The sequence below is a fragment of the Puma concolor genome, chromosome D3, assembly GCF_028749965.1.
Source record: "Puma concolor isolate L17-30 chromosome D3, mPumCon1.1.hap2, whole genome shotgun sequence".
Classification (NCBI taxonomy): Eukaryota; Metazoa; Chordata; class Mammalia; order Carnivora; family Felidae; genus Puma; species Puma concolor.
In genome coordinates, this window is record NC_141678.1 from 14,656,653 (window position 1) to 15,220,585 (window position 563,933).

Genomic DNA, 563,933 nt, shown 5'->3' on the forward strand with positions numbered 1-563,933 from the left:
TTACCCAGGCTGGAGTCTTAATGGATTGTCATGTGAATGCGTGTGCGTTGTTCAAAGTGATCACCCCTTTCCAGAGTGCAACCGTGACGTGATTGCTGACATCCTGGCCGTGTATTTTCCATGTGCTCCTATGTGCTGGTTCTTCCACCAAGCCCTTCAACACTACAAAAAAGCATCTGCTGGCAGAAAAAACAAAACCTGTTCCACAGTCCGGGGCATATTCAAGGCACGCTATCATACCCTGGCGCATACCTTCCCCACAGACAGCCCAGGTCAGAAACGAAGCCCACACCTGCCTTCCGGCTCACGATCGGAACGTCTGTCTGGTCAGTTTCATCAGGCACATTCTGTGCCTCCTCTCCATACCCCACCACAGATGTCTGCACCTCAGGGCACGGTGTTGGCTCAGCTTCCAGCACCCATCTGTGACTTGGCGAGGAGGGGGAGGAAGAAAAGAAAAAGAAAAAAGAAATTCATGTGGTGAGTGAGCAAAATTGCCCACGTTGTCCCGAATGAGCCTCAAATCATCCACAATTTGATTGCCTTCTGAAAGGCCAGACCCTGAGGTTATTGAACCTCTTTTTGCATTTGAGTCTGAAAGATGGAACGGATGGTCCTTTACAAGTCTCTTCTGTAATTTTTAAGACTTTCCTTTCCTTTGAAGAAATGGGGAAAAAATTAGAAATGCTGAGTGGGACAGATCACAGGTTTTCCCCTGTCTTGTGCTTCTGTGCACAGAATCAGATAAATCAGTACCAGTTTAGTTTACCTGGTAAATTGAGAACACTTTTTATTTTCGTCATAGGAAGTACAGAGGTTGGCTTTTAGTTTTTGAAGACAGGCCTAGTCCACCATTTCAACTGAGCTGGAATGACAGTAGTCCTCAGCCCATCTCAGATCTACCTACCAAGGCTCTTTCGTTAAAGTCCTGGGAATCCGCATTTATAGCAAGCGTCCCAGGAGCACCTGGGTGGCTCAGTCGGTTGAGCATCTGACTTCGGCTCAGGTCATGATCTCACAGTTCGTGGTTCAAGCCACACGTCAGGCTCTGTGCTGACAGCTCAGAGCCTGGAGCCTGCTTCAGATTCTCTGTCTCCCCCCCCTGCTCTGTCCCTCCTCTGCTCATGCTCTATCTCTTTCTCTCTCTCTTAAAAATAAATAAACATTAAAAAACTTAAAAAAAAAAGTTTATAACAAGCATCCCATGTGATATAATGTATCCAGTCAGGCAAGTATGAATAGAGTTAACAAATAGTGACACCCATGGAGCTTAGATATTGCCCTTATGAACCCAGGGAGCAGTGTCTCCAAAACTTCACTCAAGTGTTACCTTTATTCACAATTTTGTCCAGTTATTTCATAATTGGTAACAGTGTATGCTTACAATTTTCTGTCAAGTGAGTCACTATCTTTACAAAAGTAAATTCATTTTAAAAGAGAAATTTGCTTTATTAGTTCAAATGAGAAACAGACATCTTGCCACAATGAGATGATGAATGTAAAAGTAAATATCATTTTTTTAAAAATGCTATGAAATTCTACCTAGACATTAGTACCTGCTGAAGCACTGAATCTGTGGCAGCATTTGGTGAAAAGACAACATCAGCAAATGCCAAAGAGGTGTTACAGACTTGGGAGCACCACGTGGAGACTCTCTCCTTGATAGATGATTGAGAGGGACGGAACGGAGAATAACTTCCTCACTGAGTGATTCAGTCCCATTGAATGTTGCCTAAGCACCACCTAAAGTCATTTCCCAGTGAATCACGGCACACACTTTAGCAGAACTGCAATAAAGTCCTCTCCCGAAAGTCTACTGACTCTGGATTTGCAAAAACAAAACAAAACAAAAAAACAAACACACACAAGAACAAAAACAAAACCAAAGGCCTGTACTATTTGGGACACTGGTAAGCATAGTACACGTGGTCCATGAGTCTCCAGGACCTCCCTCAGATGTCACTCTCAAAGGGTGAGGGTGTCACCAATTTGGATTAGGACCCAACTACCCACTCACTGCGGTTTGTGACCTTGGGCAAGTCTCCAGAAACCTTCCTTTCTACAACATAAAATGACACGATACTTGTTCAAGCCAAGATGAAATAAAATGATGTTTGAAAAGCCTTAACACAGAGGATGACACATGGTTGATGTTCAATAAATGGCAGCTTTTAAAAATTACTAAGACTTCATATTTTTAACCGTTTTTGATAGAACTCTTTGTAGAACACTATTCTACTTCCTAAATGCAGTGTAACTTGATGACTCAAGGTGATCATCTTGAATGTCTCTGCAGTCATTTTATTGTCATTGGATGCATTTCTAACACTTTCCCATATTCATCTTCTTGTTTGGCCATTCCACATATGCGGTGGGTTGACAAGCCAAAGGTCCTCAGACAGAGACCTGATTAAAACACAGCGAAATTACATGGGTAGCCAATAAAAATGCAAAAAAGATACTCTAATGGTAATCAGAAAAATACAAATTTATGCAACGAGATATTTTTGGTCCATCAGCATAACAAATTTTAAGAGTGCAGTTATCTAAGGTTGGTGAGAATATGGCAGATAAGCACTTTCATATACCAAGAGTGGTGATGTCAACGGTTACAACTCTTCTGGAGGACATATATCCTTTGGCCTGGCAATTCTATTTCTAAAAATCTGTGCAACAGAATCTCTTCCTTATGGACCCAGGATTGGATGTGCAAAACCCCTAGTGGTGGTGAGGATGGGGAGAAGTTATAACCCCGGTGCACTGCTGCAGAAAACAGTATAGCGGCTCCTCAAAAAATTAAACGTAGAATTACCACGCAATCCAGCAATTTCACTTTTGGTTATACACCCAAAAGAATTGAAAGCAAGGACTCAAACAGACATCTGTACCTGCATGTATCATAGCAACATTATGCATGATAGCCAAGAGGGGAAATAACCCAAGTGTCCGCTGATGGACGAATAACAAAATGTGGCGTATAGTGCGATGAAGTGTTATTCGGCCGTGAAAAAGAATAAAGTTTGGAGAGATGCTACAACATGGGTGAAAACGTTATGCTAAGTTTATTGAACTTAGACATAAAATGACAAACACCACTTATATGATATACCCATCACATCAAATTCATAGAAGCAGAAAGTAGAATTGTGGCTGCCCATGGCTGGGGGAGTGGGCCATGGGGAGTTAGTGTTTAAGGGGGATGGAGTCTCAGTGTGGGAAGATGAAAAGTTCTGGAGAAGGATGGTGATGGTCACACAGCAATGGGAATGTGCTACATGCTACTCAACTAAACATGGTTAAAATGGTAAATCTTATGTTAAGTATATTTTACCACAATTTTATTTTTTGTAAGTAATCTCTATATCCAACCTGGGGCTCAAACTCCCAACCCTGAGATCAAGAGTCCCATGCTCTACTGACTGAGCCAGTCAGACACACCTACCACAGTTAAATGAAACAGTGCAGAGCTAAACAAAAAAAGTGTCACTTGTGAACAGAACTTTGATGTCCTGGCGACTTCCTTCTTCTTATTTCACATTCAAGACTATGTGTAATAGGGGGACAGAGGATATCACAGATCTGGCCTCAAAGTAAGCAGAATGTTACTGAGTTTGTCTTTTTTTTTTCATTCTCTTTCTCCTATTCATCTTCATGCCCATAAAAATACTAATAGAAAACCGCTGATGTTTATTAAATAATTAGTAATTAAACAATTAGGCATTGTGATGTTTACTCTTCACAAAATTTACAGATTATGAAGATTCAGTAAGATAATATGTACAAAATGCTCAGCAAAGTTCCTTAATTGTTATTGTTCTGATTTTTATCTCATTTAATTCTCAAATCATTCCTATGACATAGGTATTATTGATAACCACATTGTATGGCAATAAAAATCAAGGTTCAGAGAAGTTAAGTGATTTATCTAAGGTCACATAGCACATGGCAGAGTTAAGGCTAAAAAGCAAACTGTCAGACCTCAAAGTCTATGTTCTTGACCACTATTCTGAGAATATTTTCTCAAGTCTTCATTTTCATGAGAAGATTCTAACTGTTTCTAAAAGTGCACCAAAGCAAGTTTTAATTAATGTTTTAAATTTCAAAAGATCTTTTTTTTTAATATAACTTATTGTCAAGTTGGCTAACATACAGTGTATACAGTGTGCTCTTGGTTTTGGGGGTAGATTCCCGTGATTCATCACTTATATACAACACTCAGTGCTCATCCCAGCAAGTACCCTCCTCAATGCCCATCTTCCCCTCTCCCCCCCTGCCCCCCTGCCACCCATCAACTCTCAGTTTGTTCTCTATATTTAAAGAGTCTCTTATGGTTTGCCTCCCTCTCTGTTTGAAACTATTTTTCCCCTTCCCTTCCCCCATGGTCTTCTGTTAAGTTTCTCAAGTTCCAAATGTGAGTGAAAACATATATTTGTCTTTCTCTGACTGACTTATTATTATAGTCTAATATAGTATATATTGCTATCTTCAATATCTAATGATTTATTCAAAATAATATAGTTGAAAAGCACATAATTTAAAAAAAAAACCCTCTATCCTACCCTTCCCCATCTTAGTTTTCATGTCCTATTCTCCAGAGGCAATCATCCCCAAACCTTATACATTTTTCCCTGGTACTTATTACCATCCTTCTAAATAAGAAACTTAAACTACTATTTCTTGATTTATCAATTTTAGAATGTCTATTCGTTCATTTCCCCCACACTAACACCACTCCTTACTTGGCCTCTCCTATCTCTCCAACATCATTACACAGCAATTTGGGGGTAGGAAATGTTTATATTATGACCATATAAATATTGTTTTCTACCAAACCAAGTAGATGCTCTATGACCATGCTTCCTCTCTTATAAAACCCTTTGCTTTTCCTAGAGTTAATTATTGACTTGGTTTTTTTATTTCTCTGGTTTTCTAAGTATTGTTTCTAAGTAATTTTCCAAGGGCTCCAACATTTCTGTCATAGGTTTATCAACAATATGTTCTCTACATTCAAAGAATCAGTTCCATGTTTTTCCAAGATCTCTCAGATTTTGTTTTCTTACTCCAATCAGGACACGTTATTCTCTAGGGCCTACTGCACAGCTGTCATTTTGAATCATCCCTTCGCCATTGTCCTCTGAATTTCCTTTGCCTCTTCCTCACTTTGAATCTCTTCTTCCTTAGAGTCTTATCTCACTCTTTCTTATTTTACTCACATTTTGTTGGAGTACATTTCCAAAAGTTTATTGAAAGAGGGTAAATGGGAGATAGATTTTTTACGCCCTTGCATGTCTGAAAATATCTTTGCTCTGTTACTCTGGTGACAGCTTGGCTGGGTATAAAATTCTAGATTGAAAGCTGATGACTGCTCTCCCCTCAGGTGTGGCACATCTATATCTAATACATAGATTTTTTATTCCTTTATGTTGTTTTATTTTTTTTAATTAAAAAAAAATTTTTTAAGTAATCTCTACACCCAATATGGGACTCAAACTTACAACCTTGAGATCAAGAGTTGTATGTTCTACTGATGGGGCTGGCAAGATGCCCCAATATATTTTTTAAGTAAGTTCTATGCCCAATGTGGAGCCTGAACTCATGACCCCAAGATCAAGAACAATGTGCTCTACTGACTGAGCCAGCAAAGTGCCCCTCCTTCTTGTTGTTTTAGTGGGGTTTCTGGAAGAAGCAAAGACAAATGTAGAGTATTAGTTTACCATGTTTACCAGAAATCCCCCCAACAACTTTTTGTCTTCCAGTATTTGTTGAAATCTCTTATCCACTATTGTCTCTTCTCCCACTCTTTTTGTCCTTGTGAGTTAGTACTTTCTCATCCCTTTATTGTCTTTCAGTCAGATTTTGGGAGGAAGAGGAAATAAAGGTGTCTCCCAATATACTGGCTTTAATTGGAAATTTCACAATGGTTTATTAAATAAAACTCAAATGTCTTGAATCAGGTAATAAAATATCCATACATATGAACAGAGGGTGAGCCCTCCAAAGGATGAATTTTGTGCCCTCTTTTGCATCTGAGGAGACAAGACCACTTTATACTTTCCTATGAGATCTCTACTCCTCAGCTCAACTTGGCTAGCACCTAAACACTGCAAATTACTTCCTGCACACATAAAATTACAAATGCAATTATACTTGGCTTTCCTATTTACAACATGAGCAGGTTATGTTATCCCCAGATCTAAATAAGATTTTTTTAATGTTTACTTATTTTTGAGAGAGAGAGAAAGAGAGAGAGAGAGTCCAAGTCAGGGAGGTGCAGAGAGAGGGAAACACAGAATCCGAAGCAGGTTCCAGGCTCTGAGCTGTCAGCACAGAGTCTGACATGGGACTTGAACTAACAAACTGCAAGATCATGACCTGAGCCAAAGTCAGACACTTAACTGAACCACCCAGGTGCCCCTCTAAATCAGAGTTTTGCTTTTATTTCTATTTTATTTATGTTATGTTACGTTACCTTATGTTATGTTATGTTATGTTATGTTATGTTATGTTATGTTATGTTATGTTATGTTATGTTAAGTTACATTATGCTACGTTATGTTATTTTATGTTTTAAGAAAGGGACAGAAGAGCAGTGAAACACACTGGTGAAAGAATTATGGATAAAATACTACTATTCTCTATTTTTACAGAAATTTAAAAGTTTTAAAAAATCCAGACAGTTAAATAGTGACCTACAATCTCAAAGATATAGTTCTTCCCTGTCAGATGGGTTTCTGATACAGGTTGATTTTCCTGGAAGTAGAATACCGAAACAGAGTTTGAAGTACAACAGTTAGGACTCAACATCTGTGAAAACAAGTGGAAGGAAGCATGTGGGATAATTGGAAATATAAAAGCTGGTCTCTTCCCTAGCTCCTGACACAGGGCTCCTGAAACCCTTGTAAATTCCTAAGCTATAAGAGCTCCGGGAGCATCTTTTGATCCAAAGAGGCGACTCTGTGTAGCCTCCCGGATGGGTTCCTGGATGGGGGCTGGTCACTAGAAAGACCAAGCCAGGATTAGAAGCTTGGAATTTTCAGCCCCACTCCCTGTTCTCTAGAGAGGGCAGAGGGGCTAGAAATGGAGTTAATAATTAAGCATGCTACATGAGGAAGCGTCCATAAAATCCCACTATTCTGGGGTTTGGAAAGCTTACAGCTTGGTGTGCACATCCACATGCTGGGAGGCTGACACACCCCAGCTCCTCAAGGACAGAAGCTCCTGCACTCAGGACACTCCCAGACCTCGCCCTATGTATCTCTCCATCTGCCTGCTCATCTGTATCCTTTATCACGTCCTTTCATAAGCTGGTAAATGTAACTATTTTCCTGAGTTCTGTGAGATGCTCTAGCAAATTAATTGAACCTGAGAAGGGGATTGCAAGAACTCTGATTTACAGCCAGTCAGTCAGAAGTATAGGTGATGAGCTGGACTTGTAGCAGGCATCTTGGGTGGCGGTTGAGGGGGCAGTCTGGCAAGACTGAGCGCTGAACCCGTGGGATGTGATGCTATCTGCATACAGTGTCAGAATTGAGTTGAATTGTAGGACACCCAGCTGGTGTTGCAGAATTGCTTGGTGCGGGGAAAACCCCCATGTATCTGGTGTCAGAAGTGTTGTGAGTGTGGTAGTATGAGAATAAAGGAGAAACACAGGAGGGAGAACTGTTTTTTTGGTTTTTTTTTTTTTCTAAACAAAGCAGAACTGGGCAGAGAGAAAAGCCCAACCATGGTGCACGTCCAACAAAGCCTCCGCCAAACCCACAGGAAGCTCTGTGGCAATGATTGCCTTTCAGAGTTTCTGAGTTGAGCCAAAGTAACAGGCTTGCACAGCCCCATCCCACTCTTGCCTCCCTCAGTCACCCGGTGTGAGCTGCCCCAAAAGGGACATGACCTTGGATGAACAGCTCTCCGCAGCTAAGGCGGAAGCCAAAGGAGCCGACAGCAGAGGCCATCTCTTGATTGTGTTCCTGGCAACAGGACAGCAAGTCTTTCCTTGAATACGGTCTGGGCAGCCCATCTCTTTGTCCATCATTACTGTATGAGTCTCCTATGGCTGCTGTAACAAATTAGCATAAAGATAGTGGCTCAAAGCAACACAAATTTACTATCTTACAATTCTGGAGGTCAGGAGTCCAAACTCATCTTGTTGGGCTAAAGTCAAGGTATAGGCTCTAGGGGAGAATCCATTGCTTTGCCTTTCCCATCTTCTAAAGACTGTTCACAATTCTTTTTTTTTTTTTTTTTAATTTTTTTTTCAATGTTTATTTATTTTTGGGACAGAGAGGGACAGAGTATGAACGGGGGAGGGGCAGACAGAGAGGGAGACACAGAATCGGAAACAGGCTCCAAGCTCTGAGCCATCAGCCCAGAGCCTGACACGGGGCTCGAACTCACGGACCGCGAGATCGTGACCTGGCTGAAGTCGGACGCTCAGCCGACTGCGCCACCCAGGCGCCCCAAGACTGTTCACAATTCTTGACCTGTGACCTCTGGCCAGCAACACAGCACTCCAACCTCTGCTTCCACCGCCATACCTTTCTCTGATTTCCCTGCCTCCCTCTTTCACTTATAAAGACTCTCATGATGACACAGGACCCACTGGATAACCCAGGATAATCTCTGCATCTCAAGATCCTTAACTTAATCCCATCTGCAAAGACTCTTTTGCCATGGAAAGTAACATATTCTTAGGATCCAGGGATTAGGCTATGAACATCTTTGGGGGACCATTATTCTCCCTACCAAAGTTACCAAAGAGATATTCTAGAGTAACTGGCAAGAGTAGCACCAAGCAGATACACTCATCTGAGCCCTACATTTGTCTACAGTAATATCTCATGTGAACCGAGAGCTTACTCTGTCCCAAGGACTGCGCTAAGTGCACAACATGAATATCTCATTTCTGTCTCTCAACATTCTGAGGTGGGCACTATTATCATAATCTTTATTTTGCAGATAAGGAAGTGGAGGACCAAAGAGGTTAAGCTGTTTATGTTTGGTCAAACTGCTGGTCAGTGGAAGAATCCTAATTTAAACCCCAGTCTGCCTAACTCCAAAGCTGGTAGGTACCCTTGACCATGTCTTTCTAATCCTCCTTTGCTTGTTGCTAAGGTTAGGACTTTAAGCTGCTAGACACAACCGCCTCCCCTCACCCTACATGCCAGCTCAGGGTGGCACACGACAAAGGCTTGATAAATATGTGTTGAACTGAGCTCCCCAAAATGTAATCTCTGGCCAGTTTCTGCATAACCTTTAGGGCATTCCCAAATTCCCATATTCTTATTCTCACATCCAATAAACTTTTATTGGGCATTTACATGCCAGGGACTGGGGAAATTCAAAGATGAATAAAACATGTGGCTTATTTCCGGGAAGCTCACTTTCTAGTGAGGGAGTCATGATTTTGACCTTGGAGCAATTTTGAGTTTTTCTCCTTTTTCATTCCTTTAGACAATCAGCAGTGAATTTGAAAACAGGAAGCATCGTTGTTATTGTTTTCAACACCTATCCACAATAGGAGCCTGAAGAATAAGAAGAGGGGGCTGGAAGTTTTTGAGCTTTTCTGTCATATTAATATATATTTTTTACTGTGCACTGTATGCAAGGATGACTTTAGGTTTTATTTCTCTTTGTAAAAATGGAAGTGTGTTCTATATATTATTCTTATGCTTGTCTTTGCATTTAGGAATGCACAGTGGATGTATTTCCAAGCTTATATTCTCTTAACTGTTTTATTCCCCCACTGATGCTTATCAAAATAGTTCAAGTATTTTCCCCCAAAACTTGGAGGATAAGAACTTCCTTTTGTTGTGGTTACAACAACCTTGAAGAATGACGGGTCTACCTTTTTCTAAACCATCTAGCCCCTCATCCCCAGAAAGGTCTTTTCCAAAGCCTAAATTTGACGGGTCTTTTCTCTCCCAAATTTCCCCAGTGCCTGCAGGATAAATCCAAATCTGAACTGGTTGGCCTAGCATATAATGATATTCAGAATATGGCCCCTAGAGCTATTCAGCCTCACATGGTGACTCTACACATACACCTTACGCCCCCACTGTTTTTTTCATTCCACCTTAGTGGCCTTCTTGCAGACTCTCAAAGACACCAGCCTATCTTGAATCCAGGCCTTCCAACATCCTCTCCTCTCTGCTTGGACAGCTTCCTCTACTCCCTCCATCAGGATAAATTCTACTCATCCCTTGGATTTCTGCTGAAGCATCATTTCCTTAGGGTTTTCCTAGGCCCCTCCTAGCCTGGGTCTTTGTTTTCTTCCCTTCATCCTGGGTACATGCATCACACTAGAAATTAATTTAAATGTCTGTTTTGCCTGCAATTCTCTCTGCCCCTCTGGAGAGTCTGTCTCCTTCACCTGCTGAACACTCCCCACGCCCCCATTCCAGGCCCTGCACAATTGGTGGCACATTGCAGATACTGATAAATGTTTGCTAAATGAGTGACAATGGATGACTCATGGGGAAACTTTACTGCTTCTGGTTAATATACAATGCGTAGGTGCAGTCTCATGTTGAGTATTTGGTTCCACTGACAATGATAAAGGGAAAAATCGCTTACCAAGGTGAATGCACCCTAGTTTCTTTTTCAAAACTACTGTAAGAGTCGTTCTTTTCTTGTGTTTATTCATTTATTTGTGGCTTTAATCATTGTCAACCAATGTATTTTAAATGGGTCTTTAATAAACCAATTATCTGAACTGTTTGAGATCTGATCTTGTTGTTGGTTGTTTCTGTTGACTCTCGCTCATGGTGGACTGTTTCCTTGTGTGTTTTGTACTTTTGAACAAATAGATCTTTGTTTGTGGGCATCTGGTACATCTAGGCTGAAGGTTTGTCCTTTCAGAGTTTGTTTAGCTCATTTTCCCATTGTATAAATTTGAACTCTAAACCTATGTTAGTATAGTCCTGTTGTGACGAATTCAGAGGGGGCATTTCTTTCCTACTCAGGGTCCAGAAAAAAAAGAGATAAGCTTCCTTATTATCTATGTTGGCTGGATGAGTTTTTCTAGTCCCTCCACCCTTTCCCTAAGGGTGTAGCTCTTTGAGGGTCTTTGTCTATGTGGAGGCCACAGTTCCATCCCCCCAGTCTTGTCCCCTGTCCTTTGGGACTTTTACAACTGAAACCCCTCCCCAGCTCCACGAAGATAATCCTTACCAGTTTGGTTTTCACCCTCTGTTTTGCTGACTCCTAAAGATTATCCCCTTTTTTCTGGTGTCATTATATTTTATCCAGCATTATCTAGACGACTATCAAATGTGGGAAAAGTTTTTACATGATCTAATCCAAAATATTAACCAAAAATGGAAACCCAGTAGACTAGTTTATAGATCTTTCCTTCATTCTGTGTGCATGCGTCTGGTTTTCTAAAAACTCACTTTGTTCTCTTCTTATTTTCTGTATATTTACCACTTTTCTCCTATCCTCTTCCTACATTTACAACAGTTACATTACAGAACAAAATGCCTTATGCTAATAATGTCTTATGTATAAACTAGACTTTTCTTCCCTTTAGTATTTGGCTCCTTTTACTGGTTCTTTTTCACCTCCTTTCCTAACTATCCTTTTATGTAATTTTCTAGTGAACAGGCACCAAATATAGCTAGTATCTGATCCATATGTCACCTGCTAATTTAAATGTTCTTTTCTTAAAAAAAAATCTATCCCAATTTTGCAGATAAAAAAAAAATCTCGAGGTCGACAAAACTGCTAGCAATGTTTCCACACACACCATTGTCAAAAGGCTGGCAAATTTGGTAACGTGAGGTGGCCAAGTTTTTAAAAATTCAGTACTAGTATTGCAAGTCATATTTATAATTTGAATAACAATTCTGACTCACTTAAAGCATGTTCTAGCCCTAGATAAATTGCTTTTGGTCTTAGGTCCAGGTATACATGCACACAAGTATTTCTATTAATATACGTGTGTGTCGGGTGTGCTCTATAGAGATAACATTTGCAGCCTCAGAGTGCTTAGCAGAGGGCCCAGTTTGTAATGCTGTTTTTCATTATTCCCACCTTCCTTGGAATTTTGCATTTACATAACACCAAGTGAAAATGAAGTGAGTATCGAAGTAACTACTCTTGTCATTGCTATGGTCAAGGTTACACATTAGCTAACTTACAAACAAATCCCTCTCGGTGACAGAAATATTAGCAACTGAGATAGTTTATAAACACAGCCACAAACTTTTTCAAAAGGACTTTTAAAAAATTCCCTTAGTTATGACAGCTTCGGCTAATGAATATTCTACTAGCCTTTTCCTTTCAGCCTCCGAAATGTTTTAAGATTTAGTAAACCCCAATTTTAAGGATTTAGAAAGTTGTCGCTGTGAGGTTATCTACTGGGATGTAACAGACAGACCACATCTAAATGTGATGGCTTAAAATAACAACCATTTTATTTGCTCATGAGTGTGTGGGTCAGGAATTAGGGCCGAGCACAGAGGGACAGTTCTTCCGTGTTCCATGTGGTGTTAGCTGGGGTGGGTTCACGAGGGGCTGAAAGACCCACGATGGCCTCACTCACAGGGCTGGTGCTTTAGCCGAAATGGCTTGAACAACTGGGGACTGCATAGGACAGCTGGGCCTCTTTTCTTGTGGTGTTGGCTGGACTCCCTCATGTCTCCGGGGCCTTCTGGCTGTCAGCTGAGTTCCTGGAGTCCCCTCCCATTGGCTTCTTTCTCCAGCAGGAATCCCTGGACTTCTTGACACAGCAGATGGTATTCCCTCTAGCTAAAGTGTAAACTTCCAGGCCTCAGCTTGGAAGTTCCGGGATAGTATTGCCACCATGTTCTCGTGGTCAAAGCAAGTCAAAGGCCAGTCTTCGAGAAGTGAGGAAATAGATTCCATCTCTTGAGAGGAGGAGCTTCATGCACCCATAGGGATGGGAGGAATGGCCAGCAACCATCTTTGCAGACAATCTACCACGGTCACTTTATTTATGTGTTTATAAATAATTGGCACCCATTCTGTTTATACAGTTGCTACAAATCAAAGGAGAAGTGAATTAACTATAGCTCAATACTAGTATTGGGATAGTTTATAGTACTTGGACTAAAGATGTCAAGGTATTTTTCCAATATAAATATACTTAGGGCACGGTTTGAATGTCACTGTTATTTTTTCAGCGCTTACAATTTCAAGTGAGAAGGTCTCATTTGGTTAACAGTAAAACTTAAGCTAACGTCACCTAGTCCTCAGAATCTGGGGGGTTACCTTTAGTTCATAACTTCTGTGTGCACCTTCTCCCTGGCGGTCACACAGGAGTACAGGGAGACGTGAATAAAGGATCTTGTTTTCTTGTTCTCATAACACCATATTGCAGGCTTGGACCAACTTTCTAATCCCACTAATTGTTTTTTAAAGAAATAACACGATTTTGATTTTGCAAATTTTATCACACCAAGTTCTCCACAATTGGGTACACCAAGATCTTACCATTGAAACCCTTCCTGGTGTTGAGCAGATGGATAATTTTGAAATATGTACGTATGGAATTAAGTTCCATGACTATCCAAATACGCCAACCATTTCCATGGCATTTGGAATTATGCAATGGAAAATGTTTCCAGTGATGCCCTTTTATGTGTTAATTTTGTGAAATTTATTCTCAATTATAATTTCAAATCACCTGAGAAACAGAAGAAAATTAGACGTTGTATCAAAACCAAGAACTTATTTGAATTTAGCATTAAGAAAACATTTTAAATTAATTAATTGGCACAAACTGAAGATAACCCATGTTTAACAAGCCAGTTCTGGTTGACATTTGTCAAAATATGACATACTGAGCATGTTGTTTTTTGTCCAACATCCCTTAAATTTAAGAACAAAATTAAAGCAGAGGGCACAAAATCATTTACTCCCATGAGATTCGTGAAAATTTAATTAGATACCCCTTTAAGAAAGAAATTTGCTTTCCTTAAATTTTTTTAAAATCTGTACCTTTAAATGGCCTTTACATGTTATGACTTTTTCAAGACACGACTGTCCAATTCTCATATTAATGAACATGCAGATATTTTAATTTCCTGCACATCTGCCAAGTATTTTCAGTTTGGAACACGACTGAATTCTAAGGTGCCTCCCTTTAAAAAAAATACACTTTCTCTTAAGTTGAAAGAAGTTTTTAAAATATATTTTGAACCCTCTATCTTCGAAACACTTAAAATATCTTCAGGCTTAAAACTTCTCCACGTTGACTTGGGGCAAGCCTGGCTCTTCAATTTTCAGTACTGCTCTCTCGTTTGATTTTTCGGCACTGCATGTATTTGAAGTAAATGCATTTGTCTTATCACATTGCCATTGAACTTGGGCCAAATGCTTTGAAAGAGTGGGTTTAGGGGGATTGGAGGAACAGGACAAAATGTCTATAAATAGCAGTTCTTTGTGTAGCATCTACTGTATAATAAAGTGTTGTGTAACTCTGCCATGCAACGTAAGTAATGATAGTAATTTGCATTTTCTTATTACTATTCATCCTCGAATTGAATCTACGGTCTTTTGCCAATATTAAGGTCTATTTCTCACATCCTTACATCCCCCAGGGTCCCTGCTATCACGAGAGAGGGGAGATAAACAGTCCCCTCATTCTGCACACAGATTGTGCGACAGGTACGCACCAACTGCTTTTGGCCTCTGCGTTTCCATCTCATAGACCCAAAGGCGGTGTGGTCCATGGGCGGACCAGCACCAAACAGAGCCAGCATAATGTAACTACACTGCCAGCCCCTCCTTATTAACTAACGCCTGTTCCTCTTTTTGTAATCATGATGACCCCAGAGATTCTAGCCCAGGGCAATTAGGCGGGTCTCAAACTCGAGAGAATCAGGAAAGACTCCAGAAGAAGAAATATTTTTAAAACTTCACCAGCCTGGAGGGCCTGTTACAAAATAATGTATGTGACAAAATAATGTGACTGAGAAATTAACTGGACTTAACTTTCTACTGTAGACTCATCACAGAAGACTAAGGGTTTTTGTTTTTGTTTTTTTCTCCCCCCCTCCACCCCCCCCCGCCGAGCAGTTAAGCCTCAGAGTCCTGGGGGTTAGGTTTTGGGTTTGCCTGGCTCAGGGGAGCTTGGATGCCTAGGAACTTTGGGATTGGGAGTTGAATTATGAATTATCAAAATGTGAGGAGGTGGGAGTGTTACTTGAGAGAGCAGAGGTCTGACTCCCTGAATTCCACGCTAGAGATGCAGAACGGTGGCAGTGAGGAGCACAATGGTGGGAGAGAGATACATTATGTGGTATCTGGGGCTTCTCGGCAAAAATCTGCACACCAGCTGCTTGGAGACCTGGTTAAAATGCAACTCTGATTCAGGAGCTCTGGAGTGGGTCCAGAGACCCTGCATTTCTAACAAATTCCCAAAGAGTGTTCCTACTGTTGGTTCCGGGACCTCGCTTTGAGTTAGTAGGCGAGGAGGAGAAGGTGGAAGAATTTTGAAGGAGGGGTACAGGGAAGCCTGAACCTCAAATCTGTGGCAAGGAGCATCTATTCCGATAGACTGCAGAAAAAAATAAACACTAGAAAGCCCTCACTCAAATTTCCTGGCCTCTTTCCCCCACAACCTCCTAGGCTTTTAGAATAATCCCAGGAAAGTCAAGGTACCCAACAACTCCAACCGAATGCGTTTCCAAACTCCCTTGACTTGAGGCAGAAACAGTGGAGGAACTTGTGCCAGGTTATATTTAATTTAGAAAAAATTCAGAAACGTGAAATTTTTTGAGCCCATGGAGCAAACTCATATGAATCACCCTTTCAATCTCAAAGAGAATCAGATTTAGGAATCGATAAATAACCATTCCTTAGTTACTCAATTAACACATGTTAGGGGGTGATGAGTGGTTTTCCTAAACCCTGATGTGGGGCGTTTGGGGGCTTCTGACAAGAGAAACTCATTGAAGGGAACAAGTGCCCCAAAAGATCTGAGGATTCACATTCCTTATCAGTCGATGATTTTGCCGTGGTCACCAAAGAAGATGGCCCTTCCTCTACACACACTCTTCAATAGCCCTTGGGAGATCTTTCCCTCCTTCAAGTCCTTGCTCTTCATTTAAACATGATTTCACCAGTATAAACATGTTCAGAAGAAAGACCCAGTTTGATTTTCTTCTGCCAGCATCTTCCAAAGATAGCCTCGCAGCCCATTCTCTCATAAGAACAAATCTTAAAAATAAACTAAGGCAGTAAGTACTGTGCCCAAAGCCAAGTTTGTTCCAAAGCTGAGAGTAATAAAATCCAGGGCTCCCTTTCCCTAATTCAATTTTAAGAGCAAATGCCTTTCGTTGCTAATTTTGTTTGTAACTTCTGATCCTGCCATCTCGAGGAGCTGCTCTTTTACAAAGCACTCCCACATCTGGTTCTGATTACATAAGAAAAGGGTTCTGTTGTTGTTGTTTGTTTTGTCTTTTATTTTTTAAATACTTATTTATTTTTGAGAGGGAGAGAGACAGAGACAGAGACAGACAGAGCACAAGCAGGGGAGGGGCAGAGAGAGATAGACACAGTATCAGAAGCAGGCTCCAGGCTCCCAGCTGGCAGCACAGAGGCCCACCAGGGGCTCGACCGAACGCACCAACCTCAAGATCATGGCCTGAGCCGAAGTCGGACACGCAACTGACTGAGCCACCCAGGTGTCCCTACCTAAGAAAAGTTTGTGGCTATGCTCATCAATGTCATAATTCACAGGGAGATACCAGTATGACTTACCCTTAATCCTCCCAGAACGTCTACAATCTAGGCATAGCGTAAGGAGTGACTGCATCTTTTGCCTGATCATCTGTCCACAGGAAATAAAAAGTCATAAAGTAATCCAACATTTTTGCTTGACCAGGTGTCTTTTTTTTTTTTTTTTTTTTTTAATTAGTTGCCTGGGCGCCTGGGTGGCTCAGTTGGTTAAGCCGTTAAGCGTCCGACTTCGGCTCAGGTCATGATCTCCCCATTTGTGAGTGGGAGCCCCACGACCGCTCTGTGCTGACAGCTCAGAGCCTGGAGCCTGCTTCCGATTCTGTGTGTCCCTCTCTTTCTGCCCCTCCCATGCCCATGCTCTGTCTCTCTTGTCTCTCAATAATAAATAAACGTTAAAAAAAAAAAAAGAAATTTAATTAGTTGCCCATGTTTACAGTAATTTCACATAAACATCTAAATTTCTGATTTCCTTTAAAAAATCAGAAGTGCTGGCAACATTTGGAGGCCGTCCCTCGTGGCCAAATACTGGCAGAGTGGACGTTTGTGTGGACGTTTATGATCTTTTGGCCACCGGTATCTGCACCCTTCCCCTACATTCAAGGATGTCCTCAGTTTCCAAGTCCTGGTGGGAGGCGGGGTCATTTCCCGACATTCAAGCTACATACCGGGGATTCACTAGCATGTGACCTGGGCCTGGACAATTACGCAGGTCTCCCCCAGGCTTTTAACGGGGCGCTAGCTTTAGTTAGCATCCAGTGCAGCAGACAATTGGTGAATTCTCCCTGACAGCAGAATTGGTGAAAGCGACATCCAGTTTCTAGCGGCAGCGGGGGTAGTAGCCTCCGAAGGTCCGCAGTAGCTGCACTTTCCTTACTGGCTTGGTTCCGTGGCCTACTTTTGACCTTGGTTTCAGTTCCTTGGGCCGTCTTTGCCCCATTTGCGAAGTCGGGGTCTCCAGTCTTGTGACTGATGGTGAGTACTTCCTTCCTACAGTCCTTTCCTGCTTAAATCTTTCATCTACAAACTCCGCCACCCTAGACGCAGGCCGTAGTTAACTCCCAGGCTGCTTAGAGACATGTGAGTTTGTAATTTTGGTCTTTATCTCTTTCTCTTTAAAGCTAAAGATCACCCAGGGCAAGGATCCACAGGGTTCAAACGGGGAAAATTTTCCCACAGGGACCCCTTCCCACCCCCACCTCCTGCCACCTTGCCATTTTCCCTTACATTTCATTGGGCAGAACTGGGTCACATGCTCACCTTTACGCCAATCAGGGGACGAAGATTGCTGTGATTGGCTTAGGATAGGCCCTAGTTCAACTTTGGCTGTTAGAACCACCTCGGAAGCTTTTTAAAATGCCAATCCCTGGTCCCACCCCACCCCGAGGCCAACTTTAATGGGTCTGGCTGGACTTCAGGTACTGGAATTTTGTAAAATCTTCAGATGCTTTTAATGCCATCCTTGTCTCTAGTCCAGCCCCCTACCCCTGCCCATTTTACAAATGCCAAGACTGAGGTCCAAAGGCATTAAGTAACTTGCCCAAAGTTCGATTAATAACAAAAACAAACACAAACACACTCACAACATTAAATGGACACCTTTGTTCTTCCAGCGTACGCACGTGAGTGGCATTCTCTTTCCTAGAAAGTGAAGTGATCAGATGTTCAGGAACTGAAAAGCAGTAGAGGGTAGAGCAGTGGTTCTCAAACTTGAGTGCATCAGAATTCCCTGGAGGGCCTGTTACAACACAGATGGCTGGGCCCACCCCCAGAGTTGCACATTCAGTGGGTTTGGGTGGGGAGAAGAATAATTACCATTTCTAACAAGTTCCCAGGGGGATGCTGCTGCTGGTCCCAGGACCATACAAGCTTAGCAGCTAAGAGTTCGGGCTATAGAATCACACTGTCCTGGCAAGATCCAGTTGTGCCCCTTATACCGAGCCACAAAACCTACTAAACTTTTGGGCAAGTGACTCAACACGTCTATGAAATGGGGCCAACGGTAGTTGCTTTGGCTTATCACAACAACTGAGTGGGTATGATAAATGTAAAGCACTTACAACACTGGCCCATAGTAACTGTCTAATGAATAGTAGCTATTATCATTCATTCATTCATTCATTCATGGAACAATGATTGAGTGCTTCCTTTGAGCCATGCACAATTCTAGGCACCAGGAATACAGTGCTGAATAAATCAAAGCGTTGCCTCCCAATGAGCTTACGATCCACCGGGGAGGCACACAATACTTGACCTCATAACTATATAATATTACTCAGAAGAACTCTGCATTCCAAGCAAACTGAACAACAGTGCACACAGCGTTTTATGAGAACTCGGTCCAGTCTCATTCATGTCTTCCAGCTCAAGGAGACAGTAGCATCATGTTTCTAATGCAAAGGCCCCTTAGCAGAATGGCTATCTATGTGTAATTTATATCTATATTTATGTAGATTTAAAAAACATATGACATCATATGTACTATTTATATATTATATATTACATCGATAACATTTATTGAGTCAATATTATATATTTTTATGTTTTTATGTTCCATATTTTTATATTCATATTTATATTTTATATACCACAGGGATAGGCTTACGTGATTCTGGAGGCCAAGAAGTCCCACGATCTGCTGTCTTCCAGCTGAAAACCCAGGAAAGCTGGTGGTATAATTCAGTCTGAATCCAAAGGCCTGAGAATCAAGAGCGCCAATGTCTGAGGGTAGAGAAGATGGATGTCTCAGCTCAAAAGAGAGCAAATTCACCCTTCCTCTGCCTTTTTGTTCCATTCAGGGCCCCACTGGATTGCAGGATACCCACCCCCACTGGTGAGGTGATCTTCTTTACTCAGTCCACCCGTTCAAATGCCAATGTCTTTCAGAAATGCCCTCAGAGACACACCCCCCCAAAATAGTATTTTACCACCTTTCTGGGCATCCAGACTCCAGTCACATAACCCATAAAATGAACCCTCACAGGCATACTCAGACCAGCCAATTCTTGAGGAGGTTTGACTTGAGAGGAAGCTTTTGAAACAAGAACAGGGTGGGTGGAGAGTGTGCTAGAAGGGAAGGAGAGAGTAAGGTGGCAATGTACTGGATGCTTTACATGTGTTCCTTAATCCTCACAGACACCTTTGGAGTAGAGATTATTGGACAAGGAGAGAAGCAAGCTGGCCAAAGCTCAGTGGTGGAGTGAACACGAAGGAACTGAACAAAGTTAAGAGTTGGCTGGGGACGAAGCAGAGAATATGGGCACTGTCATATCACAAGCCACATTTGACCAGATTCAGATGAATCCCCAGGCAGGCGCTAGAGTAAAGCATAACTGCCATCATGTATTTGCCCCAGTGTCCCTCTACTGTGTTCCTAGAGCAGGTGTCAGTGATGTAATAAGGTAGAAGGAGTGGCTACTTCTGAATCAGAACACTTCTGGGGCCCCTGGGTGGCTCAGTTGCTTGGGCGTCCCGCTTCTGCTCAGGTCATGTTCTCACGGTTCGCGGTTCGAGCCCCTGGTGGGCTCTGGGCTGACAGCTCAGAGCCTGGAGGCTGCTTCTGATTCTGTGTCTCCCTCTTTCTGGGCCTCCCCCGCTCACGCTCTCACTCTCTCTCTCAAGAATAAACAATAAAAGGGGCGCCTGGGTGGCGCAGTCGGTTAAGCGTCCGACTTCAGCCAGGTCGCGATCTCGCGGTCCGTGAGTTCGAGCCCCGCGTCGGGCTCTGGGCTGATGGCTCAGAGCCTGGAGCCTGTTTCCGATTCTGTGTCTCCCTCTCTCTCTGCCCCTCGCCCGTTCATGCTCTGTCTCTCTCTGTCCCAAAAATAAATAAACGTTGAAAAAAAAATTTTTTTAAATAAAAAAAAAAAAGAATAAACAATAAAAATAAAAAAAATAAAAAAAAAATAAAAAAGAACACTTCTGACTCCAGGCCAGCCTCATCTTGTCTCCATATTGTCTTTCTCAAACGTTAATAAACAAAACAAACAAACAAAACCACTTTATTATGGATGTAATACATACTCATTGCTGGGAAATACAGATCAGCAGGAGAGAAGAAAATAAAAGTGATCTATAATCACCTCATCTCAGAAAAAAACAAAAACAAAAAAACAAACACCCTCCCCCCCCCCCCCCAACTAAAATTTTAGTACTGATTCTCTGATCTTCAGATCAGGGACCCTGCCCTCTGTGCTTAATAACTAGCCCTTTCCAGTTACACATATTCACCTAGCTGGAAGTTTATTTTTTGTTTTCACTGTGGACTTGTTTCTGGAGCTTGGTTCTCTAGATTTTGTTGGGCGAGGGACATGGATTTGGGCGGTAGATTGGAAATGTATGTGTTTGGAGTCGTTTATCAATTCAAAGTACTCACCTCCCAGCTTTGGGGCCAAAAGGTATTTCAAGCCTTTTTTCCTAGAGCATCTATATTCAAGAACAGGCCCCATCATTTGGGGTTGTTTTTTCCTCCGGATTTTTTTTTTTTTTTTTTTTTTAGCGCTGGCGGCTTTCTGTTCCTTTGAACGGTAGGTGTTTGAACTTTGGTGGTGGCTGGAATTGGCACTGACCGTGAGACTTTGGTTTGAAACGATGACTGGCGGCTGCAAGGGGTGGCCCTGCCTCTCCAGCTCCCCCACATCCCGGGGCTCAGGAAGCCCAGCCGCACCGGCCAGAGGGCAGCGCGGGTCTAAAAGGGCGGACCCGGAGGGAGGCTGGCAGCCGGCGCCTACCGGTAACGTGGTAACCGGCGCCTTGGCAACGGAGAGGGGGCGGGACTCACGGAGGAAGTCGGAAGCTGGCGGCTAAATCTCGCGAGAGTTGCTTTTGCGCGCGAACTCTAAGTGCCAGGGTCCCGGGGTCCGCTTGTGGCTAGTGGCTGTGCAGGCCCCCGGGGGACGCGACGACTCCAGCGGACCCGGACACCTTCTTCACCCCGCCATGGAGACCTCAGCGAAGAAGGAGCAGCAGCAGCCCGCGGAGGCCAAGATCAGAAACCTGCCCTGGTAGGAGGAGGCCCGGCTGCCGCGGGGAAGGGGATCGGTGGCTTGGGTGGTCAAGTGGAGCGGCCGCAGCCCGACTTCGCTCCACCGCCCCCGACCTGCAGCCGAACGGAGCCCCAGAAGTTCGCCTTGGCATCCGCAACTCCCCGGTCCCCTCCGTTCTTTTAGGACTTTTGTCATGTCTTCCGCTGCCCTAATCCCACCGCCCCCATCCCTTTTAGGCGGTGGGTGACAGTGTAGCGGTTCAGTCCCTTCCGACTTTGCATCGGCTTCCGTGCCAAAATGCCCTCTACTCTTGCGTAATCTTCAGTGCAGTTATTGTTCAAATTCTAAACTGAAATGATGATGATGATAACGCTCCCTAGTTAAGTGGTATTTAAATGGCTTCCTGTTAGATCACCAAGGACCCTGTTAGATGTTTGATCTTTACAAGGACCCTAGGAGGTATGTGCTGTTATTATTCCAGTTGTAATACTGCAAGGTTAAATGACTTGCCTAAGGTCCAGAGCTTGAAAATAGGTTTGGATTTGAACCCAGGTGAATTCAGAGCTTGCACTCCAAACCGTCTTACTTTCACAGCTGCATCTGAATGATGGTTTAGAAACTGATAGGATTTGGCTTGATTTCGGAAAGCTCCAAGTTGGTCTTGTCTAGTAAGGAGTTCAGTTTGTTTCTATCGTGGAAAAAACACACAACATACAGTTTGCAGTTGTGAACATTTTAAAGTGTATAGTTCAGTGACATTAAGTACACTGAGGATGTCGTGCTACCATCTCACTGCCTGGTTCCAAAACTTTTCATCACCCCAAATGGAAACTCCATACCTGTTGGCAGTGACTCCCCCATTACCACCCCATCCCCTTGCACCCCTGGCAGCCACTGATCCACTTTCTCTCTCTGAATTTGCTTATTGTGGATATTCATATAAATAGACTCAATCTGTGGCCTTTTGTGACTGGCTGCTTTCCCTTAGCACCATGTTTTCAAGGTTCATCCATGTTGTCGCAGGTATCAGTGCATCAGTCGTTTTTATGGCTGAATAGCCTTCCCTTGTATGGATAGACCGCCATTTATCTATCCATTCATCTTTGATGTGTATTTGGGAACGAGTTCAGTTTTTAATTTACTTTGAAATGATAGGTGCCCATCCAGGTTGAGATTATTTATAGGCAGACAGCTGGAGAGGGGAAATCAGAGCAGGGTTTATCAACCTCAGCACTATTGGTATTTTGGGCTAGATATTTGGTGGGTGTGCGCATGGTGACTATCCTGTGCATCGTAGGATGTTTAGTGACATCCCTGGGGCCTGTCCATTGGAGGCCCGTAGCACCCTCTACGCAGTTGTGACAACTGAAAATGTCTCCAGATATCACCGAGTGTTTCCTGGAGGACAAAATTGCCCCTGGTTGAGAACCAGGGGTCTGTATTCAAACTTAAAGGATTTTGCTTCTCTTCCTCTTTTTGTTAGGATATGAAAGGATTCTTTTGCACGTAACAGCATGTCCTTGCATTTGTATATGTTATAATCCATGCTAAATTGTATTTCAGGGTTGAAAAATACCGGCCACAGACACTGAATGATCTGATTTCTCATCAGGACATTTTGAGTACCAGTAAGCATCCATGTGTCATTTGCTGTTAGTCTGGTTGGAGGACCTGTATGAATTTCTTGGTGATGTCTCTGCTGAGTAATAACCTTGAAAGATCTGATTGAGCTTTATGGAGTGTTGCTCTAAGAGCTGAGTCCTTCCCATTTTTCATTCCTGCATCTGCCTCTGAGTTGGATGTGAGGTTGATGTGCATTCAGCCCAACTCAAGGGCCCACAGCGAATGAGGCAACTCCCGGAAACTGATGGGGTCTCTCTTTCCTCCCAATCCTCAGTTCAGAAATTTATTAGCGAAGACCGACTGCCACACCTGCTTCTCTATGGTCCTCCAGGGACAGGAAAGACCTCTACCATCCTAGCCTGTGCTAAACAGCTATACAAAGATAAGGAATTTGGCTCCATGGTCTTGGAGGTAAATAGGATTATTCTTAGTCTACAAAGGAGAGTCTCTTACTTCTCTTAGATTTGTTGTTTGTTTGTTTTTCTCTTAGATTTGTTTTACTTTACAAGTAAGTTGCTTTGCTGGACATAAAATATTTCGAGTCACTTTTCCTGGAATTGATGTTTCGGTCTGGATTGGCATTAGATAGGGGCAGCTGTAGGGCTAGATAAATATCTCTGCCGTTGCCAGCTTCTACTCAAACACTCAGTGGTCACTCAGGGAGTGGTCGCTCAGTAGCTTGCTGTCCAGATTTGTTCTTCATGTTGCTCCACCCTGTTCTTGCCCTGGAAGGCCAAGCTATATTGACTGCAGGCTGCCTGGTCCTCGGGCTCCTGGTTAGGTTTGGCTGATAGGGGTCCTGGCTGGAGTCAGAGGAGAACGATGCCTGGTTCTGCCCTGGGGGCCACCACAGGCTGACAGCATCCTGAACCACAGAGCAAGTCACACTGCCTTCTCCAGATGCCAACACCACACCCCAACTCATTTCTGAGGACCTGGGGCTGGTAACGGGCCCCGATAGTCCCAGAGAGATTGCGTAGCCCTCGTGGTTTCCCCACACCCCACCAATACCTTTTAAAATCTCTCTTCACGGAATTCTCTTCAAACCACTGAGTTTTGAGTCTGCCATCTGTCTGCTGCTGAGATTTGCCTGATAGACTTAGGTCACAGAATTCTAAATATTGTCTATTCCAAAAAAAAATGTTTAACTTTTTTTGTTGTCAGAGATCTTAGAACCTTGCTGCCACCAGTGTTCTTAATTCCATGCATTAAAGACTTGGTAACTTCGGGGTTGCTCTGGATTGCGGTAGCTAAAACTGAACACGATTCTGCTCATGCCAGAGGTGTTCACTGTGACCAGGCCAATTAGTTATTCCTCCAGAGTATGTCGGTGATTGTCCTCAAAAGGGGGAGGAAACACAGTTGTTGGCCTTTCAGAATGTAATGTACCAATCTAGTGAGTTGTGAGTTTTACATACAATTGTGATCTTGGTTTTTTAATAGTGTTTATCTCTTAGCTGTTGTTAGATCTAGAGACCTAGCTTGCCGAGCTGGACTGATGAAAAGATAAATTAATTCATAGATAATTCACCAACATGTGTCTAATTTATTTCGGCTTCTCTCTTCCACATTCAGCTGAATGCTTCAGACGACCGAGGAATAGATATCGTTCGGGGACCAATCCTGAGCTTTGCCAGCACAAGGACAATATTTAAGTAAGAATTATTTGTATAATTTCTCTCCCTAGAGGTTTTGATCAGTGAGATGACAGAGCTTAATGTTTTAAATCCTCCCCCTTTGCCAGTCTCTAAAGGTAAACAATGCCTTTGTCAAAAGTAGCCATTAAAAAGAGATAAAGTACAAGGATGGTGGTAAGATACAATGCAAATGTGAAAATAAAACATCATCTCAGAACTTGCTATATTAGCAAGTTCCTTGGGGAAGCGTTAACTTTGTTTTAGTAGTTAACTGAAGACCGATTACATCCTAGGACCAGGTGAGCTAGTTCGAATTTATTATTATTTTTTTATTTAATTTATTTCTTTTTGAGAGAGAGAGGACAAGCAGGGGAGGGTCAGAGAGAGAGGGGGAGACACAGAATCCGAAGCAGGCTCCAGGCTCCGAGCTGTCAGCACAGAGCCCGACGTGGGGCTTGAACTCACGAACCGTGAGATCATGACCTGAGCCAAAGTCAGATGCTTACCCGACTAAGCCACCCAGGTGCCCCTAAGCTAGTTTGAATTTAAACAAAAATAAATTGTGATGAGGATGGATAAAAAGGGAAAGGTGAAGGCAGGCAGGAGTGGAGGTGGTGGAAAAAAGCAAGGCCAGAGCAACAGGACACGGAGTGGAGACAAAGGTGAAGGTGCCAGAGGCAGCAGCGAAACAAAAAATGCAAAAGTCAGACCTCAGTTCCCTTTAAGAGTTGAAAGAGTGATGGGCATGTCCTCTGCACAGCCACACTTGTTTGCTTCACTCAGAGGTCAAGGAGGAGTGGACTCTCTGAGGCCCGGCCTGATGGCACAAATGTGAACATGTAGGTTTCGGCCTGGAGATTGAAGGGAGATTAAAGACATCTTCGGGGGCGCCTGGGTGGTTCTGTTGGTTGAGCGTCTGATTCTTCATTTTTGCTCAGATCATGATCCCAGAGTCGTGGGGTCGAGCCCCGTGTCGGGCTCAGTGCCGAGTGTGGAGCCTGCCTGGGATTCTCTCTCTCCCTCCACCCCCTCCTCCACTTGCACAGGTGCACACAGTCTCTGTCTAAAATAAAAAAATAATAATAAATCTTCATATGGTACCATTTGTTTTCCTAGGAAAGGCTTCAAACTAGTGATCTTGGATGAAGCTGACGCCATGACTCAAGACGCCCAGAACGCCTTGAGGAGAGGTAGGAAGACCTGTCGGGTATGGTGTGTTGGCTCATGAGTGCATTAGAAGGAGAATTAGGCACTTTGGACATGAGATAATGACATGGGCTGTTGACAATTTTTGTTCATCTTCTGGCCCAGAGAAATCGGTTTCCCTTTCTCTGTGTATCCCAGCCGACGGTCTAGAACAAAAATCTCCCTGTATTGGGGGTTTCCCCTTGCAGCAGCTTAAAGGGAGAAGCCCTGTTGGGACTTTCAAGTCCGACCAGACACAGGTGTTGCATCCTCCTTTTCCACTGGGTTCATTTTGGGGCTGAGAATTTGCATTCTTTGATGAGGACAGGGGGTACGGAACGTCGTGTATTCCTCAGCTGCTAGGTAGACCTTTCTGCTCTCAATACCCCGAGATACACAGTAGCCAAGAAAATAATACTGGAAATGTTGTCGCACTCAGAAAGCTGACGTGACTTCCCTACTTGCCAAGGGAATGATTTGGCAGGGAAGGAGAGTATCACGCTAGTTGTCTGTCTTAAGGGGCTTGGTGCAGTTGATTTCTCTGAAAGGACATTGGTAATCTCTGGCATTAAGATTCTGAGGTAACTGGGGCACCTGGATGGCTCAGTCTGTTGAGTGTCTGGCTTCGGCTCAGGTCATGATCTCCCGGTTCGTGGGTTCGAGCCCCACATCAGGCTCTGTGTTGACTGTTTGCTCAGAGCCTGGAGGCTGCTTCAGATTCTGTGTCTCCTTCCCTCTCTGCCCTTCCCCTTCTCCCTCTCTGTCTCACTCTGTCTCTCAAAAATAAATAAATGTAAAAAAAAAAAAAAAAAGATTCTGAGGTAACCAACTAGGAGAGAAGAACAATCTTTTGGAGTTCTGGGGGAGAAGGAGTGGATTGCAGCCCATGTTTGGGAGGAGGAGGAGGACAGTTAGAGTATCTTCTGATCTTAAAAGCCTTGGCAGCCTTTCTTCAGCATTTGCTCCGTGGAATGGCTGTCAGTCTGGGCAGATCCCCATGCGAGACCACTGGGAAACGGCAGAGTGAAACTGGTGTTTCATAAGCTTGTCTGAATTCATCACTCTCTCGAATGCTCTAAGGCTTCGAGACAAAGTGCACCGGACAGTCCACACGGAGGTACCCCCGGCCCCGCCATTAGAAGGTGGGGCATCACCAACCTGCCATAGAGTTTTATGCAAAAGGACAGGGGTGCTATGGAGGGGGATGGCAGGGGCAGGAGTGCTAGGGAGGGGGATGGCAGGGGCAGGGTGCTATGGAGGGGGATGGCAGGGACGCGGTTGCTATGGAGGGGGATGGCAGGGACAGGATTGCTATGGAGGGGGATGGCAGGGGTGCTGGAGGGGGATGGCAGGGGTGCTGGGGAGGGCGATGGCAGGTGCAGGGTGCCATGGAGGGGGATGGCAGGGACAGGGTTGCTATGGAGGGGGATGGCAGGGGCAGGGGTGCTATGGAGGGGGATGGGGGGGTGCCAGAATCAGGGCAAGTCATCAAAAAGGAAGCATTTTATAAAATCCTGTAGAGATGACCGGTTCACCAGCTTTTGGGAAGAGAGTGGCCGGTGCCCCCATCCGGACCACAGAGACCGCCTCTCTTGTTACAGTAGCATCCCCTCCATGCTTGCAATCTGCACCTCTTGTTTTCTGTACCCTTCACGTGACCATGGAAGAGTTCAGGGTTTCCAGGTCTTTTGAAGGATCCGAATGGACATGAGGTTGTTTTCTTTTCCCTTGCCAGTGATTGAGAAATTTACCGAAAATACCCGCTTTTGCCTCATCTGTAACTATCTGTCAAAGATCATCCCCGCCTTGCAGTCCCGCTGTACGAGGTTCCGATTCGGTCCTCTGACTCCTGAACTCATGGTTCCCCGCCTGGAACATGTTGTAGAAGAAGAGAAGTAAGTACATCGGAAAGCAGGAAATGTGAGGGCCCTGGGGACTGAGCAGCGTAGGCCGGGTTCTGGGATGGCTGGCCGGTTGACATTTACAGGTGATCATGTGTGTAGACAACGAAGTAGGGTGCCGGGCACAGAGGAAGCATCGGGCTGTCAGCTGTCGTCATCCTCTCTGCTATCTCCTGGACTTTCTTCGTAAACGGCACTTGGTTCTTCTCCTGATTCCATCCTCCTCCCCCGTGGAAGCTGTCCCGATTTCCTCCTACTCTCCTTTTGTCATTGGAGACTGCATGCTGCCAGGTCCCTTCTGCTAAGATGCCTCTAGCCTTTTTTGACTAGAAGGGAAGGTACCGAGACTTTGCCTTCTGTAGAATCAATCGGTTGCCAAGTAGCCAACCCCAGCTGCTGCCTGTTGAAGGGGGTGCTCTGGCTTCGTGCTCCGGGCCCTTGCTCCGGGTGCTCTTTCCTCTCAGAACAGAACTCAAAGCCCGTCGCTCAGCATGGCGATGCCTGGTCCTAAATAAGTGTCTTTCTAGACTCTGAGTGGGCTGTGACTGCTAATGCGAAGCCCACACTCCTTAAAACCAGAGTGAATTCTGGGTCCTATAGATCAGGAGAGTTCTCCCTCCGTCCTTCCCTTTCTTTCATTACTTCAAAGCCTTAATCATTCCAGGCCATCTCATTCCCTTGGTGAACGCTTGCGCTCTCCAGGCCCCTGAGGTCCTCCTGCCTCTCTCCTTTCAGGGTGGACATAAGTGAGGACGGGATGAAAGCACTTGTGACTCTTTCCAGCGGAGATATGCGAAGGGCTCTGAACATTCTGCAGGTATGGTACTACTCCTAGCAAATCTTTAGGCACTGCTTTGGAATAGTTTCTCAAGAAAGAAGCAGCAGCACAGCCAACCTAGAAATTCAGAAATCCACACCTGGTAAGATCTCCGTCTCACAACGTACCAAAGATTTCCCCCTAACCTTTGTGTTTTGAAAAATTGCAAGAATAATTTGCTGGAGACAAGGGAAAGCTAGGGAAGGACGCTGCAGCTGTAACACCACAGTGGCATCCTCTCACGAGGCCAGGTCTTCCCAGGGTACACCGTGCGGGGTTCGAGCTGCCCTGCACCCACATAACATTACTGCCTACCTGTATTGCTGCCTCCGGTGTCCTCCTGACCCGCCGCGGTGACGGGCACCATGATTCTTCCCGTCTATCTGCACAGAGCACCAATATGGCCTTTGGGAAGGTGACAGAGGAGACCGTCTACACCTGCACTGGGCACCCACTCAAGTCAGACATCGCCAACATTCTGGACTGGATGTTGAATCAAGACTTCACGACAGCCTACAGAAGTATCCTTTCTCACGTCCTGCCGATGGCACATTAGGTACCTCAGGACAGAACTTGGCCCAGGAGCCCAGGCTGCAACCGGTGTCTACACCCTACTGGCAAAAGGCAGTTGGCTGTGTATGTATCTGGTCAGCTTTCAGTGGGAACAACAGGTCTCTGGGTGGAGTGGCTCCCTGCCTTTAAAGCCCTTCCTCCTGAAGGGCTCTGACCTGGGTATGGCTTGAAGCCACTTTCCTCACGGATGAGAGAAGCAGTTAGACTTTGGGGTGGCAGATGTGATCATTTTCAAGTGGCCACTGTTATTCTCATTTTGCGGTGAAATGGAAAGCTAGGGGTAGCCTTCTGGGAGATGCATTTAGCTCTGTTCTCTACGAGACAGAAGGAAGCTCTTGTTGAAGATAAAAACAATTTTTTAGAAGGGGGGGGCGTGGCATCTGGGTGGCTCAGTCGCTGGAGCGTCTGACTCTTGATTTCGGTTCAGGTCATGACTCCAGGGTCATGGGATCAAGCCCCGTGTCAGGCTCTGAGCTGAGCAGGTGGCCTGCTTGGGATTCTCTCTCCGTCTCCTTCTGCCCTTCTCCTTTACACACTCTCACTCTACAATAAAATAAAGATAAGAATTGGGGTCCAACGCATGCAGGTTCAAATCGAAAGAAAACAGCCGTGTCAGGATTAAAAACCCTACTTCCCAGTCACTCTGACCAGAGTCTGGCTTCAAAATTGTGTGCAGCGGGTTTCTACTGGAATTTGTGCCTTTTGCCGTAACCATTCCTCTCTAGATATTACAGAGTTGAAAACGCTGAAGGGGTTGGCGTTACAGGACATCCTGACAGAGATACACTTGTTTGTGCACAGAGGTAAGTCAGGCTCTTCCTAGCTGAGAAGCTGAGGGGGAGGCGTGTGGCGGGCTTTAAGGGTGGTGGGGAGGGAACACGAGGCTCCACTTTGGAAGCGAAGAAACAGGAATGAAGTATGAACCTGAACCCTCAGTTTTAGTTTTGTCTTGTTGCTATTTGAAACTTTGTTCCCCAGCTACTCTCTCAACCTCTAAAACTGCTGGGGAAAGAAACTCTTGAGGGCCAACTTTCATTCCTCCAAGGGTTTGTACTTTATAGCAGCAAATAGTATGCTGTAATTCACGCTGTCATTTCTAAGGGTATCTTCCCCCAAAAGGAGAGGAGGAGGAACATCTGTCTTCAGTGTAAACCAAAGCAGTCTGAAGCGAACCACGCGAAGTTCCACACTTGGTCGTAACTTCTGTACAGAGAAGTGGTTCTCCTCCTTGGCAGTGTATAGGAAGCCCCCCAGACCAATTCAGTTGGCCTTTTGGAGGGGACTGGGCATCAGGATTTTCTCAGGCGCTCCAGGCGATCTGCTGTGTGGCCTTTTCGGGCAAACCCTTCCTTCCGCGACAGCCAACTACAGACACTCGTCCTGCCGGTCCGCCATCATCCTGCCGGGGCCTCTCCAGGCCTCACCGGGCCAACCGGTACGACCGCTGCCCGAGAACATGGTCCACTCAAGCCCAGCTCTGCACTTTGTGGGAAATGAGTGTGAATAGACGTTTAAAATTCAGTTGATTACATTTGTTTGTAAAACTGGGACAGCAAGTGAGAACTGGGCTTTCCAGTTCCCTTCTAGAGCTGCCCCCTTGCTAAAGCAGTGCTGCTGATCTTGTGTCCTTGTGACCACTTTGGAACCTGCTCACAAAATGGGTAAAAACTGAAAACCTGTAGTGTTCACTTCTTCAGAAGTGCGGTCCCTGGTGATCTGAGGCCTCCAGACAAGTTTAGTGTCACCTGATGTTTAAATTCCTAATCATGGTGTGATTTTTTTTTTTTTTTTTTGGTAGCAGCGAGTGGCAGACCTCACTCACTTGATTTTGTTTTTTCCCCCAGTTGACTTTCCATCTTCAGTTCGAGTACATTTATTGACCAAAATGGCAGACATTGAGTGAGTATTTCGCAATTTTCTTTTCCTTTTTTTACCCTGTAGTGTTTTTTTTCCCTCCTACCTGCGTGGTTGCAATTTTGTCTACATCATTCATAAATGGCACAATCTCGTTTGTGGTGAGATCGCTGAAAGAAACATGGGGAAGGGCATGATTTGCGTATCTAAAGAACATATGAATAAACATAAGGACAGGTTCAGCTCAGTTACATATTTGAGATAAAGGCTTCTCCTTAGGCCTCAGAGGCCTGGTCCACGTCGGTTCTAGAAATGCTGTTATTTGGAAGGCCTGCTTCGGTTCCGACATCCAGGTCACTTGGGGACAAGCGGCTATCCAGCTGTTATTAAAGCATTTTGGCATAGCAAAGCATATTGGGGGGAAAAGTAAACATAAACTCAATTTTCCACTTTGCCTGGCTCCATAAACACAGTTATTAGCCCCCAGTGAAGCTGGCAGCTATCATTTAGGTAGACAAAAGCATTGGGTTCAAAACAGAGGCCAACACAGGGCCAGCTCTAATTTGCTATCTCTGGCTTTCCACATGCGCACTTTAGGTCCCTTAGCCCCATGCTGTGAATGTCGTGATTTTGCCTTCGCTGGCTGGGCGCCTGAAAGGTGGCAAGATAGACTACCGGTGTCCTGCTTTACCTTTTACTAGAGCACAGAACCACAGTCAGCCATACTTCCCAGTGAATTAAGAGGAAGGGAATCTGAATGATAATTTCTCTCAATTCATTTTGCGAGTGAAGAAGTAATCCTTAGTCATGTAAATTCTGCATACCCCTGTACAGCTAGAACAAAGTTAAGTTCAGGACGCTGCCGTTGACAACTAACAATTTTTTTATTTAACTTTTCCTCACCAGTTTGGATCGAATTAGAAATGAGTGTTCAGGGCAGAGAAGAAAATGTTAGGGGACACATTCAAGAGGACTGTTCATGATGAAGTTTTACTGCCTCCTTTCCTCCTTCAGCAGATGTTCCGTCTTTGATCTCTACTGTTCTCTTGTCAAAAGGTAGCTGTCCGTGATATTCTCTATTCTTACCTTGTTTGATTTCTTTTAGGTACAGACTTTCTGTTGGCACCAACGAGAAGATTCAGCTGAGTTCCCTCATAGCCGCTTTCCAGGTCACCAGGGACCTGATCGTCACAGAGGCCTAAATGCTGAGGACCATTCGCCACCATTCGCGGGCCCCACAGTGACTGGAGAAGAGGGGACTCTGACACGGGATGAACTGCTGTGCGGGCTGGGGGATGAAGCCAGTCACCCCACGTTTTGGAAAACTGTTCCAGACACGGGTGGGCAAAGGTTTAAAAAGTACCATGTTTGTGTTTGGAGCAGGTATATACCAAACAGTTTTAATATACAGCTCTCTTATTGCACTGCCCATTTGTTTCACAGGAAAAGAGTAAAATGCTTTCTTTTAGCCTTAAGGCTTTTTACCATTCGATTGCTTAGATGGCAGGAAATTGGCCTACCCCATTTTGGTCTAGAACAAAAGGCTTCCAAATCTCATGTGGTACCAGTGTCTTCGATTACTCAAGGTAAACTGAACATCTCCAGAATCAAGTGTGTAAATCTAATCTGTGGCACCATCTCCATATCTACTTTATAAAGGTGTTAATGAAGAAAAAAATAGGTGTTAATGCATTTCTGGCCCATTAACCTGAGGCACCGGGCCTCAGGTTCCCTTACATGAAAAGCGTCTATTTCTCCTCTTAAAGTAGGTTCCTAACTGCGGTGTGGACAGTGAAGAGTCACTTTGTGCCCATGGGGGCCAGGCCTAGGACTCCCTCCTTAATGCGAGGAGGGCAGGCAAGCGTGGGCCGGACTCGAAGCCGCAAGGACGAGGCCCTGTGCAGTGTGGCAGTTTATTTTAGAGCAAACAGGCTGCATTTATGATAGTGTTCTTCTCAATAAAAATAAAGCAGCTTGCGTGTTGGCTGTGTTACGAGTGACTCCTTCGCCGATTATAAACACGCGGTCATTCAACTTGCATCTATGTGAAAAGCCTCCCCCATCTCTGGTATCACAGAATAAGCTCTCCTCGGAGGCTATTCTTTACAAAGGTGTCAGGTTCTTATACTATTCAAAAGGGAGAAGTTGGTTACTTCCATCATTCGCGTTCAACCCACTCCCTGAGGACACCAAGCAAAGTTTGCAGCTAATGGCAAAGTGGGGCCTCGGGGAAGCCGCCCAGAGCCTCTCAGACTACGCTGTGACATTTCAAGATAACCACAAAATTGAAAATTGGCCCCAGCCATTCCCCGCTGTCCTGCTGTACTCACTTGGTTTGAGAGGTGGTATTTTTTTCTTAGTGGAAAAAATGAAACGGTGAGCCAAAAGCTTTTTAACTTTCCCTTCAATGGAAGCCTCTCATCTTGAAAAGAAATGTTTTTCTTCGGCAACAAAGGTGGTAGGGGGGACTCTCGTACTTTTGCAACAAGTTTTATAATGTTACACTGGCCTCCAAAAAGCACCTAGTAAGAAAGCCAAAGGATAAGGTGTTGTGTTTCTTTTAAAATAATTTAAAATATATTAAATTTTCCAAAGGCAGATTTCATTGGAATGAGGTGTCTTGATCAGATAATGACACGCCACTGAAGGAAAGAGAACAGTACTTTCAAGGAGCTATTTCTGTGAAGGGGCGGAGGTGACACCGGCTGAGGAGTCCGATGAGGTGACGCAGCAGAGGAAGACCGCGTACACGAGAATCAGCCGAAGGGGCGGCCACACCAATTCTCTACACAATCAAGAAGAGACATCTTCACAACTGGTCGGCTTAACAACTATGGTTTTTAGATACCGTGGAGGGAAACACAGTTGTACCTTAACATCTGCTGAGAAAATACAAATAAATATGCTACAAATGGCAAACACCTGCCAACGCGGTGGCCATCTGAACAGTCATGCAGTTTAGGGGGACATCTGTGTGGGACCGGACATACACATCTGTCATCGCCTGCACATGCACACCACTGTTTATAAAAAAAAAAAAAAAAAGCCATTTATAGTGTATCAGTCGGGAGCATGGCCTCTGAGTCAGCTGCAATTTAGTCAATACCTCATGGCACACGGCTCCGTGAAAACTTTGTCCTGCATTTTGTCCTGCCGGTCAGAGGGGAGCCAGAGGAAGGACGGCACTTGCCAACATCAAAGCCACTCTGACACAGCAGGAGAGAACTTCAGAACAGTGTCACCACTGTGTGTGAAACACGACAACGTTTAAGTGCGGGGCAGAAGCCACGCTTGCCAGTCGAGGGACCCAACTCCGCCCCGACACAGAGGCTCCTGAGGCCTGCTGACCCTTCTTACCGAATCAACATGAGTAACTGCGCTTGAATCAAAACCATGACTTTAAAAGGTGTTGGGCACTGCCGTCTGTAAGTGGACTCAGGGTTTAAGGGAAGGCTCAGCTGTCGCGGAGCCGGAGTCCCCCTCTGTGACTGACCTCCCCATGTCACGGAGAAAATCCCTGGTGACTAGTCCACTGGTATCTGGTTTCCCTACATTCTGTTCACAGTCCCAAAAAGAAATGATCTTCGGAGCCAAGACCTGATAACTGGCCCCTGGTTCCAGCTGCTCCCCTGCCAGGGAGGTTTATCCTGCTACCAAGAAAACAAGTATAAGACTATGGGGCGTGGCTTAAAAAGTCCTGTATGTGAGGAACTCTTTCATTTTCTTGGGGATCGGCAGTGCTAGCACTTGGTAGGTGGTTAGGAAACTTCGAAGGGCTTTCCGGCATAAGTGCTTCAGTGAGGACAGGACCCTCGGAGCTGTCCAGAACTGGACGTGGCCATCTCTTGTCCTGAAACAAAACAGAGACGGACGCTTTAAGGCCGACCTCAGAAATACATGTTTTCACTGTGACGGGTATTCACCTTCCTACTCTGACTTGCATCGGCAGGAGACACCCAGAGAGTGAACTGCAACGCTTAAGTGCAACCCTGATGGTTGGAATCGATGTGAAGGCTGTAATGCTGAATAATTAAGGCTTCGGGGAGGATTAGAAGAACTCAAGACACCTTTGGTACCAAAGGTGGGGTACCAAAGGGCTATCTGGGAGCACAGCCCTTCTAGATCACACTGTGAGTTCAAATGTAACGGAGGGAAGAGCGCCACCTCCTAAATTATGGACGTTCCCTGTAAGGTGGTCTCTGCCCTAAATGGTTTCCCATATAAATTTCTGCATCATCTCAATTTCTGCTTCCTTGTGAACTTGGCCCATTAAGTGGCATGAATCACAGCTCTTTACATTTAGATTGAACATTAAGAGTAAATGATAACCTGTATTGGCAGAATAGAATATTAGAATTTTGTGTCCTCTTGGATTTCTTTAAAGGCTTCACCGTAGGCAAGAAAATTCTAGAGGCTTTCTTCCCTTAAAAAGCTGCATAGTACACTCAGCAGAAACTGCTACCCATCTGTTCAGCTATCAGATACATACCCTGTGGCAATAACTCCACCATGTGGAAAAAATGTGCAGCAAAGACCATTGGTCATAGGAGCAAATGCGATTGGAGTTTTCAGTTCCAGGGCCCAGATCCTGAGGAGTCTGGACGGAGAGAGAAAAGACACGTTTGCGCATCAGCAGACCTGAGGCCAGGCCAGAGGGTAATGCTACAATTACTCGCAGGGACTTGCTCCGAGGCCCCGTACAGAGGTGTCTCTTCGTTACCTGTCATCCGCCACCGTGGCGAGGTACAAGCCTTCGGGAGAGAAGCACACGGACCTCAGGGAGCTAATGTGGACATCGCTGTCGTCCATGGGGGGGTCAAGCTGGGTGTGGCTGAGGAGAAAGGAACAGGATGACAGGCCTGGAGTGATGGGCCACTCTCCACCCTTCATCTTCTTTCCCAGGCAGGAGGCCAAAATGGTGCGACTAGGAAAGGCTCAAGACCCATCTTGTACCCCATCTGGAAAACCTCAGGATAAGCAGACTGGGGGGAAACAGCGCATTTCCTAAGGCTCCAGGTGCCTTGTGGAAGGGGCTGAAGGGTTAGTCGCGCTCCCTGCGCTGATTTCCTTATGCAAAGTAGGTCAGCCCTCACTTTAATACCACAGTACAAACTGAAAGCCTTTTTTAGGTTAAGATACATGATAATTATAGGACTGCCTATTATTTGCTTCAGAAAACAACAGAGACAAAGAGAAAAAGACCAAGTTTGTGAGAACATGAAAATTCATTTTGGAAATACCAGTTTCAGTAAGAAGACTGTTCTGAATTTGCTACTACAGTTATTAGTAAATGGAAAGAAAGAGTCATTTTGAGGTTTCGTTAATGCTGAATCCAGAGTACACACCGCCTCCTGTATCAGGAGCCCTGAAGCCCTCGGGTCTAATTTGAGAACGTAACTGACGGCGAGGTGCCCCTGCAAGCCAACGCCTGAGAAACACCGAACCCACTGTGCCTTTTACCCAGACTGTCCCCTCCCATGCCCTGGACTCTGCGAGGGACGTGCCTAACCCAAGGCAGCTTTCTCATCAGTCACCACCCCCGCCAAGAAAGTCCTAAGCAGGGAGTCCGTCCTTACTGGAGTGACCTCAGCCTCTCGCCAGTATAGGGGTCCCACATGATCACGTTGGTATCGTAAGAAGCCGTGACAAGCAAGGCGGAGTCAGGTGAGAAGTCACAAGAGACAACACTGCTTTGGTGGCCCTCTAGCTTCCGGATTAACGTGTAGGACCGCATGCTCCACAGAAAGACCTGTGGAAAGGAACAGGTGCCTGGTCAGGGGTGGCAGCAAACTGCTTAGAATGTGAACGGTGAGCGAGCGACACAGCGATGCCCACGTCAGGCCCCGTGGCCAGGTGAAGCCAAGCTCTCCACTCCCGCTTTGTACAGCTCTTCCAGAACGCATCGTAAAGGTTTAAGTAAAGAAACAGGTCTGAATTCTGGAGGCACTCAACCAACGTACACGTTCGAGGAGCTTACTGTAAGGGAGAATAAACCCAGCCAAGCTCAGGAAGACCACCAGCTAAATGTACTCTGAGTTCTGCTTCTGAACCCTGTCTGCAAGATCACAGTATATGCTAATGCAGACCTAAGCCAAGAATTATCTTGTCCTTTCACTTAAAACTAAACAGCAGGGTCCGAGGTGAACGCCAGGGCTCCCAACAAAGCGATCGTACCCTGTCGAGCCATTTTACACCATGAGTTCACAGAATGGTGGAAATCTGCCCCACGATCGTGCGTACGTCTGACACAGTTCATCACTTTAAACCTTTAATCGTTAAAAACGGGATTTTATTTTCTTCCCTTTAAGAAAACTCGGTTTCACGTAGTTCCAAACCCCAAACGAATGATTAACCACCTGGGCTGTACCATATAGTGAACTCTTAACTTTTGGTTGATCATAGCAAATAGCTCAATACAGATCTAAACTTCAAACAAAATGTTCCCAAACTGTTCTTGGGTTTCTAATACTTTCTGAAATAACGGACAGGATTTCAGGACAAAGTTCCACATGTAACTGTCCATTCTGATTTGAAATGGCATTCCCAATTCTGTAGATTCAAGTTAAATGGTTCAAAGGAAATTAGACCCATACATGGGCTGCAACTTTTAAATTCTTAAGACTCTGGGGAGGGGAAAGAAATTTAAAAAGCACACCTTTACCATTTTGTGAAGGCAGACAGCCCTCATCCAGTGGTGAGAGCAACCACCCACTTCAAGCATCTCCTCTCTTCTGGTTTGTGTCAAAGTGCGTATCAGAAGAGAGGTGTGCAAGAGGAGGTCACGGCCCACAAGCATGCCTTCTGTTGGGGCTGGTTTGAACATGAATCTTGAGGCACTGGGCCTACTTTCCCTCTCACGCGAGGCTCATTCAGACCTCCAGGTCTCGCAGAACTCAGGCAGCAGAGAAAATGGTACCCAACGTTTGAGACTTACCGACTTCTCTCCAGCTGCAGAGCACAGCATGCTGCAGTCCGGGGAGACAGAGCAGCAGTAAACCCACTGCAGGTGGCCCGATAACACCTGGATCTGTTTACCTGGCACAGAAAAGGAGCGAATGGTGAGCCAGTTCCCGAAACCACAAAGTCAGAAGACCGGAGAGCTGGTGGTCACCCACCTGCCCAGTACACCCATCTGGTTCTCTGTCAGCTGAGCCCAAAGGCCCACTTTTCTCACGCAGAGGAAGAAGACAGGATTTGTCATTAAACACTGAAACCGATTCATATGATATTCTGATCCCCAAGGAAATCACTACTTTCTGTTTCACCAAAACCCACCAGATCAATGGGAGAAAGGCTATATACATAGATCAGATCTGACAGATCCCTTTGACATGAGAGAACATTCTTTTTAGGTCCCTCAACCACCTCTAGAACTTTGAAGCATCCTCCCAAATTTGAGACTGTTTTATCTGTACTTCTGTCATTTACACTCTGTAATGGCTTCCCCCTCTCCTGCTCTCTCACCCTCCCCAGAGTGTCTGGATGAGCAACGGTGCAGAGTAATGAGGGCCACGTGCTCTGCTGTCAGGTGAACTTGGGTCTGAACCCTGACTCCACGGTTTCCTCAGCACATAAGGGCCACTTACATAACCTCTCCAGTTCTGTTTTGGGGAAAAACTAAAATGTCCATCCATAAGCATAAGAGAATGGGTAAATATATGGAATACATCTACCCTGTTAATTCAGATGGCATTAGGGACCTAGAATTTCCACGGAAGGGGCGCCTGGGTGGCTCAGTCAGTTGAGCGTCTGAGCGTCTGACTTCGGCTCAGGTCACATGATCTTGAGGTTCATGAATTCGAGCCCCATGTCGGGCTCTGTGCTGGCAGCTCAGGGCCTGAAGCCTGCTTCGGATTTTGTGTGTCCCTCTCCCTCTACCCCTCCCCTGCTCACGCTCTGTTTCTCTCTCAAAGACAAACATTAAGAAAAAAAATTAGAATTTCCATGGAGTACTATTTTGCAGAAAATATGCAAATAACATGAATCTTTTTGTGGAAAGATGACTCCCAAATCCATAACTGACCCCTGATTCCAAGCAGGAATATGCAAGTAAGTATACAGGGGAATGCGGAAGGCTGCGAGCATGGGCCAGGAGGTTGCCGGGGGAATACAGGGAAGGATGCAATGGGAGGGGAGGATGAGATGGGGAAAGAGACGGGGTAGGAGGAGGTACCAAGACGAACTTGGGTTTGAAAGGGGAAAAAGGGGGAAAAAAAGTTTACATGAACACATAGAGTCATGCATTGAAGAGTTTACATATATGTATGTGGGTCCGTATAATTTTTTTTTTTTTTTAGGTAAGTCATGGTTTCTTCAGCTGTCATATCAGAGCAGCACCTATCCCCAGGGTGGCTGTGAGTGTTGAACAAATTCAGGCATAAGGGTAGGGCCAGGCCCAGACCTGGGAACACGACTTCATCCCCTCCCCTCCTGGGAATGCCCTAGTGCACTGGCCTGCTCCCAGTCCCCTTCAGCTAGTCCTGCCTTCCAACCACTGAAAGGTTTTATTATTTAAAAGAAATTTTTTTTCTAATTTTTTTTTTTATTTTTGAGAGAGAGAGACAGAATGTGAGCAGGGGAGGGGCAGAGAAAGAGAGGGAGACACAGAATCCGAAGCAGGCTCCAGGCTCTGAGCACAGAGCCCGAGGCGGGGCTCGAACTCACAAACTGCGAGATCATGACCTGAGCCGAAGTCGGATGCTCAACCCACAAAGCCACCCAGGAGCCCCTAACCACCGAAAGACTTTCAAGTTGCTTCAAGAACCTTCCTTACATGGTGGCAACAAGCTGCCTCAGGATGCATTAAAAATGGCGCCACCTTGGAGGAGCCTTCCCAGGCAGCAGACCTATCTTATGACTTCACGTTCCACAGCCAAGGGCAGAAACTGCCAGAGTTCTCTTGGTGACCAGATGCCCCTGGATAAGGACACCACAAGCACCTCCTTGGCTGTTTGACAAGTCAGTGGGCTCGTTTCTTTTCTTTAATGTTTTTATTTATTTTTGACAGAGAGAGAGAAACAGAGCATGAGCAGGGGAGGGGCAGAGAGAGAGGGAGACACAGAATCTGAAACAAGCTCCGCGGGGCTCGAACTCACAGACTGCGAGATCATGACCTGAGCTGAAGTCGGACGCTCAACCGACTAAGCCACCGAGGCGCCCCCAGCAGGCTTGTTTCTAAGAGGGCAGGAGTAGCTCATGGTTGTGGGGAGCTGGCCCCGTCACGGCTGAGGCAGGAATACCGGTCCCTCTGCGTTATCAGGGATGAACGCCCTCTTCATCAACTGTTCACATCGCCATTTCCTCCCTCCAGCCCCCGAGTCCCTGCCCATGTGGGGAAGAAGTGGCCTGGAGATAAATTCCCCTTCCCTATGTCACCTTTCCAGTTAAAGCTCAATACTGGAGATGTATGGAATTCTTTGCTGGGCCACCTCTGTATGCAGTTCTGCTCACAGCAAAATTCCACAAAAGTTGACCCTCTCAAGTCTAAGAGATTTCTTCCAGGCAAAGATTCCGCTTCACAGAGAAACATGATTTCTGACAGGAAGTATCCCACACGGAGGACTTCTAGATCTGTGGTTCCTAACCTGGGGAGACTCTGCCCTTCACATGGACAGGGCGTGGTGTCTGGAGACATTTTGGTTGTCAGAACAAGAAAAGGTGCACCTGGTATCTAATGGGTAGGGGTCAGGGGTGCTGCTCAACTCCCAGAATGCACAGGACGGCCTGGAACAAAGAATTATCATGCACAGGGGCGCCTGGGTGGCTAAGTCAGTTAAGCGTCCAACTTAGGCTCAGGTCATGATCTCGCAGTTCATGGGTTCAAGCCCTAAGTCAGGCTCTGTGCTGACAGCTCAGAGCCTGGAGCCTGCAGCCTGCTTTGGATTCTGTGTCTCCCTCTCTCTCTTCCTCTCTGCCCCTCTCCTGCTTGTGCTCTCTCTCTCTCTCTCTCAGAAATAAACATAAAAAAAAACAAAAACGAAAGAATTACTGTGCCCAAAATGTCAACGATGCCATGGTTGAGAAAACCTATGCTCTATCATGTATTTTCAATAGGGGTGGAGTCTTACTTTTTTTATGTGCACAGGTATGCACTCAGTGCCTAAGTAAATGGTATATTCTCAATACTAGTATTTCATGGGGATGAGGAAGGTTAGGAAAAAATGTCTTAAAAGACCCCTTAGGAAAACTGGTTGAGAAACACTGTTCTAGATAAAGGTGACATGGGTCACGTGGAGAAAGGAGCAAATATGGTTATCTGTGGAGCCGCTCGGTGGTGCCATCACCTCCATACCATGTTTGTTCAGGTCCCAGATGCGAAGAGTCTTATCCCGAGATGCTGACACCAAAATCAAACTGCCGCTGGGCGTGAAGCTTAGATCTCTCACAACATCTTGGTGGCCGGAAAGATTCAAAAGCAGGAGCCCTGGCGTGGGAGCAGGAGTAGTCAGTCAGTGGGAAAGAGGAGGCACCGGTCTGCTGGTCACAGCCACACCCCTCAGCCGGCTGGGGGCCTGGCGGCCCCCGTGATCCCTGATGAGAACATGCACACCCGGACCCTGTCTGGGCAGACCCTGCCCCCTGTCGCAGGCAGAAATGACCTACCTGTCTGCACCTCCCAAATCTTGATCTGCCCATCATTGAGTCCTGTAGCGAGGATCAGGCAAGAGATGTCTGGCACCTGGGGATGGTGGCGTGCCCAGAGCTTCCTGCTAGGTGGAGAAGGCCACGGGCTGAAGGCCAAACCCCAGACAATCTGCCCACAGTCCAGAGTCTTCTCCTTTGGGCTGCCTCGCCCTTTTGTGTCATTTTTGCTGCTCCGGCTTTTGGCTTCAAACCCTTTAGGGATGCTGGAGGAAGCAGAGATCCCTTCATGAGTCTAAAATTGTCACCAAGGCAACCAACCAACTTCTCATTTTAGGGTATCTGAGACATTAAAGTTCTAGAAACAAATTGGCCTTCCGTGAATTCTGGCATGACTTTTCATTTCTTTTTAGAATCCATGTAACAGAGACTTCATTAGCCTTGGTTCATCCCATTTGTGATAACCCTGCAACGGGGTGACCCGCCTTGTGGGATAACTAGATCACAGAAGCCCCAGGGAGCCATACGCTTCCTCAGAAAGTTCTCTCGGGTTTGGTGCATGGAAGGAAAGATGCACTCAGTGTTTCCCATGAGGAAGAAGGCATGCAGTAGCTTTGGAACTAGGACAGATCTTAGAACTTGAATACCCATCTGCTGCTCCCCTGCCTGATGAGCCCCTTTATCTTGAGCTTAGAAAGCCCCAAGGAGCGGGAAAATAAACCCTCTTCCGACCAACACAGTTTGCTTGGTACACGCTGATTTCCACCTTCACTCGCTTTGTGTTCCAACCAATCAATGAGGCTCTTTCGCTTACCTCTCTGACGGTATGTCCAGCACAGGAACCGACCAGTGAGGTGATCAAGGAGAGAAAGAGCCCACCGAATTGTGCAGAACTGCACTGACCTCAAAGATCCCGTGGCCGGACCCCCTGCTTTTACCTTCTACTTGACGGTAAAACACAGGCCCAGATGAGTCACAGAAGACGCAGGCCCCACCCACCATTCCCCCCAGTAGACACCACCTCACGAGCTTGAGAAGTTGGACAGCCCCGGGGGTTCAGCCCCCAACATCAAAGTTTCCCATCTGCAGTATACTTTATCAGTGCAAGTGTTAAGTCCTACCTTTCTGGGTGGCCCTGACCATACTCCGGGCATACCAAACTGGGGGAAATGGAGATGAGGAAGCTGGAACTCCATTCCATGAAAAATCCCATACTCAGCGTATACATAACAGGAACGTCTTTATGTATTAGATTTGTTCCCCCAAAGCTGTAAGCAAATCATATTTTTGCCAAGTGTGTGGTTGAAATCTATTACAAAATTTTCACTAAGCTCACCTGTAAAATTAGAAGGGAGGAGATGGAATTGAGGCAAACATAGGCTCCTCCAGCTCTAAAACTCTATTAGTTGAAATCAGAGGTTGGCAAACTATGTCCAGGCCAGCAATCTGCTTTCAGAGACGAAGTTTTATCAGAAACATTCATTCCTTCACATACCATCAATGGCTGCTTTCTGCTGTTAACGGCAGAGCTGAGTGGTCTCAACAGAGTCCGTATGGCCCCCAAAGCCAAAAATATTTAACATCCGCGCCTTCACAGTAAAAGTCTGCTGACCCCAGGTCTCAATGGCCAATGCAGTTTGAAAACCTGTCGTCCTGACAAACATCTGAATGTGATAATGTCTTTTCGACCGACCCTGCTCAACCCACACGCTTTGTAGACCTGCCTGGCCCAGGCACAGGAGCCTGAGTCTGCCATCCAGGGAAGAAGCACAGAAAAGGCAAGACGCAGAAAAAGCTTTATAGGACACCCGGGAACCACCGAAGTTCCATTTGTTTTATTTTTTTACAGAATCCTAATTTTTGCCTTTGAATTAAGGAATAATCTGTAGTAGCTATTTTATTCCAAAGGAATTAAGGCATATCTGCACATTTTTTAAAAAATGTTTATTTTTTGAGAGAGAGGAAAACAGAGTGTGAACAGGGGAGGGTCAGAGAGAGAGGGAGACATAAAATCCAAAGCGGGATCCAGGGCTCAAACTCAGGACCATGAGATCATAACCTGAGCCGAAGTCGGACACTTAACTGACTGAGCCACCCAGGCGCCCCAAGGCATATCTGCAGATTAATTCATTTAAGTATCATAAATTTACTTTCTCTCTTTTTTTTTTTTTTTTTAATGTACTTTCTCTAGAAAGAGATACCGGGGCGCCTGGATGGCTCAGTTGGTTAAGCGTCTGACTTGGCTCAGGTCATGATCTCGCAGTTTGTGTGTTCGAGCCCCACCTCAGGCTTTGTGCTAACAGCTCGGAGCCTGGAGCTTGCTTCGGATTCTGTGTCTCCTCCTCTCTCTCCCTCTCCCATGCTCATGCTCTGTCTCTGTCTCTCAATAATAAATAAAACGTTAAAAAAATCTTTTTTACATTAAAAAAAGAATGAGGATAGATTTTCCAGGTAAAGGAGCTTGGGACAGGGCCTTCTGTGGAGAACAGGAAGGAACACAGTGGCGCTGAGAGGTGGGCCGCACAGTGGAGAGCAAGCACCCTCCTGTGCATCCCTGTCAGTGCCTGGCCGCATTGTTTGACTCTCATCCCACTACCGTGAGGACCCACTGGAATTGTGTAAGCAGCTACGGGACCTAATCAGACCTGTGTTTGAGAAGAATGGAGAAGGAGAGCTGAAGACAGGGAGAGACCATTCATCTGCCAGACCTGTTCTGGAGTCCCGTGGGAACAGCAGGGAACCATGCCCTCAAGGACCTGACATTTTAGTTGAGAGAGAATGAAAAAAAAATTATGTATATACACATGTATGTGTGTATATATATGTGTGTGTGTGCATGTGTATGTATACACACATACATACACACACACACACATACGGCATATGTCAGATTTTGAGAGGTACAAGAGAAAAAGGCCAGGATAGAAGAATGAATTGCTGAGTAAATAAAAGGGGGCTTAATCCTGGGTATGGGCAGACGCTAAAGTCAGGAACAAGGAGGAAGTACCCTCAGGGATGGGGGAGACAGGAAACAGAGCTAAAAAGTCCTAACCCGGGCCTGGCTTAGAGCTTTATCATTCAAAAAAAAATTTTTTTAAGAGAGCACATGCACATGGGTGAGTGGCAGAAGGAGGGAGGGGGAAAGAGAGAGGGAGGGAATCTTAAGCAGGCTCCATGGTCAGCACTGAGATCGACACGGGGCAATATCCTACAACCCTTGGCTCATGACCTGAGCTGAAATTAAGAGCTGGACACTCGGGGTGCCTGGGTGGCTTAGTCAGTTGGGCGACCGACTTTGGCCCAGGTCATGACTGTGCAGTTCGTGAGTTCGAGCCCGCATCAGGCTCTGTGCTGACAGCTCAGAGCCTGGAGCCTGCTTCAGATTCTGTGTCTCCTCCTCTCTCTGCCTCTCCGATGCTCATGCTCTGTCTGTCTCTGTCTCTTAATAATAAATAAAATGTGGGGGTGCCTGGGTGGCTCAGTCGGTTAAGCGGCCGACTTCGGCTCAGGTCATGATCTCGCAGTCGGTGAGTTCGAGCCCCGCGTCGGGCTCTGTGCTGACAGTTCAGAGCCTGGAGCCTGTTTCAGATTCTGTGTCTCCCTCTCTCTGACCCTCCCCTGTTCATGCTCTGTCTCTCTCTGTCTCAAAAATAAATAAACGTTAAAAAAAAAAAATTTTTTTTAATAAAAAAATAAATAAAATGTTAAAAAAAAAAATTAGAAAGAGATACTAAGACCTCTATCATGGGGTCACAAAATCTGGGGCAGAACTAGAACTTAAGTCTTGGGTATCCAAGCCTACTACTCAACAGATCCCCTGGACTTTGGAGTTTGCCACTGAATCAACTCCCTTGAGTTACATGGTGGGGGGGGGGGGGGGTGGAGGTGGTGCATGCATAGGGAGGGGATGGCTAGCGGCAAGGGAGGGTCATAGGGGGAATTTAACTTCACTGCAATTGAAGCTTCTAAAAACTTTATTTCTAAAATTATTAAAATACAATTCTCTGGTTAGTATCGATTATTTGCTCAATACCAAAGGTGCTATTAATTTTTTTTAATGTGTAACAATCCAAACAAGAACATAAAGACCTCAGAGTTCCCCTTTTAAAGGACTTTAAGAATATCAATTATTTTAAATTATAAAAATAATAGAGAACTATGGGAAAAATTTGGAAGGGAGACAAATAAAATAAAAATTACCTATAATCCTAACACCACTCTAACCAGAGTAAACATTTCAGATCAGTTTTTATTTACGTGTATGTACATACATTAAAAAAATTTTTTTTCTTTAACGTTTATTCATTTTTGACAGAGAGAGACAGAGTGTGAGTGGGGGAGGGACAGAGAGAGGGAGAGGGAGACACGGAATCCAAAGCAGGCTCCGGCTCTGAGCTGTCAGCACAGAGCCCGACACGGGGCTCAAACTCACAAACTGCGAGATCACGACCTGAGCCGAAGTTGGCCGCTTAACCGACTGAGCCACCCAGGCACCCCCACATTTTTTAAAGACAAATTTGGGACCATATTACATATATGATTTTATAGCTTACTTTTTTCAGTAAACCTTCCTTATATTATTAAGCATTATCATAAGTTACTATTCTTCACAATGTGTGATTTTTCCCTAAAACAAGTAACTTCTCATTTAACATACTAAATAATAACATTTCTCTCATTATATTTAAAGAACAGAGACACAAGAAGGATTAATACTCCGATTTCCGTTTTCCTAAGTTCATACTAGAAGGATATATTTACCTGTGGTAATGTAGATGTTTGGATAGGAGTGATTTTTGGAAAATGTTTCCATTTTTATGTTTTTTTTTTTTAAATTCTTTTTCTGACTAAATTCGTACCGGACTGGATATACAGTTGAGTCTCTTACATTTACAGTAGGAGCTCAATAAGAAAAAAGAATGGCTTTGGCATTCTCATGAAACCGACTACACAGAAGAAACCGAATATCATGATTAAAGCAAGAAAATCTCTCATGGCTGCAAAAAATACCCTATAGCAATGCCATAAGTTCCTGTACCATCGTCTCATCACTGGATTTTAAGGGATTTCTGTTTTGTCACTACTACAGAACCAACTCCGTGACAAAAATCAGCGTATGTAAATAAAAATAGATGACCCCATATCCCAGATCCCTGGTAGCCGGAGAACAGTTTCAAGGTCCTTGATGCATCCTGCCAAACAGCCAAATGGACACCCCTCAAACCCAGCAGCGTGCAGAGGACCGTCTCAGCGAGTTCTCTTCGGCGGTGCCTGTCATCAAGGCAAGGAGCTTCAGACTCCACTTAGGAAACATTAAACGTTAAATCAAATGCGTGATGTGAAGAAACGCCTAATACAAAACAAATGAGACCCTCAAGGGCAGGGGCCTTGCTGGGTTTCTTTCAGGATTCTCAGACCCTGGCTCGGTGTGAGGCCAAAAAAGATTTCCAACAATACTGGCTGAATAAATAAAGGCAGACATGGAACTGCCCTGCCACAAATGAGAAAATGCAGATGCTGGGCCCTTTGACCAGGCGCTCACAGCATTCGGATGCTGGGACCTGTCCAACCCCACAGAAAGAAACTAGTTAACATCAGAAAAAAAACCAAACACCCAATTTAAAAATGGGCAGGGGCACCTGGGTGGCTCACTCGGTTGAGCAACAGACTTCAGCTCAAGTCATGATCCCAGAGTCATGAGTTCGAGCCCCACATCGGGCTCACTGCTGTCGGCACAAAGCCCGCTTCAGATTCTCTGTCCCCCTTTGTCTGCCCCTCCCCCACTTGCACTCTCTCAAAAATAAACATCTCAAAGCAAAATGGGCAAAGAATGTGTATGGACATTTCTCCAAAGAAGATTTGCGATGGATCAAGAAACATAAGGAAAAAAAAAAAAAAAAGCATAAGTAAAGGTGCTTGGCGTCAGAAGCCATCGGGGAAATGCAAATCCAAACAATGAGTTGCCACTTCCTGCCCCGCCAGGACGGCTATGCCACAGTCAGAAAGACAGACAACAAGTGTTGGTGAGGATGGGGAAATAACACATTGCTGGTGGGACTGCAGAATGCTACAGCCCCCCTGCTCAACAGTCTGACTGTTTCTCATGCAGCGAAACACTGAAAGCATACGTCCACGCCAAAACCTACACATAAATGTTCACAGCAGCATCATTCCTAATAGCCAGAAAGGGAAAGCCACCTAAGTGTCTACCAATGGACAGATTATACACAAAATGTGCCGTCTCCACATTATGCCATTTATCTGGCAATAAATGTGGCATTTATCTTTATGCCATTTATCTGGCAATAAAAGGAAAGGAAGTACGGATACGTGCTGTAACACGGATAACTGAAAACAAGATCCTAAATGCGAGAAAGCAGTCAGAAAAGACTACACGGTGTACAATCCAATTTATGTGAGATGTCCAGGAGAAGCAAACGTGTAAAGACAGAAAGTGGATTAGCGGCTGCTCGGGGCTGGAGAACAGAGTGAGACTGGAGGACGACAACTAAGGGATGTGGGCTCTCTCTCTGGGGCAAGGACAGTGGTTTTGAGATTGATAGTGGTGATGGTTGCACAACTCCGTCAATCTACTGGAAGCCACTGAACTGTACTCTTTAGATGGGCAGATTGTATGCTGGGTAAATTACAGCTCACTAAAGCTGTTAAAAAATGACAGTACGGATAACATCATCTCCACTGGATTGATTTTCACACATACCAAACGTGAGGGGGCTCCAGAAACCCCAATGATCAATTCCTGGTTTTCAGCCACTCCCTCTCTCATGCTCCTGGGCAGGGAGACCCACAAAGGGTAGGGAGTCATCTGGGAAAGCACTCTCAAGTTCCCCACCGTGAGGACTCCCTCGCTCCTCTGGGTCTGGGTACGACAGAACTTACAAGTGCTCCTCCAGCGGCCAGGGGATCAGCTTGACGATGCAGTGTCCTTGAGACCACGCGAACCACGAACCATCTGGGGAGAAGGCCACGCTCCAGGTTTCGCAGCTCGACTTCCAATCGAACTGGTGGGGACGCCCGGGCTTGAGCTCAGCCAGCAGCAGCGGTTCCTCTGAGACGGGAGACAGCATGCTTCAGACAAACACCCTCACTTCCCCGGGAAAGTGGGGAGCCGGGCTCCGGACCGCCCCGCTGACTCAGACCCAGGAAAGCCGCGGTCTCCCCAAGGCAATGGGTGATATTCTGGATTCCGGGAGGGAGTTGTCATTTAAATGACCTGCGGCAATAGCAGTAGCCACAGGCCACATTCCAGTGCGGTTACTCAGTTCTGGCACTGGCCACCGCTGGTTAACCGTGACTCACAGTAACCTTTGTGCCAGTGAACCCAGTGAATGGAGGCCTCATTTTCCTATGAATGCTCGAAGAGGAAGAAAGAGGAGAGATGGACCAGGCTGGACCACGCTAGCTAGACAGTGCAGATCAGGAGGCCTTCAAAAGTATTTATTTAAAGTCTCCTTAAAAGAACCTGCCACTGGTCAGCAGGTGAAAGAAGGAATATCCGACACGAGAAGGTTCCCTCTCATTCACCAGCATCCTCCCCATCGCAGAGGCTAAAATGTTCAGCGCTTGCCCAGCTTCCTGCCGCTCAGACCTCTTGATCTGGCCTTCCATTTCCATCTCCAGTCTGTTCTGGTTTTAAACCTTCATCCCATCTTGCCCAGATCTTTTACAAGACTCTCCTGATTTTCCTCCCCACCCCAGGGAACTCCGCTAAAGCTGAAACACACATCACATCAGGACATTTCTCTCAAACACATTCCAGGCTCCCACCTGTGTACACAGAACAGCAGTGGAGCCTGGGCCTTGAACCCCAGACCACCGGCCCCGCCTCCTTTCCATGACCTCTGGCCACACGAGTCTCACCTGGCCAGGCCCCACACAGCTCACTGGTATGCACACCTGAGCTTCTGAGAATCCCTAGCACACATCCCTATCTCTATGGTCTCTACTAAAGAGGAAGTGAGTCCCACCCTGCCGACTTCATTCTCTCCTATAGTTTACTAATTTCCTTCTGGTCCACCCTCCACCAGGATTTAAGCACCCTTGTTCAAACACCAAAAGAAGTTCATTTTCATTTCTCTCAGGGCCCCAGCACAGTGCCTTGTGAACAGCACATGCTGCGCTGGTGTTTCTTCCTCCACCTGAAGGGCATTTCCTAGTTCAAGCCTCTACTCCAGAGGAAGGTTCTCAATGGAAGCTCGTAAGCTAAAGGCATTCAGAATTGATTTTCTGACTACTAATTATGATTATGATATACACTAATATAAAAACTGGCTTCCACTCCGAATGAGGTCATTTCCTGATGTCTATGTTCCACTTCACTAGTTTCAAGACCTTGACCCTTTTTATACCTGTTACCAGATGGATACTGATTTAAACCGCCCCTATTTCATATATTTTAGGAGACATCTTTATAGGTCTTTTCACATATATGACCACTGAAATCAGGATATATCCTACAAACGGTGAATTTTTATAGCTAAATAGGCATTTTTTCTCAGTGATACATATTAACCTTGGTATCTTGTGTTCAATGAAACGGGTGGTAAACGTATACATAGAGAGATGCATGTCTGTATACATAGAATATCTCCTGGTACATGCGTTATAGATGTGGGTATGATCTTGTGTTATAAAATAAATGTGCTGCTGAAGATTCTCTCTTTAAATAGCATTTTAATCATATCAAGCCTTTGGTGGCTTTGCTATTTAAAGAAAATTTAAGAAGTTTCCTTTGCAAAGAGAATAGTCATTTCCTGAGGTTCTATGTATAAATCTAGGTTTTAATACATTGGGTCTGTCTAAACTGTTATTTGTATAGGTAATTCCTCCTAGAAATCTGTATGTGAGATCTTTTCATCTACACAAGTACTGGTCTACGGGAGCATATTCCTTTGGATGGGACTATCTGCATGGTAAGAAGTTACTTTATATTTTAAATCCGAAACCAGTCTCTCAATGTTACCCAGCCACCCCCTGTGGTGTTGTCTTCATTCTCGTTATTCCTGGATATTTTCTTGGGGTGGCCTGGCCCTAATCTCTGTCAATGCTTCCTTCCCGTAATCCAGTGGTTCTCAACGGATTTTGCCCCCTGGGGACACGTGGCGCTGTCTGGAGACATTTTGGCTGTCATGATTGGGGGTGGTGCTACTGGTATCTAATGAACAGAAGCTGCGGAGGCTGCCAAGCATCCTACAGTGCACAAGACAGCCCCACAACTAAGGACTATCTCGCTTAAAATGTCGGGAGAGCGAAGGTGGAGCAACTTGGATGTCATCGACTGATGCGGAGGCACATTCTTTCCTGTTAGACAGAAACGTCTCAATCCCAATATTCACACTTGGGTCACTTCTCCCACAACCTGCACTGTGGAGGCTTTGCACAATATAAAAAGGGGTCCCCCTTGACTCCTTTTCTTTCCTTCCCAAACCAAATCCATTAACTAGTTTTATCAGGGCTGTTTCCAAAACACTTGGCAAACCTAACTTCTCTATCTCCATGGCTACTATTCTAATCTATGCAAACCATTTCATCAACATCACCTCTCTCCGAGCAGTCTTCCAACTGCTCTCCTAGCTTCCACTCTGGCCCCCGCCATCCATTCTCACTTCCTAGAGTGATCAGTTTCAGCCACTCTTAAAAATTCAAACTCCTGACTGTGCCCTTAAAGTCCTACATAACCTGGCCCCTTGCCTTCAACCCCACCTGGGCTTATGACTCTCCTCTCCCTGCCCCTGACTCCAGCCTTCACTCACCCCTTCACAATGCCCAATTAGTTCCGAACTCAGGGCCTTTGCACCAGCTGGTCTCTTCGCCTGGAATGCCCTTCCATGACTGGCCCTTCTCTTCATTCAGTCTTGGCTCAAATAACAACTCCTTAGAGTGCTCTTCTCTGCCCCAAGTCAATCTCCTTCATAACTCCTCAACATCGTGTTCTTTATAGCACAATCACTACGATGAGGAGTATCTGTCTCCCCTCAACCAGGACACCAACTCCATGCTAAAAGGGACCTTGTATGTTTCTCTTCAGTGCGTAGCGGAGTTCCTGGCAGAGAGCAGGCAGTCAGTATTTGCTGAAAAAAATATATGTGGTATACCTCTTTAAATATAAACAAAATGAAGCCCCTTAAAGTATTATGACGCTTATGCCAAACATTTCATACGAAATGCTTCTTAAACATGAGCCATACCCAGATTTCACACTCTATTTCTGTGATATGGAGATTTAATCTCCTGCTATTTCAGGCTCAGGAATCCAGGAGCCAAAAGAAGAAAAGAACTCACTGACTCCTATCTCTTCGTTTCTAGAGTTAAAGAAATTCTGAAGGGGAGTCTGAACCCAAACTAAACTTGGCTGCTGGGGGGAAAAAGCCATAATTAGTGGAGAACTTAAAAAGCAAAACAAAACAAAAAGACCCCCACAAAAACAAAAAGCAGAGCCGAGAGGATCCAGCTCTCATCCGGGATTGCACCTGCCGTGGCCCTTCTTAGTGAAAAGGCCCACGGATCAGGGTTTTTGTACATCCCATCATTGGGATGTACTTGGACAAACAGACTGAATGGAAAGATACTTATTATGGGCTGCTTCTGTGCAAGGAGATTCACCTGAGCACAGACAAGAAAGCTAGGACTCCAGCCAGCGGGAAGCTTGCTGGTTTGTCCAGCCTTGCGATCTTGACATTAGCTGTTCCCTGGGCCTGGAAAACAGCCTGGCAGGCCCCAGATCTTTGCCTGCTGCATCCTACCATTCAGGGGCTCAGTGTCAATGTCATATTCTGAGACCTTCCTGGTCTTACTATCGGTCAGTCTCTTTCCGTTCACCCCATTTAATTTTATGGGCACCACTCACTCATCTTTTCTTGATTGTTTACTTGTTTTCATGTATTCACTGCCTCTCTCTTCCCCACCCACACCCCAAACTTGCCTATCTGCTCGCTATTGAGCCCTACTGTCCAATACAGTAACTACTAGCCACAGTTGACCACTGACCATCTGAAATATGCCAAGTCCGAATTAAGATGGGCTGTTAAGTATATAACATACACCAGATTTTGAACTTAGTACCAAAAAAAAAAAAAAAAAAAACCTAAAATAAATCAATAATCATGTTGACATGATATATTTTAGATATGCTGGATTGACACATACAATTTTAAAATTGGTTTCACTTTTTTTTCACGCAGCTACTAGAACATTCTAAATTACAGATGTGGCATTATATTTCTATCGGTCAGGGCTGGCCTAGAGAATGCCTGGCACACAGTAGATACTCAATAAATATTTGTCGAAAGAATAAGTGAATTCTAACCACTGCTCTGAAGATATCTACTGTTGTCCATTGTAATCCCATTACAATGGGCTTTATTCAGTTTCAAAAGAACATAAAACTCTCTGGCCTTTTTTTTTTTTTTAACAGTAACTTGGCAGCTCTCAACAGCTCTGCCCACACCCCAAAACACAGTCGTCAATCATCAGGAAAAACTCAGAACTGGAAACAGATTCCAGCTAAAAAGGGAGACTAACTACAGATCGCTTTCAGTTTTAAGTATAAGGAGTCAATGGAAACAACAGCGGAAGCTATAAAAAGATTCACATAAGATTCAGACAAACAGTAGGGGCCATTTAAAAAGTGGTAACACACTCACTGAAAAGAAAGCCCTTATCTGGATGGGAAGGCAGAGAGAGCTGCCTCTACACCTTTTACTGAATGCCTGACTGCGGCAAACAAAGAAATGTCATTTCCCAAATTAAAAAAAGTTACACCACCCCAGGGAATACCCTGATTTGAACCTACCCACCCACAATCCCTGGCTCCATCAAACAAGCCTGGGAAACACAAACATCAACAATCAGAATTCTCCAGACCAAGAAGAAGCGTGAACTTCACTGGAAGAATACCAAGAGGTTCTGGAACAAATTCTGAACCCTAGGCCTTGACCCCTTCTGAGAATTTTCTCTAAAGACACTGCCTTTAAGCACGGGGGTATATATTCAAGAGTTGGAAGTCCCAGAATAAACCCCAAGCCCACCCCAAATTTCTGTACAGGTGGGGTTTAAAGGCAAGGTGGGTGGAAGGGAGGAGATGGAGGGATAACCTGGAGGTTTTGCCTTCGCGTAACAAGCACACTAACAAGCACTCCGAGATTACATGTTCATTTGGACTGACTCTCCAAGTGTATCTGATATTCTCAGACTTCCACACCGTCTTCTGATGACAGCTGTTAACAAGGGTAGAAGCATGAACCTCACCCATCAGTATTTCCTACACTTGCCCTATCAAACACGCCAGCAAGGATCAACATTCCCAGCCCCACCCCACCTCTACCAATCAGTCTCCACCGGGAGAGGCTCGCAATAAATTTTCTTAATAGGGACCCCAGACCCCATTCTTATGACTATGCAAGTTTGGGAAGCTCCCAACCACCCGCTGGGGCACGTGCTATTATTACCCCATTTTGCAGATACAAAACAGACTCGAGTTATGCGGTCCGTCCAAGAGCACACTGCTCGTAAGGGGCAGAGCGGACTCCCATCCAAACCTGCGTCACCTGGCACCTGGGCACCCCCCCCCCGGGTATCACCCCCCCCCCAGGGCCTGGCGAACCCCCGCGTTCTCCCTGGGCGTAGGCGTCGGGCCTCGGGAGCCCCCCACTGTCCTGGGGGACGGGGATCCCCGGCACGCAATGGCCAGTGCTCCTCGGGTCGCTTCGGCGGCGGGCGGGAGACCGGGTGGCGGCCGCTGACAGCGAAAGTGAAACAAAGCTGGGCGACGGGCGCGCCCCCAGCCGCCTGCCCGCGCGGACCGCCCAGGCCCCGCGCCCCCCGCCGCGCCCCTCCCACGGCCGAGCCCGCGCCCCCGCCCGCCCCCGGGGAGAACGGCCCCGGCCCCGCCCGGCGGGAAGCCGCGCACCCCAACCCCGCTCACCTCCGGCCTCCATGGAGGACGCGTGCGGCCCCGCGGCAGGCGGCGGGCGCCTCAGCCCCCCGGGCCGCCGGCCCTCATACCGCCCCCACGCCGCCCGCCCCGGCCCCGGCCCCGGCCCCGGCCCCGCCGCCGCCGCCGCGCCCGCCGCCGCCGCCGCCGCCCGGAGAGGCCATCAGCTGCTTCCCGTCACATGGCGGCGGGCGCGGGCGGGGACGCGCGGGGGGCGGGGCGACGGGAGGCGGGGCCTGGGGGAAAACTGTGGAGTGGGGGCAAGATAAAACCGAAGGGGGACCTAAAGGAAACCGGGGTGCAAGATAAAACAGAGGGGAGGGTTACGCGGCTGAGAGGAAAGCGAGGTGGGGCGCAGACAGGACAAAACGGGGGGGGCGGGGCCTGAGGGAAAGCGGGGAGGGGGGACCGGGCAGGTGAACGCTGACCGGATACAAACCGGAGGGCGGGGTTGAGGGAAAGCTGGGGGGGGGGGCAGGTGAGCGGAGCAGGCTAAAACCGGGGGGCAGCGGGGATGAAGAGAAGAGAGGGAGGGGTAGGAACGGAGTGGGAAGGAATGGGGCGGAAGGGAAACCGGGAGCGGAAGGAATGTGGCTGGTGACAATGGGGGGGGGAGGGCGGGGGGATAGTGAAGGGGTTACAGGAGGTGTGGGTAGAAAAGGGGGTGCGGCAAGGAGATGGGGCGGGAAGAAAACCGGAGGGGGTGGGAACCAGGTGAAGAGGAAGGGGGAGCGAATGGACAGGAGACTGTCGCGTGAAAACGAGGACCTGAAGACACCGGGGATCAGGGATACTGGGGGGAAGGGAGACAAAAAGCGAAGGCCTAGGACAGAATTGGGGGAGGGGGTCCGGGAACTCCCGGGCGGTTAAGAAGGTGGCAGGGAAGGAACGAGCCTGGAGAATAAAGTGGGGGCGCTGAGGCCCGGAGCTCAAAGCTTAAATGGGAGCCCAGGTAGAGGAGCTGAGCCAAGGGGGCGGGAGGAAAGCCGAGGGCCAGAGGAAGGCGTAAGCCACAGGTTTTTAAAAATGGGAATCAAAGACAAGCCCAGTGGACAGTTGGGGCGGGGTGTGTGTGTGTGTATGTGTGTGTGTGTGTGTGAAAACGACCAGGTCAAGATTAAAATGGGCGGTGAGAAAGGGACAGCCGGCCAGAAAAAAAGGGGGGATCCAAGAAGAGTGGGGGTCCGAAAATGGACAAGCTGGGTAAAAATGGCTGTGACCTAGGAGGACTGAAGGTCATGAAAGGGGGTGCTCAGGAGCAGCAGGAGAGAAGTCAAACAGCCAGAAGTCCAAGTGGGGGCTCAGAAATCAGCTCTGATTAAACCCATACATATTAAAATGGAGTGGCTGGGGATGCCTGGGTGGCTCAGTCCATTAGTGAAGCATGTGACTTTGGCTCAGGTCATGATGTAAGTTGGTGAGATCGAGCCCCGAGCCCCACATTGGGCTGTGCTGACAGCTCAGAGCCTGGGACCTGTTTCAAATTCTGTCTCCCCGGCGCTCTACCTCTCTGCTTGTGTTCTCTCTCTCAAAAACAAGTAAACGTTAAAAAAAAAAAAAAAGAGGGGGGAGGGGCTGGGTTGGAAGGAACATGGGGATACTGGGGTTAAGGTAGGAAGCATGGGTTCGGTTAGCAAGGAAGGAAGTTAAGGTGGGACAGCTGTGATAAAGAGCTGGCCAATGGGGAGGGAGCCTGGGGGGCAGTGAAGAAAGGGAGTGTGAGGGGTTGGAGGAGGGATGACCTAAGAAGGAGACTGACCTGAAGCTTCCTCTAAGAACTGCGGGGGGGGGGGGGGGGGGGGGGGGTGGGGGGGGGGTAGTCTGGGCCTAGAATAGGAAAGGGGTGTGAGTGGTGCCACCTCAAATGCGAGGTAAAGTGAGACACTATGGGGGCTCCAGTTAGCTGAGCCCGGTGAAGAAATCCAAGACCAGCCACAACTACAGGGACAGCTGATACAAGTCATCTTTTCAGACAGTCCAGCAGATCTGTGGTCTCCACGATGATTGCTCCTCTCATGTTAGGGTGCATGCAGTCTGACCAAAACAGAGGTGTATACAGGGAGAAAAAAAAAAAATAATGGAAGAACAAGTTTCTCAGGGAGGGTGGGAAAGGTGATGGTGTCTCAGTAAGCATAAGAGAATACCTATAAGGAAAGGAATAAAATGGCAAAGAGACCGCTATTGTTACCAATATGGGAAAGCTAATAAAAAAATAAATAAATAAAACAAAAAAACTGGGGGAGGTTAAACCCATTTCTCCAAATCTCTCAGTTTTATTAATCAGGTCTAAATCAAGACCATTAAAATATTTATTTAAAAATAACTTTATTCCATAATCTTTTTTAAAAAATCCACATTATAACCTCAGAATAAATTTCTCTTACCCATTCCCCCCCCCACACACACACATACCAAATATTAAAATGTAAATAACGCAGAGGGATCTGCTAATTTTTCTTTGCAGCAGTTCCTGGTCAGTCCCATGGCACTTACTGCATCATGATAGACTTTACCCGGCAGGAATGATTTTCCAGGTGTTGGTGCATGGGTTCTGGAGTTTTCCATCACGGGGTTTCTGCAGTAATAGGGCCTGTGTGTACTTGTGAGAATTAGGACTAATATCAAAGCCACAGGATTGCCAGAGCCCTTCCCCAGTGTCCCCTGCTGAAATGTCAGTTGTGATAGCCCTTCAGTATTTATCTTCCTGCTTCTGATAAGGAGATCTTGGAGTTCACAATACATTCAGTTAAGATTGTGTAACAGCGCAACGTAACAACTTGGACTTTGCCACACAGATTTTGTAACCCACTGTTAACATGCTTGTAATTTTGGGGGTGGGGTTCGACTTAAAATAAAAGCAAGCCCTAATTCTGTAAAAATCCTTAAAGCTTGAAGAACCCCAGTACCTGCGCTCTTAATTGACCCAGCTATATTAATGTGCACATAGGGCTCAGATATAAGTGACAGAAGTCATGGGTCAGCTAATCTAGGCTTTATAGTGTTTGAAGCCCCCTATTGATAGTGGAACAACCCCTCCCCGAAGATTTTCGATCAAGTGCGTGTGCAAGAGAAGAGGGAAGTTCTGGAAAGCATCTCAGTGATCTTACAAATCATTCTCTGTGTTCCTACCTAAGGATTTTTTTTTTCCTGTTTCTTTTCTTATTCTCTTTTTAAACATGGTTGCCTCTGCAGAGTGGGCTCCTCAGGAATTTAATGACGGAAGATTCTAAAGGGAGACAAGCTCAGTGTTCAGTGACTTTAGCGGCAACTCAACTCAAGTCTCCTGTTCTGAAACAATGCTAACTCAGGCTGGCCAGAGTGGTTAAGTACTGAAATACAATGCAGCAAAAGACCCAGCACACAAGAACTGTTAGCAGGCCGCAGCTATTCCTGAGGGGTAGAAATTGCAGCCAGCTCCTGTGATTGCCAGAGCTCTGAGCTGGGAACAGGGCTCACTTCTAGTGATTTTCTCAGTTCAGTCTTTTCATCCAAGAAAGTAGACCTGTCCCAACCACACCTCCAGGGTAATCCTGCAGATAACCAGCTTCTCGTCTCACAGGAGTCCCAGTCCCTATTGCTGGAGAAAGGAAGTTCTCCATGAAGCCCCATGTCTTGCCCATTAGGCAGGATATGAACAGTAAAGAGTGCAAACTCAAGTCATCAGATTTTCAGGTTTAGCACACATCTTTTGCACCCTTAGTAGGTCCCTGATGTTTAAGAGATTTGGATGAAATCAGAGAAACAAAAATCTCTGAACTGTCCAGGGATCTGGAAACAGCAGCTTAAACTCATCATATGTTATTTTCAGTCCAAACTTCGCATTATTGATCAACGTAGCCTCATAATCTATTTCCTTAGGAAGTGGGAAGGAAACAAGTTTTCTCATTCCCATTTCCAAGATCTAGAAACTGAGGCCGGATGAACTTGTGTGCCCAAGGAGTACTTCTCACCAGATACTCCCCTGCAAAACATTTCTCCTGCCTTCTTTCAAAGCCACAGGAGAAAGGAAGAATGGGAAATTCTGAAAACCAATAGGGTGTCACCTAAGAGGCTTTTGTATAAATATGAAGCTCTGCAAAATGAGAGGTTCTAGTGAAAGGCACTTCCTCTTATGGGCCCCTACCTCTTTTGAAAAGAACTATACCTCCGGGGAAGCAAATACCATCAGGAGAGCTCTCATCTGAAACCATTCAACAAAGAACAGGAGGCCAAGGTGGCAGCTTGTAATTTACAGTTGACCTTGTTTCTTCCACCAGGGAGGGCAAAAGAGAAGATAACCAACATCTACTGAACACCTCCTGGGCACTTTCACACCCACAAGTACCTCATTTAGGACCCACCGTACCCTGTACGGCCGGTATGATTCCACCTATTTGGTAGATGAGGAAAACTGAGGTCCCGGGGAGAGGTAAAGCAACGTGCCTGAGCCCATGAAACAAGAAACAGGGCCCAGATTCAAGCCTCCAAAACCTGAGCCAAACTGCCTCCCTCTGACTAGCATCGGCAACTGACATCTCCTCACCTTTTCCAGGGAGGTGACGTCCACCTGGATCTCCAGCTTACCTGGGACATGACCCCACATTATTCCCTTGTGTGTTGGGGCAAGCTGATCACTGACCTTTCATGGTGCACTGAGAGCCCTGAGCACAGAGCTCAAGTGCCTCCCCCCAGATCAGCATCAGTCAAGCTGGATAAAGCCAGAAGTCACAGTGAAAAGGGGCACCTCAGATGCCGAACGCACCTTTCCCCCCCATACTGCCCGTTCCTGATACTTTTTAACATCAATGAGAAAACTTACAGCAAGTCAACCGATTTAGGGAAAAAAAGGAAGGGGGGCAGGAAATATACGTGTGTGTGTTTTTCTTTTTTGCTGAGAGTCCCAAACCATTTTAAGTCCTCAGGCAGGGGTGTGAGTCAAGTCAAAGCTTTCAAGACAGGATAACGAAGGACAGTTCTCTTCTTCAAACTGGCCTATCTTCTTGAACGATGTCACTCTGCTCCTCGCTGCTGTCATCTGTACAGGAGAGAAAAGCCAATCTGAGTCTGAGTGAGGTCGACAAGAGGGGACTCCATTTCCACCGTCAGGTTTCAGTCATTGCAATTTCTAGTCCTTTACTGGAGAGCCTCAGAACTGGATTTCATGGGGGAGCAGGTGGGGCAGGGTATATGTTCCCCTTTTTCTCCTGTTCTTTTGTTTTTTTAAATGCTTTTATTTATGTATTTAGAGAAGAGAGGAGGGGCAGAGAGAGAGGAGAGAAAGAATCCTGAGGAGGGGCAGAGAGAGAGGAGAGAGAGAATCTCTCTTGATGTGGGGCTTGATCTCACGAACCGTGAGATCATGACCTGAGTCAACATCAAGAGTGAGACGCTCAACCAACTGAGCCACCCAGGCGCCCTCTCCCGTTCGTTTCACTGTCTACCCTGCATAAACTTGGGTATGCTGTCTAACCTGCATAAACTTGTTCTCTTCACCCGGAATACTCTCTCCTTTCTGCTTATTCAAACACTGCCCTGAAAGACTTGCCTCATATCCTACTTGTGCCATTAAGCTCTTCCTAACTAATGTGCCGCTCAAGGCACTCGACTCTCTCTGAGGTCCTGTTATTTTTAAACCTATCATCCATCTGGCAAAATTAACCCAATTCCTCCTCTGCTACTCTCTCAAAATGATGGTTAAATCTTGCTTCCATTTTTGGGTGCCTGGGGTGGCTCAGTCAGTTAAGCAACTGACTCTCGATTGGGGCTCAGGTCATGATCTCACAGTTCGTAAGATCGAGCCCCATGTTGGACTCTGTGCTGACAGCTCAGAGCCTGCTTGGGATTCTCTCTCCCTCTCTCTCTGCCTTTCCCCCAATTGTGCATGCTCTCTTTCTCTCTCTCAGAATAAATCAATGTTAAAAAAAAAAAAAAAATCTTGCTTCCATTTTAAATCTTCCCCAGCTTTCACTCTGTGCACCCTAACTGGTCTTGCAAAGCTCCCAGCTTACAGTTATCATCGGTGCTTTGTATTCCTCTAAACAGGGCCGATATCGCACCTTCCCCAGAGTAGGTCTTTGATAAATGTTTGGCAGTTTAATTGTGGTGTCAGGAGTTGATAGCAGATGCTAGATTAAACTTTAACTGTCTTCCCCACCCTTGGAAAAACCCACACTCAAAGATTCTTACTGGGAATCTCACTGCAACCTAGCAGGGTGGTTTTAAGGAAAAAGAGCTTACCTTGCAGAGCCTGGAGTCCATTCCCCATCCAGTCTACATTCCCATTCACCAGTGCGGTCACTCTATGGATGTGGCCATGCTTATGTATTTCTTTTGGCGACTCCTCCCTCTCATCTGCTTCCTCCTCCTCTTCTTCCTCCTCTTCGGCCACATCTTCCTCCTCTGCTTCCTCTTCTTCTGAATCCACCAAAACCATGACATCACCCATGTCTTGCCCCCTAATTTCCAAAGGGGGAGAAATAATCAAGAAGATACCTTTTTCCAATATCAGCCCTTACCGAATACAAAACACTAGATTTATCGCAACCTCTTTTGTAATGTGGAAAAATCTTTGTGCGTTCCACACACGAATCTCTCAAAGCGATGCTGCCATAGATTCCTACAGACAATCACATATTCCTGGGTGGGTTTTATTATCTCCCCCTGCTCCTTGGGTAGGTGACTCTTTGTCCCAGGAACCTACCATCCGAGTACCTCTCACAGCACATACACGAATGCTACTACGTTCCTTTCCTGAAATGCCCTTTATTTCTGCTCTACTTCCTGAAATTTCTCCTCCTACTCGTTATTCAAGGCCCAGGTAAAGTCCTCTTCCTCCCTGGAAGCCCTGAACCACGACTGCACTTGGGAATGCCCAGCGGTTTGGCATTTAATTATTGTCTTATTGTCTGATTCGTTACTGACTCTGCCTACCCGGCTGGACTGTACGTTTCTCATTCGTGCCATGGGCCAGTCACAGTGCTAGGAGCATTACATTGTCATCCGATCTTTTCAGTCTCCCTCTGGGAAACAGATGAGGAGACAGAGGCTCAGAGAAGGTCAAGGATTTTCCATGAGCACAGGGCTTGAGAACGGCAGAGTTGCAATTTGAACCCAGGCCCACTAATTCCAAAGCGTTTGCCGCTATGCCTTGCTGTCTCCTCCTATGAGAAAATAAGCCCAGGGAATGAAAGTGAGTCTTTCACGGCCCTCAAATATAGGGCAGTAAAGGTGACGTTTCCCCAGGAAAGATCACCCCAGAACAGTAATACCACCGGTTGAGAGGAACAAAGAGAAGAGTTCTTTGCTCCCACCCAGAATCTCCTTAGGAAATGAAATACCCAAGTTCCATTTAGTTGCTTTGTCCCGAATGAGGTTTCCTTTTGGGAGGGGCTTCTGGGCAAGCTCAGACCAGTCTCCCAAAACGTGCTGTAAGACCAGGACTTAGGCTTCCTTTTAGCTCTTTTTAGAAAATGACATGAGATAAATGCACAAACGGCCGGGCTTCATGCATACACACCATCTTTACGCTTCAGTAACAGCCCAGCAATGTGCCCCACCCTGAGACCGGGCCTTGTAAAACGAGCACAGACTTTGGAATCGGTCAGACCGGGATCTGAATGCAGGCGCAGCCCTCCGTTTCCTGGATGAGCTTGCAGACATTACTTCACCGAGGGTCCATCTCCTTATCTGGACGATGGCGATGCCACCACCATCCAGAAGAGTTTACGACAGAGTTTATAATCACGCCTAATGAAGCCCCTCACCCAGTGTCCGGCACATGGCGGGTCCTCAACCGTGGCTGCTATTATTGCTCTTACGAGAGAAAACAAAAACTGCAGTGAAGACAGATCACAGAAATGGCTTTTTGACTCAATGCTAGGAACACTCACCTGAAAGTGTTTCCTACTGAAGGGAGAAAGGAAAAAAATTAATATCCAATAACATCTACTTCGGCCTCAAAAAACGTTTTTTTTTTTAATATTTGTATAATCTTTTTTTTTAATATGAAATTTATTGTCAAATTGGTTTCCATACAACACCGAGTGCTCATCCCAAAAGATGCCCTCCTCAATACCCATCACCCACCCTCCCCTCCCTCCCACCCCCCATCAACCCTCAGTTTGTTCTCAGTTTTTAAGAGTCTCTTATGCTTTGGCTCTCTCCCTCTCTAACTTTTTTTTCCTTCCCCTCCCCCATGGTCTTCTGTTAAGTTTCTCAGGATCCGCATAAGATTGAAAACATATGGTATCTGTCTTTCAAAAAATGTTTTTGATCTAACATTTACCAAAGGACAGAGAAATGAGAAGACTGACCCAACGTGAGAGGTGACAGGGTATTCAGGAATGGTACTTAGGATGTTCATTATTGCACATCATCTGGACCCAAGGAAGAAGCCTATAGAATGGGACCTCAGGTGGGAGCACAGTTAGGGCCTCCTTCCCCCACCCACACCCTTTTTTTTTTTTAAGTTTCTTTATTTTGAGAGAAAGAGAGAGAGAGAGAGAGAGAGAGAGAGAATGCATGCACGTAAGCAGGAGAGTGGGAACAGAGGGAGGGAGAGAGAGAATCCCAGGTAGGCTTCACGCTGTCAGGGCAGAGCTGTTCCTGGCAAGCCATGAGATCATGACCTGAGCAGATACCAAGAGTCAGATGTTTAACCAACTGAGCCACCCAGGTGACCCCCACCCACACCCTTTCGAGAAGCCTAAAAGGTAAGCAAAAAGACCCAAGAAATCCTTACCTTTCCAGCAGAACACAGGGCTATAATACAACATAAGCCCTGAGATAATGGCCAGTCCCAGCAGAAGGAGGCTCACGATGGTGCCCACAATCCCACCAATATTCCAAGGTTCTACAAAGACAAATCACACTGTTGAGTCTTCCACTGGATACACCCGTAGGTAGTGCTCGCTTGGGCAGCATATATTAAAATTGATACACAGGCAGGTGAAAGAGCAACATCGCCCTTCCTCTGCCTGGGTCCTAGTCTTCCTTTGGTTCCATAAGCTTGGGCAAAGCATGTGACCTCTCCATAAGGCAAGATAAATATCTCATTTCCTCAATTTGTGGGAATCAAATGAAGCACGTGATACAAAAGAACACTGGAAAGTTGGGGCGCCTGGGTGGCTCAGTCAGTTAGGCGTCCAACTTCGACTCAGGTCATGATCTCGAGTTTCATGAGTTTGAGCCCTGTGTCGGGCTCCATGCTGACAGCTTAGAGCCTGAAGCCTGCTTTGGATTCTGTGTCTCCCTGTCTGTCTGACCCTTACCCACTCGCGCTCTTTCTCCCTCAAAAATAAATAAACATTAAAAAACAAAACAAAACAAAACACTGGAAAGTTAACGTCTCCGTCTACCAGACATCAAGACTGTTTATAACGTCACAGAAATTAAGAGTATGAGTTGTTAGTGCTGTCATAAACAGTGATGAATGGAACAGAATCAAGAATCTAAGAACAGACCTACACATAAAAGAAAATTTGATTTATGACAGATTGGTGGGTAAAAGAGGAATTATTCAAGAATGGTGCTGGAATAAATGGCTATCCAAATTTGGGTGGTGTTGGGTGGGGGAGAAACTGGACCCTTACCTCACACCATTCACAAAAATCAATTCTAGATGGATTAAATATTTAACTGTGAAAGGCAAAACATTAAAACTTTTTAGAAGAAAATATAGGATAGGACTTTTGCAGCCATGGAGGAGACAGGATGTCTTAAGACATAAAAAATTGCTAATGATACAAGACTCATAAAATTAACTACTAAAAGAACGCTCATGAAAGGATAGCATAAAGAAAGAAAAAAAAAGACAAACTAAAAGGAGATATTTGTAACGTAAAACTAATAAGGATTAGTAAACAGAATTTCTAAAGAACTTGTACATATCTATAAGAAAGGAGGAAATGTCAAAAGACACACATGTATTTCGCAGAAGAAACACAAATAGCAAATACACATATGAAATAATGCTCAATCTTCTTAGAAACCAGAGAAAGGCAAATTAGAATAAGTGAGATTCCACCCCACACATACTTGCTGGGCAAAAATCACAAAGCCTGATAGCGAAAATGTAGAACAACTCAATACTCCTACATACCGCTGTTGTGAATGGAAATCAGTACAACCACTTTGGAAAATAATTTGGTATTATCCAATAAAGATACAAATGCACATGCCCTATAACCCTTCATTTCTACTCCTTCCACATATATCCCAGAGAAGTATTTGCCTGGGGACCTGCTGTAAAAGTACAGGAGAAACTGGGTAAAAGATTGTCATAGTAACACTTCTGTTCATCACAACAACAAAAAATCAGAAACAATACAAAGGTCCATCGCAGGAAAATTAGTGACTTAGTTGTGTAATCGTGACACAACAGAAAATCCTACAGCAGTGAGGAGGTATGAAGCATAATTACACATATTGGCATGAATAAATCCTAGGAACAAAAACGTGGAGTGAAAAAAGCAGGCATTTCACTTACGTAGTAAAATTTTTCTTGAATAGTGATTACATTTTTCAGGAGGCCCAGGATGAGACTGGAAAGGAGTCTACAGGTAGAGTCGCCTGATAAAATACAGCATGCCCACTTAAATTTGGATTTCAGGTAAAAAATGAATCATGTTTTAGAATAGGCATCTCCCATGCAAAATGTGGGACACGCTTACGCTAAAAAAATTCTGTTTTTCTGACATGCAAATTTAAGAGGGCATCCTAGGTTTTTTAGCTTTGTTCTAATTTCCTAAATCTAGCCACACTACCTACAAGTAACTTCCGCATTGTTGGCGCTGTATCTTAAACAGGCTGGTAGTTTCTTGGGTGTTCATTTTGCTCTTATGCGTCACAACTTACACTTTTTGTATTTTTAAAATATATTTTATAATATATATTCTTAGGGATGTAACAGATTATTTTTTTAAGCTTTATTTTATATTTTCTTTACTAATCTCTATGCCAACGTGGGGCTTGAACTCACAACCCCGAGATCAAGAGTCACGTGCTCTTCCAAATGAGACTGCCACGTGCCTCAACATAAATTACTTTTTTCTCCCCATGCAATGTTGGAAATGTAGGACTGGATAATAATTTTTCCACCTTGTCAAGTCGTAGGCAAGCAGATAGGCCTTCTCCCAGATGGCAGTGACCACCTGGTCATATATGGAAGCACCGAACTGTCCTCGTGCTAGTGGAAGGTCCTCTGAAGCTCTCAACCATCCTCGTTTGGGGCCACTCACCTTTCACACTCAGCCAGATGTCCACCTCCCGCACCCCCACGGGGTTCTTGGCCTGACAGACGTAGTAGCCCTCATCCAGGACCTGGGAGCAGTTGCGGATGGTGAGTGTGGAGCTCTGGCCATTCTGGGTGATGAGATAGTGGCCATTGGGCTGGATGACCACCTCGGGCTGGGTGAGGTTCCTCAGCCACAGGATCTTGGCAGGGGGGTAGGCTCCAGACACTTGGCAGGTGAGCGTCACATTGCCCCCCACGAAGCAAGTCTTCATGGGCTCAGAGACAAGGGAGGCACTCCCTGGCGAACAGAAGGTAAAGAAAGAAGACAAATGTTCAAGGAGACTCAAGCAGTGGCCTGAGATTTTCAAGAATATTATTACCTTCCTAATGAAACAACTACAGGAAGTTCTGTACCACACTTGGTCTCGTGTGATAATAAAAGCTAACATTTATTTAGCATCTACTATGGGATAGGCACGGTTATGCTTATTAACCCAATTAGTTCTCACAAAAACCCTGTCCTTATCCCCATTTTGCAGATGAGGAAATGGAGGCCCAGAGAAGGTTAAGTAACTTGCTCAAAGTCACACAATGAGTTAAGTGGTGCAGCTAGGATTAGGATGAACAAGAGTCCTGGTTTGCTCGACTGAGGGGGTTCCTAGGACATGGGGCTTTCAGGGAGAAAAAGGGGAAAGTCTTGGGCAAACCAGGATGAGTTGGGCAAACCAGCCAAGTTGCCAGGCTTTTGTAGCCCATGCTCCTTATGTCTATGCTATAGGCTTCTATGCGTAATAACCAGATTGCTCATATGAAAAATGGGCACGCAGCCTGCCAAGAGTGTTTGAGGGGACAGTAAAGCAGCTGTCATTTCCTATCGCCGCGGTTAACAAATTGCTACAAACTGCGTGGTTTAAAACACCACAAATTGGTTCTTTTATAGTTCTGGAGGCCAGAAGTTGGAAATGATCTTATGAGGTTCAAATCAAGCCGTTGGCTGAGCACATTCCTTCTGGAGGCTCTGGGGGCCAAATCCACGTCCTTTTCAGCTTTTTGAAGCCATCTGCATTCCGTGGCTCGTGGCCCCTCCTTGACCCGCTCTTACACCTGTCGTCACATCTCCTGCTGCTGACTCTGACCCTCCGGTCTCCTTTTCAGAAGGTCCGTGTCATCACAACGGCCCCACCCCGATAATCCAGGATGATCTCCCCATCCCAAGATCTTAAATCACAGCTTCAAAGTCTCTCTTGCCATGTAAGGTAACAGTCACAGGGATGAGGACACGGACATCTTGGGGGGAGCATCAGTCTATCACAAGTGTGTCGTAGACAACTCAGAATGCGGCGTCCCTGTGGCCTCAGGGTCTGACTTGAGTGGGCCGTGGGGAACTCTAAGGTGCACCCTAGCAATCCATTTCTTTCCTTTTGTAAAATTTTTTTGAGACAGAGAGACACAGTGTGAGCAGGGGAGGGGCAGAAAGAGAGGGAGACACAGAATCCGAAGCAGGCTCCAGGCATTGATCTGTCAGCACAGAACCCGACGCAGGGCTCAAACTCACGGACCGCGAGATCATGACCTGAGCCGAAGTCTTAACTGATTGAGCCACCCAGGTGCCCCCGATCCATTTATTTTCTTTGCAGCAGAAAGCCTTTCCCAAAATGCACACTATCCTGGAAAGGGTGGCAAATTCATCTTGGGTGATATATTAAGCCCTTATTTTCAGCAGCTGAAGGGCACAGACTGGCACACTGGGTTCCTGCCTGGGAGAGTGAAACCACACGCTTCCCACAGGCGATTGTCCCAAGAGAGAATCTAGGGCTTCAGTGCTGGCGCCGTGGGGAGACGGAAGGGGCAATGTACACGGGGGACAGGGTAGGGGTATAGAGCAGCCCAAAGGCTCTCCCTCTAAATTAGGTCAGCAGAAGAGACCCAAACGTAGGTTTCCTCAGGAAACTCAGGTGCTCCACCCCCTTCTGGATCAATTGTCAGGTTCCTGCCATGTTGCCAAATTGTGCTTTCCCCTTCTCTGTGGTTAACTCCTGTGTCCTTTGGGGTCACAAAGCCAGCAGCAGTGACATGCCTCATCTGTATGTTGCAATTCAGGGGCCCCCAAACCTAAGTTTGAGACACAGCCTCCTCATCCTGCATAAAAAGCAAAGCAAACAGTCCCCCTAGTGCCCCCTTCCCCAGCAAACAGAGGTCATGTACATAAATCTGCTTCTGCCAAACAGCATTTGCCCCTCAAAAAGCTGAGCCACCCAAACAGTGAGTGTGGCACCTATAAATTCAGAGTTTCTTTCACCTAAGAGGATGCTGTGTGCAGGGGTGGGGTCAGGGGTGGGGGTGAGGGGATGCAGGGCCCTCAGAGATCTGCGAGAGATGGAATAGACACCAGGGCCTTCACATAATGGGCTGGTTAGTGCTTCAGCTTATCACGATTTGAGTGGATTTCTTCCGTGTAGGGGCCTACAAGCAATTTAAAGAGATGTGGGCAGCAGGAATCCCCAAAAGTATCACTTTTCATCATTTGGGGAGCTATGCTGTTCTGTACCCAAAAGGTGAGCATTAACATTACTTTTCAATGACTTACTAGTCCTCCCAAGGCAATGATCCAGAGACTTCTTCTCCCCCAAGGGCACTGCTATTCAAAGTATGTTCTCAGGACCAGCAGCAACAGCACTTTCTAGGATCTGGTTAGAAATGCAGAGTCTTGGGCCCACCCCAAGCCCAGAGAGACAGAATTTGCCTTTTAACCAGACCCGCAGGTGACCTGTATGGACATCAAGGCTGAGAAGCTCTGGGCTCAAATGACCAAGAGGAAAGAGGGGAGAATTGGACAATGTCAGAGTCAGTCAGGAAGGTTCTAGGTCCTTGTGCCTGCTTCCCTATGCTCCTGGAACTGGGAAAACGTCCACCCAGTTCTCTTCTCCAGACACATTTCTTAATCCTGAGCACATATTTAGACTCAAATTACTGGCCAGGACTCAGGGGCCACAAGAATGATGAGTCAGACAAGATCTGCAGGAAAAATACGAAGGGGTGGGGGAAAAACAACACCAAACCTGTCAGCTGCCTCTGCCATTTTCACCCTGTCTCAGGGTCAGTCCATAATTTAGCCACTTCCTGGGAGTTGCCGTCCACGGCACACTTTGGGAATCTTCATTACCCGCCATTCGGAAGGCGTGCCCTGCTTCCGGCTGTAGGAATCGGGTCAAGCCCATTGCTTCTGCTTCATCATCCATAACGGGGAGTGCAGTGGATTGAATAGCGTCCGCCCAAAATTCACGAGGGACCCCAGAACGTGACCTTATTTGGAAACAGGATCTTTGCAGAGGTAACTAGTTCAGGATCTCAAGATGTAATCATCCTGGATTCAGGGTGGGCCCTAAGCCCACCAGCAGGTGTCTTACAAGAGGAGTGGACCCAGAGAGACCCGGACACAGAGAAGACATGAAGACAGAGGCAGAGACTGGAGGAACGTAGCCACAAGCCAAGGAACGCCTGGCAGCACTAGAAGCCGGGAGAGGCACGGAAGGACACTCCCCTGGAGCCTTCGACGGGAACACGACACACCAATCCCTCAATTTCAAACTTCCAGCCTCCAGAGCTAGGAGAGAATACATTTCTGTTTTATTTATTTATTTTTTGTTTTTCTTAACGTTTATTTATTTTTGAGACAGAGAGAGACAGAGCGCGAAAAGGTGAGGGGCAGAGAGAGAGGGGGACACAGAATCGGAAGCAGGCCCCAGGCTCTGAGCTGTCAGCACAGAGCCTGACATGGGGCTCGAACTCACAAACTGCGAGTTCAGGACCTGAGCCAAAGTCGGACGCTCAACCGACTGAACCAACCCAGGCGCCCCAATATCTGTTGCTTTAAAACACCAAGTTTGAGGTGCTTTGTTATGGCAGTCCCCAGAAATGAATGTATGAGGATAACATGAACACCTAGCTCCCAGGGTGATCGTGAGCACTAAGCAAGGTACTGTGTGGAAAACACCCAGCACAGCACCTTGTACACGGTTTGCGCTCAACAAATATCGAGGTCACTACTGCGATATTGCCAGTTCCCTACTTCACGTTTCTATGACTTATCTTTCCGAGGAAATTTTAAGTCCTTTGAAGGTTAAGGACTCGGTACTCCTACAGTGCCTGATACCATGCTGAGTATGTAACTCTTCCCCGAAAGGACTTGCTGGGTTAAGTGTGGAAGGGGTTCCTGAGGGAGGCAAGGGTTCTGGAGTCAGATCAGCCTGGGCCAGGTGCCAGCTCAGTCACTTACGAGCTGGGTGATCGTGGGTAAGTTAGTTCACATGATGTCCCCTCTGCAACTTACAAACTGTCGTGTCTAATCTGCGGGCTACTGTGAGGGTTCAAACGTCGTGTCAGCAATTTGGAAACAGGAAAAGAACTTCTGAGCCCAGAACCCTAAAAGTACAGGGCTGACACAGGTAGGTGACCCCTTCACAATCAGAAAACTGCTGATAACTAGCAGAAATGAAGCACAAATGCAGTTTAGGAGCCAAGTAGGACAGAAAAATATCCATGGCATGCAATGACAGTTCTCTGAAATTAACTGACTAGGTGAATATAAAATACTCTCAGGGAATAATAAGAAAAGATGAACCCAGTAGAAAAATGGACAAGACAGTGGGTGTCGTATGGAAACAAATTTGACAATAAATTTCATATTAACAAAAAAAAAAGAAAGACAAATGGACAAGATATGAACAGACAATTCGCAGAAAATATATAGGAACCAATTAGTACACAGTATTATGTACCAATTAGTATATAAAAATTGTCAACTCCCCTAGGATCAAAGAAACTCAAATTAAAAATTACGCCATGTCTTAACAAATAGGAAAAGTCTAAAAAATTAAAGATAACACTCAATGTCAGTGGCACAGTCTTCCTAGAGGGGACTTGCCAGTGGGTACAGGGTTTCTTTGTGGAACAATAGAAATGTTCTGGAAGTAGACAGTGCTGATGATAGTACAACATTGTGAATATACTAAAAACTACCATTATACGCTTTAAAATAATGAAGTTTATGCTGTGTGAATTATATCTCATTAAAAATAAAATTGTGAGGCGCCTGGGTGGCTTAGTCAGTTGAGTGTCCGACTTCGGCTCAGGTCATGATCTCACGGTCTGTGGGTTCAAGCCAGGCGACAGGCTCTGTGCTGACAGCTCAGAGCCTGGAGCCTGCTTCTGATTCTGTGTCTCCCTCTCTCTCTGCCCCTCCCCTGCTCATTCTCTGTCTCTCTCAAAAATAAATAAACACTAAAAAAAAATTTTTTTTTAATAAAATTGCAAAAAACCAGTGGGGCCGGGTGTATCCCACGGGCCATCGTTTGCCAACCCCTGTTCTAATGTAGAAAGTGAGTCTTGGTCCCTTCTGTTGCCTGGGGCCAGCCAGGTACCGGACACAGATGAGCCACTTGGGGCATGTTTGCTGAATGAGTCACTGGGGAAGGGTCAACCATGGGAATGCCACTTGCCTGGGAAAACACGCATCTCCTGGCATAACAGCGCTCACTTCTCAGCAGGTCAGCCCTCCGTGGCCGCACCTCTGAGGATCGTCCTGACACACTAGGAGGAAAATCCTCACCATGGCCAACAAAGCCCAACACCCTCAGGTCCTTGCTTCCAGTGGTATTCGTTTCCTGGGGCTGCTCTCACAAAGTACCACAAAGTGGGTAGCCTAAAACAACAGAGATCCTTTCTCTCACAGTGCAGAAACTCAGAGGTCTGAAATTCAGGTGTCAGCAGGCTTGAGGCCTCTGGAGGATCCCCAGGGAGAAACCATCCCATGCCTCTCTCTTAGCTTCTGGCGGTCACCGGCAACCATGGACATTCTTGGCTTGTAGATGGACCACTACAGTCCCTGCCTCCATCATCACGTGACATTCTCCTCGCGTGTCTGTGTCCAAATGTCCCTCTTCTTGTAAGGATACTGGTCCCTGGAATAGAGCCCACCCTACTCCAGCATGGCCTTATCTTAACTTAATCACACCCACAAAGGCTCTTAGCCCAAATATGGTCACATCCACTGAGACCCAGGATTAGGACTTGAACATATCTTTTTTGGGAGACACAATTCAACCCACAATAGCCATCTAGCCTAGTCACTGCCTCACGCACAGTGGTCTACTCTCAGTTCCTCAAGTGCCAGATAAGTTTCCACCTCAGGGCCTTAGCATTTGCTATTCCCTCTGCCAGGAATACTCAGCCCACCTAGCTAGCTCCTCATCCTACAGGTCTTTGCTCAAAATACTACTGCCACAGGAGACCTCCCTACCTCCTAGGAAGAGTAGCCTTCTTCCTATGATAGACTCTTTAAAAGTCTCTTTTATTCTCTTCATAGCTATTCTCTTCATAGCTATTTTATTCTCTTCATAGCTATTATCACTGGGGTGCTTGGGTGGCTCAGTTGATTAAGCATCCGACTTCAACTCAGGTCATGATCTCGCAGTGTGTGGGTTCGAGCCCTGCGTCAGGCTCGTACTGACAGCTCAGAGCCTGGAGCCGCTTCAGATTCTGTGTTTCCCTCTCTCTCTGCCCCTCCCCTGCTCATGAGCGCATGCGTACTCTCTCTCAAAATTAAAATACAAACATTAAAAAAATAATTATTATTATCCCTATCTGAACCTATCTTACTTGTTTTTGGGTTTTCTATCTTCCTCTGACCCCCACCCCCACACAGAAAAATTTAAGCCCTAGGAAAGAGGAATGGTCATGATTTCAAAAATGTTACCAGAAATCATTTGACACTCTTCCCTTCAAAAAGTGGAACCTAATTCCACCCACTCCCCCCGTGAAAGTGGAGCCAGACTGAGTGACTCTCTTCTAATGAACAGAATATGGCAGAAGGGATGCCGTGCGACTTCTGAGGCTAGGTAGGTCAGAGGAAGGATTGCAATTGTCTGGCTTGCTCCCTCTTGCATCACTTGCTCTGGGGAAAGCCAGTGCCATGTTGCAAAGACAGTCAAGGGGCTCTGTAGAGAGGCCCCCATGGAGAGGAAGCAAACCTGCCAAGCATATGGGTGAGCACCTTGGAAGTAGATTCTTCAGACAATTCAGCCCTCCCAACGAAGTCTTGCAGCTGAGACCCAGGTATCACGGAGCCAAGACAGACCACCCCCACCGTGCCCTGTCCGAATTCCTGGCCCACAGAAATCATAAGATAAATAAATGATTTGTTGTTTTAAGCCATTAAGTCGGGGGGTGTTTGTTACATAACAGGAGATAGCTAATAAATGAACCACGTACTTCTTGTTCACTGCTCCACCTCCAGTACCTAGAAACTGTGCCTGGCACACAACAGGTGCTTAGTTAGGATGCATCAAGTAGAAAACGGTTTGGATGAGAACCAAGAAGGTTGGTGAAGCATCTTTAAAGTTTGAAAGGAAGGAGATACAAAGCAAAAGAAAGGAAGAAACAGAACTCGGTTCACTACGACATCTTGGGATTTCTTTCCCAGACCTTCTTGCAGAAGGTGCTCTTGGAATAAAGGAAGATGGGTGGACCCCAACCCAGGACAAGGCAGGCCAGACTCACTGATCTGCACCACACAGCTGGCTCCCAACTCCGGTCCCACTATGTGGCTCCCGACACACTTGAACTTCTTGCCATCTGACAGCTGGGACTGGTTCAGCATCTCCACCCCCAGCTTGGACGTCCCCACGGCCACACCTCCTGGCTCTTCTGTCCATAGGAAGTCCGGGTCTGGGTATCCCCCGTCCCAGCGACAGGTGAGCTGCAGCGTGAGCTGTCCTTGTGACATCTCTGCCCGGCACTGAGGGGCTGACGGAGGGGGTGCTGCAAAACAGCAGAGGATGCGGGCTTAATCAGAGACTCCAAAATCAGCCACTGAGCTGGCCCTAAGGATTACAGAACCAGTGTATCAGAGAAACAGTCATGCTCAGTTAGTGTGCCCTGAAATAGCTCCTTAGCACAAATTAGTGCATGACAGTAGTCCGGGTTTCCTCTGCGGAGTGTCCAGTCTCCAAGGACGTGGGCCTCATTCGTCTTTGCAATTCTCACTAGCCACGATGACCTTTACATGTGGCTATTTAAGGGCTCAGTGACTATATGCGGTGGGTGGCTACTGTATTGGACCACAAAGAATAGAACATTTCGATCATCATTAAAAGCTCTACTGGACAGTGCTGGTCCCCAGGGGGGGTGACAGGTGGGATTCGCCCCCACCCTTAACATATACTTCCTTTTTACTCTGTGCAGGCATTACTAAGAACACACAGACATTTAACAAGTTACAAACCTGTAAATCCTATGTAACCCATGTGTTAACAGCTATATGTGAAAATTCACATAAATGTATATTGTGCATATGTTCTATATGTATATTATGTATGTATTAAACGTATTGTACATCCTTTATAGATTTTATATAATACACACAAATAGAATTTGGATCTTACATGGATGGGTAGGTACAAGTCATCTACAAGAAAAATTATCAATAATATGCCAAAATGACGGTGAGAATATTCTTTTCTTTCCACTCATGTTTCCTCTAATAAGCACATATGACTTCGTCTACAATAAATGCCATTTTATGAGAGAACACAGAGACTTATAAAGGCTCTGAATAACGTATGAATTAAGTAAGGTGTTATTATCCTGTTCAGTAATTTGCTGTTCGGATGCCTCCTGTCGTTAGCATGGGTTATGAGCACACTCTATGTGTCTACAGTGGTTTTCACCCAAGGAATTTGTTTTCTCACTCCCGCAAGAAAGGTTCACAAACTGCTGGTTCCTAACGGTGCTAAAGGGCCCAAGTTCATGCATAGAATGAGGATGGTCAAATGCATACACAAATTTTGGTCTTTCCATGCAGTGGGATATTAACTCCATCACAAAATGGAGGAACCTTGAATACGTAATGCCCAGCAGAAGAAGCTGGTCATGAAAGGCCACATTGGTAGGAGTCCATTGATAGGACACATCCAGAATAAGCAAGTGCATAGAGATAGAACACAGATTGGTGGTTGCCAGGGGGTGGAGAAGACAGGAGGTAGTGACTGCTCGATGGGGATGGGATTTCCATTTGGGGTGATGAAAATGTTTGAAACTATACAGAGGTGATGTGATGGTCGCACAACGCTGTGAATGTATCAAATGCCACGGAGTTGTACATCTTTAAATGGCTGTTCTGTACTTTCACCTCAATTAAAAAAAAGAAAAGCAAGCATTAGGCTCAGCATTAATTTCCTTCTGTGGCTCACAGGGACTCTCCTGTGTCCCCCACTTAGCAGCAAGCTCCTAGAAGTGACTCCTCTCTGACACAGAGCCCTGGGTGTGTACGTGTGTGTTGAGGGAACCGCAGAAGCAAGTTCGGGCCCGTGCAGCAGGCATGCCTTTGTAGACAGGAGGAAGAGGCACAAACATGCAGCTCACGAAGGGTCGAGGTAAGGACATGGGGGAGGGGAGCGCCTCTTACGCACAGTAGACCAGGAGCTCGGTGGTCACCTTCCGCTGTCTCCCACTGAGCGTGTTCGTGGCCAAACACGTGTAGTTCCCTTGGAGGTTTTGCGACATGAGCAGCAGAATGAAGCTGCTGACCGTCAGGTTGTTTCCAAAGGGCTCAGTGCTGGAATCGGGGGCCCGGAACTGCCACTCAACCACTGACGGAGGCCAAGAGCGACTGCTGCAGCTGAAGTCCACCTGGGAGCCTTTGGCTGCATAGAGGGTGCCATTGGGGAGCGTGCCGGTGCTGGAGATGTTGACCTCAACCTCATAGGGACCGCCTGAGAATGACAGGGGGAATGGGGAAACTATTCATTACTTAAGAGTTAACTTGAGCTCCTTACCAGATCTAACAGACGCAGAAATGATCAGGAAGCAACAATGAGGATGTCAGTATCTATCGAATACTTACTATATGACAAATGCTATGCTTAAATGCCCTTATGCGTTCTAATCCTGAGATAAACGTTGATTTATTGGGGGAGGGGTTCAATCCTTATAGGAAAGGGGAAACTGCAAACCGCTCCTTTTCAGAAACACTGGTGAGGGGATAGGCTACCTGTGCATTAGAGCTAACATGGCAGGCCCAAGTGCTTTCCTTAAAAAGGCCTGCTTGTAAGGTTGGCCTTGGCTGGTGACTGGAACTTGGATTTCAGGAGGGTTTCGCCATTTCTAGACCTGACAAGAGGGAGGCTCATGGGCCTGAACCATTTGCAAAACAGTGTGGTTTACGCTGTACAGCTGCTTCCCCTGAGAGTCTAGAACTTGGGTACGTGCTAGGCGAGGGTGCCCACATGATTAGCCCCCAGTAAAAATCCAGGGTGCTGGGGGTCTCGTGGGCTTCCTAACACATTTCACCCATGTTGCCACAACTCGTTCCTGGAGGAATTAAGAGTGTTCCATGGGACTCCCCTGGAAAAGGAGTCTTGGAGGCTTGCTCCTGGTTTTCCTCAGACTTAACCCCATGTGCCTTTTGCCCTTTGCTGATTTTGCTTTGTATTCTTTCGCTGTAATAAATCAAATTACAAATGCTGAGTCCTGTGAGTTGTCCCAGAGAAATCACTGAGCCTGGGGGTGGGCTGGGGAACTCCTAGCACAACTTCACACTGAAACACAAGAAACATTGGTTCCAGGCCCAACTATGGCCTCTATTCACTAGCTGTGTGACCTTGGGAAAATTACTTAACCTCTCTTAGCCTCCACTTCCACATCTGTAAAATGGGGGCAAAGCTAGAACCCATTGCAAGGAGCTATGGTGATACTCAAGTAGTACAGCAGAACAGTGCTGGTCAGGTTGGAAGCATGGTAAGTGCTGGGTCTTCTCCGGATCCCCCTTACATTTCTGAACTTCTTTCTTATCCCCAGAAATGCCATCCCATGGCTGGTGGCCAGTGCATCCAAGCTGAGGCATCTCTTTTGATGAAAAGAATATATTTAACACCTATTTATACCAAAGTCATTTAGTGTGTTACCTCTGCCCTTTCGGAAAGAAGAATCCGGGAAGGGCAACACTTAGCCAAAGGAATAAATCTGTGACTGTAGAATTTGAACAGAAATAGGCCAGTGGGAAAAATTATTCCGGGGAGGAAAAGGCTTTCCCAGAGCCCCTCAAAGTCCAGCATCTATTTCACCTATGTCTGAAGCTATTTGTAGGACTCTAGAAATTGTGCGTTTCCGGGGCACCTGGGTGGCTCGCTCTTTTGGGTGTCCGACTTCGGCTCAGGTCATGATCTCACAGATCGCAGGTTTGAGCCCCGTGTTGAACTCTGTGCTGACAGCTCAGAGCCTGGAGCCTGCTTCAGATTCTGTGTCTCCCTCTCTCTCTCTCTCTCTCTCTCTCTCTCTCTGTCCCTCCCCACTCACGCTCTATCTCTCTCAAAAATAAATAAACATTTTAAAAAAGAAAGAAAAAAAAAAAGAAATTGTGCATTTCCCAGGTCAGAATTCTTGACATATCCTTCTCAGGTTGGGGCTGGTTCCCAACAGTTGCATTGATCTGCTGGAACCATGTCACCTGCCATAGAGGGTCAGTTTTTAAAACGATGCCATTAGTATGGGAGGTACCACTTACTGTTGCTGGCTAGCTGGTTAGGTATGCAGACCAACAGGTAATAGGGCGTGCCCACAGTTGGCGGGCATCCAGTTAAACAGAGGGTACCTCTGCAGCACTGACAGCCAAAGCCCAGGCCAGCAAAGAGGTAGTGTGTTAGATTGGCCAGCCTGAGTCTTCCGACTTGTGGTCTGGAGGGCCATTAGTGGCCTAGAATGGATACTGTGGACCCCCAGAAACTGGGTGGGAGGGGCTTCTGACCAGTACAATTCTCATCAAGAAACAGGGTTGGATACAGGGAATGGATGAGAAGGAGGGGTGGAAGGATTAGAAAAAGAAATCAAATGAAAGAACCTGAGAGGCCTCCTGAATGAAGTGTTCAGAGGTTACATCTCATCTATAAAGCCCTTGGGTTGAGTCTGCTTTCTTTTTTTTTTTTAATTTTTTAATGTTTATTTATTTTTGAAGGAGAGAGAGAGACAAAGCGTGGGCAGGGGAGGGGCAGAGAGAGAGGGAGACACAGAATCCGAAGCAGGCTCCAGGCTCCGAGCTGTCAGCACAGAGCCCAACACGGGGCTCGAACCCAAAACCATGAGATCATGACCTGAGCCGAAGTTGGACACTCAACCCACTGAGCCACCCAGGTGCCCCGAGTCTGCTTTCTTAATTAAAGCTGACGCCATCTTGAGTCCCTGGGGTTCTTCCCTTGCTCTGACTTTACTACACAGGAGAAGGTGCCCACTTCCTTCCCTTCCACTGCTCTCTCCACCCACTTGATAATTTATTCCCAAACAGAAACTACCAGCCCTTTTTGCCTGCAGGGTGATGGTGACAATCACTCAAAGAGAAAGAGAGATGGGGAACAAAAATAAAACAGCCAATAAATAAAAATATAAAGTGGTTACAAAGGCTCGGCGTCTTACTGAGGCCTTGGTCATTGGAGTTTGAGTTCTCAGCTCTATCTTGGATGGGTGCCTTTGCCTGGGGGCCATGAGCTTGTCCCCTGAATTCAGAGACCTGGGTGTAAATCCTACTGCCACTTACAGATAGACAACCTTGGGTAAGTGCCCATCCTTCTCATTCTCTCCTGCCTTTCCTATGAAACGAAAAGAACAGTAAAAACATCTATCACCAGGTTACTGAAGGACCCAATGAGAAAATACAAGCAGCACACTTAGCCTGGTGTTTGACCTTGGTCAATGTTCTATAAATGTTACCTGACATTATTATCGGTAGTATCCTTGTTGATTGATTCAATAGGCATCAGCAAACCGTGGCCTACTATCTGTTTTTGTACAGCTCACAGGCTAAAAATGGTTTTCACAGATGAATATTCGCAATCGATTTGATGAGAGAGAACGCTAACTTTGAATCACAATTAAATGAAATGTTATCCCCCCCAAAAAAGGAATTCTATTTTTCTCATTACACTATACTATAAAAAAAGTATTTGGGGCGCCTGGGTGGCTCAGTCGGTTGAGCGTCCGACTTCGGCTCAGGTCATGATCTCGCGGTTTGTGAGTTCAAGCCCCGCGTCGGGCTCTGTGCTGATGGCTCAGAGCCTGGAGCCTGTTTCGGATTCTGTGTCTCCCTCTCTCTCTGACCCTCCCCCGTTCATGCTCTGTCTCTCTCTGTCTCAAAAATAAATAAAAAAGTATTCATTTATTATTATACTTTGAATTTTGTCAATTAAAAAAATGTGGTAATGCGTTTACACTCTTGTTTTGGACGTTTTTAATTGGGCCAGAACATCTGAAATATGTATCATCTGGCCCTCTACAGAAAAAGTTCGATTCCTGTTCTAGAACAACGTACCAGTGCCACTGCCTTCCTCTTCTCTGCTAACACCCATTTTTTTTTAATGTTTATTTTTGAGAGAGAGAGAGCGAAAGAGTGTGAGTGGGGGAGGGTCAGAGAAAAGGGGACAGAGGATCTGCCGTGGGCTCTGCACTGATAGCAGTGAGCCCGACGTGGGGCTCAAACTCACGAACCGTGAGATCATGACCCGAGCCGAAGTCGGACGCTCAACTAACTGAGCCACCCAGATGCCCCTCTGCCAACATTCTTGATGTTGGAACTCACTTCTTTCCTTCCCCACCCCCCGACCCCTATAACCATAGTTTGGCCAGTCAAGGGTCTCGAAGAGTTGACTTACGACTCAGGGACCCACAAAATGGGAGATTTCCACCTCAGTATCTTGGGTTCCCTGCCAATTAGAAGAGTTATCTTTAGGCATTTCTCTTTATACCAGCATTTTGATTTAAAAATAACCTAAGAATAGGGGCGCCTTGGTGGCTCAGTTGGCTAAGCAACTGACTCCAGCTCAGGTCATGATCTCACAGTTCGTGGGTTCGAGCCCTGCGTCAGGCTCTGTACTGACAGCTCAGAGCCTGGAGCCTACTTCGGATTCTGTGTCTCCCTGTCTCTGCCCCTCCCCTGCTCACTCTCGGTCTCTCTCTCTCTCTCTCTCTCTCAAAAAAAATAAAAAACATTAAAAAAAAATGACCTAAGACTATATCAGGTAGTCTCTGCTAATCAGTGGGCATACCTATGATTCTAGAGTGAGATAAGATCCTTGGGAAAATTCAGAGACTGTTCTGATACCACTTTTAGAGACTGAATATAGAGACATATGTGACAACCCCACTGCCTCCCGATTTCCCTAGTGATTGCCAATCCCATCCACAAAGCCGGAACCCAGAGATCTTCAGCTTCTTATAGGGACGCATCTCTGCTTCAGATGAGTTTGGCGAGACTCAAATTAATCGCGCTCCGGGCAAGGATCCTCCATTTTCTGAAAGGGGCCAACAATGCTTCTTCAACTTGCCCAACACACTCTTTCCCTAGGACCTTATGTTATCATGAGGCAGAGTGTCACCGCCAGCATCATAGAATGAGTGCAAATAGATTAGCTCAATTAGCCAGGGAACATGGGACTTTCCTGAGGCCCCTTTCCTGGAAGTCTGGAATGGTGGCCACATCACTTGCTAGACAAAAGTGCTCCCCATCTCCCAAACCCCAGCTGATTCCAAAGAGAGTCTTGGAGGTTGATACAAACCAGCTTCCTCGCTGTCCGTGTGCCATCCGGCTCAAATGTTCCCTCAACACTTGCTTGGCCTGAGAAAAACAGACACAGGGAGTTTGGCACCATGTGCCATGAGATCTGACTGTGGCTTTCATGGGCTTATCTGATTGCTCAGCTCCCCCCGTGCGTGAGAGATGATATCTTTAAAGAAGAACAGTCTAGTGGAATGTGTTAAGGTCTCTGCTACCTTGCCCATCCCTCCAGCAGGGAACACACAGGAGTTCTACCCTCATACCCACCCCAATTTGGAGGCAGAAGAGGATGGGTAAGTCAATGAAATAAACAGCCTTGGCAGCCCTGAACTGCTCCGGACTAAGGGATTTCTGTATTTTCGGGAGCGCCAGTCCCAATCTGGAGGGCAAGGCTTTTCAACTGCACCATTAAATTAACAAGTAATAGTACAGTCTTTCATTCTGAAGCAAACGACAAAATCACATTGCAATCCCCATTCCTGGCACATTAAATCACTCCAGGCTTGTAAAAAACCTGACTCCCTGGAAGGCAGAGGTACAAAACGCCCCTGATCAATAGGCAGACGTCCCAACAGTAAGGAGGGAGAGGCTACTGGCTTCATAGTCAGCTTGTGTCTCTACAGCATCTCTGTCCGTTCACGCACTCAAACTCACAGATAACAACTTGTCACATCTCAGAATTTGTTTTCCTAGCTTCCAAGGCCATGTTGAAATGTTTCCAAACTTCTCTCTTAAGAGACTAAGTTATCAACCATGTCAGTGAAAAGACGGGAAAAGCAAGATCTGGACACACGGAGTCCCTGACCCACAGAAGGTCCTGTTCAAAAGGCTTCGATATGAACGGATTCCAGGGAACCTGAGATGCAGTTTTCCCACAGGAATCCCATCACCTGCTTGACCAGTTGGTCAAGATAACATAAACCAAGTGCGTATAGCGTGCCCAGTTCTGTGCTGAGGGCTGTGCATGTTAATGTCACGAATGTGCGCAGTGAATCTGTGCCTCGGTTCCACCGTTATCCCTGATTCACACATGACAAAACTGAAGTGAAAGATGTTCGAGTGATTTCCCCAAGGTCACAAGGACAATAGCCAGCAGCACCTGGATTTGAACTTAGGCAGCTGGACCTCAGTGTATGCTCGCAGCCACTCAGCAATACCATGGCCCTCCCAGAAATAGTGATTGGGTCAGACCTAATCCATATTCCAAAATCTTCCATGCAGAATGAGGGCTGAGTCCAATCTGAGATGTCAAGGCTTCTCCTTCAGCCACTGTCTGAGGAGGAGCAGGGAGAGGCTCCCTGATGCCCGGAGGGGTCTGGTGTTTGTCTGGGCTTCTCCTAGAACAGGAGCAAGACCTGAGATTCTGGAGGGCTCCGGTATACGTGGAACCAGAGGACATCTGTGCTACAGACCGAATGTTTGTAACCCTTCCAAGATTCATGCTGAAACCTAATCCTCAGTGTGATGGTTTTTGGAGGTGGGGCCTTTGGGGGAGGTGATAAGGCCCTAAGAGTCGAGTCCTCATGAATGGGACTGGCGCCTTCTGAGGAGAGACCCCGGAGAGATTGCTTCCTCTCTCTCTCCCCTCTGCCAAGTGAGGACACAATGAGAAGACTTTATCTACAAACCAAGAAGCAAGCCTCACCGGACACTGGGTCTGCCGGCACCTTGATCTTCGATTCCCAGCCTCCGGAATTGCCAGAAGTATTTGTTGTTGAAACCATCCAGCCTAGGTTACTTTTGTTACAGCAGCCCAAACTAAGACAGTCGGTGTCCTGTTTTCACAAACGAGCCTACACCAATTGAGGACACTGAATAAGTGTCCATACTATGAATCACATCACAGTAACTCAGGAAGCCCCAAAAGCTATTTGCATTTAGGGATTCTTTTTTTTTTTTTTTTTTTTTAATTTTTATTCAGGTTTTAGAGACAGAGACACAGCGCAAACAGGGGAGGGACAGAGAGAGAGGGAGACACAGAATCCGAAGCAGCCTCCAGGCTCTGTCAGCAGCCCGGACGCAGGGCTCGAACTCACGAACATTGAGATCATGACCTGAGCTGAAGTCGGATGCTTAACTGACTGAGCCACCCAGGCGCGCCTTTAGGGATTCTTTTAAAATTAAGTTCACATTCATCATAAAAAGGCCTTGCGTTTATCTCCCTACAGGGCAATAGTGAAACTAATCCACCCTCCAGTAAACTTAGCCAATGATTAATCAATGTCAGATAAAGTCATCATAAACTGGAGGGAGTGATGATAATTTTTTAAAAAGTAACAAGCTGTATTGCCATCTTACTCGGGAGTCAGAAGAGAAGATATGTATTGAGCAGACTGACATGAGGAGTTATTAATGACCGGCAGTTGGAGTGACCTGCCCATGGGAGCACAATGACCACTGAATAGAGCTGGGCCAAGGTGGGCGACATTTTTAATACACCCACATTCATCCCAGGCAACTCAGCAGTTCAACTACGGCATCTCCAGACACGAAAACACGGTCCTCCAAAATCCTATAAGCCTCAAGGGTTGGGGGCAACCTTGGAGACCATCGAAAAACCTAGAAGTGTCCTTGAAGCCTTGCTTTTCCTCATCCTCCACTTCCAATCCCCCCCAACAGGTCTTACCGGCCTACCTCCAAAATAGTCTGAAGCTGTGCATTGTCACCAAGGACACTGCCACCACCGTGGTTCTGGCCACCAACATCTTGTGTGCCTCCAAGTGGCTTCCCTATTTGCATCAGTCCTTCTTGAGATCACGCACAGACATAGTGAAATAATGCCACACACATGCTTAAAGTTCCAGGAGTTTCCTCTGGCATCCAGAACAACCACAACAACAAAAATCTCAATTCCTTGCCAGGTATATTAGTTTCTTGGGGCCGCCTTACCAAGTGCCATGAACTTGGTGGCTTAAAACCATACAAGTGAGTTCTCTCACAGAAGTCTGAAATTGAGGAGTCAGGAGGGCAACTCTTGCTCCAAAGGGCCCAGGGGACCAAGAGAGACTCCTTCCTTGCTTTTTTCCAGGGAGCTGACCATGGGTCCCTGGCATTCCTTCCAGCTGCATCCCCCACTTCCTGCCTCTGTCATCAGATGATGTTCTCCTTGTGTGTCTCTGCATTTTCCTCTTTAAAAAAACAAAAACTTTTTTTTACATCTATTTATTTTTGAGACAGGGCACAAGTGGGGGAAGAGCAGAGAAAGAGGGAGGCACAGAATCCGAAGCAGGCTCCAGGCTCTGAGCTGTCAGCACAGAGCCCGACATGGGGCTTGAACTTACAAACAGTGAGATCATGACCTGAGCAGAAGTTGGACACTTAACCAACTCGGCCACCCAGGCGCCCCAGCATTTTCCTCTCCTTAGGATGATACCAGTCAGTTTGGATTAGGGCCCACCCCAATGACTTCATCTCAACACGATTTCATCTGCAAAGACCCTATTTCCAAATAAGACCATGTTCACAGATACCAGGAGTTAGGACTTCAATATTGGGGGGGGGGGGGGTGGCAAGGGGGGAAGGACAAGGATATAATTCAACCCATAACACAAGTCCTACCGGGCCCTACCTCACACGTCCCACGCCCTCACACACTGGGCTCGCACCACACCGCCTTGTCTCGTGAGCACACACACCACACTCAACTCACCTTGCACTGGATATCGTTCTGCCTGGATCGCTCTTATCTTTGCATGACTGGTTCCTACTTATCATTCAGCTTAAATGTCATTTCCTCTAAAAGGTTCTCTCTGACCCCCCTAATTTTTTTTTAATGTTTTGTTTATTTTTGAGAGAGAGACAGACACAGAGAGATGGAGTGTGAGTGGGGGAGGGGCACAGAGAGGGGGAGACACAGAATCTGAAGCGGGCTCCAGGCCCCGAGCTGTCAGCACAGCGCCCGACGTGGAGCTCGAACCCACGATCTGCAAGATCATGACCTGAGCCGAAGTTGGTCGCTTAACCAACTGAGCCACCCTAGAGCCCTGACCCCCTAATTTAAAGTGTTTCAGGGGTGCCTGAGTGGCTCAGTCAGTTAAGCGGCCAGCTTCAGCTCAGGTCATGATTTTGTGGTTCACAAGTTCAAGCCCCTTTGTGCTGACAGCTCAGAGCCTGGAGCCTGCTTCGGGATCTGTGTCTCCCCCTCTCTCTGCCCCTCTCCCACTCGCACTCTGTCTCTCTCTCTCCTCTCTCAAAAAAATAAACATTAAAAAATAAGTAGATAGATAGATAGATAGATAAAAATAAAATGTTTTGGAGAATCACCCAGACTCAATGCTCTGCATAGCCCTCATCACTGTGATATCTCCTGATGCATTTATGTACTTGCTTATTGTCTACCTTTCTTCCCCCACCAGAGTGTCAGCTCCACGAGGGCAGGGGCCTGGTCTGTCCTATTCACTCCTGTGGCCGGGGCCTTGAACGGTACCTGGCATTGGGCTTTCAATCAATCTGTGTTGACTAAAGAAATAAGTAAATCATTTTACAGATGAGGAAACGAGGGAGCAGTGATCACACGTATATTTCTACACGGATACCCGTCGAAACCAGTAAGCAGCACACTGTCTTTGTAAAGGGCTATCGAGCACGTATTTTAGGCTCTGCAGACCATACGATCTGCATCGCTGCCACTCAAGTCTGCCGTGGCAGCACCAGAGGCAGTCAGAGATAAGATGTACATGGATGAGTGTGGCTGTGTTCCAATAAAACTCCATTTATGGCCACTGGAATTTCATATAATTTTTACATGTCACAAATATTCTTCTTTTGGTTTTGTTTTCCCCAACCATTGAAAAATGTAAAAAATATTCACAGCCTACAGGCCAGATATGGCCCACAGATATGGCTATAGTTTGCCACCCCCATTCTAAATTCATGCGTGTATATCAACAGGTAAGACGGTGTTTTTGGAACGTGCACTATGTAATATAATAGCAGCTCATGTCAAGCCCCGTGGTCAGCACTATAGCATAAGAGCGCTAGGCCTTACAAGGTATGTAATGCATTATCCCCAATTAACAAAGAAAAACTAATGCTCAGAGATATTAAGCTACTTCCTCAAGGTGACATAACTTTAGGATTGGAACTCAGGCAAGACTGACTCCATCATGTTACACTCTGACTCTGGTGCACAATCAAACGATATTAAACAGCAAGGATGATACTAACTAGCTGAAAGTAATCACTAACTACTCTGCCAAGAGCCATTAATGGCAATTTATCTAGATAAACCAGAATCTAGTTTTCACAGGAATTCTAGGACGCAAGAATTCCTTCTGTCCCCATTTTATGGATAAGGAAATTCAGGTGTGAGAGGTCACTCGGTGAGCAGGAAGCAGAGCCAGGGATGAAACCCAGGCATCAACTCCAAAGCCCTCCTCCCTCCAGTCCAAGGCTCCGAGCGCCCGGCCAGCCGACCCCAGTGTCCCGCCACCGCACTTACGGGCCACCCGCAGCCACACTCGGAACCACCGCGTCTCATTCAGGACCTCCCGGCAGGTGTAGTTTCCCTCATCCTGCAGCCTCAGTGCCTTGATGTGCAGCGAGCTGGCATTGGCCAGAGAGAAGCGCGGCTCATCCGGCCGGAAGCTGGAATTGGAGGACAGGAGGAAGACAGGCTCCGAGTCATTCCGGTACCAGGTCACGAGGCCCCTTGGTCCCGAGATGTTGCCACAGTGCAGAGTAACGTTCTCGTGAACCTCTCCGATGACCGGAGCCTCTAATCCTGTACAAGGAAAGATCAGGCCGTTACTACATTTCTTCATCTCGGAACACCCTCCCTTGTGCACAATGTCTCTGCATTAGGATTTTTAAAAAATCAGGTGTGTGTTTTTAAGAGCCTCCACTCTGGGGGGGGGGGGATTACTGGCCAGTGCTGATTTTAATGAACGTGTGGTAAATGGCAATTGCAGAGACAGCCCCAATGTCCCCCTCCCCCACTACCCAGGCCCCTCACCGCCCTTCACCGCCTGACCGCACTGCCCTCCCACCCTAACGCTTGCTCTGGCCAATAAGATGTTAGCAAATGTGATGCAAACACAGGCTTAAAAAGCACTTGTGTAATTGGGCTTGCTCACTGTCACTCCTGCCGTCACCTTGAGAAGGAGGTGCCCAGGTTAGATCCCAGGAGGAAGATGGAAGCTAGGTGTGCAGACCCCAGTGGTCCCAATCACCTGAGCTGAGGCCATTCCAGATCAGCCTTCAGCTGCTGAGTCGATGCCCCAACATGCCAGTGAGCCCAGGCAAGATCAGCAGAGCTGATTAACCCCAGCCCTTAAGCAATAAGCACTGACTGTCATTTTGTGATTATTATGCAGCACCTTTGTGGCAATAAATAACCGATACAGAACCCAAGTGGTTTTATTTGCCTAGAAATCCAGAAGGGATGAAAGGAAGAGGGCCTGGGCTTTGTTCCCACAGTCCTTTCTCCATCTGAGGTGCGAATGATCCTGGAGTCAAAGCTCTCTTGCAGCTCCGACTTTGGGCATGCCCTATGCTAGGTACTGGGGAGCCAAGGATGGGCAAAACAGGGGGAGCCAAGGATAAGCAATACAGAGGGAGACGTCTGGGATCTCCCAGGCTAGTGGGGAAAACAGACAATAAACTGGCAATTACAATACAGTGTGATAAGTACTATGACAGGGCCTCCGAGAAGAGGCTCCTAAGGTCCAGCTGGGGTGACCGCCAGGGAGGTTTCCTCCAGGAGGCCACACTGAGATCTGATGGACAGGTAGGAATTAGCCAGGTAGAGGGAACAGCAAGTTCATAAACCCAGACCAGCAGCAGCAGCCGCAGGGCGGTGGCTCTGTTAGAAATGCAAATGATCAGGTCCCACCCCAGAACATTTAAATCAGATAAATCACCCATCTGGGCGTGGCAGTGGAAGGTAGGCTGCATTTTAACAAACCCTCCAGGTGATTCTGATGCTCACTCACGACTGACAGTTGGCTAAGGGCCACTGATCTGGCACAGGCTGTCACCAGGTAACAAGAAGCAAACGCAGCCCATTTTGCTGAGAAGTGTGGAAATTTTCCAGCCCCCCCGCCCCGGCCTGCCCCCCACAGTCAACAACCAAATACAAAGAGGCCACAGGCACAGGAATAATTGGCAGACCCTGTGAGGAGTCTTTGACTCATGCTGTCACACTCAGTAGAGGAGAAAAGTGTGATGCCAAGAAGGAGAGTGGGCTAACTCCAAGTCCTGCAGTGAAAAGGCAGCAGGGTGGGACCAGAAGCTAGACTTCTTGCCATCCTCCAGCACGTTCTCTTTCCGCCACCTCAGAAGCTTCCAAAGTATGTGAATCTACGGGATTTGCGAAAGGTGGTATTTCATCACAAAATAAATTGCCTTTGACAACAGTACTGGGACAACTGAGTGAAGGTGGACCCCTTACCTCACACCATATGTGAGAAATTAACTCAACTGGACCACAGATCTAAATGGAAGAGCTAAAACTATACAGTGCTTAGGAAAAAAAATAAAAGAATAAATCTTTGTCACTTTGGGTTAAGCAATGGTTTCTCAGGACACCAAAAGCACAAGCGAGGAAAGAAAAACGGGTAAGTTGGACTTTGTCAGAATTAAACACTTCTGTGCATCCAATGACACCATCAAGAAAGTGAAAAGACAATGTACAGACTGGGAGAAAATACCTGCAAATCATTTATCTGATGAGGGGTTTGTACCCAGAACATATAAAGAACTCTCAGAATTCAACAATAAAAAGATAAATAATACAGCTTAAAAATGGGCAAAGGATCTGAACACATGTCTCCAAAAAGATCTACAAAAGGCCAGTAAGCACATGAGAAGATGCTCATCATAAGTCACTAAAGAAATGCAAATCAGAACCACAGTAAGGGACCTACCACGGTATACCTACTAGAATGGCTGGAATCAAAGAGAATAGCAAATTAACAAATACTGGAAAAGATGCAGCGACTGGAACCCTTCTGCATTGTCGGTAGGGTTCTTAAACGGTGTGGCGACTTTGGAAAACAGGTTGGCATTTCCTGACAAGGTTAAAGTAACAGGATGACTCAGCAGTGCGACTCCTGGGTGGACATCCAGGAGAAAGGAAAACGTGTCTACACAAAGACTTCACACGTACATTCACAGCAGTATTATTCATAATGGCCAAAAGATGGAAATGTCCATCTAATGCCCATCAGCTGATGAGTAGATAAATGGTATATCCATATGGTGGGAACATTATTTGGCCATAAAAAGGGATGAATGAATGGCATGGATGGATCCTGAAAACATTACAGTAAGTGAAAGAACGCAGTCATAAAAGACTACATATCGTGAGTCCGTTTATATGAAATGTCTGAAATGAGCAAGTCTACAAAGATAAAAAGTAGGGTAGCAGGTGTCTAGGGCTGAGGAAAGTGGCCTGGCGGGGGTGGGGGGAGTGGGGGGAAGAAGGAGGTAGTGAGGCGTTAACTGCTAACACTCAAGCCTGATGCTTCTTCTTAGAGTGCTGAAAACATTCTGGACTTAATTAGTGGTGATGGTTGCATAATCTTGTGAATATACTCAAAACCACTGACTGACATAGTTTAAAAGGGTGCATTTTATCGTAGGTAAGTTATATCTCAATAATGTGGCAGAAAAATAAACAAACTGCCACCTGCCTCTGACAACCCTTCCCGATTATAAAAGAAAGAGTAACAGTGATTTGTCTTTGGCCCTTTGTATGGTTAGAAGGGGCTCCCTTTGAAAGACTGGAAGCCAGCCTGGAGCCACGGGACGCTCCAACTCTCCCTCATCCTAGCTGCACCACTCCCACATGCCGGGACAGCACGGAAAAAATAAACAAAACAAAACAAAACAAACTCTAAGTCAGTCGCTGGAAGGCGGAGAATGTCGTCTAATGACAGAGGTGCCAAAACAGCAAGAAATCTTTCCGAAAGATCACTTGGAAAGGCAGGTAAGAATTAGTTTAAGTGATTAGGCCTGAGGACCCAGGTCCTCAGTGGCAATCCCCACAGAGGAGAGAAGACGGGCTGTAGCATTACAGACGCAGTAGGTGTTCATGAGACCTGCAGACCTGCCCCTTCCTGGGCTCCCTGGCAAAGGAAGAAAGAAAGAACTTGGAAAAACCCCGGCAAAACTTGAATCTCGTAACTTGAGCCAACATGGTCTTCTCCTCCAAGGAGCAGAATGACACAATCACAAAAGAGACCATTTGGAGGCATGCCCCTTCTCCTGGCTTCGCTCACTCCGTTCTTTTTAACCACTGAAGCTGAAGGTGACCTTGGAGGTCCTCTCAATCCTGACATGCGGCAGTCCTGAGTGCTGGGGTCAAGATGAGGCGGGCCAAGTCCTCATTTTACAGATGAGAAAATTGAGGTTCACAAAGCTTCTGTGATTTACTTAAGGGCCCACACAAGTCACTGGGAGAGCTGGGACTGCCACTGAGGTCTTCATACGTCTGGTCACCCAACCAGACAAGATGAGACAATGAGACAACTATTTGTGTCACTAGAAGCTGTCCCCACAGCATCTAGAGGGTCCTCGAATGCCCCCCCTCCCCGCCCCGGGCCACCAACCTTAAATTCAGAATAGGGACCGAAAAGCAACATGAGCAACCACTTCCCAGGGCTGCCCTCATATTATCATCCTTTACAGAGTTGGGGGATCGTACCCACTTATTTTCCTACCAACTTCTCCCCAAGAATGACCTGGGATTGGGGCGCCTGGGTGGCGCAGTCGGTTAAGCGTCCGACTTCAGCCAGGTCACGATCTCGCGGTCCGGGAGTTCGAGCCCCGCGTCAGGCTCTGGGCTGATGGCTCAGAGCCTGGAGCCTGTTTCCGATTCTGTGTCTCCCTCTCTCTCTGCCCCTCCCCCGTTCATGCTCTGTCTCTCTCTGTTCCAAAAATAAATAAACGTTGAAAAAAAAAAAAATTAAAAAAAAAAAAAAAAGAAAAGAATGACCTGGGATTGATAAGCTCAGGTGACAGTGCAGGCATGAAGACTGTCTAGAGTTAGGTGACAGGAGAAAGTTTTTTTTTTCCCCCTAAGATAACTCCCGATTTGAAAGATAAACAACAAACATACACCAAGCTACGGAAGCCCTCCTAGCACTACACACGAAGGTGAACTTAGCCTGGGTATCAAAATGACTGGGCGTGGCGGTAGAGAAAGTGTCCCTGTGTGGTGAGCGGCAGACAGCCTAGACGCTGGTTCACTCCAGTGCGATGATACCAACGCAGAGGTCTGATGTCCCCAGGTCCCTGATATTCACAGAGCAGTAAACACCGCAGACAGCCAGAGAAAAGGGAACAATCACCTTTAACTTCTGGACACAACCAGTTGGAGACTGTCTGGCCTCTCCTTTCCTCCATTAGCACAGTGGCCATTAAGTCCAAAGCCTGCAGGGGTCAGCACATAAGGTCCATCACTGAAGGGGGTTAGGGGTAACTACAACAGGAGAGATGGGACAAATTTGGGGTCACATGCCCTAGAGAGAAGGGGTGACCACTGCTCAGTTCCAGGTGGAAAAGTAGGCCCTGTGCTGCCAGATCATCTGATTTTTCCAGATAAACCAGAAACCTAGACTATGGGAAATTTTACTGCTTTTAAATGAATGCTGAAAACAAAACAAAATAAAATCTTTTTTAATGTTTATTTATTTTTGAGAGAGACAGAGAGAGAGACTGTGAGAGCATGAGTGGGGGAGGGGCAGAGAGAGGGGGAGACACAGAATCTGAAGCAGGCTCCAGGCTCCGAGCTGTCAGCACAGAGCCCGACGCAGGGCTCCAACTCACGAACCGTGAGATTGTGACCTGAGCTGAAGTTGGATGCTCAACCGACTGAATCACCCAAGCGCCCCAAAACAAAAAATCTTATGAGAGCCTGACCATTAGGAACTTTTGGCACTTGCTGCTAGGAAGCTCAAAGTGCAATTCCTCTAAGAACCTACAAGAGGAGATCAGCAGTGTGAGCTGCACTGGGCAACACAGAAAATAAGGCTCCAAGTATTCTGGCAAATTACATCACCTCCTGGGCCCATCTCCTTTCCCTCTACCTGAGCCCTCACTCTCACTGCTCATCACCCTGCCCTGCACACAAAAGACATGCGTTCTCTGGTGAATTAATTCAAAAATGCTTTTTTAATGTTTTTTTACCCTATATATTTTCTCTGATCTTATTATTACAAGGGGGAGCACAGATGGAGCATTTAAGACTTTCTGCCAATCATGTCAAGTGGAAGAGGTCATGTCAAGTGCAAGGGCAAGTTTTTTGTAAGCGAAATTACGTCAAAATAAAACAGTTTTGTTTGTTTTTTAGGTGAAGGAGGAAGGCAGGGTTCTGAATGTGCTAGTCTGCACAGGTCGGCTTGCAGGGGTGTGTAGGGAAAGCCACAGGTTACAAGTGTAAGGCGAGTTCAACCTTGGGCAGAGGAAGGAGAGAAAAATAAAGGAGCCTAGAGTTTGAGCCCCAACACAGCAGGTAAAACCAGAACGCAAATTTACATCCGACGCCTTAAAAAACAAAACAAAACAAAAAAAAAAACCCAAAACAAAACACCACTCTGCCCCCTACACGTGTCTCTTCAATTTTCCTATCTTCAAAATTTCCCTCTTCAAATTCCCCAATTTCCCCATCACCTCTCCGCAGGCCCTCCGCAGCCTCGCTGGCTGCCCACTCCAAGGGACTGGGGCTATCTTGCCCTCCATCAGGCGCCCGGGAAAATTCCTTCCTGCAAAGAGAGCCGAGCAGCGAGCAGGAAACTCAAGACCCTCCCGGGGCGGCTGCGGGGCCGCGGCCACAACGGGCTCCCGCGGAGTCGTAGGGAATTGGGTCTCCGGCTCTCCCCTCCCCTCCCCTCCCCTCCCGTGGCCCGGCGAAGCTCAACTTCTCCCTCGGGATCGCGGCCCCTTACCTGCGGCGACCCAGCGGGCCAGCAGCACCCCGAGGCAGACGAGGACCCGCGGCCGGGACGCCCGGACGCCCGCGGCCATCTCGCCCCCGATGCCGGCCGGGGGCTCCTCAGGAAGCGCAGGCGCCGGCTGGGTGGACGTGCGCCCCCGCCCCTAGGGCCCCGGCCCCCGGGGTACTGAGCGCTCCTCCCGAGTCCTCGGAACGACCGAGTAGCTCCGCTTTCCGCAGCCCCTAGGAAGGATGCTTGGGCTGAGCCCGAAGTCCGGGTTTGGGAGCTGCGCCGGGCTCCCGGCGCGGTTCTGGCCCCGGAGCGCCCGGCCCGGGGTGGGAGGGCGCACCCCGCCCTCTGCGCCCGCCACCCACTCCCGCTCGCGGAAAACAACAGGAGCCGGACTCCCTCCCGCCTCCCTTCCAGGCGGGAGCCCAACTTCCTCTACCTTGGCCGGGGAGGAGGGCTTTATGCAAAGGGCGCGCGCCCGGGCGCGCCGAGCCGAGTCCGGCCCGGTCGGGGGTGGAGCGCGGAGGCCGGTCCCTCCCCGAGCCCACTGCGCCCGGGACGGCAGCCTGGAGTCGAGTCGCGGGGACCGCTGGGCCGTGCAGAGCCCTGCGGCTGCCGCAGGACGGCACCCCGGTCCCCGGCCCCCGGCCCGCCGGGCGCTCCGGCTGCAGCACCCGGAGAGGCGGGCCGCCCGGCTGCAGGATTCAGGGTCCCCTCGGCGTCCCAGCTTAGCTCTTCCAGGGTGCTCCCGTGCTCTCCTGTGCTCCGGGCGGACGCCAGGACCGCCATGGCTGTCCCCGCCTACCCTTTGCAGAACGAAGGCAAGTCTACAGCAGGAGAAAGATGATCCCTTAGACCTCCAGCCAAAAGCGGCCACGAGACTCCTGTTCTCCTGTTAACTAGCTGAGACCACACAGCGAGAGCTGGGGTCAGCAGAACTTGTTCTCGGAAGCTTTCTGCGCCCCCCCCCTCCGCCCCCCACCACGCTCAACCGCATCCAGTGTGATTCCCAGAGAGCTGAAATCCCTCTTCCCTGCCACATCCTAATCCCATCCCGTCCTAGGAAAACCAACGTTTCTATATCCTCAGGAAGAGCTGACACTTGAAACTGCCCTAGGAGGAAGCCCCTTTAAAAAAAATTGTGGGGTGCCTGGGTGGCTCAATGGGTTAAGCGTGGACTCTTGGTTCTGGCTCAGGTCATGATCTCACAGTTGGTGAGTTCCAGCCCCGCCTGGGGCTCTGCACTGACAGCTCTGAGCCTACATGGGATTTCTCTCCCCCTCTTTCTCTGCCCCTCCCTGGCTTGCTCTCTCTCTTTCTAAGTAAACACAATTTTTTTTTAATTGCAATTAGTACAGTAAAATATTACTCTAGACTCTAGGAGGGGGGTATATGGGTGCCTGCCTTCCTGCAACTCTTCTGTGTTTGAAAATGTTCATCATAAAATATTGGGACAAAACCCACGAGTTCCTATTGACAAAAATCATTTGTTCTGTTGCCCAAAGGCCCCTTACTGAAATACTTCTTCCATGATGAAATCCTCTTGAAACTAATGAAACGTGTGCTTTGCCTGATGAACTGAGCCATAAAGTTGTACGGCTCTTCCCTTTCCCCTCTTTCCCGCAGTGATTTAACTCTCCAGCCAGCTCCTGACAGTTTTCTTCCTTTCCCTTCCGTTTTGTTGGTTCATCTTCTACCTTGTGATGGAAAGTAAATTTCATCCTCATTGACCTCTTCCTGTTTCCTCAGTGCCTGGCACCTCTTAACCACCCACTATGTATTTGTTAAATAAACAAAGGAGAGGTTCATTGGTTTTGGTCTTGGAGCTCTGCAGGCTTTTCTGACAAACTCCTGACCTCACATTCCCGACCTGAAGCTAACAAGATAGAGGTAAAATCAATAGCTGGCAAGTTTCCAGCTGAGGCTCTGGAATTTTCTGTGACCCTGGTGGTACCTCAAGAGAGGAATTGCACAGAGCCGGCCCTCCTGATATATTTGCTGAGTCAAAGGTGAGGTTCTCCTGACCAGTTAGTTCTCCACCCCCACAAGGATCAACTTCCTTCAGGATGGTTGACAATGCTGAGTAGTTTGCATGGCTGGGGACTTTTTCCAAAGCTACTTTAGAAACTTAATCTCATTGGGCCCTCCCTACAACCCTTGTACAAGCAATCCCACTTAATAGATGAGATACCTAGAGATCCAGGAGGGTAAGCTCCAAGTCACAAAGCTGGTTGGTGGCAAAGCCAGGACTGGAGCCCATCTTTGTCCCACACCAAGTCCTGCCAAGCAAAATTCAATTTTGTCACTTATGCATGAGCTGCCATGGTCCAGATGCTTTGGGTGTTACCGGGCCAGCCGACATGGGCACGTCCCTGAACGGGTCTCAAGACAGCTCTGTAGCCCAGGAAACCCCCCACCCTCCCTGGTCTGGGTACAGGTTGTGGCCAACCCTGAGACAGGAGCTGTCAGGAAATGCCCTGCCCTGGTGTCCCATAGCATTTCAGGTGGCTCTGGACGGGAGAAAGCTCCCTGTCTAGAACAGTGACCAGTGACGTGGGGGCTCACTGTGGGGTCCTTAACAAGGTAGGGACCTTTCAGAGCCTTAGTTTTATGATCTGCATCTCGTGGGTCATTGGAAAGATAGAGTTGACTTGTAGGAAGGGACTCAATGAAGTGTCGTTAAGGCATCGACCCCCATCTACAGTCACATATTAATCCTAAATCCCACAATCACATATTAAACATGAGACTCAAACACCTCTCTGCTCAGGCTGCTACACATGGCTGGTTTTGTTTTGTTTCCTTTTCACCTCCTGTGAATTGAAAAGTTACTGTGGCTAAGCGCTTTACTTACATTAATTCATTGACTCCTTAGCACAACCCTGAGAGGTAGGCATTCTCACTCAGGATTTACACAGAAGGCTCAGCGAGGCCAGGTAGCCTAACAAATGAATGGAGGGGGGCTGATTTGAACCCAGGTCTGAGGCACAGTTGTCTTGTTTGGTGTCTGAGGGAGAGACAGGATGCCTGACTCCATAGCCAGCCCTCCTGCAGCCTGGGTCTCTGAAGCCATCAGGTTACCTATTATTTCTGCCTCACTACTCCTCCTCTGTCCTCTCCCTGGAGGCAATGCTGAAAGGTTTCTTAGCAACAATCTGCTTCTCTGCTCCACCTCGAGATATTCTCCTGGGGGCTTCAGAGAGGGCAGGCCAGTCGGGAGGGAGCAGCTCAGGTAGCAGCCTGGCCCTTCAGTCAGCTGGGCACCCCTCACTTCAACAGGTAGAAACAGGTGGATGACAGAATCCCACCCACACCCACTTGGATGGGCCTGGGACCCACAGGCTGGCACCTCAGGGGAAAAGGAACAACAAAAGCAACCCGGCTTGTTCTCCGGGAAAGAAAGCCTGATAAACCTTCCCCAGACACTCCCTCCTCCCATCTCCCCTCTTGCCTTCTGCCCAGAAGAAAAGAAGTGGAACACAGAGCCTGAAGTAGCAAGAAAGTTCCTGAAACCTGGAGAAGTTCTAAGAAGAGGCTGGCAGGATGAAATGAGAAAATAGAAACATGGAGAGCCGTCAAATGAGTCTACTATGGTTTGTTTTTTTTTTTTTTTCAGTTTATTTATTTTGAGAGAGAGAGGGAGAGAGAGCATGAGTAGGGGAGGGGCAGAGAGAAAGGGAAAGAGAGAGAGAGAGAATCCCAAACTGACTCTGCACTGTCAGTGTGGAGCCCGACATGGGGCTCGAACTCACAAACTGTGACATCATGACCTGAGCTGAAATCAAGAGTTGGCCCCTTAACTGACGGAGCCACCCAAGCACCCTGATGAGTCTATTTTTTTTTTAATGTTTATTTTTGAGAGAGACAGAGACAGAGAGACAGAGACAGAAAGAGAGAGACAGAGTGTGAGTCAGGGAGAGGCAGAGAGAGAGGGAGACACAGAATCCAAAGCAGAGCAGGCTCCAGGCTTTGAGCTGTCAGCACAGAGCCCGACGCAGGGCTCGAACCCATGAACTGTGTGATCCTGACCCGACCCGAAGTCGGACGCTTAACCGACTGAGTCCCCCTGGCGCCCTAGAGTCTACTATTTTTGACGGAGCCCAGCCTCTCCTCTCTGGACTCGAGACAGGAGGGTGAAGCTTGGTGTCTCTGAGAGGCAAAGAACCACAGAACGTGGCAAGCCTGATCCAAACACAGAAAGCAAAATGGTGCTAACAGATGGATCAAGGAAATGGCCATCTGGTGCCCTGAGAAACAAGCAGCCAGGGACTGGAGGGAAGGGGAATGGCTCACCCACCTGAGACAGGTGTGTTTGCACCTAGCAGTACCTGGCAAATATTTCACCACAGATTCTCTAGCTGGTAGTCACTTGGGGAGGGGAGGCCGGGGCAGGGGCGAGGGTTGACTTGTAGTGTTTGCCAGTTTCCATGATGTAAATACCTCCACCGTAACCAATTCCAGGCTGTCACTGTGATGTCACTACACTGTATCTACAATCAGCTCTGCCGAGAGCCAGTGCCCCCGGAAGACGCCACTTTCCCCCAGTGACACAACGTCAGACTTCTGGCTGGATTTCCCAGGAGCCAAACAGATGACTCGGGTAGAAAAGACTCTTTGAGGGGCGCCTGGGTGGCGCAGTCGGTTAAGCGTCCGACTTCAGCCAGGTCACGATCTCGCGGTGCGTGAGTTCGAGCCCCGCGTCAGGCTCTGGGCTGATGGCTCAGAGCCTGGAGCCTGTTTCCGATTCTGTGTCTCCCTCTCTCTCTGCCCCTCCCCCGTTCATGCTCTGTCTCTCTCTGTCCCAAAAATAAATAAACGTTGAAAAAAAAAAAGGAAAAAAAAAAAAAAGAAAAGAAAAGACTCTTTGATCGGTCTCTTGTTCTTTGATCTCACACTCACCGATTGAATGCCATTTGTTGGCCAAAATCAGTGTGATGTTCCTAACTTCCAATTGGGACATGTAGATTCATGGCTGCAAGTATATTTAATTTGTGGCAATAGAAGAACTTAGTAAACTCAGGGTTTCCTGAGAAAACTTGGATGAAACATTTTTCCAAAGTTGACATACCTGTTTCTTAGACGGCATTTGCTTTTTCCTGATTATAAGCCTGTCGGTCTCATCATGGAACAATGAAAAACAGAAAAATAGGAAATAAAATGTAACTATGACCCATCTGTAAATAGTCACTAACGTCACTAGAAACTTCCAGTTGTTTCTGCTGAGTTCCAACGTGTGTGATTTTTTTTTCCCCACAAAGCTGTGATGACATTTTACACTAAGTTTTGATTTCTGCTTTTTCCTTTAGTCTTATAAGTCGACATTGTGATTTTTTTTTTGACAAGTAATTACTAGTCTTTTTAACTGGAAAAGTAATAAAACATTAATGGTACAAAAAAGAAAATTCAAATGAACCTTGCTGACATTGTGCTAAATGAAATAAGCCAGTCACAAAAAAAACAAATACTGTTTCCACTTACCTGAGGTGCCTAGTGCACTCACATTCCTAAGAAAGAGTTAGAAAGGTGGTTGCCAGGGGCTGGGGAAGGAAGTGGGGGTTAGTGTTCACTGGGTACGGGTTTCAGTTTTGCAAGATGAAAAGCGTTCTGGAGACAGATGGTGGTGATGGTTGCCTGACAGGGTGAATGTACTTAATGCCAGTGAACTGCATACTTAAATAGGTTAAGATGGTAAGTTTTATGTTATGTATATTGTACCACAATTTAAAAAATGTTTAAATGCAGGGGTGGCTCAATCAGTTAAGCATCTGACTTCAGCTCAGATCATGATCTCGGAGTTCGTGAATTCAGCATCAGGCTCTGCGCTGACAACTCGGAGCCCCCTTCAGATCCTGTCTCCCTCTCTGTCTGCCCCACCCCTGCTTGCTCTCTCTCTCTGTCTCTCTCTCTGTCTCTCAATAAACAAACATAAAAGAAATTTAATGCAGGAAAAAATGGGAAAGTGGGAGAACGATGAGAAAAAATAATATACACATGGGATAGAGAACAGAGATATTTCATTGGTTATTTGTGAATTACCCAAAAAATCCAAACAATTTTATAGTGAAATTGTATCTTAAGAGTAAGTCTGCTGCCCACCTTCCCCCCGTTCCCAGTCTCCTTCCCGTGAGAAGTGTGGAGATACCACATTTTTATTTATCCATTCAGCAGGTGATGGACATTCAATAAACATTTAAGCTACTAAGTGACTCAGAGAACTCGGGGCACCTCTTTCCTAGTTTCTTCTCTATCTTACTTATCCATCACTCCATGTATGTCTTCTGGAAAGAAAATGTTCTTCCTTCCCTCACTGCTCTACTGTGAGCAGACTGGCCTTTACAAAAGCCTGTGTCTCTTTACTTAGTTTGGTCTCTGCATTTGCCAAGGCACCTGAATGCGAATTCGATCAGGCAGAATTTCATGCCATTATTTTTCCTTTTCCTTAAGATTTCAGTCAAACTCCTTTGGGGGTATAGAAGCAGAAATTCCCAACTTTTTAGGGTTCCAGCATCTGAGTATTGTTTGGGTCAGGTCTGTCTCCCCAACCTGCAAGTGTCCCATCCCATTTCTCGACACCAAATATGTTAACTTTAATTCAACCTTAAGATTCTTGCATTCCATGTCCAGGAGAACTTAGTCTTGCTAAACTGGTAAATACATGGTCACCTCTCACATCCTTTCTTTCCCAGTGGATGGCTGACTTCCTGTCAGATTTCCAGAAAGTTCCCTCATAATATATACTATTTGCTCCTGCCATGCCCAATCTTCATTGGAATGTCTCCTTCCATCCTCTGCACAGACTTCTGAAGTGGGTACTATTCTTACCTACATTTTACTAGTGAGCAAGCTAAGGCTCGGAGAGGTGAAATAACTTTCCAAATAAAGTCACGGCCTCAAGCCCATATTTATAAAATGAATCACTTCTGTTCTGGGCCTCACATTTACTCAGAGTAGTAAAAACTTGGATTGGGTGGGGGGAATGCTTCAAGGATTAAGAAATTTGTGATGAGGGGTGCCTGGCTGGCTCAGTCAGAAGAGCATGCAACTTTTGACATTGGGGTTGTGAGTTCGAGCCCCACACTGGGTGTAGAGATTATGTAAAAATAAAATCTTTTTTTTTTTTAATTTTTTAAACATTTATTTATATTTGAGACAGAGAGAGACAGAGCATGAACGGGGGAGGGTCAGAGAGAGAGGGAGACACAGAATCTGAAACAGGCTCTGACAGCTCAGAGCCCGACGCTGGCCTCGAACTCACGGACTGCGAGATCATGACCTGAGCCGAAGTCGGATGTTCAAACGACTGAGCCATCCAGGTGCCCCCAAAATAAAATCTTTTTAAAAAAAGAACAAAAAGAACCTTGTGGTGAAAACTTTGTACCTTCTTCCTAGGAAAATGCACATGTTTCCAACATTTAAAAGCAAATGCAAGGGGTTAGGAAAAGAGCAAAACACAATCTCTCTTAGTTTTAACCTGGAATTGTTGGCTGGGCCAGGAGGAAGGGGAAAATCTCACTTAGGAACTTGAATCACCAGGTGGCGCTCTCAGCCCTGAATGGACTTTGGGTCCCACAGCCAAGGTCTTCTAAAAGATAAGAGTTGGTCCAAGCTGCGTGGAACTCAAAGAATTTCAGAGATTATTGGTTCCAACAATAACCCTCACCATCTAGAGGAGGAGAGGAGGCCCAGCGTTGTCAAGGAGCTTGCTCAAGGTCACAGCTCATGGACAAAGCCAGGACTCACCCACTTATCCAAGTTCACATATTTCTGAAATGTATCACATAGTTCCCTTACTCTGAACAGGGCCCAGTGGACACAATGCAGTATTTTCTCATGACGGTTCAAGCAATGAGCTTTTGTGTGTGTGGACATTCTGAACACTGGGTCCTGTCCTGTGCTATCTGTAAAAACTAGAGGGACTTATCACCCACACAAAATGGCCCCAGATTGCTTGCTTTTTTTTTTTTTTTTTAATGTGTATTTATTTATTTTGAGAGAGAGCATGTGAGCACGGGAGGGGCAGAGAGAGAGAGAAAAAGTCCCAAGCAGGCTCTGTGCTGTCAGCACAGAGCCCCCCTCGGAGCTCGAACTCACAAACTGTGAGATAATGACCTGAGCCGTAATCAAGAGCCGGACATTTAACTGACTGAGCCACCCAATGCACCCCACCAGACTGCTGTTTCTCTGTTTATGCTGCTTGTGGGTGAGGCACTGAATACAGATTTCAGTCTTCCTATGCATCAGATTTGCTGATGTTTCTATGTGTCCCTATCCTCTCCTTTCTGAGCCTCAGTTTCTGGAAGTTACTGGGCGGATTTCATGAGGCATGTAGTAGATACCCGATTATTGGTAACTATTAATATGATCGTGCTTCTTTCTCCAGTCAATATGCTACTTTAATTGCTACTTATGTACAATCTTCCTTGGAACCCAGATGACTAAATTTGTTACAGCACTCTGTAAAACCAGAACACATAGGCACTGAAAGAGGAAAGTGCCCATCCCTTCATGGGCTCTGGGACAGTGGTTCTGTGACTTGGCAGTCCTGGCTCTCAGCTGGGTTCTGGAGAGGCAGGGTGCCAGCTGGGTGCTTTCAAAGGATAGAGGGCATTTGTGGAAACAGAAGGGAGATGGAACATTAGACTCTTGGAAAAGTAAGTTGCCCTGAGGTTCAATATCCCTAGATCCCCTTTTTCTTTTCAACATGTATTTCTGCCCATTCCAAGGGTAAAATAGTAGTGACATTGTATTTTTACAAATATGAAACCTCCGGGGTGCCTGGGTGGCTCAGTCGTTTAAGCTCCTGACTCTTGGTTTCAACTCAGGTCATGATTTCATGGTTTGTGAGTTCTATCCCCTCATGGGGCTCTCTGCTGACAGTGCGGAGCCTGCTTGGGATTCTCTCTCTCTCCTTCTCTCTCTGCCCTTCCCCAGCTCTCCCCACCTCTCTCTATCTCTGAAAATAAATAAATAAACTTAAAAAAATAAAAAAATAAAATGAGACCACCAAAAGGCAAAACCCCAAGGAATGTGACATTTCACCTTTCAGCAGATTTGTTCGTTCTTTTAGAGATGCATGCCCTTCAGGGACACACACTCCAGCCCTGGAGGCCATCCCCTCCCCTCTGTTCCCTGTCTTTACTGGAATTCTGACCTTGACCGGATACCAGGCACTGTGCTGGATACTGGGGAACAAACACAGCGTGGCCTCTGTTTCGCGGAGCTCCTCCTTATCCCCAAACTCCAGCCACATCAGACAACAGCTGTTTCAACCAAACCATGTTTTCTCTCATCTCCCTAGCCCCCGACCTTGTTCTTGCTCTATCCACTACAAGGGATGCCCTTTGCTCCCTTCTTCATCTGGATAGTTACCAGCAATTCTTCAAGCTCACGGGGTCACCTCTTCCTGGAAGTGTTCCGTGGTGTATACAGGAGGGGCAGGTACCCTTCCCCTGCGTTCCCCTAGCACCCTGCAGAAATTTATATCTGAATTGTAATCATTGCTTTCCAGTCTGTCTTCCTGCTCCAGCCTGAGGCCTCCTTGAAGGTATGGACAGTGTCTCATCTATTCCTGCATCCCCAGAATCTAGCACAAGACTTGGCACATAATAGATGGTCAGTAAATGGCAAGTGAACAAATTGAAAGCTGGCCCCAGCCCAAGAGGACACTGAATGTAGTACCGGGAGAGGATTTGTTTTGGCAACTCTTGCTCACAAAACTCTCGAATCTTGGGGCACCTGGGTGGCTCAGTCGGCTAAGTGACTGGCTTCGGCTCAGGTCATGATCTCACGGTTCATGGGTTTGAGCCCCACATCCGGCTCTGTGCTGAATGCTTGCTCAGAGCCTGGAGCTTGTTTCAGATTCTGTGTCTCCTTCTCTCTCTGCCCCTCTTCCGCTCGTGCTCTGTCTCACTTTGTCTCTCAAAAATAAATAAATAAATGTAAAAAAACAAAACAACTCTCGAATCTTGCAGATGGTTCTTATTTGACAGAAACTATCTTCTTGGTAATCAATTTACTTTCTCTTTCCAGGGGACATCTGGTCTCCCTTCAGTTGCTTATCTTCTCTACTTCAGGGTACACTCTGTCTTTTGGGAGCCATCTTTTTTAATGTTTATTTATTTTGGAGAGAAAGAGAGAGAGAGAGAGAGAGAGAGAGAGAGACAGAGAGAGAGACAGAGAGAGACAGAGTGCAACTGGGAGAGGGGCAGAGAGAGAGGGAGACACAGAATCCGAAGCGGGCTCCAGGCTCTGAGCTGTCAGCACAGAGCCCGTCGTGGGGCTCGAACTCATGAACAGTGAGAGACCATGACCTGAGCCAAAGTCGAAAGCTTAACCAACTGAGCCAGCCACCCAGGAGCCCCAGCGGCCATCTTTCCTGGGCATCTTCACCTAAGTATATATCAAGTCACCAATTTCACTGCTCTTGTCCTCAACATCTACCTCCTTAGTGACATCTTCATTTTCTCATGCTCTCTGTTTCCCACACCACATTCCACTCTTTTCTGACTGACTACAGGAGAAAGCCCTGGGTTCTCGTATCAAACGCACTTGGATTTATAGCTAGCCCACTGCTTCTAAGCTACAAGATCTCTCTGAGCCTCAGTTTCCTCCATTTTTAAATGGGAATAACTGTTGCCCTTACCTCTTAGCATGGAAGCTGGCAAAGAAGAAAACCGGATAAATACCATCATGCCATCTGGGAATGCAGAATATGTATCCATATTATTTTATTTTATGATTTATTATATTATAATCATATGAAAATATATTAATACAATATAATGTACTAATTATATTATATAAATTATATTATAGCTCGTTATAATGTATAGTCTTTTATGATTATAATTATAAAATTATAATTTCTCTACACTTGATATATCAAATAATCAATTAGCCATGCTAATTATCTGGCTTACTTTAGTCTCCTAGCTTTTATTGTTATTTATTTTGAGACAGAGAGTGTGTGTGAATGAAGAAGGGGCAGAGAGAAAGAAAGAGAGAGAGAGAGGATGCCAAGCAGTCTCCATGTTCTATGAGGAGCCTGATACCAGGCTCGGTCTCACAACCATGAGATCGTGACCTGAGCAAGAGTGAGATGCTTAACCAACTGAGCCACCAGGTGCCCCTAGTCTCCTACCTTTTAAAACCCTTTCTGCTAGTCAAGTTAGAAGAAGTTAAGTTCGTTGTTTTCAAAGGAATATTTGTGAAAATATAATTTAAAACAATTGAGTCCATTTGTGGGAAGTGAAAGTCCCTGTAACAAGTCTTCTTAAATTCTGTATTCCTCCCTAAAGAAAACCACAGTAAACCATTTGTTGTTTATCCTTTCAGCTATGCATTTACATACGTATGCATTATAGACGGCATATAAAGATACAACTTTAAAAAAGCTATGTATTTTTAACACTATATATTTTTAAGTTACTTGCTTAAAAAAATGCTTTTGCATAAACTGTACAGTTCAGTGGGTTTTGGTATATTCACAGAGGGTTTTGGTATATTGTGCACTCATCACCACTAGCCAATTCCAGATTATTTTTATCCCCTCAAGAAGAACCCCATACCCATTGATAGTCACCTCCCAATTCCCCTCCTCATACACCCCAACCCCTAGCAACCATTTCCTGTCTCTATGGATCTGCCTCTTCTGGACGTGTCATATACGTGGAATCATACAACATTGGCCTTTTGCATCTGGCTTCTTTCCCTTAACATTTTCAAGATTCATCCACCTCGTAGCATGTATCAGTACCTCATTCCTTTTTTTGTTGTTCATGTAAAAATATTTAAAAAATTTTTTAATGTGTATTTATTTTTGAGAGAGAGACAGAGTGTGAGTGGGGGAGGGACAGAGAGAGGGAGACACAGAATCTGAAACAGGCTCCAGGCTCTGAGCCGTCAGCACAGAGCCTGATGTGGGGCTCGAACCCATGAGCTGTGAGATCATGACCTGAGCCAAAGTCACACACTCAACTGCCTGGGCCACCCAGGCGCCCCTAAAATATTTTTTAATTGTAGTAAAAAACATATAAAATTTACCATTTTAACTGTTTTTTAAGTGCATGGTTCAGTAGTAGTTAGGCATATTCACATTGTCATGCACACTAAAAGAAGCTTACCATCACAAATCATCAGGGAAATGCAAATCAAAATCACAATGCGGTATCACCTCGCCCATTAGGATGCCTATTCCAACCTCCCCCCCCCCCCCCCACCAAAAAATAGCCAAGTAGTGGTGATGATGTGGAGAAATTGAAACCCCCATACAGTGTTGCTGGAACTGTATAAGGATGCCATTGCTATGAAAAACAATTTGGCAGTTCATCCAGCAATTAAAAATAGTAGAACTATTGGGGATCCTGGCTGGCTCAGCTGGTAGAGCATCAGACCCTTGATCCCAGGGTCATGTGTTCAAGCCCCATGTTGAGCATAGAGCCTACTTAACAAAAAAAATAGTAGAACTACCATGTGAACCAGTAACCCTACTTCTGGGTATATGTCCACAATAATTGAAAGCATGGTCTCGAGAAGATATTTGCACACCCATGTCCATAGAAGGGTTATTCACAGTAGCCAAGAGGTGGGAAACCCCCCCAAATGTCCACTGACAATGCAGTATATACATACAGTGGACTAGTATTCAGCCTTAGAAAGGAAGGAAGTTCTGTCACATGCTACCACGTGAGTGAGCCTTGAGGACATTATGCTAAGTAAAATATGCTAGTCATAAAAAGACGAATACTGTATGCTTCCACTTCCAAGAGGTATCTAAAGTAGTCAAACTTGGAGCGCCTGCGTGGCTCAGTCAGTTAAACATCTGACTTTGGCTCAGGTCATGATCTCGTGGTTTGTGAGTTCGAGCCCCCTGTCGAACTCTGTGCTGACAGCTCCAAGCCTGGAGTCTGCTTCCGATTCTGTCTCCTCCTCTCTCTGCCCCTCCCATGCTCATGCTCTGTCTCTCAATAATAAATAAATGTTAAAAAAATTTTTTTTAAATAAAATAAAATAAAATAAAGTAGTCAAACTCACAGGAACAGAATGTAGAATGGTGGTGGTCACCAGGGGCTGCAGGGAGAGGGAGACGGGAGTTAGTGTTTAATGGGTATAGAGTTTTAGTTCTGCAAGAATGAAAAAGTTCCAGAGATTGGTTGAACAATGGGAATATACATTTTTGAAAGTTTTTATTTATTTGTGTTTTTAGTAATCTCTACACCCAACATGGGTCTTGAACTCACGACCCCAAGATCAAGGGCTGCACGCTCCTTTGACTGAGCCAGCCAGGCACCCACAATGTGAATATACTTAACACTCCTGAACTGTACAGTTGAAACAGTTAAGATGGTGTTATATGTTTTTTACCACAGTTAATTTAATTATTTTCTGTTAATTGATTAATTAATTTTTTACTATTTCTATGTGTTTGAAGCAGGAGAAGGCCTGCATTAGTTCAGTATGCCCATGTGACTGATATGATTCTAAATTGGATTTTTAATATCTGAGATATTTGAGTTTTATTTTTATTTTTTAATGTTTTTTATTTATTTTTGAGAGACAGTATGCAGAGGAGAGGTGAAGAGAGGGAGACAGAGGATCTGAAGCAGGCTCCACGCAGTGAGTGCAGAGCCCGATGTGGGGCTCAAACCCATGAACCGTGAGATCATGACCTAAGCTGAAATCAAGAGTCAGCTGCTTAACCAGCTGAGCCACCCAGGTGCCCCTCTGAGTTTTGAAACTAGAGAGACCTTTCTTTGCCTGAGAAATGTTCCATATGCTAACCCTATCCCATCTGCAGTCTATTTTCGATAGTTTTTAAAGATTTGTTATTATTTTTAAGTAATCTCCACACCCATCATGGGGCTCGAACTCACAACCCCCGAGATCAAAAGTCACACGCTCTGCCGACTGAGCCAGCCGGTGCCCCTATTTTGGGTACTGTTTACTGTGCAATGGAGATACATCATCTACATATATAACTTAGGTGAATTCCACTATATTCACTTAGAAAAGAGAGAGAAATTTAAGTTTACTTAAACAGAAATGTGCTTTTCAAATGTACATTAACTACAATTTAAACAGGTTAGGGGAGCTCCACCTGCTATTGGCCTTATGCACGGACATTGGATCCTAACTTCTTTTAAAAAAAATTTTTTTTTCAACGTTTATTTATTTTTGGGACAGAGAGAGACAGAGCATGAATGGGGGAGGGGCAGAGAGAGAGGGAGACACAGAATCGGAAACAGGCTCCAGGCTCTGAGCCATCAGCCCAGAGCCTGACGCGGGGCTCGAACTCCCGGACCGCGAGATCGTGACCTGGCTGAAGTCGGACGCTTAACCGACTGCGCCACCCAGGCGCCCCATGGATCCTAACTTCTATGTAAGATACGGTGCACTGTTCTCAGATGCCTATGAGATTCCATGACTGTGCTTTTACTTAATTTTTTAAATGTTTATTTATTTTTGGGAGAGAGAGCGAGAGAATGCACGTGCGAGTGGGGGAGGAGCAGAGAGAGGGAGAGACAAAACCAGAAGCAGACACCAGGCTCCGAGCTGTCAGCACAGAGCCCGACATGGGGCTTGAACTCATGAACCTTGAGATCCTGACCCGAGCCAAAGTTGGACGCTTAACTGACTGAGCCACCCAGGCGCCCCCCCTTGACTGTGAATTTATATCTCAAGTCACTACAAAGGCAAGTAAGATGCTATATTTCACTGAAATGTCTTCCATTTCTCACACTCCACCCCTCCCACCACAAAAAGTGCAAATAAACTCCCAAGTCATCAACACCCTAGCGTTCAAAGCAGCTAGTGTCCCTGACTGGATTCATCTAATGGTAAAACAGATGACGATGAAAGATAGATACACAGATACATTTCTATGCATGTGACATTTGCCCTTCTGGGACTTTGACTCAACCACAGGGAAGTGGTTTAGGACCCTTTTGTTATCTATTCTCTCTGTTCACTTTCCTTGGACCTCTAGACAGCAAAAACTAATTCAAATGGGTTGAGGAAGTCAAAATAAATTCTAGGCTCGTGTGTGATAATAAATGTATTCATTTCTGGAGCAGGCAGAAAGTTCTAGTAAGCTCATAAGATGTCAGTAAGTAGGGATGGAGTCGACTAAAGTGACCAAAATTATATGTAATTAGTATTAGACGTGTATTCATGCAAGGCACTTGCTAACACAGGGCCTTCTGTGGCTCTGTTGACCTGGTGACCAAAATCTCTGTGCAGGTGTGAACAATACTCATTTGCTCCTCATAGAGGATGTCTCTTGCTTTTGCTTTTCTTGTCTCTATTTCTCTTCTTGCTGGTATCAGCACAATTGTTTTCCTTTGGAGAGCTGCCCTAACCCTAAGAAAGCACGATTGGGATCGAGCTATGGGGATGGGTGAGAACCCAGGAATGGTGGGAGTTGAGCTGATGAGGGTTGGGTGCACAACCTTGTCTGGATTGGTGAGAAGCAGTCCCTGGATATTGCTAGAGGTGCTGAGCAGTGGAAGCCTCCTTTCTGCTGGGGTTGCTAACCCGAGTCAGTGTGAGCCTGAAGCTGTTTGTGGCTATTACTGGTTATCCATTCCTGCAGAACAAATGGCCACTAACTTTGTGGCATAAAACAGTATACATAGGGGCGCCTGGGTGGCTCAGTCGGTTAACCGTCCGGCTTTAGCTCAGCTCATGATCTCATGGTTCATGAGTTCAAGCCCCGCATCAGGCTCTGTGCTGACAGCTCGGAGCCTGGAACCTGTTTTGGATTCTGCGTCTCCCTCTCTCTCTGCCCCTTACCTCCCCAAATAAATACACATTTAAAAAAGAAAAATAAATAAAACAACGTACATTTATTATCTCACAATTTCTGTGGATTAGGGGCTTGGGTGTGACTGAGCTGGGAACTGTGAATCAGGGTGTCTCAAGGTGTCAGACAAGGCTGGGTCTCGTTTTCAGGAGCTCAGTCAAGCGCTGAAGTATCAGGCCAAAAACGAAAGCATCAAGCCGCTACTCTTGGCGTGATGGTGTAAGCAAGAGGCTGAACCTGGCGAAAGTACCTTGTCTCCCTGTTGCATTTTCCCCCATGGAATGCCACAGGGGGATCAGCACAGACGTGGGGGTCATCTTGCTGTTGAAAGAACCTGAATGAAAGGCTCCAGTTGTTTTATGGATCTTAGAGATTGGGAGGTGGGAGTGCAGAGGGTGAGAGAGCAGGGCTGGAGGTGGAAAATTACTGGTACTGACTCAGGCGGAGGAAGTGTCTGCAAGGTCCTGTCCTCCCTCCAGAAGGAGGTCTTGGCACAGGTATCTGAAAAGGACCTCTGCCCAAGAACTCAGATGAAGAGACCTAGGAATGAAGGCACCAGGCCTAGGAATGACTGCAGACATGTGCAAGAGCATGACTGGTCAGAGGGGTGTGGTCCTTGATGCGTCTCCCTTCAGAGACTGCCGTGTGCCTGCTGTGCACCAGGGCTGGTGTGGGGAGGGCAGCTTTCCCCTGTGAGACCTGCCAGGTGAAGCCTTTGTCACTGCCTCTGGGCAGGCCTGAGAAGTCACACGAAAGTTTTTAAGCAGGAGCTGGACACCCTATTCATCGGAAGCCTTGACTGGAGAATCATTGGCATCCAATCTCTCTTGGTGGTTGTTGGCAGGAGTCAGTTCCTTGTGGGCTGTTGGACAGAGGACCTCAGCTCCTCGCTGGCTGTTGGCCAGAGGCTGCCTTCAGTTCCTTGCCATATGCCTTTCCACGTGGCAGTTTATTTCATGAAAGCCTGCAAGCTGAGAAGGCAATATAGAAAGTGTGCTAGCAAGCCGTAAGTCACAATCTCATGTAACCTGATCACAGAAGTGCCATTCCATTAACATTGCTGTATGCTATTGGTTAAGCTTGGGTTACTCAAGGGGAAGGGACTATACAAGGCCATGAATACCAGGAGGTGGGAATCTCCAGGGCCTTCTTAGAAGCTGCCATCACAATGGCTTTCTGGCAACATAAAGGGAGAGTCTACTTGAGATTGAAACAAGCCCAGAGGCAAACAAAGCTGAGAAATAGGAGGGAGACAGGTACTTATGGCATCACTTAAGCCCCTGGATCCAGACACTTCCGAAGCCAAGCACCGATTGGTGAGGGGGACAGAGGATCTGAAGTGGGCTCTGTGCTGACAGCAGAGAGCCCGATGTGGGGCTCGGATTCACCAACTATGAGGTCATGACCTGAGCCGTGTCTGACGCTTAACCGACTGAGCCACCCAGGCGCCCCTAAAGATTCCAGTTTGCACTTGATTCCAGTTTTAGTCGCTTGAGTCTTGAGACTTGAAAAGACTTTTCAGTTTTATGTTTTCCTGATTACCATAAAAATAAGTCGGCCAGATTCTTTGGGTGTCTTGGGATAGAGATGTGCTGAGGTCACATCAAGGACAAAGTGTTTGCTGAAGGGATGCTGGTGGTCCGGCACCCACCTGGAGCCCTGTTGTGGAGTAAGTCAGTTTTGGAGCTCAGAGGTCTCTGTCTCTCCAGGTTGCCTCTTTCTCTCTGTGAATCTGTTGTTTTTGCACTGGTGATGAGCCATTTCTCCTCTATTCTCTGTACGTTTTTACCCAAACTCCCTGCTGCCTCTGATTTTCAGCCTGTGCAAGACTCTCAATGGCCCCTTTACACCCTCTGTACAGCTTCTTTCTGCATTAGCTCTGCCATGTACACCTGCCTGTTTCTCCTTATATACCAGTGCAGATTCAAGAGGTCAAATCTGATTGGTCCAGGTCATCCTGTGGAGCAAGTCTGTTCCATAGGTGATTTGTTTGACAAGTTTGTGGACTGGTGGTCAGGTGGGTTGGGTTGGACTCCTGGGGCTTCCTAGGATCTGTGGGCATGGCAGGCACAAAGACACAAAGCAAGCTGTTTTTCATGAAGATGGTCGAAATTCCAGTTTGAATAATCACTAATTTGATAGCACTAAAACCTGAATGAATGAGGCTTCACTGAGTTTTAGCATGATTTGGGAGAACTGGTTTCTATTTCTAGCTCCTTTTTAATAAGGAGATTATCTGCATTAACTAAGGACTCTTTCTGTTGCAAATGAACAACATCCAATTTAAACAGGCACAGATCCAACATGGAATTTGCTGGCTCATGTATCTGCAAAGTCCAAGGGTAGTTCTTGCTTCAGGCTTCGTGCCATCCAGAGGTCAAACAGTGTCAATGTCATCATGTCATGATGTCTCTCTCTCTCTCTCTCTAGGAGCTACCTTCCTCTGTGTTGGCTCATTCTCAAGCAGCCTCTTTTGTCTTGGGGACAAGATGATCCCCTGCAGCCCCAGGCTGACATCCTCTCTCCTCGGCAGCACTGGCTGGAAGAGAGATTCCTTCTTCCCAGTGGTCCTACCCAAGGTTCCCAAATAGAGTCTCATTGGCCTGGCTTGGTCACCTGTGCATCCCAGAACCAATGGCTAGAGGAGAGGGATGCAATGCTTTGATTGGCCAGTCTCTGGTCACATGACCATCCCCGTGCCTGCCACCTAACCCGTAAGCAATGAGAGTGACATAGGAGTGGGCTGTTAGTAGTACTTGAAAGAGAAATGAATGCTAGCAAAAACAACACTAGTGTCTACACCTGATAATCTGTTTCTGCCTCCCAGTCTTTAAAAGCGTGTGTTGTTTGTGAACGGATCCTGCTAACATCCTCTGAGCCTACCAACATGTTTGCAGGTGACTTCTAGAACTTGCTCTTTCTTTTTTTAATTGAAGTGAGCTTCACATAACCTAAAATTTACCATTTTAGAGTCAACAAAGTGGTGGCACTCAGTGTGCAACTACCACCTCTGTCTAGTTCCAGAACATTTTTCATCCTCTCAAAATAAAGCCCCATGCCCATTAAACAGTTGCTCCTCAGTCCTTCCTCCTTGCACTCCTGGTGACCACCAGTCTGCATTCTGTGCCTACCTATTCTGGGTGTTTCGTATAAATGGAGTCATAAAATATATGGCTTTTGTTTGGTGTGTGGCTTCTTTCACTTAGCATAGTGTTTTCAAAGATTTTTTTTTAAATAATGTTTTTTATTTATTTTGAGAGAGGCAGAGAGAAGGAGAGAGAGAATCCTAAGCAAGGTCCGTGCTGTCAGCACAGAGCCTGATGCAGGGCTTGATCTCACAAACCACGAGATCATGACCTGAGCTGAAATCGAGAGTTGGATGCTTAACCGACTGACACACACCCAATGCCCTGAGCATAATGTTTTCAAGGTTCATCTACATTGTAGCAAAGTATGGGTGCTTCACTCCTTTTTATGGGCTGAGTAATATTCCATTGTGTGTATATCCAGAATTTGCTTAGTTCTTATTTTATCTTATTTTTTTATGCTTAATTGTGGTAAAACACACATCACATAAAATTCGCCATCTTAACCATTTTTAAGCACAGCTATGTGGCATTAAATACATTTGCACTGTTGGGTAACCATTGCCATCATCCATCTCTAGAACTTTCCTCATTCTCTCCCCTGCCCCCTCCCCTGGCCCTGGCAGCACCATTCTACTTCCCGTCTCTAGGAATCTGACTACTTTAGATACTTCATGTAAATGGCATCATACAGTAGTTGTCCTTTTGAGACTGACTTATTTCATTTGGCATGATGTGCTTGAGATCATCCATGTTATAGCTTGTGACAGGGTTTCCTTCTTTTTTTTTAACTTAAAAAAATTTTTTTAATGTTTATTTGTTTTTGAGAAAGAGAGACAGAGCTTGATCAGGGGAGGGGCAGAGAGAGAGGGAGACACAGAATGTGAAGCAGGCTCCAGGCTCTGAGCTGTCAGCACAGAGCCCTACGCAGGGCTTGAACTCATAAACCATCAGATCATGACCTGAGCTGAACTTAGATGCTCAACCGACTAAGCCACTCAGGCACCAAAGGCTTCCTCCTTTTTAAAGGCTGAATAATATTACAGGTAGGGATACACCACATTTTGCTTATCCATTCATTCATGAGTGCACATTTGGGGTTGTTTCCACCTCTTGGCTACTGTGAATAATGCTGCTGTGAAAATGATGTGCAAATATCTCTTCAAGATCCTGCTTTCAGTTCTTTTGGATATAGACTCAAAAGTAGGATTGCTGGGTCATATAGTAAGCCTACTTTCAATTTTTAGAGGAAATAGACTTGCTTTTTTTTATTTAAAAAAATTTTTTTTAAATGTTTTTATTTATGTTTGCAACAGAGAGAGACAAAGTATGAGCAGGGGAGGGGCAGAGAGAGGGAGACACAGAATCTGAAGCAGGCTCCAGGCTCCGAGCTGTCAGCAGAGAGCCTGATGCGGGGCTCGTACTCACAAACCGTGAGATCATGACCTGAGCTGAAGTCAGATGCTTAACTGACTGAGCCACCCATGATCCCCAAGACTTGCTCGTTTTTAAAATTAATTTTCTGTCTAATTTTTTCCTAAAGATATTTTACGTAGAAGATGACAGCGTGAACATAAAGAGTATCTTAAAATGCTTTGAGACACCTGGCTGGCTCAGTTGGTAAAGCAGGTGACTTGACTCTTGATCTCGGGATTTTAAGTTCGAGCTCCATGTTGGTTGTAGAGATTACTTCAAAATAAAATCTTTAAAAATAAAATAAAATGCTTTGAAATTCTCATAGCAGAAAAGCAAAAATCTCAGTATAAAAAACCTAACAAGTGGCATGCTGGAGACCAAGATCTCGGTCAACTTCCAGAACAATGTCTCAGCCCAGCTTCCATGGCCAACAGCCTGTGCCTGGATCCTCTGATGTCACAATCCCAAATCAAGCATGGCCTCAACAACAGTTTCTGAATCACGGCCACAGGACAGAGGGTTGTTGTTTTCTTTTTTTTTTTTTGCCTTAGGCCTGCCTGGTGAAACCCTTTCTCTAGCAGAAGCACAATGAGTAAACTGGAATGAAGCCACTCCACCAAATAACCACATCAGTGAATTTCCTCCCCTCACTCAACAAACAAAAACCTGCGGTTTCTCAGACTCATTCATTTGAGGCTACCCAAGGACAGCACCTACGGAAACTCCCTGCCTAGACACACACACACATACACAGACACACACACACACACACAGACACACACACACACTCACACAGACACACACACACACAGACGCACAGACACACACACACACACACACACACACACACACACACTACAATCCAGAAAGGCAAGTATATAGCGGATGTGTGTCAATAAATATAACATTTGTTTTTCTTTTCTTCCTTTTTAAAAATTGCTTTCCCCACCTCCTTTAATACGTGAACAGTGCTCTGAGTAATCAGTAAATATTGAGCACCTCTGCTGTATGCCAGGAGCCTCCGTACTTCTCCAGGGCTGGGGTTTTAACCTGGATTTCTGGGGCACTTCTTGGTTTCTGGGTGAAAACAAACACTTACTGTGGACATTTGCAGGAGTGCTTGGCTCCTTCTGCTCTGGCTGGCAGAACTGCCTCTCTGCCCAGACCTGCTTTGGACTCTGCAGACCACTTAGCACAGACGAAGTGGCTTTCTTCTCAGCTGGTTGTCAGCCTTCAGCAAGTCCCTGAAATTTCTGAACTTCCACTTTCCTCAGTTGTCTGACAAGGGAGAAAATGAAAAGCCATGATTGCATGATTAAGTAATTCATGACCCCATTGTGTTAGCCATTTTATTTTATTTTATTAAAAAAATTTTTTTAACGTTTATTTTTGAGACAGAGAGAGACAGAGCATGAATGGGGGAGGGTCAGAGAGAGAGAGAGGGAGACACAGAATCCGAAACAGGCTCCAGGCTCTGAGCTGTCAGCACAGAGCCCGACGCGGGGCTCGAATTCACGGACCGCGAGATCATGACCTGAGCCGAAGTCGGATGCCCAACTGACTGAGCCACCCAGGCGCCCCTGTGTCAGCCATTTTAAAGAAAACATTTTTGGAAATGTATTTAACATCAGGAAATGTTCAAAATAAAATATTAAAAGAGGGCTAATGCAGAATTATGTATGTATTCTTATGTGGATCACATACTCTGCATATATTGTTAAAAGCATGAATATAGAACTTCGTGTAGGTTGAAACATTTGAAATAAATGACAGGGTAATAAAAGCGTTAGGTACCCTTTTCACTTAAAAATTGACCACAGAGGCCCAACCCAATCTGGAACATAGTATCTCAAACTTAAAATGTAAATTTTCTTTGACCCACTTTTAGCATTTTTTTTATCCTCAAGAGAAAACAACCAACCCAATAAGGGCCTCATGCAAAAGGGTAAGTATTGCAGAGATGTTTCTAGAGCATAATAGTGAGAATGCCTTCCATGTTTCCAAAGGGGGGGTTTGTGTTTATAAACAAGTGACAATCCATACAATGGAATCTTGTGCAGCTATTAAAAATGTTGCTGTAGGGGCACCTGGGTGGCTCAGTCGGTTAAGTCTCTGACTTTGGCTCAGATCATGATCTTACAGTTTGTGAGTTCCAGTCCCTACATCGGACTCTGCTGTCAGCACAAAGCCTGCCTTGGATCCTCTGTCTCCTTCTCTTCCTGCCTCTACCCTGCTGGTGCTCTCTCTCTCTCTCTCAAAAATAAACATTTGGGGCGCCTGGGTAGTTCAGTTGGCTGAGCATCCGACTCTTGGTTTCTGCTTGGTTTGTGAGTTCAAGCCCCAAATTAGGCTGTATGCTGGTAGTGAGGGGCCTGCTTGGGATTCTCTCTCTCTCTCTCTGCCCCTTCCCATTAGCTCTCTCTGTCTCTCTCTCAAAACTAAATAAACTTAAAAAATTAAAAAATAAAATAAACATTAAAGAAAATGTTGCTGGGCACCTGAGTGGCTCAGTCGTTAAGCATCTGACTTCAGCTCAGGTCATGATCTCAGAGTTCATGAGTTCAAGTCCCACATCAGGTGAGCTCGAGCCCCACTAAAGCCCTGGGTGAGTCTGCCCTTTGCTCACTTATGCTCTCTGTCTCTCTCAAAAAATAAAATAAAATAAAATAAAATAAAATAAAATAAAATAAAATAAAATAAAATAAAATAAAGCCAGGTTAAAAAAAAGTGTGGCTGTATTTATTTATAGACATGACCGGAGAAAGCCAAAGAGAGGCAAATTACACAACAGCATGTATGTCATATTGAAATCATATTTTCATATATGCATATTCACATTTATATGCATAGAAAGAAGTCTGGAAGGAAATACAGCAACATGTTCATTGACTTGGGTGGTAGGATTACTAAAGGACATTACTTAACTAATTAATTTTATGTTTGCTTATTTTTATATATGAGTTTTATGCAGTGAATGTCTAATAAAGTAATAGCTTCCTACTTGGAGGTGCCAGGCTGTGTGTGAAGCACATCAGATGAGTTGCATGGAATCCTCACAATGATCATTTCAGGGGTGTTGGTAAACCCAGTTTAGAGAGGGAGAAACTAAGGCCTCGTGAGGATAAGTCACGTGCTGTATGAGTTTCCTGTTGCTACTGTACCAAATGACCACAAACTTAGTGGCTTAAGACAACACAGATGTATTATCTTATAGTTCTGGATGCTAGAAGTCTGAAGTCTCACCGAGCTAAAAATCAAAAGTGTCAGCACAGCTATGTACACTCTGGAGGCTCTAGGGGAGAATCTGTTTCCTTGTCTTCTCTAGCTTCTAGAGGCTACCGGCACTCTTTGTCTCATGGTCCCTTCCTCCATCTTCAAGGCCAGCAATGGCTGGTTGAGTCTTTCTCACATGGCATCACTCTGGTTTTGACAATCCTGCCTTCCCCCTCGGATTTAAGGACCTTTGAAATTACCTTGGGCCCACCCAGATAATCCAGGATAATCTCCTGATTTTAAGGGCATCTGATTAGCAACCTTAATTCCATTTGCAACCATAATTCCCCTTTGCCATGCAATATTCACAGATTCTGAGGTTAGGATGTGGACATCTTTGACAGGCCATTTTTCTGCCTGTCACACATGCACAAGGTTTCATAGGTATTGGGTGAGTGATTTGGAATATGAACTCATTCTGTTTCCTATACCCATGCTCTTAGATTATGCTATGTGGCTGGGTATTTGTGTACTGAAGAAAATTTTAAACTTTTCCTAGGTTAAAAAATAAAAGGATATTCCTTTTTGTGTCTCTTCAGCCTTATTCAGCCTTATTGCTATGCCATCCACCTGCCCCTACCCAAATGCCCCATTCCAGCAAAATCCATCTGCCCACTGTTACAAGACCTAACACTCCAAGTTCACTTCCACTTCAGGTTGTCCTCATACTGTCTTTTAAACTTGGGAGTGTCACTCTTGGTCATCTGAGAAGCTGTGCAAAAAACTTATTAGGGGAAATGGCTGTGCAAATAAGTGGGAGGGAGTGAAGAGGCTGGGAGAGCTGTCTGACCTGTGCAGGAAGCGTCTACCTGAGGTGCAGTTTCAAAGAAAGCAGGCAAGTCCATCCTGACTACAGAGGAGCCCATCTCCAGGCTCTGCCATAGTATCTCTGCAGAGCTCGGTCATTGCCAGTGGGGGAAGTCTGCCAAAGCACGGCCTTGGCTTAAAAGCAGAGAGAGCATAGCAGCTGGGACCCAAATTCTCTCCTAGCAGTCAGATCTAAGAGGCGCATTCTCATGGTTGCCAAGTGGGCTCTTCGTGGTGACACCTTTCCTAGAGGAAGCTTTCTGGAGGCCAGATCATGACCGCCTCACCTCTACAACCCCCCTGCCCCCCTGACCCTTGCACTCCCAGCTAGGGTGTGCCTAAGGGCTTTGCGTCTGGCTTTTGTAGCCAGGCAGGCTTACACCTTTCCAAGCCTCAGTTTATTTATCTATGGAATGGGGTAACAGCAGTGCCTTCCACTTTGGGTTGGTGTGATGATGTAATGAGACTCTGAGTTTCAAGGCCTCCCTTCAGTTAGGGCCTGGCGTAGGGTAGTGCTGACCGTCAGTAAATGACAGTCCTCATTGGAGTACTCTTTGGCCTAGTACATCCCTAATAAAATTTTCCTGAAACTACCTACCAATTTTTTTTTTTTATGTTTATTTTTGAGAGCCACACAGAATTTGAGCAGGGGAGGGGCAGAGAGAGAGAGGGGTACACAGAAGCCAAAGCAGGCTCCAGGCTCTGAGCTGTCAGCACAGAGACCGATGTGGGGCTCAAACTCACGAGCAGTGAGATCATGACCTGAGCCGAAGTCCAACGCTTAACCAACTAAGCCACCCAGGCGCCCCTCATTAATATATGTGTATAAAGATGTTCATTTCCTTGATGTTTGTAAAAGGAAAAAACAACAAAAAACATAAATGTCCAACATCAAGAGGATTGTTGAATAATTATGGTGCATCTAGAACCGAATAAGCCATTAAATAATGATTTATTTTTGATTTGATATTTTTGATATATACTTTGATACCTTTTTGATATATTCCATAATGTTGGAGGTTAATGCAATTTTTATATTAATGAATAAACAGAACGAAATTATTGTTAACTGATGCTTATATCCATGTAGTGTAATAGAAATGATTTTAATTTAATTCATTAGGGTTTTTTTCCTCCGAATTTTCTACAATGAACTTGTATTCTTACCATTAAGAAAACAACAGACAATTTTTAATTACCTGGGGGTGAGGAGAGAGGTGGTAATCAATGTCAAAAACTGTCCTAAGGTCAAATTGGTTAAGGACTGTTAAATAGTGCCCATTACATTTAGTAAAAAGAAAGCATTTGGTGGCCACCATGAAAGCAGTTCTGGCAGAGGCAGAGCCCATTGTCAGCAACACAGGAATCATTATGGTTTAAAAAGTTAAAAAAGAAAATCACTTCCCAGGAATCTTGTTTGCACCAAGTGGGTACAGGGGAATCAAATACATGTGCAAATATATTTGTCCATTTAGAAAAATGCACATTAGTTCGATCTCAGGCCCTCTCACTTGGCAGTCACCAAAACGTGAGCATGCGCAAAAAGTACAGGGCGGTGAGGGCAACCAGGTTTGCTGTAAGAAGTGGGAAAAGAGGGCACCTGAGTGGCTCAGTCAGTTAAGCATCTGACTTCAGCTCAGGTCATGATCTCACAGTTCGTGAGTTCGAGCTCCGCATCGGGCTCTGTGCTGACAGAGCCTGGAGCCTGCTTCAAATTCTATGTCTCCCTGTCTCTCTGCTCCTCCCCTGCTCATGCTCTGTCTCTCCTTCAAAAATAAATAAAAACATTAAAAAAAATTTTTGGGGGCGCCTGGGTGGCGCAGTCGGTTAAGCGTCCGACTTCAGCCAGGTCACGATCTCGCGGTCCGTGAGTTCGAGCCCCGCGTCAGGCTCTGGGCTGATGGCTCAGAGCCTGGAGCCTGTTTCCGATTCTGTGTCTGCCTCTCTCTCTGCCCCTCCCCCGTTCATGCTCTCTCTCTCTCTGTCCCAAAAATAAATAAAAACGTTGAGAAAAGAAAAAAAAAAAAAAAAAAAAGAAGTGGGAAAAGAAGCAAGGACTTATCATTTCTGTATTTAAAAAATAGAGCGAGAATCATGCAAAATGGTAAAAAAAAAAAAATATATATATATATATATATATATATATATATATATACATATATATATATACATATAAAAGCTAGTTTAATTGCATTTCTTGATACAACAGTCTTGCAAATCGAGGCACAGCAACTTGGAAATCTACTGCAGCGGGTTAGCAACTACCCTCAGTGCAAAAAGAAAGGCAAAACCTACTGCATTGACCTGGGACTGCGAGACGCCCCGTGCTACCGGTTTTGACCAATTAGAGAGCAGAGTAGGCCGGGCCTCGCCTGTGATTGGAGGATAGGGGAAGGGCAAGGCTGTGGCTCCGGCGCATGCGTCTCCACGGCTGCTGGTCCCGCGCCTCCTCCCGCCAGCTCGCGGACTGCTGGGAGTTGCTGTTGTAGGCCTGTGCCCTTACCTCCCGCGACTCTTCTCCGCAGTCTGCCCACCTCGGCTCAGCGATGCCGGTTGACCTCAGCAAGTGGTCCGGGCCTTTGAGCCTGCAGGAAGTGGACGAGCGGCCGCAGCATCCGCTGCAGGTCAAATACACGGGGGCGGAGGTCGACGAGCTGGGCAAAGTGCTGACGCCCACCCAGGTACCCGAGGGCGGCGGGCGTGTCTCTGCTCCAGGCCTGGAGGCCTTCGGGGAGGGGACCCGGCGGAGATGGGAAGGATGTTCCGGCCTCTGTGCGCCGGATCCTCAGAGGGAAGGGGGTCGCGGTGCCCACGCTGCAGGCCTGCAGACACCTGCGGGCCCCAGGACCGCAGCACGTGGCGGGCGGGGCTCCGCCTGCAGGAGAAAGTGATCTACCTTGCAGGGACTTACTTCGTGGTGTTGGCCGGGGCCTAGGCCCAGAAATTGCTTGGGCCTTGGGGGCAGGGGCGGGGAGGGGGCGGTGCCCGGGAGGTGATGGCCGAGGTCGCCCCGGCTGCCCCAGAGCCTCCCCTCGGGTCCCAGAATTTTAGGCCACAGTTTGGGTGGCAGAGGCCCCACCCGAGGCCATGTGACGCATTATGTAACCGGTGACCGGTATCGCCCCCGGATTCCTCCGTTTGTCTTAGCGGGCAAGAGCAAGAAGCCACCCGAAGGTAAGTTCTAAGTTCGTTCTGCATCTGGAATGCTCGAGGGCAACAGCATGCAGTGTTCTACCGTTTGGCCTCCAACGCCCGGGCCTGAGACCAGACCAGGCCCTGGCTGCTGCAAGCGGAGAAACGAGTGCCAGACACTTGCTAGTTATCGGTCATGAAGCTCCGGGGCAATGGTGTGAATAAACTGTTTTGACAGCGTACTGTGTTGGATGTTTACAGAGCTTATTGTTTTAAATAAAGTGCCTCTCTGCAGCCCACGTTTTCCCAGACTCACTATGCAGTTGGGCCACCTGGACTTTCTCATTTTCTGTGCACTTTTAAGTGTCCAGTTAATTCAGATTGCACTTTAGCAAGCCCCAGCTAAGCTCCTGGTCACAAAATCTAGAGGACCTGTCATTCCAGACCATGTGAGGTTGCAGTTTAGAGGACTCAGTCAGCGGCAGGGTTTAAATTCGGACCCCACCTCTTTCTGTTAATAACATGCTAGGGTAACAGCCCTGTAGTGTGGTTGGGACTAAAATAAATAATGTATAATAGTAAGCTCCTGGCTCTCAGCAGAATCAAAAAACTTTAGCTTTTATTAATAATCTACTGTGTGTTACCTTTGAGGAACCTGAAATCAAAGAGTGTTGGCTTCTGCATTTCCGACTTTTTAACTCCACACTGCTTCCTTCCTACAGGTTAAAAACCGGCCCACCAGTATTGCATGGGATGGCCTTGATCCAGGTAAACTCTACACCTTGGTCATGACAGACCCAGATGCTCCCAGCAGGAAGGACCCCAAATACAGGCAAGTTGGGGAAAGACGGGGAACACCAGGAACACCAGGTCATCCAAATATGACCTAGTGCTTTCTGGCATGCTGTGCCAGGAGAATAGACCCAGTTTGGGATGTCCACACCCATGCTTAAGCCAGAGTGTGCATTTCCTACCTCTCAGTCCCTAGTGCAGCAGTCTAGAAACTGTAGCCCAGAGCCACATCTGTCTCATACCTATTTTTGTATAGCCCCATGAGCCAAGAATGGTTTTTACATTTTTAAGTGATTGAAATTGAAAGAATAATGCTTTGTAACATGTGAAAGCTACAAGAAATTCAAATTTCAGTGTTCACATATTAAGTTTTGTTGGGACACAGCCACGATAACTTATTTATGTCTTGTTAATGGCAGCTTTCACACTATCGCCACAGAATTGGATAGTGACAGAGACAGTATGAACGGCAAAGCCTAAAACATTTACTGTCTGGCCCTTTCCAGAAAGTGTTTGCAGATACTGCCTAGAAAATCTCAGAGGGAGGTATTGGGCCCTCTCTTGTGCAGAGTGGTGAGGTTTGTGCTGGCCAAGAAAGCAGGACTGTCTGTCTGTGTCATTGCTGCATCCTGGCCCAGAGCCTGTGCTTCGTGCACACTTGCTGACTGTGCAGTGAGTGTGTACTAATTTCCTGTGTGTTGACTGTCCTGTGTTCCTCATTATAGGGAATGGCACCATTTTCTGGTGGTCAACATGAAGGGCAACGACATTAGCAGTGGCACAGTCCTCTCTGATTACGTCGGCTCTGGGCCTCCCAAGGGCACAGGTCAGTAAAAGCTGCTTTGGGGGGTGAGGCAGGCGGGGGTAGTGGGTGCACATTAGGAGTGGCCCAAAGGGCTGCAAGTTTTAGTTTGGTTCTCAGAGGTCCCTTAGCCTAGTGGGGCTTTCAGGCAGTGCAGTTCAACCTCCAAGGCAGTTGCCTGCCAGAGACATTGAGACCTGCAGTGACGTCAGGTGGCTAGAACCTTGGGTTCTGGTCAGATGGCACCTCTGTTAATGATTGCCTCTCAGCCACTAGGCCATCATATGCAGGGAAGTCGGTGAGAGCACTCCGAGGAAGCAGTGTTGCAGAAAGCTTGGAACAGTTTCCGGGGGTGGGCGGTGGGGGTGGCAGTGCCATGCCGCTGCACGTGGATGGAACACAGTTAACCCATCTGAGTTCTACATTCAGCCTTCGCCGGTTCCCATGGAAGACCTCAGAAGTTACCATAGTTTCCAAATTTGTTATAAAGAACTGGCTTCTTTATCTCTTTATAGCTCCTTTCTGTTGCAAGTGTAGGGTGGTATCCTCTTGAAAAGACTTGGAAGCAAGAAGTTTACTAAAGATACGCACATATGTTGTGTGGTGTTATGTTACAGATTACATGTGCTGTGTTACAAAGAGAGGGAGAATACTATACTGAAACTTCCCCAAGTCAGATGTTACACCTGTTGTGCATTACAGGGTGCTTTCATTTGCTGGAGTAAGGAAGTCAGGTGGTTGGAAACACTGTCCAGCCATGTTAGTCTGAAGAGGTACAGGAAGGTTCCCGACAAGAACAGTTGGCCATAGGCTCATGCTTTATCTGTAGACCCTGAAGCTTCAGATGGCTTCAGGCCCTCTCATGTATTCATAAGAGGAAAGTAAAGGTACATCTTTTCCAGGGATCGATTAAGTTCTCTAGGGCAGTTATATAATTAGGCAGTTTAATTATGGGAAGTACACACAGGAGAATAAAGCAATTCTCTCGAGTAGGAGCTGTGTTCTCATTAGCAAAAAAAGCTTCAGTGACTGACTTCTTTTTCCCCTTTTGCTTTTTAAAAAATATTCTTTTAGTAAAGTACAATATGCATAGCAAAAAATGCCCAGACCATAGTTGGTTTAGTCCATGAATATTGACTGACAGATGAAGGTGACCCTGTAAGCACCTTTGAATGCTAGTTGTTTTTCAGCATCTTTGCTACTTAGTTGGTTGCAGTTAGTTTTACCAGGCACTAGGGTAGGTCCTGCGGTGAAGACGGTCAACTAGACAAACAGCATAGCTTTATGGAGCTCTTTTCTAGTGAGGAGACTAAACTGAAAAGTAAGACTCTTAGAGGAGTGTTACTATGGCAGAAGTGAAGTGGGTGTTCAGATGGGGGTGGTGGAAGATGACTTGCAATCGGGTCCCAGTGGAGATGGGCTGGGAGCCCAGAATGAGATGAGTGGGGGGCAGAGGTGGTAGGAGGGGTGAGCAAGGGCCAGGCCCAGGCCCTGCTGCCAGCTGTGGACTTCATGCCAATTGCAGTGGGTTTTCAGCAGGTGAGTGTCCTGACTCCTACCTCTGCGGGTCCTCAGTGTCCCTCTTGTCAGTGGGGTGGCTGGGTCCCTCCCAGTTGGCATGTTGAACATGAACATGGGTGACCTCTCCATCCTTGATGCCTAGCTGTGTATGCATGTTCCCTCCAGGCCTTCACCGCTACGTCTGGCTGGTTTACGAGCAGAACGGGCCGCTGAAGTGTGACGAGCCCATTCTCAGCAACCGATCTGGAGACCACCGTGGCAAATTCAAAGTGGCATCTTTCCGCAAAAAGTACGAGCTTGGGCCCCCGGTGGCCGGTACATGTTACCAAGCTGAATGGGATGACTATGTGCCCAAACTCTATGAGCAGCTGTCTGGGAAGTAGGGAAATGCTAGGAGACAGAAAGCATCCTGGAGGTCTGGAGCAGTGTTCTCAAGTTCAGTGTTGCATGTAGATTTCTCTGCTTTCCCGTGTCCCATCCTCACAGGTGAGGCCTGAGCAATCAGATAGTGGTTTAGAGTGACTTTTCCTTCTGCCTGTCCTTTTATAATTTCAGAGAGTCACATCCCAGTTTATGTTTTGATCAAATTTGAACTCCTTTGTGAGGGATATATTGGTACCAGGATGGGGTCATCACATTGTTAATATGAGAGTAGCAACCCAGAATTTAAGAAAGAAAAAATTCAGGTAAAAAGACCAGGTCTTCTAGTAATAGAGCAGAGCATCAAAGACTCTTGAAGGGAGGTTTAAAAAAAAAAAAGAAAAAGATTCGTTGCCTCTGCCTTTGTGAGCTGAGTCTGGAATTGTGCATGATGGCACTTCTGGGTCATGTTTCCACGGCCATGTCTCTCACCAAGAAAGCCAGAGGCTGGTGTGTCCACTAACCCCCAACATCTCAGACTATTTACTAGGAGTAAGTGTCCTGCTCTGCCTCCTTGAAATAGCAGTATTGGAAAAAGCAATAGGCAGAGTTGCTTTGCGGTTAAGGCACTGCCATTTAGATGAACTACAGGGCTGAGTGAGTTTGTCAAAAATCCCTAAGTTGTCTACCTGTTGAACTGGTCACTCTTCGTCTGTGTAAGAAAAGCCGATCTGGGGTTGCGGACTATTGTGTTAATTATGCTGTTTGCTTATAGTTGAATAAAAGTAAAAACATTGTGTGGATGAATCAGGTCTCTAGATATTTTGCCCTTTTGGGTATGGGGTTTCATAAATGTGGGAAGTCAAGAGACAGCCCCTTTCCCTGACCAGCAGTGATGACCGGGACTTGATTCAGGGACCATACAGAGAATCCACGCTGTATATGTGCCATCAGACTACAGCAGAAGTAACCATTCCATGGGCATGGGCTCCTGGGTGGCTCAGTTGGTTAAGTGTCGAACTTTGGCTCAGGTCATGATCTCACGGTTTGTGAGTTCGAGCCCCACATCGGGCTCTGTGCTGACAGCTCAGAGCCTGGAGCCTGCTTCGGATTCTGTGTCTCCCCCCTCTCTCTGCCCCTCCCCTGCTCACACTGTCTCTTCCTCTCAAAAATAAATAAACATTAAAAAAAAAAAATAACCATTCCAACTTGAGGGTTTAAAAAAAAATAAATCACAAAGCTTTAGGCCAACTCTTGCCCAAAAAGTACCTTTGTTTTTCAAAAGGACTTCTCTCCACCTGAGTGAAACCAGTGGCACACCTTCTCCCTTGTTACTGTTGGGCACAGGAACAATGACCAAAAAATAGGCTACACCTCTCACTGTTCTGACTTGTGATCCATACGGAATGTGTACCCAAAAGGTGGGAGGGTGGGTTGGGGGGAGGTTACAGTTGACCCTTGAACAATTCAGGGTTTGCGGCACCCCGCCCCACCCCGTGGTTAAAAATCTGTGTGTAACTTTTCAGTCTCCATAACCTTAACTACTAATAGTCTGCTGTTGACTGGAAGCCTTACCAATAACATAAATAATTGCTTAACACATTTTGTGTCTTCTATGCACTATATACCATATTATTACAATGAACGAAGCTAGAGAAAAGAATGTCCTTAAGAAAATTATAAGGAAGAGAAAATAGATTTACGGTACCATACCGTCTTGAAAAAAGTCCACATGTAAGTGGACCCACGCAGTTTTGAAACCCATTTGTTCAAGGGTCACCTGTACTTGGACACCACTTAATGTACCAAAAAGAAAGGAAAGGAGATATTTGAAGGTCCACATCACTGACCTGGTTTGTGATGGAGAAGGGGTCGTGATTGGGCCTGGCATGTGCTAAGCGAGGCTGGGTCTTTCCCCCACCTTTTGCTGCAGTTCCTTCTCTGAAAAAACTTGGAAATGCTGCTTTGTGTCCTCTCTGGAGGGGTGGGGGAAGGAAGAAGGTAATTATTTTCTAACTTCAGGGTTTTAAAATTCAATTTTTAAATTGCAAAACGGGTACCTAGGTGGCTCAGTTGATTAAGTGTCCAACTCTTGGTTTCGGCTCAGGTCATGATCTCACGGTTCGTAGGCTCGAGCCCCGCAGCAGTCTCTGTGCTTGATAGTGTGGAGCCTGCTTGAGATTCTCAATCTCCCTCTCTCTCTGTCCTTCCACAACCCCCCTCTCTCAAAATAAATAAGCTTTTAAAAATATATAAATAAGGGGCACCTGGGTGGCTCAGTCAGTTAAGCATCCAACTTAGACTCAGGTCATAATCTTAGGGTTCATTGATTTGAGCCCTGGGTTGGTCTCTGTGCTGATGGCTCAGAACCTGGAGCCTGCTTCAGATTTGTGTCTCCCTCTCTCTGCCCCTCCCCCACTCATGCTCGCAAACTCTCTCTCTCTCAAAAATAAACGTTTAAAAAATTAAAAAATATATAAATAAATAATTTGCAAAACAAAAAGTCCTATAAAGAAAACAACTATCCTGTTGACCTTAAAAATAAATATGCAAAATAACGCACACCCATGGTTAGACGAGGAACACAGCGTGGGAAGAAGTGCCTTCCGCCTTCCTGGTTCTTCAGGAGCAGTTAGCAGTTTGTGCTTTCTTCAGAAACCTAAATCTCCAGGTAAGCCATATATCTACATATCTCCTTTTTAAAAATTAGGGTCTTTCTACCCATGTTAGCATACATTGTTAGGCACTGTTTCTTCCCCAACTAATGCACCCCTGTGCAGTATATCTTTAGTTAAAAGGTGCCTACAATTCACATCTATATTTTGAACAAATATTCTATTGTTATGGGAGTTCTGTAAAGAACCAGTCCAGTTCCCCTACTGTGATTAGATTATTTCTGGTAGTTTGCTATTATAAACGGTGTGTCCACAAACATTTTTCTAGATGTATAAATGCTTTTGCAAGTAATTTAGTAAATTTCTACCATATAAATAGGTCAAAGGTATATGCATTTTTAGTCCTGATCCTGACAAACCACCCTCCAAAAATGTCATGCTTATACTCAACGTCAATGGTACATGAAAGTACCTTTTTCTCCCCGTGCCCTTAACTGATTTTCTCAAACTTTAAACATTTTAATAATTTGGTATGTATGTGTATTTAAGATGAGGGGAGCCTGGGTGGCTCAGTCTGTTAAGCGTCTGACTTTGGATCAGGTCATTATTTCACGGTTTGAGGGTTCAAGCCCCGTGTCAGACTCTGAGCTGACAGCTTGGAACCTGGAGCCTGCTTCACATTCTGTGTCTTCGTCTCTCTGGGCCCCTCCCCTGCTCATGCTCTGTCTCTTTCAGTCTCTCAAAAATAAGTAAGTGTTTAAAAAATTTTGTTTTAATAATTTACTCTTTTCTCTCTAAACTCCTGTTTTCTTTGAGACTTCTCTGCTAACCACAGTACTTTCTCACTCATAGAGACTGAAAAATCAATGAGGAATTATGGTAGTATGTTAGTTTCCTGGTCTAGGACAGGTATAGACTCAAAAATGATTCAGAAAAAGGTCAACAACCCAACCAAAGAAGGTCAAGTGTATGCGCTAGAAGATCACATGAAAAGAAAACATAGGAAAAGATATTATAAGCTTAGAAATAGGGGGATAGCCTCCCTCAGTCTGTTTTTAATATTTATTTATTTTGAAAGAGACAGAGAGAGATAGAGCATGAGTGGGGGAGGGGCAGAGAGAGAGGGAGACACAGATTCTGAAGCAGACTCCAGGCTCTGAGCTGTCAGCACAGAGCCTGATGTGGGGCTCTAAATCATGGACCAGTGATCATGACCTGAGCTGAAGTCGGAAACTCAACTGACTGAGCCACCCAGGCGCCCCTCCTGCTATTCTTAATTTGCTAGGAGTTCTTGGTTTTTATCTTTTTAATGAATGGATGTAGAACTTTTTCCAAATGCTTTTTCTGCTTCTACTGAAATGATTTCATGAATTTCCCACTTATTTTGTTAATATAGTGATTACATTGATTTTCAAGTGTTAAATCAACTTTGTATTTATGAGATAAACCTTTCTTGTTCATTGTGTACTACCAACCTTTTTTTTTTAATGTTTATTTTTGAGAGAGAGAGGAAGAGAGAGTACGTGAGTGGGGGAGGGACAGAGAGAGGGGGAGAGAATACAAAGCAGGCTCTGCACTGTCAGCACAGAGCCCTACGCAGGGTTCAAACCCATGAACCATGAGATCATGACCTGAGCCGAAACCAAGAGTCAGAATCTCAACTGACTGAGCCACCCAGGCGTCCTGTAATACAAATCTTTTAAAATATTGCTAGTTTTCGGGGCGCCTGGGTGGCTCCGTCGGTTAAGCGTCCGACTTCAGCTCAGGTCATGATCTCGCGGTCCGTGAGTTTGAGCCCCGCGTTGGGCTCTGTGCTGACTGCTCAGAGCCTGGAGCCTGTTTCAGATTCTGTGTTTCCCTCTCTCTCTGACCCTCCCCCATTCATGCTCTGTCTCTCTCTGTCTCAAAAATAAATAAATGTTAAAAAAAAAATTAAAAAAAATTAAAATATTGCTAGTTTCCATCTGCTAATATTTTATTAAGCAATCTTATATCCATATTTATAAGGTACATTCATTTATATTTTGCTTTTTTTTTTGATAAAGTCTTTCCAGATTTTTTATTATTGAAGTATAGTTGATATACAATGTCATATTAGGTTTAGGTGTACGTGATTCTACAATTCTATACATTACTCAGTGCTTACCACAAGTGTAGTCACCATCTGTTGTGTTTCCTATGCTGTACTTTTCATCTCCATGACTTACTTATAACTGGAAGTTTGTACCTTTTAATCCCCTTCACCTATTTTGTCTGTCCCTCTCCCCTTCTTTGTCAGGTTTTGATATTACATATACACACAACAAGTTGGGTAGTGATCCTGTCTTCTTTATGTCTTGAAAAAAATTGTGTAAGGTTTGTGTTACTTCTTCCTTGAATGTTGATAGAATTCACTAGTGAAACTGTCTGGAATTGAAGTTTTTTCTTGGAGAAACTTTTTATGACAAATTCAAAAAATTTAAAGATATAGGGCTATTAAGTTTCTATTTATACTTGTGTCAATTTTGGTTAAGTTGGTTTCTTAAGAAATAAGTGTATTTCATTCAGGTTGTCAAATTTGTTGCTATGAAGTTATTCATAGTTTTCTCTCATTATCCTTTTCATATCTGTAGGATCTGTGATGATAACTCCCCTATTCACCCATGATACTGGCAATTTGTTTTTTCTTGGTAAGTCTAGCCAGGAATTTGTCAATTTGGTTGCTCTTTTCAAAGAATAAGCTTTTGGCTTGGATGGTTTCTTTGTTGTTTATCCTCTATTTCATTTATTTATTTTTTATTTAATATATGAAATTTATTGTCAAATTGGTTTCCATATAACACCCAGTGCTCATCCCAAAAGATTCCCTCTTCAATACCCATCACTCACCCTCTCCTCCCTCCCACCCCCCATCAACCCTCAGTTTGTTCTCAGTTTTTAAGAGTCTCTTACGCTTTGGCTCTCTCTCCCACTCTAACCTCTTTTTTTTTTTCCTTCCCCTCCCCCATGGGTTTCTGTTAAGTTTCTCAGGATCCACATAAGAGTGAAAACATATAGTATCTGTCTTTCTCTGTATGGCTTATTTCACTTAGCATCACACTCTCCAGTTCCATCCACGTTGCTACAAAGGGCCATATTTCATTCTTTCTCATTGCCATGTAGTACTCCATTGTGTATATAAACCATAATTTCTTTATCCATTCATCAGTTGATGGACATTTAGGCTCTTTCCATAATTTGGCTATTGTTGAGAGTGCTACTATAAACATTGGGGTACAAGTGCCCCCTAGGCATCAGTACTCCTGTATCCCTTGGGTAAATTCCTAGCAGTGCTACTGCTGGGTCATAGGGTAGGTCTATTTTTAATTTTTTGAGGAACCTCCATACTGTTTTCCAGAGTGGCTGCACCAGTTTGCATTCCCACCAACAATGCAAAAGAGATCCTCTTTCTCTGCATCCTCACCAACATCTGTCATTGCCTGAATTGTTAATGTTAGCCATTCTGACAGGTGTGAGGTGGTATCTCATGTGGTTTTACTTGTATTTCCCTGATGATGACTGATGTTGAGCATTTTTTAATGTGTCTGTCAGCCATCTGGATGTCTTCTTTGGAGAAGTGTCTATTCATGTCTTTTGCCCATTTCTTCACTAGATTATTTGTTTTTTGGGTGTTGAGTTTCATAAGTTCTCTATAGATTTTGGATACTAACCCTTTATCTGATATGTCATTTGCAAATATCTTGTCCCATTCCATCTGTTGCCTTTTAGTTTCACTGATTGTTTCCTTCGCTGTGCAGAAGATTTTTGTTTTGATGAGGTCCCAATAGTTCATTTTTGCTTTTGTTTCCCTTTCCTCCGGAGATGTGCTGAGTAAGAAATTGCTGTGGCCGAGGTCAAAGAGGTTTTTGCCTGCTTTCTCCCCTAGGATTTTGATGGCCTCCTGTCTTACATTTAGGTCTTTCATCCATTTTGAGTTTATTTTTGTGTATGGTGTAAGGAAGTGGTCCAGGTTCATTCTTCTGCATGCCAATGTCCAGTTTTCCCAGTACCACTTGCTGAAGAGACTGTCTTTATTCCATTGGATATTCTTTCCTGCTTTGTCAAAGATTAGTTGGCCATATGTTTGTGGGTCCATTTCTGGGTTCTCTATTCTGTTCCATTGATCTGAGTGTCTGTTCTTGTGCCAGTACCATACTGTCTTGATGATTACAGCTTTGTAATACATCTTGAAGTCCGGGATTGTGATGCCTCTAGCTTTGTTTTTCTTTTTCAGGATTGCTTTAACTATTTGGGGTCTTTTCTGGTTCCATACAAATTTTAGGGTTGTTTGTTCTAGCTCTGTGAGGAATGCTGGTGTTATTTTGATAGGGATTGCATTGAATATGTAGATTGCTTTGGGTAATTTTAACACTATTTGTTCTTCCTGTCCAGGAGCAGAGAATCTTTTTCTATTTTTTTGTGTCTTCTTCAATTTATTTCATAAGCTTTCTATAGTTTTCAGTGTACAGATTTTTCATCTCTTTGGTTAGGTTTATTCCTAGGTATTTTATGGTTTTTGGTGCAATTGTAAATGGGATTGATTCCTTGATTTCTCTTTCTGTGGCTTCATTATTGGTATATAGGAATGCAACTGATTTCTGTGCATTGATTTTATATCCTGCGACTTTGCTGAAATCATGGATCAGTTCTAGCAGTTTTTTGGTGGAATCTTTTGGGTTTTCCATATAGAGTATCATGTCATCTGCAAAGAGTGAAAGTCTGACTTCCTCCTTGCCAATTTGGATGCCTTTTATTCCTTTGTGTTGTCTGACTGGAGGCTAAGACTATGTTGAATAACTGGTGAGAGTGAACATCCCTGTCATGTTCTTGAGCTTAGGGGGAAAGCTCTCAGTTTTTAGAGGAAATTAAAAAGTACATGGAAGTCCATGAAAATGATAACACCACAGCCCGACGCCTCTAGGACACAGCAAAGGCGGTCATAAGAGAGAAGTATATAGCAATCCAGGCCTTCCTAAAGAAGGAAGAAAGGTCTCAGATACACAACCTAACCTTACACCTTAAATAACTGGAAAAATAACAGCAAATAAAACACAAAGCCAGCATAAAGGCAGAAAGTGAGCAGAAATCGAAATCAACCAACCAAACAACAACAACAACAAAAAACCAGTAGAACAGATCAATGAAACCAGGAGCTTGTTCTTTGAAAGAATTAACAAAACTGATAAATCCCTCACCAGTTTGATCAAAAAGAAAAAGGAAAGGAACCAAATAAATAAAATCAAGAATGAAAGAGGAAAGGTCACAACCAACACAGCAGAAATACAAACAATAATAAGAGAATATTATGAGCAATTATACACCAATAAAATGACAATCTGGAAGAAATGGGCAAATTCCTAGAAACATTTAAACTACCAAAACTGAAACAAGAAAAGTTGAACAGACCCATAACCAGTAAAGAAATAGAATTGGTAATAAAAAATCTTCCAAAAAACAAGACTCCAGGGCCCAATCATTTACTTTCACCTTATCTGTGTCTTTAATAGTTTGTCTCTTATAGATAGCATATAGTCCTTTTAAAAATTCACTCTGTCAATTTTAACTGTATTTAGAGATCGTTAATATATATATTTTTAAGTTTATTTTGAGAGAGAACACACAAGCAGGGGAGAGACAGAGAGAGAGGGAGACATAGAGAATCCCAAGCAGGCTCCACTCCATCAGTGCAGAGCCTAATGTGAGGCTCAAACTCATGAACCGTGAGATCATGACCTGAGCCGAGATCAAGAGATGGCTGCTTAACCGACTGAGCCACCCAGGCACCCCATAGACTGCTAATATTTAATGTAATTCCTGCTAATGGTGGGATTTAGGTTGACCCTGTTATGTTTTCTGTTTGCTCCTCTTTTTAAATCTCTGTTTTCCCTTTCCTGCCTTCTTTTGGATTATTTGAATATTTTACCTATTGGAATTTGGACTGGTATGCCTCTTTAGGTTTTCTTTTTTGTTTTTGGTAGTTACTCCAGGAATTACAATATACATACCTAGTTTTTCATAATCTGCTTAGAAGAAGAATACAAAATTCTTCATTTTGTAACAAGTATAAGCTTCACGTAATAAGTAGAAGCATGGCAACCATATGGGTCCTTGACCCCCAAATTTTGTTATAGTTGTCACATGAATTGCATTTACATACATCAAAACCCTCCGTAGATGATGTTAAAATTTTTGCTTTCAAATATATATATATTTTAAAGAATGTAGGACGGGAAAAAGTCTTTTATTTATCTAGATTTTTATCATTTGTTATTCTTCCTTTGTTCCCAGAGATCCAAGTTTTTCCTTCTGGTATCATTTTCCTTCACTATGAGGAACTTCCTTTAGCATTTCTTGTAGAGTAGGCCTGCTGACAATAAATTCTCTTAATTTTTCTTCATCTGAGGATGATTTTATTTTACCTTCATTCCTCTGTCTAGGTGACTCTTCCACAATCCACATGCTTTTTTTTCTCCCCCTAGGGTCCTCAGATAGTTTCTTTTGTGTTTGGTCTAGTTTTTAGTTGTAATCAGTGGAAAAGACTTGCATGCGACTATGCCAAACTATGCCAAACTAGAATAAAAATATATTTTTTATACCTTATCCTTTCTTTGACAAAATCCATTACTCCATTAAAATTGGAGGGGGATGTGGTGTTCTTACATGGGCATGTTTCCACTTGCCCCAGAATATGTTTTTGTTTTTTTAACTCCAAGGATTTTTAAAGTTTATTTATTCTTTTTTTTTTTTTTTTTAATTTTTTTTCAACGTTTATTTATTTTTGGGACAGAGAGAGACAGAGCATGAACGGGGGAGGGGCAGAGAGAGAGGGAGACGCAGAATCGGAAACAGGCTCCAGGCTCTGAGCCATCAGCCCAGAGCCTGACGCGGGGCTCGAACCCACGGACCGCGAGATCGTGACCTGGCTGAAGTCGGACGCTTAACCGACTGCGCCACCCAGGCACCCCTAAAGTTTATTTATTCTTAAGAGAAAGAGAAAGCAAGCCAGGGAGGAGCAGAGAGAGGGAGGAGAGAGATTCCCAAGCAGGCTTTGTACTGCACTGTCAGCATAGATCCCAAAGCATGGCTCCAACTCACAAACTGTGAGATCCTGAGCTGAAATCAAGACAGTCAGATCCTTAACTGACTGAGCCACCCAAGCACCCCTGGAATATGCTTTTTCAACAGATACATAATTACAGATGGTGGCAAATTCAAGAAAAAAAAATTTTTTTTTTTCACTCAATTCAACATCACTGGTAAGTGTTGTCTGGTATTCCCTAGGACTATAATTGTTTCAGTTCAACTCCTGGTGGTACCCACCACTTGAATTGTCATGGCTTGTCTTAGCCCACTATTGATTAACCTAGTCCCTTGACTTACTTGTTTCAGTGGAGATTTAAACCATGAGCTCCTACAGAGTAGGGACCTGTTTACTGCCACACCCTCCAGGCACACAGATGTTCGATAACTATTTCTTGAGTGAATGAGCAAAATATGATCTTGGCACTTCTAGTACCCCCTTATCATTCCCCTTTTCCTTTATCTATGGCACTTATGACTGTGTAAGGTAATTTATTATAATTATTGTTATCATTTTCCTCCTACCCCTTAATGTAAACTCCAGGAGGGCAAGCATCTTTACCTTTTTAAGAGACACTGATGCTGTGACGTTATGTTTTCTGGCATTGTACCGGACCTATAAGGTACGCATTGAATGAATAGTTGCAAGTCAAACATAAGCAGTCCTTACCATACATATGATGAACCGGCAATACTTTCTTCTTTCCAGGGAGATTAGTATATGCTGGAAGAATACAGGACACAGGCTCTCCACTGCTGCCCTAGCACCATTTTTGTTCCTGTTCTCTTGCTGCCGTTCTGCTTCCTGTCTCTTCTCACTGCCTCCTCATGTAGGTCCTAGGAGGTGGAAGACTCAGTCTATTCCAGGTGTTAGGAGCAGGGACTCACATTCCTTCTTTCTGGTGACTCTACCTTGGGGCACATCACCGATAAACTTATGGAGGAGGAACTTTTATAAAGATCAGCACTTACAATCTCATGGAAATAAGCCCTTTCACAGGCTAGCTAGATGGCTTTTTTTTTTTTTTCACTCCCGAGGGACATGAAACAAACCATGGGAAGTTTTTCTGCCTTACTAATGATATAATATGTCCTCTGAGTGGCAGCGTGACCTATGCTTAGGAGTGTGGGTTCTGGAATCAGACAGGTCTCAGTTCATACTCCACGGCCACCACTTTCCCTTGGTCTGAGCTTATTTCCTCATCTGTAAAATGCTTAATGTAGTGTCCCATCAAATAGTAAGCAGAAGCATGCAATACAGGTTACCTGTTTTTCATGGACAATTATGAGTATTCTTTCCAGCCCTTTCTAGTGTTATTTTCTGAGGTGCCTAATATAGAAACTTCAATGAACGAAGCTGCTAGGAAACTGGGTGATAATTATCAAAGGTTTTATGGTTGATAATTATAATTTTTTGAGTATATCTCTCTGCTTTAGTCTGTCAGAGTGAACATGACTGGTCACATTTGTTAATGATGACTGAACATTCTGTAGGACACAAGAATGATCTTCAGGTCATCATGCTAAAGATAAATTTTCAACATCCAGGACTTAGGACCATAAAAATAAGAGATTTTCCTGAAAATGTCTTGACCCCAAAACCATATATTAGAAGTTGTATATTTTAGGGGCGCCTGGGTGGCTCAGTTGGTTAAGCATCTGATTTCAGCTCAGGTCAAGATCTCATGGTCCGTAGGTTCAAATCCCACGTCAGGCTCTGTGCTGACAGCTCAGAGCCTGGAGCCTGCTTTGGATTCTGTGTCTCCCTCTCTCTGCCCCTTCCCTGCCTGTGTCTCTCTCTTTTTCTCAAAAAATAAATAAGCATTACAAAAAAAGTTATATATTTTATCACCTCATTGTTATGTACATAAAATTATTCTAATGAAATCAGAATTTGAGGGGATCTACTATTACAGTGGGATCATTTCACATGTTTGGTCATAATCTCTCCTTAATAGCTTGCTTCTTTCTCTGCAGTGTATGTGCCTAAGTATGACTGGCACATTGGTGTGTGTGTGTGTGTGTGTGTGTGTGTGTGTGCGCACATGCATGCACACGTGCCTTTTTCTAAAGGGCAAAAAGGAGCAATTGACCACTTCAAACAGTGCAACATTATCTTCATCCCTGTAGAAGAACTTGGAAGATACAGCTTTACCTGAAAGTCTTGGATGGCTCTTCTTCAAGAAGCAACCAGGGCTACGGAGAATGATTTCTGGAGGGCAGGTCTCCCTCTGAATTACAAACTGGTGAACCTAGAAGGGAAACTTCCTGCTACAATAACACAGCAAGGCGATGTGATGAACACTTTTATTTACAAATATAATTAAAAGCTCTGACAGTTATCATGCTCTTCCTTGGAACCTGAAAAATGTTTTGTTTTGTTTTTTTTAAAGTGCATGCAAAAGAAGTAAAGCCTTTTTTTTTTCATCATTTTTTATTGTAAGAAAATACACAGTTTGAAAGTGTGAATAATGCAATATTTATGACCAAGTTATGGGACTCAGGGAGGGGAAGGGAAATAAAGAAAAAGATCCAGATGATCTGATTGAGAGACAGTGTTGAACTCCAAATACTGAATTGGAAAAGGAGGAAGGTGGGGAGGAATAGGAGGAGGAAGTAAAAAAATTTGATCAGAGAAACAGTTAAAATACAATATGAAAATAAGTAATACCTCTCCTTAAATTCCTTCTATACACAAAATACACGATTTGCCAAAGCCCAATTTGTGCTACTGGGATTCTGTGAGCTCCTTAAGTGTATTCACATCCTCTGCAACAGCAGAAAATGATTATGATACAATCAGAATATGCTGAAGACAAGTTAAACTCTTGCCAGCAGGTTCTTAAAAATCACAAGATCTCTTCACCCCGCCCACCCCCCCGTCCCCAAAAAAGTAATAATATGTCACCACTGATATGTACATCACAATTAGTTTCTGTAAAATGTATCAAATTTTCAATCTTTAATAAAACTTTGTTTTTTTTTATTCCTGATGAATAAATACCAAAAAAATAAAATAAAATAAAATAATGCAGCAGCTAGTTAAGGTGTAAGGCTGCGGATATTGTGTCTCTCTCCCCCTTGGCATTTATTATTATTATTATTATTATTATTTTTATTTTTATTTTTATTTTTATTTTTTTGCTTTACTTTCACAGATTGGTGGTAATGAGTGATTGCTTAAAGCAATATATACCCACTTTTTTGTTGTTGTTGTTGGTTTATTGTTTTGTTAGAACTGTCTCCAAAGTTTTCACTGAAACATTTTGAATCACATCAATACTGTGACGTGTACTATGAATAGAAGAGATGGCCAGGTTTTGGCCAGCACTGAAAGTTGACACGGGGGGAGGAAGGGGCCCCTGATGGAGTAAGAATAAACAGGCACTAGTCCGACACGATGTCAGTAAGAGTAAGAGAGAGAGAGAGTGAGAGCAACGCCCGTTAAAATGGGGAATGTGGTTTTGCAGGGTCTGAATTTTTTTCTGTTTTCTTTTTTTTTTCTTTTTTTTTCTTTTTTTTTTTGTAAATGGCAAAAAAATTTAATCTCATCTATAGTCCTCCTTAGGAAAATCTAATGTAACCAAATTCCCAAATCCCATTCTGAGGCTCTCCATGTCAAAAGTTTCAATCTCTCGCTCTTGCCTTTCCAATAGGTACTTTATTCTCTCGCTGCGTTCCTTCTGAAGGGCAGCCAGCTCTTCTTCAATCTGAAAAAAGCACAAGCAAGGAGCCGCTCTTAGTGGCAGGGGTCTCCCTGCAGGCGCTCACAAACACACACATCCACACACATGCACACGTGTGACGAACGCACACCCAGGAACTAAGCGTAAACTAGACTGGGGAAGGCTGGGAGAATCCTGGGATAAACGTCTTGTATCTAGTCCATTATATTCAAAATCTGCTCACAAGAGTAACAATGTTTGGGGCCCGCCTGGGGCGAGCCGGCGCTATCATTCTAGCAGACCAAGCAGCTTGGCTGATCCGGGTCAGTGTCCTGTCTCAGCAGGAGATGGCTCAGGAGAAGCTAAAAGACACTCAAGCACAATTAGACTGTGCTGCTTTCCCATAGAGAGCCAAATGCCCCCTGGGTCATTAGCAATTTAGTTCTAGAGCAGGAGCTGTGAAAATAGTCTCTTACGTTGGTCTCAGGGAAGTATCAGAAGAAGGTACAGATAACTGGTTAAGCAAATAAATGCTTAACAGCTTTTAGATGCTTTATGAAATCTTTTCTACTTCCTATTCCTCAGCAATATTTACAGCAATGACTATTTCACTTCTGATAACATTTATTATGCGGGGCAATATCAGCTTCTCTTCCTTTTAATTTCTTTTAAAGAGCCCTGCTGGTGATTTCTTTCGGTTTAGAAATAGCTGGAAATAAAAAAACAAATCCGCATCTGGCTTCCTCGTACCATTCAGCAGCCATGCTATCTGCTCATTGTGCCTTTCACATGTGTCCTATCAACTACCGGGTGACCCATGTTGTTCTCCTGGCTGTGAAGGCACAGGGTTTCCTAGCAGGGTAATAGAAAGAGCTTACTTAGGCTGTGGGGTCAGACTTAGGCGGGTAACTTCAGCATTTGGAGCCTTAGTATCCTGCCTGTGGGATGCAGATCAGGCCTACCTCTCAGGGGTCCTAGGAGTGTAACAGCAGATAATGAGTGAACAGCGCCCGGTTTAGGTGCAGGGGCTGGGCTCTGCGAAGGGCAGCTCCCTGGGCCAGGGCCCGTCCTCCGCGCAGCTGTGCGCGGCCCAGAGTAGTGCTTTCGTACCTTCTGCTCAAGATGTGCCCTGCGCAGAGACACCCTCTGCTCCAGCTTCTGGAGCTCTCGCTCGTGCTGTGCCTCTGTCTGCATCTTGATCTTGCTCTGGTAGGCGTTGAGCAGCTCCATCTCCTGCTGTAGCTGTAGCCTCAAGGCCTGGCACTCAGCTTCTTGCGCCTCATCGAGCCGCAACTGTGGGGCACAAAAGACACACGCTGTAATTCATCCCTGGCTCACAGTGCCTGCTGCCTGCCAGAAGATGCCTCCTTGTGTAGAGTGGAACAGACCCCCTCAGAACACCAGAGGCCCCGGGTACATTCAGAGTTAGAAATCAGAAATAGTGCGTTCTGCCCCATGGGCTACAAAGTTCTACAAACACATTCCTAAAGCATTCTTTCTTAAGAAAACAAACACATTCTTTTCTTAAGAAAAACTGGTTTTCTTAAAACCACAGTAGCAGGAGTCAGGAGGGCTACGTGCCCCAGTGATGAAGCCGGTGGGTTTTGGATGTAGACTCCCGAGCTTGAGGTCTAGCTCCACGATTCGCTCGGGTGTGTTACCTTGAGAAGTTACCTCTCCGGGTCCCGTTTTGTTCCTCTCAAGAAAATATCAGTAATAGTTCCTACTGTCTAAGATTGGTATGAACATTAAATGAAGGAATTCACACGACATCCTAGGCATGGTTCTAGATGCATACCAAGCGCTTAGTAAATAGTAGCTGTTATCATCATTTTGGTTTTGACTAACCATTTTCATACTTAAGTATCTTTAACTCTCAAACCACCATACATTGACATATCCTTAGCTCTAAAAAAGGAGTCAAATCTCCATTACACTTGGGGCCTATCCCACAGTTACACTTATGATCCTAGCAAGCGATGGCGGTCCTTACTGCTGGCCATACAAGTTGTCCTGCTGGCCAGCCAATCTAAAACTCTTCCTCGCAGAAGATAGCCAAGGTTCAAAATCTCTTCCCCACAGAAGATAGCCATGATGATCTCAAGGAGCACATTTGGGGTTGAAACGGCAAAGCCCAGATTATAAAGTAGGCCAATAGAGTGCCCCTTGCTCCCTCTAGCTCCTGAACTTTGTATTATTATACCACGCTACTGATCCTGTATGGGGAATGGGCCAAGTCAGCCAGCACAAATGCCAGCCTTTCAATGAGCATAACTGAAGGTTTGGGGCTATTAGTGGGACTATGTTTTGAGATTGATGATCCTCCTGTCTTAGGCTTGGTTTTGTCTAAATCTATCAGGCCCTCAGTTTAGCTGGGAAGTTAAGAGATTAGAATCCTTGAATTAGGTAGTTCTGCCAACACTGAATTTATCCACATGTTTCTACACAGACCACTTCACCAAGACACTTATTCTCCATTTTACACTCCCTTCCCTAATTGGTGCAATTTTTGACAATTAGCAATATATTTCAATATCTTAAAAAACTTTTGGTATGTTGTTAGAATAGTTTTAGGAAGTTATCTGCACAGTGTCTTCTTTAGTACTTTAGAGAAGTATATCACATGAACATAAAATAAACAACAATCATATCTCCATGGTATTTTCTAGTAATTAATCCTACCCAGCTTTCACTAAAATCCGCTGAAGAGGAAACCTCTTTTCTTATTTTCCCAAATGAAGGGAGAAGAGACACAAGATACGACAGTCTGCAGCAGGAGCAGCCTTACAGATAAATGCCAAAGGGTTTACTGGCTCCCAATAAAATGTATCAATTCCCTCTCAATATGGGAGTTTCCTCACCAATAAAGGGAATGAAAGTCTGTTCTTTTCTACTTGTTTCTGTTAATTGTTATGAGCCCTGGCCCAGTGGGTGAGAGGTTCGTCCTATGGGCAGTTTAGACCATTGGAACGTCTCCATCTTCTCTTCTTTCTGGCGTTCTATTATTAATGCCCGTAACTATGTTATTCCGTACCAGCTCTGCTCTGTAAAAGTGCCAGCCTAGAAATCAGAGAGGATATTCCAGTATCTGCTGTTCATCATCCCAAAGTTGCACATGTCAAACTCATTAAAATGTTTTAATGAATTGTAGGTAAATACCATGTCTGTTTCCTGAAGTGGATTAATGTGAATGAAAGGAGGTGATGGCAGCTTCATAACGTAATATGGCCAGGCTTACGAACTCCTCCCGAAATGGGGTCAAATCCCAGCTTCATCACTACTCAGCTAACTACCACTGTGTGAGCCCCAAAGCCAGGAGCTGGCACATTATAGCCCAAGGGCCAAATCTGACTTGCTGCCTATTTTTGTCAATAAGGTTTATTGGAACACAGACATGCTCATTCATTTATGTTCCATCCAGGACTGCTTTTGCACTACAAGAGCAGAGTTGAGTAGTTGTGACAGCGACCCTGTGGTTCACAAAGACTAAAATATTTATTACCTGCCCCTCTACAGAAACAGTTTGCCAACTCTTGCCCTAAGCAAGTGGCTTTACTTCAATAAACCTCAGTTTCCTTGCGGGTAAATTGGGGTTGAAACAGTAACTACTTCAAAGGTGAAAGGGGTTTCACAAGAATGAAATAACACTTAAAAATATCCAAAATAGTGGCTGGCACATGGTAAGGAGTCAGTAAAGGATAGCAGCATTTATCATGCCTACTTGTATCTCCTCCCTGCCTCAGAAGAAAGGGCATTTCCTTCCTTTTATTCAAGGGCAACCGTGAACCTATATTCTTGGAGCCCATTCTGTCCATCTTCTATAACAATCATTCATCAAGCACTTGGTGTATGCCAACCAGGAATTGTTGCAGATGCTAATAACACAAAGATGAACAAGACGAAAATCCTATCGGCCTTTATGTCCCTAGCAATTCTCTCTCCCCTCTCCCACCCCTGAACCTCTCCCTGTACTTTCTCATCCTGCTCCTTACTTCTGTGGCAAGGGGTCTTTATCTTACCTGATTCCCAGCAGCATTTAATACCATGGATTGCCTTTTCCTTCTGGAAATCTCTCTCTTGTCTTCTGAGATACCACAGCTTCTTGGTTTTTCCCTCCCTCCTCTCCTTTCCAGCTACTCCCTCCCTTCCAGCCATTATACATGGGCTCACGTCTTCCTCTAACCTCTCTTCCTAAGGAATCTCGTCTATTCCCAAGGCTGCCATTACCATCTATATGCGGATGACTCCCACCTCTACACCTCTATTTCAGACTTCTCTCCTGAGGCCCAGACTAGCTTATCTGGTCTGCTAGAGACATCTTCACCTGGATGGTGCCCAGGCCCTCAAGCTCAGCATGACTAATATTAGCTAATGATCATTCCCTTCCCACTTCCCCAAGCTGCTCAAATTCCCTCTTTACCACAGAGGTAAGTGGCACCACCATCTACTGTTTTGTTCAAACTAGAGACTGGGAGTCATCCTTAATCTACTTCATTCTCTGTGTCCACTCTGTTACTAAATGCTTTCACTTCCACCTCCTGCTTCTCTCTCAAATTTCATCACTTTCTCCATCCCATCCCCCCTTCCGGTCTAGCCACCACTTGCTCCTGCCCAGGTAAAAGCAGCAACTATATACACACCATCCCCTGAGATCCATCTGACCATCTTCCAGGCCATTCTCTGCCTGTCACTGGACTGATTGTTTAAAAATGCAAATCTGATGTCAGTCTCCCTTCCCTCCCCCCACCACTTAATGCTATTCTATGGCCTCCCATTGCTTTTAGGATAAAGAACAAAATCCTTAAGAAAACTTACAGGCCCCTGTGTGATCTGGCCCCTATTTACCCCTCCAGTCTTACTCTCATTTGGTCTTTGACTCGTTCTCTATATTCCAAACATAATGGACTCTGAGCTCTTCAGAAGCTCCTATCTTTACAAATACAGTTCCTTTTGCCTAGATGTGCTCCCTACACCTCAGTTTAAATACTCATTGTATCTGTGAGGCCTTTTCTGACTCTCCAGACGAGCCTATGCTCCTGATTACATTGTTGGCACATTGCACTTACTCTGCCGTTACACAGAGAGGACTCTTTCGACCTGCTTCCTCACTCCTCCATAAATTCTAAGAAGACATGATTGATGACTGTCTTACTGCAGTACCCCAGGATGCCTAGGGCATGGTAGGGCACTCAATAAACACTTACTGGACGGATGGATGGACGGATGGATGAATGAATGAATGAATACACTCTTACCCTCAACCTCACGTTTAAGCCTTTCCCAAATAACAGAAGTCCTCTTTCAACTGTCTCTTCCTCTAGCTACAGTTCTTTCTCCTGTCCTTCACTGATGAGCAGCTGGAAAAAGTAATCTCATTCGTTATAAAGTTTCTATCTCACTTTATAATCACGTTCTTCAACGCACTATAATGTCTTTCACTCCCACCCCTCCACTGATTGTCTGTGACACTCACTGGACAAATCCACTGCTAGGTCTGGCTGGTCTCTCTGCCACATTTGAAATGATCAGCTAGAAGCTTCTGTTCTGGTGTCTATGACATGCTCTCTCCAGTTCCCCTCCCACAATGACTGTTCACCTTCTTTGGTCTGCTCCTACTCTGCTCTCAAATGGTGGTGTCCACAACTCTTCCCTTGGTCCTCTTCCTAATAAAAATCTCCTGTCGCTAGGAGGACAGGGTATTCCCAACAGCTGCAACTTCCCCGTCTAACATAACACGGATGCCTACTTATTTGTTTTGCCTACTAACACTCTCTTGAACTATAGATTTCTATCTCTGTACCTCTCTACCTGGATACCCATCTAGCTCAGATAACACGTCCACAACGTGGTCAATTATCTGCCCAGCATCCAAACTCACCCTTCCTTCTATTTTTCTATCTTGCTAAAATCATGACCCATTCCACTGTTACTAAACCTACCTCCCAAATTAGTCACTGAGCTCCATCTATTCTAACTTCTAAATGTTTCTCAAATCCTTCTGCCTCCTCACCATCTCCAGGAGCATATTCTCAGTTCAGGCTTTCAATAGTTTTGTTCCTGGGTTATAATGGTTTCCTAACCGTCTCTTTATACCTACAGTTGCCACATTATTGCCAGTATGTTTCTAGACCATAAATCTGATCCTGTCACTTTCTTTCTTAAAATAGCCTTCAGCAGCTCTCCACTGTTAATAGAATGATGTCTGAACTCCTTACTTTTGAGGGTCTGATCCCCAACTATTCACCTGCTTCCCTTTATACCCTGCCATAACAACTACTCATCGTTCTTCAAACGTGCTGTCCTCTTTGAGGCTTTGCATCTTTGCATTTACTGTTTCCTCTGCTGGGAATAACTTTTTCCTTTTCCGCCTGTTTGACAAATGATTACTCTTTAAGACTCATCTCATTGGGAAAACTTCACTGAATCACAGGCAAGCTCCCATCCTTGGGTTACCAAGACCTTTATGACCTCTCCAGTTTGGGCTCCCACCATCCTCCTTGAACTTTGTATTCAAACCGAAGTTCTTTCAGTCCCCAAATGCACACTTTCCATCTTTTGGGTCTTTGCCCATGTAGGCCCCTTTCCATGGTGCCTGTTTCCTTCAGTACTTTCCTTCAAGCTCCTTGGCTCTTGCTGGGAAGGTTTCCCTAGACCAGATTAGCTCTTCTTACTCATCCTCCCACAGCTCCCCATACCTCCCACTGCAAAGCACTTATTATGCTTTTTTATTATCGCTTAATTATCTGACTTTTTGACTAACAAATAGTGTGAAGACAAGAACCAACTGTTGTTTCTCTAGCTTATGACTCTCTCTGAGCCCAGCAGAGTGCTGAACACAGATGCTTAGTAAAAGTGTATTGAATGAATGTGTCTGCGTGAGTGTGTCTTACTCATTCATGTGTGACACTAGTTGCACAATCTTTGATGAGTGAAAAAATGATATTATGTGCAGTATCTATCCCATCTTGCCCTCAAAGTCCCTATGTGCCACGGGTCTGATTTAGCATGTTATTCCTTGAGCTCTGTCTTACAAGACACACTCCAGCAAGTATCCACATTGGCTTGGCTTTATTCAGCGTCGTCACTTCCTCGGTTCTTTGGGCAGAAAAAACGCCAATATCCTAAATTTGTGCAAGAATCATCTTGGGAACAAAAGGCTGGATCTTGAATTTTCTCGATTCCCAAAGCTCTTGAAGGTGTGGCACCAAACCTAACCACTTACCGCTTGAGAAGCCATCATTTCATTTATACTCTGTTCATACTGCTCTGCCAAAATGGCAAGTTTTCGTGTCTGCTCATCTTTCAGTGTCTTTAAGATTGTTTTGTGCTCATTCTTTGGAGTAACTTCCAACTGGTGATTCTTGAGTGCTTTATACTGTTTGGTCTGTACTTTGCAAGTGTCCTGAAACTGTTTTTTGATTTGCATTTCCATGGCCTGTGCAGACAAAAACGCAAATACATTAGTAAATACAGAAAACTTCCATTGTAACAATACAATACAGGTGCTGGGACCCGTTGTCTTTTGGTGCAGGGACCCACATTGCTAGTCAGTAATGATGAAAATAATACATATGACACAGATAAGAGTTAACTACCAGTACTTTCGGTCTTATATGAAATACATAGAAGTAATTTTGAATTTACAGACGGATTTAAAAAAATGAACCACTACAAGGAGATCACAACTCTAAGCAGATTGTAGAACTACTGAACTAAACTACAAAGCTTAGTTTGTTGAAAGCCTGCTCATTATTTTAATGGCTTCCAAGTCAAAATCTTCGGTGTCTTCTATTGTTTGTTGTTTTCTCCCCCTATGATTTTTGGTCATCTCCCCCCACCCAACCCAATGCATTTCCAGGTGAGAAAGGGGGTGGCAATGTACAAGCTGGCTGTCACTGCTCTGCATTTCCTTGACAAATCAACAAAGAACATCTGGATAATACCTCACATCATAATCCAATGCCACTGGATTTCAGCCTAAGTGTAAAGGGAAAAGTGATTTTAGATTTCTTCCCCCATGAAGAAGTTAGACTTTCACGTGGCAATATCAAATATGCATTTTGGCAAGGAGGAGGTAGGCCGTGTTACTTGAGTCCCGAAGGTGTTCATCAGGTTGCCTCATGGTCACATGTGCATATCACAAACACTTGGAGTTGTGATGACAGAGATCACTAATTAGACAGGTTAGGATTTGGCAGATTAGGCAGGAGCCACTGTGAGGCTGGCCTTGTATCTCTGTCAACACTGACAGCGACCCCCTTGACATACAGCAATGGCTTAGTCCACAGAGCCTGTGAATCAGCAGTCAGCTAAAATTATCTGCAGGCAGCGAGGCCCAAAGGAATTCCAAATCTCTAGTGCAGGGTCTGGCACATGTAGATTCACTCTTCACTCCCATGCAGATGTCACTACTCAATCATACTCTTTCCTACCAAGCTTGGATGTAGCTTTAGTCTTTCTCAATATAGAAGCACTCCATGTAGTTACTACGAATAATCCAGCATGACAGATGAAATCTCTCTGCCATACACCTGCTAGGTAACTTCCTCATCTCCTGGGATTAGAACCACGGGCTGCTGTTTGTCCGCAATTTACCATTTTAAAGAGGGCAGGACATGAAGGGGTCAGAGAAACTGCAGGCCATTATACAAAGAAAAATGGAGAGATGGTTTCCAAAGCAGCATCTCCTCAGGCGTGTTACATACGGCCTCTGTGCTTCACTTCTGGAGATTCTGATTCCGTGGGTGTGGGGCCCAGAAATTCGTAATTTTGAGGAGTTGCCCAGGCACATCTGACAGTCCTCCAGGCGCAGGGACTACGTAATCCAGCACAACTGTGTCCTGGAGCACAAATAGGGAACCACTTCCGTTTCCTCTTACCTTTAAGTTTTTTGGCTGTTGCCGAAGTTCCATGACATGCTTTCTGTGCAGTTCCCTTTCTCGCCTCTTATTGTACTCCAGCTGGTTTTCCAGTTCAGTCTGGTGCTGTAGACGGATCAGGTCCATGCGTAGCTTCTGTAACGTGTGCAGCTGCCTGTACTCCAGCTCTCGCGTAGACTCGTCATGTCGGATTAGCATGGCATGTTCCATCTCCTTCTGGGTCCTCTTTTTATTTAGTTCCTGCATTCAGGAGCAAAAGATACATGGCGAGAGGTGACTGGAGGTGAATTAGAAGGAATGCACCACTAAGCGAGAGATGGCGAGGAATGGCACTACTAACGGTCTCTTAATTAAGCCCATTAGCTCTCGGCAGCATAACTCAGTGAGATTAGATTAACTGTCCCTGGAGGTTTAGGTTCTGTTTGTGGGTCCATCACTTTACAAGATGGGCAACTTCACAGCCATCACAACTACACCAGCTGTAAAGTGGGATTAATTCCACCTGACCCCTTCTTATCTCCTAGAGCTGCCATGAACCTTCCTCAGGTGAGGTCTCCTGGAGAGATCTAAGTACATTTTTCTTCAGTTACGCCACTGGTTCTCAATATGGGCTGCCCATTAAAATCATGTGAAGAACTTTTGCAAGCTTAAAATGCCTCAATCCTACAACCTGAAGTCCTGATAACTGTCTGGGGTGGGACCCTGACATCACTATATTTAAGAGTTCTCTAGGTGAATCTAACGTGTAGTCAGACTTGAAAATCACAGACTTAAACTGGCAATGTCTGCAATATTCTTAGTTTTCTTGGAAAAAAAAAACAACCTCGTTTTTGCATGTATTAGAAGTAGGCCAATGATCTGTTTTTTAAAATCTCAGAGTAGGGGCACCTGGGTGACTCAGGTAGTTAAACATCCAACTTCGACTCAGGTCATGATCTCACGGCTAGTGAGTTCGAGTCCCACGTTGGGCTCTGTGCTGAGTGTGGAGCCTGCTTTGGATTCTGTGTCTCCCTCTCTCTCTGCCCCTTCCTTGCTCATGCTCTGCCTCTGTCTCTCAAAAATAAGTAAACATTAAAAAAAAAAAAAGATCTCAGAGTAAGGGCAGGCTGGGAAAAAACAGATGAGATCTCTCGTCTTCCATTTTTTCCATTAGTCTGTTTAATGATTTCTGGATCAAATCATTCTGTTCTTTCCAGTTCTACTCATGTCTGTCTGTCTTCCTTTTCTTTTACTTTTTGTCCTGCCTTGTACGTTTGTTTCTCTGTCTTTAAGGGGGGAAAGAAAGAAAACTAGAAAAAAAAAAAAAAAAAGAGAGAGAGGTAGTCGGGTGATATCTTGTTACTCACCAGTTCAAGAATATTTCCTAAATGGCACCATATCCAAGATCTGAACCCTGTGCTCTGGGTACTTAAAAATGTTTACTAAGCCATGATTCTGTCCTCAACTTGCTAACACTCTAGTAGGGAACTGTACTACACAGTTGTTGAAGTGCTATATGCTCAACTCACAGCCAAGTGAATCAATCCGTTTTCTCTCCTGGGAATTTGGAATTGGGATGCAGAGACAGTTAACCTCTAAGTGTGGCTGGAACCGAGGGGCATATAAAAACTACATATGTGGTAGCCACCCACTGCTATGTGGGCTGAGGGTTAGAGAAGGCTGGACTTCAGAACATAAAGAATGAAAGAGAAGACAGACATGCAGGGAATATAATGATGCCCATATTCCTAACTGGTAAGCTGTCCTGTACACCAGCTGTATTATTGCTATTGGGTTTTACAAAATATTTCTATATTTCTGTAATGAATTCCCTGGTTTTGGCTTAAACGAGCTCAAATAAATTTTACTAACATACAGACAAAAGAACCTTAATTAACACAAGGAAGTAGGTTTTATGTATAAATTAAAAAAAAAGAGAAAGAACAATGTTGAAGGTGGTAAGTGCTATAAAAGAGGCAAACTTTATGCTGTAAGATTTCTGCAGAGGTTGGTATTACTATTAGTTAAGAAGGTCAAGGAAAGAAGAAGGCTTGTGAGTTGGACTTTCAGTTAGAACAAGAGTGCCTCTCTTCTCTGATGGCATCCACTATGGGAGAAAATGCAAGTCATTTATTTTCACACAATATCAATAACATTTGTATATTGGTGTTGGTGAGAATATCTTGCATACTTGGGCCTTGTGTGCATTTGAAGAGAAGTCCTTTAAACAGCACAGCATCTATTACTGGAGCAAAGTCACTAATCATTCATTTGTTTATTCAGCAAATATTTGTTGCACACGTCCTATGTGTCAGGCACTGCTGTAGGCACTAGGGATAGAGCCATGAACAAGTACATCCCCTCAGGGAGCATGTTTGCTAGTGGGGAAATATCTAAAGTATAAATGCAATTTGTATTTGTTTTAAGGGAAAAAGATAATCTCCTAGAGCATCGCTCCCCATTCCCTCCTGCATTTTGCTTTCCCTTGTTTTATTTTTCCTCTACCTGGACCATCAAACAGTCTTCTTTTAAAAATCAATAACTGGCCCCTAGGTGGCACCAAAGGATGGCGAGGCCTCAGAGACTAAAGCTATTCTAGGCCAGTGACCAAGAGAAAAGCCAAGGAAAGCCCTTTCAATTGGTAGAGGTCCTGTCCCTAGATTACTATTTCATTTTTAACCTTTGAGTACCAGGTCTCCCAATACTGGACATTTATTTCATTACATGTCTTCCTACACTGAGAAGTCCAAACTGAGTCTGGGCTGCCCAGAACCCCGAAACATATGGGGGGGACAAAATACAAGACAAAGCAAACGACACTTTCAGAAGAAATCAAACGGTTTCCTTTATGTCTAACGGGATGTTTCAGGATGCTAGCCACAGGATATCTGCATCCGAAATGCCAGGGCTACAGGTGACTGGTTTTAATAACATGCCACCCAGCTAATTCTGATGTATTGTAAAGTTTGAGAATCGACAGAAAAATATTCAGGGTGTGTGAGTCAGTCATTATGTATGATGTTGGGCACGTCTTTTAATATATGTTTTAGTTTCCTCAGGTGTAAAGTGAGGATAACAGTACCTACACCATGAACTGTGATTCTTTATGAAGAAATGAAAGATCATAAGAACATGCTTTGGAACATATTAACGTATCATTATTATTTTTCTGTATTCAGAAGTGAAAATTTGCATATAATATCTCAAATCTAGTGTTTATAAATGATTTAAAAAGTGAGAGAAACACGGTAATGAAATGGTTTTCCTGTCAACAATTTTAAGTTATTCCCTTTACCTTTAATTCATACATCTGGGTTGCTGAGACATAAGTTGATAAGCTGCCATTATTATTATTATTATTATTATTATTATTATTTTGACTTTTTATGAGCCTATTGCTGTGCCTACGTAAAAACGTGTAATGTGCTTTCAGTTTTTAAAGGTTATTTCTTGCATCTCATTCCTTGCCACTGCAACCCTATGAGGTGTTAAGATTGCAAGGACTTACCCCTTTTACATATGACAGTAAAACATTTGGGAATTGAGAGACTAACATAAGATCATTCAATTTCCATAAAGCAGAACTAAGGCTAAAGCTCAGGTTTGGGGATTTTCAACAGTTCCCATTAAAAGATGTCCCAGAGAATGGTTTACGTTTTCCTGCATTACGCTGTCTTTCAGCCTGTGACACAATATTCTGAAGAATCCCTCTGTTCTGGCTAGACACGATGCAGTGGTTGTTTCATCTGTACAAATGACACAACGTACTGTGCGCCTGTGTGCACACCTTTAGCTCATACCAATTAAATAAAGTGAGCTGAACAAAAACAAAAGCAGATTTAATGTACAAGTGATTTTGCCCACCAACGCACTCCACGCCTATATGCCCTGGAGGCGGTTTAAGCTGAGAGACACAAGGGCCCCCTTTCCCTTGGCTCACATCACACGCTGTGTGCATCTCCCCAAGCTGAGAGAGAGCTTAGTGTCAAAACACATGTACTTTTCATACACCACGGCCCCTGAACACATCACCATACTATATAAGACCCTACGTCCTGTGTAAGCTGTGAATCCAGGCCGTGTCCCATAATAAACCCTTCCCAGCCACGATCCAAGTGCGACTGACTTCTTTAAAGCGAGTTGATCTCGCTCAAGTAAAACATTTTGTCCTCGTGCCCGATGAGGTTGAGTAAAAACTAGAGTTCAGACTTTTGATGGAGATGTTGTTAGCCTATGACATTTAACGCTTTCTTAGTTTCAGTTCTTGGTTTCATAACTGGTTAGAAAATAGCGAGTGTCTGTGATGATAGAGGAAGAGGCTCAACCCAGTCTATGGTGGTCCTTTTAAACGTTTCCATTAATTAAAAGGATTGCTCATACTCAGTTTTGGCAAAGAAATAGACAAGTGCTCTTTTTGGTGGGAGTAAAACCCATAGAGGGCAGTTTGGCAATATCTATTAAAAATTTACATATATACACTGTGACCCAGAGACTCCACCTCTGAGGATATATCCTACAAAATATTTGCATACATGTAAAAAGATCTGTGTACAAAGAGGCTCCCTGTGGCACTGTTAGTAATATTATAAAACGTCAACAAAATATCCACTGAGAAGTATGTCATTAAATAAATAATTTTATAGCCATACCCCCAAGTTTACTATTAATGGTTAAAAAGAACCACATAGGGCTGTATGTCCTAGAGAGTAAATGAGAAAAAGAAAGAGAAGAGTTACAAAAGAGTATGCTAGACATTTTTGTAGGTTCAGTATCCATTTCCCTTCTCTTGTTAACAGGCTCCTCTTTTTTGCTTGAGAAACTCCTCCACCCTATCTGTAATCAGAGAGTAGCCCTCCTAGGAATTTGAATCTGAAGCTGAAATGATACAAAGATTAAATATGGTGGGAGGAAATACAACCAAATGGCAGTGCTCTGAGGAATGTCCATTAGGCTCTTGCTCTCTAGGTCACAGAATTTGCTTTTCCAGCTTGATTCTTCATCTTTTCCAGCTTGGTTCTTCATCGCTGTTATCTACCGCATATCCTTCCAACAAATTCCTTTCCACGCTCATGCAGCCAGAATTTGTTTCTATGGCTTGCAAATCAAATAAACCCACTGATACTAATGTAACCTTATTTTTGTAAAGTTAAAGTTTTATATGAGCTGAATGTAGGAGTACATACATATAAGGAAAAAGAAATCTGGAAATACAGATGCCAAATTAATGGTAGTCAGGGTAGAGACTGGGCGGCGTGGGATTATCAAGAACTTTCACTACTCAACTATGTATTTTTCTGTGTCTTTTGTTTTAATGTTCTTGCATTACTTTTGTACATAAAAACTTAGACTCTTAAAAAAGTACCCTTATAAGAGTTATTCTTCACTCAGTTGATTAGAACCTGATTCTAGTGAAGTCACAAATAACAGTTTCTATAACTTTTGAGGAATAATTGTCTTCTACAGCTTTTATTGGCACCGACTGTTCCCTTGGCTTCACACTTCTTCCAAATATGTGCTATCAGAAGAGAAATAACTGCCAGATGAAAAGAATCCCAAACATCTTATTTCCAAACGGCTACTGGGCTTTCTCACTTGGGCTTTTTTGCCTTCTAACAAATATGGCAACATGTCTAATACGGAATTAATCGGTTTCTTACTGACACCTCTCTCTAGGCTTCTCTGTCTCTGACCAAATTTACATGTAACTAAGCCTTGAACCCTAGAAATAACTTTGATTCTACCCTCCTCTTTCCTCTCATATCCTACAGTGTGCCAAATCCTGCTTATTTTATATTCAAAATACGTTTCAAATCCGCCTGGTTGACAGGTGCCACCACCATCTTGGTCCGTACCCCATTTCCTACTACCTGATCACTTTGCTTCTAGTGTCTTCCCCCCAACCCAATGTTTCGCAACCTTCTTCTTCTTTTTTTTTTTTCTTTTTCCATTATCATCATTTTTATGTTTTCATCACCAGAAGCTTTCTAGATTTTCCCCTCCCCTAAAAGGTGAATGAATACTACCTGATACACTGTATATCCCTTTATGTACTGTGGCCATTGTAGTATCTGAGACCCCTCTCCCACAAGAGCCTATGCTTACTCCCCCGGGGGCAGTACCACCCCCCACTGAGAATGCGTGCTAGAATCAATCTGTGAACTGCCACCAACCAAACTGGGCTAATCTCTCTAACGCACAGTATTAGCATATCACTCACTGCCTGGCTCAAAAACGTGCAGCGGTTTGTCTCTCTTCCAATGAGACAAGACAACACAGACAAAGGGCTTGGGCCTGGCTCACTGCATGTATTTGATAAATTTTAGTTTGCTCCATCCGTTTTCCCTCCCAGTTGAATGCTGCCCTCCAAGGAGCTCATTCCATAAACGTGCCTTTGGTGCTTCTTTCCCTCGCGCAGACGAACGCTGGGTTTTTCGCAGACTTTGATATTTTTACCATGCTAGCTCATTTGTGAGGGTTTCCCTGATTACTCCAGGTCACAACGATTTCTTACTGAACTTTGTATCTGTGACTGAGTCACATTCTGTGCTCATCTCAGTGAATAATGTCTTATTCATCCAGTTTCCCAAATTAGAAACTTTGAAGCCATTTTTGACCCCTCTCTCTCCTGAAATTCTTATGCCGTTCAGTTGGAATTACTGTCAGTTCTGCTTCAGAAATGTCACTCAGATCCACTCTCCCCCCACTGCCTCTTCCAGGTGGACCTAGAGAAAGAACGTCCTGGCTGACCTCACTGTACTTGGCTTCTTCCTGCTGTAGCCTAGCCTCACACTGGTGCACTAGGTCTTTCAAAGAAAACTCTCTTCACTCCCCTGCTGAAACACCTAGGATGGTGATGCAACTGCCTTCAGGCTAAAATGGAAATAACATGTCTTAACAAGGAAGGCCCTCTGCATTCTGCTTCTGACTCCCCTTGTTCTGACGTTCCACTTCGTACACCCCAAACACTCAGCTTCTCATCAGGCCCTGAGCCCTCTCAGCCCTTTCATGACGGTATTCGCAGGACACTTCATCTATAGGTCCACTGTTGTACCTGACCTGTTACGTTGGAACCAGCCTGTTACATGTCTGTTTCTCCTCAGACTTAGGCTGCTGGAAGGCGGGATGTATACACAACAACTCCGCAGTCCTGGCATCACCAGCACAACGCCTGGCACTAAGGTGGCACCGGATGCCTGAATGACTTAACTGTAGAGCATCATACCGTCACTTTGTGTTTCATGTGGAGCCACAAAAACACAACTGTTTGACACGCAGGCTGAAGGCAGAAATTCTCTTATTTTACTTCTTTTGATTCTCCACCGCATACTATAGCCTATAATAGGTGTTCAATAAAACTGTGACATTTATTTGGAAAATGTTGATTCCTCGTTCTGTAAATGGGCTTTCTTCTTCTACTCAGTGGTGAATTCATTCCCTGATTACTTCTGCATACCTGCTTTGGGTCAGGCACGGCAATAAAGACTATAAACACGGGATGCCTGGGTGGCTCAGTCGGTTGAGCGTCCGACTTCGGCTCCGGTCATGATCTCGCAGTTTGCGGGTTCGAGCCCCATGTCAGGCTTTGTGCTGACAGCTCGGAGCCTGGAACCTGCTTCGGGTTCCGCGTCTCCCTCTCTCTCTCCACCCCTCCCCAGCTTGCACTCTGTTTTTCTGTCTCTCAAAAATAAGTAAACATTAAAAAAAAAAAAAAAAAAAGACTATAAACGTGAAGGATATAAGGCCGGACAAACAGACAGGGATGATCCTCACAAAGCTCACTGTCTCATAAGTCAGGGATGGCGGTTATGAATGTAATAAATACCTCCCGAATGTTCTGCTGCTCCACCTCGTGCCGCTTGATCATTATTTTCCGCTTGAAGAAACGACAGTTTTTGTCGTAGTACAGTCTCTGCTGGGTGAGAAGGTGGGCTTCCTCTTCAGCCTGCGTGTGCTGCAAGTTCTCTTTATGCTTGGATATCCGCTCTTGCTTTTCTTTCTTGGGTGTGCTATGGTCCTCATTCATCTCCTTCACAAAAAGAGGAACAAAACAAAACAAAACAGAAAACTTGCTGGTCTCATCGAGCAAAGGAACTGATAGTTTCTTACAATATGGTAGATGAAATTGCTGGGAGAGCAACTGAGAACAAGGACAGGAATGCTTGGTGCTGCAATCCTTCTCTCCCAACTTGTGTTTACTGATTAAGTGCCAGGGAGGCCTGCTACTTCCCAGGTCTCTGGCTTCTCAGCCTCGGAAATAACCGGCTCCCTCATTCAATCAACGTACACTTACTGAGTTCTCATCATGTGACAGGCACTGTGCAAGGCGCAAGGATGCAACGGTGAGCAAAAGAACACGATAACCACCACTGTGGGGCGCCACAATGTGGAATCAGTAATTAATCAAAGAACCAGAGAAATGAACCGAAAATTACTGCCACAGCTGCCGTGCGGGTGGAGGACTTGGGTCTACCAGGATGTTTATTTAAAAGAACCTATTTGAGGGGCGCCTGCGTGGCTCAGTCGGCTAAGCGCCAGACTTCGGTTCAGGTCACGATCTCACGGTCTGTGAGTTCGAGCCCCGCGTCGGGCTCTGTGCTGACAGCTCGGAGCCTGGAGCCTGCTTGGGATTCTGTGTCTCCCTCTCTCTCTGCTTGCACTCTGTCTCCATCTCTGTCTCTCAAAAAATGAACACACACTAAAAGATTTTTTTTTAAAGAATATATTGGATCTCGGTAACAACTAAACTGAAATTTGAAAAACTTGTAGGAGCTAACCAATGAAAGAGGAGAAGGGAGAAAACTCTGGGCAGAGGAAACGGCATGTGCTAAATCAGGTGGGTTATTTGAAACATGGTGCAACTGAGGAGCGGAGAGAAGGCCCAGGGTGGTGGGTGCAGTGTGACATGAGATGAAGCAGGACCCTCAGAGGCTTCATAGGCCAAGTTAAGGACACTGATCTGTAGCACAGGAGAAAAGGATTTTATACATGTGGGAGTGACAGGATGAGATTCATCTTGAAAAGATAACCTGCTGCCATGTGGAGCAAGAGTAAAGAAGACAAGGCTGGGAGAAGCAGACAGATTTCACAGACAGGAGGTAACTCTGCAAATGTCTCTAGTGTGAATTTCAGAAAGCATTCCTTTTTTTGTTAAGTGTGTTTGTTTGTTTATTTTGAGAGAAAGAGAGCGAATGCACACATGCACGGGGGAGGAGCAGAGAGAAAGAGAGAGAGAGAACCCCAAGCAGGCTCTGCACTGTCAGCACAGAGCCCAATGCAGGGCTTGAACCCACGAACTGTGAGATCATGATCTGAGCCAAAGTCAGATGCTTAACCGACTGAGCCTCCCAGGTGCCCCAGGAAAAAAGTATCCTTTACTTGGTATGAGTGGGTAAATGAACCATTTCCAAAAGGACAACATTCATAACTACTCTAGACCATAAGGGTAAAGAGAAGAAAGCGGGGAATTGAAACCCTTAAGATGTTACTTTACTCTATGGAGGAAGCAAGAAGACCATTTTTAGAGAAAGCACAGTGCACTCTTTTTTGTTCATATTGTTCATACTGACAGCTTGATCTATAAGATTTGGCTGACTGCTCAGTGAAAATCTCCTTCAAATGCTAATATCTATTTTACCTGATGTTTTGTGATATGGACATCAACACTATTTACAGTATGCTTGCCCTTAAACAAGAAGTCCTTGTAAGTCAATTTTCAACTTTCCTGTTCTAGTCAAGTCTTGAGTGAAATAGCAGAATCAACAAGACAGCAGGCCGCATGGAGCATGGAGTAAACTGGGATCACATCAGCGAGGCTGGGTGACTCGTCTCCTGATGCCATGACTTCACTACTAGGTTTGGCATTAACCACTACATTGCACACCCAAATCCAAATGTGACCATGAAAACGCACTCCCGGGGCACTTGCGTGGCTCAGTTGGTTGGGCGTATGACTCTTGAGTTTGGCTCAGGTCATCATGTCACAACTGTGGGATTGAGTCCTGTGTCAGTCTGTGTGCTGAGTGTGGAGCCAGCTTGGAATTCTCTCCCTCTCCCTGTGCCCCTCCCTCGCTTGGGCTTGCTTTTTTGCTCACTCGAGCACTCTCTCTCTCTTTCTCAAAAACAAAAACAAAACAAAAAAACAAAAAACAAAAACAAGCAAACCTCACTCTAAAATCAAGAATAAATTCTTTCTGTAGGGAAGTGAGTGTGGCTTTAACATACAACATGAGGGATCCCTGTGGTGATAGAAATGTTCTGTGTCTTGACTCTCAATGTCAATGTCTTGTTTGTGATATTGCATTACACTTGAGCAAGATATTACAGTGGGGGAAACTGGGTAATCGGTATACTGGATCTCTCTGCATTGTTTCTTGCAACTGCATGTGAATCTATAATTGTCTCAACATAAAAAGTTTACAAATTTCTAGTATTTTACAAATACTAGAAACTGTTATTATAAAATGTTATTGTTTATCAAAAAAAAAAAAGAATAAATTATTTCTGGACCATCTGTCATCCTGTATCGCTCACACCCCTGTCATCTATCAAACAGTGAGGATAATGGAGATTGTTCTGTCACTCCAAGGGCAATACCTTTAATATATCAATATCTAAATATACGTGCCACCTTACATAGAACTAAGCTTTACTTCATAAGGGGGATTAGCCTTGCACAGAAAGGCTTATTGAGGCTATCTCAAACTGAGTTTAGGCTTGTTTTTCTTCATGAGCATGTTGAAAGACTTATAAGTTTAGGCCTGTGGTTTCCTGCACTCATAAATCTGAATACCAAAAATAGCCTATGCCTGAGGACTGAGTGAGGATTCTCAAATGCTGTTTCTGTGAGAGAATCTTCTACAGGCTGAGTTCATGCAATCTCCAAATACCTTAGTGTTATAAAAGTTCAAAATGGTGGCTGCAGTCACAAAGTGTGGCCGCAGAAAGTGAGTAAATGCATAGTGTTAGACATCAGAATGTAACTGCAAATGAGAACATTTCAAATTTCTTAGGGAAAAGTCAATGTTATCCTGTGATCCAGTAACATCTTTCCATCATGATGTAATAATTAGGCTCAAGCAATAACTCAGAGAAAATAGACAGAATATGAACCTTCTTAGTTAGGCTATTTCTCCCTACAGCCTGGTTTTCTTTTCTTTTTTTTTTTTTAATTTAAAAAAAAAAAATTTTTTTTTCAACGTTTATTTATTTTTGGGACAGAGAGAGACAGAGCATGAATGGGGGAGGAGCAGAGAGAGAGGGAGACACAGAATCGGAAACAGGCTCCAGGCTCTGAGCCATCAGCCCAGAGCCTGATGCAGGGCTCGAACTCACGGACCGCGAGATCGTGACCTGGCTGAAGTCGGACGCTTAACCGACTGCGCCACCCAGGCGCCCCATTTTTTTTTTTTTTAATTTTTAATGTTTATTGTTGAGAGAGAGAGACAGACAGACAGACCATGAGCAGGGTAAGGGCAGAGAGAGACACACACATAGAATCTGAAGCAGGTTCCAGGCTCCATGCTGTTAGTACAGAGCCTGATGCAGGGCTCAAACCCATGAACCGGAAGATCATGACCTGAGCTGAAGTTGGACGCTTAACTGACTGAGCCACCCAGGCACCCCCAGTCTGGTTTTCTAGACCTTATAGTGTCGGAGATTTTTCCCAGTTAGGCAGTGGGGATTAAATACAAAATTCTTTCAGTCCCAACAATCACCAGTGGCTCATCTGGGCAGGACTAAAGATCCTGAGGCTCACCCCCACCCACTTGCTTTCACTTCCTAATTAAAAAAGAATTGGAGAGGAGGCTTGCTAAGTCCCATATTGTTAATGGAGACTATGAGCTCAAATAAATTATTTTACAAACTGAAAGAATGTCCCATACTGAATTTTATTAAACCTTAATACACCAGTAGTCTACAAATCAGAAATCCTAAGTCTTATGAGAAGGAAAGTCTAGGGAATTGTAGGCAGTTCACCTATAAGCACTGGTGGGAGAACTGAAGAAATGTGAGCTTTCAGGTCACATTGCAGTTCCCCAGGAGGACTCTCCATGTCCACTAATGGTCCACAACCAAACTTTCAGGAATCAATCATTCATTTATCAGAGATTCACATGTACCAGGTACAGGGATACAATCATAGGCAAAAAAAAAAAAGAAAAAAAAAAAAAGGATAACTGAAAACTAGTGCTATGAAATCAGAGGCACCTGTCTCGGTTGAGGCAGTCAGGAAACGCTTCCCTGGGGAAATGATGTTTAAGTTAAGGTATTAATAAACAATCCTAAGTCTTACAAGGAGGGGAGTAAGAATTAACAGCGGAGGGAAAGATTGGGGGTCGAGGGTGGGGGTGGAGAGAACATCTGGTAGAAGAAACAGTCTTCTCCAAAGATCTTGGAGAAAAGTGGAACTTGATACATCTGAAGAACCAAAAGGTGACCATAGTGGCAGGAGCAGTGAAGAGTCAGGGGTAGAGAAAACAGGTGGTGTGAGACGACAGCGGTGTGAGACGACACTGGAGGGGAGGCTAGCAGCCGATCACTTCAGGATTTCTAGTGTTTTGATCTATCCTAAGAGCAACGGGAAGCCAACGGACTGTTACAATCATGAGGTTCTATGATGAGACTTATGGTTTGAAAAGATCACTCTGGCTGAAGTGGCTGAAGAATAAACTGGAAGTCGGCAAGAATGGTTTAGAGTTAGATCAATGATTCTTAAAATCTGATGCCTGGGGGAGCCTGGTTGGTTCAGTCAGTTAAGCATCTGACTTTGTCTTCGATTCAGGTCATGGTCTCAAGGTTTGTGGGTTAGAGCCCCATGTCGGGCTCTGTGCTGACAGCTCAGAGCCTGGAGCCTGCTTTCGATTCTGTCTCTCTCTCTCTCTCTCTTTCTCTCTCTCTGCCCCTCCCCCACTTGTGCTCACTCTCTCTCTCTCTCTCTCAAAAATAAATAAATAAACATAAAAAAAAAATCTGACGCCTGGACTAGCAGCATCAGCATCATTTGGGAATTTGTTAGAAATGCACATCTCAAATTCCACCCAGACCTACTGAATCAGAAAATCTAGGGGTGAGTTAGCAATCCATTTTAATAATCCCTTTAGGTGATAAAAGTTTGAGAATCAGGGGCTCCTGGGTGGCTCAATCGGTTAAAGGTCCAACTTTGGGTCAGGTCATGATCTCATGGTTCATGGGCTCGAGCCCCACATCAGGCTCTGTGCTGACAGCTCACAGCCTGGAACCTACTTTGGATCCTGTGTCTCCCTCTCTCTCTGCCCCTCCCCCACTCACGTTTTGTCTGTCTCTCTCTCAAAAATAAATAAACACTAAAAAAATTATTGAAAAAAAGACTGAATGATTTAGACTGTTGATCACAATGTAAGGTTAATCAATTTTAAGTTCCAACCATTCTTTTTTTTTTTTTTTAAAGATTTTATTTTTAAGTAATCTCTACACCCAACATGGGGTGTGAATTTATAACCCAGAGATCAAGAATCACATATTCCACCGACTGAGCCAGCCAGGAGGCCCTTAAATTCAAAGCACTCTTAATGGCAAATTGGTGATGACAATTATTGGTACTCTTACCTCTTTTATTTTTTCCTTACAAATCTTATACTGCTTCTTCTGACTTTCCAAGAAAGTTGTCAAATCTTTCTTCTGCTGGGCCAAGATCTGTTGCTGGAACTTCTTTTCATCTGCTGCAGCTACCTTTGCCTGATAAAATGACATATACAATCTAGGATAAATTGTTCTTCACACAGAATTCAGTTGTCTATATTCTCCAATGCATGAAAAGAGTCCATAAGCGCTGAATAATGTAATGTTTTTTGAACAAAGAATAAAAAACAAAATAAGGAAATGCCTGCTCTGATTCTCTTGTATCTTAAAAAAAATTGAAATGTTTACCATTGAAAAACATTCCCAACTATGGGAAAAATATGAAGGTAAGCCATAAACATGTTTTATTGAACACACACAAAATACATGGGATGAAAAGTGAACTAAGGATTATAATAAAAGTTGTTTTTTTTTTTCTTTTTGTATTGTAGGTAGCTCACAGGTTAAATTATAAAAATGGATAAGTAACTATGGCCAGTTTTCTTCCAAGAACCTAACTCTAATTGATTAATTATTTCAACTATTGGATTTCTGGGTAGAGTCATCTCTAGTACAATAGGCAAAGCTAATAATACTTTGTTTTCTTAGGTACCTGCTACAATCCACAACAGTCAGACACTGGGACATTTTGAGGGCTCCCAAATGGATAGAACACAGACCAAATAAAAGATAACCCAAAAAACGTTGGCTCCTGAAAGTTACCAAATCTGTGTGTCAGGGGACCATTATATCAGCACATACGTAAGATGAGGTACTTAGGAGACAGAGAAGGGATTATGCTTCATGGTTCTTTTTATTTATCTTTTCACCTTTAGCTTCCATTATCAACAGTTTTCCCATTATTAACAACTCTCTCTACATCTTTACCAAACCAAATCCCCAAGAAAGAGTCTGACTGGTTTATTTAACCAATGTCATCCCTGTTTGGGCAGAGGTTTTTCAGGCCAGGCTGCCTCACAGCTTGATGGCTGTTGGGGGAAAGCTGCTTCTGCAGTTCTGATGTTCCCTTCCATGTGGAGAAGAGCTTAATTACTGAGACACCCCTGGCACTCTGTCCCCAGTCACTCCATTCCCAGAGAGCACACGTTCACCCCTGCTTTCCCACACTATGTAAGTCTTACAGGGGGTGGCATGGAAGGCAACTGGTTTAGTGCTTCCAGTGCCTAGATAGGTGAGTCTGTTTAGTTTTGTCCAGTATTAATGCATTTCCCTTCAGACATAAATCACTTCTCCCATTTAACACTTAGCAGTAATCAAAGTCATATTTTGATTCTCTGCCTTACTCTCTCCTCTGTTTTAAAAATTGGTTTAGGACCTGGATGGGGAAGAGAGATGTTTCCTAGAAGATGTAAGCAATAGCCAGGTTAATTACTCGCTGCCATTGGTCAGGTGCCCATTCCTAGTCCAGTGAAGCCAGGGACTGTCACCACTAAAAGGGACTATTTGTAGGGCAGTTTTCTTTTGAAGAGGACTGTGGGTGTGGCAGGCACAGTGGCAGGTCTTAACTCTGCAAGTTTCTGTAGGATAGAAGTCCCTTGTTTCTTTTTATTTGTACCCAGACCCCCTCAAGGGATTGACTCCCAGAATGCATTTGCATAGACAAGAACGTAACATATACCTGCAGTAAGTGTTCTAACTTTTATTGACGATTTTAAGTAGCCCCACAAAACCTAACTCCTCTTAACTATCACCACAAAGCAACATTGTCCCTCCAACACCAAAAAGCACACCTCTCCTGCGTCCTGCTCGCGTGATGCCACCGGAGCAGGCTTGGCCCGGTTGCAGCACGAGGCACGAGCGTGCACACTGACCTCCTTCTCTATGATAGCCACTTGCTTCTTGGCCAGCTTCTCCAGCTCGATGGACGAGTTGTTGGCATGCGTCTCCACCTCCTTCTGTAGCTTGAGGCGGTGCTCGTCCATCTCAGCCTTCAGCTTGTTCTCCAGGGCGATCAGCTGCTTCTGGTGCTGGCGCCGCATCCGCTTATAACCTGACATCTGTTCCCGCAACTCGTTCTCCTGCTCATGCTCATGGATCTGTCGTGTAACCTGATTTGGGTCGGGGAACAGAACTCAGGTAACCAGATTCACGGAAGACAGACTTTCAGACAAAGCAGAGGAGCACTGTGGCATAATTCTATCACTGCCACCATCAACTTACCTATTGGCTGAAAGCTCACCTGTACCAGGTGCTATTTTGTATGCTCTTTACATCCTTGATCCCTAATCCTGAAAACCATCTCATTCACGCACTCATTTTACTCATTAATGAGGTAGGTGTTACCACCCCCAATTGGTAGATGAAGAAATTGAGACTTGAGGGAGTTCGTTTATTCGTTCAGCCGAACTATATTTACATATTTTTGATATATCATGATACGTATCCTCAAGGTCATATAGCTAGTAAGGCACAGAGCTGGGATTCAGACCCAGGTCTGTCAGGTTCCAGAGTTATGTTATTTCTACTACACCAGGATTCCTCAACCTCAACACTATTGACAATGAGCTGGATGATTCTTTGAAGGGCTATCCTTGCATTGTAAGATATTTAACAGCATCTCTGGCCTACCCACTAGATGCCAGCACACCTCCCAAGTCAAAACAATCAAAAATGTCTGTAAACATTGACAAATGTCCCTTGGGGGGCAAAATCCCTCTGGTTGAGAACCACTGCATTATATCTGACTGCTTGTTTTTAAAGATCATGTCTCTAATAGGAATTTTGAGTATATTCCTAAAGTTGAACAAGATTTATTCCTGATTCTTAATATGAATGAGGGAGACATGGAAGGTGAAAGGAGAGAGAGGGAGGGAGAGAGAGGAAGAGGAAGAGGAAGAGAGAGAGAGAGAGAGAGAGCACACTCTCTTCTTTTAAATCCTCTGTCTTCCACCTCCCCTTCCCCCAGAAGAGATGTTAGCAAATTACAATATATTTATTTACTTGCTCTCCTAAAGAAGAGAAAGCATTTCTATAATTTTTAGGTGGCTACTTTTCTTAGTAATTTTTCCTTCACTCAAGTGAATATTCAAGAAACTCAAGATTGCAAATATAAGTTTGGGCATCTCTTGTGTCTTTCTATTAAACCTTTTCTGATTTTCCACTCCTTCCTTTAATATGTCACCCCTCTTTATTTTCCTGTTAGATTCTCTGCTCACTTCATTCTCATCTTTCCTGTTTTAGGGAAAAAAATTAATTACAAAATTATAACTTCAGCTTTGTTTTTCACTAGTAATTTAGTCACTCCTATCTACTATAAGCCAATTCTCCCCAACCTAACCCTTACACAAGTTTTACTAGAAATTTTTGTGCTATTAATTCTCTTTACTATTTTCAGTTTATAGGTCAAAGTGCATTTTGTACAAAGAACAGTTTGTTTCTTTGCTCCTTTCAGAAGGTGTCCCTGCATACCAGACTGAGTCCTTACTATCAAGAGAGTGCTGTTCTGTAACTGGATAGTATTATCAAAGTATACCATTAAACATTAGCCGAACTTTGAAACCTTTCCAGCTGAAACTAACACTAGGTTTCATATTCATTTCTCTTTTCTAAAGGACAACCCTCTTTAAAGTATGAAGAACATAAGAGCAGAAGATATTTCAAGACCAAAAAAAAAAAGGACAGCATCACCAAAGGGGCACCTAACACTCTAAAGGAAATTTATTTTGTCATCACAATATCATGTTTCTTTTTAATGGACTATTTCATGATAAAAGGAAAGAAAGAAGTCATTTGGAATATATGTGTATATTTCACTTCCTCATGTTTGTGCCTTTCTGAAGTTCAACTATCAGGAAACAACAATTCCAATCAACAGAAAGTATCCCATTTAGTCCTTTCTGAATTTACTTGTTTTTCATACAACTATGGCAGTAAAGTGTCTGTTCTAGGGTAATTTGCATTTGAGATATGTATTATCCCTAAACTTATTTTTTCGCGTTAGTATTCCTTCTTTAATCAGATTCCCAAAGCTGGGGCATGGCACACCCTAAAGCTATCATGACACATTTAAAACTTGCCAGCAGGATGTCTGACTAGCTTGTGGTCAAATAGTCTCAGGATGGGTGTTTCCCTAAGCCAGGCACCTAAAGATAAAACGGAAATGAGTTGTGTCGGGAACATTTTCTATCCTAACTGGTGAGTGACTGCCTGTGAAAAGGGTGGCCACACTGCACACCAGATCACACAAGTATGTGGCAAAGACAAATTACAAAGCTCAACATGCTATCATTTACATCACTGAGGTTCTGGAGAAACACATTGCTTCTAAATGCTTCCTGAAATTTGGATAATCACCTTCTTAAACTCCTAATATCGCCTTCCATTTGTTGCAACAAAACTTTCTACGTTTCGACGTGACTGCCTTCTTAGGCACATAGAGAGATACTGAGTTTTAGAATTCCATACTCAAGCAAAGTAGACAAATTTAAATAAAAGTATGGCCAGATGTTTTATGTATGAAGTCTAATGTGATACACAAAAATATTTTTATCTACAGTTATGTACACCTGCATGTTGTAAGTTTATACTGGGTGTCTTACGAATATACTATTTGATCAGAACAAAAAAATCACTCATAATTTTAAATTTTATCATGCTATACAGTTTACAATGTCATTTCACATGCAATTTGCCTCTTTAATTTTTATAAAGCCTAGGATTTGAACTGAGATCCTATGGTTCTTGAATTGCCTGAGGAAATCTACCTCATCAAGGCAGAAAAGAATGAACTTCCTGTTATTAAGTAATGGAAGGAATCAACACCCCCAAAAGTCAAAGCTGGAGAGAGTGGTAAGTCTAAGTTACAAGCTGAATAAGTCTGAAAATGAAAGAAAGTTATAGGAATGTAGTGACTGTAGTAGTTTTTATAATGCTAGTTTCAAAACTGTGATTGACTAATAGTGGGCAGTAGCATCTTGCCATGCCCAGTAGGGTCCTTGGACACAAATCTCATTCTCTCCCTTACTATATAACTGACCTTGGCCAAATTACTTAACATCTTGAAGTCTCCCAAGAGGAGCCACTGCTATGATGAGATCACTAGTGGGACAACACTTGTGCCCAGCAAGGTGTCTGACACACAGATGTCTGATATATGCTGATTCTCTTTCTTGTCCTGCCAGGGTCTGAGCAGTATGTCTCTGTTTCCCTCCACCAAGCATTTCCAGTGATGCAGACATAGATCAGAACAAGTAGATCCAAGAGAAAGGGGAAGTCTAACAATAAAACTGTATTGGTTTTATCCAGATTGTGGCTTATAAAATAAGTATGTATAATTTATGAAACTGAATTATTAACCATTTCACGTACCTGGAGTAATATATAAAAGTTAAGAGCCATAAAGTTAGACTGTACTTTTTCCGGAAAATTTCTACAGTCATTCCATCTTCCTTATTTAATTGCAGCAAAAATTTGGACCTAAAACACACTACTTCATCCAAAGTGTGCTATTTGCCTACCAAGTTCAGAACACTGCACTAGAGGGCTAATAAACAACTTACTGAACATAAAAGAGAAGCACGGTGGCTGGTAATGTTACCCTCTTAAGAGATCAAAGCCAACTTATGCAATCAAAATAATACATATGATATTTATGATAAAAACTGGTCACCTCAGCTCTTAGAATAAATGAAATTTATAGCAAATTCTTAAAAAATAATACAACGGGTCACATTTTGACATTAGAAATTTGACACCCCCCTCTTTAGAATACCTAGGGAAAAAACGTTTTAAGTTCATACCAAAATTGATGATGGATAATAGGCAATTCTGCCTTATACATAAACACTGGCATGAAGAACTTTGAAATGTACACCTGCAAATCCAAATTCTCCTGTGATAGCAGAACTGGAAGAGACTTCACTCATTCACTTGTTCATTCATTCATTCAACATGTTTATTCAGAGAGTTTGGTCATGGGAGTTGGGCAAATAGACTGGGCAGCATAAGTGAAAAATGGTATCAGTAATGATCTTAGTGAGATTAAGAAGCCGAGAGAAAGGAAAGAGGAGCTACACAATATTCTGATAAGCATCCTCTGGTACACTTATACTATCCAGGAAGAGGACACATCTTCAAGCATTTAGAAACAGAACAGTGGGGCTGATGAAAGGTGAAACAGCATTTACTGCAGAGGCGCTAATATTTTTATGCTCGTCTATCAAACTCATTCAGGTATCCAATTCTATAATTAGCTGAAAATTAGGTTGCGTTTTTAAAATCAAAATGAAAACTCCATTTTTATAAGAGCTTTTCTATTAAATCTGGTAAAACTAAAGTAAAAGAATCCATATTTGTTTGCATGGATAGAACAATAATCATTTCTGTCTACACGCTTTCCTAGAGATTAGAAACTAAGAGTTTTGTGCCCCTGTCCCTAATGTGTATTCTTCTTCTTCTTCCTCTTTTTTTTTTTTTTTTTTTTTTTAAAGTAGGCTCTACGCCCAACATGGGGCTTGATCTCACGACTCCAAGATCAAGAGTCACATCCTCTGCCAACTGAGCTAGCCAGGCACCCCGGCCCCCGGCCCAAATGTGTATTCTAACATACATTTACCTGTGTAGTAAGACCACTCATTCCAGTGAGAATTCCTTCAGAAGATCAAAATCTGAATTGTTTGATAGATATGGGCTTGGTGCTCTTTATATTAACATCGACTATGGGAAGGAATTACCATATGACCCAGGACATTATGAAATTTTAAGAAATGACATCAGATGTAACAACAGCTGAAAACACTCTCATGGGTTACTAATCCAATTAAAATATTAGGATCTCCATTCACCAGTAATAAAAACTTAAGGAAGGCACATTTCAAAGGCCCAATAAATCAGATGAGAAATTCTGAAGAACTATACAAACAACTCCTTACTCCAGATAATGAATCAGTCTAATATGAACTTTCTTACAGGAGAAGAAAAAGAAAGGATGAAATAAAAAAGGTTCCATGATATGCCCTTCTTTTTCCTAGTTTTTCAAAATAAAGTCAATCATCTCTGCCCTTCAATGATTATAATACAAATATACCTGATTCTAAAGTTTCCTCAGGGTTTCTTCTGCTGTCTAGGTTCACAGTTCTTGCTTTTCCTTTGTTACAAACGTAATTGTGCAGCGGTGCATAAGAACACAAAAATCTCAATGTTAAGGGGCCCTAATGGTACAAACATCTAGCAGTAAAAGCCTGTAGCCCATGGACTGCATACACTGGTCAATAACCCCATTCAAAAGCACAATGTACAAAAAAATGCCAAGGGCAAAAACCACAGGTGTAGGCCTCTTTTAGGTTTATGCAGAAGAGGTAGGCTGATAAAACAAATTTAATGAATATAAAATTTTTTGTCAGTTTGCAAGTCTGTCTGAAATATAAACTCATTATTTATTTATGTATTAATTGAAAAAATAATTTCTAAATTCCTTTTTCTTTTTGCTGTTCACTTTTGAATCACTCTGTGACTTGCCAGCACTTCTATTTAGAAGACTGTAAAGAGTTAAACCAAAATCAATCAATCAACATAGTAGTGCTACCAATCATGGGAAGTGAAGGGAGGTTTCAACAATGACTTGATTGTTCGTTATAATGGACTTTCATTTTCTCAGCATCTTGCTCCTACCTTTATGTCATTTAAGTAACTTTAGTCCTTTTCCTTTGAGCTGAGATCCATGAAAAGCAGTAGGGTTCATGATCTACTCTTAAAATTTGGATACTTCTTTTTGATATTCCAGTGTCCTGACTTATATATTCCTATTGGACTATTGGAATTAACCTTTAAAACAACATAGGTCGTAGAACTGTAGTACTTGGTAAGATACATTGAAATATCCATACCAATAATTAGATTGTCCAAAATGAGACATGGAACTGTGTAACGACTTTCATACCACTTTCCCCTTCTAATCATTTATTTTTCTTCTTTAAAAACCATTGGATGCAAATACCACTGACCTCTAATAAACTTCCATCAATCCCACCATGACTCCCAAAGCATTACATTTGGAGAGGGCTTTCTGCATACAACAACTTATCTTGCGGCTACTGCAACAGCCTATCAGCTACTCAGTTTTTCACTTAATATAGGGGCAGGGAGCCTTTTAGCAAATCCAAAGTCCATCAGAGACTGATCTCAGCTGTTCTGTCTGGGCACTAGGAAGCCTATAGGATTCAGAGGGGCTCCTGAGGACTTTGCCCATAGTCCTGAGGTGGCCTAGTAGGGAAGCAGAGAAGACGACTGCGATGGCTGATAGGCACAAATGTGAACTTCAGATCACTGTGGCATGGCAGTAGTAACATCACACTCGGAGGTAGGAGAGGTCATGAATATGTGATGTGAGAATGAGGGTGTGGCAGGTGACAAAAGGAGAGAATCTGTCCCAGACGGGGGGAAATCCACTTGGTATAATGTTTGTTTCATATTCAAGACCTGCTTCTGGTGCTCTGAGTCTCAGTGGCTGTTCACCATTTCTCCTCTTATTTCAACATGAGCATGTCTGGATAGACATACAAGTCTCACTAGAGTCGGTGGTAAGTAATAATATTACATAAATAACATATTTTTTTGGTCAGGTATCATAACATGAAGCTATTTATTAATAAATTCATGATGCTTTATGTAGACTCAAAAGCATGCCTTTTAGGTGCTTAGCAATCATTAGCAAACACAGAATGGACATTTTTAGATCTCTATTACACAGTATAACATTCATTTAAATGAAAAATTGCCCATTAAGGAGATTACAAGAAACTTCTACACAAAGGAACTTAAAGGCAGGCTTACTGATAAGGAGTCTCAATTAAATTGCTTGCTTTTAGACAGCAGCAGGCACAGCCATATGTAGGTGCTTTAACTTCCATTTTCCTTATATTTATTTATTTATTTTAAGATGATAATCCATTATCCATTCCAAAGATAATCGAAGCTTTTGAAAGACTTGAGAGATAAAAGTGGAAATCAGGTTTAAAAAATAGGACAAGAAAAACAATTTCTGGGTCGGCCTCGGATGATGTCATCATAGGTTCTAAATGTAATAGCCAGGCAGTACACACTAACTCTTTCTGCCCATGTGACCTCTAGCATCAATCTGGGCAAAACAATGAATATTTCAGTAATTTTTTGGCCGTGAAGTGAGATTCAGAAGCAAAAGATTAAAGAGAGTTTAGAGTGCCAAGGGTGAAGCGGTGTGTGTGTGTGTGAGTATGTGAGCGCGCACGCGCACGCGTGGGGGGCCAAGGGGAGGAGGCATGAAAACTAACTCTTCCAGCACACACCCCTTTTGCTACTACAAGGGCATCCAGCAATCACATTTGCAATAGTAAAAATGCTGAAGGATCCTACAGTATCCCTTCTTCCACAACCACCCCTATCCTCTCCTACAAAGCCCTTCTTGCTTTATTGGTGCCACGGAATTCTTCAGGGGTTAAATGGGGAAGTGCAGCCACTACCATTGTTGCAATAAATAAATGAATGAACCAGAACGAACCAGCAACTCGGCCCTGGGAAGCTAGTATCTTATTTTCTACAATTACATCCATTAACCAGCAATGAAATAATTTGAAAAAATATATTGTGTTTTATCTTTTGATGTGTGTGTATACATTACAGACACACATGCATCTATACAAAAAGAAGCATAGTGCCCTGCATACACATACATCAAACACCTTTACAAAATTTTTTAGCGTTATTATTTCAATGAAAACACAAATAGCTTTTAAAAAATTGGATAGGTTAGCAACTTCATCTCAAAGGCCTTTTATTTTGCATATACAGCATATATAAATACACACACACACACACACACACACACACACACAGGTTTTTTTTTTTCCATGCCGTAGACAATGCTAAAATATCTGAGATCGGGTTGCCATGCCAACAGATTTTTTCTAAAATGAATAAAATTATTAGGAGGGAGAAAACATTCTTGACTCCTTTCCTCCATCCATGAAGCCGAGAGAGGCTCAGGGAGGGCGAGAGGCTGCCAGATGGGGAGGAGGGGAAGGAAGGGAAGGTGGGTAGAGGGGTGTTTGCTTACCAAAGATGCTGATTTGATCGTGGCAAAGCGCTCTCTGTTCCGGTAGTGGAGGGCCTGGCTCTGAACTGACTGGGTAGGCCGCGGCTCAGGCCTGGGATCGCCGTGGCCCGCCTCATCCCTTATGAATACATGATCCTGCAGAAATGGATAAAAACAAGGAGAAAGTCCAGCTGTGCTCTTTCCTCGCCGGCTGCCTCTCTCTCACCCCTCTTTCTGCACAAGCACTGCTGTTTGAAATGCATAGTTTAGCTCTCTGCTAGTCCCCGCAGCTCCCACGGTACAAAATGAATAAGCAACACATTGCAGCCTTCAGTTAGGAATGTCAGCTGATCGCTAGTGGGATGCCTTCTGAATCCCTGGCAGGCTTTTTCTTTACCTCCAGAATTACATATATGCAAAAGAAAAAAAGAATAGAAAAAACAATGCAATGTACAGACTCCTTAGAACGGTTTGCTTAAAACGCTGTAACCAAATAATTCCTTTAAAAATGTCATGTCCATGTCTAGCAAGGAGGATGCTGGTTGCTTTTAACATAAAAGCGAGCCTCCGCCTCATTCCCTTGAAAGATCTGCTTTCTCAATTTAATTTTATTTGAGATCTGTTCGGTAGGATCATCGTTCTGCCTAGAACCAGTGTAGGCTTGTGCTGAACTGCCTCTCTATCTTGTGCTGGGAAGATTCGGCAGTCACTGAGGGATCCTGCTTTCCAGTCATGATCGTACACAGTTCTAGCACCTTCTCTCTACAGCTTCTGAAAGGATTTTTTTTTAGATTTAAAGAGACAGGCATGCAATTTCAACCAAATGATACTTTCACAAATTCTTCCTCAACTCAGTCTCGGTATGGTCACCAGAGTGAGTGAGGCTGGGATTTAATGCCCTTGTCTGATTTAATCAAATCTGTGCTTCTTGATAGGCAGAGATGATTAATCTTGGTGTAACGCCCAGTGAAAAATAACATTCCCTGGAAGGGTAATAATGGATGTTTCTTAAATGTAATTTAAATGAGTTTTAAAGGGGAAAATGCTTTCAAAGGGTGATGCTTTTCTCTATAAAAGATGGAGTGGTCAGTCAGTAAGTAGCTCTAACCCTTCAGGGAAAAAGATACTATAATAATAGCTCAAAAACATGTACAATCATGGGGGATTTTTAAATAGTACATGTTCAGGAGGGGAAGGAGAAATTAATTCCCTTATTGTCCTAGGGTTTTAAGAGAATCCACTTCTCTTTTGTGAGAAGTCGGTTTTGCATTTTGTCCAGGACTATTTGAATTTTTTTTTTTTAATAATTCCTCTTTCAACAGAAAACAAAAATTGAAGAGGTTTAGAAAACACAAAATTTTATTATATAGTCTAAAATTTTGAGAAGTCAAGACACATATATTCTTGAGGGAAATTAAATTTTATATTCAGGTTTTTATGTAAAAGCCAAGAGCCAAGATTAAATTTACCATTGGGCTGATTTTCTTTTTCCTTTTATAAATTTAGAATGCTCCAGAATGTTGGGAAGGTATATGCCATTACATCTATATCTAGAGATTTTTTTTTTTTTTCAATTTACTGTATTGAGGTCTAGTTTGTTTTTAAATAATGAAGGGACCTGTAAGGCCATTGGGGACATATACGTCAAATTCAAGGATATGCTACCATTGTGCTGTCCTATAAGATATGTAAAGTTCAGTTTCCAGGTCACACCAGTTATATTTCAAGGTACCACTAACTATGGCTACCATACTGAACAGTGCAGATACAGTTCCTTTCCATCACTGCAAGAAGTTCTATTAGATAGTACTATAGGTTAAAAATATATCTCAACCCATATTTTTGAGATTTATATGAAAAAAACCTTGAAAGGCCAATTAAAACTTTTCTATATTATTTCCCAGGAAATCTAACCTCTTATTTTATTTTTTTTAAATTTTTTTTTTCAACGTTTATTTATTTTTGGGACAGAGAGAGACAGAGCATGAACGGGGGAGGGGCAGAGAGAGAGGGAGACACAGAATCGGAAACAGGCTCCAGGCTCTGAGCCATCAGCCCAGAGCCCGACGCGGGGCTCGAACTCACGGACCGCGAGATCGTGACCTGGCTGAAGTCGGACGCTTAACCGACTGCGCCACCCAGGCGCCCCTAACCTCTTATTTTATAGGGCAAAGAGAGATCAGGTGTGAGACTGGGATGTACGCACTAGGTTTAAGGTTCTAGAGAGGAAGGCACTGGGATCTACCGCCATTCACATTGCTGACTGTTTATTAGTAAGTTACGTGTATCCTAATATTACAGTCCCAGAAAAACAAGGAGCTTCTAACTGCCACTAAGCAGATGAGACAGATGAGGTGGAGTCCTGTGGTTTTACAGGAGGGCTTAAGAAGTCAAAGTTTTGGTGATTATTAATTAGCTAACATTAAGTAAACTGACTGAGATGTAGCAGCTAAGTTTCAAATTGTAATAACCTGATTTACAAAGGTAAATAGTGACACCAGAATCTACACTGTTTGCTGAACAGAATAAAGTGAAACATATTCACGCACAAATGTGTATAATTTTACTACTATTAGTCTATCTTCTCTCAGATAAAAATTAACACGTGTGGGTTAGGACCTTGCTTATTAGCAAATTAGAAGTCACATTATATTTCTTTTTTTTTAATTAAAAATTTTTTTTAATGTTTATTTATTTTTGAGAGAGAGAGAGAGAGCGTGTGCACGCGAGCAGGGGAGGGGAAGAGAGAGACAGACACACAAAATCTGAAGCAGGCTCCTGTCAGCACAGAGCCCGATGTGGGGCTCGAACCCAGGAACCACAAGATCATGACTTGAGCTGAAGTCAGATGCTTAACTGAATGAGCCACCCAGGCGCCTCTTAAATATTTTTTTTAATATTTATTTTTGGGAGAGAGAGAGAGAGAGAGAGAGCAAGGAGGAGAAGGGCAGAGAGAGAGGGAGACACAGAATCCAAAGCAGGCTCCAGGCTCTGAGCTGTCAGCACAGAGCCCCACGCAGGGCTCGAACTCACGAACCGTGAGATCATGACTTGAGCCGAGGTGGAACGCCTGCCTAACTGACTGAGCCACCCAGGCGCCCCTCACATTATATTTTCTAAGTTTTTAAACTGGATACACCAGGAAAGTTAAGACTTGAAATCATAGTGATTTTAGTTAAAATGTAGTTAATTCAATAACCCACTAAGGTATATTTTAAACATAATACTATTTTAAAAGCTAGTCTGAGAATAGGTCTAAAATTTTAATCTACTTCAAATATAGTAAATAATGTCAACAGTATAATTCGTTATTTCAGCTTAATTTTTTTTTTCATTTTTAAAAGTATTCTTAGTTTTTCACAGCAGCTTCATAACATATCACCACACTAAAAGTCTTCAAATGTTATGCAAGAGACCACAAAATGAGGTAAAATTTTAGCCTACTAGTGGATATCCATTTCAAATGCATAAGAAAATGAATTTAAATCATTTTTTTTAAGATTTTATTTTTACATTATCTCTATACCCAACATGGGTCTCGAACTCACAACCCTGAGACCAAGAGTTACATGCTCCACGGACTGAGTCCCAATGAATGAATAAATGAATTTTAAAATATTCAGTTACATTGCATAAAACAAGTTTAAAATTCTGAAGACAACTTAAACAATGAAGCAATTTTGAAATGAGGGAAATGTGACTTGAGAAGCAAGTACAAATAAATTAAACTATCAACTTTACTGGGTGTATTGTCTGTCGGTTATACTGTCCCTTCAAATCGCAGTCCCTTCGAAAATGACCACCGTATCTGACTCCCAAACTTTCTGAATTGAACACATTTTAAGATTAATAATGGAAAGGGACAATTTTGTAATTAATGCAGTTAGGCACTGATGTATATTATTTACAAATAACGTGAGGGGCAACATCTTTGATGTTGAATAATGATTTTTAGAAGATTAAGAACAAATATCGGAGCACCTGGCTGGCTCAGTCGGTAGAGCATGCGATTCTTGATCATGGGGTTGTAAATTTGAGCCCCATGTTGAGGGAAGAGATTACTTAAAAATAAAATCTTAAAAAAAAAAAAAGAACAAATATCATATTCTATTTTACCAAGACAAATAAATCATAGGCCTTGTTTATAATTTATCTTGAACACAGTATCATCTGGGAATAAACAAAATTGCTCTTTGAAATACCAATATGGGTGAGGACCAGTTTTAAATAAATCTGTGTTAACCAGGTAAATTTATAACGTTCCTTCACTGTAAAAAAAAAAACAAAAAAACAAAAAAAAACTTTTTCAGATTAAAAAAAAAAGCTGTCATAACATTTGTTCGAAATCATTAGTAAAAAGAATTGAACTTTTATACAATATAGTCAAGTATATGAAGCATGAAGCACAAACTTTGCTATTATACCCTGGACAGAGGGCTCTACTTTTATTTAAAAGTTTTTCTCTAAGTTATCTATTTATGCTTCTGAAATTAAGATTCATGGTGTAGTCACTTGTTTAGAGTTTCCAGGTTAACTTGAAATCAACTCTTGGAAACCACTGTTCTGGACTCTGTTGTATTTTGGGTATATCTTTATCATACTATCACATACTTACTTGTGTTTCTGTGTGTGAGGCTGTGAGCTTTCTGAAGACAGCAAATGTGGTTTGAAAACTCTGTCTCCCTAGCAGTTCCTTAGTGCTTGACACTTAGTAGGCATTCAGGAAATGTCTGCTGAATAAATGAGCTCAAGAATATAGGTCTGAGAAGAAATCAGGTCTGAGAAGATTCTGAGAAAATGACATTTTCTCTTATATTATTTAACAGAATTCGAATCTGTATTTCGTAAAAACCTGCCACTCTGTGCTCTAAGGAAGTCATAAAATAGTGACACACAAGCATACCTTGACATGGGGGCAGGAAGAGGATCTAAAAATGGCTTTTATCGGGTGATGAGAAGCTTTTTTATAGACTCCCACACTTTTTACGCTGTGCAGAAGGGATCAGCAAACCTACTATGCCTTTTGTTTCTGTTCATTTCAAAATTATTCAATTACTACGTGAGCAGTTGTAGCTATCAACAGCCGGGGCTGGAGGAAGGGAAGAAGATGGACGAGGCTCTCTTCAACCTGGGAGGGTGGCCACTAAGGAGCAAAAATGACTAGCATGCTGAGGATAAAGATGTTGCCATAGAGATTGGTCTGTATGACTGCCCTGCTTAAGAAACATTACCTTCATACGTTAATTTACTTTTACTTTGCCAAATGTGAGTTGAAGAGTCAAAGAACCCGCCCCTCTCCTCAGCAAAAATAATAGGAAAGGCCACTGAAGCAAGTGAAAATTAAACTAGAACATCCTATCCCCTCAAGGACATTTCTTTTTTTTTTCCCTCCCACAAAAATGGTGAAAGCTGTTCTTTTTTTAAAAAAGAGGAAAAAAGAAAAAAAAGAACTACCATCAACTAATAGGAAAAAGGGCAAATAAAACTTTAGGAATTAAGATAGAATGATCTTTTAAAATAATACCTAAAAGGGGGCCATGATGATTAGAGTTCATTAGGCATGTCTAATATAATAAATTGAAAACGAATACTTTAATATATTAAAATCTTATGATCTATATTAATAGAAGGCGGCAGCAGGCAAAGGTAAGTGACTTTAGACTTTAACAAAATAAAAATGTACCTTTTAATTGGAAAACTGAATAGATTTTGTTGGTTAGAATGCTATTAAAATCTGTTTGCTACTGCTACATACACAATGATTTTAAGGAGTGGGGTAGAGGCCGAGAAGCAGGCTAGGTGACAGCGAAACACCTAATCTGGATTGAGAGTTTGTCCTGGAGCCATTTGGGAATAATTGAAAACTGACGTGTACGTAGAGTTGTGTCCTCTAAAAGTTCACAAACCGTTTATTGAATGCTTACTGTGTAACAGACACTGCTCGGTGGTAGGAGAAGAGAGACGCCCTTGAGGAGCTAACAGTCTAGGATACGGTGATTATTCTGTTTTTCTTTTTAATTTTTTAAAATTTTTATTTATTTTTGATAGAGACAGAGCACGAGTGGGGGAGGAGCAGAGAGAGAGGGAGACACAGAACCTGAAGCAGGCTCCAGGCTCCGAGCTGTCGGCCCAGAGCCCGACGCGGGGCTCGAACTCGCGAACCCTGAGACCATGACACGAGCCAAAGTCGGACGCTCAACCGATGGAGCCACCCAGGCGCCCCAGTGATTATTCTTGTTATTGGAAAGAGCAGGGTGGCAACATTAGCAAGGGAAAACGAAAGAAATGCTTAAAGTTTATTTTGTCAGAATATACTTTTAGACTTATCAAATCATTTGTGCTCAAAGGGAAGATTAGATTAGGGTCCCTTCAGGGCCTGGGAAAGACCAGATTCAAGGTGAGGACTGGAGAGAAAGAAGTAACCTGGAATTCTAACGTCAAAGGAAATTTTTTGGTGTCCCACTTTACATTTTTTGGGGCTTGATGTGTGATAGAACCATCTTGCTAAAATCAGGGCATCTTTATTCTGGAGGCAGAGCAGTTAATTGCAAGTCATACTCTTATTGGTTGCACATGGCCTTTAAAAGTAAATTTACTTCCTATATAAAACAGTAATCTGTTCCATATCTACAGTTTGACTAATTTAGGATAATGCCTGCTTGATTGTAACAATCAAGGTGGGGGGGACACAAATGTGTATTTTGATATTTATTAAGTTTGTTCTAATTACTGGAGTATTATTATTGGAGAAATGCTCTTCACTCAAGTCTTTTAAACCATAAAGATAATACTTAAGATTATTTAACCCTTTTAATCCATATGTTCAATGAACCAAAATAGCATGATGTTTAGTCTCTGGCAATTAATTCATTCCCTGTGTGTGTGCATGTGTGTGTTTTTAATTTTTTTTTTTTGCATTTATTCATTTTTGAGACACAGACAGAGACAGAGCACAAGCCGGGGAGAGGAAGAGAGTGAGGGAGACAGAGAATCGAAGCAGGCTCATCACCTGAGCTGAAGTCAGATGTTTAACTGACTGAACCACCCAGGTGCCCCTGTTTTTTTTTTATTTGTTCATTCTTGCATTCTGTAGTTATTTATTGAGTGCCTGTGCTGTGCCAGGCACTGTTCTAGGTGTTGAGATACATTGTGGAGCAAGGCAGGCACAGTCTTTGCCCTAATGAAATTTACATTCTACTAATGAAATAATAGATAAAAAATTTAATACATAATATTAGATAGTGACAAATATTAAAAAGAAAAGAAAATAGGATAATGAGGTAATGGGTAAAACACTGTAATATGGTAATTCAGTGATATATAGGTTTTTCTAAGATTCTGGTCACAAACCCAAACAAAACTGGTAAATGTTTTGTAAGACAAGTTTGACCGCTTCCTTTCAAAAACATTCTTTGTGGTCACAAATTATGGTGGACTCCGAAATGCACCACCTAGATTCCCCTCTAAGAAAAGACTTGCTGCCAGAATCCTCCTGGGCTGTCAGTCCATTTAGGGGCTGCCTTGGCTGCAGAGAGCGGCCTTGTGCAAGTTCATACCCTTCCCAGGCGCTCACGTTCAATGACTGATCTGCGTGAGGGTAACAAGGCACAGCCATTCTGGCTTAGTTTGGACAACTCTGAAGGGTCATTTTAGCCCCAGAGCTCCTTGGGAGCCATCTCACTTCAACTTTGCCTTCTGCCCAATGCTGCGCCCTTCTCTCTCTTCCACAGGTGTTGATCCCCAAGGAAACTCCTAATAAGCAAATGAATTGCTGCATGAAATGGTCTCAGCTCTGCTTCCCAGAGAATCCAACCTGTGACCTAAATGTTACCTGTACCTACGTGTCACCACTATGCCATCTGCATGAAGAAGGAGGGACTGATCAGAACAGTGGCTTTTAGAAAAATCCTCCTTTTCATCAAAAAAAAAAAAAAAAAAAAAAAAGAAAAAGAAAAATCCTCCTTTTCAAGTGAAATCCAAACATAAAATGTAAGATATAAAAGCAGGCCTTGTCCTGGGGGAGGTATGGATGAGGCTTGTTCCTGAGGCACCTCTTTACAAAATAGCTTAAAAGTCACATTAGAGATCTGCGTCTTTAAAGATTACAGGAAAAGAAACATAGAATTTAAGACCTGGAAGGGATCTCTGAAACCACACAGAACAACTCCTGATTTTACAGATGGAGAAACTGAGGCCCAGAGAGGTTTGCGACATAAAATAACACTAACAGTTGCAGACAGAATTATAAACTAGTTTCCTTATTCCTGTAATCCATTACATAAAATTTTCTATTGAGAACTTAAAATCCTATTTCATTTATGTTCCCAAGTGGAAAACTTTTAGGAATTCAAGCATACCAACAAATATAGAGTTTCTGAATACTTTTTTTATTTCTATTGTGTTTAAAATGATTTACATATTAAAATTTTTTAATGTTTATCTACTTTTGAGAGAGAGAGAGACAGAGAATGAATGGGCAGGAGCAGAGAGAGAGGGAGACACAGCATCCCAAGCAGGTTCCAGGCTCCGAGCTGTCAGCACAGAGCCCAGCATGGGGCTTGAACCCACCAACTGCGAGATCATGACCTGAGCCAAAGTCGGACTCTTAACCAACTGAGCCACCCAGATGCCCCTAAAATGATGTATTTTTAAGCCCAGGTATAGGATTTAAATGGGTCTCATGAAGAAATATCATATTTAACACTAAGTTTTCATATATAACATATTCTACTTTTATTGTCTGCTTATATTTTCCCCCTTTTTTATTGTGGTAAAATACACATAAATTCACCATCTTAATTATTTTTAAGTATACAGTTCGGGGCTCTTCAATACACTTCTAATGTTGTACAACCATCACCACCATCCATCCCCATAACTCTTTCATCTTGTAAAGCTGAAACTTGTCCCCATTAAACAACTCTCCTTTTCTCCCTTCAGCCCAGCCTCTGGCACCCACCATTCTACTTTCTGTCTTTATGATTTTAGCTACTCTAAATACCTCATATAAGTAGAATCATACAGTGTTTGTCTTTTCATTACTGGCAAACTGCACTCAGTATAATGTCCTCATGGTTCATCCATGTTATAGCATGTGACACAATTTCTTTCCTCATTCAGGTGGGATAATAGTCCACTGTATGCATATATCATATTTTGCTTATCTCTTCATTCATCAATGAACGCTGGGTTGCTTCCATGTTTTAGCTATTATAAATAATGTTGCTATGAACATGGATACAGACATTTCTTTTAGATACTACTTTCATATTTTGGGAGGATATATACCCAGAAGCAGAATTGCTGGATCATGTGGTAATTATGTTTTTAATTTTTTGAGGAACCACCATACTGTTTTCCACAGCAGCTAGACCATTTTACATTCCCATCAACAGTGCACAAGGATTCCAATTTTTCCACATTCTTGTCCATTCCTGTCATTTTTTGTTTTGTTGATAGTAGCCATCCTAATGGGTATGAGGTGGTATCTTATTGTAGTTTTGATTCGCATTTCCCTAATGATTAATGATGTTGAGCATCTTTTCATGTGCTATGGTTTTTATTTTCTTTGGAAAAATGTCTATTCAAGTCCTTGCTCATTTTTGATTTGGGCTGTTCGTTTTTTGGCTGTTGAATTTTTTTGTTTTTGTTTTTTCATTTTAAGTTTATTTATTTTGAGAGAGAGAGGGAGGGGGGAGAGAGAGAGAGAGAGAGAGAGAGAGAGAAAGAATGAATATGAATCTAAAGCAGACTCAGCACTATCAGTGCAGAGCCCCATGCAGGGCTCAAACTCACAAACCTGTGAGATCATGACCTGAGCCGACATCAAGAGTTGAGCACCACCCAGGTGCCCCTGGTTGGTGAGTTTTAGGAGCTCTTTCTCTATTATAGATATCAATCCCTTATTAGATATGCAAATATTAGATATGCAAACATTAGATTTGCAAATATAATCTGCAAATATTTTGTTATATTCTGTGGGTTGCTTTTTTACTCTGTTCATGTTGTCTTTTGATTAGCCTGCTTATATTTTCAAGTTAATTCATTCAGTTTTATTTGCAAATGTTTTTTAAATTTCTTCCATCACACTTTCTCTATATATTTATTTCATAATAAAATAGAAATGCATTATATAACTTAAGTTATTCCTGACAAACATTTCGTATGGATCAAATACAACTACCTTCTATTTCAGAATATAAATTAACATCTATCCTTAAGTGGTTATACCATGCAAGTATCATAAGACAGCTCTGTACCATCATACAAAAATTAGAATTAAAATCCCCAATAAGTTCAAGACTAGGGTTTTCCTTCTTGTTGACTATGCTAGTAGTATCTTCTAATTCTGTTCTCATTTGAGGGGTCCTGGATCCAGTGGAAATCCTTTTCCTTTCATCCCTGTACCCATGGAGCCCCAGAGGGAACAGAAGGGAGAGAGCCAAATCTGTCAGCATTCATGATAGCTCCTTCCAAAAAGAGATTCCAGCAAAACCTTCTTTTCTACCCTTCAAATATAGGATCACTTGCCCATGTTCAAAGAGAGCTGGCTGCCAATGCTGAACTCTTAGTGGATTTCTACTTTGGTCTGGTATCACTCCTTTCTTCAAAATGCTTCCATGGCTTTCTGATAATCTGGGTCCTTGCTGTCTCTCTGGACTCCATTCACTCTTTACATAGCTCACCAAGCTCTAACCTCTCTGATCTTTTCCCTCTTCCTTGAATATACAAAGTTCTTTTTGTCTCAGGGCCTTTGCGCTTGTTACTTTCTGACTCACCTCCTTGTCTCACCCCAAGTTAGCTAGCTTCTACTTATCTTTGAAATTTTAGCTTAAATGTCACTTCATAAGGTAGTCTTTCCACTACTCCCTGATAGACTAAATCCTTTTACCCAGAGCAGAAGTTTCATAATTACATGATATAGTTATTTGCACAGTTATTTTCCTAATCTCCCCCAGAGACAATAAGTTTCATGAAAGCACCATGTCTGTTTTATTTCCTATACATCCATAGGACCTACCATAGTTCCTAGCACATAGTAGAGGTCCTCACCAATTTTTGTCAGATAAATGAATAAGTTAATCAGTTTATTAAAAAAGTTTTTTTAATGTTTATTTATTTTTGAGAGAGAGAGACAGAGTGTGAGCAGGGGAGGGGAGAGAGAGAGGGAGACACAGAATCCGAAGCAGGCTCTAGGCTCCGAACTTCCAGCACAGAGCCCGATGCGGGGCTCGAACTCACAAACTGCAGGATCATGACCTGAGCCGAAGCTGGACGCTTCTTTGACTGAGCCACCCAGGCGCCCCAAGTTAATCAGTTTAGAAAACAGATGTGTATCCTTTCACTACTTACGACCAGGGACCAATGTATTTTCTCCTGCCCTTCATCCTTACCTGTTCAATTTCCTTTTCCTTCCCAGGAAAATGCACCAATTGAAGTCTAAGTACACTGGAATTACGGTGTAATTATTGAGATTTATTAAAATAAGTACATACACACCTTACAAGGAAAAATAAAAAAGGATTCTTTTTTATAATTCTACACTATGGACTATTTACCTAAAGTCACACAAAACATTTTTGGGACTGGGTCCAAAGAATTATTGGTAATTCTGTGAAATACTCATAGAAAATGCTCCGAAAGGAACTTTATGTTTTTTTTTTTATGAAGTGCTTCAACTTATGAAACATGATAATCCTGTATGAAATGAGAATCTTTAATTGGAAAAGTAAAAATACAAAAACAGAATTATTCACTGAAAAGTCAGAATATTTCAGCTGACAGAACTAGTTTTAGAATTAGAAATAAATCTAAGAATAACAGAAAAGAATAGAAACTGTATCTAAAACAAATGGTATCTTGGGAATATACATTAAGAAACATACTTATTAAAAAAATTTTTTTTTTAATTTTTAGAGAGAGAGAGAGAGAGGGAGAGTGCAAGCAGGGGAGAGAGGCAGTGGGAGAGAGAGAGAATCTCAAGTAGGCTCCATGTTGAGCATGGAGCTCTATCCCATGACCCTGGGATCATGACCCAAGCCAAAATGAAGAGTTGGACGCTCAACAGGCTGAGTCATCCAGGCGCCCCAAGAAACAAACTTCCGTGAGCATACTTCTGAAAGGGTACAACCAACGGATTATACTCAGGAAGCTGTCAAGATTTGCAGTTTTAGGGGCCTCTGGGCGGCCCAGTCCGTTGAGCGTCCGACTTTGGGTCAGGCCGTGATCTCACGGCTTGTGAGTTCGAGCCCTGCATTAGGCTCTGTGCTGACAGCTCAGAGCCTGGAGCCTGCTTCGGATTCTGTGTCTCCCTCTCTCTGCTCCTCTGTCGCTCATGCTCTCTCTCTCCTTCAACAATAAATAAACATTAAAAAATTTTTTAAAAAGATGTACAGCATTAAAGTTATTGGTTTAGAGAGGATTTTATCAATTTCTTTGACTTGGAGGCTATGGATTTATTTATTTTTATTTATTGATGATGGTAGACATCAGAGCAGCAAGAGGAAGATGAAGAAAATAGGCCCAGCTATAGCTTGCAGAGTCCTTTGTTACCTTTTTACTGTAAGAGAACTATCAAGGGCTTGGTCTAGTCCCATATTTCAGTTGTAGAAAGAGAACGCTGACATGTCTGGATGTTAAGCGGCCTGAGCTGGCTTCACTACGATTGGTAAAGCCTAGAGCTGCGGAGGGTACCATGGAACCGAAACCTACCTTCTTGGGCACAACAGAGGAACTGGAATTGACTGGGCTTTCATCATCGTGCATCAAGACAGGCTCAGAGCTGTTCTCCTCCATGACCTCCTGCATGCTGTTCACACTGCTGCTCTGGCTGCCTGTACTCACAGACACACTTGGGATGGAATGATTGCTGCCCAGGCTGTCCATTTCCCTGATCAGGCTGGTTCCATGTTCGCTGTCCTATAAAAATGGGGCATGGGGGTTAAAAAAAAATGACTAGAGATAAAGTCCCAATTCATTGACTAAGCTATTAAGCACACTCAATTCTGCAGTGCCAAGTTGCTTTTCTGCCAAATCTGCCAAGATAAACTTTTTATGCAGTGATTCCACTACTCCCCCCCCATTTTCAGACATCTCAAATTCACTTCTATGCCTTCCTCAGGGGCCATTATGGACATGGGTCATAAGGCCCCAAATGCTGCTATCCCAGGGCTTTCCCCTGTCAGATGCAATGATCATGTTATTGTATGGCTATTCAGCAAGCAGAAATCAGGCCAGGTTTGTAAGAGACTTTCAGGGACAATCAAGGTGCTAGATAAAGACCGTACATATTTACAAATAGGGTGGTGGTCTTTGGAAACTAAGAGTGGAAAGAGTTTCCAGAGAATCGACAAGCAATATACTCCTTGGCAAATCACTATTGAATAACTTCATAACTTCATGCCTAAGCAGGGATACTATTTCTACTGTCCTGGATAGGTAATTAAATTCTGCCTCCCTCAAGCAATTCTATCGTGCTTACCTCTGTAATCTTATTAAATATATCTGTTAAATAATACTGGTATTCATCACTGCTATTCCAAAGACTACTATTTGAGAAGTGGTAAAATAATCAGCACATATAATTTACTCATCACAGTGGGGTATCTTTTGATATAAGATTAAATAATATAATTAGAGCACCTTAGTTCCAAAAAAAATCCTATTTTCAAAGAGTCATACTGTGTGTACCTAACTTTAATGAACTGTTACTTAGCCATGGCAATATAAGGAATCACTGGCATAGGTAATTTGGGTAATTTAATATGGTAGATAACACATTACATGTTTAATAGATTTATTTTCCCAATTAAAGGGGAACATTGGTATATGTGCAATCAAGAGATTTTATAGTCCAATTCAGTTTTCTGAATTTCATTTTTATAAATGTTATTTTTTCTCTCACATCAAAAAGGTAAAATAAAATTCATTGTTCATTTCTTTCCTCTTTTCTATCTAGTTTTAAAGGAAGAAGATTTTTTTTTTTTTTTAGTTTACCTATCCATTTGAGAGACAGCAAGAGTGAGCGTGCATGCGTGCATGAGGGAGGGGCAGAGAGAGAGAATCCCAAGCAGGCTCCACACTGTCAGTGCAAAGTCTGACATGGGGCTCAGTCTCACAAACACGAGACCATGACCTGAGCTGAACTCAAGAGTTAGATGGTTAACCGACTGAGCCAACCAGGTGCCCGAGGAGTCCTTTCTTTTTGTTGAAGGCTCTAATATTCCTGCTCCTATCTCATGCACTTCCTGAGATCCTGCTTCTTTAACTATGTCTGTTTCTTCTAATTACCATGCCTCTGTCCTGACTTCTTCCACTCTGCCTGTAAACATGAAGACGCCTGCCCCATGCTCGCATACCTCTCTACATACTGCCCTTTGTCACTTTTCTCTCTCAGCCAAATTTATGAATCTTAACATAACCAGCTTTCCCTGTTTCTACTTTCCCCCTTCCCATTTATTCTACAAACCCACAGTTATCTATTATTCATCCTAACTATTCCTGTAAAACTGTTCTTATGAAGGTCATCAAGAATGCCTTACTTGTAAAACCCAGTTAACGTGTTTTTTGTTTGTTTGTTTGTTTGTTTTTGGTCCTTGTCTAACATGACCTCTCTGTGGCATCCGATACACTGGCTGCTTGAAGTTGTGGACTCTCAGAACACCTGTGATGTCCGTTCCTTAGGGTCTCTTATATGGCACGGCTCTCTTGTCATTCATTATTATTATAATGCTCTTGACCCCCAGCTAAGCACCCTTTACCTAGACCTCTTTCTTATGTTCTGGGTTTGAATTTCCCAACCAACTGCCGGACATCACTATTCAGGCATCCCAACTGTCCTTACCCTTGCCTCAACAAATCCTTCTTAAGTTATCTGATGAGAAACCAGAAAGTCACCTCTCCTTTGAAAACTTCATCTGTATACTAGGTCAGCAGCATATGATGCTGGGACCTTAAACTCAACATCACCAAACTGAAATCACCCTAAATCCATTCTTTCTCCTTGGTTCTTTTTCTCTGTTCTTGGTATTGCCATAGTCTGTTCACCCAGGCTAAAATGTTTAGAGTCACCTCAAACTCCTCCTCATCTGTCACAGTCACTTTCAGTGAGAAGCACTGTATTTTCTAATCTACCTTTACAGTGTTTCTCAAAAGTCTTCCTTCCCCCTCCCCCACCACCAACATTGCCCTTATTGCCTCTTGCATGGACTAGTCTACAGAATGTAACACATTCAAGCCCATCTTACACTCTGTTGCCAGGATAATCTCCCTAAAGTAGAGCACTTTCCTGAGTCTAAAACGCCCTATGCCTGTCTCTCAAAAACCACCCATGTCGTGTCCTTCATACAACCTTCACTAATTCTCCCCAGCAGGCTTATTTTCTCCCCACTATGACCCTTGCATGGTGACATATCTCGGTAACGTTTTTCATATTTTGTCTTATTTAAGACTTATTTTACGAATGTCTCTTTTGCAATTCTGCATGTTTCTTGAGGCATGGGGCACCGATTACATTTTTATCACCTAAAGTGGTTTACAAAGTGCCCAGTCCAGAACTTTCCCACTCTTAGAGCACCTGCTATAATAAACTGGACCTACTTCTTCATCCTCCTGTGACTCATTCAAGGGTCCATTTCGTGTCTCCTGGAAAAGGATTTTTTTCATTTTTCGGTACTGTAGGTTATCTAATTCACGAACAGCATCTTTTGTCCTCTGTATGAGGTCAATCAGGACACGTAGTGGCCGGTCTCGTCGAACAAAATCATGCTGATTGAGGGAGGAGAAAAAACAGAAACTGATAGTGAGAAAACAGATTTGGGGGCACAAGATTTACATTATAAAGCTAAACAGACATAACCAGGTCTGTTGATTTTGCAGAAATAACAAGATATGACTTTCATTTCGCACAACCTCTCAATTTGTATAAATCTTATAAAGAGATAACTACGCTTTTCTCTTCTTCCTCAAGCCCCATTTTGTGGACTTTGTGCTGGAGTCTACTTGAGAATTCTTGAGATTTACTTTAACATGTAACCGATAATGACTAGTACTTTAGACGCTTGTAACTTTCAAGTCTGAAGCTATATAATAAGTAGAAGTGATGTAGAGTTCAAGAATATTATTGTTATAATCTGCCTCAATTCTCCTACCCACTCCACAATACCCCTTTTAAACGACTGTGTGTATTTTGTTTTCTATTTTGGTGGTTGTGTAGAGTATATGCGTGAAAATATGGCAGCTTTATTTAGAGGTCATAATTCTGGCAGCTTCATTTTCCCTTTACAGAACTGCACAACCAGAAATAAGGGAAAAGGGCCTCTGAAGAGTGAAAAGAACTACCCCAAAGTCCATAAATTTTTCCTGGTATAAACAGCCCTCACTTTCAATATTATCAGTGATCTTTACACATATTCTGGTTTCCTGGTTTCTCAGTCTGTAGCAGTTTGGAAAGAGGGAATAAAAGTGGGAGAATAGAGGAGGGAGAGCTGTTAGAACTAGGGTTGTTTGTTGTAAAAAAGAACGGTCTTTGAAAGTTCTTGGGCAGCCTGACAATAAAAAGAGAGAAATTCCACGACTAACACACCTACCAACCAACCACATAAAAATGAACAAAGGTTTGTGGGCTATTTTGCAAAGGGGAAAATGCTCCTCAGGCAGTCCTTTTATATGCCACGAGTTGACGAAACACTACTGCTTCTTAGCCGTCAAGAAGTGAAATTACGTTCATTATGCTTTCTTTAAGAAGGCAGAAAAGTACATCATGGATTCTGACGAGATTACACAGAAAATGATCAAAAGTGGGGGGAGGAAGTTTTGTTTTTTTCAAGGAAAAGTTTCAGTTACACGGAAAATTCACTTATGTGAAATTGTAATTTGAAGATATTGGGTAAATGGGATATAATGTGCTAGGCCCTAGATGATGGAACGGATTTCATTTCTTCCTAAGTTAAACAGGTATAAAAGAGAAGTAGGGCCATTGTGAGAAAAACACGTACATGTCCTGTGGTTCTTCACCCCGACTTTGCTGTCAGGGGAACTGTGGCTTTTGCTCTTGCTTTTATAAAACATCTCTTCCTCTGCCAAGAGTCCTTTCTGAAAATGAAACACCGTTCCCAGAAGCAAGAGTAGCCCGCATATTTCGAGATGAGAGTGAAAGGGAGAAAGTAAATTATTTTGCTCCTCTACTGCTTGCAATTATACAAGAGCAAATCGGTTTTGAGTAAACTTCAAGCTAGTATTTAGGATCAGTGAATTTTAGAACAGGAATAGCTGTTAGAAGCTCTTTCATTTTCAAGGTGTGAAAATTCAGGCATAGAGGGGTTAGGTGACTTACACAGCTAGCTACTGCAAGAGCTAGGGCTACAACTCAGGTTTGCTCATTTGGTGTTCGTTTTCCGGTGGGCTATCACCACTATCATCTTTCTAAAACACGGGTTTGATTGTGTCACTCATTGTAACAGACACTGGTGTCCCATTTATCTCCCATTCCAACCTCTTTTCCTTGCCTTCATCTACTGTGAACACTAGAAAGCAAAAGGGTTGCTTGAACTCCAGCCTTTTTTATACTTAAAAAATAACGATATGACAGAGTTCTGGCAAATGAGACGCTGTCTAGGCACAGAAGTCTCTGAGGGAAGTTTTGTTTTCTAGAAAAAAAATGCAAGGCACCTGAAGAAAGGGTGTTTTCCCCTCTGCCCTTCCTTCTTTCTCCTCTTGGGATAAAGACTTTTCCTAGAGATGCAGGAGCCATTTTGTGACCAAGAAGATAAAAACCACCTGCTGAAGATGATAAAGTAGGAAGATAGAAAGAGCCTGGATCCATGATGACATTGGTGAGCTGCTTACAGCTCTGGACTCTGCTCGTAACATCTTCTTTCTCAATGCCCTGCACTTGTTGCACAAGGTAATTAAGCCCTTAACCTGTTCAAGCCTTTTAAAACTGATATACTCGAAGTCTTCAAACATGCCTCCAGGGGCACCTGGGTGGCTCAATGGGCTAAGCATCTGACTCTTGATCTTGGCTCAGGTCATGATCTCACCGTTCGTGAGTTGGAGCCTCCAGTCAGGCTCTGCGCTGCCGGCAGAGGTCTGCTTGGGATTCTGTCTCTCCCTCTCTCTCCCTGCCCCTCCTCTGCTCATGCTCGCTCTTTCACTCTCTCAAAAAACAAACAAACAAAAAAAAACATGCCTTGATGATGAAGTCTAGCCTTTTACAGCCAGGTTCATGGTTGTAATTGTAGGCTCAAATCTAGTCACTCCTAGACCTCTTTCCCATCCAATGCATATAGTACAGTCTAGATAGTTATTGACTCATGACATGTGTTTCATACCTGTATACCTTTGCTCATGTTCTCTCTGCCTGCAACCCCATCTCCTCCTGTTCTCCAAAGTCCATTACTCTTGACACCCTTACAACTAAAAGGTCCCCAGATCCTTTAAAAAGAATGATTTCATTGTTCTTGAAAGTATATTTCCTTGAAACGTTTAAATACAGAAAAATGCATAAAAGACAGTAAAAGAAAAACATCCCAAATTCCATCATCCAGAAATAAATAAAGAATGTTATTTTACATGGTCTCACACAGGATAATGGATATCTAGAAACAATTTTACATGCGAAGATTATGCATGCTAATTTTAAGAAAATCTGTGAAATTAAGGTATACTTAAATGTAGCAGAATTAGAAAACAATGAAGTAAAGTAATTGCTTAACTTCAGTTATAATTTCTTCACCAATAGTTACCAGTTCTTAAAAAATCCTCTAAAGTTAAGGAAATAAAAAAAAAGATGACAGAGATTAGAATTACTTTTTTTTAAATTATGCATTTCAACTTAAGAATTATTATCGACCAGCTACTCTGAAAAAGAGGAAAATTAGTACACTTATCTTTCTTTCCTACCCCTAGGTTGTTCTAGTTACATTAGTATTTTTACACTGTCAGTGCCTATAGCATTTACATTCTGCTCTTTAACCATATAAATGATTTTACCTTGGTTCTATATTGAAATGGATTCAATGTGAAGGTGACGTTTTAATGTCAGGAAGAAAATGTGAAGAAAAAATGGATTAAGAATATTTAGGAAGGGGCGCCTGGGTGGCGCAGTCAGTTAAGCGTCCGACTTCAGCCAGGTCACGATCTCGCGGTCCGTGAGTTCGAGCCCTGCGTCAGGCTCTGGGCTGATGGCTCAGAGCCTGGAGCCTGTTTCCGATTCTGTGTCTCCCTCTCTCTCTGCCCCTCCCCCGTTCATGCTCTGTCTCTCTCTGTCCCAAAAATAAATAAACGTTGAAAAAAAAATTAATAAAAAAAAAAAAAGAATATTTAGGAATAAGATAGCCAACTGAGGGGGGGGGGAAGTTGACTTCCTTACAACAAATTTTTATATCACCTCTCAAAAGAAGCCCACCATAAACAACACCAAAAGAGGAATAGGGAAAAAATATTTGCAAGACCTACTACAAATTAATAATAATAAAGCCCAATGACCAGACAAATGGGTAAAGATCACAAAGAGTTTACAGAAAAGGAAACCAATGGCTTTTCAATGTATGAAAGATGCATCAACTTAGCTCATAATGAGAAATACAAATTAAAACTACGAGTTTTTCACTGATCTGAGAGCCAAGTTGAAAATTTGATGGTCCTCATCTTTGTTAGTGGGACTATAAATTGGTACAACTTCTTTGGAGGACGATTTGTCAGTATCCGTTTAAATTTAAAATCTATATTCCCTCTGATTAGCAATTCCACTTCCATGATTTTATTTAGATATCCGTATACAGTACACGATGACACGTGTACACAAACTCACTGCAGCAGTTTGTAATAGCAAAAGATTGCAAACCCCATAAAGAAGTTGGTTAAAAAAAGCATGGTCGTTCTGAGAATGTTACAGAGCCACTCATAAGAATGAGGTACCCAAAACATACTATAAAGTAAAACAGACAATCAAGTTAGAACAATGTTTAGAGCTAGCTCCCACTGGTGCAAAAATAAAATAAGAATATTTACTTCCATATGCATAAAATATCTCTAGAAAAATATGCACAAGATTGGTGATAGTGGTTGCTGCCTCTAGAGAGGGGCTCAGAATAGGAAGAAGATTTACTTTTCTCACTCTGTCTTCCTAAATTCGTATTACCTACCAATATGAAGAATGTAGTCCCTTTTTTAAAAAAAACTTTTTTTTTTTTAATTTTTTTTTTTCAATTTTTTTTTTCAACGTTTTTTATTTATTTTTGGGACAGAGAGAGACAGAGCATGAACGGGGGAGGGGCAGAGAGAGAGGGAGACACAGAATCGGAAACAGGCTCCAGGCTCCGAGCCATCAGCCCAGAGCCTGACGCGGGGCTCGAACTCACGGACCGCGAGATCGTGACCTGGCTGAAGTCGGACGCTTAACTGACTGCGCCACCCAGGCGCCCCATTTTTATTTATTTTTTTTTAATTTTTTTTTTCAACGTTTTTTATTTATTTTTGGGACAGAGAGAGACAGAGCATGAACGGGGGAGGGGCAGAGAGAGAGTTTTTTTTTTTTTTTTAACATTTATTATTGAGAGACAGAGAGACACAGAGCCTGAGCAGGGGAGGGGCAGAGACAGGGGTAGACATAGAATCTGAAGCAGGCTCCAGGCTCTGAGCTGTCAGCACAGCCAGACACGAACTGAGCCGGGCTCGAACTCACAAACCGTGAGATCATGACCTGAGCCGAAGTCGGACACCGAGCCACCCAGGAGACCCGAAGAATGTAGTCCCTTTAACCAAGCAAAAGAAATATATAAAAAGTTCTGGGGCCAATTTAAATTCAGTGTTTGCTGCCAGTCCTTGTTCCAGTTTCTTCGGTTCCTAATTTATTTTTTCTTCCTTTTTCCTTTCCTCCCTCTCTTTCTTTCTTTCTTGTTTTATCACTAGATTGGCTGGATTTTGCTATTGAGCCATTGTTTAAAAAGCTATTAAGAAAAAAAAATTGATTCAATTTTTAAGGCTTGAAAATCTAAGCTGCATTTATAACTGAAGAGCACCTTAGCTAGGACAAAGATCCACCCCCAAATATTTTTTTCAACCTATTTGTATAAGTCTTTCTTTACCCTTGGAGTTCAAGGAATTTTATCAGGTTACTGCAAATCAGTTCCATGGTGTCTTTCTTCAGGCCTCTGCTTAAAAGTCACCTCTTTAGGGGCGCCTGGGTGGCGCAGTCGGTTAAGCGTCCGACTTCAGCCAGGTCACGATCTCACGGTCCGTGAGTTCAAGCCCCGCGTCAGGCTCTGGGCTGATGGCTCAGAGCCTGGAGCCTGTTTCCGATTCTGTGTCTCCCTCTCTCTCTGCCCCTCCCCCATTCATGCTCTGTCTCTCTGTCCCAAAAAATAAATAAACGTTGAAAAAAAAAATTAAAAAAAAAAAAAAAAGTCACCTCTCTAGTAAGGCCTTCCCTAACTCCTCATCTAAAAAGTTAGCTCCTGAGACACCTGCATGGCTCAGTCAATTAAATGTCTGACTTCAGCTCAGGTCATAATCTCATGTTTCATGAGTTTGAGCCTCGCATCTGACTCTGCTGACGGTGAGGAGCCTGCTTGGGATTCTCTTTCTCTCCCTCTCTCTCTGCCCCTCCCAGCATCTCTCTTTCTCCTTCTCAAAATAGATAAATTTAGGGGGAAAAAACCCCACCCAAACATTAGGTCCTGGGGCACCTGGCTGGCTTAGTTAGAAGAGCATGCAACTCTTTAACCTGGGGGTGTGTGTTTGAGTCCCATGTTGTGGGTAGAGTTAATTAAAACAAACAAACAAACAAACCACCAGCTCCTGCTCCAGCTTTATTTTTTCTGCAAAGAATTTACTACCAACTGATATATATTTACTTTATCATATATTTACTTGTTAGTGTTTGGAACAGTGCTTGGGCATGTAGTAGACAATCAGTAACTGTTGAGTAAATGGTGGGCTTGTTTGATTTGGCCCACCAAATCAAATTAAGATGAAATCAAGTCAAATAAAGATCCAAACAGTTATTTCCAATAAAGTTTTCTTCAGGTATATCTTTAAGTATCTTCTGCTAGATGTGTTTTGCTTTCTTCTTCAGGAGTAATAGGTTGGCATATAATTAGATCTCCTGTCTTCCACAGATGCCATCTTCATTATAATCATCTTTAGAATTTTTTCCCTGGCATTTAATTTTTATTTCCCTACAACTTTCTATCCTTGGAAATACCCTAAGTGGATTGGTTTATTACATTTGTTTATTGCTTATGATTCTGTGTCTTAATTTTTCTCTTCTGTGTCTTTTCTTACCTCTGCCCACTTGCTTTTTATATCCTTTTGTTGTCTGTGCCCTAAAATTTGTCTTTGAATCCTTGTAGTATCTTCTTCTTTGAGGTGCTTCTCCCCCTTAGTTTTTTTTTTTTAATATTTTTTATTTTTCTTCTCCCCCTTAATTTTAATACAGCCCCCAATTATCCTTTTTTCCCCCCTTTATGGTAGGGCTTTCTATGTCCCCCCCTTTTTTTTTTTTAATCTTCACCTACTTCAAAGTAATAAAGATGTTACTTTATCTTGGGTTATCTGGTGTTTTGTTCTGGTTGTCATTTTTCCCTGAAGACATGCGGAGCTGTTGCTGAGACACACAGAGTAGAGCACATGTCTAGAACGCATGATGGCTCTACACCAAAGGGAATGGGAGTCCTTTGTCCTATTGTTTCTGCCACCGTGTTCCTGTGGGCTGCTATTTACAAGATGAAAACACTTAATTTTCCATGGAAAAATTAGCTGCCTTCAGATCTACCTCTTCAGAAACACTTACAGCCAGAAAATAATACGATAATGTTTACAGAGTTGTAAGAAAAAGAAAACATAAATGAAGATTTTGTGACCTACACAAGGTGCTCTTCAATTCTAAAGGCAGCTGACAGTTTTAAGCTTTCAAATTTAGGCAATATAATCTTTCTGAGTTTTCCTTAAAACCAACCAGCCAACAAAAGAGTTGAAAAATATATGTCCAGAAAGAGGTTAAATAAATCTGGCCCAGTCTGTGCCAAATAAAAGATCTTTATATTGTACAAATCTCCACATACTTCACTGATATTGAGGGAACCTACATATAAAGCTTATAATAAAATGTTACATGAAGAGATGCTCAAAACCACGATGCTTAAATCAAATGAATAAAGTTAACATGATACTCTTGTCACCAACATGTATGATGTAAGGCGATATAAATGTATGCTTTGTATATTTATTGTGTATCTTCACTGCCTGATGATTTGTCAACAACCTAACTGAAAATCCCAGGGTTGGCATGTGGACCATTGGCAGACTGTCCTGAGAGCACCGTATTAAAGTGCATGCAGATATTAGTCACAGGAACATCCAAGTGATGACCAGAGCAAAGAGAAATACTCTTTGTCATAAGGCAAAAGGAGGGAGGGGGAAGCAGAGAGGATGGAAAAGATTGGGAAAAGACTACCCAGGGGAATGTACAGCACATCCATTGTGATAATCTTGCCGTTTCTATGCCTTGCTGTTATCTCTGGATAAATGACAAGGCGGCATGTTCTAATCTAGTTTGTCATGATGAGGCGCCATAGGAATGATTTACCATATTCCACTACAACATGACTTCAAATCCCCCTTCTCAAATACAAATTTGAAAAATTACCCGTAATAGTTCCGCTGACGTTGGCCTTTCCTGAGGTATTTTCTGCAAGCAGTAATCAACAAATCTCCTAAAGGAATCTGTCCTGCATGTGCAAATACATTGACAAAAAAGAAAATGAGGGTCTGTGGAATACACTGATTACTTAAAATAATTCTCACTCAAGGGAAAATTTTACGTTTTAAGAGCTTTTTAATAAAATATATGGAATATTAGAAGTGGACCATTTTCAAGTTTATAGTATCTAAAAATTCATATTTGGATAATGAATGTGGAGAATTTAAAGTTAGTCAACACATAAACATATCTTAATATATAAGCAAGGTCAAAACATAATTTATATAAGAAAATGAAAAATACTATTATTTACACATATTATAGTTTTATGCACATTTTTCTTTCCCAAGATAACAACTCTCCTAAATCTCAAGTCTATATTCTTCATGGCCAGTTGGCAACCTCTCCAACACCCACCACCTATAACCAGGTGGGAAAATTTGAAGCATAAGGGAAGAGAACTTCGGAATATGCCTTCTGGATGAAAAAACATTCTTCTCTTGAGAATCCCATTTTGTCCAGTCTCTTTAAAACTGTCCTTCTTCTTTAACTCTTGTGGCCGAAACAGTTATCAAAGTGTCATAATTTTCTATATGGAATGATACATCTTCTGATAGTGTATGGTCTGATAGTGATAGTCTATGTTCAACATATTTAAATAGACATATAATAAAAGAAATGACAAGTGGAAAAATAATGACATTAGAGAAGGTACTTTATCTCTGCTGAGAAGTGATAAGAGCTAAGATGATCAATACGAGACTGTCAGGATTTAAAAGACAAGACTTATTAGGAAGATAACAGGGTATGTTCCCTATAGAATTTCAGTTCCTACACGCAGTTTAAGAACACAGTACAAGTGACAGTGAGAAATAAATAAATAAAAATGTGTGTGTGTGTGTGTGTGCGTGCATCACCAGTTCACGCCTGTAAAGCACCACTGCACTTCCTCTAACATACAATGAAGGAATGACATGGTTTCTAGGTCAGATGTTTAAAATGTAATTTAATGCGTGCCAAATACATATGGTGATTTCCTTAGAGATTTAAAATGAGAGCAGAGTCTTACCATTCATTAGACTGTAGCGTTGGGGAGTCATTCTGGGCAATGTGGTATAAGGCACTCATGGCATTCATGTTGAAAAGGGGGGGCTTCCGTTCCGCTGAAAGAAAAGAAACGATAAAGTACTTCTTGAAAGAAATCAGGCAGATAGAGAAATAAGGATCTGTGGGCAAAGCTTTGCTGCTAAATCAACGGCTCATTACTGTCATCATGCGACATAATCCACTTATTTGAATCTCTAAGGTCAGCCCAGGACAGTCCTTCAGAAGAAGCTGCTGGTCATCTTAATGTACACTGGCAAAGCTCCTAACAAGCCCATTTCAAAAAAGACAAAGAAAAATTTCTTTCTTTTTCACGTATCTTCAAAAGGCTGGTCTTGGCTTGTGTTTCCACAACAGGTATGAACATCTTCGTGTGTATGTATATTGGTTTAAAAATATGTATTTATTGGAAATGAAACCCATACGGCACAGAAAAATAGAATGAGAAGCATTATTATAGAATGGAACATCTTAAGCATTACTAACATAGCATGTGAGATAAAATAATTCAATTCAATAAACACTGTTTGAAGGCTCATCCGGGCCAAATAAATGATACAGGTGGTGGTGGTGACGGGATACGGGAGGAAGGGGAAGATAAATAATAAGGAAGGTTTGGTTCACTCCCTTTTATTTTTATTTATCTATTTAAAACATTTTAAGTTTATTTATTTATTTTGAGAGAGAGAGAGAGAGGAAAAAAAAAAAAGAAAACACAAGCAGGGGGGGGTCACAAAGAAGCAGAGGCCGAATCCCAAGCAGGCTCCACACCATCAGTGCAGAGCCCGATGTGGGGCCCAAACCCACCAACCATGAGATCATGACCCCAGCCAAGGTCAAGAGTTGGACGCCTGACTGTGCCATTCAGGTGCCCCAAGATTCACCCCCTTTAAAGAGAAACTCAGTGCAATTAGGTATTTGTTAATAGATTTATTCCAACCCAGCCCATCATGGTCTCTTTTTGGGAATTTCTATAGCTCTGTTTTAGTATACTGCCTACTTGGCCTGTGCTCTCTTATTGCACTGACATAAACATACAAATCTTTTCTCTCAAGAAACAAAAAAAATCATTAGCTCTAAGAGGAAGATCTTATAACCCTAATGCTCTTTAGCTTTTATTTATTCCTCAAGCAACATGTAATAAAATGTTATTCACATATAAGGTGCTCAGTTTGTTGACCAAAGGAAAGAAACAAGGTTCTAGTTCTGAGTACTTAATTTTATATTAGTTACTAGTTATTATGCCCTAGAAGATAAATCACAACCTCATTCTACTGTGCTTATCCTAATGGATTCCTTACACAGTCCCCCCTTGCAATTCATAATCTAATTCTCAGGTTTTATCAGAGTAACTTGGTTTTTAAGCAAAGATTCTTCTATTAACCTTTTTTTAAAATGGAAAACAGGTCTTATTCTTTGCAATTCTAAGAAACAAGAACTTAGGGCAGAAGTAATATGAAAGACATTTTCACTCACAGAAGGATGAACTTGTAAAAAGCCAGGGAGAGAAAACAAAAGAAAGCAACCCCTCCCCCCCCAAATTTGGAAAGAACAATGTTAAGAGCAGTAAACTTTAGGGGGCGCCTAGGTGGCTCAGTGGGTTAAGCGTAGGACTTAGGGCTTCGGCTCAGGTCATGATCTTGCTTTATGTGAGTTTGAGCCTTGCATTGCGTTCTGTGCTGACAGCTCAGAGCCTGGAACCTGCTTCGGATTCTGTGTCTCCCTCTCTCTCTCTGCCCCTCCCCTGCTCACATTGTGCCTCTTTCTTTCTTTCTTTCAAAAATAAACAAACATTAAAGGCCAGGTGTGTTAAGACTGGACTTGTCCTATAAATGCATTCGTCTCAATTTGGCTATCTCTGGCTATCTCTCTTTAGATTCTGTCGTCTCTCTTTCTGCCCCTCCCCCACTTGCTGGACTGCTCTCTCTCTCTCTCAAAAATAAACGTTAAAAAAAAAAAGAGTAGTGAACTTTAAGCCATTGACAGTATTCCCACAGAAGACAACTATGGTTATTCATTCATGATACTTTGGAGGGGCCTCTTACAGTCTTGACTAAATGTTCTCTGATACCTTTAAAATGTGGCAGTCTACTATTCTACAAATATTTTTTCTTAACCTCTCAACAGGATACTATACACTCATGAAATAGATACTAGTATTACAGGGGCATGAACTGATAATAAGTAGAAATTTGAAAGTTATAGTGTGGAGGCGCCTAGGTGGCTTAGTCGGTGAAGTGTCCAGCTTCAGCTCAGGTCACGATCTCATAGTTTGTGGATTCCAGCCCTGTGTTGGGCTCTGTGCTGACAGCTCAGAGGCTGGAGCCTGTTTCAGATTCTGCTTCTCCCTCACTCTCTGCCCCTCCCCCGCTCATGGTTTGTCTCTCTCTCTCTCTCAAAAATAAATAAACATTAAAAAAAAAAAGTTGTCGTGTGGACAAATGGATTTGTATCTGTTTCAAATGTACAAGAGTTCAGGTTTAGATTCAGGTTTTTTTTTTTTTTTATTTTTCAGCAGGGACACGCTGGAAAGCTTGGCCTTCTGCCAACTTCAAGTATTTAAAGTCAGGTGGAACTAGGAACTCATCGTGTAACCATCAATGATTTCCCATCATTCTTAGGACAAAGTCCGGATCCTTAAACCATACCCAGTTTACCTTTATCAACATGACTGTAGATGAGGTGCCTAAGTGGCTCAGTCGGTGAAGCATCTGACTTCAGCTCAGGTCATGATCTCACAGTTTGTGAGTTCAAGCCCCATGTCAGGCTCTGTACTGACAGCTTGGAACCTGGAGCCTGCCTTGGATTCTTTGTCTCTCTCTCTCTCTCTCTCTCTCTCTGCCCCTCCCCTATTTGTTCTCTGTCTCTCTCAAAAATAAACAAACATTAAAAAAATTAAACAAACATTAAAAAAATTAAACAAACATGACCCTGGCGACCTCTAGCATTTCATTCTGAGAAGTAATGCCTCCACCCTCTTCTTTTGCTTCACTGAGAGAACCAATTTTAGAACCTTTCACACATACTGCCTCCTCTGTTTGGACTCCCCTCTCACTTTCATTCCCTCAACTTTATCTGGTTAATTGTTGCCAACCTTTCAGACTTCACCTTAAATATAACTGCATTTTGCATTCATTTCATAAATATTTATTCAGGGATTATTATATGCTTGTAAGCACTTCCTCAGGGAAGCCTTCTCTGACTTCTCAGACTATTAGATTCTGTTACTGCAAATTATGTTTTTTCTTTCTACTATGGACCACAACCATAATTATTTGTGTAATTCTTTACGTAATGTGGGTCCTTTCTGCTAAGCTTCATGAGGACAAGGACAATGCCTACTATATTCATCTTCGCATTCCCACTGTTAAGCATAGCACCTGGTATCTATTTTTGGTGGTTCAAAAATACCCATAGAATAAATAAATGAAGGTAAGGCAAATTAAAGCAAGGAAGAAACTTTGTCAGCAAATAATCTTGGGCAGCAAGAAGTCACAAAAATGACTGAGGAGCGACTAAGTCTTGGGGCTTCCATCAGACGCTATGTGATGGCTTCATTCACTGCCAGAAGGATAGGAGCCTTCTCACTAAATGGCAAAAGATATAAAATTCAAGCTGCTAAGAAGAACACTGAATTGCACAGGAGAAACAGCCAGGAAGGGGGACTAAAGAAAGAACAGGAATTTGGAAAGAGGATGAAGGCACAAAAAACAACAACAAAACCCAATTCAACAGTGACAAGAAAGGCAGTAGCTTGGAAACGAAGAGGGAATGGCGAGGCCATAAGTAGCCAACACTCCACTGTGAACGACACAAGACAACAGCCAGCCACACAACGGTAGAATAGCTTTAGTAGTTAGAAGCACATGACCACAGGTACTCTAAACACACAACATAGTGCTGTGGTCTGAGAAGCATTTGCTAAATACTAGTTTCAAATGGCCTCAGCTATGCTCAAGTCCTTTGCTAGATGTGCTACATAAATCCTCTGGGCCATGGTGACAGGATTCATTGCTAAGCCAGCATACTATAGAGCAAGGGTTGGGAAACTATGGCCTGCAGGCCAGATTCACCTAGAAGCCTGTTTATGTAGTTTTATTGAACTACAGCCACGTTCATTTATAAACATATTGTCTATGGCTGTTATTATGCTCAACAGCAGAGTTGAGTTGTTATGACAGAGAATGTATGGTCTGCAAAGCCTAAAACACTTATTATCTGGTCCTCTACAGAAAGTTTGTCAACCCCTTACTATAGAATATAATAGTCTGCATACGATCTTCCACATTAGCAGCAAAATAGGAATTAGGAGTGCTTTTGAAGCCACCTTGTGATATGTAATTCATATCTTCTCAAAAGAAGGGAGGAGGGTGGAATCCTAAAAAAGGTGTATTAACTAAAAGAAAAAAATAGTGATTTCTATTTAAAGACAATGGTCAAGTTTTTGTGGCAACAGGTTTCTTACAAACCAATGTGCCTGAAAAACATAATAATTAGTGATAACAATAGTTACTACCACTTACTGAACCCCTACTACATGTCAGGCACCCATTGCTGTCGGTCGTAATTCTCACGATAGCTCGGCAAGGTAAGCGTGATCATTCCAAGCATTATTTTCCAACTAAGTAAACTGAGGTTCAGCTAGTCTGAATAATGAAACTAAGTCACATAGTAAGTGGCTAAATTGGGATTTCAACCCACCTTGTAGGAATCCAAGAAATGTGTTATTTTCACTAGGTCTCAGTGTCTTTTTGACAACCTGGTGCATTTTATGATAGATTGTACTGGGATTTTAAAAAAAAAAAAAGGTGGGAGGGGTCCTGGCTGGCTTGGTCAGAGGAGTCTGTGGCTCTCGATCTCAAAGTTGTGAGTTCAAGCCCGACACTGGGTGTGAAGATTACTTAAAAATGGATAAACTTAACTAAATAAATAAACTTTAAAAAAAAAAAAAAAAAGCAGCAGCAACAGCTTCAGAAGAGTAAATATGCCTGCCTTCCCCTAACAGCCATCACAACATTCATTTATTAACAGATAAACAATGAGTGGCTAACATGAAAGAAGAAAAGTCCAGGCAAAAAACCTACATAAAGACATGTTTTTGGGTTTTGTTTTGTTTTGTTTTGTTTTGTTTTCCTGGAGAATTCATTTCTGAGCACAATAAATGCCCTGACGAGGCTAATGGACCATTTGCCAGCTTCTATCATAACCTCTATAGGTAAACTAAGTTAAGCATCTGTAGGTTAAACAAATGAACATCATATTAACTTCTCCTAAATAATCTTGAAAAATAAAATTTTTGCTGACTGGCCAATTTCAGTGTCCAAGGTTTTCAGAAGATTCTTGCATGTAACTAGTTCTCTCAGTGGAAAATTAATTTAGCAAAAGATAATTTATAGAATAGGCTTCACCACTATGGAACTGTAGAGCTTGATTCAGGAAAAAGGGACAGTGCCAGTAACATTATCATCTTCCTCCTTTGTGATGTTACCCTAGCAATTTAAATTACAAATTAGGGAGCTTTGAAAAAAAAATGCAGTATTATAGAAGTAATGTCATAAGGAAAGGGTACAACATTATCCACAAATTTCAAGGTAATTTCAATATTAAAAGTACAATTTAAAGTATTGCAAACATACAGAAAACTTGGAAAAATCATTAGCTTCCAGTTTTATATGCAGCAATTTGGTCTTTTTTTTTCTTCATGTAAAAAAATACTCTTCTTTTATATATGCATTAACAAGATTAATGCTAAGGAGATATATAGCAAAGCTGTCAAAAAGGTACTTGAATGGTCTATTGCACTAGCAATATAATACATTTTGAATAATTGTTGATAAGTTAAATGTCCTTGGTAACAATTTTACTTAATGAATATTAACTGAGCAGGTACTACCATTTTTCTCTGAATCTAAGATGCTACTGACTATAAAATGTACACTGTTTTATGTAAAACTTGGGGAAAGATGCTGCCAATTATAATTATAAAATGCGATTGCCTGTAAAATAACCACCAGTTTTTTTTGTTTTTTTTGTTTTTTTTTGTTTTTTTTTGGGACAGAGAGAGACAGAGCATGAACGGGGGAGGGGCAGAGAGAGAGGGAGACACAGAATCGGAAACAGGCTCCAGGCTCTGAGCCATCAGCCCAGAGCCCGACGTGGGGCTCGAACTCACGGACTGCGAGATCGTGACCTGGCTGAAGTCGGACGCCTAACCGACTGCGCCACCCAGGCGCCCCATAACCACCAGTTTTAAAGAGATGTTAGAATGTCAATTAAAATCTTGGATGAAATATGACATATATCATGATTGCGTTGATAATGGCCAACATTTATTGAGTACAGTATATAGAGATTATAATAAGAAGAACTTTAAATTCAGATTTTCATTTAATCCAGACAATTCTAGTAAGGTAGGAGATCTTATTACACAAATTTCATAGAGAGTTCAAACAATTTGACCAAAGTCACGCAACTAAGAAATGGCAGAGCTAGAATTAGAACTCAAGTTTGTCTGACCAAAGTCTATGCTTGTAAGTGTAGTTCATTTTATTAAAGGCAATCAAAGTTAGGCTGATACAGAGACAGTGTTTTCATACATACTTTAATTCATTTTTATAAAAAAATAAAATCAAAAATTAAGCACAAACCAGGGCCTCTCTCAAGAGAAAAAGTACTAGAAGCATCTCCTGGGATGACTATTTGTTTCACCCAGTGTGAACTTCTGTTTGAAACTTCAGTCATTACTACATCTACATAGTACAAAAACTGATGTAATGGTGATCTTGAATGATCATAAAAGGGTATATTCTGTTTGCTTTATTTAAGAAGGCTGGAAAGGGTAGAATCTATACTACATTTAGAAAGGTCATGGTAAGAAAAAAAATTGTAAAAACAATGGGTGGACGCTAATAAGCTGTGAAATTCAACTTGGGTAGTACATCCTCTTAAATTTTCATAACTGAGGAGATGCTGCTACGGTTTCAGTGTTTTAAGTATAATTTTGGTTCACTTTGGAATATAAATGACAAAAAAAGGAATAATCCTACGTATGAATGCCATTAGCTGTTATTGAGCATTTGCTATGTGCCAGGCATTATGCTAAACACTTTACATGTGTTATTTTACTGAAGTCCAGCAACATCTATTGATAAATATTGTTATTTTCACTTACATGAGAAACTGAGGCTCAAGGAAGTTAAGAAAGCTGTTCAGGCTCTCATACTCAGAATGAACATGTTATGCAACTCCAAAAGGTGTCATCCACATCCTAGACTATGTGAATGCCCGCTGGTGTTATGTGTAGCCACATGGGGTGGTCCTGCCCACTAAGTGTTGGTGAAGCCAAAATTCAAATCCAGGGTGTCTAATTTTGAAATTTACTCTATACTGCTAACTCCATGCTAGGCAGAGGGTAGGGTTGTTGTTGTTGTTTAATCAAAGGAATTTAATTTCTCATTTTTAAAAAGTTAAATTCTTTAATATTTCAAATATGTAAAAACATGCAGATTATGACACCTACCATTTAGATTTATCAGTATTTTGCCTTATTTGTTTTTTCTTCCAAATAAAGTAAGAAAGTAGATATATCTTTATTCTCCCTCCTCCTTCCAGAGAATTTTCTATTCTGAAGTTACATTTTACATCTATGTTCTTATGTTTTATTAGGATATGTATACTGATACACACTCATAAACAATATAAAGTGTTTATAAAACTTTCATAATTGGCATCATACTGTACCTATACTTCTGCAACTTTGTTTGTTAAATATTCAATGTTATGATTTTGAGATTTATCTATGATGATACATGTAGATCCAGTTCATCCTTAACTGTGATAGAGCATTCCATAATTAATTTATCCATTCCTCACTGGGTAAGAATTCAGGTTGTGTCAACATTTTCTAGCTTCTACACCAGCTTGCATTATCGTACACATTTCCAGTGCACGTGCGTAAATATTTATTTAAGGAATATGCTTAGAAGTGAAATGTTGGGTCACTGAGACTGCCCCTCATCAACTTTACTAGATGTTGCCAATTTATATTCCAAAGTCATTATACCAATTTACATTTCTACCAATAGTGTGTGCGTTGCTGTTTCCTTAGCAGCTTCCCCAAATTTATTATCCTCAGACTCAAGAACTTTTGCCAGTCTGGTAAATGTGAAAGGGTTTTAACTTGTATCTCCCTTATTACTAGTGAGTCTCAGTACCTTTGAAGGTTTGATGTCCATTTAGATTTCCTTTTCAATGAACTGGCTGATTATGTTCTTTGCCCATTTTTCTACTGGCTGTTTGTCCTTTTATTTATTCATTTATTTTATGTTTATTAATTTTTGAGAGAGAGAGGGAGAGGGAGAGAGACACAAGAGGATCTGAAATGGGCTCTCAGCTGACAGCAGAGAGCCTGATGCAGGGCTTGAACTCACAAACTGTGAGGTCATAACCTGAGCTGAAGTAAGATGCTTCACTGACTGAGCCCCACCCAGGTGCCCCTCTTTTTATTTTTGATAAAGAAATGTGATAAAGAAATTATAAGAGGTCTTTATATGTTCTGGACCAATACTCTGTTGGTTAGATATGTTTTAACTACTTTCTATTAGCCTCTGGCTTGTCTTTTAATTTTTGTACCTTACATAGCTTTGTATTTCAAAGTACTATAAGTTATCATATTTGTCACTGTTTTCAAAATACTTTTAGAAAAATTATTCCCACACCCATAAAGGTGTATACTCCTATAGTAACAACAGTAACAATAATTACATTTATATAGTGCTTATTTAAATTTTTTTTTTTTTACATTTATTTATTTTTGAGAGACAGAGAGAGACAGAGCATGAGCAGGGGAGGGGCAGAGGGAGAGGGAGACACAGAATCAGAAGCAGGCTCCAGGCTCCGAGCTGTCAGCACAGAACCCGATGCGGGGCTCGAACCCAAGAACCGTGAGATCATGACCTGAGCCGAAGTCGGACGCCCAACCGACTGAGCCAGCCAGGCGCCCCTAGATAGTGCTTATTATATGACATGCCATGTTTTAAGTATTTCATGTATCTATACTTTTGAGTATAGTTGACATACTAATTTATATAATTAGGTTTTATTGTCTGTTCTATTGGATATTAATCTCTCCCTACATTGACACTGTATTGATTTAATTATGATGGTATGGATTTTGGCACAGTGATTTTTCTGTCCAAATTCTACTTCTTCAAAATTGTCTAGGCTAGTTTTGGCTCTATGACTTTGAGGACTACTTTGTCAAGTTCTACATACTATTGTTGGAAGTGCATCAGGTGTCCCATTTAAAGTATGCATATATTTCTGAGTACCGCCCCCCATCATTGTGAATAAATTAGGTTAATTTCCCTTTCAGTGGAAGAGAGAATAACACAATATTAGAATGTAAAGAAGAAATATATTTCCTCAATATCCTTTAACAGAGGACCAGTCAAATTGATTATGGTATATCCTTAATAGTGGAGTAAGATGATACAGTGAAAAATGAAAAACAGGTTTAAGTTACTAATATAAAACAGATCTCCAAGATGTCGTTAAGTGAAAAATCAAAGTACCACTCATATGTTAATTTGGGTGGGAAAAGGAATATAATAGATGTATATCTATATTTGTTTGTACATTTGTAAAGAAACTCTGGAAAGATATACAAGAAATTAGTAACGGTGTCCCGTGTGTACTGGCAGAGGTGGGAAAGGAAATGGGGAAATAGGGCCAGAAGTTGAAGAAGTTCTTTCATTGCATGTCTTTATACATTTTTTGATTTACAAACCATGTGAATATTACGTATTTTTTCAAAATTAAGTACATATTCTCTCTTCCATGATTCAGTTTTTAAAAAAAATTAATATTTCCTTAAGGTTAAAAAAAAGAGACAAGTCATGTATATTTATCATATGTTTCTTTGTTCAAGGACGGGGTCAATGAAGCAGTTGGGACATGGAATACCAAGTATCTCAAGTTGTCTTCACAAGCCAAACATTTTAGGAAAAATAAAACTATAGTCTGAGAATCAAACTGGAACTCAGAAATTCTTACAGGATCAATTTGGATACCAGAATGGAGGAAAATAACCAAAACCAAAAACCAAAACAAAACAAAACTAGATGAAGAAATTTTTAAAAACAAATGTTAAAAAAGTAAAGGTATTTATATAAATTTTAAATTAAAAAAATCTAGATAAAGTCAGTCTTGTGCTGGAGCCAGCTCTCACTGGTCTCCCGAAGGTCAAATGGGCATACCTTTCTCCAACTCCACAGTAACCCAATCTCCCCCTCCCCCACCACCTGAGAACCATTGGTTAAATTTGCCAGTATAGGACAGCAACATGCAGAAGAATGAAACTAGACCACTTTCTTGCACCATTCACAAAAATTAACTCAAAATGGATAAAGGACTTGAATGTGAGACAGGAAACCATCAAAACCCTAGAGGAGAAAGCAGGAAGAGACTTCTGTGACCTCAGCCACAGCAATTTCTTACTTGACACATCCCCAAAGGCAAGGGAATTAAAAGCAAAAATGAATTATTGGGACCTCATGAAGATAAAAAGCTTCTGCACAGCAAAGGAAACAATCAACAAAACTAAAAGGCAACCAACGGAATGGGAAAAGATATTTGCAAATGATATATCAGACAAAGGGCTAGTATCCAAAATCTACAAAGAGCTCACCAAACTCCACACCCGAAAAACAAATAATCCAGTGAAGAAATGGGCGGAAAACATGAATAGACACTTCTCTAAAGAAGACATCCAGATGGCCAACAGGCACATGAAAAGATGCTCAATGTCGCTCCTCATCAGGGAAATACAAATCAAAACCACACTCAGATATCACCTCACGCCAGTCCGAGTGGCCAAAATGAACAAATCAGGATACTACAGATGCTGGAGAGGATGTGGAGAAACGGGAACCCTCTTGCACTGTTGGTGGGAATGCAAACTGGTGCAGCCACTCTGGAAAACAGTGTGGAGGTTCCTCAAAAAATTAAAAATAGACCTACCCTATGACCCAGCAGTAGCACTGCTAGGAATTTACCCAAGGGACACAGGAGTACTGATGCATAGGGGCACTTGTACCCCAATGTTTATAGCAGCACTCTCAACAATAGCCAAATTGTGGAAAAAGCCTAAATGTCCATCAACTGATGAATAGATAATGAAACTGTGGTTTATATACACAATGGAGTACTACGTGGCAATGAGAAAGAATGAAATATGGCCCTTTGTAGCAACGTGGATGGAACTGGAGAGTGTGATGCTAAGTGAAATAAGCCATACAGAGAAAGACAGATACCATATGTTTTCACTCTTATGTGGATCCTGAGAAACTTAACAGAAACCCATGGGGAGGGGAAGGAAAAAAAAAGAAAAAAAAGAGGTTAGAGTGGGAGAGAGAGCCAAAGCATAAGAGACTCTTAAAAACTGAGAACAAACTGAGGGTTGATGGGGGATGGGAGGGAGGGGAGGGTAGGTGATGGGCATTGAAGAGGGCATCTTTTGGGATGAGCACTGGGTGTTGTATGGAAACTAATTTGACAATAAATTTCATACAATAAAAAAAACAAAAATAAATTAAAAAATAAATAAATTTGCCAGTATACCTTTGGATAAGGGTGACTTTAAGATACACTAAAGTTCAAAATACACAATCAGAAAAATAAGAATCTGTGGCACGTTAGACAATTTTAGATAAATGGATAAATACAACAATGTTTGGGGAACAACTTTAAAGCTGAGGGCATCTGAGTTTCTAACTTCTATCTAACATGAAGTCTCTGAGGTTGCTCTTTAAATGGGTCAAATATAGATTTTATAGTCAGATCTTTGATAAGCCTGCTATTACTTTTTCAGATTTCCTCTTTACAAGTTGGACTGTAAATTACTACTGGGAAGGAGGACATAAATTATCATTCATGATATGGAGAATGGATATTTTTCAAATATTAACACTTATTACTATTGTATATTCCCACATTTGCTACTTGCTATGTATGCTCAAACTCTTTTATTTATTTGTTTATTTATTTATGTATTTATTTTTTAATTAAATTTTTTAGAGGTTTATCTTTGAAAGAGAGACAGAGCATGAGTGCGAGAGGGGCAGAAAGAGAGGGAGACACAGAATTCAAAGCAGGCTCCAAGCTCTGAGCTGTCAGCACAGAGCCAGGACTCGAATTCATGAACCGCAAGATCATGACCTGAACCAAAGTTGGTTAACCAACTGAGCCACCCAGGCAACCCTCAAACTCTTTTAAGTTAATAATAAAATGTAGCAGAGAGAAAGCAATCTTCTGATGTTATACAAAAGCATAGGAAAAAATATAACAATTCACAGTGCCTGGCCCATATATAACAGTAGCCTATTAAATCATACATAGATGGATGAATGAATTCATAATCATAATCAGGAGTGTTTCTCAAAAGTATAATACAAACAACTCTTTTACTCACCCAATTCAATACAGGTGATTCCAAGTGACCAAATATCAACTTTCCCATCATACTGTCCTTCGTCCATAGCTAAGATCACCTCTGGAGCCATCCTGCCAAATGCAATGTGCAAAATTCATATTGCAAATTAAAAACAAAATTCGTCTAATAAAGTGAAACAGCTGTTTGAGCATATTCTAAAGTTTTATCTGATAAGGATATTATTTCCTTACACAAATCATTAGGAAAAACACTGTTCAAAATATAGCCAATATACTCAATGATTTACATGAAACAACACATTATTTTTAAAAAATCCTGGTTCCACCATTAACTATCATTTTATCTCAGCGAAATTACATGACGTTCCTGTATATCACTTTTTCCATCTGTAATGTGGACAGAATTCTAGTAGCTACCTCAGAAAGATTTGTAAAGGATTAATATGTATGAAACACTTAAAGAAATAACTATAGACAACAGGAAAAATACTTATGGAGCTATTTAAAACAATATAATCAGCTATTTCAAAGATACTACAATGTAGAAAATAAACAAACAGGCTATGGTAATGGATACTGTTTATCCATAATGGATTTTCATAGGAGGGGAGGGGCCTTATCAGTTTAATATGCTTTGTTTTCTGTTAGTGTAAGTGGCTGCTTAGTAAATGCTACTTGATGATCATTGACAGAAAAAAAATTCAAATAGTAGCTGACTTGTTTTAGTAGGTAAGTAATTATCCAGGGATATAAGTCATTCTCCAAGGTACAATGAAATTCCAATGTATCTGTGGAAGGAAGAAAAGGAATCTTGAATAGATGGGGGTGAAATTTTAAGTCAGAATGACAAGTTAGGTAAAGTTTCAGGAAATTTAACAAAGTTCTTTAGAGATGTTGGATAGAAATGGGCAGAAGACATGTCTTCTTTCCAAAGACCTTTCTTTGGCTAACAGATGGCTAACAGACACCATGAAAAGATGCTCAACATCACTCATCATCAACATCATTCATCATCAGATCAAACCTACAATGAGATACCACATCTGTCAGAATGGCTAATGTTAACACCTCAGGAAACAACAGATGTTGGTGAGGATGCAGAGAAAGGGGAACACTTTGGCACTGTTGGTGGGAATGCAAACTGGTGCAGCCACTCTGCAACACAGTATGGAGGTTCCTCAAAAAACTAAAACTAGAACTACCCTATGACCCAGCAACCGCACTATTAGGTATTTATCCAAAGGGTACAAAAATGCTGATTCAAAGGGGTACATGCACCCCAGTGTTTATACCAGCACTATCAATGGCCAAATTATGGAAAGAGCCCAAAGGTCCATGAATGGATAAAGAAGATATGGTGTATATATATATACAATGGAATATTACTTGGGGATTAAAAAGAATGAAATCTTGCCATTTGCAGCAACATGGATGGAACTACAGGGTATTAGGCCAGGTGAAATAAGTCAGTCAGGGAAAGACAAATATCACATGACTTCACTCATGTGGAATTTAAGAAACAAAACAGATCAACATCGGGGAAGAGAAGGAAAAATAAGATAAAAAGAGAGAGAGAGACAAACCATAACAGATTCTTAAATACAGAGAACAAACTGAGGGTTGCTGGAGGGGAGGAGAGTGGGGGGATGGGCTAAATATGATGGGCATTAAGGAGGGCACTTGCTGGGATGAATCACTGGGTTCTACTCCTGAAACCGATACTACACCATATGTTAGCTAACTTGAATTTAAATAAATTAATTCAAAACAAAACAAAAACAAGAACCTGGATTTCTTTCATTAGAAAGTAATATTTCTACTTATTGGCTAGTTAGAGGTTAAAGAGAACACCTTGTCCTTGTCTAAACATTCTGCCTCAAGAGAAAAGTTCAAAAGAAACTTAAATGAAATCTAAAACCTGAGCTTGGCCAGTGAGTTGATAATCCTGCTCAGTTTACACCCAGTGACATCAACCTTATTTGAACAAGTTAAAGTCACTGGAAATTTTATACTAAGAGTGTTTCTTTTTTTGCTAGTGAGTCTTCTATCCTTCTTTAATGAAATCTCATTTGGGGCACATGGTGAGACATCGTCAAAAAACCAAACCAAAACAAACCAGTGCTATGAGTCCATCTTGTTCATGTATGCACGTTTTAAAATTCTACATACCAGTAAGGTGTGCCCACAAAGGAGTTGGCAGGAGAGGCCATTGAGGCAGATCCAAAATCAGCTAGTTTCACCTGACCTGGCTCTGTTAGAAGAATATTTCCAGCTTTAATATCCCTATAGGAAAAAATAAGAGGGTTAGAAAATTACTTTTCAACTCTGATTATGGAATAGGTCAGAGCATGCAATTAATAAGACAAAAAGTTTATTTAAAAAAAGCTTGCTCAGATTGCCAGAAGGGGGTTTAGTAGTTATTGCATGTTATAAGGGGGCCCAGATTCCTGGGTATACTTACAGGTAGGTCATAGTAATTACTAAAAGGTAGAGCTTTCTTTAGAGGGAGGGAATGCAAAGAGAAAAGGCAGACATGGCAGACAAGGAAATCCATTCAATTGCTACACTCAAAAAAGCATATTCTCAGATGCTGATCCAGTCGTCAACGGTATTCCTTATGCTGGGAAAATTGGCACCATTTGTAACTGCCTTTTTTTTTTTTTCCAAATTACATAAGGTTTTTAGAGTCTAAACAAACCTTCAATAACTCTATTATCTACCTACCAATAAACCTCAACTACACACATACCTTTTCTTTCTTGCCTGTGACCCTTTCTCTCTGCCTTAATTGTAACTGCAACTCTAAGGCATTTGAGGGTACATGTTATATAGAAGGTGTTATTTTAAAAATAACACTGTACAGTAAAAAGAAGACCCTGAAAGATCAAAACAAACAAGGATTAGGGATTAGGAAATTGCATTTCTATTGTATTATGACAAAGAATCGCAAGTGGTTATTACTAAATCTATTAGATATTTTACGCAGCAAAAAGCTTTTGAAATATGATTTAAAAAATTCATTGTTTAGGATGATAATTTAGAATGAAAACATGTGGATGTACTCTCTATTCTCTTCAAAAAAAAGCATGAGGTGTAATGACTATTAGGAACCAAGAGTTATAAATCGATGGGCCGTGGAAAGACAAAGCAGAGAGAATGAGGAAAACTTATGTTATGGTGAAAATGATAAGGTTCAAATGTTTGAAAACAATGTCTCCAAAAATCTTCTCTTGAAAATTCAGTTTCTTTACTCACGATGACATTAGACGTTGGCAGAGAAAACTAAAAAAACATTATTTCTCTAACAGCAGAAAAATATCATTTCTCTATTACTTTCAGTTAGAACACTGACTTGTCTTTTAAAGTTTATTTATTTTTGAGAGATAGAGACAGAGCATGAGGGGAGGGGCAGAGAGAGAGGGAGACACAAAATCTGAAGCAGGCTCCAGGCTCAATGCTGTCAGCATAGAGCCTGACACAGGGCTCGAACTCAAGAACTATAAGATCATGACCTGAGCCGACGTTGGAGGCTCTTAACCGACTGGACCACACAGGTGCTCTTGACTTGTCTTTAGATCAAAATAATAAAAAATCTGAGACATGGTATTTAAACAGGAAGCATATTTTAAAGGGCTTTTTTGTTTTTTCAACTTCTTTTATATATTAAAGAAGATAAAGTATAATCTAAAATAAAACATTAAATTAATGTGCAGATTTTGGTAACACAGGCACAAAGGAAAAAAAAATGAACCATGGCTTTAAATGGGAACCGGCAAAATCACATATAGACAAGTTGGCATTCGGTAATGACATTTTGGTACGAAAGATATATATTAAAAACATTTTTTTGGGTCAAACCCATGGATGTGATGGCTAAATCTATTTCACCAATATTTTTTAGGTGTGGTTAAGTTCACTCTTTGCTTCTAAAAATAAGCCAACTTCATAGCAGGGATTTTGGTCTGCCTATATTGAGGAAGTTCTGCTTTTGTGGTACCAGTAACTGGTAACAGCTACTCTAGGGTGATTAAAACAGGCAAAAGGGGAACCTATGATGTAACAGTCTCATTTCTTCCTAGTAAATGTCAAAGCGTTTTCTTTTGCTTTTGAGCCATCTGAGATTCTTTACAACTACCTCATATTCCAGTACTTCTTCCACTTTTCATTAAAGTAACTGTACTAGAAATTCTTTACTGAGAGAAGAAAGATTAAGAACAACATCTTTAGTTAGGAGAAGTTAGTGGCAGGAAGTGCACTGGAGGGAGGACAGTGGGGTTGTGGTAGAGAAAATACAAGGTAGAGGAAAGCCTTGGATTAAGAGTTAGGAAATCTGAGCTTCCATCTTTATTGTATAAAACCTGAGAAATTATGGGCCGTTATTTAAATCTCTCAGAGTTACAGTTTCTGCCAAGGTAAAGACTATAATATCTTCCTACATATCTATACGGAGTATCGAAATGCACAATATTTTAAAGTGGTGAAACAGCACATAATTATTTAAGATTGACTTGTTAATTTGCAATAGGAATAGGAGAAGGAAGGGCCCCTGGGTGGCTCATTGGGTTAATCGTCTGAGTCTTGGTTTTGGCTCAGGTCATGATCTTACAGTTTGTGAGTTTGAGTCCTGCACTGGGGCACTAGGGGTGAAGAGGCTGCTTAGGATTCATATTCTCTCTCTCTCTCCCCCCTCCTGTCTGCCCCTCCCCCACTCTCTCTTAAAATATAAATAAAGGAAGGGAGGAAGGGAGGAAGGGAGGAAGGGAGGAGGGAAACAAACTCAGGTAGGAAATAAATACATGCAAGGAAGGCTAATTTTTTTTCTTGGCATAGTATCAAACAATTGCTGTGCCCTTCCTCAAATTTCCCCCCAACATCCTGCTTGGAGAACAGTTAATTATAGAACAGAGGTGAGGCAAGTCTTTGGGTAAACCTGGGAGAGACCCAGAGAGAGAAGCTAAATTCTGGCAACTTCTCACATCCAGAAGCAGCAGCAATCTCTTTGCTTCCTATAAATCCACAGACACCTTACAAAGTGGAGCATGCGCTAATTTTCAAGATTCCCTGAATAGGCAGTCCTGTAACTGGTCTCCAATCTTACCTATGAATCAGTGCATGAGAATGCAGGTAGGCCAGCCCCTGCAAGGCACCATGAGTAATGGCAGCGATTTCCACTTCTTGAAGTGGTTTCTTATGAACTGAGGAAGGAAAGAAAAATTTAGAAGCAGTAATGAGTTTCATTCTTCTTAGTATCTTGTACTCTCAAATGACAATTTAGGAACACATTCACCTAAATATACGGGATATATATTTCCTATAGAACTGCAGTAAGTAATTGGATAACAGGAAACCCAAGTACAAAAACAAACAAATGAACTGCTTAAAATAAAATAAAAAGAAGACTAATAGTCATCGTAATGAATTGTTAATTGATGTGTCAGTTGAAGTCAAAGCCACCACTGATTCCAACTGGCCAGGCCCAAATTTACCAGTCCTTTCTGACATGTTAAATGCCTGGAGTGTTTTAGGTTGTATTATTCTCCTCTCCACAGAGCTTCTATAATTACCTCTTCTAACTACAGGTTTTCATTATTTGTGAAAGCAGCTAATAAGCAATTTCTATTCGGAGATCAAGGATGATATAAGAATAAAGTTTTTTTTTTTAATGTAAATTTTTAACACAGTCTCTGTGTTACAATAGCATTTGCAGAAGAGAACTAAGCCAAGATATTTGAAAGAGTTAAATATCAGTATAATTTGATACCATTTACCTCTCTTTCATACACACATATGAATTTGATGCTTTTGGCTACATTTATTACATCACACTAGCTGAACATTTTAGTAAGTACCTACCCTGGATGGGCCATGAACTAAAGAGTAGGAGGTCGCTAATCATTACTGAGATACTTTGAGCTACTGTGGAGATAAAGTTTGCACAGCTTATCCACACAATCCTTAAGTCTAAGTCATCCATCCATTTGCTTTGCCCAAACTGCACTTCTTTTTAAGTTTATTTATTTATTTTGAGAGCAAGCAAGAGAGAGAATGAGCAGGGGAAGGGGGGGAGAGAGGAAGGATGGGAGGAAGGAAAGAACAGAGCAGGGGAGAGAGAGAGAGAGAGAGAGAATGAATGAATGAATGAATGAATGAATGAACATATCCCAAACAGGTTCCAAGGCTCCACTCTTTCAGCACAAAGTGCAATGTGGGGCTCAATCCCATTAACCCAGAGATCATGACCTGAGCAGAAATCAAGAGTTGGCCGCTTGACTGAGCCACCCAGGCAACCCCAAACTATTCTTTAACATAGGAGTAGATCATATTCTTGTCAAGGCAAAACAGAAAGGAGGGGATAATGCTTTTATTCTTACCTTCTAACAAATCAGAGGCTGAGCCTAAGCAATATTCCATCACCAACTGTAATAGATTAAAATAATAACCAGAATAATCACAGTTAATAAGAAACGGCTAAAACCAACCAAGTAACCATGAAACTAAGACAACTAGAAGAATAAGTATTCTGACCTAATTGAACCTGGATTAAATTTTGGTCATCTGACACTAACTCATTTTTATAACTTTTACCATATAGTTTTGTTATTTCCTCCTTCGAACTGCAATGTTCTAACACTGTAAGTGTCCTGGACATGAAATGGTCAAGCTAAGATTGCCACTTATTTACTAGTTTCCAAGCTACCTTGTTGCAAAATGTTTTAAGGTAGCTAGGTTGCAGTATAAGTTAAATTTTGTAACTTGGGGAAAGTGGCAACCAAATATATGAGCCAATATAACCTATGCTGGGAAATACTAATTAAATAGAATAAACCAGTAAGTAGTAAATTTCTTATTTTCACATTTAAAACAGTTCTAAACAAGAAAATATTGTTTAGAACTCAATCTAAAGACGTAGCCTGCTATGTATCGTTACCTTATCTTGCAAGTCTGACATGGAATATTTAAATTTTTATCTTAAAACATTTCTTTTTTAAAAAAGCTTTTTATTGTTTATTTTTGAAAGAGACTGAGAGTGAGCAGGCAAGGGGCAGAGAGAGAAGGAGATATAGAATCCGAAGCAGGCGCCAAGCTGCAAATTGTCAGCACAGAGCCTGATGCGAATTCACGAACTGTGAGATCATGACCTGAGCCGAAGTCAGATGCTTCACCAACTGAGCCACCCAGACGCCCCTCACTTAAAACATTTCTGGAACACTATTATTAAAATACTATTGATACTTTTTGGGTTTGCAATCTTGGGAAGCTTTTTAAAAGCAAAAAGGAGAAAATTCTTTTATTCTCATCTTAGATTTTTTTTTTATGTGTCCCAGACTACTGATTTATAAACAAGATCAGACCTATGAGTGCTCAGTGACCAATCTCTACACATGCGCACGCGCACACACACTCCTACAAATTATTTTCTTATTCTCAAAAACACCATATTTTCCTTTTGAAATACAAATTTCCTATCATCAACTACACATAAGCTATATTAACATATTAGCTCTTTTCATTTAAAAAATTAAGGTAAAAACATAATCACGTATTATGTACTTTGTATATAATTTAGAAGAATAAGAGATAAAATTATATACTACATGATATGTAATGTTATAATCATAATATTATATATTATTACAGTATATAATAATCATATATTACATATGATTTATATATTGGTATTATTCTGTATAATTCCAGTAATTCCAGGTACATAATACATATCATACATATTACATATTATTATGTATGATAGTTATATGTTTATATCTAAATTATTAAATTTTTATATACCTATATGTAATTAAATATATAACTATACACAATAGGTTAACATTATTCCATTACAGAATAATTTAAAACAACATGAGAAATGTAGTAGTTTAAAGTTTTGACATACTATAGTTTTCTGCTTGACATTAAAATAAGCAGAATCAGAAACATTAATTTTATTTATTTTTTAAAGAAGTATAGTTGATGTACAATATTGTATTGGTTTCAGGTATACTTCACAGTGATTCAACAATTATATACATTATGAAATGCTCACCACCCTAAATGTAGTTACTATTTGTCACCATATGAAGTTACTGTAATATTATGGACTATATTGCCTATGCTGTACTTTTTATCACCATTATTTTATAACTGGAAGTTCGTACTTTTTTTTTTTAATGTTTATTTTTATTTCTGAGAGAGAGAGAGAGAGAGAGAGTGTGAGTGGGGAGGGGCAGAGAGAGAGAGGGAGACACAGAATCTGAAGCAGGCTCCAGGCTCCAAGCTGTCAGCACAGAGCCCGACACGGGTCTCGAACTCACAAGCTGTGAGATTGTGACCTGAGCCGAAGTCGAGCTGACTGAGCTTATGTTTCTTAAACTAAGTATATTAGTATGCATATCTAACTTCCTTTAACTAAGTATGTAGAATATTAACATAGAACTTTAAAACCAAATGGAGAGAAAATGTTTACAGTTACAGTTATATTTTTTAAAATTCCATGTTAAGTCTCTATTTTTGTCACGTACATTCTTTTCCCTACTATTCGGTAACACAAGGACATCTGAACTGTGGCTGGTTGTTTGCTCCCGACATTAAACAGCTCTAGTTGCTCTACTTTTAAATGATTAGGTGTGCTTTCTAACGTCCTTATTTCTTCCTTCTGGTCACGTTAGTCTTGTGGCTGTTTGTAGGCATGTCTCCAGCAGTTTAGTTCCTATGAGCTCCTTCTATTTAGCCTATCAAATCCACTGTGGACAGAGACTAGTTAACCAAGCTTACTAGCACTCTGTAATCTCAGAGTAAATAGGCTTTAAATAAGAGCTCAGAGGATTTTCTGAAGACTCGAAACACATGAGATTTACCACTTAATTTTGTAACATTTATTCTGCATGTTTAAAATCCCTTTCTTGACTCCTTCAGGATGGTGGAGATTGCCAGAGAACTGATTTCCAGATAATGAGATACTCCTCTGACTAATTTCTTCTGCTCAGAACAGAAGCAATGGCTCTAGATATCTTAAAAGCTTCTTGAAAAGAAATGTTTAAGTATTTTGTTGGATAGTCGATCTAGGAACAAAAATTCCATTCCCTAACTGGAGAGCACGTATAGGAAAGCACTTATACATGGTAACTTCTCAACAAATGAATCTCAGTAAACGTTAGGTTGGACTTTAAACTGGAAGATGCAGTTTGCTAAAGCACAAAGTGTAGCTTCTTGATGGACTCAACAGTGCCTAAGGTGTTAACCTAAAAACAGAAGCGCGATCATGTAAAAATATACTCAAAAGACAGAGTGGAACAAAAGACTTATTTCATTTTACTCATATGCTAGGCCATGTTTGAAAATACTTAGACAGTGATGGTAACACCAAGCACGATTCCAAATTTTGGGGGAATTGGAGTAGGGGGGTGAGAAATAACGAAGATAAAAATTCTAGGATGAGAATAAAAGGCTCTTTTACTTTTGCAAATAAACCATCATAAGAGGATATTAAAATTTCACTGTTTGTTGATTATTTATAGAATAAAATTTCCCATAGGCTAGGCATCATATTGATCTTATAGAATGTATACCACATGGTACACTCTGAGGTATTAACACATGTTGAATACTGATAACAAAAGTCAATGGGACAAAAATGAGACTGACAATTATACAGATCAAAGAGATAATAGAAAAAATAGAAAAAAAATTTTAACAGGAAATAAATAATACAGGTCCTCTGACTTACCCAAGCAGTGTGTTCTTTCAAGTAACAACCTTTATATTCAATGGTATTAGGATGCTTTAATTGTTGTAAAAATTTGACTTCCTTAAGAATATCTTGCCATTTCTATTGAAGTAATAAAGCAAATGATACAATGTTTAGACTGAAAATAGTATTTTATTATCAACTATACGTATATAATATTCTTTTTGTTATTTTAAATGCACAAAGTAAATGTTTAATAAATGAAGACGCTGTTTAAACTTGTGTTATTTAATTTTAGTACCTGTAAATGGAAATCTATTAGCAAATATAATAAATCTATTATACTAACTTATGTTCTATTCCACAAATTAGTTGACTGAGTTAGAATATTAAGAATATTTATTATATGCTCTACAAAAAGGAATAAAAAAGATATGATAAAGTAACATTTAAAGAACTTTGTTTCTACTGTCAATTTCATACTAACTAGATTATGTCAGTTTAGGTACACAACTGTCTTTAACATACCTCATTTGCCTGCTTCCCACTATAGGACATTTTCTTAACTGCCACCACCTCATTGGTGTAAGCATTTGTGGCCTGTGTTGAGAGAGTAGAAGAAAAAAAAAATAAAAAGAATGAATGATGTTTCAGTTGATTAACTTAATTATCACAATTTAAAGACGCTGTAACTTTTAGGCTAGAGAGACATTTCCACCCCACCGTAAGGTACAACTTTTCTTCATCCTTATCTATATACATGCAAATACTATAACATAAAAAAGGATTAGGGTTTAACAAAATATATCCAATCAAACAAAAACAAGGCAAATTTCCAAAACGTCCACACTGGCTTCACCATGTGAAACGTCCATCAATGGACAATCAATTAAATAAATGTGGTAGGATCATATAATAAGGTAAACATTAAAAGAATGAGGTAATCTATATGAATATAGAGTAAAATGGAAAGATGTAAAAAATACAATGACAAAAAACAAGCTGTATACTATCTTACTTTTGCCAAAGAGTAATAATGTGATGTATGTGAAGAAAAAATGTGAAAGAATTTATACCAGAATATATATCAGTGATAATCCCTGGAGGAGTGCTGATAGAACTTTCTGTCATGATGGAAATGTTTTATATCTACATTGTATAGGATAGCATGTGAAATGTGGCTAGAGTGACTGAGGAAATGAAGTTTAAATTTTAATTAATTTAAATCTAAATAGTCTACTACATTGAACAATGCAGAAGATAAATCTTAAAAGGGACTGTCACTTCCAAAGGCACTTATATTTTATAATGAGAACGTATTACGTATATACATACATATGTGTGTGTGTATTCATCTACAAAGATTGCCTTGGCTCATGATATCTCTCTTTATCTTTTCTACACCCAAAATACAATAGTTCACTGAAAGCACACATGAAAATAACAGGTCAAGTAACAGTCTTCCTCCTACTTAAGAGATTTAAAATAATTTCCTTAAAATTTTCAGAAAAATAAATGTCAGACATTCAAAGATTATCTAATTTTGGCTTTCTTTTAATAACAGGGCTCTATATCAGTGACACACTCCTGATATAAGTGAGCTATTTTGGTGCTATGATATTATTATTGTAAACCAATAAGGCTATAGTGGTGTTTCTGAGGTAAGAGATTAGAAATTCACTCCCTGATAAAATCAGGTCATCAATTTTAGAGAAAAATGCATAATCAGTTTCTTAAATACACTTAAAGAAGCTCCTCAAATAAAACTGAATTTCTAATTAAAAAAATTTTTAATTAAAAAATAAACAATAACTTATTTATGTAAAAAGAATTCAACCCCAGAGTCTTACTGAATGACAAACTGCTGACAAAATGAACACTTACTGAAAAAAAAAATTTTTTTTTATAAGCTCTAAAGGTAAAAGTACCTATTATAAAAACAAGGTGTCTACTAGTTAGAGTTTTCAAATCAGCAGGCCTCTACAAAGGCATTTTTTTAAGATATTTTGTTCATTTATAAGGTACAGATGGACTTTTGTTGAAAACAAAATCTCTCACATTTTGCTGGCTTTTAAAATTTAACACTAAGACAGTGCTTATATGACAGCAACAAAGAAAAGTTGATGCGAATTCAGTATTTCAATAAAGGTTAGAGTGATTGTATCTGAAAAGCGGATATTTTGGGGATGAATCTATCTACTGTGCAGCTTAAGCAGCCTGGGAAAGGCTTAAGAAATGCTTAAGCAATGAGTAATTTTAACTTGCAGGGTTTTTTTTTTTTTTTTAAACCAAATATTTAACCTTTATAAAAAGAAAAAAAGAAGGACAAATATGGAATCAGATGGTATTATCTAATTGCTTATTAAGCTTATTTATAATCAATGCTTATTTGGAACCAGAGACTTTTGAAAAAAGAATCTTTCTAGAATAAAAATACATTTCTTTACATTTACAAAGTAATCATTACTTAGAACTTTGTAAGTATACTTGCTTACACAATCTGTCTACTGGAGCACAGACTTGAAAATTGAAAAACATTTCCATGTTGATTTTTCTTAGATGTGAAATTTATTTTTCAAGTTTTTATTTAAACTCCAGTTAAACATACAGTGTAATATTACTTTCAGATGTACAAATTAATGATTCAACAATTCCATACATCACCTGGTGCTCATCAAAACAAGTGCACTCCTTAATCCCCATCACCTATTTCCCCCACCATCTGACTCCCTTCCCCTCTGGAAACCATCCGTTTGTTCTCTATTGTTAAGAGTCTGTTTAGATGTGAAGTTTTTAATGCAATTTTATATTGGTTAAAATTCACAAATGAAACTTCAAGGAAAAATCAATGTTTTAGTACACAGAAAGGAAACTATCAGTGGGGTCTCAGCTTTCCAGTACTTCATATAATATTATGAATGACTACCACTTCTACACATCTCAAGTGTTATTCTTTCTAAAAAAAATTTTTACTGTCTGTTTATTTATTTAATTTTGAGAGAGAGGGAGAGGATGAATCCCAAGCAGGCTCTGTGCTGTGAGTGCAGAGCCCGATTCAGGGCTCCATCCCATGAACTGTGAGATCATGACCTGAGCTGAAATTAAGAATTGGATGTTTAACTGAGCCATCCAGGTGTCCCCTTTTTAAAAAATTCATTGCAAGTGTTATTCTTAAAACTTATTATTCATATTTAACACTTCCAATCGTCTTAATGATCTCAGGAAGTTTAAGCAAGATCATTGATTCAAAAAATATTTAGAGTACTGTTTCTGATATTTTCTTAGCCATTTCCAGCTACAATTAGATTACTGTCCACTTGTTGCTAATTTATAGAGAAACATAAACATTAAAAATGTTTTTCTTTTTGCCTTAGTTATTAAGTCTCAACTAAAACTGAAAGGTAATAAGTATACCCAGAAGAACAGAACTTAATCATCAGCTTTAGGTGGATTATAGAAGATATGTTAAGTTCAACAAGGCAACAGTGGAAACGTAGAAGCTTCGTAGTTGTGTTTAAGTGAATACAAAAATAATCATGCCCAGCCTGTTTCTATTTTCCTTTAATATAGAATTTCTTACTGTCTGATGTGTTAATACTGTTAATTTCTGCATTACTTATGTAAATCCAAACACACAGATATTTTACCAAGTTAATAGCTTCCATTTTTTTTCTGAAAATATTCTCAGTTGATTGATTCTATGAGAGCTGTGCCAGCTTACAATTCACTTTAAACATATTTCTTGGCAACATTCTGTGTAAAAGCTGTAAACTACAAAAAGTCTAACACAATTATAGTGTTTAGGTATAAAAATGTTGGTTGCTGGAATCTGATCTTAATGGCTTGCTAGCATGGCTAGGATTCATGAAAAGTACTAATTAGCAGTACCAACTTCTCTGAGTTCTTTATGATTCATTTGTTCATTCAACAAATACTTAATAGGCATTCAAAAATTGTCAGGTATGGGGCTAAGAAGTGAGTAAATATGCCCAGTACCTATCTCTTGTATAGTAGCATAGAGAGTAATGAAAATATCATAACAAACAAATGTGAAATTGCAACTGTGACGGTTGCTAGAAAGAAGGGTATGTGTTACTCTGAGAAACAAAAATGGGAAGATGTGACTCTGGCAGGTCAGGCAAGGCTTCCCTGAGGAAATGAGGTTTCAGCTGAGAGCTAAAAGAGGAACAGGAGCTAAGAAGGAGAAGGGGAAGGGGAAGGGGAAACATTTTGGAGAGAACACTCTATGTGAAGATCCTATGACAATGGTCAAAAGAAAGCTATTATATTACAGCGAGGGCAATGAGAATGAGTGGGAATATGTCTCAAGTACAGACAGGGACCACATCATGGAAGACCTTGAAGGCTGGCTACAGTAAGGGTTTTGATCTCAGTCTAAGAACAGAGAGCCCCTGGAGGCTTTACAGAAAAAGATGATGTGATCAGACTCACTTCTTTTTCCCCTAAGCTCACTACAGTGTGGACAGCAGCCTAAACAGAGACCAGAATGGATGCACAGAGATGGGCTGGGATGCTACTGCAATTGCCCAAAGAAGAGATGATGGTCTTCTTGGTCATCACGGTATGAGTGACAAGAGGAAGAATCTATTAACAGTGAGGGAGGAACTACACATAAATATTATTGTGGCCAGTGAGAAATCTGTTTTTTTAAGGTGTTACCACATGACCATTATAGACAAAAAATTAAAGTTTTTCTAAATTTTACAGTAAAGTGTAAGTTAATTCTTCTTTAATCTGTTTTTTAGTGCCTTACGGGTATATATGGGCCTGTACTACTCACTTTTGTATACAGGCAATACAATATACAATATAGTTAATGATTACATTTTCAAAACCACCCAAATATCTTTATTAGTTCTCCCATCTATCATATCAACAAATAACATATATTTAGTGCCTACTGTAAACGGGCATTGGCTAGCCTTTAGAGTTGTAAAGAAATAGGAACAGTCCTCATTTTCAAAAGGCATATACTCTGGCTAAAGAGACAGGCCTTAGCTCAAACAGAAAATGAATGAGTAGGTCTTCTGTGGCCTATTATAAAGTAGGTCCCTAGTCCAAAGCTTTGCTAGTAAGTTTCAAAACATGCTTGGCTTATTGTAGTCATTCTAAAGGAGAACTTTGAGAGGGGTTTAGCTGCTTTTTAAAATAGGAGTCAAATAGAGATTGGAACTACCTTCTGACTCTGGCCAAGAGAGACTCTGAGAGGATGAAGGAGTTATAAATAGAAGGAAAGTAAGGAAAGTAAGAAAAGGTGGCTGAGGAAAGTGTCTTGGAGCAGAATAAATAGGCCACCAACAAACATATACAGAAGGTTTCCACTTTTAAACAGTTCAAAACCAGGCAAAACCAAATTATATTGTGGGTTACATATAAAGAAAAACTAGAGGGGTGCCTGGGTGGCTCAGTTGGTTAAGCGTCCAACTCCTGGTATCAGCTCAGGTCTTGATCTCAGGATCATGAGTTCAAGCCCCGCACTGGGCTCTACGCTGGGTGTGAAGCCTGCTTTAAAAAAAAAAAAAAAAAAAAAAAAAGATAAACTAGAAAATAATCACCATAAAATTCAAAATAGTGGACTCTCCTAATATGAGTGGGGCCTCCAGAGTGATGGAAATATTCTATTTCTTAGTGTTTATAAAACACCAAGACTGACTGGTGTTTATAAAAGGATTTACCTTTTAATTACTCTTTAAATTGTATATTAAGATATATGGGTATGTATTTATGCACACTTCTGTATGTATATTTGTAATTTAAAAGTCCTTTAAAAAAAAAAAAAAAAGCATCCCTGGGGTGCCTGGCTGGCTCAGTTGGTAGAGCATGTGACTCCTGATGTTGAGGTCATGAGTTCGAGCCCCACATTAAGAGTAGAGATTACTTTAAGTAAATAAATAAACAAATAAATAAATAGACTTAAAATAAAAGCATCCCTGTGACTGAGGAAGACAGGACTTTGACTGGGCCTTAAATACTATTCTTAGCCTGAAGACTAACAGAGAAGTGTTGACTAGAAAATTAGCACCCTCTTCAGCCATGGACGGTCACTCAAAGATAAAATGTACTTGAGTGGAAGCCAAGTATTAGAGGGGGGTCAAGGAGAAATGTAGTAGTGCTGAGCGCAGACATGAAGGGATGCGAAAGAGTTCAGGGAAAACCCAGGCTGAAGATTTGGCCAGAAGCAAAAAGAGGAGCTAAACATGCAATTAATAAAATCTCATTTGGAAGGACAACTGAAGATAAGCCCTACCTAGATGTCAAAACATAAAGGATCACCTAAAAGTCAAAGAGTTAAAACAAAACAAAACAAAACAGATTAGATAACAGGTTGAGAGGAGAAACAAGCAGTAAGTAGTACTTAAATATTACTTTGCTTTTATGGATTACTTTGCTCTCAAGGAAGTTTTTGTGACTTTGAGGAGGCAAATTTCTAAGGTTAAATAAGTAAATGACCAACTAAATTTTCTGTAATGAATTTCAGGTGATGAGCTAAGGTAACATTTCAGTCACTTCTCATTCTTCTCATCAGAACATAATCACATTCTGGGAATTCAAACTGACTTTAGGGGGCTAAGCCTTGTACCCTTTAACCTAAAACACTGACTTGACATGAAACGTTACTGAAACTCTTTGTTAGGCCATCTGTCGGTGTGGCCATAATGTTCATCCATCCATCTGCCCATGTGTCCATCATTTATTGAGTTCCTATTACTATCAGACATTATACAGGATACTGGGCATATAGCAATGAATAAGAGAGACAGAACCCCTGTCCTCATGGTGCTTATGTTGGGGTAGAGACATACATGACTCAAAAATTCTCACACATAATTATTTAATTATAACCATGATAAACACAACAATGTGTAAGCACAGGGTGCTATGAGGTCATAAAGGTCTTAATTTAGTGCTGGAAAGTTGAACGGGAAAGGCAATCTTGTGGATGTAAGCTGACTTAATCTGAAATCTGTAGGATAAGCAAGAGTTAGGCAGGGATGGGGATGTAATGTGCTGAGTTTTCTAGGTGGAGGAATAGCATATAGGAAGGCCCTGAGGCAAAAAAGAGCTTGGCATATAGAGAAAATGCATAGGGCTCAAATTCAAGCTTAGAACATTTTTTGGAGTACCCTGATAGCAGAATCAGTTGATATAGATACCACTGACTTTAATAATGCCTAGAATTCTAGGACTGGATTTTCAGCAATGACTGTTTGCCTCCACTGTAGACATTTAATTTGTAGAATAAACATTAAAACTAAGTATATTTTACAAGTAATAGAATGTGTAGAACTCAAACTTCCCTAATTTAATCTCTCTAAACCATTCTAAAATTACTTACAAAATAAACTGCTCCAAAACTTCCATGTCCAATTTCATGCAAATCAATAAAAAGTTCTTCAGGATCATCTTTGTAGAAGAGATCAGCAATCTCTGGGTCCTTTGGCACCCCTTTAGGCATGGTGACCGGTATTTGCAAACGTTTTGCTTTCGATATCCCACTCAGCCTTATCTCTCATTTATAAAATTTTTGGGTGGTAAGTTTTTAGTACCTGTAGAAAAAGAAGATTTGATATTAACTTATTTCTAAAACATCTTGGTTGGCTGCAATACAAATTAATATTAGAAAGCATCTTGGTCTTACAACTTCATAATAAAAAGACAAATAACTCAAAAGAGAAACAGGTAAAGGATTTGAATAGACATTTCTCCAAAGATACACAAGTGACCATTAACACATGAAAAGATATTCCAATTATTCATTAGATAAATAAAAATTAAAACCACAGTAATATACCATTTTATACCCACTATGATGACTACTATCAAAAACTTAAATAACTATTGGCACGGATGTGGAGAAATTAGAGCCTCCAACACTGCTGGTGGGAATGCAAAATGGTGAAACCATTGGGAAACAGACTGGCAGTTCACCAAAAACTTAAACATCAAGTTACCATTTGATCCAGAAATTCTACTCCTTGGTATAAGCCCAAAACATAAACACATATGTCCACACAAAAACGTGTGCATGGATATTGGTAGCAGTATGATTCACAGTAGCCAGAGGTGAAAACAACCCAAATGTCCATTTGGTGAATGATTAAACAAAATGTGGTACATCTATACAGTGGAATATTATTCAGGCATAGAAAGAAATGAACTACCGATTTTTGTTACAACATGAATGAAACTTGTAAGCACAATGTTAAGTTAATGAAGCCAGTCACAAAAGATGACATGTTGCACAATTACATTTATATAATACACCCAGAAGAACTAAATCTATAGAGACAGAAAGTAGATTATTGGTTGCCTGGGGCTGGGGGAAGGAGAGTTTGGGGGTGATAGCTAAAAGGGATGGGCTCTCTTTTTAGAGTGATGAACATGTTCTAAAACTGTGAAAAAAAGAAAACTGCAGTGATGGCTGCACAATGGTTAATATACTAAAAACCACTGAATTGTTATATTATTTTTTTTGAATTGTACACTTTAAATGAGTGAATTGCATGGTATTAAAATTGCACCTCAATAAATCTATTTTTAAAAGCATTTTGGTCTAATTAACATTGAAATAATAACAGCTAACATTCATTAAGCACTATTATGTGTCAGGCAACACTAAATTCCATACATGTATATGTTATTTTCTTTAATCTCTACAACAGCTTCATAATGCAGGACTTTATTATTTTGATTTTATACAACAAACTAAGGAAGACTGAAAGGCAAAACTACTCCCCCATTATCAGGCAGGTAGTATTTGTCAGACTGGGGCTCAAACCCAGATCAAACTGTAAAGCCCATGCTCTTAATATACAATATGTACATACAGATCAGGTAATTAAGTGACAAATTGCCATAATTTGGAGACTATGCTAAATGTTCACTTAAAGAGGCAGGTTATTTGACTGCTATACAAAACATTCTGAGTTCAAAGTTTCTATTAATAAAAGCACATTATTTTGACATTCTTACATGTTGGTTGTTAATAGTTACACTTAGTTGGCATACATCCTTTGTATTTTTTGAAAAATATTGAAATATTAACTTTCACCTATATTTTTTATTATAAATACCACCTCCCAAGAGAATCAATCATTCCAACACACGGGACAGTTTCTGTTTCTTCCTTGACACATTAGATTACTATGCTAGAAATTTAGTTATTGGCCAATAAAATTGTACTTTTAAAAACGTGAGCCAATAGGCTTCGTTCAAGGAGAAGAGAAAAGAGAGGGTCATTAACAAAGAAGTACAACTAGTTAGTGCTAAGAAGAATTTTTCTCTTGTGATATGACAGCCTTAGGTGACACTGTATATTACTTCATATGGTTAGTCTAGTTAGAGCATTAGAATATGTAGGCCATCACCCTAAGTATCCATCTATCCAGTCAACCCTTTCCCTGACTCAACACATATTTGTCAAGTGCCTAGTATGCCAGGCACATACTGGGTGTTGGTCCCACATCAAATGGGATGTTGTCCCTGTCCTTAAAGGGCTTAGAGTCCAGTGGGGGAATAAATATTACACTATAATGATACAAATAACAAAATGGTTATAAATGATTGCTATGATAAAAAAGGAAAAAAAAACAATTAATTAGAAGCATATAATTGGGTGACCCAGTCTCTTTTTTCTTGGATATGAAAAAGCATGCTTTTTAAAGGAAAAATAAAAGTAGTTCTTTCAATATGGACGTATGGTAGAGTTGGAAGGAGAAATTATGAAGCTGGCGTTAAGCCAAGGAAAATCACAGTAAACCTTTTAAACAATATTAAGAAATTTGTACTTCATCCTAAGTATACTGGGGGGCCATTGAAGGTTTTAAACAGGAAAAAGGGATTCCCCTGCAGCACTATGCCTGTAATCGTGGAAGGTCATCCTGTCAATCCATGAATGCTGATAATCAAGCATAAAGTCAATATATAAATACTACTGAAAAAGTGACTTAAGTCTAGTTGTCAATCAAGTGACTAATACACAACTAATATTCAAAAAGTGCTACTGCCACCACTGCTTATGTTTGAGAAAAGAGAAACAATGCATCATGTCAAAGATATCCCTTTTGAAGACTGCAAAAAAAAGAAGTTATGAGATTGTTTTTAAGAAAAACAAAAAGATCTACGAACTAAACTTATGAGAAGTAAAATCTTTTCAATCGTCAAAATATATTCTAAACTTTTGAATATTTTGGCATCAGTGTGAGTAAAGCTAAGTACTATGGATAATCATTTGGAGGAAACACATAGATCACTATGTCATACTATAGATTAAATTAATTCTCAAAAGAAATGAATATTTAAATATAAAAAAATGAGACCATAAAAACTTCTAAAATAAATTGCAGGTGACTATTTAATTAATAAGCAAGATATCAGAGGCAAAAGTTGTTAACTAAAATCAGTAAGTCTGACTACATACGATTAATAACTTCTAGAACTTAAAAAATATAATGAATGAACTTCTGCTTCCAGCCAAGATGGAGTAATGGGGACTGGATTTATTATTTGTCACCAGAAACAACTAACATTACAATAAAGAAAACAGATCAAAATTCTTCATATATATAATTTTTAAAAAATGTTTATTTATTTTTGAGAGAGACAGAGAGAGAAAGTACACAAGCGGGGTAGGGGCAGAGAGAGAGAGGGAGACAGAATCCAAAGCAGGCTCCAGGCTCTGAGCTGTCAGCACAGAGCCCAACGGGGGGGTTCAAACTCACAAACAGAACTGTGAGATCATGACCTGAGCTGAAACTGGATGCCCAACCAACTGAGCCACCCAGGTGCCCCCAAATTCTTGACAGATATAGATGCAAAAACTTGTAACAAAATTACAGCAAATAAAATTCAATAACATATAAAATGGATAATATATCACGAGTAGGTGGGATTCATCCCAGAAATGCAAAGTTGGTTTAACACTCAAAAATCAATGTAATTCACCAAATCAACAATCTGAAAAAAATGCAAAATGATCATCTCTATAGATGCAGAAAAATCATTTGACAAAATCCAATATTCAAACCTGATAAAAACTCTGAGCCAACCTGGAATAAAAGGTAATATCCCCAGCCTGATAAAAGAAATCTATGAAATATTTATAGGTAATATCAAAGACCAAATGATTTCCTCCTAAGATCAGGAATGAGGCAAGGAAGTCTGCTCTCAAGACTTGTCTGCAATATTGTGCTGGATGGTATATAAGTGTAATAAGGCAAGAAAAAAGAAATTTAAAAAGCATCAAGATTGGAAAGGAAGACGTTAGACTTTTACTGACAAATAACGTGGTCACCTATGTAGAAAATTCAATGCAATCTACAAAAAGCTACTAGAATTAATAAGTGATTTTATCAAAGTGGCAGAATACAAGATCAATGTTTAAAACTCAGTTTTACTTTTATATATGAATGGAAATCAAATCTTTAAAACATCACAATAGCATCAAAAATATGAATCCATAGGGATAAATCTGACAAAGAATGTGCAAGATCTATACATTGAAAATTACAAAATAAAGGTGATAGAAATTAAAGACTGAAAAGAGAAATAACTGTGATTATAGGTCAGAAGAATCAATATTAATTGTTCTTTAGAAAAAGAAATTGAGAGGTTGATTCTAAAATGCATATGAAAATGCTAAAGGACATAAAATAAGCAAAACAACTTTGAAAAAGGACGACAAATTTGGAGGGCTGACATAATCTAATTGCAAGATTTATCATAAGGCTACGGTTATCAAGGCAGGGTGATACTGTTATATATAGACAAACAAATCAGTGCAACAAAACAAAGTCCGGAAGAGACCCTCACATTTGTGAACAAATGATTTTGGACAAAGGTGTGAAGGTAACTCAGTGAAGAAAGTCTTTGATGAATGGTGCTGGAAAAACTGTATAAACATATACAAAGAAAGGGATCTTTTTTGATCCATGCTTACCCATCACAAAAATTAACTCCAAACGGATTATAAAACTAAATGTAAAACATACAGTTAAAAATATCCTTGAAGAAAACATAAGAAAAATCTTTCTGATGTTGGGTCAGGCAAAGATTTCTTAGACATATAAAAAAAGCATAATCCATAAAAGAAGTAATTGATAAATTAGGCTTCATCAAGATTAAAAACATACTTTTTTGAAAGACCTCTGTTCAGAGAATGAAAAGCCAAGCCACAGATTGGAAGAAATTTTTGCAAAATATGTCTCATAATGGAATTGTATCCAGAAACTATGAAGAACCCTCAAAACTCAATAAAAAGAAAGTAAACAACCCAATTTTTTAAATGGGAAAAAGATTAGAGGTGCCTGGGTGGCTCAGTCAGTTAAGTGTCTGACTCTTGGTTTCTGCTGAGGTCGCGATCTCACAGCTTCGTGGGTTTGAGCCCCGTGTTAGGCTCTGCACTGGCAGTGTGGAGCCTGTGTAGGATTCTCTTTCTCTCACCCTCTCTCTCTGCCCCTCTCCCACTTGTGCTGTCTCTGTCTCTCTCACAATAAATAAAAAAACTTAAATTTTTTTTTCATGGGAAAAAGATTAAAATAGACACTTCACCAAGGAAGATATATGGATGGCAACTAAACAAAACAAAAGATGCTTAATATCACTATTCATTAGGGAGATACAAATTAAAACCTGAGGTTCTACTACATGCCTATTAGAATGGCTAACATGAAAAAGAATGGGCATACCAGGTGTTGGCAAGGGTGTCAAATACCTTTTTCACATACTGCTTGAGAGAATGTAAAAATGATAGAGTTTGGAAAAGTTTGGCAGCTTCTTAAAAAGCTAAACCTATAGCTACCATATGATGTAGCCATTCCACTCCTTGGTATTTACCCAAGAAAAATGAAAGCATATGACCATACAAAGCCAGGTACACAAATGTTCATGGCAGCTTTATTTTTAATAGCCCCCAAATGCCCATCAACAAAGGAACAGATAAACAATTTGTGGTACATGCAGATAATAGAATGCATCACAGTGAGAAAATGAACTCCTGGCACATGCTACAATGTGAATGAATCTCAAAATAATTACATTGAGTGAAAAGAAGACAGACGCCCCCCCCTCCCCCCGCCAAAAAGGAGTACATACTTTATGATTTCATGTCTATAAAATTCTGGAAAATGCAAACTAAAGTAACAGAAAGCACATCAGTGGTTTCTTGGGGATAGGGTTGAATGAGAAGATGTAGGATGGAGGGATTAAAAAGGGGTATTAAGAAGCTTTTGGGAATGGTGGATAGATTTACTATCTTCACAGATACATATTTTGGTAAAAGATATTATATTCATTAAATATGTTCAGATTATTGTATGTCACTTATACATCAGTAAGGTTGTTTCAGAATGATTCAATAAACAAAACTGAAAGGCAAATAAAGTAGAAATAATTCTTGCAAAATATATGCTGGTTAAAAGTTATTCTTAATATCAGACAGGTGACTATATAAATTGATGAAAGATATTGAAGATGATGCAAACAAATGGAAAGAGATTCCATATTAATGAAATGGAAGAACCATATTATTAAAATATCCACACTACTCAAAGAAATCTATACATTTAATGCAATCCCTATCAAAATACCAACAACATTTTTCACAGAACTAGAACAAATAATACTAAAATTTGTATGGGACCAAAAAAGACCCCGAATAGCCAAAGCAATCTTGAGAAAGAAGAACAAAGCTGGAGTTATAACAATCTCAGATTTCAAGATACACTGCAAAGCTGTAGTAATCAAAACAGAATTGTACTGACACAAAAAAAAGACAAGATCAATAAAACAGGAGAAAGCACCCAGGAATAAACCCACGCTTACATAGCCAATTAATCTACTACAAAGGAGGCAACATTATACAATGGGAAAAAGACAGTCTCTTCAACAAATGGTGCTGGGAAAACTGGACAGCTACATGCAAAAGAATGAAACTATACCACTTTCTTACACCATACACAGAAATAAAATAAAAATGGATTAAAGACCTAAATGTGAGGCCCCAAACCATTAAACTCCTAGAAGAAAACATACAGGCAATACTTCCTTTGACATTGGCCATAAAAACATTTTTCTAGATAGGTCTTCTCAGGCAAGAGAAAAAAAAAAAAAAAGCAAAATTAAACTATTAGGATTACACCAAAATAAAAAGCTTTTGCACAGAGAAGGAAACCATCAACAAAATGACAAGGCAGTCTATTGAATGGGTAAAGATATTTGTGAATGATATATCTGATAAGGAGTTAATATCCAAAATATATAAAGAACTTATAGGACTCAACACCCATAAAACTCAAATAGCCCAAGTAAAAAATGAGCAGAGAACATGAAAAGACATTTTTCCAAAGAAGATATCCATATGGCCAACAGATGCATGAAAAGATGCTCAATATCTCTCATCACCAGGGAAATGCAAATCAAAACCACAATGAAATATCACCTTATACCTGTCAGAATGGCTAAAATCAAAACACAAGAAATAACAAGTATTGGTGAGGATGTGGGTAAAAAGAAACACTCATGCACTGTTGGTGGGAATGCAAATTGGGGTAGTCACTGTGGAAAACAGTATAGAGATTCCTCAAGAAACTGAAATAGAATAACTATATGTTCCAGTAATGTCATTACTGGGTATTTACCCACTGAAAATAAAAAACTAATTCAATAAAATATATGCACGCCTATGTTTATTGAACCATTACCTACAATAGTCAAGATACGGAAGCAACTGAAGTGTCCATAGATGAATGGATAAAGATGTGATGTGTGTATACACACACACACACACACACACACACACACACACACAGGAATGTTACTCAGCTATAAAAGTAAGAATGAGATCTTGCCATTCGCAATAACATGGATGGACCTAGTGGGTATAATGCAAAATGAAATAAGTCAGAGAAAGACAAATACCATACAATTTCACTCATATGTGGAATTTAAGAAACAAATGAACAAAGGAAAAAAGAGACAAACAAACAAAACATTCTTAAATACAAAGAACAAACTGGTGGTTGTTGCTACAGGGGAGATGGGTGAGTGGAGGGGTTAAATAGATAAACACGGGATTAAGAGCACACTTATCTTGATGCATACTTAGTAATGTATTGAATCATTATATTGTACATACCTGAAACTAATATAACACTGTATGTTAATTATACTTCAAAGAAAACATATATATAAGTAAGCACAAACATATATGTACATCCACCCACATAGTCAAAGGACACAGATAGGAAATTTAAAAAATAATTAGCAGTGGCTACTAACGATATGAAATACATATAGTTTCACTGGTAATCAAAGAAGCAAAAACTAAAATAATCAGACAACTAATTTCATCTACTAAACTGACAAAGTAATAGAGAAAAGATACAGTTTTGGGTGAGGGTATAAGGAAACAGTCATTTTTACACATTGCCAGAAGAACAGAATGGGTACATTCTTGGACCAAGTAATATCCTTCTAGGAATTTATATAAGGCAATGTCCTTTTTGTTTTGTTTTAGCAAAAGAGGCAGGATGTAAGCAGGTAGAGGGATTTCCAAGTTTCGATTTCCGTACAAGCTTGTTTTGTCTGAAGTGGGTGTAGGGATTTCAGGTAATTTTAAATTTTCTTCTTTCTGCTTATCTGCATTTTCTAAATTTTCTGCAAAGCCTATTACTTCTGTAATTAGAGTAAAAGTGATATGAAAAATCTTATGTTACTTCAAAGTCTAATCATAAAACTCTACAACAAAAAAGGCAGTATATATTTCCAGAAGATAATTTGATAATGGGAACCAAAAAAATTTAGGTAAGCATACTTCTTTTAAACAAATATTTCTCCAAATTGTAAGCTATAACTGAGAATGATGAAAATCTGTAAAAAAAAGAATTTGAAAGTAAAAAAAAATTATTCCAATTCAATATTTTTACTTTCCCATTTTTGTTAAAAATACAATAAATATTAACTATAGAAAAACCAGAAGACATAGTCTCTTCCCGTTTTATAGAAGAAAGCTGTATCATGGATCTATGGATAATACCTTTTTGTGAATGGCACAAAATATACCGTATTGCTCAGATTCATCTTAGCAGCAAACCCTTTGTCCTCTTTTAAAACTTCAGTCTTTTGCATTTATGATGCACCTATGGAAAAAGAAGAATAAAACACATAATTGTAGAAGCAAAATTAAAGAGGCAACAATTGATCATATGGTAGTTTTAAGTATTTGCAAATGTAATATTATGAAGTTAAAACTTTTATCTTCATCTGTTTGTGATTATAAATGCAAAAGTAAGATTTTTCATATCAAAGGCTTAGGCTACACTTTCACAAGCAATCCCAGGGAAATAAAAGTGTCCTTAGATTTCAGAATCTATATTGAGACTTCCATTAGTTTGAGTCCAGGGAAACTCAATAGAGGCCACCAGTAGACAGGACTAATCTGACAGCATGTGGTGATGCTACTGATTGTCAGTAAGGCTTATATTCTAAATTGCTTTTTCAGTAGCCATGATGATTTACATTGACTCATCTATCTTCCCGTTCTTTGGCTCTCCTATAGCCGATCTTCTGCATTTGGGGGGTAATGATTATTCTTTATTTTCTATTAAAAAAGTACATGCCCAATGTAGAAAATCTGGGAAAAATATACTATTATGAAGAAAAGCCCATAATCCTACCCAGGACAAAGTCCATTAACAATTTGGCATACTTTTCTCCATGCTTATGTTTATTTCTTCATGCTCATATTTATTTTATTATATATAGCTGAGACCACTTATACATATAATTCCATAGTCTATCTTTTATTTATTTATTTATTTATTTATTTATTTATTTATTTATTTATTTTTAATGTTTATTTTTGAGAGACAGACACACAGAGTACAAGCAGGGGAGGGGCAGAGAGAGAGAGGGGGACACAGAATCCGAAGTAGGGTCCAGGCTCTGAGCTGTCAGCACAGAACTCAATGTGGGGCTCAAACTCACGGAGAATGAGATCATGACTTGAGCCAAAGTTGGATGCGTAACCAACTGAGCCACCCAGGCGCCCCCAACAGTCTACCTCTTTTATCTAATTCTGCATTATAAACATTTTGCCATTTTGTCACTGTTCAGAAAGATCACTTTAATGACTGCTCAGTGTGTATCTCCTTATTCATTCACAACTCTTTCTCCGCAATTGGAAGCCAAGACTGTATTCAACTCTTTGTTGAACTATTAAATATTACTGTGTTTTGAGATCTTTGAGCATATTATTCATCTATATTTTAGGGCTTTCTTTGGAATGGGTTCCTAGAACTAGAGTTATTTGGTCAAAGAATGTAACAATTTAAAACATATAACATGTATAATGAAATAATTTTTAGGTAAGCGGACTGGCTTTGGAGATGAAGGCCTTATAGAGGGGAAAAAAATAGGAAAAAAGGTATTGACCTCCATTTTCACATTTTTCCTGTTCAGGATATCCCAATCTCCTCTCATGTCTATATTTACAAACTAAACTTTCTCATTATTTTTATTATTCCCTCTGATTCTATGGCTGTGAAATGTTTTAGGTTAAGTGGTAGGTAAAACTTGCCTGAGTTCTGTATCACATTTTACCTAACCATCAAACCAATCAAACACTGCCATGTCTGCATACCTACCTGCTGATATAGCCTGACTATAGCTTCAATAAGCTAAAATATTCATTAAGATATTAAATGAACACCAGTTGCAAGATTTCATTCTTTTTAATTTTTTAAATATTTTATTTTTTTGAGACAGATCATGAGCGGGGGGGTGGGGGGGGGGGGGGAGAGGGGCAGAGAGAGAAGGAGACACAGAATCCGAAGCAGGTTCCAGGCTCCGAGCTGTCAGCACAGAGCCTGATGCGGGGCTCGGGCTCGAACTCACAGACTGTGAGACATGACCTGAGCTGAAGTCAGACGCTTAACCGACTGAGCCACCCAGGCGCCCCACCAGTTGCAAGATTTCTTTTTTTTTTTTTTTTAATTTTTTTTGTTTTCAATGTTTATTTATTTTTGGGACAGAGAGAGACAGAGCATGAACAGGGGAGGGGCAGAGAGAGAGGGAGACACAGAATTGGAAACAGGCTCCAGGCTCCGAGCCATCAGCCCAGAGCCCGACGCGGGGCTCGAACTCACGGACCGCGAGATCGTGACCTGGCTGAAGTCGGACGCTTAACCGACTGCGCCACCCAGGCGCCCCAAGATTTCTAAGTAAGTAATTTAAAATAAGGCATTTACTAACATCCTCATGTCCTAATTTCAGATGCAGGAGGAACTGTTCACTGGCATTTGGACATGCAATCGACACACATGGTATTTTTTTTTCCTCTAAATACTCCTTCATTCTTACATAGTTTTCTCAAAATGTGTTCTTTATCTTCAGTTGCATAGCTCTATAAATATAATAAACTCTATGACTTCTAGAAATGAAACTTTCTTGTTTTTTTTCCCCCTACTGGAAGACTGCATACGCTGTTGAGCCTGAAAACTATACTCAAGTTTGTCCATTACACCTAAGGGATGTTTCTCAGCTTTCTTCCATTTCACAAGCTCCCTTCTTTATAAATATCTCTTGAATTCCATAAAACTGTCTTGTTTTTCCAAATTATTCCTCCTATAGTTTCTCTTCTTTTCTCTGATCTCTAAATGAATGTTGCTCCAAGTATTCGCCCGAAGCTCCTGTGTGTGACTGCAAGCTGCTATCCTAATTTCTGTGCATTCAATGGGTCCCAGTAACTCTATGGCATCAGACTGTGCCGACCTCCTTTCCCAGCCCCACGCCCATATTTTCAAGTATGTTTTTGGTTTCTCCCCTCACATACACTTCAGGTTAACTTTGACCCTTCCCTATTCCCTGTCTCAGCTAATTTATAATTCTGCTTCAAATATTTCTTTTAATCTGTTCTTCACTTTCCATTTCTGTTATCTCTTTCCTCTGCCTCTTCTTGGTGAGATTCTATTCTATCTTTTCTGGAATTCATCTTAAAAACATTATTATCATAATCATCTTCCTGAAGCAAAGTTCAGATAATATCATATCTCTGCTCAAAATCTTTCAATGTCTCCCTACGGCCTACAGTATAAAGAATAACTTTACCTAACTAAGATTCAAAGCTGGCCTCATTTTGTAGCAATGTGGATGGAACTGGAGAGTGTTATGCTAAGTGAAATAAGTCATACAGAGAAAGACAGATACCATATGTTTTCACTCTTATGTGGATACTGAGAAACTTAACAGAAGACCATGGGGGAGGGGAAGGAAAAAAAAAAAAAAAGGTGGAGATGGAGGGAGCCAAACCATAAGAGACTCTTAAAAACTGAGAATAACCTGAGGATTGATGGGGGGTGGGAGGGAGGGGAGGATGGGTGATGGGCATTGAGGAGGGCACCTGTTGGGATGAGCACTGGGTGTTGTATGGAAACCAATTTGACAATAAATTCCATATTAATAAAAAAACAAAAACAAAAACAAAAACAAAAACAAAACAAAACAAAGCTGGCCTCAAACCACTTTTCTTTTTTTTTTTTTTTTTTTTAAATTTTTTTTTTTCAACGTTTTTTATTTATTTTTGGGACAGAGAGAGACAGAGCATGAACGGGCGAGGGGCAGAGAGAGAGGGAGACACAGAATCGGAAACAGGCTCCAGGCTCCGAGCCATCAGCCCAGAGCCCGACGCGGGGCTCGAACTCACAGACCGCGAGATCGTGACCTGGCTGAAGTCAGACGCTTAACCGACTGCGCCACCCAGGCGCCCCTCAAACCACTTTTCTAACCAAAATTCTTCAACTCCATAATAGGAAAAAATGAATTACTATTCAGTTACATTTTCACACCTTTGTCTTTGCTTATGCTATTCCCTCTAACTAGAATATCCAAACTCCAAAACCACTTTCACAGCCCAGCTGAACATCACCCCTGGTATAAGACCTACTATTTTCTCCCTTTGCTTCAGTTTTAAATATATATATATATATACATATATATATATATGTATATATATATAATTTTTATATAAAAATATATAAATACATATTATATATAAATATATATATTTATATTATATATTTATACATATAAATATTTAAATATCCACATAATAAGTATATATATATATATAGAGTGTGTATATATGTATATATATATATGTATATATATATATATATATATATACATATATATATACATATACTCTAACTGGATGGCAAGTGCTTCTTCAGAGGTGGATACGTGTCTAAATCTGTTTTGATTAATCATTGTATCCCATGACATCTTTTAAATAAGTGGGTTTTTTTAAAGATATAATTCACATAAAGATATGCAATTCAACCATTTAAAGTGTAAAATTCAATGTTGTTGTTTTTTAGCACATTCACAGGTATGTGCAATCATCACCATGGTCAATTTTAGAATACTTTCATCACCACATAAAGAAGTCCCATATCCATTAGCTATTACCCTCCCACCCTTCCATTCCTGAGCAAGCACTAGTCTACTTTCAGTCTCTATAGATTTCCCTGTTCTGGACATTTCCTTTGAATCATCTTTTGTAACTGACTTCTTTCACTTGGCATGCTGTTTTGAAGGTTTATCCATGTTGTAGCATGAATCAGTATTTAATTTATTTTATTGCTGAATAAAACTCCATTATATAAATATACCACATTTTGTTTATCCACTTATAAGCGGATGGACATTTCAGGTTGTTTCTACATTTTGGCTACTATGAATAATGCTGTTATAATCACTTGCGTACAATTTTTTGTGTGGACATACATTTTCATTTGTCCTGATTATATACCTAAGGGTCGAATTGCTGGGCCCTGTGACATCTTTACAGAGCAAGTACTCTGCAAAAATCTGCTGATATCTCTTTCCCTTTCCCATCCCAATTTTACTCTAAAAATGATTTTTAAATTCATCCTTCCCTCCAAACATGAACAAGGACATTTTTCCTTCCAAGAGGATGGCATTTTAAGAATTAACTGAAGATGAAATGCTAGGCATGGAATTATTGTCTCCCTCTTCCTTGACCTCTTGCAACCTCAGGTAGTGCATTTATAGTGAGAACTGAGAACTGTGCCAAGAATGCAGTATTTCTGGTCTTAGGCCCTTGGGCCAACAGAACCATCCAGCTTGCTGAGAGTAGATGATTTCATCAGAGATGCGCAACTGAAATGATTTTCTTCACTCTTTAAGAAATGGAAATCTTTCAACAATGGCAATCAAATAAATTATTTTTCTACAGACACCCTTACTTAATGTAAGTAAGAACACTTGATAGAGAGTAGAAATAGAATTATTTTTCAGAAGTTCCCTTTTCCCAGAAACTTTCAAGAAAGATAATTCTCGGAAGGTCTTAGTTGACTTTCAACATTGTAATCACACTACATGAACAATAAACCTGAAACCAACAAGTTTGAACAACAACAACAAAAAACTACAATATTTCAGCATTAGGGAGTAAGAATCAGAATGTTTCATATTGGAAAGATTTTAAAGATCAGACCCTTCAACTTTTTTTTTTTTTTTAACTAAATCTCAGACAAGTGTCAAATCACACCTATGCAGTAGTGTGACCCAGAATTAAAACCCAGGTCTTCTGATTCCCCATTCCAGAAAACTTCCTTCTAAATCAAGCTGCCCAAGGCAGACTTCAAAACAACAAAAAGTTTTCCAATTTTGCTATATAGTGGAGGGTAATTAAACATAAAATTGGACTTCTGTGTTATTATTTCTCCAAAAGACCTCGTAACACTTGAGTATGCAGTGGTGGATTTAGTTCTTATATAGACTGAAGTGTAAACAAATTTAGGGATCTATTTAAGAAAACATTTTACAAAACAGGGGTGCACGGATGGCTCAGTCAGTTAAGCATTAGACTCTTGATCTCAGCTCAGGTCTTGATCTCAGGGTTGTGAGTTCAGGCCTCGCATTGGGCTCCACACTGGGCATGAAGCCTACTTTTGAAAAAAAAAAAAAAAAGAAAAGAAGAAAAAGAAAAAAACATTTTACGAAATTCCCATACAGAAATAGATATTAGGGCCTTAGAAGGGGCTGGTGCATACGAGGGGCTCTGAAACTTAAGCCTCACTATAAATTAGCCTGTGTAAATTCTTTAAAAAAAAAAAAAAAGTTCATTTATTTGAGAGAGTGCAAGCATATGAGTGGGTGGGAGGGGGGGGTATGTGGCAGAGAGAGAGGGAGAGAGAATCCCAAGCAGGCTTCATGCTGTCAGCACAGAGCCCAACATGGGGCTCGACCTCACCAGCCATGATACCATAACCCGAGCCAAAACCAAGAGTTGGACGCTTAACTGACTGAGGTGGTTTACAAAGGTGCCACCCAGACACCCCAGCCAGCCTGTGTAAAATCCTATTATTTCATTCATTAGCTTGCTCCCAGAGGGAGACAGAGGCAGGTAAAATCTTCATTTTACAGCAATGAAAAATGAAGTACAATTAGGTGATGCGATGTTTTCAAAGTCAAGACTAGACCAGTTTTTCTCCCTTTTTTATACTACAACTATCTTTATAGACTTGAAGAAAATTGTTTTTAAAGAAAGAAACAGAAAACTGTTTTGGTTAGTTGCTGCTACTGTCTGCCACTAATATTTACTTGCTTTCTGAAATAAGAAACCTTTTTTATGATACTTTTACTTTGAAAATAAAACTAGATGCTAGTTGCTTTTTATGCCATTGTGATCATATATCATAACTGGAAAGGGACTTTAAAGTCATCTAATTTCTACTTAGCAAATAATGCAGAAGTGGCTGGAGTTTATTATCATAACAATGATAAATTTTAGTCTACTCTTGGGTCAAATGATATTAAATATTAAAAAGAAGCCTCTTCCAAGTCACCCTTTAAGAGCTTATGTGTGCTAAAAAGTAATTATATCAATTATTTTGGTTTCTTAATAGATATTATTTTCTCCTTCTGTAAAAAAAGATGTTTAGATTGAGAGAGGAAAGGAGAAGCTCCTTTGGATTTCTTAAATTTATTGAAATTATTGTTCTGATACTTTGATACAAGGGTGGCAACTTGAAATCAAGGATGCATCAATTTGGGGGAAAATGGTACTTAACAGGAGTCAAGACCAGTACAAAAATGGTGCTGATATGTCTCCACAAATCCCAAACTATTCTAAATTTTTTTTTTAATGTTTATTTATTTTTGACAGAAAAGAGACAGAATGCGAGTAGGTTAGGGGCAGAGAGAGAGGGAGACACAGAAGCAGAAGCAGGCTCCAGGCTCTGAGCTGTCAGCACAGAGCCCGATGTGGGGCTCGAACTCACGAGCTGTGAGATCATGACCTGAGCCGAAGTCGGACGCTCAACCGACTGAGCCACCCAGGCGCCCCCCAAACTATTCTAAAAGATTTGACTAGGCTTGAAGTTTTCACTTTGCCCTATATCTTAACCATATGTATGGCTTTACATCATTGTAATGCATAATGATAATTTACTCTTTCAAAGAGTTTCTTAAACTTGATGGATATTCAAGTCCTTTAAAAAAGTTCTTACAGATCTCTAACATCTTAGTTTTAGTCATCCACTTCATTTATTTATTCATCTATTCATTCATTCAGCGAATATTTATTAAGGACCTAACACATGTCCTGTACTGAACAAGGCTTTAGGTTCTTCTCTCTACTCAGAAAGCTTATACTCTAGTGGAGAGAGACACATGAATATTGATACTTCAAGTACTAATAAATATTATAAAGAAAAAATAAAGCCAAGGTCAGTGGTCAGGGTAGATCTCTCAGATAACTTAAAAGCTGACGGAGGCCTAAAGGCTAAAGGAAGTGAAGTAAAAGCTGTAAAGATACGTGGCAAAAAGGGCAATCCAGGCAGAGGGCCTAGCAAGACTGCTTGGTGTATTCCAAGAAAAGTCAGGCTGGTGTGGCTAGAACAGAGTGAGCCATGGGGAGTGTGACAGGGGAGGAGACAAGGTCTTCATAACATGATTAAGACTTTGGATTTTATCAAAGGACCACTCTGACTACTGCATGGTAAACAGATTATATGGGAACGTGGTTAAAAACAGGGAGCCCTGGAAAAATCATTACAAAGTCCAAGCAAGAAATGGTGGTTGTTGGTACCAAGGTGGAGGAGATGGTGGTGGAGGTAGTGAGAAGTGGCTTAATTCTGGAATAACTTCTGGAATAGACAATGGGCTTTGGTGCTTTATCTGAGTAAGAAAGAGGAGAGAAAGAAAGGAAGAGAGACTTGAAAGTTTGTGGCCTGAGCTACTGAAGCTACCCATTTACAAAACTGTAATAAACTTCTTACAGCTTTTGTACAACTTCTAAAACAAGTTTACAAACATTCCACAAATCAAAGTTAACAACACTGATTTAATATAATAGATGTTATTATTTTGTTGATACAGTAGCCCCCCAAACAAATACGGTCTTATGTTTATTCACCATGTGATGGCTTAATTCTCCCACCACTTGTCTCTACCTGTGCTCCTGGGGAAAATTCATTTACACAGCTTGACTTTACATCATCTGGTCTTCCCAAGTCAAGAATCCAACATCTATGCATTAATTCCATTTCCATACTTTTCTTATTACTCTGAGACAGAGTAGTACCAGTTGGCACTGGGGCTATGGCAAACACAAACTCACATCCAGAAATAATAGCAAATCATAGAAGTTTGGCAATAAGGTGGCTATCTACATGCTCCACTATGCATTTTTTAAAGGAGATAATCATCAAAATGAAAACCTAACAAAAAAAATCTCACAGAGAATTTTTAGAGCTATTTTCAAGTCTTCCAATTCCCAGGAGTCAATGGATCTACTTGAAAACACTTTACAATGGAGTCATATCTTACCCAAGGTGGTTGAGTTCAAAGGTGGACATTTCAGGCCAAAACTGCATATAGTGCAAATTATCCTTGAAAATGCCAGTATACAGTTGGTCTTTGAACAACTCAGGGGTTAGGGGTTCTGACCCCCCGATGCTGCCAAAAATCTGTGTATAGCTTTTGACTGCCCCCAAACTTAACTATTAATAGCCTACTGTTGAGTAGAAGCTTTACTGATAACAAAACAGTTGATTTTGTGTATGTACTATATACTGTATTCTTTTGATACAGCTAGAGGAAAGAAAGTGTTATTAATCATAAGGAAGTGAAAATACACTTATAGTACTCTACTGTTTTGCTTTTTTATTTACGTAGTTTGAGAGAGAGAGAGAGACAGAGAGAGAAAGAGAGCGAGAACACACGCATGTGAGGGGCAGAGAGAAGGAGAGATAGAACCCCAAGCAGGTTCCGTGTCATCAGCGCAGAGCCTGATGCAGGGCTTGAACTCATGAACCATGACATCATGACCTGAGCCAAGATCAAGAGACAGATGCTCAACCAATCGCACCACCCAGGTGCCCCTCTACTGTTTTTATTTAATTAGTTAATTTTTTTTAATTTTTTTAATGTTTTTATTTATTTTTGAAGGAGAGACAGACAGAGCATGAGCGGGAGAGGAGCAGAGAGAGAGGGAGACACAGAATTCGAAGCAGGCTCCAGGCTCTAAGCTGTCAGCACAGAGCCCGATGTGGGGTTTGAACCCACAAACTGTGAGATCATGACCTGAGCCGAAGCCAGATGGTCAACCGACTGAGCTACCCAGGCGCCCCTCTACTGTTTTTATTTTAAAAATCTGCAGATAAGTGGAGCCATGCAGTTCAAACGTATGTTGTTCAAGGGCCAACTATATATGGTTTTGTTTATAAAATCCTTTAAATTAATGCTTGTGCACAGGTAAGTGTGGGAGTCATTGAGCTAGTCTAAAGAAGAACAAGAAAAGTTTATAAAAATAAATCTTTAGAAAAAAATTCTTTGTTTTCAAATTTTTAAAAAATTTTTGATTTTTAATTTACTTCAATTCCAGTATAGTTAACATACAGTGTTATATTAGTTCCAGTATAAAAATAATTCTTAGGAAGTCTAGTGAAGCCTATGGATACCTTCTCAGAACAATGTTTTAAATGAAAAAAAATTAGCCACTTAGAATTACAAAGGAAACCAGTTATATTGAAATAATCTTATCAAAATATTTTTAAAAATTGTGATATAGTAATATGTATGCTTCTTTATTAATTCATTTAGTAGGTTGTCTAATAACTGTAACCATTTCAAAAAGCAGTATCAACATAAATAATATTTTGAGATTTCTGTAACTGTAATATGTTTTAAAATACCTACTGGTGGCTGATGACAAAGTCCCAGATATTGTTAATACTTGTGTGGTTTGTTGCTAACTTTAATAAATTAGAGGTTAGGGGCGCCTGGGGTGGCTCCGTCGGTTAAGCGTCCAACTTCAGCTCAGGTCATGATCTCCGTGGTCCGTGAGTTCAAGCCCCGTGTTGGGATCTGTTGCTGACAGCTCAGAGCCTGGAGCCTGCTTCAGATTCTGTGTATCTCTCTCTGTGCCCCTCTCCCACTCACACCCTGTCTCTCTCTCTCTCTCTCTCTCAAAAACAAATAAATGTTAAAAAAAAAATTAGAGGTTAGTAAAAACAAAACTGAATGTTTTCTAACACATTCCTCGAGCTACAGAAATCTGGGTATTCAAACCATTCTCTCTTCAAAAGAAAACCAGTATAAATGGGTACTGCTGAGGAATTCTAAAGAGTTCCTGACTATCTACAGAGTTTAATCCATTCTGTTTCCTATCAAGCTTCCATAACTTCTATTAGTAGAAATTAACAGAATGTTGTGAGGATTAAATAACATATGCTGAGCACATAGTGGATGCAGGAAAAAGATTTGCTAGATGTGAACATAATTCTTACTTGATCACATTTGTATCACATGCATTGTTATTTGAAAAGTTGTGGAGAGGAACCTGGCATTTCCCCCTGCGGTTCCACTAAATAGCCCTCACTCCTATACCTTTTGGCATTAGTAGTCCCATTTCTATAGAATTACTTCATTATGTTTTAGGAGTTGAAATGCACGTATGATGCTACGCCACTAGAAGTCTCTATCAGGGCTTTTGGTTGCAAATGACAGAAACCGACTCTAGTCAACTTAGGCCAGACATTTGTTTATAGGTGTGATATTTTGATTTGTAATAAGATGTGTGTGTGTGTATTATATTATATTATATTATATTATATTATATTATATTAGGTCTTCATCTGGCATAGAATCCCTAAAACCCTTAGAATTTCCTAAGTGACAAGAGCAATAAAGGTAGAAAGCCTGTTGTTATTCATAAGAAGCCCCCTTCAACCACACCTGAGTTTCTGTTAATGAAGCGACTTTTGGAAAGCCCCTATGGATGGGAAGTAGTTGTCAGGGCAACCAACCCTGATTAGAAGGTGGGAAATTTTCAGCCACATCTCCTGACCTCAGGGAGGAGGGCCGGGCTGGAGATAAAGAATTCAGTCACCAATGACATAGGATTTAATCAATCATGCTTATGGAATAAGGTCTCCATAAAACTCCCAAAAGGGAGTCTGGAGAGCTGTCAGGTTGGTGAACGCATCCACATCTGGGAGAGTGGCACGCCCCAGTTCCATGGGGACAGAAGTTCCTGCACAGGGGATCCTTCCAGACCTCACCCTATGGGTGTCTTCATCTGGCTATTTGTATCCTTTATAATATTCTTTACAACAAACTAGTAAATATAAGTGGATGTTTCTGTGAGTTCTGTGAACCAATTGGCCAATTAATTGAACCTGAGGAGGGGGTTGTGGGAAGCTCCAATATGTAGCTGGTCAGTCAGAAGCAGTGGTAACAACTCAGACTTGCAGCAGGCATCTTAAGTGGGGGGAAGGGGGGCAGTCTGGTAGGATTGAGCTCTTGACCTGCGGGATCTGACGCTGTCTCCAGGTAGGCAGTGTCAGAATTGAGTTAATTGTTTGGTGGTTTTGGAAAACACACATCGGAATAGGCTATCTCAGGATGAACCAGAAAGCTCAGAAAATGGGCAGGCCCCTAAAAGGGCAAATGCATATTCAAGATCATGCCACAGTAAATGTCTGAGATGCTACTGCTACTTTGCTTTACTATACTCTTGACTCCTTTGCAACTGCCACAAACCATACCTATCTATTGTGCCCCGAGCTCTCAAGATTCAGAGTCCTGGGTTGGGGCATCTGATTGACCGAGGTCACATGTCCATATGCCAGCTGCCAGGCAACTGAGAAAGAAATAACTACCTGTACTTCCTCCATATCCATAGCAGAAGGACTAACATTGCCTCCATTCTATAAAAAAAAATCTTTTTAAAAAAATTTTTTGAGAGACAGAGAGACAGTGCATACACTCACACAGGGGAGGGAGACACAGAATCTGAAGTAGGCTCCAGGCTCCGAGAGGTCAGCACAGAGTTGTGAGATCATGACCTGAGCTGAAGTAGGACACTTAACCAACTGAGCCACACAGGCGCCCCACCTCCTTTCTATTCAAAACAGGATAATGTTCAAGCAATGGGCAACCCACCCTATAAGCATCTACTCATTAATGATCAAAAGCCAAATCACAACTCAGAAGCTAAGTGACAAACTTGGATTTGCAGCATTCCAGTATTTAATTGTCTCCTTAATCAATTTCCTTTAACCTAAGTTTTATTTATTTATTTTTAAGTTTTATTTCTTTAAGCTTCTTCTGTATCTACAAAATCTTACTTTTCTCATGAGTTTAATAAGAGGTGTAGTGACCCCAGAGTAGTGCTCAACTATTCATTCATTCATTTATTCATTCAACATCTACTAGATATTCATTATCCTTAAGACATCATGCTAGAGGTTGAAAAATATGTAACACAGAAACTAATTTTCTAGAACCAGTGATTGTTGCAAGTAGTGTGGAGGTTCAAAGGCGGTAAAAAGAACCAACTCTCTAAAGAATAGGGGATAGGGGTGGGCAGGTGATTGATGGGTTCATGGAAGAGTGACATTTGGATTGCTCTGTAAAGAACAGGTAGAATTTTCAGGAAATGCTGTGAGCATATGATGGGAGGTTGTAGCACGTTAGGAAATGGCAAGTAACTTAAGTTCTGCAGATCTGGGGCAAGAATCCTTTAGAAACAAAGGTGGAAGAGTCTTAAATATCATGCAAAGGATTTTAAGCTTTTTTTCTGCAATGATGAAAAACCATTATTAGACTCAGTCTTCAAGAATAATACTGTAATTGTCTGGCAGTAATATACAGGCTGAACTAGGAAGATTTTGTTTAAAAACATTATACACACATCATAGAAAAAATTGGAAGAATATAGACTGAAATGTTAATAGTGGTTATATTTGAGTATTGGGAATATAGGCATTTTCTGTTTTCTTTTTACTTTTCTGTATTTTCTATATTTTCTCCATTGAACGTATGTTATTTTGTAATGAAACATTAAATAAAAAATATTTTTAAAAGATTGAATTGGAATAGAAGGAGACTAGATCAGGAAGGTCAGGTTAGGGTTACCAAACAAGAAAGAATAATAATCTTATCCTAGAATGTTGGCAATGAAATTGAAAGCAGAAGGCAGATACCATGACTCTGGATGCAAGAATAACACAATGATAACATGACTTAGAGTCAGCAATTGACTGGCTGAATAGCCTGGAAAAGACATGGAAATCAGTTAGCTCTGAGGCTCTGAGAACAAGTGACAGAGGAGGCAACTGTTCTGTGAACAAAAATAGGGAATTTAGTAGAAGGGACAAGTTCAATGGTAGTAAGATGAGTGTTTTCTTGCCAAATAGACTCTAAGTGCTAGATGCACATCCAAGGAGAGATAGACAGCAAGCAGTAAGAAATGAAGGTTGGAATTCGGGGGAAATGTTGGAGCTAGACATTCAGATCTGGAACTATTTGTATAAGGTAGATGGAGAACTCAAGAACGAACTATGGTAACTCAGGTAAAGAATGGAGAGAAAAGAGAAGGCTGAGAATGAAATCTTGGAAAAATATTTTGAAGTTGAAATCTTAGTGAACGTTAGATAAATGCTAAGTCAATATTATATTTCTATAATCAGGCATTCTCTCCATTATACTCAATTTAATCAAAAGGCTTAAAATGACTTCCCTAAGTCTAACAAAGTGAGATGAACAGTCAAAAAAAATACTATCAGAAATAAAATTTAGATTTTTGTATGACTGGCTTTTGCTTCATGTTAATTATATAAAAAAAAGTCCCCTGTCGTTAGAAATGTATTTTTTGAAAAGAAAATATGTGCAATATAGCAATAAAGTGAACCAACTGATATATTAATTAACATATATGTTTAATTTTTTTTACTATCTTTTTGTAGTCAGAATTTTAGATTTAGAATGTATCTAAGGTGGGCTCAAAGAAGTTAAGTTGCTTTTAACTTTAATATTAATGACTTGGTACTCGTGCCATTATAGTCTAGATTGAATTCCTGATCAGAGAATACTTGCTGGTTATGATGGGGAACAGCATCATGGTATAGTCGAAGAACTCTGCACTGGAAGACAGGAGCTGTAGATCCTAGTCCCATATTGGTCTCTAAATGGCTCTGTGGCACTGATCAAGTTCTTTAATTTCTCTAAGCCTCACTTTCCCGGTCTTGGGCCTAGTTGAGACAATTTCTCAGTTCTATTCCAACTCTAAAATTGTATGATTTTGGCAGGTTTCTCGATTTAAAATCTTGAATTCAGATTCACACACATAAAAATGCCCTGAGTTCAATATAACTAAAGTTCCCTGCAATCTTCACTTTAATTGTTCCAAAGTCAAATAAAAGAAAAACCCAAGATGTAAACGCTTTTAGTCTCTGCAAATTTTACCTGCCACTGATCACCAAATACATGAAGGCACTGTGAGAGCCCTGTATTTATACCTTTTGACTCCCTGCTACAGGATTACAATGGCAGACATTGGAGATAATAGAACATGCAGAAATAAGAGCTTTGAAAATAAACCTTCTTACAGCTAATGAAGGATTATCTGGCATGCAATTTTTCTAAAATGTCACAGCTATTACCAAGTCCCTTTTGTGTTTGTTTGGGACTATTTCTCTTCTGTCTCCACTTTACTGCCCTGAAAATAGAAGTTTTCTTGAAGCACAATCAGATTTAGGGACCCCAAAACTTCAAAATTAAACTTCTATTTACTTCTTGGAAAAGGTCTACTTGGCCTCTGCTATGAACTGAATTGTGTCCCTCCCCCCACCCCCAAATTCATATTTTCGAATTCCAACATCTAAAATTGACTGCATATGGAGACAGGGCTTTTGGGAGGTAATTAAGGTTAAATGAAGTCATAAGGGTGGGACCCTAATTCAATGGGACTGGCGGCTTTATAAGAAGAGGAAAAGAGAATGGTCTCAAATCTCTCTCTCTTTCCACCCCGCTCCCTGCCCCTCTCTCTCCCTTCCTGTCTCTCTCCCCCTCCCTCCCTTCCTCTCCCTCCCTCTCTCTCTCCATGTTTCACTCCCTTCCTCTCTCCCTTCCTTCCTCCCTTACACTGGCAAGGAGGGAAGTCCATTTGAATATAGCTCCAGAAGGTGGTCATTCTGCAGGCCAGGAAGAGAGATGTCACCAGAAACTTAATCTGTTGGCACCTTGATTGTAGACTTCCTAGACTCCAGAACCGTGAGAAAATTAATTTCTCTTTTTTAAGCTACCCAGCGTGTGGTATTTTGTTATAGCAGCCTGAGCAGACTATGAAAGCCTTCTTCTTCTTTTTTCCCTACATGTTTATTTATTTATTTTTGAGTGACAGGGAGGGAGGGAGAGGGGGTGGAGAGAGGGAGAGAGAGGGAGAGAGAGAGAGGCAGAGAGAGAGGGAGAGAGAATCCCAAACAGGCTCCATGCTGACAGCACGGAGCCTGATGTGGGGCTCCAGTCTCAATCTCAGGAACCTTGAGATCATGACCTGAGCTGAAATCGAGAGTCCTAAGCTTAGATGACTGAGCCACCCAGGCACCACATACTAACAGAGCATTCTTTAAGAATTTTTGGAGTAAGATTTGGGCAATATTCAAATGGCTACTAAATTAATAGTGAAAATGCATTCTTTTTCAGGTAGCTAGAGAAACTGATCCTTTCATAATCCTTTTCCTTTTAAAAATATATCTTGATAATTCAAAGAACTGGGTAGAAATACTATTCTTTGAACCAGAAGAAAAAGTTCACAATGATTTCATTATAATAGTAACGTAAAAAACACACAAGTCAGTAATTAGAGTATGCATACTTGATTAAGCATAAAATCCTGACCTAAAATCTGTTTCGAAAGAGTCTTTACATTTATTTGATCTTTCAACAATACTGCCTCTGAATATGAACTTTGAATGTGTAAGTTCCACAAGATATAAGTGATTACAAGTACTTTCTTGTTCAAGTATTTAAAGCAACTTCTTCATGATTGAGTCGGACTTGAAATTCAGAAACTGAATGAACTCTGTCAGTTCTCTACATATCACCTGATTTCAAAAACTCTTTAAAGCTGTTTATGAATGGAATCCATCCCCTATACTACTGCCAGCCATTATCAGCCTGAAAGGAAAATCTGACCATGCCACTCTCCAGCTTAAAACCCTTTAATCCCGTCATGTACAGGATATAAAATCCAAGCTCCTTGTAGATAGATGGCCAATGAAATCCTCTGTGATCTGCTTCTTGTCTGCTCTTGCCCCTTGTCCTTAGTAACTGCAGGTCCTCACACGGGGTGCCCCAGCTATTTCTAACTACTTCGTTGGGATATCAAGAAGTTACCCATTGGTGGCGGCCCTGGGTGGCTCAGTCAGTTAAACGCCCGACTTTGGCTCAGGTCGTGATCTCACGGTTTGTGGGTTCGAGCCCTATGTCGGGCTCTGTGCTGACAGCTCGGAGCCTGGAGCCTGCTTCAGTTTCTGTGTCTCCCTCTCTCTCTCCCCTGCTCGTGCCCGTCTCTCTGTGTCTCTCAAAAATAAACATTAAAAAATTTTTTAAAAAAGGAAAAGAAAAAGTAGTACCTGTTGGCAACCTGTTTCTTCTCCTTTTTCCTAGACAACTAGAAAGCATTCAAGAATCTGCTCAATAGTACCACTTCAGGGTAACGTTCTTGATTGTCCCCTAAGCTGGGGTGGGTTTTTTTCCACAGAAGGATGTGGTAACCATTTCTCATATACATGGTATAAACACAAGATTTAGATTATCTTAGGTAAATGTCTCCCATTAGGACCATAAACTGCTAAAGGACTGAGATAATATTTATATCATCAGTGTCTAAAATACTGGCTGGTACCATGCAGGTGCTGTTGAATTATATGAATGCAGGCTCCACATGTGGAGCCTGATGCGGGGCTCGATCCCATGATCCTGGGATCATGACTTGAGCCGAAATCAAGAGTTGGATGCTCAACTGACTGAGCCACCCAGGCACCCCCTTAATGTGTTTTTTATTTTTTTTAAGTTTATTTATTTTTGAGAGAGACAGAGAGAGTGTGAGCAGGGGGGAGGGCAGAGAGAGACAGGGAGAGAGGGAGAATCCCAAGCAGGCTCTGGGTGGTCAATGAATGGGGCTCAAACCCACCAAACCGCGAGATCATGACCTGAGCCAAAATCAAGAGTTGGACGTTCAACCGACTGAGCCACCCCAGTGCCCCAATATGTTTTTTAAATTATTATTTCTACAGGTTGCTTTACCTAAATGAATCTGACCCTTATTGTGGAAATTTAGTATTTTACTGAACAACATGGTACCCAAATGTTAATAATTTCAGAATTATCAGTACTCTCAACTTACTTGTTCAAAAACCTATTTTAATGGATGTCTTAAAAAAAAACTGGCAGTTGATATTATCCCATTTTAACATCTAGAAAACTCTTTGGAGTCCAAGTCTATACATATTCATTTTTAAAAAGTGAAATAATAGCTATATTACGTGTTAAAAACTTAATTCTGCTCTGCAATATTTTTTCCTCATGGACAGTCATAATACATGATATCCATACATTAAGTAGTTTACAATCTAACAATTAGGCCTGCCTTCAGTCAGCAAGTCCAAATTATCATTTACACTGGTTTATAGGACATCATTCAGTCTTTTATTAGGATTTTAAAATATTCATTCATTGTTGCCTTTATAAATGACCTAATTTTAGGACAAATATAATAGAGAAAATCAACAAGCATTTATTTTAGACTACTATCGGCCCTAAAGACAGAAAAGTTACTTTCATTAGCAGGACCCAGTTTAATGTAATCAACAATATCATCAATATAAATAACATTGATTCAATGCGTAGTATGGGCCAGGCACTGTACATTATCTCACTCAAACCTTAACACAATACTATGAAAGAGGTACTATTATTGATCTCATTTTACAGATAAAAATCTGAGGTCAAACTTCACAGAATTAGTGTATGATAGAGCTGGGATTCAAATCTAGACGGTCTAACCTCTTAAGCCCACTCTCTTAACCACTACGGCAATTTTCAGTTAAATCACTGTATGAGAGATTTCAGAAATTAATGACTTGATAAATTATAAAGGATTCTATCTAGTCTACAATATTCCTGAATGCTAACTGCTTAATTATTTTGATTTGCTTTCCCCATGGCCAAACCAAAAGATCAAGGCCCTCCCATCTAAAACTTTCTTTTGGGGGCACTTGGCTGGCTCAGTTGATCTCCGGGTCATGAGTTCAAGGCCCATGTTGGGTGTAGAGATTACATAAGGAAAAATTTTTTTTTTAAACCCAAATCTTTCTTTTCATTTTTTGCCTTAAAGAAAAAGGCAGTATCATCATTGAGAATTTCTGTTCAGTAAAAAGTAGTATGCCAAAAAAAAAAAACAAAAAAAAACAAAAAAACCCAAAAAACAAAAAACAAAAACGTTGAAAAGAAAAATGGGGCGCCTGGGTGGCGCAGTCGGTTAAGCGTCCAACTTCAGCCAGGTCACGATCTCGCGGTCCGTGAGTTCGAGCCCCGCGTCGGGCTCTGGGCTGATGGCTCGGAGCCTGGAGCCTGTTTCCGATTCTGTGTCTCCCCCTCTCTCTCTGCCCCTCCCCTGTTCATGCTCTGTCTCTCTCTGTCCCAAAAATAAAAAAAAATTAAAAAAAATAAAAAAAAAAAGTAGTATGCCAATTAAAGACGAGAGAGGCCTGAGTATCTAAAATCTTCTGAGGTAATCCTGTCCTGAGACTTTCAGAGATGCATTTATACCCTAGAAAGTTAGCATTTAGAACTTGAAGCTCTTGCCTAATTTCCAATGTTGAAAGGATAACTCAGCATTCTTAGTCACTTTTAATTTTGCCTTGCCACTGGCAGGTAGGGCAAAGCATCCGTATACGTTGACAGAATACATGTTAGAGCAGTTTCCTCCTGTTGCGAGCTGCCTGTCTCGCAGAACTGCCTTCAGAAGTATACAAATCTCTAGCTATTCTAGCTCATGTACAAGGCAACACCAAAATTCAATACGAAATTGCTTGTTAAAAGTAAACATTCCTACAACAACTGACTTTGGGTATCTCCAAGTTAACTTTGAGGGGTGGAGAAAGTGTACCAGGAACCCAACTTAATATTTAGAGGACTGTTAGCAATACATAGTAAATTTTTATCCTTCATCTGTTTTAGATGTAGAAGGCAAGATGAGCCACATAAGCAAATAATGCCACCTATGGTAAGTTCAATCGTCTCCTACATTTTCTGGCCTCCAAACTCACCTATACATCGTCTGAAATGTCCGTTTCCTGAGACAAGGTTCTAATAGTATCACACTGCTATTCAAATACCTTTGATGAAGATACCCAAACTCCGTAAAAAAAATACCCAAGGCTGCTAAGATACGCTTCCAATCTAAGTTTACCAGTTTCTAGTTATTTCCGAAATGTGCTAGATACTTTCAGTGTCCACACTGCTTGCGCCTTTTGCTTAGCGTGGAGTATCTTTTTGTTTCTTTTCAAGCCAAAATTCTACAGCTTCTTCAAGACCCAGTTAAACTCCACCTCTCTTCCTTACTCTGAGAGCTAAAATTCAAAATTATCACGGCACATTATGTGTACTCTTGTTATAACACATATCATCTACAGCAGGTATTAAATTAACAGTGTTCTGTGAACATACTTGCTTCCTCCACTGGCAAGTAAGTTCTTTGATCTTTTCCTCCATATAGCCATGGTTGTTCTCTTCTGCTCTTTAGCAGCTCTGTGTCATTTTTCAATGTGTGGATGTAAACAGGCTGACCTGAGTTGCAGTTTCAATTTAATTCATTATCTACTAATAATATTTATTTAGTGCCCTGACCATGTGCCAGTCTAAGCACTTGGAGAAACAAAATAAAGCTCCCTAACCTGTTGGTGGAGAGAAATAGACAATTAACAATGAGCATAATGAAGTAAATTAGCAATTAAAACAATGGTAAGTGCTTTGGAAGAAGAAAAATATAGAGCAGCGCAGGATGGGAATCAGGAATGCCAAGGGTATGGCTTTAAGATCTCTGCTCAAACGTGACCATGTCAGAGAGGCCCTCCCGGAGCACCCTTATTAAAGTGTTTTTTCACCCTTTTAGGGACTATTGTCATTATGTTTATATTGTTACTGTTTCTCTCCTGTCTGTCCTGCTCATATGTACATTCTCTCATACATAATAGGCACTCAACAAACATTTGCTAGAATAAAAGGAGATACTCAAATTATATCATTATAGTGAAATCAATCACATGATAAAAAGTGATCTGCTAAATCCTACTAAGAATCCAAAAGAACTAATGTCTTTTCAGATAAAACACACTGTTGAAAGTATAACAAAAATGCAATAACATTTGGGAATGTGGATAACACAACTGGTAATGCCAGGGTATATACCCAAATATAAGGTGCTTTTTGATTTTAACCCGAACTATTTCTCAGAAACAGGAAGTCACTCTGTATTTCAACCCTTCCTTATAAAGTCTCTCAAATTCCAAGGTACTCTCACAATTTCTTTTGAACAGTAAATTATTAATTGGGAAAGGCATATTAGTCTGAAATTACTCAGTTAATGCTACTTTTACATGCTTACAGAGGTCACTAAAAATAAAATAGAAATTTAGCAACTATTCTTGAGATTTTCAGCCCAAATTGCAAATCCTAGATCAGTAATTCTCAAACCTGGATGGGCATCCATCACCTGGGTATTTTGTTAAAATGCAGATTCTGAGTGTCAGTAGGACTAAGGCCAGAGAACCTATATTTCTTTTTTTTTTTTTTATACATTTATTTATTTTTGAGAAACAGTGAGACAAAGTGTGAGCGGGGGAGGGGCAGAGAGAGGAGACAGAATCTGAGGCAGGCTCCAGGCTCTGAGCTGTCAGCACAGAGCCTGATGTGGGGCTCCAACCCACGAACTGTGAGATCATGACCTGAGCTGGAGCTGGGCGCTCAACCAACTGAGCCACCCAGGCGCCCCTCTTTTTTTTTTTTTTTTTAAGTTTATTTATTTTTGACAGAGAGAGTGTACAAGACGGCAGGGGAGGGGCAGAGAGAGAGTCCCAAGCAGGATCTGCACTGACAGCGCGGAGCCAGATGCAGGGCTGGAACTCACAAACTTTGAGATAATGACCTGAGCTGAAATCAAGCAGGCACTTAACCGACTGAGCCACCCAGGCACCCGAGAATCTGTATTTCTAACAAGCTCCCAGGCTATTATCGCTGGTCCATGGACTATGTTTTGAATTGCAAGGCACAAAATAAAGTTGTAAAAACAAAGCTCTTCTGTCACTATATTTTTATGATTTAAAAATGTATATTTATATTCATAGGAAAGGAAGAGACCATGCTAGGCAGCTGAAAGCCGCAAAGGGGATGTGAGTTTTTCTAAAGCCATTCCTACTAATTTCCCTTCATCCATCTTAATGCCCCATAAATTCATGTCCATGTTTATAGAACCAGATTTTTTTCAAGGCAACACCTTGGAAAAACTATACACTGAAATGTTAAAGATAGAAAGAGAGCACTCATTTTGGTAATTTAATCTGGGTGATTTTACTAGTCAAAAATGGTTTTCTCTTCTTTTAAAATCTTTCCATCTCTCAGTAGGTCATTAACCCATACTACATCTTTTAAAGTGTTTATTCTTCATGGCTGGCAACTAGGGCTAAAAACAGTTATGATAGGGGTGCTTGGGCGGCTCAGTTGGTTAAGTGTCCAACTTTTGGTTTCACCTCAGGTCATGCGTGATCCTACGGTTTGTGAGATCGAGCCCAGAGCCGGGCTCTGTGCTGACAGCAGGGAGCCTGCTCAGGATTCTCTCTCTGCCCTTCCCCCGCTCATTCTCTCTGTCTCTCTGTCTCTCTGAAATAAACAAACAGTTATGATATAAACGTATTCCTGTATTCTGTTGAGGGAGTCAAGCTGATTTGATAGAGCTCATTTGGAGGCAGTGGGTATTTTTTTGCTTTCTTCTCCATCCATCCTCTTAACCCTGTAATTAAAGCCTAATATGTTCAAATCAAGCAGGATTACTGGGCACGAGCCATTTCATGAGGGTATGAACTGCTTCTGTGCTAGTTAGTTCTAGAATATCAGCCGGGAAACATCATCAAAGGAAATCAAGGCGATTCCTTTGCTGATAAGGAAACTGTAAAGAATCGCTTTAGAACTAGAAACAGCAAGCTCAGTAATGCAAATGTACTCGTGTTCATCTGAACAACAATCTCCCCATTTACTATTTAGCAGAGATTGAAAGAGCAGGACCAAAGCTCAAAAGATGGAAGGTGTAAAAAAGAGTCTCTTTTCTGCACATTTTGGCAGGCATCATACTGAATTTGCATCTGTCTGAGTGGTAACTTCCAAAAGTCTGAGTAAGTAAATGCGAGCTGAATTTCAAGTGAAAAAAGAGATAATTCTCAGAGACTCTGCGTTTGTGTGTCCGGGTGGGGGGTTGAGTACCAAAGAGGGGAGGATTAAGCAGAGTGAAGCCAGCTCACAAACCCTAAGACTCACCCTAAGCAAAAATGAGCTCAGAGCTAGTTTTCTAAATAGCCTCCCCACAGTAAATACCCGCACACTGAAGAGTCTTTAGTTGTACTGAAGGATATCTTGCCAAGTGCTTTTCTCTTTCTGAATTTCTGGTATTCTTTCGGTTCCTCAACAGCTGTAAGTGCCCATGGTCTAATAATTATTTCCTCATTCTCTACTCATCTTCTTTTGTTTTTAAGGACCATCCCCCCCTTTCCTCTTTTATACCTCCTTCATATAGTTAGAAACGACCAAATCCAGGTCTCTTTCCAGTATGGATGTTTTAGCCCGTTTGACAGTTTTGTTTCCTCTTCAGCAGTACTCATCCCTGCCTGGGTTTCCTTGGCACTCAAGAAACGTTAGTTAGTATAATGCCACAAGTAGACGCAAGTGTCATCAGCAGGAAGGCTTGATTACAGTGGCAAAGAGGTGGAGACATCGAAGCAAAACAGCTGATAGAAGCTGGGGAAAAAAAAAATTCTAGCACTTAGCAGAATGCCTGGTCCAGAAGGAACTTGGTAATACGTGTGCTTAAGTGTTTTGTCGAAGTTTTAAGGATCTTTCTCACCACAACTAACCTTGTACTTTGTAACTAGACTCCTCCCCAAAGCAAGAATTCATGAAATTCTTCATGATTCAGCAAAGATGCTTTTTGGTTTCATTCAAATTTGCAATTATTAAAGCCTTAAGCTGTGGTCCGAATAGGTCACAGTTCAAACCATGACAAGAATGAGTGCATCAAAAGTAAGAGAGACAGGAGAGGAGATTTATTTCTTCTCAGACCAATTCCCTTTCACAGAATTATATTACATATGGACAAAAGTACCTCTTTTAGAATATTTGTGTGCTTTCTGATGTTTTTCTAGATGTCTTTTGTCACTCTGTCTCTATTCACTCATTTCTAACTGGGAAAAAGAAAACATGACTTTCTGCACAGATCAAGGAAGGAAGCTAGAGTGACCAGTATCATTTATCCAGTTACGTAAGATTCTGGAAAAACAGTTTCCAATAAATAAAAAATTTCCAACAGCTCTTAGTTTTTTCACGGTATGTTTCTAAAATGACAGAGAACAATAAGTAAGTTGTTAACTAAAGGGAAGTAATAAAGACTCTTCTCAGGTCGACTTTTCTACCTGTGGCAGACATGTGTAAGGATTACTCATGTATTTGTGTATCCCTTGGGAATAACCCAGTGTCAGTTGATGCGAGTTAGGATAAGAAAATGGAAAAGAGAAAGAAGTTAAAGATGTTCAAGTCTGAGTGATTAGGATGATGAGAATGTCACTGACTAAACCTCTAAAAGGGAGTACCACCTGAGGTAACAGGGATGAAGTCTGTTTTAAACAGCTTGAGTTCAACATAATAGCAAGACAGCACGGAGCAAGTGGTTGGAGAAACGGGATAGCACATCGATTCCTAAAGGCATCCATTTCGATGGCACTGGCATACTGAAATGAGGAGAATTGGTAGATTCCCTTAAGGGAAGAATATAAAGAAAGGGCAGAGAGCTGATATTCGAGTCCTCTAGAGCAACCTCAATTAGATTAACTGGTGGTTTCACCATGCACGTACTAGTTAATTGGGTGAGGCGGTAAGTCATGTAAGAGTTCTAAGTCTCATTTTCCTCATCTGTAAAAGAGAAATAACTACCATATCAACTGGGTGTGAGAATTAAATGACACGATGAATATTACGCCTTTAGTACAATGACGAATATATGTTCTTAAACATATGTTTGAGGTGAAAGAGGAAGAGGAACCATGCAAAGAGACAGGGAAGTAACAGGCTCATGCATTCATTCATACACAAAACAAATACAGAGTGCACTGAGTATCTACAATGCATAAATCATTGGGCTGGAAGAGAATTAAGACAGTATAGAGTCGTATTCAGTTCAGATTCACCCAACATTTGTTGAGTACTTTCTTGTGTCAGGCATTATGTATGCTTTCATTTTATCCCACTTAAGGGATATAATGCAAGGTGGGAGATTCTCTAAAAGGGTCAAGTGGTAAAGTTAAATAAAGATTTAGAAAAGACCATGAGAGTTGGCAAAATGGAACTTCTGATGATCTTTGAGAAGACTATTTCAGTTAGCTGGAATGGGGTTTGTTTGGGACCATGGTGGGGAGTGAGGGAAATGAAGGCAGGGAGAAATTTTTAGAGGCACACTAGTGTAAAACAAAATAGAGTAGTAGGGTCAAGTACAGGTTTCTGTAGATACGTAGAGATCTGTGCTTGCCTAAAGGAAAGAGGGAAGGGGTCAGTGGAAAGGAGGAGACAAGGACAGCTAATACTTAGTCACTTTTGTAAAACTGTGACAAAACAAGAAATATTTAGATACGCTTGAAAAGAAAACATCTTCTGTACATTACTCACGCAATGAATGAACACTGCCAAGAACTCAATGCCAATACCTTGAAAGACTTGGTTTTATAGAGACATGGGAACAGGCAGATGGATTTTAACTAGGATTACTTCTCAAGATTTTAAGAGGATAGAGCAAAATTTTTTCTGTAAGTGAAAATCTCATTATCAGAAATATCATTCCATATTAGTATTCTTCAGAACTGTACCTGTGTGTGCAGAGATCTCAGGGGATGATGAGGACCTGTGGTCTACTATCAGGGATAATATTAAGACCACTGCCCAATTTTATCTAAAAGGCCAACTGACCCACCAGAAAGCCAAATATACTTCTAAAATGGCCAAACAAATAAAAGAACAAATCCAGAATCAACAAAAGGATAAACAAAGTACCTGACACCATTCTCATTTCTTCACTGAACTCCTTTCACTTCTTCCTTCAGGAGGGAGAAGGGGTCGGCCCTGTTTCAACTTCAGCCTCCACAGACTACCACGACTTTAATAAAAAGATGTATTACAGGCTCTAACTACCCTTCTTGAAACTGCAACCTCCCCCATTGCCTCTTCTTTGCTTTTTTATTCCATAGCATTTATCACCTTCTAAAATACTATGTACTTTGCCTAATTTATACATTTTCTGTCTCCCTTCCTAGTATGTAAACTCTGTAAGGGCAGGTTTTTTGGGCCTGTTTGGTTCACTACTGCATTTCTCATACCTGAAACAATGTTTGACAGATAGTACTTCTCCAAGATAGTTGATGAAAGACGGAATCAATTAATCCCATTACAACAAAATGATGATGTAAAAATTTTCTTTTGCACTGACTTTTACCTATGTATCATTTTCCTATGTTATTGTTAGTTTACAAATCTCCCATTATTTCATATAGATTGGTTTCTCTCAGACTATAATTTTCAGGAAGATGCTCTATATATTATTTCTTGATCATTTCTTTATTGCTTTCATATTTTATTAAAAAATTTTTAATTTTTTTAATGTTTACTTTTGAGAGAGGGACAGAGCATGAGGTGGGGGACAGAGAGAGAGAGAGAGTGAGGGAGACAGAATCCGAAGCAGGCCCCAGGCTCCGAGCTGTCAGCACAGAGCCCGACGCGGGGCTGCAACTCACGAACTGTGAGATCATGACCTGAGCTCAGATGCTCAACTGACTGAGCCACCCAAGGGCCCCTATTGCTTTCGTATTTTAAATGCTAGCTAATAAAAAAAGTATAGTTAACTCTTCTTTACTTTCCTGGTCCTGCCCTTCTCTTCTGCTGTTTCATGCCAACTCCGCTTTGCTCAAGAGAGTCTGGCACCATTTCAGTGAAGTCATTCTCCACACTACTTTGTTATGAGGTGATTGAATGGACTATTGGTTTAAGTTGTTGAAAATGGCAGGCTGTGTTTTTCGAATGAAATTCTTTTATGAGTTCCAATGCAATAAAAGAGTTCGGTGATTCAACTGGCTGAATTAGATTTCATTCACTTTGAGGGGAATTCCAGTAAAGAAAACTGATTTTTACTCTTCAGAAATTTCACATCTCATGATATTTCTCATGCTGAATGCTAGAACCCTCAAAGTTCTCAGGTAACCGACATGGACTGTTTGGACGACAAAATGTATTAACTAAAAAGAGGCCTCTACTACCTGGTCTTGAATTATTAATTGCCTCCTCCTAGACATCTTGGTATGATATTTGATTATTTCTTCATAACCCAGTTTAGGAAAATTATCATAATTTATGTTTACAGGTAAGAAACTCCCTAAATATTCTTCACCAAGTTTGCATGGTTGTAATGTTCTCTAAAAATGAATGTAATCTGAAATTAAGACAATGTTAAAATAAGGGTATGGTAAATACCATCACCGTTACATTAAGGCTTTTGTTTTTTGTTTTTTGTCTTTTTTTTTTTTTTTTTTTTTTTTTTTTTTGAGAGAGCTAGAGCAGGGGAGGGCCAGAGGGAGAAGGAGAGAATCTTTTTAAGTTTATTTATTTTGAAAAGAGAAAGTGGGGGAGGGGCAGAGAGAGAATCCCAAGCAGGCTCCTTGCTGTTAGTGTGTGCCCGACATAGGGCTTGATCTCACGAACTATGAGATCACGACCTTGAGCAGAAATTAAGAGTCAGAGGCTCAACCGACTGACCCACCCAGGCGCCCCTTGTTTAGCAAATCTTGATGTGTAGTAAATTTAGGAAAACTGTCCTTATAGGTACTTCAAGAATTCCCATTAAATATTATAAAATTGGGGTGCCTGGGTGGCTCAGTCAGTTGAGTGTCCGACTTCAGCTCCGGTCATGATCTTGCAGTTCGTGGGTTCCAGTCCTGCATCAGGCTCTGTGCTGACAGCTCGGAGCCTGGAGCCTGCTTTGGATTCTGTGTCTCCCTCTCTCTCTTTGCTCTTCCCTTGCTCATGCTCTATCTCAAAAATAAACATTAAAAAATAAATTTAAAAGTACATATAAAATTATGGCCATTTCCTCTTTATTTTCAGTTCATATGAGAGGCATATGGCAAACTAGAAAGAACATCACACCTAGAATTAGAAAGGCATGTGTTTAAATCCTACTCTGTTGCTTACTACTGTGGTCTTCAGCCTGGTCCTTGGAAAGGCAACCACAGTTAAGATCACAGGGTTTTGATTAAAGCAAAATTGCATTCAAATCCAAGTCTATCCCTAGGTAGCCATATCATCATGAGCAAGTATTAAAACTATCTAAGGTTCAGTTTCCTTATCCGTAAAATGGACATAATTAATGTTTTTAACTCAGAATTTTTTACTGTGAGAATTTAATAAGACAGTGCATGTAAAGTGGTAAAGAAGGTGGCTGGCACAGAACACACATTCAATAAACTTCGTCTAATACTACTAATGAAATAATTAAATGTGAAGTCTGTGTAGAGCATATCTATAAATTACAAAGTACTTAACTGTTCATTTTTTACTATTCGATTTATGTCCAAAAAATGGGCTCATCTGCCATTTGATTATCCCCCCCCCCCACACTGCTCTGGATATAGTAATAACATTCATTACTATATTAGAACAAGGATTAGATCAGTCTTCTTCCTTTATAGACGCTTAAGTTTTGTTATAGGAACCACTTTTAAGATATATTCAAGAAGACATCATATTTTCATAAAACAGGAATGTATAAAGTATCCTGTGTGATTGTTTGAATTAGGTTTTTCATGTTTTATTCTTTATTTACCAATAACATTAATTGTATCAATACTTTCTCTCATCTTGACTTATCCTGAAGGGTTTTGAGTGGAATGAATTCCTTCATTATCCATAAATGTTTCCCTCAAGTCCATGAGTCTAAAATTAACATGTATTTGTTCTTTCTTAGTGGACACTAATCATTCATTTCAGAAATCTTATTGTTTATGCCTAGAATAACCAAGCTACAATGGTAGGCTCCATCTCTAAAAGGTAATTATTTTACATACACACTTTGGACTTTAATCGTTTGATTGTAAACTAGATATACTTAACATTATACATTTGCTCTCAGAGTATGTTCTAGATCAGTGCTTTCAAATAGAATGTTTCATCATGATGGAAATAGTGTATCTTTGCACTGTCCGATAGGGTAGCCACTAACCATATATAGCCATGAAGCACTTGAAATGTGGCTAGTATGACTGAGGAACTGAATTTCTAATTTTGTTACATTTTAATTTAAATAACTACATGCCTAGCAGCTACTATGTTGGACAGCACACTTCTAGATAGTTTAAAAAAACATCGGTAATTATGATGAAAATGAATAATAATGATTCTTATAACAAAACTATAAAAGTTGTATCATTGCCTCAGGAACTGAAGACACATCTCTTGACTAATTGAGCAAGAAGTACTGAGGTTTCAGCCCTGTTTTACCAATTTATGAATCGACCTTCCACCAGCCTTCCCCTCTGCCTTCCCGCCATCATTGGTGGCCTCTAAAAACTAGTAGTTCAAGAACACCTTCATGGCTCAGTCGGTTAAGCACCTAACTTTGGCTCAGGTCATGATTTCACGCTTTATGAGTTCGAGCCCCACATCAGGCTCTCTGCTCTCGGCACAGAACCTGCTTCAAATCCTGTTTCCCTCTCTCTCTACCCCTCCCCCGCTGATTCTCCCCCCGCCTCTCTCAAAAAAAAAATAAATAAACCTTAAAAATAAATAAATAAATAAAATCTAACTAGTAGTCTAATGCTAAGGAGGCTCCTATGGGGATTCAGTTATTTTTCCCGGCCTAACCTCTGAGGGATGGGGGTATTGTCACTGATGCCCTCTCTTTCTCTCTCCAGTATCTTCCTCAGGCTGGTTACGTTTAGTTAGCTCCCTGACCAGCTGTCTCCATTTTAAACAGGAATGAAAGAGAACCACCATAGGAAACGGGAACTGCTCCATTTAGTTGTCGTCTAGTAATGGGAAGGATGAGCGTGTGTAGGAATCTGTGTTTTCACAGGGACTGTGGCCGTGGCTCCTCCTTCCTTCTGTGAGACAAATTTCCAAGCGCTCAACAGTCCACTAGCCAGAGGCAATGGTTTCCTCCCTAAACCAGTAAGGAGTTTCAGGGAGTTTTGCCTTAAATGATTTCCAGAATGCAGAGCTCTCTGCCCAAGGAGAGGATATCTCATTACTTCAACGCTATATAGGTTAGGCTGCATACTGCTCCAGTGAGTATTTTTAAGACTTGTTACCATCTTCACTGGTCATAGTATAAAAGAGTTTGGCACTACAGTATAGAAGCTGGTACTTGTTCTCAACAGCTGACTAAAAGAGGCTGCTAGAATCAAATTTGGTCTCCTGCACATTTTGACAAACAACATTAAAGCTTACGTTCGTATAAAGTGCTTTCACATACCTAATCATATTTAATGTTAACATCTTGGTAAGACAGAAAAGATCAGTTGTTATTCTGATGTTTTATTAGTATCTGATTTCCAGTTTTTCATGTTTTCAGGCACACCAATACTTCTACATGACAAGGGTGCTACCCAAAAAATGACTCTCGGGAAAGCGGACACTGTAGGAAAAGTCTATAATCTACTTCTTTATGATATCTGGATGCTCCTAATTGAGCTCTCTAATTTAATTCCTGAAACTTTTCCTTTCCCTTTTTTGTATTGTATTAAAATGGAAATATGAAAACTATCCATAGTTTTGCTCATATTTCTATTGTCTATTTAATATAGATTTCAAATAATCTGTTATATGTTTATAATTGCCCTTCTATTGTACTATTGCTAGTCATATAAATAGGTTTACCATACCTGCTTAGTGAAGTTGGTAGCTCTTTTTTCCTACTATAGGAGAGACTATGGAGGAGGGATTTAAAGTATGGGACAGAAAGCAGTCAAGAGTGTGTAAACTCTACAATGAAGATAACCTTAATACGTTCTGAATTTAGAGTTTTAGGGCAGTGGGAAAACTAACATTTATACAACATTTCACGACTGCATTACTTCCTCAGTCCATCTGTAAATAATAGCTACTGGCTATATCCACAAAATGTGTGTAGATATTCACAGATTGTCTATAACTTTGCTTTTTCTTATGAATGTTTCATGGATATTTATGCAGGAACTTTTAAACTTTTTTTTTTAATTTTTTTTCAACGTTTATTTATTTTTGGGACAGAGAGAGACAGAGCATGAATGGGGGAGGGGCAGAGAGAGAGGGAGACACAGAATTAGAAACAGGCTCCAGGCTCTGAGCCATCAGCCCAGAGCCTGACGTGGGGCTCGAACTCACGGACCACGAGATCGTGACCTGGCTGAAGTCGGACGCTTAACCGACTGCGCCACCCAGGCGCCCCAGAACTTTTTTTAAGTTTATTTATTTTGAGAGAGAGAGGCAGAGAGAGAGAGAGAGAGAGAGAGAGAGCGAGCATGAGCAGATGAGGGACAAAGAGAGAGGGAGAGAGAGAATTCCAAGCAGGCCCCACACTGTCAACACAGAGTTCGATGCAGAGCTCAAACCCACGAACTGTGAGATCATGATCTGAGCCGGGATCAAGAGTCAGTCACTTAACCGACTGAGCCACCCAGGTGCTCCAGAAACTTTTTAATTTTTAAGTACAACTAATGAGCTGTGTCCAGAAGAGGTTTATATTGGCCCTGTCTTCAAAATCAATGCAATAAAATTGCAAATCCATTGTCTCAGTAAAAGTAAAGACTGAAGAATTCACAAATAAGTTTGTTACAAGGATTCTAATCATGAAGTTGGGAAAACTCTTGGCTGGCTTAAAACATGGCCTTGGACCCTTCCCCAAAGGAATCCTACAAGACCAAGGAGAATTCATCTCATTTAGAGATGAAAATGATAAAAAGGAAACAGCATCAGATCTACATGAAGATATGGTAAAAACAAAAACAAAGAAAAACCATAGGGAAATAGGGAAAAGAAATGGCAGGTGAAGAACTCTATTCATGAAAAAAAAAAAAGTCATATATCAGATGTAAGTTATGTCAAAACATATTGCCAATGAATTAAAAAAGAGAAAATAACTCAATGAAGTAGTTGAATAAACTAGGAGCTCATAGCAGGGACAGAAGAGTTAAGAGATAAAGAGCAGGGATATGGTGAGCCGAGAGAGAATGAAAACTGAGTCGGCACAAGTCAAGAGAGATGTGGGTAAAAATCAAACCACTACAGAAATGAAGGCTCTACTGAAAGCAGAATGAAGAAGAAACTGTAGTGTTAAAGAAAACACAGTAACAGACATAGAGTATAGAATTGAGAAAAGTAACACAAGGGCCCTGAAAAAAGAAAAAAAAAAGAATTAGAGAAAATTATAGATATGACAGATGAACATATTCATAATCGGTATCCTTGAAAAAGAGAATGGAAATATAAAATTTGAAAATTAGTAACATTTTTTAAAACTTTCTAGGAATAAAAAAAAAAGACTTTAAAGCTACAGATTGAAAGGGCTCACAGTATGCCAGAGAAAATGATCATAAACACTGAAACATGTCATAATTAAGCTACTAAATTCCAAAAATTAAAAATATTCTTCAGGCAATCAGGCAAAAAAGTCTCAAGAAGAAATTTGAGAATGGTTGCTACCTGGAGACTACCATAATTACTGGCTTAAAAATTAATAGTCTTCAACAAAATAATTTTTCATGTGTGTATTCCTTATTTTCCATAAGAAACATTAGACAAAAATTATAGCTATAGAAAATTAAAACAGACGAGCTGACTAAAATTGTAAAAGCTAAGTGATTTCCACCATATTAAGGTTTAAAATTTTAAGAAAATCTAGTCATGTAACATATAATTTAACATTTGTTAGGACTAGTTAAAAACCATAGAGGAAACATAGTTAAATTATATAAGCAGTTGTGATTTTGTAAATAAGCAACAATACCATAATTATGGATTATAGTTTGATAGAGTTGCCTATGTTTCTAAAACCTACTACTAGTCATGCCCTTGGACAATCACAAGAAAGCAAGATATTTTTCTTGGGAATAGGGAATTGGATAGTGCTGAGGGAATAGCTTCTTAAAATAATTTGTTTGTTAAAGGTTGATTACTAATATCCAAATTCAATAGGCATCACAATTTACAAATGTTTGGTAAGTTGAATTATTCACAAAGCCCGTAACACAGCTTATGTGTCATTTTACAAATGAAGAAATGAAAGCAAAGCTAAATGAAACCAAGTACCCAAAGTTGCATATTGAATCAGGAGAAGAAGAGTATCACTTCTACCACGATTTTTTTTTGTTTGCCTCTAACAGCATTTGTCACAACCTTGCACTCTCACGTTATTTTTGGGTACTGAGTAACACCAATCTTAACCAGAGGCCTGTAGTATCATGATCTAGCACAACAAAATCAAGATGGGAGTGTTGAAAGGCTGTGGAGGAAAAAATACATTTGGGGAAACACAACAGATGTGAATTCCATCAATCAAAAGTGCTTATCTGCTGAGGCTCTTTTCTGCTGAGCCTTGTATTAAAAACTGGAGTGAAAATGAAACTGACAAAAAAAAATCCCTATCATTAAAGACAGGAAAAAAATGCAGAGAAGAGGCTGAACAGCTATTTAAAAATAGAAAGAATTAAAAGCAAGCAAAATGAAATGTGTAAAAAGTGATAGTTTACAACCTAAAGAAAAAGATAGCCAACCAATTAGAGGTAATATTGGATCCTAGCAAAAAGGTCAGGCAAGACATTACAGGAAGAAAAGGTGTTTTTGGCTGTCTCTCAGAACTTCACCTGAGACTTGGGGCACTCTAACATCTGAAAGGTTACTGTCAATAGTAATTGTAAGGGTTTATCCGATACTTCAATAGTAAACTTATATACAACAGAAATGTCTAAACTGCCCCCGTAATCTAATGCTAAAAATTTAGAGAAATGAAACCAAACCTTTTACGTTAAAGGAAACCCAGGACAACTTCTTATGAAGAATTCAAATTGGAATAAGTAATTACCACTCTACCTTATTTGGTGACTTAGCTAAAGAAGTTATTTACTATAACTGCCCTTGAAGTTGTCTCTTTGCCCTTTGGCCAAGTATTGATAAAAGTTTCTCCTTTCCATGCTTTTAAGTTTGCGTGCCTTTATCCTGGAATAGTAAAATGAATGATAGTGCTAGTAGAGAAAACAAAGCCTAACCCAGAAGTTCCAGGTCCTTCCAAGCTGACATAATGCAAATCTTTTAGCAGTGACATTTTAATTTCCATCACAGTACACATCATCTATTTATCTTCTAGAGTAATAACTGAATATTTGCCTAGGATTTCCTGAGACTGACATTACAAGAAGTCTCCAAGTTGCAAAAAAGTTGGGTTCCAAATATTCACTTCCAAGTTACGTCTCTATCTATAAATGAACATGATTACATCCACAAATCAATGTTTGGTATAGAATTTAGGTTTTTAGTTTAGTCCACAGAGTATATTACCTATAATGCAAATCTAAAACCTTATTTTGCATTTAAAAATATCTTTAAAAAGTACTGTTGAGGGGTGCCTGGTGGCTCAGTCGGTTAAGCATCCGACTTCAGCTCAGGTCATGGTCTCATGGTTCATAAGTTCAAGCCCCATGTCGGGCTCTGTGCTGACAGCATGGAGCCTACTTGGGATTCTCTCTCTCCCTCTCTCTCTGCCTCTTCCATGCTTGTGTTTTCTCTTTCTCTCTCTCCTTCTCTCAAAATAAATAAACTTAGAAAAAATTAATTCTGGGACATAGGTTCATAGATATTAATTATATTCTGCATGTTTGAAATATTTTAACTTTTTTTAAAAAAGAAAATAATCCTCTTTTCCCTAAAAAGGAGGATCTAAATATGGAAGAGACTAGATTGAACAGTTATTTGAGAATCTGGGGAAACAAGTGAATACGTAATATGTATATGCACATGAGAAAAAAAAACTTGAGGTAAAATTAACTAAATTGTTAATAAACTACTTAAGTGTAAATCACAATGGAAAACTTATAGAAAAGGTAAATAAAGGAGACTGTGATATCTGAATTGGATAATTCTCCAAATTCACTATGAGCTAGTGGTATTGATACAAGACAGGTTGCTGCTGGGATAATTTTAGAATGGTGCAGTGAAAGAGGGGTTATGATGAAGTTTAGATGTCATCAAGGGCACTTACAAAGATTGCGTGGGAGATGGGACATCACACATATGTGACTTAGAGACTGTTTCTAATTATTTGATTCCTTAGATATCTCCTCAAATTATTCCTAATGCTAATGGGTGATGCTGCCTTCTTTTATTCCTCCAGCTTTACTGAAAGGGAATTGGCAAAACATTGTGCAAGTTTAAAGTGTACAACATGATGATTTGATACATGTGTATGCCGTGAAATAATTAACCAAAATAAGGTTAGTTAATCATAGATCCATCACCTCACCTAATTTGTGTGTGTGTGTGTATGTTCAGAACATTTAAGATTTACTCTTAGCAACTTCAAGTATATAATACAGTATTGTTAATTATAGTTACCATGTTAAATAGTAGATTGCCACAATTTATTCGTCTTATAACTAGAAGTTTGTACCCTTTGACCAACATCTCCAAATTTCCTTTATCTCTCAGCCCCTTCTTAGCACCATTCTACTCTGTTTCTATGAGTTTGGCTTTTTTAGATTCCACATGTGAGAACATACAGTGTTTGTCTTTCTCTTTTCACTATGCATGATGCCCTCAAGGTCCATCCATGTTGTTGCAGATGGCAGGATTTCCTCCCCCCCCCCCTTTTTTTCTGTATTTGCGTGTGTGTGTTTATGTGTTATGTCACATTTTCTTTATCCACTCATCCATCAGTGGGCACTTAGCTTGTTTCCATGTCTTAACCTATTGTGAATAATGCTGCCCATTAACATGGAGGTACAGATGACTGACTTCTTGATACATTCAAATGCAGTACCAAGTTTTAAATTAAAACGATCAGTTAAAGGAATCTAAATAAAGACTGATCATGGATTTGCCCGTATAAATGTTATCTTTTTAACAACTCTTTTAATCTTCTAACTATACAGTGTACCTGCTACACAAAACAATCTGGTTAAATGCACTCATTTACTGGTTGTCCTTTAGAAATTTTACGTTTACTACAAGTGTTCCTTTTTAGAAAATAGAAAAAAAAAATGGTTCCCCATTCAAAACAAAACAAAACAACACAACACAAAACTGAAGAGCTCTACTCATTTGGCATAAATTATGTTTTCTGGTCTTATAAGGAAAAGGCGGGATGTTAAAAAAATTTCTTTCTCAATGATATGATCTTATATCTAGAAAACCCCAAAGAACACACACACACAAAAACCTGTTGATGCTAATAAAAGATGCAGCAAATTTGCAGGATACAAAATCAACACACAAAATCAGTTGTATATCTATGCACTAGCAATGAATAATATGAAAAGGAAATTAAGAAAACGATTACATTTACAGTGCCATCAAAAAAATAAAATACCCAGGAATAAATTTAATTGAGGCAGCAGACTTGTACACTGAAAACTACAAAACACTGCTGAAAGAAATTTTAAGAGACCTAAATAAACAGAAAAGCACTTTGTATTCAAGAACTGGAGGGCTTAATATTGTCAAAATGACAATGCTACCCAAGCAACACACAAATTACATGCAATTCCTATCAAAATCCCAATAGTGTTTTGTGCAGAAATAGGAAAACCCATCTTAAAGCTTCTATGGAATTTTAAAGGACCCAGAACAACCAAAATAATCTTGAAGAAAACAAATACAGTTGGAAGGCTTACATTTCCTGATTTCAAAACTTACCATGAAACTATAGTAATCAAACCAGTATGGTACTGGCCTAACAACAGACATTTACAGGTCGACAGAACAGATGTGAGAGCACAGAAATAAACCTTCTTAGGTATATGTATACCTAACTGATTTTCAACAGGAGTGCCAAAACAATACAATGGAGGAAAGAGTGGTTTATCAAAAAACAGTGCTGAGATAATTGTATATCCACATGCAAAAGAATGAAGTTAGATCTTTATCTTATACCATACACAAAGATTAACTCAAAACAGATCAAAGCTCTAAATTTAAGAGCTAAAACTATAATACTCTTTAAAAAAAATTTTTTTTAATTTATTTTTGAGAGAGAGAGAGAGCAAGACCACGTGAGCAGGGGAGGCACAGAGAGAGAGAAAGAACACAGAATCCAAAGCAGACTCCAGGCTCTGAGCTGTTAGCACAGAGCCCTATGCAGGCCTCGAACTCACGAACCACGAGATCACAACCTGAGCCGAAGGCAGATGCTTAACCGACTGAACCACCGAGGTGCCCCTAAAACTATAATACTCTTAAAGAAAATATGGGAGCAATCTGCATTACCGTGGATTTGGCAAGGTTTCTTAAATATAACACCCAAAGCACAATGAAAGAAAAATAGATAAAATGGACTTCATTAAAAATGTATGTGCAAAGGATACAATTATGATTGAAATAACGACCCACAGAATGGAAGAAAATATTTGCAAATTATATATCTGATAAAGGTTTAACGTCTAGAATAAAGAATTCCTACAACCCAACAACAGAAAAAACAATCTAATTTTAAAATGGGCAAGGGACTTGAATAGACAATTGTCCAAAGAAGATAAACAAATGGCCAATAAACACTTGAAAAAATGTTCCACACTATGAATTATCAGGAAAATGTAAATCAGGGCCACAGTAAGATACCACTTCATACCCATTGGGATGGCCATAATTTAAAAAATGGGAAATAACAAGTGTTGAGGAGGCTGTGAAGACTTTGGATCTCTCTCATGTTGCTGGTGGGAATGTAAAATGGCACAGACATGTGGAAAACAATTTGGAGGTTCTGGAAAAAGTTAAACATAGAACTACTGGATGTTCCATTAACTGTGCTCATAGGTATACATCCAGCAGAATTGAAAACAGGGACTCAAGCAGGCACTTGTATACCAATGTTCGTAACAGTATTATTCACAACTGCCAAAAGGTAGAAACAACCTAAGTGTCCATCAACAGATGAACGGATAAACAAAATATGGTATTATACATACAATAGAACATTATTCAGCCATAGAAAGGAATGAAGTTCTGGTACATGCTACAACGTGGATAAACCTAATTGAAATAAGCCAGACACAAAAGGACAGATATTATGATTCCACTCGTATAAAGTATCTAGAATAGGCAAATTCATAGAGATAAAGTAGATGAGAGGTTACTACCAGCCGGGCAAAGACAGGGGAACAGAGATTAGTGCTTAATAGGTACAGAGTTTCTGTTTGGGATGACAAAAAGTTTCTGGAAGTAGATAGTGGTGATGTACCCATCATTATTTCCTTAGGATAAATTTCTACAAGTGCAATTGATTTGTCAAAAGGTATGCAATCATTAAGATACTTAACATTAACTCTAATTTACATTTTCTATTATTAATAAAGCTTAAACATTTTTTTCACTTAATATGAATTATTGGTAATCTCTTTTAATCACATGTCCTAGTGAAGTGTAGGATCAGAGGTCTAGTGAAATCTTGAGATTTAATAAAGGTTTATGACAATTATATATTTAAAAATAGGTATACATGTATTTCAACCATTACTTCTTGAAGCTGATGCTGCTAGCACATGAATAATGAAACAAGATAGCATATTGGGAATATCCCTTTGGGTACCCTGGATTTTTTTTCCCTTTCTCTCTTCCCTTTGTTAAAATATGTATTTTAGCCTAGTTTATGAGAGATCTGTTTCGGCACAAGCCCAACAGACAGCATCCTGCTACGATTTCATATACGCTTTGTTTCATATACTGGATTAATCAACCCCTGTCCCTGCAATCTGGTTAGAAGCCCAAGGCAAATAAGTTTGTCAGCTCATAGTCATGACTGACATTTTATGAACATAATTAATCACAGTTATGATTGAGTGGGTACTCACTGGACAACCCTACTAGACTGTAAGCTTACTGCTGCAAAGGCTGTTTTATTATTAAAGAAACAAAAAACACTGGTTAGCACACTGCTTTAAAGTAAAGGGGCCCTTACCCTGCAGGGAGTTCAAGAAAAAAGAGGGTCCTCAAGCTGGACTATTTTAGAGTCAGAGTAGATGAACTGAAAATGAATCACTCTGCCATTTATAATGATAATTACAGCATGGTTTGTAATAGAAAACATTTGGAAAAACCCAAATGTCCATCAAAGAAGAACTGGTACAATTACATACTTGACTACTATGTAGCTACTACAACCAAAAGCAGATCTATAGGAAAGACAGCTGATTAAAATATCAAGTAAATAGTAATATGCATAATATGATTACACTTTATTTTTTTTATTTTTTATTTTTTAAATTTTTTTTTTCAAACGTTTATTTATTTTTGGGACAGAGAGAGACAGAGCATGAACGGGGGAGGGGCAGAGAGAGAGGGAGACACAGAATCGGAAGCAGGCTCCAGGCTCTGAGCCATCAGCCCAGAGCCTGACGCGGGGCTCGAACTCCCGGACCGCGAGATCGTGACCTGGCTGAAGTCGGACGCTTAACCGACTGCGCCACCCAGGCGCCCCTGATTACACTTTAAAATAACATTAATAATATGAACAAAGTTAAGAAGGATAAAGGAGAAATATAGAAGAATATGCTTGAGACTGTTTACAGTGACTATATCTGTTAGAAGAAAGGTTGGCATGTTGGGGGCTTTTACTTGACTGGGGACATCTACTTTCTATATTGTGCATTATGGTATTTAAAATGTAAGCAAATATATATATGGCAGGTTTTTTTTTTTTTTAATTTTGTTTAAATCCAAGTTATTTAACATAGTGTAATAGTGGTTTCAGGAGAATTTAGTGATTCATCACTTACATATAACACCCAGTGCTCATCCCAAAAAGTGCCCTCCTTGGTACCCATCACCCATTTAGCCCATCCCCTCACCTGCTACCTCTCCAGCAGCCCTCAGTTTGTTCTCTGCATTTAAGAGTCTATTATGGTTTGGCTCTCTCTCCACTTTTATTTTATTTTCCCTTCCCTTCCCCTATGTTTGTCTGTTTCGTTTCTTAATTACACATATGAGTGAAATCATATGGTATTTGTCTTTCTCTGACTGACTTATTTTATAAGTATATTATTAATTAAAAATAACTTTAAACCAAAAAATTAGTAATTTTGTTTTAACTCATAATTAAAGCATGCACTATAGAAACTAGGTTAGGTCACAAGATATTTTTAGAAAATGATAATGTAAAATTCCAGGAAAATAATTTTTTACCATCCCCCATAATTTTACTAAGTAAATCATTTCTATCCTTGTTGTCCCACTTATTGACTGAGATAGCAATATTGCTCTTAATCAGTGATGACCTTATGATAGGTCTTCACAATTTCATAATGAGTAAATATTATGTATCTAAGTTTTTATAAAGAAAATAGGCTGGAGGAAAATATCCCATTAACAACTGTATTTACAACAACAACCCACAAAATCCAGGAATAAACTTAAGTAATGTACAGGAACTAAATGGAAAAAACTATAAAACATTACTAAGAGATATCAGTAAAAAATCTAAGTAAACGAAAGACATATCTTTTTATTTGATAGTAAGATTCAGTTTATTTGACGGTAAGATATTGTTTCTTTTTAAATTAATCTGTATATGGGGCACCTGGGTGGCCCAGTCGGTTGGGCGTCCGACTTCGGATCAGGTCATGATCCCACAGTCTGTGAGTTCGAGCCCCGCGTCAGGCTCTGTGCTGACAGCTCAGAGCCTGGAGCCTGCTTCAGATGCTGTGTCTCCCTCTCTCTCTGCCCCTCCCCTTCTCATGCTCTGTCTCTCTCTGTCTCAAAAATAAATAAAAACATTAAAAAATTTTTAAAAATTAATCTGCATATAGGGGTGCCTTGGTGGTTCAAGTCGGTTAAGTGTCTGACTCTTGATTTTAGCTCAGGTCATGATCTCACAGTTTGGGAGTTCAAGCCCCGAGTCAGGCTCCATGCTGACAGTGCAGAGCCTGCTTGGGATTCTCTCTCTCTCTCCTTCTCTCCCTGTCCCTCCCTTGCTTGCACGCTCTCTCTCAAAATAAATAAACTTAAAAAAATTAATCTGTACATTACATGAAATTTCAATAGATTTCCCTTTTGAACGGTTTAAAATTTGATCTAGAACAGGGTCAGCAAACTTTCTCCTGTAACGTATCTGTAATATTTCAGGCTTTGTGAGCCATACAGTCTCTGATGTAACTACTCAATCTTGTCTTGTGCTGTGAAAGAAACCATGGATAATAAATAATAAATGAGCACATGTGCCAATAAAACTTTATTGGACACTGAGATTTGAATTTCATGTCAAGAAATTTTAATTTCATTCCCCCCCCAACCATTAAAAATTTTAAAGACCATTAGTTTGCTGTTTATACAAAAACAAGTAGCAGGGCAGATTCAGTCTGTGGGCTAGCATTTGCAAAATCCTAATCTAGAAAAACAAACATCTGATAAACAGCCAGGGAAATTTAGGAAGAAGAAAGAGTAATGAAAGAGCACTTGTTCAATTAGGTATTAAAACAAATTATAAAACTACAACAAATCGAATATTGAGATCTAGCACTGTAATAGGACAGAAAGGTCAGGGAAACTGAAGGAGGGTCTCAAAAGAACAGAACAAAATACGTATGGATATTTAACATATGATACAGGTGGCATTTCAAATCAGTGTGGGAAGATGAATTACTTATTCAATAAAATGACACAAGGACAAGTGACTAGTCATTCAAAGAAAAAAACCCAAGTAACCTTCTACTTCATTCATTATACCAAAATAATTTAGACATATACATATAAAAAATAAAGCCATTAAGGCATTAAAATTATGGATGAATATTTGTATGATCTCAGGTTTATAGCATGACACATAATATAGAAATTCAGAGACACACTTATTCATTTTGCTAAATAAAAAATGTAAATCTCCAGGATGAGGTTGAAGGAATCTCTCAGGTTAACTGTGAACTAGAGAACAACCAGTCCAGATTGGAGTAGAAGGAAGGACACAGGGATCCTCTAGGGAAGTCTTCAAGAAAAAGATGAAATTGACAGTTACCTGATATATATATATATATATATATATATATATATATATATATATATATATAAATATATATAAATATATATATAAACATATATATACATAAATCCATTGAATGGATATATTGAGAAGATATTTATGATTTTGGCATAAAATATGCCAATTTTGTTAAAACCCATTAACAAAAGAAAAATAAAACAATTATTTATTGTAGGGAAAACAAAATATTATAATGGAGTAAGCAAATTTACTCAGAGTTCATGAAAAATTACAGCTGCAGAAGCGCCTGGCTGGCTTAATTGGTAGAGCATGCAACTCTTGATCTCGGGGTTTTGAGTTCGAGCTCCACACTGGGCAGAGAGATTACTTAAAAAAAAAGTCACAGCTGTATGGGAGCATGGTCTTTGAGCTAACCAAAAATTATGATATAACTATACCTGGAAGATGACGGTAAGACGTGTGTGTGTGTGAAAGCTAACTTCTCATCTTTCATCTAAAACTGAAATACTGAGATGGCAGTATAAATACATTCTTCAGAAATATGGATAAGAAAAATAAAACTTTAAAGTGGTTGCTTCTGAGAAGCAGGATTTGAAAGTGGGAGCAGAGGAGCGAGGCAGGAGACAAGTTTTTCATTACAGGATTCGAAGAAAACTTTTACTTTTTAAACTATATAAATGTATATAATCTCGATAAAAATAAAATTATGTAAAACTTAATGCTTCTTTGGCATAATATGCTAGTAAGAGACAGACATAGTAAATGGGGAAAAATACTTGTCTATATACTACAAGGTAACCATTATCCAAAGTGTATAAAGAGTACCTACAAACAAAAAGTGAAAAAAGGTATCAGAATGGGCAAAAGGAGGTGAATGGCCAATTTTCAGACTTGTAAGGGCTAATGAACATGTGAAGAGAATTTCAAGCACAATAATAATCAAAGAAATGCAAAATAAATTATATTTATTTATATCAGGGAAGCGCTGTGTTAGAAGGGGTAAAACAGGAAACATATCAAAACCTGTGGGTGGGTGGTTGTGTAAGTTGGTTTAATAAGAGAACTTCATTGGTGGTCAAGCTAGCAATGTCTATCAAATTTTAGAATGGGGATCTCTTGTCATCCCAGTAATCCCGCATCTAGGGATCTGCTCTATTGAAGTATAGAAGCGGAATAGGAAGGTTCAGTGTAGAAAGGCAACACAAACAACTTTAAGTTTCATCAATCACGTTTATTAGAGAAATTACGGTACAATAAGTTAGTGGTTAAAAGAAGGAAAGTGTATATGCACACTGGTCTTATATGTTAAGTGAGAAAAGCATGTTACATAACAGTGCATGTAATAACATTCCACTTTTATTTAAGAAATACATGCATATGATAATTTTATGTGGGCTTATGGATGCCCAAAGGAAAAATTTCAGAAAAATATACACCAAATGATTACCAATAAATTTCAGTGGCGGTGTCACTATAGAGGAATTTCAACTTTTGTTGTTCTCATTTTTAACAGAAATTACTCTGAACTAAAATTATTGAACATGCATCTTTAAGGTATCTAGCACTGTGTTAGTTTGGATTAATTAACCGTAATTTTTTTAAATGTTTATTTATTTTTGAGAGAGAGAGAGTGCGGGCAGGGGAGGGGCAGAGAAAGAGGGAGACACAGAATCTGAAGCAGGTTCCAGGCTCTGAGCTGTCAGCACAGGCCCGACACGGAGCTGGAACCCACAAACTGCCAGATTATGACCTGAGCCGAAGTCGGATGCCTAACTGATTGAGCCACCCAGGTGCCCCTAATTAACCATAATTTTAACACCAACCTCTGAATGTCACTTCATTTTTATAATCATGGACATAATTCTACTGAAGTTATTAGTTATGATACAAAATTACTCTTAGATTTCACCAGCACATTAGGCAGTCACATGGTGACTGCAAAATACTCCTTACTGGCATTTCATATTTAAAAGACATGGTGATCAAAACAAGCAAGCATAACACCTAACTGCATCTGGCTTTAGCAAGGCAAACTATCGATTCCACCCTATCACTATCTACAACATCCATACGTAGTGCAAGTTTTATGTATATTAATTAAATCCCAGAAGAATTCTAAGAGTTAGGCACTATTATCCCAATCTCACAGATGAGAAAGCTGATGTTCTGAAAAGGTTAAGAACCAGGACTAGAGTAAGTCTATTTGTTATTTTTCTAATCATAGGATGAAAGCTCAAGTCTAAACAAGTTTGACCCACTTGCTCATGTAACATAAGCATATACCACTCTGAAAGAAAAGCACTCGTGCATGTTGAGAAATAGTAAAGGAAAATGTGCAAAACATTCACATAAATGCTACGTCTGAGCTATTTTGATCTTGTGCCAAAAATAATAAAATCAATCCATGTCAGAAAAAGAGTTAAGTTCATTCAATATTATCAAGTCCTTGGAGACTGATTCTCAAAGTCAAGTTTCCCTTCTGGCAGAAGACAAACTTTTATAAAAATCCTAAAACATAATGTTTACAAATAAGCCTCAGGATTATTGGCATTTAGAGTTTCCATTTTATGTCTTCTTGAATAAGGATCTACTTAGGCCACAAATACTATCCTTCTCAACTTCTATTGCTAGATAAAATTTGAAAAGTCCATTTGCTCTTTATGGATTAATTTTAGACCCACTTTTCCTGAAAGAGTGACAATATTATATAAAACTGACTATAAAGTTGCGATTTTCCTAATCTGAATGGATTTTTCGCTTACTTTCAGAAAGTATATTATACTTAGACAGCAAGTTCTACTTTTTATTTTTTTTTAAGTTTATTTTTGAGAGAGAGAGAGAGAGAGAGAGAGAGAGAGAACGAACGGGGGAGGGGCAGAGGGAGAGAAAGACCCAGAACCTGAAGAAGGCTCCAGGCTCTGAGCTGTCATCGCAGAGCTTGACGCGGGGCTCAAACTCACAAACCTTGAGATCATGACCTGAGCCGAAGTTGGACGCTTAACCAACTGAGCCACCCAAGCGCCCCTAAGTTCTACTTTTTACATTGGGCAATGACATTCTACCACTGGGTTCACACAAAGAACTAAGATCTTCCCTGTAATGTTCCCTCATTCATGAATTTATTCAACAAATTGTGAGTTCCTAAAATGACCAGTTTGTGCTAGGTACTAGACATAAATATGGCTGACAAAAACCCTACTTTCAGGGAGGTTGCAGCCCATAGAAGAAACAATTAAATATTCTACCCACTCACATGGCGATGCAGAGCCCAATTCTACACCCACTCAAGCTCAGAGCTCTGTACTAGAGTATAGCAAATTCTGTAGCTTACTATTAATAAAAACCAAAAAATCCAGCTATTTCAGAAATGCACATTAATGGGTAAGATGTTATACTATTTCCTCTGGGTACAAGAGCTACAATTTTTTTTCTTCAAGGGAAATTGGAGATCTCTCACTGAGGAATCCATTTTGCGAGTCCCAAATTTAAAATGTAAGTAAATAATTGAAACTTTCCACTTATATAACAAAGTGTAGCATTAATCGAGATAACAAATATCTTGGTATAAGGGATTTATAATGTTTTTTTTTTAATTTTTTTTAACGTTTATTTATTTTTGAGACAGAGACAGAGCATGAACAGGGGAGGGGCAGAGAGAGAGAGGGAGACACAGAATCTGAAACAGGCTCCAGGCTCTGAGCTGTCAGCACAGAGCCCGATGCGGGGCTTGAACTCACGGACCGTGAGATCATGACCTGAGCCGAAGCCACCCAGGTGCCCCTAATGGTTTCTTTTTTAATACGAAAGAAATATGAAATTAAATGACTATTTTTTCCTGTAATTTTATTCATTTATTCAGCAAATACTTATTTAATACCTATTATGTGCCAGACTTCATGCCAGGTAATAAAGATATAATCATGAACATGTTAAAAATCTCTGTCCTCAACAAGATTATATTTGGTGAGAAAGCCAGCCTGAAGTACAGGCAATAATAGAACAGGATAGCACGCATAAAGGATATCTAACCCAGTCTCTTGACGAAAGGGGGTAAAGGAGTCCCAGAGAAACCAGAAAATATCTGAGGCAGGAGTAGTTAACACAAATGCCTGGAGGCAAGAAAGCATGACAGAGTTAATAACTAAGCAACACAATCAATAGACTGGATAACAGAATATAGATAGATGTTTGGGCGGTGAAACCTGCTTAAACACTATGTGATATTTCTGAAAGAAATTATGTGGTAGTCTCTTGTACTGGGAATGGTGGTTTGATTCTTGGATTGGGTTTTATTTTCTCCAGAACAAACATGGGAATTCACCAGGACTCTTCTTTGGAAAGACTTAAACTCCAAAACAATTTAAAAAATTTTTTTAATGTTTATTATTTTTTATTTTTATTAAAGAAAAATTTTTTTAACATTTAGTTTTGAGAGAGTGGGGAGAGAGAGTGTAGTGTGAGTGGGGGAGGTGCACAGAGAGAGGGGGACAGAGTATCTGAAGCAGACTCCAGGCTCTGAGCTGTCAGCACAGAGCCCAATGAGGGGCTCAAACTTGTGAACTGTGAGATCATGACCTGAGCTGAAGTCAGACGCCCAACTGACTGAATCACCCAGGCACCCCTTTAATGTTTATTTTTGAGAGAGAGAGGGAGGGAGGGGAGGAGGGAGGAGCAAAGACACACACACACACACACACACACACACACACACACACACACACACACACACACACACACACACACACACACACACACACACTCCTAGGCAGGCTCCAGGCTCTGAGCTTTTAGCACAGAGCCCAAAGCGGGGCTTGAACTAACGAACTCTGAGATCATGACCTGAGCTGAAGTTGGATGCTTAACTGACTGAGCCGCCCAGGCGCCCCAAATTCCAAAACAATTTAAGTTGACTTTCAACAATCTCTTAAAACCCAGCAAAATACCAAAAATACTATAAATTATTTCTTTCAGAGTATAATAAGGAAAAGTAAAAGGAAGAAAAGGAAGATAGTGCGTTAAGAATGTTAAACATTTGCCAGAACCATAAATAGCAGAAAGACTATATTCTTATACCATGAGTCATTCTTCTATACATCCCATATTTATAGGGGTTTAAGGAACAAGATTTAAAAAAAATTTTTTATTTAAGTAGACTTCACACCCAGCACGGAGTCCAACACAGGGCCTGAAGTCATGACCCTGAGATCAAGACCTGAGCTGAAATCAAGAGTTGGTTGCTTTAACTGACAGCCCCCCAGGAGCCCCAAGATTTTTATATCAATATAAAAAGCTAGTTATATCCTATGACTTTGGCTTACATTAGGAAGGTCATTCTCTCTGCCCTTTTTTTAAAAAAATTTTATTTATTTTCTGCCTATTTTATTAAAAAAAAATTTTTTTTAATGTTCTTATTTATTTTTGAAGGAGAGAGAGAGAGAGACAGACAGACAGAGAGCATGAGCCGGGGAGGAGCAGAGAGAGAGGGAGACACAGAGTCCGAAGCAGGCTCCAGGCTCTCAGCTGTCAGCACAGAGCCTGATGCAGGGCTTGAACTCATGAACTGTGAGATCATGACCTGAGCTGGAGTTGGACACTCAACCGACTGAGCCACCCAGGTGCCCCTATTTTCTATTTTAAATGGGAGTAGCATTCATTTAATTGCTACAGAGCTAAATAAAAACCAAAGGACATGTAAACACGAATATCTCCTCAATTCTGACATTTTACATATGGATCCAAGATGACTTCTCTGAGAGGATGTTGGTACAAAATTAATCAGGATTTGTATAAAGTGGTTATATAATGCTACTTCTGCCATGACTTTAAACATGGAACTCTGGAATGTGGCTGACCAGAAACATAAGGCAGAGCAATAGATTATTTTTTTTAATTCTCATAAGCAATGACAGAATGGCAGCAAGTGATCAGTCTTCAATATGAAGTTAGAACTGTCATCAACAACAAAAAAGATAATTTGGATATTTTCAATATTTACAGGGAAAAATACATTAGGGGGTTCGGGAATGGTGTGTACTTTCTACAAAATGACAAAAGTCCTAACTCTCATTTCCTGTCCTTTTTTTTTTAAAGAGAAATTATTTATATCTAGAGATGTCAGGATAGGAAACAAAAAGCAAAGCCCTCAGTATAAAAAGCAAAAATGAAAGTTGAGAAAATAAATGTAAAGATTATATTCAAATCTATGAATGAAATTGTTTGAAAGTAGTTTGCTTAAGTTATATTAGAATAGTGAGGTCTGGTAAGTTTTTATCCACTTCTTTTGTCTGCAAAGAATAGCTACAAGTGTTTTTAGAAAGCCAATATGAACCTATCTATTGGTAATTAAAAAAAAAAAAAAAAGGTCCCATTGCTGAATGAATTTTAAAATATGCCAAAGTAGCTCTGTGTAATTTTAGGTGGTGTTCACATTCTTGACCCAAACTCCGTTATCACAATTCAGGCCCTAGGCACCCTCCAGATAGTTAAGATACCATGTCTGTGTATATCTGGTCCCTGCTGATAGTGGGGCAAAGAGGAAGCTATCACAAAGAGGAAGTATACTTCACTGTAGTTCCTTTGGATTACAAAAGAAGGCAGTTGCTAATTAAACCCTAAATGTGTTGGTTGATAATAAGCAAGAAAAGAAAAAGAAACCAAGGGGTGGGGGGAAGAAAAGAGGCCAAAACAAGAAAAGAGAAAAAGAAGAAAGTAGAAAAAAATTAAAGAATAATGAAGGGAAAAAGAAGGAAGAAAGACCCAGAAGTGGGCAGAAAGGTGCAGAAGGCAATCTTGGTGAGCAACGATCCTTTGGTTTGACAGTACTCATTTATCTTTATGAGGTTCATAAGTCTGAAACTGTCATAAACCTTATGAAAATGTGAGACATCTGTTTCCTTTGGTGTGAAGAATAAGAATATTGAACTCATCTATGCCTAACTGCCACCTACCAAAAACAATCAAAGGACAAACAAGCAATATGAAACTCTAGCTATGGTACACACAGGTCATAATCTCATTTCACGTGGGGAGGAGGGAGGATTTCTTGAAATATACATACAGATGATTAGTGGCTTTTAAGAGAGAGTAATTATTAAGAATATAAATGTAACTTGGAATTCAATTTCATTTCCTTTAGAACAAGGTCTATAATAACATTTAACGTTTGATTTTTTAATTGATGTAAAGAGGGAATGAACATAAGAGGTAGATAGCATTGGCTTCCACAAAATGATTGTACAGGCTAAATTAGAAAGCAAAGAGCTGGATTCTGCCCTGGCCACACACTAGCCTTGTACTTTGGGTCAGTCATTCACTCCAAAGTAAGAATAATAATAATAATAATAATAATAATAATAATAATAAAAAGGATAATAATATCTAACCTTCTGATAGTCTTGGGATCAAGTAAAATAATGAATATAAAGAAAGGCATATTATAAACTCCTATAAAATATCACATACTACTAGTAAGTTAAAATCTGTTGAAACCTACAAAAGTAAAGTATGATTATCACATTACAAATAAATTTATTCTTAATAACTATAATAGCTATGAATAACAAAAGAAAATTAGGGAAAAATCTAGTGTTTATATTAATTATTTTTTAGGAACTAAGGATAGTCTTTCCTTATGTATTTTCTTCTTGTTATCTAATGCTTGCCCTGTCTCTCCCTCCCCCACATCCACCCTTCAGCTTCTGTTACATGATTTTATTTTCTCACACTTGGGTCATATACAAAGCTATCTTTTTATCTATCTATCTATCTATCTATTTATTTATTTATTTATTTAAATGTTTACTTATTTTTGACAGAGAGAGAGAGACAGAGCATGAGCAGGGGAGGGGCAGAGAAAGAGGGAGACACAGAATCTGAAGCAGGCTCCAGGCTCCGAGCTGTCAGCACAGAGCCCGATGCGGGGCTCAAACTCACAGACTGCGAGATCATGACCTGGGCCGAAGTCGGACGCCCAACTGACTGAGCCACCTAGGCGCCCCACAAAGCTATCTTTTTAAAGACACTCTTCTCTTGTTCCACTTCTTTTTTTCTATTAATAAACCTATCTTGTAGGATTCTCTTTTCCTTGTTTTTTAAATTAATTATTTTTTAAGAGTACCACTACAGAGGGGTGCCTGGGGAGCTCAAGTTGGTTAAGCATCTGACTCTTGATTTCGGCTCAGATCATGATCTCATGGTTCAGGGGTTCAAGCTTTGTGTCGGACTCTGTGCTGACAGCACGGAGTCTGCTTGAGATTCTCTCTCTCCTTCTTTCCACCCGCTCACCCCCATATGCTCTCTCTCTCTCTCTCAAAAATAAATAAATAAGCTTAAAAATTAAATTAAATTAGGGGCGCCTGGGTGGCGCAGTCGGTTAAGCGTCCGACTTCAGCCAGGTCACGATCTCGCGGTCTGTGAGTTCGAGCCCGGCGTCAGGCGCTGGGCTGATGGCTCAGAGCCTGGAGCCTGTTTCCGATTCTGTGTCTCCCTCTCTCTCTGCCCCCTCCCCCATTCATGCTCTGTCTCTCTCTGTCCCAAAAATAAATAAACGTTGAAAAAAAATTAAAAAAAAAAAATTAAATTAAATTAAAAAAATAAAAAGTGCCACTACAGAAAATTTTTTCCTCTGTTTGTAGGCCAACTGACATCTCTGTAGCACCTATATATCTTATACTTCTTTTCCAGTACAAGTCTATACTTCTTTTCCAGTACAAGAATAAAGAAAGTGCCTTCATTAGACAATTTCTTTTTTACTGCATTCCTTCCTTAGGATAGACACAAAGAAACTATGCTATTGTCCTGTCATTAAATCAATTAGTCATTCTCCACTGCTTGATGATATAATTTTCTATAAAGAGAACTGCACACACAGTCTCTTACACAATGGTGTGGGTAGGTGGTAGAATTAGATCATGTAATCACCAAGCAGTTTTTAAATTTATATTAAACATTTGAAATCATGTAAAAATAGACTAAATTCTCATTTGTCCTAATCCAAAATAAGATTTAAAAAATTGAAATCTACTTTTATAAAATGGAGACAAATACTAAATAAGCTAATATTACAGACTTACTAATTATGTCACTTAGTAATCACATATTTAACCCAAGCTCCTACTCTTTACTATACATTAAAAATGATATTCAGGGGCTTCATGCCTGTGAAGGTCCCAGAAGCATCCCCAACTTTCATGACACCTGCAATGCTAGCCAGCCTGCTCCACCTCTGCTTAAAGAGAAAGAAGTGAGACCCCTGAAGAACCTCATGTTTGTTATCATAAGAACTGAGAAATCATGGTTATCTTAGGATAAAAAAAAATGGTAAACTCACTATTTTCTATGCTGTTTAAAAAAAAAAAACTATACTTTGCAACAGAGATACATCATCAGAAATTCAGTTATGTTCAGTATTGCTTTAGGGCTCTTTGTACAATATTTCTCTTTAAAAATCCATGTAGGTTTCTGGTTCTGGGACAAGAGATGGCTCATTTCTCCTGGTTCTTCCCCTCTAAATATAACTATACAACTTGGAAATAATTCAACAGGCAACCATAGGGGCGCCTGGGTGGCTCAGTGGGTTAAGCGTCCGACTTCAGCTCAGATCATGATCTCATGGTTTGTGAGTTCGAGCCCTGTGTCAGGTTCTCTGCTGTCAGCGCAGAGCCTGGAGCCTGTTTCAGAATCCGTGTCTCCCTCTCTCTGCCCCTTCCCCACTCGGGCTTTGTCTCTCTTCCTCTCTCTCAAAAAACAAAAACAAAAAGACAACCATAAAGGACTCTGAACAGTAGAAAGAAGAAGGCAGATGGCTGGGGACTTCAGGATTTAAAGAGCACCTTGACCGCTTCCCTGAGGTTGGGTTTTATCTCCCTTCTATCCCAGACTGAGCATGGGAAAGGTCTATATACTGAACCACCAACAAGCATACAAAGTCAAAACCAAACCAACCAAACAACCCTGTTCTCTCTGGCCAAAGGATTGGGAAAGGGGAAGCAGGGATTAACAGGGAGATCCATATCCAGTAGTAGCAGCGAAACCAATCTTCCACATTTGTGGCCACAGCGGAACCCAAGCAGACTGATCCATTCTTGTCCCATAACAGGTGGCAGCAGGTGTGCACTTCCATATACTCTAGTGACCCAAGGAGGCCTGATGTCTCTCAGCCTCTACCCAGTGGTTTTCTACCCAGTGGCACAGAATACTGGTGGTTCCTAGCCATCTACACAGTGGCAGAAGACAACCCAGGCCAAGCATCTTCCAGTCCTTCATCCAACAGCACAAAGTGAACTAGGCCTGGAGTCTCCTGCCCTCAACCAAGTAACAGAGAGATACCTAGACTCTTTGGCTCCTGGCCCTCCATCAGTAGCAGAATGTGGCCCGGGGTAGGTGCTTCCCTCTCCAGAAGCACCATGGGAGACAGAGTGGAAACAGCAGGGGAAATGTTCCTCATCCTGGGGATCCAGTATCTCATACCCCCTACCTAATGACAATGGGAAGCCCACAGAGGACCAGGGAAGTGTCATCTATCCCCATAGGTGGTACCAGCAGGGATCCAGTGGGGAGCTCAAGTGGAGTCAGAAGAATGAAGCAGACCAAGATAACACTGAAAGGACAACAAGTAAATTATCATTGAAACTACCACCCGCAGGGTGGGGGGTATGGGTGAGATAAGTAAAGGAGATTAAGAGTATATTTGACCTTGATGAACAATGAGTAATATATACAATTGTTGACTCACTGTACTATACACCTGAAACAAATATAACACTGCATATTAACTACACTGGAATTAAAATAAAAAAAAGAAACCACCACCTACAAAAGTAGGACAGAACTTACACAATGAACCTAAACAGGGCAACTGCCTGGTAAAATAGAAGATTTAAACAGGATCCACAGTTCCAAACATAATATCCACAATGTTCAGCATACAACACAAAAATCAGTTGTCATAACAAGAACCAGGGAAATCACAACTTGAATGGAAAGAGATAGTCAACTGATGCCAGTATTAAAATGAACCAGAAGTTGAAATTATTTGACAAAGATTTTAAAGTAGCCACCATCAAAGACAGAGACTGACAGAATGGAAAAAAATACATGACCCAACAATACGATGATTATAAGAAACTCAGTTCAAATATCCCATCATACGTAGGATGAAAATAAAAGCATGGAAAAAGATATATCATGCTATCCTGAATCTAAAAAGGTAGAACTAGCTATATTAATATCAGATAAAATAGGCTTCCGAGAAAAGAAAATGACTAGGGACAAAGAAGGACATTACATAGCAATACAAGGATGAATCCACCAAAAAGACAGCAATTCTAAATGTACAAGCACCAGATAGCAGCTTTAAAATATACTAACCATGGGCACCTGGATGGTCTCATAGTTAAGTGTCTGACTCTTGATTTTGGCTCAGGTAATAATCTTATGATTTCAGCTCAGGTCATAGTCTCACAGTCGTGAGATCCAGCCCCATGTTCTGCAGGGCATGGAGCCTGCTTAAGATTCTCTCCTTCTCCCTCTGCCTCGCCCCTGCTCATGCTTGCTCTCTCTCTCTCAAATATATATACAAAACAAAAATTGATAAAGCTACAAGGAGAAAACAGACAAACCGACAGTTTTCATTGCAGTCTTTAACATCCTACTTTCAGCAATTGATAAAATTACTAAATAGAAAATTAGCAAAGATAGAAAAGAACTGAAGAATACCATCAAGGGATATAATCTAATTGACATTTATAGAACGCTCCAGCCAACAACAGCAGAATACACATTCTTTTTAAGTGCCCATGGAACATTCGCCATATCCTGGGACAGAAAACACATTGCAATAAATCTAAAATAACTAAAATCATATAGAGTATGTTTTCTGACCATAATGAAATCAAACTAGAAATTAATAATAGAAAGACAACAGGGAAATCTTCAAACATTTGGAAATTAAGCACCACATTACTAAACAAAGCATGGCTTTTTATTTCTCAAAGGAAATAAAAGAATACATAGACCTAATTGAAAATGAAAACACAGCATATCAAAACTTGTGGGATGCAAATAAAGGAGTGCTCTGAGGGAAACTTATAATACTAAATGCTTATATCAGCAGAGAGGAAAGGTCTTCAAGTAGTGATCCAAGTTTCTACCTCAAAAACTTAGAAAAATATAGGCAAAATAAACTCTAAGTTGATGGAAGAAAATAATAACAGCAGAAATCTATGACACTGAAAATGGGAAAAGTAAGAAAAATTAATGAAATTTAAAGCTGATTTTTGGCAAAAAGATCAGTAAGATTGATAAATATCTAGCAAGACTAACAATGGAAAAATGAAAGAAGAGATAAATCACTAATATTGGACATGAGACAGAAGATATTATAACAGATCCTGTAGTCATTAAAAGTATAACAAGGGGGGCTCCTGGGTGGCGCAGTCGGTTAAGCGTCTGACTTCGGCTCAGGTCATGATCTCATGGTCCGTGAGTTCGAGCCCCGCGTCGGGCTCTGTGCTGACAGCTCAGAGCCTGGAGCCTGTTTCAGATTCTGCGTCTCCCTCTCTCTCTGACCCTCCCCTGTTCATGCTCCGTCTCTCTCCGTCTCAAAAATAAATAAACGTTTAAAAAAAAAAAAAAAAAAAAAAAAAAAAAAAGTATAACAAGGGATACTGCACACTGGGTATAGAGATTACTTAAAAAAAAAGTTTAATAATATTGTAAAATGTATTCATAAAAAGTTTTTAAAAATACTCAACAAAACATTTGCAAATTGAGTCTATCAATGTAGAAAAAATTATACACTATGAACAAGAGGAATTTATTTAAGATATGCAAAGTTGATTCAACACTTGAATATAATCTACTTCATGAATAGGCTAAAGAAAAATCATATGATTGTGCCAATTGATGCAGAAAAAACATCTGGTAAAATCCAAAACTTACTTATGACTTAAAAAAAAAAACAAAAAAACCAAAAAAACTTAGTAAGTTAGGAATAGAGGAGAAACTACCTCAACTTAGTAAAGAGCATCTGGTGAGTTGAACCAGGTCACAAAGACATGAGTTCAGTCCATAAAAATCTATTTCTATATACCAATACTAACCATGTGGAAACTGATATTAAAAAACAGTATCATTTATAATCACTCCAAAGAAAATGAAATACTTAAGGATATACTTGGCACAACATGTATAGAATCTGCATGCTCACAACTGCAAAATGTAGATAAGTGAAATCAAAGATCTAAGTAAATAAAAAGACATACTATGTTCAATGGAGCCTAAGACTCAATGTAGAAAATAAGTCAATTCTTTCCAAATTGATGTACAGGTTTAATGCAATTTCTATCAGAATCCCAGCAAAGTTTCTTGTAGACATAGGCAAAACTTATTCTAAAATTTACAAGAAAAGTCGAAAGAACTAAAATAGCTTAACACTCTTGAAAAAGAATAGATATCACTTTACCTAATATTAAGGCTTAGGATATCGCTATAACAATCAAGAAATTTGGTACTGGTGAAGAGATAGACACATCAATTGAGCAGAATAGAGAACCCAGAGATATACACATACAAGTATGCCCAAATGATTTTTGACAAAGTCGAAAAGTACTTTAATGGAAGAAGAATACTTTTCAACAAATGGTGCTGAAGCAATTGAACATCCATAGGCTAAACCTTGTATCTTATATAAAAGTTAACTCAAAATGGATTACAGATTTAAATGTACACACCAAACTATAAAATGTTCAGATAAAAAGCATAGGTGAAAATCTTTGGGATCCAGCAATAGGCAGAGTTCTTAGATTTAACACCAAAAGCATGACCCATAAATGGAAAAATTGATAAATTGTACCTAACCAAAATTTAAAACCTTTGTCCTAGAAAAGATCCCAATTAAAATGATGAAAAGACAAGCTACAGAGTGAGAGAAACTATTTGCAAACCATGCATCCAACAAGAGCAGTATGTAGAGTTTATCAAGAACTGTCAAAACTCAACAGTAAAAAAAAAAAAAAAAAAAAAAAGACAAAAATGCAATTAGAAAATGGGAAAAAGACAAATGGAAATTTCACTGAAGAGGATATATAAATGGCAAGTAAGCATATGAAAAGATGCTCAACTTTACTAGGGATTAGGGAAATGCAAATAAAACCATAATGAGGTATTACTATTTATGTATCAGAATGGCTAAAATAAAAAATAGTGACATAACCAAATGCTGGTGAGAACATGGAGAAACTGGATCTCTCTTACACTGCTCTCATATATGTACAATTGTACAGCCCTCTGGAAAACAGTGTGGCATTTTCTTATAAAACTAAACATTCAATTTTCCGTATGACCCAGCAATTGTATTCCTGGGCATTTATCCCAGAGAAATGGAAATTTATGTGGAATTTATACACAAATGTTCACAGTAGCATTATCTGCAATAGCCCCAAACTGGAAAACAACCCAGATGTCCTTCAACAGATAAATGATAAAATAAACTGTAATACATCCATACCATGGAATTCTATTTAGCAATAAAAGGGAATGAACCAACGATACACACAACAACTTCAAGAATCCCTGGAGAATTAGACTGAGCGGAAAAAAGGCCAATCTGCAAAGGTTACATACTACAGGATTTCACTCATATAGCTTTCTTGAAATGATGCAGAACAGATCAGTGGTTGCCAGGGATTAAGGACAGGGGGTGGGGAAATGGGGATGGGAGAAGATGTAGTGATACGGCCTTGTGGTGATACAACTGTCTATCTTGATTGTGGTGGTATATACACAAACATACACATGTGAAAAATTGCATAGATCTAAATACACACACATACACATATACACATAGACAAGGACCAGTAAACAGGAAAATCTGGACAATATCAATATCCTAGTGTGTTACTGTATTACAGTTTGGTAAGATGTTACCTATTATTTCTTACAACTGTGTCAGTCTACAAAATCTCAATAAAGTTTAACCTGATAAATCCATGTATTTCATGTATAGTTATAAGTTCATCACTCCTGTGAGCATTTATTGAGCTGCTTCTATGTATGACGTGTCAGCTTTTGTGTGGGTGGGTGGAGGTGGGAAGACAGAGTGGGCAATCTACAAAGGAGTACTGAATAGAAACCCCATCTTCCCTGATGTCACAACTCTAAATACATAATGTATTAGTGATTTTTTTTTTTAACACATGTGTCCTTCACTACAGACTGACTGTTTTAACCACTCTACCTCCAGTGCCAAAACATCTCGAACATAGTAACTTTTTAATTAATACTTGAAGGAAAATGGGGCACCTGGGTGGCTCGGTGGGTTAAGCGTCTGACTTTAGCTCAGGTCATGATCTCACGGTTGGAGAGTTCGAACCCCGCGTGGGGCTCTGTGCTGACAGCTCAGAGCCTGGAGCCTGCCTCAGGTTCTGTGTCTCCCTCTCTCTCTGTCTCTCCCCTGCTCATGCTTTGTCTCTGTCTCTCTGTCTGAAAAATAAACATAAAAAAAAATACTTGAAGGAATGATTAAATGAAAATAATCAGTCAATAGAAAGGGGGATAAACACCACCAAATGGTTAGAATATAGTACAAAAAATAGTGACATGATGAAAAGTGCTTATGAAAACAGAAGGGAATACTAAGTGTTGTCTGGGAGAATTAAGGGAAGGAATCTTTCAATTGGGTCTCACAAGAGGAGATGGGGAAGGGAAAACCAGGCCAGGCAGAAGGAACTGAGCATTCAAAAGCACAGTCCTATCAGAAGAGCATAGGATTCCCTGGCACCAGCAGAGACTTTGTTGTGCTTGAGCTTAGAGTTCTCTCCTGGGAGAGGCCAAAAAAGGATGAGGCCAGGAGTGACTGTGGATGCTATGTGAAGGCAGTTCGGGCTCTTGCATGAACAATGTGGGGACGCTGGAGTTTTTGAAGCCACTAGATGATGCTCAGATTTGTCTTTTAGAAAGTTAATTTGGATGGCAGTGAGGAGGATGCACAGCAGGGAGGAGGGAGAGAGGCTGAGAAACCAAGACAAGGGCTTGAAGTGAATGAAAATTCTCAGTTCTTCATTGGATTCAATTTACCAAAAACCTCAGTTCCCAAAGGTACTGAGTTTGTGGAAGCTAAGTCTTCATAATTACTGGCGTGAATGGTTTACAGCCTTGTTATCCTTAAATCTGTGTAATGAATCCTATCATAGGACTGTGAAGTGGAGACATTTATTGAGAACTTTAGTTGTTCTTTTCTGCAGATTCTTCCAATACAAACATGCTACTTAGTTGATTTGAAACTCCCCCTTTTCCCAATTTCTAAAACTTTGAAATAATAGACTATTCTTCATATTTCACAAAACCTTGCATGTCGTGGTCGATTTATTAATATTTTGACCATCAACAATGATCATTTCCACATGCTATTGAAGAATGGCCCTTATTTCTCTTAAAACACAAAGTGACTATTTTAGCAACAGGTAGGAACTTTGGTAACTAAAATATTGATCTTTGTAGAGAATAAATTATAAGTCTGAATTATGGAGAATAAGTACTTTCCACACAATTTCTGTGCACACATATATTTGTGATAACATGTAGATACAGTTGAACGGTCTGTTGACCGTTGAAGGCTACGTTGAAGGCTGCCTGCCTTCCTCTCCACCCCCAAAAAAGGAGGTAGAAAGAAAATTCTCTATAGGTTGGAGCTAGAAGAAGAGCAAAGGCGTTAAATAGAATTCCTCCTGGGCACAATGAAGTGACTTTCTCCCCACTGCTCTTTTCCTACCATGTGACAATTTTAACAGCTCTTTGCTGACAGCAAAGAGACAATCAGGGAATATGGATTATGAGAAGAGAATGGAAAGGTGTGGAATTTATTGTAGGTAATGCTTTTCTTCCATTTTGCAAAAAATAAAGACATTTCAGACAGCTCTGCATATAAAACTTCATAGATGGGTATGAAATGTTTTTTTTTTAACGTTTATTTTTGAGAGAGACCAAGTATGAGTGAGGGACGGGCACAGAGAGAGGGGGACACAGAATCTGAAGCAGGCTCCAAGCTGTCAGCACAGAGCCCGACGTGGGGCTCGAACTCACGAACCATGAGATCGTGACCTGAGCTGAAGTCAGACGTTTAGTGGACTGAGCCACCCAGGCCTCCCTACTAAATGTTATTCTTTGGAAGTTTTTCATTATGGAAAATGTCAAACATAAACGTTGATAGAGTAGTATGATGAACTATCTCATGCCCAGCTTTAATTTGTCAACTTATGGCCCACCCATTTCCCCACTCTGCTCTCCATTATTTTGAAGCAAAATAAATGCCATTTCATCCATAAACATTTCAGACTGTACATATAAAAAAAAACTTTTGAAAACATAATAACTATGCCATCAGTGTACCTAAAGTTTAACAATAAAACTTTAATGTCATCAAATATAAGGTCAAAAATTTAAATTTCCCAGATTGCCTATTTCTTTTTTATTCTACTGTCCTTTATCCAAGTCAAAGTCAGGTACAAACAGTTATTTGTCCAAATTTTATTTTAATAGCAATAATACATCTTAAAAATTAAACTTATAAGTTTTTTTTTTAAATTTTTTTTTTTCAACGTTTATTTATTTTTGGGACAGAGAGAGACAGAGCATGAACGGGGAAGGGGCAGAGAGAGAGGGAGACACAGAATCGGAAACTGGCTCCAGGCTCTGAGCCATCAGACCAGAGCCTGATGCGGGGCTCGAACTCACGGACCGCGAGATCGTGACCTGGTTGAAGTCGGACGCTTAACCGACTGCGCCACCCAGGCGCCCCGTAAACTTATAAGTTTTAACAAATTTAAATAATTAAATCTAATATAAAAGGAGTGAGTAACCAGACTGTCACTCTAGCAGGACAATGTTGATCTGCACTGATATGAGTGCTACAAATGTATGGGCACATGGTCAAACTAAGCAAACTTAGGGGAGAAAAAAAAAGTAAGGGGAAGGGTTGATTTCAGTTTTGCCTGTTTTCAAAACATTTCCTTCTTTGCTCGTAGTTTTAACTACAAAACTGCCTATAATAATGGTTATAAGATTTTTATCAAGGAAGTCCACTAAACCGTGCTAACAAAACTCTTTTGTAATCCCTCATTTGCTTGTTTTAACATTTTCACTGTTTTACTTTAGCTAAAGACTTCCTCCTTCATTTGAAATTAGCTTGAAATCACAGGATTTCAGAGTTGGGAGGGACCATGTGGCTTCCTCATCTCAGAGAGTCGGTGGCTTTGATATTATTATAATATTGGTGTTGCCAGTGAGAAGCTAGCTTGAGGCATCAAACTGCTGATAGTTACAGACTATATTCTAATTTGTTAAAAGACACTACTCTGTAAAAATGGTAAATAAAAGTTTCATTAGCACAACATAAAATAACTTTGAATTTTATTCTCTTAGAAAGCTTGGTAAAGTTAATATTTTCTCCAGTGTGTTGAAAAGATCTTTTTATACAAGAAGGAAGTACATTTAGTTCAAATTTTGAAAGAATAAAGGTTCTCATCCTGAGAAGCCTGCAGAAATGAACATAGTAAATGCCAGACTCTTCCCTCAGATAACATAACAAAGAATTATAAACTTGTGTGCTATCAGTAAACAAAATATGTAATACATATATCAGATGGTACTCTGTTGTGAGACATTGTAAAACCCAATTAGAAATTATTAGGTCTTCAAAAATTTGGATATCAAGTTCTATTCATATTTCTCAGGTTTAAAAAGTAAAGACACACACACACACACACACACACACACACACACACACACACACATGCTGGTCCCTTCCACATGCATTGGTAAAATCTAGATAGCACTTCTGGGTGGAGTAAAATTCATCAAAAACAAAAATTTGTTATAGAAATTCAGGATTCTCAGTGTATTCCATATATGTGACATTTTACACTAAACCTAGGACTTAGAATACCCAGAAATAATTTTAAATACTTATTGTTTGATATGTACAGGGAACTGCATTAGGTGCGTTAGTAAACCACAGAATAAAATGCCAGAATGATACCAAATTAAACTCGCAATACATTTAATTTAAAGAAAGTACTTAACGACAGTAATTTAGAGATGGCAATTTTGGAGATTTAGTGTTGTCTTCTAAACTCAGAGAGTCTTGTAAAAATTCCCTAGAACTTATTTGTTCCAAGTTCTACAACATAAGAAACCCTGTATACACTTACAAATTTAGAACATTGACAATGGCCTGACTTCTGATCCTGTTTATTTTTATTTTTTCTTTAATGTTTATTTATTCTTGAGAGACAGACAGACAGACAGAGCATGAGTGAGGGATGGGGCAGAATGAGAGAGGGACACAGAATCCAAAGCAGGCTCCAGGCTCTGAGCTGTGAGCACAGAGCTCGACACGGGTCTCGAACTCACTCGAGCTGTGAGATCATGACCTGAAGTCAGACACCTAACCGACGGAGCCACCCAGGTGCCCCTATTTTTAATATTTATATTGACTTCACTTATTTCCCCCCCCCGGAGTCCCTAATGTACTAATGGCCCTTTATCCTGTGTACATTCCAATTTTTTCCTTCTCATTTGCCAAAATACAAAAACTCAAGCTCTTGATTCTTTCAAAACAAAGTAAAAGCAAGTGTCATAGTAAATGTAATCCACTAGATTCAGGTAAGGCAATTATAGAGCTGATTTGTTCAGTTACTATACAAACAGCAGGTGAAAATCTCTGTTAATATATAGAACAGACGGAACACCACATTCTAACACAACCATCCATCTTACCTGGGTCACAAGGGAGAAGCAGTGTTCACATCAACAATACCTATTCATACTTTGACAATGATGGAACTTCCGTCTGAGAAATGTGGTATCAGTACTATCACTTTACGGTATGTTCAATAATATGAAAGATATGTGGCAATTAAAACTTTTTGATCTCACAGTCCTATTTTTTTATCACTTGCATGCATCTGTCTCTCTCTCTCTCTCTCAATACATATCAGAAACTAGTGAAAATAACCAAAAAAATTTTTTTTCTTAACTGCAAAAGAAATCATGCTTTATTAATACTACTAACAGTATTATAGCCTTTTAAATGGTAACAGTAGTTTACTTTCCCACACTTAACAATACTATATCTAGTAAGGCTATTTCTCTTTCTATCATGCTTTCTGAAAGTCTGGAGGCCCCTGTTATAGTTTCATTTTTTTTTTAGTCCTTCATTGAATCACTTGGTTAACTTCTAAGTCCTCTTGTTAACTTCTCATTAATACCCAGGCACCCCTTCACCTTGTCAAGGACAATTAACAATTTTAATTTGTTTTTTCTAAAATGCTAGCCAGTTAAGGATCACTTGGCAAATTTTATAAGCTTGGTCTACTCAATCACCTAGCCATTACATAAAATGTTGAAAACCAAAACCTACTAAACCTACTAAAAACCTTCTACACTTGCATTCATATTTACTGTAGTGAAATAAATTTGAAGTAGAACTTTCAGTATGGCAAGAATAAAAATATCTATTTTTTAGGGTCAGATCAGGATACAGTTTTTTTTAAATTTTTTTAAATGATTATTTATTTTTGAGACAGAGAGAGACAAAGCATGAATGGGGGAGGGTCAGAGAGAGAGGAAGACACAGAATCTGAAGCAGGCTCCAGGCTCTGAGCTGTCATCACAGAGCCCGCTGCGGGGCTCGAGCTCACAGACCATGAGACCATGACCTGAGCTGAGGTCGGACGCTCAACCAACTGAGCCACCCAGGCGCCCCGTGGGTACAGTTTTTTTTTTTTAATACAAAATAGAATAAATTAAGGTGGCTGAAATATAGCCTTTATAATAATGGGAACAAAATATTCATTAATTAAAAGACTGTAGTAATTGACTACTTTGGACAAATCCAAAGTCTTTCTCCTTTTAATGATGATCCTAGCTTAGAACCAAGAGGTTTGAATGAAAAAATTGAAAAACAGCAAAAAAATCCTGAATAGGCAGAAATATAAGAGGAAGGAAGGCTGGTGATAGTCTAAGGGAAAGAGAGCTGGAGTTCCTCTGGAGCAGATGAGGGCCAAGGAAAAAGCCATGTGTTTAGGGAGATAAGTATGCATCCTTTCAAACCCTTGTTGGTTGACAGAATTGTCAACATTATTAGCTTGTGCTTCTAGTGGGTGGGGAAAGAGGACATATTCTTTAGCAATGGGAGCCTTTGTTGGGACGTAAAGTAGAATATGCTATTCCCCCACCCGTTTTGAAAACGAAACAAAACATGATCTTGGAAACCATGTTGTGATGGTCCATCTGCTGTAGAATCTTCTGACTGGAAAAACTAGAGTTGTACTGGGGATAGAATAACTAAGGAGCCATTTAGAACAATTTGTAAGGATGAAAACTAACCCCCCTAAAATCCACCTTGAATATCCATAAAGCAATGCTGGCTTGAAATGATGTGGAGGCAGTACATTTAGGCACAGAAATTCAAATGTGTTTATACATTATTATGACATACTGCTGTTAAAATTTAAAAAAAAGCTTATAAAAACAATAATGCCATATAACCTTCATAATCCCTATTTTTATTTTTTAAATGTTTATTTATTTTGAGAGAGAGATCATGAGCCAGGGAGGGGCAGAGAGAGAGAGAGAGAGAGAGAGAGAGAGAGAGAGAGAGAGAGAGAAAGAGAATATCCCAAGCAGGCTCTGTGCTGTCAGCACGGAGCTTGACTGATGGAGAGGTGGGGAGGTGTTCAACCTCATGAACCATGAAATCATGACCTGAGCCAAAATCAAGAGTTGGAACGCTTAACTGACTGAGCCACCCAGGCAACCCCCAATTGCTATTAAAAAAAAAAAAATTGTAAAAAAGTCTGGGAAGTTATATGTCAAAATACATTTAGGTATAGAAGATAACTTTTATTTTCTTCTAATTACTCATCTACATTTTCTATTTATTAAAATGAAAAGCACATATTGCTTATAGAGTTGTTAAAAATTACTGACGAGCTCTCTTGGGTCAAGGGTTTCCCACCATTTTGTGGAGAATAGGAGAAAACATTAAAGGGAACAAGGGAGACATCTGCTTCCATTTCTACTCATTTACCAACAAGTGTTCTTGCTGGGAACTCCAAACTTCAGGACTCACAAGGAAGTGATTTCATAACATCTTACAACAGGGAAATTTATAATTTCAAAGTGACATATAGTCGTCATTGTTACTTTTAACCAAATATTGTGCAGATTACAATGTTTCCACAGTGCCTGTTACCCCATAATGAATTGCTAACAAATTTCTATTCTACAGAAAACACAATAATCATCAGTTCGGGGCATCTTTTAGAGAAAAAAAAATATTTATATTAAAAACTTCAAACAGATTTATGAACTAATTTTTAAGCAAAATACTGTACTTGAGTTGCCAATATTATTAGCACTCAAAATACACACCTTGAATAATTAGCAGAAAAATGGACTCAGCAAGGCATAACTGATAGTCTATGTATTACATCACACTGCTATGCTTTGGAGAGGAAAAGGCATTTAAAAGTAATGGCAAAGATGTACAGCACACAGCTAAGAGAGTGAAATATTTATATAGGATGGAAAGACAGAATCTCATCTTTCTATATATGCCTGAGGTAATTCAAGGTATTTTCTAATTCTGTCTATATTGCTACTAATTAGCAATAATACTATGAATTCTATGTTGAGGCCATTCAATGTAAGCTTCCTCCATTTTTCTCCATTCCGTCTTAAAATTTCTCTATATACTCGGTTGACTTCATTCTTTAGTCTTCCTTTTACAGGTTAACCACCTCTCCCCCAACAACACCAAAAAATGGCCTTTTAATTCTGTATCCTACTACCTTCTCATTTCATTAATCCACTCTTCTTACTTTTCTTAAATCTTCCACTTCACTGACTCCTTTTGGCCTACGATATGCTCAAGGTATCATTTACTGAGAGGACAGGAAATTTTCCCGAGGATCCATTAGCTCTCAACTCCTAATCTCCAAATCCAACAGAATCCTTCTCAGGTCGTTATCCTTCCGTATCACAACCTTTATGGAACGTCTTGTTTCTTGGCTTGTGTGGCACCTACCTCCAGAAGCTCTTTTCCAACTCACCTCTCCTGGCTCATCTTCTTTCGCTTACCTCTTAACACAAGGGTCTGTAGTAGACCCCTTCTCTTCTCTCTGCACTTCCTCTTATTGATCGGATTTACTCTTATGCTTTCAGCTATCTCTCCTAAAATGCCAATGTCCTCAATAAATCTCACACGCTGCTTTTCTTCTTTGCATTGGGGCTGTCCTAGTTCCAGAACCTCATTACCAGTCCAGGTTCTCATTCCTAATCTCTTTCTTTAAGTTGCTTTACCAACTTCTGATGGAGTCATCTTTCAGAAGCTCTGATTGCATCAGTCTCTTCTATTCAAGCACCTTAAATGGCTCCCCACTATCTACTGTTCAAAGTTCAAACCTTTTTGTACATGATTCAAGGGCCTTTGATTTTCCACTGTCCCTACATATCCTATATTTATTCACAATGCCTGAGCCAGGCAAAAAAATACACCGTGTCTCACCACACCTGCTGAAAAGCTACCTAGTGTTCAAGACTCAGCTCAAATTCTATCTCCAAGTTACCCCATCTCCCTAGTGCAGAAGCGATCTCTTCCTTCCTCTCGTATAGGTAATTAACTTCTTGTGGCATTGATGCCATGTTGCCTTACTTTTAAAGAACATGAACATTTCTTGATTCCATTAATTGAATATGACTAGCAGTAGAAATATTATTGACTTATCTGTACTCCACAGTATCTTGAATATAGCAGGCAGTGTTGGACTCAGATTACATTCACTTAGAATTAGAGACTTCTTATCCAGGATCTGAACTAAATCTTGCCTCTGCCTTACTTCTGCAGAACAGATGTGGGAAACAAATTAGCCAAATAAGCACTACTGTGTGTGTGTGTGTGTGTGTGTGTGTGTGTGTGTGTGTGTGTGTGATGGTTGTGAATAAATGACTCAAAAGAAATAATTTCCAAGTACTTCCATTTGAATTATTTTACAAAAATAATTATGAGAAATTCTACTCCTAGGTATATATACAAGAGAACTGAAAACATATATTCACACAAAAACTTGCATAAGAATGTTCATAATAGCCCCAAAGTGGAAACAACTCAAATGTCCATCAACTGATGAATGGATAAACTGGTCTATCCATCTGATGGAATATTATTCACCCATAAAAAAGAATGAAGCATTGACACATGCTATAGCACAGATGACCCTTGAAAACATTATGCTGAATGGAGAAGTCAGATCCAACAATTCACATGTTATGATCCCATTTATATTAAGTGTTCAGAGTAGGCAAATCCATAAAGACAGAAAATTAGTGGTTGCCAAGGGATGGGGGTAATTGGGATAGGATGCTTTTTAGAGTGATGGAAATGTTTTGAAATTAGTGATGATGGTTGCATAACATTGTGAATATACTAAAAACTTGAATTTTGCACTTGAAAATGACAAATTTTATGTTATGTGAATTTTATCTTAACTGGAAAGAGGAAAAATGTGTGAGTTTCACACACTCACACACACACACACACACACCCCTCCAAATAATTCAATTTGGATCTGTGGTATAAAGAAAAAGAGGTCTCACTTTTAAGTCTGCAAATCTGGGTTTAAGTCAACTCTGCCACTTACCTACTAGCTGTGTGATCTTAAGTATATCACTTACCTTCTCTCATCCTCAATGGTCTCATCTATAAAGTGAGAACAATAATGCCTCACAAAGCTGTGAGACTCATGAAATAATGTGAAATCATTACATAAATTCTAAAGCCCCTTATAAATGAAAAATATTATTATTGTGCATGCTTAAAATTATTTTTAAAAATCCTAAACTGTATTGAATAGTCCATAATTTCAACTTTTTATCATTGGTATGTTATCTAAGCAGCTTTTCTTGTTATATGTGGATGGCATCTTGGACTTATAGCACTTATCCTGTGGACACTAATAGTACTTTACAGAGTTATTTAACCATGATCTCTGCGACAAAAGGTAGTATACAAAACCAAGCATCAGCACAAAATCCAAAGCACTGACTAGACACTTCCAAGTATCCATACTTTCACAAATGTAAAACATTCTGTATTTTAAAAGTTGACATCTCGGTGTCCTTTATGCTCAATACAAAGGAAGGCATGTACAAAAAATAGTGGGAGGGTAAACTGGTGCAGCCACTATAGAAAACAATACGTAGGTTCCTCAAAAGATTAAAGATAGAGTACCATATGATCCAGCAATGCCACTCCTGGATACATATCCAAAGGAAATGAAATCACTACCTCGAAAAGATATCTGCACTCTCATGTTCATTGCAGCATTATTTACAATAGCCAAGACATGGAAATAATTCAAGGGTTCATCAATGAATGAATGGATAAAGAAAATGCAGTATCTGTATACAATGGATTATTATTCAGCCTTAAAAAAGAAGGAAATCCTGCCATCTGTGACAACATGGATGAACCTTTAGGGCATTATGCTAAGTAAAATAAGCCAGAGAAAAAGACACTGTATGATCTCACTTACATGTGGAATCTAAAAAAAAGTGAACTCATAGACACAGAGAATTTATTGGTGGTGGCCAGAGGCAGGTGGTGGAGGATGGGGAAAAATGAGAGAAGGTGGTGCAAAGGTAAACACTTATAAGACAAACATGTTCTGGGGATGTAATGTACAGTCTGGTGATTATAGTTAATAATATTGTATATTTGAAAGATGCTAAGAGTAAATCTTAAAAGTTCTCATCACAAAGGAAAAAAAGTTTATGTGAGGTGAATGGTGTCAGTTACTTATTGTGGTGATCATTTCAAAATAGATACATAACTCATATCATTATGCTGTACACCTTGGACTAATAGAATGTTACAGGTCAATTATACCTCAATAAAACTGGAAAAACAACAATGGGAGTTTGCTTAAAATTTTTTTTTCATTTGTTTGTCCTATATGCTCTTTGGCATCAATACAAGGAAGGCATGTATATTTCAAAAGAGAGGAGACTCATTGAGAATTAAAACAACAGACATCCAAATGAAGTAACAAGTATTGTTATGTTTAAGCTTTGAGTATATATTTTGTTTTCCCTAATAGAATTCCTTAACAGTTTTTGAGGTTAGGGATCATATATAAGTAACTTCAATATCCCTTTACAGAGCCTAACATTATACACAGTAGGCATTTATACTTAGGTTACTTAACGAATTGGGTAAGAATACTTCTTGATTACATAAAACTTATTGATCATATTTAATCTACAGTGACAGGATGCAAAGTTGTTAATATCAAAACTAAACCTCTCCAAGGGCAGCTGGCTATTTATTAATGAAGGAAATAAAATCATACACACACACACACACACACACACACACACACCGTTTCTCATAAAGGAAACATGTCAATCTATATTCAGTTATAAAACTGTCTTCATTTGCCTCACATTTTTCTTTAAGTGAGGTGACAGACCTGACCCAAATTGGAAAAACATTCATGTCTCTTCAATATTAGGAATGTTGACTTTACTTTAGATAGGCAGGATGAAACAGATTTACTTTCTTTTCCTTCACATCAAGGTCAGGTGCCTCAGAATTCTTCGAGGAACCGTGTAATATTTAAGTGTAAGATGTGGTCCCTGTACTCAAAATGTTTACATCATTAGTGAAGGTAAAACTGAATGATTTAAGATACTATGCACATTTTCTTTCACTGGTTTGCTAACTTAAAAATCTGGATTCTGCAGCAAAATTGAGTTTACTTCAAACAGGAAGTGAAACTTTACACAGGGTCTTGAAGAAAAGGTAAAATTTGAATAGGCAGAGAGAAGGAGGGCTTTTTGGGTGAAGTAGATACAGTACAGGAGGCGCAGACTCTGAGGACTATGGTGTGTTGCAGAGACAGACTGACCTCAATAGAGCAGAAAGAGCGAAGAACATAGGAAATGAAGCTGGATAAGTAGTGTGGGACAGATTAGCAAGGGCGTTGAAAGTCGAGCAGAAGAGCTTAGATTTAATGTGGTGGAAAACATGGAACCAGTGAAGCTTTCTGAAAAGAGGAGGAGTAGCATTTAAAGAAGGTTAATCAGGATGAGCTGGAAAAAAACAGATGGAAATGAAGGAAGGCAGCTATGGTAATCCAGGAATGAGGCCATAAGGGTCTGAGTAAGACAGGTGCACAGAGATACACAGATCTTCCAGTGGCAATGTGCTGGGCCTTGAGACTGTAAAATTAGGGGGTACCAGAAGCGAGGATGAGACACAGACTAATGTAACGGCTGCCTACTAGGTAAAGAAGTTGCACGACAGATTAAGACTTGGATATTTCCAACACTAAAAATATACTCACAAAGCTTAAATGTCTTTCAAATACCCTATAAGTAGTTTCATTGCTTTCTTTGGTGAATTTACCGTAGGTGCCCCCAGATTTCACATCTGCTTTGTTAACAGCCCTATGAAAGTCTGCTTATGTAACAATTGGTTGTTTTTCAATACATAAAGTTAACTGACCCATTACAGGATATGAACCCCCTGACACTAAGACAGTGAAAACAAAAACATTCTTCTTTATATTCAAGTGTATATATTCTTTATTGTCTGGTTCCACCCAAATAAAGCCAAACCAAACCAACACTCCTAAAAAACCTAACTTTTTTTGAGCTGATCTAAAATCTTGAGACACAGTTGTAACTTTATGATAGTGATCCAGTCAGAAGAAAACAAATTCTGTTGAGAAAATAAATTAAGAAATCAACACTTTGCCATGTTGCTTTCCTAAGCTGAGCTGTATCAAATTGGGAGGAAATTCTCAGAAGTGAAAAACAACAACAGGGGTGCCTGGGTGGCTCAGCAGGTTAAGCCTCTGACTTCAGCTCAGGTCATGATCTCACAGTTCGTGAGTTCAAGTTCTACGTTGGGCTCTATGCTGACAGCTCAGAGCCTGGAACCTGCTTTGGATTCTGTGCGTGTGTCTCTCTCTCTGCCCCTCCCCACCCCATGCTCTGTTTCTCTCTCAAAAGTAAACAAACATTAAAAAAGTTAAAAAAAACAAAACAAAACAAACAAAACCCTCCACCTGTTGGGATGAGCACTGGGTGTTGTATGGAAACCAATTTGACAATAAATTTCATATAAAAAAAACCCACATGTTTTTTAGTAACAGCCACGTTATTAAAGCTAAATTTGGGGGGCGCCTGGGTGGCGCAGTCGGTTAAGCGTCCGACTTCAGCCAGGTCACGATCTCGCGGTCGATCTCGCGGTCCGTGAGTTCGAGCCCGCGTCGGGCTCTGGGCTGGTGGCTCGGAGCCTGGAGCCTGTTTCCGATTCTGTGTCTCCCTCTCTCTCTGCCCCTCCCCCGTTCATGCTCTGTCTCTCTCTGTCCCAAAAATAAATAAAAACGTTGAAAAAAAAATTAAAAAAAAAAAAGCTAAATTTGGCACATTCACTAATTTTTTATACTAATAATTACTTAAATCTACAGTCAACTCTTCCCCTGCTTCCCCTCTCCCCTTAGGATGGGCAGTATATAACGTGGTAAGAGGAGTAGTGTAAACAGGTAAGATATGTAGATTTCATTCATGTGTTCCCATGGTACTCCCTAATACTTCCACTATGGTAAGACTGACTCTATTATCTATACATTATTGTATGTATTGTTTTATTTATCTTCCCACGACCATTTTCTGGTAGAACTGTGAAAAAGAACTGAAATGTCCCAAAACGGCAAAAGTAACCATATCTACTATCATTCGCCGAGCTCTTCTTTTACAACGTGCAGTCAAACTTGTTCCTTTAATACATAATTTCACTTGATCCTCACAACAATCCCTAAAGTAGGTACTATGATTGTGTCCATTTTACAGTTGAAGAAACCAAGGCTTCAAGAGTTAAGGGATTTGTATAAGGTCACAAAGTTAGTGAGCTGCATGTGGCAGACATGCTCATCTGATATGCTCTTGTTAATTATTATACTGCAAACCCCAAACATATGTTACTGAAACCAAAAGTAACAGATATAAGGAACCTGGACATGTTACTCACTGTGTAAAAGAGTTAGGGAGGAACATTTAATAACTGTCAGTGATACAAGTGGACAGGTTCCTTGACTCACTTCTAAGCTTTCCTTATACTGAAAACAGTGCACTCTATTCCTGAAGGACAGTGGGACACTGCTAGGGAACGAAGTTAACTGGCCTCTCTCTTAGAAGGACACTTATATTACATTGCTATTTGATGGTATTCACAGCATCTCAATATCTTCTCAATTTGGTTACATTTTTAAAAAATGCTATCACTGAGATCAGCCAGATCAAGACTAACTAGGCTGGTTGGTGACATCAAAATGCTTTTAAAAGTAATTTTTTATTAGACTATCCAACTGAGCAACCTATTTAACTTCTGCCAGTGACCCTGAAATAGAAACTAAACTTTGAGAGATACTTCTCAGTACATAAAATATATTCATAAGAAGACCCCTCTAATAATAACTCCCCACTGTTAATTCCCTCTTTATGCATCTGGGCAAAGATGTCATATTTCCTCTACAAAGCTTCCTTTTATGTTGCAACAGTAGGAATCTCAATTTCAAACCGAACCAATACAATCGAAAACTACAAACTCATTCACAAGGCATGACTGTTTTTATTAGGATTTTATATAAATTGCCTAAGCATGATGGGACACCTTACATTTTAACCCTGCAACACTTTAACTAGAGAGTAAAGCAGTTGTCGTTTAAAGTTCTGTGCGCCCCTCCCCTTTTTTTCTGCTAACACACGGTCTTCCGCAAAATGGTCAGTGTGATCTTGGCAGACTGTGCAAGGAATACGACCAAGGTAAACTAAAGAACTGAACATTAAGCAGATGTCAAGTGATTCAAAGTTTAACATTTGTCACCTGTGTATGAAACCAGCAGTTTTAAATGGTTACAAATAAAACATGTACAAATTAACAGATGCAGTTAGTAACTTCCACTCTTCCAACCAGTGGCGCTTTGGCAGGCAGCCATATAATCTGCAATAATCTGTCACTACCGTGAAGCCCCACCTACTTCCTCTGCCCCACCCCTATGCAAGCGATGACTGGGATATTTGTGGAGCGCTGATATAACAATCTATAAAAGGCCTCCCTATCTATAAAAGCTGAAACATAAACTGTAAAGTGTTTAACGTTCATAAATTAAAAAAAAAAAACCCACATGCTCTATACCATCACATTTCAAAGATTATTTGAAAGTTTTAATTTCCTTATTTATATATCAGAAGGCTAGAGGCCTCAAATTGGTCACATCCACGGCAATGCTTCTCGAATGAAAATGCATCCTTATGTACAATTGTTAGACTTTAATTTACACATCTAACACATACAGTATTAAGAGTTTGGAAGTCAGGATTATATACATTTCATTTAAACCTTGTTCTAAGAGCCCAGTGAAATTGGTAAAGAAATTATTAAAGTAGCTTTCCTGCCTTATAAAATATTTTGCATTAACTTTTCAACATAAAAACCACGAGCTGTTAAAAAAATTATTTACTTTCCTACTTTATCTAATTTCATTTTATGGACTAGAGTAGTCCCATAAATTATTACCTCATGGATAAGATATTTTTATACTTTAATAAGTAAATAACCTTATGTACTAAAACAAAACAAAAAAATTATAAAACAAGGCAAATGTGATCAAATCTTCTGACTCTTCTGTCTGTAAATTTGGTATAACATTCAAGAAATTGCTCTGCTTTCTATCCTATTTTCCCTTGCTGGGAAAGAAGAAAATTAGGACATGGCCTTGATCTTTTTTAAGATCTCTAGGATGAATAGGGTGCCATTTTGAGTAGCTTCATTTTGAAACACTGTTTTACAGGAATATCAATCACAAGCACAAACTACACCCATTTAACAAAAATAGCCTTCATTGTATTTAAAATTTTTGTTTAAAAGACTCTTCTGACAAGATTTTGATATTTTGTTTGCAGCTCAGCATTTACCTCACTTATCTAGAAGAAAAAAAAAACAATTTCTGAAAAAAATTCCCACTATTTATTTGTAGAATATCAAACTACAAATTAAAATAAATAGAGCACAGGAATCCAGTGATATTTGAGGTTGATTACTCTCAGCTGGACGTTGAGCTAAGGCCATAAATATTCACACGAAATTCAAGAAATAGTTTATTAACAACGTTTAGACACAAACCATATTTATAAGACGCTAAATGTAAAACAAAACACGAAGCTTACTCACAGTAGATCTTCTCAAATGCACGTCCTGCATCTCCAATCCGACATATTAAATACTTTAAAAATTCTTTATTTAGCTCCAACAGTAAGTTAAGATTGCCCCGGAGATGGCTCTCTTTAAAAAGCTGCCACTTTTTCATTAGGAAAAATAAAACTGAGCTCAGCTTAAGTTGTAAGAACACCACCACGCTATCAGCACCTTCATTCCGAGAAAGGAAGTTATTATAGACACAGTTTTATACATGAGGCTTAAAGAAAGTACTTCCTGGTCAGATAGCTAACGTTAACAGCATTACATTAATGTATACAGCTTTATGTTTTGACATTTTGGGAAGAAGTTTCTAAAAACTTTCCCTGACATTTTTTCCCCAGTCCCTACAAAAGAGGAAAACTCGCTCGAGCTAAACAAATCTTAGGTAAAAATCTATGAAATTCTATCAATACCTACCATTATGGTATCCTGTAAATATTAGAACTGCCCATTATTATTGATAATAATACTAGTGTAAGTTTTAATTACACTTATGTACTCTCCATTCCCCCTCTCCCCATGTGCTAGAGGAACATTTCAGGGGACGCAAGATTAGAAGGTAAAGAACTCAAAGAAGGACAACTCACCAATTCCTTGATAATGAGGAAGAGGAAAATAACCATTCACATTTTATTCCTCAAATTTAAAGATCATTCTCTTTTAAACATAAATTTAAAAACTTCAAGAAGCGTTGTACAGTCCTAATAAGGAACTGCAGATAAAAACAGCATGACCTGGGTGCTGCACATTACTATGGGTATTGCAAGCTGAAAGCATTTCCTGTTAGGACGCCCATTGGTTCCCACAGGTGCAAGTGCCTATGGGTGTTGCCGATTTACTCTTCCTTTTGCAAGTGAACCACTAAGGGAGATTTCAGGTTGGCACAATCAATGCTAAGAGCTGTTAGGGCAGAACTACCTTGGGCTAATTCAAGAGCCTCCCAAACCTGGTTGATTGTAAATGGACGATTAGCTAATTCAACAGGGCTGGAGAAAATTTACATCAACAGACTTTCATTATTTTTCTAAGATGTGCTATCATTAAGAATATATGTAACTTCACTCAACGAATATGTAAATTGCTTTCTCTGTACAAAGCACTGTTCTAGGCACCAGGAACACAATAATGAACAAAACAGGGGTGCCAGGGTGGCTCAGTCAGTTAAGCGTCCAACTTCGGCTCAGGTCATGATCTCACGGTTCGTGGATTCAAGCCATGCGTCAGGGTCTGTGCTGACAGCTCAGCACCTGGAGCCTGCTTCAGATTCTATATCTCCCTCTCTTGCTGCCCTTCCTCTACTTGTGCTCTCTCTCTCAAAAATAAACAAACACGAAAGTAATTATTAAAAAAAATAATGAACAAAACAAAGTCCTTGTGGTCATTCACACACTATCTAGTAGACTTTTGACAATTTCATATATGATGAGAAAATTCCCATAAAGTAAAAAAATTGTACAGATATTTGGAAAGTCAATGGTAGTGCTCGTTATTAAAAAATATTGTCACTAAGGCCACCACCTTAAACCTAGAGGAACTTTTCCAGAACCTAGTACATAAAAGTAGGATTCTTTATATTTTCAAGGTTTCAAAAAAGCCAGGTTGGAGGCAAAGGCATATGTTCCAGCAGGGAAAAGGAAAAACTTCTCACCATGAGTCACCAGTGACTAAGTACTTTTAATTCAGGCTTAAAACACATTTCAAATCGAATTACTTGTACATGCAGAAAACTGATAACCCCAAATCAATATCAGAAGCTCGATCTGACCAATTTTCAAGGTTAAAATTAGCACCTAAGACAAACAAAGTGAAGTGCTTTTAATGAGCTAATGCCCCTGTAATGAATTTTATTATAATTTTGGTCTTATTACCCTCTGACGCTTAAGAGGTATGCCAGCAAGCTTCCATTAGATTTTGTTATGATAAACAGTTTTCTTAGATTTTAGCCAGACTGAGACACAATCATATGGTGTGGTGGTAGGAATGGCTTTTGTTTGCGTTCAATAACACACAAATATATTAAAATCATGTCTGCTCAAAGACAAATGTAAAACCCAGAGACAGTAAAACATACAGGTAAACTCTACTCTTCCAAGCTATGCCTTACACTTCCTCAGGATTTTACTTCCTATATTTAAAAAAATTTTTTTTCAACGTTTATTTATTTTTGGGACAGAGAGAGAGCATGAACGGGGGAGGGGCAGAGAGAGAGGGAGACACAGAATCGGAAACAGGCTCCAGGCTCTGAGCCATCAGCCCAGAGCCCGACGCGGGGCTCGAACTCACAGACCGCGAGATCGTGACCTGGCTGAAGTCGGACGCTTAACCGACTGCGCCACCCAGGCGCCCCATTCCTATATTTAAAATAACAAAACTTTCTAAATTTTAGCCAACAAATTGGAGGAATTCCCAAAGACAAACTGATCTACTTAGTCATTGAACAAATATCTATTGAGCACCTACTACATGGTAGGCACTCTTCTACAGGCAGGGATATGGCAATGAACAAAATCAAAATCTCTGCTTTCATAGTCTACATTGTAGGGTAGAAAGATAAGATAAACAAAATACTTGGTATGTCAGAAGGTAGTAAGCACTGTGGAGAAGAATACAATATGGAAGGTAGACATAACAATAAGTATTTGCTCACAGTTGCAAATTATATCACAAAGGAACTTTGCTCTGGAAGAGCAGAGTATTAGATCTCTCCCAGACTCTACCTCCGACTCAAGTTGAACAACCCCCAACCGCCTTCTGTTGCAAATGAAAGGGAATCTTATTTTATTTGTTGCTAATACCCAGAGAAAGGAAAACAAACTTCCAAAGACAGGGAGTTAGAACTCATTTCTTATAGATGAAAACATCATCAGGAAACAAAAGTAACAAATCCTAAATACCCAGAGTCAAAGGTCACTTTAGGGAATATTATCAAGCTGCATATGAACATACAAGTTTCCAAATACTTGCTAGCACTGGCATTGACTTTACCAAGTGCCAGGGTCAGAAGTGAATTCTTCACTTAAGAATTATTTCTGGGGCGCCTGGGTGGCTCAGTCAGTTAAGTGTCCAACTCTTGATTTTGGCTCATGTCATGATCTCAAAGTTTGTGAGTTCGAGCCCTCTGTCAGGCTCTGGTGCTGACAGTGTGGAGCCTGCTTGGGATCTCTGTCTCCCTTTCTCTCTACCCCTTCTTGCTCTCTTTCTCTCTCAAGACAAACATTTAAAAAAGGAATTATTTCTGTTCTCTTCACCGGCAGCAATAATTATATTTAAATATTACTTTTGAACCTAAACTAAGTATTTAAATTTAATACAATTCAACAAATATTTATTGAGCAGATACTAGTTGCAAGATACTTGGTTAGATGTGTAAGACACTGTCCTTTTAAGATTAAAAAGGTGGACACCTAGAAAAGATAAGTATGAACCCTATCATATAAAATCAGAGAGAATATTAACGTAATAAGAAAATACACAAAGTACTTAAGGAATTTAAAGGGAAGAGTAGCAAGGAGGATGATCAGAAAAGCCCTCACGGAAGGTGACCTGAGAGGTAGGTCTGAAAAAGCAAAAGCAGAAGGCATTCTAGGGAGGAGAAATGTCAGCAACAAAAGACCTGAAGATGTCAAGTCAGTAAGTGCTCAGTTAGTAAGTAGGCTGGTCTGGTGGGGGCATAGGATACACGTGCTCTGGTGCGTGCGCGCGAGCACGCGCGCGCACACACACACACACACACACACACGGATTATGGAGCAATAGAAACTGAAAGACAGTTTGATAAATCTGGCCATGGGGAATTACTAAAGGTTTTGAACATGTGAATGACAAAATCAGAGCTGTGCTTTAGGGAGAGTGAGAGAGCCACAGTGTGTATCAGAAGGATGAAAAGGAGACTGGAAGACTGTCACAGCAGTCCTTCCCTAGCACCTTATGAAGGACCTCGTTAGTTCCTTCTTGGAACACTGAGAGGTATGAAGTGGAAAGTGTAGTGAGTTGAAAAATCAGATCTAGGTCACGGGGGTCAAGTCTGCACTGTCTGTCTGACCATGGGAAGTCATTTACCCTGTCTCAATCTCCCTATATGAGAATCTATTAATTATTCTTTTTGGAGTCAGGAGCCATCAGATTTAGCAACTGATTAGATGCTGGGAGTAGAGCAAAAACAACAAAAAAATTGTTTCGAGTGATTAAATGAACAGGCAGCTACCATTTATTAAACACTTTCATGTGCTTGTCAGTGTGCTTGGCGCTTTACGTAAACTGCTTCATTTATTCCTTTTAAGAAGACTGTGAAGTATGTATTCTTATTTGGCCGATGAGAGAATTGAGAGCTTTAAGACTTAAGTAACTTACCCAGGGTAAACCAGCTGGCATAGTGACAAAGCCAAAGTAGATGCCTAGGTCTCCCTGAGCGTGAGGCCCTTTCTCCTTCCAATGTATCATGCTGTTTCTTATGCGAGAGATAGATAATGCTAACATTCACTCACGTGTTCCAACTGAATCCCTGTCTCTTTCGGTGTGTAAGAAACAAAGTGTGAACGTAAACGTAATCTGCTAATTTGCTCATCATTAATCCATTCACTCATTCAACTCACATTTATAGAGCATCCTTCATACTTTGTGCCTGGTACTAAACTTGGAATGGGGAACTGCCTCGAAGTGCTCACTGGCTGCTAAAAGACAAGCAGGTGTCAACAAGGAACTGGTATGCAATGACAGAAGAGAACTTTTACACAAGAGACAATAGAAACGTAAGGGTACAGGAAGCATAATATTGTAATTTTGTATCTGTGCTATTAATTCTTGACCTAGATCATTTAAAAACTACATGTGGTTTTACACAAGAGACTCTTAAATACAGAGAACAAACTGAAGGTGGATGGTGGGGGGGGAGGGAAAGTGGGTGATGGGCATTGAGGAGGGCACTTGTTGCGATGAGCACTGGGTGTTGGATATAACCCAATTTGACAATAAGTTATATTTAAAAAATAAAATAAATGAAAACTATACGTGGTTTTTGCAAATATTTGAGTATTTACACACATACCCTTCAAAAAGTAAAGGTGAATGTTCACAACAGAATGGAAAATTGGCCATGAACTACGATTCTATTTTGTGTGTCTACTGCCAAACTACTTAGATTATTAGTTTATTTAAGAAAGCATTCTGGGGGCGCCTGGGTGGCTTGCTCGGTTAAGCGTCTGACTTCGGCTCAGGTCATGATCTCACGGTCCGTGAGTTCGAGCCCCGCGTCGGGCTCTGTGCTGACAGCTCAGAGCCTGGAGCCTGTTTCAGATTCTGTGTCTCCCTCTCTCTCTGCCCTTCCCCCATTCATGCTCTGTCTCTCTCTGTCTCAAAAATAAATAAACGTTAAAAAAAAAAATTTAAGAAAGCATTCTGCCTTGGTTAGTGACATCTATTGTAATGGGTAAACAAAATCTATTTGAATTGTCCTGAGCCTTGATTGTTGTGGACATAAGCCAGTGTCATTAGAAGCTAAAACATATGAAAATAAATGCATAATGCCCAGACTCTTACTTTGATCTGGAAATAAAGGTTTATCCCATTGTCCATCAGAAATGGTGGATGGAAATAAAACTGAAATCTTCCAGTGGGCACTTTGATAATTCACTATAATATTAAATGTAACAAAATGTACATCGTGTGGTTGAATTTTCTATCCATTATTTCACTGAGGCTACAGGTGAAGTGGAAAGGGTCCCAAAGACTAGACTCCAGCATGTCAATTCTTGGTATTAGTACCTAATGCTACATGGGCCACACCTCTTTGTTTAATGGGAACAGGTTTTCCTAGGAATAAAATGTCCATTCCGAGGCATATTCTCTTTCTCACTCGCTCTGGGGATGAAAAATGTGTCTGTGTGGAATAGCTGACAATGGACAGGAGGTTGATCTGTGTTAACAAATCAAGAAACGGGACCCTACATCATTCTCTTGTAAGGTAGAAATAATTGAGATGCGATGTCTTTATCAAATCTCAGGTCAGATGGGAAAAAAACAAACACGTTAGGTTGATTTATAAAATGTTTAGGTAAGGGGCGCCTGGTGGCTCAGTGAGTTGAGCATACAACTTCAGCTAACGTTGTGATCGCTCAGTTCATGAGTTCGAGCCTCATGTCGGGCTCTGTGTTGGCTGCTTGGAGCCTGGAGCCTGCTTCAGATTCTGTGTCTCCCTCTCTCTCTGCCCTCCCCCACTCACGCTCTGTCTCTGTCTCTCTCTAAAATAATTAACATTAAAAAAATTTTCAGGTAAATTTAACATAAAGCTGGAATGATAATTTATCAATGTAATCCCTGTTGGTTATCCTAAAAATTCTAAATAGTTGTTGCTTTTAATTCGATGCCTATAGCTTAGAAAGGAGTTAGATCACATTTTGGCCCATAAACTCAATATATCTTTAATGATAGCTAGACTGATAGATACCACTTGTTTTTTTTTTCTCAGTCTGAGTTTACTAAACGGTAACAAATTTTTAATATATTCTCATAAATAACAAAGCAACCAATTAAATGGATGATAAAGCTAAATAATCACAACCTAAACTCCCTAAGCTCAAATGCAACTGCACAGTATCTCACAACTCAAAAATACTAATTCAAAACTGTCCTCTCTGGTTGACGGGATCATGGAAGATGAGCTCATTGAATCTCATTGAAGACTGAAAAGAAGTCTTCCTCTAGGGGAGTCACAAAAAAAACTTTTAGAGAGAAACTTTCTTTCTGCCTGTCAATCTGTTTTCTTTTTGCAGGGAGGGAAGAAACAAAGACCAGAGGAAAAGATTATGAAGGAAAGAGGCTTTTAACTGAGACTCTAAAATAAAAGTATCAATAGTTTTCATTCTCCTGTGCTACTGAAACCAACAAATATGAACACCGGCAAGCAATGAGAATTTTTCAGGTTGGCTTAAACATGAAAACAAATTAGATATCAAGGCAGACTCTGAGATGACGATGGTTTGACTGTGTACTCTCAAGTGGTAAAGAAAAGTGTAAAGTGGGTATTGTACTTAGTGGGTAGTCCTTGAATCCTGACAAAGAGTAAGAACAGTTCGAGAACTGCAGACCAACAAGGACTTGAGTTATGTGGTTGCTATAACCACAGTTCATATGGAAGTGGAAGGCTCCTTCTTAATTTCTTCTTTTCAGTACATGTGTATTTTTAATTTTTATTTATTTCTTTTTATCTCAGAGAAAGCGAGAGCGCGTGAGCTGGGGAGAGAGACAGAGATGGGCAGGGGGAGACAGACGGAGAGACTCTTAAGCAGGATCCACACTCAGCGTGGATCCCACGACCCTGGGATCATGACCTGAGTCAAAATCAAGAGTCAGATGCTCAACTGACCGAGCCACCCAGGTGCCCCTAATTGAAAAGAAACAGTATAAATGAACATAGGTGTAATGACTTCACATATTTATAGTTTCTCATAGTTTTATTTTGTGAAATTAATGAAAATAAATTCCCACAGAATTCCTACCCACCCACTCATCACCCCAAGGAATAAAAAGTCACTATAGGCCCTTTCTATCACTAAAAACTCTGTTACAATGAATCTCTCTTTGAGGTTTCTGGATCAGCACCATAATGTAATGTGGCTGAAATGACTGCTTTGGTCATCACTCAGGGGAGTATCAGAACACTTTCTTCTCTTATAAGGAATTAAATGTTTTGTCTTAAGAGGCTACCATTTGTACCAGTCAGAAATGAGCTAACAAGTATGATCAAAGAGCTTATCTGCGCAGACATTTCTATTACTTTGTAGAATTATTGGTACTGAGATTCCCAGTCCTTCCACAGACCATGTCATAAGTTATGTGCGCTACATAATGAAGACATTGCCCCTTGTAAATAACCTCTTGCATTAACGAACTTTATTTTTTACTTGAATTTGGCTGAGGGTTCTGGAGAAATAAATTTAACATGAAATAATCCTACTTAACACACCTTAGGTCCTCTATTTACTATCACCCTGATGACAGTGACTTCAGTAATTTCTGGCTTGGATTTAAATAGGCAGTTCTATGTAAGCCTTCTCCATTATGTCTTTGGGAAATAAGGTCTTCCCCCTCCATTGAAACAGCCAATTATTACACACAGCAAAAGCTTCCTTTTTAAAAAAAAATTTTTTTTAGTGTTTATTTATTTTTGAGAGAGAGAGAACGCGCGGGCGTGAGCACACGCATGAGAGCGAGTGGGGGAGGGGCAGAGAGAGAGAGAGAGACAGACAGACAGACAAAATCTGAAACAGGCTCCAGGCTCTGAGCTGTCAGCACAGAGCCTGACGCGGCGCTCGAACTCAGGATGGACAAGATCATGAGCTGAGCTGAAGTCTGACGCTTAACCGGCTGAGCCACCCAGGTGCCCCTGAACGCTTCTAATAAGACATATTCTAAACCAGAAACAAAGAAAATATCTAACCGTGAGATGATAATGACATTCCCCATTATTTCCCCCAAACCATCCCGTTTCTAAGTCTGCTCCTGTAAAAACAGAAATCAGTCGCAAAGAGAAGGGGTGAGGAGGAACAACACCCAGAGAAAAAGATTAAAAATTTCAAATGCCAAACTACTGGGTACAACTGTAACAAGTCGTGTGCGTTCAAGGGAACACGTGAAAGGCAGTCAGGGCAGTATTTACATAGCCAAAGTATTGTGAACGACTAGCCTGGTCATTAGTTTAACTTTCACATCCGTCAAAGTAGGAGGCTGCCCCCCAATTTCGACCCCCTCTGGCTCTTGGCTATTGGTTTCAGCATGTTAATAGGTACGCCCTTGCCTCCTACCAGGGCAGTTTCTGGTTTAAATAGGCTTATCTCTCTCCTTAGCTAGTCCTGGAACTGTGCCTGAAGCTCAGTCTTGGTGGCTTTTTCTGGATGAGAAATCTCATTGCAAAGTGCCGTTAGCTTAGCGACTCCAATACCTCGTTTCAAAATTTAGTTTGACCTTCCCACTGCCTCCAGCACAGCAAAGTTAAACAGTCAAAACTTAGTGTCTGGTTCCTTTGAACCTGCATTGTAAACAGTGATACCAAAGTGCTGCTAAACCTAAAAACGTTTCCTCCTCCTTGAGCTAAAATGAGACATGCAGGGTCTATCACCATCACCATCCCACACGGGGCTCCAAAAGGATCCCTTTCCCTTTCAACTGGTTGGTAGTGAGTTGGAGAAGCCCTCTCCAACTTTTCATGTCCTGGTTTTAAGGTTACCAAGGTCAGGGAGCCCCTCGCTTTCAAGGCATCCACGCCAAGCTCGGAGAAACAAATGGGAAGCCAAGGGGCCAACGAGAGGTCGGGCCGGCGGCCTCTGGCTCTCACCAACATCTGTGCGCTTCTGCCAGACCCTCCGGCCCTTGCGTTCTACTTGGGAGAGGTGTCATTACATAATCCCTGCTCCACGGACTCACTAGGGCTCGGGCTGTCCCACGTCTCACTGAGACACCACCCTCGAGGAGGTCGGCTGACTGCAGACCCTGCGGGTGGCACGCGTCCCCTCGCTCTGCGCTGCCCGCAGTCCCTGACTCAGCGCGGCGACCCCGACCCAGGCTCGCTCCCCTCTCCCACGTCCACTCGCGCGCTCCGAAGCCCGTCTCTGGGTCCTCCTCACACCCGCCGTCCCGGCCCCTCCCGGGGGTCTCTCCCGTCAGACCTGCTTTTGCAAGCCCTCTCGGGAGCCCCTCCCCCCTCCCCAGACCCTCCGTCCCGGCCCCTCTAGGGGGTCCCTTCCATCAAACCTGCTTTTGTAAGCCCTCTCGGGGACACCCCCCCCAGGCCCTCTGTCCCGGCCCCTCTCGGGGGTCCCTCCCGTCAGACCCGCTGCCCCAAGCCCTCTCGGAGACACCCCCCCCCCCCAGGCCCTCTGTCCCGGCCCCTCTCGGGGGTCCCTCCCGTCAGACCTGCTGCCCCAAGCCCTCTCGGGGACACCCCCCCCAGGCCCTCTGTCCCGGCCCCTCTCGGAGGTCCCTCCCGTCAGACCCGCTGCCCCAAGCCCTCTCGGGGACCCCCCCCCCCACCGGACCCGCTGTCCCAAGCAGTCTCGGGGTTCCCCTGAGACCCGCTGTCCCGGCCCCTCTAGGGGGTCCCTTCCATCAAACCTGCTTTTGTAAGCCCTCTCGGAGACACCCCCCCCCCCCAGGCCCCCTGTCCCAGCCCCTCCCGGGGGTCCCTCCCGTCAGACCTGCTGTCCCAAGTCCTCTCGGGAGCCCTCCCACCCCCCGCCCCCAGACCCTCTGTCCCGACCCCTCTCGGGGGTCCCTCCCATCACACCCGCTGCCCCAAGCCCTCTCGGGGACCCCCCCCACCAGACCCGCTGTCCCAAGCAGTCTCGGGGTTCCCCTGAGACCCGCTGTCCCGGCCCCTCTCGGAGTCCCCTCCCTTCACACCCGAGGTCCCAAGCCCTCTGGGGGACCCCCCCTCCACTGGACCCGCTGTCCCAAGCCCTCTCGGGGTCCCCGCTGAGACCCGCGCTGCGCGCTCCTCTCCGAGTCCCCTCTCCCCAGTCCCGACAAACCCGCTCCCGAACTCTCCTCGCTCGAGTCCTCCCGACCTCACTCCGCCCAGGGTCCCCTCACCTCGGCTCACTCTGTCACCGTCCCGCGCCCCGGTGCTCTCACCTCAGACCTGCTGTCACCACTCCCGGGCCCGGCGTCGCCACCGCCGCTTCCTCTCGCACACTTGTTCCCGAGTCGCTCTTCTGCCGCTCGTCCCCCGGAGGATCCCCGGGTCGCGCCGCTCAGTGCCGGGTACGGCCGCGCGGACCTCCGCCCGCGGTCTCGGTGTCTGGTCCCACTCTTGTCACGCAGGACCCCGCCGCCGTCGCCGCCGGGCGCCACACGGACCCTCCCGCGGCTGCCGCTGCTGCTGTCCGAGGTGCGGCTCCTGCCAGGGGTGGCCAATCGCACCCGACTGCGCAGAGCGCGCTCCGCCCCGCGGTCTCAGTCCGCCCGCCCCCTGCCCCCGACCACGCCCCCAGCTTGGCTCCGATAGGCTCTCTACTGACCTCCCCTGACCGCGGGGCCCAGGTCCCGGGCCGGATATAGGTACTTGATTGGAGGTGCCTGGGTGGCCGAGCGGTCGATGGCGCCTGAGGATTGGCGGAGCTGGCGGTGGGCGGGGCGGAGCGGGGCGGGGTTTCCTCAGACGCGGAAGACCTCGCAACTTCAGTTACCCTGCTGGCCCGCCTGGGGTGCGGTCAACCTTGTTTGTGCTGGCTGGGGTCAAAGTTCATGGCACTCCTCTGCGCCTTTGCTTTTCTTGGGAGTCTCCCAGAGGCCAAGGACCCCTGGGATTCCCAGGAACCACCAGGGAAGAGCCTTTGAGGAGGTCCTCTTTCTTCCATTATTGCTCAGCTTCCTAAGAAATTCTGCCATTGGTTAATATTAACATTTATTCACCCAGGACTTGTAAATAGTTCCTGGATTTAAATTGTTTTCATATCCTTGGCAAGGGAGTTGCCCTTATGTTGCGTTCGACAGACGTCAGTTTAAAGCTGTTGGGAAAAAAAAAATCTTTATACTGGATGTATACTGTGAGCAAGTAAGCATTCAATACTGATGGGGCCCATTTTGGGAGGTATGAGGACAAAACTTTAGAAATAATCAGTTTGTGGGTTTCGATAATCGTTTTGACTGGGAACAGGAACTGCGCGGTAGGCTTCAGCAAGCTTAGCATATTCGTTTTCAGGGCCACATGTTTTAATGATTCCGTGTGAACTAATGGTCAAAGTGCAACCTGTGGTAATCACAGACTCCTTTCACCTGCCGGGGGTAAAAGTGCATCGTGCTACTTGGAGCCGTTCTTTATATTTTTTGAAGCTGGATATGTTGATTAAATCGATACGGCTAACTGAAAACCGCTACCTTAACTCATAAACCCCAAAGTGTATGGACTTTGACAATTCAGCATTTTGTGAAGAAATTGTTTCATTTCAGGAACAATTTGATCCTAAGCGTTGTCAGATGTATACAGGACTTTGTTCTCAGGAAACTCGCCAACATAACTCTTTTTTGACTTTCACTCCTGACAAAATTTGTGTTCTAAACACTGTACAGATTTTCCCTAGTGTTTTAAAATCATACTCCATTCCAATTACCATGCTCCCCTTTAAATTGGGATGCTGGGATATACAGAGAGGGCCTGTGGAAAGGAGGCTGGCAAGACTCCGTTTAAGATGAATTCTGAAGTAGGTGCCTCCTGATCAGTGTGACTGGCATTTTGGAAATGCCAAAAATGCATGGTGGTTCTGAGGGAACTTGATTTTTCAGGCCTAGAGAAACTGTCCAAAATTATTTAACTTATAAATGTTAGGTAAGACTAAAGTCATGAGAACTTTTTCTTCTCTTAAAGAGTATATGTTAAGAGCTCATCCTACCAATTCTACAGTTAGCAAAATGGATTGAAAAAATGGAGTGAGATTTCACTACCAGTGTTCAGTTGTGTCTATCAGTATAAAAAAAGAAATGCACGACCATTAGCAGATGTTATTTGCAATCAAGAAGATAGAAAACATAAGATAAATATTCCAGTGTCCTGAAACCAATTAGCAATGAAGTCAAATCTTTTTTTTCTTTTTTTTTGATTCATTATATCAGTGAACTCTAATTTCTAAAATGTTGGTGCTTTTTCTGGTTTATGATTATTGCTACTGATGGAAACCTAAGTTGCTCAATATAGTTGATTACAAATAATTTAGATGTGATCTAAAATAAAAATAGACTATGACTTCATCCTTTGGACAAGAGACAGTTCTAAAAACCTAGTTTAAATATAGATGGCGGATATATAGTGAGCCCTGAGAATGACTTTTATTTAGAAGGAGCTTCAGAAGATCTCTGAAGTCATGGAAAGACACTGCAACATTCTATTTTAGAAATTCTGGAGTTTTCTTGGGAGGAAAAATCTACAACAGAGCTAAGATTTTCATTAAGGTAGGAAATAAGAAATGTCAAAATAAATAGGATGAGAATACATTTTTTTCACTTTGAGGACACTCTTTAGGGTCCCATTCAGAGATGAATTTGGTCACAAGGGAGCTGAGAATCAGGATATGGGATTCCATCCTGGGTTTTACATCTGCGTTCAACCTGACTACTTGTAAGTTACTTATTCTTTAGAGACTTGGGTGTAACATAAGGGGCAGGGTTACTTTGTACAAATAAACATCTCTGGGCCGGCTTCTTTAACCATTTTCCTGCTACCCACAACTAGACAAAGGACATCCTAAATTTGTTCATTAAGCAAAGCTTATAACACAGTATCTCCTACTCAGAAGGAATCACACCAATTAATTCAAGCAGGTATTCAGCTGTCTTTGTTTTCTAAGTTTCCACACATCATGTTCCTTACGTTAGCCTAATTAACTTCCTGCAGGCAAATGTTCCACTTGCTCAGTTGAGAATTGGTTAGCAAGTCATTGGACGGGGAAAAGAACCTTTTAAAAAATTAATATTCTAAGAAATTGAGGCAGCAGTAATGTACAGACATACCGTGCTTGGGTGTGCTCGTGTAAACAAGGCAGCCTGGACGCTGCCACTTTTTAGGCAAACGTTCTTTCCTCATCTGTAAAATCGGGAGAATACCTTATTGAGCATACCCACACAAACAGAAAGAACTCCTACAGACTGGGAAAACACCATTTTGCTGACCCCAGGATGGAATATCAGCATCCTTGTCTTTTAGTTCTCTTTTAATAAAGCTCCAATTAGGGGAGGAGCTAGGCGGGGGGGGGGGGGGGGGCGGATGATCACGAAAATTCTAGATGTCAACGTTTCTCGACCTATAAATGGGATGGTTCACGTCCTTCACCTGTTTCAATTAAAGAGACCACCTCCACCTGACAAGAGGTTTCAACCCTTCTGTCTCTCAGGTCGCAGAGGACCCTCGCTTTAGGTTTGGCTCCTTGCGCCGCCTGGCGGCTACTTCTGGAAACAGAGCGCCTTCCAGCTTCGGGGTCCTGTCTGCGGCAGGCCTGTCCAAGGATTTGCCTAATTCTAGAGAACTTGTCTCCGCCCCTCCCCACTACCCAGTGAGGATTTTAGGACGGCGATGAAAGGGCTGAGGTTAAGGCGAAGGGGGCAGCCCGTCCACCCCCTCAAGGATGATGGAGTCAGGCGGTTCTCGGACAGCTTGCGACCCGGAAGTCACCGCCGGCGCGAGGTCCCCGTTGCCGAGCGCGGGTGCGCGGGGCGGAGCTTGGCGGAGACGGGGAAGGGGTCGCCGCGGCTGCCGCTCTTCGAGTTGGCGGCTCCCTCGGGGGCCGGTAGGCGGGCGTCGAGTCGGCAGGGCGCGCGGCTGCGGTCCCCGGGTGACACGCTCAGCAGCGGCCAGTGGCGACATGAGTGCCGCGGGGCTGTTGGCTCCGGCTCCGGCCCCGGCTGGAGCGCCGCCGGCCCCGGAGTACTACCCGGAGGAGGACGAAGAGCTGGAGAGCGCCGAGGACGACGAGCGCAGCTGCCGGGGCCGAGAGTCCGACGAAGGTGCGTCCTCCGGCTGGCTCAGCAGCCCGCGGCGGGCGTGGGACCGCTGCGGGGGTGGGTGGGGTGCACGGGAGAGGGGCGGGGCGACCTCCGGGGCTGGGGGAGGTGAAGGGGCCGCCGGGAGGAAGTTCCCCCCACCTGCGCTGGGGTAGAGGCCGTGGTGGAGACCTCGTACCCTGACAGTTATGGGACCCCGGGCACCTGGGGAGCTGGTGTCAGAGCTGGAGGTCCATTTAAGACTCTGCTCCTCTTCTTCCGACCGCCTCTGGTGAGCCTCAAGTCTTTACTGGTGGGAATGAGGAAGACTTCCGTGGGGTACCTTGAGCTGCCCTGCGCATTTTAGTTCCCGAGAGACCACAGCAAAGCCCAGTTGGGCTTCCAGGTTCCCAAGTTGCTCCCTCCGACGCTCCACCCTCGGGGAAACGCTTTAGCCAGCCCTCCTTTGGGTCGCGCAGTGCAGGTTGAGAGTCCAGTTTGCTTAAAAGAACGGGACTTGGAATCCGCCGGATTTTAGGTGTAAATTTGGCTCACGGAACCCAGCTTTGTAACCTAAAAGGACTGACTTAAGCTTTCCGCCTCAGTTTCTCCAGCTGTAACGGGGCTTCCTATTGTAGGTGTGAGGATTAAAGGAAATCTGTGCATAAAGTACTTGGCCTGGTACTTGGTGGGCGTTTTCATCACTGGGGACGCAGGCACAGGTGTAAGTGGGGATTTGCTTGATGGTGCCCAGGTGGTGTTGTGTTTTCAGTTCCATGCTCTTTTGCATTATCATTACTGCTTCTCAGAGCCTTGCTTTTCAAACGGGGCTTTGCGCTTCGGTAAGTGTGAGGAAGACTGTTTTGGAGGGAATTGAAGAAGGACGTCCTGGAGGAGAAAGGGGAACAAAAGAAAGAGGACAAGGGAGAAAAAAGAGACCGTCGTATGGGTGGAATATTCTGGCACCAAACAGGGCTGTGGAGCAAAAGGTTGAACCAGCTGTCTGGAATGAGGAATGTGTTTTATTCATCTCACTGTGCCGCATGCCAACTACAGTGGCTGGCATATGACAGGAATTCCGTGAAGGTCTCTTGACGGAAAGAGTGGAGAATGCTTTGTGGAGAGTTGGATGGGCAGCGGCCTTAAAAAAGGCAGCGACATGTGCAGGTAATACAGTTGAAGCAACTAATTGCGTTTACTTAAACTACATTTGAAGAAGGGCCTTAAGGAGAGATTTTGAATGTGAATCACTTGTAACTGCTGTTAAGGCCCACAAGGGGGAGCAGTGAAGCCAGAATTGATTTTCCCCCTCAAATAGGACTGTTGAAATTATTTAGACAGTTCACTACTTATTCTAAGAACAGTGTTTAATATGTTCTGAAGCAGTTTCTGTTGTTTATCTTGTCTCCTTTCTTTTCCCTTTAGCTGTGACTTTGAAAATAGTTAAGTTCTTAGAGTTGAGTTGGTTGGTTTGTGTTCTCTTTTGTATATATGTGATGTGAAATGTGTTACAGGGCTCACACCAGGCATAGACCAGAAGAGCGTGTACTTACTAGGTTGGAGTACTGAGCAAGGCCTGGCTGCCTGTAGTTTTCCCATCTGACACATCTCCTTTTCCTGGCCTGCCAGTGTGGCTTCTGCAGAAGTAGCAGACTTGACCGTGACTGCCAACATCCGATGCACCCTGTTCTCTGGTTGCACTTCGCATAAAGGCAGCTCTTTGCGTAAATCCGGCCATGTATACGTTGGAAATGGTATTTTCTTTCCTGAAGTAACTAATATTTTCCACTGATGGTTTCTTGCAGGCCTGCATCCATTTTATAGAAGTTTAAGTGTTACTGTGTCAGGTGATGCCAACTCTATGAACTGATTTTAACAAGCTTTTCTTCCTTGGTTTTACTTAGACACTGAGGACGCTAGTGAAACTGACCTGGCAAAGCATGATGAAGAAGACTATGTAGAAATGAAGGAACAGTGAGTATGGATCTTTTATTTCTTGTTTGGAATACAGAACTGACCAGGAAATCTTTATAGTGATGTTGCGTATGGTTTTGACCATAGAGCTTCCAAAGACTGTGTGTATGTGTGTGCACATGTGCGTGTGCAATTTCCCCCTCTAAATTTGTTATATTTAATCAGTCCTCCTGTTAAAAGAATCTTTTGCGGGTTGGAAGAATCTTGGGGATGGGCCATGTAGCAGGAGAGAATGTTTTCTACGTCTTCATTTTTTTTCGTTTAAAAAAATTTTTGTTTTTGAGGGTAGGGGGAGGAGCAGAGAGAGAGGGAGACACAGAATCCGAAGCAGGCTCCAGGGTCTGAGCTGTCGGCACAGAGCCCGACGTGGGGCTCGACCCCACGAACCGTGAGATCATGGCTTGAGCTGAAGTTGGATGCTTAACCGACTGAGCCACCCAGGCTCCCCTTTTTGTTTTTTTTAAATGTGAAAACCATAACTCAGCATCAAGGGTGTGTCCTGTTTATTCCACCTAGAGCTGAAGGTGTGCTGGGTGCCGGGAGAGCATGGCCCCTGACTCCTGCTCCAGTGCTCTTTCCACTTGTCCCACATCCACACTCAAGCCTTCTCTAAATGTGCCCAGAGAAACTGAAAACACTCGTTTTAATGTAAACACAGATGGAAGACTGTATAAAATATATCCCATAAGTATTTGTTGAATGTATTTTGAGGATCTTGATTTGACTTTAGATTCTTAATCTTTAAACCGGATGATCCACATTCTTTTTTTTTTATAGGTCCTATTTGCAAATGGTTCGTGACCATCATCTGGATTCTGTTACCCTTTTCACGCTTTGGAACCCAAAGGGGTAGCTCAGCTAAATTCCACCCACCCATGCTGAATAAAGAAGGATTACTTTTTTTTTTATTGTTTGTTTATTTTGAGAGACCACGTGGGCTGTGCTTGCTTTTTATTTTTATTCTTTCCAGGCTTTTTACCGATTTATTTTGAATCATTTTCACCTTAAACCATTTCAGTCAGTTCAGTGTACCTTTTCCCGAATCTGCATTTATTTTGCTTTTCAGTCTGTTAATATTCCCTTTCAAAGATGGATTCAGAACTCAAAGGCATTGTTAACTGCACTCTGCGGTGGAAAATTTAGTACGCTGGGCTCCAAATACTTCGTGCAGTTTACGCATTTGTTTCCTCTCCTGTACTCACCATATTTAAGCATTCTTTTGAGACCATATTTTAATTCAGTGTGCCCCTTAATATTGGATATAGGGGGTGCCTCAGTCAGTTTAGCGTCCGACTTCAGCTCAGGTCCTGATCTTACAGTTTGTGAGTTTGAGCCCCACGTCAGGGTCACTGCTGTCAACTTGGAGCCTGCTTTGCATCCCCTATCCCCCACTCCATCCCTTTCTTTCTGGCTCATGCTCTCTCTCGAAAATGAACATTTGGAATATATTGGATACACAAACGTTTTTGATTAAAATTTAATGCCTTGTATGATTCAAGGTGAGCCTTGAGAGTGCATCAGAATTCTCCTGGATCTTTTGATCAGCTCTCCTGTGGAATTCCTAGATTGTGTTTCACTCTTCCCCCAACCTATACAAATAGTGGGGTTGTATTTACAGCCCTCACTTGAGCAGTCAAAAAGCTAGTGTGCTGCTTCTCTTGGACAGTTCATGTTGCAAATCTTATTTTTGTCAGTGTCAAAGTGGGGGTGTTTTTCAGATAGAAGCAAAAATACTAAAATATGATTTACTTGTGGAATCCACCATTCAAACAGACTTGGCGGAGTGAATAATTGCCTATAATCCATTCGGTGTGAGGGGGAAAAATAGCACACTAGGCTGTTGGTGTGTGTTATGTGTTCTTATCCAGCTGGGGCTGCAAACAAATCCTACATTTTAACTTTGTTACTGAATTACTATTATTTCTCTGATCCTGGAAGGTAGTGCTTTTAAAAATGACAGGAAGGTTTATTAACTTGTTGTTTGTACCAGCTATGTTATCTACATAGAAAAACATGCCAAAGGCATAACCTGACTCGTTTGGAACTTAGAATGTAATTGTAGAGTTGATATAAAGGCTGTGTTTAGGCCTCTGCTGCATTTGTGTGTGTATTTATACCTCTAAATCCACAAGAAAATGGCATCACACTTTTCAGTTTCTCTTTATAACTTCTTGCCTATTTATTGTTTATTTATTAAAATTTGTGGGTCTTCATGTTTGTGGGTTTCAGACTGATTCTCTAAAGGTGGGATAGAGAACACAGGAAACTACAACACTGAGTTAGGATTCCAGAACACAGAATCCTTGTCCTTTTCTGATCCCTTTAGCTGCTGGTACGTTTTAAACCAGCTGGCAGACTCCAGTTTTCTCTGTTCACTAAAGGACGTTTATGACATTCTCATAGCAATCCAGGTAATTCCTGTATGTAGATTATTTTGGAATTCGATATTAATGTTTTTCAGTGTGGCTTTTTTTTTTTTTAACAGGATGTATCAGGATAAACTGGCTTCTCTCAAGAGACAGTTGCAACAACTTCAGGAAGGTTGGTGTGTTTAACCCTTCACTTCTAAGTATGCTTAGTATTGCAAACTTTGAAATCTTTCACTCTTCTGTGGGAGTGATTTAAAATTTGGTCTGCCTGATTTTAGCTGTCTGGTATGCATTTTGCTTACTTCTGTCAGTAAAGCAGTAATTTTCACCTTTTCAAAATCTCAGACCCTTTGGAAGAGCATGAACTGAAAAACACTGTGCGCCTAAAGCTAGACATTTTTGGGAGAGACATTGTTACCAAAGAATACATGAAATGGTACAGTTCTTTCTAAACTAATTGCTGGCGAACTGTGGGTTATCCCTACTGTGTGTGTTTTCTCTTGTTTGCTTGGTAAATTAGAAGTGGATTGTATCTTGTGCTGTTTCTTGCTAAAGAGTTCGGCATCAGGTTAAGAGCATAGGCTCTCAAGTGCCATCACGGGTTTGAATCCCAGCTTCGCTGCTTTCTGGAAATTTGACCTTAGGCATGCCACTTTCTCTTGTTTAAATTTGTTTTCCAGTCTTCAAAATGCAGAAGGTCCAAGTAGATGAGATTACCCATGAAGGATGGCTAGCACCATGAGGACAGTGGGTTTCTTGTGGGGCAAGAAATATATTCTCCTCTAGCAAGGCTATAAGGCATACCTGGCATGGTTGAGTGAGGGATTTTGAAAAAGATGCCATTAACATACCCTGCAAATATGTCATGATCGGGAAAATATTTTCCATGATAATAGTGACCCGTGTAATTGGCTGCTTTAGGGAAAAGCAATGACACGAGTAGATATTTGGTGAAAATCTATACCCAAGCTATCCAGAATTGTCACTGGCCATGTGTGGCTATTTAAATTTAATGAACTGAAATTAATAATTCTGTTCCTCAGTTGTGCCAGCTACATTCCAAGTGCTCAGTAGCTACATATGACTAGTGGCTACCATATTGGACAGTGCAACATAGGATGTTTCCACCATTGTAGGGAAAGTTCTACAGGATGGTCTCTACTGAAAGTTCTAGGTCTTACTGAAGAAGAATGAGCTTTTTTTCAGGAAAGGGAAGCACATTGACTCAAACTGGCAGCAGGTGATCAGAATCATTTCAATCCTGCACCTTTTGACTTCCTCTCACTTGCTAGAGAGTCTTAATCCACTAGGTGGGGTGATTTCTGTTGTTGGCCTTGGTTGAGGACCAGAGCAGTTAGCTCTGTTTGCCTCTGCCTTTCCTTGGTTTGTGTTTTACTTTGAAGTTATTAAAACAGTCACTGCGGGTACTATAAGATAATTTTAGGAACTGAAATGTAAAACAGATTGATCTTCAAAGTAACGTTTTATTTTGTACATCTTAAAATCAGGTACGTTACAGGAATATCAGAAGAGGATGAAAAAACTAGATCAGCAGTACAAAGAGAGGATTCGAAACGCAGGTGAGGCTCTGTCTTAGGTGGAAGTAAATCATCTTTAAGTGTTCCTCCTTTTGCTGATTATCAATGTAATGTCATGAGAGCTGCTGTCCAGCATGCATCTCAGATAATCCTTGGGTATGGTGGAGGGGTTGGGGAAGAGAGACTCCAGAGGTGCAGTTGGGTAAAGCTGGGACATCTTTTTTCCAGTGGCCAACGAACAACCTGTAGTTAAGCTTATTAGTGTTGGCTCCTTGCGGTCGGTTATACTTCCTGGAACCCCCAGCTGGCTCCTTGAAGTCAGTTATGCTCCCTGGCGCCCCCAGGTTAAGCAGTCTTACACGTTCTGTCTCACGTCTGCTTGGCTGGCTGAATGTACCATGAGAGGAGCTGACATGGGAAAGAATTGTAGCTTGTTTCACTCTTGTTTGAAGTTTGCTTCTTTTGGCATTCCCTCCTCTGGGAGGAAGGGGTGTCCTCTGTTTTTTTTCCCCTTGAGTGTTACAAGCATTTACGGGAAGAGTACACCTTGGTTCGTTATAGTACACGGTACGTGTGTTCGTTAAGTAAGAATTTGTGGAGCACCTGCTACATTCAAGCTCTGAGCAAAAAAGTAGTGGAACACCTTGTCCTTGACTTTAGAAAATGTGCTATTTCGTTGACAAAAGACGTCCAAACATGGGTAAGTTAAGGAACATTCTGAGGTCAATAAAGAACCATGCAAAAAGTAAGATGTGATGATTGTTGAAAGTGTGTAAACACAGATTCCTGGTCCTATAGGAAATGTTTTGTAAGCATTCAATTTCGAGCGCCCACGTAGTGCCTGTTCCTGCTCGGGGGGTCTGGGGGGACCTAATGCTGGGTCTGCAGATGCTGTCTGGGTGCTGCTCCTCAGGCTGCTGTCTTCTTGCTTTCTGTTCCATTGTCTTTCCGGCTTTCTGTTGGTGGAACTTTTCCCTCTCTCCAGGGAGTAGATGTCCCACGTACGCCCAACAGCAGAGAGGTAGCGAAGGGGTGCAAGGGGCACGGGGAAAATGGAAGGACAGCCATTAGCCTTCTGTGCGCCCACATCCGCCTGCCTGCCCCTGTGGTTGTCCCCACTGCACTCTGACTTCTTGAGGCATCTCCTTGGGACATCTTTGAGATCCTCAGCCCTCTTCCCGGTGTTCCACATTAGGGAAAGGAGGTGAGGCATGAGGCCCTAGGTTTAGGTCTTCCTCTTTGCACTTGAGGTCTCGAGCCTTTAAGCAGATAATTTGCTCTTGGAGCCCCAATTTCCCCATCTGTAGGGGGGATACGAATACCTCATGGAATTGGTTTAAGATACAAGTAAGGAAAAGAAATGGATGTGAGCCACTTTTCTGAAGCTAGAACTGCAACATGAGTATTGAGCTGTTTTCCTTAATTCCACGTTCAATCCTGTCCTCGTGTGTCCTTTCAGAAACATCTCTCTCCCCTGCCCCTGGGTACACATGCAGAAGAGCTCCCAGATCAGTCACAGCTTGAGCCTTAAAGAGCACATTCTGTGCAGAGATAATCCACCTGCTCTAGTTGTGTTGGTGCATGGCTGTTTTAACTAAAACAACCATCACCGACCCCGAAAGCTGATTGCCAGTTTGACGTGGTTCGGGTGCGATTTCTGAGAAGGGCACAGACTTGCCGTGTCAGGTTGTTTGTGCATCTAAAGCTGTTGGGGCCAGCACTTTGGGCTGCGTGTGCTTGGGCTCACGTGCTCGGTGATCCCAGGACCAAAGTGATCAGGGCTTCTGGAGAAGTTAGAAAATGAGTGGCTCATCTCTTTCCTTGTTGAAATTTTCTTTTTGTTTTTTTTTTACATTTTTTTTTAAACTTTATTTTATTTTTTTTTAATTTTTTTTCAACGTTTTTTATTTATTTTTGGGACAGAGAGAGACAGAGCATGAACGGGGGAGGGGCAGAGAGAGAGAGGGAGACACAGAATTGGAAACAGGCTCCAGGCTCCGAGCCATCAGCCCAGAGCCTGACGCGGGGCTCGAACTCACGGACCGCGAGATTGTGACCTGGCTGAAGTCGGACGCTTAACCGACTGCGCCACCCAGACGCCCCTTTTTTTTACATTTTAAGTAGGCTCCACACTCAGCGTAGGGCTTGAACTCATGACTCTGAGATTGAGTTGTGTGTTTCACTGACTGAGCCAGCCAGGCACCCCTCTTCATTTAAACTTCCTATTTAATATCTATTGAAGTCTGAGTTGTTAATCTGGAGTCCTGAAACTCCAGATTCTAGGAAATTATGTGTGGATGTGTGTATATGCTTTTTTATGGGCAAGTGGATCCATAGGATTCATCATGTTCACGAAGGAGACTGTGGTAAAATATGAACAGCACCCCCTGGCGTTGTTGGTTCACTGGCAGTCTTTGTGACCTATGCAGCAGCTCCACTGTCATCCAGAAAAGATTAGGTGCCATGGACCTGTTTTGTTTAAAGGGCTGGCTTTTTCAAGGGCCTTCTGATGTAGTGGGGGGGGGGGGGGGTGGCTGCTGGTAAACAGTTGCTAATGGCCCGGCACATAGTGGGTGGTGAGTAAGCTGTCGAATACTCTTGGGTGGAGACTCGTAGGTGCCTGAGGGGGGAGGGGTTGGTAAGTGAGGTGGAGCTGCCTGTGCAGAGGTCGCATTAGGTCTGGAGCTTGGAAGTGCAGCAGAGACCCACAGGGTGTTGCTGTGGAGGCACAACCACACACACAGGCATGGTGACCCGTGAAGAAAGCCCCGGAAGGGCTCAGAACCTCTGCCCTGACTTCTCAGGGGAATGTCCTTCCTTGCCATGCAGAGCACCTCACACGTGCTTTAAAAACGTCAGTGTTGATTCTGCTTCTGGAGAAACGGCATTGTTCCTTCCTGCCCCATCCTGCCCTGTGGGGTACCTGCCCTGTGTAGGTACCCTGTTGGAGGGTACCTACCGAGTGAAAGAAGGGGTAACTTTCAGTTTTATTTTGCCAGGGGAGTTTGGTTCCCACTGCTTGTTTTTGCCCTTGGGGAGAACTGCCAGAAGTGATTTTGTTCAGGGCCAGATTATAACTAGAGAGTTTCTGCATCCTTCCCCTTCACGTCGATCAACACTTTACTGATGGAAACAGTTGCTCTGTGTAACGGTGCTTTCAGAAAGCAATTACTGCTTCTAAATGAATCCTACCATCACTGTCTGGAAAGGTGACACAGCCTAGCGAATCTAATTGCATGTTTTCTCTCTTTCAGAACTCTTCCTCCAGCTGGAAGTAAGTACCTTGGATCTTCTAGGTTTGCAGGCCCTCTCTGAGACTGGAATCTTGCTCTCCCAATCTGGAGAACCTTTCCTTCTATCACCGAGTGGATAGTTGAGAAGCCCCCAGCTGCAAGCTTTCATCACAGCTGAGTTTGACTAGAGGACATTTTGGGTCTCCATTTAGAAATTCCCATCTGTTCGTTTATAGGTCAGGCAGCTTCTGCTTATCACAGGGGATGAGGGGGTACTCATCCCCCACTGCTTTCTCGTTGACTTTCACCTGACGTTAAAGCCATGCGGGAGTACGTCTAAGTTACAACGGTCTAATAATTTGTTATGTTGCTCCTTGACACAGCCCAGTCTCTGAAGTGGCTCAGGGGCTGTTTTACAGCGGAACCCCTCTAGGTCAGTAGGAAAGGCAGATTGAACATTTTTTCTTTCCTTCAGCAGACATCTGAGTGTTGGTTCTTTGTGAAGCACAGCGCTGTGGTACAGAGCTGAGAGCCTGCATCTTGGATGCTGATGTGTTCCTGGGGTGGCTAGTGTGTATGTGTGGGGGGAGTCCTGACTTTGAGAGCCACACGTGGCTCTGATAACAGAGCCACGTTATCAGAAACCATTTTACTACTGAGGTCAGTGGAACACACATAGTCTGCAGGATGATGTGACCCACAGCCATAGCCCACCATAAGCTCCCTTGTTCTTCACTTAATGTGATGGCGAGACTTAAAAAATGAACACTTTTAAATTTAGTATTATTTCGGTGTTTGAGTGCTTGAGGATTCAGATACCTAAAAAATGATATGATGACCTAGTTGATTTTATCTTGGTGTAAATGTCAACAAATCAAGTAACTCGTGTCATTTTGACTCTGCGCAATTAATTTTGAACATAGATGTTTTATCCAGAATGTACTTTTTTCCTTAGAAATTAAGGCTTTAAATTTTTTTTTTTTCAACGTTTTTATTTATTTATGGGACAGACAGAGACAGAGCATGAACGGGGGAGGGGCAGAGAGAGAGGGAGACACAGAATCGGAAACAGGCTCCAGGCTCCGAGCCATCAGCCCAGAGCCTGACGCGGGGCTCGAACTCACGGACCGCGAGATCGTGACCTGGATGAAGTCAGACGCTTAACCGACTGCGCCACCCAGGCGCCCCGTGAAATTAAGGCTTTAAAAGAATTTATCTGTGAGAATCTGGACGTTTTACTTTAAGCTGCAAGCCATGCGATATAAGATGTGAAAGAGAAGAAATGACCGAGTAGTCAGTGAGGTATGCTCGTAGGCCAGAGTTGTATGGTTCGACTTCATGCATTTGTTGGAGAACTTGCAGGTGTCCCGCTCCTTCCTGTGCAGGCGGGTGCAGCTGAGCCTGTTTCCTGGGGAGGTGTTTACTGGGCTCCCTCGTCCAGAGCTGGAGCCCGAACTTGTGTTTCTCTTTTGCTCAGACCGAACAGGTGGAAAGAAACTACATCAAAGAAAAGAAGGCCGCGGTGAAAGAATTTGAAGACAAGAAGGTGGAGCTGAAAGAGAACTTGATTGCTGAGCTGGAAGAGAAGAAGAAAATGATCGAAAACGAAAAGCTAACGATGGAGCTGACTGGAGGTACGAAGGCACCACAGGGCAGGGGCGGGGGGTGGGGGGGTTGTGCAGTCACTCTCGTCTTCCCTCAGCTCCTCGTCCAGGCAGAGTGAGCTGAAAGGAGGGTGGGCTTTGACAGGACGGCTCAGACTTCTAGCTCTGTCTCATACTGGCTGTGTGATTTTGGCCACCGAGCATCTCTGAGCCTATTTCCCTCTCTCTGAAATGGGGCTGATCAGACCTTGTGTCACAGGATTGTGGTTGGAAACGTGAGTGCCTGGCACAGTGGCCTGCGTGTGTAACAGGCATTCAGTAAGTGGTAGTCCTTTAGTAGTGACTGCAGCTTCTGGTGTGTGCTTTATTTAATTCCTGGGTCAGCCGCACATCTAGTTTATGTTCACGAATTACTTACGCAGCTCTGTGGTGGGAATCTGTTTTTTTAGTTCACCTTAATGACCGGAGAGGCACTGTCTTCCTTCGACCAGATAGGAGAACAAAGGCATTTGGCTGTATCATCTGTGCTCTTAGATCCCTTCCCCAGGTGTTACTGTGAATGTTTCAGAAAGAGTTGGTACAAAGTTGGCAGGAGTAGCCAAAGTGAACTAGTTTCCTGTAGAGGTAGTGAAGTTACTTTAGACCCTGAGCCAATCCCTCCCTTGCCTTCTAGGCTTTAGTAATCTGCATACGGGAAGTCTGCAGTTGTAGGCAAGCGGAAGGGAGAAGCAGCGGGGGCTGTTGTTCTCTCGCTGTATGTATACCGAGGAATCTTAGAATATGGGGCGGGAATTGACTTGAACTAGATATTTTGGACCTTGGCAAAATTTCTGTCAGCAAATACTGCAGGACAAGTCAGTGGTGAGTTCGTCACCTGGATGGGTAAGAGGCATGCCTTCTGCACACCCCCAAATTTAACTCTTGCCATGTAAGAAGGTGCTGGGGCTCTGGCATGTCTGACGTTAGTAGGGGTCTATAAGAAATGCGTTGTTTTCATGTTAAGTCCTTGGGGCAGAGTTTAGAAGTAACTGTTAAGAAGTAGTATTTCTCTTTCTGTATTTCTGGTGCTGTGACCCAGTGGGGCCCTTCGACTGACATAAATTTCTGGCCCCAACCCCATGATACACCCACGAGAATGTGGTGTGTCTGAAGTGAGGGTCTGGTTCTTCAGAAATCTCTCCTCTGGTACATTTCCTTATTGAAAGACTCGGCGGAAGGAATTATGTCCTTGAAGGCCTCTGGAAGGGTCTCAAATGTTTTTTCGGTAAGAATGCGTGCTAAAATAGCATCTTCAGACAGTACCATCTTGTTCTTGTGGACATGCTTTGTTGATTAGACTGCCAGCCCTGTGCTGCCGTGTTCGATACCAGTCTGTCTGTTTTCTGACCTGTGTACCATTTTCTTTGACGGTGGCCGTTTCTGGCATTGATGCCTCATCGCTCTCTGCTAGAGCCACCAGATGTTCGGGAGTCTTCATTAGGCTAGTGGGAAATATCGTCAGTTTATAGCTGCTCCCTTTCCATCTGCAGGGAAGGATATCATCACCTTACCTGTGATTTGGCATCCTGATTATTGACAAGCAGTAGACATTGTTTGGCCAGGCCGTTTCGCAGTCAGAATCTTAACTGGGACAGGAGGTGTCCCCAGTGACTTGAGGCTGAGCCTGCCAGGGTAGAAAAGACAAATGTGGGGAAGTCATTTGTAACGCAGTAAAATAGATTGCACAAGTGCTTAAAGCTAGCCATGGGCATTAAAGCTACTGATGTCCTTCCTCAAGCCGTTTGGTACCCTTGGTATGGAAAAGCTCTGCCAAGGTAATGATAGAGCGTCGGAAGAAAAGGCAGTGGAGCTAGAAGGATAATTAGTGTTCCCACAGATGGTGCCGCTATGGTGCTGGATGAAAGGCCTGATCTCACTCCTCTCGTTGAGTGACTCATTTCACCTTTGTGGATTGATGCCCAGTATCAGCATTGGCTGGCTCTGCCTGGAAAAGATAGTTCTTTAAAATCTCCTCTTGTGGTCCAACGTGAAGATCTCTCGAAAAACAAGGCTGGAATGAGAGGCGGATGGGAAGCTTGGACCGAATAACCTGTTGGGAACGGGGAGAGCCAGTGACCTGCTCTGCCTGAACAGGCCTGAAAGCTTTGCAGTCTCTGTGGGGGTTAGTGGGAGGTTCTCCACTGCCCATGCTGCTCTTGAAGAACTTAGGACAGCAGGCTGGGCGGGCAGAAAGATGTGCTATCGGTAAGGAAACCGGGATAACCGAGGATCAGCGCTCCTCCAGCTTGGCTGTGTGCGTGGGTCACCTGGGGGTCTTGATAGGTGCAGCTGCTGCTTCAGGTGTGGTGGGGGAGCCTGCGATCCTGTATTTGTAACCACCTCCCAGGGGCTGCTAATGCTGTTGGCTGGACCACACTTTTTGAGTAATGAGGACGTGGGTGGGGTTACCGGAGTGTGAGTTTTCTCTGCAGTTGAGGCCAAGGTTATGAGTAACCCAGATAATCAGTGAGAATTTAATGAGCTTTAAAATGTGGGGCGCTCGACCGTTTTTCATCCATTTGTCCACTTCCTGTCTTGAGGATAGCCGCCTTTTCTCCTTTCTCTTAACAGCCTATCTCCTTGGTCTCAACAGCCACCACCTGCCACTTCATTTTTTTTTTGTAATTTTTGCCTTGCCAGGGGCATGTTCCAACCCTCAGGTCCCTGTGGATGCTACTCGTGACCCCATTAAGCCTGGGAGTTTCCTTTAGACGATAACTGGATTTGTAGGTGGAGCGTACGAGTTAAATTTTTTTATAATAAAATTATAATATTAAGATATGCTAAAGTACTGTCTCCTGAGTACTTACGTCGAGCCAGGTATTACATAAAAACACTGGAATTCCTCATTAGGCTGACAGATGTGGATGAATCCTGGCCCTCTCCTGAACTTGGTTCTCTGGTGGGGTTTTCTCATTTAAGAAGGCGATGGGAGAACCTGCGTTCAGGAAGGAGAATGGGAGGTTTGGTGCGAAGGTCGGATGATATAACGCCTAGGAGGTGCTTCAGAGCGTGGCTGGGGGCTGCACACAGAGCCAGCACTTAGGGATTGGGAACTTGTAGCAGTTTTCAGTTCCTGCAGCTCCCTTCGGTGGACTTGGCGGAGCAGCCTCAGAGGGACGGAGACACTTGCTCAAAGCTCCCCAGTGGGATAGTGCTTACGCCACAACTGGTCTTAACCACCACGTTGTCCCAACTTCCTACCATGGAAATACCGTGGATGCACGCGGTGCTGAGTGATTCGTACAGTGAGGCTAATACTGGTCCTCAAGGAGCTTGTATTCTGGTAGTGACAAGACTGACACAGCTCCTTTGTCCTGCCCAGAGTAAGGCGGTGTCCAGAGAGTAGGCTTCTAAATGAAGGTAAATGTTTGTCAGGCTTGTTTTTAGGGATTGTAAAACCTTGCAAGGGTATGTACATGTGGTTGTACTGATGCGGGCGTGGTTTCAACCACGAGGAACAGATGCCAGTGAGCAGGGAACCTTGGAAGCCCAGGCAAGGAGATGAGGCCTCACGCAAATATCTGGGCAGGGAGAATGCCGGAGGTGACCTGGATTTGGGGTGGAGCGGGCTCGGTGCCAAGAAGCTCTTTGCTGGCACTGCCTTTGTGGGATCCAGGTGTTTTCAGTGGTTGAGGGTGCAGAGGACGGCTTGATTGGTTTACTCTTGTAATACCATCCCTGTGCTCCTGACAGCTTTGGCCTAAGGGGGATGGGGCCCTTCACCCTTCATTCCTACCCTGATTGGTTGGTCACCGAAGACCAACCTTGATTCTTCTCTCACCTTCCCTTCCTGCCCCCATCTCCTTGATTTGTGATGCTGATGAGCTGGCCAGCCCCTTAGAGAGGGGCCAGGATATGCTGGACTTTGCTCTGGGCCTCTAGGTTTGCCCTATGTTGCACTGCCCCTTGGTTTGTAGCCAGTCTGTTACAGTGGTTACCCTGCAGTGGCTTGTTTTTCTGCCACTTAGTGTTCTTTTTCTTAAGGATACTCCTTTGAGTCACTGCAGCTGTGGCTAAACAAGTATGGTTTTGTTTTTATTTGTTTTATTTTTTATTTTATTTTTTAATTTTTTTTTTAACGTTTATTTATTTTTGAGACAGAGACAGAGCATGAACAGGGGAGGGGCAGAGAGGGAGACACAGAATCAGAAGCAGGCTCCAGGCTCTGAGCCATCAGCCCAGAGCCTGACGTGGGGCTCGAACTCACGGACCGCGAGATCGTGACCTGAGCCGAAGTCGGACGCTCAACTGACTGAGCCACCCAGGCGCCCCTGTTTTTAAAGTTAAAGTATGTTCCAGTGAAGCTTTTCCTGCATTTATGGGCTTTAGGCAAGTGAGCTGTTGGAGTGAATGATGAGGCCTGGAGAAGTAAGGAACCCAAGGCCAGTGGGGAAGTGGTAATTCTATGGTAATTGCCAGTGATTAATGTTATCAGGAATATCTCTCCATGGGGACTGGTGCTGCAAAGGCTCTGCCCAGCACTGATTCAGCCTAAGCTCCCGCTTCTTAGCCAGCATACGTGGTGCTACTTGGAGAGTGTCTGTGTCTGTCAGATACGGCCATTCCTGGTCTCCTTGCTGGTGGGTAGAGCAGGAGGAGTTATGCTGTTAAATGTCATATGTACAAGGTGGTTTGGAGAGGAGCTGCGTACCTGGTCTCAGCCTTTGTCCAGTGTTTCTGCCTCCTGTACTCTCCTGCCTCGGTGTGTTTGGTATTCAGTTAGATCACAGATAGTATTGCCATGGAAGCAAACCTATGAAGGGTCCTGGGTGTTCTGAGAGGCTTTCTGATTTAAGCCAGGTAGAGTAGTGTTGGGCTCGTCTGAGAGGAAGACTGATTTCCTGCTCAACCGCCTTCTCCAGGGCTGCCAGGCTCCAATGTCTGAGTGTCACTTCCGGAAGTCTGACTTTTATGGTGTCCCCACATTGAGCCCCTTGGGCCTCTTACTGGCCAAACTCACAGGAGACTGCTGTTACAAACTCAGTACGCCAGCCTGTTGCTTCTCGTGAGAAGTGGAACTTCTAGGTGGATTCAGACCTGGGTCAGTCAGATATCCTTTCTTTCCCTCTGTGAAAAATCTACCTCAGAAGGCTGGAGCGACATGAGTGGAGTCCATAACGTAGCTTCGGAACTACAGTGCGTGGTACTTACGTGTTGATCTTCTCCACGAGTCACGTGGCCAGGTCTGCTCCCTGCTCACTCTCCTGGCTGGTGGTGGGGATGGGCTATTACATCTTGGAGACTTTTTCGAAGCACCTTCCTTCTGCTGAAGCAGTCTTTTGGATGAAAATTGATTAGGTTATTGTGGTGGCTAGGCTAATAAAATGGATTGATTTTCGCTATTTCATAAGAAGAATTTGATTATATTTTCTGATTTGTGAGTGATGCAGTTATGATTTTCTGAGCCTATTGGCCATGATTAGACCGGGTTATTCCCACATTCTCTCGGCTGTGCCTTGACTGGCTCATTTCCATCATGTGTGGCCCACCCTCCCCATGCCTTAGACTCGGCAGCCCAGAGGGCAGGGCACGGTCAGCCATTGTCTTTGGTGGACCATTCATTGGTGTTCATGTGCTAGGTACTCTTTCTCTAGTGTTCTTTGGGTTGGGCGAGCTCCCTTCACACCTTGATTTTTGAATTAGGTGTGAATGTTGCACAGCCTCACAGCTGACATTGGTTGTCTTCAAGCGTGTAACTTCTATTTCATTCAGCTGTTTGTACCTTGACTTAAAAAAAATTTTTTTTAATGTTTGTTTATTTTTGAGAGGGAGAGAGAGTGCAAGCAGGGGAGGGGCAGAGAGAGAGAGACACACACAGAATCTGAAGCAGGCTCTAGGCTCTGAGCTGTCAGCACAGAGTCCGACGTGGGGCTCAAACTCACAAACTGTGAGATCATGACTTGAGCTAAAGTCGGATGCTTAACCAGCTGAGCTACCCAGGTGCCCCTGATTTTTTTAAAAAGATTTTTTGTACAGTGCTTTCCTGGCTGCAGATGGCGTAGTAAAAACTAGCATTGATTGAGCTCTCGTGACGCCGGGCACCATGTTTAGGGCTTTACTCGTATGTCACGTAACCCTCGCAGCATCCTGTGAGGGAAGTATTACTGATAATTCCATTTTATAGATGAAGTAACTTGACACAGAGGATTTACGTAGCCCACCTGAGGTCCCACAGCCGCGACAGGGATTCACATGCACCAGCCAGTAAGTAACTGGAGGAGTGCACCCTCTCGGTAGAGGGGGAGCCGTTTCCAGTAGAGAGGACTCCCCTCCCCACTGTCTCCTGGGGCGGGTGTGTGAGTCCTCCTTCCTTTTACCCCCCACTCCACGCACACCTGTACACACACTTATCAGGACTGCACTTCCCCTTCATTTATAGGGGCGAGAAGTCAGCGTTGCCCGTTTCCCTTCTTAAGAGCAACATGCAGAAATATCTTTTGGCTTTGTGCTCGCGACTATTAACTAGGCAGCTCCTGCACGTTGCCACAGTGGAAGAGGTATGCTTGAATTCCTTGCCACAGTGGAAGGGCTGGCTACACTTGAATTCCGTGAGGCTGTCCGTCTGCCGTGCCGAGGGGATGCGTGGTCGTGGATGAATGGTCTCCTCATGTCGTCATCGTTGTGCAGGAAACTCTGTGACACCCCTGCCACAACTATGGCTTAGGTGCTGGGGTGGAATTCAGGTGTCTCTGGGGAAAACGTGCCATACGGTGTGGCACTTGGTAGCAGGGGTTTGTCCAGAGGTTTGCTCTGGTTGTTTGGAAGGCGGTGTGACTCTGGAAGATCATGTAATGGGGAGCGTGGCACTGGCTCTCAAGGGGTGTCGTGCAGGAGTTTGCCGGGCTGAAAAGAGGGGGCCAGGCAGAGAGGACAGCGTGCAAAGGCTTGAAGGTATAGTAAGGTGTGTGCCCTTGGGTGACAGATGAGCTAAAAGCTCTCACATGGTGTATGTGCGAAGGAAGGAGAAGGGGCAAGACCAGAAAGTGACGCGGGCTTTTTTCCATAGAAAGTGGCAAGCCATAGAAGCATTGAATAAGAAAGGGGATGTGTTGTAGAAGGATCTGATGTGTGTCTTAGGGAAATTGCTCTGACGGAGATAAGAATAGGGTGAGGGAATGGAGTTGAGAAGTGGTTTAATGGCAGAACTGCCCACGACCTGGTGAATATGATGCTTGGGTGAGGGAAGATAAGTCACAATGACAGAGTCTGTCCTGACCAAGAGGGATGGACAGATGTGATGTCCCCAAGACTCGGGAGAGGAGGCAGCCATGGGAGGTGAGACAAAAAGTGAGAGTGGATGGTGTTGCCAGGCATAGGTTGCCATTCAGAAGGGTGGGGAAGCTGGTATTGGTGACAGAGGCTCACTGGGACACAGGTTGAGAACTGACTGGACTCTAGAGGTCACCAGCAGAAAGGAGCCCAAGGAGGCAGGTCAGGTGAGGGGAGATCTGGGTGGTGATGGCAAGGGGAGGAGAGATTTTAAGGTAAGGAGAGTCAACAGCAGTGTCAGACTGCAGAGAAAAGTCAAGAAGAATGAAAAAGGCCTTTATTATGAGCCTTCATTAGATCATTCTTGATAGTTAAGTAGCTAGAAAACGTTACAGAATAAAATGAAACTGAAGAGTCTAAGTTTGTAAATGAAGATGTCCTATAAAGATGTTGGTGCTGAGACCAGTGACCTTTCACAGAGCCTTGTGCACGCATGTGCTTCAGTTTCCCTCCCTCCGTGGGCACTGCAAGAATTAGTTGACCGAGATGACCCGAAGGTTCCTTCTGATCCCAAGAGCTACCACTCCGTGGCTTCTTAATTTGAGGGAAGAGGAGGAAAATTCTAGTTTTTGGGGTGCTGGAGAGATGCCTGCAGTGACTCCACAGGTAGACCGCAGGGTGGGGCTGCATTTCGGTGGGGGGCGGGGCAGCGTGCACTTAGGCCATCCAGTCTGAGTCTTCAGGATAGCCCTCCTCTGAAGTCTGAAATGGATGTCTGGCTTGGGCCATGTCTGGATGTCCCCAGTAAAACAGTTCTGATTGGGTGGCTCTGGGGCAGATATTTGTACAGTACAGCAATTCTTACTGACTTCAAGTGGTAGTCGGATAGATTTACCCATTCAATTCTTGCCACAGATTCTATGGAAGTGAAACCCATCATGACCAGAAAGTTGCGGAGGCGACCAAATGATCCTGTCCCCATCCCAGACAAGAGGAGAAAACCTGCTCCTGATATCCATTTGCATCAAGCCTTAATTTTTTATCAAGCTGTTTTTCTTTAGACTGAATCTTTTGCTTATCTGTTTGCTAGAATATATATGGCCACTGTCTTACAGAAATTGTCGTGATTGGCAAGCGTGTGTATTTACCCATGAGCTAGGGAATGGCCCTTTTACTGTTGAGTCCTTAGTTGCTGCTGCTTCCAGTGGGAGGGGTTTATAGATAGCAGTTTTTGGAAAGGCACTTGGTGTTGGGAGTTCAGCCTGGTGTTAACACTTGGAGATTCAGGGCGACCTCAGATTACACGTGCCTTAATTCTTCTACCTGTAAAACAAGGACAGTGATACCTATCTTTTGTACCTCTGTTATCTACATCCTGAAACCAGTGCAATGCAAATTGTTAAAGCGAATGAGATTTCAGTCTCATAAAAAAGCCCTTTAGTCATAAAAATGGGAGTGGGAAGAGGGCACGCACGGCAAAGTTCTTTCTGTTTCTTTGTTCTTGGAGAGGATAAGTGGCCATTTGCACAGAATGATTCAGTTGTTTGCCACCAAGAAAGGGTTTTGACTTCAGGTACCTTTGTCTTCACAACCAAGGGTTTAAGTTACGTGGGAAGGACAAGCCCACGCGTGTGTGTGTGTGTGTGCGCGCAAGGCTTCGGATCTTTAGAACAAGAGCACTTCATAAACTGAGGAGGAAGTTCTCCTGGTACCGTGTCCTGTGCTCTCACTCTTGTAGTTTCTGAACGACTTAGAGACGCTTGGAAGAAATTTGTGAATTCGTTTACATACCTGGGCACCACGACATTTGGTAGAATCAGCAACTTCCGAGAGGCACGCTGTTGTAGAAACAGCACCTGACACAGTCACACTGTAAATTCTGAAGTTCTGGTACTGTTTTGTTGATTTCTGCTTGCTTGGAAACCATGGCCCTTGGACATGTTCCTTTAACTCTCAACACCCCAGCTAAACTATTTGTTAACAGATGAACAGATCATGGAGGATCTGAGAACGTTAAATAAGGTACGGTTTGATTTTTTGATTTATTTGAAAGCTTAGGCTTGATAATGGTTTTGTGCTTCATGTTGTTCGTGTGTTACTTGTTAAATCAGTTTGATACCTTTGACACGTGAAGTTGCATCTGAAATGATTTGTTCTAAGATTTCTTGTTGTTCTTCCTACAGCTTAAGTCACCCAAGAGACCAGGTAAGTGCACAGTGTTACTGGCATTTGTGCAATCTTTTTATCATGTTGTTGGAAAAGCATGCTTCTATCTCACAGGCATTTGTTGCACTTTTCAAAAATAAAATGTTATTTGCCTAAGAGCAGTCATCATGAAGACTGAAGGGAACCTTAAGTGCACCCTCCCCTGATTTTTTTTTTTTTTTTTTTTTTTTTTTTAGCCCCGCTATGTTGAAGCTATTTTTGCCTTTACCTTAGGATTTATTGTAAAAGAGACAGTTGATTGATTGGCTGGTGAAGGTTTCCTTCTGTGTAGGCCTCAAGGTACAAGATTTAAGTCTGCCTCCATTTCTGGAAATGAAACCAGAAGGATTTTTCAGCATTACTTTGTGGAATTGAGTGCTAGGCAGTGCTGTTCCAGTGCCTTTTCACAGCCTGGCTCTGGTAAGGGACTCAGAGTCCCAGTTTATAGAAGAGGCCAGCCCAGTGTTCATGGTGGTTTCTTTCAGAGTGGCACTCGAGAGTCTGTGCTAGGCTGCAAGATAGAATTCTGAACGGGCAAGGCATTGTTAACGTTTTAAGCACTGTGATTACTCACACATCTCTCTGCTCACCAAGTCTTGTGGAAGGAAACAAGATTCTTTTTTCTCTTAGTAATTTCCTTCTGAGGGCCACCATTGTCTGCAGAGAGGTCCTGATTTCCTAAAGGCATGATGGGGAGGGGTTTGTATAAAGTGTATGAATTTAGATCCTTTGAACCGTCGGTAGTTATGACCACTATGTTAACTTGACTCTGTACACACATGGTGGCCTGCTCTACCTAGTAAGTAAAAAATAATTCGAGAAATGAGTTCAGTTTTATAAAGACATGTTTCTAATTTTTGCCGTTCAGGGCTTCTGATCACTGGGGTTTTAGTCCTTCTCTTAGGGACCTTGGGCAAATCCCTTCGACTGCATCTCTGGTTTCTCCTCTGTTCAGTGAGGTTAACCTGTGCCTCGCCTACCTCACAGGGTTGCCTTGAGGAGCAAGTCAGGCATAATACACAAAAATTTTGTTGAATTCTCATTTTTACACCCCTGAGGAGTGAATGATTGAGTTTATTACCACTTTTAGTAGCATTTCAGTTAAAGCATGTTAGCTGGTGGACCCACATGCTTGTTACATGCTTGGTCACTGAAATATCTTTGGTTCCTCCAGCATCCCCGTCCTCTCCTGAACACTTGCCTGCCACGCCGGCAGAGTCTCCAGCCCAGCGATTTGAAGCTCGGATAGAAGATGGGAAACTGTACTATGATAAAAGATGGTATGTTGTGGAAAATCACAGATTACTCGCAGGAGTCTCAAAAGAACATCTTGGAAGAGGGCTGGGGCTCTCGTTATCGCTGAGCATGGCTGCTGCTTAACTTACATACCACTGAGGTGGAGTAACATTTAAAAGTGTGTTGGGAGTGGGGCACCTGACTGGCTCAGTCGGTGGATCAAGAGCGTGGGACTCTTGATCTTGGGGTCATGTGTTCGAGCCCCACATTGGGCGTAGAGCTTACTTAAAGAAAAAAAAATGCGTCAGGAGTCATTTGATCATTAGATCTGTGAACACAGCGTTTCCCAAAAACGTGTTCTGATAGGGACCCCTTGTCCGTGCTACTATCATCGTGCTAGAATTTGCAGGCCTCTGTCTTTGGTGCTACCCCTGTGGACTGAAGCCAGGTCCCTCTCTGCCTTCTCTTAACTCTGCCCTTGTGCACGTATTCTGTGGAAAAAAGGATTTTGTGGTCAGATGAGTTTGGGGTATGACCATGTTAATTAAGGTAATTGGGTTTCTTCATTGTCGTGCTTTTTTGGGTTCTCTGATATGCTAATGTGCATTATCAATTTCTGAGATGTTATCAGATATTACTTGACCCCAGGTGCTGTTTTTGCGTGCATCATTTTGCTATATGAATGTTCTTGGAAACATACTTGGGGGAGTTGAATCCTAAAACATTACCAGTTTAGAGACCATTTTTTTTTTAAACCGTTATTTGCATAATTTTCTTAGCTGCATGTGAGTGTATAGGTATGTTACCTTAGCTTTTTAATACGCCAGAAATAATTTCAGAATAAAGACCATTTGACACCTTCAGACCACCAGCATTTCTATCGGAGAGGAGAGAGTAAAGCAATATGAAAGGGCTTACAAACTCATTCACTTACTCCTTCAACAAATGTTACTATCTGTTCTGTAACTAGGCATTCTGCTAGGTGTTAAGCCACCCTGGATCCCTCCTCGTATCACAGCTCCTTTATTCTGATAGATCCCTTTTATTCACTGTCCATATGCAGGCACACTTAGTTTATGTCATGGTGGACACAGATTTGCATTCTGAATTTTCACTCGTTTGTGTGGAGAATGTTTATCTGGGGTTATTGCATACTTTCTGTACTTATCATTTATAATCGCTATCATTTATAACCTTTTGAGTTTCAGTGTATTTAACCTAAAGTTCCAAAATTAGAGTAATGGCTATTTAGAATTTTTTGAGCTTTGTTAAAGAAAAAAAGCGCCCAAGATTGTTAGTTGATTACAATATAATATCACACTTATGAAGTTGGCAGAAACGCTTAGAAATGTAGTTATGGTTGAAATAATCCCGTTCCACCAAAATATCAGGTTACAGTAAGTTAATTACCCAGTAGATGGTGAAGGCCTCTGTCTGTGAGCCTGATCTTAGTGACTTCTGCCCCTCTCATTTGACTATTCTCTGGCTTTCTTCAAAAAGTCCAGTTATATTGTATCTTAACATTGCTTATGAGAACATTACCACTAGGTGGCAGGCCCCAACAGGTCAACACGCTGAGGGGCAAAATAAGATGAAAAATGTTTCTAATAATGAAAACCAAATAACCTTTAAAGATCAAGCCCGCACATAAGAACTGTCTTCAAAAATGATGAGATATATCACTAACGTTTTTACGGATCTATGAGTCTTAAAGCCATGTGATATTTCAAATGATGTTCATTTTGTAATTGCGTTGCTTCAGATCTTCTTTCTAAGGCTTAAGTCTCAGACTTTATGAGACTTGTCTTGAGGGTGAAATGCAGTAAAATAAAATTCTTGCTTTTCTAAAGAAGGGATCCATGGTGCCTGGTGTTTCATAACATAAACAGAGTGGTGAGGTTAGATGTGCTAGACCTCCTGAGCATTTTGAATGAATTTTGCTGTCTTTCTCATGGTTGCTGCAGAAATTTTTAAAAGAAGGTCTCGGGGGGGGGGGGGGGGCACCTGGGTGACGGTGACAGTCCTTTAAGCTTCTGATTCTTCATTTTGGCTCAGGTCATGATCTCAGAGTTGTGACATCGAGCCCTGCGTTGGGCTCTGTGCTGAGTGTGGAGCCTGCTTGGGATTCTCTCTTTCCCTCTCTCTCTGCCCCCTGCTCAAATAAATAAATAAACTTTTAAAAAAAGATTAATTTTTTTTAATTTTTTAATTTTTTTAATTTAATTTTTTTAAATTAATTTAATTTCTGGGAGCATTTTCCTTCAGTGAATTTAAAGTTGCTTATGGTTAAATATTGAGATTATTTTCATCTGTATTCTGTTTCTCACTTCTTTGGCTTTGGCAGTCAGAGTTGATGACATGTTTGTTGGAAGGTGGGTCTCTCCTTTTCCTGCCGTATCATGCGAGTCCTGGCCAGTGCTCTTGACCAGCGTGTAGCTGGCCTCCTCTCTCCCCAGGCTCTTGATGTCTGGCCTTTGTCAGGTTGGGGGCTGTCATCCTTCCTTCTTCTGCACCAGTCCTGAATCTGAGAGGTCAGCACACCACTTTATGCTCTTTGCAGTGGTGTGGAGTATTTTGGTGCGACAGGATTTCTGGCAAAACCTGTTTCATTGAGTTTTCAATGACTTCAGCAAAATGAGTGTGATTCAGGCTTCCCATCTCTGCGTGAACACTTATCAAGCTACGTGTCGTTTTGAAAGATAAGCGTCTTTGCTTTGCCTTGGTCTGGTAGTGCTTTTAAGGCGTTTTATGTCCTGCTGTAAGTCTTCCTCACATTTTGATTTGGACTAATGATCCTTCTTAGCAAGTACCACGAAAGTGGCTGATATTTTAAAATAACTAACTGTGATGGTGCCGGCGGACTGGTTTATCTCTCTTTACTTTAAATCTGGGGCTGCTGATGTGAATCAGTAACGAAGTCCCCCTGCTTCCTCCAGTCTTTGACTGACAAAGACGGTTGAGACGGTGAAGATTTACACCTGGCATCGGGGCTCCTTGAGGTTCCAGAGCTGTAACATGGCATTTAGTTTTTTTGGGAAATGAAATGTTTAATATCAGGGTTCCCAGTAGGATACAAAATTAAATTAATTCTACCTCCTCCTTTTTGACCCATGTTTTAAGGAAATTGCTTTCTTCCGTGATGGTAGTGTTGATTCTAGTTCATTGGGTTTAACAGTAGAAGCAAAGCCTTATGAGCTCATTTGTCAGGATTCCCAGGTCAGGATTTCCACTAGTAATAAAGTGATAAAGTCAATTTGACTTTTGGAGCTTGTTCTCTGAGGCTATTTCAAGTATTTTTTTCATCCGAGATGAAGGCAGCTTGTAAAATGGGTTAATTGGCAAAAAAGTCATAATGTACGTTTTTACTAATTTAGCTCTATCGTTGTTGCTTTTTAACAGTTTTTATGTCTAAGTTTATTTTCAGTTTTCTCCCTTTCTTTTATTGGTCTTTAGACATTGAAAAGTAAATTTGTATGTTAAGGTTGTCATATACTTTTTAGTTTCATTTTGAAAATATAAACGCTAATTTCTGAGGACTTGCCCCCCACCTCCCCGATAATTCAGATCATTGAATAGATTTGATATCCAGGGATAATGGTTCCTCAAGACCACGGTGTGGTGTGTGAGATCTGGTTCAGGAGGACCTGGAAACCCAGTTGGCTTGGAAGTGGGCTGTTTTGGGAAACGCATGGGCCAGCTCTACTGTGGAGCAAATGGTGACCGTTGGTGGACATTCAAGCCACCACCAGTTGGTGATCCCACAGCAGGCAGACTTGGGAGGTGGCCAGATGCTCAAGTCCCAGACCACTTCTGGGATGGGGGATGGCGGCGGTAATAGACCTCATAGATCTCATTGTTAAAGCCGGTCAGCGGTGTTGGGGTTTGCATCCTGTGCACATCTAAAGGAAAGCAACACATCTCCCAGAGTTAGCTGTTGTCTTTAATAGACATTAAGATGTTAATTTTATTTTATTTTTATTATTATTTTTTTTTTTAATTTATTGCAATGAGAGGCAAGGCCAACCGATTAGGACCGACACTCTTTTTTTTTTTTTTTTTTTTTTCCCAACGTTTATTCATTTTTGGGACAGAGAGAGACAGAGCATGAACGGGGGAGGGGCAGAGAGAGAGGGAGACACAGAATCGAAAACAGGCTCCAGGCTCTGAGCCATCAGCCCAGAGCCCGACGCGGGGCTCGAACTCACGGACCGCGAGATCGTGACCTGGCTGAAGTCGGACGCTTAACCGACTGCGCCACCCAGGCGCCCCATAAGATGTTAATTTTAACATTACGTTTCATTTTTACCCATCTTTGTTGTTCAGGTATTTTCCAGAAGCATGATTTGCTTGATTTTTAACATAAATAACACTTGATTATTTCAGAAAAAAGAAAGCCATGCAATAAAAGGAATACTATTCTTTTTATTATTAGTATTGTTTATTTTCAAGTTCATTACCATACACTATAGTCTTGGTTTCAGGAGTAGAACTCAGGGATTCTTCTTTTACATATGACACCCAGTGCTCATGCCAAAAAGTACCCTCCTTAATGCCCATCACCCGTTTAACACCCCCTCCTCCCAGCCACCCTTAGTTCTCTGTATTTAAGAGTCTGTTATGGTTTGCCTCCCTCTCTGTTTTATTTTTCTTTCCCTTCCCCTATGTTCATCTGTTGAGTTTCTCAAATTCCACGAGTGAAATCATGTGTCTTTCTCTGACTGACTTCACTTAGCATAATACCTTCCATCCACTTGTTGCAAATGGCAAGATTTCATTCTTTTTCATTGCTGAGTAGTAGTATGTATATATAAACCACATCATCTTTATCCACTTATCAGTTGATGGACACTTGGGCTCTTTCCATAAATTGGCTGTTGTTGATGGCGCTGCTATGTATATAATACCACTCTTAATTTAGATTCACATTTCTGTAAAATTGTAGTATACATTTTATTATGCATCTTAACTACAGATTTACCCAGTTTTTTTCTGTGTGTGTGTGTGTGTATGTGTATGATACACATGCAACATGCATCTGTTTTATGTGCACAGGAACATAATGGACATAATGGACATAGTTTTTCCCCCCTCCACTTAGCAGTATATTAAGTACCTTTCCACACTAGTAACCTACTTCTTCACACTGTGACCTTTCTTTATTAAAGTGTTTAGAAAACAGTATCAGAATGACTTGGGGCTAGGTGCATGTTGTTTTGTGTCTTTGTCCCTTTAATAACTCATAATCCCTGTAGAACATCCAAATGTTCCCCTCTCTCTGTATTTTTATTCTGACCATCACTTGAGATGTTACTATTTACGTAGGAAAGTTGGCTTAGATGTGGGAGGGAAACTGGAGTTTTTGAGTGATGCTGTGAGTTAATTCAGCCTTTCCTCATGCGCTGTATACTTCAGACCTTGTGATATTACATATTTAGCATAATGAAGGTCCCCTGACCCAGTTTACCAACTGATCTCTGGCCAAAAGCAACTTTAAAGCTGAGTCTAAACCAATCTTGCTGTTCTAATTGCATTTATGATTCGATTTCTTTTAACAGTGTTTTCAGGAAGTAAATTGAGTTAGAAACCCGAGTTTCAGCTTCTAAGTAGCAGGTTAAAGAGTGCTTAGAACCTCGATTGGAAAAAGCTCGTTGTGGGAGTGAAGTCCATCTCTCACTGTGATATCTTGGCAGTAGATTATTTCATTATACCGTTATACCAGCAAAGCAGTCTGCCTCTCCCTCCCCCCCCCCCCCCCCCCCCAAAGAATAGGATGCAGTGCTTTGCTGGGAGATGTGTTTTGGTAGAATTTACATGAGTTAGTGGGTTTGTTTGGCCAGATCTGTGCAGCCAGAATGAACCAAAGGTTAGATTTTTGACTGACTGGGGCTGGCCCAGGTCAGGGCTCCCAGCCGCAGCTCAGCTGATGTTTCCAACTCTTGCAGTCCAGCAGCTGCTCTGTCCTCCTGTGGCAGCTGCTGCTGTCTCATTTGGGCTTTGGCCCTGGCTTCATCACTTTCATCCTCGGCCTTGTCCCTGAACTTGTAGAAGTTGAAGGTGGTCCTGTGCTGCAGGCCAAGAGGATAGCTACTGGGGCTGAAATGGAATGTCTGTCTTGTCAGCTTCATGCAAGGCAGCTCTCTTGACTGATGGGGCCAAATTAAATCCCCGTTGGTACATACCCTGATGCTCAGAACTTCGCCTGGTTTATGCTTGCCAGGGTGAGTACTCAGTGTTTTTCATGGCCACTGTATTTGAAGCTGTGTGACAGCAGGGACCTTGTGGCCCTGTTGACTGTCCACCTCCAACCTCTAGCGTACTCACTGGTATGCGGTAAGTGATTAATGAGTCATCTGAGTGACCAAAGTAAGGGCTGAATTTGGCCTTCCTTCTTATGGATGACTTATTTGGACACATTGAAAATAGGTTTGAACAAGTGTTCTATTATTTGTGTATTTTATCCACTGAACCTTCAGTGATTTGAGATGGGCCTGCCCGTGGGAATAGGTTGGTTTTTTGTTTGTTTGCTTTTTTTAGAGCTGGGGAGGGACAGAGACAGAGGGGGACAGAGGATCCAAAGCAGGCTATGCACTGACAGCAGTGAGCCCTATGTGAGGCTTGAACTCATGAATCACCATAACATCATGACCTGAGCTAAAGTCGATGCTCAACTGACTGAGTCACTGAGGTGCGCCAGAATAGGTTTTCTTTGAAAAATTGTAATTTACTTTTTGAAATGGGTTTTATAGTCCAAATAAAAAGTAAATACATGGTGTTAGTTTCCCAGCCTTTCCTCGGCCCCCTTTTCCCCTCTGCAGAAGGCCCAAGGAATAGAAGTTTCAGATTTAGAAGATTAAGAGGCGGTCTGGTCTAATCCAAGGATGGAAGCCTTTAAATTAAACCTGAAATCCGGGCTCTTCCTCAGATGTAAAATGAGACTCTTAATTATATTTTTTGTGGTGATGTTTTTCTGTCTTCCCTTTTTTCCTTCCTTTTTTAATTGGTGCCTGTAACGATACTATATTATTAAAATTTGTTAAGAGCATAGCTCTTATGTGAAGTGTTCTTTCTACTAAAGGAAAAACAGCAACAACAATTAACTCTAAAGAAGAGGGCAGAAGGAAACGTTGGGAGGAGATGGGTATGTTCGTGGTGGTGATGATTTCATGGGTGTATACTTACCCCAAACTCCTCGAGTTACAAACAGTAAATATGTATAGCTTTTTAACATGTCCGTGATACCTTAGTACAGTGGTTAAAAATATAAACAAATTTGTGTCTTGTTTTTGGCAGGTACCACAAGAGCCAAGCCATCTATCTGGAGTCAAAGGACAACCAGAAGCTGAGCTGTGTGATCAGCTCTGTCGGAGCCAATGAGGTAGGGACTGAACTCCCTAATCCTGCAGGAGAGGAGAGCACAGTGCGATAAGCTCTGTGGGGCACCTCAGAGAGTGCAGTGGAACCTGGTGTGCTGTGCGGGTTAGGAGGGAAGTCAGCACTTCAGGCAGAAACTGCACGTAGTCACAGTGCCCCCTGAAAATTCCTTGCTTTGCTGGACTAACAACATATGTGGATTTGTATATTCCTGGTGGTATTTGTGAGCTCCACATACAGTAATTGAGTTGGGAACCACTGAGAGAGACCACAGGAAAGAACAGAAGGCAAGTCTGTGTGATACCTGTATGTTCGTATCCTGCTGCTTTGTAAGGTAACCGTGTACTGAGATGGAACTTGCTTGTGGAGCATACTCCATCTTTGTAATTTCTCTGGAGCTTTCATGTTTACTGAGACATTTGTGCTGTAAGGCTTTCATGAGGCACTTGGCACAGGGTCTGGCATACAGTGAGTGCTCAGTAAATGGATGCTGGCCTGATCTGAGCCACACACTACTGCTTGCCTGTTGTCTTTACGATCTGACATGTCCTCTTGCACCTCTCAGCAGTGAGCTACCAGGCTCTTAGGTATTGGTTTCCTAGAGTCTCTCCTGTAGGAGAGGGACTGGCTCCAAAGTCAGCTCAGAGGGTTATGCCCGCGGATGGTATGATTGACGATGTGAGTTCTCCGACTGGCCCTTCATTAGAGGGATGTCAGCAGTGTGTAACTTGTATTGTTAGTAGTTTTAAAAAAGTTTAAAACTTTAATAGCTCGATTGGCTTGATCTTTTATCAGTCCACAAACGTCTGCAAAGAAATTGATTTTTAGGTGTCTACCCTCTGTAACTTATTCGTGCCAGTGCACAGTAAATCTAATGAAACTGGATTATGAAATAACTTAAGCCTCTTCCATTCTCCCAGCTTCCTGAATTGAAAATGGCCTCAAATGTGACTAGTTTGCAAAATGATTGTTTACTCAGAAGTCAGGGAGAACCTTCTAGATAAATGAATGTCCTTTTTCTCTAGGCTTGGGGTCTGTGAGTCACCCCAGGCCACGTCAGAACCAGAACAGAGGGATCTGATGAAGAGACCTGCTGTTTGTCGGCAAGAGACATTGTGACTTCGCAGCAGCCCTTGTGCCCTGCCCCGTGGCCTCTTGGGACCTAAATGTCACTTCACAACCAGTGCGTTGTCCTCCTCTGGGACACCTCGAGATTTTTCAGGAAAATAGCAACGCAGGTTACATTTTTTACTCTCTCTGTTAAAGATGGTCATCCTTTGACACAGTAGAGTGTCAGTGAGGTGACAAGAAAACGGTGACACTGAGACATGTCACCTGGAGGGGAGAAGCCTCAGTGTATCAGAGAGGCATGTGACTCTGATGATGAGGAAATATTTCTCACCTCGTGGAAGTATTCTAGCTCATTTTTCAGGTCAGGTCCAAAGTGACACTGGAGCCACGTGGCCTTTGCATAAGTTGACTCCAGGCACATTTGGTGAGGGAGTTTGAGCCTTTTGGTGACTCCCCATTTCAGCCCTTCTGGGGGTCATTTTTCAGTTTAAAGTGCTTTTGCAAGGTCCATAGGGGCTCAACTCCATGTGAGATCTTTAACTTGAGTTAAAAAAAAATTTTTTTTAACATTTATTCATTTTTAAGAGAGAGAGAGAGTGTGCGCAAGCACACAAGCAGGGGTGGGGCAGAGAGAGAGGGAGACAGAATCCGAAGCAGGCTCCAGGCTCCGAGCTGTCAGCACAGAGCCCAAAGAGGGGCTCAAAGCTATGAACTGTGAGATCATGACCTGAGCCGAAGTCGGACACTGAACCGACTGAGCCACCCCAGTGCCCCTAGTTTTAAACCAGCATATTTGACTATAAGGTCTCTTGTTGATACATAAACTAAAGAGACTGAAATGAGACCAGGAACACTTTAAACCCTTGAAGCTGGCAGGGGGGGAAGGGAAAGATGGGCTTGGAGATGCATGTGGGGGAGAAGCAGAACTTGAAGAAGTTGAGCAGAATCCTGCGTCAGGCCCCCTCTGGTGCATATCAGTTAAAACGGATGAGGAACGGCTGAGAAGCAGAGTCCGAGCTGGTTTTGGGGACAAGAGCAAGGAGTTTCGACAGCAGGTGTCAGCAACAAGGGGACTCAGCCTTCCTCTTCCGTAAAATGGGGGTGAGGATAGGACTTCGTAGGGTTGTTCTGAAGATGAGAAAGCTCAGGTGTGTCGGGTGACCAAGGTGGTGGCTTTCTTCCCAGTGCTGGTGCAGAGGATGACACTTGCTGAGTGCCCCCGTCTGCCCTGGCTGCCCCCCGCTGCCCAAGTTCATCCTTGATGTCGCACAAGAACGCCTCTGCCTGGTGAAATGGCAGTCGTCTGCTGCGATCTGTGGGAGAAGGATGTGGCCAGGAGGGAAGGACTGTTTCAAGCTCATTGAGCCTTCTGATGATCCTGATTGGTCCTTAGCTCACTCATGGGCTTTTGTTCCTCTTCTTGTTCTTTTTTGTTTTTTTTTTTCTTTCTTTTTTTTTTTTCCCCTGCCTTAATTGCTAGGAAACCAGAATAGCGAAAAGCTATAATATGGAAGTCCCTTGGCAAGGAAAATATTTCCAAATTTGATTGACAGTTTATATTTGTGAACACATGTATTTTGAATGTTGATAATGCTGTAATCAAACCAAATCAAAAAATGTCATTCCTTAAGATCAAGGCAAAAACAGAAGATCACTGTGCTTTCCATTTTCTTAATTTTTTTTAAAAAAAATTTTTTTTTTTTTTTTTTCCACGTTTATTTATTTTTGGGACAGAGAGAGACAGAGCATGAACGGGGGAGGGGCAGAGAGAGAGGGAGACACAGAATCGGAAACAGGCTCCAGGCTCTGAGCCATCAGCCCAGAGCCTGACGCGGGGCTCGAACTCACGGACCGCGAGATCGTGACCTGGCTGAAGTCGGATGCTTAACCGACTGCGCCACCCAGGCGCCCCTCTTAATTTTTTTTTTAATGTTTGTTTATTTCTGCGACAGAGACAGAGCATGAGTGGGGGAGGGGCAAAGAGAGAGGGAGACAACAGAATGTGAAGCAGGCTCCACGCTCTGAGCTGTCAGCACAGAACCCGACGCGGGGCTTGAACTCACAAACCATGAGATCATGGCCTGAGTCGAAGTCGGTCGCTCAACCGACTGAGCCACCCAGGTGTCCTGTGCTTTCCATTTTCTGAATCAGAGGTGTGAGAGAGGGAGAAGGGTGGTCCAGGGCTGCCGCCTGCTGTCTCGGGTGGTGGTTTCCGGGAGCAGGGCCACAGGTCAAGGAGGTGGGTTGAAGACCTCACAGGTAGACAGGAAGAGGTTGCCAGTGTTCTTCCCACACCCCATTCACGCAGATATTTTGAGGCTCTGGAAGATTTGCCCCTCGGTATTTGCTGTCAGCCCCTCTCATCTTGTTCCCTTTCCTTCTTGCCTGCAGATCTGGGTGAGGAAGACCAGTGACAGCACCAAGATGAGGATCTATTTGGGCCAGCTTCAGCGCGGGCTCTTCGTGATCCGCCGGAGGTCAGCGGCTTGACTTTCTACAGTGTTCTTCTTCCCTTGACCTTTTTTCTGGAGTGGTTTTTGGTTTTGTTTTCTTCCAAATAGAAAGTTTTTAACCCGGGAATTGCTCCCTTGGCCTTGGAAAATGGGGAGCGCTGTTGTGGATTCCGCGAGGCGCTTTGGTGGCAGCTGCTTCGGTCTTTGCGTTGCTCCTTCCTGCCTCAACCTCTTCCAGCCGTCAGTCACCATGAACTCTTACTTTTGGGAGTATTGGGAGTTTGGTTTACTCATTTCTTTATTTTACTTTTTTGCTTATACTTTGTCTTTTTTTTTTTTAAAGGCTCCTTTGAGTTTGAAGGAACATTTTTTTTTTTTTTAATTAATTATCTTTAGGTCTTTCTACCAGGAAGGGATACAGTCTACACGGCATTTTCATGAATCTGATTAGTGGATCACGTAGCTCTTTCTGTTGTCGAGCCCAATTCACTGTTTCTCCAGAAGCTTGGGGCAGAGGTCCTAGCAGAAGGAGATTAAGTCTCCTGGCTCTCAGCCTTCTCTGAGAAATAAATGCCTCGTGTAACATCTGGCGTATGCCATCCATTCCACTGGCTGAGCGACAGAAAAATTTGCCTGGGTGACTACGTGCACTGAGTAAATGGGGTTGGGGGAGGGGGCATTTTCACGCTTATAATGTGCTGAAGGTCCTGCATTTTAAATGTTATTTAATGCAAGTGGTATATTCAGACATGTTTGTTCTAGCTCAAGCTGGAACGAGTGGTCATTTCAGAAGTTTTTATTTCTAATTCATTTCTGTCCCCTGCTCCGAGTCGATGGAATGGTACCTGGCCCAGGCTGATTATCCAGGTTATCTATTGTAGGTGGGGAGATAAGACTGATAGTGCAGTAATCATTGATCTGTAGATGCTCACTCATAACTCAGATTGCACTCTTGTTGCTCATGCCGCTGTTGCTCCGACCATTTCAAGCCCGTGGGGCCTTGTTGTCGGCGCCCCCTGCCTCCCAGGAGGTCTGGTCCAGCCTGAAGACAAAGAAAACTCTGCCGTGGCTGCTGCTAAACCTGCGCTCTTCCTAATGATTCCTGGTGAAACGGCCTTCCCCGTACTCTCTGCCCCACCTTCCCATCATCGGAGGAGTGATTCCCTGGCACGTGGGGTTTTCTGGATGACAGCTGTCACCTTAGCATATTTAATGAATTTGGGGTTAGAGCAACTGTTAGCATCTCTCTGGGAAATCAGTAGACCTTACACATCCTAAGACATCTTTGTATGTAGTACCCCTCGTCTCGGGTGATTCTCCTCGTGTTGTCTTTTGATGTCCACACCCCAAAGCAAGTTGGGGGCCATGAAAACCAGTGAATCACCTTCTCTTGTAAGTCCTGGCTTCAACAGAGACCAAACCTTACTGACTCAGAGTAAAGACTTGTACAGATTCATTTTTGTTTTAATTTGTAATTCATTTCTCTTTTTTTTTCTCCCTGGTATTGGAGTCTCATTTAGAAAACAGGGTAGATGATGCTTGTTTACTTAGAGTTGGCTCGGTGTTCTGTGCTGCTTCTCTGCCCCCAGCCCCCATTATGATGTTTGCTTTGGTGAACCAAGTCCATAGTAAACAGAGGCTTCATCTTTTGTTTCTTCTTGACAGCCTTTGCTCTCTTGCTTGAGTTGTCACTGTGGGTGTGTAACATCCCATAATATCAGGCGGCTATCTGTTATCCTCTAGTGCCCTTGTGATGGAAATATATCTAGATGTAGAGTGTGTGGTCATCAATGTTGTGGGGTTTTTTGTTTGTTTCTGAATGATTGTCTTACTTGGCTTTCTAGCAGTACACCAAAGTTTGGTTTTTTGAAAAGGACTGTATTGATAACTGGGATTCTGCATCAAAGCAACAAGTTGCCTTTTTTTTTTTTTTTTCTTCCTTGTCTGGTGGCACCTTTGTGCTTTTGTGAATTAACTATTTATTTGAAGACCAGGGTATGGGCACTTTGGCCTTGCCTCTTCTGTAAATTTGAGGGTGATGAGGTAGTGCTCTGGCCTTGGCCACATCACTGCCTTCTGCTTCTCTCTTGTCCTCACAACCCTTAATCATAGTGTGGTGAAAACGGGGGCAGAAGGGGAATAGACCTGAGACACAGCACAGTAAATCGTACTCTTAGTCCCAGAAGATTTAGTTTTTTATTTCATTACCCCAGAGATGACAGGCCAGCAGTTCAGCCCCTCTGACAGGCAGAGCCCCCTTGTTACGAGATGGAGGTGCTTTTGTGATGGGCAAAACAGACTTTGAGGTTCCTGGACTAAGAAGGGGCTGGCTTTTAGCCCAGGTGGCCATTCTTATTCCAGAAGCTCTTTCGCTCTCCCTAAATTCAGACTATTTCTTGCAACTCCTACTTTGATAAAGGTTGATCTAGACAACTCTTAACAAGAACCTGTACGTGCGTTAATCTGATCAAGAACCTGCACTTGTGCTATTCGGATCAAGAACCTATATGTGTATTTTGTTTGAGGCATCTGCCTCAGTATTATACACGGTGTTTGCTATGGATGTGTCCCAATTATTTATTTTTACCTCTGCTTAGAGCCTTTGTGTTGCCTTCCCCACCACCTGACTCCCTCTCTCCCAAAGCCAAGTGTCCTCTTGAACAGTTTCCAGATTTCCATAGCCATACCAAAGCCGGGATGTTTTCATTCGTTTGGATACCAGTATTTATGGATCTCTAACTACATAATTTCTCTCTTCTCTCTTCTCTTTCTCTCTTTCTCTTCTTTCTCTCTTTCTCTCTTCTCTCTCTTTCTCTCTCTTTCTCTCTCTTTCTCTCTTTCTCCTCTTTCTCTCTTTCTCTCTATCTCTTTCTCTCTTTCTCTCTTCTCTCTTTCTCTCTTTCTCTCTTTCTCTCTTTCTCTCTTTCTCTCTTTCTCTCTTTCTCATCTTTCTCTCTTTCTCTCTTTCTCTCTTTCTCTCTTTCTCTCTTTCTCTCTTTCTCTCTCTTCTCTCTCTTCTCTCTCTCTCTCTCTCTCTCTCTCTTCTCTCTCTCTCTCTCTTTCTCTCTCTTTCTCTCTCTCTCTCTCTCTCTTCTCTCTCTTTCTCTCCTCTTTCTCTCCTCTTTCTCTCTCTTTCTCTCTCTTTCTCTCTCTTTCTTCTCTCTCTCTCATCTCTTTCTTTCTTTCTTTCTTTCTTTCTTTCTTTCTTTCTTTCTCTTTCTCTCTCTCTCTCTCTCTCTCTCTCTTTCTCTCTCTCTCTCTCTCTCCCTCTCTCTCTCTCTCTCTCTCCCTCCCTCCCTCCCTCCCTCCCTCCCTCTAACTGGGGCCAGTATAAGATCCCAGAGGCTGATCTGCGAATCAAGCTATTTGTCTTTGTGTGTGAAACCCTGTATTCAGGGTTGGGTGACTTTTCTAAGAGAAATACTGGGAGCGGGAGGGGGTTGGTCGCATTTTTTTTTTTTTTTTAACCTACCTTGGGTAGCGGGGGAAATCCTATTTTTTACAATATTTTAGTTTTTGTTTTTCTATTAACCTTTCCTTTTATCCTTGAATTTTTACTAAATTTCCTCCTGACTTAAATATCTAGTTTCTAATTTGGGAATTTGAAATCTTGGTACTTAATGTTTATGCCATTTTTTCCAAAGAGTTCAAACCACTTTAATACCAGAACATGGTAAAATATTTGCAGCCATTTGAAGCAGCTGGTGGGCTTTTTATATATTCTCATTAACTGGTACCATTAAATGTTCTGAGAGGTGAATGTAAAATGTAAAAAGTTATAGGGTTGTTTTTTTTTTTTTTTTTTTTTAAAATAACAATAAACTTTCAAAGAGAAAACCAGCATGTAGTCTGTGTTATATCCATTGACTTGATAAATGATTGAAATTTATTTTAGGTTTTCCCTCCAGCGTTTGTGGGAGAAGGAAATTGGGAGAGAGGGAGGGATATACTAGATACTTGCTCGTTGTGAAGAGGAAGATACGGAGTGATGTCAAAGATAGGCTCTCAGTTTTGTAAAGAGCAGTCTAGAGGTGTTGACACCCATCAATGTGATATTACTTCCTCTGGAGATGATAAAACAATTTCATGGAAAGTTGAGTCAATGCAATTGACCTTAGATCGGAAAAACCTTAAGGTAGGACTCGTATGATTGAAGAAGATGCTGCCATTTGGTACTCTAGAGCACCTGCTTCCCAGGTTTTACCAAAGGGGGAAAAAATGCTGGTATTTCTACAGCTCCCTGGTGGGTAAACTGAGGAGGCTGCTAACTGCCACAGGTGACAGACCTGGTGTGCTCACGACCCGGGTGTGGCAATGCCCAGCAGGAAGGGCTGCTCTGTGCTTTGGATGTTGGAGAAGGGTGGTCACTATTTTTAAAATTTTTTATTGTAACATTTGTACAGAAAAGTACACAAATCTTATTTGTACAAGTTGAATCTCTCAGCGTGAATGCGTCCATGTAACCCGTCATCTAGATTGGGAAATAGCACTACCAGCACCCACAGCCTGAGCAGGCTTCCTTCCGGTTGCCAGTCCTTGCAGGGGGTAAGGGCTAGGTCGACCGGTTTTCTCTATTTTCGTCATCTTAACCTTCAAGCTCTTGAGCACCTGGGTCTTTCTAGAGTTGTAGAAGAGCCAAGTCCCTGGTGGAGGCTAGGGGTTCGCCAGGGACATGAAAGCTAATAGTGAAGGATGTGGTGACACAGGGGTGGTAAAAAAAAAAACAACAACAACAAAAAATTCAGGTTAACTCTGTCACCCTCCCGCTTGTCGCCAAGGCAAGCAGAACTTGCCCTTGATGTCAGCATCCGCTTTTGTGAGAGTTCTTTGTCTAGGTCAGGAACTATACTAAACGCTGCAAGGCAGGCATTTTCTGTTTCCAGTCCTTGTAATCTGTGAAAGAGTGCTGATACTCCCAATGCAGTTGTTAATATAATTTGTTAATTACATTTGTTATATTGTTGATGTATTTGTTAACATAGTCTAAGACTTGGCTTAATTCTCCCCTGAAACCCAGAGTTCATCACAGTGCCTAGTCCTAGTGAGTGCTCTGTAAATGGTTGTCAGATACTGTTAGTGCAAAATGATGTGCAAAGACAGGTGGGCTGGTGAATAATAATAGCTCCAGCCCTCAATACTCTGCCCTTCACTTTTATTATCTCATCGAAGCCTCATAACAACCCTGGAGAGAAGACGCTATTGTTATCACCAGTTTTCAGAGGAGGAAACATTCCTTTATCACAGGGGGGTGGTTAGGTAATTTCTCCAAGGTCACACACACCAGCTTGCACAGTCCCAACTCTTTCAGATTCTAAGCTAGGGTTCCTAAGCGCTGCCCTGTGCAGCCTTTTCCCAGCCCCCTTTGTTCACATTGCATTCAGCATTTCCACCTTTCTCCAGCCCTTCTCTGGGAGTTTGTTTTTATCTGCTCTCACCTCTTATAGAGCAAATTTCAGAGGTAAAAACGCTATAATTTGCTAGGACCCTTTCCCCTGCTAGATAACTCCGGGCTTCTTCCTTGGTAATCGAGTTGTGAGAGTCACAGTTACTAGCTGAGAGGTCCCTTTGCTCTGAAACAGTGTGGGCAGGTGTGTAACGGAAAACAGGGAGCCATTTAGAATGTAAAGAGTGAATGACCTTGATGGAGCCGACTTTAATAAGCAACATGAGAACCTTTGGAGGAAAACACTTACCTTTTTTTTTTTTTTCCCCAGATCACTCTCTTCCTGCCTGCCTTTCTTGTCATCTCTGAAGTAAGCAGGGAAGGGTAGGAGCCATTGAACTGGTTTCTAAAAATGTAGATGGAGAGCTGGACACGCTACATCTTGCTGCTCTCTGGATGTCGGTGGACCTTTTCATGTCGTGTCCTGCTGTAGAGCCACTGAATGAAAGAACACACCAGTTCAATGTCACCTGCTTCAGACTGTCTGCTCAGCTCCAACCAGCAGCCTGTGTAACCACCAAAGCCAGGGTTTGCAGTCTTTGGAGAGAGGCAGGAATGAAACCAATTTCTGGTCTCTTCTGCTAGTGTTAGAGATGCCCCACATCTATCTTTGGTAAAGCTAAGCACCTTCTCTGCTTTTAAAAAGACAGTAGATGGAATGCTCTAGAAACATGGGCACCAGCTCACTCTCTTTGGACATAATGACATGATGAGAAATATATTAGCTTTAGGAATTTTAGTGTTTACCAGAGTAGGTATTTTTGTGAATAGCTATGATTATTAAGACGAAAAGATATGTATGTTCAGAAGGATCCCTGGGGGAGTGAGGGAGATAAGATACAGCATAGGTACCTAGACACTTAATCCCTTTACCCATTTTCCCTAATCTGTGTTTGCTCAATTCTCTGAAAGATACAGATCTCTAAAATGACAAAATTCACTTTACTGATACGAGAAGACCAATAATCAGAATCTGAAAGATTCTCTCCCCTGTTTCTCAAAAGTTGGAGACTCAGCGGTGTGCTGTGTTTTTCTGCAGCCTGATGCTCCTGTCTGTTGGCATCACCTGTCTGGCTGCCGATGGGGTGAATGGGTGTGGGGTCAAAGTAGGTGAGATTAGGGGCACCTGGGTGGCTCAGTCGGTTAAAGCATCCGACTTCGGCTCAGGTCATGATCTCATGGTCCATGAGTTCCAGCCCCGTGTCGGGCTCTGTGCTGACTGCTCAGAGCCTGGAGCCTGCTTCAGATTCTGTCTCCCTCTCTTTCTGCTCCTCCTCTGCTACTGGTCTGTCTCTCTCGCTCTCAAAAATAAACAAACATTTGGGGCACCTGGGTGGCTCAGTCGGTAGAGCAACCGACTTCAGCTCAGGTCATGATCTCGCGGTTTGTGGGTTTGAGCCCCGTGTCGGGCTCTGTGCTGACAGCTCAGAGCCTGGAGCCGCTTCGGATTCTGTGTTTCCCTCTCTCTCTGCCCCTCCCCCACTCACGCTCTGTCTCTCAGAAATAAACATAAAAATAAACATAAAAATATTAAAAAAAAAGGTTCTAGAGCCAGTTAGGAAAGCAGTGCTCATAGAGAATAAGCAGTTATTGAAGGTAGGAGTACAGTGGCCAAGTCCCTGCATATAATTAAGAATCACTTTTTTTTCAACATTGATTCTTTCGGTAAGTATTTGAGTGTTTACTGAGATGCAGTGTGGCATAGTGGCAGTGTGGCAAAAGCAGAAGAGTTGGAATCAGTATTTGAATCCAGCTTTAACTAGCTGCAATGTGACTTTAGGCACATTGGTTACATAACAGGCACGTAGGTTAAATAGTAATATCCACCCCAGAGTGATTTTGAGGATTCTAATAATGTTAATGTATATAGCACTTACTATATCCTAAGCACTTTACCCATATTAACTTACTGAATCCTTGTAATGACCCCGTGAGGTAGCCACTATAACAAATCCTCACTCTGTAGTTGAAGGAATTGAGAAACAGAGGTTAAGTACCTTGCCCAAAGTCATGTAGCTAGTAAATAGTGAGCCAGGATTCTGAGCCCAGTTTCTCCAGAGCCCTTGCTCTCATTCACCATACTCTGCTTTGAGGGGGACATAACACAGGGCTGGATTCAGGGAGTGCCCAGTCTCTGGAAACTGTCCCTTCCTTTGTCACTACTGCTGCCCTCTATCTGTCTCTGTCCTTGGATGTTAATCTGCCAAATCCTGTGAGACCAGAAGGTAGTTTAGTGCCAAGAGACAATGAAGGTAAAGTTGGCAGCTTAAGAGATCATGGTAAGCGTCACTTCCTACAAGTGGGTTGGAATGAATGCCCAGCGCATTGGGTTGAGAAGGATTCTGAAGCCCAAGTTGGGCAGAATGGGAGGAGTGGCTTAATCAATTAGTTTTGTCTGCTGATTTAGTTTGACCCCTTATTTTGAAGATGAAAACATCTAAGGCCCAGAGATGATAAATGATGTGCCCAAGTTCATATGGCCAGCTATAGGCAGAGAGGTGGTGGGGGTCCTGTACTCTGGTATGGCCACTCATTAACCCAGGGTTTTTTACTTAATGGCTTGATAGGGCACACTCATCCTATTGTGCCTCGGACTTTTCTGGTTTTAGCATTGATAATCTTGCATCCCAGGAACTGTCTCAGACCCAGGCAAACCGAGACAGTTGGTCACCCTGCTCAGTTTCCTCCTCTGTAAAGTGGGGATAAGAATTGGCATTTTTCTACGGATTAAGTGATTTCTCATAGATTAGATAAAGCACTCGGAAGTAGTGTTTGGGACGTGGTAAGTCCTCAATACGTGTTGGTGATTTATTGTTGTTCTTGTGTTCATTATTATTGGAACAGAGGGTTCCAGCCCCAAAATGAGATCCTGGAGAACTTCACAATCATCCCAGCCAAGACAGGGGACCTTGCCAGGATCATCTGGTCACCTGGAGCTGACTGTTGGGGATGTTTTTTCTTCTACTTGAAATAGTAGTAAACTATCATGAGCTCGAGGATTGACATTAGTGCGTTCAATCCACATGCTGTTCATGGAGTATTGCATGTTAGGTAGTCTAGGTTCTTTGGGGGGATTTAGAGATAAATAAAAGCATGGTTCCCTTCCTCTGGGACAGTGAGGATGGGCAGCCGTGCTTGTCAGTAATTCTGGTTCAGTGGGATAGGAGCTACATTAGAGGCCTGGAGAAAACTGGACAGAGAAAATACTAGCAGTTGACATTTATCGGGCAGGTGGTTGAACACTTCATGTGCATTATCTCATTAATTATTTGTTGTCTGTGAATTTGTTGTTACGTATCTGGGGTTTACAGACTGGGAAACTGAGGTTTAGAAAGAGTAAGAAACTTGCCTCAAGTTCACGCAGCATGATTCCAAAGCAGGTCTTGCTGACCCAGAGTCTGAATTTTCATGAAGCAGGAATGCTTTACAATTACTTCGGAAAGAAAAGAAAATTTGAGCTTGGCCTGAAAACTGAGGCAGGCCTTAAGCAGTGTCCATGGCCAGGAATGGGAACTGCATGCAGAGGAAATGGCTCGGTTGAAAGCGGAGGTAGGGGGTGGGACATGTTTAAAAAGTCAAATGAGAGTGTGTGCTGAACAGTAACTCTGGACGAATAGGCTTTGAACTTTAAAATCTGTTTTGTTTTTTTTTTTTCCCCAGACCCGTATCTTTTTGTCCTTCCACACTTCGGGTTCACCTTCCTTTCCTTCCTGCCTCTGTCCTTTTCTCCCTTCCCCTGGCCCACCCTGTTCCCTCCTCCTCCCCCTTTTATATCGCCAGTGCGGTGGCTCGTGGCAGTCTTGGAGTGACGCTTTCCAATTTCACACTTACATGCTCCTGAAAGTATTCGTAAACTAACTCATATGTAAAACCAATAAAGGGCAACAGCACACATTCCTGTTAGGCAGTAATTTTGTTTGACTCCCTTTCTTCTGTTTTGATCACTCATCTTCCTGCAAACATGGTGCTTTGACCTTACCAGAAGTGGAAGTTTCAGGAAGCCAAGCATGGTGGAGCTCTGTCAGCGTATGAGTAATAGGAATGAAGAAGAGCTCGTGTTTATTGAGCACTTACTACGTGCCTGGACAAGGGCTAAGTACTTTTCGTGCATTATCTTTTTTAGTGCACTCAACAGTCATGTGAGGTAGGTCTGCCTGATTCCCATTTTTAACAGATGAGGAAATTGAGACTCAGAGGAGAAGAGGATTCACCTCTGTGCCGCATTCCTACGTTTCCTTTTCCTGTTGGCTTCTTCCATCGTAGCATGTAGTGCCAAAGTACAAAGGACCAACGCCCTCCATTTTCCACGCCTGGAACAGACACTGAGAAGGGAAGCAACTTGCCTGAGATCACACCGCTGATGAATGGGAGAGCAGAAACTAAACCCAGGTCTTGTAACTCTTAATCCAACAGTTGGGGGAAATCCCAGGCTGAAGCCGAAGGGCATGGATTTAAGATTTGGGTTTGAATTTTAGCCCTGTAACTTACAAACTGTGTGACCTTAGGCACGTCTCATAACCTATCTGGGCTCCAGTCTAGAGAGTGGAGACAATGATGATAGCCACCTCAGCAAGCTTATTGTGAGGGTTGAGTGAGGTCGCACAAGCAAAGCAGCCCCAACAGTGACCCTCATGCCTGAAACAAGCCAGGTCCCTCTAGCGTGTTAGATACATCTCTCCTACCTTGCCAGCTGCCCGTTGTTACTTCAGGAGTTGTCTGCCACATCTGCTCAGGTCCCAGCATGCCTTGAGGCTAAGCCCACAGCAACCTTGCAAGGGGGACCCCTGCCACTAGCCACGAACCTTGAAATTCAAGACAACAGATGCCCAGCATCTGTTCACCTTATTAGCGCCTCACTAGAGAAGAGTTTGAAATCCTCCCTCACCTCCCACCAGCTGTGTTGAGAAACCCACTGGACTGTGAGGGAGGACAGGGACTGGGTCCCCCCCTCCCCCTATCCCCAAGGATTTGCATACTGTAGGTACACATTAAATGCTTACTGAATGAATGGTTGGCTAATTATCTCATTTCTCAGCACAGCATATTAATCTCTAAGATCACAGTAATAACATAATGCAGTTTAGAAATGAAAGGATTTTACAAAGTTGGCCACAAAATACAGTAGTCTTTTATTTTCTACCTCATTTCCCCTCCCAGAAGCAATCATCCCACCTCTTTTAGCTGATTATTTCAGTACATTTCTAAGAATTCTCTTAAATTCTGACCATGGAAATCCTTCCCTCCTCTCTCAATATAGTTATTTCATAATTTTGATGAGGTCAGTATTTAGTGTTTACATTATTACAGCTATGTAAACGCTAGTCACAGCTGATCCCTTTTGTAAAGTATGATTGCCTTTTTTTTTTCCCCTTGACAGTGTTCCCCCAGGAGTTAATAATTGTCTTGTATTTTTGTTATAAGCCTGGTTTCCTAGGTGCTTATTAGAATTCAACCTCAAGGCCTTCACCAAGTGTTTAAATTCCCTTTAAGACACTCAGATGCACCAGAATTCCATTGATTTCATCACCCTGAAGAAGCCTTCCCCCTGGGGACTTCTGGACTGGTTGCCTACTCTAGACTGGTGGCCCCCCATATGGCACATAGCTGTCTCCCTGGAGTCTTCCTTCACCTCCGTACTGGGGGCTCCGCTTTGTCACTCTTTGCGTTTGGATCTCCCATTCTTGTTTCCTTTGTTTTCCTTTTTCTCTACCTCCCCATTTTGGCAAAACGCATCTTGCAGTAACTTACCAAGCATGATTAAAAATGCTCTCATTCTGTTCTCTTATTTCATCGATGGTTTGGCTGGTGTAACTACATTTTTAATTCCCAGAATTAAAGCCCATACATTTCCAGAATTGAAAAGGCCCACAAAGCACTTAGCACTTAACTATATTTCAGCCAGCCCCTTCCTTCCTCAACCTTCGTTTTGAGAGGTTCCTTGTGCTGCTAAATTCATTATTCTCCGGTTTCTCTGCTGTCAGTTTTAAAATTCAGGTTTTGTTTTGTTTTAATTTACTTTACAGCTTCTAAAATTTGGTTGTTTCCTCTCTAGTGTTTTCCATTCTGGTGGGTTTAATTCTAGCTTGGAAATCATTTCCCTTCAAGATTCTGAAGGTATTTTTTATTGCTGTCTAGCTTCTGATGTTGTCCTTGAGAAGCCTGAAGCCATTCTGATTATTTATTCTCTGATCACCCCCCCACCTTTATCGAGATATAATTGACATAGCATTGCATAGGTTTAAGGTGTACAATTTGTATCATTTTGATAAACGTGCATATTGTGAAGTGATTACCACAGTAAGGTTAGTTAACCTGTCATTTCAGTAGGTGTGCCATTTTTTGTGCGAATGTAGTGAGTACTTTTAAGATCTCTCCTAGCATCTTTCAAGTGTACAGTCCAGTATTATTAACTGTAGTTACCATGCTGTCCATTACATCCCCAGGAATTGTCTATCACTGGAAATTTGTACCCCTTGACCGCCTACACTCTTTTTCCCACCCCCCAGCTCCCTCCTCTGGCAACTACCAATCTACTCTCTCTTTGGATGAGTTTGATTTTTTTTAGATTCCATTTGTAAGTGAGAATACATAGTACTTGTCTCTCTTTGACTTATTTCACTTAGCATAATGCTCTTGGGGTTCACCCATATTGTTGCAAAGAGTAAGATTTCCTTCTTTTTATGGGTGAATGTTTCATTGTGTATATATACCACATTTTTTTTTTTTTTTTTTATCCAGCCATCCATCAGTGGACACTTAGGTTGCTTCCATGTCTTGGTTATTATGAATAATGCTGTGGTGAACATGGGGGTGCAGATGTCTCTTTGAGACAGTGATTTCATCTCCTTTGGATATATACCCAGACTAGAATTACTGGATCATATGGTAGTTCTTTTTTTTTTTTTTTTTTTTTTTTTTTAAGGAACCCCCATATCTCTATCCTGGCTGCACCAGCTTGGATTCCCACCAGCAGTGCACAAGCGTTTTCTATTCTCCATATGTTTGCCCGTACTTGTCAAATTATATCTTTTTGACAATAACCATTTTAATAGGTGTGAGGTGATACCTCATTGTGGTTTTGATTTTCATTTCATTTCCTTGATAGAATGATGTTGAGCAACTTTTCATGTACCTGTTGGCTGTTTGTGTATCTTTGGTGATTTGACTTTTTTTTTTTTTTGAAATGTTTATTTATTTTTGAGGGTGGGGGAAGGGGCAGAGAGAGAGAGAGGGACAGAGGATCAGCACTGACAGCACTGACAGCAGTGGCTCGATGCAACACGGGGCTCAAACTCAAGGACTGCGAGATCATGACCTGAGCTGAAGTGGGACACTCAACTGACTGAACCACCCAGGTGCCCCTGGTTATCTGACTTTTTAACATCTCTAGAAGCTTGTAGGATCTGTGGCATTTTGAAAGTTCAAGATGACAGGCCTTGTTGTGGGCCCGTTGTTCTAAGCAGTTAGCTTTTTCAATTCTGGAAACGTATGTCCTTAAATTCTGAGAATTAAAATAACACATCTACATAAATATGCACACACACACACACACACTTTATGGATGTAGTAGCAAGCTTCCATGATCCTTGCCTCCTAATAGTCATACCCCTGTGTAGTTCACTGTCATTATTTGACCAAGATTGGTCTCTGTGACTAGTAGCATATAGCAGAAGTGATAGTAATTCATTTCTGAGATTGGAGTATAAAAGACACAGTGACTTCTTTTTGGTTGTGCTCTCTTTCTCTTGAATCACTTGCTTTGGGGAAAGCCAGCTACCATGTGAAGCAGCCATATGGGGAAGGCCATGTGGCAAAGACCTGAGGCCTTCTGCCAACAGCCAGCTAGTCACTGAGGCTTCTGCCAATGGCCATGTGAGTGAGTCACTTTGGAAGACATCCTCCAGCCCCAGTCTAGCCTTCAGATGAGATTGCAGTCACCACTGACTGCTTGGCTGTAGCCTTATGGGAGACCCTGAGCCAGAACCACCCAACTAAGCTGCTCCCAGATTCCTGACTCTCAGAAACTGGGTAAGAGAATAAATGTTATAGGCTGCTGAGTATTGGGGATAATTTGTTATGCAGCAATAGGTAACTAATATAATGGGTAATTTTTTCCCCTCTTTTTTTTTTTTTTCTTCTAGCATTCAGGGACTCCTTTTACTTAGTGGACTTCCTATGGCAGTCTTCAACTTATGTTTCCCATTTTCTCTTTGTCTTTTTATTTTCTGGGAGGTTTCCTTAAATTTGTCTTTTAACCTTTCTCATTAAAAATATTTTTCATTAAAAAAATTTTTTTAACGTTTATTTTTGAGACAGAGCGTGTGTGCAACCCAGCAGAGGAGGAGCAGAGAAAGAGGGAGACATAGAATCTGAAGCAGTCTCCAGGCTCTGAGCTGTCAGCACAGAACCTGGCATGGGTCTTGAACCCACAAGCTGTGAGACTGTGACCTGAGCCGAAGTTGGACACTCAGCTGACTGAGCCACTCAGGTGTCCCCGCAAAAAAATTCTAAGAGCTATTTTTATCTTCTGATTTTGTATCCTTTTTTTTTTTTTTAATTTTTTCAACATTTATTTACTTTTGAGAGACAGAGCACGAGCAGGGAAGGGCAGAGAGAGAGGGAGACACAGAATCCGAAGCAGGCTCCATGCTGAGCTTTCAGCACAGAGCCCAACGTGGGGCTCGAACCCATGAACCATGAAATCATGACCTGAGCTGAAGTTGGACGCTTGACCGACTGAGACACCCAGGCCCCCCTATCCTTTCTGCTTTTTAAAGCGTCGTACCCATTTCTAGAGTCCTTTCATCCAGAGACTGTTGTATCTTCTCTAGAGAAGAAACTTCTGGTCTTTTGCCAGGTTGGTCTCTAGGCAATCTCGCTGTATGAAGTAGGGAAGCGGATCTGATGAACTGACAGCTTTTTTTTTTTTTTCCATTTAAATTATAGTTAACACACAGTGTAATGTTAGTTTCAGGTATGCAGTTCAGTGATTCAACACTTCCATACATCGCCCAGCGCTCATTGCAGCAAGTGCGCTTCTTAATCCCCATCACCAATTTCCCCCATCCCCCCACAACCTCCACTCTGGTAACCATCAGTTTGCTCTCTATAGTTAAGAGTCTGTTTCTTGGTTTGCCTCTCTGTCTTCCCCCCCCCCCCATGTTCATTTGTTTGTTTGTTTGTTTTTTTAATTCCACATATGAGTGAAATCGTATGGTATTCGTCATTCTCTCACTGACTTATTTTGCTTAGCATAATACTCTCGCTCCATCCACATCCTTGCAAATGGCAAGATTTCATTCTTTTTTCATGGCTGAGGAATACCCCATTGTATCTGTATACCACGTATTCTTTATCCATTCATCAGTTGATGGACACTTGGGCTGCTTCCATAGTTTGGCTATTGTAGATAGTGCTGCGATAAACATTGGTACATGTATCCCCTTGAGTCAGTATTTTTGTATTTTTGGGGTATATACCTAGTAATGCAATTGCTGGAAACTGACAGCTTCTTAAACTGGATTTCAGCCAGTCTCACTGCCTCAACCTTCATTTTTAGAGGTACCTTAATTTTTTATTAGGTGCTGCTAATCTATGAGTCTCCACTGTTGGCTTAAGATTTTGAGGCATTTTTCATCTACATTTAGCTTCTACAGTTTGGTTTTTTCCCCCCACCTATTCTCCATTCTGGTGGGTTTAAGTCCTTAAAAACAGAGGAAAACAAAACACCTTTATAGCTGTTGCAGTGGGATTTCATGGGAAAAAGAAAAACATGTGTTATTTAGCCAACTCTCTTTACCTCAACCCTTCATGCCTTGCCTGCTCCCACCTCCCTCTGGGACCTTCTGTGACTTATGCAGCATTGTCAATGAAGGATGACACTGAAGGGGACACTGGCTAGCTCACTGTCACTGTGGGTTCTGAGGCCATAATCTATGAATCACTGCAGTGGGAACATTAGTAGGTCATTTCCAAATAATCAGTACATTCTTACTTATCACAAAGCTGCTGGTTTGTGTCTGAAGACATGTCAGTGGCCTTTAACTGCAGGCTTTGACTTTAGAACTCAGTGTCAAGATTTAAAAGGAAGAATTTACATACATGCACCTTGAAGGTCTGAACGTGTGTATATAATACAGTGCCCATGGGTTTGTATGCCTATATGTGCACAAACACACATCTCGAAAATGAGCCTTCTTGACAACCAGAACCCACCTTTGGACTGTAGGTGAGTTGCATGAAAAATGTTTAGCCTTAAGTATGTTTAAATATTCATGACGTCTTCAAAGCGAAGCTTTTGGGAAGACTAAGCCACCTGGAACACAGCTGTGATAGTACAATAAGGCATCTTGAAAAATCACAGAGTGTCACGCAGGGCTGGGAAGAATATTCCGGTGACCTAGGCCAGTCCCCTGCTGCCCACTGTAATAAAAACTATTTTGGATATGTCCATTGTTAGCAAGATCAGGTTAATATTCAGAGCATAGTAGTATCTTATCAGCTTGAAGATGATTATATTTTGGATTACATAACTTACTTGGGGTAACAAATTCCGTTCATTTATTGTCTATTCTTCCTCATGTGGTGGGGTTTTCAGGACGGCAGCTGTTGGCACATTCATCATCGCTTTCCCCTTGTACCCATGGAAGACGTTACTCATCAGTCTTGGCCCGTTGTCTTGAGGCCCAGATGTGAGGACTCAGAATCCTTTCTACACGGGGCTGCTTACAGCTACTAGCAATTGATTGGGAATGGGGTGTTGTGGCAGGCTCACCAGATGAAACATGTAAGCGATTTCTGGTTGGTCTTTTATCACCCGTCTCAGTTGAACACGCTCTGGTTCACATTACTTTGCCCAGAACCAGTCTGGGCATGATCCCTCCAGAGCAGACCAGGATAGAATTTTCACTTTCGTGGGCTCAAATCACTTTCAAAATTTTGCTTTTGTTTTTGGGATCTCACCGACCATGATCGTCCTGAGTTGTGATTTTAATTCCAAGGACCTCAGTAACTGTGTGCTCGGTTTCTTCAACTGAATAGCACCCTTTATGCTACTGCGTGCCATCATCTTATTACTCTAAACCAGGGCTCAGCAAACCACGACCCATAGGCCAAATCCAGCCCGCCACCTGTTTTGGTAACATTTTATTGGAACACAGCCACACCTGTAAGTTTATGTCATATCCATGAGTGTCTTTGCACTAAAAGGGCAGAGTTGAGTAGTTCCCACAGCAACTCTGTTGCCCACAAAGCCAAAAATATTTGCCATCTTCCCTTTTACAGAAAATCTTTCCTGAACTGGTTCTGAATGATTACGCAGGATTCTTTTGGCTCTCAACTGTTGTCTAATATTTTCTCCATGGTATATTCAACTCTTTTACAAACCTACTTCATTGTGGTCTCATCCAGCCCACATTTATCTATTATACTCACAAGGCTCTCCTGAGTGATGTTTAGTGCTTGTTGCTATTCAAATATGCTGATCATAACCCTCCCTGCTCTTTGTTGAGCACTTACTATAGCCCAGGCAGTGCTAAGCACTCTACGTAAATTAAGTGAACAGAAGTAAGCAAATGGCTTGGCATAGTGCATGGCATAGGGTAGATGCTCAATTATATTTAATTTTTACAACAGCCCTATGAAGGTAGCATTAAAGAGTCACTTAGGGTAGCCAGGCTGGTAAGTGGCAGAACTAGAATCCAACTCAGTTTGCACTGATTCCAAAACTTGTGACCTTTCCATTAAACCTCATCTCTTTCTACTACATTCTCTCTCTCTCTCTCTCTCTCTCTCTCTCTCTCTCTCTCTCAATGTTTTATTTATTTTGGGAGAGATGGCATGAGCAGGGAAGGGACAGAGAGAGGGAGAGAGAGAATCCCAAGCAGGTTCTACGGAGCCTGACATAGGGCTCGATCTCACGAACTGTGAGATTATGACCTGAGCTGAAATCAAGAGTCAGATGCCTAACTGACTGAGCCACCCAGGTGCCTCTCTACTACATTTTCCTGACTTGCCAGTCTGGTAAATCTGTCAACTAATTAGAATAACGGGCATTATATAGATAAAATGCATGTATGTGATTGGTGTGGTATGTTATCTCAGATCCTCTTAACAAACATGCAGGTTTGGTATTATTCGCAATTTACAGATGAAGACACGAGGCTGGGAGAATGTCATACAGGTAGTAAGCTGTTGGTACAGTTCTAAGTTGGTATGATTCCAGATCTTTACACTGTACTGCTATGATACACAACCATGGTATGTGTCTGAGCTGACATTCATTCAACAGTTTCTACCATACCTTTTCATAGAGCAGAGCACCCACTCTATACCAGGTACTGTGCTCAATGCATTTGCTTTTTTCTGCAGTGAATTCCTTTCCTGAGTGCTCACAAACTGTTTAATTGTCTAGTGTTTGTTTTTAATTTAGTGCCCTTGGTAGTAGGTATTTGGGGTTGCTTTCTCAACTCTTGGGGAAAGAATTGAAATCTAAGACATTTTGTGCCTTGATTTCCCCATCTGTGAAATGGGAAAGAAAGTGTTTTTATATCTCCCAATTTCCTAAGATTCTAAAATTTCAAGCATGAGAGTTGGCATTGAACAGAGATTGCAAAGCAGGAGTCTGTGGGTAGGATCCAACCTTGTGGTTCACACTGTAGATTTTAAAAATTGAGTTAATTAAAACATGTTTAAATTAAGAGATTTTTGAGCTTCTCCTAAGTAATTAGATAACTTTGCAAGACTGAGTTTGTTGTCCCACACGAATACATGGCTGGAGCTGAGTAGAAGCTTCTCCCTTTAGGGGTGCCTGGGTGGCTCAGTTAAGCGACCGACTCTTGATTTCGGCTCAGCTCATGATCCCAGGGTCATAGGATTGAGCCCCACATCTGGCTTTGTGCTGAGCATGAAGCCTGTTTAAGATTCTCTCTTTCTCTCTCTCTCTCTCTCCCTCCCTCCCTGTCTCCCTCCCTCCCTCCCCATGTCCCTCCCCCCAGTTCGTGCATGCACATGCTTTCTCTCTCAAAAATAAAAATTAAAAATTAAAGTAAATAAAATGGGATATTTAAGTAGCAACTGGAATGCCTTCAGTGTTGGGGAAACAATAAGCATGATGGGGACTGATTACCAAGACACCAATTGTTCTGTCCAAAGGGAGAATCTTTTATTCTTAAAATTTTTAAAAATGTTGATTTATTTAGAGAGAGCAAGTGGGGAAGGGGCAGAGAGAGAGGGAAAGAGAATCCCAAGCATGCTCTGCTCCATCAGCACAGAGCCCCAAGCCCCCTAGGGGCTAAATGTCCCATTTTAATCATTTACTTTTTGCCCTCTGATATTTGTAGACAGTTGAATATATAACTTTCACATTTAGGCAGGAGAGATTCCAGCTGCATATAAGAAAGAATATCATCTACAAGATGAAATGTGCTTTAGAACCTTGATTGAACTGAATCGATAGAACCCTTAACTCCCTGATTCTATGTATTTTAAAGGAATTTATTTTTAAATCCAAATAGGACATTTAAAATGAGCATAAGTGAAAGGAAAGCTATTTTTAATCCACACACATATGTAACTATAGATTGTGATGCCCACCTACTTATTAGGGCAAAATATTACCTTTGTAAAGTTATGAGGGAATCATAATTATGTTCAAATCCCAGCTAGGTGAACTGAGAAGCCACTGGTACCTTGGACAGCACCATCCCAATTCTTCCATGCAAATTTGTTCTTTTGCAGGGGAAAAAGGACTTAGCTCTCTCTCTTTTAAATTCTAGCTAACTCTGGACTCTTTTAAAATGATTTTCGTTTCCTGTAAAAGGAAACAATAAATAAGAGATTAGGTAACTACCAAAATGTCTGTTCTTTAGGACAGTTTAATTATTTCCTTTCTGTACTTTTTTGGCTTATTTACTGCTTGTTTTAAAGGATTGAATGGTGGCAGGGTGTTGTCCCCCCCCCCCCCCCCCCCCCGCCCCGTCTTGAAAGTTACAAAGCATTTGGTCTTTGCTTTCTGCACTGCTGTTTCAGTAGTGCCTGGAACATAGTGAGTGGTCAGTAACGTTCATAGAATGAATGCTTGCTTCTCCTGCGGTGACATTTATAGTTGCTCATCTCAGTCACAAAAAGCGTGTTAATGAGAAAGGGGTAGAGTGTTTGATCTCTTTCTGGAAAGTATGTTTTGTTTGTGCTCTCTGAGAAATAGGCTACATTACCTCCCCACTGCCAGCTTTGTTCACAAGGAGCATGAGTGAACTAGGAGAATCAGATCCTGGCATCCCCCGCCCCCACTCCCAACACACACACACACACACACACACACGCACGCACACACACACACACACTGTAATCAAAGTGTCCTTCCCACAAAATACACAGCACATATCATCAGCACCAAAGTCATTCCTTGAGTCTAGGTCCTTGCTCAAACTTCACATCTGACAACTCATTCTTTGGCAGTAAACTGACAGCACTTGGATCTTGTGGTGCCAAGCAGAAATCTCCTTCCCCAACCACACTACTCCATATTAATATCATTTCTCCTTCAAGGTCTTAGCACTTAACTCTCTTACTACTCACTTGGCAAGTAATCATGCACATCCCTTGTTCTCTTATTTAAATCTGGTATTTAACCTTTCCTGTGTTGGTTTCTTTCTCTTCTGGGTCATATTGGAAATCAAGTAGAAGGAAAGGGTATGTATTAGTATGGTTCCCTCTACATAGTAAGTCTGTGTCTTACTTACCCCAGAAGCATGTTTTGAGACAAATTTGGGTCCAGTTACCTTGTCAGGTGATCCCATGGAAGTCAGTGAGGGAGTAGGAACGTAAGGGAGGCAAAGGAAGAAAAACAGGCAAAGGAGTGTGGTAGCTAGTGGGTTCCCAGTGGGCAACTGCACCGTCCTGCTGGGGACCTTCTATGATAGTATGGTCCAGTAGAAATATAATGCAGGCCACAAATACCAGCTACATGTGTAATTTTAAATTTTCTAGTAGCCACATTAAAAAGAGAAACTGATAAAATTAATGTTTCATTTAACCCAATATATCCAAAATAGCACTTCAGTATATAATCGGTGTAAAAACTTCTGTTAGTTGATTGAAAATCTCTGGATTCTGGCTATGGCAGCCTTTCACCTTAGTTTTGCTGTTAACATTAAGGATTGCCATATGTAGTTGTACAGGTTGAGCACTGCATAACTCTAGGGGGCAACACTCACCTAGGTTTCCATACACTGCAATATGCATGGCACTCCTAAAGTTGTACAATGTCCAACCTGCATATCTCCTCATGTGAAGGCTGTCAGCCTGTTACCTCTTGATCATTACTATTCTCATCACTTTGGGGAAAAGAATGAAAGATTGTTAGAGCAGACTTACTTGGGCTTAGCTACAATATTCTGTCTTTTAAGGGTCACTAAACATTTTGTGCACCTGACAGTGTTTTCCTTGCAAGCCAGCCTCATGACTAATCAGCAGAAGCCAGCACCTCCAGGGCCCTGCAATCACTCTGAGGGAGTCAGCTTCACACGCACTGCTAATTTTAGCATGCAATCTGCAGAGGTACCAGTGAGTCTCTTTGCCAAGTACCCTTACAGACATGGCTTGGAAATAAGTCGCCCACACTGAGTCTGGGTGGGAGCTGGGAAAGAGCAAAGTCTGTGGCCCAGAGTTTCCTCCCCAGTGGTAGGCTTCCCCACTATCTCTTGCCCGGACCTCCTTTTCTCTGCTGGGTTTCCTCACCTCAGTCACCCATGAGGTGTCTGGCTGCAAGAGTGTGTGAACTCTAGATGCCAAAGTCAATTGCTCAGTCACAGAGAGGCTCTGAGTTTATTTCATTGCTCTCTTTTATTTGTTCCTCTGTGGTGGGCAACAAGCCATGCAAGGCAAATCAAATGGGTCTGATTGGTAGTTATCTAGAAAAAGAAAGTACTCAAAGCAGTTTGTAGGAAGGAAGTCATGGACTTAATTGAATACAGAATTGGAAAGCAATTCAGAAATCAAGCATCCCAGCCATTTCCTGTTACAGATGATGAGCAGGAGAATCTGAGAGGTTGAGGAGCTTCTTCAGGGTCACACGGGGTTAGTGGGGGAAGAGTAGCGTCCTTTGTGAAGAGATTGTGTCTTATTTACCTCCTCAATGCATTGTGTCTGGCACGTGGTTAGCTGAATGCAAATGTTTGTGGAATTAGTGCATTTTTATAATCAGACTACTAGAGGCCAGAAATATATACATTTTCCCCCATGTGTCTGTGTAGTGTGTGCTTGTTGATGTTTGCAAATTGATCATCCATTACCCTTCCTGCTTATAGTACCTCTGTTCCCTGTGCTGGAAGAGCCTTGTGATCCAAATGTGGCCAATCAGAGCATTCTACTCCCAGAGCCACAGTGATCCAAGCCAGACCAGTCAAAGCTGATGAGAACACAGTTCTGGGATTTTGTTTTGGCCTCTCACCAAGAGGGGAGAGCCAGCCAGGAGAATCTGAGGGGTTGAGGAGCGTTGGTGATGGCATTTGACCACCAATATCTGTGTGTATCTGAAGTCAGTGTCCATCCCTGGAATTTTCAGTTATCTGAGCTGATAATTCCTTTCTTAAACAAAACAAAACAAGTTTTTTATCATTTGCATCTGAAACCAGATGACAAGTAAACTATCTTTGAAGCACCAATGAAGCACCCTACAGATTAGTTAATACTTTCAACATCTCCTAGCTCGTGAAAGGTGATGCCTCTCCAGCTTTAGGGGATAAACTTTGCTGAGCCTAAACTTAATGTGGTGGTTTTATTCTTTTTGCCAGTGATTACTTTAGGCATGAGCAGGTGATGCAACTCTGGTGAATGAGACCCAGGGGGAGGTTTGCTGTCTGGATGCTGGTACAGGTTTTCCTCTTTGTATGTGGCTGGGTGAGGATGTGATGACTGGATATGTGGCAGTCAGCCTGAGGCCATGAAGAGACTAATCTGAGGATAGGAGTCAGCATGCCAAGGATGGTAAAACAGAGAGATGGAAAAAGCCTATGTCCTTGGTGGTATTATTGAACTACTAAACTTCATTATTTCTATACTTTAAAAATCTGAGGTGTCATTATTTTTTTTAGCCACTTTTCATTTGATATTGTTACTTGCAGCCCAAACCAATCTGATGGAAATAACTGTTTTTAAAATATATTTTTAAGTAGAAAATAGAAGTGAGAACAACTGAAAGGAATCTTATTGGGAAGACCAATATGCAAAATAATTTTATGAGGACTTATGACAGCTAAAAATGTTTCCAGATATTGTCAAATGTTTCTTTGGCAGGCAAAGTTGTCCCTAGTGGAGTGAGAATCACTAAAGGAGCATTACTTGCTTCTCAGCTGTTCTAGAACAGTAAGTTTGCCGCATTGTTGGGACAGTCATGAGATGTTCTTAAAAACCATCGAGTTACAGAAGATAACAAGAGATGGAGAGAATGTGTAGAAATTGGAACTCTTGTACACTGCTGCTGGGATGAAAAATGGTACGGCCACTGTGGAAAACAGTTTGATGTTTCTTTACAAAGTTAAACATAAAATTATCCTGTGATTCAGCACTTCCGTTCTGAGGTTTGTACCTCAAAGAGTTGAAAGCAGGAATTCAGACAGATCTTTCTACTCTAATGTTTATAGCGTTGTTTACCATAAATAAAAGGTGGAAGCGACCCAAGTGTATGCTGACATGAATGGATAAGCAAAATGAGGCATATCTGTGCGGTAGAATATTACTTGGCCATAAAAGGGGATGAAGTTCTGATATAGTCTACAATAAGTGAATTTCAATATGGACCTTGACAACATTATGCTATGTGAAAGAAGCCAGATACAAAAGGACAAATATCACATGATTCCATTTACAGCAACTTCCCCTTATTCCACAGTTTCGCTTTCTGTGGTTTCAGTTCCCCATGGTCAGCTGCGGTCCAGAAGCAGATGATCTCCCTCCTCACATATGGTCAGAAGGTAAGTGAGTGTAGCCTAATGCTCATTCACCATGCCCAGGCCATGCACGTTACTCCCATCTCATCACACAGGCATGTTACCATCTCACATTGTCACAGGAAGCAGCTGAGTTCAGTACAGTAAGGTACTTTGAGAGAAAGTGATCATATTCACATGATGTTTATTGCGGCATATTGTTGTAATTGTCCTACTTTGTTTTATTTTATTTTTTTATTTTTTTAGCATTTATTTTTGAGAGTGAGAGAGACAAGTGTGAATGGGGGAGGGGCAGAGAGAGAGGGAGACACAGAATCCGAAGCAGACTCCAGGCTCTGAGCTGTCAGCACAGAGCCCGACGCGGGGCTCGAACTCACAAGCCGTGAGATCATGACCCGAGCCAAAGTCGGACACCCAACCAACCGAGCCACCCAGGTGCCCTTAATTGTTCTATTTTATTATCATTTAGTGTTGTTAATCTCTTACTCTGCCTGACTTATAAATCACACTAACACAGGTAATATGTACAGGAGAAAGCATATATAGGGTCTGGTAATACTTGTGGTTTCAGGCATCCGCTGGGGGTCTTGGAACATAAGATAAGGGAACATAAGATAAGTGAACTGTTAGGCCAATTCAGAGACAGAAAGGGGAGTAAAGGTTACCAGGGGCTAGGGGAGAGGAGAATGGGGAGTTACTGCTTAATGGGTACAGAGATTCTATTTGGGGTGGTGAAAAATTTTGGAAATAGTGGTGATGGTTACACAACATTGTGAATGTAATTAATACCATCATATTGTATGTTTAAATCTGGTTAAAATAGCAAATTTTATATGTATATTTTATAAAACATACAAAAATATATAAATGTTAAAATTTGCTTACATTTTATAAATATAATACATCCCTGCAATAAAAAAATTTTTTAAAGCCCCAAATGAGTTAAAGTCATCAACTTTTGCCAAGTCCTGTAGTGTTTGGTGCAGGACATCAACGCAAGTGCTCTGGCACATGATAGCACATTTGAGGGGAAGGGGTAGGTGGGATTTGGGGACTTTTTCTGTGTTCTGGCCACCAAGACTGGAGTCCGTGGACTTCCAAGACCTCTGTGTCGCACTTACAGGTTCTGCCGAGCCCTTGCCGTGTACCAGGTACTGTGCTAAGGTCTTTGCATGCATCACCTCATCTAACTCAGGACGGCTCCACAGAGTAGGTGCACATATTGCCCCTTCTCTGTCTGAATAAACTGAGGCTCAGAGAAAAGGGGTAGAGCAGGTATTCAGGCAAACCCAGGGAGTCGGCATCACATGAGTTCCATGCTTTTAACCCCTGGAACTCTCTTTTCTGTTGCCCAAATGCCTCCTGTGGATTAAAAAAGCCATTTTGAGTAACATGAAGTTGTTAGTAGCTTCCAGGCAACTGTGGTCTTTCTTACGTCACAGTTTTGTTTCATTTCATTTTGTTTTCTAACTACATTCCACAAAAGATGTGTTTTCTGCTGAACAGTGTCCGTTAGATCAGGAGGAAGGCCAGAGCACATGGGCTTTTCAGGATGTGAATTTACTGTTTCCTGCTGGGCTTTAGATGGCTATGTCTAAATTTTCCTGTCTGTCTTTGTGCTTTACTGAGGGTAGATTATGGCACTTGATGGTTTAATCTGTGTAATCTCTAGACAAAACATGTCTCCACTTGCCTGCCAGGGAAATGTTAATTTATTCTGCTTCTGGATCTAGAGAGGTAAATGAAGTAAGTGAAAATGCAGTGTGTGCGTGTGTGTGTGTGTGTGTGTGTGTGCGCGCACACGCACGCACATGCATGCATGCACCTGTGTATGGGTACATAAGGATCTGTATGAAGAGAAACAGACAAACCTTAAATCTAGAGATTTGAAGTGAAAGATTCTGCAGTCTCCTTTAAAAGGATTGCAAGCCTTCTTTCCCTGACATTGTATGTAAAACTTTTTGTCTGTGGTATGATTATGTTTTTGGAGGGTGCACAATATAGTGTTCATCAGCGTCTCATAGGGGTTTTGGAGAATGTCAGTCTATAATTTTGTGGTGCCTGTTACCTGGCACGTCTGTCTTTTTGAAGAGCTACAATCATCTTCAGTATGAGAGGTCCTTGATATTTAAGAAGCACCTTTATTTAGGTAAGGAGCTGGATGCAGAAGGCAGCAGTGGGAATTATTATTTCGAGCTTGTTAAATTGGAAGCTTGAAAAAAAAAAAAAAACCCAGCTGGATTGAAATAAACTTTGGCAAAAGGAGTTCTAGCACACCAATCTGCTCCTTTAACCGTCTCCTCCTCCTCCTAGTTCTTTCCCCCACCTTCTGTTCCACCGCTCTAGCCCTTGCCCGCCTGATGCTTTACAGGCCTGGCACCAACATGGGGAATGTAAAGACCAGACATTTTCACTTTATTCAGCTTGTGCCTGACACATAGTAGGAATTCAATAAATGGTAGCTTAAAAAAAAAGCACATCCAGATCTCTGTGAAAAGGGAATTTGTCCTAGACATAGAATAAGAAGAGATTCCCGGTGTTTTCTTTTAACCTAGGTGGAACCTGTAGGCAGGCTTAGAGGTTGCACATTCCTGACAAATGGGAAGCCATCTGAGTGTGAGTTTCTGTCCTTAAAACCAAATATGATTTGCTAAGTATTCATCTATCGCAAGTCCGTGATCCTTCATGTACGTGTCTCTCCACCAGTCATCACAGCGGTCCAGGACCTTGATGCTCTCAAAGCCAGGTTAGAGTTGAGGAAACCGAAGTCAGGATTTCAAAGCGTGCCGTTTCCCTGATGCTGTGCCTTTCATGTGAACCTAGCATTTCCTCATTTGACCAGGAAAGACTTCTTGTGTGAGAAAGACCATGAACTGAATGTTAACAAGTGGTGTGATGTATTCAGTGCCTGGGTCTGTCTGTAATTCATTTGGGATTGATTAGTCCTTCGCAAACTTTACTGCGTATACAAATCGCTTAGAGATTTGTATAAAATAGAGATTCTGATTCCACAGTTGGGTGAAGACAGTGTGGAGCCAGAGCTCACATATCTAACCGGTTCCCAGGTGTTGCTTGCTGCTGCTGATCTCGGACATTTTGAATAGCAGGGGGTACACTTAGGTTTATAAAGGACTTGCTCATATGTGATCCTGTTTACTCCTCACCCAAGCCCTGTGAGGGATCCATTATTATTTCTACCTTTGAGATGAGAAAACTGAATCTGATTACAAATAGCTACCATTTTCAAGGGTAAGGCACACTAGAGACACAATAATAAACAAGACAGATACAGCTATTATTTAAAGATGTTGAAAATCCGTGAAGGAAGACTCTGAATAATTAAATTTAAAAAGGCTCTGAGTTCCTCAATGAATGTTTGTAAAATGGATGAATTACTTGAGCTCTGGGTGTTGGCATTTATCACAGGAGGAAGAGAAACAGGCCAGGGGCAGGGGAGGATGATGTATTCTTTCCTGGACACGGTGGTGACCTTCTGGTGTAGCTGTCTGCTGGGTAGTTCTGGGTCTGGAGTTTAGGAGAGATATCGAGGGTGAGGAGAATTGAAAGTTTGAGAACCATCAGTACAAGGGTGGTAATTGAAGTTACAGAAGATTAGATTCAGGATACAAAGCACAATGGAGGACAGTTTAGAGAGTGAAGAGTCTAGAATAGGCTCCTAGCATAGGAACCTGTCTGGCCATCAATTATGGGTTCGCAGAGGAAGAGGAGCCCATGAAAAAAGACCAAGAAACACCTGCCCAGGAAGTAGAAGGAAAGCCATAGAAGCCAAGGGAAGAGAGACCTTCAAGGAAGGGGTTCATCATCAATGATGGGATAAGCCAGTGTCAGTCACGCGCCTCCTGATGTCACTTACTGAGAAGGACACATGTCTTCTCTGATATTTCTGCCCTAAGAGTACATCCAGAATGCAATCAGGAGGAGATACCAGACAAACCCAGATTGAGGGGTGTTCTACAAAACTGGGCTATACTTGACACAAATATTTGTACCTTGAAAGACGAAGGCAGACTAAGGAACTGTTCCAGGTAACACTAAACAGACATGAGAGCTAAATGCAGAAGGTGGTTTTCGATTTGATCTTAAATCAGAAAAAATCAGTGTAAAAGACATTACAGGAACAATTTACAAAATTAAAAAAAAAATTTTTTAATGTTTATTTATTTTTGAGAGAGAGACAGAGTGTGAGCGGGGGAGGGGCAGAGAGAAAGGGAGACAGAATCTGGAGCGGCCTCCAGGCTCTGAGCAAGCTGTCAGCACAGAGCCTGATGAGGGGCAGGGCTCAAACTCAAACTGTGAAATCATGACCTGAGCCGAAGTTGGATGCTCGACCGACTGAGCCAGGCACCCACAATTTACAAAATTTTAAAATGAGTTATTACATAAGAGTTGCTATTGACTCAATGTTTGTGCCCTCCCAAATTCACATGTTAAATGTTAACACCCAGTGAATGGTATTTGGAGGTGGCACCTTTGGGAGGTGATTATAGGTCATGAAGGTGGAGCCCTCATGAACAGGATCAGTGCCCTTATAAAAGAGACCCCAGAGACCTCCCTTGCCCCCGTCCCTCATGTGAGGACACGGTAGGAAGACAGTGGGCTAAGAGCCAGAAGTGGCTCTTTCCAGACACTGAGTTTGTGAGCACCTTGATCCTGGACTTCCCAGTATCCAGAACTATAAGGAATAAATTTCTATTGTTTACAAGCCACCTGGTCTATGACACTCTGTTACAACAGCCTGAACATACTAAGACAGTAGTAGTGCATTAATGTTTTTTTTTTTTTTTTTTTTTGGAATCTGATCATTGTGTTATGATGATGTAACAGAAATATATATATATATTTTTGTTCTTAGGAAACCTGAAGTATTTAGGAGTAAAGCGAAGTATTTAGGAGTGAAGTGTTGTGATATCTGTAACTTACATTTCCATGGTCCAGAAAAACAAAAGCAGGGGATAAACACATGTGACAAAAAAAGATTAATCGGATATTCTGGGTGAAGGACATACGGGTATTCATTATATCTTCTTAACTTTTCTGTAGAAACATTTCAAATTAAAATATTAAAAAAAGAAAAGGAGTGGAATATACGTTATCAAGTTCTGTGGAGAGGTCAGGAAACATAAAAGGTCACAAGTGTCCCTTGGATTTAGCTCCATGTATTTAACCTTGAATTCATGGCACTTAAATTCTAGAAGGAAACTCCTAGATGAATATTTAATTACAAATTGGAACAGGGAGTGGAAAACAAGAACAGGGTGTGATGTGAGAGAATAACGTGCATGTAATTAGTGCTTTGGTCAAGCCAAGAACATAAAGGAACCGTCGCTAGAGGGAGAGGTGGGGTCCACGTGGACACAGGAATCAAGGTTTGGGAGCAGTTAGGTTTGCACAGCATATGGAATGATGGGCAGGGGTTCCTAGGGAGGTAGAGTAGGCATGTTATTTTTTTAAAAAAAATTTTAATGTTTATTTATTTTTGAGAGAGGCAGAGCCAGAACGCGAATGGGTTAGGAGTAGAGAGAGAGGGAGACACAGAATCCAAAGCAGGCTCCAGGCTCTGAGCTGGCAGCACAGAGCCCGACACGGAGCTCGAACTCACGAGCTCTGACATTACAACCTGAGCTGAAGTCGAACACTCAATTGACTGAGCCACTCAGGTGCCCCTGCACGTTCTATATAGGGGGAGCGAGGATGAGCACTGAGACATCAGCTGTGTCCAGAGCACAGGATATGGGGGTGGGTGATGGAAGGAGCAGCTGTTGAAGGCACGTAGGGAGTAGATTTAGAAAAACCTTGTTTTCTGGGCTGAGCACTTTGACCTTTACCTGAAGAGATTATACCTCTTGTCTACTTCTGGAAGCCAGAAGATGGCTTCCAAAGTTTCTCTACACATAGGAAAATACGTCTCCTTAAGTGCTTCTAGGTACTCAAGCGAGAAGCCAGGGTACCATTCTTGCCATCCAACACCTTCAGCCCCCCCACCCAAACACCAGCAAAGCCTGTCAGTTCTATCTTCTAAGTATGTGTCTGTTGATAGTTCTCCACCTCTACTGCTACCAGCCTGGTCCAAAGACCATCACTGCTCTTCTAGTTGAGCCCCTTGCTGCAACGCCCCTCTACTGCCCGGAGAAAACGATATTTAACCATGTGTCGAACCACATCACCACCTCCTCCCCCTTCTCCAAAACTATTAAATGTCAGGATCCTTAACATGGCCTGGTGGGTCCTGTACATTCTGGCTTCTGCCCCTGTTTCCAGTCACACTTTGTCCCATCCTTCCTTGTCTTTACTCAACCTCAAACATGTTTATGGGGTTTTCAGTTCTTTTTTTTTTTTTTAATTTTAATTAAAAAATTTTTTTTCACATTTATTTATTTTTGAAAGAGAGAGAGCGAGAAAGAGTGTGAGCAGGGGAGGGGCAGAGAGAGAGGGAGACACAGAATCCCAAGCAGCTCCAGGCTCTGAGCTGTCAGCACAGAGCCCGATGCGGGGCTTGAACCCACAAGCCGTGAGATCATGACCTGAGCTGAAGTCAGACACTTAACCTACTAAGCCATCCAGGCACCCCAGGTTTTCAATTCTTTGTTGAAGCAAGGCTCTTTTCTGACTCTGGGTTTTTGCTTGCTTTCTTTCTCCTCCCTCTGCCTGAACCTCTCTCTTCTTTACCCCAGTCTTTACCTGGTTAACCCTTGTATTAGTTTGTTAGGGCTGCCATGATAAAGTCCCACAGCTCAACTGACTTAAAAAATTTATTTTCTTATAGTTGTGGAGGCTAGATGTCTGAGTTCAAGGTGTTAGCAGAGCTGGTTTCTTCTGAGGCCTCTCTCCTTGGCTTGTAGATGGCCGTCTCCTTGTGTCCTCATGTGGTCTTTCTTCTGTGTATGTGTCTGTGTCCGAATATCCTTTTATAAGGACACAGCCCTATTGGATTACGGCCCATCCTAATGACCTCATTTTAACTCAGCTACCTCTTTCAAGACCCTGTCTCTACATACAGTCACATTCCGAGGTCCTGGCAGGGGGTTAGAACTTCAGCATATGACTCTGGGGGGGGGGGGACATAGTTTGGCCCATAACTACTCTTCTCAGTGTTTAGGTTGGAGGGTAAATGTTACTTCTTCAGGAAAGCATTCGCTTACTCCACTCCACCCAATCCAAATTAGATTTTCTGTTATTTTTGTATATAGCACCAGTTTGCTTTCCCCTCTAATAGCCATTCCACTTTATGATTGCATGTTCATTTGTGGATCTCCACCGAGAATTTAAGTGCCACGATTTCAGGGACCATATCTTTTCTGGTCACTGCTGTATCCCCAGTGTCTAGCACAGTTCCTGGCCCATAGTAAGGAATCAGTGCAAATTTGTTGAGTTAGTGAATTAATGAAAAGTCCAGAGACTGCACAGAATCTAGCAAGTTTGTGTCTAGTTAAACTGAGACCAAAACCATTGAAAGGAAAGATGATTCTCACCCATGTTTGAAGATGTGCACAACAAGTGATTTCACACCAGCCCTTGGCACCCTGCACCCCCCCCCCCCCCCAATGCAGCCTTTTGGCATGAAATGCGCAAACTGTGGTTGGAAATTGATTCAAGCTCAGAGGTAGGCAGCTGGGGAGAACACATTTATAAAATTATTGCTGATGTGTGCTGTGACATAGCCCAGCGTGACACCACAAGCCAGTGTATGACCAAAACTAATGACATTGGGCTTTTGCTTAAAAGATAAGAAGATTCTACCTTAAGTAGGGACTCAGAACAAATTTCATTCTTGTTCAATTATTTTAGTTGTTTGGATTTAGACTTGATTTAAATTGGTTTTCTAGGTGGATCCGTTTGTAAAATTTAATATTTGGTAAGGTTTAGCGCGTCAGTGAGATTTTCCTCCAGCTTCTGGTTCACAGTCTCTGGAAGATCACTGTGAGTCTCAGACATTCTCAGGAAAGACCGTAGATTCCAAGAATCTTGTTGTTAGAAGTTTCTAGAGAATTCTTTAATTCAGTCCTCTGCCGGCAAAAGGTCGTTTGATTTTGTCTGGGATAGATTGTTCATTTATTTTTATTTATCTAGCAAACATTTATTGAGTGTTTGTTCTCTGCTAAGCACCATGGGTTAACAAAGAATAATGAGTTATAATATTCACTCTCAAATTTGCTCCTTGAGGGCAAGGGCCAAATCTTGGTCTTGTTTTCTCTTACGTGGTGCCTGGTTTACTGCATGGTGACATTTGTCAGTTTTTGCTGCCCAATGTCAGAATCTCCAATCTCTTTAGAAAATTTCCCACCGCATGAGTCTTAGTGGGAGGCAGGGCCCTCCTCCCACCATAGGAGCCCCAAACATGAGGTCATTGCTGTCCTAGTGTCCTTTGCATCTCCCGTATGAGATGTGACCCAGACTTGGCCAATCAGATGCACACGTGTAAGGCTTTGAACTGGGAGTGGTGTTCTGCCGAAGTAGGAGCAGTGGAGGATCTCTTTTGGAGATGGCAGGAGCAGCAGTGGGCTTCTGGAGGCCAGTGATGGTGCCAGTGTCTGCACTCAGTGCCCAGGGGCAGGAGGGGCCAAAGTCTAGGCTGTAGCCCCTCGGGTCAGTGGCTGCTGCAGTCCTGGCCTCTCTGAACGGCTCTTGTCACCTGGGTTTGGCAGTGGTGGTGGCTGCTGGTCAGCCTGCCTTTCTGCCTGTCCACGTGCCAGGCCTGGCTCTCCAGCCTTCCTGGTGGTTCTGTGAGCTCCCCACCATCCCCAGAATGCTTGAAGGATCCAGAATTGGTTTCTGTTGCTTACAATGTGACTTGTGTAACTCCTGGTCCAGTAACCCAGAAACAGCAGTAACTTCCTCACTTTTCCATAATTCACTTTAATTTTTATTCTGAACTCCCCATTATAGTGGGTGGCAGATACTTAATCTCAGTCAATTCAGGATTTCTTTCCCCCACCCATCTTTTTTTAAGATAACATCTAAAAGTAATTTTTAATATTATAAAAGCACAGAAAGATAAAAAATAGAGAAAAATGCTACAAACAATCGCAACTACTCTATTCAGTAACTGTTACTTAAACTTTCTTCTTCACGTGCAATAATGCAAACCATTCTCTATGCTGCCTAAAACATTTTAAATATTATTGAATCATTTTCCTTGTGATTTCTAGCATTTATAATTACAATTATGAATTCTGTTATAAAAATTTTATTTTAAAAGTGTAGACGTTATTAAAAATTAAAGCTATAGAAGAGCTGAAACCATAGTATAGTGAACACTGGATACCCCTCCTTCTAGATCAGTTGTTAATGTTTTGCTAGATTTGCTTTCTCTCTCTTGTGTACCTGTATGTTTTGCCTGCTGAATTATTTGAAAATAAGTTGCAGAAATTCAGGTATTTCATCTCTTAATAGTTCACGCATTTTCCTAAAACGTCTTTCTCCGGCATAATTGCAATACCATTATCAGTTCAGGAAATTAACAGTAATTTCACAATATCATCTAAAATCTAGTCCATATTCAGAATTGTCCCAAGAATGTCTCTTGTAGCTGGGTTCTAAGAGCATCTTTTCTTTTTTAAGTTTCAGGGGCTCAAATAAGTATCTGAGTATTGGAGGTTGTTGGGGGCTGAGGCTTGCAGTCCTCTGGGAGGAAGTCTTTAAGATGGTTTCATGTACCTGGATCCTAGCCATTTCCCCTCCTGAGTTCTTGCTGGTTTCTTGGGTGAACCACTCAAAGCACAGATCCTAGTACTTCCAATTTCCAATTGGGGTCTCCAATGATAGTGCCCACTAGTGGGGCTGGGGGGCAGGTGCTCCCCTGTGCCCAAACTCCTCTATTTTTTCTTTTTATCTTGTCTTGAAGGCAGGAAACCCTGGTCTGCCTCTTTGTGTTTATTTTCCTTTGGCCCAAGTCCCTTGGAGGTTCCTTTTGAAATTTAAAAGCCTTTTTTTCTGCTTTCATGGTCTGACCCCTTAAATAGAGAATGGTCATGGGATAATAGGGAGGACACACTGGTGGTAGGAGAAAAGAACATCAGTTCATCTATTACCCTGCCTTATGTGTTCTGTGCAGACATTAGCACGTATATTTAGCTGTTATGCCCCCAAGGGGGCCATACTTGTTAAAACATTAAGATACTCTGACCTGGACCACTAACCCCATCACCCTACAAGACAAGTTTTGCTGGTGTGTATTGTCTTCATGTTTTTCCTGTGTCTATTTTTTTTTTTTTATTTAAAAAAAATTTTTTTTTTCAACGTTTATTTATTTTGGGGACAGAGAGAGACAGAGCATGAACGGGGGAGGGGCAGAGAGAGAGGGAGACACAGAATCGGAAACAGGCTCCAGGCTCCGAGCCATCAGCCCAGAGCCCGACGCGGGGCTCGAACTCACGGACCGCGAGATCGTGACCTGGCTGAAGTCGGACGCTCAACCGACTGCGCCACCCAGGCGCCCCTCCTGTGTCTATTTTTAGATCTTTATGACTATAATTAATGTGGTGACAAATTAATGCTATACAGTGATAAACAGCCACTGTCCTCAGCCCGCGTCCCCCAGGCAGTCCAGCCTCTCCCTCCGGACATTTCAGAGACCTTCAGCAGTGAATGATTGCACGCCCAGAAGGGCAGGGCATCTTTAGGACCCCGTCTGAATCCATTTGATGGGTCAGCACCAAGACTTCCAGTCTGTTTTGAATATTTCCGTGGAGAAAATGTAAATCGGATCAAATCACCCTCCTACTTAAAACTCTTCATTGGCTCCCCATTTCTCTCTAAATTAAGTTCCAGCTGCTTCAAAGGGCACACAGGCATTGTAAGACCGGCCCTTGCTTTCCTCATTAGCTTCTTCTCTTATTAGTTTCCCCACCTGCTTCCTATCTTGCCTCCTGCTACCCACGTCCTAGCCAAACTGAACCCATTTGTTCCTTAAAGATCCCGTGCCCTTTTTGGATTCTGGGTCTTCTCACAGTTTCCCCTGCCTGGAGTTGCCTCACTAATTACTGCCAACCTTTAGGTCTTAGGTTAAAATGTCATTTCTCCTGGGAAGTGGTCCATGAACCTTCCCCGTCCCGGTTCAGGTTTCCTGTAGCTCTTTGAACCTTTATTGTAGAACTTGCAACAATTTCTCATTCTTTCTGCTAGGACTCTGAGCTCCAGCATCCATGCTTATCCTGCTCATCATTTTACCCCAACTGCCTGGCCTTGTACTAAGTGTACATTGGAAGAAATAATAAAGTTTGCATGTGCATTCATAAACGTGTATGTGTCTATATGTTTACTCACACACACACACAAGTAGGAGAGCATGAACAGATGGGAATCAGAATGGGGAGGATTTGGAATACAGCTAAGAATGTAATAATGTCACTGCAAGGGTGCAAATGGGAACACTGGTGTTTGTGTGTAGATAACTCAAAATCTAGTAGCTTGGTGCAAGGAAGCTGGCATAGCTGACACAGACTGGGGCAGGAGATTGTTTTACCAAAAATTTGTATCGTAGGTGCATCATCATGGCATCTTAAGGCCTCTTAGAAATAAAAGCTTACAGAAAACTTGGGTTGCCTTTACAGTGTGAAGGAAGCAAGAAATTAAATGTGCGACATCTGCCCTCCATGCCCAGGACAGAGCAAAGAGAATCCTTTCTTGTTTCTATTGGGAAGCAAGGCATTCAAGATCAATATTTGATCCTATGGCCATTAGAAACATGATAATGAGGGGTGCCTGGGTGGCTTGGTCAGTTAAGTGTCTGACTTCGGCCCAGGTCATGATCTCACAGTTTGTGAGTTCGAGCCCTGCATCGGGCTCTGTGCTCACAACTCAGAGCCTGGAGCCTGCTTCAGATTCTGTATCTCCCTCTCTCTCTGCCTCACCCCTGCTTGTGCTCTGTCACTCAAAAATGAATAAACGTTAAAAAAAAAAAAAAACAAAATTAAATAAAAGGAAACATAATAACGAGGCTGCCCCCCAATACAATTTTCCACCCGTCCGTGCTTCCTGCCTACCGTAGACACCAGCTCCTCACTCTGCCAGGTGCCATCTCTTTTGTAAATGTTGGTCAGCCTGCTGTGAGTAATAGCTTCCCAGTCACCGAGGGGGCAAATGTCCCCTTTGTGATGCAGTCATGGGACGTCTGCATGGGAGGTGTTGTCCACCTCTGGCCAGCCAACAAAGTGCTCACCGGAGGTGGAGCTAGTCCAGACAGGGTGTCCCAAGAAAGGCAGTGACCAACTAGCTAGGGCTTGGCATGAGAGTTTGCTTCTCAAGGAGCTGGTTTTCATTTGTGCCATAATATATATAGAGAGGTTTGTTCATATATTCATTTATTTGCTCTTTCTGTGACCCTCTACTGTAGTGAGTACAAGCCTAAATTCCAACAAGGAATAAATGTGATGTCTGAAGAGTTAGGAAGGTAGAGAGGTGTGTGTCACACTAGAGTCTGTGTCCCGTCTAAAGGAGGCTGCTGCTTCTCAGCTCCGGCCAATTGTTTCTCTGAGATAGATTTGTATGACTGCTTTCCAGATGCTCCATTTTGTCTCCTGCAGTGGCCCTTCCTGCATGGGGATTAAAGATCCCCACCCTGTTGACTGGCTTTGGCCAATGCAACGTGGATGTAAGAGGCACATGTCTCTTCTGGGTGAAAGGTGCAAGCACGGTTTGTTGTGTCTCCTTTTCCTTCGGCCACAGTGACTCTCAGTGTTTCACATGGAACTCAGGGAGAGACAGGGAGCAGAGCCACAGCCTACCCACAATGGACGTGTGGTGTGAGTGAGTAACCAGTTTGAGATTTTGGTGTTTTTACTGTAGCATTGCTCATCTATTCTATTTACGCAGTATTCCAGATCTTTGGATTTTTTTTTTCATGAGAAGCCATAAATCCATATTTTTGTAAAATATGTCTATTTTAAATTTTATAATGAACCAATTCTATATACAACATCTATGTATATGAACAAAATTGGGAGTGTGAGCCAAAAAATATGTGCGGACCATTGGTTTCCTACCTCTAGGCAAGACACAAGGTACATTGTGATATACAAAACAGACACGCTCCTTACCTTATAGGGCTTACAGAAAATAAATGCTAGGAAGAAAAAAAGGTAATTATTGAGGTGTCCTTGTGATAAACACTAAAAGAGAAATACAGAGTACAGTGAGAGCTATCTAAGAGGAATTAATCTAGATGAAGGTCAGGAAAGTTTTCACTAGGAGATAGGAAGGACTGGCTAGGCGAAGGGTGTAGCACTGGGGTTGGGGGCAGGTGAGAAAGGCCGTGAGTTGGGGGAGTAGGAACTCTGACCCTAACCCTAACTTGAAAGTTGAGGAGCTGAAAGAATTTCAGTATAGCTGGAGCTCCAAGCGACAAGAGGTGACGACTCAAGTGATAAGGGGTCCTCGTAGGCAGGCCATAAAGAATAATTTGCGCTTGAGCCCAAGGGTAATAGGGAGCCACCAAATGAATCTTAGCAAAGGATTGTCCTATTCTGAAGTTGTGGGAAAGTGACATTTAATCATTAATTTTTTTATTGGTTTGTTTGACATATCTTTGTCCACTCTGTGGCAGGCATTGTGCTAAACCCAGGAAATGCAGGAAAAACCCTGTCCTCGAGGAACACACAGCTTAATAAGGTTTCTGACACACAGACACAACTATAAGTAAAAGGGGAGAGTAGTATATGCCATTATCTATTCATTTACTTATTTATTCAACAGACATGTTTTGAGCACTTCCGTATGTGTGCCAGACAATTTTTGTACACATTGGGTGTATAGTAAGACATTATGGATCTTACAGGTTAGGTCATCTTGTAAGGCAAAGTTTCTTTATTACTAAAATGGAAAAAGTATTTGTATCAAAACAAAATCGTTGTGATGTTTACATGAGAGAAAATGCTTAGCATAACGTCTGGAAGATAAGTGGTCTATAAAAGACAGCTATTTACTACTGCTATTATTATTATTAATTATTATTTACCTCAATAAGGGAACAGTTCCTAAGATCAATATCATTAGAGGTATTGGATGTGAAAGGAGTCAACCCAGGGAAAAGTGAATGGCTCCAGCGAGGTTAGAACTAATTAGGGCTGGCAGGAGTGTGTGTGTGTGTATCTGTGTGCATGCACATCTGTGTGCACATGCATGTTGGGAAGGTCATTGTAGCATGCCTTTGACAAGTAGAAGTATCAAGATTGTGATTGACAGATAGCATGACCTTCCCTGAGGTAGGAGAGGAAAGGAGAATATGGGGAATGAGGCTGAATCATAAAGCTGATGCACGGAGAGATTTATAGAGAACACAGGAGGTAGATATGCAGGCATTTCCTGCCTGATTCAGGATGTGTGGTCATTTGGAGTGCATAACCATTGGCAGGAAGACCATAATCCTTTCTGAATAAGTTAAGAGAATAAATAAAACATTTACAGGGCATTTGTCACCTCTGCTAAGGCCCTGCAACATTAAACTAAGGCAAGCAGATGTGTATACTAAGGCTGAGTCAAAAGGCACTCTCTGCATTGGAAGTAGGGGTGTTGGGGGGGGCAGCCATTTCAACATTGAACAAATCTTTCTAAGTGTTGGGTAATAATATGGTGATAGATGCTACATAAAGATGCTGTATTACCAGCCAGATTATGAGTATGTCATGTATACACACGTATATTTTGCTAAAACATACAGAGCAGCACTGTCCAACAGGCATATAATAACAACCACATATATAATTAACATTTTTCTAGTATCTACGTTATAACAGTAAAAAGAAACATGTGAAATTCATTTTAGTATTTTATTTAACAGAATCTATCCCAAAGGAAATGCTTATAGTTCAACATGTAATCAATATAACAATTATTTATCAGATTTTCTACATTCTTTTTTCATCTTTAGTCTTGGAAATTCAGTATGCATTTTATACTTAATAGCACATGTCTGTTTTGACCAACCTCATTTCAAGTCCTCAATAGCCACATGTGCTAATGGCTACCAATATAGGACAGCACAGAATATAGAACAATGACTTTCAAATGGTTTTTCACCAGAGTAAGAAACACACACAGACACACACACAAATGAAGCAAAACTTTTATGAAGTAATAATCACAGTATGAAACTTACACTCCAGTGTTTTCTATTCGATTCTATTGAATTTTTTTTTAAAATGCTGGTCATGACCCACTAAATTGATTTTATGACCACCTGTGGGCGGAGGCCTGCAGTTTGAAAACCATGGGTATGGAAAGCCTGTAGGGTTACATCTTGAATGGGAGGTTAGAGGTATAGGTTCTAGTGTTGGTGCTGAAGGCAAAAATCTTGTGTGGCCAAAATTACCTTAAATTGCCCTGGGCCTTTACAAGGGCAAAAGATAGGAATTAACTTCTCTTATTTGTCTTTGCATTTTGATTGTGACCTTCCTTCTCTGAGGCACTGGAGCCAAATTCTAGTGTGATTGGTTTTAAGAGCTGCAGGATAAATTTTTTTCTTTCTCATAATTGAATTCAGATAAGGTAAATGTGTGTGTGTTGTCAACACCCTGGATACAGTAGATGTGCAATTGATTTACATACAATTCTCCTATATGTGTAAAGTCTTACAGGATCCAAGAAATGACCCTGGGATGAGGGCCATGAACCACCCTGAAATGATATGCAACTTAAAATTGTTGTATCTTGTCTTCCAAAGGGTTTTTGTTCCAACAAATGCTAAGGAAACACATTGGTCTAGTGTGCTTGTAAGAATGTGGGGTAGACTTTCCACCTGACCTGACCACACCTCCCTCTTTGGAGGCATGGGGGCGGTGAGTGGGGGGCACCTGCAGAAGGTGTGGAACCTGTGGCTCCCATGCTCATTCTCCTAGGTGCCTCTTCTCTCCTGGTCACAGCTGATTGGACAGGAGGTGGTCTCTTGACTATATAGTTCAGCCAGTCAGAGTCTTTGTTTCTCGAGAATCTGCATAAAGAGAACTAGAAGTCAGCTATGTGGGGGCTGGAGCCATTAAGGGTGTGGGCATGTGTGAGGGCCAGGGTTGGTATCATGGCAAGCTAAAGCCCATATAGACTCAAGTTACAGGGAAGCAAGAGGGTAAAACTTGCAGAGGAAGCTGATTTGCAAAGCAATTTAAGAAGTAGAATGAAGCCGGGGCACCTGAGTGGCTCAGTTGGTTGAGCGTCCAACTTCAGCTCAGGTCATGATCTCATGGTTTATGAGTTCGAGCCCCGCGTCGGGCTCTCTGCTGACAGCTCGGAGCCGAAAGCCTGTATCAGATTCTGTGTCTTCCTCCATCTTTGCCCCTCCCCGCTCGTGTTGTGTCTCTCTCTCTCTCTCTCTCAAAAATAAATAAACATTAAAAAAAATTTTTTTTAAAGTAGAATGAAGCCAAGAGGCTAGAGCGGTATGGGCCTGCAATTTTCTGGGTCCTGTGAGGGTAACTCAGTGGTTCTCAATAGGAAGTGATTTTTGTACCCAGAACCACCTCCCCACCCCCAACAAGGGGATATTGGGCAGTATCTGGAGACATTTTTGATAGTCACAACTGGATGAGGGGAATTGCTATTGGCATTTAGTGGGTAGAGGCCAGAGAGATGCTGCTTAAATATTCTAGAATGCTCAGAACCAGCTCCCACAACAAAGAATGATCTAGCCCCAAATGTCAGTAATGCCTGGTTGAGAAACCTCTATGGTAGTATTATTTTTCTGCCTGGATCTTTCTAATAAATTCCACCGTATTTAAACTATCTTGAATATATTCTCTCCTTCCCCCACTTCTGTCTCTCTGATAATAATACTAGCTAATGTTTATTGAATACTTACTATGTGCTAGTCCCACGTTAAGCACTTCCCAGAGATTATCACATTTAATCTTCCAAATCAACCTTATGACAGGAACTATTATTAGCTCATTTTATGGATGGAGAAACTGAGGCTTAACTCAGTTAAGTTGCCCAAGACAGGAGTCAGCTTGGTTTCAGAGTTTAAGCTCTTAATTATTATGCATAGGGACTAAGGCCAAAAAGCTATAAACAGCTGCCACGAGAACTCAAAAGGCTCAGTAGCTTTGGGAGGGGAGCATTTAATTTAGGAGCAAAAACCTAACATGCTCAATAGCAACTGAAGATAATACCATCTTAGAGTCTAGTAATCCTAATAATTAACATTTTCAAGTGTTTACTGTGTTCAGTACTTCTCTGCTTTGCAAATGTTGGCTTATGAGGCTGGCTTTATTATTATCCCTATTTTACAGATGAGGAAACCATGGTACAGTGTAGTGAAGTAAATGTCACAGAGCTAGTAGGTGGCAGCTGAAATTTCATCCCAGATGTTCTGGCTTAAAAATCTGTGCATTTTCCAACATACTAGGTTCTTTCTCAATACAAGCAAAAAGAAACATTTACAGTATTGAATATAAGTCAAGACCCTTGTGTTTTACAAGATGCAAATTAAAAGAAGGGGTACGGGGAAGGAGAGAACAGTGTGAGTTGAGATTTAAAGGTATAAAAATGCAGGTTCAGATTCAAGGGGTCCATTAATGCTGCTGTGTCTGGGATGGGGGACTGGGGTGGATGCCTTGGATGCTTGACTTAAGCCTGAAATGGCAAAGTGGACCTAAAGCGAAGGAATCTTAAAGTCCTTGGTGAAAGTTTGAGGCTTATTCTGTTAGTCCAGGAGAGCCACTGGTTTGGGGGCAAAGGAATGAAGATTATGGTTAGGTAAGTTAGAAAGAGTCCCCTTAGAGGGAGCCTGGGTGGCTCCGTTGGTTACGTGTCTGACTCTTGGTTTTGGCTCAGGTCATAATCACACTGTTTGTGAGTTTGAGCCCCATGTCGGGCTCTGTGCTGCCAGTGTGGAGCCTGCTTGAGATTCTCTCTCTCCCTCTCAAAAGAAATAAATAAACTTTAAAAAATTAAAAGAAGAGTCCCCTATGGCAGAACGTACATTGGAACAGTGGGGAAGTGGAGTCGGAGACCTGCCAGGTGAGACTGACCTTGGCCAGAGGGAAGGGTGTGCTGAGGATGTGAGAAATGTTTCAGAAGTAGAAAGGTTTGGCTCGTATATGGCTGGATTTAGGGCTGTGAGAGAGAGGAGGTAAAAATGACAATAAGATCTTAGATGGGGATTTAGTGGTTGGTGAATCTGGAAAAGAACTATAGCACATGGGACAAAACATTTATTTTTTAAAAGTAAAAGCAATACAGGGTGCCTGGCTGGCTTAGATGGTAGAGTGTGCGACTCAATCTTGGGGTTATGAGTTCAAGCCAAAAATTGGGTGCAGAGATTACTTAAAAATCTTAAAAAAAAAAAAAAAAGTAAAAGCAATACACCTTGGCTTTTGAACACGGTAGAGGGAGTACAGTTCTCTAATCCTAACCCCTAGATATAACCCACTTTTATTTATGGTATTTATATGTTTTTATAAACCTGTGTGTGTGTGTGTATTAACCTTGGGTTATATTATTTCTTCATTTCCCCCACAATATATTATTTACTTCTTTCCAAATCAATTCTTATACATTTATAACATTATTATTAATGGCTATATAGTATTCCACTGTTGGGGTATATTAAGATTCAGTTATAAAAACTTGGGTTGTTTCCTGTTGTTTTCTGTTTCTTTGTTTGTTTGTTTGTTTGTTGTTACCAACAAAGCAACAGATATCCTTGTCCTTCAATTTTTGTGCCAGTAGATTTATGCAATAAATTTTTCACAGAATTCCTGGGTCAAAGGTTAAGCACATTTAAAATTTTGATGAATTCTTCTAAATTGCCGGATAACCAGGTTTTTAGGAGAGGTTAATGAGTTCTGGTTTGGTCGAGTTAAGGTCAAGATGCCAAAGGCCAAAGATCACTGTGGATGCCCCCAAATCAGTAACCTAGATTAGGACCATGAACAAAAGCGACATGTAGAGAGACGCTGGAGGCAGATCTATGAGAATTCTAAGCTCTCCTAATGATTTAAGATAATAAATTATGCTTCAAATCTAAATATACACTAGACACATTAATTATAAAAGGTTCTCAATGTACTGTGAAAGTGTATACACAGCATATGAAAACACAATTCCATCTAAAATTTACCATAAAACTAAGACATTAACTGTGATAAATATTAATTCAACATCCAAATGATGATCTTTCTTGCTTCTATATTTAAATTTAGAAATGCTTTTGGAAGAGGATGGTTTGGATTCCTCAGATCTCTTAAAAGCATTTACCAAATGTCCGTGTCCTTTAGCTAAAGACCACCAGAAACCTACTTTCCATCGAACAAGCTGGGATTATTCTTCATTGCAGCACTGAGAGGAACTGTGCTATGGGAACTGTGGGGCATCTTGGTAGGAGTGTGTTAGGAAGGACTTAGTATAGGATGTGGACTTAGGCTGATTAAGTATTATTTCTGGTTATGTCTGGGTATTTCTGGAAGAGATTGGCATTTGAATTGGTGAACTTAAGTAAAACAGATAGTAGCCCCAATTTGGTGACGGCCTGCATAGAACGAAAAGGTGGAAGAAGTTTGAATGAACTCTGTGTGACTATTTGAGCTGCTCCTGCCCTTGGCATTCCTGGTTTCAGGCCTTTGGACTTAGACTGGAATCTACACCATTAACCCTTTGGCTCTGGGACCTTGAACTGTGTGGCTGACTTTCCTGGGTCTCCACTTTACAGAAGGCAAGTTGTGGGACTTCTCAGCCTTGATAACCACATGAGCTAATACCTTATAATAAATCTCTTCATGTAGAAGAGATCTGTATCTCCCATTGGTTCTGTTTTTCTGGACAACCCTGACTAAATCATGGGTTAATGGCCTAATTCTTCCATTCATTTCATTCTGTGCAAGAAATCATTCCAGTGGCTTTAGAGTTATCCCAAATAATTGGGTATGTTCGATGCAAATGTAGTCGGTGGCTCAAGTGTGTGGAGTGGTTAGCTGGAAACGATTCTGTAAAATATTTGACCCGAATTTTCTCCTCTTTGCCTCACACACCTTTTTTAATCTGTCAGCAGCTCTGCACAGTCTCAGATCAAATAAAGGCCCTCAAGAAACCAGTGATGGCTATCAGAGCTCGGCACACTTCATTGGAAAGCCATAAACACAATTACTAGATCATTAAGGATTGTAAAACAGAAGCTTTGAAGCAACATGCACAGAATTGCCTTGTTGGGCATGAACGGTGTCCCACACATGCCAACGCCTCCCTGTTGGAAGCTACCTGGGAAAAGACAAAAGATTGTGAACAGAAATGTCTTAGAGGCATAAGGAAATCTGATAAGGAAGACCTGGATTCTACTCACAACTCTGATGCCCCTTGGGTGATACATTAATTGAACTCTCAGAGCCTCTGTTTCTTCTTCTGGAAAATAGGGTATTAAGGAGTGATTTCATCAACACCTTAATTCTTTACCCCCTCTGTTAGGTTCCTGGGGCTGCCTTAACAAAGTGCCATACACTGGCCAGCTTAAACAGCAGAAATTTATCATCTTACAGTTTTAGAGGCTAGAGGTCCAAGATGGAGTTGTCAGTATAGTTGGTTCTTTCTAAGGGATGGTGGGGGGTGAAGGGGATCTGTTCCATGCTTCTCTCCTTGGCTTATCGTTGGCCGTTCCCCCTGCCCTGTTTCTTCACCTTGTCTTCCCTCTGGGTTTCTGTGTCCAGATTTCCCCTTCTAAGGATGCAAGTCAGACTGGATTAGGACCCACTTTAATGACTTTGTTTGAACTCAATTACCTTTATAAAGACCCTGTCTGCAAATAGTGTCACGTTCTGAGATGCTGGGAGTTAGGGCTTCATCATATGAATCTTGGGAAGACAGTTCAACTCATAATAGCACCCCTGTAACCACAGCCTTACCAGTTCGTCTCACAAAAGAGGCTGAGTCCATTTACCCATTCTTTGAACCTGTGCTAGCCACATGACTTGGATTGGCCAATGGGATATTAGCAGTGGTAATGCAAGCAGAGGTCTGAAAAAGCATGCATTTCTACGTTCACTAATTTTTCTGCAATTGCCATGGGAAAATTCCCAGGCCAGCCTGCTGGAGGATGAGAGGCCTGTGTTGTGGAGCCAGGTCAACCCAGGCATTTTAGATGAGGCCATCTTAGATCAGCCAACAGCCAGCCAAAACTCAGACATGTGAGTGAGTCCAGCCAAGATCAGCAGAGCATCTGGGTAACTGTCACTTAACCACAAACATGTGAGCAAGGCAGCAAAATCAGATGAGACCAGCCCAGGTCAGCTGAACCCCACCCACGTAAATGTTTATTACTATATGCCCTGGAGTTTTTGTAGTTGTTTGTTCTGCCATATTATTGGATGAGAAAGTACATAGTGTGAAATGAATTGTAGCCATGGTATTCTAGTGTTTTACAACTGTTGAATATTACATAGAAGTAAAGAGTCACCAATATACAGTAACATGCTGTGTAATAATAGTGATAAAAGGTTTGGAATGAACAAAGCTAACAAATTGGGCATTGGGTATAAAGTGTAAACATGGGTATATACTTACGCACATAAGTCATTCATAATATTATATGATGTCTGCTCTGTGTGGATTCTTAGAGACTACCTGTGAGAAAAATGAGGCTCAGAGAATCAAACTGACTTATTCCAGGTCATATAGCTAGTAAGCGGCAGAGCTTTCACCAGAATTTGAGATATTTATGATTTGTCTAACATGGGATAACATGGTATTTTCATATCTTTTCCTGAGGAAGCTGTTGGCCTTAAAAAATAAACAGGGATGATCACTTTATCTCTAGAAATCTTCTGGCTTGTTTTGAAGTTTGAAGTTGGGGCAGAAAAGGGGATTAGACATTCACCCATCCATCCATCCACCGATCTTTCCACCCATGCATCCACCCATCCATCCACTCATCCACTCATCTACCACCTGTCCGTTCGTCTGTCCGTCCATCCATCCATCCATCCATCCATCCATCCATCCATCCGTCCATCCAGTTATCCACTCATTCAACAAATAAGGATTGAGGACCTGCTGTGCATCAGACACTATACTAGGCACTCTCCTTCCATCAGCTTTCCTTTCTCCTGCTGTCCCATTCTTTTTCTCATCAACGCCTCCTCTTTTGTTCTCTTCTGTAAATGTTAACAAGAATGGATAAAAAACACCTTGCTTGTTAGAGCAAGTGTGTATAAGGTTGATGCTGATGGTTTTAGTTCAGTTGCAGTGCTAACTGCTGTGAGCGCACCTTGACACACCTCAGCTTTGTTTCACTTTATTTTGTGTTTCTGAAAGACCATGCGGTGGAGAGCATGCCGATAACCACAAATACTCCACTGCAGCTTTGCAGATGCCCATATTGGAAGCTGGAAATGACATGTTTCTGAAGTTGACAGTTGTTTCCAACCATTGTGCATCCATTCATCCATTCTTTTCACCACTTTTTATCCTCCACCAGCTCAGGCGCTGTATTACTGCCCTGAACCTTCAGTGGTGGACATCAGTTGTACAGTGGTGAACATGGAGCTTCTTATATGCCAACACTGTTCTAAATACTTTCACACTTGTTCATTTCCACAACAGCCCTGCGAGGTTTGTACTGGTACAAACCACAGATGATGAAACTGAGGCACGGGGCGGCGAGGTTTACCCAAAGTCTCATGGATGCTTAAATGGTAAGTGACAGAGCTCTGACCTCTAGATCCAGCGTCTATCTTCAGCATTGCCTTTCTAAAACCTCTGCTGGCATTACCACTGAAGGCCATGTTCTCCTCTGGACCACTTTTGGGTGGGTCTGCATGGCCACCACTCTTGAGCATGCCAAATGGTGATGCCGATGGGGATGTGAAAGAGTGCTTTCTTCAGAGTGAAGCCGCTACATATTTCAGCCTAGAATTTGAATCCAGATCCTTTCCACTCACGGACTCATGTTGTCAATCCAACAGTCTTTCCAGGCTCACCTTTCTTCTGAAACTGACCCTCAGCAGAACATCAGTTAGTGCCCATCTTCAGAACAGAAGACAGTAGAGAGAGGAGGAAGAAAGGCATCTCATTTAAGCCTCAGTCTCCTCATCTGTGAACTGGGAATAAGTGAGTAGCGTAACATTAGGCTCTGACTTTTATTTTTTATTGACAACTTAGTATGTGTAAGCATTGTGCTAAGTGCTTTGTCATTTGTACTCTCTCATTTAATCCTTAAAGCAACACTATGAATAAGGCAGGCTCAGAGCAGTTCAGTAACTTGTCCAAAGTGACACAGCTTATAAGTAGGAAGCAGAGCCTGGATTCAAACCCAGGCTGTAGAACATCAAAAGATTTCACTCTAATACACCACCATTGGTCCTTACAGGGACAGTGTTGCCCCTTACGCCTCTCTCCAGTGTTTGTGGGCATGACTTTGGTAATTACACTGATGGGGAGGTATTAAATCATGATGACATGATTTGCTTTAGGGGAATAGGCAAGCTAGACATTCAACAGGGGAAGACCTGTTCTTTGTCCTGCTTGGCTTTCTAGTGTCCTACCAGCCCTTCATGTAATTGAAAAACTCATACTGTCATCTGAGCCTGTTCTGTATATGAACACATAGAATAGTTTGCATATATTGGTTTTAGCATACTTTGATTTTTCTAGGAATGCAGTTTACAGTGTGCATCAAGGGATGGTGGTAGTTTATTTTTCTCAAAACTTTATTCACAGTTTTATACCATTTCAGAAAAATCATGTCAACAATGTCAACACTGTTCAAATTATTTGAGGGACCCACACCTCTGACTTAGCTTGCATTTGTAGCTGTTACATACACAATGGTTCTTGGTTTGTGTGCCAACACGAGACTACCTTACCATGCTTCTAGAATTCACATTGATTTTTGAAAATTGTACATGTAGAGGTTATATTATTTCTGAATTTCATTTCAGGATAGTAAAGGGCACATTACAATATATATTTTTATTTTACAAAAGGGTGGGTAGAATGGATCATTGCTCCCAATTCTTCATTCCCTCTCAATGGTATTACACACCAGTACCTTATACCATGTAACTTTGCAGCAGCTTCCACTAGAGTGGATGGAGAACATTTCTGTGCTTCATTAATTTGGGGCTTAGCCATGAGACTTGCTTTGACCAATGAAATGTGGACAGAAATGGAACTGTGCCAGTCTGGAGCCTGGTCCTCAAAGGCATCATGAGTTTTCACTAATTCTCTTGTTCACCTGCCATTTGATATGAGAAAATCATGCTTCAGATGGCCACTGCTCTGTGGGGAGTAGGGAGACCCTTGGAACAGATCTGGACCCAACCTAAAGCCTGGAGCCAGAATTCATCACCAAATCCCAGATGAGCTCAGCAGAACCACAGCCAACCACAGACTCATGAGTGAAATATTAAGGTTTTTTTTTTTTTTTGTAACTCATTGAGATTTGGAAATTACATGTTACTCTGCAGAAACTGACTGATACAAGCAGGTGTTGGCTCTGATAAGGTTGATAAGCACTGCATTCTGGTATTCCTCCTTTAAGCAAAGCAGTTTGCTCAGGTCTTGGCACACACCCATGAATGCCTTATAAACAGGAGTTCTATTAGCATCGAATAATGGCTAAGTGATATTCTGATACCATATTAAAGGGGATTATAGATACACGGTTTTCAAATCCTTAGGTTTAGGGGCTCTGCAGTTAGTCTTAAATGCTCTGACCACCAGCATAAGTGCTGGTGCTTTGCATGGGTGTAAATTCAAAGAGCAAGCAGGTCAGAGATAATTGACGAGTTCTCTTCTTTAAAAGGGAATCTGGCGCCATGGAAACGACAAGCATGTTCAGGTTTGTGACTGTGGATTATAATTACTAAGTTATTAACCAGAGCATTATGTGAAAGATTGATGGTTCTTGCTCAATGTAATGTGTCCTTTAAATGCTAAATAATAAGTTAAATCCAAGGAATAAATAAGTTTGATGGCTTATTTATGGGGTAATTATGAGATATTTTCAGCCCATAAACTAGGGCATCTGTAGAAACCCAATGCTATGGAGGAAAAAGAGCCCTGAATTAGAGATTGGGAGACCTGGATTCTCTGCCACCTGCCAGCTAGTGACCTTGAACCAGTTATGTCATTGCTCTGAGCCCCAGTTTCTTCATTTGGAAAATTGGGGTGAGAGCATGCATAAAAATGCCCATCTCATCGGGTGGTTGTGAGGAGTCGTTGTCAATGGCGTGATTATATAAGGTGCTGAGCACAGTGCCTGACACATAATAAGTGGTTACAAATGTTAGCTATCATTTTACCATCATATATGAGATAAGAGATTTGGCCCTTCTAGGAAGAGATTTCCTATTTTATGTGTTCAGTCAGGAAGTAATTGGTACGATTTGTAGTAGACCATCAATGGATTCCAATTTTAAAAACAACCTTTAATTGTCCTTCTCTGCTTAAAGAATTATCGGAAATGTGGGTAAACACAGGCAAGAACAAAGAAGAAAATATATACCATCCATCTAACCCTCCATCTAAATATAACCACTGTTAACATTTTAATGTAGATTCCTAGTCCTTTTTTCACCCATGTATAGAATTTCTTTTTTAAATCTGAAATTGGAATCATGCTGTACATGCTGATTTGCCACCTGCTTTTGAGATGTTTTCAATGTCATTAAATATTCTCCTAAAACACACTTTTTAATGGCTGCAGAGTAGGGTGTTCTTGAGGAACATTGTCTAAATGGAAGAGTTATTCACAGAAGCCTACTTAGCGCATTCACTCAAATTATACTTTCAGACTTTCTGAAATCTTCGTTTCAAATTGGTCTTAAATGGGCAGGGGCTTGGCTTTAAAACTCCTCGCCACCTCCTCCTTCCTCCCCTAGCTGCCCGCAGGTTCTCTGTCGAGTAGTTAATGATGGTACTAGGCACTTATTCAGTAGGGGTGCTCTCAGTTTAAAGGGTCTCCGTGGTGAGCCATTTTGTAAAAGGGAAGAATGTCATTCAAATAACTGCCCTCTAATTTCTCTGCTCAGAGTTTTTATTTTTATTTTTTTTTAAATCGGGCTCTCTCTTTAGAGTAAGGTCCATCTACAGGTAAACACTTCCCTAATCGCCTTCTTAAACTACCTTACTTGATGCCAACTGGCACTTTTCCCCTGCACAAAAAGAAGAAATACTTCCTTTCTGTCCCCTGTACCTCCCACAATCTTTTTGGATGGTTTATTGTCTCCTACTTGTAGCATTTGAGTTGAGCTTCAGGGACTTGTATATAAACATTTTAAAAATCAATAGTTATGTACTTATTTTAATGTGACTTAGAAATGTATGTAACATGATATGCAGTATATCAATATATGATATGTAATATATCATCTATATGTATCTTGCAAATCAGCCTTGGGAGTCCATGAATATTATTGCTTAAGGGTCAGGCAGGATTTATTTATGGACAAAACCAATTTATGTGAAAATAACATGGCAAAAAGTCAGATATAGTACACAGGAATTTGGGCAACTTTGGTGATTGCCATGTTGCCACTACATTTGATAGTTGACATTGGGTAAATGTCCTGATTCAAGCCACCGTCATCTGCCTGGACTTCTTTTTTTATTTTTATTTTTTTTTTATTTTTTTATTTTTTTAATTTTTTTTTTCAACGTTTATTTATTTTTTGGGACAGAGAGAGACAGAGCATGAATGGGGGAAGGGGAAAGAGAGAGGGAGACACAGAATCGGAAACAGGCTCCAGGCTCCGAGCCATCAGCCCAGAGCCTGATGTGGGGCTCGAACTCACGGACCGTGAGATCGTGACCTGGCTGAAGTCGGACGCTTAACCGACTGCGCCACCCAGGCGCCCCTGGACTTCTTTTTTTAATGTTTATTTTTGAGAGAGAGAGAGCGTGGGTGGGGACATGTGGGAGGGGCAGAGAGAGAGGGAGACAGAGGATTCAAAGTTAGCTGTGCACTGTCAGCACAGAGCCCTATGTGGGGCTCGAACTCATGAACCGTGAGATCATGACCTGAGCCAAAATCCAGAGTTGCATGCTCAACCAACAGAGCCACCCAGGTGCCCTGTCTGCCTGGACTTCTAAAGCCCCCCTCCTAACAGCTCTCTCTGCTTTCATTCTTGCCCTCCTCTCAGCCATTCTGTACATAACAGCCAAAGTGATTTTTCCCCCCAAGACACATTGAAGAACTCTCCTTATTAATGCTTGTCAGGGGCTTCCCACCGTTGTTAAAAGTGACAAATTGTAACATTTGATTCTCACAGTGAGGCTGAGATTGGTGACAGGTAAGGAAACTGAAGTTCAGAAAGAGTGAGTGCCTGGCTCAAGGTCATGTAACTAGTAAGGGGAGGAAGAAGGATTCAAACCCAGATCTTCCGATTCTAGATTTCTATTTAAGTCATCTCTCAATGCACATGATTGAAAGATGTCCTTTGTTCAGCTGATTAGAAGAAGCCAGTTGTATTGATTAATAATGTTTGATTGGAAGTCAGAGAAGAAACACAACTCAAACTGGGTTAAGCAAAGAAGAGACTAATAAAGTCTCAAATAACTGAAAAGTCCAGAGGTAGGTCAGGTGCATCTGGATCCAGAGCCTAAATGATATCATCAGGGTGCATCTGTTTTTTCTCCATCTCTGTGTTCTGCTTTCTTTGAGTTGATCCCATTCATAGGCTGGTTTTCCCTCTGTGGTCTTAAAATGACTGCCGGAAGCCCCCAGGAGTATATCCCTCCCGATCTACACACAACAGGAAAAGTGAGATAGTCTTTGTGCCAACTTCCCAGCAAAAGTCTTGTTATGTGTCATGGTCTCTCATTGGCTCATGTGATTATCCCTGAACCAGTCATTTTGGCCAGAGGATTTAATGTTTAATGTGCTGATTTGATTGGACCTGGGTCCTATGTTCTGACCCTGGGCCAGGGACAGAGCCTCACCTGTAGCACACTGGATGAGACTGAAAAGGTGATATTCCCAGAGATAATTCAGGATACTGTGTCAGGAGAAGAGTGAATGGATGCAAGCTGGCAAATACTAGAGAGGTCCAACACCTTGGTCCTACTTGGGTGCATGATCTTGAGCATTAGTGTAGAAAATTCAAAGCCTTGTGTAGGAATGGAGAGAAGTGAGTGCGTTTTGTGCATCTGAAGGATGGCCACATGGGACAATGGTGAGTGGCCACATGAGGTTATGGTAGTTCTAGTCCTGGGCAGAAGCAAAGCTTAGTTCCCCACTTAGTCACTTTTTTTAAGGCCCCCGTCGTGGTCACATCTCATGTGCAATGGGCTCAGGTCAAGTGCAAACAACAGTTCAGATTTAGAGGAGCAGGAGGAAGCTGGTATTCCATTTCATTTCTAGAAATCACTTTTTACTCCTTTAAAATGAACATGTATTTCTCTTTTCTAATTACAGAAATAAAACATGTTCATAAAAAGGGACATAAAGAAAATACTTGGTAGGTACACAATAATTATGAGGTGACTGAAGGAATAAAAATTAAAATTACCCAGAATTTTGTAACTCGGAAGTAATCTTTTTTGCATTTTTTTCTGACCCCTTTCTATACATGTGAATATATTGTACATGCATACACACACAAATATTTTAAACAAAAATTTGGATCTTATATGAAGTACTCTTTAGAATTTTTTTCCCCATTTAACAGTGGACCATAGTCATTTTCCTACTCATTAAACAGTTTTGAGTTTAATATGAGTTTTAATGACTGCATAGTTTTCCATTATATGTATGTAGCATAATTAATTTAACCAGTGCCCTATTATTAGATATTGGTAGTTTGAAATTTGCCCATATTATAAATAATATTGAGACAGACATCCATATGCACAAACAGCTCTATTAATTTGTCTCAAGCACAGTTTTATTTTTATGTATTTTATTTTATTTTTATTTGAGAGAGAGAGAGAGACAGCAAGCTGGGGAAGGGGACAGAGGAAGAGGGAGAAAGAATCTTAAGCAGGCTCTATACCCAGTGCAGAGCCTGACCCATGACCCTGGGACATGACCTGAGCTGAAATCAAGAGTCCAACACTCAACGAACTGAAGCCACCCAGGCGCCCCTCAAGCACAGTTTTAAAATACGTGATACATATCACCAATTTGCTCGAGGGCTTTTATTTAAAAATGTAAGTAAAACCATGGTTTGCGAACATAATTCGTTCTGGAAACATCCTTGTAATCCAAAGCACTTGTATATCAAAGCGAATTTCCCCATAAGAAATCCATAGGAAATAATGGAAACTCAGATGATTTGTTCCACAACTCAAAAATACTCATTTAAGTGATTACAATTCTGTAATATAATACAAAATAATAAAGAAAATACAAAATATAATGAAAAACAAATTAACCTGCACTTACCTGTGAAAACCTTCGTGGTTGGTGTGAGGGAGACGAGAGAGGAGGGTCATTGTATAGCGCGACTTTCATGATCATTAACGGAATCACTGCTATCTATTGGTTCAATGGAAATCTTTTCTTTTTGTGCAACTTTAACAAGGAACCTATCCAATAACACTTGCTTTTGCCTCCTTTTGAGGATTTTGCGGAAATGTGACATTGCATTGTCATTAAATAGATTCATTGTTTGCACTGCTACAACCTCATTCGGGTGGTGCTTTTCTACAAAATTTTGCAATTTCCCACATTTTACACATCTTCCTAATCTCACGTGAAGTGAGGGATTCCTCTGCCTTTTTCTCCTCCTCTGCAGATGAGATGCACACGTAGACTTCTTAGAAAATCTCGGAATTTTGGCCACTTGCCTACCGCATTCATACTTTTCGATGATTTTCTTCTTTTTTTTTTAAGTTTATTTTTATTTATTTTGAGAGAGAGCAAGTGGGAGGGGCAGAGAGAAAGGGAGACCCCAAGCAGGCTCTGCACTGCCACGCAAAGCCCAACGTGGAGCTTCAACTCACAGACCATGAGATCATCACCTGAGCTGAAATCAAGAGTCAGACGGTTAACCGACTGAGCCACCCAGGTGCCCCTTGATTATTTCCTTCTTAACTTCTACTGTAATCATCTTCTTACCACCTTTCTTCTCAACCTTTTTCTGCATGGGGGCCATTGTATACACTCACAATACCCGTATTGACTACAATACAGTATTAATAAATGCCGATCATATACTGTATTTAATATAACTGACAATAAGGAAGCAGAGGAAAGGGTCTATATCTGCAGGCAAACTGACCTAGAATGAAGCAAAGCATTCCTAAGCTTACTCTTGTATGGAAAAGCAAAGGTGCTTTGAAGTGACAAAAAATACCCTAGTGCCAGTTGTGAGTACCTTTCAATGTTCTGAAAAATCCCTGATTTCTGCCAAACAGTGGCCTGAGACTGAGCATCTGAGCATGGGAGACAATCACCCACAATCCCACAATGAGAGAGAGAGAGAGAGATTGAGAGAGAGAGAAGAACCATTGGCTCATTTGTAATCATGTGACATTCCGTATCACGTACTACTCGTATTGCAAGGCATCGCTTGTTTATCAAGTTAAAATTTATTAGAAATGTTTGCTTGTCTTGTGAAACACTCAAAGAATAAATTACTCACAATCCAAGGTTTTCCTGTATTTTTACATGCTCTTTAAAATATTTTATAGTTACAAAAGGGTTTTAAAGTAGATAGTGAAAGATACTAACCGCTCCCCCTTCCACTCCCTAAAGGTAATTTTTAGTAATTTTAACATATTCTTGCAGACCTTTTTCCATGTGCACCCACATCAAGTATACACCCAGGTTTGTTCATTTCTTTTTCTTCCCTCCCTCTCTCCCACAGATATTTTTTGAGTGCCAATCTTGGCCAAACATGGTACCAGGACATTGAGTGGTTGTTTCTAGGAATTTCCAGTGGACAGAACTAAGAAGAATGTACTTAAAAAACACAAAACACATGATAAATTCATATTGATGATTCCTTTTCAAATCATGGCTACATGGTTTATTTTTAAGACTTTATTTTATTAGGATAGTTTTAGGTTTACAACAAAATTGAGAGAGAGACAATAGAGATTTCTTATATACTTCATGTCTCCATAATGCATACCCCCCACATTATCAATATCACTCACCAGAATGGTAGATGTTTTTTTGTTTTTGTTCTTGTTTTTACCAAAGATGAACCTACGCTAACATATCAAAATTACCCTAAAGTCAATAGTTTACCTTAGGGTGCATTCTTGGTGGTTGTACGTTCTGTAGGCTTAAATGCATGTATCATGACAAATATCTGTCATTATAGAGTATTTTTCTCTGCCCTAAAGAATCCTCTGTGCCCCACCTGTATTCATTTCTCCCCTCATGCCCCTCAGACCCCTGGCTACCACTGATCTTTTTATTGCCTTTTCTTGCATAAAGTTTTGCCTTTTCCAGAATGTCATATAGTTGGAATTACACAGTATGTGGCCTTTTCAGATTGGCTTCTTTTACTTAGCAATATGCAGTTAAGGTTCTCTGTGTCTTTCATGGCTTGATATCTAATTTCTCTTTAGTGCTCAATAGTATTCCTTTGTGTGGATGGACCATTCACCTACTGAAGGACATCTTGGTTGCGTCCAGGTGTTGGTAATTACAAGTAAAACTTCTGTAAACATCTGTGTACAATTTTTGTGTGGACATAACTTTTCAGCTCCTCTGGGTAAATACCAAGGACTTTGATTGCTGGATCGTATGGTAAGAGCATGTTTCGTTTTCTAAGAAATAGGGTTTCTGTTTAACCTCAGCCCCCTTTTTTTTTCTTCCCAAGATTTTATTTAAATTCAAGTTAGTTAACATATAGTGTAGTTTTGGTTTTAGGAATAAAATCTCGCGATTCATCACTTACATATAACATCCAGTGCTCATCCCAACAAGTGCCCTCCTTAATGCCCATCACCCATTTAGCCCTCCCCCCCTCCCCTCCAGCAACTCTCAGTTTGTTCTTTAGAGTTAAGAGTGTCTTATGGTTTGCCTCCCTCTCTGTTTTTATTATTTTTTTCATGTCCCTTCCCCTATGTTCATCCGGTTTGTTTCTTAAATTCCACATATGAGTGAAATCATAGGTATTTGTCTTTTTCTCATTGACTTATTTCACTTAGGTCAATATTCTCTAGTTCTATCCACCTCAACATCCTTAGCTCTGTATTTCCTTTCCCCAATGCTGAGAATCTTGGGTCCAAAAGATACCAACATAATTATTTTTTTGCTTCACAATCCCTCAATACACACACACACACACCTGTCAGCAATATCATTTGCACCATCAATTTGATTAATAAAAATAGTTTAGGGTTTTTTTTTTTAATTTGAAGTGAAATACATTACAGAAAAATCACGTGTTTACCCATTTTTTATATATTTTTTGCATTTCTTTTTTACCTATTTGAAAAAGTGCAATTCAGTGGATTTAATTATACTCACAATGTTGTCCAAGTATCACCACTATTGAATTGAAAATGGTTTTCATCATCTCAGTAAGAAATTCTATACCCATTCAGCAGTGACTGCCTATTCTCTCCCCTGCCCATCCCTGGGCAATCACTAATCTACTTCCTGTCTCTATGGAGTTGTCTATTCTGAACATTTCCTCTAAAGTGAATCCTGCATTATGTGGCCTTTTGTGCCTAGCTTCTTTCCCTTAGCATATTTTCAAGTTCGTTTATGTTGTAGTATGGATCAGTACTGCATTCATTTTTATGGCTGAGTAATATTCCATTGCATGCAGAGACCACATTTCTTATCTGTTCCTTGATGGACACTTGGGTTGTTTCCATATTTGGCTCTCGTGAATAATGCTGCTATGAACATTGTTGTACACATTTTGTTTGAACATTTTGTCTTCAATTCTTGTGTGCATATTGTTTTTTGCAGTCTTTTTTCATTCTTGGTGTATACTCCACGAGGGGTATCTAGTCAAATTTTATATTCTAAAGTTACTTAAAAAAAATTCTTCTCTGTGTGGTTATAATACTAAGTGAATACAAATTTAGTTTCATTTATTTTATTTTGCTTTGAATTTTTAGCAATTGCTTTTAAATTTAATTTTGTTGGAAGGTCAGTTTAGGATAGAGATTCCTGGCCCACATTTTCTTTCCTTGAAGATTCTAAATATGATTCTTTGTTTCTTCTAGCATAAAGTGCTACTGTTAAAAAGCCTAATGACCATCTGATTTTACTTATAAGTTACTTGATCTTTTTGGCTTGGTGTCCAGAACATAATCTTTTTTTTTTCTTTTTCCTGTTAAGTCCAGTAATTTTCTTGGATCTGTTTCAGTGTTGGTTATTTGGGGTTGATTTTCTTGAATTATGGTTCTGTTTTTTCTATTTCATTGCTTTAGATTTCTTTCTGAGGGACTTGTATGAATATTCTATAGCTATTCCTTTCTTAATTTCTTTTATCCCATTTTTCTATATCAGGTTATAGTGGGGGTTTTTTCCTTCCATTTTTGGTGAGCATGTATTTCTGGCACATTTTCCTTGTCTATAAATTCTCTGTTTTCTTATAATTGTGAATCATACTTGACAGCGATACTTTTTTGTTACTCAGTTACTCAGTGAAATGAGTTTTCGTATATTTTTATTTGGAAAAATCAATCTAGGATGGCTTCTCAAGCTTCCCGTTTCTAGAGCTCCATCTATACTTGTTCTTTGTGATAAAAAATACGGCCCCATACTTTCAGCTGTGTATTTTCTCTACCCTTTACTTCTGCTTACATCTGGGCATTCTCTTTCCTTTGCCCCTGTTGCCCCTGCCCTGTTGGATTCTACTCCTAGCAGGTTCTCAGTATAGGGCTTTGCCCTGGAAGAGAGCATTGGTTTGCTTTGAGACCAGTATCCAGACCTTCCTTATCCCATGCTGGTCCCAATGCTTACTTGAGTTGGAACCTGCAGACCCCCTCCCATTTCCAGCCGGTGTTCTCAGGTCAGCCTGCCTTGCTTCCCTGTGAGCCTCAGTTGGTTTAGCGGTCTCAGAAGGACCCCCCCCCCCCCACTTTCCTTCCCTCTGTTTCATCTTGCAAAGGTGGTATTAACCATGTGGGTCCAATTGCTGCTGATGGTTTGTCCCCACCCCCTCATATTTTGGGATTTGTGGGGATACCTGTCACGTAGGTTTGTTGTAGATCTTGCCTAGTTTTGCTTTCTGTTTTGGATCAGGTTTCCTAGAGGCAGAGCCTGAGATGGGGACTCTGGTGCATGCGATGGATTGACTGGGGGAAGTGTTCTCAGAAGAAAAGGAGGGAGAGAAGCAGGAGACAGCAGAGAAGGGAGTAAGCAAAGATGAGATTTCAGCTGGAGAAGAGCATCCGCCTGATCCCATGGGATGTTCTGGGGTGTGACAAGCATAACAGAGTTGTGCTGCCTTATGTAAGGGGGGGTTACCTTTCTACCCCCCCATGTCCAGCTATTGGCTTCAGGTTGCCACTGAGAGGCACAACTTCCTGAACAAGGGGCTTCCACTGGACTGAGAGCAATTCTCCAGAGAAGGGGGCAGGGCAGCTGTGAGCTGTTAGTTTAGGGGATGGGTGCATCAGCCCTGTAAAGGGGTCTGGGGGCACCATTAGCATCAACTACACTCTCCCAACTAATCTCTCTGTTTTTATGGGGAGACATTCTAAAACATGTCACAGTCTCTGTCACCTTCTCAGAATCTGAGTTATCCTTTATATATGTGGTCTTTCTTCCTCCAGCAAGCACCTGATCCCCTCTTTACACAGAGCCCTTGTCTGAAAGAAACGATCCTACAATAATAAATTAAGGATTATATCAAGATTTCCCTGAGGCAAGACTTGATATCTTTTTAGTTCCAAATCCCAGGTGCCTTGCAAAGTGTGTATGGTGGGTATTATGAATTCCTTGGGTGCGTTCGACGTGGTGCAGTATATACATAGAGGGAAGGAGTGTACTGCCTGTGGACTTGTTCTTTCCTGGTCTTGCAAGAAATATCTGGCAGGTCCCATGGCTTTGGAGAACTATTCAGTTACAAGGACAGGCTGCTTTTAGTAACTACACAGCCTTGTCTCTTATCTAACTTAAATCTCCTCCTTCTCCCTTTGAAGGAGCAGAGCTGGGGGAGGGCACATGGGCTGACTTCACTAGTTCTGCAGTCTGTTTTCTTCTTTGTGGCAACCTATGGTTTCTGCTTCTCCCAGCCCCAGGTTGGAGGAGAGTGGGTGGAAGGAGAGATTGGGGTAGGGGATGGGACAGCAGTGAAGAAGCTATCGTGCAGCTGATGCTGTTGATAGCTTCTCAGAACTGTGAGAAATAAATTTCTGTTGAGATTGCTATCCTGTGGGCAGAGTGGAAGTCAAAGCTGACTCTCCCATGGGGTACTTTTGTTGGTTCCCAAGAGAGCCTGCCTCTTGGGTCTTTGCCTATAAACTCTACTTGCTTGCAGCCCTCTCGCTGTGCTTTGGTCCCTGCATACGTCCAAGTGGTTCTCTTGGACAGGATACTCTTAAAGCATGATGCCAGCCAGCTTCCTTCTGTGGGAACCATATTAATGTCCAGGAAATTCATTCCTTTGTCTCCCTCTGCCAGTGGAGGGGAAGCTTATTCCCAGTGAAGTCCTCTCTTTATTCCACTCCCCAACACAGAAATCTCCAAACATAGCCTCTTGTCCTTTTGGACTTTTGGTGAGGACCCAACACTGTGCCCTGAGTTCACCAGACTCCAGGAGGCACATACCAAGCTCTCTGAGGCTGCCTGTGTTTGGCCTGAGATGAGAGGGTGTCCTCCCCTGCCCCTGTTACAGTGAGGTGGGGGAGGAGGGCTGTGAAGTACAGCCCTCCAACAAGTACATGACCATCACAGAATCCTCACTCCAATTCCTTCCAAACCCCAGCCTCGTTTTTGTAGCCCAGAGATCGGGGATGCATGAATGCCTGCCAATCCGGTTTAATACTCCCTTGGCATGTCCTGTACAGGTAGGACGGTACCTTAATTTAGGAGGTGGGGGTGTTGGTCCAACTCCAAGAGAGAAAATTATTTTAATATCCTCTTCTATACCTGTTCGATAAATATTTGTTTGTTGGCTTACTTGTGGAGGATTATGGTTTTGTTTTTAACTGAGAGAAGCTAATCTTCTTTGTTCTGTGTTGGGCAGATGTAGGGTGCTAGCTGACCATTGCCCTGGGATTTGTGTATCAGAAAAACTCTCGGGACTCTGTCAAGGTAGCCTCCCCAGTTGCCTGGTGTGCAAAGCCCACCAGAGGGGTAGAGATGGATCAATTTGAGTCAGGCTTCTGGGGCTTCCTGGGAGGACAGAATTAATACACCAATCTCTAATCTCCCAAATTAATAGGGAGTCCTGGTAGGAGGGACTTGTGGGGATCTTGGCCCAAATTCAGTGGCACAGAGAAGAATCATGGGAACCATGAAATAAAATCAAGTTGAAGAAAAGGAGAGTAGAGGCCGATGACCCAGACTCAGCATGGAGCTCTCCTCAGGTACTGAAAGCAGGGACTCACATAGATACTGGTGCACTGATGTTCCCAGTGGCATCAAAGGTGGAAACCACCCAAGTGTCCATTAGCAGATGAATAAACACATGTGGTGTTTCCATATAATGGATCATGAAAAGGAATGACATTTTGGTACATGGTACAACAGGGACGAACTTTGAAAACATCATGGTGAGTGAAATAAGCCAGACACAAAAGGAAATATACTGTATGTTTTGCTTATGCAGGGGACCTAGAATAGGCAGATTCTTAGAGACAGAAAGTAGAATAGAGGTTGCCAGGGTCTGGGAGGAGGGGTTATGGGGGGTTCTTTCTTAATGAGTACAGAGTTTCTGTCCGGGGTGATAAAATACTAGATCTAGAGATGAATGGTATGCTTGTATCCATTCCCCTCAATCCATATGTTGAAGTCCTAATGCCCAGTGTGATGGTATGAGGAAGTGGGGCCTTTGGGAGGTGACTAGGTCGCGAGGGTTAAGCCGTTACGAGTGAGATTGGTGCCCTTAGAACAGAGGTCCCAGAAAGCCTGCCAACCCCCTTCTGCCATGTGAGGATATCACAATAAGGCTGAAATCTGGAAGAGGTTTTCTTACTAGAACGTAACTATGCTGGTGCCTTGATCTTGGACTTCCCGGTCTCAGAACTGTAAGAAATAAATTTTTGTTGTTTATAAGCCACCTTATCTGTAGTATCTTGTTATAGCGGCAGCTTAAATGGATTAAGACAGTGGAGTTGGTTACACAGTATTGTGAGTGTACTTAATGCCATCTGGCTGAAAGTGGTTAAAATGGTAAGTTTTATGTTATATATATTTTACCGCATTAAAAATGTTTTTCCCTCTCAACCTACATACCTTATTGTCCCTAGAAAACACTGGTCTGAGATTAGGTGAGCAATTAAAGAGGGAGCCCACAGGTGGTGTACTCAGCCAGATTGGTATGGTGGAGGGATAAGAGCCAAGTCCAGGAGCTGGCCCAACAAGAAGCCATTGCAGAGTGACCCAGGATGGCCAGACACAGCATGGCGTTGCATTTTCTCCTTGGGATGTCAATCAACAGAGTCAACCAGCACCCATCCCATTGAGTAACAGCTTCCTCTTCTTTCCCCTCCTGCCCCCTATTGAGATGTGAATGTTAGACAAGATGCTTCCCTGGACCACCTTATGTCCCTGGGTGTCGTGGGCTGATTGTGTACCCTCCAACACCCCACATTCATAGGTTGAAGTTGTAACTCCCAGTCTCTGAGAATGTGACTATGTTTGACATAGGGTCTTTTAGGAAGTAACTGAGGTGAAATGAGGTCATTGGGGTGGGCCTGAATCCAATATGGCTGGTGTGTTTATTTATTTAAAAAAATTGTTTTTAACATTTATTCATTTTTGAGAGATGGAGAGGGAGCGTGAGTGGGGGAGGGGCAGACAGAGAAGGAGACACAGAATCAAGAGCAGTCTCAAGGCTCTGAGCTGTCAGCACAGAGCCCAATGCAGGGCTCGAACCCACAGACCATGAGATCATGACCTGAACTGAAGTCGAACTCCCAACCAACTGAATGACCCAGGTGCCCCGAGGTGCATTTATTTATAAGAAGAGATTAGGACACAGACAGGTATAAAGGGAAGACCTTGACTTTGGACGTTTAGCCTCCAGAACTGGGAAAAGTGGTACTTTGTGATGGTAATCCTAGCAAACTAATACACTGGGTAACTTTGAATAATTTATAGGCCAAAGGAAGTTTCCATAGGGATATATGGACTCTTCCTAGTCAAGCCTGTGGAATTCTTGAATATTATTTAAAAAGACACCATCAGGTCTCAAGCGGGTAATGTTGCTCATGGGAGAATTTCAAGGAAAGATTGCAAAGGTTCTGACTTGGGGTGGGGCTTTGTTTTATAGTACTGTATTTCGCCTCCTCTGGCCCTATACATGGCTCTCTGGTGTGTGTGTGTGTGTGTGTGTGTGTGTGTGTGTGTGTGTGTGTGTGTGTGCGCGCGCGCGCGTGTGTGTCTATTTTCAAGACACAGGGAAAGGAGGAGGGGTAGAAGAAAAAGAAAGTACAGACCTAACTCTTCTGTCCATGGTTGCCTTTAATAAGGAAGAGTGACCCAACTGGGAGTTTTTAAGACTGAATGTCTGTTTGAACTCCACTGGACAGGAATCATCTTTCAAAACCATTCTGAGTTGCCTTTACCTCCCTCTCTGGAACAGCAACGGCAGAAGCCGGAGCTTTGGCAGGTCAGACCAACTCTGTTGCCTTGACAATAAGATCATCCTGTGTAGACCCAGGTACTGCTAACCAAGTTAGGTACAGAATAATTTAAAGCCTCAGCACTCTGGATTTGGGAATCAGCTGAAGGAGCGACAGGTTAAAGGCTGACTTTATGCCTTATTTGTCTTGAAGGGGTAAAGGGAAGAATAATTGAGCTCACGAGTCTGGGACAAAATTGGTATGTATGAAGGCATATTGGAGAGGATTGTTATATTTCCTGAATCTCATGATGTTACAGACTCTGCCATCATTACCCGGACGATATGTTAATATTTATTCTGGTTACTGTTAGTAAAAATGTTTATCCTACGCATAAAATGCTTCACGCAAGTGTATTAGGAACGTCTGAAGAGCTATTTTCCTCTCATTTATAATCAACCCATCCACGTATCCACCCACCCACTCATCACATCACCCACCCATCCATTCACATATGTACTCACCTCCCCATCCATCCTCCTTCCTGTCCATCTACATACCCATCTATCCATCCCTCCATCTGTCCATTCCCCACACACCTACCCACCTAATTACCTACCTTCTTCAGGGTGATCTGATCTAGTAACTTCTCTCCATCCCAGTTTTCTTCCCTGCATGTCTGCAACAGCTCCTCCCTGGTCTCCTTGCCTCCAGCCTTTCCCGTTTTGCATGTTTTGTTCACATGGCAGCCTGAATGATTTCTCTACACTTCAGCTTGTGAAATCAAGGTAATAATATTTCTTTCTCTGGATTATTTTTTTAAAAAATTTGTTTTTTCAACGTTTATTTATTTTTGGGACAGAGAGAGACAGAGCATGAATGGGGGAGGGGCAGAGAGAGAGGGAGACACAGAATCGGAAACAGGCTCCAGACTCTGAGCCATCAGCCCAGAGCCTGACGCGGGGCTCGAACTCACGGACCGCGAGATCGTGACCTGGCTGAAGTCGGACGCTTAACCGACTGCGCCACCCAGGCGCCCCATCTTTCTCTGGATTATTGTACATGGATCATCATTTACTCCCCCAGCAATGGTGCATGGAGCTCCTGCTTTGTGCATCAGTCTCCTTTACAGGCACCGGGGATATAGCAGCAAGCAAGGCAAACAGGTCTTGGCCTCACGGAGCTTTCTTTCTAGTGGGAGAGACACATAGTGCATGATGCAGTTTCAGAGAACAACACACTTAGAAGTAAGACAGTGATGTACATGAAGGGCTTAGCACCATCTCTAGCACATATAGATGTTAAATTAATGGCAGTTGTCATATTAACAGTAATTAATATTATGTGATTAGTCTTCCACAAGCCTTTCAATAATAATTATGATCATCGAACATTTATTGAGCATTTAATATGAACCAACTGTTATGCCAAGCATTTAATCTCACAACAACCCTATGAGGTGGATATGATTATTTCCCTCATTTGAGATGTGGGAACTGAAGCACGAGCCCCTCATTGTTTTCAAGGAAATGTCCAGACTCCTCACACTTGGGTACTCAAGGCCTTTCATGATCTGGCCCTGCTTGTCTCTCCACCCTCATGCCTTGCTGACCTTGTTGTCCCCTGCCTTTTTACCTTCATCCTTCAAGGCTCAGCTCAGGCATCACCTCCACCAGGAGGTTTTCCTTGACCCTGATCCTCCCCTTTCCCTGACACGCCCCAGGCAGGGCCACATGCTTTGCCTGTGTGTTCCTGTCATCCCCCTCTCATGGTTCTTACCACACAGGACTGCAGCCGTCCACTCTTTGCTGCCCATGAGAGAATGTGAGTGCTATGGCGGGAGGTGGGTGCATCTTGGCTTTTTCTCTTTGACCGCAGGATCCAGCCCAGTGATGGGCACATAATAGGTGTTCAATATACGATTCCCTGAAGACGTTCTGCTTTAATCCTTTGTCTCTCTTGGGGAAAGGCTCCTTTTCTGAGAGGTTGTTGTAGATCAGACAGGAGTTTCCTTGGAACCAGGGTGGATTAAAACCCCAGGAAGGGGTGACTCATGCTCGTTACTCAACCTCCCTTTGTCCCCACTAGATGGTACAAAAAGATACAAGGTTGGTAGGAAAGTATTTTGTAGATAAACAAGGGCCAAACAGAGAACCTGTGGATAAAAGCATATTTGTTTAGGTCTGAATTTAATGCCCTGGCTTGACATGTTTGCCACAGGGGGGAAAAGAAAGTCCCACAGGGTATGGAGCCTGCTTGGGATTCTCTCCCTCCCCCCTTCCCCTCCCCACCTGCTCACCAGCTTCTGCTCTATCTCAAAAAAAAAAAAAAAAAAAAAGATGAAAGGAAAAAGACTTCTTGACCTTTCTAAATAACAAGTTTCCTACAACAATTGAGTGTGCCAAGAGCATAGCTTTTGTAACTAAATTGTCCGGTTTAAATTCCCTTTATGCCACTTACCAATGTGAGACCCCAAGCACAGTTTTAACTACTCCATGGTCCTCAGTGTTACCATCTGTGAAATGAAGAAATAAAAGTTCTTGGTTCATATTCTTGTTGTCAGGATTAAATTAGAAAATAATGTACGTGCGGTGCCTGGCAATCCTTGTTTCTTTGTACTTATTTAAAAAAAAATTTTTTTTTAACATTTATTTATTTTTGAGAGAGAGAGAGAGAGACAGAGCATGAATGAGCAAGGGAGGGGAAGAGAGAGAGGGAGACACAGAATTGGAAGCAGCTCCAGGCTGTAAGCTGTCAGCACAGAGCCTGATGTGGGGCTCGAACCCACAAACTGTGAGATCATGACCTGAGCTGAAGTTGGACACTTAGCTGACTGAGCCACCCATACTTAACTGACTGCACTTATTTTCATGTTACTACCAGAAACTTCCAAATTGCAAGTGTGGCTTCTGTTTCAATTATACTGGACAGCTTTGTTCAAGACTGGCTGCTTTGAGCATACAGACTTTACTTTCCTCATCTCTGTCTGTAGAATCTAGCACTTGGTTGGGACATGTGTGCAGAATATGTTCTTGATGACATGTTTGGCTTCAGTGTGATCTTGCTTGCAGCTTATTTAATGCAGAATCATCATTTGATTGATATTTGCCTTGTTGTGGTTCAAATGGAGGGACCCCCCCCCCCTTTTCTGGAGCCCCAGCCTGGCGAGGGTGGGTTGGAAACAGCAGAGGCAACAAGCTCACGCCATGACCCTCCACCCTGTAAGGATAGCCTGGAAACCCAGATGGCGGCCCTCAGAGGGATACCTCCAGGACAGATTTGCCTCCAGGAGGCAAATTGTTTGGCTTCAGGAAGGAGAATCTATTCCAGAGGAAGTCAGAGAGTAGATTTTGTTCCAGGGAGGAGTGTTGCCCTAGGCGCTCCCAGAAAAGACTGGAGAAGCAGCAGATGGGGAATGAATATTGGCCATGATACGACGGTTCTCATTCAATTAAAATATCAAATGGGAAAGTAATAGGAACAGGGTGTTTAGTGGTGGGCTAAACACCAGGCTGAGCAGGGAAAATGAAAGCAACATTATCTCAGGTGGGAAAGACATGGCCTTGAATTTTTTTCCACTTAAAAAAAGTTTTTTCGCTTCTTAGTCTATTGTAAGAGTTGATACTGACTTATATTTGACAAGTCTAGTAACCATTTATAGTTGCTATTAAAAGAAACCCTTAAAATAACTATGAAAAGTCAGGTACCATTTTCTCTCCTGGGTTTCTTAGTTTTTAAGTCTTGAATGTTCTGTCAGGCCTCTGGGTCTGCTCAATTTCCTGCCAAGTGGGTCAGGAATCTCTGGGTAACTGGGATGGAAGGAGCGAAGAGGAACCAGTCAACCCAGTGGGCGAATATTTACCCTGCCCCTGAGGCAATGGGGAGCAGGAACTGGAAAGGGTGTCCCGTGATCCAAGGGGTCTTGTCTTTCTCAGAAATCCTTTGGTGCCAAGGGCCAAAAAACCCAATTAAATTTGTGAGGGGAAAAGGACTTATTGGACAGACTTTGTAAAATCTCAAAGGACCCCAGGGCATTATGGGACAGGATTGTTTTCAGGTTGCCATTTTTCTGGAGATGCTTCCCTCATCCATCTCGTGATTCTCTCTGTTGAGGAACTTCCTCTCATAGGAGAACTGTAGTCTGTTTGACTCAGAAATTTCCTCTTCTCCATTTTCCTCTCCCTTGATTCCGGCATTGTTTTGGCCTGCCACAGAGGCCTGACTCAGACTTTGTGGGCTCAGAACCCACCAGTCCCTGATGATCATTTCTATTTGTGGTAGGAGTTGAATGAAGGAAAATCTTGATATTTTTGGTGGTGGTGGTGGGGATTGGATGTTTCGCCACCTCTCACCAACTTCAGAACTGTGAAAACCTAAGTTCCCAGTTTTTGTAATAAGTCTTATGTGGAGATAAAGTTTTGTTGGAAAAGCCTCTGCAGAGAGTTATGCCCCATGGTATGACCTCTAAAAATAGAATTATCTTGGTAGTGGTTACTGTGTGTTACTTCCCAATATCATTTTTTCTCCTTCTTCTCAATAAACCCTAATTTTGTTTGCAAATTCTTCTAACTACAGCTTTCAGGGTAGACCTAGATCAGGGATCAGCAAACTTTTCCAGAAAAAGGCCAGAGTAAATACTTGAAGCATTTGGTGGTGGGGGTCTGAATACGGGCTCTGTCACAACTCGTTGTGTGACTGCTCTCTGCTGCAGTGTAGAAGCAGCCATGGACAGTGTGGCTGTGTCCCAGTAAAACTTCAGTTATAAAATCAGGCAGTGGACCAAATTGTGACCTGCAGGTTGTAGTTTGCCAACCCTGCTCTGGATAATCCAAGGCAGGGCTTCTGAGTGTCAGCACTAATGACATTTTGGACCAGATAATCCTTTGTTGTGGAGGATTGTTTTGTGTGTTATAGTATGTTATATAGCAGCACCCCTGGCCTCTACATCTCCCCCCGCAGTGTGACAGCTAGAAATGTTTCTGAGCATTGCCAAATGTCCCTGGGGGCATTTCCCTGGTGACTGTTACTGCTCTGGGGTAGTTACATGAACTTGAGCTAATCCAAATAGGCCAACGGGAAGGGCTTTTATGGTCCATAATATGGAGAGAGGTTCTGTCTGTCTCCTCTTAGACGTAAACGAGAAAGCACCGGCACCAAATGGTATCCACAACCATCTTACAACTGTCTTACGATGACGGGCATTGGACTCTGGATGGAATCTGCACTGTGGATGGCAGAGCAGAGAGAGACTAAGAATCCAAGACCTCTTTGAGTAGCTTTGAATCAACCGGACCTGAAGCCCTCCTTACGTATGGTCTTCCTGTTGGAGAAGATGACGCGTTTCCTTATTGTTTTAGATAGAGTTTGTCAGGGATATTCAAGGAGGTAATTTGTCAGTGTGCACAGAAAGATTTCAGTACGTTACCCTCCGGTATGCCTGTGTTTGTATGTAATGGCTGGATATCAGTCATGAGGCAAGCAGGGCAGCAGGGCCTGTGACTGGCGTCTCAGCATCATCATGTTTCCTTTTGGCCCCACAGAGGCCTTGGAGCATTTATCTTGCTACCTGCCCCCCACCCCACCCCCAGCCAGCACGGTGGTACATGGCTTCTTTCTGGCTCCATTGCAGTTGGAGTTCTCTGTGAACTTGTTCGGCAATGTGGGTCTTTTAGAGGCACTTAAGCTGTCTGATAGGTTACAGAGAATTTTTTAACGGTGTCTTCCTAGGAAGGAGATTTGATCAGAAAACAGTGGCAGCATTTGGCCTGATACATGGGCATCGGGTCCCGAATTGCAAACGTAGTGGCTACACAGATAACAGGAAACCAATTTCTACTCAATTCAAATCACAGTTCCTCTTGGGATCGTGCCCTTTATTGCTTTCAAGTCTCCCTGGTCACTCCCTTCCCCACCCACCCCTTCCAGTTCTTGGCTGCTACTGAGCTGGGAAAAAGGCCTGTAGAACAGAATCAATAAAAAGAAGACTTCTAAGAAGGTTTTCACAGCAAGCTTATTGAGCAGTGTTGGAAAGGCTACCGGTCTTAAGCGGAGAGGCCCTGGCTTCAGAATTTGGCTCTGAACTTGCAGGTCATTTCACTTGGCTGAGCCTCAGTTGTACTCATCTGTGAGAATGAGTAGAATGGTATGTGCCCGTCAGTCGAATGAGATAATGTATATGAGTGAGTGTGATGAGTCAGGAGATCAGAGGAGAGCTGCTTGGACAGAACAGGGGTGTGATCAGTGGATACTTCGGGCCCACATTCTTCTCCCTTTTTGGTGGTACCCATTGTTTGATTGTGGTTGAGGTTTCCTTAGTCTGGGCTGAGATTAATGGGATGTACAGAACGGGGTGTTTGTGGGGATATTGGGGGACCCCATGGCTCTAGGCAGTGGTCTCAGAGCCAGGTGTCAGGGGCATCTCTAGGCATCTTCCCAGGCCTCACAGACAACTACTGGCAGTGCTGAGGAACTCAGGGCCCACAAAAAGAAAGTATCACCACCGGTCCTCCAAATGGGGAGCAGTGAGGTGGGAATTGGCTTTATAATTTGCCAGTCCCGAGTCTGAACCCTCCCCTGCCATTGATTCACTGTGTAACCCTTAGGATAATTAGTTAACCTCTCTAAGCTCCATCGGTAAAATGGTGACAATAATAGACTTTTTACCAGAAGGTATTTGAGGGAATTGCGTGAAGCGTATGCCTGGCCCATAATGCATGTGTAAACATTACCAGCTGCGGTTTGTACTTTTATTGTTTGGAGGCTTGTTCCTTCCATCTTTCCTAAAATGCCCCAACGGCTTATTATGGAATGTGGTTGTTTAGGAAAGCGAGGGCTTGGGAAAGATGGCGTCTTGAGGACAAACTGTCAGGATAGAATTGTGAAAGCTGCCAGGCTTGGGCCAGGCTTGAGACATTTCATCACTTGCTCCTGAAAACCAGCTCAGATTCCTCCACCTCCTTCAGCCCTTACACTCAACCCATCGCTAAGCCCTGCTCTTGGTTTTCCCCTAAATGTATCCTGAACGGGGCCCGCTTCTCCATCTCCCCCGCTCCCAGCCCCGTTGGAGCCCCCGTATCTCACCTAAACCCTGGTAGCAGCCTCCTCTCTGGTCTCTGCTCCCGCTCCTGTCTCCCTGCCACCCACACCCCCTGCAGCAGCTGGAGAGGAGGCTTGAAAATGTAAATCAGAACACATCTTCAGCTCCTTGAAACCCTCCAGTGCCTTCTGACTGCACCTAGAATAACAGCCAACATTTCCCACGGTCTGGTGGAGAATGTTCTCTACCCGCCCCTTCAGGGTGGCTGAATTTTTCTCCTTTTTTCAGGTCTTCATTTAAATGTTGTCTGTGACCTGTTTGAGTCAGGTGCTTCCCATCCCTTCTGTCTACAGTATTTACAGCTGGTCATCACAGACCTACATGTGTGTTGATTCATGCAGCACCTATAAGCCTTGGGAGGGCAGTGATGCTGTCTGTCTTATTTACCACTCCGTCCTTGTACCTGGCACATAGTAGGTACTGTATAATATCTTGTTTGGCGAATGAATGCCATCAGGCCAGTGATTCTGTTTGTCTTTTGTCACTTCACGCCTTCTGAGGGGGAGAAACTCTGTATACAGGTGCTGTGAAGCTCTTAATAATTGGAATCTCACTCCAGTGTGGTAAGAGGCAGGAGAGCTTAGTGGTTAGTTATGCACACTCTGATGCCAGACTTTCTGGGTTCAAATCCCAGTTCTGCCCCTGTTACCTGTGTGCCCTTCAGCAAGTTACTTAGACTCTCTTTGACTCAGTCTCCCCCTTTGTCAAATGGGGATAACATCAGTATCTACTTACGGGGGCTAATTAAGGTGATCTTTGTGAAACCATTGGTACACTGTGTGTGCTGAGCCATGGTGGCTGTGATTACCCAATTAGCATGTGTTGAACATTTCCCTTTCTGGGTGAGTTTTACACCTTCTCTCTTTTTCTAATTTTTTGAGGTCAACGCACTATTTATGTGACTCTTTGAGCATCTATTTCATGCTCTACCCTGGGAATTCAGAAATGATCCCACAGATTTAGTTCCTGTTCCCATAGGGCTTACATATCAGCGGGGAATACAGGCTTCAAACACATAATCGCAGGTGAGATGAACCAACTGAAAAAGAAAGAGTGTGCAAGGGGAATACATTCCAGGGAAATGAAAACTTTGTGTGTGTATAGGGGCAGTCAAAGAAGTTCTACCCAAGAATGTAGACCTAAGCTGAAGAGAGAGCTCAAGGTAGAGTAAGATCCATTCAGGAGATAGAAGGTGCTGGGGTGGGGGGGGGAGGGGAGAGGATGCTGAGCAGAGGGAACAGCTTGTGCAAAGGTCCTGAGGCTGCAGAGAACATGGCACATTCACGACTAATAGGTGCAGTGACTAATAAGTACATAGCTGGATAACCTGGTTGTGGAAAATAATTGCTTGAATTTTCAGGGATCTCTGCAGACAAGACCAAGAGATAAAAATTTGAATATAAGAGCTTTATCTGGGAGGTGATTCTGAATACCAGTTGAGGAATGAGAAGGTGAGAGAGGGAAGGGAAGGAGCTGGGAAAGGATGCATAATCAAAGAAGTTACCACTGTGGGCAAGTAGGGAACTGTAGGGGCCAGTGTCAAACATGCATCTCAATTATCCCACCCAATAGATTATGGAGCTGGGGAATTTACACACCATCTACCATTAGTCACTGTTGGAGGGCTGCTCTTGGTAGGGACCAGGGGTCCTTAATTACCTGGCACCTCCATCCTGCCATGCATGTGAGCAAAAGTAGAGTCCAGTCACCAGAGAAAGCTGTCAAGCAAATGAGAGCAGGTGTTGGCTCTTGGAAGTTGGGCCAATTTGGTGACGGCGAGGGGACCCCGCAGGGAAGCAGTGAATCTGCTACACACCCCGACCCGCCTTGACGCTTGACACTATTGGGGTCAGGCAGGAACAGCTTGCAAAGGCCCTTGTGAGCTGTCGTGAAAGATTTTGGATTCTATCCTTTAGGGAGCCGCTGTTGGCTTTTAAGCTGAAGCGAGGCTTCATCAGACCTGCAACTTAGACCACTCTGGTCCTTGGGTGGAGAATGAACTGTTGTGGCCGAGGAGCAAATAGAGAATTCGGGAGGTAGTCGCGGCTCTCTGGGTCAGAGCAGGTGGAGTTGGGATGGAGAGCAAGCTGGGGAGACGTATAGGAGCCGGAATGGACCAGATTGAGTGAAAGCCTGCATCTGAGGAAGGTGGTGGCCCTTTTCCATAATACCGTCCTTATGCTAAATTAGACACAGGTGTCTCCGAGACTTGGCAAGTGGGGCTGTAATTTTCCCAAGCCCCCCGCCCTCCACCCCTTACCTGATAAAGCTCTGTCATCTGCTGCAGTCTCGCTGCCCACTTTTCACAGCACTTCCCAGGCTGCTGGGACCAGCATAAAATGAAAAGCCCCTATTTCCCACCTTGCCAGCTTTCCTTCTGCCTGGCCCACCCTGCTGTGCCTAGCAAGGGTTGGCTGCAATGCCAGCGTCTGAACCAGCATTATTGTCAAGGAATGTGGAAGCAGCCGGGCCAGGGCGCAAGGGGCGGGGATGACATTCCATTCGCCATCTGTGGCTCGAGCGAGAGCTGTGTTGATGAGATCCAGGACCGTTTCTGTGTGATCCGGAGAAATGCATTTCAACTGAGCTGGCAAGGGGGGTCGTCATCTCCAGGCTCATGCGGGTGTCCTGTGGGGTCACTGTGTTCTCTGCGTGTGGGGCTGGGATGCGGGGTATAGAAGTCTGCTTTGTCCCCAAACCTAAGTCCTCTGTTGGGCCCTGCTGGGCACAAAATGCTGCCTTGCTCTTCTGGCGGCTCTGGAATGGTGCCAGCCCTGGCTGAACACATCCTCGTTAAAAATCACTCAATTACCATTTATCTTAAGATTTTTCCGAATCTAAAGGGGTCTTCAGGTCATTCATTTAACAAATCTTTATTTCCGGAAAATTTCACTTTTCTTCTGAATAAAGCCTACCCCTCCTCAATTCAGTACTCTGATCACAGGGGTACCAAGAGAGCTGTTGTTGCACTGAGGCTCGCCTTTGGCCTCTGATGAATACACCCCAGACCCAAGCTGGGCCCATTAGAATGCTCCTCTGAGGGTGTGGACCGAGAACAGAGACCGGAAAGGTAGTCCTTCGTATCTGAAATTGTAATGTATGGAAGATGGTGCATGGCTGGATGTTGTTTTGTTTTGTTTTTTGCCCAAGAGACAAAACTGTTTCGGGAGGAGAGGGGAGAGAGAGAGGAGACAGATTCTTTTTGGCCCAGCTATTTCCTGTTCTTTTAGTTCCATGTAACTCCCCAATATTCCTATAATGAATTTGTCTTTTTTGCTTATGCTGGCCAAAGTGAGTGTCTTTGATGTGGAGGAGAGGGGGCTAAAAAAAGTCTCTGCCCACAGACTGGCAACGTTTTGGAGGCCTTTAAAGGGTTAGAGAGAAAGTTTATTTCAACTCCCAATACTGGACATTTTTAGAGTCACCCTGAGGGGTGCCTGGGTGGCTCAGTTGGTTGAGTGTCTGACTTCGGCTTGGGTCATGATCTCACAGTTCGTGGGTTTGAGCCCCACATCTGGCTCTGTGCTGACAGCTCGGAGCCTGGAGCTGCTTCAGATTCTGTGTCTCCCTTTCTCTCTGCCCCTCCCCTGCTCATGCTCTGTCTCTCCCTGTCTCTCAAAAATGAATAAATGTTAAAAAAATTAAAAAAAAAAATAGAGTCACCCTGAAAAGAGACCCTGTGCCCATGAGCAGCTCGTCCCCACTCCTCCCTACAGCATGGCCGACCCAGGCCCTGGTAGCCGCTAATCTACTCTCTGCATCTGTAGATTTGCCTAGTCATATAAACGGCACCACACGCTGTGTGGCCTTTCGTGTCTGCCTTCTGTCCCTTAGCGTAATGCGTTCAAGGTTCATCCATGTCGGAGCACATATCAGAGCTTTGTTCCTTTTATCCTGAATCCTATTCTGTTGAATTGGGAGACTGCATTGTGTTTATCCATTCATCAGATGATGGACATCTGAGTTGGGTATTGGACATTTTTGGTTATTGTGACTAGTACTGCTGTGAGCATTTAAAATAGCAGTTCAGAGCATGTCGCTCCAGTGCTGACTCTGTCATGCCTCCCAAACTCCAAATAAACGCACAGGCTCTCACCATGGCCCAGTGGGCCCCATCCGACCTGGCTCCTGCCTCCCTCTCAGACTCCTCTCTTCTCTGCTTTTCCTTGGACACACCAAGATTGGAATGTTCTGTCCCCAGGCATTCCCAGGATTCTCCTTTACTTTGCTGACATCTCTGATCAGATAATCACTTCCTCAGAGAGGCTTGCTCATCCATCACTTCTGACCCTGCTGTATCCTTCTTCATAGGATTTTCTGTAACAGAAGTTGTATTACTTATGTGCTTGCTTTTTTTCCCCCTAGAAGGTAAATTCAGTGATAGGTGGGACTTTTTCACTGCTGTATCCTCTGTGTTTGGCTCATACTAGGAACTTAACCAATAGTTGTTGAATGAATGAATGAATGAATGAAAGAAGGAAAAGATGGGACCTTGCAGATGACACATGAGAAGCTGAGGCCCAAAGAGGGGTGGGGCCTGGCCAAGTTTACATGGCTCATTTGCTCTCTCAACTCCAGTCCTGTGTTGCTCCTCCAAACTTTCCTTCCCTCAGATGTTTGGATGCTGGGAAGCTTGTGCTAATTCCAGTCACCATTACTTGGGACTACTTCCTGCTAAACCAATTAGCAAATCAGAATCTCAAACCCTTCAGATTGGGCACCTCTCACCATTTCCTTACTTCCCCAGCCACCCGTCCCATCATTTCCCAACACACATCCTACCTTTCGACCCTCCTGAAGGACTTACAGTTCATTGAGCACCCGGATGCTCCTTCTTGCCTCTTACCATCGCCCATGCTGTTCCCTTTGTCTGGAATACTTTTCCCACAAACCACCTAGTATAGATGGCCAACTCAGACTCATTTTCATGGCTCAGGTGGCCTTTTATACCATTTGGAAGACTTTCCTACCATGGTGTTCCACCCAGACTGAGCAAGATGCCTCTCCACTGCATATTGAAGGCCTCCATTATAACAATATCACTCTACTGAGGTTGACTGGGTCTCCTCCATAATGTAGATGCTGTGAGTCTGCAGTGACAGGGTCATGCCTTTCAAGGTTGAGACTTTATTCCCAATCCCCTGCACAGTGCCTGGCCCAGTGAAGGCACTTGGCAACCATGGCTTATGTGGGTTTCTTTGTTTGGATCAAAGGAGGAGAAGTGGATGCAGCAGTGACCCATAGCTCTCCTACCTTTCAGCGTGCTTCAGCCAGTTGCCACCTGCCGGGATCCACGTCTATGCCAGAACTGCCAGGATTCAAACTGTCTATGAGAAGCAGTTCAGAGGGTCAAGGAATTAATACCTTCTGCTTCAAGAGTAGCCCTTAACCAGTGATTCTTGGGAGTTGACGTATAAATACCCCAGCTCTCCTTTTCTTTGGATGGGCTATTCCATCTGAGACCTGAATGGTAAGGAGGAGGGAAAAGATGTGTTTTGCACCTGTCCTCATGGAGAGACAATGGGATTAGGCTCCTGTTGCCCTCTGTGGTAGCTCGCTATTTCCTCGCTTCTATACTGGTGCTTCCTCCACTTCATAAATGGACCACTTTCACTCAATTCCTTGTCCAATCCAATGGAATTGTCAGAATGCCAACACCCTCGCCAAAAGCCCCAGCATGTGTGGGTTCCTTTTTTTTCTTCAAGACCATGATGACACCAACTGGAATGTATCAGCCAACCAAACAAGCTCATAAATGCCAATTAGTTACATTGATGAGCAATGTTTATGGGTTCCTGCAGATCAATTCATAAATATTATAAATTGCAACAATTTCTAAATAATACCCTGTGACTAATGGCTCTGGTTGTAGTGGATTTTATCACTCTGTTGAGTACCTAATCGTCCTCAGCATCACTGAATGTTTTTGTGACCTGCAACAACACGACAATGACTCGAAGTCCAGCGGCTCCAAGGTCAAAGAGACTGCTTTTCTAGCTTCTGTCCTAGTTGATGAGGGCCTTGCTATTTCAGTTTTTAGTGGTCTAATCTTTTGTGCATGTGCATATGTGTGTGCACATGCATGTGGGTCTGTGTGTGTGTGTGTGTGTGTGTGTGTGTTTGGTGGTGGAAAGCTATCCTTTTCTACCACTTAGGAAATATCATGTATTCTGGTCTTTTCCTGTTATTTCAGAGGCTCATTCATTCATTCATTCATTCATTCAAAAGATATTTATTTATGGAGCACTTTCTATGTGCCCCACACTCTGTGACTGCTGGGAATAGAGCGGTGTGTTGGTCAGGATAGGCTATGTTGTGCTGCTGTAACAAGTTAACTTTGAAATCCCGGAAGCTTCCAATGACAGAGGTGTTTTTCCTCATTCATGCTGTTCATCCAGTGTGGATCAACCAGAGATGAGCCTCCATGTAGTCACTCAGGGACCCAGGCCGATGGAACCTTGCCAGTCACTGTGGCTGGGGAGCTGATAACTAGAGAGTTACTGTACCTGCTTTTCTGTGTGTAAGCCCAGAAGTGACATGTCTCACTTCTGCACTCAGCCTGTGAGCCAGAATTAGTCACTTGGTCCTAACTAACTGCAAAGGAGGCTGGGGAATGTGGAAGGAGCATTACTTAACTCCTTAGCTTGTGTTGTAGCTCACATTGTAGGAGACAGTAGGGGTCAAATAAATTTATTGCATAAATAATTGTTTAACAGTAAGTGGGGTGAAGGCTACAAAAGAGAATTTGGGATGCTATGAGAGTATGAAATAGGAGACCCAGTGCCTTCTAGATGGTCTAGGCTGCTTCCCCAGGGAAGGGGTGGTGTTTCGGCTGAGACCTGAGGGTGAATAGGAGCTGGTCAGAGGGAGCGAGGGACCCCACTATCTCACAAAGACAGATCACTTCAGGCTGTACTCTCAGAGAACTTACAGTGCAGCTTGGGAGATGAGAAATAGAAATAATGATAATACCAGTTAGCCAGCAATGGCAGCCCACGTGGTTGGATTATGTGGTGTGTTAAGTGCTTTCTGTGCATTATCTCACTTAATCTTGCAAACATTTAGAAATGTACTGCCTAGCAAGTGTCTGGGCAGGGCCTGAGCTCACGTGTGCACCTCAAGTTCGTGTTCTTTACCGCTGTGTGCCACTCCCTCCAGGGTGATTGCCCAGTGACTGACCAGTCTAGCTCAGTGCTCACCGAATGCTGGGGTGTAAGAGAAGGAGCTCTTCCTTCTAAGCTGATCTTCCTCTACCTCTCCAATAAGTCACTGAATCTCCCCAGACCTCAGTTCATCATGAAAATGAGAGCATGTGGCTAGATCAGAGCTTTTAAAAAATGTTGTAATGTAGTGGGATATTTTTTTTTTTTGTAGTGGAATATTTTAAAAAATGCAATCCAGTATTTAAAGCAGGCAGGTTAGTAACCTAGGGAAGATCCCTAAGCCTCACCCTTACATTTTCCCATCTCATTTAACAGCCCCTGGGTCCCCCCTGGAGGGGCCTGGCATTCAGCAAGTGCTCAACAAACTCCTGAACCGTCTAAAGTTACTTCCAGTCCTCAAGTCTGCTGAGTGTTCCCAGTATTATGATTAGCTGTGGCTATTCGATTACCCCAATGGACTCCCTTCTTGTCTCTTGTGGTAGGTAGAGTAAGGGCTCCCCCCAGCCCCCGAAGGATAGCCACACCCCGATCCTGGAAACCTGTAAATATGTTACCTTACGTGGTAAAAGAGACTTTGCAGATAAGGTAAAGTTAAGGATCTTGAATACAGAGGATTGTTTGTAGATGATCTGGGTGGGCCCAATGTCATGTAACCTCAAGGGTCCTTATAAGAGGGGACAGGTAAGTCAGAGAAGATGTGGGGATGGAAGCAGAGGTCAGAGAGAGAGGTTAGAAGATGCTACACTGCCGTATGTGAAGATGGAGAAAGGGGCCACAACCTAAGGAATGTGGGCAGTTTTTCGAGAAGCTAGTGCCTCCAGAAGGGATAAAACCCTACTGACACCTTGAATTTAGCCCTGCCAAGTTTCATTTCGGACTTCTTCCCTCCATAACTGTCAGATAATAAATTTGAGTTGTTTTAAGCCACTAAGTGTGTGATACTTTGTTATAGCGGCAACAGGAAACTCCCATATCCCTCGAAACAACAACGTAACCTATACTGCAAGTTGCTTGTATCTGTGCTTAATGGCCAGACTATTCATTGTAGCTGCCATGTGCCAGCCACTATGCTTAGTGCTCTTCTCTTATTTAATTCTCCAAACAGCCCTGTGCGGAGACTGTCATGTCCATTCAGTAAAGATGAGGAAACTGGGCTCTGGAGAGGTTATAGCCCCAGCTCAAGGGCACGCAGGTGTGCATCTTTATGACTGTCACTTTGAACAGGTAAATTGCTTATCTTTGTTTAATTAAGTTTTTTTTTCCCTGAGGGTTTATTTTATTTCTTCATTTGGAAGATGTTCTTCTTTCTTAATTTTACTTGACTTTCTGTGTTGGTGTCTGTGCGTTAGATGAAGCAGCCACCTCTCCCAGTCTTGAAGGAGTAGCCTCGTGTAGGAGGTGAACCTTCTCATTCAACCCTGCCCTAGCTCTTGGTTATCTCTCAAACCTCTGTGATTGTCCAAGTAGCCTGTTTTATTTTTATGGCTCCCAGTAGTTGAGGGTGTGCTGAGACCTGTCTGTGTCCCAAGGGCAGGAATCTTGGTCTGCACCTAGAGTCAGTCAGGCTGATTAGAAGCCAGACCCTCAGGTAGCAGCTGTTAAGGTATGCAGCATATACAGTCCCAGTAAGCCCCATGGGCCATCAGAATCAGGTGATGTAAAGGTGTCTCCATAGTAGATGTGAATATTGGGGCCCCAGCCTAGGGTATAAAAAGCGTTTCCAGAAGATACCAGCTAGTGGAGGCAGAAGGGAGAGAGCACAAAAATGATGTCCATGAGCCTCTGTTCCCTGAGAGCCCCTCCCTAGGCTCTTAGCTGTGTCCCAGACCAGTAGCCCCCGGGCCAGAGCTCCTGCACGAGCAAGACTCAGAAAGACCTGGGGTGTGTTTGGCTGCTGTCTGTGCAGTGCTCTGGGGGTGAGAGCCTGCCAAGGAGTCTCTCTCTGATTGGTATAGTCCTGTGGGACCCAGGCTGGCAAGCTCTCCTGGCCTCCAGAGTCAGGTGATAAAGGGGTGTCCCCTTGGGCAGCCAGAAATACCACATAAAAGCTCCATCTGGGAGATACTGGAGCTCTGGAGTGTGGCAGAGGCAGAGCCAAAGACGGTGTCCCCCAGCCAGCAGGCCCTTAGGCATGTGCCAAATTAGATGTGTGGCCCTCAGGCCGCCTCTGTGAGATGAGCAAATGAGCCTCATTCAGAAAAGTCTGGGCACCTCTCCATTGGCTTCCTGTGCGCTGGGCCTGGGGAGACGGGTCCACCAGCCAGTTCTCAGATCCCTGGAGTCTTGTGGACCTAAGGGACATCAGTTTCCAAAGCTAGATGTTGTGGGGGCTTGTCCCTCTGCTGCAGGGTCTGCAGAGTTGGGGTGCCGACATGTGCTTCAAACTCTTTGCTTCTCAGGGAGCAGCTCTGGGTTTTGAGTTCCCTCCTGAGTACAGGTAGCTGTGCTGGGGATGGGGTTTGTGGCAATATCAGGTCCCGGCCTTTCCTAACCACCTGGATGAAGGAAGGTCTTCTCTTATTCACAGATGAGTAGGTGTTTTCCCTACAAGTGAACCCACCTGTGTTCTTCAACATACCTCTAGGCACTGCCTCCCAAGGTCTCATCCAAGAATTTGCCCCATTCCCTGGGCATCTTGGGGCTCTGCCTCTTCACAGATTCTTTATCCACAATCTCTCTCCATAGAGAGGGAGAGACCTATCTCTCTATCTCTAAGATTGTAGACAGATTTATCTATCTATTGTAGATAGATCTATCTATTTATATATATCCTTTTTTTTAATGTTTATTTTTGAGAGAGAGAGAGGCAGAGACAGAGTGCAAGCAGGGGAGGGGCAGAGAGAGAGGGAGACACAAACCTGAAGCAGGCTCCAGGCTCTGAGCTGTCAGCACAGAGCCTGATGCATGGCTCAAATTCACTAACCGTGAGATCATGACCTGAGCCAAAGTCAGACGCTTCACCGACTGAGCCACCCAGGCGCCCCTGTATATATTTCCTTTAAAAAAGATCCTTTCCGTGAGATGTGTTTTCCTTTTTGGCTACCTTATTCCCATGTTTCTTTTTTTCCCCTTCTTCTCCAAAAATATCTGCGGCCTCCATTTCACTGCCCACTCAACCCCACCCCCCAGCAAGTTTGTGTCCCCACGCCACCCCACCCCACCGGCATACTCTGTCTCTTCCAAACTTTCAAAGGCCACCCAAGATCTAGCAGATATGACTCTCCATTCTCCTTCTCCTTGCTTCTCAATTTTCTTCACGCCCTCAGCACGTTCCAGCTTTTCCTTTTCAAAATTCTTTCCCTAGTTTTGATGGCGCTGTTCTGCTGTCTCTATAACCTTATTCATCTTTCCCTTTCAAAACTCACTTCTGCTCTTCCAAGAGCAAGTTCTCTTCAGGATTTCATGGTTTTCACTCTTCTTGCTGGCTACAGCTGTCCTTCTCAAGCCTGAGTCTACCTTAGAGTCACCTGGGAGTTTCAAAAAATACTGATGCCCATAGTTTTAGGGCAGGGAAACTATTCTGTGTGATACTCCCAACGGCAGATACGTGTCTTTCCTTTTTTACTGAAGTATAATTGACATACGGTATGATATTAGTTTCAGGGGTACAACACAGTGATTTGATATTTATATGCATTACGAAATGATCGCCATGGTAAGTATAGTTGCCATCTGTCACCATACAGTTTTTACAATATTGCTGTGTTCCCTGTGCTGCACGTCACATCCCTGTGTCTTATTTATTTTATAACTGGAAGACTGTGCCTCTAATTTCTTGCATCTGTTGGCCCATCCCTGCAACCCTCCTCCCCTCTGGCAGCCATCAGTGTGTTTTCTGTGTCTGTGAATCTGTTTTGTTTGTTCCTTTGTTTTCCTTTTCAGATTCCACATATCAGTGAAATCATACAGTAATTTTCTTTCTCTGACTTATTTCACTTAGCATAATATCTGCTACATTCAATGACAAGGTTTCATTTTATGGCTGAGTAATATTCCATTGTGTGTGCGTATGTATGTGTGTGATACACACACATCTTCTTTATTCATCTATCGATGGACTCTTAAATTGCTTCCATATCTTGGCTAATGTAAATAATGCTGGGGCGCCTGGGTGGCTCAGTCGGTTGGGTGTCCGACTTCAGCTCAGGTCGCGATCTCGCGGTCCGTGAGTTCGAGCCCCGCGTTGGGCTCTGGGCTGATGGCTCGGAGCCTGGAGCCTGCTTCCGATTCTGTGTCTCCCTCTCTCTCTGTCCCTCCCCCATTCATGCTCTGTCTCTCTCTGTCTCAAAAATAAAGAAACGTTAAAAAAAAAAAAAATAATGCTGTGTGATGAACATAGGAGTGCATATGTCCTTTCAAATTGGCATTTTCTTTTGCTTCAGATAAATACCCAGAATGCAAATTGCTGGATCCTATGGTAGTTCTATTTTTAATTTTTAAAGGAACCTCCATTCTCCCAGAGTTGGCTGTACCAATTTACATTCCCACTGACAGTGCACGAGGGTTCTCTTTTCTCCATTTCCTTGCCAATACTTGTTATTTCTTACCTTTTGATTTTATTTTTTTAATGTTTATTTTTGAGAGAGAGAGAGAGAGATACAGAGCACAAGTGGGGGAGAGGCAGAGAGACAGAGGGAGACACAGAATCTGAAGCAGGCTCCAGGCTCTGAGCTGTCAGCACAGAGCCCGACGCGGGGCTCACAGACCATGACCTGAGCTGAAGTCGGATGCTTAACCGACTGAACCACCCAGGCGCCCCATCTTATCTTTTGATTTTAGCCATCCTCACAGGTGTGAGGTGATCTCTCATTGTGGTTTTGATTTGCATTTCCCTGATGGTAAGTGATGATGAGCATCTTTTCATGTGTCTGTTGGCCATCTGGATATCGTCTTTGAAAAAATGTCTATTCAGGTCCTCTGCCCATTTTTAATTACATTGCTTTTTTTTTTTTTTTTTTGATATTGAGTTGTATGAGTTCTTTATAGATTTTGGATGTTAACCCCTTACCAGATATGTCATTTACAAATATCATCTCCCATTCTGTAGTTGCCTTGTCAAAAAAGCATTTTAGTTTGATATAGTCCCATTTTTTTTTCCTCTCTCTCTCTTCCTTCCTTCCTTTCTCCCTTTCTTTCTTTCTTTTTTGCTTTCTTTCTTTCTTTAAAGTAGGCTCCATGCCCAACATGATGCTTGAACTTACAACCCTGAGATAAAGAGTCGTATGCCCTACCCACTGAGCCAGCCAGGCGCCTCGATGTGGTCCCATTTTAAAACTTTTACTTCTGTGGTTCCTGCCTGCAGAAATAGGTCTAAAAAAGTATTGCTAAGATTGACATCAAAGAGCTTACTGCCTATGTTTTCTTCTAGGAGTCTTATGGTTTCAGGCCTCACATTTAGGTCTTTAATCCATTTTGAGTTTATTTCTGTGTATGGTGTAAGAAAGGGGTACATTGTTTTGCATGTAGCTGACCAGTTTTCCCAACACCATTTGTTGAAGAGACTGTCTTTTCCCCACTGTATATTCTTGCCTTCCTACTCATAGATTAATTGGCCACATAAGCCTGGGTTTACTTCTGGGCTCTCTCTTCCTTTGATCTGTGTGTCCGCTAATGTGCCAGTATCATACTGGTTTTTTGTTTGTGTTCTTGTGTTAGACTCTACTGTTTTGATTACCATGGTTTTGTAGTATAGTCTAAAATCTGGGCGTATGATACCTTCAGTTTTGTTCTACCTCAGGACTGCTTTGGCTGTATGGGGCCTTTTGTGGTTCCATACAGATTTTAGGATTTAGTTCGGTGAAAAATGCGGTTGGTGTTTTGATAGGGATTGCATTGAATCTGAGGTACATGTCTTTATACATCTGTCAAAACCATAGAATGTGCAATACCAAGAGTGAACCCTTATGTAAACTATGCGCTTTCTGTGATAACGATGTCAATGTGGATTCATCAACTGTCACAAACGGGCTGTTCTGGTGGGGGATGTTGATGGTAGTGGTGGCTGTGTGTGTGGCCAGAGGGCATGTGGAAATGCTCTGTACTTTTTGCTCAGTTTTGCTTGTGAACCTGAAACTGTTCTTAAAAATAAAGTCTGTTAATTAAAAACTGCTGATGCCAGGCCCCATGATGAAAAAATTTGGCTTGTCACATCTGATGCTGAGACGCAGTGAGATTGTGCAATGCCAGGCAGGACTCTCTCCCCGAGGGGTTTTCTATCCAGCTCCACTGGTCACTTTAAGGAAATCCCCAGATTTAACTTTCCAGCTCTGCTCTTTTGTCTGATTTTCAGGTGGACCCCCTCCAGCTGTATGGATGTGTGATGTCACACTCAGCATCTTTTTAGGATCCCTGTCTGTTGTTCCACGTTTTGATTGGCACACCCATCCTTGGCGTGGCCGCTCAGGTTCTAGAAACCTCAGAGTCCCAGCATCAGGGATTCCGTGAGTTCAAATCTCCAACCTGTCCTCCAAGCCGAGCCCCCTCACCCTATCTTCCTGCCTCTGCACGAACCTTGCTAACCATGGAAGCTCTATCCTTGGCTAGGATCATCTCCTTTTCAAAAACACCTTTATTTTTTATTACACAACTGATACATGTGGATCGTAGGGGAAAAAAAATATTGGAAAGCATAAAGGAGAAAATAAAAACCTCCCATAATACTATCACCCACCAACTACTATTAATGTTTAAGTATATAAAAGTAAAGAAAAAGGGTTACATTGTGAAGGTTGCCATTTTTCACCTAACATGACATCACAAATATTCCCCTATCACAAATACCCTTTCAAACCCTTTAAAATAATTTTTATATTATTTTGTCTGCAAAAGTAGTACATGTTCATTGTCCAAAAGTCAAACAGTTGGGAAGTGTGTGGAATGGAAAAATAGAAGTGTTTCCATGTCTGGACTATCCAAAGAGCAGTCTAAAGGGGTTGGGGGGTGAGAGAGTCTTTTCATTCTTCCTGTTGTTGTTGAGACAGATAATTTGATATTCGAAGAAAGGATTTGTTGGCATTCTTTATGCCTGTTTTCTGGAATCTTAAAAATGGAATTATGTAATTTTCCCAGAGCTCAGGGCATTTAGACGTTTTAAGCTGGCACTTTAGGGCCACTGCTCCCCAGTCCCCACCTCCCTGAGGCTGGCTGCACTTAATAATTCCAGCACGCTCCTAATGGCCAAGGCAACCTTTCTTTTTCGGGCTGTCCTCATGGTTGGAAAGCTCTTCTCTGTGTCATGTTGGAAACTGCTTCCTTGTCCCTTTAGCTCTTGGCCCCAGGCTTTCTTTATGGAGCTAGTAAAAACAAACCGAAAGAAGCAAAAAGGCAAAACAAAAACCCAAACAGTCAACACCCACTCTCTTTTTGACTTGCCTTCTGGCCTGTCTCCACTGAGGATTGATCCCTGGCTGCCTTTGGAGGCAGGATAAGGTTAAGATCATTGCGGCAGTGGGGTGCCCAGATGGCTCAGTTGATTAAGCCTCCGACTTTGGCTCAGGTCATGATCTCATGGTCTGTGGGCTTGAGCCCCGCATCGGGCTCTGTGCTAACAGCTCAGAGCCTGGAACCTGCTTTAGATTCTGTGTCTCCCACTCTCTCTCTGCCCCTCCCCTACTGTCTCCTTCTCTCAAAGATAAATAAACTTTAAAAAAAAAACAAGAAAGAACACCAGTGCAGAGTCAGACATCTTGGGCTCCTGCAGCAGGCTTCTTAATTCTCTATGAGGCTCAGTGTGCTCACCTGTGAAACGGGGCTACTACCACAACCTACTTATTGGGTTGCTGTGGGGATTAAATGAGTTATATGTGTGAAGCCCTTAGACCAGGCCTGGCATGTACCATCATCAGGTATCCACAGGGTCTGGATTCTCCACAGAGAAGGGGAAAGTGGTGAGCTTATCAGGCTCTGAAACTCTCACCTGGAAAACTCACCTGGCTGCAGGGACCGGTCTTTTTCGCATCTTCGATTTGGAATTCATTTCTGTGATTAGCGTCTTGTGTCTCCCTCTGGCTGCAGGGACCGGAACTTGAAATTTTGAGATTGGTGGGAAGAACACGGGGGTGGGGGGTGGGGGGATACACACAGGGGAGCAGGAGAGGGGAGGTGCATCGCCACGGGGTGGAAAACCGCAAGAAGTAAGTGATCCTGACCTGACAGCTGCTGGCCCCAGTGCTTAGGAGCTGGGTGCACTTGGACAGGCTCTTTAAGCCTCCATTTTCTCATCTGCAGAATGGGTTCATTAATGTGTGATGGAGAATAATAATATGCCTAACCTCGCTGATTCAGTTTATTGGGCGCCACCCACCTTCACTCCTCATAACAACCCCCTGAGGCAAGAATTTAACATCCTTATTCTACAGATGAAGACAGCGAGGCTGAGTTGCTTTCTCAAGTCCGCACACGTGGAACGTGGCGGGGCTGGGACTGGAATCCAGGCAGGTTCCAGAGTCTGGGCTCTTCGTGATCTCGTTTTGCTGCTAAATCGGGTAGTGACAAGCCCACTGCTTACTGAGCCTGGTGTTTGGTGCCTTCTTTCCTTTCATCCTTATTAACAGCCTTGGTTACATAACCGGCCCCCCAAAGTCACATAGTAGGCACACAAGGACTCTTCCCGTGGGTGAGAGATGGCTTTGTTGTAGAGCAGGGTCCCTATCCCTGCCTGCACATGGGGTTCATGCAGGGAACTTGTACAAAATGATGATGCCTGACTCCACACCAGAGCTTCTAGTGTCTTCACTCTGGGCTGGGGACCCAGCATGGGGAATTTTTAAATACGCTGCGTGTTTCCAGTGTGTGGGTGGCATTGAGAACCATGGTGTGAGGGGTTCTGTCTTCCTCCGGGCATGGTGTTCTGAACCTCGGCTGCATGTTGGAACCGTCTAAGAGCTTCTAGGTTCTGATCTCATTGGCTTGAGCATCACTCATTGAGCTAATTAATGCCTATCAGACCTTGTTAGGTGCTGTCCACTGCATTAATTAATTGAAGCCTTGAGTGACCAGCTCGCCCTAGTTTGCTGGGGATTTTCCATCCCAAGAACTGCCACTCATCAGATGTGAGCAAACCAGGAGGCTTTTTTTTTTTAATTTATTAATTTTGAGATTGAGGGGTGGGGAGAGTGAGCACAGGGGAGGGTCAGAGAGAGAGGGAGAGAGCCCAAGCACAGAGCCCAACGTGGAGCTTGAATTCATGAACCGTGAGATCACAACCTGAGCCGAAAGCAAGAGTCAGGCGCTTAACCGAATGAGCCAGCCAGGTGCCCCATGCTCGGTCACCCTATTTAATCCTTCTCTAAAGTCATATTTCTTACTGACCTCATTCACTTATTTCACAACAAATCTCCAAGGAAAGTTCTGCTGTTAAACCCATGTTGCAGATGAAAAAACTGAGGCACAGAGAGTATTGGTCACACAGCAGATGATGGTTACAAAATACTAGCACGACCAGTATTTCATTTTCTCTCAGGATACACTGGAAGGTTTGGTTTCCACTTTGCAGACAGGGAAGTGAGTTTCATGGAGGGTAATGACACCCCACAGTCAGTGGCCACTGTGTTAGGTGGGAAGTCTGATCCTCTGATCCCTAGTGCCTTGCACGGCTTCTGTTATGCTGTGTGTGAGGATGAAGCATACGCCCTTGAGGAGGCTTGAGGTTCATCGGCTCTGACACTCCTTTGCATCTGTCAGCAGATCTTGGGCCTCCCAGCCTCCCCTCCTGCATGAGCAGCGAGTAGACTCCTTTCCCCTGGGGCCGTGGGGTCTGTGAGTAGAAAAGGCCAAGATGATTACTGGCAGTTGGGTGCTGTTCATTTTGAACATCTGCCCTCAGGTCCCCAAGGCCAGATCCGTCAAAGGACACACACCTGTGCCAGGCATTGCCAGACACAGACAACAGCCTCTTTCCTCTGGGGAGAGATCTGGGCAGGGCTGATCAGGCTGCTGAGATGTCATCTGAGGTGCGGAGTAATGGGGGACATGCAGGCAGAGAGGCAAGCTTGTACAAAGGATTGTTTTAGCGTAAGCCGGTGTTCTTGGGGTAAGTTCAGAGAGAAGTGTGAAATATGAGTGTCTTGTTTCTCAACTCAAGTCAGCCAGATATTCCCCCCCCCCCGAAAAGGGACCAGTTGAGTGGTTCGGGAGAGGGATGGGGCGCTTCCTGCCCTACAGCAGTTCAGCAGCCAATTTTGCAGGAACATTTGCGGTTTGAAGCATCAATACGGGCATTCTGGTAGTACACGAGCAGATTCTAAGAGGTACAAGGACACATGTAAAAATGTTCGTTGTTTAATTATATTAATATGATTAGAAAAATGTAACAGGCCATTAAAATAGAGGTTCAAGAGGGCAGAGACTTTTGTCTGTTTTGTTCATGGCTGTCGACTCAGCTACTGGGACAGCTCCTAGCACATAGTGGGTTCCCAATGAATGAATGAGTGACTCTCCCAGCATCTGTATGGTTTTATCAGAACATGGAATTTGAACTTAGGCTTATGGGATGAATAGGATTTAGTTAGGAAGAAACAGGTGAGACTGGGGGCAGGGGATGATCTTGTGAGGCTAAGATACGGGATGAACAAGGCCCGTGGCAATATAAGCTAACATCTATCGAAGCTTCCTGTACACCAGGCACTCTGTGGAGTGCCTTCACTTATGAACTAATTAAATCCTTTAACAATCCTCAGATTATCTCCACTTTGCAGATGGGGAAACCGAGGCCCCAAGCAGTAAGGCATCTTGCACAAGGACAGGCTGTAGCCGTGGCTTGGCCGTGTTCAAGAGTCCTGCAAGGCTGCAGGGTCTCAGGCCCCTCTGGGGTCCGTGGCAGGTGGAGCATGCGTCCCAGCCTGCAGGAGCCCGCTGCTGCTTTAGCTCCGGTGTCCGGGGCCTGGTGTCCTTTCTGCTCTCGGCCCCCGCAGGAGCCCGCTCTTCGCACACCAGGCCCTCTCTCTTTTTAACCCAGCTGCTGTTTTCACAGATTTCCATTTTTAGCTCCCTGGACTGGAACGCAGTGTTCAATGCACTGTAAACCTCAGTGTCAGTTTGATTATAAGAGAGGCGTGTGTGGGCTCTGACTCTCTCGTTTCCATGTGTAATAATAACCCTCCGGATCTCTCGCCCCTTTTCTTCCGAGTCCCTCAAAGCGTTTCTAGGTAGTGTCCCATTTAAGTCTTCAGTTCCCCAGGGAGTCAGCTGGAGGATATTATGTGAAAGGACTTTGGCAGTATTCGGAAAGGGTTCCAGTCAGCTCTGTCTTAAATTCTCAGGAGAGTAGGGAAAATGCAAAAGGGGGCTGGTGTTTGATGAATGCCTACTGTATGCATCTTATCTTATCAACCCTGGGAGGTGCATATGTGAATTGCCCTTTCTTATGGATGAGAGAAATGGCTCAGAGAGGCCAAGTGACTTGCTCAAGGTCACACAATTAGTAATTGGCAGATTATGAATTTGACCCCAGATTTACCTCCGAGGCCTTTGGTTTTTCCCTTGCGTCATTAAGTGGGATGTTGTAGAAATAAAGGCACAGTCAGATCTTTAATTCTCTTGGCTTCCACACCAAGTCAGCTCCAGTCCCTTTCCTTAGAGCTTCAAGTGAGGAATAAGCTATTAGGTTGGAAGGATTATTTCTCATCAGTTAGGACTATCTCTCACCTTCTTTTTTTTTAAATTTTTTTTTTCAACGTTTATTTATTTTTGGGACAGAGAGAGACAGAGCATGAGTGGGGGAGGGGCAGAGAGAGAGGGAGACACAGAATCGGAAACAGGCTCCAGGCTCTGAGCCATCAGCCCAGAGCCTGACGCAGGGCTCGAACTCACGGACCGCGAGATCGTGACCTGGCTGAAGTCGGACGCTTAACCGACTGCGCCACCCAGGCGCCCCTCTCTCACCTTCTTAAAAGTATGGAAAGTAGGGGGCACCTGGGTGGCCCAGTTGGCTAAGCATCCAACTCTTGGTTTGGGCTCAGGTCATGATCTCATGGTTTGTGGGTTTGAGCCCATATCAGGCTCTGCACTGACAGTGTGGAGTCTGCTTGAGATTCTCTCTCTCCCCCTCTCTCTGCCCCTCCCCCACTTGCATTCTCTCTCTCTCTCTCTCTCTCTCTCTCTCTCTCTCTCTTTCAGAGATAAATAAGCATTTAAAAAATATTGAAAGGAATTTGTTTCTTCTTCCATCCTCCTCATTCATTCAGTCCTTCACTCATTCATTCATGCATGCAGCAAGCATTTATTATTCCCTTTTCTTTTTTGTATTTTTAAAATTTATTCATTTATTTTGAGAGAGAGAGAGATTGAGAGAGAGTGCATGAGTGGGAGAGGGACAGAGAGAGAGAATTCCAAGCAGGCTCTGCACCATCAGCACAAAACCTGATGCAGGGCTTGAACCCACGAACCATGAGATCATGACCTGAGCTAAGGTCAGGAGTTGGACACAACCCACTGAGCTGCCCAAGCACCCCTGTTCTCTTTTCTCTGAGCATGAATAGGAGAAGTTACAGTCCCACTGAGTTTCTTTCCCCCGGGGTCTTGATTTCTGCTAAAGCTCCTATGTGATCTGGAACAAGTGACTTCATCTCCCCGAACCCCAGTGTCTTCATCTGAAGAATGGGGATATAATGGTTCTTATTTCATAGGGGTTCTGTAAGGAGCCAATAGCATTTGAGAGTCAAGGAGTGGATGAACCTCCAGGGTGGACATGTGGGCCCTGAGGGGAGTGTTTGGGGAGATGTTTTTGGGACAAAAGGATATGTCTAGTTCAATGTTGTGGGCATGGTTTCATGACCATGGTGACCTCCAGTGCTAGGCAGCCCAAATTACTACATCCATGTGCCACACATTGGCTGTTTGGGGGAGGTTGGAAAGCTGAGTTTATTTAAGCCAAAAAGCGTTGATTAAGCACTTGCTGGACAGGCTCTGAGGACTTGGATTCGAGTCCCAGCTCTGCCACATGACAGTTGTGTGACTTTGGGACAGTTGATGCACTTCTCTGGACTCCAGTTCCTGCTTCTGTGAATGGGAAATGGTAATGTCTACAGCATTCTTGTGAGGATTAGAAATGACTGGTAGAAAGCACTTAGCATAGCACCTGGCACTTGTTGGTGCTCAGTAAATAGATGTTGTTACTAATGCTGTAGGTGCTGGTTGAGATTCTGCAGAATCAAAAAACTTAAAAATCCATGGCTTAGGTCTTCAGGTACAGCTGGATCCAGGTGCTCTTATGATGTCATGCCCTGGTCCCATTCCATATACTTATCAGCTCTGCTTTCATTCGTGTTGGCTTGGCTCCCAGGAAGTTCCTCTCCTAGTGGCAAGATGGTCCCCAGTAGCTCAAGATTGATATACTACCCACAAACCCAATGGAACAAGATCTTTTTCCCTATAGCTACAGCAAAGTCCATGGCCTTGAGTCCCATTGGATCAATGTGGGTTATGTCCCATCTTGAGCCAAACATTGAGGTTATGGTGGACAAAGTAAGTTGATTGTCCAGGTCAGGGGCATGTGCCTCCCTCATGCTGGGGGATGGGGTCATCAGCTTTAAACAAACTGCGGGAACTAAAACTGAGAGAGGGCATTTCTTCTAAGGGAATGGATGCTAGATGTGTAAGGCTGAGTTCTCCCAGGAGCAGACTAGAGATGAGGATTTGTGTGCAAGTAATTGATTAGTAAATGCATATGGGAGAAAGTGGTAAGGGAATAGAGGGAGTAGGCTACGGAAAGGGGAGGGAGTCTAGTAAGGGTGTGATTTCAGATGAAGTCCCAGCCTTATTCAGATCCTACCAGGAGCTCTGGAGTGTAATTTACACCTCAGGGTATGTCCTACCTCAAGGCATGGGAACTGGCCATTAGTACCCATGAGCCAGTCACTGGTTCACAGGGACTCCCGGGTCTCCAGATGGGGGACACAGCTCCAGTAGTTCAAGGACAGTACTCCGAAGAAGATCACGGTTGTAGGCTTTGGCAGCCATGCACGCAGATGCTCGGGATGTAAGAGGGATGCAGGGGGTCTGGCACCCACTATAGTGGAGAAAATCCACACCTGTCTGCAATGGAAGGGGATGAAGGAGGAATGAAGGAGGGGAGCCAAGGGACAGAATGGGCACCAGTGAGAAGATGGGGCAGATGAGAAGCTCTGTCATCCTGGTGTGGGTTGAGGAGGAGAAACCAAGAAGCAGCCCCTCCTGGCTCCCCTGTCTTTCTGCTGCAGTGTCACTGACAATTGCCACCCATACAGTGTCCCGTATAGTCCTCAGCAACATGCTGAGAACTCACTGTGCACAAATAAGCGGGGATGTGATTCAGCAAAGGACACAGGCAGCAGAGAAGCCAGAGGGGTTGTCTCAGTTCCCTGCTAGATGGATGAAGTTGGCATGAGGTCACTGGGCCCAGGGAGCCTGGGGTACCTGCCCATGCCAAGGCTGAACCTCCAGCAGCTGGAGGTCTGGAGGTTCAGAAATCCTTTGGGCTCATTTAGCCTTTAACTGCCTCCTTCCTACCCACCTCTCACCCTTCCAAAGGCCTCTCTGTATATTGGGAGCAGCCACCACCCTTGCTGCACCAGCTTTCAGCTGTCACTTTCTTCCCCAAGCCATCTGGCACTGGAGCTTTCTGCAGAGGGAGCTGAGAGGCAGTGAGGGAGAAGTAAGTGAATGTGCCAGGCCAAGTCAGCAGCTTCATCCTCAGGGTCATGGCCACTACTCTGCTAATTATTTTGAGGGTGATGAGGTGGTTCAGGCTGGGGGTGACAAAGAGAGCCGTTTATTGGCTGCTTGCTATGTGCCAGGCTCTGTGCTAAGTGCCCCACAGTAGGATCTTATGTCATCACATCCAATAGCCATAGGAACAGGCATACTAGGATTCTTCCGGTTATGAGTAGTAGAAACGCAGTCCAATCTGGCTTGAGGGGAGGAAAGACTTTTTGGCTCACGAAATGGCAAAGTCAGGGGGAATTAGGCACAGCTGGATCCAGAAGTTTAAATAATGCCACCAGTCTCTTGCCATCATTCTACTGTGCCTTCTTCCATGCTGGCTTCACTCTCAGGCAGCTTCTCTGTTCTCTGCCATTCAGTGATGGCAAGTTGGCCTCTAGCAATGATAGGGGTGCCGGTAACCAGCTCAGCAAACCCACTGGGAAGAGTGGGTCTCTCTTCTATGGTTCATACCATTATGGTGTCTCATTGGACCAAGTTGGGTCTTAGGTTAATTTCTGCACCAGTCGTTGTGGCTGGGGATGGAATACCCTGATCGACCTAATTCCCATTTCATCAGTGTGACAGTGTCCATCTCTGAATGATGACCTCAGCCACGAAATGAGGCTAACAGTGTCTGTCTGTGGTGTGTGCGGAAGACCCCAGCACTGCTCCAGGCCCATGGCAGGCACTCAGGAAGTGCGGCTGTCAGCGCAGGGGTACGTTACTGCGTCCACTCTGCATCAGGAAGCGGATACTGCATAAGGAAGTAAGCCAGGCACCAGGAAAAGAAAATTCAAACCAGAGCAGAGAGGGGAGGCTTGAGGAAATGGCTCAGCTGATGCAGTGCCAGGACCTCATGAAAAGCAATGCATCAGAAATGCTTTGGTTACTCGAGTGAAAAAATCAAATTAAACTTTGCATCCGGGAGTAGGGCTGCTGAAGCCAGGAAACAGTGTCAGCCTCACCAAAAAGGGCTGTGGCTCTTTTATTTTTTATTATTTTTTAATTTGTTTTAATGTTTGTTTATTTTTGAGAGAGAGAGAGAGAGAGAGAGACAGAGCATGAACAGGGGAGGGGCAGAGAGAGAGGGAGACACAGAATTGGAAGCAGGCTCCAGGCTCCGAGCCATCAGCCCAGAGCCCGACGCGGGGCTCAAACTCACGGACCGCGAGATCGTGACCTGGCTGAAGTCGGACGCTTAACCGACTGAGCCACCCGGGCACCCCGGGCTGTGGCTCTTTTAGCCTGAGGAAAGCTGGCCTGCTTCGTTGTCCAGGGGCCGGTCTCTCTCCAGGATGAGGTGTTTCAGCATCTCAGGTGGTTCCTCAGGATAGGTGTTGTCCCTGCTCCATCTCTGGGTGAAACCCCGTTACCCAGAAGGGGGCCTTGTTTATAACAGCCTTCCCTCACTCCCCAGAGAAAGCCAGGGGCATGGAGAAGGAGGGAGTTGCAGGGAAGCAGCAAAGAAGGGCTGTGATTTTTAAAAATGTTTGTTTATTTTTGAGAAAGAGAGAGTGCGCCTGCGTGAGCTGGGGAGAGGCAGACAGAGAGGGAGAAAGGGTCTGAAGCAGGCTCTGCACTGTGAAAGCAGAGCCCTATGCCAGGCTCGAATTCATGAACCGTGAGATCATGACCTGAGCCAAAATCAGACACTCAACCAACTGAGCCACCTAGGAGCCACAAGGGGCTGTGACTTAAAAAAAACAGAGGGGGGGCTACCTGGGTGGCTCAGTCAACAATTAGGCATCTGACTTTGACTCAGGTCGTGATCTTGTGGTTTGTGAGTTGGAGCCCCACATCGGGCTCTGTGCTGACAGTTCAGAGCCTGGAGCCTGCTTCAGATTCTGTGTCTTCCTCTTCCTCTGCCCCTCTGCCACTCTCTATCCCTGTCAAAAATAAATAAACATTAAAAAAAGAAAAGAAAAATGTGTAGCTGCCCAATACTTTGGTCAAATGGAATCTTACTATGAGCTCTAACATGGAGAGTGGATCTGTCGAGGAAACGCTTAGTGGAAACTCTTTGGGTAGCATTTTTGCAATATTTAGTAAAGCTCAATAAACATTGGCACATTCTATGGCCCAGCAATTCCACTTGTTGGTATGTACCTAAAGAACCAAGTCTCGAACTTCTGTGGGCAGATGAGGCACTGAGGATCTTATTAAAATGAGGATTCTGATTCAGTAGGTCCTGTAGGGGCCTGAGATTCTGCATTTCTGGCTGGCTCCCAGGTGATGCTTGGACCACAGTCTGACTAGTAAGGCCCAAGGGAATTGTTTCCTAAACTTTCTTTTGGCTCTCACTGCCAGTAAGAAATAAATTCTAGATGGCAACCCACGATACACTTATCTATAATTGAAACAATAGTTTTATGAAGCAACAGTTACCTTTCCTATATGATGCACTCCTCATATTTCCTCTTTTCTTCTGTCAGAAACAAAAGAAAACACAAAAAACACAGCATTGACCACAAAGCCACTGAAATGATTTCATTATTCACCAGTCTCATACCACACTTTGAGAAACAGAACCCTAGAGAAATTCTTACACACACAGCCCAGGAAACAGGAAGGCTCACTGACGCATTGTTTGTAATAACAACAACAATCAAAACAAAAAGGGAAAAAAAGAAAGCAAAAGAAAAAAAAGCAACCTGTAAGGTCTGTCCACAGGAAAATGTATTAGGACATTTGTGGTATATGCACACAGTGGAACTGTGAAAATAAGTGAATTTGAACCACATGCATCAACATGCATCTCAAAAGCAAAAGTCCAGTAAAAATACAAGTGGAGGAAAGATACACGTTCTACAGTACCATTTATATACAGTTGAGAAACAGGCAAAAGAATTCTATTTGTTATTTAGGAATTCATACATATGTAGTAAAGGTATAAAAGCTCATAAGGGAATGATTAACACTGAATTCAGGAGAGTGATTGCCTCTTGGGGGAGAGAGTGGGTTAGGATGGGCGTGCCTTTGGGGCTTCATTAGTATATGTAAAGCTTCATTTCCCAAGATGGGTGGTGAGTCCACAGTGCTCATTATATTAGTCTCTCTCTCTCTCTCTCTCTCTCTCTCTTTTTTTTTTTTTACAGGCTTGAGGCATTTCGTAGTAATTAAAATTTTAAAAAGAAGGAAAAAGAAAGGAGAGGGGTTTCTAGAGTGTAAATTCATAGGGGGTTGTATTAATTTCCTAGGGCTTCCACAACAAATTATTTAAGATCCAGTGACTTAAAACCACAGAAATGTATTCTTGCACAGTCCTGAAGACCAGAAGTCTGAAGCCAAGGTGTCCGTTGGGTGTGTCCTCTCTGGAGGCTCTGAGGAGAATATATATTCCACGCCTCTGTCGCCTACTTTTTGATGACTACTGGTAACCCTTAGCATTCCTTTGGTGGTGGGGCTTTGTTACTTCAGTTTCTGCCTCCACATGGTCTTCTCTCCATGCCTCAGATTTCCTTCTCTTTTCTCTTATAAGAATACCGATCATTGGACTTAGGGCTCACTGTAAATGCAGGATGATCTCATCTCGAGATGCTTAACTCAGTGACTTCTGCAAAGACCCCACTTCCAAATAAACTCAGAAGTATCAAGGGCTAGGACTTGGGCATATCTTTCTGGGGGCTAAAATTCAACCCACTCTATGGGTATAAAACCCTGTCCCTTCAACCCTTTCCTCTTGAATATTATGATGATATTGCTTATTGCAGGGTTTTCAACCTCAGCACTGTTAACATATTGGGATTTGGGGTTGGATAAGTCTTGTCCTGGAGGGCTTTTCTGTGCCTTGAGAGATGTTCAGTAGCATCCTTTTTTTCTACCTGGTAGGTGCAAACTGTAACTCCAGACATTGCGAAATGGCTTCTGGGGGGTAGGGTTGCAAGATAAAACACAGGGCCCCACACCTGGGTGGCTCAGTCGGTTGAGTGTCCGACTTTGGCTCAGGTCATAATCTCACAGTTCGTGAGTTCAAGCCCTGCATCAAGCTTACTACTGTCAGTTCCGAGCCTGCTTCATATCCTCTGTCCCCCTCTCTGTCTGCCCCTCCCCTGCTCATGCTCTCTCTCTCTCTTGAAAATGAATAAACATTAAAAGCAAAACAAAACAAAACAAAACAAAACAAACAAACCACAGGCCCCAGTTAAATATTACTTTCAGAGAAACAATAAAGTTTTAGCATAAGTATATCCCAAATATTGCATGGGACATACTTCTATTAAAAGATTATTATTGTTTATACTGGGCATCCTAAGATACCCCAACTCCCACCCCCACCACGAAATCGGGCAACTCTACCTAGGGAGAAAAATTACCCCTGGTTTAGAACAACTGATTGAGGACTGGCATTATAAATTCGTATTCATTGAGTGCTTACTCTGGGCCCACCACCGTGCTAAAGCCATGTTCATGCATTACATTTACTCCTCAAAACAACCCTGAGCAATAGATCTTATAATTACCCCCACAAATAAGCAGTTCCAGCTTTGAACCCAGATTCATGCTTTCACAGACACTGTGAGTTGGGTAGGAGGGTGACTGCTTGGCAGGTTGTGAACGCCTCATGTGCTTAGGGGAAAATGGTGCTGATGTCCAGCCCCTCGTGGTGACAGTACTGGGGTAGCCAGAACAAGAACTGCAGAACAAGTTGGCCAGAGAGGCTCTAGGAGGATGGGATGTTATGGATGATCCTGGGACGTGGGATCATTTGCCAAGAAGAGAAGCAGCTGAGTAGCAGTAGTTAGCAGACCTCGGTTTAAATGTCAGTTTCACCACTAGGCATGGCCTTGAGTAGATGCTAGGGTGACATTTATTCTCCACTTCGTGTGTGCTGGGCACTGCTCAAGGGCCGGCCCTCCAGGATCTCATTTAACCCTCAAATGACTCTCCTGGGGCAGGTCATCTCACAGATGAGGATCCTGAGGCTTAAGACAGATGAAGAAACTTGCCGCCTATCATGAGTGAGGGGCAGAGCTGGGACTCCCACCAGGGACAGCTAGACTCCAGTGGTCTTCCATGGATGTCTCTTTAAGGCTCAGCTTCCTCCTCTTTCCAATGGAGGTACCATTCCCAGTCTCTTCGGTTTGATCTTAGGGTGAAATGGGTTAGTGTGCCTAAAGCACTTAGCACAGTGCATGGCACACAGTAACGAGCGGTTCTTGTTATTAGGGAAGGGGAGTGAAGCCTGAGGCAGGGGTCTCTCCTGCCCTCCTCACAGGCTGTGTGTGTGTAGCAGGGATTGTGTCTCATGTTATGTTCATTTCATTAAAAACATTTTTTTTAATGTTTATTTATTTTTGAGAGACAGAGACAGAGCATGAGTGGGGGAGGGGCAGAGAGAGAAGGAGACACAGAATCCGAAGCAGGCTCCAGGCTCTGAGCTGTCAGCACAGAGCCCGATGCGGGGCTCCAATGCACGGACTGCGAGATCATGACCTGAGCTGAAGTCAGGCACTTAACCGACTGAGCTACCCAGGTGCCCCCACTTCCATTTTAAAATCAATGTGCGTTAAACACTTACTCTGTGCCAGGCACTGTTCTGGGCCCTAAGCACGCAGCTAAAACTAAGACACAATCTTTGTCCTCAGAGTTTAGCATTTCCCCACCAAACCCAGAGGCCATAGTAGGTCCTCAAGAAATGGCTGTTGAATGAATGACTACTTGAATGAACGAATGAATGAATGAATGCAGAGAGCAAGTGAGTCCTGCCTTCTAACAGAGTCATCGATTCAGCTACAACCACCATGGCTAATCCTGGGATAATGGATTAGCACTGTCTTCTAATAAAGGTGGTTTCATCCATCTGAAGGATAGGGATAATAATATATTCCTTACAAAGCTGTTGGGTGGCTTAATTAGCTAATATTTATAAAGTGCCTCCAAAGCCACAGATAAAAGCAAGGTAAAAAACACCTTGTGCTATTGGTATTAATAATTTACTGTTCCCCTGCACCGGGCCTTTCAGATGTGTTTCTTAAAACAGGAAGAGGTAGAGCGTAGTTTTGTGCTAATTAAACCCTAGATAAAAATCAGCTTCTCCTTTATTAGAGCAAAAACAAGCCCTTTTTCCTCTTTGCAGAATCTCTCCATTTTCCTCATACTCAGGTGAGCTGCCTTGTTTGAGAAAAACATCTGTTGTTGAGACAGTGACTTTCTCCCCCTGTAGCTATTATTTAATGCAGGCATGTCCAACTGGAGTCTTCTTGGGGCCTCATCCAGGCCTGTAAAATAGTTAGAAGGGCCACAAGTGCATTTGCATAACGAATCGATGGTTTACATACAATTTGAATAAGTTCTTAGTCTGTGCAGTTATATCTTACTTGATTTCCAAAAGCGTCATCACTTCTGTTCATATTCATAAAAGTGGCAAAGATTTCAGACCCTACCAGGGCCTCATTCCCTCTGAAGTCATTTGAGGGGTAGAAGGAAGGGACATTTGTTGAGTATCTACTGTGTGCTTACAAATTCATTTAATCATTGAGATTGCCCAGGGAACTAAAAAAGTACTGATGCCTGGTCCCCACGCTCTGAGATTATGATGTAATTGAGAGTAACTGTTGGGGGGACAGCTTAGTGTCAGGATCTTTGAATCCTTCCTAGGTGATTCTAAGATGCAGCAAAGACTGAGAACTACTTGTGTAATCCTCGTAAAAAACCCATGAACACCACCTCACTTGCCCCCCCTCCCACCACCATGTTAAAGGTGTGGGGACTGAGGCTTGGGGCATTGGAAGGACATTCATGATAATATTCCTAATGTTAATAGCTAACCATTTTGGTACTTACTATGTACCAGACTCTGTGCTGACCACATTAAATGTGTGGGTGTCTTTTTTTTTTTTTTAATTTTTTTTTTCAACGTTTTTTATTTATTTTTGGGACAGAGAGAGACAGAGCATGACCGGGGGAGGGGCAGAGAGAGAGGGAGACACAGAATCGGAAACAGGCTCCAGGATCCGAGCCATCAGCCCAGAGCCTGACGCGGGGCTCGAACTCACGGACCGCGAGATCGTGACCTGGCTGAAGTCGGACGCTTAACCGACTGCGCCACCCAGGCGCCCCATGTGTGGGTGTCTTTTAAAAAAAATTTTAATGTTTATTTATTTTTGAGAGAGAGAGAGAGAGAGACCACAAAGAGAGGAGGCACAGAGAGAGAGGGAGACGCAGAATCTGAAGCAGGCTCCAGGCTCTGAGCTGTCAGCACAGAGCCTGACGTGGGGCTTGAACTCACGAGCAGTGAGCTATGACCTGAGCTGAAGTTGGACATTTAACCGACTGAGCCACCCAGGTGCCCCGTGTGTGTGTTCTAATGTTTGTTTATTTTTGAGAGAGAGAGAGAGAGAGAATGAGTGGTAGAGGGGCAGAGAGAGAGGGAAAGAGAGGATCCAAGCAGGCTCTGTGCTGTCAGACCTGAGCCAAAGTCAGACACTTAACCAACTGAGCCACTGAGGCCCCCTATGTGTGTCTTTTAAATTCTTGTGATGATTCTTTGAAACAGGGATCAATAATATCCTTCATTTATAGATGAACAAACTGAGGCTCAAAAAATATGTCATCTTCCCAAGTCTCCTGAATTAGCAAGAGATCATCCACAGGGGAGACATGAGTGTGCTTAGATTAGGATCAGATTCTGTCAGGATTTGAATTTGGATGCTAACCTCTGGTTTATGCAAGATCCAACTTGTATGTTCCTACAGAATCCTATCTTTGTCTTCTCCCATGTTCCCCTGGGCTTAGCATAGTGCTGGGCTCTTAAAGGCACCTGGAGAATACTGAGGGTTGTCATGGAGCAGTTAGGGCCAAGGAATAAACTTTCCAAGCATTAAAGAGCAAGGCTTTTTGACCTGATAGATCAGTTCTTCCTTCCTTCCTCATCCTTTCCAATATTTTTTGAGGTCTATGCCTAAGACAGACAAGGGCTGTTATATAGCATCCAGCATTTGTCAGCCAGTATGGGAGCTTTGAATTAACCAGCAGAAGGAGGGCTGTGCTTTTTTTCCTCCCTGCAAAATGAACTGTAGCTGATCTGAGAAAATAGTTTTGGCACACCAAAGGGAAAAATGGTGACTGTCTACTTATTTATTTGGAGTTTTTTTTCCCTCTCACCTGGAAAGTGGCAAGAGGAAAGAAATTTTGTCACATTCATTCAGCCCAGTGTGCTCCTGAACAGTGAGTCATTTGGTGCTACGATATTCAAATATAAATTCATTCATTCACTCAGTGCTTTTTGAGGTCCTGCCATGTGCTTGCCACTGTCCTAGGTGATGGAGACACATTATAAAATATGGCAAAGACCCTTTATCCATGGTGACCTGAATGATGAGAATAGGCAAGTTATGTGTAGATGTAGAGGACTAGTGTAGGCAGAGGGAATCGTAAGCGTGGAACCCTGGGATCCTAATGGGCTTGGTGGGTTTAAAGAACAGTAGGCCAGAATGTGGCTCACAGTGGACCAAGAGGGGAAGAGGGCCCGGGGTGAGTAGAGGCCAGGTCATGCAATGCCCTGTAGCCATGATGAGGCATTTGAATGTTACTCTGTATGAGATACGAAGGCTTTGGGTGGTTTTAAGCAGAGAAGTGACATTTATATTATACCCAGCTTACCTTTCCTAGGGATCACTCTGGATGCTGTTGGGAGGAGCGGAAGCCTACAGTGCAGTTAGGAAGCGTGGAAACAACCCAGGGGAGAGATGATAGTGGTTTGAATTTTAGGGGCCGGGTAGCAATAGAAGGTGGTTACAAGTGGTCGCACCTTGGCATTTATTTTAAAAGTTGAGCCTACAGGACTTGCTGATTACTTCATTTGTGTTGGGTGAGGAGAAAAGAACAATCAAGGTTGACTCTGTCTTTTTGGCCTGAATGAATTAAGGTCCTATTTCCTGAGATGAGAAGGACTGAAGGAGAAGTCCATAGTCCACCAAATTTGAAAAACATCATCTGTGTTCTTTTTAGCAAATTCACTGTAGCATATTAAAGGTTCTGAGATGGCCTGCAATAAAGACATCTGCTTTAACTTTGGTTAACTTAGAATTTCCCAGACTTATTTTTATCAAGTAATTTTGTCTGTATGCCACAGAACATGTGGTAAGAGTCTTCAGACTTTCCTTGAGTAACACCAGGGTTTTAGTGTGTAGAATCTTGTGTGTGTGCGTGTGTGTGTGTGTGTGTGTGTGTCTGCTCAGGTTGGGGAAATGACTTGCACTGGTGTGGTGTTCTAGATTCTGATGTATCTGCTCTGTGCTTCCTTTCTTTCCACCTTCAAATACTTCCCTCCCATCCTCTTCCATGTAACTGGCGTTCCTGCTTCCCATCCAAGTGAACCGTGTCTCCACACCAGATTAGAGAGTGCCATATCTCTGCCTGAAACTGTAAATGGCTCCCCATTGCCTCTAGGATGAAGACCAAATACTTTACTGTGGCTGTGCTGCAGGCTTTACGATATGCTCTTCTGCCTATCTTCCCTGACACCTCGTCACTCTGGCTAAGCTGGCCTTTTTAAAGCTTCCTTGTTCTCTCTCACCTCTGTGCTTTTCCACATGTTCTTCTCTCTACCTGGAATACTCTCCAGGCTCCTTTTACTCACCTTTTTGGGCGTCATCTGGGATGGCACCCCTCTAGGAGCTATCACCTGACTTCTCATGCTTGGGTTTGGCCTCTCTTCTTTGCACTCACGATTCCCCTAGTTTCCCCCACCGAGCTTTATTGAGGCGTAACTGACAAATAGAAATATGTATTTAGATGTACAGCTTGATGTTTAGGTATACATCTACATTGTGAAATGATCACCACAGTCAAGCTGATATCTAGGCAATGATATTTTGGATATAACACCAAAACAAAGGCACGAAGCAAAAGCTGAAATAGACAGGTGGGGTTGCATCAAAGCTAAAAAAGCTCCTGGACAGCAAAGGGAAGAAGGCAACCTCCAGAATGGGAGAAAATATTTGCAAACCATGTATCTGATTAGGGGTTAATATTCCAAGATGTATGAGGAACTCATACAACTCAGTAGCAAAAAACCATGTAACCTGATTAAAAAATGGGTAGAGAAATATCTGAGTAGATATTTCTCAAAAGAAGACATACAAATGGCCGACAGATGTATGAAAAAGTATTCAGTCATCATCACCAATCCTCAGGGAAATGCAAATCAGAACCACAGTGAGATATCACTTCACACCTGTCAGGATATCTATTATCAAAAAGACCAAAGATAACAAGTGTTGGGTAGGATATGGAGAAAAGGGAACCTGTCTTTGTCCAGTGTTGGTATGGAATGGAAATTGGTGCAGCCACTATGCAAAACAGTATGGAAGTTCCTCCAAAAATAAACAATAGAACTACCGTATGATCCAGCAATCCTACTTCTGGGTATGACTAGCTTTTTATGCCACTTGTCATGTGGTATTTTTGTCTCTTTCCCACTAAGGGTGGAGTTTCATGAAGGCTTGACCAATTGTCTTGTTTCCCATTATAACCCTGGTGCCTAACACAACGCCTGATACAGAGTACTAAATGCACAGTAAATCTTTATTGAGATGAATAGATAAATGAGTGAGGCTCGAGGTCATGGACAATGCCTAAGACATTGATTCGACTCTGTAAAACTTTGCTAGGAATTCAAAGATTCCCAGGAATCTAGAAACTAAAAGCTAGGAACACAGCTGTTGTGTGAGATAGACTCATAGATTTCAGGAGATAGAGGACTGAAATGAGGATTTTTGGAGCATTTTATGGGAATATGGATGAGGGAGCAATTAAGTTGGCCGGGAGTTGGGGATTGAAGAAACTACAGGAGAGAAAGTAATACTTAACCTGGACTTTCAGGAGTGACTAAGCATTTGCCAGCCAGGAATCTAAGGATGGGGGAGTGGAGGAAGGATGCTTGACACAGAAGAACATGAAGATGAGGGTGTTGGTGGCACATTTGGGGACCAGTGAGTTGAATGCCTGCAGGGGTGAGACGAAGTCGGTATCAGTTAGGGTGCTTTGGCCTCTGAGTAAAACAAAGTCCTGACAGTAGTGGTTCAAATATCAGGAAAAAATTACGTGGCGTCACGAGAAGTGAGGAGGGAGGTGGTTCCAGAGTGGCTCATCTGGCAGCAGAGTGTCACCAAGGAATTGTTTTTCCCATATTCCCATGTTGTCATTCCAGTGAATGAATTTGAGGCTGTGTTCTCCTCAGTTGACTTAAATCTCTGTTTTTAATCAGCAAGGGAAGTATTGCCCAGAAGCCCCATCGTAGGTCCCATTGGCCAGGTCTGTATCTTGTGCCTGATCAAGTTCCTGGAGAGGGACACATGCCCACCACAACTGATGTAGGCCCAGCAAGATTTACACCTGCTGAGATTTACCCACGACTGAGGAGGGGCATATGGCTGCTCAACACAGGAGCAAAATCAGGGTTCTTTTCACAAGAGATGGGAGGGTCAGGCAGCCAGTTTTGGCCACTGTGGGGGCCAGGAGCACCTGTGCTCTGCCAGAGTCTCAACTACGACTCAGCTCCAGCGCCAAGGGTGGAGGCCTCGTGGGGCTAGAACTCGCAATGGAGAAAAAATTCCAGAACTGGAGATTACGTGGAATCTTACGATTTTTAAATGTTGGCAGCTATTTTTTGTTTTTTAGTGTTTTTATTTATTTGAGAGATAGCGCGTGCTCATACAAGCGAGCGGGGGAGGGGCAGAGGGAGAGAAGGAGAGAGAGAGCGAGAATCCAAAGCAGGCTTCGTGCCCAACACGGAACCCTGTGTGTCCAGGTATTTGTGTCCAGATGTGTATTCAGGTGTGTGTGTCCAGCTCTATGGCTAAAGGCTTCCGGCTTCCTCAGGATACTCACATTGCTAATACCAGAGGCAACGGGAATCTTCATGGGTTTCCCACGTTCTTAGATCCTTCTCTTTCTGACTGCCTTTCTGAGGACTTCAAGCTCCAGCATCAGATGTGAAGACAATAGCCTTACAGCAACTGCTTAATCAGCCCTCACAATTGCATGAAGCTAATTCCTTGCAACAGATCCCTTTTGTTTTACATATATTTACATATAGCATGTACATGTATAAAATATGTATTATGTACATTTAAAATATATGTTATATATACACATGCTTTAAAAATATGAGAAAACTTATCTATCATCTCATGGTTTTGCTTCCCTGGTTGATCTCTTGATACAGGAGGATTTCCATTAGAATAACAACAGCAACTACAACAACAAAAAGAAATACTTACAGAGTGTTTTTTTTTTAAGTTTATTTTATTTATTTTGACAGAGAGAGAGAGAGGAAGCAGGAGAGGAGCAGAGAGAGAGAGAGAGAGAGAGAGAGATACAAAATCCCAAACAGCTCTGCACTGTCAGCACAAAGCCTGATGTGGGGCTCGAACTCACAAACCATGAGATCAAGCTGAAGTCAAGAGTTGGATGCTTAACCCACTGAGCCACCCAGGCGCCAGAATTGTGGAGTGGCTTTTTTTTTTAATGTTTATTTATTTTTGAGACACAAAGAGAGAGCACAAGTGGGGGAGGAACAGAGGGAGAGGGAGACACAGAATCCGAAGCAGGCTCTGGGCTCTGAGCTGTCAGCACAGAGCCCAACGCAGGGCTTGAACCCATGAACGTGTGAGATCATGACCTGAGCCGAAGTCTGATGTTGAACCGACTGAGCCACCCAGGCTCAGTGCTTTTTAAATGTTAGTATTGTGCAAAGTACTTTGTGTATATTGTCTTATTTAATCCTCACAATCATTCTACAAGCAAGGGCTGTAATTCCCATTTTACATGCAAGGGGCATGGGTTTAGCAAAGTCGAGTCACTTGACTGCCCTCATAGAGCTACAGGCAGAACATGATGCTAATCTGGGTTTGTATGACTCCAAAGCCTGGGCTTTAAACCATTGTACCATACTGCTTCTGTTAAATACAAATTCTAGTCAGACTTCACAGTAGGAATACAGTTTATGGATTCTAAAGTGTGAACATTGGAGTCCCCTCAACTGCAGAGGAAAAGAAGAGAGTGTGCTTGCTTTGGAAATAGGATGTGCCTTGAAGGTCATGATGTCTTTGAGAGTCTGGTTTAGAGGCAACTGTGGTGTTTTGTTCACTCATAAAAATAGGCCCCCTGCTTGATCTCCTTCTGGAAGCCATTCACGTTCTTTGAACAAACTATGGTATGTGCACCACTGGTTATGCACAGGATGACTTTAGGTATCACTGAACATTGCATACAGTTAAATCACGTAGTTATTCTCCTTTCAAATGACTTGCCTACTGATTATAGAGGCAAGAAAATATTAGCACAGTACTAATATGTTTCTAACACCTCTCTAACATTGGCTAGTCTACCTTTGAACAGGAAAAGAAAGCAGGGCATAGCCTGAGAGTCTCCAGTGGGCAACCCTACCTATAGAGAATTTACTAGCATCAGTTACATTTGCTTTATCTTTTTGCAGTTACCTTCTAAGAATGGCAAGGAATAGTGTTGTTTTGTTTTTTTTTTATGTCATATGCTAGAATTTTTAAGTTAGAATTTTACTAAAAAGATGTGAGTCAATTTAAGGAAATACTGTAATAGTGCCCGTGGTTTTTGGTGAGCATTAAGGTGGTAAAAAGACTGTTCAGTGGTTGGCTCAACATTGACAACCAATACAGTGATATTGTTTTTATTGTTCTATTCTTATTGATGTGTCTAGGCCCACTTCAAATCCATCATAGTAGCTGCTCAATTAAGTATTTGTTGAATGAATGAATGAATGAATGAATGCATGCATAAGTCCTTCAAGAAGTCTTCTCAGCCCCTGCCAGCTTTAGGGATTCTTCCCATCTGGTAACTCACAACACTTATGGGGCTTGTACTCATTCAGTGAGCATTCAATGTGTAGGTGTGCCTGGTAACAAAAATGTCACAGCTGAATACTGGGCATTTTAATGAGTATATCATGTGACAATGCTTATATATTTTATAAAATTTGTATGGTAATATGTACTTTTTCATGTGTAGGCTCTGTTTTCCATATTCTAACCATAAAGCCAAGGTCCAAATGATGTACTGAGAACATTAGAGAAAATAGACTGAGAAAAGAAAAATAAAACAAAAATGAAATGATGATACAGCTAGACCTGTCCAGTATGGTAGCCACTGGTCACATGTGGCAGTTGAACACATGTGATGCAGGTAGTCTAAATTAAGATGTGCCTTGAATGTAAGTTGCACACTGGGTTTCGAAGATAGTATGAACAAAGAATATAAGATACCTCATTTATACTTCTATGTATTGTAACATGTTGTAATTATATTTGGGATGTATTGGGGTAAATGAAATATATTATTAAAATGAATCCCATCTATTTCTTTTTACTTCTTTAACATGGCCAGTAGAAAATGTACAATTACAGATGTGGCTCACATTCACTTCCTGTTGGACAGTGCTAATAGCTAGACTGCTAGGCCCAAAAGGGTAGACTCCTTCTTTTCTTGTTTTACCGCTGTGTTCGCAGATTCTAGCACAATACCTGGACATAGCCAGTGTTTAGTAAGCTTTTATTAAGCCACACTGGACATGTGAATAATGTAATGGGGTGATATTGTGATTCATAACAGCAAATATTTATTTGGTCTTGGTCCCAGTTGCCAGCACTGAGCTCCTAAAAACCCTTGCAATTTGCTAAGAGGAAAGCCATTATGGCGTCTTTTGTTATGTTAATAAGTGACTTGGGACCCTGCCTAAGGATGAGGGCTGGTTGCTGGGAGAACCAACCTAGTGATTGGCAGGTCCTAAGTTTAAAAGTCTCACCCCCACCTCTGGGCGTGGGAGAAGAAAGGGGCAGGAGGTTGAATCAGTTGCCAGTGGCAATGATTTCATCAATCTTGACTATGTAATTAAGCCTCCATAAAGACTCAGAAGGACAGGGCTCAGAGAACTTCTGGGTTGGTGAACATGTGGACATTCGTGGAGAATGGTGCCCTTGGAGAGGGCATGGAAGCTCCTCCACCTCTCCCCATACCTTGCCTTATGCATCTCTTCTATCTGGCCGTTTCTGAGTTATATCCTTTCATAATAAACTGGTAATCCAGTAAGTAAAATGTTTCTCTGAGTTCTGTGAGCTGCTCCAGCAAATTAGTTGAACTTCTGATTTATAGCCAGTGGGTTCGGAAGTACAGGTAACAATCTGGGCTAGTGACTGGTGTCTAAAGTGGTTGGGGGCAGTGAACCCTTAACTTCCAGGTCCCGGGAATCCTTTTTAAAAGACATAGGGGCTTCTGGGGAGCCTGGGTGGCTCGGTCAGTTAAGTGACCGACTTCAGCTCAGGTCATGATCTCACAGTTCCTGAGCCCCGCGTTGGGCTCTGTGCTGACAGCTTGGAGCCTGGAGCCTGCTTTAGTCAGATTCTGTGTCTCCCTCTCTCTCTGCCCCTCCCTCACTTGTTCTCTCTCTCTCTCTCCCTCAAAAATAAGTAAACATTAAAAAAAAAAAGTCATAGAGGCTTCTTCAACAATTAGTTTAGTATACAACTATCATTGCTATTTTTCACACTTATTTTTTTCTGCAAGTCTTCAAGAACTCTACTTTTTTTTAAGTGCCTCAGATAATGATTTAATTTAGATTTAACAAGCCAGTTATTGCAGGTCAATTAAGTGCCACTTTATGATTTAAAACCTATTTATTCAGATTAACAACCATTAAATGGTTTTATTACACCTCTTTTTGGTTAATATTATTTAAAACTGTTTTCAGTTATTTAAAACATCATTTCACATTCATGGGCACTTAAAATAAATCTTTTAAAGTCAAGATGATCTTTTTTTTTTAATCTCTTTGGTCATTTGTAACCTGATTTATTACAGAAGAAGGCACAGATATAATTTACTAAGAAGCGAAATAAGCAAAATATATGTAAGGGTTCTACAGACAATTAATATAAGGTGACTAGTAAGTAGACAGAGTTGACTGAACAGTGAGCTCATATTTAAATATTAGTATTTTTTAAATAACAGCTTTATTGAGCATCCTTTCAAAGTATACAATTCAGTGGTTTTTAGTATGTTATGGAGTTCTGCAACACTTACCATTTTCAATTCCAGAGCATTCCCTTCACTCCCAAAAAGGAAATCCCTTATCTATTCTGGACATTCCATATAGTTGGAACTGTACAATATGTGACCTTCTGTGTCTGGCTTCTTCACCAAGCATAATGTTGTAGCATGGGTCAGTATTTCCTTTGGATTTCTGAAGAATATTTTGTTGTGTGGGTATACCACATTTGTTTATCCACTCATCAGCTAATGAACATTTGGGTTGTCAAAAAGTAATGCTTTATAAAAATTACACACTTTTTATAACAAAAATTTCACATGATGTATATGTGTACTAATAATGATCACTAATATTTGTCAAGCATTTATGTACCACCTGTTCTAAATGCTTGTATGTTTTAGCATATTTTATATTCATAAAACCCTATGGAGGGTGGTGGTCACCATGACCTCCATTATTCTTATGGGGAAATTGGGAAGTAGGAAGATTAAGTTATCTGTCTCAAGATAAACACCTAGTCTGTTATTCAAACCCAAGGAAGTCTGACTGCAAAGCCTGTACTTTACTTTTCATCGACAAAATTATTATACAATAAAGCTGACTTTTTTGGGAGGGGTGCACAGTTTCATGAATGTTAATACATATAAATGCGTGTAACCACCACCACAGTCAGAGAACTATTCCATAATCTGAAAATACTCTTGTGTCCCATCCTGACTCATCCTAACAGGGAGAGGACGTGATCACTAGTTGACCTGAGAACTAGACCTGGGCAACTGGAGACCCCTTACCTCTTCCTCTGTCCTTGAAATGTGAGTTCCACCCACCATTCCCACAGTAAAAGCCATTTTGAAAAACATAGACTATGTGGACCAAATCTGTCACTGAATCTTATAGTTAAGGCCTCTGTATAAACTTTTAAGGTTTTGGTGGCTAGTGTAGGGATCTACTTGGCTTGGGGCCACCCAGAACAAGCCTCCTAAGTGAGTTCCCTCACTTACTAAACATGCCACCTGCCACCAGACAATCTAGAGTGTCTGCCTCTTTAGCCTCTCCTTGTCCCCTGTGTCCAGGGACCAGTTTGCCAACCAAAACTAAAACTAACCCCATGGCACCCACTGATCTGTCCTCCATTCTGTAGTTTGTTGGTTTGTTTGTTTTCACAGACTGTCATGCAAATGGAATCGTATACTAGGTAACTTTTGAGACTGTCTTGTTTCACTCACCATAATGCCCTTTAGATTCATGCAAGTTGTTACAGATACCAATAGTTCATTCCTTTTTCATTGCTGAGTAGGATTCCATTGTATGTCTGTGCCACGGTTTGTTTATCCAGCCACTTAAAAACAATTTTTAATTGAGGTGTAACACTCAAACAGAAAGTATACAAATATATGGATATAGATTGGTGAATTCATGAACCCACCCACGTAATCACCTCCCATATTAAGAGCTAGAATCTTGCCTGTGCCCTAGCCATGCCTCTGTGCCCTCTTCCAGGTAACTTTCTGTTTTTACTTATGTTTTTATCTCCATAGGCTATTTTGGCCTGTTTTTGAACTTTATAGAAATGGACTCCTACGAAATTTGCTCTTTTATCTGGGTTCTTTTGGCCAATATTATGTTTGTGAATCTTATTCATGTAGCTTTGGTTTATTCTCTTTTTTTCTAGAAAAATATAGAGGTTTATTTATAATTGTTATGAAGTTGAACTGCTGAAACATGTTAACTGAAACATTTTGACTTGCATTAATGCTTTATGTCCCCGCATTTATATTAAAAATTCACAGAAAATGAAAATGGAAAAACTGCCAATACCTGATTTCTGTCCCCTATTTTTCCACTTGGAATCATATACTTTGGTACCTTTTGACTCCATGGGAAAAAAATATCTAACGTTCAGAACTACCAATAACTGGAAGAAGAGAATTTTTTTTTTTTAAAGAATGAAATGTTTTCCATCATAGTGGATTCTTAAGCATGTTCTCCACGTATGTGGCATGCTAGCTGCGTGGCTTTGGGCATAATTGTTACATGTTTGGCATGGGTGACACACAGGTTGGTGTCTTCAAAAAGGCCCACCAGAAGGCCTCACATGCCTCCTATAAAGCACCAATAGCTGTGCTTTGGAAGTGCAGGTCTGTTTTGAAGTCTTGAGCAATTTCTTGCACCAGATGCTGGAAAGGATGTTTGCAGAGCAGAAGTTCAGTGGACTTCTGATAATGTCTTATTTTGTGGAGTGCCACAGTACCAGGCCAGTTACGATGAGGTTTCTTCACCCCTCCAGTAGAGGGTGCACTCTTACGAGTGGCTTTTGTAGCTAGTTGCTTCCTCGGTGCTTTATCACCAGTAGATTTATAGGCAGACTGCTTTGTACAAGCCCTGGTATAGAGACCTTACCCTCTTTTTTGTCTGGAGCTCAGTGAGCTAGAGGCGCTGGCATTAGATAACCATGGCAGTGTGGTGGTGTCAGTTAACTGCTGTAGTTTATTCTTAATGCTCCATAATATTCCGTTTTAGAATATATCACAATGTATTTCTTCATGCTGCTGCTGATGGACATTTGGGTTGTTTCTGGTTTGGGGCTATTTTGAGAAGTGGATTTGCTGGATGATAGGGTATGTGTATGTTCAGCGATTTTAGATGATACCAAACACTTTTCCAAAGTGAATGTATCAATTTTCATTACACTTATACTGAAGGAGAATTGTAGTTACTCTGTTTCTTTAACAACACTTGATATTGTCATTTTAAAAGGATTAAACTATTTTGGCATGTATACAGTGGTGTCTTATTGAAATTTTCATTTGCATTTCCCTAATGAATAATGATATTGAGCACTTTGTATTTCCTGATTATATATTCTTTGTGAGGTGTCTGTTCAAGTTTTTTGCCCATTTAAAAAAACTGGGCTGTCTCTTTTGTCAATTTGTATATTTGTGTATATTCTGGCTATGAGGCTTTTGTAGTTATGGGTATTGCAGATATCTTCCCCTACTCTGTTTGCCCCTTCATTTTCTTCTTGTTGAGGTGTTTTGTTTTTTTAATTGTGGTAAAATACAAATACATATAATTTATTATTTTTGCTGTTTTAAAGCATACAATTGAGTGTCTTCATGTGCATTTATTATGTTGCTTAAGCATATCACCACCATCTGGTTCTAGAACTTTTCATCACTCCAAGAGGAAATCTATTAAGCAGCCACTCCCCATTCTTCATCTCCCCCCCCCTTCCCTGCCAATCACTAATCTACTTTCTGTCTGTATAGATTGTCTGTTTTGTACATTTCCTATAAATAGAATCACACAATATGTGACCTAGTGTGTCCGGCTGCTTTCACTTAGCATACTGGTTTTTAGGTTTATCTAAGTTGTAGCATGGATTAGTACTCAGTTCTTTTGTGAGTCATTAGGGAAATGTGAATCAAAACCATAAGGAGATACCATTGCACATCCACTTGGATGACCATAATAGAAAGAAAGAAAAACAAATAGTGAAAGGGAAGAACAAGTGCTGGTGAGGATGTGAAGAAATTGGAAACTTTGTATATTCCTGGTAGGCACAGCCACTGAGGAAAACAGTTCAGCAGTTCCTCAGTATCTTATTGGTGAATTTAATGAACAGAAGTTCTTAATTTTAATGACATCAAATTTAAGGATAATTTAAATTGGAAAGTGTTTTATAGGTCCTGTGGAAACAATCTTCACCTATTCTAGGTTTGTCTTTCAGAAGCTTTATTGTTGTATCTCTACATTTAAGTCTACCATCCACCTGGAATTTATTATTGTATGTAATTTGTGAGGCAAGATTCTTCCCCCCACCCCAGTGTGGATTTCCATCAACTGAGTTTTCAAAAATAATGTCTTTCCCTACTGCACTTCAATAATGTCTCTTGTAAATCAGGGTAAATCAGGGTAAATCTTGGAGTGATGAAGAGTTCCAGAAACATATTATAGGTATGTTTCTGGACTCTGTATTCTCTTCCACTGAGCTCTTTGTTTCACCTTGCACCATTACCCCACTGTCTTAATTATTGTAGCTTTATCATAATTGTTTTCTAAAGTTTTTATTTATTTATTTAATCTCTACACCCAACATGGTGTGTGAACTCACAAACCTGAGATCAGGAGTCATGGGCTCTTCCAACTGAGCCTGCCAGGCACCCCTATCATAATTCTTAACATCTGGAAGCTTGAATTTTCCAATCTTGACATCATCAAGATTGTCATGGATATTCTTGGACCCTTGTTATTTCCATGTAAATTATAGAATTAACATATCAATTCCAACAAAAAAAGAAACCTGTTGGGATTTTGACTGGGGTTTTGTTAAATCTGTAGCTTAATTTAGGGAGAATGACTTTACAATGTTGAGTCTTCTAATCCATGAACATTATTTATTTCTGCATTTATTTACGTCTCGTATCAGTCAGGGTTCAGTGAAGAGACAGAAACCAGGCCAGTAATTTGAACAGGGGAAAGTTAATATGAAAATGTGTTAGCTAGTACAACTAGTAAAAATGTGGGTAGCTAGTTCAGACGGTAGAGGGTAACTCTAAAGAGCACAGAAGAGCGACTGGAGAAAGCAGTGAATAAGTGAAGACACTTGGAAACTTAGAAGGACCCCCCCCCCCCCCTCATTGCCAAGGCTGAGATTCGGACCCTTTGGAGGTGTGGCTGCCGTGGAAACATACAGTCCATTAATGGTGGAGAACAGGAAGGTGTGGCTGCAGCCGACCTGCAGGTGTGGTTTTAACTGGGTAGAGGGAAGGAGGAGGAAGTTGCCAGAGGCATGGGCTGAACAGCTGGTTCTGCAGGACTTGTGATGTGGTGGGTAGCAGTGGTGGAAATGGGCATCCTTAACTCATTCCCAGCCTCAGAGAAGACATTTTCAATATGTCACCATTATGTATGATGGCTTTGGTTGTTTTGTAGCTATTCCTTATCAAACCTGACTTAGATTGTTAAAATTAAGCAATAAGTGAGTATTTGACTCTTTTCAAATGCTTTTCCTCAACTATTGAGAGGAACCTTTTTTTTCTTAATTTTTTTTTTTTTTTTTGGTCCTTCGTTCCATTAATATTGAGGGTCTTAGTGATTTCAGACATAAAACAAACTTTGTACTCTTGGGATAAACCAAAGTTGGTCACGATATAACATCCTTTTTATGTAAGTACTGCATTTGATTTCACAATATTTTGTTTGGGAGTTTTGTATCCGGGTATGTGAAAGAGATTGGACTGTAATTTTCTTTTCTTGTAATTTACTTGTCAGGTTTTGGTATCTGGGTGTTTGTAGCAAGGTCATGCTGACCTCAAAAAATGAATCGAGAAATGTTTCATCTTTTTATATTTCCTAGTAGAGGTTGTGTATGTCAGTGTTACATCTTTTTTAAACGCTTGGAAGAACTCACCAGTGAAGATACCTGGGCCTGGAGATTTCTTTGTGGGAGTGTTAATTACAGATTCAATGTCTTTAATAGATACAGAAGTATTCAGATTTTTTATTTTTCTTCGTGTCAGTTTTGGTAGGGTGTGTTCTTCTAGCTTGTATGGTCCCATCTAAATCGTCAAATTCTTTTGACATAATGTTGTTTATAGTACTCTATCCTTAATATTAACGATGGTAAGATTAAAAATAATATTATCTTTTCAATGCCCATAAGCTCTTACTTGGCACTTATCAATTTTTATTAGCCTTTTTGAAGAACCAATTTTGAGTTTTCTTGATTTTCTCTATTGCAAGTTTTCTTTTTATTTCATTGATTTTTGCTTTTATCTCCATTATTTTCTTCCTCCTAGTTTCTTGAGTTGATTTATTGTCCTTTTTTTAACTTCTTGAGATGGATATTTATATTATTGATTAACATCCTTGTTTCTTTTCTGGGAGATCCATTTCAAGCCTTAAGTGTTTGTTTAACAAGGGCATTAGCTACTTTCCATACTTTCTATCTTATTCCTAATAAAGTATTCCTAATTTCCTTTGTGATTTTTTTCCTTTTTAAAAAATATTCATTTTTGAGAGAGAGAGAGAGAGAGAGAACGAGAACGAGGCAGGGGGCAGGGAGAGAGGGGGAGGGAGGATCCAAATGGGCTCTCTGCTGACACCAGAGGGCCTGATGTGGGGCTTGAACTCACAAACCCTGAGATCATGCCTTGAGCTGAAGTTGGACACTTAACTGACGGAGCCACCCAGATGCCCCTTGTGACTTTTTTTCTTAATTTCCGAGCAGCCTTTAAAAGATTTTTAAGTTATCATTATTGATTCCTCCATAATTACATTGTAGTAAGAATATATATTCTGAATGATATTCATCTTTGCTATTTGTTTACATTTGTTTTATGACCCAGTTTTCTAGTCATTTTGGGCCAGTGTTCCATGTGCACTTGAAAGAATGTGTCTTCTATTATCATTGGGTGCAGTGGATGTTTTCCACTGACTTATCCTGTTTCATTAATCCCTTTTTTTTTTTTAATATTTATTTATTTTTGGGAGACAGAGAGACAGAGTGCAAGCAGGGGAGGGGCAGAGAGAGAGACACACACACAGAATCCGAAGCAGGCTCCAGGCTCCGAGCTGTTAGCACAGAGCCCGCCGCGGGGTTCAAACCCACAAAGCGAGAATCATGACCTGGGTTGAAGTCAAATGTTCAACTGACTGAGCCACCCGGGTGCTCCCCCCCCCCACGTTTTTTTTAAAGCTGTGTCCAGTCTCTTGCTAAACAGTCCAATGTCAAACAAGTCAAGTTCATTAATCATGTTGCTTAGATCTTTATACTCCTACCAATTTTTTTGTCTGCTTGTTTTATTAGCTCCTGAGAGAGGTTGTTAAAATATTCTACTATTGTGGATTTGTCTACTTTTCTTTTTAGATTTTTGATTTGTATATTTTGAAAGTATGCCATTACGTGCTTATGAATATAAAATTGTTATATCTTCCTGGTGGATTAACCTTTTTACTGGAGTTTTCCTCTTTGTATCTAGTTATGCATCTTGCCTTCAAGTTCACTTGATTTGATATTAGTATAACTATATTGCCTTTCTTTTAGTTAGTGTTTTATTTTTTTTCTTCCTTTTACTTTCAACCTTTTTGTGTCCTTATGTTTAGGGTGTATCTCATATGAGCAGCATATAACTATTTCATTCTGATATAGTCTGACACAGTAGGTCTATTAATTGGAATATTTGGTCTATTTACATGTAATATAATCACTGATATATTTGGTTTTATATCTATAATATTACTATTCTTTCTGTTTCTACTCCCCTTCCCCCTTTTTAATCTTAATTTGGACCAATCAAAAAAAAAAACTTTTAAATTAAACCAGTTTTTCTTTATTAACTTATTACTTATACCTTATTTTAGTAATTACTCTGGAAATCAAGACATTCCTTCTTTGTTTATTTGAGTCTAATGTAAATTAGTATTTTTACCACTTGCCAGAAATTCTAGGGCTTATTATACTCTATCTTCTTTCTGCCTTTTGTGTTTTTAATTGTATTCACTTAAATGTGCATGCACTTAAGAAACCATAGGATGGGCACCTGGGTGGCTCAGTTAGTTGAGTGTCCCCACTTTTGATTTTGGCTCAAGTCATGATCCCAGGGTTGTGGGATTGAGCCCTGCATCGGGCTCTGTGCTGAACATGGAGCCTGTTTGAGATTCTCCCCCCCCCCCAACCTCTCTCTCTCTAGCTCCCTCCCCCTCTCCCTCTGCCCCTTCCCTGCTCATGCTCACTCTCTCTAAAATAAATAAAATGGGAAAAAAATCCCACAGGGAATTCTTGTTAATATTTTCCATATTCATTTAGATCTACCTCATACATATTTTTTCTGTTGCTCATTAGTCTTTCCTACATTTCTGTCTGGGATCATATTCCTTTTGCCTATAGAACCCTCTTTAGTATTGTTTATTTCACTTGTATCTTCTGGTGGCAAATTCTATCCTTTTTAATGTGTTTGAAAATATCTTTATTTCACTTTCCTCCTCGAAGGTTATTTTCAGGATGTGTAGAATTCTAACTTGGACATCATTTCCTTTCATTGCCTTTTTGCTTCTATCAAGTCCGTTGAGAAGTCAGGTCTCGTATCGTTGCTTTCATTCTAGACTGCTTACCTAATACAGCACAAATGGGGGGAAATTGGCACAGTGTTTTTGGATCACTTCCCATTACTTCCTTTCCTGGGAAGGAATTGTTTTGGACCTTCAACTCCTAGCTGTTCTGACATCCCCAAATACTAGTTTTTGTCTCCTGCCCTCCTGAAGCATCCTAACCACTCTGATGGCTTCTATGCCTTTTAGCAGCTGCTCTCTGCCCTGCTTCTGAGCTTCTCTCCCCATGATGCTTAAGAGTCATCAGTGCCCCAAGGGAAAAGGTGATGTGCCCAATGTCAGGTGCATCTCACTGAACTTCCTTTCTTTCCAGGATTTTTGTACAGCAAGTCTTGGAGGCACCCTGGGGCTTTCATACAGAATTTTTGTGTGTTTGTGTTCAATCTGGCTTTTCTGGTTTTATGTGGTGGGAATGTTGGTCTGCTCTATTACTCCATCACAGGTGCACTTGAAGGTTCCATAACTGTTTTCTTCTGAATGCTTTCTCTTACACACTCTGCATTTTATTTATGGTTTCTCTTTTCTGCATGTTGCTTCCCAAGGCTGCTGGTCTTGCAAAACAGGCTGTGTGTTCAGTTAATTGGTGTCTCCCGTGGCTGTGCAACATGGTGGCCCTGCAGTTTACCCTGTAAAGCCCAGCATGACTTGGGCCCTAGCTTACCGCCTCGGTGCCACTTTCTGTCCTGTCACCATTAGGAAATATGCTTACAACCCAGAATGGGCAAGAGAGAGAGATCTTCTTCAGGGAGGCCTTGCTTAATGCCTCGGCCAAGTGGTTTTAGAGAACTCTCATTAATGCCCTACATCATTTCTTTTTAGCTCTCCTCACAAATGTAATTTTCCATTGATTTGTGGGATTGGCTGAGTAATTTATCTTTTCCCCTCCAGAATGTGGTTGGAGCCATGAAGACAGTGACCTTGTCAGTGTCATTTACACGGTATCACCAGTGTCCATCATAGTGCCCAATACACATTTACTGAATTAACTTGAAGCTTGTAATGATAGGAGATGAGGAGGAGGGGATGAGAATTAACAGTCACTAAAGTTTGACTATTTATCACCTTATTTAGTTTTGACCTTACCTCCTGGAGGCAGACAGTGTTGCTGTCTTGCATTGAGTAAACCATGGCTCAGAAATTCTGTTATTTTCCTAAAGTCACACCTTTGCTAAGTGCCTGATCTAGAATTCAATCCCAGGACTTACTGGTTCAAAAGGAACCCCGACTCTGGATTGTTAAATACTTCTCAGCCTTCCATGCTTTTTGTATTTCTTTACTGACTTTTCAATCTTTATCTGATACTCATAGAATGCTAGGTTATGTCAAGGGCTTTTTTCTGAAAATATAGGAAAACATCAAGAAGAGAAGCTGACAGTTTTTTTCTGTTACTTCAAAAACAGAATGGCATGCCTTTTATATTTCCCTGGAAAGATTATGTGGGTCAATCTAGATTGGTGGGTAAACTTCCCTCAAATGGCCCACTTGAGGAGGAAACATTAATTTGTTTAACTTCAGTTACAAAGAAGTACCTAGAGTCATAGCAATAACTATTATTTATTGAGCACCTATTGTGTGCTATGCACTACAATGGGCACAACCCATACCTTCTCTTCAATCACTAAAACAGCCCTGGAAAGTAGTTATTGTTATTTCATATTGTACAGATTTGGAAACTGAGACTCAGAGAAGTAAGGAAACTTGCCTTTACGAAGTTTTAGATCTAGAATTTGAACTCCTTTGTGGACTTCCATAAAGACTGCTTATCATTACATACGCTGCTGCTCAAGGCATCAAGCCTGGAACACAGAAGGGGCTTAATAAATGTTTGCTTTTTTCAGGTTAGTAATGATATGGTGAGCCTCTGAGGAAAAGGTCACAAAGTATTATAATGAAGCTTCCTTGTGTCTTGCCAGGGAATGTGAACAGCATCTCCAAATTGACCCCTTGGAAAGCCCCAGAGCTTCTGAGTCATGACAGCTTCCAAGTGTCAGGTAAGGATCATATTGGTCTCAACTGCAGGCTGTACTCTGCTATTTGCCACCAATATTTTCTGGTTGCAGATGTTATTGATCTGACAGTTTATTTCCCGAGACACATTAGTTCAAACTGATGTGATATGAAAGTCTCATCCTAAGGAAATTGGCCTTGTGAACGGTTATCCTCTGGGAAGAGCATGCTGCACTTATGACTTGACTAATATGATGAAGAAGCTGCAAATACAATTAGCGGGCCTGGTTGGTGATTCTCCAATAATGATGTTTGGGGTATATTATTGGTTTAGCTGTAATTGAGCTTAAGATGATCTGAAAAGCTCTAAACTGGTGTGAAAGTCATTCACAGCTTTGGCTCAGTGTAATGTTCATGCACGAGAGTGGGGAGGGGGGCTGCTGATGACATTTGGGTGTGCAGAGACTGGGGGGTGCGTCCCTGGACAACTGTGGCTTGTCTTTCAAATTCTGTTTTCTTTTAGTCTATCACTAGTAAGATGAAGACTTCTTCATAGTCTTCTGCCCACTCCCAAATCCCATCCCCATCCTTATCATTTGGAACTTACTACACATTATCTAACTCTCTTCTTTCTCATGCAAGTATAATTTGTCTGGTGTACATTAAAGTCATCTTTATTAGTCAAGATAGTTAACCTTAGCTGCCATAATAGACAAGACCAAGTGGTTGAGCATCACGAAAGTATATTTCTTGGTAAGAGAAAGCCTTGGTCATGGGTTGGGGAAGGCTATCCTCCATCTGGTGACTCAGGAATCTAGATTCCTTCCCTGCATCATCTCAACATGTATTTGTTGGGAGACAGTTCTCCCTGGATTTCTTGGGTTCTCAAATGGTCTTTGTTTAGGAATGATTGAATAGCAAACCAAAGGTAGAGACCTTCCCTCTTCCTGGAGACATCCCAGGATGAGTAAGTTCTGTCCTCTTCCTGGAAGATATTTGCTTATATTCGGAGGTGGTAAACCTAGAGATAAGCTCCATGTGCCAGAGACATTTACTTCCTTTCCAGGGTAAGGAGTAATCTCTCTCCAGAGAGGAGGACAGGCAGGTTACCAGCAGCTTGATAGAAACTCAGAGTCAAAACTCAGAGTCAAACCCGAAGTTCAGTGTTCTTCTCCAGTGGTGCAGTAATCCAAGTACAGCAAGGTCACACTGCCCACTCCATGCTGTTATCCAGTGTCATAAATACACATTCTCCTCTTTTCCCATCCAAACCCCTTTCACAAGGGGCTGTAATGGGCGCCAAGTAGTTCCATGTTGCAACAGAGAATTATAATGCAGTTGATGGGTAAAGAAGGGGCCAGTTACAGGTCAGCTAATAGTGAGGGGACCCACTTGAGAGTTTCTTCTCTGAGTTATTAGACATTGTTAAAATTAATACTTGGCTGCTCTATGATTATCAATGTAACTCTTCAACAGTGAATGCAGATATAATACTATGCCAAATCCATTATTTAAAGTATGTCTATATTGAACCATAAAGTGCAAAAGATTTCTTAGTAAGCTCATCCAAGTCCACAAATATTTTTTGTGTGCCTGTTTCATGCTGGGCACCAGAGCTACACTGCATCTGAATGAGACAATATTGCTGTCTTCGAGAAGTCTATGGCTTAGTGAAGAACTCCTTGTCTCAACTACCATGCAGAGTCAAATTTTCTTACATTAGGCTAGGTTAAAGGAATATACATCTGTTATTAAATCTACCCTGATTCCTGCATTTAATGGTTATGGTTACCTGCCTAATTTCTGTAAATATTCCTCTACTTTCCAGCTCTGTTCCTCAATCCTCTCCCATTCTATTTACTTGGGCTCTACAAGCTCCTTAATAATTGAGTAGGGGCTAAGGCGCCTGGGTGGCTCAATTGGTTAAGCGTCCGACTTCAGCGCAGTTCGTGATCTCATGGTTTGTGAGTTTGAGCCCCACATTGGGCTCTCTGCTGTCAGCACGGAGCCACTTTGGATCTTCTGTCTCCCTCTCCCTGCTCCTTCCCCGCCACTTCAAAAATAAATAAACATTAAAAAAAATAAGTAGGGGGCATGCATGTCAAGACTTCTTTGGTTGCAAGTGATAGAAACTCAACTCCCAACTGGCTCAAGCCACAAAAGCGGATTTTAGTGGGTTCTGTGAGTGAACTGTCAAAGGGAGCTCTAGGTGCAGCAGGATCCAGAGGCTCAGACGATTTCAGGACTCAGTCTTTCTCTTTCCATTTCTCTTTTATGTTTTCTTCTATGTTGACCTTTTCCACATGGTGACCACAGCAGCTCCATTCCACGTTGTCTTTGCAACACTCACCTTGAAGATGAAGAAATTCTCTGTACTTAAGTTTAAAAAAATGTCTAGGATTGAATCAGTCATTCTGATTAGGGGGAGGAGAGTTTTCTGGCCAGATCTAGGTCACAAGTTGTTATGGCAGAATTGTGACTCCCCCAAATTCATATGTTGAGATCCTGAGCCCTAGGACCTCTTAAGGTGAATCTATTTGGAGACAGGGCCTTTAAAGAGGTAATTAAGGTTAAGGAGGTCATATGAGTGGGCCCTAATCCAGCATGACTGGAGTCCTCATTAGAAGAGGAAATTATGACACAGACCCACAGAGGGTAGACCCCATGAAGACACAGGGAGAGGAAGTATATCAGCAAGTCAGGGAGAGAAGTCTCAGGAGAGCTCAGCCCTGCCACTGCCGTGACCTCAGACTTCCAAAACCATGAGAAAGTCTCCGTTGTTAAGCTACCTAGTCTATGCAGCCCTAGAAAATTCATACAGATTCAGCCTTGAACTCACGGTGGATTTATTTAGTACCCCTTGAACCACGCTAGAGAGGAGGAGTGGTTACTCAAAGGAAACCCAAAGAACTATTACTACAGGGAAGAATAATGAACATTTGGTAGGGGGAAAAAAAGGATTGTCCACCACTGGGTCAAATTCATAATTTTTGGACATATGTGATGTGTCAGGCCTTAGGAGCGCCTCATACCTAACACAACAACCCCATGAGATAGATGCTATTATTTTCCTCATTTTACAGATGAGAAAACTGAGGTCCACACAGGCGAAGTGCATTTATCCAAGAACACGCAATTAGCAGGGAACAGAACCAAGACTGATATCCATATTTGTCTAGCTGCAAAACCTCAGCTTTTTATCACTATGCTGGAGAGCCAGTGACCACTAGATCCTCCTGCTTTTCTATTTCCAAGACTGAAAAACTCTGGCTTGAGGCATGGGAAGGAAGTATGTTAATATGTTAATTAAGGAAAATTCACAGTCTGCAGAATTCATGAGTCCATTTTCGGAACCGTTTCTGATCTGGGTGAGCCTTTGACCCATTCCAGTTAATTAACATTGCAGAACATGAAGTAATTACTGTTGTTCCTCAAAACTGGGGGCAGAAAAACACCCAGCGGCCTGGGCCCACCCCAGCCCTGACTCCTGAGGCTAAGGATCAGAACGCCAAAGTCTCACAAGAGGACACGGTCAAGAAATTCCTCAGTTCATCTGCTTCTCCACTCCTGTGTGTTCATGATGTGTTCTGTTCTGCGATTAGCAAGGCAAGCCTGCTATCTGAATTGGGGGCATAAAGTCTACCGCTGAGTAAGAGATCTGTCCTGAATTTTACAAATAGGATTTCTAGTTTGAAACGCAGGCTGATATTTGAATGTTTCATTAGGAAACAGATTCAGAAAGTATCAGACTAATACACGGTCATCGTATTTTTTCCATGTAGTTCTGATAGTTCTGTTGAAACCAGTGGTGACCCAAACTTGTAAATCCTGCTGGTCTTTGTTAGGACTCCGTGGGTGCAAGAAAGGGCAATCCATTCAAGCCAGTTCACAAATAGAATTCGGGGGTCTTTGTCACTGAGTGTCTATCATCTGAGTCCATGAGGTGATGAAGTTGTGTAGAAAAGCAGAAGTTTGTCATTTCATTTTTTTTTCAATAATTATACAATTTCAGTTATTAACGCTTTTTTAATGATTAAGTTGTCATCCCTAGCATGAATCCTTTTCTGCCATGGCAGCTTCCTGGTGGTTAAGTCTCTGTGAAGGACCCCCTGAATTTTGAATGCCCTTGAATGGATTGCTGGTTCTTCCAACCAAGAAATACTGTCGAAGAGAATCAGTCTTTCACCAAATGTGTGACCCTGGTGCATATGCAGTGTAATCCAGCAGCAAGTGGTCAATTGAAAATCTTGCCCAAGATGCGGGATTCCTGATCAAGTGGTGCTGAGACATGCTTAAAGAACAGAAGAATCACAGACGACCTGAGAGAATCAGGTGGTCTTAGAGCCATATTCAGCTGGACCTCCCAGGGTCCACCACACCAGCTGTTGTGGCCACTGTTCTGGTCGGTTGATGCCTGTATCACGCTGGTTATTCAATATTTTGAATATCATATCAACCCCAAAAGAGTTAACAGTTGAAGAAAAAAAAAAAAACGACAAGGAAAGTGACTCGGTGAGCACTTCAAAAGAGAAAGATTTAAATATCAAAAGATTCTAGCAGGCCTTAGGAAAAAATTGGTGAAGCCCTTGAATATTTTTTAAATGACCTTTTTGCTATCATACTGTGAAAACCAAACCTGAAGTGAAGGATTTTGTCACAAAAATTACACGAAAAAAACTCACTACTTAATACATTTTTTGTTCTTCACAAGAATTCATGCATAGTTGAAATGGTAGCCTAAATTTTGTTATGTTGGTAAGCTCAGTTTTGTTTTTCAAGCTAAAGTTCCAAACCAAAGCCCTTTTTTCTCCCATGATTTGCTATGAAAATTTGGGCTCAGTATTAAGTGAGTCATTCTACAGGTCTTCTAAGACCAGGATCGATTTTCTTCTGGGGGTGGAGGGCAGGGAGAGTCCCCCCTGTCTCTCATGGAGCTGCACAGTCTTCCCTTCTGCTCCTTGCCATGATGACTCCATTTCCCTGCTTGTTGTCACATCCGTGTTCCCTGCTCACTCATGGTGTACCTGCTAAGTTAGCCATGTTTTATGCCATGCGTCTTCTTTTCCCAACCATCGGTTATTAGACTGGTGGTGGCCCACGATGCAGGGGTAGCTGTCCCGTAGCCTGGGCAAGGATGTAGACTTTATAAAAAGGACATGAGGTATACTAATCAGACTCACTCTCAGGAATCTCTAAGGAATATAGTCAGATTTAGTCAGATACCATGATGACCCGATAGTAAATCGACACAACATAGAATCCCTGAGGTCATGATGGGCCAAATGCAAGCTTCAGGAGCAAGAGTGAGTCACCCAGCAGGACAAAGGTGATAACTCAGATTCCAGACTCCTCACCTAATGGTCTTCCACCATGTCATGTACACTGGGCGGCTATTTGTCCTTCTTGTGGTAACAGTACCCCACATTTTCTCAATCCATACAGTTTGGGTCGAACTGATCCCATCAGATCTAGAGTCATCATGTGACCCAGGCTCTGGCCAGGCAGCTCATTATGTGCCCTCAGCCATAAGGATTGGTTAAGAGATGGGCACATTGCCCAACTTGGGCCAGTAACATTGAGGAGAAGGACCTCTGGGTAAAGAGTTAGGGAAAGCACACCCAGCAAGATGTGCACCTGAAGCTGCTTGCAACTCTCTTGTTGAGAAATGAAGCAGCCTGCAGGAGATCAGGCAGGTCCTGCTGATGATGTTTGAGCTGCTGGATCCTGCCATGCCTGAAACTGGCAAGACTCCCTCAGACTCCCAGCCAGCATTTCTCCTGTTTGCTAAGCTAGTTTAAATTGGGTTTTATGTCACTTGTTACCAAAACAACCATAGCTGACACAACATGCTTATTTGATTATGATAACAGTAATACCTGGTAACCACTTCAAGGTACTATTCCAGCTCTCATCACAACTGATTCTTTCAACAACCCTGTGAGGCACACAGGGCAAGGATCTTTTTATTTATTTATTTATTTTATTTTTTTTATTAAAAAAAATTTTTTTTTTTACGTTAATTTTATTTTTGAGACAGAGAGAGACAGAGCATGAACGGGGGAGGGGCAGAGAGAGAGGGAGACACAGAATCGGAAGCAGGCTCCAGGCTCTGAGCCATCAGCCCAGAGCCCGACGCGGGGCTCGAACTCACGGACCGCGAGATCGTGACCTGAGCTGAAGTCGGACGCCTAACCGACTGAGCCACCCAGGCGCCCCATGGGCAAGGATCTTGATGAAGATTGATGCCAGGTGTAGGGGGCTACAGCAATGTTTTCTCGAGCACTTGGAAAGTATAGGGAGTGAAGATTGCTTTTTGAGAGTTACACCATGAAGTCAATATATTATAGATCGAAGCAGAGCAATGCAAAGTCATGTTAAAGAGATAGGATGGCTAGGCCTGCAAGACTTGTCTGTCATGTGATTGAACTTATTAACATATTTGAAGAAAGGCTGTGTCCATCACGATCTGCCACAGAAGCCTGGAGGACAGAGTTGCAAATGCCAACCTTGAATGCAATCACTACAGCTTGTTTCAGTGGAGAGGGAGTCTTGATCTTTGAATATCTCTTGTTCCAGGGGCAAGGCTAGATTTAGAGAACTGCTTTCAGCTGCAAGTTGTGGAAAATCAGAGTGGTAACTATGGTCAATTAAAGGTGGCTGAAACTTTCTTTCCATCCTCCCATTAAGAGGCAGGGTCTCTTTCCCCTTGAATCCAGGCTCACCTGGTGACTTGTTTCAGAAAGACGGAATGAAGTAGAAGTGGTATTGTGTAATTTCCAAATGCTCAGCTGTGAAAGATCTGCAGCTTCTACTTTTGCACACTTGGAAGACTCCCTTTTGGAACCCAGCTGCCATGCTGTGGAAAACCCAAGCCATAGGGAGAGAGGCTGAGCTGTTGGCCGACTGCCAGTCATGCAAATGGGCTGCTTTGAGCATTCCTTCCAGTGGAACCTCCAGATGATTGCCGCCACAGTCAGCCCCAAATGGAGTAGAATAACCACCCTGCTGAGGCTGGTCAACCCACAGAATCACGACAAGTAATAAATGGTGGTTGTTTTAAGCCACTAACTTTTGGGGTGATTTGTAATAGTGCAACAGAGAACTGAAACAATAATGGCTTAAGCAATAAAGACATTTAATGAACTTCCTTAATAGAAATTCTGGATGTAGGAAGTTTCAGTTTTGGTGTAGTAGGTCAACAGCATTGTCAATGATCTAACTCTCTTTCTTCCTTTTTATTCTATAAACCTTAGTAAATTGGCTTTTCGTCTTCCTCATGGATACAAGATGGCTGCTGCAGCCCCAAATATCACATCCACATTTAAAGCAGAAAGAAGGGGAAAGAGTTAGTACTTGTGAGCTCTTCTCTTGCCTCTGTACCTTTCACTAAGAAGCCAGATACCTTTCCAGAAGCCCCCCAGATGACTTACCATTATGTCTCATTAGCCAGAGTTGATTACCCTTAGTTCCAAGGAAAGTGAATGTATGTTTATCCAATCTCTATAGTGTGAAACAGCCATGGGGAAGGAGGTTGACAGTGGCCTTTTGGCAGCAACCAAAAATCTTTACCACAAGATAGATACAGATATTGTTGCCAGTCGACTTGTGATAGTGATGATTCCATCTGAATTATCCTTTCCATGAGATGCTTGTTTCCAGCCATTTCAGTCTATTGCCACTAAAGACTAAATGAATGCATCCATCTCTCCTTGTCCCAATTTTATTCATCAAGAAACCATATTCTTATTTATTTCCCCAGGCTGGTCTTCTTACCAGGAGAGAAAATACTGGTTGCATAGCTTTTCAGAACCAGTCTCTACAATAGTAATCTCTCTTTGCAAATGAATACGTTGTCATCTGGTTTATACATCAGTCTCAAAGTGTGGCTAATGTGAGTCTAACCCAGAGGGATGATACCTCTCTCAGTGTGTTGAAAGAGCCAGGTTTCCATTGTTTGTAAGGATCTGGGTACAATCACTTAACCTTCATGCTATCACATGAATCTCTGTGGGAGACAGCTTGATGATGGGGACAGCTTCTGATGAGGACACAACTGACACCTGAGCAAAGATATCTGGAATTGTTACAGAGATGAGAACGAATATGGCTGAGTGGTCATTGGTTCTGCTCCCTACAGAAACACAGAAACCCTGATGACTTCAGGCTGATGGCGATGTTGAGCTCACCACCCTGATTTTATGATTCTATGCTGAATTAAAGCAATCTGTCTCATTAGCCCCAAAAGATCAGTGTCATGGTTAAGAACATCATCAGCTCAAGTGTGCCTATTAGCTCTACCTCATATCGACTGTGTGACCTTGGGCAAATGTTTTCCCCTCTTTGAGCCTCAGTTTCTTTATCTGTAAAATGGAGACAATATTCAAGCCTCTACCTTGCAAGGCTGTCATAATAATTGACAGGTGCGATGTATGCAAAGTGCTTGGCGTAGTATCTGGTTGGACATGGTCCTCACCAAGCAACAGCTATTTTTATTTTTACAGATCTTATGTCCAAACTGGAGGTTAGAAAACCTGGTTACCCACAGCCATGCTGTCTTCATGCTTAAAGGCCCTTTTCATATACTCAGTAATGGTTCAGGGGGTGACAGTGGTACCCAAACCACCATGGTTGCATTGAATTGGATAAAGAAAAGATATGTAAGATGTGCTCCCTAGGCTCAGAGAAGTTCTAATGTGGTTGGAGAGGCAATATATAAAAACATGAAGTGGTGGGGCACCTGGGTGGCTCAGTCAGTTAAACCTCTGACTTTGGCTCAGGTCATGATCTCATGGTTCATAGTTCAAGCCCCATGTCGGGCTCTGTGCTGACAGCTCAGAGCCTGGAGCCTGCTTTGGATTCTGTGTCTCCTTCTCACTGCCCTTCCTCTGCTCATACTCTGTCTCTCTCTCACACAAATAAATAAAACATTAAACAATTTTTGACAAAAACATGAAATGGTTAAGTACCATGTGCAACATACCAAGATGAGGGGGTAGCCCTGAGTGCAATAAAGGCTGAATCTGTCTTGCTCGTCCTGTCGTGGTATAAGTGGAAACAGCAGCAGACTCGGAGTCAGACAGCTTTCCGTGGACACTCCCCACCCCAGGCTTGGTTAGATACCACCCACTGTCCTAGGATATCAGCAGCACTCACCACTGAAATGTAAGTGTTCACTTGTTCAGTCTCTCCTGTTAAACTGGGAGCGATGGAGGACGTTCATTCATCCATTTACTAATTGATTAAGCAAATATTTACTGGGTATCTGCTATGTGCCAAGAACTGTTCCAGGAAATGAGAACAAGACAGCCATTGCCTGTATCCTTGAACACCTCATGGAAAGCTGCACAGAGAGACAAGAGACAAGTAAATATGTGGTTATATACAATGTTGGGTGGTGGTAAGCCCTGGGAAAAAATAGAAAGCAGGATAAAGGGTGTTGTAGACATGGAGATGTACCACCCACGTCTCCCATCGAGGAAGGACTTGCTGAGCAGCTGCAGGGAGAGTGGTCAGCAGATAGCTCCCACCTGTTCCTCCTCAGGGTCTGCCTGAGCTGCAGAGAGCCACCTTGCCCAAGCTCACACATTTCCCAGGGCAACCTGCATCCCGTGCCTCAGTGAGGTGTGGGGTCCAAAGGCCTGGCCATTTCCTCCTGACTCCAGACGCACTGGTGGGCGATATTGCTCACAGAACTTGTCGCCCGGGTGGATGAAGCTATGTTGAACTGATGTCATAGTTTCTCTTCCGTCTTTTATCCACACCTGCTTTCCCCTCTACACGACACACTCCATCTCTGTGTTTGCTTTAGGAGAATCCAACACGTGACAAGGTGATGGAGTGTCATGGCAGGGGAGGGGCTTGCAAATTTGGATAAGGTGAGTAGGGAAGTCCTCTCTGAGAAGGTGACATTTGAGCAGAGGCAGGAGGTTGAGGGGTCAGCTGTGTAAAAATCTGGAGGAACAGTGTTTCAGGCAGAAGGAACAGCAAGTCAGAAGCCCTGAGATAGGAATATACTTGGCACATTTGCGCATCATCAGCAAGGCAGGCTTGTGGGCTGAAGCCCAGTCATAAGGACAGCCATTGATAATGCAGCAGGAGAGGCAGTCAGCAGTCCCATACTGCTGTCCCATAGAGATGTGGGGACAGTCCCATAGAGATGTGGGGACATCTCTACTCTGTGTCCCTAGTACCAGTACATAGTAGGTCCTGAATAAATGTCTATCGAGCCTAGCTGGACTGTCATTCCAGCTCCTCTCCTCTCTCCATGTGTGATCTGGGACAAGTAGTTGCTCAACCTTTTTTGTGCCTCAGTTTCCCTGCCTGTAATCAGTGGCAAAGGCAGGACCCCTGAGCTCTGGTTTAGAGCTTTTGTTACCATACCGTTTTCTCTTCTTACATTCCCTTCTTCTCTCTCCTCTCTTCCTCCAGGGATCTGGAGCACACCTGGTCCCACCCCCAGCTTCTCAACAGACGGCTCCCACTAGAAGGGCGGTTGCTCTTGGCAGCTCGTCCCCATATCCCAGAGCCCCTGAGCTCAGAAGCAGCCATACCGGGGTGGTGGGTGGGTGGGTGGGTGGGGGGCGGTGGCAGAGTCGAGAGAGAGTTAGATTTCTCTCCTCTGATAATAAATAAACCCGATTAAGGCATCCTCGCACCCATGGGGCAGGGTGCTCCTTTGGTGGGCCTTATTGCTTTGATAAAAGCTGCAATATCTGAAAATTGTCTCCGGCACCCGAGAACTCCCATTTTATGACTTGCACGTGCCTGGGATAAATTGCTTTTGCTGCTTTGTTATATATAATTCAGGTCCTTATGGATGCTAGTGGGATGCATAGTGCTCTCCTGTAATGATTTATTCATTTGGGAGAAGCAGAGTGCACCCACTGGGTTCTGCCCAGCCCGCCTGACAGCTCGAAGGGTTGGCACTGCAGGCACATGTCGGATTCGTCTTCAGAGAGGAGCTGATTTGGGCTGTTTGGCTTTCCTGGAAAGCAGACCTGGCTGCGTGAGGACCCCTTGTCAGTATGAAGCTTCCTCTAAGGATGTGGCTGGCTGAGCTAGGGGCTTTGCGGGGGTAATTTCAAGCTTCCTCACCACTACCGTGGGGATATACTCATATGCTCACTTTACAGATGAGGAAGCAAGGTCAGGGAACTTATGTGACTTGCCCAAGGTCGCTGGCCAAGCAGGTGAAGGTCTTTTCCTAACAGATGGGTCAGCCTTCATTTTGCCCACTTGTGCCTGAGCCAGGTGCTTAACACACGCGGATTCATATCCTCTGCAGCATCCACCTGTGGGATACAAGTGATCCACTTCCCCATTTTATAAATGGGGAGGGGACTGACTAGTTTACCCCCTAGAAATGGAAAGTCTGGGATTTTAACATAGGTTAACATTCATTCATTCATTCACCATTCATTCATTTATCCCTCTGTGCCTCAGTTCCCTCATTTGTCAGTTGCGAGGAATATCAGTACTTACCTTGTGGGGTCATCGTGAGGATTAAATGAGGTATGGGGAAAACGAATTCTCACGCGCAAAACGCATTGAACAGTGTCTGGCCCACAGACAGATGGGCAGGAAATTTTAGCCGCAATGGTAAAGATTTTATCATTCACTTATTCTTTCATTCCACAAGTGTTTTTAAGTAGCCCACTGTCTGCAGGATGTCTCCTAGATGCCCTGCGCGCACGGGCTTGTTTTTGATCTCGCCATTATCTGCATCTCACAGATGGGGAAATGGCTCAGAGACGTGAACAGTTTGGTGGTGCTCCCCAAGCGGGAGGTGAGTGAGTTTTAATTTCCAAAATAGGTCAGCATGCATTCGTTCGTGTATTTTGTGTGGGCTAGGCACTTCGTGTATTTCTGTTGACTTACATGCATGAATGAATACAAGGATGTATCAGCTTGGTTCCTGTCCTCAAGACACGTATGATCTTTTGTGTAGGATATAGGCAAGTAAACAGGAAATGACTGTATTTGGTGAATTTGAAGATGCACGTTTTTTTGTTTTTTGTTTTTTGTTTTTTTTTTCACATATTAACCTCTCTGAGATCTAGATGGATCTTAAGTTCAATGGTGTAAAATCACTGTTGACCAGCAGCAGTCAGGGTGAGGTGAGCCTAGCCTGGAGATAGCAGTGGGGCTATATCTTTTAAGAATTCTTGCCATCTCTTATGTGCTTAATGGCACAGGGGATGATATCTTACAGGAGGACTTGGACTTTGACAACCGTGATTGAAAAAAAAATGGTTTAGAAGGTCTGGACTTTATATTGAAGACATTTTTTTGAATATTTTAGCCAATATACTTTGCTTCTGTTTTTTTTTTAAAGTATGTGCCAGTGTGATATGTGATAAAACATTCATGTCTCAATAAGTCTAAAAGCACTTTTTAAAAGAGTAGAAAGAAAGGTTCTCAGTGATAAGAAAGCACTGTGACTCTTAGGTATAGACCCAAGAGAAATGAAAACGTGTCTGCATAGAAGCATGTACACCAATGTTTATAAACAGCATTATTCACAATCAACCCCCATGTCCATCAACTGTTGAATGGATAAATAAAATGTGCTCTCTCCCTACAATGGAATATTATTTTGCCCATAAAAAGGAATAAAGTTCTGGTACCTGCTATAGTGTGGAGGACCCTTGAAAATGTTATGCTAAGTGAAAGAAACCAGCCATGTAAGCCAACATATTATATGGTTCCTTTCATATCAAAAATAGAGAATAGAGAAATAGAATAGAGAAACAGAGAAATCTGTAGAGACAGAAAGAAGATTAGTGGTTGCTTACGACCAGATAGGGGTGAAGGGGTAGAGGGAAGGGGGTGCTAGCTAATGGGTTTCCTTTAGAGGTGATGAAAATGATCTAACATCCACTGTGGTGATGGTCGCACAGGTGTGTGACTGTACTAAAACCCATTGAATTGTACACCTTCAGTGGGCTACTTGTATGGCATGTGAATTATATCTTAGCAAAGCTGTTAATGAGAAAAAGGGAAAAGCATCGTGCCACAGTCTTTCGTAGGGTTGCACACAATGATGATGGTGGCTTAGATTTGATGAAATGTGGTATAACGTCATGTGGTCAGTGTTACATCGGGGGGTTGAGTTGGGGCTGTGGAGGTGCTGAGAAGGCACCTGGGCTCAGCTGGGGCAGCAGGGAAGGCCTCCTGTGGGCGGTGGTGATGGTGATGCCAGCACCAAGCCTGTGAGGATAACTAGGGGAGAGGAAGCAGTGATCCGGGCACATACAATGGCTGGGAGGTGGGACTCCATCCTTTTCTTCAGGGACATGGCTTTTTCCCAGTGCAGATGCCTGTCCCCGACCCCTGGGGCTGGGAGGGTCATAGAGGTGAGTAAGTTGTGGTCTGTGCTTTCCAGGCATTTATGTTCTGGTACTGAAGATAAAGCACATACACCCAGTCTCCCTGGTCACCCTCAGCAAATGGCTCATCAGCATGTTCAGGGAAGAATAGAGAGAAGGTGGCTGGAGAGTCCCTTCTCACTGAGATTTTATTTATTTACATTTTTTATTTTATTTTAGAGAGAGCACATGAGCAGGGGAGAGGGGCAGAGAGAGAGAGAGAGAGAGAGAGAGAGAGAGAGAGAGAATCTTAAGCAGGTTCCACACTCAGCTCAGAGCCCAATGTGGGGCTTGATCCCATAACCCTGGCATCATGACTCTAGCTGAAACCAAGAGTTGGATGCTCAACTGACTGAGCCACCCAGGAGCCCCTGGTTGAGGTTTTAAAATGAGGAGGAGTGGTAAAGGCAGACCATTTCCACGCTGCTGGTGGGAGAGTAAGTGACACAGCCTTTCCAGAGGGCAGGTAATTTGGTAGGGGGCTTACCTTTCCACCCAGCTATCTCACAATGAGGCATTTATCTTAAGGAAATGGGCTTTCTGACCCCTCACTTATCTATTCACAAGAGTGTTCTTTTTTAAAAAAATTTTCTTAATGTTTATTATTTTTGAGAGACAGAGTATGAGCAGGGGAGGGGCAGAGAGAGAGAGGGAGACACAGAATCTGAAGCAGGCTCCAGGCTCCGAGCTGTCAGCACAGAGCCCGACACGGGGCTCGAACTCACACATTGCAAATTCATGACCTGAGCCAAAGTCGGACGCTTAACCGACTGAGCCACCCAGGCGCCCCACAAGGATGTTCTTAAACCCAGCTGTATACTGAATAGCAAAACACATTATCAATCTGGATTTATGATGAGGGGCCCCCCGACTCAAGACACTGCAACCCCTTCATCCCGAGGCTGGCAAATGTGCTGGTAAAGGGCAGACCTGGATGTCAGACGCACCTGCGTTGAAGACAGGGCTGTATCCTGACCTTGGGCAAAGCCTCAGTTTCCTGTGTGTAAAATGAGGATGATGATAATAGAATTTACCTCTTAGGGATGAAATGAGGATTCAAGTCTCAAAAACATGAGAAGCGCTTAGAATGGTGTGCAGGGAATGAATTCTGGCATTATCAATTATTATGTTATTATGGAGCTACTAAAACAGATGTACTTGAAGTCTATTAAATGACACTGGAAGATAGTCAAGATCAGTTATTAAGTGAAAAAAGGCAGTCGAGAAGGGACTCCATTTGTGTGTGTGTGTATAATTTATTTATTATATATCTATAATTTATTTTTTTCTTGATGCTTTAAAAACTGTCTAAAATTTTAACTTTATTTTTTTTTAGTTTATTTATTTATTTTGAGAGAGGGAGAGAGCATGAGCAGGGGAGGGGTGGAGAGAGAGACAGAATCCCAAGCAGGCTTCACAGAGTCAGTGCAGTGCCTGACGTGGGCCTTGAACTCACGAACCATAAGAACGTGACCTGAGCTGAAATCAAGAGTCGGAAGCTGAATGGACTGAGCCACCCTCATGCCCAAGTTTCCTAAAATTTTTAAAGAGACGTGGAAGACGCATATCTCACTGCAAGAGCTCAGAGCACCTCCCAGCCCATCATCCACTGGCCCGTGGGAACCCTTTCTGGGGGCTTCCCCAAGCAACAGGGCTCCAACCTATAGCCGTTTGGCTGTGACACAGAACGAACGCAGTGCAGGCTGCTGGGTCTAAAAACAGGCAGAAGGAGTCGAGTCTGATGCTCTGGCTCTTCTGGTTCTGATGGGGCTCCGCGGTCGACAGAGATCAAACACTGTTTAAAACCAGGCAGGGTTTTCTTTTGTCCCCAGCAGATCTAGACTTCTTGGTTCGCTGGCAGGGATAGAAGATGCTGAGCTCACCGTTCTGGACCTCTTGCCGGAGATTTCCAGTACTCTTGGGGAATCCCATCCCTGGGGCCTGTGGTGCCACTGAGCCTCCCCTAGTTTGGCCCACAGCCTCCTCTCTGGGAGACAGCGCTGCTCACAAGTCATGCGATCCATCGAGCTGCCAGTGGCCCCAGGAGGCCAGTTTCACTTCCAAAATGCCAAGGGAGGGCCCACACCTGTTGAGTTCATTCACTGCCAGCCTGAGCCACTCTGTCCGTTTTTTCTTTTGTGTGTGTGTGTGTGTGTGTGTGTGTGTGTGTGTGTGTGTGGTTTATATATTTATTAGGGTTAAAATTTGTGCATTACTGAAATATTTCATGTGGATTTGTGGCTTGGAGAGAATAGAATGGAACTAGGAGTCAGGAGACTTAGATTCTGCTTTATATAGTTGAGGAACATTTTTTTTTTCCTTTTTATATGTCTTTTAAAATTGAGGTATAACAGATACAGTAGGGAACACAGATTTTCAGTACACAGCTAGGTGGATTTTACATACCAACATGCTTCTAGAACCACCACAGAATTCAAGACAGACAGCGTTTCTCCCACCCCAACTGGCTCTCATGCTGCCTCCGAGTCAGTATCACCCCAGGGGTGACTCCTCCCCAGCCCCCATTACCACAGGTTAATGCTGCCTGTACTGACTCCCTGTAAATGAAATCAAACAGAATGTATGGTTCTGCCTGGCTTCCCAACATCATGTTGAGGAAATTCACCCGTTGTCTTGTGGGTAGGACTCAGTGTTCCTTTTTCATTGCTGCGCAGTATTCCACCACATGAACATCCTGCATTCAAACTTTCTTTTGCGGGTGGACGTGGGGCTTGTTTCCAGTTTGTGGCTATTGTGGATAATGCTGCTAAGGGCATTCCTGTACATGTCTTTTGGTGGACGTGAGCCCTTACTTTTTTACCATCATTTCTTGCACTAACAACTTCAGGAGTCTCATTACTGATAACCCAGCTTCTGGTCTTCCCCTCGATTAATCTGTGCTCTCCATTGCAGTCAGAGTGATCTTAAGTAGGATTGGGTGACTTAACTGCTGAAGGCTCCAAAGGCTTCAGATGCACCTGGAGCAAACCCCAGACTGTTTATTCTGGCCTACCTGGCTCCCTCCTGCCATTCCTGAATTTTCTGGAACCACTCTTCCTCTCCCTGGGCTGCAGTCCCCCAGGCCTTCTCTCAGTCCCTTGAATATGCTAATCCCATTTCCCTGCATGGTCCTTGGCACTAGCTGCTCCCTCCTTCTGCAATCCTGCCCCTGAAGCCTTCTCCTACCATTGATCCATTCTTCCCGCTTATGTCTCCTCTTCTGAGAGATCTGCCCTGACTGTCAGAAAGAGCCCTCATATCCATTTGTTCTTGGTAGTGTTTTCCATCCTCGAATCTTCTTGTCTTTCCCTCTCCATGAGAGCAGGGAACCTGTCCAAGTTGTTCACCAGCCTGGTACCTGGTATGTCATCTCTGCTTGTTTGATGTCAATGAACATTTGTTCAGTGAATGAATCAAGGCACCAGCCTTACACATCCAGATCCTTTTTGAAAACAATTTTTTAATGTTTATTTATTTTTGAGAGAGAGAGAGAGAGAGCACACGAGTGCAGGGGAGGGGCAGAGAGAGAGGGAGACAGAGAATCCAAAGCAGGTTCCAGGCTCCGAGCTGTCAGTGCAGAGCCCAACGCAGGGTTAAAACCCACGAACCATGAGATCATGACCTGAGACAAAGTCAGATGCTCCACCGACTGAGCCGCCCAGTTGCCCCTCCCAGATCCTTTTTTTTTTTAATTTTTTTTTAATGTTTTTATTTATTTTTGAGACCGAGAGAGACAGAGCATGAGCAGGGCAGGGGGAGAGAGAGAGGGAGACACAGAATCCGAAGCAGGCTCCAGGCTCTGAGCTGTCAGCACAGAGCCCGACGCGGGGCTCGAACTCACAGACCGTGAGATCATGACCCGAGCCGAAGTCGGACACTCAACCGACTGAGCCACCCAGGCGCCCCCCCAGATCCTTTTTTTAAAGGGAGGTGGTGTAGCTTAGTGTGATCAGACTTCCTGAGTTTGAGGCAAGTCTTTGCCTCTTCTAGCTGCGTGATCATAATCATCCCTACGTCCCTGTGCCTCAGTTTCTCCATCCAAAAGTAGGGATAGTGGGTTGTCACAGGGACCTGGGACCTACTGTTGTCATTTACAGAACATATGTTTTGCCACTTCCAGGGGAGTTGTGCTATCCCTATTTTATAAACATGAAGCAAAAAATTTTTATTGAGTACAGAAAATGAGGTCCAGAGACTGCTCGGACCACACAGGTAGCAAGTGGTAGCACTGAGACTTGAGCTCGAGTCTGGCTCCACAGCAGCACCCGTGCAGACTCCTGTGGAAAGCACCTACTCTGGGAGTGACACAGCTCTAGTCAGGTTGTGGCACCTAGAGTGTTCACGAGGTAACAGAATTCCGCCTCCATGTCAATAGCTCTTGCAGGTGTATAAAACAGTTCTGCTTGGTTAAGTCACTTGGTTCTCACAGAGGACCTGGGGGGCAGGACCAGGAGGGATTCTAGGTGATCCCAGGATTACAGGTAAGTGACCTGGGACTCTGTACTCACCCTGAGTCCCTCTTTGGCCCCCGGGCCCACTGCTGTCATGGCTGCCCGTAACCTCAGATCCTCTTGGTGGTGCTATCTGATGGTTTAAGCATTTTCACGTCTATTATCTGGTGGTCCCCCAGACTTCGGGCTTTTGCGTGCCACCTCATCATTCATCAACTCTGCTCACTTAGGGGCACCTGCGTGGTTCAGCCGGTTGAGTGTCCCACTTTGGCTCAGGTCATGATCTCTTGCAGTTCGTGGGTTCGAGCCCCGTGTCATGCTCTGTGCTGACAGCTCAGAGCCTGGATCCCGCTTTGGATTCTGTGTCTCCCTCTCTCACTCTGCCCCTCTCCTGTGCGTATTCTGTCATTCTCTGTCTCTCTCTCTCAAGAATAAACAAACATTAAAAAAGATTTTTAAAAATCCACTCACTTAAAAACCAAAGCAGAAAACAAAAAATAACCTGACCTAACCCTAAGCAACAGTTGTCAGTGAACTCCTGGTTAGATATTCAGTCAACAAACATTTAGTGAGCACCTGCTATATACCAGGCACTATTTGGGGGCACTGGGAGTACATCAATACACCAAAAGAGAAAACCCCTGATCTCATAGTGGTGGGAGACACACAATTAATGAATTAATAAATTTATACAATGTCAGGTGGTGATATGTGATTTGAGGTAAAATAAAGCAGAGGAAATAGAGATAAACAAAGTAACACACACACACACACACACACACACACACACACACACACTTTCCTGCTGCACATAAAATCAGCACACAACTGTTAGAATAAAAATGTCTCCCTTCATGTACCATCTAGATTTGCCTAATGATACCAGGTCCATGCAAAATACATACTGCCATTTGGAAAACCTTCAAACAACACCAGGAGAAAGACAGATCAGCCAAGACTGCCTCCTTTTTACTGAGGAAGAAACTGAGGCTGTGTGCAGACTCACACAGCCAGAATGTGCTAGAATAAGCCCTCTGGTTCCATCTGTTACCTCCATCATTTTTCAAACCAGATACAGATTGTACCCTGAGAAAGACTTTGAACCTGCATCTCCTCTAATTTCCCTGAGGGGCTGGGCCGTGCATCCATACCTGACTAGGTGCTCAGCCCCACCAGGCGTGGGCTGGGGGTGCCTCTAGCACCCTTGGAGAGCAGAAAGCGTTAGAATTGATCACCCTGTTGCCTTTGCTCCCCTGCCCAGGCTGCGTCACTGCCAGAGATAAACTGGCCGATATTTCAGGGAGATAGCATCTCTCTGGCCATTTCTCCTTAATAAGCTTCTAGTCATTGGGGATGGCGCAGACCTTATCTCCTTCTGCAGACGTGCTTACCTGCTTTCCAGCCCCTCACACAGTTGTATTCCCTGGGAAGCAAAATTCCACCCACCTGCTCAGGATTAAAAACAAAACAGGACCCCCCACCCTCAGAACAAGCATTTGTAACATGCTGTGTCTTCAGGGATGTGGCCTCCACTTCATGTCAAAATGTTTTCTTGCGATGTGAGGTATACAGGGATGAGCTTTACGCTCAGGTTTCAGTTGGGAAATATGAAGCTCAGAGAGGTCAGGGGACTTGCCTCAGGTTGTACAACATCGGTGGGGAATGGGCTTGAATTAAGGTAGGCAGGAGAAGCAGGAATCAAGAGTCCTGAGAGAGACTCAAATATGAATTTTGACTGCTTTGCTAGCTGTATTGCTCTTGAAAAAGCCACTTAAATTTTTTTGCACCTCTTGCATCACCTATGAAATGAGAATAACAGAAGTTGCTAAGACACACGGTTATTACGAAGTGTAAAAGAGCTGATATATTGAAAGTATATTCAGCATAGACTTTGGCACATAGTAGCTGTTCAGTAAATGGGGTTATTACTGCCGTTCTTCTAGTTTCCCTCTTACTCTAGGAAATGCCTAAGGTAACTTTCGCAGGCAGGGTTAATAAGACAGGACATGCAGCAGGTTCTTTTCTTAAAAACATTTTTTTTTAATGTTTATTTTTGAGAGAGACGGAGAGACAGAGTGTGAACAGGGGAGGGGCAGAGAGAGAGAGGGAGACACAGAATCTGAAGCAGGCTTCAGGCTCTGAGCTGTCAGCATAGAACCCGATGCGGGGCTGGAGCGCACAAACTGTGAGATCATGACCGGAGCCGAAGTCGGATGCTTAACCGACTGAGTCACCCAGGCGCCCCAGCAGGTTCATTTCTTGGTGCTCAGAGTGTGGTCTGTGCACCAGCAGCAGCATTATTGGGAGCTTGTTAGAAATGTGGTCCTGGGTCCTCCCCAGACCTGCTGACCCAGAAGCTGCATTTTAACAAGACATCCAGAGGATCCATGTACAACTTTAATGCACATCTGGATCTAGACATTCTTCTCAGCTTTCCTTGTGCATCAGGGTCCCCTGGGGGGTGTTGAAAAAACTTCAGATGTGTGGGCCCCTCTCCCACAGATTTTGAGCCATTGGTCTGGGCTAGAGTCTGGGTATCACTTTCTTTTTTGTGTGGAGTAGGGGGTAGAGGGGGTTAGGGGTGAACTTTATTTTCTTTTTCTTTCTTTTTTTTTTCCTTCTAGATTTAGATGAGTTTATTTTGGAGAGGAACCATTTTCTTTTTATTTTTCTACATCAGAAAAACATTATTTGAAAATAAGATACTTATTCTGAAAATTTCGGTCAAATGATATAAAAATTTATATGTATTTGCCATATGGCAAAATATTAATTGTTGTATCATCTCTGTGGAAAGAATATGGGTCTTCTTTTTTTTTCTTTTATTGAAGTATAATTAACATACAGTGTTCTATTAGTTTCAGGTGTACAGTATAATGATTCAGCAATTCTATACATTAGCGTGTTCACCATGCTAAGTGTAGGTACCATCTGTCACCAAACAATGTTATGATAGTCTTACTGACTGTATTCCCTATGCTGTACTTTTCATCTCCATGACTTATTTTATAAGTTGGCACCTCTGAATCCCCTTTGGGCATCATTATTTTAAAAAGTCTCTCAGGTAACTCTGATGCATAGCAAGAGTTGGGACTCCTGAGGGTGGTGGGGGCTGGCTTGCTTTGGAATTGGCCAGAATTAAGTTTGAAGCTAAGGCCTTTCCATGTCCTAGCTGTGTGACCTTAGGCAAGTTGTTTAACTTCTCTGGTTCTCAGTTTCTTCATTGTAACATGAGAAGAAGTATCCTCTGTCCTCCCTCTCTGGGTTGTTATGAGGATGAAATTAACAGTGATCACACACAACCACCTCGCAACAAGGTGAGCGTTCACTAAATGTGAATGCACTCACTCTCTTCTGGGATTCCCACTGTGCCAAGCCCAGACATGCTATACTGTTACTGCTATCAGTATTAATGTGATTAGTAGCAGTGCTATTATCTTTAAGAAAGATGGGGTGCATGGCAGGAAATATCTGTGGATGGATTGACAAAATAGCCCTGGCAAGGTCAAGGAACTAACAGTCTTTATCATGTGCTAACTATGCACTGGGCACTGCTGAAGCACCTTGTAAAAGAAGTTTAAAAATTAAAGTCACACGCATACTTCATTTATTTTATTTATTTTTAATTTTTTAATGTTTATTTTATTAATTTTTTTTAACGTTTATTTTTGAGGGAGAGAGAGAGAGAGAGAGAGAGAGAGAGAGAGCACGCAAGCAGGGGAGGGGGAGAGAGTGAGGGAGACACAGAATCCGAAGCAGGCTCCAGGCTCTGAGCTGTCAGCACAGAGCCCAGCGCGGGGCTCGAATCCATGAACTATGAGATCATGACCTCAGCTGAAGTCGGACACTTAACCAACTGAGCCACCCAGGTGCCCCTATTTATTTTTGAAGGAGAGAGACAGAGTGTGAGCTGGGAGGGGCAGAAGAGAGGGAGACACAGAATCTGAAGCAGGCTCCAGGCTCCGAGCTGTCAGCACAGAGACCAGTGCAAGGCTTGAACTCATGAACCACAAGATCATGACGCTTCACTGACTGAGCCACCCAGGCGCCCCACATGTACTTCATTTAAATCGGTGGTTCTCAGTGGGAGAGGGAAGGTGATTTGCCCCCAAGTGAACATCTGGAAGTGTCTGGAGACATTATTGGTTGTCACACTGGAATTGATGGTGGGGGTGGTAAGTTTGGTACTGGCATCAGGTAGGTAGGAGCCAGGGATGCTGCTGAAACATCTTATGGTGCACAGAACAGCTCCCAGCACAAAGCATTATCTGGTCCCTAATGTCAGTGGAGCTGAGGTTGAGAAAACCTGGTTTAGATTCACGCACTTTTGCAAAACTTGCTGTACAAAACCGCAGTCCCTCTGCCCCCTTTCTCCCCTCTCCCTCCCCAGAAGCAACCACCTCTGCCCTTTGAGTGGATCATTTTGTTTACCTACACTGTCTCTAAATAGCCTGCTTGTATTGTAACTTTGTGCTGACTCCATTCCAGACTGTATCCCTTGGCTTCTCTCCATGGAAGGCCAGGACTTGCCTTTCTCTTCCTCTCTCTGCCTCCACCTGGGTCTGCCTTTAAACGTGACACCCTCCTCCTCCCCCAGATCCTTTGTAATTTCTGTTGGATCAATATTCAGCTTTTGTATTACCCTAACTGTAAATGGGGTGTGCTGCTGACTCTGCGATTGCTTTCCCCTTTTGCAACACCTTTCCTTCTCTCTGAAGTTAATAATTGCCTTGTTTTCTCCTTGGCTTTGTTATCTGTGTGCTTTCCCCAAACCCAGCCCTCAACTCTTTGCCAGTTGTCTAAATCTCCTTTCAAGATATCCAGACCCAGCAGGGAGGAGATCTCTCAAGTCTGCCTTTCACCAGCGGCCTCTTCCAGATCAGGCTAAGTGTTTCTGCAGGCATCCATCTTTTTGCAAGACTCACAACAGCCCTGTGAAGTAGGTGTGGTCATCTTTGACACCTGAGGAAAGTGGCTCTCCGAAAGGTTACTTGGGTGCCCCAAGATCACACAGCAGTATGTGGAGGGGTCAGGACTTGACCACAGGGGTGCATGACCCCATGGCTCTGGGATTCCTCATGTCCCAGAAGGTCACTGCAGGAGAAGGCCCTCTGAGATACCTCCTGTACCGGGCCTGGAAGCTGCCTCTGTGAAACTTCAGCGGCTCATTCTGGCTCATTCATTTCCGCATCCGTAGTGCTCCTCAGAGGCAGGCACACAGCCGGCGTCTGAGTACTGTTTGTTGAATGAATAAGTAAAGAATTTCTAGAGGCAGTGCTCCTGGGCAGGAGATCAGAGGAGCTGGGGTTTGGGTGGGTAACCGAGGGCTGCTCACTCACCCTAAGCCTCGGTGTCCTCATCTGGAAGATGGAGCTGAGAATACGTGCTTCAGGGGGCTGTTTGTGAGCAGTCAGAGGAAGCTGATCAACTAACTGCAGATGCTCAGGAACCTGTAAGGACTACACAGGCGGTGCTGGGCGCATGCTTCGCTATCTCACTACGTCACTACGTCACTAGTGGGGAGAGGATTTCCGCAAAGCTCTTCCCTCCCCTCCCTTCCTTCCCTCCCTTTCCTTCCCTCTTTCTCTCCCTCTCCCTCCCTCCCCCTCTCTCCCTTCCTTCCTCTCTCTCCTTCTTTCCTTCCCTCCTCTCTCTCTCCCTCTTTCCTTCCCTTCTTCCCTCCCTCTCTCCCCACTCCCCCCCCCCCCCGCCTCCTCCCTCCCCCCTGCCCTCCTTCCCTCCCTCCCTCCCCCTTTCCTTCCTTCCTTCCTTCCTTCCTTCCTTCCTTCCTTCCTTCCTTCCAGTGAGGCATGGCATAGTTAATTTACAAGAGAGAAAGAAATGCCTTACGGTTGAGAAAAACCCCAAGCTAGTTTCAATATGATAAAATATTTATATTAATGTGTCATAAAAATTGATTTGCCCTTCTGTTGCCTGCTATCATTAATGGGCAGATATGTAACATCTTATTTTCTTGGCTTCTCTCTCTCTCTCTTTCTCTCTCACATGGCAGCAAGGCACAGTTTCAAACAACTGCGAGAAAACCATTTTCAATGAATAACAATAATAATAATAATAGATATTTATTTAGTGCTCACTGTGTACCAGTCACCACTGCAAACCCTTAGACATTTTTTTTTTTAATTTTTTTTTTTTTCAACGTTTATTTATTTTTGGGACAGAGAGAGACAGAGCATGAACGGGGGAGGGGCAGAGAGAGAGGGAGACACAGAATCGGAAACAGGCTCCAGGCTCTGAGCCATCAGCCCAGCGCCTGACGCGGGGCTCGAACTCACGGACCGTGAGATCGTGACCTGGCTGAAGTCGGACGCTTAACCGACTGCGCCACCCAGGCGCCCCCCCTTAGACATTTTAACTCGTTTGATCCCTACACAACCCTAGGAGGTGGTGACTATATTAATCCCATTTGGCAGATGAGGGGACTCAGGTGCACACCGCTCACTGGTTCAGACCTGTCCGTTCTGACCTCAGTGCCCTTGCTCCCGGCCACTCCTGCTGCCTGTCTGTGCCGTGCGTCTCCACATGGAAGCGGCATCCCAGGGCCTTTTCCTGGGGACAGCACCTAGTACACGCAGTCCTTGTCTTTCCATGGTTCAGCTTCGGGTTTTTCAACTTTATGATGGTGCCAAAGCAATCAATACACATTCCGTTGAAACCGTACTTTGAATTTTGGATTTGGATCTTTTCCCAGGCTGGCGATACGTGGTGCCCTACACTCTCTGTTGTGCTGCTGGGCGGCCGGCCACAGCTCCCAGTCAGCCACCCGAGCATGAGGATAAACGGCCGATGTGCTCACAGCCACTGTGCACCTGCTCGACCCGCACAACCGTTCTGTTGCTGACTTTCAGTAAAGTAGTCAATAGGTTATAGGAGCTAGTCAACACTTGGTTGTCAAATAGGCTTTGTGTTAGATGATTTCACCCAACTGTAGGCTACTGTAAGTGTTCTGAGCAAATTTAAGGTAGGTGAGGCTAAGCCGTGATGTTCAGTAGGTTAGGTGTATTAAAGGCATTTCCGACTTAGGATATTTTAAACTTATAATGACTTTATCAGAAGGTAACTCCATCACAAGTCCAGGAAGATCTGTATTCAAGGCCTTTTCAGTTTGCACTGAATAGATGGACCAATCACTCTGAATTTCTGCAGGTCAGATTTTGGGTGATAAAGTAGGGTTTCTAGGCAGGCATGCAGAAATGTTGGGATTCCTCTTCCGGCAGGGTTTTGGGTCCTGGCAATGTGGTGCTGGCTGTCAACAATGGTGGAGAGAAGACCCTCCTGAGGAGGGCGTGGGACAGCCTGTCCCTGGTAAGCCACTTTGCACGGTAGGACCACGAGGACTTTTCAGTTCCTGGACCTTCACTCCCTGGCATCTTCCTTCACTGCCCTGCATCTTCAGGATCAGTTGTTCCTAACCGTGTGTACACTGTGCCCCCAAGCTCTTCAGAGTCAGGTTCTTATGAAGAAGAGCCTCGGGCTGGGGCTCCCAGCCCGAGGGTCAACACGTGCTTGCACATGTGCACACACACACACACACACACACAGACCCACAGACACGCACAGGCACCCAGACCTACATAGACACACACAAAGACACACACACACACACACACACACACACGCACACACACATACACCCCTGCCCCTGTTCCATTTACTCTTTCTTTGTTGCATCACCCCTAGTTTCCAGTCCTGGCACACAGCAGGTGTCCAGCAGGTGCCTATGGGATGAGTAAGGGCACCAATGATTTACTTATTCTCTCCCTGCCCCCTTCCTGAGTTGTTTTGGTCTTTGGTGTCTTGGCTTGCCTGGATACACATGGAAAATAAAACTAGATGGGAATCTGTTCCTGCCGACTTCTGCCTCATTCCTCATAATCCTCTGGTGTGTCCATTTCCACTTGCAGTGGTTTATAATTTTTTCCAAGCCATGGAATTCTCTGAGGATCTGATGAAATTTGCAGACCCACTTCTTCTCCAACATGTAGACATCTGCACACTCAAACGATGTTCTGACTGTAATTTCTGGGGATCCCTGTGTCCCATTCATGGATCTCTTGAGTGCACAGCACCACTGTGGATGACCTCGGCATTGTAGGGTAAGGGAGACCCTTGCCTGGGGTCTCAGAACCAGTTGGAACCGAGACCCAGGTCTCTGGGTCTCAAGTTGGGGAGACCCTGTCAACATCCTGTGCTGATGAATGAACACCATGTAATTAGTTGATACAAGAAAAAATTAAATCAGACATTCTTCTCGGTCTTCTCCATCCATCAAATCCTCATCACTGGTAGTTCTGTCAGGTACCCAAATACCAGTGGTTTTTGGAGTACAGCATTCTTCCTTGTAGTTTGGTATTTTCCTGATGATTATAAATGGGAATGATTACAGCAGAGTCCTGTTTCTGTTCCAGTGAGCATCTGTCTGCCACATAACTGAGAAAGCTCATCCTTAAGCTTGCAAACAGGAGAGCACCCCAAATAATAGCTATTCGTCCCAACTGTTGTGACCTGCCAAGTTCAGAACTTTGGGACAGAGACATGTGGCCAGCCTGTTCTTTGGACTTTCATGTGTCACTTAATGGGTCTGCCAGTTCCGCAATTTCCCAAGCCAGAACCCAAGACATGGCCTGACATACCCTTCTTCTCATCCCCCCTTGTCTGATCTGTCACCAAGACTTAACCAGTCCACCCACTTCTGTCATCTTTGCTGCCACCACTTTTATAAACCAGCTGCCATTTTTTGTAGCCTGGAGAATGTCCCCAGTCTCCCTTAGATGGGTGACCTGTGGAGATATTAGCTAGGGACTGCTTTCCTTTCCACCTTTGCCATCCTCAGTTTGGGCCAGAACCATGGTGTGTTAGGACAGGCAACATGTTACTTCTGTAACGGAAAACTGGTGGGTTCAAAACAGAAACCCACATTGCACTCATGCAGAGTCAGCTACAGTCTTGGTGATGCTCCGGGGCTGTTCTCCCAGTGGCTTTGATCTTAGGGATCTTCCATGGCAACACAAGCAAACGTGCTTCCGTGATCGCTAGAGTCGGGGACTTGCTCAGCGGCTCTGGCGTGCCTTCATCAGGACTGCCAGGTGTCACTCCTGCTTACCTGTTACAGGCCACGGCCAGTTGTAGGACCATGTCTGATTCATGGGAGCAGAGGAACAATGAAAGAAGAGGAACTGGAAATATCTTCGAGCAGGACTCCCATCCTTCCCCCAGCGAGTGGGTGGTGGAATCAGAGCTGATAATAAGGGTGGTGATTTGTCACCTCTTCAATCCAAAATATTGATCCGGCTGTGAGACAGAAAGATTCAGGAAATCAACATCAGCCAGATCTAGGTCCCCTCCTGCCACCCCAGGGTGAGTTTGAAGAGGAAGGGGAGAGAATTTCACATAAGTGTGCTCACTCCCCCTCCTTGGAGTCACCACTCTAAGTACAGGGACCCAAGTGTCAGAGGACATCTGTGTCTTATTTGTCCCCGCCGCTACTCTGATAATCAGCAGCTTTGCTCTCTTCAGTGGCAAGAGAGCTAAAGGTCAGGGGTGGCTGGGAGGAGTGCTGGGCAGAGGGACACCGGCCCAGAGCAGGTGGTTGTGTGTGGCTGTGGGAAAGGGGGATGGGAAAGGAGCCAGCCCGGGGGGAGGAGACGGTAGGGGGAGGGAAGCCTGGGCCCAGGATGATGTGACTTGTGCACCATTGAACAGCTGAGGACCAGGAGAGGCTGCAGGACTGAAGATGAGTTCCAGGACTGGAAGTGGCAAGTTCCAGCTCAGACAGGAAGGGGCGCTGGGTGGAGGCAGATACAGATCAAATGAGCAGCCCCTTCCCTGCCGGGACCTTTGGGGCTGCAGTGTGCATGAGCTCCATGGCACGTGGCAGAGAGGAGGAGGGCGAGGAGGGGGGAGAATAAACACTGAAATATATATGAGCAGTAACCTGCAGGTTTGCTCAGAAGGCCTGAGACTGTTACCTACATGAGGTTGAACGGACCAGGTTCTAGAAAACAAAGTTGTTTTCTCTTTGGGCACCTGAGCCTGTGTGGGGGACCTCATTCATGCTCCACCAGTGCTACTCAAAACTGTCATGTAGGTACTAGTGACAGTCAGCAAACTGTTACTGGTTCACAATGAGTAAGTCAACAAATTGGGAGTGGTTTGTAACTTTTATAGCAGTTTGATATTGCTGTGACATCCAAAGTGAATTTTTGTTGTATTTTACAAAAGCAAAGGTTTATGATGGATTGGGGAAAAGTGGTTGTTCCCTGCAGATCGTCTGCAAAACACTGTTTGGGGTTCCTTTTTTAAATTTTAAATGTTTTTTTTTTAATTTTGAGAGAGAGAGAGCATGTGAACAAGCAGGGGAGGGGCAGAGAGAGGGGGGACAGAGGATCTGAAGAGCAGGCTCCGTGCTAACAGCATGACAGCTCAGGAACCCGTGAGATCATGACCCAAGTCAAAGTCGCCGACGTTGGATGCTTAACTGACTGAGCCACCCAGGTGCCCCACTGTTCTGGGTTCTTACATGGCTTTTCTCATTCCATGTAGGTCCTCTCCTAATCTGTTTTCCTCAATGTTCTTCCTAGAACGCAAGTAGGATCCTGACATACCTTTGTCCATAATCTTCCAATGATTTTCTCAAGTTGTTTTGGATGAAGACCAACTTCTTTTTTTTTTTTTTTTTTTTTTTTTTTTTACATTTATTTATTTTTGAGAGACAGAGACAGCGTGAGCAGGGGAGGGGCAGAGAGAGAGGGAGACACAGAATCAGAAGCAGGTTCCAGGCTCCGAGCTGTCAGCACAGAGCCGGATGTAGGGCTCGAACCCACGAACTGGGAGATCATGACCTGAGCCAAAGTTGGACGCTTAACCGACTGAGCCACCCAGGCACCCCTAAAGACCAATTTCTTTACAAAGCCTGTGAGGCTGTGCATCATTGGGTCCCTGCTTGCCTCCCCGGTGTCCTCCTCTTTCCTTCCACACTCCTCTCTGCTTCCTGGCCACACTTACAGATCCTCATCAACACCAAGCTCCTTCTGACCTCAGGGCCTTTGCTTGTGCTATCTTCTCCACCTGGCATGCTTTTTCCTCCATCTTGGTGGAGTTGACTCCTGTTTTGTCTTCAGATCACAGCTCAAGAATAATCACCTCCTCAGAGAGGCCTTCTCCACCCCTAGGCTAGTTGAGGCTCTGCTTCTTGCCCTAGTAACACCACCTGCTTCCTTGAATGTACCTGTAGGTGACTTGTACCCTACCTGCCTTCCCCCAGGTCTGTGAACTCTATGAGGGCAGAGATTTCACCTCCTTTGTTTATCACCCTGTCTCACAGGCCTCACTCAGCTCTGGGTCCTCAATAAATACTTGTTGAGTGAATGAATGAATGAATGAATGAATGCAACTTCTAGAACCTGTGGGAAAGGCATTTGAGATTATGAAGTGTGACCTTTGGGGGCCAGTTCTTTATTTCATAAAGCAGTTCCCATGCCTCCTTCCTCTGCCCAGAACCTGGCAGCCTGTCCTGACCTCCTGCTGATAAATCATTTTATTGGCACAGCCGGACAGGAAAGGACAGAGTGAGTAATGGGAGTCGGGCACCGTGTCGTGGACAAAGGCCCTAGTTGACATGGTAACAACAGGCAGACCGATGTGGCCCGGGCAGTAGCCTGGGCCCTGGACATGTCTGAGAACCGGCCCTGGGCCATTTTTCCTGTGTGCTAGGGAGCGTGAAAAGGCGAGCGAGGGGAAGTGTGGAGGGGCCGGTGGACCCCTGCCTTTCCCTATCGCAGGATGGGCTAGAAGCCCTCTGTTTTTGGACATGAGAATGCCTGTTAATATATATTTTGATGTATGAAATATATTCATATACTATTAAAATATTTTAGATTTTAGATTACATTGTATTTTAGATACATTGTATTTTTAAATTGCAGAAGTAATTCGGTGCTTTTAATAGGATCCATAATGGGTGGCTATATATGTAGTGGTTGGATATGGAGGCTTAGAGACCTGCCTGGGTTCAAAACCAGGCTCTGTCTTCTCTCAGTTTGGGGAACATGGACAAGTTACTTAATCTCTGTTTTTCCCTCATAGGCAAACTGGGGATAAATATGGTCCCTACTAATAGGGTTTCTATGAGGGTTGCAGGAGACCATGCGTGTCAGGCACTTAGTGTGTAGTAAACGGTAATACCTGATTGTTGAGAACAAACAATTTAGAAGTGAATAAAGACCAAATAAAGTCTGTAACCCCTAACCCATTTTCCAGATGTCAGTTTACCTAGCAGTGTCTGCCCAGATATTTAAACCTCTGCAAATATATAGAGATCAGGACTGGGATAAAGGCGAGGCAGGTGAGGGGTTGGGTACACGGTAGAAGGATGTATTTGCTCTCAGGAACCAGCCCGGGTTTGTGTGGACCTGAGAGTGAGCATAGCCTTCAGTGTTGCACCCTAGTTATAGTGCCTCACCTGCCTCACTGTAGCCAGGTCCTGACACAGGTAATGAGGAGACTTCTGCTTCTAATAATGACAGACGAGGTAATTTGGACCAGTCCTCCCACCAGGCAGACATAATATGTTTACTATATTTTCTATATATGTATAATATGTGCATATACCCACATATGCACACACACATACAAATACACTGCTTCAAGGCATTGGAGAGCTAAGTGGAAACGGGACAGGATCTGGGAAGGCTAGAGGTGGGCCAGATGACCAGTATCCGGCAATTCCAAGTGTGATTCACAGTAAAGGGGCTAGGTGGGAATTTTAGCACCCTCGTAGGGTCAGGGCATGGGGATTGGAACTCTGCACTAGTCCAGGGAAGGAGGCCTTGGTGAACCTTCCTTACTTTGGCTTGGACTCCCAAAAGGCTGCATCTGGGGGTAAAGGTGGAATGGAAGTAGACAGGCTCTTGCAGGGACTGTGGTTCAGCAACCACTCATGTCAGTCCCTGCAGTTGAATCGAGGTGGCTCCAGACTGCTAGTTCCTACAGGAGCCTACAAGAAGCAAATATACATTTGTCCCTGGAGAAAAATAACATCATCCCAAGGCCTCAGATTATTTCCACAAACGGGTTTACAAACACAATGTCTGGCATGCGATAAAACCATAATCAGGCACATGAGGACATGAGCAAAATAAATAGCAACTAGTGGAAATGGCAAATGAAACAGACCCCTGGAACCTCCAAATATTGAAGTTATCAAATACTTAAGAATAGCTCTGCTTACCATGCATGTGATGAGTCAGAAGAAAATACTGCGAATTAAGAATAGGGAGACAAAAGGGTGGTGAGTACAGAAGAAAAGGAAGGTGAGAAGGTCTAACTGCAGTCCCAAGGAGAGAGAAAGAGAATGTGGCAGAAGGAGATATTTGTAGAAATACTAAGACTTTCCTCAAGACTGATGAAAGGTATCAAGCCATCATAAGATGCCCTACAAACTCTAAGCAGGATAAACATAAAGAAATCAATACTGTAGGCATATTCTAGAAAACTTATAGGAAACCAAAAAACAGAGAAAAATCTGTCCTTCCTTGACCTCAGAGTGGACAAAAATGCCCGCAGCACCTCACATTGTAGGTAGGATTGGGAGTCACCTGTCATCACTCACCATACTGTGGCTGCCTTCTTTTATAGACTGAGAGAGTTGGTGGGTTGTGAGGCCAGGTTGTTCTTCTCTCGGTGAGCCTCTGAGGTCGGCATCTGACCTCAAAATTCAGTAGCTCATTTTAAAACATGGAGGCTCTCTAGACCTCTTTGGTATCAGCTGTAATCCCAGCCACCATTTGGGAACATTTGTTTATTCATTCAATATATATTTATGGAGGACCCACTATGTACAAGTCCCTTGGAATACATCAGCAAACAAAACAGACTATAATCTTTGTCTTCATGGCACTTACATTGTAATGAGGTTAGACAACAATAAACAGAAGAAATAAGCTGTTCTGTATCTTGGATGATTATCGGTGATGGAGTGAAAAGCAAGCAGGGAAGGGGTGTAGGGAGTGTTGCAATTCTGCTTTGCTGAAAAGATACCTTTGGAGCAAGGATCTGAAGGAAGTGAGGGGAGTGAGCTGGGAAGATATCTGGGGGAAGATTGCGGCTCCTACATTTTGTTCTAAGTGTATAGTTTAATTAAATATTACAAATCACAGATGAATACCAGAGTTGAAAGAGAGGGAGTTGTTTCCATGAACACTAAGTTAAATGCTTTGAAAAGACTTGAAAAGTCGAGTTGAAAAGAAATGCTGTCAAACCAGGGGATGAAAACTAAGAGATTAGCCAAAAAAAAAAAAAAAAAAACCAACAAAAAAAGGAAAATCATGAAAATCTGGAAGCGTGCAGTACTCAGTTCACTTCATGTATGCCTTCTTTAAAAGTCCACCACTCCAAAGAGATTGGAATTGGATATCAAAAGTAATATATTATGGTTGTGATTTATACCAAAAAAAAGAGAAGGGAATTTCATTAAAGCTCCTGTGCTCCAAGACAAGACCTCTCCTACCTCAAAAGATTGGCAAACAAATGACATTGCTTTGTTTGAGGTTAAACTAAAACATGTAAGGTATGAATGCATTATGTTTTATGATTCTTCACTTTGGCTTTCTTGAATAACCCACCAACTACCAGTTCTGATATTGGAAGCATGCCAGTTTCTGAACATCCATGAGTAGAAAGCTATTTTTCTGGAAATAAGTGTGTCCGACTGGCATTCCCCCTGCTTACTTAAATCCATCCAGCTTTTTTTCTTGGAGATCATTGCAGAGAACCGGCAAGAGAGAGAAAGAGGGAAACTATGAGAAAAAGGAGATAGTGTGAAATAGATGAACCAAATTCAGGAGGCTTAGCCTGGGTTCAGAACACAGCTTACCGTGAGAACTTGGACAAGTCATTTTATCTCTCGGAACCTCACTCTCTTCGTGTATAACATGGACATAATAATAGACCCTACCTTATAGAGGTAACCCTTCTTGTAAGGGTTAAATGAGATGGTACATTTCAGGTGCTTGGTGGACTCCCTGGCATATTGGAAGTACTAAGGAATGGGGCGACTATAATGATTTTGCTATGGACACGCATTGAAGCTATAATTGCTCTAACTGCATTTGGTGGCAGTTCATCTCTCATAGAACCTGGAGTAGATGAACTAGAGCAGACTCAACGGGGAAAAGGGCCCTCTACCATGGGAGCAGAATAAACCCTAGGAGGAGACAGGGAAGCGTTGACTTCAATCGTGGATGTAATGGTGGTCCTTGGCTCTGAAAGTCCCATGTGGTGTTCTTCAGGAGATCCTCATTTTGAACAAAGAAAGGTCAGCTTCAAACTTTGTAAGTCTAAGCTGGGATTGGAGCTTGTTAAGGAGAAGGCTCCAACACCAGGACTTTGCAGGTGGATCTGGGAGGTTGGCACCACTTCCATATATACCATTTTGGATTTTTTTTAAAGTTTACTTATTATTTATTTTGAGGTGGGGAGGGGCAGATAGGGGGAGAGAGAATCCCAAGAAAGCTCTACACTGTCAATGCAGAGCCCGACACAGGGTTTAAACTCACGAACCATGAGATCATGACCTGAGCTGAAGTCAGACGCTTAACTAACTGAGCCACCCAGGCACCCTGGCATTTTAGATTTGGAAAGGTGGATAGAGAGATCACATTCATGATGTTGAGCCCTTGGTGCACCCCCTTTGGGTCCTCAAACTCTCCCGTGTTCTGTCATCATCATAGGATGTCATCTTCATAGGATGCCTTCTTACTTAGCATTTCCCAAACTTGATTCTGCAATGTTCCTTGAGGTGTTAATGCACATTCTGTGATAAAAGGTTCCTGTGCCATATAAATCTGAGAAATATACCATGCTATAGTAGTGATGATAAATGGCTCATATTTTTGGAGGGGAGATAACCCATGTATTCCAGGAACCCTACTAAATATTTTCTAGAGTTCATCTCACTTAATTCTTTCAATGCCCCAATAAAGTAGCTATTATTATAATCCCCATTTCACATGTGAGGAAATGGAACATCAAAAAGTGATATTCAGGGAGATTAGTTAATTTACCCAAGGTTGCACAGCAGATAAGTATAAGAACAAGAATTTGAGCTCAGGTCTTTTGGCTCCAAATTTGCTATTCTTATCTTAGTAGAATTTAGAGGTTTGGTTTTTTTTTTTTTTTTTTCAGACACTTGACTTACAATGGATGATGAGGGAATGTATCCAGTATCCCATCTAGGAATATTTTGAGCAGAGCTGAGGGCTTTGCTTTTCAAACTCAGAAGTATGAAATATATAGGTAAATGCAAAGTATGCTCACTTCCTGTAGGTGTCTTATGCCCATTTGTAAGGTTAAGAGCGGTTTCCATCTGTAGGGTCAACCTGTGCCTTCTCTTCAGTATTCGATCCAAAATTAGCATATAAAAGGTTCTGAAAGTCCTGCAGTAAAGAAGCTTCTTTATCTTTCTTTAGCCCAGTTTGTCCCCACCCTGTTTTCTTTCCAGAATCCTTTCTTTGCTTCCTGTTTTCTTTCAGAACATATATTAGCATCCACAGGGAGAGTATTCCCTGAAACACTGTTTGAGTAATCCCCTTTGCAGGAGAGGCATTTAAGGCTATGTGTAATTTATTACTCAAATGGGTAAACAAAAAACAAAAAACCCACCCTAGGTCATGTGCATCCCCTGCTGGTAGGGACTAGGGCAAGAGTTCTTTCTTTATATAAAGGGCAACGTAAAATAAACCCAGACATACCAGGAAAATCTTCTGAAAGATATTGTTCTAGGGATTAGCTACTTGGAATTTCACAACAGGGAAGGCTTTGGAGGGAAATGGCAAATCATGATTTATTGATGTACCCTAAAATTTTCAATGTGTCATAAAGAGAAACTTGACAAGAGGGAACCTCTTAAGAGTCTTGGATGACATTTGCTTGAAATTGGCTTATGGTATTTTCATATCTCCTTTGCAAACCTAGCCCTGGATGACTACATGAGTAATATCTTCCTTTTGAAAGCTTTTCATTCTTTATATCGTTTTCTTAGTCCTTGGCAAGATTGCATAGGGGGCTGTATTCATTTCTAACCCATGGAAAAGAAAGCAGGTCTCTCCCTGAGACTCCAACCTCTGTGAAGCATGCAAGATAATGATAGTGTCAAATGGTTATACAGACTTTAAATAGCTATCAATGTAAATATAAAACTGTAAGGCACATGAATAAAAGCTCTTTGAATGATCCAGAAGGGAAGGTAAGCTTCAGTGAACTTTTGCAAGTACTCAAAAGATACAACCAGAATAAATGGATTTATTGGGAAGCAGTATGGCAGGGGTACTGGCTGATCACCAAATTTCTTTTCTTTCTAGGCACACAGACAGACCCCATTTCCCAGCTTCCTTTGCACTAGACATCAGCATGTGACTGAGTTGTAGCTAATTGAATATAAATAGAAATGATGTGGCCCGCCTCTTATGTGGCCCATAAAAACCTCCCACCCACAATCCTTCGCCTTGGTACCTTGGAAGCCATTTTGTTTTTGAAGATGGTGAAGCCAGGAGATAGAAAGGCTCTGGGTTCTTGAATTACTGTTTGGCAAGAGCCAAACTATTTGGGAAAACTGCTTTGGAATATCACACAAGTGACAAATATAAACTTCTGTTGCATTCAAGCTAAAATACTTTTGGGGTGTGGTTTGCTATTGTGGCTGGAAGTCTGGACAGGGAGTTTGCACTTGGTGGTTGTTTGTAGTGCTTTCTGGGAGAGAGCATTGTGTAGCTGAAAGACAAGGAACTAGAATGAGACAGTGCATGGGATAAAGTCTTGGCTCTGCCATTCACTCAACTGTTTGATTTTGGGCAGCTCAATCTCCATCAACCTTAGTGTTTTCCTTTAGAAAATGGAACTAATATTTACCCAGCAGGCTTGTTTTGAAAGTTAAAGAAAACACATTTAATATGTCTGGCACAGTGGTGAGCACATAGTAGATGCTTATTCAATGATAGCTGTTGTTATTGACGTTTCCAGTCACTTTTTATTCTATTCTCCTGGTTGGGCTCTTCACTCCCTGATAGCAAAGGTAGGAGGAGCAGGAGAATTTGGTGCCAGAAGCACCCAGGATGGTATAGGAGCCAGTTACACAGGCCATCCCCAAGGTCGTGCAGAAACAGGAGGTGGGGGAGGCAGAAGAGATGGGGTGCCACCAGCAAGGCTGGAGGTGGATAAAAGCCTAGAGGGCAAGGAAAGAGGACTCCTGCTTCTGAAGCTCATCACCTTGGATGAGCCAAAAACATGTTGCTGTTGTTTTTTCCCCCACCAACAAGTAAAAATATGCAGTCCATATCAGGACAGAGAAGACAGGGAAATTCCTCAAAACAAAAGGAGTTTCAGCAGGGGCTTGAGATTATTCCTTAAAGTCCCCATTCCAAAGTAGACCAACTAGAGACAACCGGCTCCAATTATCATAGCCATTAACCCAGGAAATGAATGAGGGAGAAGCCCCCACATTCAACAAGAGTAACCTGGGTCTATTAGGAGGAGGAACAGTGAGAGAGAGTCAGTGTCCCCCTTCGTCAGAGATGGCTTGTGTTTCCTCCAGCAACCTGGGTTTATTAGGAGGAGGCCTATTTATATAATCATCATCCAAGGGACACTGGAGTAGCTCTGTCAGTTGAGCATCCCACTCTTGATTTTGGCTCAGGTCATGATCTCACAGTTTGTGAGTTCAAGCCCCACATCAGGCCCTGAACTGACAGCATGGAGCCCGCTTGGGATTCTCTTGGTCCCTCTCTCTTTCCCCTCCCCTGCTCATGCGCTCGCTCTCTCTCTCTCTCTCAAAATAAATAAGCTTAAAAAAAATCATCATCCAGTATGTCAGGAGAGGGTTTATTGGCCTGGTTAGTAGCAAATCACATTTTGTAAAAGACCCTTAGGTTGGGGTCCTAATTTAGGACCATGAAAGCCTGGACCTAGGGTGCCTCTGTCCATTTGCCCTGTTGCCTGCAGAAGAGCTCTAACTGATAGATTGTATTGAAGCTTAGTGTCTCATTAATGGGCCATTTTTCCTTGTCTCCTAAGGAGTACCAAGGCCATGCAGTGTTATAGAAGATCAGTCTTATCTTAAACCTTGCAATCCAAATTGTTTCCAGTGGGTTAAAAGGCATTCCAAGGGGGAGTCCTTGGGGACTGAGGGAAGGTGATCCCATGCTTCTAGGAAAGTAGAGAAGGTCCATTACCAAAAAAAATCTCCTCCTGATTCCCAGGTAGTGTCCCATGAAGGATATGTCAGAGGTTCCTAGTGTCAAAGCGACTGGAAGTGTCCCTCAAATGAAATTGCTGTGAACACTGCCTTGCTCTGTAGGAGCAAGTGTCCCTCCTGCTTCCCCATTGCGTTCTAGACTACAAATGGGTGCCAATGAATGGACCGAAATACCATGCCATGCCATGAAGAACATGCCGTTTTTAACCTACAGAAAACACTAGAAAAGTTTCACAAGGGGAAATTACCCAATGTTGTAATTTAAGTAGTTAGTGGGATACGTTGACAAAGAGTAGTAAAGATAGAAATCCATCATGTTCCAGGTGACGTTACAAACACATGTAGTCTTTATATCTGACTTCCCTAGGAAACAATCCCTCACTGACTGGAGGTCTTGTGGCCAGAAGTGGCTAGACCAGAGATGTGGAAGAGATCACATTAGACCAATTAGGAAGAAACCTCACACAAGAGTCTTAAGATTGGCAGCCTTCCTAGTGACTTAGGTGGCTGTCTTGTACCCAAGACAGACAGCTTTTTGTAAGGAGAGAAATGAAGAGAGGGCATCAAGTTTCTGGGTCTATTACCATTCTGACGAGGGTACTAGCTTCCAGCCAAAAGGCAGTCTTTTATTCCTCCCCACTCAGTGGCCACAGGTTAGAGATTGCAGCCTGAGCAATCGACGTGAAAGTGTTCCAATAAGACCACACTCTTTGAAAAGCCCCTGAAATGAAAGGAAAGGAAGAGAAGAGGAATTAGTCACCAAGTTTGCAGTGATACTTGGAGTCCAGTTGAGAAGACTCAGGCCCCATGGTGGGCTCCAAAACAATAGTGACCCCTCAATGTAGCTCTGTCTTCAAATAAACTAAACAAAAATACCCCAAAAATCGAGAGAGGAAGAATTTGCCCCTGTATTGTTTTCAGCTTGCCATAGTTGTTATTAAATAGTTATTTGGAATAATGATGAATTTAATCTCTCTCTCCTTTTCCAGGCTCCTTGAGGGCAGGCTGATGTCTGGTGTTTTTTTTTTCTTTTTTTTTTTTTTTTTTGTCTCATGTGTGCCCAGCTTAGCATAAAACATCACACAGAATGGTGGTTCAGTAAATACTTGAATGCATGAATTGAAAAGGATGTCAATCCTCCACGTGTAAATCTTTGCAGGGTTCCATAAACAGCGAACCCACAGCTAGGCAGAGAGGAAATACCACAAGGCCAGCCATCTCAAAGGTGTCTTTATCACTGGCCTGCCTGCAATGATACTACCAGAGTCACTCCTTGGGTCGTGAGTAGAGGCAATAAGCTGGTGGTCTCCATGGCACATCCAGCTCATCAGTGTATTTTGTTTGTTTTGCGCTGTGTTTTAAAAGTTTAATTATGACCAACATTTAAAACTTGGGAGATTTCACATGAAAATCCACATTTTTCTGCTTCTGTTGGAAAATCAGAAGGTTGCACAACTCTGGGCCTGGCAAGAGTTGGCTGGAATTGGGTGGCAGTGCCTTCATGTAGGACATGTGCCCTCCAGTTCACCCCAGCAGGTCCGTTCTTGCCCTCACTCATGTTAGCAGCCTGGCCCTTGGTTTTCAATTTCTATTATTAGCCTTTAGTCCATTTGTTCATTCAACAGAAATGGACTCTCACTTTCATTCACGTTCATGAAAGTGGGGATCCAAAAAAATATTACCTGTGTTTCCTGATCTCAAGGAGTGTATGGGGGTGGATGAGTATTAAGAGATATACAGAGTCAAATCTTTAAAAATATGAATTACTTGATAACTTAGTATAATTGTAGTAGGTTAGTGTCCCGCCAGAGGTGTATCTACTCTAAGCCTCATAATGTAATATTTAGAAATAGGGTCTTTGTGCGGTGCCTGGGTGGCTCAGTCGGTTAAGCATTTAACTTTGACTCGGTCTTGATCTCATGGTTCATGAGTTTGAGCCCCATGTCAGACTCTGTGCCGACAACTCAGGGCCTGGATCCTGCTTCAGATTCTGTTGTGTCCCTCTCTCTGCCCCTTCTCCTCTCTCATTTTGTCTCTCTCTCTCTCTCTCTCTCTCTCAAAAATAAATAAACATTAAAAAAAAGAAATAGGGTCTTTGTAGATATAATTAGTAATCTTCATATCTTTTATTTCTGAGGGTCATGATATCTTTGTGAAGTAGGTAGGATCCTCATTTTACCAACAAGGAGACTGATGTTCTAAAGGGCTAGCCAACTTGTCCAAAGTCAATCCTTTGCCTTCAAGTCTGTTATTCTTGGTACCATATGTCACTGACTGGGTCTGCCTTGGTCACTGCTATATATTTAAACGTAGTGCCTGGCATAGAGGAGGTGCTCAGTTAATACTTCATGAACCGAATGAAACAAAGGATCTGAAAGCAAGATCTTGTGGGGCGTCTGGTGGCTCAGTCGGTTAAGCGTCCGACTTCAGCTCAGGTCATGATCTCACAGTCTGTGAGTTTGAGCCCCGCGTTGGGCTCTGTCCTGACAGCTCAGAGCCTGGAGCCTGCTTCAGATTCTGTGTTTCCCTCTCTCTGCCCCTCCCCTGCTCATGCTCTGTCTCTCTCTGTCTCAAAAATAAATAAAAACATTAAAAAAAATTTTGAAAGCATGATCTTGCCGGAATGGGACAGAAGATGGGGGAGGTGCTTCCCAATGGAGGGAGTCTGGGCTGGCCTCCAGCACAATGCCTAGGGGCATAGTAGATGCTCAGTAAGTATTTGGTAAGCGCTGAATGAATGAATAGGATTTTGGAGAAGGGTCCTCCTGGGGCAGGATTGCAATGACCTATGAGCACTGGGTGTTTGATGTAGGGAGTCTTCAGAAGGAAACTGCCAGACATATACTCTACTTCCCAGTTCCACCAGACCATACCTCGCCTTTTCTACTCCACCACTCCCCAGATCAGAGAACCTGGACAAGTCAAACTGTGCTAACTTCATTCCTGCCTGGCTTTCTGCCTACTCCTTGGCACCTGTGCCATGTTAAAAATAGATACCGGTTTGTAAATGTTAAACAGCTGGCTCTGCGTGAGGCTGGCAGCTGGTGGCTAACAGGACTGAGGTCTGTAGCGTGAGAGTTGCCTCCTGGGAATTTGAATCCCCATGGAGGCACCACTATGGACTTCTGATTGTGAAGCATAGAGTCACGCAGTGCTCCATCAGCTGCAATTTCTCTGGAAACATGAAAGAGTGGTGGAGGGATGGGTGTCAACCTCATCTCATCATTTTTTTTTTGCTATAAAATGGGCCTTTCTCGGGCCACATACACCAGGAGGCCTTCTCACACTGCTGCTGGGGTGACACTTCATATTTTTGTTAAGCAGATACTCCCTTGATGCCAAAAGTCCCTCGGCCTGATAAATAACATCTCCTTCAACCTGACCAGACTCTGTGTGCCTTTCATGTCTCCCTGGGTCCCCTGTGGAGCTGCCTGCCCGGCTTCTCATCACGGTGACAGCTGACACAGAGTGACTTAATTTCAAATTTCAAGGTCACTCCCCCTTTGTTATCGCTGTCACTCACCCCTGCACGTACATACGCCATTGAGACTGGTTCAGCCTCAAAAACTCAGAAAACCCCTTCAGAGATTGCCTACACACCAGCTCCTAAAGATACCCAAACCTTCCAAGAGAACTGGCATTGGGTCTAAGAGTATGCGCTACAGAAGGTGTGAGAGGGGGGTGGGACTGGAGTCCCAGGCAGTGCAGGATGATTAAGAGCATGGAGTTACACATGTTTGGGTTTGCTCTTCCTAAATGCAACACCTTGGTCTTGGAGCCTCAAGTTTCTTACCTGCCAGATGAGGATAATAGCACCAAGTCATAAAGTTACATTGGAAAGTAAATGATATGAAGCATGTGTAGTGCTTTGCGTATAGTAACTGCTCAATAAATATAAGATATATTATTATTAGTCATAAAAATAATGATGAAGCCATTCCCCTAAACATTAGACCAGGGGAAGCATTGAAATTGATGATGGTACTGTGCATGTTACCCTTGGCTCACAGTCTTGGAGGAAGAGTTATGCCCAACAACCAGGTTGGGAGACTATAGAAAGAGTCAGAGACTTGGGTTGTATGAGTCAGGGTTCAAATAAGGAGAACAGATACCTTCTGAGACTTTAATACCAAAGGAATTTAATGCAGGGAATAGCTTACACAGATAAGCAAAGACCAGAGAAGCCTAAGAAAGTGAAATGGTGAGGCAACTCAGAGATTGGCAACAGCAGGAAGCCCCTCCTATACTTGGCCTTTGGAACAGAGAAGATGGTGTGACCAGGAGCCAGGTCACCCTTTGGAAGCTGGGACCACAGAGAGCCTTCTCTCAGGAGCTGGACTCACAGAAGTGACACGGCTACTACTAGAGGTGCTGGCTGAGGCTGAGAAGAAGGGAGAGAAAGACTGACTTCTCTCTGTCACCCACCACTCTCTTACCTGTGTCTTCCACTGGCCAGCCCCAGACGACAGCTAGCAAAGTGTTCTGGGAAATGTAGCCCACAGAGGTCCGCCACCAGTGATAGGCAAGCAGAAGGCGGGAAATGGGGCTGAGACAAATAAGTCCAGTTTTGAAGGGGCTGATGTATGGTTGCCACCTAAAGCACAGGATTCCCAGGTAAATTTGAATGCAGATAAGCAGTGATTTTTTTAAAAGAATAAGTATGCCGGAATGACATTGTTACTGTTCATTTTCACATACTAAACTTTTTCATTGCTTATATGAAGTTCAAATTTAACTGGATACCTTGGGTTTCATTTGCTACATTTGGTTACCCTAGATTGAAGGCAATTTTGGACCCACTGGAGGGTCCCAATTCTCAGACCAAACTAGGTAGGTGACAGGTTAGGAAGAGGAAGGGGAGAGGAATGGGGATATATCAAGCAGCTCCGAAGTTTGCCAAATGGATTAAAGCTGCCTCTGCTTGTCTTAAAGGGATTCATTCATTTATTCATTCAGTTGTCTATCCATCCTACATCCATCTTTCTGCTCATTTGTTCATTCCCTACTTACTGAACCTCTCTGTGCCTTGCATTATGTTGGGCATTGGGAATTAGTGAGGAGACAGATAGTTTCTTCTCTTGGGCAGCTTACATGCCAGATGAGAATACAGATTTTAAACCATAAAACACATGAAAAAGTATCTGGTAACAATTTTAACCAAGTCTATAAATGGTTGTACAGGAAGCCTGGACAGTCAGGGAAGGCTTTCTTGAGGAAGTGTTCAAACTGAGACATGGGGGATTAGTAGGTATTACTTAAGTGAAGGTGGAATTGAGGGTAAGTGTACCTAAAAGACAGAACAACATAGATAAAGTTGGGAAGGATGTTTGGTGTGTTTGAGGGCTAAGAGAAGGTCCATGTGGGTCCAATGTGGTGAGCAAAGGGAAAAATTGGTACAGATGAGGCTGGAGAAGTTATCAGGGGCAGGGCTGCTGTGTATGGACAGACAGGGTTGTACAGGGCACAGCTCCACAGTATAATAGATCATAGTCTAGAGACTCATGTGCCCTAAAGTCACTTAGGATGGCCATATATGGTATTCACCAGCCAGAAAATTCACCAGGAACTTATGAGTCACGGTAAGGACTTAAGACATTATTTGTTAGAACCATGAGGAGGCATAACTAGATTTACATTATAGAAGGATCCTTTCCTTGGCAGGTGGAAAATGGATGATAGTGAGCCTAGAAGAGATTGGGATAGACCTATAAGGATACCTTTGTAGTCCTCAAAGTAAGCAGTCATGGTAGTTTATATTGGAATATTTGTGATTAAGGGAGAGGGGTAGGCAGATAGATATTCAAATGAATGGAGGGATGCCTTTTAAAGATCCCAATCCCTGGATTGGATGTGGGAGGGGGGTCATGAGCAAGGAAGATACCACTTAAGTTTCTGGCTTGGGAAGTTGGGTGGATAGATGGTGTTCCATGTGATGGTGAACACTACTATGAAATCATTAGAGAAATAAAACATAAGCATCAAAGAATTTCTTTAGTGAAAATTTAAATCAATTCAGTCAAATCCACCTTACACTTAATTTTATATTTAAACTAGAATAAGATTCTCAATTTTTTTTTTTTTTTGCCCAAATATTTTCTTGGTATTCTGAAATTGTTCCTTTCTGGTTGTGTGCTTTTTCCCTTCCTATCTTAGGAAGTAGAGTCCTACCACATGACCATTTTTTTACTGTATGTGAAAGCAAGATAAATACATTAAAAAACTATTACATTTCATTGTTTCTAAAATACACATTAAATAACATTATGTCATCTCAAAAATTGGGATGCATCCGGGAGTCAATGGCCTCTTACAATACTGTCAGCTGGACAGCCATTTTTTATGTGGTTGTCATTGTGTTGAGTTATTTGCACACTTGGTTCTTATTCCTGGTGGCCTTGGCTCCAGAATGCTTCAGTCACCCAACCATTAAAGACCACTGAAGTAAGGACTATGAATTCTGGTTGTTGTCTACTGCTACTTCTGGTAAGAAAGTTCCAGCATCCAACTTTGCAGGGTGAGATCATCAGCTTGGGAGGAGAACTCTGGGGGCAATAGTGGAACACTCTGAAGAAAAACTGTGTCACCAATGCAATGATATGCTGAATGTCATTGTGTGAAGAAAGAAATGGAGAGCTTTGATTGTGAGTCAAGAGTGATTCAGAAGAATTGGATTCTGAACACATAGGAGTTTTAGGAACACCCTACCAATATCTTTTGCTTATATTTTCCCTTTTTTGTGAGTGCAGAAGAATAATATGTGATAAAAGTCCAAACAAATAAATCTAAAATAGCTCTTTAAGTAGGTATAAAATAAAAATTATAAGTGATAAGAAAGCTTTGTGCCCTAGTTTAATTGGTAGTGTTTTTTCTTTCTTAGGGCTACATAAAATAGTGGTGAGTCAAGGATGAGTCTTACAAATATAATGTTGAATGATTGAAGTCATAAACAAAAGAATATATAATGTATGATACCACTTACATAAAGCTTAAAAAACCAGGCAAAACCAAGATATAGTGTTATAAGTCAAGGCAGTTGTTACCTCTGAGAGGATAGAGGGAACATAAGCAGGGCAGGCGGGGGACTTCTGAAAGGCTGGCATCGCTCTATTTCTTGACCCAGCAGGCGGTCACACAGGTGTTTGCTTTGTGATTATTCATTGAGCTATGCATTTATGTCTATACACTTTTCTCTCTGTATGCTGTGCTTCAATAAAAATTTTTAAAATGGTGTCTTGTAATTGCTAGCATCTTGAATATGATGAAATGCAGAAATTGTGTGTGTGTGTGTCTGTGTGTGTGTGCGTGCACGTGTGTAGTATTTTCTTTTCTCTTTTTCCTAGTGTCCTTTTTTAATTAGTCAGAGGCATATATCTTGCCTTGACAAGAATTAGGATGGATATAGCAGGAACATAATGACACATTTTTATTTTGGTTTACAAAATAGGCTTATGATAATCCAAAGGGAAGAGAGGAGCAGGGCATAGTTTATGCCATAACTGCACACGTGACATAGAATAGAGAATAAACTGCAAAATAAAATGCATACTGTCAACCAGAGATGGGAGTCACCATACTGGAGGGAAGTGGACATGGTGGTGGGCGTGGAAGGGGCACTGAGGAGAGAATCACACCTGGCAGAAACCATGTGGAACAGAGTTGAATTCACATGAAGTTATAGCTAAGCACTCTCTGAGACCAGTGCCAGGATTGGTATATAAAAGCCTGGAAGGAGTTATGGTGTTTATTTCTAGGTACTAGTATCACATGTATTTAAAAAAATTATGCTTCCCATATTTTTGAAATCTTCCACAATTCACATATATTATGCTTCTACTAAGAAAAAAGTTATTTTTAATTAAACAAGAATCTCTCCCCATCTCCACCATGTGTATGGTACTAGCACCTAGTGGTGCCTGTGGATGCTCTTAAGTCCTGAGAATGTATTTATAGCATCTTAAATCCTCTACCCTGCATGCAGTATTCTGAACACTGAAGGCAGGGCAGGCACCTGAAGCTTCCAGTTGAGAGAGCTATATGTGTAGACCCATCATTCTAAATGGTCCAAGCTTTCAGTTGCCCAGACTCCTACTTAGTGCCTTTTGTCTTCTGTAGTGTAAGTATAGTACTTTGGACAGATGCAATCTGTTGGAGGCAAACATGAATTTGGTTTAAAATGCTCCTTTTTCGCCAGTGGCAGCAGCTTTTCTTTCAACTGCTACCCAACGGAGCATATCACCATATGGCACCCACCTCTATCCCTCTGTGAGTGCCTTGAGGACACCTAGATGTATAGAAAAATAAAACACAGTTCATGCCCTCAGGGAGTTCACAGTCTCCTAAGGGAAGCAGATTATATACATCTAGTCAAAATACAGTGTGATGATTATTATGACAGAGGAGTGGAGGGAACATATTTTTCTCCCTCCACTCCCATCTTCCTGTGACATATACCAAGGAGATAGATATCTTTGAGCATAATAATGAGTAGGGAATGAGATTGTGGAGGACATTAATCTTGGCAGTGTGATAGATCAGATTACTTTTTGATAATCCACTGTGAGGGAGGCCAGGCTGAGCACACCTCTTCTTCTCCTCAGAGATCTGGGCCCCTTCCTCGTGCCCCAGTCCCCAGCCAGTGGAACAAAAGGAGGATCCAGATGGCTGAAAAACTGCACTGGAAACTAAGCACAAGAAGATTGAGCAGTGGCTTGAATAAGCTAAGGGTTCCTGGAGGGAAGGGAAGTAGAGGATGAGGGTCCAAGTGGAGGAGGTTTCCAAATTGGTAATTCCTCATGGGATATCATTCTTGAGGGGGGAAAATCCCTGGATCTACTGGAGTAGCTTGTAAGCATTGGCAGAGTGGTATAATAGAATAAGGATACAACTTCAAAATCTTTATTCTCTTTGGAGTCTATAGGGATTGTAATATACCACCCAAATCCCAGTAAGGGACTGCTCATAATCTTCTGAATTTGGTATAGGGGATTGATGGGCTGCACATATTTATTTATGGACTTTATAAACACCCTTCTGGATAAAGAATATAGTTATAGAGGTATAGTAAATATTTTTCTCTCTTTCTCTATACTTCAACCTCTGTATCAAGCATTTGTCATGTTCAGGGTGCTGTCCTAGGTGCTGACAGTGAAGCTGGGAACAAAATAGAAATCCCTGCCTTCTTGGAGTTTATACTCTGTGGACGAGACATAATCTTACGGCAGCATGAGGGAGAAAGTGATTATTAGTGCCTGAGAGAGGAGGGATCAGCAAGGATTTCCACTGAGTAAACATTTGAGCTAGATCTTGGAGGATGAGGAAGGCATTGCCATGGGAAAAGGTGGCAGAAGACAGGCTTAAGGCAAAGGCTTAGGAGCATGTTGTCAGGTGTGTCTAGAGACTGTGGGTGGTTGAGTATGGGCAGACCTGAAGAGACTGATAATTGATCACACATGGGCTGAATTGGGCCAGCAGTCATGTTTGGTTGGGTGAGCACAGACTTTTTAAAATCTGAATTTAAATGTCTTTAGAGGGGCTTGGCTCCCTATTCACTCAGTCCCTACCACTTCCTCGTTTTCCTCATACTTGGCCCTCTGACCCATGTCTCTTACATACATTGTTAAATACACACAGTGTCCTCTGAAGACTTTTGAGTTTGTAAGTTATTTGGCTAGAATTATTTTTAAATTGAAAATTAAAAAAATTAAGAATAACCTAAACATAGCAAAAAGCACAAATCATAAGCACATGTAGTGCAATGAATGTTTGCAATCTGAACATGTCCATGTAACCATACCCAGATCAAGAGCTGGATCTTTGCTAGTGTTCCACAATATCCACCATCACGCCTTCTGGTCACTACCAAGGGTATCTACTTCCTGTCTTCTAACAGAATAGATTATTTTGCTTATTTTTGAACTTTACATAAGTTGAATCTGACACCGGTATCCTTGTGTCTGGCTTATTTCATTCAACGTTATAATTGTCATATTCACCCACATTGTTGCTTGTAGTTTGTTGATTCTCATTACCATATTCCATTGTTTGATCACACCCCAACATATTTACCTATCCTATCCATTCTAGCATTGATGGGCCTCTCAGTAGTTTCCAGTTTGGGCCCATTGTGAATAGTGATGCTATGAACATTTCCATGAATGTCTTTGGGTTAATATATGTATATATTTCTACAGAGCACATACCTAGAAATGGGATTTTTAGGTTGTCGTATATGTATATATTCAACGCTAGTAGATTCTGCCAAATAGTTTTTCAGAGTACTTGTACAAATTTAAATTTTCATCATCAGTGGAGGAGAGCTTCAGCTCCTCCACATTTTTGCCTTGGCTAGAGGCTCAATTGTATCGTAGAGAAGGGAGAGACACAAAACTGGAGAATTGGCAGCAATAAGATGTTGCAAGATTTTAAGAGAAAGTGTTAGAGCATTTCATTATTTATTCATTCACTCTTTCAACAAATATTTGATGAAGATTTGCTACATTTCTGGCACTATGCTAGACTCGGGATGCATCTATAAAGAGATGGACAGAATTCCTGTCCCCACGAAGTTTATAGTCTATTGGAAAAGGAAGCATCCCTTGTCAGGAGAATTGTAGTACCAATTGTAGTACCCTTATTTTCTGATTTTCATTCCATATCCAGCCTGCAAATGGATTTCCTTTAGGCCCTGTCCAATTTCTCTCAGGCCATGTCTGCTGGGACCCAGCTAACTTGACTGGCTTCCCCGGGGATTATCGATTGCTTGGACATCTAGATGCATTTACATTCCAAAACTACAATGTCACTTCTGGAGGTCAATTAGTGTGTGGACTGGATCTTTGCAACTTGGAAATGATTCCAGGTTTCTGATTCATCATCTCCTTTTTTCTTGCTGAGGGCAGTTATAAAGATGAGGTCTGCACCTCAACCACTGCAGAGTCCTCATTAAATCCGTGCTTCTTGTTGATTAACCAAGCCATTATCCTTTGTAGGAACTTCTATTCCTTCACACACCTCACTTCCATAATTGGAAGTTGTAAAAGCCTTTCCTTACTTGAATTATTGTGTCCTTCCTCTTACATGCCAAATGTCAGTTTTCTCATAATTGCAACGCATGAAAAGTAATGATCCCTTTGGCAGAAGGGTAGATCAGACAGTGAAGGCTTCCTTCTAACCCACAGTGAAGAAGTTGTCCAAATTGCTTCAAAGTGGTTGTTGGAGCTGGAACTGGACCAAATTGGGAGGATTTGGGGCATCATGCATTGTAGGTGTGGGGCAAATTTTGCTCCACACTTATCCACCACAATTTATTGAGTAGCTACCTTGTGCCAGGCATTTGTGCTGGGCACTGACAGCATACTGGTGAGCAAGTTATGGTCTCTACCCTTGTGAAACTCAGTCTAGTGAGGGAGACAGATATGTCAACCAAAAAAATATAATGCAGTATATAAACACTACCAATGGGGAAATTCAGCATGCTAGGGGATTGTAAGGAGGGGCCATCCACCCAATCTGTGGTGGAAGAAAGGCTTCCTGGAAGAAGCACCACTAAACAGAGACCTGATGGAGCTACAGGAATGTGGGAAAGTGAAGAGGGGTATTACAAGCAAAGGGAACAGCACATACAAAGTCCTGAAAGGAAGAGAACGTGGTGAATTTGAGGGACACAAATCAGTGAGGTCTAACTGGGTGGGTTGTGGAAGGTAAAGTGAGGTAAGGTCATGCTTTGAAAGTGGGCCTTTAAAACCAGAGTGAGAAATTTGGACTTTTTCTGATAACAGAGGGGGAGGCAGGATGGGCTTTTAAGCAGAGAGTGTGACATGTTTAATTTTGTGCTTTAGGGAGACCATTCTAATTGCACTTTGGCAGAAGGATGGTTCTGTGATAATTGGGCAGTTGAGAAGAGGGGTTAGAGCTGTCTTGTGTGGCAGAAAAACTCTTTTAGGATTGTCCTTGGTTAATAATTTGGTGCTTTAATATATATGCTTGGAGCCCCGCCCATCTGCCCATGACACTATTTTATGCATACTCAGCCCAAAGCTTCCAAAGGGCTGACAGTGATTCTGCCTGATGACTTTCTCTGGTAACTGGAGCCCCGTGAGCCTGTGTCCAAGATGTTAATGCTCCATGGGATTAGCTCTCAACCAGTGACTGATGTGAGTTGGTAAATGAATACCCTGGTTCCCTTGCTATCCCAGGTGACATAACTGATTCCCCCAGTGGTAACCTCTTCAGTAACGTACTGTTTATTGACTTATTTCCTTTCATTGTCTCACTCCACCCCCTACTATATTGGACACTTGTGATATAACATGCAGATGTCCGTTCATTGAAGGACTTCCTGCCTGGAGTGCTGTTAGCCAATGACCTTCAACTGTCAGTCCCTTTAGGGATCATCTAGCTGCAGACAGCTGCTGTGACCAAGGAAACACCTTATTCTGGAGAAGCCCACACCTCATGACTGATTCATATGTGTTTATAAAAGCTCAGCCATCCCAGCCGAGTTTTGGACTACTTGTAAGTGTTGTTCCAGCTTCAGAGCTCTCTGTAGGGTTGGTGCAGGTATTACTGGGCCTGCATTGTGGCTAACCTCCTCCGCTTCCCATCCTCTATTCCTTCTTCCTTTTATAGGTGTTGATTCCAAGGGCATTCTGTAACTAACATCCTGCATGCTAACCCCATCTCAGAGTCCACTTTCTGAGGAACTCAACCACTGACATCTCCTTTCCTGGGGTCACCTCTCAAACTCCTTGAATCATTGTCTTTCTGGCTTTTTCTGGGAGAACCAAACCCAAGACATTATTAAATCTTGCTAAGAAGCTGGGTAAACAAAGTTGGCTCAGTCTGAATTCTAGGGCAGAAAGAAAAACACGTGAGAACCCAATGGTTTTGGAAGAAAATGATTAAGGACAGGGGATGTTTCTTTAGATATCAACACAAACCCTGTATCAACTATTTTCCCCTAGACTTGACTGTTGGAATATGTAACCATTTGTACAAAATAAATCTCTCTGCATGTTCTCTCAAGTACACTAAAGTACCTAGAGTTGCTCATGTGGGAAGCAATAATGCTATATTTTGTAGTGTCTACCCTTATGACTTTCATTTAGGGGCTCATTTTTGAAACCACTGTGTGTTTTCTCTGTCCACAGTTTTGTAATATAGCACATCCGGACAGTCACTAACTTCTCGTACTGCAGTGTTGCCTACAGAAGGGCAAGTGACCATTGATGTCCCCCTACGTATCCCCCCTCAGTCCATCTGGACTCACTTGCAGCTATGGACAGTTCCCACTTGCATCTCCCTTTTCTGCCCTTCAGCTTCCTCTGGTACCTGGGAGAATGGTGTTAGATCTTAATGCCCTAGGTGAAACCCTCAACCACCGGAGCGTGGAAATCATCGAATGAATGACCCAGCCTCCTCATCATCCAGAGAGACCTTTTAGAGGAATGTTTCATATGATTTCTCATAAGACTTCTAATAGGAGTGAGTCCTTATTTCCCCTGGTGGTATTCAGCTCATCAGAATGCTTTGTTGGCTCTTACCCTTCTCTGACTCACATTTCCCATTTCCTCACTTGTTCTTCCTGGGGTCACTTCCCAAATAAACTACCTGCATTCAAGTCTAGCCCCTGATTTTAGGGAAACCCAAAGTCAAACAACTGCCTATCTGCAAGGTAAAATTCATCAACTTCACATAACCTCTATTTTTTTAGTTGATTGACCCAAATATACATTCCAAATTTAGTGAAAGCCTGCTATGCCTTCTTTTTTTAGATAAACAGAAAAAAAATCCTTAATTTTACTTAAGTAGATTTAAAAAAGGGGACTACATGAAGCTAAGTCCTTCTCTGAGTCAGAAGTCCAGACTTTGGACTGGACACTGGGGCCCATGGAAACCTCCTTCTGCCCACAGACCGGTTTTCCAATCCAGGAGAAAAGAATCGAGTTTTGGAGTTTGTACCTTGTCTTGCTTATATTGACAAGGAAGCCTCTGGCCATGACTGGGTTTGGAAGGAAGTCTGTGCAGAAAATCATCAGCTTTTCTTTTCCTCTGCACTTTGCGGGGCTACTTTTTCATTCCACGTCACAAATTTGGGAAGGCCCATCTGCCTGTGTGATTAATGAGCCCTCTCTGCAAAAGCAACAGAGATAAATGTCCTCTAGGAACCCAGCAAAGAGAAATGAAGAAATAGGATGGCTAATTTTCAGCCATTATTTTGGAGTCTGAACTCCTTCCCCACATCAATTTAGCTATTATTTCAAAAACTAATTAATCTTCACTCAGGCAGCTCCAAGGGACCCATGTTTAGATAATTAACAACCCGTGGATTATGAAAAGTCTCACTTGCAAATTTGGCTACAGCATTTGGGTAGAAGAACACTTTTTGTATTATTCCATTTAAACCCTCTTCCATCCATCCTTCATTTCCTGACAATTAAGAGCAAATAATTAACCGTGATGGATTTTGCTTGCCTACTTGCTGCTCAAATAATGTTCTCCCTTCCTCTTTGTTCTGAAACCACCTCCATCTGAGCATTTTTGACCAGCTTTGTAGATAATTGCGTTGAACCAGGTAACAGTAGGCTTCATTCGCAATTAACACGCATCAAGAACATTTGGATTTTGCCTTGGATGGGAAGTGGGAGGAAATTCCCAGGGCTCCATCACAGAAGCAGCTTGTAATTTCTCCTTGGCCAAAGTCTCCAAAGACTATTGCATTCAGGTATAACTCTATTTGTAAAATGTTTTCTATGCCAAATGTGAGGAGGAATTGAGGCTAGACATTAGGCATGATTTTGTGACTGAAAAGGATGAAACACCCTAGAACAAATTACCAAAAGACATGTTAGCTTCTATGGAATTTCAAAACCACCCCCTCCTGGAAATGTCATTCATTCAACAAACTGGGTGCCTACTGTGTGCCAGGCAGTAGAGAAATTTCTGGAAACACAATGGCAAGGAAATCAAATGCTATTCCTGCCCTCATGAAATGTACAGTCTAGGGAGGAGGTCAGACGGTAATGAATTGATCCCCCAAATTTAAATAAAATTACCTCTGGAGAAACAGAATAAAATGGAAGTATTTAATAGGAAGATGTGATGTACAGTGGAAATGCTGGAATGGGTTGGAACGGCTTCCCTGAACAAGGAACATTTAAGCTGAGCTATGAAGGGTGAGTAGTTATGAACTCTTGCAGGAAGAGCATTACTTCTAGAGAACTGCATGTACAAAACCTCTGACATTTTGAAGGAGCTTGAGTGGATAGAAATCTGAAGATTTCTAAAATAAAAAATATCCTGTGGATTTGGAATATATTTTTTTATAAATAAGATATATTTTATTTTCAAAGCTTATATAAATGTTTCCTCATTTAAAAATTAATATTCAGAAAATTAAAAGCTAGAAAAATTGGTAGCGGGAGGAGTGGAACACAATCATAGAAAATTCAGCTGCCTAAACCCCTCTGTGGAACTGCAGAATCATAGACCTCTAGAGGTCAGCTGGGTGGGGAAACTGACGATCAGAGAGTGTAAGTGACATGCTGAAGGCACACAGCTAATTAGTAGCAGGCATCTTCCCAGGAGTGTACGTGTCATTGGGGGTACTCATGAAGGTTTGGGGAAGTACATCTACAAATATTTTCTATTAGAACGGTTAATATTTGATTGAATGTATCAGGAATAATATAACTGGTTCATCATATTTGGATCTCCTGGATGGTATTGTTTAGAATGAGGTTATGTGGGGAAAAGTGACTTGGTTTAAACAAAAGCTTAATAATTACTACAGTTGATACACAGATATGGCAAAACCTGCTGACATTAACGAAGCAGAAGACAGGTAGGAATGGGTGCACCACACCGTGCTGCCCAGAATACTTTAGGGTAAATTATTTAGGGATAAGGGATTTTCCAGCAGACCTTACAAAGTCCCTTCAGGGCTTCTGGTTCCAAAGCACTTAGGGTTCTTTTCATCTTGTTCCATTCTTTGGTTTCCTTTCCATGAACGTATCCCCTTGGTGTGGCACCTGGGTGGCTCAGTCAGTTGAGCATCTGACGTTAGCTCAGGTCGTGATCTCATGGTTCATGAGTTCGACATCCACATTGGGCTTACTGCTGTCAGCCAGAGCCAGCTTCAGATCCTCTGTCCCCCTCCTCCTCTACCCCTCCCCCACTTGTGCATGCTGTCTCTCTCTCTCTCTCTCTCAAACGTATAAACGTTAAAAAAGAAGAAAATATCCCCGTGGTTCATCTTTCTTCAAGCTATGGGAGAAGAAAGTAAAAGGTTACCGACTTCACTTCATGTAATCTTAAAAATAATAGCCTTGAATATAACATTGGTTATGGCAAGTGAGAGATTTGTGAAGGGAGTTATCAGCACCTTTCCAAGACTGGGCAGTTAAGGAATGTGAACTTTGGAAGCAGATTAAGGCACTTTGGCAATTAAACCTTTTAGCAGGAAGATTATGCTCATTAAGAAGCCTTTAATTTCTGGGGCATTTAAGTGGCTCAGTTGGTTAAATGTCCAACTTGGGCTCAGGTCATGATCTCAAGGTTTGTGGGTTCAAGCCCTGCGTCGGGCTGTGTGCTGACAGCTTAGAGCCTGCAGCCTGCTTCCGATTCTGTCTCCTTATTCTCTGTCCCTCCCCACTTGCTCTCTGTCTCTGTCTCTCAAAAATAAATTTAAAAACCTTTAAAAAAAAAAAAAAGAAGAAGAAGAAACCCTTAATTTCCTTGGCTCCCCTCTTCTCCAGGTTAGTTCTTCAGGAAAATTGGCCGTCCCCCCTCATGAGCTCTCAGGATGGGCCGGAGGATGGTGTGGAAGGCAGACACAGGAATACTTGCTCATCAGTGGGCACAAGTTTCTGCTGAAAATGGTTTCATCTGAGAGCAGGTGTGGTCAGGGCTGATTTATTCATTAGCACAGTAGGTGCAATACCTAGGGCCCTCAAAAATATTTTAATTTCCTTTAAAAGCAGAAGAAAACCATGAATATAATCAAGCCAGGGTTATATTTGTTTTTATTACCAACACAGTCATAATATATGTATATTATATATAATCTATTTTTCTATATCTATGCATACATTTTATATTTTTTGAGGAAGGGATTCCTAGAAGTGCCTAAGACCCGTAAAAATCATAATGTGGCCTGGGGTACAGTGGACATCTTTATTTTTGTCTTCTCCCCATCTATTCCCCCATCTTCTAGTCATAGAACCGTAGTTCTCCTGCTGGAAACTACTCCTCCTATATTCTCCTTTCTGTAGGATTTTGTCTGATGGGTTTTGTCAGTCCTTGCTCCAGAAATGGTCATGTGATTCAGGCCCAGCCCATCAAGAAGCCCACATCCCTTATGATTGGTTCAGGATGAGGCAGTGACCTAAGTGGGGCCAGTCAGGGCCAACAAAGCTCAATTAATTGTGGGAAGTGAGGAACTGAATGTATGTAGGCTGGAGATGCTGGTCACCATCTTTATCTCTGTGTGTGGAGAGTTGGGAAAGAGGCTATCAGTAGAATAGCTGTGGGGTGTCCAGCAGTAGAAGTTTGCGGTCTTTAACTTAAGGGCTGGGACACCTCTCTACCCCAGACTCTCTCTGGAAAGAATCTGACTGGCTCATCAGTCAGGTGTTTACTTCTGATTGAATCAGCTGTGGCTAAGGGGTGGGTGGCAAAGTTCTACAAATATGATTGTGAAGATTCAGTGCCCTGTGGGAGTCTTGGGCACAGCAGATGGTGTCAAGTGTAGGTTATTTGCTAGAAGGATTTTTTTTTCAGGTTAGAAGGCTATGGAGTGTCAGGTAATATGGCTTGGCTTCTAATTTTGAATGGGGAACTTCAGGAAGCTTTGACCTAATTCGGAATTTCTGAATTCATGTTTCTGTGATACTAGTGTCAGTGGGGATATTCAAAAGGATTTTATGGTCAAGTATATTTGGGAAATAACAGTTTAAATAACATCATTTGAACTCCTTTCTTGTAGGACTTCTTGGATCTTTAATATATTTATGTACATGATGAATTTCCAGGGGAGGAGGAAATTGGAGGTCCAATATTTCTTAAACTTGTATGACCACCAAATTAGGGGTTTCAAGGAATTCCTAGCTTTGAGGAAAGCTACTCTTTTGAGGAATACAGTTTAAGAAATACTGGTCAAGTTGATTAACCTTGAGAGCATTAAATGCTATAAAGGAAAAACATTTAAAAATCTAAAACCTTTTAAAAAGTCTCTTTTTATGAGGATGCACCAGCATCTGACAGGTTCACAGTTTTCCCTACTAAGAGATGTAGAATCCTGTACCAGCTCCATCAATATTAAAAATAATAAAAAGCAACCTTTATCTAATGCTAATTCTAAGCTCTAGAGAACTGTGCTAAGGGATTTATGTGCCCTGTCTCATTTACTCCTCACCACAATAAAGGAGGTAGGTGCTATGATTAGTCCCATTTTATAGCTGAGAAAACTGAGGCACAGAGAGATAAAGTAACTTGCATGTGGTGGAGGTAGAATCTGAAGCCAGGCATTCTGACTCCAGCATCCTGCCCCCAGCTCAACCTAACGCTAAAATACTTTGCATATTACATTGGGCAAGTCTCTTCTCTTACTGAATCTCAGTTTCTCGATCTGTAAATTGAGTGCATTAGACTAGAGACCTTTTGTTTGTTTTGAGAGTGAGAGAGAGAGAGAGAAAGAGCTTGAGAGTGTGCATAAACAGGGAAGGGGCCGAGGGAGAGGGAGAGAGAGAACCTTGCATGCTCCAAGCTCAGCTTAGATCCCACAACTGTGAGATCACAACCTGAGCCAAAATCAAGAGTCAGATGTTTAACTGACTGAGCCACCAGGCAGCCCAGACTAGAGACTTTTAAAGCAGTCTGGCTCTACATACATTGCATGATTTGATATCTGTAACTCCACCTTGAGGAAAGTGGCATCAATAAAATGATTTCCTTGCTGCAAGATGGAATGACTTAAGACGTGGAAGAAAACGGAGGTAGAAGTGGGGAACTTCAGATGATTGCTTAGGAACAGGGGCAAAGCCCTGAATGTAGGTTTCAGCACTGTAGAAGGACACGTGAGTGAGGTAAGAACCTGTGAAAATGAGGCCTCTGGAGAGGTCTCTATTGATTGCCAGTCTAAACTTAGCTAAGATATCAGACGTCCAGACAGACATCAATGGCTGCATGAGAAGCCTCTGCTTCTTTCCTGGCATGCGGCAGACAGGCGTTCAAGCCAGACTCAGCAGTTCACTGGTTTGCCATCCATCAACCTATGGCAGGTGGGCCTTGAGTCATCTCACGTTCTTCTGGCTCTGCGTTGCTCACATGGGACAGATGTCATGTGCCAGAATTGATGATTCCTTCCAGAGGAAGAGGACAGAATGGAAGAGGCCTGTTAAGCAAACCCTTGATGACACTATGTATCTCTAGACCACTTGATGCCTTCCATCTCATGAGGGCCTCACAGTGACCCTGAGAGATCGGTAATAATAAATGCAGCTAGAATTTATTGACCACATACTATGTTTCAGGCATGGGCATAAATGCTTTAAATACATTATTTCATTGTATCATTTCATGGAGATCCATACAGCTAGAGTGACCATATATTCTGGTTTACAAGGGACAGTCCTGATTCATACTTGTTAGTCTGGCCTTATTATTAATAGCACCCATTTCACCCTCAAAAAATGAAGTTTTACAGTTATAAAATAAGTAAGTCATGGGGATGTCATGTACAGCTTGGGGAATACAGTCAATAATATTGTATTGACTTTGTATGGTGACAGATGGTAACTAGACTTACTGTGGTGATCAGTTTGCGATGTATAGCAAGTGTCAAATCACTACATTGTACACTTGAAACTGATATAATATTGTATGTCAGTTATACCTCAATAAAAATGCTTTTTTACACAGGAAATTATATGGTCCTCTTAGCTATGGTCAGACCATGTGGGTTAAATTCTAGGACTTCTATTAAGAGCTATGTACTACTTGCCTCAGCTTCAACATATAAAACGAGACTAATAATAGAAATATCTCTCTCTAAATTATTTTAATCCAAATTCAAGAACATACTACATACTAAAATATATCCGTAGAAATTCATAGGATTGTGTATGTGGGGGAAACATATGTATTTAAGCTACATATAATCTATCTATAGCTTAGCAGACTAACAGCATTTAGCAAGTGTTCCATAAGGTGGTAGCTTTTTACTCCTCTGTTTTTCCATCTGTAAAATGGCAACAATATCATATGCTAATGCCACATATCTGGTGTTCAGTGGTTGGGATTATTGTCTTAATCTTGGTAAAAAGCTCCCTCTGTGGAGGATTGCCATATTTTAGGTTAAAGAAATGGCTGTCTTACTCCACCAGTATTTTGTTTTGTTTTTTCTTGTTTTTTGTTTTTTGGGTTTTTTTTTCCTGGTTAATAATGCCAAGAAGAGGCAATGTCATGCCTTGGATTGTAGAAGAGGTCCTGGAGAAATTGACTTTGCGTTGACCTGGAAGGTTGCTGGACAGGTGCTCTCCAAGGTCCTGAGGGGTATTTTGTAACTATCTCATTTGTAACCAGAAGGGCATTTTGAGACACTTGGGTGTATTTTGTGGTAGATGAATAGATGGTCTGTGTTCAATGAGTATCATGGCCCTGCAATTGAAAAATGAACTGAAATATTAATAGGTCTTACCAACTGCTGGGTGATTGCAGAGTTGAAAAGGCACAGGAAGCCTTTGGGACAGAATTGCTATGTGCTAGAACAGAAATGATAGGAAAGGAAAAATGCTATGGGTTGGGGAGAGTGGCTGCCCAAATTGAGCAGAGCTATTATTTGAGGGCAAGGACCACATATTCTGTACGCTATTAGATGAATTTTGCCCCCTTAGGATTATCAGTAAACTACTTGTATCTGTGCTTGGGAAATTCACCAAAGACTGGGTCGAATTAGATGACAGTCATAGGTAAAATGATGAAGTAGGATAATGGTTTAGTTTTAGTACCCTCTTCACATCCTTCATACCATACCTACACCCTGAATACAAGAACATATCCCCATGTCTTGGAAACTGCTATCTGGACCTGCCTGCCACAGCTCCATATTCTTCGGAAGGACCTGTATAGTTAGGGATATATTTAGCTGCAAGTAAAACTCATCTGTAGTAGCTTATAACAAGAATTCAGGAAATAAATGGCTACTGGTATTGGTTCAGTGAGTGGCTTGGGAATGTCAGGGCCAGTGTATCTTTTATGCTTGTTATCCTAAGATCATGTGACAGCTGCTTTAGCTTCAGACATCACATATATGTTCAAGAAAGGAAGATGGGCAGGGAAAAAGGCAGTCACCACACCGGCTGCTTCTCTTTCCTCCTAATAGGAAAGCAAATGCTTTTCACAGGACTGCTGCCTCAGCTTTTGGCTTACATTTGTCCCCTGTGCCTGGATCACATAACCATCCTTAGCTGCAAGAGAGGCTGGGAAGAGGGAACAAGATTGTCATGATCAAATTAGACCAGGCACAACCAATTTTCTGGCATTGGCACTCATTTTTCCAAATAAAATTTGGTTTTGTTATCAAGAAATAAGGAGGAATAGATATTGCTGAGGCAATGAACAGTGTCTTCCATTGTCCTTTTTCTTTACCATCTGAGATAGTAATCTGGGGAAACTGATTTCTATTGTTTTTATACCTTAAGAGTCTTGAACTGTGCTTATAGCTTCACAGAAAATGTTTAAATGGATAAATGACTAGTGTATTTCTGCTGAATTATAAAACAGGCCAAGTAGTCTCATTTCCTGTTAATATATTTTGGTTTGGGGCTAGGATTTTTATGAAAACACATCACAATTTAAAGATGTGGTTCTAATAATGAGAATTTCAGCTAACAGCAGGTCAGAAAGGGCAAGTCATAGAACATTGGACTGTGCAGTATCCCTTTGTTCAGATTTCCACTGCTTTTTAGTTTTCTGAGGAGAGTCCTAATTTATCAGCCCTGGAAGGAGTCTTTGATGATGATAATCAATAGGTAGAATTTTTGAACACTCACCACTTGCTAGGTACTCTACTAGGACTTTCAAATTATCAATTCATTTCATCCTTGTGAGGAACCTATGAGGTAGATACTATTATAATCCTTATTTCATAGAGGTGGGAAATTAACACCCAGAAAGATTTAGTAACCCACCTGTGTTTATACACACTGCAAGAGGGGGAGCTTGGGTTCAGATCCAGACTGCTGGCTGCAGAGCACATACTCATATTCCTTAGGCAAAGTGGCCTCTCTGGTAATAATAGCTGCCCTTGGTTGAGAGTCTATTTATGTATCTAGTGTACAGCATACACTTATGTAAGCATGTTACATATGTTTTCTCATTTGATTTTCACAGGAACCTGATGACATAATTACAGTTGTTATCCTCATTTTACAGTGAAAGAAACAAAGCACAGAGAGGTTAAGTGACTTGGCCCAGAATTAGTCTGTGTAGGGTGAACTCTGGCTTCTCTGGGCACTAAACTCAGGATCTTTGCTTGTATTGTTCTATATTTCTTGAGATCAGTCTATTTATTTATTTATTTATTTATTTATTTATTTATTTATTTATTTTTAATTAAATTTGTTTTAATGTTTATTAATTTTTGAGACAGAGAGAAAGAGAGAACAAGTGGGGGAGAGGCGGAGAGAGAGAGGGAGACACAGAATCCAAAGCAGGCTCCAGGCTCTGAGCTGTCAGCACAGAGCCCGATGTGGGGCTTGAACCCATGAACCTGAGCTGAAGTCGGATACTTAACCAACTGAGCCACCCAGGTGCCCCCAAGATCATTCTTTTTAAATCCCTCATTCTGGAGATGAGATTCAACAAAAACAGGATGAGGAAAGCTCATTGAGTGTGGTTAGAAAGTTCCTAGATGTTAGGAAGTCTGTGAGGTCAGGGTTATTATCTTCACTTTACATGTATTGGTTATGTTACGTGCTAACATGCTATATCCAAGAGGCTCCCAAATAGAGTGGCGTAAACAAGGTAGAAGTTATTCTTTCCTCATGTGCTGGTGGAGTTGGGCGGTTTGAAGCAGGCTTCCATTATTAGATTCAAGGCAGCTGTCCCACTTGTAATTTCTTAGCAGAAAGGAGAAGGGTAATGTGGAGGGAAAACAGCTTGCTTTTAAGGGTGCAATACAGAACTTACACATACCATTGCAGTTTCTCCCGTTTACATTTCATTGGTGAGACTGTGGTCACATGTCCTCATGCTGCAAAGCAGGCTGGGAAATACCTAGATGGGTGGGTGGCCTTATGTTCCGGGAAAGGAAGGAGGGAATGATGGGTAGTGGAGGCCAGTCAACAGCCTGTGCCACATCAAAGGTGAGGAAATGGAGGCTCGGAAGGGTAAATCTGTGTCTGGTACCATAGAGTGGCAAACACGGAACGTGCACATTTTGAGGAAGACTAGATGTGGGAGAAATATCAGGATGTGGGGAAATAGCTCAGTGGGTCAGGTGGGGGTGGGGCAGAGAAAGCACACTGCAAAGCCCTGAGTGGCAGAAACAGGCCACAGTGAAAGACTCAGGTACCTGGAGCAGCCAATCTTAGAGGCTGGTAGAGTGGATATCTGGGTGCACATGAATGCATGCTTATGATTGGGTGCTGTGATTGGAGGCACAGACAGGAAGCAGGGCTTTAGGACTGTACAACTCTAGGGAATACCATTTCCAAATAGCACTATGGAAATGGTGCCCTGGAGTTATGCAACACTTTGACTCTACCAGGAAGGCCTTTCTCCTCTTGCACTGTCATAGGTTGAAGTTCTTAGGGAAGTGGACTTTGAGATGGGGATTGGCATGCAGAGGGGTTGTTAAGGAGAGCTCTTGGGATCAATACCTATGGGGGTAAGAGAAGGAAGTAAGATTGAAAAGAGGAGGAAATTGAGCTGTAATTTGATCTCAACAGAAACTTCAGCCAGCGTTAGGGAGAGTTCCGAAGAGGAGGCAGTCTTCCAAACTAGTCTCAGAAGTTGTCTGTTAATTAGTAGTTGGGGACAGCCTGCCCAGGAAAGGCAGCATGACCTTGGGCATGACCTTAGATGAGATAGCTCTCTCCAGCTGAGGCAGTCCCTGAAAGGAGCTGATTGTAAAGGGCTCTCTTTTGAAAGTACTTCAGGAGTTGAGCTATTACATCCTTCATTTCTGAAACACCTCACAGTATCCTCTGCATTCCTCAACCAACACACTGCCTGCTCTTCCTTTATCACAGAGTGTGTTTTGAAGAGCTCCCTTTGTCAAATCCCAAATATCCTTAGATTGGTGGGCCAGGGTATCTACAGCTTAGATTTCATTATGAACTAATTAACTGTTAGTCTATCAGCCCCTCCTGGAGGTCTGCTACTAGCATCAGAGAACACTAAAGGGACAGGTCACACCAAGACTAGATGGGACAAGTGACAGGAAGCCTACAGGAAGCAGAAGCGGAAGCTGAGAGGGAGGCATAACCAAGTTCTTCCTTTCCTCACCTCGCTCAAGGCAGATTCTGCCAGCGGTGGGAATCAAGGGGAGAATGGGATGCCACGTGGTTCTGAAGTCAGACTTTGCCAACTGACAATTTTCCCCAAAGCCAAGCCTACCCAGACATTCCTTCTTTCTTTTGTTTGAATTTCTAATTTGTTCTTTACCAAGATGGCTGCCTGTTCAGGAGGATGAAAGATCACAGTTTGATCCTGTTCAGAGTTTGATTTTTTTCTCTCTCCCGCTCAGCATAACAGCTCACGCATCTGAGGGCTACAGCTAAAAAGTGATTTTTAAAGACTTCTCATTGGCAAAGAAATCAATGGAAAGAAATCTCTCCCCCCACCTTACATTCTGCTTTTAATTATTTTACTTTCCAATCCCCTGCTAGGAAAGTTTTGTCTGAGGCCATCTATCATACTTTGTCAGAAAGTTGCATTGTTAAGGATGGGGGTCCTGCTGGTTGAACTGAGGAGCTGGTGAGATTTCCCCATAGTCTTGGCAATTAACTCAGTTTGAGGAAGGGGTGGAATCAAAGAACTCCATCAGGAAGATGGAATCCCAAGACAAAGTCATCTTTCAAGGGCAGGGTTATTGCTGAAATGTCTTCACGGCAGCCTCCAAGGAACAAGTTTCAGAGATGGTGGTGTTGATGAAAGGGACAGGTCAGAGAGGGATGACCTTTTAAAAAGATATGGAAGAGAGGACTTGGATGTCCCAGATGGTCTCCCTCCAAGGCTCCTCTGTTGCTCAAAGGTTGTGTCACCTTGGGTAAGTTGGCTACTTCTTTGAGCCTCCGTTTCCTTATCTCTGAAATGGGTGAATACTCTCTACATATTTTAGTGAGATGAGGCAGTGAGGGAACTTGGAGGGACCATAGGCCAGGATAAATAAAAGAGACTTTAACAAAATTGTGGTGAGAACACTTAGCGTGAAAGATACTCTATTAAGTTTTTTACATGAATGCTACAGTATTTTTAGCTATACGCACAATGTTGTATAGCAGATTTCCAGAACTTGTTCATTTGCATAAATGAAACTTTATCCTCATCGAATGACAACTCCTCATTTCCTCTTCCCCCCAGTCCCTGGCTACCACCATTCAACTCTCTGTTTCACTATTTTAATACTTCATGTAAGTGAAATCATGCAGTATTTGTCCTTCTGTGACTGGCTTATTTCACTTTGCATAACGTCCCCTAGGTTCTCCATATTCTGACATATGGCAAGATTTCCTTCTTTTAAAAGGCTAAAAAGTACTCCATTATATATATATACCACATTTTCCCTATCTGTAGCAAAAACAAAAAACCTGAATGAAAGGTGGGCAAAGGACTTAACAAATAGACATTTCTCTAAAGAAGACAGGCAAATGGCCAAGCACTATGTAAAAAGATCCTCAGTGTTACTAATCACCAGGGAAATGCAAAACTAAGCCACAAATGACATATCACCTCGAACCTATCAGGATGGACAAAAGATAATAGGTGTTGATGAGGATGTGGAGAAAAGGGAACCCTGTACGTTGTTGGTGGGAGTGTAAAATGGTACAGCTTACTATGGAAAACAGTATGAAGGTTTCTCAAAAAATTAAAAATAGAATTATTGTATGATTCAGCAATCCCCACTCTGGGGACAAAAGGGGCTTAATCATCAAGTCCTTGGAACTGGAATGAAAAGTTACCAGAATCTAAAATATCTCTAATGACTTTCTTCTCTTTCCTTTCCTAACTCATGGTCTCTGTCTTTACTTCCGGATTCTTCTATTCTCCTTTCTACAGACCTACCTCATCTGTAATGCATGGCTTCTGCTTACCAAAATAGCAGCTGGGACAAGGCTTTTGCAGTGTCTCCATCCTTACTCTCCGTTAGGAACTTTCAGCTTCCATTCCCAAGAACAGATACCTCCTCCTGTTTCTTAGCTCACATTCCTGTGAGAGAAAATCTGTTTGGTTCAGCTCATCTTTATGCACTAGGACTCCGGATGGCTGCCTTAGGTCAGGTGATTAAACCTATGCCAGTCAGCTGTCCCTGAAAGGGTGGACTCACATCACATTACATCACAGGGAAGCTTATTGCCTAAGGAATTTTTACATTTATGAATGAGTGGTTGAAGTTGACCATAGTATTTGTGGTATTCTCTGGTGCTGCCCCCACTGCCTTTCTCAGAACTGCCTCCTGCAAATGACCACATGAAGAAAACAGTCAAAGCTGCCCAAGCCAGCAGATTCACACAGAGAATCCAAACCAGTTTAAAGTGGATATGAAATCAGTGCAATGTCTTATGGGGTTCCTGACTTGGCTTTCTTTAGCTTTAATCTGATTAAAAGGGAGATAACTAATTAAGGTAGAGTGTTTTCCTTGGAGGGTAAAGGCTGGGGTAGGGGCGGGGTGGTTAGAAAGTTGCTAAGTATGGCAGAATATATTTTCCAGTGATGCTCACACCAGTATCTCCAATCCAACGTGCTTTTCTGGAGCCTTGATACTCCCCATTAAGTATCCATGCCACTTCCCCTCCAACCTTATGACTACCTTGAGCAACAGAATATCATGGAAATGGTGTTAAATGATGTCCCAGACTAGTTCACAAAAATGCAGTGAACCTCCTCCTTGTTCTATTAGGATGTTCTCTTTTGGGACATAGCCACCATGTTGTGAGGAGGCCCAAGTAGCCTGTGGAGGGGAACCAAGCTCTTCAACCCATAGCTTTGGCTGGATTCCCAGCTTAAAACCAGCACCAACTAGCTGGCCTGTGATGAGCCATCTTGAAAGATCTTCCAGCTCCCAGTTCAGATGCCTCACCTAATGCTGCATGGAGCAGAGAATAATCAGCTCTGCCAAGTCTTACCCAAATTGCAGATTTGTGGGCAAAATAAATGATTGTGCATGTGTCAGGCCACTAAAGTGTGGGATGCTTTGTTAGATAGCAATTAATAGCAGATACAACATTAAAGAAACACTCTTACAAACTTTCCTAGTTTCGTGTGTGAATGGGGAGTTAAGAGGGTTAAAAGCCAAATAGAGAGAAGAGGGTTGAAAATGGACAAGGGGAGGTCAGAGGTCATTGGCTGCACAGGAAGGAAGACACCCCAAGTCTTAAGAATCACCACTTACTGAGTACTTACTATGCACCAGACTCTGAGCTAAGGGTTTTAAACTAATCCCTTATACCTCTTCTGAGAGGTGGTGACTATTACTGACATCATTTGACTGCTGAGGAAACTGGTATTTGGAGAGTTTAAGCCTCTCACTCATGGTCATGAAGCCAGTATATTGTAGAGTTCACATTTGAACCCAGGTCTGACATCAGATTAATTCATTCTTGACCAGAGATCAGGAATCAGGAATAAGATCAGAGATAAGCCTATTCTTAACAAATGTGTAAGCATTTAACGGGGAAAATTTTCTCATCCCCTTTGTGATTCATGGTGAGTTTCACAGTTCTTTCTAATATGTATTTAGTGCTTACCATGTGTCAGGCACTGTTCTAAGCCCCTTACTTACATATTGCACTTAATCCTTAACATAACCCTCATTTTTCAGATGAAGAACCCAAGATTCTCAGGGGTTAAACACTTGCTCAAGGTCACATAGGTCATAAATGGTAGGGCTGAGTCTGATACCAGTTCCCTACCTGTTAGCCACTTCTGCTCCCTAATTTTGTGGATGAGGATGGGAGGAAGAAGGAAGCAACAGGGGGAAGAAGGAAAGAGTTGGAAACAGGAGGGAAGGGGAAAATCCTAAAGTGAGACACAGAGGAGGGAAGGAGATAGACTCAAGGCAGCTGGGTTTTGTTGATGACAGAGCTGGTCATTTTCAGATGGAGACATCTTGGTGGGGGGGGGGGGACAAAGCTGTCACACCACTGTGAGGAAGAAACCAAGTCTGGGTGGGGGGGGGTGGGGGGGGGACATTGGCAGGCTGACTGTAGAGCCTGCCTCTTACAGAGCTATTCTTCCAATAATGTTGTAGAAATATATAGAGTGAAGGAGGAGAGTATGTTGGAATGAAATACTGTATAATTCATTTGTCTTCTTTACTGAGGAAATCTCCCTATAATTTATCAGTAGGAAAGGTTTAAGTGAGTTCTGTAGTTCTTTTTATATGCCCTTAAGAGGCAGGCTCCACTTTGCCAATGGGGGCTTTTTTATCATTCCCTGAACCACAAGTGAGGATCATGCTTTAGAAAAAGGAGAGGAGTTCTAAGAAAAACAAACAAGCAAGAATTTTTGCAACCAAAAGCTACATGATCAAATGCAAAGAGAATGCAAATTGTGACCCAGAATGTAAATTTCCTTCTCTCTACCCTATACAGTATGAGCATGAACACAGATACGCGCGCGCGCACACACACACACACACACACACACACACACACTCGTATGTGCATAGTCATGCACAGACACGCACACAGACACGGACACACACACACACACACACACACACAAACTGCTATGATTCCCTGAACACTGTGTTTACATGTCTCCTAAAATTCTATGGAGTTCCTGAGGCTAGTTGGCCTGAATTCAAATTCTGTTTCTGCCCCCTGCTGGCTTTGTATCTTTGGTCAAGATACTTAACCTCTCTGTGCCTCAGTTTCCTCATGTATAAAATGGACATAATAGTATGTCTAATTCATAGAGTTGCTGTGATAATTAAGTCATTTATTGCATGTATAGTGCTTAGAAAAGTGTCTGGCACATAGTGGCTCTCCATAAATGTTGGTGATTATTGCTATGAATTGGGTAGATTTCACCACTGTCATCACTATTGTCATCATCAAGACCTCCCTTTTATTGAGCCTTGCTATTCTGGGCCCTGTGTCAAGGGTTTTGCTTGTATTATCTCATTTAATACTCAAAATAGCTGAGTAAGGTAGATACTATTTGGATAGAAAAGGAAATTGAAGCCTGGAAAGATTCAGTAGTTTGCCCGAGGTCACACATGTGGGAAATGGCCAAACTAGAACTTCAACCTAGGTCTGTTTAATTCCAAGCTCTAGTTGTTAACTATGTGCAACATGATTTCCCTTACGAGAGAGGGAATCAGAGGGGAGGAGGAAGAGGGAGAGGAAGAATCCAGTGGGATGCAGGGGTCTGGAAGAAAGCAGAGGAGACCACGGAAGAGAGAACGAAGTGAATTAGTCATATTACATGCAGCAGATAGAGCTGGACTGAGAATTGTGGTTCCATAGGGTAGGCTAATAATTGTGCACCCTTCAAACTGGTGCTCTTTAAATATTTGCTTGGCATTCGTTTGGAGGAAATCCTGAGCCTGGTGTGGGGCAAAGGCCTCTCCCCTACTGACCTTAAGCAATTAGCTTTAGCTCCAGGCTTGCATTTCATATTCAGGAAAAGAAAAGCCCTGCAGTTAAAGAGATCAACCCTCAGAGGAGGGCAGTTGGAAAGCATTTGTTGTTACTCAAGCGTGCCTCCTGGGGAGATGTCACTGTCTTCCCCTATAACTTATCAAAGTTTACTTTCCAACTGCACAAGGTACTATCCCTAAGAGGAGTTCTGGTAAACACAATTGTCATGTTGTTACCTTTCCAGTGATGTTTTAGAGTCCCATATAGACTTGGGCCCTGGGTAGCTGCCTGGCTACCCTACTAATTAGGTCTAGGAAGAGGGAAGGGATTCCGTCGGTTATTGCCGATAACCTTGGGCAGAGCAAGCCAGTGCGGAGGTGGGGGAGGATGCTAGATGAGACAAAGAGTAGCTAAATGTGTGCTGAGGACGTGGAATCAGTAAGTGTGAAGAGGTGCTTTTGAGAAGTTTGATAGATTGAGGAGACTGCAGGGTGAAAGGAAATGGCTCTCATTTTTCTTCAGTTACAGGGGAGATCAGAAGATGTTGCTCAGCAGAGGGAAAGGGTTTGTTACACAGGGACAATTCTATGTAAAAGAGAAGGAGCCATTGAGGGGCAAAAAATGTCAAGAGGAGGCAGGAGTGAGAAGGATCAAGAGGGATCTAGAAGCTTGGGCTTTGGAGTTGGACATATACAGATTTGAATCCTGACTCTACCTCTCTAGCTGTGCATCATTAGGCAAATTGCTTAACCTCTCTGGGCCTTGGTTTTCTCAACTCCAGAATAGGTATAACAATGCTTACTTCACAGACTTGTTCTAAGGCTAAATAAGAAAATGTTTGTAGAGTGCTTAGCAGAGTGCCTAGTACTTAGGAATACTCAGTAAATGCTGCAACAATGAAAAACAAAATCAGAGGTGAGGCTAGGGGAAAATCTGGTGACATTTAGGAATGAAACAGATGTTACGTGCTTGATTAAGTTTTACTCTGGGAAGCTTAAGAACTTTCCAGGACAGTGAAATCTGACGGAAATTTTTCTGGGTGCAGAAAAGCCTGTGAAAGGTTTTTCTCCTTCACGAAAACTGAGTTGAGAAGATAAAGTCCTCTTTGGAATACCTTTGGATGCTGTTGAGGGAGTTGTGATGTCTGGAGCTGTTGCAGTCATTTTGCCACCTGGGGAGAGGTATGGGAGTGTTAAGTCTGAGACTAAAGGTCAACAGGAAGATGGTGGAGTGGAAAGGTGGAAAGAATGTCCATGATAGAGGGTCACCCAGTCTTGGGGAGTAGGGAAGGGGAGGGAAGAAAGGAAGTAACAGAAGGTCCATGACATTGTTGAGCTGCTGAACAAACTAGTTTAAGTTCCTTATTGTTTAAGCTCTTTTTAGTTGGATACTTTGTTAACTGTGGTCAAATGTACTGTGATTGGTAAAGTGTCCCTGGAAGAGGGCGTGGTATTTGCAAAAATTAAGGAGGCTGGAGGCACATGCTCAGAGAACTATAAATAGTTTGGCTGCAGAATACGGTGGAAGGCAGCAAAGAGAATTCTGAGAAGCAAAGAAGAAACACAGTCAGGGAAGTGAGAAACAGTGCAGTGTAAATGGAATATTCCCAAACATTTAAAATATTAAATGTCTTGATGCTCAAGTACAAAGTAAGATCCGTGAAATAGCTAGTGACAAGGGCGGAGATGCTTGCAGGGGACAGATCACAAATAGTTGGGAACTTTACTAGAACTTTACAGTGGAGAGCCATTGAACAATTTTCAACATGAAGGGCTTTTGTGAGCATTAGGAAGTAGTGTAGTGAGGGGGAAAGATTGACCTCTTACCGCTTTTTATTGTCTGTTCCAGTGGTGCCTGTGTTCCTCGTTCTTCCTTTGGGATGAAATTTTTACTTACGTTACATCAATGAGCCGCTTACTTCTCTCATTCAGTCTAGGTCACAGATTCCAGGATAAATGGGGGCACTGGTTTTATGATGAGAATAGGCCAGAACATGTGTTCATCTTCAGCAATGTGATATTTCTCATGTACTTTCATTTAGCAGCCTTGTCTCTTATTAAATCTAATTAGTTTCTCTGCTGCTAAGAGATCGAGGGCCTCCTCAAAATGAAAATGTGTAGCCTGACTCAGATTTAGCAGAGGACCTCATCCAGGGTTTTCTGTCACCCTTTCCAGAGGTCCTGAGCTTTTATACTCAACATTGCTACCCCCTACCCATTGTCAGTTGTTTCAAGGATAATAGACATTTAGAAGTTGCAAGATCTGGGAATGTACGCAGTCCTGCCATTTTACTATTGAAGAGCGCAAATGACATTCCTGCCCAATGTTACACAGCACATCGGGAACACAGGTAGAACTGGACCACAGATCTTCTGACTCCCAATCTGTTGCCTTAATGGCTGTATCAAGGTGAACATCATCTGTAGACTTTTGAATGCCATCAATGCATGAAAATATTCACTAATGAATTGTCCACTTAACACATCAATCCCCATTCATATACTTTCACTCAACACTCGTTTATCCCCACTGTCAGTGATCTGAGATTGTAAAGCTCCACTGGTGTGAAGGGAATACAGTGCAAACTGGCTGCAAAGAAAATGTTGCATGGAATGCAGGATTTCATGAAGCTGATGACCGTGATCCCTGGTGAGCTTCTCACATCTCATGCAAAGCCCTTGACAACTGAGTACTTGCCAGAGTTAGGCAGTTAAAAAAGACAAAAAATCTGCAAGGGTGATCCCATAGTGGGAGCTGCAAAAGGGAGAGAGAAGAAGAGCAGAGGATTAAAAGAGATTTCTGGGGAAATTGATGTAGCTCATCTTTATGAACTTGTTGTAAAAGTCCAGCATGAGGTAAAGCATCTCCACATTATGTTGGGATGTAAACTGGCTACAAGAATTATGCTCTGTACCAAATAAATCACTAATACATACTTGGTTTTAAGAATGAACACATGGAGGTCCACCTTGGTGGCTTAGTTCGTTGAGCATCTTACTCCTGATTTTGGCTCAGGTCATGATCCCAAAGTCATGGAATCGAGTCCCTCATTGGGCTCTGTGCTGAGCACGGAACCTGCTTAAGATTCATTCTCTCCCTTCCTCCCTCTCTGCCTCCCTGTCTCTGCCCCTCTCTCCCACTCATATGCTCTCTGTATTAAAAAAAAAGAGAATGAGCATATGGAATGATAGAGCAACTTAATTACAATTTCAGTTTGTTTTAATATGAGATGTAAACATTTTCATAATGTTAAGTTTGATTTTAACAATAAAGTCCCAATCAAAGCTTTTTTCCCCACTATTTTTATCAGGATTTTATTATTTTTTTAATGTGTATTTATTTATTTATTTATTTATTTATTTATTTATTTATAATTTTTTTTTTCAACGTTTATTTTTGGGACAGAGAGAGACAGAGCATGAATGGGGGAGGGGCAGAGAGAGAGGGAGACACAGAATCGGAAACAGGCTCCAGGCTCTGAGCCATCAGCCCAGAGCCTGACACGGGGCTCGAACTCACGGACCGTGAGATCGTGACCTGGCTGAAGTCGGACGCTTAACCGACTGCGCCACCCAGGCGCCCCAATGTGTATTTATTTTAGAGAGAGAGTGGGGTGGGGGAGGGGCAGAGAGAGAGGGAAACACAGAACCTGAAGCAGGATCCAAGCTCTGAGCTGTAGCACAGAGCCTGATGCGGGGCTTGGACCCACAAACCACAAGATCATGACCTAATCCAAAGTCGGATGCTTAACTGACTGAGCCACTCAGGCACCCCTATCAGGATTTTATTCTGCTGCAGGTAGCAAACACCTGACTACATTGATTTAATTTTTTTTTTTTTTTTTGTCATAACATGAAGTTGAGGAAAGGTGGTTTCTGGCTCTGGTGTATTGGCTCAATAATTCTAGAATGATGCCTTTGTAATTTTCTTGTATTTTCCCTCAAGTTTACAAGATGGCTGTTGCTGTTCCAGCCTTCACATCTGCACTCAATTCAAGAAGGGAGTGGGGAGACAGTTGTGGTAGTCTTATCTGACTCTGCATTAAAAATCAGAAAATCGGGGCGCCTGGGTGGCGCAGTCGGTTAAGCGTCCGACTTCAGCCAGGTCACGATCTCGCGGTCCGTGAGTTCGAGCCCCGCGTCGGGCTCTGGGCTGATGGCTCAGAGCCTGGAGCCTGTTTCCGATTCTGTGTCTCCCTCTCTCTCTGCCCCTCCCCCGTTCATGCTCTGTCTCTCTCTGTCCCAAAAAAAAAAAAAAAAAAAAAAAAGTTGAAAAAAAAAAAAAATCAGAAAATCAAAGCCTTTCCCAGAAGTCTCATTAAAGATTTCTGCTTATATTTTGTAGGCGATATCTCTCCTAGCTTCAAGGGCATCTGGAAATTTAGTACAGTATTTTGTTTTCCAGTCTTCAAGTAGAGGGACGTAGCAAGGGATAATGATATTGTGACTGACCAGTGTCTACTACAGTGTTTCAAGTGGCCTTTTAAACAACTCTAATATTGGGGCGCCTGGGTGGCTCAGTCGGTTAAGCATCCGACTTCGGCTCAGGTCATGATCTCGCAGTCTGTGAGTTCGAGCCCCACGTCAGGCTCTGTGCTGACAGCTCAGAGCCTGGAGCCTGTTTCAGATTCTGTGTCTCCCTCTCTCTGACCCTCCCCCCTTCATGCTCTGTCTCTCTCTGTCTCAAAAATAAATAAACGTTAAAAAAAAAATTAAAAAAAAAAACAACTCTAATATTAATTTTCTAAGATGGTAAAATTCACCTGTACCTGGAAATTTACTTTCAAGGCCCCAGAAGCTCCCAGAGGTTAGACTTTGGCACATCTTTTAGCAGGAGCTGAAACTGAAATGGAAATTGCTTTGGGCAGTGTCAACTTCACATGATCCTTGCTTTTAGAAACAGCAATGACCATGTGTTCAAGTGGTTTACCTTCCATGTGTAGTATCTTATTTGATTCTATCACAACCCCCGTGAGGTACATGAAAGAGATGTTATGATATTTCACATATCACAAATGAAGAAACTGAGGCCCAGAGAGATGAAGCAGCTTGTCCAAGCACCCCAGCTGAAAAGTGGCAAAGTTGAGATATGAACCTTGGTTTTGTCTGATTCTAGATTTCTTCTTCCTCTTTCCACTATGCTGAAATACCACATATCAGCATTTTCCAAAGCATGTCCCATAGAAATACAGTTAAGGAATTTCAAAAAACGTGGGATATAACATATGTTGGAATAAATTTGAGACCTTCTGTGATAAACAGAGTCAGACAGAAGCTTCTTGGATATTACATTGTAATTCTCCAAGGACAGGCGAGGATCTGCATCCTTCCCACAATTACTCAACTGTGGCACCTTTGAAATACAACATCCCATAGGACTATCCATTCATTTGTTCATCTAACAAAAATTATTGAGCGCTGACCATATTGCAGGCATTTTTCTAGCTCTTAGGGAACATTGGTGATCAACATAGACTTGGTCCCTGCCCTCAAAGAACCTCTAGTCCAGCTTGCAGAATACTTCTCTAAATACACTTTGGGGAAAACTGTGATACGTAGTTGGGTTTGCCTATTCCCAGAGAGGAGGTATCCCAAGGGCGGCCAATGACTAGAGTCAGGTCTTAGTGGTGACCCAACTTGATTTGCTACCTGAAGTCTGCCTGTTGGCTTTCCAGGTATGAAAGGGGATATTTTCTTTCTTTCTCAACCCACATGAGATGAGAGATAGGTGGGCTAGCAGAGGCAGAATCTTCTAGAAAGAAGATAAATAGGCGAAGGGAGGTTAACCAGATGTTCTGGTAATGTTTCTGTCTCACTGGCTTAGAGCCTATGATGGCAGGTACCCCAAGATCCTCACCTCTCACCGTGGGATTGTCTGTTTCTCCCTCTCTACTCATTGCTTTGCCCCCTCCCCTATTGCTTCCCTTTTCTCTTGTTGCTTTGAGTTGTTTGTTTTCCCTGATGATAGCTGACCTCTCTGTTTTTAATCCATTTCTAGAGTGAGAGAATGACTATGAAATATTAAATCCTAGTAAATATTAATGCCCCATCACTGTCACATTAATTCAGCCTTGTGAATTCAGAGGTCAGGATTGGGCTGATGAATAAGTTTTACCATGTTTACCCATTACCACCACTGCCATCACCTCTGCCACCTATATACCTTCACTGCCACAAATGCCACCACCAGCAACTTTATAAGGTCTTCCAGCAGCCAAGAAACCATCCCTTTGTGAGCCTCAGGGACTTTTCACTCTGCTTATTCTCTTCACTAGCTACTTCCTAAGGCTCAGAAGGTATACCCATACCCAGTAGGGCCATTACATTTTAAAGATTTGTTGCTGAAGGGGGCATCTTGAAGACACCAAGGCAAATTCTAATCTGGATGGTGTCTAAACATGTCACCTCTCTCTACTTCATCTTTGTTTTGTTTCTCATCATTGTCCACATGGTCAACATAATTCCTAATAGTAATGGTGTGATGAACTGGTCAACTTAAAAACCATTTTCCTCAATGTTGAGAGAAGTTGCTACATTTCCAGCTGCTTTTATATCTAGAGGTGGAGACTTGGCTTGAGTGTTTTATGTAGACAGCAAAACAAGTAAGTACTCATTGTGCCAGGGGAGGAACACACAGCAGGTATGTTCTGGGACAGATAAAGCCTTTTTCTCCCTCTGTCCCTTGTTCTGTGGACCTTGATGTCTTATGTGGAGGAGTTAGATACATTTGCATAGGGAACCTCAGGAATTCTTGGGAGAAAACAGATTGAAGTTCTGAATGTTAACCTTTTGAAGTTGAATATTATTAGAACATCTTTGATGGACTAAGAACTTTACCTAACATCAGCTGATTGGACTCTGGGGGCCCGGAGGGGAAACTCATTATGAGGGAGGAAGGAAGAGGCTGGGGTGGTGACTTGGCTCTCTTTCAGGGCTGAGTTCTTCCTAGGAAATATAGTAGCGTATGGATGATGTTGACAGAACTTCCACCCTAGCTGTACTGGCACTGTGGGTGTGCTATAGGACTTCTCTCTGTGTGTTTTTGAATGTGTTTAAAGCAATTTTATGATTAAGATCTTTAACATGTATCTCTGTATACAAAATATCCTCCAACGTGTATATCCATGTGTGCAGGTGTTTCCTTATAATTCTAGAGATGGGCATGCTTGGTCAAAGAGTGAATCAGTCAGCGTAGGTCGGATATGCAGCAATAACAAACAACTCTAAAAATCTTAAACCAACGATGGCCTATTTCCCTCTCATCCTGTGTATCTGAGTTATGCTTGTGTCTTCTTACTCTGGGACCAAGGCTGGTGGAGCTGCCACTATTTCAGACATTGCTAGTCACCAGGAAAGAAGAAAAAAGTGCCCTGGGTGTTACCTGGGTGTTACATTGACAATTCAATGCTCTGGCCTGGAAGTGGTACTCATCTTTTTTTTTTTTTTTTTTTTTTTTTTTTTAATAACTCATTAGTCAGAACCAATCACATGGTTAATGACTAGGTGGATAATAACTAGGAGACCATGAAGTTCAGTTCTACCCCATGTCTGGAAGGTGGAGAGCCAGAAACATTGTGAACAGCATTAGAAACATTGTGAACAACATTAGTGACTATTTCAAGTGGTATGAACATTTTTAAGACTTCTGATGCATATTGCCAGATTATCCTCTGAAACGGTGTGTCTGTTTACCCTCTTACTTGTTAAACTGACCAAGACTTGTTTTAATAACCATGCCATGCTCCACTGCATGGATGTATCATAAATTGTTTCATCAATCTGAAAAGCAGGCTCCAGACTCTGAGCTGTCAGCACAGAGCCTGACATGGGACTCGAACTCATTAACCGCAAGATCATGACCTGAGCTGAAGTCGGACGCTTAACCGACTGAGCCACTCAGGCGCTCCAGCACTAATCTCTTCTACTGCAATAATGTGATGAACATTGTTGTACACACATATATTTGTCCCCTTATTTCTTCAGAATAAATTCATAGAAATGGGACTGTTGAATCAAAGTGTATGAATACTGTTAAGACTTGATACAAACTCTCATACTGTGCCTTTTTATATTCCTCCTGTCAGAATAGAGGAGTGCCCGTTTCAGTGATTTGGAGAGTGATAGTAACAGCCGTGTCTTTTAAGTTTCTTGATTCCAGTCTCCAAGTCCAGATGGTCCTGACCTTGGGTGGTTAGAGACTGAGTTCAGACATTTGGATTTGCATCAGGTGAGGAATGAAGAGAGAGAGCTTAGCTGCAAGAGCCATTTACAGGCTGGCAGACATTGAGCGTTCTAACTTGCTTTTGTCTTAACGTTGAGTGTCTGCCCAGTAGGTTTACCTTGAAACCTCGTCTCAAATCAGCCAAGCTAATGGATGAGGCTCACCAGATGATAGAAAAACTAATGGGGCACTTGTTCGACACACTACATCAGCAGACTACTCAGCTTTCTCTGTGATAGCGGCCAAGTCAGCCCCCACCCTGCTGATCACAGTGTAAGGGGAGAGGGCAACTGGCAAATTGAAGCCATTAATGGAGTAACTGAGGAAGGACAGATGAAGGGGAGAGTGAGAACAAGGGCTTGTATCTGACAATGGATTTATAACTTTGGAGAAAGGTAAAGAGCTACATGCATGGAGACAGATCTGAGTTTTGCTGTTTGAGACAGTAGTGAAAACGTAGGGTGTGGGCATAAGGGATGCCCACATAGCTCTGCCTTAAAGATTCACGACACATTTGGGAGAAGATGAATTCTCGGATTGTAATGTTACTGTTTGTTTCTCTCTCGTGTTCTTTTTGTTTCCACAATAATGATGTTTACTAAGGAGGGAAGAAGAGGAAGCATGGACAATTTTAAGTAAAGGTTACTATCAAGCATCTGTTCTAAGCTTTAGTATAGCCGGCATGCACTTGTGTGCACGCATAAATATACACACATAGGTGCACATGCACCCTTTGTACCTCTTTCTAGCCCTGTATTAAAAAAATTTTTTTTAATGTTTATTTATTTTTGAAGGAGAGAGAAAGAGACAGAGCATGAGTGGGGGAGGGGCAGAGAGAGAGGGAGACACAGAATCTGAAGCAGGCTCCAGGCTCTGAGCTTGAACTCATGAATGTGAGATCGTGACCTGAGCTGAAGTCGGATGCTTAACCGACTGAGCCACCCAGGCACCCCTAGCCCTGGATTAATTAGGATATTCTGATTGCGTAGAATAAACCCAACTCAAAGTGACTTAAGTAATAAGGATATTTATCAGTAGGGAGACCATATCATTTATCATTCAAGCCAGGAAGCTGTTGTTTAGGACAAATGCTAAAGCAGACAGCACACTGGCACAAATGTAAACTGGAATAGTTCCAGGAAAACCAGGATTGTTATGAATGGAATGTTTGTGCCCCTCTGCCCCAACCAATTCACATGTTGAAATTTAATCCCCAATATAATGATATTTGGAAGTAGTTTTGAGGAGGTAATTAGGTCATGAGGGTGGAGCCCTTATGAATGGCATTAGTGCTCCCATAAGAAGACACCAGAGGGCTAACTAGTCCATCTAAGGATACAAGGAGAATTCAGCCTTTTGCGACCTGGCAGGAGAGGTTTTTCACCAGAACCTGATCCTGCTGACTCTCTGATCTCAGACTTCCAGCCTCCAGAACTGTGAGTAATGAATTTTTACTATTTAAGCCACTCAGTCTATGCCAATTTATTATATCAGCCCAAGCTGACAAAGACAAGGTTGTATGAGCACCAGAATTATCCTACATATCAAGGTATCTCTAGGCAGGACAGCTCTAGAGTCAACTTCAAGGACCAAAGACACTGAGGCTCTCAAAGTCTCACTGGCTAGCTTTTGCCCTTATGCTTTTCTCTTGGAGCTCAGAGGTGGCTGCAACAGCTCTAAGCATCAAAACATCAGCATTCTCCAAAGCATTGACTTTGTAAGAGCAAGGAATGCATTTCCCAGAGCCGCACCAGGCTTCGTATCATGTCCATTGGTCACAATCATGTCACATGTCCATGCTCCAGCCAATCACTGAAGGGGCAATGGATTGCCATGGTTGGTTTTGACCAGTCAAGGCTCACCCCTCCTTTGGATCTGAGAGGGGTACAGTACAACTTTAAGCACTTGGCTGTTAGGAGATTGAATAAAATCAGAGTTTTATTGGGAAGGAGGAGGAGGAGGGTGAGTGGTTGTTGGGTGGGCAGTCAAGGGAGCCTGCCACTCACCCACTCTGACCAGACCTCCTATGTGGGATCAGTTGAGAAGCAGAGCAGGGAGACAGACATAAGTGATCAATGGAATGCATAAGCCATTTATAAATAACCAAGGTCTTACAGTATCTGTGCGTAGAATGATTTAATGTACAAAGAACCTTTGTTTCTTTCATCTCCCTAGCTCTCCACAACAATCCTCTGAGATTGGCAGTGCAGATAGTAGGGTCCTCCTTTCTCAGCAGCATCCAGGGCCCAGAGGCTGAGGTGTCAACAGCTGTATCCAGTGGGGAGGAAAACTCGGGCTCAGAGTAGTTAGTAACTTGCTGTTGATCCCAGAGCTACAACTGTCCAGGAAAGGATTAGAACTCAGAACTATCTGATTCCACTGTCCATTGTCACACTATGCTATGCTGATCTCAAAGGCAAACCAGTTTTCTTTGGTGGGGGGTGAAGGATATAGGAAGTACATTAGGACAAACATCATTTATAATGGGTTGGGAAGATGAGATTGGTTGGAGTTGTGTGCCGTCTCTGGAACTCGGTATATTTTCTCTCCCATGTAAGACAGGACACTGGAATATAAGTGCCAGAAAATGACATTATTAGTGAGACAACTTGAACTTAGGGAAGGAAATCTCAGTTCTTTAAAAAATACCCCATCTTGGAGGGTACCATGTATGTGGGCAACCCATCATCTCTCTTCCTCTTCTTCCGTGCCCTACCTCCTCCCATCTCTCTTCTAATTAAGGCTACTCAGGACCCATTTCTAACAAGGGGTGATGTGAGTGCTTCTTGATGAATTCATTTTCAACATGTCATGAGTCAGGAGGCAGCTGGGAGCAGAGCAGCTCAGATATGAGCAGTCCTGGCTAATTAGGTTCCTCGCTGCCTTTTTCCTGTACCACCACCCTACCAGTCTGCCGCCCTGTCACGCCCTCTGTTGGATTTCATTCTGTTGGTTGTTTCAGTTAATTTGCAGATCTCACACAGCACTGCACCATCTTCTACATTTATGAAAGGTTTCTCCGCTGGGACTGATAATGTCAGAAATAATTAGCAAATCCATCATCCCCTGGGGTATCTCCTCAGTGGGTGACCTTGTAGTGGTCAGGGAGGGTGGACACTGTGAAAGGTACATTTGTCAACGTATGGGGGAACGTTTGATGAACAAAATGACTGGAGGAGGGGTGCTAGCATCTAGTTGAGGGGGCCAAAAATGCTAAACTTCTTGCGAAGTCAGTCCTGCACAATGAAGAATTGTCCCCAATATGCCAATAGAGACCCATTGAAAAGCATTGCAAAGTACAGAACAAGAGAGATTTTTAGCTTGAACTGCTGTCCTTAAAGAGGCTCCTGATGTAGGTATGGGAGTGAGAGAAAGGGAGTTCTGCTCTCTGTCTGAAGGTGCTTTGGGCACTCTTGGCTTGTTTCTGGTTCATTTCTGGGCCTCTAGGACCCCACACAATGCCAGGCACATAATAGATGCTCAGTCATGCAATGTTGATCCAATTGGCTTATGAAATTTTCTAACCACAGAATGGTTCCTGGATTCAGTGAATTTTAACTGAATGTCCACTATATTATTGGGAAGATGTAAATCACGTTAGGTATTTTAACAGAGAGAGTTTAATATGGGGAATTGGGTGGAAAGCTTGAGGGATGAAAAAGCAAAAGCAGAACAGTGAGATTGTTCCGGTAATAACTGAAGGAAGTAGCTACTTCCCCCATAGCTGGGAGGAGAGGCCATGGATCTGGGACTTAGAACTCTGGTTAGAGGACACTGCTGGTTGCTGCTGGTCCTTGTGAAAGACTGAAGGCTGATTCAGGGAGCTCTGAAAGCAACTGGAGACTAGAACCACTTGCCAGTGGGGGGTGGGGGTGGGGAAAGGGGGTTGGGAGGTATTGCTTTGCTGAGGAGGTGCTTAAAGGGACAGGACACCAACAGGGAGATGGACCAAGTCCCTTCTCCCTATTCCAGCCTTCATTGTCTCCCCCTGTTGATGGAACTGATAAAGAAATCTGGCTGGCAAAGGAGAAAAGTAGTTTCCAGGTGTATTAGCAGCAGCAACACAAGGTAGAATACTAAAGGGTCAATACAGAGCTGAGACACAAGAGCTGAATAGTAGCAAACCTATTTCATACCAGAGTCCATGTTAGGTCTTGGGAACTCAGAGGTGAGCAAGACAGTCCAGCGTTTACAGTCCCTGGACATTACATGAATAATTACATACACAGTTTCTATTACAACATGTATTTTTAAAGCACAAGTACAGGGCACAGGGTGGGGGGGGGCATATAATAGGGGACAGGAACTTGCTTGGGGCTGAGACGCTTCTCCTGAGGAAGAGTCACTTAAGATGTAGACTGAGAGGTGAGGAGGAGAACTTAGCAAAGTGGGAGCGGAGGAACCAGCAGGAGCAAATGGTGGGAGATGAGAGGGACTTTGGAGCATTTTGGGAACTGAAAGGAACATAGCATGTGAGGGGCACCAGCATTGTTCAGGGCTCCAGTCACTGCCCAGGCCCCCCTCCTCTCAACTCCCCTCTCCTCTTCCTCCCTTCTCTCCCCTTTCCTCTCCTCTTCCTCCCTCCACTCCCCTCCCCTCTCCTCTCCTCTTCTTCCCTCCTCTACCCTGCCTCTCTTCTTCATCCCTCCTCTCCTCCTCCCCTCCCCTGCTTCCTCTCCTCCCTCTCCCATCCGCTCCTCCTCCTCATTTCCCTTACCTTGGTCTTCCTTCTCATCCTGGAGGTCTCCCTTCCAGCTCCAGGACAGCCACTGAGCCCTTTCCTCCTGAACTCAACCTTGACCTCCTCTAGCACTTAGTTCTGTATCAACTTCCGCTGCCTCCTGGCTTGCTGTCTCCTACTGTGTGGTCCTTGTGTTGATAAATGATTTCCTAGGTGTTACTCACCACTTCTCCCAACTCGCCTTCTCTTTGCTGAGCTCAGAGCAGTTACTCAATAGGTGATTGATTTAACCTCACTTATAATAAAAATTGCAAATTCAACTATCCTTGAAACGTCATTTCTCATCTCTCAAATTGAAAGATATGTAAAAAATTACAGTACTCAGTGAAGGTACAAATGTGAAGAAGTGAAAGTCTTGTACAGCGGTGTGGGAGGGTAAATTCACACGAATTTTATAGGAAGGAAATGGACAACATGCATCAAAAGCCATATATATATATGCGCAAAGCCAAATATATACGTATATTTAATGCATCACAAGCCTTCTATATATGCAAAGCTCCCACCCAACACTAAACTTTCACTTATGGGAATCTATTCTAGGGAAATTATCACAAATGCACTTGAAGATGTAGCTCTGAAGATGTTCACAGCAGCATTTTTTATACTACTGAACTAGCTAAGTGTTTAACAACAGCTAGGACAGGGTAAACAAAATGTGGCATGCACATATAGTCGCTTTTGTTGGAGCCTTCAAAATGATGTTATAGAAGAATATGTAATGTTCAGAAAATATATTTATTATGTATTTTTTAGTGAAATGAGAAAATTTTAGAACACGATCATAATGTAAAAAATTATTTATTGAAAAAATATGTATGTGTATAGGATATGTATATGTGCATGATATATAGCCTATGTATATGTATATGATATGCACACACATATGCACATGAGATATACTTGACATGTATTATATACAGTACATATGTAATATATATGTGCACGCACAAGATACACACATGTATATGAATAGGAATATATTAGCACGTGTATAAGAATATCTGTTTATGGCCTGCATGTGATATACACATGTGACCTGAATGTGTCATGTCATGTGTCACACATATGTATGTGTTATTGTATGTGTGGGTGTACGTGTATGTATAGGTATATATATGTGTGTGTAGCACCTGGGAAGTGAATGCCACAGTAGTTAGGGTGAGTATTTCTTATTTTATTATTTTTATTTTATTTTTATTTTATTTTACGAGAGAGAGAGAGGAAGAGAGCATGAGCTTGGGAGGGGCAGAGAGAGTGGGGGAGAGAGAATCTTAAGCAGATTCCACACTTAGTGCAGAGCCTGATGAGGAACCTGACCTGGGGCTTGATCCTATGGTCCTGGGGTCATGACTTGAGTCAAAATCAAGACACTTAACTGACTGAGCCACCTAGGCACCTGAGGGTGAATATTTCTTAATGATGGGATTAAGGGTGTCTTTTCTCTTCTGTGTTTTGCTTATTAGCATTTTTTCCAATTTCACACCATGTATGGTGTATTGAGTAAGAAGAAAGAAAAATGGCATATTATTGTAACAAAAAAGATATTTGAGAAAATGGAACAAACTAGCCAGCTCTATCCCTGCTGCATTTAGGGCTCAGGATTCTACCCTACTTTTGCTCGTGAAGGTTAATTCAACACCCATGGGAGGTAGACACTCCTTGTCCACAGGATACTGACAATAACAGGACCCTTTTTCATAGATGAGAAATAGTTTGCAAGGTTGGCAGGAGTGTCCATCTCATAGTCTGTTGTAAGATTCAAAACAGGTTAAGTGCCTAGGCCAGGACCTGGCACAGAGTAGGCTCTCAGAACACGTGAGGCCCCTTCTCCTTTCCTAGCAGTAACTTATGTCTGGGTTCCTGTCCAAGTCTGGGTATATTCTCATCTACTTTGTCTCCTTTTATATCAGCCATTCTTGAAGCTTTTAGTGATCACTCTTGATGTCTCTGTATTGCTGAGAGTCTTGGGAGCACAGAACTGTCCAAATCTTTGAGATACTCTGGAGTCTTCACCTGTATCTCTAGGTTGTGTAATTGATGGGAACTAAAAACCCTTCATCAATTTTACTGATAACCTACTCTGTACCAGGACCTGCGTGGGGCTACTAACAGTCTGCAAACAGTCTGCACCTTGGTCACCCTGAGGCACTAAGATTTTGAGGGAGAGAGGGGCTCTGGCTTGCTCCTTGTTCTCTCCCAAGTTTCTAGAACAGAGCCTTGTACATAGTAGGAGTTCACAATATTTTGAATAAGACAATGGGGGCCAAAGAAGGAGGAAGGGGCAACGGAGAAAAGCTAAGAGGCGCCGGAAGAGTGGACCTTCTGAATTCCACGTCAACAGAAGGTGCCTGGTAAGCGTGCACAGCTGAGCGTTCTCTGTGCCACATATCCTCATGTGTGGTCCAACCCCCAGAAGACAGTCTCAAACTCTGGATAGCTCTGTACTGGGACCAGTTTTTCCACTATTTGAGTAGACCAAAAAAATAAAAATAAAAAACACAGGCTAGTTTCTGCTCCCACAAGAGATGTTAGTGATTCCCCAGAAACTCAGAACTGAATCCAAATTCTCATTCAGCAACTTGTCAGTTTCACTTTTTTTCTGGAGTAGCCCCTGAATTTTCTGGAGCCTCTGATCCCTTGTACAAAGGGAAGGACTCTGTCTTCCTCAGTGGGGCTGCTGTGATGTTGAATGTGATGATGTGGATGTGGATGAAGAGTGAAGCTTCCACCTTTGTGGGGTTTTTTGGTCCCTGAAATATTCAAGGTCACCTTTTATGCTAGACTCTCTTTAGATCAGGACTTAGTCTCCATTGTCCTAAAGGAAAAAAGGAATACAGTGACATCTGCTGCTTTGGAAGTCCAAAAGGCTAAGGTCTTGATAGGAACCAAAGTTTGGGAAGATTTCCTAGGGAGCCATTTATCCCCAAACTCGCCAAACTCTAGACTGGAAGAAGGGAGGAGAGTTAAACACTGACACCCATGTGGGACTCTGAGCAGTGCCTCCCCGAGGGTGAAGCTCCAGAGGGGTGTTAGGGAGCAGGGCCCCACATTTAGTTTTAGATTCTGTGGGTGTCTCATTGCCCTGGTGAAGCCTGTATGGGTCCCACTTCTTGATGGCTGCATGATCTTACACAGGGGACTTACATTTTTGGATTTCAGTTTCTACGTCTGTGATAGGGGGATAATAGTGGATCTTACCATGCTCAGCTGTGATGTGAGTGATGAAGCACATCTTATAAGGTACCTAGAACAGTGCCTGAGAAGAGCTCAATATGTTGTGAGAGGGAGGGAGGAAGGAAGGAAGGGAGGAGGGAAAGGAGGAAGGAAGAGGGAGGGAGGGAGGGAAGGAAGGAAGGAAGGAAGGAAGGAAGGAAGGAAGGAAGGAAGGAAGACAGGCAGAGAGGGAGGGAAGGGAAGAAGGAAGGAAAGGAGGAAGGAAGAGGGAGGGAAGGAAGGAAGGAAAGGAGGGAGGGAGGGAAGAAGGAGGTAGGAAGGAAGGAAGGAAAGAAGAAAGGATGAAGGAAGGAAGGAGGGGAGGTAGGAAGGAGAGAAGGAAGGGAGGGAGGGAGAAAGGGATGGAGGAAGGAAGAAAAGAAGAAAAGGAAGGGAGAGCAGGAAAGAAAGAAGGAAGGAAGGGAGGGAGATGGCAGATCTCACGGAGGTGGCAAGAGAGCACCAGTGCCCTCGTGGCATCATGGTGCACTAGTTGGACAGAGCATAGACATGGTGAGCGATATGGCCAGGCATGTGAAGTCCAGAGACAGAGTGTCTTGCCAGTGGCCTTGGAGTGTCATGGCCCGTGGCCCCCTAAGTGGGTCTTGGAAATTAGGAGGAAGGGAGGGAAAGAATAAGATAGCAGTTTGCAAGGTTTCCCTTGGCCTGGACACAGGTACTGCAGCGAAGGATGTGAGGACCGGATGAGGTGTGTCCCATCCCAGGGGTCAGCCAGTGTGGAGGGTGACACTGTGGCATGGGTCACATATCAGTGGATGCCCTCGAGGACACAGACAGATGAAAATACAGACCTGGCCACCCCTGCCCGCTGATGGCTTGGGAGATTTGCACACCCCGTGGAATTTGGCATCTTCCCCACTGAGAGGAAAGGAGTGAGAACATCTAAAATCTGACTTGGTTTAACCTGAAATCAATAAGAAAAATAAAAATCACTAAAATGACTGTGGTGTTTAGCTGGAAGTGACAAGATTAAATGTTCTGCTTCAGAGAGTTTGCGGGGCTCAAGACAGAAGTTAAGTTCAGTGGGAGAACACATCCACATCCACACGCACAGAAGTTAGCATGTTTTCACTCCTGAGAGGATGCTAGGGAATTCATAGTTGCTACATTTGCAAAGGGCTTGGCGCATGGTCAGTGCTCCACAAACGGGAAGCAAATACATAAGTACTAACGTAAAATAGTCTGCCCATGGCGATGGCTGCCATGTCCAGGTGACAGAAGGCATGGGGGCTGAGAATCAGACTCTGTTCTCTCCCTCCTTCCTCCTGACTAGTCCCAGTATCGGGCCGTACCTCCTCCTCGCCCAGTATTGAGACCGGAGCACAGCAAAGGCAGTGAACTTGGAGTGCATGCCATCCCATAAATACTTCCAGTGGGAAGAGAGATTTATGGTGTTATAAATGCCAGCGGCAGGCCCAGTTTGTGTTAATAGCCTTATTAGTTACATTGCTGTAAAATCCAGATCTCCACACTGTTTAACAGCTACCGTTCTGCTCAGCAGCATTAATTCAATAAATCGAGGCCTCTTGACATAAATCTTAAAGCCCCTGGAACCTGATTAGGAAATCCCTCCTGATGGGTTAGAGATGGACAGATGGAGGGAGGCCGACGAGTTCTAGCAGGAACAGTGAGTCTCATGACACAGCTCTCTCCTGAGGCCATCACTGTGGGTCGTTTCCTGTCTCTGAGCCCCATGTGCTCCACTTTGACCTTGAACATGGAGTGGCTGAGAGGGATTGCTGACCGCCCATGGGAGGTTAACTCAGAGCCCTCGTTAGCCTTTGTTCAAATTAGAAAAAGATGCCCCCTTCAGGTGGCTGTAGCCTCACAGGTGCGTGGCCTGGCTGGGGAATGGTGCCTTTGTGCTGATTAGAAAAAGGCCAGAGGAGGAACGTCTGGGTGGCTCAGTCAGTTGGGTGTCCAACTTTGGCTCAGGTCATAATCTTACAGTTCGTAAGTTTGAGCCCCACGTCAGGCTCTGTGCTGACTGCTCAGAGCCTGGAGCCTGCTTTGGATTCTGTGTTTGCCCTCTCTCTGCCCCTCCCCCACTCGTGCTCTGTTTGTCTCTCTCTCTCTCTCAAAAATAAATAAAACATTAAAAAAGGCGGGGGGAGCTGCAGGCTGAATTCCAGCCCCCACCTGCAGTTGGAGCCCTAGTGCACCAAAGAGCCCACACAACAAGGTGGCCTGGGTGAACTTATAAAATTCAACTACATTAAAAAGAAGCGAGAGCCTATAATTGAAAGACCTAGAAATTAGAAAGTTAAAGACAAGCAGAACTACATAATTTATTTATTGTTAGGCATATATATATGAAAACATGAAAGAAAAAATCAATGGAATGATTAATACAACATTGAGTATCATGGTACCTTTAAGAAAAAGGCAGGAGATGGGATAGGAAGGAGCACATGGTTAGATGAAATTATTGCTAATAACATTTAGGTTCTTGGTTTGGGTGGTGAGTTCGTGGTATTCATTATACCATGAAACAAATAATAAATAAAAGGGTAATCATTAGCTGGTGATTAATCTGAATCTGTATACTTGAGGAGGGAGGCAGGCACAACAGAGAGTGGAGACTAGACCTGATATTGTCCCCATTTCTCTGTCTCCCTCTCTTACCCCTAAGGACAAGCCATACATACTGGCACCATCATCCTATTCCATCCTCATAACCACCCTACATGCTGGCAGAGTACTGGGGTCAAATCCTGACTCAACCACTTCAAAGCTGTGTGATCCTGAGCGAGTTACCTAATTACTTTGTGCTTTAGTTTCTTCATCTATGAATTTTTTTTTAAATAACTGAACTGCAAAGATCAAAATGAAACAAAGTTAGGGTGAGCTTTGGGCATAAATATAGGCAATAAAATTAAACAAAGTGCGTATAGCTAGGAGTAGCTAGCTACTTTTTAGGCTATAAGGATTAAATGATACTGCATTTGGACCTGGGTTTGACACATAGTAAGTACTCAGTAAATGCTAGTGATCAGAATGTCATTACGCCCATTTTACAGATAAGGAAGAGAGATGCTTTCAAAGGTTAAGTAACTTGCCCAAGACTGCATAACTGGCACCAAAAGGCCGTTTCTTTCCTCCCTTTATATCCAGTCTATTCTCTTTACTCTCTTTCTAGCTCATATACAAATTACTTGATCGTTGAATGTGAGCCAGGAAATGTGCTGAGTTCTGAGGTGCAGAACTAAGAAGATAATGCACATAATCCTTACCTTTAAGGATCCTTCAGGCTATGAGATTTGGGTTTGGTGAGGGTCTGAGGGGTGCTTCGAGGACGTGGGGTTCCCCAAGAGACAGGTGGAGGAGGAGTCTGGCCCAGAGGCACTGGCTGCCTTGAACTCTTTACCATCAGGCGTCCTTATACTGGGGCAAATCTGTCCTTGCTTTACCTCGTGACTAAGCTGCAGACGTGGGAGAAGAATGGGGTTCCAAAGGCCCTTAGGAAGAGAAGAACTCATACTCTTGCCACATGTGCATGGTGTACAGGCTTGAGTGGAGACATGGTTTCCCAGGTGTTTGAAGCAATCTCAGTTGTCCTGAGAGCTCACCAGTGTGACCTCCAGCCCAACACATCCAAAATGGCAGACTTTCCCATTGGTTTCTTGAGTGAAACACCACCCTAGTCCTCCATGGTGGCCCCAAAGAAAATCAACAAACCTTTTATGGAGAGAGAAGTGTGGTTGGACCTTATAGTCAGAGTTCCCTGACCTTCGTCTCTTCCTGAAGGATCTGTCCTTAAATACTGCTGTCAGCCCATATGATAAACAGTGATACAAGGGGATCTCAGCAGAGGGGTTAGGAGTCCAACAGAACTTGTTCCCAGTGTGGCCTGGCCATAGACTTAGAGCAGTCACTTAAAAAAATTTTTTTTAATGTTTTATTTATTTTTGAGAGACAGAGACAGAGATGGAGCATGAGCCGGGGTGCGGGGGAACAGAGAGAGAGGGAGACATAGAATCCGAAGCAGGCTGCAGGCTCTGAGCTGTCAGCAGAGTCCCACAGGGGGCTCGAACCCATGAACTGTGAGATCATGACCTGAGTCGAAGTCCGACACTTAACCGACTGAGCCACCCAGGCACCCTTAAAGCAGTCACTTTGCTTCTCTGAATCTCAGTGTCTTCTTCTTTAAAATGGAGAGAACAAAAGAACTTCACCGTGGTGTTGTTCGGGACAGTGAGTGAGTTCGTGCTGTGGTATGCTGAAAAAAGACCACCAAAGATGCTCACACCCTAACCCCTAGAACCTCCAATTGTCAGTTTATATGGCAAAAGGGACTCTGCAGATGTGATTGAGTTAAGGATCTCCTGAGGTGGGGAGATTTTCTTGGATTATCTGGGTGAATCTAGTTGTAATCACAAGTGACTTTACAAAGGGGAGACAGAAGGAGCTCTGAGTACAGAGGAGGCAGTGGGGATGGAACGATGGTTGCAGTGTTGTGAGGGGGGCCCTGAGCCCAGGATGCAACTGGCCTCCAGGAGCTGCTAGATGCAAGGAAGGGGATTCTCCCCTAGAGCCTCCAGACAGAATCAGAATTGCTGACACCTTGAGCTGAGCACTGCGAGACTGGTTTGGATTTCTGGCCTCCAGAACTGTAAGAGAATAAATTTGCATGGTTTTAAGCCACCAAATTTGTGGTAATTTGTTACAACAGCCCTTGGAAACTTATACAGGTTGTTGGCACACTTCCAGGCATGTATTTAACGTGCAGTGGATGTTCATGGGTTTATTATAACTTTTAAATTTAATTTTATTGTTTATTATTTTTGAGAGAGAGAGAGAGAGAGAGAGCGCGCATGAGGGTGGGAGGGGCAGAGAGAGAGGGAACAGAGGATCCAAAGAGGGCTCTGTGCTGACAGCAGCGAGCCCAATGCAGGGCTCAGACTCATGAACTATGAGATCATGACCTGAGCCAAAGCTGGATACTCAATGGACTGACCCACCCAGCGGCCCTATTGTAATTTTTTAAAGATAAAGGCACCCAAAACTTCCTTCATAAAAAAAAAGTCCAGATTATCCGAAGGAGCCAGTGATTGACTAAATATGGGGAAGGGAAGAGGGAAAGCCTGGGTAAATAGGTCTAGTCACTTCTTGCCATGTGGGAATTCACCCTTCCCTGGCAACCTTGACAGATGGCTTGGCTTTATTAAGGGAGGTAGTGGATCTGCTTAGAGTATCCCTGTCTTGACTGATTGTATTATTAACAAATACTTAATAAGCATCTACCATCGGCCAGGCCCTGGAGAGGTGGTGCTTAACAAGACACAGCTTAGCTCTTTTCCTCCTGATGCTAATGTGTATGTGGATGGTGGAGGTGGAGGAGGTAAGCAAGCAACCATGAAGGCAATAAAGTGGAGGCCACGCAGAAGAGATAGGGAGGTGCTGTGGGAGCTAATAGGAGGGGCATTTTATCAGTTATCCGTTGCTATATAACAGAGCATTCCAAGATACAAGGGCTTAAAACAAATAGTTTATGAATCACAACTGTGTGGGTTGGGAATTCAGGCAGGGCTCAGAAGGATGGCTTGTTGCTATTCCATGTGGCCTTGGCTTGGGCAACTGGAGGATCCTAGATGGCCTGTCACATATATAGTACTTCAGAGGGATGGTTTGACTATCCCAGGACTTGGTGGAGTGGCTGAGCCATTCTTCTCATGGTGTTGGTTCTCACTCCTAATCTGGGACCTTGGTTCTCCTCCCCATGGTGCCTCTGTCTCCTGGACTTCTGACTGAAAGCAGAAGAGGCTTTGTAGCCTCTTAAGGTCTGGAATCTGAAGCTCTAGAAAGTCACTTCTGATGCCCTCTATTGGTTAAAGCAAATCAACAGCCAGCCTGACGCAAAGACTGGGGGGAACCTTGCATCTCGTGTTGGGAAGAGCACTGTGGGCCCACATGGAGACGGAGGAATTATTTGGTGTTAGGTTTGCGCAATCTGCCATAGGCATCTCACCAAGTCTTGAGGGATGGTGGTCAGGGAAGGCTTCCTGGATTAAGCAACATCTAACTGGACACCTACAGTTTAAGTAGGAGTAGACTAGAGACTGTGGAATATTGAGCACAGAGGAATAGCATGTGTGTGCTGTTCAGAGGCAAAAGGGAGCATGGAACCTTCAGAGAATAAAGGAAGTTCAGTAAGGAAAGTAATGGGAGTGGTAAGAAATGAGGCTGGAGAGTTGGGCAAGGGCAGCTAATGAAGGACCTTGCAGCCATAGTTCTTTATCTCCAGAACAGTGAGGTGCAGTTGGAAGAGTTTGAATGCGGGGGTGATGGACCTGAATTAAGTTTTAAGAAGGTCCCTCTGGCTGTTCTAAGGAGAATAGATTGCAGGAAGCCAGACTGGATGTTCTGAGATCAGCAAGAAGGGTGTAGAGTTATCCAAGCAAGAAGTGATGGTGGTGATAGTGGATATGGAAGGTTGTGGGTGGTTGGGGAAGATTCTTACCAAGTCAACATCATGGCTGGATAGGGCCAGGACATCATCCATCCAGTGCCCCTCGGCTCAAACTGAAAGGAGTTGCCTTCTCCTTTATGCTCTGGTCTCATCAGTTCCCGCGTACGCAAAACTTCCTCCCTCTGTACCTTCCTTTCCTTTTGGGGGCAACCACCCACCCTCCCCACCCCATGGCTGGGTGGTTCCAACCAACAAGCTATTAATTAGTCTCCCTGTATTCTGGGTTTCCCCCTTCTAATCCATCTTGCATACTCTCACTAAAGTGAGTCTTCTAAAATACAGCTTTACATCATGTCAGCTCTCTTGGGAAAACAACAGAACCACGGCAGGGCTCCTGATCCTTATAGGAGAAAATAACAAGTCTTTTATGTGGCGTTACGGGTATTCCTCAGGGTGGTCTTCTAAACTGTATCCCCCACTGTTGTTCAATAGTATGCCACCTGCCAGATATAAAAATATTGCTGGTGGTTAGGGAGTTCTTCCATGTCAGTGATAACAGCGACAATCCTGAGGTATGGCTGTAGTTATCAAAATTCATTGTTTGCCTTTTGACTTGGGTTGGTGCACAGGGAGATGTGCTGTTCAGATTCCCCTTCAAGGGAGGACATGCCACCCTACTGTGGGGAGTGTGGTCAGCAGATGGCTTCCAACTGTCAGCTCCTTTGACAGCTGCAGAGAGCTCCCTCACCCAAGGTCACGGCTTTCTGGAGCAGTCAACATCCAGTAACTGAGCAAGACAGGGTAGGAGGCTTGGCTATTTGGGCTCAGTCATTCTCTGCCTGGTTGAGTGGCTTTGTTGGGCTGCATTGCAGTTTACGCTCTTTTGTTTGCCCGATCCTGCTTCTTCTTCCTTCCCTTCAATATTTTTTTGGACAACTTTCTTGAAATATAATGTACACTCCACATGATTTACCTATTTAAAGTGAACAGTTTAATTTTCAGTGTATTCACAGAATTGTGAATCACAATTTTAGGGCATTCTCATCACCCCAAAGGAAACCTCATACCCATTAGCACTCATTTTTCATCCCCCGCCCCCAACCTTTCAGCTCTAGGCAAGCACAAATATACTTTAAATTTCTAAAGAATTGCCTATTCTGGACACTTCAGATAAATGGAATCATTCAGTCCTTTGTGTCTGATTTATTTTATTTAGCATATTGTTTTTAGTGTTTATTCATATTGTAGCATGTGTCAGTAGCCCATTCCTTTTCATTGTCAAACACTATTTATTCTATTGGATGGTTGTGCCATTTATTCATCCATCCATCAGTTGATGTACACTTGGATTTGTTTCCATTTTTTTGGCTATTAATCAGTAAGGTTGCTGTGAATAGTCACTTGTAAATTTTTGTGTGGACATATGTTCCTAACAAACACTTTGCAGCCCAAACTATCTTAGTGTCTCTTCTAAAAAAAAATCCAGCTTGTGACACCTGGCAGTCTCCCCTTCAGGAATTCATCCTTCAGATACACTTGCCTGATACAGAGTGACATGTGTACAGTGTGATTTACAGCAGCGTTATTTGTTTTGGCAAAATGTTAGAAACAACAGGACTAAAAGAAGATGAGCTCAGAGGGATCAGAGAAATTAAGTGACCGGTTAAGTAACACAGAAAGTGAGTGTTGGATGCAGGGTTTGAACCCAAGCCCTTGACTGCATAGCATGTCCTCATTTGGCTGTCCTCCTTCCCTCCCAAATGGATTCTACATGGATTTTGTACACAAACTGGCTGCCCTCAGTCTAGAAATAGCTTGCCCATGCATGTATTTAGTTTGAACTGTACAAGTGTGAAATGTTTAAAAAATCTGGAGATTGCACATGAAAATACAGGTCAGGAGTTTCTTTTTTGGAAACAAGAGGGTGCAATCTGCCAGCATTTGACTTGTACATCAACAGAGCAAGGCTGGCTGATGTTGAGATGTGTCTGTGTGCTTTTCGTGGGGTTCTCAGTTCCCACCTCTCCCTTGTGTGCACAGCCAACACATTTCACTCACTTCAGCTCACTGCCTGGCTCCTTGATGCATTTAAGTTTGAGACCCTTGCAATTTCAGGGTTTCACTCATTTTGGGTATGTGTCATTCTGAGAGGTCGTCTCTGGCTGGTGACCTAGTCTTCATGCTAGGGAAACCCAGCTCCTAAGCTTTCCCTTTGCTGATTTTCTTTTTTTGCTGGGAGAGGGGGAAGGAAAGAAGGGGAGAGAAAGAGAGAAAAAGGGAGATGGTGTTTCAGTTAGCTTGGGCTTCCATAAAAAAATACTATAGACTGGATGGCTTAAACAACAGAAATTTATTGTCTCATGGTTTTGGAGACTGGAAGTCCAACATCAAGGTCTGGCAGGGTTTTGTTCCTGGTGAGGGCTCTCTTCTTGGCTAGCAGACAGCTGCCTTCCTGTTGTGTCTCTTTCTCTTCTTATACGGGCATCAGCCCAACAAATTAGGGCCTGACCCTTATGATTTCATTTAACCATTATCATCTTCTTACTGGTTCTATCTCCAAATACAGTCATATTGGGGATTAGGGCTTCATCGTATAAATTTTGGGAGGTACACAAACATTCAATCCATAACAGACAGCTGCCCTTTTGGTTCCTACGGCAAAACTGCATCTAGTTCTAGATGATTCCTGCAGTCCAGCTAATTCCTTGCCTATGGATTCTGGAACACCCTGATATCCTTCCTTGTAACAACCCCCCTTGTTCTTAAGGTAGTAGCTTCAGTGGGCTCCTGTAACTTGCTACCAAGGCTGACCACAAGCACTATGAATGACAGGCACTAATGCATGGCACTTATAAGCAAGGATGTAGGAGTCAGTTGGCTTCTGACACTCAATTGTTCCCTACCCACAGGCAGTGACTTAGACTCTGGGATCCTCAGTTGCCTTAACTGTAAAGTGGGGGTGAAATAGTACCTAATAGGGTGGGTTATTGTGGGGATTTAATGACATGATGTATGTAAAGTCTTAGCAGAGTACATAGTAAGTACTGAATAGACAGTTGCTCTTCTAATCATGATAATTATTGTTATTATTTAGTAGGCCAGCTGGGTCAGATAATTTCCAATATTTCTTTCAGTCTTGATGTTCTCATCCCTTGGTTTTAACCTAGCCTCCGAATGGGGTTTTTGTGTATACCATGCTCCCCAAAGATATTTTCTCCTGGCTAGAAGGGTCCAGGCCTTTCCTTCATGTTCTTAAAAGGGTCTGTGACAAACTCCCCCAAGTAGTTATGAGTCACTCTTCTAGAATGTAAGGATTCCACATATGTCAGGGTGACCCCAAGAAGGTAGAAGTGGATCCTCCTGAGGATTAGGTTGGTACTAAGACAGATTTTAGTTCAAAGCCTTAATGTAACTTCCAAAAGCTCAGTAATGTGGTCCATAATCAACTTTATCAAAGCAATTTAGCAGGGATGTAGCTATCTCCCCATAGTGTGCGTCCCCATGGGGAAATAAAAATTTCATGGGAGCAGTGAGGACTCTGGTGTCCTTGGGAAAGGTCAGCCTGACGTGTGAAGAAGCCTTGAGTATGAGTGAATGAGTGGGGTGCCTGGAACATTCGAGAATGAGGTCACAGCCTGGACCTCTTATCAAGGTTCACATGGGATGTAAGGGGTATTTGCTGCAACCCTGAGCCTGGAAATTATGGACAAAAGTATCGTGGCCCAAAGTTATGTTCTAAACCCACAGTTAAGGTCAGGTTATGCCACTCCACAAAAACCTCTGTGTCTGCCTCTTATTTAAAGCCATATTTCTTAAACTGGGACACCTGAAGCCCTGAAGATGGGTGACAGTGAACCAGGAGAGACAGAAAGCCATGTATGTATGTGTATGTGTGTGTGTGTGTATTTGTGTGTATGTATATATGTACATATATTTGTGTGTGTGTGTATATATACACACACACACAAATAAACAAATAGTTTTGTTTGTATTTGTATAAGCAAATAATTAAAATACACATGCATGTACATAAGCTAAGACAAATGTTCCTGGGGAAATTTTGTAGTTCAGTTCACGAGCTCAGCACTTCAGAATGGACAGCTATTGAATTTGTTCTCAGTTGTATATAGATGCTTTGGTGAAAAAATTGGAGATGCCCTCAACTTCATAGCAGAGCATCAAAAGCTCTTTACAATTTAACCCATATTGCAAGAAGCATGATGCCCTCTAGCAGCTGTAGGCTTATAGTCTACTGGCTGAGTTGTACAATGGAAGGGAACATCATCCCCCAGTGGTTTCAGTCAACATCCCAGGGTTGGTGTGCATTGACATTAATTAGGTCATGTGTACATCCCAAAACAAATTACTGTGATTTTGATTGGCTAAGCATGGATCGGCGGGGGTGGGGGGTGGGGTGGTCATCAGCTCCATCTGAACGTCAAGGGCTGAGAATGCATGTGTGTGTGTGTGAGGCGGGGGTGGTTCCTTAAAAAAAAATCAGAATACTGGGGTGCCTGGGTGGCTAAATCTGTTATGCATCTGACTTTGGCTCAGGTTATGATCTTAGGGTTCATGAGTTCAAGCCCTGTGTCGCGCTTGCTTTGGATTCTCTGTCTTCTTCTCTCTCTCTGCCCCTCCCCTGCTCATGCTCTCCCTTTCTCTCTCCCTTTCTCAAAAATAAATAAATAAATAAACATTTAAAGAAAATCAGGTACTGTTCTTTTTTTTTTTTTTAATTTTTTTTCAACGTTTTTTATTTTTTTTTTTATTTTTGGGACAGAGAGAGACAGAGCATGAACGGGGGAGGGGCAGAGAGAGAGGGAGACACAGAATCGGAAGCAGGCTCCAGGCTCCGAGCCATCAGCCCAGAGCCTGACACGGGGCTCGAACTCACGGACCGCGAGATCGTGACCTGGCTGAAGTCGGACGCTTAACCGACTGCGCCACCCAGGCGCCCCAGGTACTGTTCTTAGAAGAGGGTGCTAATAAGACCCAACCTCATTTACTGTATGAGGTCTGCTTGACCCCAACACCCACACTTTCTTAATCTACACTCTTCTCATCCCTTTTATAGAGGCAGGAGCTGAGGTCAGAGAATGGCAGGGCCTTCCTTATATCGCATATCACTTTAGCAGCAGACATGGGTTTGGGTCTCTGGTGTCCTGATTCTCGGTCAAGCCTACGCTGTGTGTTGTG

The 563,933-nt window shown here is 42.5% G+C and overlaps 6 protein-coding genes, 3 long non-coding RNA genes and 1 pseudogene across 17 annotated transcripts; 4 read left to right on the forward strand and 6 right to left on the reverse strand.

Moving 5' to 3' along the window:
• Positions 1-1,314: 1,314 nt before the first annotated feature.
• LOC147575323 (uncharacterized) lies at positions 1,315-21,518 on the reverse strand. Of its 2 annotated transcripts, none has more exons than XR_015242263.1 (3): positions 21,074-21,518; positions 19,304-19,396; positions 1,315-2,406 (listed from the first exon to the last, which is right to left on the reverse strand). It is a non-coding gene; the product is annotated as an uncharacterized LOC147575323 (long non-coding RNA). The 2 variants fall into 2 exon arrangements; XR_015242264.1 differs by lacking the exon at positions 1,315-2,406 and adding an exon at positions 12,389-12,995.
• A 3-nt stretch (positions 21,519-21,521) lies between these two features.
• On the forward strand, positions 21,522-33,256 carry RFC5 (replication factor C subunit 5). The gene is made up of 11 exons (XM_025933272.2): positions 21,522-21,701; positions 23,247-23,311; positions 23,581-23,717; positions 24,882-24,961; positions 26,060-26,133; positions 27,864-28,023; positions 28,765-28,846; positions 29,238-29,367; positions 30,145-30,222; positions 31,264-31,318; positions 32,379-33,256. Exons 1-11 carry the CDS (start codon positions 21,637-21,639, stop codon positions 32,473-32,475), a joined length of 1,023 nt encoding a protein of 340 aa, XP_025789057.1. The 5' UTR covers positions 21,522-21,636; the 3' UTR covers positions 32,476-33,256.
• Positions 33,257-34,092: 836 nt separating this feature from the next.
• On the reverse strand, positions 34,093-54,945 carry WSB2 (WD repeat and SOCS box containing 2). Of its 2 annotated transcripts, XM_086681807.1 has the most exons (9): positions 54,798-54,945; positions 48,755-48,923; positions 41,876-42,120; positions 41,565-41,696; positions 38,208-38,308; positions 36,850-37,022; positions 35,994-36,104; positions 35,763-35,870; positions 34,093-35,123 (listed from the first exon to the last, which is right to left on the reverse strand). In XM_086681807.1, the coding sequence occupies exons 1-9, from the start codon at positions 54,808-54,810 to the stop codon at positions 34,961-34,963; spliced, it is 1,215 nt and encodes a 404-aa protein (XP_086537933.1). In that variant the 5' UTR covers positions 54,811-54,945; the 3' UTR covers positions 34,093-34,960. The 2 variants fall into 2 exon arrangements, with proteins under 2 accessions (XP_086537933.1, XP_025788955.1); XM_025933170.2 differs by lacking the exon at positions 54,798-54,945 and having other exon boundaries at positions 48,755-48,957.
• Positions 54,946-57,097: 2,152 nt separating this feature from the next.
• On the reverse strand, positions 57,098-93,314 carry VSIG10 (V-set and immunoglobulin domain containing 10). The gene is made up of 9 exons (XM_086681800.1): positions 92,503-93,314; positions 86,055-86,336; positions 75,486-75,788; positions 73,576-73,836; positions 66,023-66,316; positions 63,526-63,636; positions 62,675-62,690; positions 61,023-61,240; positions 57,098-59,820 (listed from the first exon to the last, which is right to left on the reverse strand). The coding sequence occupies exons 1-9, from the start codon at positions 92,579-92,581 to the stop codon at positions 59,768-59,770; spliced, it is 1,617 nt and encodes a 538-aa protein (XP_086537926.1). The 5' UTR covers positions 92,582-93,314; the 3' UTR covers positions 57,098-59,767.
• A 15,010-nt stretch (positions 93,315-108,324) lies between these two features.
• On the reverse strand, positions 108,325-114,087 carry LOC147575324 (uncharacterized). The gene is made up of 2 exons (XR_015242262.1): positions 113,900-114,087; positions 108,325-109,269 (listed from the first exon to the last, which is right to left on the reverse strand). It is a non-coding gene; the product is annotated as an uncharacterized LOC147575324 (long non-coding RNA).
• Positions 114,088-119,301: 5,214 nt separating this feature from the next.
• On the forward strand, positions 119,302-124,294 carry PEBP1 (phosphatidylethanolamine binding protein 1). The gene is made up of 4 exons (XM_025933234.2): positions 119,302-119,561; positions 120,735-120,844; positions 121,530-121,630; positions 123,293-124,294. Exons 1-4 carry the CDS (start codon positions 119,427-119,429, stop codon positions 123,508-123,510), a joined length of 564 nt encoding a protein of 187 aa, XP_025789019.1. The 5' UTR covers positions 119,302-119,426; the 3' UTR covers positions 123,511-124,294.
• A 604-nt stretch (positions 124,295-124,898) lies between these two features.
• Positions 124,899-136,489, forward strand: LOC147575325 (uncharacterized). The gene is made up of 2 exons (XR_015242266.1): positions 124,899-128,771; positions 135,274-136,489. It is a non-coding gene; the product is annotated as an uncharacterized LOC147575325 (long non-coding RNA).
• On the reverse strand, positions 135,494-316,379 carry TAOK3 (TAO kinase 3). 4 transcript variants are annotated; one of them, XM_025933299.2, is made up of 21 exons: positions 316,099-316,379; positions 232,344-232,446; positions 223,647-223,857; positions 216,818-216,889; positions 216,329-216,430; positions 212,973-213,018; positions 211,700-211,796; positions 208,771-208,884; positions 206,621-206,712; positions 194,117-194,210; positions 192,994-193,075; positions 184,944-185,111; positions 182,058-182,264; positions 169,368-169,502; positions 161,152-161,388; positions 159,308-159,436; positions 153,546-153,749; positions 145,745-145,984; positions 144,088-144,300; positions 137,976-138,158; positions 135,494-136,910 (listed from the first exon to the last, which is right to left on the reverse strand). In XM_025933299.2, exons 3-21 carry the CDS (start codon positions 223,764-223,766, stop codon positions 136,749-136,751), a joined length of 2,697 nt encoding a protein of 898 aa, XP_025789084.1. In that variant the 5' UTR covers positions 223,767-223,857; positions 232,344-232,446; positions 316,099-316,379; the 3' UTR covers positions 135,494-136,748. The 4 variants fall into 4 exon arrangements, with proteins under 4 accessions (XP_025789084.1, XP_086537928.1, XP_086537927.1 ...); XM_086681802.1 differs by lacking the exon at positions 316,099-316,379 and adding an exon at positions 306,063-306,907; XM_086681801.1 differs by lacking the exon at positions 316,099-316,379 and adding an exon at positions 305,449-305,953.
• Positions 316,380-319,636: 3,257 nt separating this feature from the next.
• Positions 319,637-469,280, forward strand: SUDS3 (SIN3A corepressor complex component SDS3). 4 transcript variants are annotated; one of them, XM_086681804.1, is made up of 13 exons: positions 319,637-319,959; positions 321,840-321,909; positions 324,395-324,450; positions 325,787-325,858; positions 329,071-329,090; positions 330,527-330,683; positions 338,820-338,915; positions 339,865-339,926; positions 340,088-340,109; positions 341,284-341,389; positions 348,636-348,720; positions 352,179-352,264; positions 469,205-469,280. In XM_086681804.1, exons 1-13 carry the CDS (start codon positions 319,818-319,820, stop codon positions 469,263-469,265), a joined length of 1,035 nt encoding a protein of 344 aa, XP_086537930.1. In that variant the 5' UTR covers positions 319,637-319,817; the 3' UTR covers positions 469,266-469,280. The 4 variants fall into 4 exon arrangements, with proteins under 4 accessions (XP_086537930.1, XP_086537931.1, XP_025789080.1 ...); XM_086681805.1 differs by lacking the exon at positions 469,205-469,280 and adding an exon at positions 357,955-358,915; XM_086681806.1 differs by lacking the exon at positions 319,637-319,959 and adding an exon at positions 320,100-320,227.
• Positions 461,154-468,419, reverse strand: LOC112870116 (histone H3.3C-like; annotated as a pseudogene).
• Positions 469,281-563,933: the final 94,653 nt, after the last annotated feature.

Bases quoted from the DNA above. Each gene is read 5' to 3' on its own strand.
- RFC5 (XM_025933272.2), top strand. From the start codon at position 21,637: ATGGAGACCTCAGCGAAGAAGGAGCAGCAGCAGCCCGCGGAGGCCAAG. The intron at 21,702-23,246 runs GTAGGAGGAGGC...ATTGTATTTCAG, and splicing joins AAGATCAGAAACCTGCCCTG to GGTTGAAAAATACCGGCCAC. The intron at 30,223-31,263 runs GTAAGTCAGGCT...TTTTTCCCCCAG, and splicing joins ACACTTGTTTGTGCACAGAG to TTGACTTTCCATCTTCAGTT.
- WSB2 (XM_025933170.2), bottom strand. From the start codon at position 48,942: ATGCTGTCTCCCGTCTCAGAGGAACCGCTGCTGCTGGCTGAGCTCAAG. The intron at 38,309-41,564 runs GTATGGAGGTGA...TTTCTGTGCCAG, and splicing joins CTGGGACCTGAACAAACATG to GTAAACAGATCCAGGTGTTA. The intron at 35,124-35,762 runs GTATGTATCTGA...GTTTTGTTTCAG, and splicing joins GGTGGAGTTATTGCCACAGG to GACAAGAGATGGCCACGTCC.
- VSIG10 (XM_086681800.1), bottom strand. From the start codon at position 92,581: ATGGCCGCGGGCGTCCGGGCGTCCCGGCCGCGGGTCCTCGTCTGCCTC. The intron at 75,789-86,054 runs GTAAGTGCGGTG...TGTCATTCTCAG, and splicing joins AGTGTGGCTGCGGGTGGCCC to GCGGTCCCTATGAGGTTGAG. The intron at 59,821-61,022 runs GTAAGCTCTTTT...TCTCCTGTACAG, and splicing joins TGGACTCCAGGCTCTGCAAG to ATGACAGCAGCGAGGAGCAG.
- PEBP1 (XM_025933234.2), top strand. From the start codon at position 119,427: ATGCCGGTTGACCTCAGCAAGTGGTCCGGGCCTTTGAGCCTGCAGGAA. The intron at 119,562-120,734 runs GTACCCGAGGGC...TCCTTCCTACAG, and splicing joins AAGTGCTGACGCCCACCCAG to GTTAAAAACCGGCCCACCAG. The intron at 120,845-121,529 runs GCAAGTTGGGGA...TCCTCATTATAG, and splicing joins AGGAAGGACCCCAAATACAG to GGAATGGCACCATTTTCTGG.
- TAOK3 (XM_025933299.2), bottom strand. From the start codon at position 223,766: ATGCCTAAAGGGGTGCCAAAGGACCCAGAGATTGCTGATCTCTTCTAC. The intron at 161,389-169,367 runs GTAAGCAAACAC...GACCCAAATCAG, and splicing joins CGATCAAATCAGCATCTTTG to GTTACACGACAGATCCATGA. The intron at 138,159-144,087 runs GTAAGTGGTTAG...TGTGCCCCACAG, and splicing joins AAATGATGGCTTCTCAAGCG to TTGCGGCTCGATGAGGCGCA.
- SUDS3 (XM_086681804.1), top strand. From the start codon at position 319,818: ATGAGTGCCGCGGGGCTGTTGGCTCCGGCTCCGGCCCCGGCTGGAGCG. The intron at 329,091-330,526 runs GTAAGTACCTTG...TCTTTTGCTCAG, and splicing joins AACTCTTCCTCCAGCTGGAA to ACCGAACAGGTGGAAAGAAA. The intron at 340,110-341,283 runs GTAAGTGCACAG...TGGTTCCTCCAG, and splicing joins TAAGTCACCCAAGAGACCAG to CATCCCCGTCCTCTCCTGAA.